Source organism: Anomalospiza imberbis, chromosome 25 (genome assembly GCF_031753505.1).
Source record: "Anomalospiza imberbis isolate Cuckoo-Finch-1a 21T00152 chromosome 25, ASM3175350v1, whole genome shotgun sequence".
Taxonomy (NCBI): Eukaryota; Metazoa; Chordata; class Aves; order Passeriformes; family Viduidae; genus Anomalospiza; species Anomalospiza imberbis.
In genome coordinates this window covers 4,332,035-4,790,094 of record NC_089705.1, presented here as the reverse complement: position 1 = coordinate 4,790,094, position 458,060 = coordinate 4,332,035, and the positions used below count along the sequence as shown (strand labels likewise).

Genomic DNA, 458,060 nt, shown 5'->3' with positions numbered 1-458,060 from the left:
ATCCTGCCGGGAATTGGTCACACCAACCATCCCAAAAAACCTCAGCTTCCTCCCCTGCCTTTATTTTGGATAAAACCAAGCCGAGGAGGGAACAAATCCAAGGATAAATCCAAGGATGAAGCGTTTGGGAGCGGGAAACGCCAAATAAAAGGACACGGAGCATCAAATCCCCTCGGAGCATCAAAGGCCCCACCAGGGCCTTCTCATCCCAAATTTCCTCGATCCGGAGTTAATTCCTGCTGATCATCGGGGGCACGGGGAGGGAGGAGGCGTTAATTAAAACCTCATTAAGGTAAACTGGGGCTCCTGGAGCAGGAATGCGGGGGTTGGGAAGCAGGAAGGGTCCCGTTCTCCCTTTCCATGGGATATCCCTGATAAAATCCCGCTGGAAAAGTCAAATCCATTCATCCAAATCCACCCAATTTGCCCGGATTTTCCCCCTTCTTGAAATTTTCACCCTTCCTCTTTTCCGGGATGCGCTGGAAAAGTTGGGAATCTCCATCCCTGCTAATTTAAAAAAAGCACCAGGGGGCTGTAAGAAAAAGCAATGCAAAAATCGAGATTTTTTATTATTCGGAAGTCCAAAATCGAAAATAGCTTTGAAATTCCGCAGGGAACGCCGGGAACACACGGAAAAGCCTCATATACAGAGACAGATAAATTAACTGGGAATTCTGCAGACAAGCCAGGGGCATGGAGAGATTCCATATGTACATTTTTATGGAAACCATTTATACACTTTATTACATTTACAAAAAAAAGCTGATTTTTTTTCCCACTACTTTTTTTTTTTTGTTTTTCCCTACGATAATGAAAAAAAAATTACGTTTTTTTATTTATTTTTTAGCTGTACAAACTTTTAATTAATAAAAATATATCTCTGTACAAAAGAGGGATTTGAGTTTTTTTGTGTTTTTTGTATTTTTTCTCATTTTTTCCCTTTTTTTCTTCATTTTTTTCCCTTTTATTTTCATTTTTTTCCCTTTTTTTTCCCTTTTTTTTTTTTTTTTACCATATGCAAGTCCTCTGGGCACAAGGATGGAGAAATGGCATGGAGCAGATCCCAGCCAGCTTGCAAAAAAATGGGATAAACCCCTTTTTCCACTTCCTTGGCTCCCTGGGCAACAGCAGGAAAAGGGAATTCATGGATCCAAAGCAGCAAATTCCGTTGAAGTCGAGCTCCCTCTTCTCCCTGCCTGGGTGGTTTGAAATATTTTGGATTTATTTTGCACTCCTGGACATGAGTTTCTCCTGGTTTTTCCATGGAGTGAGTGGGAGCCAGGTGTGGGAATCACCTGGAGCAGCCAGGGGAGGATTCCCTGGAATTTGGACGGGATCCAAGCTCTGCTTCCAAGGATTGTTGGAGTTTTGGGCCCTGGAATTGGGATATGGAAGGGCAGGGGTTTGGGTTGGGCTTCGGGGTTTTTAGGGATAATTGAGCTTGGAAAAGTTCAGGGATGGCCAGGAGAGCCCAGCTGGAGTCAGGGTGGCATCCAAGGATTCCAAGGGGTTATCCCAGCCTTGTTCCAGCAGCGGGAGGGGAATATTTCCTTGGAGTCCTGCTGGGACTGACACCATCCCAATCCATCTGCACACGGAATTTCACCCTGGGATCCTCTCCAGGTGGGAGCACACCTGATTCCAGTGTCCCCAAATCCACGTGGGGACATTTCCCTGACCCCTGCCCACGCTGGATCGGGGCTTGGGATCTGGCTCCCACTTCCCAGGGAGAAATCAGGGCACCTTGGTGGGATTTTTGGGAGCAGAAGTGGCATTTTTTGGGAGCACAGGTGGCATTTTTTGGCAGGTTGGGAATTCTGCTCCCTCTGGGAGAGCCAGGAGTAACAAAAATAAAATATTGATGTATTAACACCCAGAAAATCAAGGATAAACCTAATTCCCAAATTATCCTATGGTTTTCAGCAGGCAGAGCTTCAGGGAGGAGAAAATCCGTGCTGGAATGGGAGCATGGATGGAAACCCCCATTCCAAAGGGTTCATCTTGATTTTCCTTGGAGCCCCTTGGACTCAATCACTTGGGAATGGCACTTCGGCCTCCCCTGATCCTAAAAAAAGTGACTCCAAGCAAACTCTGCATCACAAGGATCCAGAAGAGGGAAATGCCAGGCTGCCTTCCCTACTCCCCCAGAATCCCAGGAAACCTCAATGCCCCTGGGAAAACAACAGGAGCAGCTTGGGATGGGAATTAAAACTCCTCTGGCATTGCCCTTTGGAGGATCAGTCTGGAAAGGGCAAAGGATTTGGGAAGCTTTTGGGGGAACTGGTGTTGAGTTCTTTTCAGAGAGGATTTTAGTCCCTTTGGATATTCCTGTCCTTTCAGGAATTGTCTGGCAGTGAATTCCTGATCAGGAATTTGGGCCCAGCTCGAATCAGGGGAAGCATGGGGCAGGAAAAACCCAGCCAGGAATGCCCAAAGGAAAACCAAACACAGGGAAGAGGGGAAAAGCCTTGGGAAGCTTTTCCCAAGTTTTGGGAAGGTCCCATTTGGAAAACTCTTCCTGGGGTATAAAATCCAACCAAGAAATAACCCAGAAACCCAAATGCAGAAACCCCAAATCCTCATCCTGTCCCATCCAGATGTTTTCCGTAAATCCAGTCAGGAATGCCCAAAGGAAAACCAAACACAGGGAAGAGGGGAAAACCTTCCCAAGTTTTGTTTGGAAAGGCCCCATTTGAAAACTCTTTCTCTGCTCAAGCCCTGGGGTAGAAAATCCAACCAGAAACCCAAACCCAGACACACAAATCCTCATCCTGTCCCATCCAGGTGTTTTTCCACTAATCCAGCACCTTGTGCACAACCTCTTTGTCGCCCAAGCTCCTCCCAAAGTTTGGGAAGCTCCTTCCAGGAGCACCGGGAGCAGCTCGGGAAAGCCTTCCCACCACCAGGCCTTCCCGAGGTCTGGGAGCGGGGCCGGAGCAGAACCTTTGGCTTGGAGATCCAGCAGGATGGAGGAGGTGGATCCAGCAGCCCCTGGGGAATTCCAGGGAGGTGCAGCAGCTTCTCCGCAGCCTTGGAAGGGGCGGGAGCAGGGAGGTGGGGAGGGGATGGATGGATGGTGAGGTGGGACAATCATCCACACTGGACACCGGCCACGGGAATCTGGGAGAGCAAGGAGTTGGTCATGACACGTGGGAATGCTGGGGGAGTGGCTTTGGTACCCTAAACTTGGAGTCTTCCAGATGGAATACTTCCTGCATTCCATGATCCCATGAGAACCCTTCCAACTCCCCACACTCCACCATCCCAAACCCTTCCAACTCCACACACTCCACCATCCCAAACCCTTCCAACTCCCACATTCCACGATCCCAAACCCTTCCAACTTCCCACCTTCCATGATCCCATGAGAACCCTTTCAACTCCCCTCATTCCATCATCCCAAACCCTTCCAACTCCCCACACTCCACCATCCCAAACCCTTCCAACTCCACACATTCCATGATCCCAAACCCTTCCAACTCCCACATTCCATGATCCCAAACCCTTCCAACTCCCCACACTCCACCATCCCAAACCCTTCCAACTCCCCACATTCCATGATCCCATGAGAACCCTTTCAACTCCTCTCATTCCATCATCCCAAACCCTTTCAACTCCCCTCATTCCATCATCCCAAACCCTTCCAGCTCCCCTCATTTCACCATCCCAAACCCTTCCAACTCCCCACAATCCATGATCCCATGGAAACCCTCCCAACTCCACACATTCCATGATCCCAAACCCTTCCAACTCCCCACATTCCACGATCCCAAACCCTTCCAACTTCCCACCTTCCATGATCCCATGAGAACCCTTTCAACTCCCCTCATTCCATCATCCCGAACCCTTCCAACTCCCCTCATTCCATCATCCCAAACCCTTCCAACTCCACACATTCCATGATCCCAAACCCTTCCAACTCCACACATTCCATGATCCCAAACCCTTCCAACTCCCCACACTCCACGATCCCAAACCCTTCCAGCTCCCCACACATTCCAGGACCCCGCGGCCCCGAGGGGACCCTGGGGCCAGCGGGGGTGGCCCTGTGGCACTCACCGCGCGGGGACAGCGCTATACGGCCGTGCACACCGTGCTCACTGTGAACTCGGCCTCGCCAGCCATGATGTCTGAGGGCTGCAGGTTCCGGTCGTACATGGGGTTCTCGAAGGTGCCCCTCACGTTGGTGTTCTCGTGGCCGGCGTAGCCATTGAACGGGACTTTGGGTCTCCTCCTGCGGGATTGGGGACAAAACCCACGGTGAGAGACGGTCCCAAGTTTGCTTCATCTGCCTCACGGCTGTCTCAAGGCCCTGACAGGAGTTCTGGGCTGGCCGAGGGGCACGCGGACGCTTGCCCAGTGACTGTCAGCAGCTGCGCTCGCTGTGCTCCTACAGAACGCTGCGTTCCAGCTGGCTGTGACCAGCGGTGGCTCGTCCCTGCGTGCCAGCACCTGCTCCACGGACCAAGGGGCTCTTCACAATGGCCCATCAATCTCGCCCACCTTCTGGCCAGATGCTTTGGCTGAGGACTATATAAACTCTAACTTTTTGGGAAGACTGTGGTGCACCCCCACAGACGACGGCGAATCCATGTGGCTGGACCACTGAGGATTTTGTCTCGATGGTGGTAGCTATATTCCCCTTCCCCTCTTTTCTCTCTATTCTTTATTTCCTTTTTCTGTCCCCTCTCTCTATCACATTTGCTGTTGGTACCTCAATAAAGGTGCATTTGTTGGGATTAAACTGATGGTCCCCTGCCGTTTGCCTTTTTGCACTTTTGGGATCGGTTAAGGAACCACCACGACACCCCGCACGAGCGGATCGTGACATAAATCTGGCGTCACGGACAGGACGGTGACACCCACACAGGCGACAGCCCTGAGGGAGGGCACTGACAGGGGAAACCCGTGGGGATGGGGCAGGAAGATCTGCAAAGCTGGGATTTGATCAGGAGCAAACCTGAATTTACACCACCTTCAAAGCCACGGTGGGGGAATTTGCTTTTTATCCTCCCAAATGTGGCCAAAAATCCCATTAATGGTGAGCAAAACCCTTGTTGCTCTCCTCTCCAAAATCTTCATTCCACCATGCTTTATTTTCCCGTCTCCTGAATTAAACCAGCCCCAAAAGGGGGATTTTAAGTCCAGCTCACTGATCTTTCTCTCAAATCCCTGATTTTCTTTCACCTTTTGGAATTATACCCCCAATTTCCCAAACCCTGTTTGTTGCTGTCCCACCTCCTGAATTAAACCAGGTCTAAAGGTGGGATTCTAAGCCCAGCTCACTGCTACTTCTCTCAAATCCCAGAATTTCTTTCACCTTTTGGGATTCTTGCCCCAAACCCACCTGTGTTTGTAGAGATAAAGCACAAACCCTGCAATAATCAGGGCGATGAAAGGCACAAGGATGGCGGCTGCCACGGAGCTGCTGTTGGATGCAAAGTGGTGCCCTATGGACTCGGGGTCGTTTTCCATCATACTGATGTCTGGAACACAGCAAAAAGGAACCCATTTCCCACATTTCCAAACTCCCTTCTGGGGGAAAAGGGCTTGGCAGCAAAATGAGTGAAGCGGTGCTGGAAAAGGGAATTTTAAAAATGGATGTACAAGGATGGAGATCCAGCCTAACTTAGACCTCATCATTTATTTAGAGCTGAAATTAAAGGGAGGTGTAAATTGATTTATTTTGCCAAAAAGGTCCAACTTGGATGCATGAAGTTGGGCTTTAAGGAGACTATGAAACGCTGCAATAACGAGCATCCATAAAGGTGACGAGATTGCAGCAATCCTGAGGGATTAAAGAGCTCAAACCACGCTTTAAGAGGTATTTAGGAGCTTAAAGTTTGGGTGGTTTAAGCTCCCAAGAGCCTCTGTGATTTCTGATGGAGACACTTTCTCTGGTGGGAATGGGATTTAGGCTTGGCAGGGAATTTGGAAAAAAACATGTCCAGGTGTTGGTTGTGCTTCCAAACTCTCCCTGCCTTAGGACAGCAGCCTGGTTATCCCTCATTTTGTTCCCAAATTATAAATTTTATCCTTGTGCTGTTTGTTTTGTGCTGTTTGTCTCCCACAAGCCTCACATCAAGCTCAGCAGAACTCGGAAAGCGCAGAAAATTCAAGCCAGGGATTGGAGAAACATTCCCTGGCTGGAAACCCCCACCAGGCCAAAGTGGAGCTTTTGGAATCGAGGGGAAAAGTGCAGTTCCAAGGAATTTTACCAAGTCTCTGGAGGCCAAACTGCCCGAAGCCTTTGCCACGCACAAAGCCCTGGTACACGAAGGTGCCACTCGAGGACTCCGACGAGACCTGTGGAGAGTGGAAATCAATGGATTTATCCAAAATTTCCCTGGATTTAACACCCAGCTCAGCCCAGCCCCTTCCAAGTACATTGATTTCATGCATTTCCCCAGAAAACCCTGGCATGTTTTAAGGCGTTTCACTGCCCAACAGCTGAAAATTCTCCATTCTCAAAGGAAGGGAAGCTAAAAAAATCTTGTTTGTGATAAACCGGAGAGGACATTGCTGATTTCAGAGGGAGAGGGAAAAAGTGGCCATGGGTCAGCTGGATCCACATTTTTTCTAAGCTCCACTGGATCCCTAAAGGGCTTGGGGAACTCCCAGACACAGGCAGAGGGTGAGGAGTTGGCTCCAGTAGGGAAAATCAGCTTTTCCAGCAAGGTGTTGAGCAGATACAAAACATCCACGTGCAACAAATCCCACTGGTTTCTCCTCCAGCATTATCTGGGAGATGATGGATTCCAAACCCCAGGGCAATAAAACCAACCCCCAGCTGCAGGAGGAGCTGTCACCTGCTGGGGAAGTGCCACATGTCCCCTCCCAGCTCTGGGAATTATCTCTCAGCTCCAAGGAAGGGAACTCCAGGCTGGGACGGCCACGGGAGGGTGAATTTTGTGCACTCACGTGTCCATCCAGAGCCCATTTGTCATTCCTGAACTTGTTGGCAAAGATCTCCAGTGGCCCCATGATCTGGTACACCTGGAGCAGCAGGTGCACGTCTTCCTTCTTGTAAATCCCTGGAAAAGAAGGGATTTTGTCGGCTCTGGATCACTCTGGTTTGAAAAAATTGAGTGGAGGGCAGGGAAACCAAGTCAGGATTTGAGTGGACACCAGCCCTGTCACTGGGAAACACAGCCCAGGATTCTGAAGGTATTTTCCACATGGGAAAGGAGTCAACTTAATATTTAATTAATATTCAGGTTCTTCTGTTGGATCAGGAAGAGCCTGGTGCTCCAGGAGGGCAGGGGCATGGAGCACTCACGGAATCAGGAGTTGGAAGGGACCCCCGAGGATCATCAAAATCCAGCTCACATGATTTCATGTTTTTTTTTTGCCCAAAGCACCAAGTCCTTCCTTGGACACCTCCAGGGATGGGCACTCCAAACCTCCCTGGGCAGTTCCAAGGCCTGACCACCCTTTCCATGGAGAAATGTTCCCTAATATCCAACCTGGCACAGACTGAGGCTGTTTCCTCTCATCCTTGGAGCAGAGCCTGACCCACCCTGGAAGACCCCTCCTGTCAGGGAGTTGTGGGGAGCCCCCTGAGCCCCCTTTTCTCCAGGCTCCATCAGGAGTTCTCCAGACCCTTTTCCAGCTCCATTCCCTTCTCTGGACATGCTCCAGCCCCTCAATGTCTCTCTGGCCATGAGTGACCAGAACTGGACACAGCCCTAGGGGTGTCCCAGTGTCATAGAAAGGTAGAAAAATTATAAAATAAAGGCGTCATAAAATCAGGCCTAAATTAATAGCTGCAAGTTCCCCTGAGAAAACAATCTTGGTATGAAAGATTTGTTAACACAACAATCTATTCCTAGAGTGAAAAATAAGTGCACCAGGATAAACAATAAGATCTGTCTCATGAGAATCAGCAGAAAAAAAAGTAAAGTAACTAAAAATACAGAAGTTTGACATGTATGCAAAGTACCACGTACTGCCCATAAACTAAGTGTGAATGCCTTGTCCACCAATAAACTCTGACACGGCAGCTTCTGATAATCCTATAAAATACGACCTATACAATCCAGGACTGGCTTTTATCACAACATCCCGGCCGTGCCAGCACAGGGGACAGTCCCTGCCCTGGCAGTGCTAATGCCAACCCCTCCCAAAGGCCACGCCGTGTCCCTCACCCGACACCTGGAGCTCCACCCCGCTGTGGTCGATCAAGGTGGCGTTGACCTTGCTGGTGGCAGGGTCAAAGCTGGTGACAGAGAGCATGGCTGGCTGCTTCTTCCCCATGTACTCGTAGGAGCCTTTCCACAGGGAATTCCTTGCGAACACATCCGCAGGCACTGGAATTACAGCAGTGGGAGATGCAAAAAGAAACCAAAAACACAAAACCCCAGCAGCACTTCCATTTTTTCAGGGGAAAAAAAAAAACAGAACAGGATTTCTGTCTTTCTTTGAATTCACCGACAATAATTAAATTGTTTTAAGTATTTAATATTTTTAAAAGATTTTGTATTTTAAGTATCTTAAATCCCACCCGCTCTGTGCCACCACCACAGGTGATAAAGCCAAAACCAGTGACTTTAACCTGCCTGTTGTGACCAAAAATGCAAGGAACGTTTTAAAAAAGAACCAACCCCCAAAATAATTTATTAGGAAGAGTTAACTTAAAATAAAAAAGGTCAAATGTACAAAATCCTGGAAGGGAACGCTCTGGGGAGGGCAGTGGGTGTTGATGTCCAGCTCGTGTTTGTACTCTGTGGCCAACACATTCTTCTCTCTCTCAGGATTTTTTCATAGAGGAGCACAGAGAGAAGAAAGAGAAAACAATTTCTATTTCTGCTCCTTGTTTTTCCCATGTGGAATGTGTCTGGAGAATTGTTCACCTGGGGTGATGGCTTGGTTGGGTTCTGGTGAGGATTGTTTGAGCCTGGTGGCCAATCCAACCCACCTGTGGCTGCACTCTCAGAGAGGGTCCCGAGTTGTGAGCGAGTTAGATATGGGAGTTAGAACAAGTAGGTTTGCAGTTTTAGTATCTCCTTTAAATGGTATATTAATGTGTTATAGCACAGTTATAATAAAGAAATCATTCAGCCTCCTGAGCTGGAGTCACACATCAGCATTTCTTCCCACCGGGTTCACCCGCTTTTACAACAGACCTCCAGGGAATAGGATGGGGCGTGTGGCAGCTTCCAGAGGAGGGAATTCAGGAGGGTGGATCTGAGGGGGTAGCAGGGATGTGTCCGTGGGGATGAGCCCCCCTGACCCCTCACCTGAGGCCTTGGCGAGCGGCGGCTCCCGCGCGGTGCCCACGGGCCTCCCGCTGGGACGGACGTCGGCTGGGACAGGGGGCAAAGCACAGCTGGTCAGTACTGTGGGCTCTGCCGCTGTCCACCCCAGAATTCCTGAGGCTGGAAAAGCCCTCCAAGGTCACAGAGTCCCAGCTGTGCCCGATCCCCCACCTTGTCACCCAGCCCAGAGCGCTGAGTGCCACGTTCAGGCCTTCCTTGGGAACTCCAAACCTCTCTGGGCAGCCCCTGCCAAGGCCTGACCACCCTTTCCATGGAGAAACTTTCCCTCATATCCAATTTAAACCTCTCCTGGTTCAACTGGAGGTCGTTCCCTCTCCTCCTCTCCCTGTTCCCTGCGAGCAGATCCCAACATCCCCCCCGGCTGTCCCCTCCTGTCAGGAGTCGTGCACAGCCACAGGGTCCCCCCTGAGCCTCCTTTTCTCCAGGCTCAGCCCCCTCAGCTCCAGCAGGAGTTTTCCAGCTCCTTCCCCTTCCCTGGACACGCTCCAGCCCTTCCATGTCCCAAATGGAGGAACCCAGAACTGGACAGAGCACTCGATGTGTCCCTCAGCAATGCCAGGACAGAGGACAATCCCCTCCCTGCTCCTGCTGGTCCATCCTGATCCAGCCAGGTGCTACACCACATGGGCACACCTGGCTCATGTCCAGCTGCTGTCCCTCAGCACCCCCAGGTCCCTCTCTGCCTTTCAGCCTCTGTCCCCAGCCCGTCCTGCCTTTCCCTCTGCTCCAATCCCAGGTGTCCAGAGTGACCCCGCTCCAGGAGAGTCACAGGGCTCCATTTCAATGGATCAGAACATGTTCCTCATCCAAGACTCTGTGGCAGGTAAAATGTGGGGGAGATAAACAATTTTTGTCCTATACAGGTGCTTCTAGACCCAAAACCTCCCCAGAAGATCCCCAGGTGACTCTTTAAGGAAAGACTGGGGGTGGCCCTTGACTGTTGGGTCACAGTTTGGACTTGATGACCTCAAAGGCCTTTTCCAACCTAATTCTGGGATTCTGCTGTGGAGACCAACATTGGAGACCCTCCCACCAAGTGAAAATCAGGCTGGGCCATCTCACAACTTCTACGGGAAAAAAAGTCACAGCTGAAAACACCTCCCTCCTTCCTTGGAGTTCTGACTCCAAAACTGAATCTTGGGTTTATCTGCAGCTCAAAAACCACCTTTGAAGGACCTCAAGGCCCAGGATCTCTACAGCCTGAGACCCTGGGGAGAGTCTCAGAGCCCAGCTGGTCCTGCCAGCCCCTCACCCATGCAGATGGGGGGTTTCCCTGTCCAGCTGCCGTCGGCTTTGCAGGTGCGGTGCTCGGAGCCCCCGGTGAGGTAGAAGCCGCTCTGGCAGGAGTAGATCAAGGTGTAGCCCAGGGAGGGCAGGTCCAGGGCGCCCACGTTGGCGTGGGAGGGGGTCTCGGGCTGCTTGCAGTGGTGGGCTGGAGGGGACAGGGAAAACAGGTGAGAGAAACCACCCAGGTGGGCACAGGGAGGGTGAAAAGTGACACCGTGACATCGACAGGGGAACCCTCCTGGAAGAGCTTCCACACCACAGCTCACAGGGATTTTTCCCAGTTGGAGGAATTGATGAGGAGCTTCCCATGCTGGGTTTCTGTTCCTGGCTGGAGTTGAACCAGGCTCCAGCTGGATGAGCTGAAAATCAGGATTGGCCACCCCCATTTTTAAGGGAAAAAGACAAAGGATGGTGAAGCACCTCTGAACCCAGAAGTGAGTGCCAGGTGTTGGTGCAGACTAAAATCCCCAATTCTCCCTAAATCCAACACATTTCCTCCAAGAATTCCTTTTGCAGAGCCTGTCTGAGGGCCCCAGCTCCCTGTGGCATTCCCAGGACTCACGGACGCAGTCGGGCTGGACGCCGCTCCAGGTCAGGTTGGGCAGGCAGGTCCTGGTGGTGGAGCCCTGCAGGAGATACCCCTTCTGGCACCTGAAGAACAGGATGCTTCCCACCTGATCCAAGAGGAGACAATCACTCAGCTTCCCAGGGATTCCCAGGCCTTCATTCCATGCAATTCCAAAGGGGCCATCCCCTTGTCACCACCTCATCCCTCACAGGAGCAGCTCCACTCCCAGGGAAGCTCCAGCTGAGCAAAAATCCCACTTATGGTGTCTCCAAATTAATTAAAACTAAAATTTATTAATTAAACCCCAAGATTAAGGTAACTAATTAGCAGGAAAATTGAAGGACCCACTCTGGCATCCACTATCCCAGCAGGGAATGGGTAGGAATGGAGCCCCCCAGGGAGTCACTGTGGGATTTTTGTCCCCATTCCAATGATTTCCTGCTGGATAAGAGATGGGATTAGCAAAAGCACCTGCAGGATTTGGCCTGAAAATTAACAGGAATTAATGTGAATAGCAGCAACTATTAATTATCACTGTCATTAATTTCAGATACAATGCACTCCCTAATTAATGCTGTGAAAACACACTCGGAGGGCTAATGGAGCACACTGGGGTGTCCTGCTCCCAGGAGGAGACAGGAATCCAGGGGAGGACACATGAACCCATGGGATAACACAAGAATTCATGACAGGAGACATGAACTCATGGGAGGACACAATAATCCATGGAAAGATGCAAGAATCCGTGGAAGGAGGACACATGAATCCATGGGAGGAGACATTAATGCATGAGGGGAGACTTGAATCCAAGGGAGAACATGTGAATCCATGGGATAACATGTGAATCCATGGGAGGAGACACTAATCCATGAGAAGACACAAGAATCCATGGGAGGACACATGAATCCCATGGGATAACACATGAATCCATGGGAGGACACATGAATCCATGGGAGGACACGTGAATCCATGGCAGGACACATGAATCCATGGGAAGAAACATGAATCCATGTGAGGAAACATGAATCCATGGGAGGACACGATGATTCATGGGAGGACACATGAACCCATGGGAAGACATGTGAATAATCCATGGGATAACACATGAGTCCATGGGAGAACATGTGAATCCATGGGATAACATGTGAATCCATGGGAGGAGACACTAATCCATGAGAAGACACAAGAATCCATGGGAGGACACATGAATCCCATGGGAGGACACATGAATCCATGGGAGGAAACATTAATCCATGGGAGGACACATTAATCCATGGGAGGACACGTGAATCCATGGGAGGACACATGAATCCATGGAAGGACACATGAATCCATGGGAGGACACGATGATTCATGGGAGGACACATGAACCCATGGGAAGACATGTGAATAATCCATGGGATAACACATGAGTCCATGGGAGAACATGTGAATCCAGGCCACGGACCGAGCAGGGCTGGTTTTGTGGTACACCCCTCTTCCACAGCCATACCTGGTATCCCTGGGAATTGTTCTGCATCCCAAACAGAGGCACTCCAGGATCTGCACATGTTGTGAGGCTGGGATCTGTTAAAAACAGGGACAGGGACTTACAGGAGGGCTCAGACCCCTCCAGGCACATGGATCCTGCTGCACCTCTGGAACGCAGGCGGGATTTGTCTCCAAAGAACACACAGCGACAAGGAAAACACATGGATCTTCTTGTTCTTAAATCCCTGCCTGCTGCAGCACGAAGCAACCAGAGGCACTTCATCCCTCAGGAGAAAAACTGGGAAGACACACCTTGGATCAGGACAGCTCTTCCCCACATCCATCCTCTGCTCCCAAGGACCATCCCAAGCTCCAAGCACCACGGTGATCCTGTCCTCCTCCCTGCCCTCTGCTCCCACCCTGATCTCCAAGGACCACGGGGTTGGGACTGGAAGTGAAGTGAGCCCCCAGAGCCTGCAGCTGGGCTCCCCTTACCGATGCAGCTGGGCTGGGTCCCGCTCCAGGTGCCGTCGGACTGGCAGAACCTCCGCGCTGACCCCACGAGCACCAGCGGGGCCAGGCAGGAGAAGGACACGGACGAGCGGTAGGTGAAGCCTCGGTCCTCCCTCCTGCCCTGGGCCGGGGTCCCCGGGTCCCCACAGAACACGGCTGCAACAGCAAAGGGACAAGGATGTGGCCACAGAGCCCTCAGGAATGTCACATCCCATCCAGGGCTATCACAGCCCATCCCACTCCGTGATTAACTCGGGAATCAGGGCTGGCAGAAGGCATTGCTGGCTGCATTCCTTGTAATTATCTCCTTTTGTCAATGGCTGTTAATTAACTTCCACCTTCTCCCCCGGATTTGCCTTTTTTTCCCCTCTTTTTTCTCCCCTAATTGCACAGTGTCACTTTGTTCCTTGGCTCTGTATCACACGGAAAGCCCGCTAATTATCCCAGATCCAGGGGAAGGTGCAAGGAACGGTGAGGGGTTTGTGGGATTTAATATGAAAATTGATATTGTGCATCTGGAAAAGGAACTCGGAGCTGCCTTTAGCATCAGGAGATGTTTAATTTCCTTTTTTTTTTTGGTGTTTGCTGTTGTATCAAACCCTCCCAGCCTTCACAAAACATTCCCAACTTCTGCTGCAACACGGTGCTCTTTGCCAAAGGATTTTTTGGCAGAAGATTGGGTCACTGAGGGCAAACACCCAGTTTTGAGGATGTTTTGTAGGCAGGAACATGGAAAATGCCCAGATTCCTCCCAGATGTGGCCTCACCCCTCTGTCACAGGGGTAGAGTGACCAACAGTGTCCCTGGAGTGACCACTTGTGTCCCTGCCTCCTCCTTACAGCTGCCAAACCAAGGGTCCCAAAAAACCAAGCCACTTGGGAGGTGGGAGAGCAGCCAGGCTTTGGCTCCAGATTCCTGAAGCATCACCATGGCACCAAAAATTCCCACTCCAGCTGATGGAAAACTCCTTTTAGGAACGGGGCAGGAAGCACAGCAAGATCCCTCTAAACCCTGAGCTGCCAAACCAGTGATACAGAGCTAGGATATAAAAGTTGGGGAAAGCCCTAAAAAACTGGATTTGAAGCAGAATCCTGCTGATTCCTGGTGGAAAAGAGGGAAGCTGCCTACTCACGGAAGCACTGGGGGATCTCCCCGCTCCAGGAGCCGTTGCCCTCACAGGTGAGCACCGCGGGCAGGGACAGCTGGTAGCCCTCGAGGCAGGCGTAGCTGATGCTGGAACCCCAGCTGAAATCTGATCCCACCACCTTCCCGTTGGGAATGGCCTGGGGAGCTCTGCAGGTGATGGCTGGAGGAGAAGGAAAAGGAAGGAGAAGGAGAAAGAGGAGGAGAAGGAGAAGGAGAAGGAGGAGAAGGAGGAAAAGGAAAAGAAAAAGATAAAGGAGGAGAAGGAGGAGAAAGAGGAGAGGAAGGAGAAGGAGAAGGAGAAGGAGAAGGAGAAGGAGAAGGAGAAGGAGAAGGAGAAGGAGAAGGAGAAGGAGAAGGAGAAGGAGAAGGAGAAGGAGAAGGAGGAGAAGGAAAATCAGGTCTTTCAATCTCTTAATTATTTCCATTAATAAGCGAATTCCACGTAGGAGTGAAGTCACCTCCTGCTCTCCAAAAGCATCTCCTGAGATTGGCACAAAGTGGGGTCAACCCCTTCAAAGTTTGGAGTTCAATCCCAAATCATGAAATATCCCGTGGGAAGGGATCCATGAGGATCATCCAGTCCAACCCCTGGCCCTGCACAGCCACCCCAAAATCCCACCCTGTGCATCCCTGAGAGTGTTGTCCAAGTATTCCTTGAGATCTCGGGGTTGTGCCCATTCCCTGGGGAGCCCCACCACCCTCTGGAGGAAGAACTTTCTCCTCAACATCTCTGCAAATCTGATTTTGAAGTCAATGCTCGTTCTCAGCTGAAGGTAAAAATCTGCTCTGACGTGGCGTGAAAACTCATCCCAGATTTCCCCGAAGATTCACACATTTTGGACAACCTGGCTGAGGCTCAGACGAGCAGTTGAAGCCACAACCTGTCGGGTTTTCACCCACTCTGGGGTGTTTGGAGATGACATTTTTGCAGCGCTCTGCTCTTCAGCTCAGAGGAGCTGAACCTGTGCCTCCAAATGAGACTCTTGGCCGCACTGTGGATCATTTCTGCAGCATTTGCTCAGTGCAGAGAATGAAAAAACAGAGGAAGAATTGCTCTTTACAGCCTCTGAAGGAGCTGGAGTGCATTTGAGGGTTTTTATGTGTCCTGTTTTTATATCAGCTCAGTGGCAGGTGAATTTTCCAGATTTTTAAAGGAATGCAGAGATGTTGCCACATATTTTATCTGCGCTGGGGGGGTGAGGAAAAGAGATCCAGCCTGCCCAGCCACTGCTTTCCTATTTCCCTTTTCTATCTCTGAACCACAGGAGTCGTCTCAGAATAATGAGAAGACTCGCAGGGAACATTTTTCAGATGTTTCTGGGTGATGCCAGCACAGCGTCTGCTGGAAAAACACAATATTTTATCTGAGCTTGATCTGAGCTTTTGTGCAAAATCACTTTACTCCCTGGGCTTTGAAGGAGAAGAGCAACTCCTTCCCTCCCTCCCAGGCACAGACTGATAGCCCTGAAGACAGCAAGGTGTTGCTGCTCCCTGACAAATGCCAAACTTTGGACGGAATGAGGGAGCTGAGGAACGCCCAGCCAGGCTTCCAGGGAAACTCTGGTGGCCTGCAAAACTTGTCTCCTGCAACACCTGCAGGGTTCCTACCCTTGCAGACGGGTTTGGTGCCGTTCCAGGTGCGGTCTTTGGTGCAGGTGAGGGCAGCTGCTCTGTCTGACTCCATCATGAAGCCAGGAGTGCACTGGAACACCACGGATTTGTTGTAGGTGAAGTCACTGCCCAGCCTGAGCCCGTTGGCCGGCACACCGGGGTCTCCACAGTTGATCACTGCCAAGGAAGGGGAAAAGGAGAATTTCTGGCAGCTGGAACCACAACTGAGATGGTTCTGAGTGTTTTTCCAGATGGAGTTTAACCAGTTAAATGTGGAGCAGGTTTGTAGCACAGTGGATGTGGATCGGGGCTGGAGCTTAATGGCTCATTAAGGCCTTGAAAGGAGCTGGATTAACACTCATTAAACATTAAAGCAAACCTGGGTCAAATCTGGGTGAAGGGAAAGCAGTTTGTCCACAGCACTCCCCACCTAAACTCACTGCCTCTGATGTAAATTCACCTTTGTTACCACCCTGCTCCCAGCCCTGAGGTCACACACATCCCTGCCCCAGGAATGTCACACTCAGGAGCAGCCCCAGCGAGCTCAGCCAACATCCACTCCCAAAATTATTCCAGAGCTCCCTCCATCCAGCTGGAAAAAGACAACCCCAGAGCAAGATTTTTCCATTAGGTCCCGGCAGAATTCCCAGTCTGAGCTGCTCCTGGTGCCAGGCCAGGCTTCAGCACAGTTTCTCAGGGTGCCACTCATGTGTTGGTGCCTTAGGATTTCAGCTTTTCTATTTTTCATCTGTTTGTAATCCTGCAGTTCTTTAGTGCATAACTCCAAACTCCATGTGCAGTGTGAGCTGCTGCTTCCCCATTTGGGGCAGACACAACAATTCCTCTCCAGGCCTGGCAATCAAGGACACCTCACTGCCTCAGGCCCTGAGAGATGGAAACAAAAGTGAGTTGGGGGCAGCAAACTTGGGTAAATGACTTCATTAGCTGAAGCTGTAACTGGAAGATGAACCCCCAAAATGCAAATGGCCCAAACTTATAAAAGTGTGTAAACCCATGACCCATCATCCATTTTTTGGGTGTAGCCCCTGGGGGAGCTTGATCTGCCCTAAATGCCCCTGATGGCCCTTCAATAAATAGAACTGCTTTTTATTGCCTTAATTTTGTCTGGCCTCTGTTTTTAGGTAGCCCCAAAAGGCATCATGTGGGCACAGCTGGGCCTGGCAGCTCATCCTCCCCCTCTCCCTACAGCAGGATTCCACATCAGTGAAGCCTTGCGAAGGCTGGCCTAGAACAGAGGCTGGGCAGAGTTAAAGAATAAAGCCGGGATTTATGAAAAAGCCTCAATGGATCCACCTTAGGCAGCACAAGAGCCCAGCCAGGGCCGCACCCAAGATGAACCAAAATGGTCACAAAAAATGGATGACTGGTTACGAGGTCTCACATTTTTATAAGCTCTGCTCCATTTGCATCTTGGAGTTCATTGTCCAATTCCAGCTTTAGCCCATGAAGTCCCATCCTTGCTTTTCTCTCTCCAGCCCACGTTGTTTGTGCTCGTGGGCCTGAGATTTGGATCATTTGTCCTTGGTCCCCGGCTAGAGAAGGAATTGTTTTGTCTCCTGCTCTGTGAGGAGAGCTCACCATCCCATAATATGAAGCTCAGACCCACACAGTAAAGCAGCAGAGAATCTGAAAAACATCAAAGCCAAAACCTGAGGCACCACCAGTGCTCACCAGTGCACTCGGGGCTGGTCCCAGTCCAGGTGCCATTGACGGTGCAGTGCCTGCTCAGCACCCCTGTGGAATAATAACCTTCCCTGCACTGGTAGATGATGGAGCTGGAGAACACCAGGCCGTCGTTGAAGATCACCCTGGCATTGCTGGGCGTCCCGGGATTCCCGCAGGAAATCACTGCAGAGGGAAAGGGCGAAATGGAAATTAACCAGGGAACACAAACAGAGCCCCGCAGCTCCAAGGGGCTCTTCCTGCATTGCCTGTCCTCAGTGAAGGCAAGTTCTGGGGACACGAGAACACTTCTGGGGACATCAGAACCATTCTGGGGACATGAGAACATTTCTGGGGACATAAGAACACTTCTGGGGACATAAGAACACTTCTGTGGACATGAGAACACTTCTGGGGACACCAGAGCAGTCCTGGGGACACCAGAGCAGTCCTGGGGACAGCAGAGGAATTCTGGGGAAATCAGAGCCATTCTGGGGACATGAGAACACTTCTGGGGACATTAGAACACTTCTGGGGACACCAGAACCGTTCTGGGGACACCGGGGTAGTTCTGGGGACATCAGAGGAATGCTGGGGACACCAGAGCAGTTCTGGGGAAACCGGGGCAATCCTGGGGACACTGAAGCAGTCCTGGGGACACAGAAGAAATTCTGGGGACATCAAAGGAATTCTGGGGACAGTACAGCAGTTCTGGGGACACTGGAGGCATTCTGGGGACATCGGGGCAGCTCTGGAGACACCAGGGCAGTTCTGAGAACACCGGGGCAGCTCTGGGGACATCAGAGCAATCCTGGGGACACCGGGGCAGTCCCAGGGCAGTTCTGAGGACATCGGGGCAGCTTTGGGGACATCAGAGCACTCCTGGGGACACTGGGGCATCTCTGGGGACACCGGGGCAGCTCTGGGGACACCAGGGAAGTCCCGGGGACACCAGAACAACTCTGGGGACACTGGGGCAGCTCTGGGGACACCGGGGCATCTCTGGGGACACCGGGGCAGCTCTGGGGACACCAGGGAAGTCCCGGGGACACCAGAACAACTCTGAGGACACTGGGGCAGCTCTGGGGACACCGGGGCAGTGCCGGGGCCATGGCACAGGAGTACCTTCGCATTCCGGCTGTGTGCCGCTCCAGGAGCCGTTGGGATGGCAGGTCCTCTCGGTGGAGCCTCGGAGGGTGTAGCCGGGCTCGCAGCTGAACCTCACCACGCTGCCCACGTCGAAGGCGTCCCCCAGCCCAATCCCGTGGGAAGGGATCCCGGGGTCGCCGCACACGCCCTGGCTGCCCCCTGCCCAGGGAGAGCGCAGAGTCACCAGAGCCACCAGGGCATGGTGGCTCTTGTTCCTTGTCACCCTCATCGGGAATTCCACCCCCAGCAGAGCAGTGGAATTCCAAATTAGACATTTCCTGGTTCCAGCAGCCCCTTGGTTTTGAGCTGGATGCAGACTTGGCCACAATTCCTGAATCCCAAGGTGGAGCCTCCAGCATCAGCCCCAGGGATATTTCCCCTCCACAAAGGAATTCCCACGTGCTCCAAGCCAGCCCTGAGCACTCAGGGAACAAGGAGGGGCTGGAGCATGGCAGGAAGGGAAGGGAAAAGGGAAAGGGAAAGGAGAAGGGGAAGGGTTGGGGAAGTTCAGGGAAGAGAAGGTGATGATGGGTGGAATATGATGACAATGGCTGGGTGACCATGAACAGGTGACCACGAACAGGTCACCATGAACAAGTGACCATGAATGGGTGACCATCAATGGGTGACCATGAATGGCTGACCGTGGCTGGGTGACCATGGCTGGGTGACCATAAATAGGTGACCATAAATGGGTGACCATGGCTAGATGACCATGAACGGGTGACAATGGCTGGGTGACCATGAACGGGTGACCATGAACAGGTGACCATGAACGGGTGACCATGGCTGGGAGATCATAAATGGGTGACCATGAACAGGTGACCATGAACGGGTGACCATGGCTGGGTGACCATGAACAGGTGACCATGGCTGGGAGATCATAAATGGGTGACCATGAACAGGTGACCATGGCTGGGAGATCATAAATGGGTGACCATGAACAGGTGACCATGGCTAGATGACCATGAACGGGTGACAATGGCTGGGTGACCATGAACAGGTGACCATGAATGGATGACCATGAATGGGTGACAATGGCTGGGTGACCATAAATGGGTGACTATGAACAGGTGACCATGAATGGATGACCATGGCTGGGTGACCACGAACGGGTGACCATGGCTGGGTGACCATGGCTGGGAGATCTTAAATGGGTGACCATGAATGGATGACCATGGCTGGGAGATCTTAAATGGGTGACCATGAACGGATGACCAAGAATGGATGACCATGGCTGGGTGACCTCGCAGTGCCCCTCCCGAGGCCCCTCACCGGAGCAGTGTGGCAGGGAGCCGCTCCAGCGCCCGTCCAGCTGGCACATCCGCGTGGCATTGCCGACCAGCGTGCGCCTGCCCAGGCAGCTGTACCTGACCACGGAGCCCACCGTGTGCTTGTCCCCCGAGATCTGTGCGTGGGGAGGGGACCCGGGGTGGCCACACGACACCACTGCAAGAGAGACACAGCTTCAGCACCAGGGGATTCCAGAATTCTGGCTTGGGGGGACCTTAAACATCTGTTAATTCCAGCCCTTTCCATGGGCAGGGATGCTTTTCCCTATCCCAAGTTGCTCCAAGCCCTGTCCAGCCTGGCCTTGGACACTTCCAGGGATGGGGACACTTCCAAGTGCTCTGGGCATCTGTGCCAAGTTCTCCCCACCCTCACAGGGAAGTTCAATACACGGGAAACAAAAACATGGGAAAAATCTCCTTTTTTTTTTTTTTTTTTTTAAACATTTAACCCCAGGAATCCACGGAATCAGTGGTAAAACTGACCTGGGTTTCCAAATCCTCCAAATCCCAACATTTTAAGAAAGGAGATCCCTTGTACTCAAGGGGGTTGAGGGAGCCTGGGATCAGGGTTTTAACAGGAATTCCCTCCCGGGTGTGGGAACATGGATCGTCACTCGCCAATTCCCCAGGATCCATGCAAGGGGTGAGGACAGGACAAAAGGAAAGGAAAATGTGCCCAAAACTGCTCGGTAGGATTCGGTGTGGAGGGATAAACATGGAAAAAACAAAAGGAACAATCCCAGCTTTGGAACAGCTCAAGCCAATTGGAATTTCCAGAGTTCCAAGGCCATTCCCGAGGGCAGGGAATGGGATTGCAGCTGGTTTAGTGCCCAAAGGGACAAACTGGTCATGCTGGGAGTGGGGCTGCTCCTGCCTGCACCTCCCTAAGGCAGCTAAAATCCACTCTGGATCCCAAATTCCCAGACTGGGACTCACTCACTCAGCTGAGCCCTCCCTGTGCTCCAGAGCTGCTCCTGCCCTGTCCACCTGCAATCCCAGCTGGATCCTCTCCTCAAACCCCAGATCCATTGGGATCTGCCCATCTCTACACAGAGAAACCCCTCCAGCAGGATCCTTTCCTCAAACCCCAAAATCTATTGGGATTCCACCTGGTATTCCCCAAAATCCATTGGGATCTGCCTGTCCCTACACAGAGAATGCCCCCAGCAGGATCCCTCTATTCAACCCCAAAATCCATTTGGATTCCACCCAGAACCCCCAGATCCATTGGGATCCATCTGTCCTTACACAGAGAACCTCCTCCAGCAGGATCCTTTCCTCAACCCCAAAATCCATTGGGATTCCACCTGGAACCCCCAAATCCATTGGGATCCACCTGTCCCTACACAGAGAACCTCCTCCAGCAGGATCCTTTCCTCAACCCCAAAATCCATTGGGATTCCACTTGGAACCCCCAAAATCCATCGAAATTCCACCTGGAATCCCCCAAATCCACTGGGATTCCACCTGTCCCTGCACAGAGAATGCCCTCCAGCAGGATCCCTCTCCTCAACCCCAAACCCCCTTCCCTGGGAAACTCCTGAAACCACTGGGATCATTCCCACGTGGATTTTTTTGGGGGGGGATTTTCCCTCATGAATCCTGCAAAACCCCGTGAGATGAGCGGCTGGGCTGGACAGGGAAGGTTGGGGCCACTTACAAAGGCACTGGGGGAGGGCTCTGTCCCACGTGCCATCACCCTGGCACGTCAGGACGTGCGTTCCCAACAAATAAAATCCGTGGATGCACTGATAGGACACGGTGGTGCCGAAGCTGAACCTGTGGGGGCCGCTCGGCTGCACTTGCCGGACGCTGTTTTCCAGGTGCCCGGGGTCAGAACAGTTCACAACTGCAAACAAACAACAGAACAACACCCAAAAATAATGGGAAGCAAAGGGTGGGGCAGAAAATGTGGGGTTCTCAAAAAAAAAAAAAAAAAGGCAGGAAAAAAGGTGGGAAGTTGAAGATTTTATGCTGTGATTTACGTGTTTTTTCCCCCCCTGCAAGATTTTTGAGGGTGAGAGTGGAAAAATTTCTTGTGAAAAGGGGGGGGGAAAAGGAATCCAGGCAATCCTGCAGGTTCTCACCCAGCAGCAGAGGATCTCCAGCCCCAAACTGGGATTTAGATTATCCAGCTGGGAATAACTGATCTCAAACTGGGATTTCCACCATCCATCAGGGAATACCGATAATCCAGCATGGCCAGAGATCCTGGATTAGGGGAATGCAGATGGGGGGAGTGCAAGGAGGGGAGGGGATTTGGGAGGTGAACCTGAGTGCTGATCCCATGGGAAAAAGGGAAGAGGGCTCTGCAGAAAGCTGTGGGAAGATATTTCCTGGGAAGATAAATGAGGAGGTTGGACAAGGTGATGTGGGGGGGAGCAGAGGAGAGATCTGCTTTTTCATGGATTTTCCATGGACGGCTCTCAAGGACTGTGAACAGCAGGGTGTGTTTGTAGGGCTGTGCCTGCCTTTAACACCCTCTAACCCCAAATTTGGGTCTGATCCCAAATTTCCTTTTCCAACACACCCCAACGCCTTGGAGGTGAGAAAATCCCATGGGATTTACAGCGGCCCTAGGATCTCCAACATCCCCTGGGTGGTTTCCAGGGATTTCTGGCATGGGAACATGGAGAAATCCCAAAGGAAAGCCCAGGCTGGCCCAGACTGACCTCGGCAGGAGGGCAGGGTGCTGCTCCACTGGCCGTTGGCCAGGCACTGGGATTGGGAAGCTCCCTCCAGGCGGAAGCCGGGGTTGCACTGGAATTTGGCCACGTCATTGAGGTTGAACTGGGAGCCCTGGGTGAGGCCGTTGGGGGGGTTGCCAGGGTGGCCACAGGTGATGGCTGCAAGCAGAAAATGGAAATGTCACTGGATTTATTCCTGGAGAAAAAGTGGATTATTCACTGGAAAAAGCTGTGAAGGTAGGAGAGCATAAAAACCCCGCACATCAATCCCAAAACCCAAAGATTTGGGGTCTGCTCTGTTGAGATACAGGATCACATTGAGAGAATGGGATTTTTGTAGGTTTTATTGGCACCAGGAATTCCCTGCATCCAGGAATTCCATGCATCCCTCTCCAGGCAGCTGAGTGCCAGGATCCCACTGATTTACACCACATCTCCCTCTCCAAAAATCCCAGCTCCTGCTCTTAATCCCACACCACCCCTGGCATCTCAAACTCTGTTGTTCCCTCCCTCTCTCCCCATGCCAGTCCTGGCTGCTCCCTGCAGGGAAAAGTTACACCTGGAAGCAGAGGGAAAATAGGAGGAAAACCAGAGTTCCAGCACAGGGCCTGAAGAGATGAAAATCTGCCCAAGTAGGAGAAACTTTGTAGGAAAATTTTACTTCCAAATCCCTGAAGTGAGGATTTTTCTGGAAGTTTTTTTCCCTGAGGTTGGTGTTGGCTCAGGATGAGGTGAAGGGCACAGGAGCTGGTCTGGCAGCTCCCAGGGAAGCAAAGCCAATTCCAGCATCTGAAATACTTCTGGGAAGTGGCTGGAACACTCTGCTGTCACCTCAGCAGGTGACACAGGGAGGGCACAGCCCCGCTGCTGGCAGAGCCTTTGATTCCAGCCAGCTCCCACAGCACAAAAGGAAACTCAGGATGAGCCAGCAGGAGATTCTTGGCTGCCTAAGGAATGTGACATCCTGGGACAGCTGAGGACAAAGCTTTATTGATCATTGTCACACGGAATGTCCTGGTTTGTCCATCAGGACAAATTCGGTTTTCCTGGACAGCTGCCAGCACCAGGAGAGTGAAGGGAAGATGAAGTTCCCACAAAAGATCCATAACAAATCTGACTGCCCAGGGCACGGGGACTGGGATTTATTCCTGATCCAAGCTGGTGACAGGGAGAAATGAGAAATATGGAGCACTGCAGGAAGCAGGTTTTGGGATATCATCCCACGTGTTTGGAAATGGGAGGGATTCTGTCCCTGGACAAAAAAAAGGCTTCCCACAGTTCCATGGATCAAACAGAGGAGGTGACTGCAGCAGGCTGGGAGGGGAAATACCAGGAGAACTGGGAATGCTGCTGGGGTCAATGAAGCCCTGGGATGCCTCACTGCCACCAGAGCTCAGATTGACAATCCCAAATTTCTGTTACCCCCAAGGCGTAATGTGTGTAATCACTCAGAATTCCAGACTGGTTTGGGATGGAAAGGAGTTTAAAGCCCATCCCATTCCAGCCCCTGCCATGGGCATGAGAGTAAATTCCAGCCTTTCCAACCATTCTTCTCCCAAAAATCTCCAGAAGGATCTCAGACACCCCCCAGATTTTGGAGTCACTGCTAACTTTGCCAACTTAATCCTGAATTTTTGTTTTCAGGCTGGATTCTGCCTGGTCATTCCCTCCTTCCCATCTTGTTCTTGTCGTGCCTCAGCACAGGAAGCTCCAAACCAGACAGGAGAGATGGGAACAAACTGGAGCACCACAATATGAAATTCACGGATGGTGCTGCCCGTTGATAAGAAGATGCTTCAACATATCAACACCTGAGAGCTGCAGGGAGTTGGTTAATTGGGTTATTTCCCAGGAAGATAAACTAGGAGGTTGGACAAGGTGATTTGGGGGGGAGCAGAGGAGAGATCCTGATTTCCTAGGGACACGGAGCACAGCTCTCAAGGATTGTGATCACCAGGATGTGTTTGTAGGGTTGTGGCTGACTTTAACACCCTCTGACCCCAAAAAGTCTCCTCTCCTCTGACTCCACACCTTCAGCTGGGCTTGGGAAGGAGAAATCCAGGGGAATTCTTGAACCACAAAGGATCTTTTCTTGGAGAGACCCAGGGATGATCTTGCAAAATGTTGCAGGAAGGTAGAAAAATTATAAAAGAAAAACCTCATAAAATCAGGCCTGCTCTGTTGGATCGGTGGCTGGCCTGTCAAGCTATTTCCCTGGCGTGGACAGTTCATTACCATAACAATCTTCTCCTGGGTGAAAAACAACTAGCACCTGCATGAACATTAAATCTATCCCATGAGAATCAGTGAAGAAAATATGTAAACAATTTGAGAATAGGAAGATTTGATGGACAAGTAAAATACCTTTCAGATACATTTTACTAACCAATAAAGTAATTGGCCAGAAAGCTACTAACCAATTGGAATCACACACGAGGTCTGTAAAACTGTATAAAAATGAGTTATGTGAATAAAAAATAGGTTTTTTTCCTACATGAAGAAAATGGAGTCCTGTGTGATTTAGTCTGATATAAAACCACCCTGAGCATGGGTGCATGACCACCCCACACCTCGGGGGTGTGAGCTCTGCCCAGCCCTTCCCACAACCCCTTCCACAGCCCCTTCCACGCCCTCCTGGCTGGAATGTTCCCCCCAGGGCTGAAGGAATGACAAGTACTTATGCACACAAGAAATTAAGAATAGAAAGACTTGATGGACAAGTAAAATACCTTTTACTAACCAAAAAAGTATTGGTCAGAAACTACTAACTGGAGTCACACAGGAGGTCTGTAAAACTGTATAAAAATGAGTTATGTGAATAAAAAATAGGGTTTTTTTCCTGCATGAAGAAAACGGAGTCTTGTGGGATTTATTCTGATACAAAAACACCCTGAACGTGGGCCACCCCACACCTTGGGGGTGTGAGCTCTGCCCAGCCCTTCCCAAAACCCCTTCCACAGCCCCTTCCACGCCCTCCTGGCTGGAATGTTCCCCCCAGGGCTGAAGGAATGACAAGTACTTACGCACACAGACAGGCGTCTTCCCGGACCAGCGGTGGTCCTGCTGGCAGATGCGCACGGACATGCCGATGAGGCGGAAGCCGGGCTGGCACTGGTACACCACGCTGCCCCGGTAGTTGTAGTTCTCCCCGTTGATCTGCCCGTTCACAATGGGGCTGGGCACGCCGCAGTGCCCGGCTGGAGGGGAAGAAACAGCAGGAATCACCTGGAGAGTCCCAACAAAGGTGTCTCCAAAAGGCATCGCCCGCACCCTGGGTCTCTGTGGGACTGGGGTGAAGAGAAGCCCAGACTGGTTTGGGTTGGAAGGGAACATAAGGGTTGTCCACAGGGACACCTTCCACCATCCCTGGTCACCCTGTCCACTGCCAGGAATGGGGCAGCCACAGCCTCTGGGCATGGATGGGGTTTGGAGATGCCCAGACTGGGTTGAGTTGGAAGGGAACGTAAGGGTTGTCCACAGGGACACCTTCCACCATCCCTGGTCACCCTGTCCAACCTCTCCTTGGACATTTCCAGGGATGGGGCAGCCACAGCCTCTGGGCATGGATGGGGTTTGGAGATGCCCAGACTGGTTTGAGTTGGAAGGGAACGTAAGGGTTGTCCACAGGGACACCTTCCACCATCCCTGGTCACCCTGTCCAACCTCTCCTTGGACATTTCCAGGGATGGGGCAGCCACAGCCTCTGGGCATGGATGGGGTTTGGAGATGCCCAGATTGGGTTGGGTTGGAAGGGAACGTAAGGGTTGTCCACAGGGACACCTTCCACCATCCCTGGTCACCCTGTCCAACCTCTCCTTGGACATTTCCAGGGATGGGGCAGCCACAGCCTCTCTGGGCATGGATGGGGTTTGGAGATGCCCAGACTGGTTTGGGTTGGAAGGGAATGTAAGGGTTGTCCACAGGGACAAGAGGGCACCTGGAAAATCCAACCTTTTCCCTGCTGCCTCTGCTATTCCTTTTTCCTGCATCCAGCCACGGAGAGTGGGGGGAAGCTGAGCCCTTCCCATCCCCACCAAGGCCTGCTCCTTTTTGCTTTTCATTCCCTTGATGCTTCCCAAAAGATTGTCCCTTTTATTTATCCCCAGGAAACTGAGGCACGGGGAGGGACAGGAGCTCCAGGCCAGTGGGGATGAGCTGCCTCTTGCCTTCATTCCATGGAATCACAGAGTGGTTTGGGATGGAAAAGAGTTTAAATCCCATTCCAACCCCTGCCATGGGGACACCTTCCACCATCCCTGGTCACTCCAAGCCCTGTCCAACCTCTCCTTGGACACATCTCCTTCCAGGGATGTGGCAGCCCCAGCTTCTCTGGGCAATCCACACCTGCTGTTTATAGGGAAGAATCCATCCCAACATCCAACCCTAACCTGTCCTCTTTCAGCTCCAGGCTGTTAACTCAAGACTCTGCTGTCATAAACAAACATCCCCATCCCAAAACTCTCCCTCACACCTACTGAGGATGCAGGAATCAAACTCTGCCTCCCTTTTACATCCACTTCAAACTTCATATCAGTCCCTAAAAGCCCTGTGTCCCTCCTGAGGTGCCTTTCCCACAGCCCATGGGTATTGTAAAATGCAGGTGAACCCAGTGGGAAGAAATGATGATGTTCAACATAGTTCAGAAGGCTGAATGATTTCTTTATTATAACTATGCTATAACACATTAATATACTATTTAAAGGAGATACTAAAACTGCAAACCTTCTTGTTCTAACTCCCATATCTAACTCCTCACAACTCGTGCCCCTCTCTGAGAGTGCAGCCACAGGTGGGTTGGATTGGCCACCAGGCTCAAACAATCCTCACCAGAACCCAACCAAGCCATCACCCCAGGTGAACAATTCTCCAAGCACATTCCACATGGGAAAAACAAGGAGCAGAAATAGAAATTGTTTTCTCTTTCTTCTCTCTGTGCTCCTCTATGAAAAATGCTGAGAGGGAGAGAAATGTGCTGCCACACGTGGGTGCCAGCAGGAGTTTCCCCAGGGATACCTACCCAGACACCGGACCTCAGCCCCGCTCCAGAGCCCGTTGGCCATGCACTCCCGGACCCGGGAGCCCACCAGGGTGTAGCCAGTGTTGCAGGAGAAGATGGCAGTGGCCCCATAACTGGTGAGGGTCCCGATCTTGTTCCCGTTGGGAGGGGTGGGCAGGTCCCCACAGGAGATAACTAGGACAGATCACAAAGGATAGTGCGAGAACAGGCTGGGTTTTGAAGGAATGCATCCAGGCACAGCAACCAGGATTTATTGCTGGAGTGGGAAAGTTCATTAAATAATTCCAGGAATTGTAATAATTCCAGAGCCATGTTAGACGAGGTGACAAAAATAAGAGCTGTTAATATTTATGCTTCGGGACACGAGGGAAGCACTAAAGACAGGCTGGGAAGGAACCAAAGGATTTTTTCACACCAGAACTCTCTCACACAGGAATGTTTTTCTGCCATTAGCCCATTGCTGGATGCGGCAGGAAGCCTGATTCCCAGAAAACCCACAGAATCATGGAATGGGGTGGGCTGGAAGGGATCTTAAAGGCTATGAGTGGGGACATCCACTAGGCCAGGTTGCTCCAAGCCCTGTCCAACCTGACCTTGAAATGGCACAAAGTTTCCAATTAAAAGTGACACCCAGCTTTCCCCCACAAGCCAAAATGCCAGGATCTGCAGATCCCAGCTGCGTTTGTGGGATGCAGGAGCCCCTGCAAACCCAAGTCCCCCTCACAGCTCTTGATTTTATCTTCATTTTCTCTGCCTCCAAGCTCTGCAAACCCTCTGGAGCTCCCGCTGGGTGCTCCTGACCTCGGGGCACTGCCAAGATCCTGTCACTTGGATTTAGGTGGCAATAAGGCTGAGGGAACAAAAGGAGGTCAGGCTCCTGCTCCTGGATCCAGAGGAAGAGCTGGCAGGGGGAAAAGTACATCTGTCACCCACACCAGCAGTCACAGCTCCACAAACAAAGGCAGGCAGCAGGCAAAGAGAGATTTTGCTGCCTCTGTTTGCACTTGGAGAGAAAAACCCTCCACCTCTGACAAAAGGAGAGATCCAAAGCACAGCAGTGGTGTCAGAACAACTGAGAGCTGCTGGTGTGCCCCGTGGGGTTTGATTTGCAGGTGACACTGTTACCCTTGTAAACCTGGTGTTTGTGTGAGAGCTGAGGCTTGACAGCAGAATTCTTTATTTTTCCTCCTTAATAGCCCTGACTTCAGAGCAGCTGTGACAGAGAAGCTGCTGGGACCCCACAGCAACAGCTGAGCTGAAGGGCATGAGATCCCAGAGAAGTGCTGGGATTAAACCAGGAGTCACATCCAGACTCCCTGCATCCCAACTCTCTTCTCAGCTGCTGCCAGGAGTAATTAAGTCCCACACAACTGCAGGGCCACCTTCCATTATCCCAGTTTGCTCCAACATGGCCTGGGACACTTCCAGGGATGGGGTGGGTTGGAAGGGATGGGGCAGCCACAGCTCCTCTGGGAAATCCATCCCAGCCCTTCCCTGCTCTCACAGGAAAGGATTTCTCCCCAAAATCTGAACCAAACCACCTCACAAATACCCAACAGACCAAACCACGCTGCACCTCAGCGGCTGCCATGAGTAATTAAGGCCCACCACACAGCAGGGACACCTTCCACTATCCCAGGTTGCTCCAGCATGGACTGGGACACTTCCAGGGATGCAGCAGCCACAGCTTCCCTGGGAAATCCATCCCAGCCCCTCCCTGCCCTCACGGGGAAGAATTTCCTCCCAAAATCTGCACCAAACCATCCCATCCTGTACCCAAAGGGCACCATCTCCTTGGTTATCCATGGTCACCCACCAGCACCATCCTGAAACCCCAGGGCTGGGATTTGCTGACCCCAAACATAAAACCAGCCCCCGGTGACACTGCCCTGGGAAATCCATCCCAGCCCCTCCCTGCCCTCCCAGGCATGGATTTCCTCCCAAAATCTGCACCAAACCATCCCACCCTGTACCCCAATGGTACAGATCACCCACCAGCACCACCCTGAAACCCCCGGGGCTGGCATTTGCTGACCCCCAAACACAAACCCAGCCCCCGCTGCCACCCTGGGGCGTCCCTGCTCTTACTTTTACAGGTGGGCACGGGCTCCCCGATGCTCCAGGTGCCGTTGGCCTGGCAGCGGATGACCCTCTGGCCCGTGTAGTAGTAGCCAGGGTCACAGATGAGCATCAGCTGGGCGTTGTAGTGGTACTGCACCTCGTAGGTGAGGCGCCAGCGGCCGTGCTCCACCGCGATGCTGCCCACGTCGGGGCAAGTCACGGCTTTGGGGGGGGGGAAATGGCACAGAGAAAGTGGCACAGAGAGTTGGTTAAGTGTTGCCCTGATTTTTAAAAGTTTTTAAGATTTTTAAGTTTACTTTTATAGTTCTTTTGAAAGTTTTAAAGTTCTTTTATAAGTTTTCTACGCATTCTGATGCTTACATATTTCTACTGGAGTTGTCACGCGCTGTTCATGTAAATAATGATTTGCATTCTTCTTTGTGGGGGGAGAGAATTCATGGACTGTTGGTTTGACCAGTGTGGTTGGAGAGGTGGCAATCCCATCCTCCAATCCACTGTCACTTTTGGAATTCTGTATATTGTGAGGTCAGAAATAAAATTAGCTCTTTTTCTCTTTTAAACTTACAAACTTCTGTGTACTCACTTCGTGTCCAATAGCAACAGTTAAGTGAGGTTTCAACCCCCCAAAAGAATCCAGGTGTGGTGGGTTTTTAATGAGGGGTGTATCCCCTGGTGGGGCTGTGGTTGAGAATTGAAAGGAAAACTTTGCGGATGATCTTGTAAGTGGTGATGTTGCCTGAAATCCAAATAGAAAAACCCCTTGGCAATGGTGTTGGAATCATAAAATGGGAATCAAGGACACCTCACTGCCTCAGGCTCTGAGAAATGTAAACAAAAGTGGGTTGGGGGGAGCAAACTTGGGGCAAATTTGTTACCTGAAGCTGTAATCGGAAGATGAACCCCCAATATGCAAATGCCCCAAACTTAAACACAACTGCTTTTTACTTACTAATTTTGTCTGGCCTGTGTTTTTAGGTAGCCCCAAAAGGCATCACTGCTGTCTGGGCAGCCCAAGTCCCCACTCACCCAGGCACAGAGGGGGCTGGTTCCCATTGCTCCAGACTCCCTCCTGCAGGCACTCGGTGCTGGGCTCGGCGCCCGGCTGCAGCTGGAAGCCCTGGTTGCACTGGTACACAGCCTTGGTGCCCACAGTGTACTCCTTCCCGAAGACAACCCCGTTCCTCGGGGCTCTGGGAACTCCACAGGAGAGAGCTGGGAAGAGAAAACATGTTGCCCTGATTTTAAAAAGTGTTAAGTTTTCTTTTACAGTTCTTTCGAAAGTTTTAAAGTTCTCATAAAGCTTGTTTACCCTTCTGATGTTTACATATTTCTACTGAATTTTCTCACACACTGTTCATGTAAATAATGATTGTTTTGCATTCTTCTTTGTGGGAGGAGAGAACTGATAGACTGTTAGCTTAACCAGTGTGGTTGGAGAGGTGGCAATTCCATCCTCCAATCCACGGTCACCTTTGGAATTCTATAAATACCAGATGTTCAAATAAAACTCTCTATTTTTTCCCTTTTAAACTTACCAAGCTTCTGTGTACTCATTTCATGTCCAATAGCGACATCTGGAAACTTAACACTTTTAAAAATAAGACAACAAAAACACATGCCCCCCCCCCAAAAAAAAAAAAAAAAAAAAAAAAAAAATCAGGGAGCTGCTGGTTTTTATCCCAAACCGAAATCCCAGATCCCAACCTTTCCTACAGACACTGTGGGGAGTGCCCACCCTTCATAAAGGATCAGCTTTTGCAACAGCAAAGCCAACCCTGAACCCCAGTTTCTCCGGGAAGAGGCTCTGGCTCACATTTCCCATAGTATCTGTCCCACAAGATGCATCACAGAGCGCTCTGAGCTTCCAGGCGGAGATAAAGGATCCGACAGCGGGAACGCGTCGTGTTCACACCCCACAGCAGCACCGACCCCAAACCCCTCTCCAGGAGCACTTCTGCGTTACACAAGGCAGCAAATTGTGTAATTACGTTGTGGCAGAAGGGAGGCTAAATTTAGCCTCATGGCTGAGGAGGTAGAGGGGGGGAATTCAGGGGAAAAATGGAAAAGCAGGCGCGGTGCCAGGCGGTTGCTGGAGGTGGCAGCGCTCCGGAGGGGAGGCTGTGCAGCATTCCTGCTGGAATCCTCGCCTCTGGGGGCAGGGCAGGGAGGGGACAGGCAGGTGACAGCCAAAATACACCAAGAATTATGGCTATTTATGCTGTTACCCTTTTTCCCAACCCTGCCAGCGCTGGGAAATGTCCCCAGATCTGCTTCTCCAGCAGCATGAGGAGGAGGAGGGAAAGCAAATCCAGATCTGACCCCAAACCCACCCTGAGGTCTCCATCCCTCTCCAAGCCTGGCTCTGGGAAAGAGGGAGATCCACATCCCTCCTGTCTGGACAGGGTGGGATGCCCAGGGAAGAGCAGCCTGCACCTGGGAAGCTCCTAAAGGCTCTGTGGGGCTGGGAGAGGAGCAGAACCTGCCAGGGTCTGGACCGGATGGGATGCCCAAGGGAAGAGCAGCCACTGGGAAGCTCCACTGGGAAGCTTCTGAAGGCTCTGTGGGGTTGGGAGAGGAGCAGGACCTGCCAAAAGACACAGCCCTAACCCCTGATCCCAGTATCTGCCTGTGCTTCCAGACAAACCCATTCCCTCCTGGAGCAGCACCAGCTCAGCTCCTGAGCCACTCCAACTCATTTGCCTTTCCAGTGGTCCCTGTGCACAAAAACAGGGCTGGAAAAGCAGGAAGAGTCACCTTTTGGTGACATGGAGCCCAGAGAGAGCTGGAGAGCCCAAACTTTGCATGTGCAGCAGCAGCAGCAGCAGCAGCAGAGCCCTGTGTCTTTCCCTGTGCAAGGCCCAGCTTTTATCCCACTCCTGCCACAGCATGGAGCAGGATCCCTGAGCAGCTGGCAGGTGCTGGAATTCTGAGAGGTGTCAGCAGCTCCAGAGGCAGGATCAGGCCCATCCCTGGCGGCACTGATGGTGACAGGAGTGTCACTGCAGCGAGCTCACGGCTGGCCAATCCCTCTCCAAGGCCTGGTGTCTAGACAGGCTGCCAGGCTGAATACCAATGGCTCTCCCAGGGAAAAGAGGGCACCTGGAAAATCCAACCCTTTCCCTGCTGCTCTTTTCCAGCTCCAAGTCATTCCCTTCCCTCTTTGCCATCTATTCCCAAAGCCTTGGAGATGAGGATCACCCCTCAGGGCCCCCAGCCTGTTCTCTGTTGGAGTCCAGCACATCCCTCTGGCTGCCCTGGCTGTCTCCAGACCCTGTCAGGATGCTCGGAGACCCTGGCAAGAAGTCAAAAACACCTGTGGCTTCCATTTTAGCCCGTGGAAAAAACTGCCAGTTTTGTATGAGGAATTACAAGCCACAAGGGTTTGAGTAGTGTGGTAGTTGAATTAACACAGGGTGAAAAAGTAGAATTTTGGGGTTTTTAGAATGGGGTTCGGGGGGTCAAGATGGAGGGATTTGGGTGTGTCCTGGCCTTCTTCTCCTTCTCCTTGTCCTCCATGTCTCGGTGTGATGGTGACACTTTTCTGTTGGTTTAAGGTACAGACACACTGCCCAACATAAATGACAGATATTGGCACGTTATTGTAAACATGGCACACGGAGTTTTTGGGATAAAATGTGAACACCAACCTGAGGGCAGACAGAATGCCATGGCCGACCTGCTGGACAGAGCTCAGCAGGGCAGAGAGAGAATGTTATAGATGAGGGAAAATAAACAGCCTTGAGAAGCTGATCCTATGCACTCCAACTCCTTCTTTGGCTGCATGGGCTGGGAGAACAAGGACTTTTACACTCTTGGGGTCATCCCAACACCCAGACCCTGAGAGCTCTCAAGACAGAATTACCGAATTCCAATATTATTTTCTTTTCACTGCTTTTCCAGGGACTCCCAGAACTCGATCCCAACCCGTCCCTGCTCTCACCTTGGCACAGGGGGATGGCTTCCCTCCAGTGGAAGTGGCCCTGGGGGTGCTGGCTGCAGGTGGTGGTGCTGTGTCCGACCAGGCGGTAGCCGGCGTCGCAGCCGAAGCGCACGGAGCTGCCGGGGCGCAGCCCGGAGTGGCTCAGGATCATCCCGTGTGCTGGGGGCTGTGGGAGGCTGCAGTAGGGAGCTGCCGAGGAGGGCAGGGAAAAGCAAACCAGACACAGGATGAGCAGCAGCAGGGTCATTCCCTTCCCACTCCCAGGAATTGCATCGAGCTTCCCCAAAAACCCCAAAACAAAAATCGGCGATGGATAAACACGGAGTCGAAGAGGGGAAGGAGAGAGGGGCTCTGGTCTGAGCCTCACCCAGCTCCAGGAATAAGTAATTATTAGTCATTCCTGGTAATTAAGTATTCCTTAATTCATTTGCTGAGCAAAGTTTGGACAGACTTTTCCACTGCCTTATCCAGAAACCTTTCCCAATATCCAGTCCCTGCATCAATGACTCTCCACATCAGGCTTCTGATTCTGAAGAGTGGTTGGGAAATGAGCCAAAGCTCCAAGGTTTCTCCCTGGAATTTCTCCTGATTGTGATCCCACAATGCTGGACCTGATTGTTACAGAGTGGTTGAGACACGAGCCAAAGCTCCAAGGCTTCTCCTGGACAGACCCTGCCTTTCCCAACCTCAGAACGTGCCCAGCTTTGTGCTTCCCCTGCCTTGGCAGCTCCTGCCCTGACAGCTGGATCTCTGCAGGAATTCCATGGATTCTCCTGCCTGTGGAGCTGCTCCTGCTCCTGGCAGAGGCAGCTGGGACTCACCGGAGTAGCGGATTTTGAAGCCTTTCCTGTTGTAGGTGTGGTCGGAGGACCAGCGCAGGAAGACGCTGTTCCCGCTGCTGGTGACCGTCAGAGGGGCCGAGTAATTCCCACTCAGGGACAGCAGCAGGGGGCTCTGCCCAGAGGGACCTGCCAGGAAGAGGGGACAGGGAAAAGGGAAAAGTCACAGCAGCCACGGAGCCACTGGTGGGGCTCGGTGACCCTGCAGGAGGAAGGAGCACAGGGAGATTTCCCTGAGGAAAGGCAGCTCCCAGCTCCCTGTGGAGTTCCAGGGCTCACATCCTGCTCCTGGGAATCCAGGAGCAAAGCTGATCACAGGAAAAGCAGGATTTGCTCCATGCAGGAGCTCAGCTCCCCATGGTGACCCCAGCACAGCTCCCGTGGCCTGCACTGTTTATCCTGAGAATCCATTCCCCATTCCCAAGAACTCCTGGGGCTGGAGAATCTGTGCCCTGTGGCCTTCAGGGATGAGAATTCCCACTTTCCCAACTCATCCCCGGCAGCAATCTCTGCTGTCATCCCTCTCCCAGGAGCTTCCCAGCTCCTGCCCCTTGGAAAAATCCTTCAGATCCACCCCAAAAAATCAAATTGTAGCTATTTCCTTATGCAAGGAATCAGCGAGGAGCTTTCTGGAAGGCCTGCAGGAGGCTCCAGGTGGGAATCTGGCCCTGGAATGCTCCTTTCCCCTTGACTGCCATGGGATTATGGAACCCCAGGAAGGTTTGGGATGGAAGGCAGGCCAGAGGGGTGAATCTCTTACCATCAAAGATTTCAAACTCATCAAACTGCTTCTCGCTGAGGAAGTACTCGATGGTGAGGGAGATGTTGTAGCCTGGCTCCACCTTCACCACCCAAGAGCAGGTCTGGAAGTGGGGGTAACTTCCCAGGAAGCTCTGGCTCAGGATCACCCCGGTGGAATCCGTCATCAGCTGGTTCATGGGGCAGTGCACTGGGAATGGAAATGAACATTCCTGGTTTTTCAGAGGAAGGATGGAAGCACAAGGTCTGTCCTGATGAGCCAGCTTAAGGCAGAGCACGACCCCTGCACTCGATCCCTGGGGCTCAAAGAATCCCAAAATCCAACAAATCCCAACAATTGTCACACTTAAAGAAAGGAGCAAAAAGCAGCAAAGCCAACAAACCATTCCCACTGCCTCGGCCTCAGCTCACACCTCTCCCTAAACGAGCAGCACCACAACCAGAACCCTCCTGAGGCACAAAAACCTCTCCAGGAATCCCTGGAAACCTTGTTAGAACAAAAGCTGGAAGCACAGCTCATCCCATGGAATTGTTAACGGGCACATGAGAACTCCAATTCCTGCTCAGGGTGGGTCTCACTCCCTCCTCCCACACCCCCACACTCCTGCAGATGGGAAAATTAACCCCAAGGATGAAAAATTGTGCCAAAAATCCTCCCCCAGCTCCTTCCCCGAGCTGGGAAATCTGGGATTTATGGAAGCTTTACCTTCACAGGTGGGTGGGGGTCCCTCAAACTGCAGGTGGGTGCCCAGTTTGCAGGTGAGGATTTCGTTCCCAATCAGGGTGAAGCCGGGAAGGCACCGGTACCTGATGATGTCACCTGGGAAGGGATGGAAAACAGGGATGGGAGGGGGAAATGCACCAAAAAATAGGGAAATCATGGGATAAAAGGTGGAATAGAGGGGTAAAATGGGGAATTGCAGAGGTAAGAGGGGAAATAGAGGGATAAAAGGGGAAATGGAGGGATAAAAGGGGAAATGGAGGGATAAAAGGGGGAATACAGGGATAAAAGGGAGAAATAGAGGGATAAAACAATAAATGCAGCGATAAAGGGGGAATTGCAGATGAATTAGAGGGATAAAAGGGGGAAATGGAGGGATAAAATGGGAAATAGAGGGATAAAAGGGGGAAATAGAGGGGAAAAAGGGGAAATGCAGGAATAAAAGGGGGAAAATAGAGGGATAAAGGGGGAAACAGAGGGATAAAAGGAGGAAATAAGGGGATAAAATGGGAAATGCAGGGATAAAAATGGGAATTGCAGAGATAAAGGGGGAAAATAGAGAGATAAAAGGGGGAAATAGAGGGAAAAAAGGAGAAATAGAGGGATAAAAAGGGGGAATTGCAGGAATAAAAGGGGGAAACAGAGGGATAAAAGGGGAAATGAAAGGATAAAAGGGGGAAATGCAGAGATAAAGGGGAAAATATTGGAATACAAAGGGTAAATAAAGAAATAAAACGGGTAGGTACAGAAAAGAAAGGGTAAATACAGGAGTAAAAAGGGGAAATGCAGGGATAGAAGGGGAAATGCAGGGATAACATATGTAAATCAGAAATAAAAGGCTCGGAAAGCCATGCTGCAGTTACTCTGGGATAAACTCCTGTCACCACACCAGATTTGGGAATTATTCCAGGTGCAGACTCCCCTCAAAGAGAGCAGCCAGGGTGAGAAGCTGCTCCAAGAAAAATCCTGGCTGCAGCCACTTCAAAATGTGGATGACAGAAAAAAAAAATAACAAAAAAACTGAAAGATCCCCAAAAAGCAGAATCAAGGCTCCAAATCTTCATGTGCAACACCTGAGAAATATTATTATTCCCAAAGATTCCTCAGAGATTGCAAACAGACTCAAATCTCTCCCAAAAACCCCTATTTTTCCAGGGAAAAAAAAAGGCTGGGAACAACGGGAACATCTGGATGCTGCATTTGATGTTGAGCTCCTATGGAAAACCCTCCTGGAAAGCCAGGATTGGGGAGGGAAAAAAGCATTCCCAGGAGCTGGAGAGGTGGGAATGAGGATGAGGAGGAGGAGGGAAGGTTTTACCTATGTTGAACTCCTCGTTCTCCGTGATGATCTCGGCGTTTGGAACGATGGTGGGAGGCTGGCAGCGGAAAAGCTGGAAAGCTGGGAAAGCAAGGGAAGAGCAGCACGTCCTGAGGGCAGCCACGGTGGAATCAGCAAAATTTCCTCCCTCCCCACAAGGAAAATCCTCCCTCCCCACAAGGAAAATCCTCCCTCTCCAGAACGAAACAGAATTGGCAAAATCCAACCAGGCCTTTCCCCCCACAAATCCTACAGAGATGAAGGCAGGAATTTGTATCCTGACGTTTCTTCCACCCCAACAGGAAGATTCTGGGTGCTCCTGGACAGTGTTTTTCCTTTGGGAATGTCACCAGCACTTTTTGGGATGCTGAAAAAGGATCTTGGCGGCCTCTCCCAGCAGGGAGAGTCTCAGGCTGCTCCAGCACCTCAGAAATGAAAATAATTATCCAGGGAATCCCATCCCTTGGACAACGATCTCAAAAATCACTGATTCTTTTTTTTTTTTAACTTGAAATTAGTGATTTCTTCCACAAAGAATTCCAGGAGTGAGAATGTTTCCAGCTGGAAATCCCTAGAGTTCTCAGAGTGACCTGAGCAAGGTCCAAGTCAGTGCTCAGGGAAGGTGAAAAAGGGCAAAATTTGCAAAACTTTGTGGAAAAAACTGGGCTGGAAAACTTCCTGCAAAAAACTGGAGTGAAAAACTCTATGGGGAAACAAAAAACTCTTTTGAAAAATCTTGTGGCAAAAATTGGGCTGGAAAATTTCATGGGGAAACCTGGGCTGAAAAAATTCCTGGAAGAATCTGGGCTGAAAAACTTCCTGGATGAAACTGGTTTGAAAGACTTTGTGGAAAAAAACTGGCCGGAAAAACTGGTTTGAAAAACTTCCTGGAGAAAAACTGAGCTGAAAAACTTCCTGGGAAAAAACTGGTTTGATAAACTTCATGTTAAAAAACTGGGCCGAAAAACTTCCTGGGGAAACCTGGCCTGAAAAACTTCATTTAAAAAAATCTGGGCTGAAAAACTCTGTGGAAAACTTGGGGTAAAAGGGTATTTTTTGGCATTTCCCCAGCAGCATTCCCCAATATTCCCAGCATTTCCCATGGCAGGAATGCAGCAGCACAGACCATAGAAGTAGATGGCGAAGATGCCTCCGTTGGCGGCGTCGCTGTGGAACTTCAGCAGGACCTGGTTGGAGGAGCTCTGGGCAGATTTCTTGGCTGAGTTGCCTGTGAACACCCCCAGCTGGGGGGCTGTTTGCTGGGGCCCATCCCTGATGGCAGGAACACAAGGAAAATGGATTTTCCCAAGGATTTAAGCCTAGGAACCTGACCTCCTCCTGCTCTGCATGCCCAAGGACTCCTCCCTTCCTTTATCCTCCCTTTCCCAAATCCACATTTCTGACCCCCTGCTCCAGTTTATCCCCTACAACCTCTCCTGGCTCCCAGCTGACAATCAGAAATGCAAATTTCACTTTTAACCTCAGAAATGGAGGAATTGGGACCTGTTTCCCAAAGGAATTTCACTCCCTGTTTGCCCAGCAGACACAGGAATATTCTGAAGGTCAGACTTTGAATGCTACAAGCTCAAAATTTGGTCACAAACTCATTAATCAGAGCTCCCCTGACTGCCTGAAGTTGATAAACTCCATTATTATGCGTAAATAATATTTTAATTTATTCATATTAAAAGAAAGCTCAAAAAAAAATTAAATTTTTCTTCTCCAAAACACCAGGAAGCTCCCAGCCTGCAAAGGGGATCCCACTCCCAGTTGCTGCTATTTCAAAGCCAGGAGGATTTCCCAAAATGAGTCCTTGGGGTGACTCCTGACCCTCTGCACCCACCAGACGGTGATGAAGTCGTTGTAGGGCTCTGTCTGCAGCAGGGTGAAGTTCAGGTGGATCCCATATCCCACAGGCACTGTCAGGAGCCAGGTGCAATCCTGGGAATTTGGGTATTGGTTGGGGAAGCCAGGAGAGTAAACTGTCCCGTTCTGGGCAGTGACATTGCCCCCACAAGGCACTGCAGGGGAGCAGAGAGAAACACCAACCCAGTGAGGAAATATCCCCTAAAACATCATTATATCCCATTTTTATTCCTTTTTTTTTGATACAAAGGTAACAATTCTGCCTATAGGAAGATCCAGATCTTGGCCTAATTTGCCTCAAATAATTCCTCTCTGCTACAAGCACTGAAAGAGCAGCAGAGGATTCAGCTCTTTGTGTTCTCTGGGGTTCAAGGACTTACAAGAGGGCAAACATCATCCCCTCTCCCTCCTTCCACAGCTCCTGCACAGCCAGTGCTGGGATAAAGGTCAGTGCTCCTGGGAAATGGGCTGGGAAATCTTCAATAAGCAGGTCTGAACTCTTAAAGGTTGATCTGAAACCCTTCTGGAAGTAAATCCCACAGAATTCCGGCCACCAGCCTGAGGGGTGAAAGGCTGAAACAGCCACAAGGGGGTTGGAAAAGAGAATTTGGGTGAGTTTGGATGCCTGGAATGTAAATTTTCAGCCTGCAGAGTCCTCTGAGCACAATTTTCAGAAAAAAAAAACCACCTTGGAAGTTTCCTGAGGATCTCCCAGCTGGATCATTTTGGAGATGACCATGAGGGAGACACACAGGGGCACACACAGAGTCCTCAGAGCTGCCAGGCTCTTTAACCAGCGACTATTTTTATTCATCAGAGCTAGATTAATGGAAGCTGGATGTTGTTGAGGGAATAAAGTAGCAAGGAATTATCACTCCAAGGCCCCTGGACTATGTCACACAGAAATAACAGCTCCAGCAGGGAGCTGAGAGACACAGATGCTCCTCACCCACATCCCAAGACTCAAACCCCACTCAGAAGCTGCCCTTTGGCTCCGAAACGCCCCAAAAAAATTCACCAAAATACCTCCTGGAGACCACATTTCACACCAAGAGCACATTCCCAGCCACGCCTTCGCTCCCAGAGCAAATCCAGCCCCGTGCCGAGGAGCTGAAGTGCCGTGGCCAGGTGAGGCCAGGCCATACCTTCACACCTGGGCAGGGGGTGATCCCAGTTCCTGTTGGTGCCATGCTGGCACGTGAGCACGGGGTGGCCGATCAGCTGGTAGCCAGGCAGGCACTCGAAGGAGATGGACTGGCCAACGTTGTAGCCAGCTCCTCTCACCACTCCGTTGGCAAAAGGCTCCGGGTCGGGGCATTCCTGCAGCTCGTAGGCTGGGGAAACACAAGGTGGAAACACAAATGGTGTTTCATTTCCCAGGGAAAAGGGAGAGGATAAGGAGAAATGGTCTCAGGCTGTGCCAGGGGAGGGGCAGGATGGATTTCAGGAGGAATTTCTCCATGGAAAGGGTTGGAAGGGAGTGCCCAGGGAGGAATGGAGTCCCTGTTCCTGGAGGTGTCCAAGGAAGGGCTGGAGGTCTATTGTAAATGCAGGTGATCCCGGTGGGAAGAAATGCTGATGTGTGACTCCAGTTCAGAAGGCTGAATGATTTCTTTATTATAACTGTGCTATAACACATTAATATACCATTTAAAGGAGATACTAAAACTACAAACCTAATTGTTCTAACTCCCATATCTAACTCCTCACAACTCGTGCCCCTCTCTGAGAGTGCAGCCACAGGTGGGTTGGATTGGCCACCAGCTCAAACAATCCTCACCAGAACCTAACCAAGCCATCACCCCAGGGGAACAATTCTCCTAGCACATTCCACATGGGAAAAACAAGGAGCAGAAATAGAAATTGTTTTCTCTTTCTTCTCTCTGTGCTCCTCTATGAAAAAATCCTGAGAGAAGAATGTGCCTGCCACAGGTGGCACTCAGTGACAAGGCGGGGATCGGGCACAGCTTGGACTGGATGGGCTTTTCCACCCTCAATCATCCTGGGATTCTGTGCTCTCCCATGCTCCAACTCCACTTTGGGTATAAGATCAGGCCTTGGAACTGCCCAGGGAGGTTTGGGGTCCCCATTCCTGGAAGTGTCCAAGGAAAGGCTGGATGTGGCACTCAGTGAGAAGGGGGGATTGGCCACAGGTGCTGGATTTCCCAGCTTTTACAGAGACAGGGCAGCTGAGAGGCATTTTAAAAGATTTTATTCCATTATCAGTCTCGATGAATAGTGAGACACAAGAGATGCATCTTTCACAGTTCTAATCCTCTAAAATATCTACTCTTTTTATAAGACCATATTCTAAAACTCATTAAAGCTTGTTTCTAGTTCAATCTCTCAGCAATGTCATCTCTATTCCACAGCTAAGTCAGCACACCTTATCTCAGTGTTTGCATACACATGTACAAAACTGTGTAAGCTTTCTATCAAGTCTTGAGAATTCTTTATAAATCCATTTCTCACACACAGGTCGGGCTCTGGTGCCTTGGAGGGCTTTTCCAGCCTTAGTGATCCTGGGATTCTGTTCACCCACATGTGCTTGGCTCCTTCCTCCTCATACAGCAACTTAATTGAAGGAAATAATACTTGATGGACCTGCCTGGAGGCTGAGGGGAGCCCTGAGCTCCATCCCCATCCCACTGCCTCGGAGTCCAGAGTCACCCCACACTCCACTTCCCACTGGGAAATCTTGTTTTCCAACCCAAAGTGGCCAGCCCTGATGAGGGATGGGAGTCAATCAGTGACCATGTTCCACCTGGCATCCTCAATGAGTGGCCAGCCTGGCTGGAGCTCATTTCCATGGCAATTTCCAGGAGAATTCCCAGAAAACCTTGCCCGTCCCCCGGGTGCAGCAGCCCATGAATCACCCCAGGCACGAACAAGACAGGCAGGACCAAATGAATGCTTTCAATTTATCACGAGCAGAGGCTTTTCCTGCTGGTCCCTTGGCTGGAGGGACACATTCCCTCCTTCCCACTCCTTGGATCTCCTTCCCAGACCACTCGGCTCCTGGCTGCTTCCTGACAGGGTGAAATCCATGAGCTGCCCTTGGCATCCTTTGCCCCTTTGAATTCCCACATGCCCAGGGCAGGGGGGCAGGGGTTTTCCTGAAAACCAGAAGATTTTCATGGACATTTGTGGACGTAGAGCTGGGGGTCAAGCAGAGCCAAAAATTCATGTTCAAACGAGGAGAGCTGCCCAAGGACTCCAGCTGGGGGAAAAGCAGGTCCATCCCCCATTACCCCCAAAACTGAGGGCACCTCTTTATTTTAACCACTTCTTTCTCTCCTTTCACCCTTTGAATTCCCACATGCTCAGCACAGAGGGCAGGGAAGACCAAAAGGTTTCCAAAGATGAGAAGGCAGAGCTGAGGGCTAAAAATTCATGTTCAAAACAGGGGAGATGCCTGAGGACTCCAGCTGGGGAAAACACACCTTCATCCCCCATCACCCCCAAATCTGAGGATTAAAACTTTATTTTAACAAAATTTTTCTCTCCTTTCACCCCAGCCCTCCAAGCCAGGCCTGTTCTATTATTTGGCTGCTTCATTATTTACCCAACCCTGCAGCAGGCTGAGCTCAGGACGTGCCTGGACTTCAGCTGAGAGGGAAAAGCAGCTCCAACATTCCAAATCCAACTCTGAGGGCTCTTCCCCTTGCCCACGAGCCAAGCTCGAAGTGAACCTGGCTGGAACGAATTCCTAGGCATTTCAGTGCCACAGGGCACTCTGGGAACATTTGTTCCTTGCCCTTGGCGGGGAACAGATCCCAGTTATCAGGATTAAGCACGGCCTTCCTGGAACACCTTTCCACTAATTTGGATTAAATCCTCACGGAATTAACTCAACAACTACGGAATTAACTCAAGAACCAGCACGCCCGAGGGCAGGATTGTCCTTCCTCACCCTGGTACTCCAGCTTGAAGCCGGGTTTGTTCTGGGAGTGGTCGCTGTGGAAGTAGACCGTGGTCTCGTGGGAGGTGGACAGGAGGGAGCCGGGCAGCTCGGCGCCGCTGAAGCGCCCGATGACGCTGCTGGTGTCGTAGGGCCCGTTCCGGATCTCCACAAAGTCGTGGTTGGGCTCCGTGGAGAAGTTCAGGAACTGGATGTGGGCACCTGGAGTGGGGGAAGGAGGAGTTTGGCTCTAAAATTGCAGCTGAGATTTTGCACCGGCACCAGCTTCAACACCAGCACCAACATCAGCACTAACCCTGGCTCTAATCCCAATACCAAACCCAGCTCCAACAGCAGCACCGACATCAGCACCAACCCCAAAATCAGCACTAACCCCGGCTCCAATCCCAATGCCAACCCCAGCTCCAATAGCAGCTCCAACCCCAGCTCCAACCCCAACATCAGCACCAACCCCAGCTCCAATAGCAGCTCCAACCCCAACATCAGCACCAACCATGGCCCCAACCCCAGCTTTAAACCCAGCTCCAACCCCAACATCAGCACCAACCCCAGCTCTAACCCTGGTTCCAATCCCAATCCCAATCCCAACCCCAGCTCCAACCCCAACACCAAGCCCAGCACTGCCCACCCGCAGAGCCCAGGACAGCCTGGGCACTCAGCAGGATTTTAACTGCCCTGGGGACACAGAGTGCCTTCAAATTGACACAGAGGAGATTTGGAGTGGAGGTTAGGAAGGCATTCCTCCCTGGGAGGGTGGGGAGGTCCTGGCTCAGGTTGCCCAGAGCAGCTGTGGCTGCCCCTGGATCCCTGGGAGTCTCCCAGACCAGGCTGGATGAAGCTTGGAGTAGCCTGGGATAGTTTCCCCTGGCAGGGGGTGGAATGAGATGATCTTGAGGCCTTCCCAACCCAAACCAGTCAGGGATTCTCTGATTTTTCACCCCCCCTTCTGTGACAGCACCAACCCCAACGCAGCTTTCTCACCGAACCCCACTGGCAGCAGGATCCTCCACGTGCAGTCCAGGTTGCTGGGATAATTTCCTGGGAAGCCTGGGCTCAGGAGCACTCCTTCCATCTCTTCTGCTGTTCCTCCACACTGGGCTGGAAAAAACAACAGGGTTCATGGCCAGGATCCAGTCACAGGATCCCTTCCAGGATCCCTGAGGGGTCTGTCTGGGTGAGGCCCACGGGAAATCAAGGAATTAAAGACTCAGCTGCGAAAAAGGAACCAGCACCAAGTTTCCAGGCATGGTCACATCAGGAATGGATGTGCCTTTCTCCTGCCCTTTGGAGATGAAGACCGAGCCCAGGGATCCAGTTTGGGCCACCACAGAAGGAAGGCCAGATCTGAGCAGTGAGAGAGGGGATGGACACCTGCTCTGCCCACAGACACGGCATCAAACCAGGCACCAGCACCTGCTCGAAACCTTGACCAGCTCGAAAAATGACTGTGAAGAAGCTGAGTATGTTGCCCTAATTTTTAAAAGTGGTAAGTTTTCTTTTATAGTTCTTTTGAAAGATTTAAAGTTCTCATAAAACTTCTTTAACCTTCTGATAATGTTTACATATTTGAGAGTCAGAGTTCCCACACAATTTCATGTGTAAATAAAATAGTTTACACATTTCTCTGTGGGTAGAGAGAAATAATTCATGGATCTTTAAACCAGTGCAATTGGAGAGGTGATAATTCCATCCTCCAATCCACAGCCACCTTTAGAATTCTATAAATACCAGATGTTTGAATAAAACTTAGTCTTTTTCTCTTTTAAACTTACCAAACTTCTGTGTACTCATTTTGTGTCCAATAGCAACCTGAGTGATCCTATTTTGACTCCAGCCTCCTCTTTTTTTTTCCTGCCCCAGCTGCCAATCTCTGGACAGTCTGTCACTGATAAATCCAGCACAGAGTGTTTGCTCACTGCCTGCAGCCGACTGCCAGCCACGACAGCCCAAAAATATGTTTACAAAAGGCATCACATGAAATTTAAACACTGACAGCACCTTCTCATGCTTATCTGGATGACCTCCACCTGGTCCCAGCAGCAGCACCCAGCTGAATCCAGCCAGGTGTTCTCCTCACACGTTGTGACAGCCAGGCACAGGCTCTTCGGCCAATATCTCATTATCCCAGACTTGCTCCTAACAAGGTTTCTCCCTCAAGATTTCTCTTTCTTTTTCCTCCTAATGACTCTTTAATAGAACTGCTTCTGAATTATTTAGAAGCCCAGCAGCTGGAGGAAGTAGACCAGGAGAAAATCAGCACAGTTACAAACTGTGCTTGGAGCAGGAGCTCTGGTGGACACAGGACAGAGCCCCAGGACTGTCACACCCACAAAGGTGACAGTCACTCCTGGCTCCAGATGTGTTTCTGCCTCTCTGCAGCTGCCTGACCTTTCCCAGGGAGGTGAAAAGACAGGCACAGCCCAAGCAGCCAAAATCCTGCTGGGCTGGGAGGCTGGTGCTGATTCAAAGAACCAAACTTGTTGCTTGCCAGCTTTTGGGATCCTCCTCCATGCTGGGATCTCCCAGCTGAGCCCAAGGACTTCTGCTTCCATTCAGAGCAGCTCCCAAGGGAACGGGTCCTTTAGCTCAGTCATTCTCCTGGAAATATCTCTCTATTTATTCCTGGCCTGCAGATCATCAGATAAAAGAACTGTTGGCTCTTATAATTACTTTAAAGCCAAATGATGTAAGCTGGAACAGCAGGAGCCCAAAATAACTGTTAACTAAAGCTATTAAATGCATAAATGTCTCTCTCAGAGCTGCAAAATGTGCAATATGAATATAAACATCTACATTTGCTAAAAAGCAAATGACTGAAAATAATTTTAAAAACCTCCTGCAAGTTCCCTTCACCTCCAGGCCTCTTCTACAGGGAAAGTGGAATGTCCAGTCCTTTCCAGGCCTGAACATCTGAACAGATCTGAGGGTAAACAGGCACCTGGACAAGTGACCTGTGGTCACCTGCTGGACAGCAGAGTGATCCTGGGAGAGACCAGGCCCCAGTGAAAGAAGCAGCTTTGGTGGTATCATCTGCATTCCATAAAATAAACCACGCTTCACATGGAAAAAACCCTCAAGCCATAAAACCAACCTGCTTCCAGCACGAGGAAATTTTAGGTTTTTCCTCTTGAACGGTTTTGTGTTGAGGGGGGATAATTCTGTGTTTCACATTGTGTGCTACAGCCACATCTCTAACATCCAAAACAAAGCACTCAGGCAGCCACGGGGACTTCTCAGGCACAATTTTCCTGGCAACCAATGCTTTCCCAAACGTGCAGAACCAATCTAAATCAGCTCTTTATCCTTGGGGTTTTTTTTGGGGTTTTTTTTTTGGTTTTTTTTTTTTTTTTTTTTTTAGGGAATTGTTATAAATATCAGCCAGGCAGAAAGAAGTTGATTCCTACCGATGCAGAGGGGTGGAGGGTAATTCCAGCGGCGCACCGTGCCCGGCATGCAGGAGATGTGGGAGTGGCCCTGCAGGGATGGAAAACAACACAGGGGTTTTTGGGGTGGATGGAAAAACAAGGGGGAGAGCCTTCTCCCTGTCCTGGCAGGAAAAAAAAATCCTTGCAAGATGGATCTGATCCAGAGGGAGATGCCTGTCATGTCTGGGATGCCAGAAAAAGTGATGTCTTAAAGAATCTAGGAATAAAACAACTGGCTTTGGAGATAATCTTTCACACTTGGATATTATCTTTGGAGATAATATTAGTGTAGGAGGCAATCTAAAGGCTGGTCTTTTTTGGAGGAGTCCAAGGGAAGATATGGAAAAATGTCCATTAAATGCTCACCCCTGCAAGGGAGGTGAATACAAAGTTACAGTTCTACAAATGTAGCAAATTAGCATAATTGACAAAAATCACCATTACAGACATAAATAGTGAGGTAATTCAACCATCTCTGAATCCTCCCCCTCAGACAGGGACTAAACTTTGTTGATAAAAATGTGTCTCCAAGAGCTGGTTTCAACCTTGGCTCCCAGGAAGAACCAAGACAGGACAGGAACCTCAGACCCCCAGCTTGGAGCTCTGGAATGGGTTTTGTCTTTCTGCCTTGGGAAAAGGCAGGGAAAAGTACTGGGACTGGCCACAAATACAACAACAGAAGTACAAATAGATGTGTAAAGAATGTAGAGAACACAGAAAAGCAGAAATCCTTCTGGTGATGCCTAAAGAGGCTCCCTGGAGCAGAGGCTGGACAGAGCTAAAGGAATAAAATAGGGATTTATTAAAAGGCCTTTACTTGGGCAGCGCAAGAGCGTGGCCTTGGCTACACCCAAGATGGATCCTGAGTCACGAGTTTATAAATGACTTTTATAAGTTTTGGTCCATTCCATATTGGGTTAATTGCCCAATTCCAGCTCCAGGTTGTGCAGTCCCACCCTCCCAGGTTGCTCTCCTCCATTCCCTGCTGGTTGCACTTTTTGGGCTGAAGCTGCAGCAGTGTCCTTGGTTCTGGGGCTGGAGAAGGATTGCTCTGTGTGCCTGAGCTGTGAGGAGAGCTGCTGACACTCCGTGTGGAGCTCAGAGTCACAGACCCAGGCAGTGCAGCGGCTGGAAAATATCAGAGCAAAAGCTGAAGGCATGGTTGGTACCTGCAGGGCGTAGCCGGGCTCGCACTGGAAGGACACCACGTCGTTCACCAGGTAGCGCTCGCCGATCTTCAGCCCATTCCCAGGAACCGCCGGCTCCGGGCAGCTGGAGAGGCCCACGGCTGTGGGGGAGAAGGGAGATGGGAGCTCAGGGAGTGGGGATGGGGCCGTGCTGAGGGCCGGAGGGATGGGAACACACTTCTTGTTTTACCCTGCTCCCGTTTACCAACCACCACCGCAGGCTCTGGGTGGGGAAATTCTGTTTCCTTTGGATTCTCCACGGACAGCCCATTTCCATCCCCACTTTTACAGCTGGGAATATCCTGCTGCAAACCCAATTAACAACCTGTGACATCTCGTGTGGTGTGATGGGCTCTTCCTTTCCTTCCTTTCTCCTTTCCTTCCTTCCTTTCTCCTTTTCCCTTTCCCTTCCCTTTTCCCCTTTTCCTTTCCTTTCCTCTTTCCTTTCCTCTTTCCTTTCCTTTCCTTTTTCCTTTCCTTTTTCCTTTTTCCTTTTTCCTTTCCTTTTTCCTTTTTCCTTTCCTTTCCTTTCCTTTCCTTTCCTTTCCTTTCCTTTCCTTTCCTTTCCTTTCCTTTCCTTTCCTTTCCTTTCCTTTCCTTTCCTTTCCTTTCCTTTCCTTTCCTTTCCTTTCCTTTCCTTTCCTTTCCTTTCCTTTCCTTTCCTTTCCTTTCCTTTCCTTTCCTTTCCTTTCCTTTCCCTCCCAGCCCAGGGAGATAAAAGGAATCCTGCAGGCTCCTCACACCCGCTCCCAGCACCTCCCTCCCTCCCTGTGCTGGCAGCTGCCACTCCACGATAACCTCCTGCATCCCTGCAAGGGCTCCCGCTCTGCTCCAGCCCCACTGAGCCCCAGGCAGGGGGAAAATCAAAGAGAAAAGGAGTGAGGAGGGGCTGAGTCTCCTGCTGAAGCCCAGTCACGCTTCCCTCCCCGCTCCTGGATGTGCTGCTTGACCTTCAGAGAGGCAGGAGGGAAAATGGCTTTAAATAACTTCTCCTTCACATCAGTGGCTTTCACTCAGTCCCAGATTATTCCCGGCTTTGGAGCATGCAGAGGTAAGAGCTCAGCCTGAGTAACACAGTGAGGGAGAAACCTGAGTTTTCCTCCCCTGTTTTAGCTCATCTCTCCCAACTTCCTCCCAGAAGGAACACAGAAGAAAATCCAGGGCTCAGGGCTGGGAGATTCCAATTGTACAAACAGAGCAGAAATCACATTATTTCCAGCTGCCCTGAAAATCAACACCTATTAATTTCCTCAGCCAAGTGAACAGACAGGGCTGATAATCCCCGGGCTCATGAAAAACCTGGCCATGATTTGTGCAGGAGGGTGCTCAAAGGATTTATTGATTGAAATAGAGGTGGAGAAGAAACAAAGTCACAGCAAGAGGATTCCTGCAGCTCCCAGAGCACAGGCTGGGCACATTTTTTCTCTCCCAATCCCGTGGTGCCTGTAATCCTGCTGGATTCAATAATGGACAAGATTTCAGTGAGTAAAGGCAGCAAATCCTGGAAGGTTTAGTGCTGGCTGGCTCTAAAGCACAGTCCCAGCTGTGCCAGTGCAGAGAATCTCACACTGGTTTGGGTGGGAAGGGTCCTCAATCACCCAATTCCCCCCTGCCTGGGCAGGGACACCCCCCACCATCCCAGGCTACTCCAAGCTGGCCTTGGACACTTCAGGAAAGTGGCAGCCACAGCTCCTCGGGCAGCATTCCTGTGGCCACTTTACAGAATGAACTGCACCATCCAAAAATCCATTTGCAGCTTTGGAAAGAACCCAAAGCAGCAGAAGGTGGCTTGGCTCCCGAGACCAGAGCCGTGCTCAGAACCAGCCATCAGCCCCAGTGCCCAGCAGGAAGCAGCCCTGCAGTGCCCCTAGGAGGGCAGCCTGTGAGCAGAGGCTGCCCAGGGTGTTTGTGCAGCCCCATCCCTACAGTTTTTCCAAGCTCAGGCTCCATCAAAATGTGCAAATCGAGTTTTATCTCTGTTCTGACCCTGCATTCCTCAGCAGCTCCCACGGAATGAGCTCTGAGGACCCTTCCAGCCAGGATTTTTGGTTTGAGGACGTGTCCAGGCCTGCCTGCTGTTTCCAGCAGGGAATGCCAAGAGCTGAAGTCTCAGCCAGCCCGTGGCAAGCAGCACTTCCCAAGCCCAGATCCCAGCCCTGCACCCATGGATTTTTATCCCTTTGTGCCACCACACAGACACAAAAAGGTGCCACCAAGAGCACAATAAGGGTCATCCCACCCCTCTGCTCCATCTTTTCTCCATTTATCACTCCCTCCCTGGGAGCAGGGAGCCACAGCAGCTCCTTCTCCCACTTTTTCAGCCCCGCAGGCACCTCCCCCTCTCCCAGGAGCTGCGGGATCAAGGCTGGAACTGCTCTTACTTTTGTATTCCAGGTGAAAGCCGGCAGCGGAGACGCTGATGTCGGAATAGAAATGCAGATAGAGCTGGTTTGAAGTGCTGTTGAGCAGCGCAGGCACTGTGGTTCCTGGCAAAACAAGAGGTGCACAAAGGCAGTGGAGAGGATCTCTCTCCTCCTCCGCCGCGTCCTCGGAGATTTGCGGCAGGAGAGGCTGACAACACAAAGTCCCTTCAACTTAACGAGCTCCTCTTGGTTTTGATCAGGTTCTTTCTAATGAGGCCAATTGAGAAATACCCAGGGCCTTTCCAGTGGCTGCTCCTGGATTTCAGCCTGTGGAGCTTGGCCACCGGCAAGACAAAAAGCACCAAGGGATGGGAAACGGCGTGGGTGGAGCACAGGTACGGGAAAATTCGGAATTCCTTCATTCCCTGGAAGCTGCTGCAGCAGCAGGACAAGGAATTCGGGATGCCTTCATTCCCTGGAAGCTGCTGCAGCAGCAGGACAAGGAATTCGGGATGCCTTCATTCCCTGGAAGCTGCTGCAGCAGCAGGACAAGGAATTCGGGATGCCTTCATTCCCTGGAAGCTGCTGCAGCAGCAGGACAAGGCAGTTCCATCCCAGCCCCTTCTCCTGCCAAGCTCAGGGCACTTCGGGCACATTTGAAAAATAAACGAAGTTTTTGGGTCATTGTTCTGCCAGTGGTGCTGCATTGGAAAGCCTCTCAAAGCTCCCGGACCCTGGCTCCTCCCTGCTCTGCTAAAAGCCACAATTCCTCAGGTCCAAGGAAAAATAGCCCTTTTTTTGTAGCCCTTCCCCCATTCTGGGGCACATCAGGCAGGTCAGGGCACCCTGCCAGGTGTGGTGGCCTCACATCCCAGCAGAGCTGAGAGAATTCCCATTTCCAGGAATAAACCCCCACTAGTTTTATGTTTAAGGCTCCCTCTCAACCCTTCCCACAGGCAGATGGAGTTGAAATTCTCAATCCAACAGAGCACATGATTCCCTTTAAATCTATTCCTAGCTTTTGATGCAGTTAAGTTTAATTTTGTGAGGTGAATAAAATGAGGAAGGAACTGATGGGCTCGAGTGCCACGTACCAGAGAAGCTCCCCAGCATGGTGGCTGTGTTGTCTCCTCCATCAAACACTTCCAGGGAATCCCAGTTCTGCTCCGTGACAAAACTGATCACCTGGATCTGCAGAGAGAAGCAAAACAAAGAAAAAAATTAACAGCACAGCTCCTGAAACAATGGGAATAAATAAAATAAATGGCAATTAAAGGGTCACTGACTGAGTTTACAAGCTCTGGGGGTTCAGCACGGGCAAAACTTGGAGGCTTCTGCCTTTGACCATTCCCACTGAGATTTTCCAGCTATTTTTTCCCCCAGACTTCCAAACATAAATGCTGTTTTCTGCTGCTGCTCCAGAGCTCCTGGAACTGCCCAGCTCATTTACAGCTGCTGAGAATCCCAGCCTTTCTTCCCCATTCTGGAGAAATCCCTGAAGACTCTGAGCCCTTTCAAATGAGAGCAACCAGCAGCAACCCGGAGATAAAATAAACCCAAAAACCACCTCACATTAAACAACAGGATTTTAAAAATCCAATCAAGTTCCTGCCTTGTTCCTCAGCTTTTAGTGGAATCAGTCGAGCTGCATTTTCAGATTTCACCTTTCCCTGCCATGCCCCACAAGGTTTGGAGGCCTTAGGAAGTCGCTTGACTCCATTAGTTGGAACATCAACACAAATCCTTGGATGAGAAACATCCTGAGAGCTGAGAAATCTGCATTTATACAGAAAAGCAGAGCTGAGAAATCTGCATTTATACCGAAAAGCAGCTCTGCTTGAGTGAGGATCTCCCTGGAATTGCAGAGTTTTGTTTGCCAGGAACACCATTAACAGGGATTTTGCCTAAATCCTAAATGCTGGTGGTTCAAAGCCTTCAGTGTCCCATTAAAAACCCAAGTTTGGTGAATGGGGTGAGCGTGAGGCAGAAAATCTGAGCAAAAGCCACCAGTTTTGGGGAAAATCCAGATTTAATCTGTAAAGTCTGGATTAGGTTTTCCAACATTGGGTATCTCAAATTAAATTTTAAGGCCAAAAAAAGCAAGAAAAAAAAAAACAAAAAAAACCAAAAAAACCCAAAAAAAACCCCAAAAAACAAACAAACCAACCCCCCAAAAACAAAAAACAAACCCCAAAAAAACCCCAAATCCAAAAGGAATCTTAAAGATAAATCAGGAGCATAAATGAGTTGTACAGGTTGGCTCCACACAAGGAGAGTGCTGGAAAATTAGGAAAAATGAGCAGTGAGGAGACTTCACTGCCCTCAAACTTTGACTACTCATGTCCGAACCCTCTCCCTTTCTCCCCAGATCTTATTCCCTGATTTCTTCCTCCACCCCAATTCTCCACTTACCTCTGCCTTGCCGAAGATAAATCAAAACCCTCCATTTGAAAATAAAAATAATAAGTAAATTAAAAAAATAAACAAACAAACAATCCCCCCAGTTCAGCCATTTAAACCCATTTCCTCCTTGATTTACTCCGGGTAATAAAGCCGACTGTAAAGTTCCTCCCAAGTATTTTTTTTTTTTTAGCAGAAAGTGAGTGGAGTTCACCCAGCAGGAATGGCAGTGACCCCCACGGAGCCATCACTGCTCCCACTGACCCTTTTTTCCCTTTTTTTCCTGCCTCATTACACCCCTATTGTGATTTACATTATTGGAAGTGGAGTGAGAATGAGCGTTTTGTTTGCTCTTACACCGCCTAAATTATTTATTCTCCTCTCTCCCCCCTCCTCCAGCTTAACGGAATAAACATTTTTAAGGTCCTAATTCTAGTCTGACATGTGGATTCACAAGGGATCTGCATCTATTTACTGCCACGTGTATAAATTAATTCACTCAGGAAGGTTTGCTCCGGGAATGAATAATTCATGGCAGAAGTGCCAGCTCCTACCCTGATTACATAAAAATCCTGCTCTTGAGTGCTGCTACCAAGAAAGTTTCAATTTCACCTCCTTCCCTGATTTACAGTTGTTTAACCTTTAATTGTTGTGCAAAAAGGGGGTAAAGGGATGCTGGAATTAAGATCTAATAATGGAGAACCCAAAAGAAGTGGAGCCAGGATGGATCTAGCTCCAGCTCCGGGGTCATTCCCTCCCAGGGGGCTGCCCTGAGACCCCTCCCTGCAGCTGTTTCAGCTCCTGGGGGCCAAAACCTTTCTCCAAGGGCTTTTCCCCCCACCATGGAAGTCCCAGGGAAGCTGATGGGTCATGACCAGGTGGCAGCAGATCCCGGTGCCATGTGGAAGAGGAGACCTCAGCACTGGTGGGGGCCCCAAAGACATGGGATCATAGAATTTTAAGGGCTTGGGATAGATTTTAAAGCCCATCTTGTCCCAAAATCTCTGCTGTGGGCAGGGACACCTCCCACTATCCCAGACTGCTCTTTGCTCTGCTCAGCCAGGCTTTGGAGACTTCCAGGCTTGGAGCATCCACAGCCTTGCTGGACAACCATAATAAAAAACTTCTTCCCAATATTTAATCCTCCTCTTTTGTGCCAGAGGGTCACAAAAGAGGGTGATCCTGAGGAAGGGTCCTAAGGGTCACACTGAGGAACCTGCTCTTTCCCAAATCCCACCCTGTGCCTCCCTGACAATGCTGCTGGAGCTCTGGCAGCCTCGGGGCTGTGCCCATTCCCTGGGGAGCCTGGGCAGTGCCCAGCACCCTCTGGGGGAAGAACTATACCCTAAATCCAGCCTGACCCTCCCCTGGCACGGCTCCAGCCCTTGCCTGGTCACAAACATCACCAATGAATCCCTGCCTAATCCTGGCTGTAAATGAATGCCTGATTCCAGAGATTTCCACATCAATCCATCCCTGTCCTACGAGGAGCAGCGACTTCCCAACACGAGGCCTCTCTGAGAGCAGCAGACCCTGAGTGTCCTCCTGTCTGTCCCGGCTGTACCTGAATCCCTGCTCCCTCGGGCACTGTGATCTTCCACACGCAGTTGAGGCTGTTCAGGTAGGGCTCAGGGAAGCCTGGGGACAGGATGGTTCCTTTCCTCTCTGTCAGGTTCCCCCCGCAGGGCACTGCAATGAGGAAAGCAGAAGGAATTGGCTTCGCTAAAAATGTTGTTAAAATGACAAGGAATCAAGAGCTGGTTGTGGTTTAAGGATGAGGTTTGTAGGAATAATCCTCTTTCCAGTAACTTTCTTCGTGCAACTTTTGGCATGTTCCTTGGGTGTGGGGCACACACAAGGATGATCTTCAGGAGTTGCTCTCCTTCAGAGGAAGTGAAAGCAGCTTTCACCCAGATCTGATTTATTTGAGATGCTGTCCCAGATGCCACAAGAGTATTGAATCAAAAATGCCAATTCTCTGGAATTCGGGGTTAAACTGTTCTTATTCAGAGCCAGGCTGGGCTTTGTATTTTATCAGACAATCATGGAATGATTTGGGTGGGAAGGAACCGATCACCAAACCCCTTCACCCAGACACCCTCCACTATCCCAGGTTGCTCCAATCCCTGTCCAACCTGGCCTTGGACACTTCCAGGGATGGGACAGCCACAACTTCTCTGGACAGAACCACAAGAGGTTTTAAAGAAGTTTTTTTACATTTCATTCATTTACATTTCATTCATTTACATTTACATTTATATTCATTAGTGCTTTGTTTTGCTGTTGATTTTTTCCCACAGAACACCCTGGGCTGGAAAACACCCATAAACACCACCAACATCCAACCCCTGAACCCTTTTAGGACAACCCAGAGAGCAACACTGTTGCCCTGATTTTTAAAAGTGTTTTCTTTTATAGCTCTTTTGAAAGTTTTAGAGTTTTCACAAAACTTCTTTAACCTTCTGATAATGTTTACATATTTCTACTAGAGTTCTCACACACTGTTCATGTAAATAATAATTGTTTTTCATTCTTTGTGAGAAGAGAGAATTGATGAACTGTTGGTTTGACCAGTGTAGGTGGAGAGGTGACAATTTCATCCTCCAATCCACTGTCACTTTTAGAATTCTATATATTCTATATAGAATTCACTGTTGGTTTGACCAGTGTAGGTGGAGAGGTGACAGTTTCATCCTCCAATCCACTGTCACTTTTAGATTTCTATATATTCTATATAGAACTCTATATATTCTATATAGAACTCTATATATTCTATATAGAACTCTATATTCTGTATTCCATATAGAATTCTATAATTCACATCAGAAATAAAATTAGCTCTTTTTCTCTCTTAAACTCACCAAGCTCCTGTGTACTCATTTCGCATCCAACAGCGACACAACACCGCTCCCAATGACCTTCCCAGTGCCACCCACCCCGTTCCCACCTCCCTCCCGCGGTGCCACCTACCCACGCAGGTGGGGACGGAGGAGTTCCACTGTGCCAGGGCCCCGGGCATGGCCAGGCACTGGATGGCAGGGGAGCCTCGCAGGCCGTAGCCGGGGCTGCACTCGAAGCGCACCACGGCGCCCACGGCGAAGTCGCTGCCCAGGCGCCGCCCGTGCCGCGGCTCCGGCACCGAGCTGCACTGCGTGGCGCTGGTGCGGGGCACGGCTGCCAGCAGCAGGGGAAGGCAGACACAACACAGTTAGTGCTGGGTGTGTGAGCTGTTGGAGCAAAGACTGGTCAGTTTTACACCAAAATCCCCGAGTGCCTAAACCCCAAGGAGGTGTTGGATGCAAACTTGACTGTTGTACCTGAAAATATGAAGTATTGGGGCTGAATTCAAACATGGCCATTGACTAATTGTACCTAAAACTTTGAAATATTGGGGCTGAATCCAAATACGACCATTGACTGATTGTACCTAAATCCTGAAGTGTTTAAACCCCAAAGAGGGGCTGAATTCAAACTTGGGCATTGACCATTTGTACCTAAACCCCAAAGTATCTAAACCCCAAGGAGATGATGGATGCAGACCTGACTGTTGACTGATGGTTCCTAAAAATCTGAAGTATTGGGGCTGAATCCAAACTTGGCCATTGACTGATTGTACCTAAATCCCAAAGTGCTTAAACCCCAAGGAGGGTCTGAATTCAAACTTGGCCATTGACTAATTGTACCTAAAACCCAAAGTATCTAAATCACAAAGAAAGGATGAATCCAAGCATAACCATGGCTTGATTTTATCTAAATCCCAAAGATTGGCTTAATCCAAGCATGACCATTGACTCATTGTACCTAAACCCCAAGGAGGGGCTGAATCCAAACTTGGCCATTGACTGATTGTACCTAAAACCCCAAAGTATCTAAATCACAAAGAAAGGATGAATCCAAGCATAACCATGGCCTGATTTTATCTAAAACCCAAAGACTGGCTTAATTCAAGCATTGGACTTGAACATCTTTGAGGTTTTTTCCCAACCTTAATGATTTAATGATTCTATACCTGAAATAAAAGCAGCTGGGACATCCAGAACACCCCCACTGCCTTCCTCCAGAGAACTTCCCCCACATCAAAAGGTTGTTTTTACTCAGAGGAACAAAAGGATTTGGCAGAAAGTTGTTTTGTCACCCAATGCAGGAGCCTTTGTGGGGAACCCTTTGGGTTCCTCAGCTCCCTGGGCCTCACGGCCATGAAGGAACAGCAATTGGGAAAGAATATTCTTTGGAAAAGAGAGAAAAGGGGGATTTAAGTTGTGCTGGTGCTGAAATTGTTGATATTCCTGTTGAGTACTGGGAATTGCAGTCAAAGACAGGAATGAGTCTGGCAGATAAGTGAGGAGAAAAACTCATCAAAAAACCAGGTCTATTTCCAATTATGAATTCGATTAATATTTTCCTCTGAGTTGCTTTAAATTTATGAGTGTTTAGCTAATTAGAGTCTGGCCAGGCAGATCCAAATCAGGATCACCCTTTTCCCCTTGCTTCCCATGCAGCTCTTGCAGGAGGGAGGAGGAAACCTTCCTTGGTTTCATCAAAACCTTTGATCTGCTGAGCTCTTTGAAGATTACAATCACAACCACGGCTGTTTCACACTCATTAGGCAGGAATTCAAGAGAACAGATCTCTAACTACTCCAAAATCCAAACCATGCTTTGTTTCACCCCTGGAGAAGGCTCAGGTCATGCCAGTGTCTGTCCCCTCTTTGCAGCAAGAGCCTGGATGTTCCCACAGATAACTCCAGGGAGCAGGTGGGTGAGAAATCCCTTCTGCTTTCCTACTGTTCCATGCATCATTTGCTATTTACTCCCATAAAATCCCTGAGTTGTTCTCGCCCAGTGCAGCACAAAGCTGTTACTGAAAGGATCAAGGGGCAGGAGTGTGACAGCCCCGAGCCTATGACACGCACAGAGGGAGGATTTCCGAGCTGCCAGACGGGATTTCAGCTGCTTACACCCAGCAAAGTGCTAAAAATGCCACTGGGAAGAATTGCTGTGGGATAAATCTCCAAATTCCCCGTGAGACTCTGGGCACGACGCCGGGATGGGGCTGATGGTAATCCTGGGATATGCAGGGTTCAGGCTCAGTGGGAATGAAAGGGCAGAATACAAAGTACCCACAGCAGCCAGACAGCCCTGCCAGAGCTCTGCTTCCAAAGGAATCCTAATTTCCTGTGATATTCCCTGCTCAGAACCCCCAGACACCAAAAGCAGCTTAGGACACTCAGGACACCCCTGGGAGCGACCCGAGGACACTTCCAGAACACACCTGAACTCACCTTGGTAGACAAAATGAAAGCCTTTGGCTGTGGATTGACCCTTGGAGCTGAATTTGATGAGGATCTGGTTGGTGGTGGCCAATGGCAGAGATTCCCCTGGATGGGGAGGAGGGAAAACAGGAGAGACAGAGGTGAAGGAATGAGCCACAGGGAGCAGGTGCTGGGTGTCAGCTGTGACAAAGCATGGACAGGGACAGGGACCAACTCCCTACCTGAGTGAGAGCCTGAGAGGGAGCTGAGCAGCCGTGAGTGCTGCGTGGGGCCATCGTGCACCTCCACCACGTCATTGAGCGCCGTCTGGAAAAAGGCAAACTGCCCAAAGAGCACTGTGGGGACAGGGACAGGGACAGGGCTGGCACCGGCCACTGATGTCCCCAGTGTCACCACGCTTCTGTCCACAGAGTCATCACACTGCTGTCCCCAGAGTCACCACACTGCTGTGCCACTGCTGTCCCCAGAGTCACCACACTGCTGTCCCCAGAGTCATCACACTGCTGTCCCCAGAGTCACCACACTGCTGTCCCACTGCTGTCCCCAGAGTCATCACACTGCTGTCCCCAGAGTCACCACACTGCTGTCCCACTGCTGTCCCCAGAATCACCACACTGCTGTCCCCAGAGTCACCACACTGCTGTCCCCAGAATCACCACACTGCTGTCCCACTGCTGTCCCCAGAGTCACCACACTGCTGTCCCCAGCGTCACCACACTGCTGTCCCCAGAGTCACCACACCGCTGTCCCCAGCGTCACCACACTGCTGTCCCCAGCGTCACCACACTGCTGTCCCCAGAGTCACCACACTGCTGTCCCCACATTGCTGTCCCCATTGTCACCACACTGTCCCCCCACTGCTGTCCTCATGGTCACCACTCCATCATTCCCACTGTCATCCCACTGCTGACCCCACTGCTGTCCCTACCACCGCCCTACACAGCCAGCCCACGGAGCCAAGGCATTTTCATGGAATCACAGAATCCCCTGAGCTGAAACAGACCGCAGGGACCATCAAGTCCAACCCCCGGCCCTGCCCAGGACCCTACAGGATTCCCAGCATTCCAAACTGGGATCTGTTTTCCCAGCACAACCTTTGCCCTGTGTTTCAGCTGCCTTTATTCCAGGCAGGGACAAGGCCTGAGTGACAGACTGGAAAAATGGGAGCCCTTTATTTATCCCAAATTCCAGAGGCAGCACCAGCCTCCCCCGGGTTCATTGCCACGACATTTTCCCACTGATTTCCAGCCCACTGGGAATTTTCTGTGACTCATCCCCTTTCCCTGCCTACGGAACATGAGGTGCAGAATTCCACTGAGGAACAGTAATTATTAATTAGGTGCAATTGGCTCCCATTGGGTTGAGCTTTGGACAAACCCTGGACAAATCCAGAATTTTTTCCGACTCCAGCACAAACTTGCTACTGTCCCATCTGCCCTATCTCCAGTTCTGGATGCACTTATAAAAAATCATCATTGAAAACCCAGCAAATAAGACCAGCAAGAAGAGAATCCCATAAAAATTCCAAGCATGGTACCATAGTCCTTGGGCACGACGATGGAGTACAGGCACACCTGGCCACTGGTGTAGTTTTGGGGATAATTTGGGGACAGGACCACTCCATCTGAGCCTGTGTACTGCCCTCCACAGGGAGCTGCAAGGGAAAAGATCATGGAGCATCCCTGGAGCCTGGAAATGTCCCCAGCCACCATTCCCTGCTCCAGGTGCTGCTCCCTGAAAGTTCTCACTGGAAAAATCAGGTTTATCCCACCCCCAGTCTGTGCTGGCTCCACGTGGAATTATCAAACCACTAATTAATGTGGGATTTGATAATGTTCCCCACCTCACAGCTGGGGATGAGCTCCTTTTGCCACCTTTTCTCAGTTTCCCTGCCAGAGCCTTCCCAAATTAGGGATTTCATTCCTTTCTCCCACCAGCTGCCTCTTGATTCCCTTCTCAGCTCAAGTCTGACTGCAAACCATGAAGTCAGAAAAGAAAACAAAATAACCACAGAGAAAACCTAAGGAAAAACCCCTTGTTTTGTCACTGAGCTCTGCCCCTGCTCAGGAACACCCAAGATTGAGGGTTTGGATTAGCAAGGATCAGGTTTAGCCAGGGTTTAGGTGGATTCCTGACTCCTGCCCTGTGCCAGGCACTTGGGATTTGTCTGGCACCGAATCAGCCATGTCCAGTTTCCCGTCTGTCTCCAAAAAAAGCTCAAAAAACCTCCCAGAATCCAGCTCTTCCTGTTAAAAGAAGAGCTGTTAAACCCCTGAAAAACGATCAAAACTAATTCCTGGTAAAACCCCTAAAAAATTATGGAAAAACTGAGAAAACCCCTCTAAATGAACACCCAGTTTTCCACGGGTGACGCGTTGAGGGATCCGGCTCCGGGCAGATCCTTCCCCCTGCCCCTTCCCGTGGGATTTACCTGTACATGTGGGGCGAGGCTTGTTCCAGGTGGGTTTTCCATCCCCTCCCATGACACAGGTGAGGGTGGGGCCCCCCTCGATGTCGTAGCCCCCATCACAGTAGAAGGTGATGGTGGAGCCCAGCTTCAGGTCCGTGCCCACCCTGGTGCCGTTCTTGATGGACCCCGGGTCAAAGCAGGACTCACGGGGGTTCTCTGCAGGGAAGGAATTCCCAGGATTTTTATTCCTCTGACACAGCTCCTCTGCTGTTTTGAGCAGCGAAATGGGAGTTTTTTTAGGGTGTTTTTTTTTTTTTCCCCCACCTGGGAATCTGTGGGATTTTCACAAGGACTGGCACCATTTGCAGGGTCTGGATTTGGGATTTGGTTTGGATTCTGGCTGTTCCAGACCCTCCTGTGGAGCACCGGGACAAGGAAGGCTCCAGATCCCACACAGGCACCCAGAATCCAAGCAGTAAGGCAGAACTTTGATTTCACACAATCCCAGGATTGCTGAGGCTGGAAAATCCCTTCAGGATCATCGAGTCCAAGCTGTGACCCATGCCCACCTTGTCACCAAGTGCCACAAGGACAAATCATATTTGAGATGGGGAGGCCCTGGCACAGAGAAATCGTGGATTCCCCATCCCTGGAAGTGTCCAAGGCCCGGCTGGATGGAACCGGGAGCAATCTGGGATAGTGGAAGTGTCCCTTCCTATGGAGCTGCATGGGTTTTAAGGTCCTTTCCAACCCAAACCAGTCTGGGATTCTTTCATTTATTCCCTGGACACCTCCAGGCGTGAGGATTCCACCCCTTCCAAGACCTGACACCTTTCCATGCAGAAATTCCGGCTGATGTCCAACCTGAGCCTCCCCTGGCACAACTGGAGGCTGTTCCCTCTCATCCTGTCCCTGTTCCCTGGGAGCAGAGGCCAAACCCCACCTTGCTCCACCCTCCTGGCAGGTAGAGCATGAAAAATTCTCTGCCCTGCAGAGTTTAAAATCCCATTTCCACATAAAAATTCCAAGGAACACTACAGAGCTGTCAGGACCTAGATATTTCTTTCCTTCTTCTTCTTCTTCTTCTTCTTCTTCTTCTTCTTCTTCTTCTTCTTCTAACAGCTTTTTTTTTTTGCTGTTTTTTTTTTTCTCTTTCTCTTATTTTTTTCCTGCCTGCAGTATAATTAGAGGCTTTGATTAATCCAGCTCTTTTGTCATTTCGAAATTGCTCATTAAAGACGAGGGCTTTTCTGAGAGCAGTGGCTCTGGGAATAATTCAAGTGTGCTTAAGCATTAAATCAGGGGCTCTCAGATTTTGGGGAAGGTGTGGAAGGAGAAACAGGAAACTGTAAAGCCCACAGGTCTTGCTTTTGCTTCTCTGCATGAAAAATCAGATGATCCCATGGTTTCCTGTCCACAGCAGCTGCACCAGGTGATCCAAGTGAATGGGGCACAAAAGGATTGGAATTTTTTTTTCCCCAGAGCACTAATTCTCTGGTTTGGGAGCCACAGACTGGTCAACCCCCACTGCCCATCACACATTTATATCCTCAGCCTTTAAATCCTGAAATCATGGGTTCTCCTGGGCTCTGTGGGGTCTTGATGCACAAATTTTGGACACTTTGAGCACCACTTTTCCTCTTTTCCTGTTTCACCCCACTCCTCTTCACCTCCCTCTCTCCTTCCACTGCTTTGGGCAGGAGGGACACCCTCCCTCCCTCCCTTTCTCCACCCTCTGCTTTGGGGGTGGCAAAACACCAGAATTCCCCCTGGAAGGTGTTTTCCACAGCATCTAGAGCCTCTCCCATCGAGAGATTGTTCCAATAAGGTGGAATAATGTGGGAATAAGCCCAGGGAAAGCCCCAGGTAGCTGCTGGGCCAGGTGTGCCCTCAGCCCTCACCTGTGTACTCGATGACGAAGCCAGCATTGCTGACGGAGGCGTCGCTCCGGAACGCCAGGAAAAGGCTGTTGCTGCTGCTCTCGATCCTCTCCGGAAGCTGGGAGCCATAAAAACTCCCAATCAGGGGGCTCAGGGAGTCAGGCCCATCGTAGATGTGCAGGAAATCATAGCCAGGCTCCAGGCTGAAGCTGCAAAAGCAAAGGAGGAGAGCTTGGAGTCGGGACACGTCCCTGGAGAACTCCAGATTGAGGTCCTGGGATGTGGAACCCCAGGGCAGGGATTGGCTGCTCCTGCTGCAAAGTTCTGCCAAGTAGGACGTTCCTGCCAGCTGCTCCTGCTCCAAAATCCTGCAAGGCAGAGGACACTGCTGCCTCCATCCCACGTGTGAGGAATCCAGGAGAGGGGATGGAGTCAAGAGACAGAGCCTGAGCCGGAGCTGCTGCAGGGGTTCCCGGGCTGTACCCCATCATGCTCTGTGTATCAAAGAGGAGCTGCTGCTGGAATATGAGGATCTCCCCCCCAAAAAAAGTCTGGGAACAGATTATCCAGGGGCATGGGACAGTTCCATCAGCTTTGGGTTGGCTCCTTCCCAGAGTTCAGACATCCACGCCCAGCTGATCCCTCCCGCTCTGTGTCCCCAGCGCCATGGCACCAAACCCTTGTGTACTCACATGTTGAACACCAGGGCAATGACATAGTCGGGGGACACTGTCAGCTTCCAGTCACACTCCTTCCCTGGGGGATATGGCTCCGGGTACTGCGGGGACAGGATCACCCCAGCCGGGCCCGTCAGGATCCCGCCACAGGGAGCTGCAGGAAAACCACCAAGGGTGAGGCTTCGGAGCACAGAGACTTCCAAAGCAGCAAATGGGAAGCAGGAATGGGAAAAGATGGAGATGTGATTGACAGGGGGGTGTTTAGATAGCACAGAATCCCGGGATATTTTAGTGGGAAGTGACCCTGAGGCTCACGCATGACACGAGGCCGTGGTGGCTCTGCCAGGCGAGGGCTCTGTCATTCCACAGGGGACAAACACCACAGACAGAGCTCTGGATGCCACCAGGACCTTCCTAAAACCTGTAAATGAGGAGCCAGGAGGAGAGAGAGGGAGACCTTCCACTTTTCTGCTCCCTGTCAAGGCCTGTTCGCTCGTAACGAGGTGAAAACGCGTCGTGTTTACTCCACTTCCCGGCACCTTAAATGCCAAGCTGATTGAAAAATCAATTATTACTTTTTTAAGGCTCAAAGTGCCTGCTCGTGTTTCTCACCGTGGCAAAACATGACTGATGTTTTCCCTGTCAGTTTTTTCCGCAGGCTCCTTGTGAGGGCTCCGAGAGTATTTGGGATGGGGAGAGAGGAAGGGGGTCTGACAGCAGCTACAGAGTGGGAAATGAGCTGGGATGGGACAAGATGATGGGATAAATCTTGGAAGGATTTTCCATGAAGGAGTGAGCACGTGGGATTGTCCTGTGGGCTTTGATAAAGAAAAACATCAAGAAAAGTATCAGGTAAAACCCAGTGGGGCTGGTCTAGAAATGTCATAGTAGGGATTAGAGACCTTTCTCCAAGTTCGATAGTGGAGAAATGTTTTCCTTCTGGGACACACCAGGAAACCACAGCTCAGATATGGAAAATTTAGCTGATGGGCGCCCAAAAATACCTTGGAATAACCACCAACCCTCCCACATTTGGGATGGGATGAGAGCAAGGAGAGCACGGCTTGTGGGGGGGTCTGACAGCAGCTACAGAGTGGGAAATGAGCTGGGATGGCACACAAGTGATGGGATAAATCTTGGAAAGATTTTCCATCAAGGAATGAGCCCTTGGGATTGTCCTGTGGGCTTTGGTAAAGAAAAATAGCAGGAAAAACCCAGTGGGGCTGGTCTAGAAATATCCAAATAGAGATTAGAGACTCTTCTCCAAAGCTTTAAAACAACTTGTCCATCCAAGTCTAGACTCAGGCACAGAGAACTTTTATCCCTCTGGGACACACCAGGAAATCACAGCACAGACATGGAAAATTTGCCTGAAAGTCCCCCAAAAATGCCTTGGAAGAACCCACCAGCATCTCTTCTGTGCCCATTCACCCTCATTTTAACCCCAAGGGTGCTTTCCCCTCCCAGACTGTAACGTCAGGGGAACACTCCAAAGAAACTGAAATCCATGGACTCATTTTTGAAAAGCCTGAGGGAGAGAAGTGTTCAACACCCTCGGATTCCTTTGAAAATCCCACCCAGAGTCTCCAGAGGATTTGAAGCAGGAGCTGGACCCAGCCAGTGCTGCCTGGAACTGGGAGGGATGCAGACTTCAAATGGCCCAAACCTCCTGGGGTTCTCCCAGCCCGGATTGTTTGGCAGTTGTGCCACAAAGAGGGGAAAGCACATTTGAAATGCTAAATACCCCAAATCAGCCCTAAATTTAACACTGAATTTTCCCAGTTCAGCTCCAACCAAGCTGCCTCTCCCCCAGTTACTGATATTTCACTGATTCTTCCTCCAAATCCTGTGTCAATTCATATTAAAATTGGCTGAAAAATAAACTATAAACAACTGAAGTATAATATGAATGACAATTTGAAGTATTAGAAAATCAGCATTTTTTTAATCATAGCTCTGGACACCTGAAGGGTATTTTTTTAAATATTTCTTAATTTTTTAAAGATGTGTGGGGTGAAATTTTACAGCAGGGTTCAGGACATGGATCCGTGTCCATGGATTCAGGACATGGAGCTGTGTCCATGGGTTCAGGACATGGAGCTGTGTCCATGGGTTTAGAACATGGAGCTGTGTCCATGGATTCAGATCATGGATCTGTGTCCATGGTCTCAGGACATGGATCTGTGTCCACATGCCCAGGACAGGGATCTGTGTCCATGGATTCAGGACATGGATCTGTGTCCATGGGTTTAGAACATTGATCTGTGTCCATGGATTCAAATCATGGAGCTGTGTTCATGGGTTTAGAACATGGATCTGTGTCCATGGACTCAGGACATGGATCTGTGTCCACATGCCCAGGACAGGGATCTGTGTCCATGGATTCAGGACATGGATCTGTGTCCATGCGTTTAGAACACTGATCTGTGTCCATGGATTCAAATCATGGAGCTGTGTCCATGGGTTTAGAACATGGATCTGTGTCCATGGATTCAGATGATGGAGCTTCTGTGTCCATAGATTCAAATCATGGAGCTGTGTCCATGGGTTTAGAACATGGATCTGTGTCCATGGACTCAGGACATGGATCTGTGTCCATGGATTCAGATGATGGAGCTTCTGTGTCCATGGATTCATATCATGGAGCTGTGTCCATGGGTTTAGAACATGGATCTGTGTCCCTGTGCCAGGACAGGGCCCTGTGTCCCTGTGCCCAGGTGACAGATCCGTGTCCTGTGCCCGTACCTGTGCAGGTGGGTGGGTCTGGCTGCCAGAAGAACCTGTTCTCGATCTGCACACAGGTGATCTGGGCCTCCCCTTGCAGGGCGTAGCCGGGGTTGCACTGGAAGGTGATGGAGTCCCCGGCCTCTTTGCTGTCTCCGCTCCGGCTCCCGTTCTGGGGGATTCCGGGGTCGTTGCAGGAGGTGGCTGTGGAAACTGAAGGGAATTAAAAGCACTCTTGAACATCAATGTTTATTTAACACCAGGCCTGCAGCACCGGCTGTCCTGAGGCTCTGTCCTTACCCAGACATCCAGGCCATGCCTTGTTTCCCCATCCCTCCTCCCTCAGCATCCCATGAAGTTCCCCCACACACAAAAAGTGCCTTTCCCTTTGCTCTGAGCATCTGCCACTCCAGCTGGGAAAGGCTCTGTGGACCAGTAAGTTCAAGAGCAGCACCCAGGGAGCAGCTTTGATGTAGAATTGTGCACATGGCTGTTTACTCCATCAGGCCAGACACCCACTGATCTTCCACAGTGTTTTTGGAGAGTTCTGTGCCAGGCACATGCTGCAAAATCAACTCAGCCACCAGCACTTCACACTTTCCCCTGAGTGGCAGAGAAATTTAGCCTCAAGATCTGTGAAGCATCAAGCCTGACCTTTCAGAAATGTGTTTGTTTCCCTTCCAGACTTGTTGCTGCCTCTCTTTGAGGCCTGAGATGTCCCCTGAGCTGGGGACAGGCGAAGCTTCGCTGCTGCCTGAGCTCAAGGTCTGCCAACAGCACAAGGATTTACCAGCAGGGAAAATCCCGGAGTAATAGGAGTTTTGTGAGCTTATCCACCTCATTAAAGCTCCCAAGATCCCAAAGTGGACAGGTCTGAGCTCAGGTCTGGCTGCTTAGTCACACCTGCTGAACAAAGGCTTTGAGCAGGAGCAGTCAATAAAGCCCAGCTCCAGATCAGGAGCTTATTTCCTGCTAAGTTGATGAGAGTCTGTTACACCCAGGCAGTTTAGAGAAAGCTGCTCTTGAAAGAGCCAGAGGAAATCCCTCTCTTTCTGTGCAGCTGGAGATAAGGAAGTTAACAGCCCAGGCTGGTCCTTCCTGGCAGGACGAGACACAAATCTGGCAAAAAAACCCAGGATGGCACTGCTGTGCTGGGTGACACAAAACTCTGCCTCTGTCTGAGTCATCCCAAAGGTCTGAAACCCAGTGGAAATTCTCCCCAAAATGCTGGCTTGTTCCCCCAGCCAAGCAAGGCAGCCTGGACAGAAAGTTACGGGTAAAAAAAAAACCAAATTTGGGAAGATGTTTCAATGTGTCTTAGTCCAGGGAAAGTCACATCATCACTCACCCAACCACTCCCTGTTTATTATCACTCCAAAACAACTGCACAAACCTGGAACACTCTGTAAATATTGGAATATATCACCCTAAATAATTGAAATGAATGTGTCTGCAGGGCTGAGGTTTGGTTGAGGTTTCCTTCTGGGTGTGGTTGGGTTTTTCCCGCTGGGTTTGGTTGAGGTTTCCCTCTGGGTTTGGCTGGGTTTTCCCTCTGGGTGTGGTTGGTTTTCCCTTTGGGTGTGGCTGGGTTTTCCCTCTTGGTGTGGCTGGGTTTTCCTTCTGGGTGTGGTTGGTTTTCCCTCTGGGTGTGGTTGGTTTTCCCTCTGGGTTTGGTTGGGGTTTCCCTCTGGGTGTGGTTGGGATTTCTCTCTGGGTTTGGCTGGGTTTTCCCTCTGGGTGTGGTTGGGTTTTCCCTCTGGGTGTGGTTGGGTTTTCCCTCTGGGTGTGGTTGGGTTTTCCCTCTGGGTGTGGTTGGGATTTCTCTCTGGGTTTGGTTGGGTTTTCCCTCTGGGTGTGGTTGGTTTTCCCTCTGGGTTTGGCTGGGTTTTTCCTCTGGGTTTGGCTGGGTTTTTGAGGAATCCCTGCACATCCTACCTGAGAATTGGATGGCAAAGCCCTGTTTGCTGGTGAAGAAGTCGGTGTTGAACTGCAGGATGACGGAGTTGAAGGTGCTGTGGATGTCCCCAGGCAGCCCTGAGCCGCTCATCTCTTTCAGCAGGATCCCGTTCTCCACCGGCCCGTCCCAGATCCGCAGCACATCATGGAACTCCTCGGTGTGGAAAACCATGAAGTGGAGCCTGTGGGGCAAAAAACACCTGGAATTCAGACCCGGAGTGTGGTTTGTGCCACATTCAGGCAGCCAAGCCCACATGGAATGTGTTGTCTCCTCTGGAATTCAGACCTGGAGTGTGGTTTGTGCCACATTCAGGCAGTCAATTCTGATGCTGGACTGCAGCACCTCCAGGATTTTGATGTATTTTAGGAAGGTCTGGATGTTGCAGAATGGGGTTTAGATCAGCAAACAGATGAACTTCAGCAGAGAATTGAGAGAAGATGAGGCAGCAGGAGGGAGAGCTCCAAAATCCAGGAAGGGAAGGGAGGGAAAACAGCAGTTATGAAGGTGACAGTGAGCTGACACTGAGGGTTTATTTTGATCCTCTGAAGGCAGATTTCATTCCCTTCCTCTGGATCTCAAAGTTGAGTCTGTCCTGGAGAGAGGGCTCCAGGCCTTCAGCCAAGGCACTTCCACAGGGAATTCCTGAGGGAAAGCTGCAGGAGGCCTCATGGTGAGGGAATTCCTGTTGAGTCTGGGCCAGTGATGGACCCAAGGGAGAGGCAGGAGGTTCCTCCGTGCCCAGGTGAGGGCTGGTGGCACTCCAGGACAGGACAGACATGGTCCCAAAATATCCCTGGTGGGATCTCACCCTGCTCCTCCCCAGGCCCAGCTCTGCTGTGGGAGGATGGGGAGCAGATGGATCCAGGCTTTTCCAAGAGGTTTGGGATCTTCCCAGGTCAGAAGAACCACCCAAGAACAGGATCCAGCCCTGGTTATGGTGACACCTGGGGGAGCCACCAGCAGGAGGATGCAGTTCTGATTGTCCTGAGTGGGAATGGACCCACAGGGATCATTAAATCCAATTCCACGCCCTGCAGACATCCCCAAATCCCACCCTGTCCTTGAAGGTGTTGTCCAAACCCTCCTGGAGCTCTGAGAGCCTTGGGAATGTGACCATTCCCTGGGGATGGAGCAGGAGCTGATCCCTTCCACTCCTGCACTCAAATCCCACCTGGAGAGGAGGAATCTCCCTGTCCCTGTTTGTCACTGCCCCATTTTCCCTCTGGCACAACAAAATCGGGCCAACCATGGGCAACTCAACCCCAGTGTGAAACGGGGACAGAAACCTAGAAACAGGAAAAAAATCTGTAAAAAAATAAACCCATCAGGTGCTGTGCTGAAATCCCTGCCAGCCCATGGAGGCAAACAGGGAAGTTTTCACTTGGCTGCTTTCCCATTTATCTGGGGCAAACATAAATAAATCAGGGGAGAGCCATAAAAAAAAAGAGGGAGAAAAAAAAAGCGCCCCACTGCAAAATCCTCAGCAACAAAATTATGCCCACAGAAGAAGAGAGAAACCAAAAGAGCTGAATCATAAATCTCCCAAGCAGAGACCTTGAGCAAAGAGGAAAATCAGGATGGATGGTGCAGAGCTGTTCTCCACGGCTGCCTTGGTGTGATTACGTTTGTTCCCAGCCTTAACTGGGCCCAGTGAGCCAGAAAGGCTGGAAAAAAACTCAATCCCTGGAGACCTTGGGGTGAGGCTGCCAGGGGTGGGGGGACACCCTGGAACTGCCACCAGCAGGGCTGCCTGAAGCACCCCCCTCCCCCCTTTAATTTGAGAAAAAACAACTTCAGGCTGTGCCAGGGGAGAACACCTTGATGCAGGTGATCCATGGGACAGGCTGTCCAGTGCCTGGGATCTGCTGGGATATCAGATCTGGAGTTCTCTGGAGCAAATCCATCTATTCCACAGGAACATCTCAGCTTTGCCCTCAACCTGATGTGTGAGACCAGGCACAGCCCCTGCTTCAGCAGGCAATGGAGGGGAAAGGAGTTCTATTCCTGCGGGGAAAGGAGTTCTATTCCTGCACTCTGACAATCCAAACTTCCCAATTATAGGCATGGAAATGCAGGAAAAAAATTAAAAAGGCAAATTAAAAATTGGGGAGATTATATCTTTATAAATGTAAGTGTGAGAGGGAGGAAGTTCTGCCATCTTAGCAAGAAGCAGAGAAGAGAGCCCAGCTCTGCCCTGAGAGTGTGAACAACCCTTGAGGAGCTCTTCCCAAAGCTCCCCACAACCCCAGTGACCATCCTGAGGTGTTTTTATGCTGACATTCCCATCCAAGCTCTGGCCATTCCAGCTTGGCTCTGCTGTGCAAGGCTGGGACCCCCATGGCACAGAGGTGCCACCAAAGCCACCGCTTCCCGCCCCAGCAGCAGTTTGGGGGCTGCCCACTGCCCCAGAGAGGCTTCTCCAGCTTGAAAGCTGTTCAATATCCTGTCCCTGGGAAGTGGAACATCCCAAAGTGCTGTGAGGTCACATTCCCAGGGCTGCCAGAGCTCCAGGAGCGTTTGGAATGCACAGGGTGGGGTTTTGGGGTGTCTGGGCAGGGCCAGAAGCTGCACTGGATGATCCTTTTGGGATCACTTCCAGCTCTGGGTATTTTCTCACTCCTGTTTTTAGATGAAACTCTGGAAAGTGGAACCTGTCAATACCCATGGAAGTGGGATGAATTAACGACATCAGTGGATTTTGACAACACTGGGATCAGGGATGGACCACAACCCACCCCTGCCATGTCTCTGTGTTTCCTGCTCCCAGCTGGGCAAGGAATTTCCATCCATTTTCCAGCACACTCTCCTCCTTCCTCCTCTCCCAGCCCAGCCAAGGCACCCATACCCCAAATTAATCCCCTCTGCAAGAGCAGCCCTTTCCCTTTCATGGCTCTAAAGTGCAGACTCGTTTTTCTCCCCGTCTCACCCTCCTGCCCTTCCCCTCGTGCTGTGCAGATACAGCTTCATTCCAAAAGCTCTGGTGATTAATTTTCATGTAAGTTATAAATGAGAGCTTTGTACAATTGTATCATGCGTGAAGAGGATTATTTTTCCAATGGATTACCATAAAAATGAAGTTGCTGGGAATGTGCTCTCTCCACTCCCCTGAGATCATCTGTGCTGCTGGAGCTGGGAAATGAAGGGGCAGGGAGAGGGAGCTCTGATCTCTGGGAAAGGCAGGGTCACTAGGTGTGTGTGGCTCTGATACCTCCTGGAGCCTTCTCCTTTCACTGCTGGCCTCTTCCAAGCCTTTGGTTGATCCCAAATCTCTGCTCATGTGGGTGCTTTTAGGGATTACAAGAGCAAAGTTGCTGAAGCGGCCTTTGGATGGGGGAGGGGGGGGAAGGGACCTCACTACTCTGTCCTGTAAAAACCTTTTCCAGGAGAATAAAAATAGAGAAAATTTCAAGTGGAAGTTGCTTGTGCAGGGATTCAGCTGCTTTGGCTGTGCTTTTTCTCCTCTGCTCACACCCAAACCCATCCATTATTGAGCCATTCCAAAGGGCAGTGCTAATGGAGGGGATTTCTGCATTAAATAAAAATGAAAACACCAGACCAAACCTGTCTCCAGCAGAAATCCACGGGCTAAAAGCAGCATGGAGCTCACCCTGAGGACAGGCTGTGCTGGAGAGGTGATGGGTGCTGAGGCAGCAGGGAGGAGAAGACGGGATTGAGAGGGAAGGAATTCAGGATGGAACAGCCACAGGCTTGGGATGAGGCAGGAATGGCTGACAAGCACTGGGAACTCTGATGGGAGATGCTGGGAGAGGATTGTAACTATTATTATTATTATTATTATTATTATTATTATTAAACTTTTAAGGTGCATTTCTCCCCCTCAAATCCCACCACTGAGTCAAAGCTTGGCTTGCCCAAATATTCCGGTTTTCTGTGGGCTTTGGCCAGCCTGGATTCTGTGGGAACACCCAGGGCAGCCCTGAAGGGCTTGACAAGGCTGGGCAAACATCACTGTGGGGGTGGTGGGGCAGAAGTGAAGGATCAGGGAGCAGGAACTGTGTGGATCCTGGGACACTCCCAGTGATTTCCTACAACACCTTCATTCCAGGATTGTGTCACATGGCCATTCAGCACTTTTGGGAAGTTCCTCATTAATCTGGTGGGAGAAGAGGTTTGATTCTGGATGCATCCCATTAAGGAGAGGGGTGGAAAGGTGTCCATGGACACCAAATCTCTGGGATGTTTGAGCACAGAACACCACGGGCAGCACCAGGACATGGTGTGGTGTCACCACCCAGGGCTGTGACACACAGGGCTGAAAACAGGGGACCAGTGATGCCACGGGGGGCTCTGAGCAGCCTGGGCTGGTGGGAAATGTCTGAAAGGAAAGCAGTTCAGCTGCTTAAGAGGAACCACCCCACTGACTTTATGCCCTCCCCTGAGAGCCTTAGGACAATTACAGACACTGATCAAACTGCCTCATATTGCCCAGACAAGTTGTGGCTGCCCCACCCCTGGAAGTGTTCAAGGCCAGGCTGGATGGGTCTTGGAGCAACCTGGTTTAGTGGAAGGCGTCCTTGCCTTTCAGAGAGAGGTTGAAACAAGGTGGGCTTTAATGCCCCTCTCAACACAAACCATTCTGTGATTCTGTGGTTACATACTGTGCCTCCAGAAACTTCCCTTAAAGAAGAAAAAAGGAAGAAACTCAAACAAAAACATATTCTCATCCACCAGGATCACAGAAAATCTTTTGAAGGTCTCAGCCACCTAATTTCACCCCTCCTTTTTGCTAAAGCCTTATTTTTTAAAGGTATTTTTCTGATCCATTGGTTGGAAATGAAGGGAAATTCAGGCATGCCAGGGGTAAGCAGGATGGCTGGGACCACACAGTCACCCAGCCTAAACCCCTCCCTGATTCTGCAGCCAAAGCAGTGACTTCTCCCTGCTTGACCCTGAGTGACAGGAGCTTCTCCTCCCTTGCTTTATGTAATTATTGACCTGGAAATATCAGCTCCACGTGGGAAAGCAGCCAAACCACAGGAGCCCAGCTCACCCAATGGTGCATCCAGGCTCTGCCTCGATGGTCCAGATGCAGTTGAGGTTGTGGTCGTAGGGAGTTGGGTATCCTGGAGAGAGGATCCGTCCTGAGGCCTCTCCTCTGATTGTCCCTCCACACTCAGCTGGAACAAAAATATTTATGGGGTTAGGGAGAAGATTCATGGCTTTCTGTGGCTCTTGCTTGGCAACAATCTCAGCCTGCAACAGAGGTTATTCCTGGCTTTTACCAGGGATTCTAAAAGCTTACAAAGATGAAGAGTATTGTTGAATTCAGCTGAGTTATCAGAATTATTCTGCACTTCTGTGCTCATTTTGAACACCTGGCAAAGCTTCCCTCCACCTTTCTGAATCCCCAGGGAGCAAAGGCAGAGCCTGCCAGGATCCTGCTTCCCTGCTCCACACATGGGGGGTGAAGGAGCTCTGCTCCTCTGCTTGGATTCATCAGAAAATGAAGGATAAGAAGCCAAAGAGCTTGTAAATGTCGCTGTAAATGAACTGCAGAGAACGTGAGGATTTGGAATAATTTCCATAACATATCCATTCCAAAGCTGTAATTTTCATCTCTTTCAGTTTTCTTTCATTTCTTTTTAATTTCCACGCGCTCAGACACGGCCTCATATCCAACACATGTAGAGCAAACAGGGTGAAGGTTAAGAAAACGCACAAATGACAGAGATTTATCTTTTTGCATCAATAAATGAGGCTAAAACCCCAGCCAATGAATGGTCCTGCCTCCTGGGAGAGAGAACACAGAGTGCCAGGGGCTGAGCACATCCCTGGGTGTGGAGATCTCCCAGGGGACTCAGTGTCCAACAACTTGCCCATGTCCTGGGCACAACAGGACAGGAATCAGCAATCAGCCCCATTCATTTAACACACAAAACCCCAAATCAGAATTTTCCAAGCAGGAAGAGCTGCAGGTGAAAGGGAACTCTGCAAAGGGAATTGAAATGTCTGGGGATGGGATCAGGTGTCAGGCAGCTCTCAATAAACCTGGCTCTGAGCTGTCACATGCCAGGACACACGTTGATGTCACTATCAGGAGGTGCCACTCATTTCAACACGTCCAGAGTGAAAGGACAAGGGCTGGAAAAGCACAAGGAAGCAAAAAACCCTTGTCAAATGGGTGTTCAGGGCAGAGTTATTTCATGTTAAAGCTGCTCCAAGTGCTCTCCATCTCACACAGGATCCTCACCACATTAATTAGTGCAGATGGGCAATTAACAGCAGAGTTGATGTCAATGGATCAGCAAAGCAGGGACAAGGGTGGTCAGGGTGGGGAATCCACAAGGAAATAATTTCCTGGAAGTTCTGGCAGAGCAGGAGGTGTCTCCATCCCAAGGACCTTTACCACACACAACTTAATTAGTGCAGATGCAATTAGCAGGCAGAGTTAACATCAATGGATCAGCAAAGCAGGGACCAAGGGTGTTCAGGGTGTGGGATCCAAGGAAATCTATCCCTGGAGGAGGAGGAGGAGGAGGTGTCTCACCCACACAGGTCGGCAGGGGCTGGTCCCAGGCTCTCCTCTCCCCAGTCAGGCACACCAGCACCCTGGTGCCTCTCAGGGTGTAGCCAGGGTCACAGCTGAAGGACACCGAGCTGCCAGCAAAGTGTCCCTCGTCGTGCACCTTGTACCCAAACTGGGGGACGCCGGGGTCCTCGCACTTGATGAGCTCAAAACCTGCAGCAGGGAGGAAGGGCAGCTGTTTGCACTGGGAATTTCAGAGTCAGGAGGGTTTCACACAAAGCCACGGTGGTGTTTTCTTCTTACAGTCATGTGGTGGGGACCAAAAGGGCCATATTGGAGATTGGTGGGGTTTTAATTAATGTTGGAGTTCTGATCTGAATTTCACAGCCTCGACAGGAAAGGTTTGATCATATCCCACGGAACAGGGACAGGAGGAGAGGAAATGGCCTCAAGCTGTGCCAGGGGAGGCTCAGATTGGACATCAGCAGGAATTTCTCCATGGAAAGGGTTGAAGGGGGTGCTCAGGGAGGTTTGGAGCGCCCGTCCCTGGAGGTGTCCAAGGAATGCCTGCATGTGGCACTCAGTGACAAGGTGGGGATTGGGCACAGCTTGGACTGGATGGGCTTGGAGGGCTTTTCCACCCTCAGTAATCCTGGGATTCTGTGTTCTCCCACGCTCCAACTCCACTTTGGGTACAAGATCACCACAGAAAGGACTCTCTGCTCACGTGCAACACAAAACGACAAAAATACACCTTGACCTGTGGGATTGCCAGCACACGTGGGACTGAAACTCACTGGAGAACTGCAGCTCGAAGCCTTTGCTGGTGTTGGCAGTGTCGGTGATGAACTCCAGCCACATGGAGCTGGAGGTGCTGTTGATGCTGGTGCCCAGCAGCTCCGAGCGGCTGAAGGTGCCCAGCAGCCGGGCAGAGCTGTTGGTGCCATCGTAGACCTGGGGGGAACAAGAAATCCAGCCTGGAAAAGCCATTCCTGTGCTATTCCAGGGATCAAACCATCACTGCCCAGAGAGGCTGTGGCTGCCCCTGGATCCCTGGAAGTGTCCAAGGCCAGGTTGGACAGGGCTTGGAGCAACCTGGGACAGTGGAAGGTGTCCCTGCCCATGGCAGGGGTGACACTGGATGATCCTTAAGGTCCCTTCCCACCCAAACCATTCCAGGATTTCTCTGCAGTTTCACTGAGCTCTAGAACAGAGAAATGATAAGGAATTTATCCCACCTTGTCCCTGCTCTGCTCACAGCAACACCCTGGGCTATTCTTTGGCTTTTCTTTGGTGGAGCAGCTTCCTGGGAAGAGCCAGCAGCTCCTGGGACGTGCCCTGATTTGGAGTCACCTCAAATCAAGGAATTTGCTCCTGGCACTGAGCTGATCCGGGGTATTGGAGGGAAAAGGGAAGGAAACAACAAACCCCACTCTGAATTCTAGCATCAGGCTGGAAAAAGCAACTCAGATTCTTCAGGATTTGTCCCACAAGTGATCCAGGAGTGCTCCCTGGATCCACAAGTGCAAAGAGGGACAAATCCTTTAGGCAATGTGAGCTGAGATCCAAGGATCTCCACTGACTTGATGAAACTCCACAGTGCTGCCCACCTGAGGAGCAGGATTTACACCCTGGAGGACCTGCACCCTCCTCTTCATCCCTGATTTACTCTGCACACAGGGCTGCATCTCCTCAACTCTCTTTCCCAAGGAACAGCTACTGAAAAAAACCACATTTTTCCCCCAGACTGACTCAGAGATGAGCCTTGAATTCGTTGTGATTTAAGAAAAACACAAATGGGTTTTTTTCTTCCTTCCTTTTGTGAGGACCAAGAGCAGCTCCTCACCAGTGGAGATCAATAGGAACTTTCCCCAGATGAGCAGCTGATGACAAACCTGCTGAGAGAATGTAATTCCTCTGACAAGGAGTACATTCCTTGCATTAACAAGAAATCTTCCTCCCTTTCCAGTCATTTATGAGCTGGAAATGTGGATTACATCTCTCCTGGAGTGTGACACTTCAATGAGGACAGAGGCATTCCTGGGAAGATGGCTCAGCACATCCTTGTCATATTAATGCCTCCTTCAAAACCATTCCTTTGGTTAATAAAAAACTCAGCCTGGATTTGTCTCCTCCTCCACAGAGTCCTGGAGCTTGAATAATCTGAGAAGAGTCTGGAGTTCTGCATTTCAATCAGCCCCTTTTTGGGACAAACCAGCCTTGATTCTTCAAAGCACTAAAATAATGCTCAAACCCTCACCCTTCTGATGGATGAGGAGCTTTTCCTGTGCAATTCCATAGGCGAGAGCTGAAGTTTAGATGGTCTGGGGGAAATTTGATCTTCCAAATTTGAAGATTTCTGGGGGAAAATTTGATCCTCCAGTGCCATGGCAATCACTCCATGGCACTGGAGCATTCCTGGGATGACACAGAGGTCACTCCCACCTAATCCCATTAACATTTTAGAGCATTTAGAGACGTTGCTCCCATGAGCAGCTCCAACCCCGGAGCTAGAATTACCTTGAGGACATCTCCTGCCTCCAGCTCGAAGGTCCTGGCTTTCAGCTGGATGCCTTTCCCAGGCTGGCTCTGGATGGAGTAGATGCACTCGTGGTTGTTGTTGTAGTTCAGGGGGTAGTTGGGGGACAGCAGCACACCCTGGGTTCCCGTCACGGACGAGCCACACTCAGCTGCACCGAGACACAAAAGGCATGTTTCAGTGACCCCACGCATGGTCTGGTCACACCACACATGCAGGTGACTCCTCTGAAGGCCACAGCTTCTCAGCTTTTCTTGCAACAGCAAGAAAAGGGGCTTCTCCCTGTCGGTATTCACTACAACCTGTTGTTGTTCACCACAACCTGCAGACTGTCCCCTTTTCCATCACATTTCCTAGCCAGGCTTCTCTCCTCCTTCAGAATCTGTGTAAATGTAAACATGGAGGGGGGGTGGAATCTGGGTGGAATTTGGGGGGAAACTGTGGGAATCTGTGGTGATTCCACGTGGATCTACCCAGGATCTGCTTCTTTCTCTACTCTGTGCATTTGACTTCCAGCCAAACCTGAAGTCAGAAGATTTGTGGGCCTCAAAACTTGGCAGAAGGATCCTGGGTAGAGGAGGAAGAAGGTGGCAGCTCTGGAGGCTCAGCCTGTTGTGGGTGTGAGAAGCTCCCAGCTTGGATCTGGCAAACACCAACTCTGTTCCACGCACTTCCAGTCCCTGACTCACAGGGACTGACACGGTGTGGCAGCACATTTCTCTCTCTCTCAGGATTTTTTCATAGAGGAGCACAGAGAGAAGAAAGAGAAAACAATTTCTATTTCTGCTCCTTGTTTTTCCCATGTATTTGGAGAATTGTTCACCTGGGGTGATGGCTTGGTTGGGTTCTGGTGAGGATTGTTTGAGCCTGGTGGCCAATCCAATCCACCTGTGGCTGCACTCTCAGAGAGGGTCCCGAGTTGTGAGGAGTTAGATATGGGAGTTAGAACAAGCAGGTTTGCAGTTTTAGTATCTCCTTTAAATGGTATATTAATGTGTTATAGCATAGTTATAATAAAGAAATCATTCAGCCTCCTGAGCTGGAGTCACACATCAGCATTTCTTCCCACCGGGTTCACCTGCATTTTACAATAACACGGGTGGATCGTCCTTCCAAAAGGCAGGAACAGAAGTCCCAGGGATGTCCTCCCAGAGCAAAGATCCCAGTGGTTTGTCACACACATCCACAGCCCCTTGGCACGTGGGGATCTGGGGGAGTTTGGGGGGATCTGTGGGGGATCCGTGTAAATGTAAACCTGTGTGAATCTCTGTGAAATCTGTGTGGATCTGTGGGAAATCTGTGGGAAACTGGGGGGATTTTGGGGGGATCTGTGGGAATTTGGGTGAATCTGTGAGGAATCTGTGTAAATATAAACCTGTGTGAATCTCTGTGAAATCTGTGTGGATCTGTGGGAAACTGGGGGAATTTGGGGGATCTGTGGGGAATTTGGGTGAATCTGTGAGGAATCTGTGTAAATGGAAATCTGTGTGAATCTCTGTGAAATCTGTGTGGATCTGCAGAAAATCTGTGGGAAATCGATATAAATCTGTAGGAATCTGTACAAATCTGTGTGGATCTGCCTCAGAACAACCCCACGCTGAGGATTTTCTGTTCCTCCTGCCGAGCTCCCACACGAGCGAGCCGTGAGTCACTGTTTTCCCAGCCTGTTTACCCTGGAAGATTTTCTGCTGTCAAACACTGGCTGCCTGCTCCTCTGGGGCTGTGCAGGCAGGGCTGGGGACAGGCACTCCAGAGTCCCCCCAGAGCAGTTTTTGGGATCAATCTCGTTTTCCTGAATCCCCACAGCTCCTGCAGCTGAGGGAACCATCCCAGGACCAGAATTAGTTCCAGGACAGCTCCTGCAGCTGAGGGAACCATCCCAGGGCAGCTCCTGGGCCTGAGGGAACCATCCCAGGACCAGAATTAGCTCCAGGACAGCTCCTGCAGCTGAGGGAACCATCCCAGAGCAGCTCCTGGAGGTGAGGGAACCATCCCAGGGCAGCTCCTGCAGCTGAGGGAACCATCCCAGGACCAGAATTAGCTCCAGGACAGCTCCTGCAGCTGAGGGAACCATCCCAGAGCAGCTCCTGGAGGTGAGGGAACCATCCCAGGGCAGCTCCTGCAGCTGAGGGAACCATCCCAGAGCAGCTCCTGGAGGTGAGGGAATCATCCCAGGACCAGAATTAGCTGCAAGACAGCTCCTGGGGCTGAGGGAACAATCCCAGAGCAGCTCCTGGAGGTGAAGGAACCATCCCAGGGCAGCTCCTGAGGCTGAAGGAACCATCCCAGGGCAGCTCCTGAGGCTGAAGGAACCATCCCAGGCAGTTCCTGGCTCTGCTGCTGCTCCAGGGAAGGGTTAAGGAAGGAGCAGATGCACCCAGAGGAGGCACTTTGGAGGTGACTTTGTCCTCTGCTCTTGCCATGGATGAAAAGCAGGATTTTGGCACAGATTCCCCAGGGATGATGCTGGGGACATCTCAGGGAGCTGTGCTGGCCAGAGGGTTTGGACAAAGGAACAAAAACCACTCGGAGTTCTCCCCAGACCATCTCTAGGGACAGGAGCTGAATACAGAGTGTCTGGAAAAGCAATTAAATCTCCTGAGATCTTAATGAGTCAGCCTCCTATTTCCATCCCTATCCAGGCAGATCTGAGCAGGCAGTGGGGACACTGTGACAGAACTGTCACCCTGCCACAGAGCTCTGGGCCATCAGCCGTGAGTTTGCCCTGTTATGATAAACCCAAGCTGTTAATTGTGAGCCAGGAACAGCAGCCAGGGCGTCCACTTAGTGCTGCTGTCTGAGGCTCGAGTTCAAAGCTCTGTAAATGATTTTTTTTTTGATTCTCATTCCCCTGATGAGCTTCATCTGCAGCCTTATTGTATTCCTGCCTGTCCCAGCAGGATGAGGCCTCAGAGCTCAGCAGAGCTGGGAAATTCAGCACCACAGGCTGGGAGGAGGCAGCAGCTGGCTCTGCTGGGAGCTTTGCCCTGCAGTGGTCCTCAAGGGTCACCCAGAGCTCAGGACAATCTCCTGAGCAGCCAGGTGAGATCCCTGCCCTGGCTGATCTGGAGGAATCCCTCGGGCTCTGGGTGAGCAGAGCTGGGAACGATTTCCTATTGAAATTCTACACCAAAAAGTCGTGTGACATCTTTTTCCCAAGGCCTGGAGCACCCTCCTTCTTCCCAAATTTGTCACACTCCTCATCGCTGCCACGTGAGAGTTCTGCACCCCACCTGCACCAGGAACAGCAGCAACCAACAACTGCAGACCAATCCTTCCCCTCCTCTACCCTTGGATTTACTGATTTATCAGTGCTAGTAACTGATAAGGCTGGAGGGGCTAAAAGAGGACCTGCAGTGGTCAGGAAGGGAAAGGTGTAAGGGGTAAGAAACACGTGGAGAACAGGGGAGAGGTCAAAGCCAGGGGGCTCCCAGACACATCCATAAAATCGTGGAATTTGCCTGGATATGGAGACTACAGCTCTCTGTAATTCCACGGGGAATGCCTTAAACCTGGGCTGGATGGCAGGAACTGCCCCAAAAGGGAGGAGCAGCTCTGCAATCACTCATTTGGGGTGGGGCTGGGGCACACCTGGGGATGTGTCACCTCCTGGGGAGAGCACTGAAAGGCTGGAAGGGCTGGAAGCTCCTTCCAGCTGCCTCTCCTCCATCCCTGCTCTGGATTGATCCCATCCTGGGGGATGGCACCCATCCATCCCAGAGATGCTCCCATCCATCCCAGGGATGTCACTCATCCCAGGGGTGCTCCTATCCATTCCAGGGGATGTCATCCCTCCATCCCAATGGATGTCACCCACCCCAGGGATGCTCCCATCCACCCCAGGGATATCACCCCTCCATCCCAGGGATGTCACCCATCCCAGAGCTGTCACCCATCCATCCTGGGGGATGTCACCCATCCCAGGGATGCTCCCATCCACCCCAGGGATGTCACCCCTCCATCCCTGCCCACCTCAACAGTGCAGCACAGTGGGACCAGCCAAGCAAAATGAAAGCACATGACCACCTACCAACACACCTTGGCAGAGGCGAACTCCACACACGCCGTCTCCCGCCCAGGCAGGTGATCCGGGACGCTCCCTCCAGCCGGTACCCCGGGAAGCAGGAGAAGGTCAGCACGTCCCCCACTCCGAACTGCAGCCCCTTCCTGATGCTGTAGGCTGGCACTTCTGGCTCGTCACACGGCTCCAAGTCGTATTCTGGAGGGGATAAATGGATTTTAGGGGATGGCAAATGGGTTCTGTCCTCCTCCACGGAGAGGACACGAGGATCCAGAGGAGCTCTGATCCAGCAGCAGTGAATCCATGAGGATTCCAAGCCATGAAAACTCACTTGGATTTCACCCCAACCTAAAACTCAGGGGTTCTGTCCTCCATGGAGAGGACACTCCTGAGCTTTGATCCAGCTGCAGTGAATCCATGAGATGGAATCCTGTTTGAGCCATGAAAATCCACCTGGATTTCACCCCCATCCTATAGCTCAGGGCTTCTGTCCTCCCTGGAGAGGACACGAGGATCCAGAGGAGCTCTGATCCAGCAGCAGTGAATCCATGAGGATTCCATGCCATGAAAACCCACCTGGATTTCACCCCAACCTAAAACTCAGGGGTTCTATCCTCCATGGAGAGGACACAAGGATCCAAAGGAGCTCTGAGCTTTGATCCAGCTGCAGTGAATCCATGAGATGGAATCCTGTTTGAGCCATGAAAATCCACCTGGATTTCACCCCCAACCTACAGCTCAGGGGTTCTGTCCTCCCTGTAAATGACACGAGGATCCAAAGGAGCTCTGATCCAGCAGCAGTGAATCCATGAGGATTCCAAGCCATGAAAACCCACCTGGATTTCCCCCCCAACCTAAAACTCAGGGGTTCTGTCCTCCATGGAGAGGACACAAGGATCCAAAGGAGCTCTAATCCAGCAGCAGTGAATCCATGAGGATTCCAAGCCATGAAATTTCACCCCCAACCTAAAACTCCCCCCAGCACCTGGATCCCAACCACCTCCAAAGACAACAGGTCCCAGTTTCTGTCACAGTGACACCGGTGGGGATGGGGATTTGTCACTGTCCCTCTGCTGCAGCCCAGTGAGGATGGATTGATTCTTCGGGATTTCTGCTGCCTCTCCATTTCTAATCCTGGAAATGGATGATCCCTGCTCAGGGAATGCAGGAAGACACTGAAGCTGCTGCTCCAAGGAAGGTCACGTAGGATTTTGGCCAACAGCCAAACTCACGTCTCTGACCCCAAGCCAGCTTGAAGGAAAATGCTTTTGAGGGTGTTTTTGGCAAAATCTCCGAGTCCAAAGCCTGTATGTTAACATATATATATGTAAAGGAAGCTAAAAATAGAACTGACTCCTGTTTTTGCTTTTCAGGATAGGAAAGAAACCTTGAAATACACTGAAAATGAGAGTTATAATTAGAGGCGAGCTTTTGGAAGGCAAAAAGCTGTTTTCCCCTCATCAAAATGGGAGTTAATTGGAAATTTTCTGACTGGTTTCCACATGCAAATCCCTGACTTCAGAGGCCAGGAACAAAGGCACTGGGAACCAGGTTTCAGCTGCATCTATGGCAACAGCTCTGCCCATCAGGGAGGGTGCCAGACCAAGCTCCACAGGAAAAATGGGAATTTCTCTCCTTCCCTGGGTGCTGAACTGGCAGCTCAGGACTGGGAAGGACACAGGGACAGAGGCAAGAACAGCAATAAAGCTCCTGTCCTCCACTGATTGCTGTAGGAAACAGCTCCGGGGGCACTCAGGCAGCAAAGATTGACATTCCCTGGAATGGGAGCACTTGGGAGGCATTTGGAGGACTCCAGCCCAGAGGACACAGCCAAACACCTCGTGCCCTTCAACCAGAGGCTGCCCCAGTGCCATGAGCTGCCCTGCAGTGCCACATGTCCCTTTTTTGGGTCCCTCTCCAAGTCCCCACGCTCCTTCTGACCGACAGCTGCTGAAAAAAATCAGGATTTCCTTTGAAAAATCTGCATTTTGGATCACCACACCCACTCAAAGCCACCATCACCGTGATGGTTGAGCAAGCACAGCTCAGCATGGGATTGCTGGAACTTCTCTGGGCAGGAATTGTTTCCCCTCTGCCTCCTCCTGACTCCTGGAGTCAGGAAGATCTCTGGATCCCTCAAAGCCCTGCTGGGTGCAGCAGGAGGGGGCTCCCATCTGGTACCAGAGCAACTGAGCCAGCCCAGGCAGGGAAAATGCATTTTCCAGCTCCCTGGAAGTGCCAGTGGGATCATGGAAACCCAGCCTGGGATATGCCAGGTTTGTTAAAATCATGGAATGGTTGGGGTGGGAAGGGACATTAAGGATCATCCCGTGCCACCCCTGCCATGGCAGGGACACCTTCCACTGTCCCAGGCTGCTCCAAGCCCTGTCCAACCTGACCTTGGGCACTGCCAGAGATGGGGCAGCCACAGCTGCTCTGGGAATTCCATCCCAGCCCCTCCCCACCCTCCCAGCCAGGAATTCCTCCCCAATCTCCTCTTTCCCAGTTTGAAGCCATTCCCTGTGTCTAGTCCCTCCATGCTTTGTCCCCAAGTCCCTCTCCAGCTCTCCTGGAGCCCCTTCAGGCCCTGCAAGGGCTCTGAGCTCTCCCCTGGAGCCTTCTTCTCTCCAGGGGAACATTCCCAGCTGTCCCAGGCTGGCTCCATGGCAGAGGCACATCCAGGACAGACTGCAGGCTCAGGACAGCCACTGGAGGAGCATCCAAGTGGAGCAAGGAGGCAAAAAGAGGGAGCAGACGGACAAAGGGAGGGACCAGCCCTGCCCTGCTCCTAGCAGTCCAGATTGCTCCGTGCTGCTTCCAAAGGATCCCATCTGTGCCTGTGCTGGGAATGCTGGGCCTGCTGCAGGGATTCTGCTCTAAAAACAGAGAAGGTGTTTGGGGAAAGAGGGACAGCATTCCCCAAAAATCCTGAGCTGCAACTGTCCAGAAATGGAGCAGGGAAGGTGAGGGTGTGGAGGGAGACAGCAACACTGGAGAGGGGTTTCATTCCAGTGGGTCCATTCCTGTTATCCAGCCCAGGACAGAGAGAATTGTTCCCCCTGGCTATATAAGGGCTGCAAGGCGGATATTTCTTGGGACACATTGGGAAAATTTCTTGGGACACACTGGGAAAAATTTCTTGGGACACACTGGGGTTTAATACTGGGATAATTTACTGGGTGACAAAAGGAATGACCCAAATCAATGGAAAATTATTCCCAGGAATTTACTGGGAGGGTGGGGAGGTCTTGGCACCCCAGGAGGGGTGGCCCATCCCTGGAAGTGTCCAACTGTTGAGGCAAGCTGGGATAGTGGAAGATTGGGCAGGGGTGGACCTGGATGAGCTTTAAGGTCCTTCCCAACCCAAATAATTTCCAGAAAAGGGAAGGGAAGGGAAGGGAAGGGAAGGGAAGGGAAGGGAAGGGAAGGGAAGGGAAGGGAAGGGAGAAGGAAAAGAAAGGAGGAAGGCAAAGAAAGGAGGAAGGCAAAGAAAGGAGGGAAAGAAGGAAGAAAGGGACAGAGAAAAGCCTTTGGGCAGCTGTTGTCACCTGAGAAGGTGATGTTGAAGCCCTCGTAGGACATGGAGAAGTCGGAGATGAAGCGGATCTGGGCCGAGAAGTTCCCGAAGAGCCCCGCGCTGAGTGGGGCTGGCAGCTGGGACCCCGTCAGCTGCTTCAGGGGCTGGGCAAAGCTGGAGTTCTCAGTGATCAGCAGGTAATCGTGGCCATTCTCCAGGTGGAATGTGTGGAAGGTGAAGAACACACCTGCAGAGGTGGGGGAAAGCCACGGGTGGAGTGATCCCACAGCATTCCCCGTGCCCAAGCCCTGCTTCCCACCAAGGGCAGGGGGAAAATCGCGCTGAAATGATGGAATTTGTTCTGGTGGAAATGAAATCAATAAAAACCCGAAACCCTGGCTGTGGTAGCAGGCCCAGAGCAGGGACAGGCCCTGGAAATGCTGGATTCCTGTGCCCTTGTCAGGAATGACACAAACTTGCTCCAGGGACAGAGGGAGCAGCCCAGGGGAGCCTTTTATTCTAAAAGTGACTTTTAAATGGAGAGCAAGAGCAGCAAGGCTGGAGCTGTGAGGGCTCGAAAACAAGCGTGTTCCAGAAGGGATTCCTGCCTGGAAAAACAGGATTTAAACCCAGCCTCAAGGTCAGGGAGGCTTTTCCAGAAGTGTGTCAGTGGTGCAGCTGCGAGGACCTTCCCATGATGGACTGAATCAGAGAATCATGGAATGATTTGGGTGGGAATGACCTTAAAAATAATTTTATTCCATCTCCCTACCATGGGAAGGGACACCTTTCCTTAGTCCAGCTTGATCCAAGAAAAACTCTACTTTTATTCACCTTTTCTTGCCCAAAATAAACCCCACAACAGCTCCAGCCACGGAAATCCCAGCCAAACACAGCAAAACTATTTTGCCTCTTCCTCCCAAATTCAATTTGAACGATTTGAAACATTTGGGGGGAAGGCTGTGACCTTGCTGCATTTGTAAATGAGCCAGAGAGGAGTAATGGATTACTTAAAGTCCCCTTCACACCTCCAAACACACAATGGGAAGCACTTCAGGCTCCTGCAGGAGCCTCCAGCGAGGTGATTTTTCATGCTGGAATTCAAACACCATTAGAAACACTCGTTGTCTGGAAAATAATTCCAGCTTGGAAATAAAAATAAATAAATAAATACATTTAAAAAAAAACAAACAAAAAAAAAAAACCAAAACGGCAGTGAGAGCAGAGCCAGGCAGGATCTGAGCTCAGGAACTCTGTCACAGCATTGTCACACCGACTTAACAAGGCAAGGAGATGCCAAGCAATAAAAAGCCTTTTTGCATTTAGATGGATTTTTCCATCCTGATCTCCCAGCTCTTGGAGCAGCCAGGGCAGGCTCCTGAGCCCCTGCTCGTGTGGGATTGGGATTTATCCTGCTCAGAGCCCCTCTGGAGAGACACAGACCCCTCCAGGCAAATCCAAGGATGGAATTTGGGCTTTGGGAGAGATCCCTGCTTGGCTTGACCAGGTTGTTTCATTTAGCCCAATCATTCACACCTCAAGGGCTGGCTCTGCATCCCACCATTCCTAAAGTATTTCATCCCAAAGAAACAGCAGGAAACCTGCAAAGAAAGCCCACAGGAAGGTCCTCCTCCTCGCTGCCCATTCCCTATTAATTTCTGGAGATCAGGGAAAGCTCTGGAGATCCAATATCCAACCCCACAGCATCAAATTCCAGCTGAATTTTCCATTTATTTATCCCTGGCTCTCTCCAAGTTCTTCCTGGAGGTTTGCTGCTCACATGGAGCTCTTCCCTCCAAGAAGTGAAGGTCAGAGAGGCTGGAAACCAATAAGGAGCTTTTCCCATGGGATTGGGAATGAAGGAATTGTGGGATCATCCCAACCTTTATCCCTCTGCAGCACCTCACTGCCCTGCAGTGTCTCAGAAGGACTTTTATGACCCAAAGCTTAGGACTGACCTTGGTAATTCCTTCTCTATATCCATTCTGTGAAGAACATTTTTAGTCTCAGTCTTTCCCCCCTGCAAAATTCCACAAAAGCAGGAAACTTCCAAGAGTTTCCAAATTGTTTGTTATTTCTACCAGGAGCACAAAACAGAAATAGATCTGACCTGAAAACTGGGATGTGGGGAATGCAAAATGACTTCATTCTCCCCCGACAGCAAATTTACACCCTCAGCTTTAGCAAACCCAGCCTGAGGAACAGAAATAACATCACCCCTCTGGAATCAGCACAAGAATAATTCAGTTATCCTGGAGAACATGCCCAAATTCCAAGTTTTTTAAGGTAAAAACTCCAAGCAGAGGGCACGAGGCTCCTCCAGCACTGAAGGGTTGTGGAACTGTAGCAAAAAGGGCTAATTATAAACTCATTTTAAAGGATTTGTGACCAATTAAACCTTTGCTCTGGTCTGCAATTTAGTGTGGCACAGAACATCTCTGCAAACACAAGGCTGGGCTTTTCTTCCTCCCCCCCCCCCCCCCATTCTCTGCAGAAGAAACAGCAAAACAAATGAGAGGGGAAAGAAATCACTTTGAAGCAGTGAGATTAAAAATAATGGTCTCTCTTTAGGCATTTAAATACCTTTAAAATGAAGCTGCTTTTAAACTCCACTTGCACAGCCTGGGAGTCCATAAAGTGTCACAGGAAAATAATTGTTGGAGCAGCTGGGGCAATTCCAGGACTTGTGTGCTGGCCATGTGGGAGATGTTTCCAAAAACCTTGGATGGGAGGAGCTGAACACCTCCACAAATCCCTCAGGAGGGGCAGATCCCTCTCTGTGACAGGGAATGGTTTCAGGATATCTGGATCCACATCCTGACTTTCAGGATGGGGCCAAAAAGGTCTGGAACAGGAGATAACACAAAGCACAGGCTCTGTTTGAGAAGAATTTTCCCTTCAAAAGGATGAAGAGGTGACATCAAAACCCTCTGGATCTTGTCCAGGGACAATGAGATCATCATTCCTGAGGGGAACTCTTGGATCCCACAGGGAAAAGTTTCTCTCCCACTGCTCACGAGCCTCAGTCCTCTCCTCACCTTTCCCATGGGATGTTTCTATCGTCCACGTGCAGTTCAAGTTGTTGGGATAAAAATCAGGGAAGCCTGGGGAGAGGATGGTGCCACTGGAGCCACGGATGTAGCCCCCACAGAGAGCTAAAAACACCAAAAAAAAAAAAAAAAAAGGAGAGAAAGAGTTCAATAATTCAGAATGTTTCACAATCTAGGAGGAAAAAGTCAAACCAAAACCCAACCCAGGAAAATCCAACAAAAGAGACTGATCGACCCAAACCAAATCAACCCAAATTGGGTTTTGTTGGTCAAAATCCAACAAAATACATGGATAAACCCACCAAAATCCAGCAAAAGCCATGGATTAAATACCACTGGGAGCTTTCCAGCTGCTGCTTTGGCAGTGGGTCTGCATGGGAAGGGTTTCCTGTGCAGGGCCAGCAGCTGGAACCACGATCCCTGTGGGATCCACCTCTGGATATTCCAACCCTGTGAGCTGAGCTCTGCCTCCGGACACCAGGAACGTTCTGCAGATGCTGAAACAGAGCTCTCCTCACCCTCACAGCTGGGCAGGGGCCGGCTCCACTGGAAGTTGGGCTCGCACTCCAGGGCCTCGCTGTCACTCAGGGTGTAGCCAGGGTCACAGCTGAATGTCACCAGGGCTCCCACGTAGAAATCATTGCCGTGGCGCTGCCCGTTCACCGGGATGCCCGGGTCCAGGCAGTGGTCAGACTGCAGCTTCACAGCTGGGGCACAAAGAGCAGGGGCACAGCCCTCAGCTGGGCCAAAGAGGAGCTCAGGGGCAGCTCAGCCCGCCCATGGGATCATCCTGAATCTTGCTGGTGATCCCCGGAGTCAGAGGGTGAAAGGGAGAGAGGGAATTCCCCATGGGATCATCCCAAACCTTGCTGGTGATCCCCGAAGTCAGAGGGTGAAAGGGAGAGAGGGAATTCCCCAAGTGAGGGGATGGAGAGAGGGAATTCCCTCAAGGGAGGGGAGGAAATGGAGAGAGGAAAATCTCAAAAGTGAGAGGATAAAGAGACGGAAATCCTCAAAGTGAGAGGAGGAAAGGGAGAGAGGAAAATCCCTGAAATGAGGGGCTGGAGAGAGGGAATTCCCTCTAGGGAGGGGAGGAAATGGAGAGAGGAAAACCCCAAAAGTGAGAGGAGGAAATGGAGAGAGGAAAATCCCCGAAGCAAAAGGAGGGAGAGAGGGAAATCCTCAAAGTGGGAGGAGGAAATGGAGAGAGGAACTGGTTTGGGATTCTTGGGCTTGTCCTGTGCAGGGCCAGCAGTTGGACTCCACGATCCCTGTGGGATCCAACTCTGGATATTCTGATTCTGTGAGCTCAGCTCTGCCTCCTAAAATCAAGAATATTCTGCAGATGCTAAAATAAAAATAAAAAGCTTCTATAAACCACAAGAGGGGGGGATGGCTTCAGATTGGAAAAGGGGAGATTTGGGTGGGATATTGGGAAGGAATTCTTCTCTGTGAGGGTGGGGAGGGGCTAGGATGGCATTCCCAGAGAAGCTGTGGCTGCCTCATCCCTGGAAGTGCCCAAGGTCAGCTCGGAGCAACCTGGGACAGTGGGAGCTGTCCCTGCCTTTGAGTTTTAAGTTTCCTTCCAACCCAAACCAGCCTGGGATGCCAGGAGAAGTAAAAACTGCTCCTCCACTGGCAGCAGCTTCCCATGCCCGGTCCTTGAGCAGTGTGAGCTGCCTGGCATGGGGAAAAAGAGACCCAGGGGTCCCTGAGTGAGGCCGTGGTGCTGCTGGGGATTGGGAATTCCAGGGAACTCCAGGGAACTCCAGGGAATTCCATTAACAGGGTGCCCTTACTTTCGTATCGGATCTGGAAGCCGATGTCGGAGTGGCTCTTGTCCGTGGTGAACAGGAGGTAGAGGTGGTTGCTGGTGCTGATCAGGAACTGAGGCACCTGGGTGCCATCGTAGACCCCAATCAGGGGAGAAGAGTAGGAGCGGCCGTCCCGCACCTCCAGGGTGTCATAATTCACCTCTGTCTTGAACCTGGAAGGGACACGAGGGAAATGAAACCCCAGCACTGCTCCTTTCTCCTCATTCCCTCCTGGAACCACCACAGTGCTGTAAAATGCAGATGAACCCAGTGGGAAGAAATGCTCATGTGTGACTCCAGCTCAGGAGGCTGAATGATTTCTTTATTATAACTGTGCTATAACACATTAATATACTATTTAAAGGAGATACTAAAGCTGCAAACCTCCTCTTTCTAACTCCCATATCTAACTCCTCACAACTCGGGACCCTCTCTGAGAGTGCAGCCACAGGTGGGTTGGATTGGCCATCAGGCTCAAACAATCCTCACCAGAACCCAACCAAGCCATCACCCCAGGTGAACAATTCTCCAAACACATTCCACATGGGAAAAACAAGGAGTAGAAATAGAAATTTTTTTCTCTTTCTTCTCTCTGTGCTCCTCTATGAAAAAGTCCTGAGAGAAAGAGAGAAATGTGCTTGCCACACCATGGGGGCTGTCTGAGCTGAGCTTTTCTTCTGCATGAGTGTCTCACTAAGGGCACCTCACACGTGTTTGGGGTTTTTTTTTTGTGATCCTTTACCTCTTCACCTGCTGGCCCCCACCTAAAATGTTGCCCAGGTGCTGAGCCAGCAAATGAAACAGAGCTGAAGGAGCCATAGAGCCCCAAATTTCACAGCAGTGGTGGCAGTGGCAGCTCCTCTCTGCTCTCTGGGGCATTCCTGGCACTGCCAGGAATCCAAAGAGCAGCAGATTTTCAGGATATCTGGATCTATATCCATCCACATCCCTGAACAAGCCCTCCCACACAGCCAGCCCCAGGGCCAGGAAATGCAGGGAAAGCCAAAAAACTCAGCATTCCCTGCTGCTCCCCCCACCCAAGGAATATGTGGCAGCTCAGCCCCCAAAAACATGTCTAAAACACCCCTGAAAACCAGCAGGAGTGGTTCAGACAGAACCATTCCCTCCAGGGCTGGCTGAGTTTTAATTCCCTGCCAGGAGCTCATAAATAAAAAAGGGGAGAGCGGAGAACCTCAGAGCTGGGCACGACGTGGAGCAGCTCACTCCCCTCTCTTGGCTGCACCTTGGAATCACCAAAACCACCCAAAGCCAGGGAGTCTGGGGGCTGCCCGTGGTGGTGAGCACCTGTCAAAGGTGATCTTGATGGGGTAGCCTGGCTGGGCCTCGATGACCCAGGCACAGCTCAGCGAGTCCTTGTAGAAGCCAGGCCAGCCTGGGGACAGGATGGTTCCACTGGGTGATGTCAGGTGGCCCCCACAGGGTGCTGGGGACACAAAAAGGACACAAATCACACAATTATCCAGGCTGGAAAAGACCTTCAGGCTCATCCAGCCCAATGCTGCCAATGCCACCGCTAAACCACGTCCCTGAGTGCCACATCCTTAAAACTGGGGTGAAAAATGTCACAGAGCTGCAGCACCGTGAGATGTCCCCACCCTTGAAACCCCTTCCCCCCATTTCTGTCCCCCCATGAGTTAACAATCACCAGAGCCAGATGGAAAACCAACATTAACTGCTCAGAAATTGCCTTTTCAGCTCCAAATGCAGACACTGTCCCCCTGGGAGCCAGCAGGGCTGACCTTGGGCCCTGCTCGGAGGGGACGGGGTGTAAAATAATGATTGGATATAAAAGCAGAGGCAACTGCAAGGTCACTTGGCATTTCAGGTGCCAGAAAATCTCTCCCAGCCCTGCTAATCGAGTCATGGCTTTGCTGCCACGAGGGACATCACCAGAGCAGGGCATTAATTCCACACCGTGGTCCCCAGTGCCACCAGCAGGAGCTGCAGGTACTTGATTGCATTTTCTGGGAAAAGGACACTGGCTCTGAGGGCCCAGAGGCACAAAAATCCCACAGCCCCCAAGAACTGCCAGGTTTCATCCTGCAAGGAGCGACCCATGGCCAGCCCCAATGTCACCGTGCCCCTGTGCCACCCCAAAACGTGCCAGTCCCAGCCCCAAAGCTCCCCTGCTGCTCTGAAGGGTGGCAGATGAAAGTCATTTGATCTCAGCTGGCTCCAAAGCAATTATTTCTTCCTTTCTGCCCCAAAGCTGCATCGTATCCTGTCAGGATTTCCACCCTTTTCTCTGTCTCCTTCATTCCCATTAATTTTTTTTTTCAAGTGGTGAGCAGGACTTTAGATCTCTGGGCTTTTCTCCTTGCTTAGAAAGGGTAATTAAAATGTCCAGACTGAAGGGAGAGTCAAAGAAATCACTAGAGTGATCAGGAGGAGACGGCAGAAGGTTATCAAATATAAAAGTTGATTAGAAGTGTATTATTTAATGAATGTTTCCCTTCCATACTTAAAAATATGTAAATTTCAAGGCCGATGCTTTGAAAGTCACAGGAGCCCTGAATTAAACCTACTTTTTGTCAGGAGCAAAATTATGTAAGAATACAGAAAGTCCAGCTTTTTATTCTATAAAAGCTGTTGAACACAATTGATTCCTTCCTTCAATCCCAGAGACAATGGCCAGGATTGTGCAATTCCTGCTGCTCAGGCAATGCAGGGCCAATTACTCAAATTATTTCTCAATATTCCAGGGCTGTTTCTCAAGAGCTCAGCACTTGTTATTCAAATTGCTGCAAATACCAGAGCAGAGCATCACTTCCCTGAGAACACAGGGCACAGGAAGATTTTCAGTCCTAATGAGCTCCTTCTTCACTTCTCTTTTCCAGAGGAGAGGCTTGAAAGTCCTAAAAAAAGCTTTGAAATCTGAATTAAAGCCTTTAATTCAGCCCAGCTCCCCGCATGGCAGGGCTGGCTGTTGTGGCCAGGAGATGGAAATGCAGAATTTCTGCCTCTCAGCTGCCAGAGCCCATCGACAGAACTTCTGTCATTACATAAATATCAGATATTTTACATGGATCAAAAACCAGGATGGCAAAACATCACCCTGGATCTTCCATTCCCTGTTGTTTCATTCCCTCCCTGACAGGAGCAGCAGGGAAGCTTTGAAGCATCACTAAACCAGAACCTTTTATTATTACTGTTATTAGAAAAACACCTGTTGTAACAAGAACTGATCATCAAATCATCAAACAAATGCAATAAAAATACTCCCAGCGTTCATTCCACACCCAAAAAAGTGGAAAAAAAACAGAGCTCAGGAATATTTGGACTGAAACTTCCTCCCCAGCAAACTCCTCTGTGCAGAGAGCACCTTCCAGAGATGTGGAAAACCCTGGAAAGTGTTGGCTGACACTGTGGAATGTGAGAGCGAGACCCTGACAGGCAGAACACTGATTCTGGATCCCAAAAGGCTGCAGAATTCCCAAAAAAAATCTCTGTCCCTGCAGGAATGTTCACCTGGAGAAGAGGAGGAGATGAGGAGGAGGAGACAAGGAGGAGGAGGAGGAGGAGGAGAAGAGAGGAGAAGAAGAATGAAGAAGAATGAAGAAGAAGAGGAAGGAGGAGAAGAAGGAGAAGGGAATCTCTCTCCCACTAAGCTGGGAACATTCACCAGGAGAAGAGAAGCTCCAAGAAGACCTTAGAGCTCCTTCCACTGCCGAAAGGGGCTCCAGAAGAGCTGGAGAGGGACTTTACCAAGGGATGGAGGGACAGGACACAGGGAATGGCTTTGAACTGGAAAAGAGGAGATTTGGGGATATGGTGAGTAAAAGAGCCCAAGAGCCCTCTTGGCTGTGAAGGTGGGGAGGAACTGGGATGGAATTCCCAGAGCAGCTGTAGCTGCCCCTGAATCCCTGGCAGTGCCCAAGGCCAGGCTGGAGCACTCTGGGACAGCAGAAGCATCCCTACCCATGGGAAGAGGTGAGATGGGATCTTTAATGCCCCTCCCACCCCAAACCAGGCCAGGAGTCGCTGCCCAGCAGGCAGGAGGGTCGGGCAGACCTTCGCAGCGGAGCACGGCGTTGTCCCACACCACGTTGCCCTCCTGCAGGACGCAGGTGACGGTCTCGGCGCCGTGGGTGCGGATGAAGCCCTCGTCACACAGGAAGGACACGGAGCTGCCCAGCTGCAGGCTGTCCCCAAAGCGCTTCCCGTTCACCGGCACGCCGGGGTCCGGGCACTCGTTGTGCCGGAACGCTACCAGGAGAAGGAGGAGAGGAGGAGGAGGAGAGAAAAAGAGGGAAAGAGGAGAGTCAGCATCTGTTGTATTGCACTAAAGAGTTTATTTAGTCGTTGTTTTGCACTGGGGTTTGGGGGTGGTCTCCCCCCTCCCCACCTAAGCCTCTGGTGTGGTGGTCTCTCCCTTATCTGCCCCTCCCCTCTCCCTCTCCTCACCTGTATCCCAATGGATGTGGCCCCTCGACTCTGCCCCCCCCTTTTCCAGAGCTCAAAACCCCCCTGGACAACACCTTCGGGCTCTTTTTCCTCTTTTGGACGCCACCAGATGCCTCAGCCTCTGTTACCCCCTGAGGCGTTGCCTGGATCCGAGGTAGCTCCTGAATAAACAGGAGGAGTAGGAGTAATTGCCTGGATCCGAGGAGGCTCCTGAATAATCCAAGGAGTCCCTGAATAAATTTAGTCCCGAGGAGAAGAGTGCCTTTCATCTGTTACTGTTGTCCTATGTGAGATCGTCCCCGCGTTCAGGGGTTCTGGATTTACAGCTGGCGCCTAATGTGGGGCTCGAACTCACAACCCTGAGATTAAGAGTCTCATGCATCTTTTTCCCCCCCCCCAACCTATCCCCAAAATGAGCACGTTGCAGCCTCAAATTGAGGAAAATTTGAAAATTGAAATTTTCCCCTTCCCAGTTTCTGCCTCAGGCGCAACAGGAGAGGAAGGGGGAGGTTGAAGGTGTTGGTGTCCATCAGAGGATGGGATACAGCAGGAACAGCAGCAGGAAAGGTCCTGGAAAACTGAGTCACCTTCTCAGCCACCTTCCACATAGAAAAATACTTCAAATAGGGAGAGATTTAAAAAAAAAAAAAACCTGAAAATTTCTGCCCAGAGGGGATATAAGAGAACTGCTGATGGGAAAAATGGAAATTTTTAAGGCACCAAGGTTAAAAAGTCACCTCAGCACATTCTGTGACTGCCACATCACAGAGCCCCACACTGGCCTGGGCTGGAAGGGACATTAAAGCTCATCCAGCACCACCCCTGCCATGGGCAGGAACACCTTCCACTATCCCAGCTTGATCCAAGCCCTGTCCAACGTGGCCTTGGACATTTCCGGGGATCCAGCTTCTCTGGGAATTCCATCCCAGCCCCTCACAGAGAACAATTCCTTCCCAAAATCCCACCTAAACCGACTCCCTTTCAGCTCCATTCACAGCCCTGCTGGGAGAAAACAAAGCACACACAGGAATCACCTTCCCAGGTGCCACCAAGTCCTTGTAGGATTGTAGGGACACCTGGCTCGGTTTTAAGACCTTCTCCAGCAGTTAAAGCTACACCAGCCAAACATTTGGCAATTAGGCCTTAATTCCTCATTAAGTGCATAATTATGTCCTACATGTCCTCATGCTGGGAGAGGAGTAGCCTAGCAAGGATTAAAGGCTCCAGGTTAATCCCACACCTGAGGTTTCAGTGTCTTTAATGCACCTGAGCAAAGCCAGCTGAGCTCTGGATTGCTCCCAGAGCATCTCTGCCCTCACCATCTCCTGTTCTCCACAGGGCTGGAGGGGAAAAGGGGCTGGATGTGATCCCTGTGCTCTGGTACCTGTCCCTGGCCCCCTCTCCCTTCCCCAGACTGAAGGGAAGGGCCTGGAGCTGTCTGGGAGAGGCTCAGTGCAGAACTCGAAGCAGTCAGAACAAATTAACTCATTCCTGAGTCAACCCCAGCACTGAAAAACATTAAAAATGTCCTGAAAAAATGTCCCCATGCAAGGGACAGCTCCCAACAGGGGAAAGGGAGAGGCACCAGCAGCATTCCTGAGGTGTCACCCTCACTCCTGGCACCCCCTCACCCAAACCCCCTCCTCTGAGGAGCCCTCAGTCTGCTGGAGTTTGGCAAATGCTTCCTTAAAGCCTCTGATTTAATTTATTTTTTTTTATTTCTCTTTAAATAAAAGCTCTGCAATCAGGGCTGGAAAGGCCATTAATTTATCCGTGCCACCAAAGGCCAGCCTAACAAAGCTCAGTTCTGCTGAAGAGGTTTAAAAAAGCTCTTTGGAAAATTACAGGACAATACAAAGCTAAAATTACCGTGTGGATCTGAGGAGTGGACTTAACAGGGAGACAAATCTCTCTCTGGAAATTTCAAGACTTTCTAACACAAATAAGGGCTACATTTGCCTTTTTCTCCTAAGTTTTGCATCTCTGGCTGTAAGCAAACAAGGGTGGCACTGACTGAGGGACACATGGACCGTCCCAGACCCAACAGCTCTTCCTGAGCTGCCCCCAGGGCATCACCTCAGCTCCCTGAGAAGAAAGGAGGCTCTGAGAGGGAGCTTTCAACTTCACAGCAGAAAGAATCTGCGCCACCAGCTCTAAACGTGCCACCAATCCTCCATCACCCAACTGCAAATCCGAATTAATCCCCAATTTTCAGGTTTACTTTGGAATTCCAACAGCTTTAGCAAGATCCCTCTCTGCAGTCTCCAACACGCATTTAGAGTTGAAGGAATGGTGGGGCACTGGATGCCTTAGGATTTGAGCTTTTATATTTTATATATTTGTAATCCTGCAGTTCTTTAGTGCATAACTCCAAACTCCATATGCAGTGTGAGCTGCTGCTTCCCCATTTTGGGCAGACACAACAATTCCTCTCCAGGCCTGGCAATCAAGGACCCCTCACTGCCTCAGGCCCCAGAGATGGAAACAAAAGTGAGTTGGGGGCAGCAAACTTGGGGTAAATGACTTCATTAGCTGAAGCTGTAATTGGAAGATGAACCCACAAAATGCAAATGGCCCAAAATTATAAAAGTGTGAAAACCCATGACCCATCATCCATTTTGGGTGTAGCCCCTGGGGGGGGCTTGGTCTGTCCTAAATGCCCTTGAAGTCTCTTATAACTGCTTTTTATTGCCTTAATTTTGTCCAGCCTCTATTTTTTGGTAACCCCAAAAAGGGACCACACTCACTGGTGAAGGTGATGTTGAAGCCTCTCTTCTCCATGGAGTGGTCAGTCTGGAACTCCAGCCTGGCCACATGACCACTGCTGGTCAGCGAGGAGGGGATGTGGCTCCCTGAGAAAGTGCCCAGCACGGGCGACTCGGCCGTGCCGCCGTCCTTGACGGCCAGGAAGTCGAACTGGGGCTCCACGTCGAAGTCGTTGAAGGCCAGGTGGATCCTGCTCTCGGGGTTGGCGATGATGAGCCACACGCAGTGCAGACTGCTCCCGTACTCCTCGGGGTAGTTTGGGGACAGCACGATCCCCGACGGGCTGGTGAAGTTGAAAAAGCAGGAAACTGCAAAGGGAAAGTGGCATCAGTCCCACAGCAGCGCGGCGCCACAGCCGTCCCTGCCCTGGTGCCCCTCGGCTGGGACACTCCCAATTCCTGCTCTGAGGCTGCCCCAGGAGGGCTCTGTTCAGGGATTTATCTGCAGGGGGGAAAAGTGACTTCCAGGCTGCCAGAGCCCACTGACAGAACTTCTGTCATCATATAAATATCAGCATTTCACATGCATCAAAAACCAGGAGGGGGAAACACCACCCTGGATCTTCCATTAGTTCCCTTCCATCTGGTCTTTAATTCCTTCCCTCACAGGAGCAGCAGGGAAGCCTTTGGTCATCACTGAATCCAAATGTTTTGGTCACCGCAGAATCAGAACCGTTTGGTCACCACTAAATCCCAATCTTTAGGTCATCACTGAATCCAAAATTTTGGTCAACACTAAATCCCAATCTTTTGGTCACCACTGAATCAGAATCTTTTGGTCACCACTAAATCAGAATCTTTTATCATTGGGATAAAAAACCCCCACCCATTCTTCAGGACTTTGGGTGGATTTGCCATCTTCCAGTCCCGTTCAGGTTTATTTGACAGCAGGAAGAAAATGCCTGTTAGGTGGGATCTGGCATTTTCCAGGTGAATTCTCCTGCATGTCCCTCAGCAAAGCCTCCCAAGAATCCAGTGTGTGTGACTTGAGCTGGTGCAAAATAAAGCCAGCATGGAAACAGCCAGGTTTTGCCTCAACATTTTTTGCTGTGGCCACATCCCAGGGCATCCCACCAAACCTGGAGGAAGGAACCAGCTCAGTCACTCCGGGCACAGCTCCAGCCTCTCTGCTGCTGTCCCTGGCTCAGCTCTGTCACCCACAGCTGACACATCCATCCCCAGGGTGCTGCAGACTCCTCAGGGCTTGCTTACAATAAAATCTGCATTTCTGCTGCCCCTTCCATGTGCTGAGCTCATTTCCACCCCCCCCCCCACCCCCCATCCTGTGCTCCTCTCCAGATTCACCCTCTACATTCATCAAACTCCTTCCATCCACACCACTCCCGTCCCACAGGGAATATTTGTGGGACACAGCAACAAATGGAGTGCTTGGAGAAGGATCTGGGAGTTAATTTGCTTTGTCTGTGTCCTTGGGAAGTCGTTTACACCTGGCTGAGCACTGGGAGAGGTGGAACAGCCCAAGAACATTCCCAAATGCTGGGGTTTGAGACAAACCAGAGGAATCTGCAGCCCTGGTGGAGGGGAAGCTCTTCCCAACACAAATAAATCCCTGACTTCTGCTGGTTCCCAAATAGAGGCACCCAACCAGGCTGCCATTGCCACGGAAATAATTAAAACCAGGCTTAAAATGAAGCTGAGGGGAAGAGCATGCATGAAAAACCCTCCAACTCTCCAGGGCCTCAATCTATCCCGGGCTGCTGCTGCCAAGGCCCATTAATTTGGGAAGGCAAGGCTGCCTTTGAAGTGCTACCTGCCCAAACTTTGGGATATTTTATGTATGGATGCTTTGCTCATCCTTTTTCCCCACCGCCACCCTTGGTAAAACCCATTATTGGGAACATCCATCTCCCTAACTCCTGGCACAGAGGATGAGCTTGGCTTGGGGTTGGCATTTAGGCAATTATCTGGATCACTGCTCTGCCTCCCTCTGTTATTTTCCCTCTGTCTCCCCTCACCACCTAATGGGCTGGGATCAAATAATTTGGACGTTCCCGTGACGTTATCAAGGCCACGGAGCTGCACAATCCATTCCCTGCTCTCAGCCACAAAGAGAGCAGATTAAAGAGAAAACAAACTGCAAAACATCCTCAGGATTTTTTTGGGCTCTCTCTCTCTCTCTCTAGCAGACGCTGAAAATATCAGGGGATGCTGTCAAATAATTCTGTCAGCATAAGCACGGTGTAATCTGCCTCAGGAAAATTGAAAATAAATTCATTCGCATCCAGGGAAATGTCTCAGCAGCAGGGATGAGGTGTCTCCTCTAAATTTTTAAATCCAAAGGGGTGAATTAGCATTCAGCCAGGACCTCCAGCAGCCCAGCAAGGGAGAGGTGCAGTCGCCAGTTCAGAAAATAAAACAACAAAGGACTTGCTGACAAAGGGGAGAGGAGCAGAGCGAGGGAAGAATATAAAATTAACCTTTGCCAGATAAAACAAAGTGACAGATTAAAGAGGAGCTGATAAAAAAAAAAAAAAAACCCTCCAAGAGTCTCCACTGCAGGGAAGTAAATGAGGATTTTGATTTTCCATAAGATCAGTGAGGAGAAAGGCGAGTTGGAGTTGGAGGACTAAGGCCACTGGGCCAAGCTGTGGCCAGGATAAAGCTCTCCTTGATGGAGAGGGGAGCTGGAATCACATCACAGAGGGGAACATCCAGCCCAGGAAGCCACAAGGTTCATGAACAAGACCGTGGTGTCTGTGAGATGATGATTTTCTTCATCTTTTGAAGCAGAGGAGGTTTTCCCTCACCATGAAAGGAGGTTTTTCCTCACTGTGGAAGGAGGTTTTTCTTCACTGTGGAAGGAAGTTTTTCTTCACTTGGAAGGTTTTCCCCTGCTGTGGAAGGAGGTTTTCCCTCACCGTGGAAGGATGTTTTTCCTCACTGTGGAAGGGTTTCCTTTGTTGTGGAAGGAGGTTTTTCTTCACTGTGGAAGGAAGTTTCAGCTCTGATCCACGTCAGCCTCCCTGGAGCTGGACACTCGGATAAACCAGGAGCTGTTTAACACAGCTGTGTCACAGGCTGTCAGGAGGAAGATGATGGCAGCAGGAAAGCTGGAGACAGCCCAGCTGCACCTGTCTGGTGCTGCTGGAGCTTCCCAAAGAGCCCTCAGCAGCAGGAGTCATTCCCGACATGACAGAGGCCAGCCCTGCTGCCTGCAGCTGTCCATCAGCAGCACGGGCTGGGAGCAGCCCTGGCTGCAATTAATATTTATTACCCTTGTTAAATGCCAGGAGAGGCCATTTCATTATGTGCACAGCACAGGGGTCTGTTTACAAAGCTGACTGTGTCAATAATTGCTACATTTGTCAATAATCCTTATTGCTGACCAATTACTGCAAAGGCAATGAGAAAAATCCCTTTATTAAATACAGAATAAATCACAGCAGACACAGAGACGCGAGACCACGTCAGGAATGAACCAGCACAGGGATTTGTTCAAGTTATCACAAGCACCATCAAGGTTCTGCCTTGGTTTAGAGCAGTGAAACAATGAAGGAGCAGCTCCTTGGCTCTTCCCTTAGGAGAGGGACATAGATGTGAACATGGATCAGGCAGGAGTTCTTCAGCAGGAGAAGTTCCTGCAGCTCTTCTCTTCTCTTCTCTTCTCTTCTCTTCTCTTCTCTTCTCTTCTCTTCTCTTCTCTTCTCTTCTCTTCTCTTCTCTTCTCTTCTCTTCTCTTCTCTTCTCTTCTCTTCTCTTCTCTTCTCTTCTCTTCTCTTCTCTTCTCTTCTCTTCCCCCAGATCCCATCTCCTCCCAGACCACTTCTCTTCTCCCGTTCCTGGCTCTAGACACTCCATCCCTGCTCATCCTGCAGGAGAATCCAGGGCTGATCCCAAGGAGAGGTCACACCATGGGAGCAGGAAAGACACCGGGGTCAGGAGCTGAAAACCAAGCAAGGAATGACTGGAATGATTGCAGTTTCCATGGAAACAATCCAAAATTCCCGACTTTCCTCACAGTTTTTATATCCTGCTCCCACAGACCTCTTGGGAAAGAGCTGGGAGACAGAGTGGGTTTTCTGCCTTGCATTTCCTTTTTCCCAAAAATGCCTCCTCTAGGCAGAACTTGGTGATGGACTGGAAAAGCAGGACAGTGCTGGAAGCTCAGGGCACTGCTCCAGCTGGGCAGCAAAGTGCTTTATTTTAATTTTGTGTTTTCCTCTTTCTGTATCTGTTATTCCAAGGGGAAAAAAAAATCTGCATCTCATGGTGCCTTTTCCTCCTGAAAACCCTGTGGCACCACAGAGCAAGTGGGAGGTGAGGGAAGGAATTTGGAGCAAAATTAACTGGGAGGGTTTTGGTATTTCAGAGCAACACAACTCGGTTCAGTCCGGGGGTGGGACTGCAGGTATGAGGAGAAGAATGAAAACCAGGCAGGTTTTGGGAACCAAATCTTGAGGAAAATATCACTGAATTTAAAATAGATGTGCAGGGAAGAGCAGGTTTCACTGCCACCCACTCCAGCAGGAGCAGGGATTGGTTTTGGGAACGAGTTGAAGTTTTTTAAAATTTACTGGGAGCTGCTGATCCCCACTGGGACAGGGCTGGGCTGCTCCTGCAGCCATCTGCTCCTGGGACATGCTCCAAAACTTCTGCACCTTCCTCTCCCGAGTTCCCATGATTTCCAACAGAACTCTTCCTCTCCCAACAGTCTCCCTTGGGAATTTTTGCAGTGGCTACAAGAGGGTGGAAGTTTGTGGCCATTTTTTTGGCCCAAAAAAAAGCCTTGTGGTGCTGTTGTTCACCTCTCCTGTGCTCCTCCCTCCTCTGCTGCATCCAGCTCCTGCAGGCTGGGATGGGACTGTCCCTCAGGGGCAGGGAGGACACTTTTGGGCAGCCACCACTTCCCTGTGGCAGATTGTTTTGGCAGGAATAACTGGAATGTCAATGGAGACATTTATCCCAAATCCATGAAAATACAACCAGCAATTAATATGTTTATCCCCAATCCATGAACATATTTGTTCCCAATCCATTCAAATATTCCCAGGAATGACCACGTGTTAACAAACAAACCCAGGAACGAACAGATTTATCCCAAATCCACTCACACATTCCCAGGAATGAACACATTTGTCCCCAATCCATTCAAAAACAATCAGGAATGAACATGTTTATCCCCAAACCCAAACACTCCCAGAAATGAACAGATTTATCCCCAAACGGAATCAAACACTGCCAGGAATGGATACATTTGCTTCCAATCCATTCAAACATTTCCAGAAATGAACATGTTTATCCTCAATCCATTCAAACATTCCCAGGAAGGACCACATTAACCCCAAACCCAATCAAACATTCCCAGGAAACAACCACATGAATCTCAAAGCCAAACATTTCCAGAAATGAACGTGTTTGTTCCCAATCCATTCAAACTTTCCCAGATTTACCCCAAAACCTGAACACTCCCAGGAATGACCACACGAATCCCAAGCCCAATCAAAAATTTCCAGAAATGAACATGTTCCATTCAAACATTCCCAGAAACTACCACATTAATCCCAAACCAAATCAAACATTTCCAGGGATGAACAGATTTATCCCAAATGCATTCAAACACTCCCAGGAATGACCACACTAATCCCAAACCCAATCAAACACTCCCAGGAATGAACAGATTTATCCCAAACCCATTCAAACATTCCCAGGAAACAACCACATGAATCTCAAACCCAAACATTTCCAGAAATGAACGTGTTTGTTCCCAATCCATTCAAACATTCTCAGATTTATCCCAAAACCCAAACACTCCCAGGAATGACCACATGAATTCCAAACCCAATCAAACACTCCCAGCAATGAACAGATTTATCCCAAACCCATTCAAACACTCCCAGGAATGAACAGATTTATCCCACACCAAATCAAACACTCCCAGGAATGAACAGATTTATCCAAACCCAATCAAACACTACCAGGAATGAACAGATTTATCCCAAATCCATTCAAACATTCCCAGAAGGCGACCATATTAATCTCAAACCCAAACATTTCCAGAAATGAATGTGTTTGTTCCCAGTCCATTCAAACGTTCCTAGATTTATCCCCAAACTTTCCCAGGAATGACCACATTAATCCCAAAACTCGGCTGAGCGATGCCAACCAACCCAACCCCGCTGCGGTCAGTGCAGAACCTCCCCCTCCCAAGGATTTTTTGGGCACAAATCCCCTCCTTTTACTCCCCCACCATTTAATTCCCTGCCAAACATGAGGCGGGTCCAGAAAACCTGGATTTTCCAAGTCTGATCCCAACAAACTGAACCTGCAGCAGAAATTCTGGAATGACTCTCCCAGACCTGGCAGAGGGCACCTGAACCAAGGCAGGAACTCTGCCTTTAATGCCCAAGGTGGTGACAATGGCATTTATTGTCACTCCCAGTGCCACAATCATCCCCCACGGAACAGGACGGCGCTGCCTGGCACGGGTCAAGCACCCAGAGAAAAATGCAGGATGAAAACTTGGGAAAGGCAGGAGGAGCAGGGAAGGGAAGAACAAAGATCCTTGTAAGACTCTCTCACTGCAGAACCCCCCCAGGAGCACCAGGGCCCTGCTCCTTCTGTGAAATAAACCTCGTGAAGTGAATTTTGGGGGCCTCCCACTGCAAATAAAATCAGAAAATTAGGGTTTTTTTTCTCTACTCCACATGAGGATGTTTGAACAGCAATTCCACCCTGAATCTGGAGGTTTTGGCAGCTCTGGAACGTCCCTCTGCCTCACCACACCCTCCATCCTCAGTGTCAGCAGCTCCAGAGCTGGAATTATGGAGCTGATTCTCTGTTTATAAACTGAATAATCTCCTCAGCCACAGGATATTCTACCCCCATATCAGAGCACAAACCTCAGCCGAGGGAGCACAAGGGTTTTCCTTCAGGGATATTTATCCAATGACCCCCCCCTGAGCCCATTTTGCTGAGAAAAAGGAACAAGCTCTGGCCAAAATTGAGTTCTGTGTGTGGAACTGCCCTGGCCTGTGACAGACACCACATTCCCCAAGCCTGGAAATGCCATTTTTAAACATAACAACAGAACTACAGAGCTGGTGCAGGATGGTGCAGGACAGAGAGAAGTTGTTCAGCCATCACCCACAGCCAGACATTCAAATTGTACAGAAAGACACCTGAATTGTACAGAAATAAACACCCAGACACCCAAACACCCAAACACTCAGACACCCAAACTGAACAGGAACAGGCACCCAAACACCTGAATTGTACAGAAATAAACACCCAGACACCCAAACTGAACAGGAACAGGCACCCAGACACACGTATTGTACAGAAATAAACACCCAGACACCCAAAAACTCAGACACCCAAACACTCAGACACCCAAACTGAACAGGAACAGGCACCCAGACACACGTATTGTACAGAAATAAACACTCAGATACCCAAACTGAACAGGAACAGACACCCAAACACCCGAATTGTACAGAAATAAACACCCAGACACCCAAAGTGAACAGGAACAGGCACCCAAACACCCGAATTGTACAGAAATAAACACCCAGACACCCAAACTGAACAGGAATAGGCACCCAGACACACGTATTGTACAGAAATAAATACTCAGATACCCAAACTGAACAGGAACAGGCACCCAAACACCCGAATTGTACAGAAATAAACACCCAGTCACCCAAACTGAACAGGAACAGGCACCCAGACACGCGAATTGTACAGAAATAAACACCCAGACACCCAAACTGAACAGGAACAGGCACCCAGACACACGTATTGTACAGAAATAAACACTCAGATACCCAAACTGAACAGGAACAGGCACCCAAACACCCGTATTGTACAGAAATAAACACCCAGACATCCAAACTGAACAGGAACAGGCACCCAAACACCCGAATTGTACAGAAATAAACACTCAGATACCCAAACTGAACAGGAACAGGCACCCAAACACCCGAATTGTACAGAAATAAACACCCAGACACCCAAACTGAACAGGAACAGGCACCCAGACACACGTATTGTACAGAAATAAACACCCAGACACCCAAACACTCAGACACCCAAACACTCAGACACCCAAACTGAACAGGAACAGGCACCCAGACACCCGAATTTAACAGGAAAAATAATTCAGACACTCACATTGAACAGAAACAGACACCCAGATGGAAAAGGAACAAACACCCAGATACAAACAATTGCACAAAAACAGCCATACAGACACTCAAATTGGACAGAAACAGATGCCCAGACACTCAAATTGTACAGAAATAAACACCCAGACACCCACAAAGTACAGGAACAGATACCCTGACACCCAAATTGTACAGAAACAAACATTCAGACACCTAAACTGTACAGAAACCTACACCCAGCCACTGACATTTTACAGAAGCAGACAACCGTATTTAAGAGGAACACACCCCCAGACATCCCAAAACCAACCAGGCTCCCAAATCCCACAGGAACAAACCCCCCAACACCCAAATTTCAAAGAAATAAACCCCCAGACTTTGCAGAAGCAAAGGGGGTTCCCTCATTCTCCCCCACCCCCGACATCTGATGGCCTCCCAATATTTTCCCACCTGGAATTCAGACACATTTTGTCCTGTGACCCCTCCTGCTCCCCAGTACATCAGGAGTGAAGGTCTAGAGGGGTCCGTGAGGTATTTTCCCCACTGCATGCACATTGTCTCGTTGATCCGTGAATATCCCAAGAGCCACAGAGAAGAGATCACACTGGAATTATTTTAACTGAAAGATTCCTGCCTTGCTTTGCAAGTATGGGGCTTGATTTGATCAATACTAATAATCCTCTTTTACCAGAAAGTCTCCTTTCTATTCTGCTGTGACCCAGTTCTGTTGCCCTGAGCACAAACCAGGTTTATTCTCACTCCAAACTCTCAGCACCAGCCTCAACCACACCAACTTGCCCAAAGTCACCTGAAATCCCAAGAAATTAAAAGGAAAAACCAGCACAGAACCAGTCTAACACTTCCCACCTCCCAGATCATCAGGAAAAACTCTCAGTATTTATTTCCTCAGCAGCACCTCCAGCTGATTTGCTTACAAAGAAAAAAAACAAAAAACAAACAGGAAGGGAGGAAAAGGCAGAACTCAGAGGAATTGCTTCCTTTCCCCAGGCATTTCTCTGAGCTTAAATAAGTGTTTGAAAAGAAAGGCACTGACTTCCAACTGCTTCTCCCCCTTCTCCATGACCCCAAATTCTCGCCCAGCTCCTCCAGACCCTCATCCAGCTCTGCAGGATCTGCTTTTTCCCCCCCCAGTTCCATCCTTTCCATGATCAGCTCCTGCCACACCACATTTCCACTGGAATCCCACCCAGTTTGGCAGCTGCACTTCTAAAAAACAACATTTCTGCTTTCTCTGTCTCCATTCTCCCCACCCCCTTAACTGCATTTTCCTCTCCTGTTCTTTTCAGGCTCAGCCTCGCTCCCTTGCTCCAAGGCCCAGATTTTGACAGAGACAACAAAGTAGAAAAAGAGATAAAAAGAAGAGTGAGGTTATCACCAAGTGGGGAAAACAGAGGGAAAACTCTGGGGAAAACTCCTGCAGGAAGGTCCTGTCAGGGCAATAAAGCAAATTGCCCAGCATATCTACAGAGGACACCAAGAGCATTAAAACCCCACGGGGGACTGTGCAGGACCTCCCATTTCCACCCCAAAATGTGATCCTGAGTCACCACGAAGAGCAGAACATCCCAAACCTGCTGAGAACTCGGGCAACAAATGCAAAACCGAGGCCCAGCAGGAGGGAGCCTGGAGAGGGTCGGATTGTGAGGGGAAAATGAGGGGCCAAAAACAGAATCCAGGTTTAAATCTGGAATGTGGCCATGTCCTGTCTGTGCTGGCCACCAAGGGCTGATTTTTCCCTCAGGACAAGGCAGGGAGAGCCCAGCACAGCCCAGATTTCTCTCTGCAAACAGAATCCAGGTTTAAATTGTGAATTTGGCCATGTCCTGTCTGTGCCAATGTCACCAAGGGCTGATTTTCCCTTGGGGCAGGGCAGAGAGAGCCCAGCACAGCCCAAAACTCCCTCTGCAAACAGAATCCAGGTTTAAATCTGGAATGTGGCCATGTCCTGTCTGTGCTGGCCACCAAGGGCTGATTTTCCCTCAGGACAAGGCAGGGAGAGCCCAGCACAGCCCAGATTTCCCTCTGCAAACAGAATCCAAGTTTAAATTGTAGATTTGGCCGTGTCCTGTCTGTGCTGGCCACCAAAGGATGATTTTTCCCTCAGGACAAGGCAGGAAGAGCCCAGCCCAGCCAAAATCTCCCTCTGCTCTGCCCAGGGAAGAGCCCAAACCTCTCCCCGAGCTGGGTGAAGGTGACACTGGGCAGGTGCCACCACCTGGGGGTCCCCTCAGAGAGGACACAGGGCGCTGCTCCGGAGCTCCTGAGCCACTTACAAACACACACAGGTTTCTGAGCAGACCACTGGCTGCTCTTTTGGCAGGTTATGCTTTTGTGGCCCTTCAGCTCGAAGGCAGGCTGGCACTGGAAGTGCAGAGTGTCCCCGTGGCGGAAGGTGGAGCCTTCTCTGCGGCCAAAGGCGGGCACGCCGGGATCGCCACAGCTGCCCTGGTCGATCTCTGGAAAAAAAGAACACAGGGTTTGGCTGTGGGAAGGGGCTGGAAGAGAGAAAACATGGGGTTTGGGTGTGGGGAAGGGGCTGGTGGAGAAAGAACACAGAATTTGGGTGTGGGAAGGGGCTGGAAGAGAGAAAACACAAAATTTGAGTGTGGGAAGGGGCTGGAAGAGAGAGTTTGAGTGTGGGGAAGGGGCTGGAAGAGAGAACACAGAATTTGGGAGTGAGGAAGAGGATGGAAGAGAGAAAACAGAAATTGGGTGTGGGAAGGGGCTGGAAGAAAGAATTTGGGTGTAGGGAAAGGGCTGGAAGAGAAAGAACACAATTTGGGTGTGGGAAGCGGTTGGAAGAGAGAAAATAGGGTTTGGGTGTGGGGAAGGGGCTGGAAGAGAGGAAACACAGAATTTGGGTGTGGGAAGGGGCTGGAACAGAGGATTTGGGCGTGAGGAAGAGGGTGGAAGAGAGAACACAGGATTTGGGTGTGGGGAAGGGGCTGAGGCCCAGCTGGCGCAGCCCCCACCAGGTTGTGGCATCCCAACCCCGATTTTCTCCTAAAAACTCCTCCTGAGGGCTCCCCAGCCTCAAATGCAGAGCTTCAGGATGAGGGAGGGGAGATTTGGATTAAATATCAGGGAGGAATTGTTCCCTGTGAGGGCTGGAATCGAATTCCCAGAGAAGCTGTGGCTGCCCCTGGCAGTGCCCAAGGCCAGGCTGGACAGGGCTTGGAGCAGCCTGGGACAGTGGGAGGTGTCCTTGCCCATGACCTGGATCATCTTTAATGTCCCTCCCAATCCAAACCATTCCAAGATTCTGTGACAATCCCAGCTGAAATGGAGGAAAAAAAAAAAAATACAGGGACTAAATGAAAAACACAGGGATCCGAAGCAGCTCGTGCTCTGCCTCTGCTCCAGGAACTTCTGAACCCGAGGGCTCACATCTCACCAAGCAGGACCAACCCTCAGCTCCCTGGCACAGGGACACAGAGGGAAGTTGCTGGATTGTCCCTTCTCCTTCCCTCCCTACCCCAATCCCATTCCCATTCCTGCCGTGTCCCCACACTGAGTTAATCCCTCTCTCATCTGGACTCCAAATAAACCCCAGGAACAATTTCCTGTTATCTCCTGCTCCCTCCAATCCCATTTCCAAAGGGCTCCCTGCCCTGGATCACTATGAGCTCCAAAAACTTCATTCCTCCTGAGTGTTCCCACATTATTTATCTGCTCCACACTCCTCTCTTCTCCCAATCCTCTGGTTTTTATCCCCAAAAACTTTATTCCTCTTTAGTATTCCCACATTATTTACCTGCTCCAAGCTCCTTCCCTTTCCCAGTCCTCTGGTTTTTATCCCCAAAAACTTCACTCCTTCATTCCTCCTGAGTGTTCCCACATTATTTATCTGCTCCAAGCTCCTCCCCTCTCCCAATCCTCTGGTTTTTATCCCCATCATCTCTGATCAGTCTCGCTGTCTTTTCCTCCCCGCTTCCAATTTCTTGCACCAAATTGGAAATCTCTTTTATGACACTTCCTTTACAGAGGCAAATCATGGAAGCTGAGATTTGCATGACTCCCTGTAATATCCCAATTTGGCTGGAATAACAACAAGCATCCCTCATTATTATTCTGGCTCCAGGCAACTCCACATCCAGGTGTATTTTGAGCAGAAGTCACGGAACTTCTGCTGCATCTCGAGCTGAAAACTCACTGCTAGCTAATGAAGCATCCCCAAAATAATTTAACATAAATTAATATTAAAAGTTTTCATGAAACAGGCTGCATTTTTTGCCTCTCAGTGAAAGCACTTGGCCAGGATTTACGGATCTTCCCGCACAGTTTCCAAATCCAACTGTTTGGGAGCTGCACTTGCATATTAGGGATGGAAAATGAAAATTTTGGGTGTTAAAGCTGCACTGAACTGTTCATTCCTCCCAGCAAAAACGCACAAGGCCAACAGTGCCTAGCATGAAATGAAAATTCAGCTGGAAAACTCAAGGAATAGCAACGAGCTGGGATGGGAGGAGTGGATTTGGAACATTTATCAGCGTGTCTGACAGGGACCCGGGGGGCTGGGGACGCTCCCTGCTGCCACTCAAAGCACCCATGGCTGTCATCCCTTCCCTTCCCACACCCTGGAACCTGGAAATGCAGTTAGCAAGTGCCAGTGATGGCCCTGGGAGCTGCAGGGGCCTGTCCCCAGTGTCCCCAGTGTCACTGGGGCAGCAGCTGTTGGATGTCCTGGGATCCCTGAGGTTGGTGGCATTTGGTGAGGATTCCCCATCCCTGGCAGTGTCCCAGGCCAGGCTGGAGCACCCTGGGGCAGTGGGAGGTGTCCCTGCCCAGGGATTGGGATGGGCTTTGAGGTCCTGCCTGATCCAAAGCATTCCAGGATTCTGTGACACCAACACACCTCACTCCAGCCATCCCTTAGGACATGGAGCAAGAGTGGATTCACCTCCCAGCCCATCCTGTACCAAAAAATTACCATCGTGGCAGCCCCAAAACTCCACACATGGACACAAGAAATTCCCATTCTGGCAGTCACAAAACTCCTCCACACATGGACATTAAAAAAATGCCATCATGGCAGCCCCAAAACTCCACACATGGACACAAAAAATTCGTATTCTGGCAGCCCCAAAACTCCTCCACACATGGACACAAAAAATTCCTGCCTGACTCCATCATGGCAGCCCAAATTTCCACACATGGACATGAAAATTTTCTGTTGTGGCAGCCTCAAAACTCCTCCACAAATGGACACAAACAATTCCTGTCTGACTCTATTGTGGCAACCCCAAAATTCCACACATGGACACAAGAAATTCCCGTTGTGGCAGCCCCAAAACTCCTCCACAAATGGACATAACATTTCTCATTCTGGCAAACCCAAAACTCCAAAGATGGACACAAAAAATTCCTGCCTGACTCTATTGTGGCAGCCCCAAAATTCCACACACGGACACAAGAAATTCCTATTGTGACAGCCCCAAAACTCCTCCACACATGGACACAAAAAATTCCTGCCTGACCCCATCATGGCAGCCCAAAATTCCACACATGGACATAAAAAATTTCCATTGTGGCAGCCTCAAAACTCCTCCAGAAATGGACACAAAAATTTCCTGCCTGACTCCATTGTGGCAGCCCCAAAATTCCACAAGTGGAAATAAAAATTTCCCATCATGGCAGCCCCAAAACTCCACACATAGACACAAAAAATTCCCATTGTGGCAGCCTCAAAACTCCTCCACAAATGGACACAAACAATTCCTGCCTGACTCTATTGTGGCAGCCCCAAAATTCCAGACATGGACACAAAAAAAAAATCCATTTTGGCAGCCCCAAAACTCCTCCACACCCCAACAGAAAAAATTCCTGCCTGGCCCGTGGCAGCCTCGTCCTCCTGCAGCCCATGGGAGCCTCCCCAGAAGGGTCAGCCCCAAGTGTTTCCCTCAGCTTGGGCTGGTGGCTCTGGAGGGATGGGAATCCCAGGAATTCTGCAGCAAGCAGCTCCAGCTTAGGGAAAAGCAGAAGTTCCAGAGCTGTAATTCCAAAGGGAACTGGGAATGTGCAGCGTCAGCAAAACCAGGATGTGCTGAGGGCATCAGGAGCTCGGAAAAAATGCAGCCAAGTGAGGTAAAATCAGAGCATGTTGACCCTTGGCTGAGAGAGAATAAAGACAACACTCAAGGGTCTCCTCCCTCCTCACCCTTTTCTGTCGCTCTGCACAACCCCAGCTCAAATCAGGGAGTTAAAAATGGGAGGAAAATGAGGAATTAGAGCTCCCAATTCCCACCCTCTCCTTGTTAGCAGCAGGCAAACACAGCTCGAAGGTTTCATCACCTTACAGAGGTCAGGAAATTGAATTTATTCAGAAATTCCGTTTTCTGACCTGAGAAAAATCCCCTGGTTCCTGCATTTCTTTGCGTAGGGAGTAAAATCCATGAAATATTTAGCAGGGCAGAAGTTCCATAAAAAAAAAAAAAAAAAGAGGAGTGATTCAAAAATATCAAAACATGTTACTTCAATAAGATTGAAACATTCCTCCTGATGAATGTTTAAAGTAAAATCACTTCCACATTAGAATAATAGAAGTCAAAACTAAACAAGAACATCCAAACCAAGTGTTTTGACATTATTGAAAGGAAACAAGTTGACATGAATCTTTCACAGCTTTCTCCATCAAATATTATTCATACAGGGGGAAATTTTTGATAAAACGGCGTTTTCTGAGGGAAAATGTGGCAGCAGGAATTTTGCAGAGCTCTTTGTGCTGTTTGGCTGAGGGTGGTGGGTGGGAAATCGGGTGAGGAATGAGAAAAAAGCCTCCCTCACACACCCTGCAGGCTCCCCAAATCCAGGCTGCTCCTCCCTGGGAATTCCTGCTCTTGCCTGCCTCATTTCTGGGGGAAAATGAGGATTTTTGGAGCTGCCAGCAAGTCAAACTCTGATTTCTGGAAGGGGTAGCCACAGGGTGAAGGATTTGTGAGACTGAGGAAACCCCACAAACGTCAGGAAATACTCAGGAAAATATTTTACCTCACGCACAGGATTTTGTACTTAAATGACCTTGGCTTGATTAATTAAAGCTAATGGTGTCAGGTAGGAATTTGGAGGAATCAAGACCAGGGTGTTTCTGCTGCCTTTCTGATTTTGCTTCCAAGAATGCATAAAAATGGAATTATCTCATTCCAACCCAAAGGATTCTCTGGTTCTGGCCCCATGGAGGGGGTGGAACAGGTTGGGCTTTAAGGTCCCTTCCAACCCAAACTGGTCTGGGATTCCCTGAGGGAGGAAAATAAGGATCTAAAGAGGAAACACAGCAAGGAGGGGAAGAACTAAAAGGAAAAAAAAAAAAAAAAAAAACCTTCCTGCCTCACCCTCCCACCAAAACCAGCAGAGCAGATCAAGTGCAGCACTGGGCCTGGCTCTGCTAGGATCAGCATCACATCAAACCCTGTCCTGAGCTTTGGGCCAGGCTTAAACGCCAGGACAGGAGCCTGGCAGAGCTCAACTCAGCACTCAAAGCCCTTCTGTGGCTCCTGGATTGTGACAAACTCAAGCCATTAAATTCACATTTAATTTAATGGGAAAGCAGAGCAGGAGGGATGGAAACCCCTTGGCCTCCTGAGACAGACCCCAACACCACCAAAACAGTGGGGCAGGAGGTGCAGAACCTAAAAAAAATAAATCCAGGCCTGGATTCCCGCCTGGATAATTGGCAAAAGAGCTGCAGGAAGCAGCAGCTCATCCCAGCAAAGTTTTGGGGAAAAAAAAAATCCCTTATTTCTTCTGCTGAAGAACTGGAGTTTACTCCAAGCAATAACACAGAAGTAAATCAATTGTGCCAATTCCTGTGGTAAGATGAAAAAGTTTGATTAAAAGCACAAAGGGCAGGGGAGGAAATCTCCAGCTCCAGCCCTGCAGAGCTCCTAAGCCTCTTTAGCACCGTGGGGCTGAATTCCAGCTCTCCACAGCCAAAGCCTTGCTCAGCACTCCCCCGACAATAAACAGCCTTTAATCATCCCCTGCCTGCAGCAGGGGGCTCAGACCTGAGTCAGCTCCTTCCCAATTCCAGCAGAAATCCAAATTAAATTAGTGCGGGAGCGTCCATAAATCTGGTTTTAATTTGAAATTCTCACTTTCTATTAAAACACTACAGCACTAAATTACAATTTGGCTTTGTTCTGGTTTTCAGTGGGGTTTTTTTTTCATGTTGTGATGTTTCTGTTCTTACCACAGGAATTTATAAAATTAATTTACTTTTCTGCCATTGCTTGGCATAAACTCAGGTTCATCAGTAGAAGAAATAAGGGGATTTTCATTTTTTTTGGAGACTTTAGTCCAAACAGGGGAATATCCCTCAGAAGGAGGAAATGATGGGAGTCTGGATCTTCTTTAATCAATCCTAAATTTCTCAGGAACTTCTAAAAAATGTGGCCTGAAGGAATCCTTTATCCCAGCTGTTACAATGGGCTGGGAATTCTACAGGAATATCCTGATGGATGTGGAAGGCACTAGCTCCAGGGGAAGGAGTTTTCCCAACAAATCACCCAGGATTAAAGGAGAAGAGGGAGAAGAGAAGCCCCAGGATCCCAGAAGACTTGGAGCTCTCTCCCAAAATTTTCAGCATCCCTCAGCTCTGTGCAGAGGGAAGGAAAGGACTCTCCAGGAAAGTGGAACTTAATCCAAACTCCTTCTGCTAAGCACTGGAAATCCAGAATTATTGTTCCGTATGATGAAAAAAATCTGTTCAGGAGGATAAAAGTTGGGATTGGAGATTTGGGGGTGATCTTGGGCAACATCAACGAGTCCAACCCTGCCAGAGCTGAACTGAGAATCAACGGATTTACACAGGCTGCAAACTGGGGGCAGCCAAGGAAACACCTTTAAAAGGAATAATGTGCATTTGGGGCTGGAAAATCCAGAGCTGAATGCTCCCACTGGGCACTTCCAGCACCTCTCAGGGAGATTTTCCCTCACAATTTCCCTATTTTTGCCAGCACCTGTGACAACAGCAAACACACAGTCTTAGGCCAGACTTGAGCACTCACATCTTGCTGCATTCCGGGAGTTTCTTTGAAAAAATCCCAATATTAACTTTTATTTCACTCGGAACAGCCCAGCCTAGTCCCAGTTTAAAGCAGCTGACACCAGTGATCTGCTGGAACCACGGATTCCCCATCCCATCCCCTCCCACAGGCACAGCCTGCTGCTGCCAGCTGAAATTCCCAACTTTTTTCCACTAAAACACCTGAAAAGGCAACGGGACAACCCCCAGCTTGGATGGGAAAGGAAACTCTTAAGAAAAAAAAAACAAAACTGCAGAACTTTGATTTATTTAGAGGAGCTCCCTTTTCTCCCAAAACCCTGCACTCAGCTGGTCCCTGGTCCTTGGGAAAAAAGGGGAATTGGGAAGGGAGGAGCCTGGGCTACCTTCGTAGGTGGCTTTGAAGCCCAGCAGGTTGCTGACACTGTCGGTCTGGAAGAGGAGCCACATCTGGTGCTGGGTGCTGACGATGAGGTCGGGGACCGTGGTGCCCGTCAGGCTGCAAAAATAAATAACAACAACAAATCAACAGCCTCCAAGTGGCCTCAGATTCACCACCCTCAGATAAAGGACGCTGCAGGAGAAGGAAAATGCCAAACTAATTAAGAATCGCCCCAAAAAACTGGGAGATATTCGAGCCTGATGAAAATCCTGTCGTGTTCAGCGTTCTGCCCCCACGCTGAATCTTCCCCCACCACCCTCGCTGCAATAATTACAATTCACTGCTGTTATTGTAACAGATCACCCAGCAGCAAAAGGAATCGTTTCCCTGCTCGCTGAGGCAAAACACCAGCAAACAAATAAAATTCCCAGAAGCCAAACTGTGCCCTGAGTGACTGAATCCTCTGAACTGCCCTCGCAGCAGCAGCTTCCAGTAGTACAGAAAAAAATGACTTCCCACCCATTCCCTGCTCCATTTCTGCCCTGAGAGAAGTTTCTACAAGGATCAAAAAATAAAAAAAAAAAAAAGAAAAAAAAAAAGAAAAAAAAAAAGCAGCCAGCAGACAAAGCACGAGCCCCAGATGTGCTGAACACCCCGTGAGCCCTTGAGAAGTGCCACTAATGCCAGCAGGATCAGGGCTCTGCCTTCCCCTCAGGATCCTCCCAGGAGGGCTGAGGAGATTTAGGGAAATGTCGCTGGTCTCTCCCTTATTAACGAGGCTCATTCAGCCTCTGGGATTAACCACCTCGTGGTGGTTCAACACAGCTTTAGAGCTTTATCCCCCACCCACAGGAGCATCTTTTGCACAGGCAGATGCCCACGTGGAGCTCAGCTCTCTCCCTCCCCTGTGCTCCTGGAAACAGGAGCAGCATTTGTGTGGGCAGGATGATTATTCCAGGAGCAGGGCTCTTGTGTTGCCTGTGTTTAATGTTGTGATTATCCTGTTTCTGCTGAGGTATTATCTGCGAGAAATTAAGAAATTAAGAGCAAGTGGAGAGGGGGTAAGAGGGGTTTTTTGTCTTTCCTGCAGGGTTTAAATAAACCCAAATTCATGCCCGTGCTCAGCTCTGGGTTGGGCCTGGCCCCAGGTACAACAGCAGCACTTGAAAGGCTCCTGGATAAAAGTGAACTCAGCAGAAGAGGGACATGGAATTGCTGGAGCAAGGCCAGAGCAGGGATGTGAAGCTGATAAAGGGACAGGACCCAGGCTGGGAGAGTTGGGAATGTTCAGCCTGCAGAAGGGAAGGTCAAGTGGAGCCCTCACAGCACCTGCCAGGAGCTGCAGGAGAGCTGGAGAGGGGCTCAGCAACAGGATCTGGAGTACCAGGACAAGGGGGAATGGCTTCAAACTGGAAAAGGGGTTCAGGGGTACAAGATGGAGGAATTTGGGCATGTCCTGACCTTCTTCTCCTTCTCCTTGTCCTCCATGTCTTGCTGTGATGTTGACACTTTTCTAATGGTTTAAGGTACAGACACACTGTCTAACATAAATGACAGATATTGGCACGTTGTTGTAAACATGGCACACGGAGTTTTGGGTATAAAATGTGAACACCGCCCTGAGGGCAGACAGAATGCCATGGCCGACCTGCTGGACAGAGCTCAGCAGGGCAGAGAGAGAATGTTCTAGATGAGGGAAAATAAACAACCCTGAGAAGCTGATCCTACACATTCCAACTCCTTCTTTGGCTGCACGGGCTGGGAGAACAAGGACTTTTACACTCTTGCGGTCATCCCAACACCCAGACCCCGAGAGAGAGTGCCAGCTCCTTTCCAGGGCAGGGATCTCAGGGAAATGGGACCACCCTGGACTTCCCAGGCCTCTCCTCCCCATGGCAGGGACCTCACAGGCCCCAGGGACAGGGACACCTGCAGCAGCCATGCCCAGGCTCTGGAACCTGGAGTGGTTTTTATTTTTCCTGCAATCACAATCCCAGCCAAGCTCTCCCATCTCTGTCCTGTGATTGCTCTGACCTGCAGCAGGAATTGTATTGATCTCAGGGTGCTGTTAAATGAAGAAGTGATCTTGTTTTAGTGCCTGTTTTGCATCCCAGAGATGTTCAGGAGTGTTATTGTTGATTCTCAGTTTATTTATTGAAGCAGCAGCCAGGCAGGAATGAGGAACACTCCAAGGGGAAAAACCTCCCAGGAAAAGGTGCTTCAAAGCTTTCTGCATCCTTTGCCACCCCACTTTTAACAAGCTGGGTGATTGATTTGGGTGCTTGTTACTTCAGGAAATCAAATTCCTTCTGCAAGTCAGGAAGCTCAGCCTAACAATCTGCTCTGCTCCCATTTTCCAGGGATGGGAATGAGCCTGGAAACAAATGGTCCTTCCCAGCTCTGTTTGGGATGGAATCTGCTGCTGTGCAACTCCACTCAAGTGCATTCCTTGATTGGAAAGGCAGCAGGGCTGAGCTCCTCAACAGCCAAGGAGAAGTGAAGAGCAGGAAGAAAATTGGAATTACTGCCTTTGACAGGAGTTTCTGCATTTCGATTCTTCCAAAGAAACCTCACTTTGTACCCAGATATTATTCCTCATCTGTGAATCCAGGTGAGAGTGGGCAGAAGACTCTGGAAAAAGTGATCCATAGACTTGCAAGCACATTAATTAGCACCGTGGTCCTTACATCTCTCTCCCATTTCATTACTTTTCAATTAATCCTCCCAGATTATTAATAAGAAAAAAAAAAAATCAGTGGAAGGATTAGCACCAGGAATTCACTGGAAACTTCCGGGGTAAAGTTTCCTGCACTGCACCTTGCTCAGTCACAGATATTCCAAATTTGCACCAGCAAAGTGCTGAGGAGGTAACACAGAGTGGGGAAAAAACCAAGGAATTATTAAAATCCAGTCTGAGGAAAATCTTCGTGGGTTTTAGGCAAAACAGAAGGGCTGGAATGGGAAATCATGCCAGGAGTTTCTACCAAATCCATGGCGGGGATTTTGCAGGCTGTGACCAAGCAGCTGTGAAACGTTCTGGGATGCCTGAATTACACCTGAGCAACACTCAGCCTTCACATTCCAGGCTGGGGCTCCTGACCAAGGATCACCCCTGTCCACCTTCTGGGAAGAAACAAAACCTCGGGGAAAAAGATGTTTGGGAAGGACAAAGAAATGCTGATATGTGAAAATGGAGTGGGAGGCTGCTTCACAAAAAACAAGAGGAAGAAGGAAAAAAATACAATGAATTTCTCCATCAGTTGCCAGAGCACACCAGCTTTGCTGGAGTGGTTCTGGAGAAGCCTGGAGGGAAAGCAGGACCATCTGCACATGAAGAAACCTCCACATAACATCAGATCTGCAAGAAAAGGATGCAAAAATCCCAAATCCCAGCTTGGAAGAAGCCTCGTTTCCCCAGACGCACCCTGGGTGTGAAATGTTGGGGATGTCACTCCAGGATCTTGGATTTACAGCTCAAAATGATGGCAGCAGGAGAGAGAGAGAGATCCAAACAGCTCCTGCTGCGTGCCTGGGCTGCTTTTCCTTTTGTATCCCAGCTTTTCTCAGCTCCCTGGAGAGCCTCAGCCTCTCCCTGAAGGGGAGGGAAGAACAGAGGGGACAATTTGCTGTCCCCAAAAGTGACAACCAGCCCAAAAACCACGGGATCCCTGCATCCCAAGGCCCGCAGCCCCCCGTGGCCAGGTGCATTCCCCCAGGAGGGAATTGTTACTCACACATAAAGCACAGATTTCTGGTCTCCGACCTGGCCTCCATCCCCCACTGTCAGCGTGTCGTAGCCCCTCTCCAGCTCGAATTCCTCGAAGGTGAGTTTGATCACCTGCCAAAGACACGGCACAATTAACACAGTCCATCAATTAACACCAAGCCCTGCCCTGCTCAAGGATCCCGCAGCAGCTTCCAAGAGCATCAAAATCTCCCAAACATTGTTTGTTTTGGTTTTTAACAGGATTTTTACAGGTGATTTGCCAGGTGCCTTCACTGATACCAATATTTGTGTGCTGGGGTCTCCAGGTGCCTTTTCCCACCCCAAAGCTGGAATTCTGGAGGTGGGTTTGGATGTGCATGGAGTAAATGCAGAGTATTTTACTTTGTGGCTCAGGAAATCCTCATGGATCGTGGTCAGAGCAGGAGAAAATTTTGGATTTTTGTGAATTGACAGAGAATTCTCTCCTGCTGTCTGCACACACAATCCTCAGCATCTCCACATCCATGATCCCTGTTTTTTTCTCTTGTTCCACCCAAATTTTGGATTTTTGCAGCCTCTCTGCATCATTTAGGAGCAGAACTCCCAAGGAAGTTTGTGCTCCAAGGCTCTCAGCTGCTTTGGGAATCTCTGCTTTTCAAATCCAGTTTTAGGGGCAGAGTCCTTAACCCAGCCTGGGACAGGCTGAACGAACAGAAAAAGAAAGAGATTAATTAAATTAGAGAAGAGTTTCACATCCCCCATCTGCAGAAATCAATGGAGTTTTGTTTCTTGGATTCTTTACCTGGCCAGCAAAAAGACCAAAAAAAAAAAAAAAAAAGCACAAAACCCACTCAAATGCACGAGACCTTTGCAAATTCAATAAATTTCCTGACTTTTAACAGATTAAATCCCCAAATGTGGGTTGGTGCTTCTTTCAGCTGCTTCACACAACACAAAATCACTGAAAGTCAAGAAGGAGAAGGAGCCAGGTGAGTGCCAAGGAGCTCTGGGGCCACTTCCCACCTCAGTTTGGGGCAAGGAAGCGAAGCCAAGGAAACAGAAAATCTTCTTCTTGCTCTTCCTTGCTTTTATAAGCAGCACCTCCTGCAAAACCTGAGCAGGTGTGGATTCCCAGGGGGATAAAAACCTCCAAGTTCAAACCAAAAATAATTTAAAAAAAGGTGTTTATACAGTTCAGGCTGAGCTGTCCTGTGCCCTCTGTTCTATGGGTGAACACAGTGTTTTTGCAATGCACAGAAAATGAAATTTAGAGATTTCAGCCGTTGTGAAAAGAAGGAGTTTTTCCCCAAAGCCCCAGGATGGTGAACCAGGAGCCTGGGTGATGCTTCAGACAACTTTAATTTGTGTCTAGTACCCAAATATTAACCTGTGCAGGCTACAAAAGCATGAAATGTTGGAATAATGTAATTAATCCAGAGAACACCGAGCTGCAGATCTGCACACACCATTACTTCAGCCACTCAAGGAGATGCATCCTGAGCAGTCTGACCCTAATTAAACAACTAATTACATCCCAGCACACTCAAGACTGCAACCTCGTGGCACAAGATCTGGATGCTGAATATTGTATTTATTTACTCATTTTCCTGGGTTTTTTTAGGGTTTTTTTGGTTCTGAAAGCTGGGAATGTAATTCACTAAATTTAATAATTAAATTTAATGTTATTATTTATTTTTTTAATAAATTTAATTATTTAATGACTTGTTAAAGGCACCAGCACCCCCAAACCTGAAGCTGCTGAAGTGACAAGGAACGATCAGCAAAGCCAGGAAAATGGGATGGGACTCCTGATTCCAAAGTGATTGGAAGTTCAGTCACATTCTGAGGAGAAAAATCCACAATAATTCTCTCCAGGAGAACTGCAGTTCTAACCTGAAGCTTTACAAGCACATTCCTCATTTCCCTGCTCCCCAGGCTCCAGAGTTTCCCCCTCCATTTGGGATTAATCATCCCCCGGAGGGGACCTTCTCCCTCCATCAGCTTGGACATGGCTTTTTTTTTGGCTCCAGGTGGGAATAACCCCAGGAGAAACCACAACCAGCAACATCCATCATGTCAAAAAGGGCCAGAAATAGCTTTTATGCAAATGCTCCAATTACCATATGCATTTCTCAGCTCCCCAGTGATTTATTTTCCCACTGTGGTTGGAATTAATTCCCAGGGCACCAGGGCCCAGCTAAAAAAAAACCTGAATAACCCCTAAACAGGTTTGATGTCCCCCTCTCTGCAGAGGAAACAACCCCAATTTGTCAGTGAGGAGGCCTCAACCCTATGGATGCGAAATTCCCAATTTTGAGGGGAAAATTGCAAATTCAGAGGGGATTTTGGGGCTCAGTGGATCTCAGGCTCTTTCTCTGCCAAAGACAGAGCAGAGGATTTGCAAATGAGCCCTAAATTCAGCTCCCTGCTTCTCCCAAAGCTCCACGGAACAGATCCAAAGAGCCCATAAAAAGATTGCAGCACTTCTTCAGCTGCAGCTCAGGCACATAATGCTCCTTATTCCCAAGTATTTGATGGGAATTACTGGAAGTAATTCCTCCCAAATCCTCCCCTCAGCCAGGCTGGGAATGGGAAATGCTGGGATCATCCCTGAGGGACAAGCAGGGAGAGCTGTGGCCTTCCCAAAGGGGTTGGTGCTTTTCTCCCAACCCTCCCTGCCCCAGGAGAGCTTTTCCCAACCTGCAAATTAAAACTTCCAGCATGAAACACCCAAAACCAAGAAACCCCTTTGTAAACTGGCACTATTAATTGAATTAATTAAAATTATTTATAATTTCAAAGGAAAGGGCAATGGATCTCTTCTCACAGCTCACAAATTTCCATATTTCTGTGTATGATGGAGCAGAACCTGCAGCTCCTTGTGCTGTGGAATCTCTGATGAGAGTTGAGAAATCTTAAAACTAATGGATTTGACCAATTCCAATCCAATTTATGATTTAGGAAAGGATCAGGACAAGCAGGGAGAGCTGTGGCCTTCCCACAGGGGCTGCTGCTTTTCTTCCCTGCTTCAGAAGAGGTTTTCCCTCCCTGTAAATGAACACTGAAACACCTAAACCCCCCAAAAAACCCTCAAAAATTGACATTAATTGAATTAATGAAAGCTATTTATCATTTCAAAGGAAAGGGCAATGGATCTCTTCTCACAGCTCACAAATTTCCATATTTCTGTGTATGATGGAGCAGAACCCACAGCTCCTTGTGCTGTGGAATCTCTGATGAGAGTTGAGAAATCTTAAAATTAATGGATTTGACCAATTCCAATCCAATTTATGATTTAGGAAAGGATCAGGACAAGCAGGGAGAGCTGTGGCCTTCCCACAGGGGCTGCTGCTTTTCTTCCCTGCTTCAGAAGAGGTTTTCCCTCCCTGTAAATGAACACTGAAACACCTAAACCCCCCAAAAAACCCTCAAAAATTGACATTAATTGAATTAATGAAAGCTATTTATCATTTCAAAGGCAAAGGGCAATGGGATCTCCTCTCTCAGCTCACAAATTTCCATATTTCTGTGTATGATGGAGCAGAACCTGCAGCTCCTTGTGCTGTGGAATCTGATGAGAGTTGAGAAATCTTAAAATTAACGGATTTGACCAATTCCAATCCAATTTATGATTTAGGAAAGGATCAGGACTTGCAGATTCTGTGCTTGTTATGACTCAGGTTTCAAAGCTGAGGAAGACTCCAACCAGGGGAAGAGGAGAAACGTCCTTTAAGCAGAAATTCCCACGGAAAAATGAGGCAGTTCTGGGCAGGAAGGCCAGAGGAGAAGCTTTTCCCATCACACTGCTGATGGAAAAGCAGGAAAACTTTGGGCACAGCACTGGCACTAAAGCAAAGGAGCAGAGCTGAAGATTAGAGCTGAACATTCACCCCAAAAGGGTCAGTGAAGCACTGGGCATGGCCCAGGGGCATATTTTCCTCATGATTTTCATCTTGTCCTTCATAATTCATAGCAGGAAACCCAACTGGAAGTGTGATCCTACAAAACCCCCAGGAAAAGCCAGCACCCAGCTCACCACCAGCTCTCCAAACACTGTTCCAGCCACACAAAACCTGGATGTTGGTGGTTTTTGGAGATAAAAAATGTACAAAAATCGTGGAAAAGGATGAAACACCCTCCACGGCCTGAGCTGTGCTGAATTCCAGCCCATGGACACACATTCCCCTGAGGAAGAGGGGGTGATCAACCACTAAATCCCTCCCAGTAAATCAGCACTGAGAAAAATCTCCTGGTTCCACAGTTGAGCCTCCCAAAATCCAGGTTTTGTGCAAGCACATGAGGGATAACGACAGCCCTGAGCCTGGGAATGGGAATTTAGGGATATTTCTCATTAAAATCCTGCTCCACCAGAGATCTGTGCTGGTTGAAGGCTTGGGCTGAGCTCAGCAGGGAGGGAGAACTCCACTCCAGGGGGAGGAAAAGCAGGATGCCAGAACCTCCTAACAATTCCCAGAAGGAAAAAAAAAAAAAAAAAAAAAAAAAAAAAGAGAGAGAGATCCTGTGAGATTCCCCCAATGTGCAGGAAGGTCCAGAGGCAAGGGAGGAGAAATGGAATTAATGGAATGATGTTTGCAGGAGTCCAGACACTGAAAGGAACAAGCCCTGTCACCTTCTGAGAGCAGAAATAACAGCTCAGAAAGGGTTTTTGGAGCTACACAGCAAAGTAATTCCTGTTCTTCTGCTCCAGATCTGGAGGAGAGACAAGGGCTGAGATTGGAAAAAGCTGTTAGGGCACCAAACACTGCCCTCAACTCAATTCCCATTGCCAGGGGAAAATGGACAGGGATTGATCTTTCCCGGGCCAGGGCAGTCACACCTGTACAGAAAGGGCTTGTGTTTAAATTTAAACCAGTGCAAAAATGTGAATCAATTTACAACACTGCATAAATAGCATGAGATAGACCCAAACCTCGCTCCTCTGTCCCTGGGGGCTGAAATCCTGCTGGACAAGGGCCAGCCACAGCTAAAAAAATTGGGAAAATCAGCATTCCTGGCACAGCCTCCCTGGCCTGATGAGCTGGGCTGCTCGGGCACCTCCCCGCCCTCCACATGAGATATCAAAGGGGCTTCGATTACAAATAATTACACTCACTTTTAATTACAACCCTTAACAAAACGAGTGCTCAGCAGGGAGGGAAGGTCAGGGATTTCCAGACAGCTGGGAAACACGGGGAAGAGTCTGTGTAAGGACAGAAACTGAGCCTGAGGGGCTGAATAAACGTCAAATGTGAGGGTCGGGAGGGGCTGGAGAGGGCTTCCCAGAGAAGCTGTGGCTGGCTCTGGATCCCTGGAAGTGTCCAAGGCCAAGCTGGACAGGGCTTGGAGCAACCTGGGACAGTGGAGGAGTCTGGATGTGTTTAGAAGTGTCTGGATTTGTCTAGAAATTTCTGGATGTACTTGCATGTTTCTGGATGAGTTTGGAAGTATTTGGAAGTGTCTGGATGTTTCTGGATGTGTTTGGAGGGGTCTGGATTTGTCTGGAGGTGTTTGGATGTGTCTGGATTTGTTTGGATATATCTGGATGTGCTTGGATGTTTCTGAACATGCATGGACTTGTCTGGATGTGTCTGGAAGTGTCTGGATTTGTCTGGATGTCCCAGGATGTGTTTGGATGTTTCTGGATGTGTTTGGAAGTGTTTGGATTTGTCTGAATGCTTCTGAATGTGTCTGAAAGCATTTGGAAGTGTCTGGATTTGTCTGGCTGTGTCTGGCTGTGCACACACATTCCACCACCACATCCCAACATCCAAACCTGTTCCAACTTTTGTTCCATAAAACATCAGGGCGAAGGACCCCCTTTGTTCATCTTCCCCTCTCTGGTAAATCAACAATTCTCCTCAACAACGCCTTTGAACTGAAAGGGAGCACGTCTGGATGGGATATTGGGATTGAACCCTTCTCTGTGAGGGTGAGGAGGGGCTGGCATGGAATTCCCAGAGAAGCTGTGGCCAGATCCCTGGAAATGTCCAACGTGGAGAAACCTGGGACAGCGGAAAGAGTCCCTGCCCTTCTTCCAGGTCCCTCCCAACCCAAACCTGGAATCCCACGAAATACAAGCCTGGAATTCCACAGAACACCAGAATGCTGGAGTCCAGCACATCCCTCTGGCTGCCCTGGCTGTCTCCAGACCCTGGCAGGGGGCTCAGAGACCGTGGCATGAAGTCAAAAACACCTCTGGCTTCAATTTTAGCCCATGGGAAACTGCCAGTTTTATATGAGGAATTACAAGCCACAAGGGTTTTAGTGGTGTGATATTTGAACTAACACAGGGTGGAAAAGCAGAATTTTGGGATTTTTAAGATAAGGGGTTCAGTGGACAAAATGGAGGGATTTGGGCATGTCCTGACCATCTTCTTTGTTTTCTTGTCCTCCATGTCTCGGTGTGATGGTGACACTTTTCTATTGGTTTAAGGTAGAGATTCACTGTCTGACACAGGTGATGGGAATTGGTGAAGCAATTGTAAACATCCGCACGTAGTTTTGAGTATATAATGTGGGAGCCGCCCAGGACTCGAGGCCAGACTGCCATGGCTTCTGTACTAGGCGGACCACAGCAGTTCAGACAAAGAACATAGAGATAAGAAGAAATAAACAACCTCGAAAGCACAACTGGAAGCATTCCAGGCTCCTTCCTTGGCTGTGTCGGGCTAGGGAAGCAAAGACTCTTTGCCATCTCGGGCTCACCCTGACCTATAGGAACCCCGAGAGAAACCCACACCAGAAACCCGCTCTCCCTGGAGCTGCAGAGCTGCCCAGCCCCGGGCTGGCGCCGGGGGCCGTGCTGAGGACCCACCTTGGCGGGGTTGAGGGCGGTGATGACCCACACGCAGTAGGCGTTGTTGTCGTACTGCACGGGGTAGTTGGGGGACGTGATGACCCCGCTGGGCCCGCGCAGGTACGTGTCACACATCCTGGCTGGGGACACAAACGGGGACACTCAGCACTTGCGGGGGGGACCTTTCTGGTGGGGGGAGGGAGGAGGGATGAGCTTGGGATGGAAGTGGGAGAAGGTAAAAAATGTAGAAGTTGGTGTTTTTGTGGCCTACGCCGCTTCTTTTTTACAGCCATGCGGTAAAAAATGAAGGGTTTCTCTGTGAGGAGTGGGGCCATCAGACCCTGATCCCATAAAACCCTGATCCCATCAACCCTGATCCCAACAAACCACGATCCCATCAACCCTGATCCAAACAATCCCTGATCCTACAAATCCTGATCTCACCCAAACCTGATCCCAACAATCCCTGACCCCAACAAACACCAATCCCAACAATCCCTGATCCAAACTAACTCTGATCCCAACAATCCCTGATCCCATAAAACCCTGATCCCAACCAACCCCAGTTCCCTTAAACAAACTGTGATCTCAACAATCCTGATCCCAACAAACCCTGATCCCAACAATCCCCAATCCCAACAATCCCTGATCCCAACCAACCCCAGATCCCATCAAACCCTGATCCCAACAATCCCTAATCCAAAGAAACCCTGATCCCAACAAACCCCAATCCCATCAACCCCGATCCCAACAATCCCTGATCTAAACAAACCCCAATCCCAACAAACCCCAATCCCATCAACCCCGATCCCAACAATTCCCGATCCCAACAATCCCTGATCTAAACAAACCCCGATCCCATCAACCCTGATCCCATCAACCTCGATCCCAACAATCCCTGATCCCATCTCCCCTCAGACCAACACCCAGCCCACTCTCCACTGCTCACACTGATTAATTTCCTTTTCTTCCTCCTTTTTTCCCTCACAAAAATCCTTCCCTATCCAGGCCAGGAATGACACAACTCCTCCCTGATGTCCCCAAAAAACCACATTCCCTTTCTTCCTGCAGATCAAACCCCCCAAAAACACTGCACAGCGAGCATTTATTAGGTCATTATTAAGTATTTATCAGCTGGTTTCCTTCTGTGGGCTCAGAACTAAGGTGGAAACTCAGCTCTGCATCTTCAAAACATCTCAGGTAAAGGAAAAGCTGGAAAAAGTGCTTAAGCAGGGAAAATTTTGCCCGTGGAATGCCTTTGATGTAATATTTAGCTGAAATATTCCACCAAAAAAAATGTGGGGAAAAACATCCTGGTTCTGGAAATATTCTCTGCTGCTGTGATGGAGCCTCAAAATTAATTTGAAGTTTATTTATTTATATAAATTTATTATTTAATTTAGGAGGCGCATTTGCATGTGTGGAGTCTGCAAGGTTTTTTTCTCTGTAAAACAATGGAGAAATCATCTCCTGGCCAGGATGTGGGAACATTGGGAATGGCTGGGAAGCAGCTTAGGAATGAGCTGAGGTCACTTAGCCAGGATGCTGAACCACTCCTGCCTCATCCTGGAGCTCCTACAGTGTAAAAAAAAAGGTAAATCCCATTTTTCAGGTGGGATTAAGTGACTCTCCCAGGATCCAGAGGGAAGCTGCTGAAGATGGGGAAGCTGCAGAACTTTCCCCCAAAGTTTGCTCAGTGGGGATTAAGAAATGATTGAAGCCCAAGCGGTTAAAATCTGGGACTGACTCTGGAATTTGAGAGAAACCCAATAAAAAAAAATGGCACAAACTGGGAGAAAAAAGTGGCAGAAAGCTAAAATAAAAATCAACCTTTTTGAAATGAAAAAAAAAAAAAAACCTAAAACATGAAAGTCAGCAGCTAAAAAAATTAAGTTGATTCACAGAAACAGAATAATGCTGGCAAATCCTTTCTTATCTCTTGCAGGAGGACACCATAAATTTCCTTTACAGTGTCACATATTTATGCCAAATATCCTCTTACACTGATTCAATTTATTCCAGGCTTGTTTAAAGAATTACATGGGATTCCAAAGCCCTGAAAAAAATCTGCAGATGAAATTAAAGAAAAAAAGAACTGGGGAAAAAAAAACCCACCCTATTTATGGTTTTAAGAGCTTTAAAGGGATTCAATTAAAAATATTATAAGTTGTTCTTTATTATCATTACAAATATCACAATGTGACATTTCAGAGGGGGAATGAAAACAAAATGGCCAAGGGCAAAATGGGCAAAATGGGCAAAAACTCCATTCCCTGATGGCTCATGGCAGAGGATGAGGCTCCTGGGGAAGCACAGGCCCAAAATTCCACGTTTCCAGTTAAAAATCTCCCTCCATCTCTGCTTTTCCAGGTTTTATTCTAGTCCCTCCTCTTACAGGAGAAGGAGGAGAGGGGAGAAAACACCTGGAATAGGGACGATCCTGCTCAGGTTTGACATCCCTGAACAAAAGGAATGCTCAAGAGAGAGGGAAGGAAGGGATTTAGGGGCAGTTGGGAAATTCATGGAGGAGTCTGTGGGGTGAAGAAACAGGGGCTGAACAAAGCTTTAATGTGAGGGTGGGGAGACCCTGGGGAAGATTTCCCAGAGAAATCATGGATGCCCCATCCTTGGAAGTGTCCAAGGCCAACCTGGGATGGGGGAATGTTGTCCCTGCCCATGGAACAACATTTTCCTTAAGGTTCCTCCCAACCCAAACCCCTCTGGGACTCTGACCTGGCCAAGGGATTACCTGAGGGCAGGATGGGTGAGAAATGGACAGGAAGGAGCTGGGAATTCCCACAAATCCCAAAATCCAGCCAAGCTGAACCCCCTCAGGCTGCCCCATCCCTGGGAGTGTCTAAGACCAGCATGGAGGGATAGTGGAAGGAGCAGGATTGTCCTCAAGGTCCCTCCAACCCAAACCATTCTGGGATTTGACCTGAGGGTAGGATGGGTGAGAAATGGACAGGAAGGAGCTGGAAATTCCCACAAATCCCAAAATCCAGCCAAGCTGAACCCCCTCAGGCTGCCCCTGGATCCCTGGGAGTGTCCAAGGCCAGCTTGGAGCAACCTGGGAGAGTGGAAGGAGCAGGATGGTCCAACCCAAACCATGCTGGGATTATTTGACCCAAGGGCAGGGTGGGTGATGGAAAAGGGACAGGAAGGAGCTGGGAATTCCCAAAAATCCCAAAATCCAGCCAGGCTGAGCCCCCTCAGGCTGCCCCATCTTTGGGAATGTCTAAGATCAGCATGGAGGGATAGTGGAAGGAGCAGGATGGTCCTCAAGGTCCCTCCAACCCAAACCATTCTGGTATTCTCTGACCTGGCCACAAGGACAACCTGAGGGCAGGATGGGTGATGGAAAAGGAACATGAAGGAGCTGGGAATTCCCACACATCCCAAAATCCAGGCAGGCTGAGCCGCTCACCTCTGCAGACGGGCCGGTGGTCGCTCCAGGCCACGATGATGTCGCTGACTCTCTTGCAGGTGATGCTCTTGGAGCCCTGCAGGTCGTAGCCCTCGTTGCAGGAGAACTGGATGCTGGAGCCCAGCCTGGAGAGGGGACAGAGGGGACATCAGCCTGGTCCTGCCTCGTGCATCCCAGGATTTGGGGCCAAAGCCATCCCCTGGCCCTGCAGCAGCAGGCAGGGAGGAGGGACCAGCTCTGCCTCCCCCTCTGCCCCAGGTGCTGATGTCCAAATCCCAGTCTTTAGTGACATTTCAGTGGGAATTTCATCCACAGCCCCAGAAGAAGACACGCTCAGCGTGCTCATAAAGTGAAATAAAAGTATTTATCAGCTGCTGAGAGTTCTGCTCTTTGTTCTGTGGTTTGGATTCCCAGCCTTTGCTGTTCCAGCTTTGTTCCCTGAGGTAACACAATCCAGCCTGCAGCAGCTGGGAATTCATCCCGTGGAATTTAGGGACTGTTGGGATTCCCTTTCCTCTGCCCTCCCTCCTTTGCTGGATTTGAGGAGAATTTGGCAGACTGGGATTTGATTGAGAGACACATCCCATGAGCAAAACAGCCCTGGGCAGCAAAATCAGATGAAATATTGATTCCCCATGGCCACCAGCAGCTGGGGCATCCCTGCAAAGGAAAACTGGGAACTGGAAAGGAACAACAGCACTGGTTCAAACTTTCTAAACCCCAATTAGCTGGCACCACACAGACTCAGTGACAAGGAACTTCAGTCACCTCAAATTCTCTAAGGGCAGGGCCACGCTGGGGCTTGAGCTAATTTGAAAAGTGATTTTTTTTTTGGCTGTTTCAGTTTTCCAGAGGAGGGATGACAGCACAGAGAGATTCTACAACCTGGACTGGGAAAGGATAAAAATACTCCACGAGAACTTTAGAGAGCCTCACGTGGAACAGCACACACAGGCAGGGTTTTACACACGTGTCCCCCAAAACTGGGCAGGATTTTGGGAGGGGGACAGAGCAAACAGAGCCCCCCCACACCAGGAGCACAGCCAGGGACACACAGGAGCTCATGCACAGAACACACAGAAAATGTTCTTACCTAAAATCGTTGCCTATCCTTTTGCCTCTCTCGGGAATCCCAGGGTCTGGACACAAATTATGTCCCTGGGACACACCAACCTGAGTTACTACAAAGCAAAAAACAGCACATACAGAGACAGAATAGCAAAAGGAACATTCTTTCAGCAGCTGTCTTGGTGGATGTGGCGAGAAAAATGGCAACTGGGAGCTCAGAAACCTCAACGTGTTCCGTTTCATTCCAGAAAAATCAACGGCTTTGGAAACAAATATCTTGCTCAGTTTACAGACCCGAGTGTTTTCTAGGAAATGCCAGCTAGGGACACAGTTTTCCCTCCGTTCCACTACAGAAATACCTCTGGAAAAAGTTGATTTTTGTTTTTTTTCATTCTGCTAAATGACACCAATCACAGAGCCCGTTTGCTGTGATTAAAACTCCATCTGCCACCCTCCGAGGTGACCTCAGAGCCCTCCAAGCCCAGCCCAGTGTGCCAGGGAAAGAAAACAGCTCCATGAAAAGGCAGGTGTGTGATCCCAGGGGGAAAAAACAAGCACAGAACGAGAGGGAGAAAGGAGAGGGGAATGCCAGTCAAGGGTTTTAAAGCCAAGTCATTTAGTTGGAACATGGAAAATTTTATGGAGCAACCTTGATGCCAACAAACATGAAATCCATGGAGTGGTGACCAGCACTGAAGGAAAGCTCCCAGCTCCATCCTCCCCATTTCCAGCCCTCTCCAACCTGCCCAAGGTGCAAAGGAGGGTTCAGGGTGGGGGAACCGGGGGGTTCCTCAGCCCTGGCACAATCCTGATTTCCAGTCTGAATTCCAGCACAGTAATAAGGGACAAAAGGGGGATTTTGCCACAGGAATTCGGTGGGATTTGGTTTTCGTTGAACCCAAACCAATGCCACATTTCTCAGCCATGATGCTGAATCACTGAAACAACCCCGTTTCCATTCCACCTCTGCCTAGCACTGCATTACAGGGAAGAAAATCCCAATTTTATTCCAAACACGGTGCCCCAAAGGCCACTGCCAGGAGGAGGGTGACACTGAGGTGACACCAGCCCGTTTCTCATGGCAGACAGAGGGCTCAGCAGCTGGAGCCCTGCAGGGGCAGGGGGGAAGGGGAGAATCCATGGGGAGAATCCACCCACAAAGCCAAGACCATCCAATATTTGGGAATTAACCACTGGGGAATCCCTGGTGAATCCCCAACTACAGCTGTTCCTACAAGGAGGATGCTCCCCAGCTGTTGCTGATCACGAAAATATTCCAGCTTCTCCTCAGCCCTTACACCTCCTCTGATGCCCTTCAAGTCCTTTTTAGGAATTTCCTTTTTAAGGCCCTTTTTTCCTCCCTCCCCACCATGCTGGAGCAGGGATGGGGCTGGGGTTGTCCCCACACATGGCTCTGTTTCCCCACATGATGCTTTGGTGCTCTCCTTCGTGTGTGTGAGGGCACAGAGGTGAGAGAGACATGGATTCATGGAAAACAGCCTCCTGTGGGATTGTTTTCCCACTTTTCCATGTCCGTAACCCCTCGTTAAGCTCAGTCAGCAGCACCAAAGCAGCATCCAACATCCCTCCATTTTCTGTAGCTCCAAACTTTCCTTTGCCACTTTTCACAGGCCCAGAGGATTCCAAATCCCCCCAGAGTGTGAAGGAAGGGAGCCCACGGGTTCAACTCCCATCTTCTGACAGGAAAAGTGTGGCTGAACAAAGTCCCCAGGTGCCACCATCCTCCTTGGGGTTCCTTCCCTACGCACAAAGGTGATGCCTGTGCACAGGCAGCTCCAAACAAAGGAAAATTCTCCTCAGGATGAGGGACCCGATGAGGCTTTGATGTCCCAAAGCCATGTGGGAGTGAAGTGCTCAAATCCCTGATTTTCCTCTGTAAAAACCCCCCGGACCAGACACACCTGTAACAACCACAGCTTCCAGGGCTGTATCCCAACAACTGGGGCTCTTCCTCAGAGGAAAAATCACATTCCCACAGCAAATTCCTCCTCCCATGGTCAAAACCCCACCACCCCACTCCTTCTGTGTCCCCCAGAGTGGGTCACTGCTGTCACACCCAGTGATTATTTCCCATATCAGATGAAAATGAAGCCTGGAATTCAAAACTTTGGGAAGAAACGATCCCAGATCCCCAGGAAAACAAAGTTTGTCAGCCCCATTGCTGAGGTCTAAGCCCAGTTCATCTCTCGATAGCTGGAGATTCATTAACACCTTAAAACACGTGCAGATAAAGCAGAGAACAGGGAAGATAAAGCTGAGCAAGGGGGAAAGGGAAGATATCTCCATATCCTGGGAGCTGGGGAATTTCTCTTTTAAGGAGAGTGAAAGAAAAGGAGGAGACGGATTAGATGTTCATGTACAGAAACTTTTGTTCTCTACCTTTTGTTTTGGACACACACACACACAAAAAGAACAGCCCAAAGGTTGTAAACTGGATTTGTCATGCTGAGAATCCTCTGTCAGTGCCGTGTTCACCTTCCCAAAGTTCCACCTGGGCTGTGCCATTCCCAAGTGAACCCTTCAAGGCTACTGGAGAAACAACGGATCCCAAAAATTGTGATGAACTGCTCAATGTCTGTATTAGAAGCTCAGGAATTTTCTCCCCCAACCATGGGATTGATTTTCCATCCCCTCATTCTCCTGATTTTTTTTCAATTTCTTTCTCCTCGTGAATTCAGTGACAGCCAGTTCTAATTGCTCGGTTTGCCACTGGAATTCACTGTTAAAATCCTCTTTAGTTTTATCTCTCTTAATAAGAAAACTTCACTGACAGATTCCCAAGGGACAATTTCTCACTGAATTTCAGAACTACAAAATAAAGCAGCACCTATAAAAAACCTTTGACAAAGCCCCAACATTTCTCAGCATGAGAAATCCAGTGAAAGGAGGTGATGCTTTCTCCAGGCAGGAGGGGTGGGAAGGACTGCAGCAGGAATTAGATGGTTTAAAGGGTTAATCTGTGTGGTCACACCAGGGTAATTCCATGCAAACTTCTGGGAAAGATCACAAAAATCAGGCCTGAGAGTTGGGAGCTGATTTGTGGGTGCAGGGCTCACCCCAACAAGGTCCTGCTGCATTTCCAGCCCCCAAAGGTCCTTCAGCACCCAAAAAACAAAGATTTAGTGATTCCAGAACCTCAGTGACACCGACCCAGACACTGAACACTCCCAATTTTAGCAACACCAAGAGTGAAAAGGTCACAGCGAGGTCCTGACACTGGGAAAATCCAATCCCAGCTGGGAACGTTCCACCAGGAGAACTCCAAACCCCAATTTCCCACCTGGTGCTGTCCCAGAACAGCTCAGGAGATGCAGCTTCACAAGAGTTCCAAGAACTGCAGAATTCCCAGAGCATTTCCACCCAAGCCAAGCACAGCTTGTCCCCCAAGCCCCAGGTGGCTCCTGGGTCCCACAGACACCTCCCCAAAATCCAGGAACTCCCACACACTTGGCTGAGACCTAAAAGCTGCTCAACCCCCCACCCCAAAATGACTTTTTGACCAAGCTGGACACGCACAGAACTTCCAGTCCTCCACCCAAGCCCTTCCAGCCACCCCCAGAGGGCCTCTCCAGGTGGGCCTCACCCAAACACCACAAAAACCACTTTGATGCTGGTTTTATTATTTTTTTTTTTTAGATCCAAACCACCACAATTTTCCCACTGTGGGACCTGGAATGTTCACATTTACATTCTGCATTCAGTGCCAGAAACAGCCTCCAAATATACGGCCTAAAATTGCAAACTATTTCTTCTACCTGCTTTATTTGTCTCTCAGTATTATTTTCCCTCCAAAAGTGATTAAAGAAAGAAATTATTTCCAAATAATTTGACTGGTGGTGAGCAGTACAAGGCACTTAATTAAGATTTCAAACAAACACATTCCACTACAACTGAGCACAAGCAGCACCTCCCCCCAGAATTCCATATTTTTATGGATTTTTTCCTCCTGCAATAACACAAGCAGCTGTTACACCACAACATTTTGCCTCCACTCAGCCACACAAAACACACAAGGTTTAATCTGACCAGGCAACCCCAAATTCAAAACCTCTGCAAAAACATGCCGGATTTAAGCATGGATTCTTCCAGGGAGGATTTTAGGCCAGGTTTTAGCAAAGAGCACTTGGAAAGGAAACATTGCTGGTAGGAATAATCAAAAATAAAGCAGGGAGTTGAAGGTTGGACTTGATCTTTTCCAGCCTTAACGATTTTAGGACTCTGTGGCATAGCTTTAAGTGTTGCCAAGACACATAAGAATTCCTGAATTTCTGGTATTTGAGCCGGAGCAACTGGAAATTGCTCTGGAATAGGAAATTTCTTTACCCCGTCCAACCTGTTTAATTATCTGTGATGCAGACTCAGCTCATGGAACTTTGGGAACACAGAGGGGCACAGCCAACCCTGCAAATCCAGCAGGGAACAGAGCAGATAAGGCTTTGCAAGAAAAAAAAAAAACCTAAAAAACCTGATTTTCCTGGTGCCACCTCCTTGGGAATCAGCACTTCTGCAGCTGGAAATTCCCTGTGGGAGCAGAAGGCTGCAAAACAGGGACTGAAAATCCAGACCTGATGGAGAGCAGGGCAGGGGAAGGAGCTGGAGCGTCAGGGGGGTGACAGGGACCATGGAATGGGGCCACCATCCCCGTTATTCCAGCTCAACAACTTCCAGCCTGAGCTGGACAAGATTTGAGCTCCCAAGATGCTGCACTGGCAGCTCTGAGCCCCTTGGGATGGGATAAAGCAGGCAGAGGGAATGAATTCCTGGTTTTTCTCCTCAGAAGTGCAGGATCTGCTGGAAAGGGAAGTGCAGGTGCTATGTCCTCCTCAGCCTCAGTGCCTTCAAAATGGGTGAAACTGCTCCAAAGGCCATTCCCAGGAAGGAGAAATGGGAATTCTGTGTATTTATGGAATTATGTGTATGTTTTTATACAATACTTCATGAAACCAATGATTTCATCACTCCTTTCCCCACGTTCCCCAAAATCCAGGGCAAAACACCCCCCACTCCAAACACACCCCTCTGTCTCCACACCCAGCCAGGGGGGTTTTCCAACTGGATTTCCCACTCAGTTTAAGTGCACTGGGATGTATATTCCAATAAATTCTTCCTGGCAAGGAATGTATCACCCAGACAGGAACAGCTTGGACTCCATTTTAAAGGATAATTTCCTTTACAGTGGAATTATTTTCCCCTGGACATGCCCCCAGTGTTTTCTGCTCTGGAGATTTTGGGTTGTTTTTTACCTTATTGGGCCTTGCTCCCAGAAAAAAAACAGAGCCTCTGAAAATTCTCCTGGGAGCTGGGAGGGAGACTCTCCTTCCAGACAGACTCTGAGGATGATTCAGATCCAGTCCATGCATTTTTCTGAATTTTGTATGCAAAATCCACCCGGCTGAGATGTGCAAACTGCTCCTCTCTGATGGGGGTAATGGGCTATGCAACAAAATGAGCAATTCCAGCTTCTCCCCTGAAATCCATTTGGAAAAATGGATTTCACATTTTACACCCTGCTCCCATTTGAATCCGTATAAAATATTAACTCCCAGCCTGATCCCTCCTGTTTCATTTTAGTAAGAGGCCAAGATTCAGGGACAAAACCCACAGGTTTTGCTCCTGATTTGGGAAGAACCTGATGGAAAGCTGAAGGATTTCCCACCTGCCCGAGGGAGGCACAGCAGTGACCCCAGATGTTCTGCCCCTTACACACCAAACACTAAACACAACCTGAAAAATCAGCATTACAAACCCAGAATGATGTTTTTTTTTTTTTTCCTGCAGGGAAAATGAAATAAAACTCAAATACAAAAAGGAAGACGCTGCTACTGCCTCTGTAAATTTTCTAATATATATTTTTTAATGTTGTCCCTTATCCCTGCTCCTTATTTACAGCAAGAACACCGATCCCAACCCCAACATTTTTTGTTTTCCCCACTAAAAGGAGCCCAAAGCCGCGACCCTGGAGCACAGAATCAACCAAATGCAGAGACTCCAACCCCCTGCACCCTTCCAGGAGTTAGTAAATGCTTGTGAACAGAGCACTGGGAGGAGGGAGTGATGCAGAAATGCAGAGGGAAGAGGGGGAAGCACCCAAACTTTTCAGAGTGGCGAAGTTTTAGAGATTACTGGGAAGTCCAATGAAATGTTCCAGGAGATTGTTATCAAAAAGACAGTGAGGAAGAGCCAGAAAACTTACACACAGATGTCTTCTGGTTGTTGTCCTTGCTGGGCATGAGCTTCACCCCTCTGGACTTCAGCTCCATCTGCTTCTTGACTGCAGGGGTGGGAAACAAAGGAAAGACGAGGGAAATGTTTAGCTGAGCTTCAGGGATTTTCAAGTTTTTAATTTAAAATAAAAATGTGAATCACCCACATCCTGCATCCTTCCCTTTGGGATCAGCCAGCTTATCCTGACTCCTCAAAACCAGCAGGGGTTTTTGTTTTTCCATGTTAGGGCTTTGGAGAGGGATTTATTTTCCATGTTAGGGCTTTGGAGAGCTTTAGTTTCATAATAAAAATGGGGTCCAACCCCCCCATCCCTCTGTAACCCACTGAAAATGGGAGGCAGGCAAAAGGGAAGCTCTGAGGAACTTCAGGGATGCTGAGAGGAAAATGCTGAGCTGGTTTCTTTTCCCCCAGTTTTTCTGTTGCAGGAATTTATCCCACAAACCCATTACACAGCAGAGCCATTCCAGGGGAGCACTCATAACCTAAAAAACTGCAGAGCTGGTGTGAATAAACAGCAGGAAAAGGCAGGAAAATAGCAGGGAAAAGAAAATTAAACCCCATTATTGGCCAAGGGAAGTATCAGCTTGGAGCCCCACAACTGGGGGACTCCTCCCAAAGCGTGACCATTCCCTCCCGGCTCCAAACCTCCTCCAGAAGAGGGGAAAAACCAGGAAAGGGAACAAGAATTCACCCATCTCCAAGAGCCCCATCCTTTCCCAACAGGCAGCTCCCCACGCCAGGGAGCAGCAATTTGTTCTTCTGCTCTGGACTTGGCTGCTGCTGCCTCCACCCCAAGGGTTTGACACAAACCCCACCTGGCAGAACCATCTGGGAGCAGCAGAAACACCTGGATTTGGGATCATTCCAGCCTCCAGAGGCAGGAATTGGGATAAAAGAGCCTCTGCTATGAGGATTTGGGATAAAAGAGCCTTCACTGGGAGGAATTGGGATAATTCCAAGAGGATTTGGGATAAAAGAGTCCTCATTGCAGGAATTGGGATAACCCAACAGGAATTGGGATAATTCCAACAGGAATTGGGATAACCCAGTGTCCACTGCAGGATTTGGGATAAAAGAGCCTTCACTGGGAGGAACTGGGATAACCCAACAGGAATTGGGATAATTCCAACAGGATTTGGGATAAAAGAGTCCTCATTGCAGGAATTGGGATAACCCAACAGGAATTGGGATAATTCCAACAGGAATTGGGATAACCCAGCGTCCAAATCCCTTTCTGGGAGCCTTTTCCTGATGAGCCAGCCCTTATCCATGGAGAAATCCACTTCAAACCATTCTCCTCATGTTCTTCATCTTGTCAGGCTTTCATCCCCAAATTAGCACATTCCTAAGACAAAGCTGTCAAGAAAAATTACCCATGTAACTAAAGAGGGGGTTTTTTATCGTGCTGGGTTTTTTTTGGGCTTAAAAAGAACCTGTTTGGAACAGCTGCTGCACGAGGCTCAGACAGGGAGAGGCTCCTTGAAGCTCACCTGAGGTGCTGCTTTGAGGGAGATGCTGGGTGCAGCTTTTCACTCATCATTTCCTCACAGCTTTTGGCTTTCTCTTTAAATAAAGCAGCAAGAACTTCAAAAATTTTAACTGGAAAATATTCATGAGGAAAAGCTGCTGCTGCTGCTGCTCCTGTCTTCCTCACCAGCTTCAATCTGTTCAGGGCAGCTGCCTTTTTTTATTAATTTAAGAAGGGAAAACTAATTAACAGCAGGCTGCTGTCAAAGCAAATCGACCTCTTTGTTTCTTTTTACTCCAAATCCACCTGCAAGTGCAGCAGGAGGAAAAAAAAGCAGCAGGTTTTGGGATGCCCCAAAGGTCCACGTGGATGGGAATCACGGGATATTTCCAACTTGATCTCAAGGTTTTTAATAAATGTAATATCAATGGATCAAAAAAAGGACTTGGGGCTACTGAAACTCACATTTTTGAGGTAAAAATCTATTTTCGCTTCAAATAAAATAGTGACAGACACTCCTGCAGTGATTCTGTAGCTTCTTCCAAGCAAATACAGGGATAACCCCCCAATCCCAGCCCAACATTCCCTCCCAGGCAATAAAACCCAGACAATTCCAATTTTCCAAGGCTGAATTTGGATTTTGATTTGAATTTTCCAAGGATGGTGGCTGGGACTCTGCAGTCTCTAAGTCTCTGCTCTGTAGTTGTGCTCTGGGGCACGAGCAGTGATGGAGCAGCTTTACAAAATAATCCCCATGTTTGTATTCTCCACAGCTTCCCACTGCACATCCCCTTATCCAGCCCCCAGGGAACGTTCCCACTCTCCATGCAAACAAAAGCTCAGCTGGGATGATTTGTGCACCATAAAGGGAATTTAGAGGCCAAGCAAAGCTTCCCAAGCATTGGTGAACCCCACCAGAGCTGATGGTGGCACCATGGATGGGATGAGACATCCTTGGGAACTTTTCCATCAGGACACAGCAACCTGCAGGGATTTCCCCAGTGCTGAACATCCCAAATCCAGGAGAAGGCAGTGGAAGGTGCCAGGGGGTGGAATGAGAGGAATTTTAAGGTCTCTTCCAACCCAAACCATTCTCTGGATTCTCTGGCACGGGGAATTCATAATTTGGATACACCCAGGCTTGGAAATTTTTCAGGGACACATTTTTAACCAAGGTTCTCCCAGAGCCATCCCTACCAGATCCCATCCAACAAACATCCTCCTCCAACCCCGTTCCTGATGGAAAACCTGGCTCCCAGACCCCTCAGCAATGGGAACAAACACCAGACACTCATCACCCAGCACCAATCCCGAAATTCAGAGCCCGAGCTGCATCCCCAGGAAACATCTCCTCCCCTAACTGCACCGTATCCCTTTCCAGAAGAATTGATAAAGATAAATTGGTGAAGATAAATTGATAAAGAGGGATCACTGCATCCTCTCCTCCTCATCCTTCATTCTGGAGCCCTAATGATGGAAGTCAGACTTTACAAATGACTCTATTTAGATCAGAACCAGGCACAGTGAAGCACCACTTGTTTCGTGCTTTTTAAAAATTTAAATAAATAAGAACAATTCTCCCACTCCCTGCCCTCAAAAATCCGGTACCTGAAAATCGACTTTGTTTGTAAATTGGAATGTGGAGCGGTACTACAAAGGACTGTGTCAGGATAATTGGATGAACAGAAACTCCTGTTTTCTGGAGGGTTTTGCTGCTCACACACATCCAACAGATCTAATGGAATACTCAGCATCCTGTCAGATTTGAGAGATGACATTACAAAGCTCTGCCAGCATGGCAGGCAGGCCGGGCTGTTCCTTTTAAACCACTTCGTGTTGCTCTAAATGAGGATTTAAGCAGACATTTATTTATTTTTAATTTGGAAAACAGTGTTTCAGCAGCAACAACAGAAAAAAATCTATTCCATGAAGCTCTGTTCTCCTTGTTGGGGGAATTGCTGTTAAATCCAGATCCTGCCTGGATCTCTCCCTCCTGCTGGCATGATTCAGCAGCAGGATGCTCACAGGGGTTCTTGTTCCTGGAGGTGAAGAGAAAACCCCTCAAATGCAACTCTTTGGAAAAATCCCTCTTTTGGCAGCCTGAGCAATGGATCTTTGGGAATCAGAGCTTGCACAAGCACTGGGATTACCAAGAATTGCCCAGGAGACTCCACAGGTCACATGGCAGGAGCTAAAAATCCCTTTGGAACCCAAGGGTGTGATCCAGGAAGAGGAGTGGGAGATCCAAGATGAGAAATGGAACATCCAAGACGAGGAAGGGAAGATCCAAGATGAAAAGGGGAAGACTGAAAATGAGGAGGGGAAGATCCAAGATGAGGAGTGGGAGATCCAGGATGAAAAGGGGAAGATCCTAGATGAAAAGGAGAAGATCCAAGATGAGGAATGGAAGATCAGGATGAAGAATGGAAGATCCAAGATGAAAGGGGGAGGATCCAAGATAAGCAGTGGGGTATCCAAGATGAGAAATGGAAGAGCCAACAGGAAAAGGGGAAGATTGAAAATGAGGAGAGAAAGATCCAGGATGAGAAATGGAAGATCCAAGATGAGGAGTGGGAGATCCAGGATGAAGAGGGGAAGATCTGTCCAAACTGAAGCCAAACTGATCTATCCATGGGTAGAACTACAGATCTACCCATGGACAGATCTGTAGCTCAAAGCCATGGATGGGGCTGGGAGCACCCTGGGATAGCGGGAGGTCTCTGCCCATGGAAGGGGTGGAACTGGATGGGATTTAAACCCATTCCAAACCATTCCAAGATTCCATGACACCCTCACAAAGCCATTTATGTGTCTCTCTTGACCAGGAGAGAGCTCCCGAGCCCCTCCCTGAAGGAGGCAGCTCTGTCCTGTGCCGGGGCTGGAGCTCATCCCATTTATCTTCCTCCCGGAGGGAAGGGAAGCGGCCGGGGCGGGGAGATCGATCAAAGCTGCAATTATGTGTTGGTAACAATCAGCTCCAGAGCAATTAGGGAGCCAAGTTCTACCATAAAACATGTGCAGAGAGGGGCAGCAGCAGCCAGGGCAGCATTCCCATCTCTCCCATTCCAGCCCTGCATTTCCAGCCCCTCTGGTGGGAGGCACACCTGAAGTGCTGCCACCTCACCTGATTAAAACACTTCTAGATTATTTTCTTCCACCTTTTTGAGGAGACAGGATGGGGAGGAAATTGTAAAAAAAAAAAAAATCCTATGCACAGATTTCTCCCAGTCCCTTTGATTTCCTTACATGGGGAATGGGGAAAAAGCATTTGCAAAAATCAAGATTCACCTTAATGAAAGGGAAAAAGGAAAGGGGGAAACATTTAATTCTCCCAAGAAGGGAACGAAACGAATTTGCTGTATTCAACAACAACAACAAAAAAAACCCTCTCCACAGCCTGATTGCATCTAACCTTGCTTTTACATTCCTAAAGTGATTTCCAAATGAGGGCACGGATTAGGGAGAGCGGAGAGGGAACAGACAGAGAAGGTGTTCTGCAAAACTCAGGATCAATTTAAACAAGGTGGAAGGGAAATTGTTTTCTTATAGATTATCAGCAAAGCCAGACCCCGTCCCAGAGGACACAGGGGGTTCATAAATGATGTACAGACACGTCTTTGGAAAACAGACAGCAAATTAGAGCCACTCTAAAGCCTCCCTTCCTTCTCCTGGCCGATCCTGATTCAGCTTTCCTGATGAAAAATGCATTTCAGCTGCTGTGCTTCACGTGGAATTACATGGCCTGTTTTGTAGGGATTTATCTCCAGTGAAATATTTATGTCCAGGCCAGGTTGTGGAAAGGGTTACAGGGAAGTTTTTAAAGTATCAGCATCTCCTGTCCTACTGCACTGCCTGCAGACACCTTCCCTTCATCCCTGGGAAACTTCACTGCTTGGCTGCTTGTTTTGCTGGTTTTTTAAACATTGAAAGGCAGAAAGAAGCTGCCAAACACCACAAAAAACAGCAAGAAAAACGAGGGCAGGTCCCCTCTGGCAGCTGGGCCGAGGTCCTGTCCCGATTCCAGCTCAGGAACGGGGAGTTCAGTTCATTCTCAAACACTCAGTCCCCAGCTCACTCCCTCTGCCAACGCTGTGCTGGAGACCAGAACCCCCTGATATTTATCTGATCAAGGGGAATTAGAACATTCACCCTGACTTTGCTACGGAGGGAGAAAGGCTGACTCAGACAGGTGCTTTGGAGAAAGCTGCAATGCTGACAGCCAGGGAAAAGGCATCCAAAGGGAAGCTGCTTTTTCCAGGTGTTTGTGCTGCACAGCAACAACAAAAGTTTGGGTTTTTTTTTTCCTTGCAGTTTAAAGTCATTTATAGGTTCAAGGAAAGCAGGGAAGTTAAATAATGATGTGGTTTGTGTGTTGAGGCCATGACAGCACTGCCAAGAACAACCTGGGAACATCCAAACGGGGCAGCTTTGTGGATTTTTCCAAGGAAAAATCTCCCTTTCCCTTGACTCCTCTCCAGAGGTTTTTCCCAGCAAAAGCCTCTTGAGAGCAAACCTGCAGAGCTCCCCTGAGCCCAGCCTTGGAGGGGACTCAAAGCCATTCCTGCTCCTTCCCTGCTTCACTCCCCCTCTCCTGGATCCTGCCTCCAGAGCCAGCTGCACCCACAACCTCCTTCAAAGACATCACAGGGATTGGTGGGAACACTTCTAGGGAATCCACTCAATCCATTCTGGTCCCACCAGGAGCTGCATCTTCACTGCCAAAGGTTCTCCTGTCCCTCAACATCACCTGAACATCCCCATCCTGAAATCTTTATCCTAATCCTGAATTCTCCCCTGTGAAGGTGGGGAGAGGCTGAAATGGATTTCCCAGAGAAGCCCCTGGATCCCTGGGAGTGTCCAAGGCCAGGCTGGAGGGGACTTGGAGCACCATGGGACAGTGGAGGTGTCACTGGATGGGTTCTAAGGTCCCTCCCAACCCAGACCAGTCTGGGTTTTTCTATGAAACCCACTATAGTAAAAATGCAGCAGATCCTGACTCAGGGAAGAAATGCTGATGTGTGGCTCCAGATCAGAAGGCTGAAGGATAGCTTTATTAAAACTATACTATATTACATTAATATACTATTTAAAGAGAGACTGTACTATTCTACATACTTACTTCTTACTTACCTGTCTAACTAACTCAAACTCGTGACTCTGCTGAGAGCCCAACACAGCTGGGTCCCATTGGTCACTGACCCCAAACAACCTTCACCAGGATGCAACCCAGCAGTCACCCCAGGTGAACAATCTCCACACCACATTCCACATGGGCAAAACAAAGGAGCAGAGATAAAGATTGTTTTCTCTTCTTCTCTCTGTGCTTCTCCTGAGAGACAGAATTGTGTCTCTCTGTCCAGAGAATGGGAATGTCACAACCCATGCTTTGGGGGATTCCAGCTGGAAAATGAACAGCAGCAGGACCATGCAGGGAGGCAGCTGGGGATTCCTGGCAAAGCTGGCGTGAGTGAGGCCAGGCAAGGGCATTTATTTCTCTCTCCTTACCTTGGTACTGGGCACTGAAGCCCTTCTGCCTGTGGTTGCCATCGGAGGTGAAGTGCAGCCGCAGCCAATTTTTACTGCTGATCACAGGGGCAGGCAAATTCATCCCAGTGAACCTGCAAGACAGCAAGGAGCACAGCCACGTCAGGACCTGGGAGTGGCACCCCAAACCCGGCTCTCCAGGATTACTCCTCCCCCAGGAGCTTGGGAACTCCTCCGTGGGTACCACACAGCCAAGGAGAGCACCTTCCCCACTCCAGGGCTGTTTCCAGCCCCACATTCCTGCTGGGATTCCCATCTGAGAGCTCCATGTTTGCAATGACAGAGGTTCCCATTCCTTTTTCCTAAGGCACAGAACATTCCCAAGCTTCTTCAGTTCCACTCTTCACATTTGGTTAACCTCAACACAAAAACCTGTTCATTTTAACTCAGGAAGGGAAAGGATGGCAAGAACCTCTTTATTTTTTATTTTATTTATGACCAATCCCAACCTGAGGAAGATTCCAGCCAGCAACAGAGGTGGGCAGCTCCAGAGCCCAGCAGCAGCCCTTCAAATCTGTTCAAAATTTTATTTCCTTTTAAAATATGATGTTGTTTGCTTCATTTAACTCCAGCTCACAATTCCTAGCTGAGTTTTGTCCCAAACCAAGTTTTAGACTGGACCACTTCAACTCAGACTGAGGTCCACAATGGTGACATTCACCACTGGGGACAGCAGTGCTCCCTCCCTCTGTTCCTGTTAATGAAAGTTAATTATTTTAATCCCCAATTATCACTTATTTTAAAATTACTGCAATTTCAACACCCATTATAGGCATTCCAACACCTTTCATTGGCATCCAACACCTTTTATTGCCATTCCAGCACCCATTTTTGGCATTCCGACATCCATTTTTGACATTCCAACACCCCCTGCTTTTTTTAATGAGGGCAAAAGGATCCTGGGAATCTGTTCCATCCGGAGAGTAATTCACATTTGGTTATTAAACATTTTTTAGCAGCAGATCTGACAGCCCATGGAGCATCTGAAGAGTCCTTCAGTCACCCAGCCAATCCAGAGGTGACCTCAGCTCCTCAAAGTGGGAGCCAGGCTGGAATTGGCAGTGTTAATTAATGGCAGAGGGGCTGCCCTGTGCTCCCAGCCCGTTAATGAGCTGGCAGGGTGATTAGTGCATAACTAAAGCATCTCTGCCACCTACAGTACAATCCAAACCCTGGATTATCCCGTGCCTGGATCCTGCAGCGCTCTGAGAGGATTTAAAACTGGGCTTTAGGGTTGTTCCCAATCACTCCTCCATGGATTGTCTCCATCCCTGTTCCCCAGCCCTTTCAGGAGGACGGGGTGGAGCAGAAATGGATCCTCTGTGGCTTTTTGCCATCCTTGGGGAACTCAAAGGCAGCTGAACCCATTGAATTGGAAACTTTCTCAAAGAACCAAGTTCAAACAAACAGATTTGAGGCCGAGACCTAACATGGGATTCCTCAAACCCATCCTGAGGAAGTTCCCCTGGCTGGCTGTTAAACTTAATGCTCTCACCCTCCAAGGGCCATTTCATTGTTCATTCTGCAGCAGCAAACCCCTCAGAAGCAATCTTTAGCTATGCAGAGCCAAATTTCCCTTTCACAGCTGTAATTCAATTGCCTGAGATAAAAAATAGACAACAATGAACCAAAGCTGCCTGAATGAGGCCCAACTTCTCCTGTCCCCCATCCCCATTTTTGGTTTTGATCAGCACATCCCTGAAGGGTGGATATTGTAAATGCAGGCGAACCCGGTGGGAGGAAGTGCTGATGTGTGACTCCAGCTCAGGAGGCTGAATGATTTCTTTATTATAACTATGCTATAACACATTAATATACCATTTAAAGGAGATACTAAAACTGCAAACCTACTTGTTCTAACTCCCATATCTAACTCACTCACAACTGGTGACCCTCTCTCGAGATTGGATTGGCCACCAGGCTCAAACAATCCTCACCAGAACCCAACCAAGCAATCACCCCAGGTAAACAATTCTCCAAACACATTCCACATGGGAAAAACAAGGAGCAGAAATAGAAATTGTTTTCTCTTTCTTCTCTCTGTGCTCCTCTATGAAAAATCCTGAGAGAGAGAAGAATGTGCCGCAGCCACAGGTGGATTCATCCCAAATCTGGGATGTCTTTCCCTTGTGACACTGAAGCCTCCACATTAAACACAATTCCTTTATTCAAAACAGGGAGGGGTTAATGCCATCAAAACTCCTCTTTTTGAGAAAAAGCACTGAAGTGAGCCCTTCTCAACTCTTTTACTTCTTTCCTTGCTCTCTCACTTCCCACTGAATCCAGGCATTAAATATTTATCCCATTCCCTCCCCTGGCACAATTAGTATGGCTGTACACGGCTGGCACTGATTACTCTGCATTCACGTCCCATTACCTATTTACAATCCCAATTCCTGCTTTAATTTGTTTCCACGCAGAGAGGAAGAAAAGGAAGGGGGAAAAAAAATCAATAAACTGTCACAAAGTGAGGCAGAAGCACTGGAGGAGCAGGAGGAGATGTTTGCACACGGATTTTGAGCGCCCTGAAATCTGATGATCATCAATTTGGCCATTAGTTCTTCTTAAATGGACCCAAATACAGTGAGAATTCCTGGTGTGGATGCTGCAAAGCCAGTGCAGGAGTCAAAGTCATGACTAAAGGCAGGAATCCCACCTGAAATCCTGTTATTCCAAGTGAAATACGTGGAGATGATGGATTAAACATGAATTTGAAAGCATTCTGGTTTCCTGGTGCTGCCCAGAATCAGGGTGCAGTCAAACACCAGCTCCAAATAAAAGCAAAGGACATCACTGGGGATGTTTTATCTTCTTTTTTTTTTTTTTCCTCCTTGAACTGCTTTAGTTGATTTATTTAACCTCTCTGCTCATTTAATCTCTGTTTTGACACCCCCTTGGATCTCTGCTGATAATCCCTAGCATCAGCCAGGCTGGGTCCTGGCTCCTCCTGGAGCCTCCAACACAAATTTTGGGTGAATCTCCCTGAAATTTCATCTTCCTGGAGCTCAAATCCACCTTTTCCTTCCCTGGCTGTGTTTAACCCAAAGTGAGACCCACTGGAATGGCTGGAAGGAGGAGGAGAAGGAGGAGAGATCCCAGCAGCATTTCCACGGATGGAGGAGTCAAGGAGAGGTCCCAGCAGCATCTCCATGGACGGAGGAGTCAAGGCTGGTAGTCATCACAAAATCCAAGAAGAACACACCTGGATCATCCCTGGAATGCCCCAGGACAGGTTGGAGCAGCTGGGATAATGGAAGGTGTCCCTGTCCATGGATGTGGTGGCACTGGTTGGGATTTAGGCCCTTCCCAACCCAAACCATTCTGGAATTCCACGATCCACAATTGGATTTGGCGCTGTGGACGCCCAGCATTGTTGAGGGCACAGAACTGAGCCCAGCCCAAATTTCACTCTGAGCTCCATCCCCAGCCCAGCCAGACCCTCCTTTTCCCTCCCAGCCTTTATTCCACTGAAATCCTGCCAATTCTGACTCATTTCCCTCTCACTACAACCCAGGGACACCTCTCAGCAGCTCTTCATCTCCCTGTGTATTATTATTCACTTCACCTGTATTTTTAACTTTTCATCCAAACCTCTCCTCAAATTATCAGGAGAGCTGTACCATTAATTCTGAACATCTTATTTGAGCTTGTCTGCTCTCTTAAACAAAATATACTTAAGCACCTCTAGACCTCATTTCTGGCTCACAGGAGACTTCTCCTCACTGTGGACTTCTACAAGGAAAATGAATCATGAGATCAGTTCTTGTTCCTCCTTTCATGCTGCAGGGATGGCAGGAGCACTCCTGCACCTTCCCTCTGCTCCAGAGCCTGCAAGTGCCTCAGCAAGGGCAGGGACAGATCCCACATCACCCCACACACCTCGGGAAGCAGCAGCTCAGCACATGGAAGTCCTCTGCTTATAGGGAATTCTGTCAAAAAACACCCTACAAACACGGCAAAGGAACTTCTGCCAGCAGCCAGGGATTTCCCTTGCAAGGATCTGCCCCCTCCAGGCCTCCCAGTCCCCTCCTTCTCTGGAATGTTTTAAGGCTGGAATTCCCCAGTCTTAAAAACACCCATCTGAACCCCAAGAACAGATTTCAACAAGCTTTTTCCTGCAGGAGGAGCAGTGCACTCCTCATTTCCCCAAAAAAAAAGAACGGGAATTACAAGGCCTGAGCACCCTTTCCATGAGGAAATTCCTCCTGGAAATTTCCAACCTCCTAATGTCCAACCTGAGTGCAGAAAAAAGGTGGATCCTGGCAGGAACCCCCTCTCCTCCAGGCTTGCCACTGCCTGAGTCCATTCTGAAATATTTCAGAATTTTCCAGACGTGGCTTTGAAGTCGAAACCTTCTGTGTGACCTCTGGGATGTCCTGCACTCAAAGCTCTGATGAAATTTTAGCTTCACCAGGGTGAAAACTGGAAATAATTTCTGTGCTGGTGGCCAGCTCAGTGCTTTACAATCACCTTTCTGCACCAGCTGCATTTTGCTCCGTGGGAAGTTGAGCCTTTGGGTTAAAGAGCTTTTCACTCTAAAAAATAAAAATATAAATTTTATGAATGGCTGGGAAATACTTGCCCCCAAGATGAGCTCGTTGCTCTTTTTGTATCTAACGTGGAGATCCATTGCCTGTGTGTGTAAATGTGTGGAATATCCATGAAATCCAAGAAAAACTAATCCACAGTGGGTGGGTTTGTGCATAAATCACTGCTAAATGTAATAAAAACCCCTCAGAGACACTTCCACCTGTTGGGTTGCTCAGCTGCGACAGTTCCACAAATGCCTGTGGACCATTGAATCACTTCTCATTAAAGTGAAATTAATCCAGAACAGAGATCCAGGAGAATTCAGCCTGAGATAATTTTGAAACATTTCAGAGGTGAAGGAAAATAGCAGAAAAATGAGATTATCAGGCACCCTGGACAGTGGAAATTGGTTTGGCTCTGTTTCCAGTTGAGCTCCATCGCCCCAAATCAGCCAAGGATTTGGTTTATGCTCCTGCAGAGATGAGCTGGGAAAATGCCACATAAAAAAAAAAATGAAGAATTAAGAACTCCAGTGTAAAAGTTCCTGGGGAAAAAATAAATTATTTGATCCTAGCCAGCAAATTTATCTGAGGGCAGGAGTTAAAGGTGATGGAGGTTTTGCTGCTGCTTGGAAAGACTTTTACCTTTTGAGGGAATGCAAGGAAAGAGGAAGGAAAAGGGAAGTGGAGGAAAAATTTATGGGATTTCCCTTCCAGCAGCAGGTTCTGGAAGGAGCAAAACAGGAAGGAAAAACAGGTTCTTCCTCCTCCTGTACCAGTGCTGCAGCCACAGGGAGACCTTTGTGCCCCATGCAAATGGGGGCAGAAAGGGCTCCTCGCAATTAAAATAATCAAATAATGAATCCCACCCTCGCTGCTAATTACCCCAATGAAAAGAAGCCAAGGGACAGAACCAAAGCACTTCCCACACACTCCCACCCTGAAACCAGAGCTTGGTTCCCGTCACACCACAGCGAGGTGACAAACACGATTTTATTTATTCCATTCAGAGCCAGCCACCCCTAATTCAGCACAACAGTTTTGTACATGCAGGTGAACCCGGTGGGAGGAAATGCTGATGTGTGACTCCAGCTCAGGAGGCTGAATGATTTCTTTATTATAACTGTGCTATAACACATTAATATACTATGTAAAGGAGATACTAAAACTACAAACCTGCTTGTTCTAACTCCCATATCTAACTCCTCACAACTCGTGCCCCTCTCTGAGAGTGCAGCCACAGGTGGGTTGGATTGGCCATCAGCTCAAACAATCCTCACCAGAACCCAACCAAGCCATCACCCCAGGTGAACAATTCTCCAAACACATTCCACATGGGAAAAACAAGGAGCAGAAATAGAAATTGTTTTCCCTTTCTTCTCTCTGTGCTCCTCTATGAAAAATCCTGAGAGAGAGAAGAATGTGCCTGCCACACAACAGAATGCAACTGAGGCTCTCTAACGCTGCATTGCAAATCCTCCCCCCAAAAAACCTGCTACAGCTTTATTAGAATTTCCTCTGAAGCCTGGATATCAGAGCTGCAGAGATTGTTTTCCCCGGGCAGGCAGGGGGAGATGCGCTGATAAGGAGCCGGGCTGTGTTTATCAGCAGATAAATAACAACCAGCCCTCCACGCAGGGCAGCCTCACTCCCGGCTTTGTCACCCTAACAATGCACTTAAATTCCATTAAAGCTGGAGTTTTACTGCCGAACGAGCCTGGGGAGGCAGGCAGGGGGGATGTTTCAGCCCACTAAAATCTGCAGAGGGAGCCCAAGGAGCTGCAAGGGAAATTTTGGAGCTGCATCCTGGCGCTTTTCCAGCTCGCCGGGCACAGAAGTTGCTCCCTCTGGGGAGCGGAGCACAATCAGGTCAGCTCAGCTGCGCTCCCAGACACGCAGGAGGGGCTGAGCTGATCCCGGCTGCCTCCAGGATGTCACATTAATAATGGAAGAGGCTCGCTGGAAGTGACAAACTCGCTGGAAGTGACCCTGCTTGGTGGCAGCACTGTCGGATTAAGCCCTTTTCTGACCTAGAGATGGGGCAACTGAGAGGCGTTTTAAAAACTTTTTTTCCATTTTCAGTGTCATTTAAAAAGTAAGATGGTACAAGTGTTACAATTCATATTATCACAATCAAAACCCGACTATTTCCTAATTACAATACACTGCAAGTATTTCTTAACCTATCAACTTTCACCACACCGTACTACAAATACCTTCAAACCAAAAATCTAAAATTACCCTTCATAAATCCTAATACAATACGTCTTTTATAATTCTATTTCTCCAAAATATCCAGTCTTTTTTACAAGACCATCCTTTAAAACTTGTTTCTAATTCAATTTCTCTCTCAACAACATCCATCCTGTTCTGTAATATTTTTAAACTCAACGTTTACATGTGTATACACACGATGTGAACCTTCTGTCGGGTTTTAAGTATTTTTTACAAATCCATTCCCCACCAGGGTCACACCAGGCGTGGGTTCAGCCCTGTCCTGTTCTCTCCTCCCGCCTGTCCCTCCTGCAGCTCTGATCCTGTCAGGCATTAATGTTGATAGCAAAAGGGTTTTTAAATCACAGGGATTTCGGGAGTCAGAAGGAAAGTTAGGCTTAGTAGGCCCTGGGAAAATACCCTGGGAAAGTATAGGCCTTGTGCTTGCTAGAACTGCACCTGTGTAACCAGGATATGATAAATGATAGAATTGCTGAAAGCGATGATTGTGGTCAGGGGCTTGAGAAAAGATCACGAGAAATTCATGCTTGAATAAGGTCAATGTATACAACAGAACAATATAAGTTTAATAATTAATATGTAAGTTATATAACGATAGAATATGAAACACGTTCAGCTCGAAAGCCACGTGGGAGTCAGATTTGGGTCTGTACCCCTGATTCCCAGAGCTCCTCAATAAAGCACCTGCATAGAATCATATTCCATGATTATGTGTGCTCCTGAACGCTAACAATGTGACATTAAACAAAAATTGTTTCCACCCCCTCTGCTCAGTCTCCAGCACCTGGGAGAAGGAGTTTTCCCAGGCAGCCCACATTTCCAGAGACAGGATTCAGCTTTTCCACCACAAGGCCCTCACAAAAAGGCATAATTTAAGTGGAAAATCGATGGGCAAATATTCCAGCAGCAGCAGCGAAGGTGCCACTGCCAGGGGTACGATGCCAGGTGTGGACAGAGCAGGGATGTGCCCATGGAATTGCATCCACACAATCCTGGCACACAGCACAGGAATCCCTCCCATCAAAAGTGCCAGGATAAACCAGGAATAATTAAAGCCCCCGAGGTGGCTGCAGAGCCAGTGGGAGACAAAGAAATCATTCAATTCTTCTCCAAGGTCATCCAAGCAAATGAGGCCTCCCTGAAGATTCCCCAAGCTGAAATCTCCATGTCCTGGATGTTGGAACTCCAGAAAAAGAGAGAGGGAGATCAAATATTGGGAAAGCTCTGAGAGGGAGCTACAAAAGGCAGGAAATCCAGCGTTAAGTCAAACATTGGAACAGATTCAAAAGGAGCAGAAGGGAGGAGGAAAAGCTGCAGATAAGGATTGTCTCACACGGGGACGTGTTTACCTTATTAATTCCTGATCCTGCTCTCCTCCAGCAAGGTGCTCAGCACTGGGCAGGAACGAAACAAAAGCTGGGCACGGCTCCCAGAAAAGCTGGGAATCTTCCCCAGCAGGGATCTGTGGTCACACACAGGGGCCAGCACCCAAGTCCCGGTGGCACCGAGGGGACGTGGCCAAGGTGGCACAGCTGGGATGGCCCCGAGCGCGGAGCTGGGCTCCTCTCAGCTCCAATCTGCTGCACAGTCTAGACATGCCTGGGGTCACACCTTGCTCTGCAAAAGTCATCTCCACACGCTGATTCCTCTGTGGTTTCTGCATGGAAAATATTGCTGTCCCCGTTTTTTTAGCTTTTTCTTTTTTAGTTTTTTTTTTTTGTGTTTTTTTTTTTTTTTTTTTTTTGGTTTTTAATTTGTTTTGGGTTTTTTTTTTCTTTGTTTTTTGGGTTTTTTTTTGGGTTTTTTGGGGGGGTTTAGGGTTTTTTAGGGTTTTTTTGTTTGTTTTTCTTGTTGTTTTTTCTTTTTTTTTTTTTTTTTTTCCCCAGGTCCTGCATTTACCCAGAGAGCAGAGACTGGAGGATTAAAGGTGAGCATTTCAGGAGCTCCTCACAATTTACTCATGTCACCAAGTGCAGCAGCACTGACCCCTCTCAACCCCAGGGAGCATCAGACACGAAGGCTTCTTCCATCCCAGCTCCTTCCTCCTCCTCCAACCCATGCCTCAATCCTGCCCTTACAAAAATCCAGTTTTTCCACAAAATCCCAGCATGGTTTGGTTGGGAAGAGCTCAAGAATTATCCAGTCCCACCCCAGACATGACATGGGACACCTTCCACTGGAGCAGGGTGCTCAGAACTCCTTCCTTCCCCTCACAAGGGCAGCGTTGTTGCTGATTTACACTAAAAAATAAAAGACAGCAGCAACAGAGATTATCTGGGATCACCGAGAGGAATTTTTATGAGGGAGCAAAGCCTGGGTAATGATGATGTTGAAGGAGCAGGCACTTGCTCTGAATGGTCCCCCTGGTAATTCCTGCAGTGTCTCCACAAGTTTAAAACACGGGATTATTGCAGGGAAGTCTCTCAGAAGGAAGCAGATCCTTAACTTGCTTTGACATTGTCATTTTACAGCGCATTATTCCACGGGAGACCTGCAAAGCAATAAATCCTTCCTCTGCCAGGATGTGGGAGCCCTGTGAGAGGTGCCAGCCACCAGCTAAAGCAACAAATTGTTCAGCTAAATTCTCATTTCTGCCCCGAATTCCACCTTGTCCTCAATGACTCTTCAAGAAAACAAAAAAAAAAAGGAGCCACCTGCTTAAAGCCTACAGGAAGCTCTGAGATTTCATTCCCTGATAAACTCATGCTGGAGCTTTAATTTAACAGCAGCAGGGACAAGAAAGGTGCTTTTCAGTAACTTCCACTTCATGAAACTATCAGAGAAATAAAACTTTGTTTTTCCCCTTTTTCTCCTTTCCAAACTCATCCTTTCCAACCCAGCTTTGGCTCTTCCTGCCAAGAAAAGACATTGTGAAAAGGTGTTTGCAACGTCCTGTTTATTTAGGGAACTACTGAATAACTCCAGCAGGAGAACATAAAACAGGCCTGGCCTTATTATTTTGGGTGAATTCTTCAGAAAAATCCATTTTCAATGTGTTTGCTGTTGAGAGAATTGCTGGAATTCACCACAAGTGAAGAAATTGTTCTTTCTGAGGATCAAGTGGCACCTTCTCAGCAGCAAAGTGAGTCTGTCCAAACATTCCAGCACTCACCCAACAGCAATCTCCTTTGGAGATTCCCAGGAAAGGGAAAAAAAACTCATTTTAAATTCTACCTGCCCCTGTGCTCCCACCTTCAGGCAGCCAGGAATTCCCAGGTGGGTTTATCAAGTTCCCAGGTGGGTTTATCAAGTTCCCAGTGCTGTTTGGTTCCTCCTTAGACAAAAGATGCCTGACGCACTTTGGCCATTACAAAATGCTCATTAAAATCTCCACACTGTGCACAACTCCTGTGTCACACCCCAGACAAGGCACAGCCTGCCAAATCCCAAAAAACTTCCACCTGCCACTGGTAAAACATGGCAAGGAGGCAGAGAATCAGCCAAGGTCACAAAGATGGATCGGAGAAACTGTGGAGTCCAGAAAAAACCATAAATCTGAGGGGTTTCCAGGAAACCCCATAAACCTGAGGGGTGATTTCACCTCCAGAATGCCCCACAGATCCTGGGGAAGCACCTGGAACTCTCTGCTCCACCCAAAGCGGGGAGGAGGGGGTGGGATTTGTTAATTCAGGCAGTTTCACGCTGTCTGCTTGGTATCAATGGGTTTAGCTGGTGGAGTTGGCCACAGGAGGAGCAGAGATTTCACTGGCACAAATCCCAGGGCAGCCTCTGCCAGGAACAGCTGCTCCCTGTCTGGGAGAACCAGAACCATTCTCCTTCCCAAAGTCTTAGAGAACCAGCAATACAGGACTCAGAGCTGAGTGCCAGGAGCTGGGGACAAATCCAGCACGGCCAGGAACACCAGGAGAGATCCCTGGAGGAGCATCCTGGGGCTGATGGATCCTAAGGAGAATGGGACAAATCCAGCACAGCCAGGAACATCAAGAGAAGTCCTTGGGGAGGAGCATCCTGGGGCTGATGAATCCTAGGGGGAATTGAGCAAATCCAGCATGGCCAGGAACACCAGGAGAGGTCCCTGGGAGGAGCATCCTGGGGCTGGGATGGTCACAGGGAGAATGGGACAAATCTAGCACAGCCAGGAACACCAGGAGAGGGCTTTGGAGAGAAGCATCCTGGGGTTGATGGATCCTAGAGGGAATTGAGCAAATCCAGCATGGCTAGGAACACCAGGAACACCAGAAAGGGCCTTGGGGAGGAGCATCCTGGGGTTGGGATGGTCACAGGGAGAATGGGATAAATCCAGGATGTCCAGGAAAGGACCAGGCAGGATTTGGAGCAACCTGGCATAGTAGAAGATGTCCCTGCCCATGGCAGGGGGGTGAATGAGAAGAATTTTAAGTTCTCTCCCAGCCCAAAGCATTCCAGGATTCTCTGATTCTGTGAAGGGCTGAGAGTTTTGCAGGATACGTGTCAAGGCTGCCTCAGCGCTGCCTTATGTCTGAATTAATTACATCATCCTTAATGAGAACTGAAAATTATTAACTCTGAACAGCCCTGAGTGCCCCAGGGCTCTTCAGTGGAATCCCAGTGGGAAACCAGTGTTCCCAGGGATGTGGGGGGAAGAGGGCTGGATGGAGTGCCCAGACACGGTGCTGGGATGCTGCTGTGGCTCCAGAAGAGCAGCAGGATCTCCTCCAGGGCAGGAAAATGCGGGATCAGCTGAGAATTCCAAATTCCTGCAGTGCCTGCAGCACCTTCTCCTGGCTGGGAGCTGCCTGTGGCATCTCAGGGACGAGAGCCAGCAGCAGCTGATGGCCACCAGCTCCTCTGAGCACTGACCAGCCCTCACAGCTCATGGAAATGTTCCTTTTGCTCAGCCAACAGGTCAGATTTCCCTGGATCACAGCAAAATCAGCTCCCACGGAGACCCCACAATGTCCACCCATCAGTGGGGGGAGCACAGGAAAAAAGGAGCAGGTGCCACATTCCAGCAGGGTTTAATTTATCCAGGAATCACCCCCAGACATCACCCAGGAGCTGCAGCTGAGCTGTGGGAGTTTCCCCAGCTCCCCCAGTGCCTGCATTGCCCAGAACACAGCCCAGCCTCTCCAGGCTGTGATTTTCCCACATCCCAAACCCCTCACTGTCCACTTCCAGCCCTCACAGACAGGGCCTCGTGGCACTCATTTCCCCAGGTACCAAGACAGACAAAACCAGCCAGGATTTGCAGGTTTGGTTTCGTTCCAAGGGATAATTTCTGTTCTGTTTTTAAAATCTACATCTCCAAGGATTTCATCTGTACTCCTGAAAGCAGCTGATGACCACACAAAATGTTCATTTTACAGGAGATCCTGCTCTGCCCTTGGAATTCCTTGGAACAAATCCACCCTCACCCAAACCTGGTCTTTCTCCTCCAGTCAGTTTTTCTTTAGTTCAAACAAAAATTGTTATTTTATGGAGCCCCAGACAACTGCAAGTGAAGGTACAGCAGAGAGGGCAGCTATAAAAAAATGTTGTTAATATTTGAAGGACAATCCACTCAAAAAAAAATGGGAAAAAAAACCCCAGTTGTTCCAGTCGTCCATCAAACTGTGAGCAGCATCCTGCACCTGTGGGTACAGATCACCCTTCATTATGACAACTCTATCAAAGTGCACTCGAGTCATCTCATATTTGCTGTGTCACAGTTACATTATCAACAAGTACAAGCAGAAATGGATTTTTACAGCCAGGAGATTAAATTACACACCCTCCCCTCACTGCCTCTCTTATGAAAATCCCCGTTACAAACAGCAGGTGCGTTAGAACACAAATCAAGGCGGTGTTTTGTCTGGTCTGTTGACAAATATTACCCAAATATCATCCCCAAACCTCAGCGGGCAGCAGAGGGAGGTCACCTCCCTATCAAGGAAAAGCAGGCAGTGAATTGCACTGAAGTGAATTGCCACATTCATCCCCACTGAAATCGCAAGATTTCGTTTCCTTTCCCAAAAAAGAACTTTGTTTCCTTTCGGGATAGGAAACGAAATCTTGCGAAACAGAAAAGAAAGGCTCCCAAAGACTCTGGAAAGGAGGTAGCATGGAGTGAAATGTGATTGAGGAAAAAAAAAGGGAAATTGGGAAATGCAGTGACCACAAGAAAATGGTCTGGGAGCAAATGAGGTGCAGTGGAAAGGGGCAAAAAATGCCAAAACAAAGCTCAGAGATGCTCCAAAATCAGGGGGAAAATCAAGGGGGAAGAGAGAACACTGGAAGGAAGACAGAGATGAAATGGCATGGAGAATGAAAAAAAAAATTTCAAAAACCTCCACCCAAGCCAAAGCCAGCACAAGGCATGGCATGCCAGCAAGTGCAGGGCTATGGACCACAGCTTGCCACATTCATCCCCATTGAAATATTCCTGGGATCAGCCCTCCTGACCCTTTGTTATCTCACCCTCCCACATCTCATCTGGGGACTCAGCACTCCCACATTTACATGCAGCTTTTCAAGTCACTCCTCCCAAATCAGCTCCTTATCAGCTCCAGCGTGCCCTGCCCTCACTCACAGGTGGCCTTCCTGCTCCACAGCACTCCAGGAGCTCCTGGCCCTGCTGTCCAAGGATCCCAGAGCTGGACAAGCACTCCAGCTGTCCCTCACAGGGCTGACAATTTATATTTTTAATTCTCACTGAAGACAACCACCTAGATCCCAGCTGATTCCACCCAACCCACAAGAAGCCACTCCTGCGTTCACTCCTTCCTCAGAGGACAAAAACCCCAGAAATGCTCTTGGCTCCCTTCTCCCAGAGGCCCTGGGGTGGTCAATAACAATGAAAATATGCCTGCAGAGCTTTCAGCCTCAAAGCTTGATTTTCCAGGCGCTCTCCTGCCGTTCCTCTGTAATGGCATTTTTTAATGGCCCGGCCGAAGGAACCTAATCTTGCAATTACTCCATTTAATGCCATGTAATGGCTGAGCAGCTTCCTGGGATATGGGAAAGGAGAAGTGTGCTATAATTGCATTAAAGTGGGAAACAGGAGTAACTACTCACACTAAAAAGGATGAGGAATGAAAGGCAACATGGTGTGAATTGTAGAGAAAGGAAGGGGTTTATGACATGCAGCTGAAGGTCTGTCAGCTTTTGAGAGGCACCATTCCCCTCCTGTCCCTTTCACTTCCCATCAGGAGAATAAAGGAGGAAAAGGAGGGAGCTGGGAGCATAAAATCCACAGGGCTTGCAAAGGGAATAAATTGGGTTTGAGGACGGAGTGAGCAGGGCAAGGGCAAGGCACCTCCAGGGAGATTCTCCTGGTGCACGGCAGCATTCCCAGGAGAACCTGGCAGGACAAGGCTCTAAAGATGGGGAACACCTGCTGAGCAGCCCCAGTTCCCAGGACAGAGATCTCCCTGATCCCTGACTTCACAGCATGAAAAAGGAGACTGGGGAAATATCAAAGAAATGGGAATAAAGGTTATTGCTTGAAAAACCACCAGGGTGATCCTCAGCAGTGCAGGAGGGATGGCAGCGTGGGATGAATTCCTGAGGGGAAGGGCTCCTCACTCCAGCCTGCAAAAGCCAAAAGTCATGTCTCCCAGGCTCTGGAATTCAGGCACAATGGGGATCCAAGGAATTCTCAAGGAATGGAGTGAAAGGATTTTACCTTAACAGAAAAAAAAAAAAAAAAACCAACAAAAGGGGGAAGGACGTGTCCAGTGTGCTCCACGTCTTCCAAACCACGCACAATTCCATGGTTCTACTCCCCTTTGCTTTGCAGGAGGAAAAAATCACAAAACACACCACAAAACCAGCTGAGGCAGCAAGACTGGGCTGAAGGGAGCCACCTGAGCTACACAGGGACCTGCTGGGATTCAAACAGAGCTTCTGAGCTCAGCTCTACACACCTGAGAGCACCTGGCCCCGTAATAAATGCAAAAATTCACCCAAGTATCACCAGATTATAAAACAGAGTATTTTCTATTCACCTTGGGGCTTTTAAGGCCCCATTCCCGTGCTGAGACCTTTTTCTGCTACCCCAAATCGGAGGGAAGGGTCCAAGACATGAAGCTTTTAAAAGCTGGATTCACCCTGTTTAATTATTAGAACCAACAAAGAAAATGCTGAACCTTCTCCTGCTCCTGCAGGAATGGGAATCTTCCAGACATTTAAGCTTCTCCCTCCATCAGACTCCACACAGATCCTCCACACCTTCACATGTCTGATCCTTTCAGCTCAGCTCTCAAATGTCAACATTCATTTACCTCCTAATTAACATCATTACAAGCAGTGACATTTTTCTCATCTTCCCGCTTAGGTTTGTTTTTGGTTGTTGTTTTTGGTTTTTTGTTTTTTTTTTTTTGTGTGTCCTGATGGTTTCTGTCAAGAGGCTGTTTTCACTTCCAGCTTTTTAAAAAGTAACAGTAAAAACTTGTTATTTCCAATGAGGAGCTGCTGTGTATTCCAGGGATTGCTCCTGACAAGGAGGGGCTGGGAGCGCTGCTGGAAGCACTCTGGCAACAGCTTTACCTCAACTTTAATTGCAATTCATGGAGAGTCTTCTCCTCCTGTTAATTTTCCTGGCTTGCCTTTGACATTATTCCTCCTGGCATGGAATTTTCACCCACCTCGGCAAACTGGAGCCAATTCCATCCCTTCATCAACACTCATTACCTAATAGGGCAGTGGCCAAGGTCTGTGGCATTTTCATGGCATTTTGTGGCTGAATTTTGGGGCTTTTTTTTCCATTTTGCCTCCTTGGATACAATATTATCTGCTTAATACTAACTTTGCAAATTCTGCTTTTCACTACAAATCCAAACAGGTCCACAAGCAAAGTTTAGTTTTTGCCAGGTCTGGTGGCAAAATCTCTCCTTCCTGGTCAGCTCTGGGCAGTCTCAGGACACATCTGGACCCTCTGCCCTGATGAGATCAGGGCACTGAGAAGGTCCCAGCACAGCTACAGGCCTTGATCAGGTTCAGGCAGGAAAATGGACAAAATCCCCCTGAATCACCAATTCCAGGATGTCTTTATGAGTCTTCCCATGATTAAACAAATACCTGGAGCAGCCACAGCCACAGGAAAAGCTCTGCAGTGTCTTAATGTGTCCAAAGCCTGGTTTTCCTGGGCTTTGCTCCCCACAAATGATTTGACCGTAACAATCACTGTTCCACATGAAAATCCTCCAATAAAAGGGGAAACTGGAGCAATAAAGGTGCTTTATTCTGGTCTCTCTGGTGCAGAAACCCCATAAAAGTGGTGGTGGGTTAAACCCAACCCCGTGTTGGAGAAAGGATCGACCCCAGCAGTGCCCTGTGTTTATCCCAGCACTTCTATCCCAGATTTTCCTGGACCTAAATGACCTATTTTGATGGAGTATGTAGGTAATCCAGGGACATGAGCAAACACTGTGCTGAATTCAGATAAATGGCCTCAATTCAAAGTGAATTTTATAAATGACCCAGCCCAAGTGGGACAGCGCTGCCTTTATGTGCATTTTAACACAATGCACCCCTTAAGGCAATTGGGCTGAACAGCATCAATTCCACATTTAAATATAATTCCTGGGGAGGATCTGGAAAGAACACAGGAAAAAAAAAAAAAAGAGGCTAAATAAACTAAATCAGGGAAAGAGCAAAAGAGTTTTATTTGTAGCTCCTGAACTGTGGGAATTGGGGAGGCTGGAAAGTCTCTTAGGCTGAATTATTGAGATAATAAAGCACCTGCTGAAGGGACCTGTGACTGCTGGAATGAAATTATTTCATTGCCCCAGAATAATCACCAGGGCAGGTTCTCTTTGGAGAGCAAAGGAAACAAGGGAAGGAAGAGATAAATGGAATGCAAATCACCCTCTCCACTCAAAGGGAAAGCAGGGACATGAAAGGAATGAGGCTGGTGGGACAAACGGAGTTTATTTACCAGGCTGAGGTCACTGGAAAACAACTGGAGTAAACACAGCAGGGCAAGTGGGAAGCCAGTTCTGTCCAGGCTGGATTTTGCCATGAGCCTGACAAGTCCTCAGCCCCTCTCTGCCAGGATTAACCAGCCCAGCAATTACACAAGTCCTAATTGTGCTGGAATTACACAATTCCAGAGTTATCCGTGTGTAACTCAGGGATGACTCCTGACTTCCAAGGCTTCTGCTCCCCCATCTTTACCTTTCAGAGGGACAAGATCCACAGAGCAGGGGCTGTTTCATAATTTAGAACTTATGCAATCAGCTACATATGAATATTTAACACTACTGGGAACTTCAATAAATCACCTTGTACTTGGAATGAGTGGTCAAAATTTCAATTTGTTTTATTCATAGTCCTGTCCTCAGTCACAAGAATTCTGACAGGGACAGCCAAGCTCACCTCTGCCTGGGAACAACTGATTTCACCTTCTGGAAACAACCAAACAAACCACTGGGAATTTCTTTTCTTCCCAGACAAACCTGCAGAATGTTATTGCATTCCCATCTGCTAAAGCGTAATTAATGAAGGCTTTTAAACCCGCAGAACCTTTCAAATTAATGAAAAGTCCACCCAAATAAATTAGCCACGGAGTCCAAGGGCTGTGGATTTAAATAACAGTGGTTCTCCTGACAGGAACCAAGGAACAGCTGTCACAGACAATTATTTTTAGGGCTGCTACTAAACCATTTTCCCATTATCAGCTGCCACCTCGCAGCGGCGAGCGGCGGCTCCACATTTTATCATGACAAAAAATCTGAGGGTTCCGCTTCCCTCCTTGGGTGTTACGGGTTTGTAAAACATTGGGTGAGAAATGGAGCCAAAATCCTGGCGCTGGAGCAGGGGGGCCCTGGGTGAAGGGATGTGATGTCACCACGACATCACCACCATCCCTGTGACATCATCACAGCTATGACATCGTCACATCCCTCCAGCCAGCAGGGTTACAGGAAGAGGATGTGGCTCCTTCTGGTGGGCTTGGGAGACCACGTGTCACCACAGCACAGGGATGTCACCAGGGCACATCCCAAAATTCTGTCCATGGAGCGCTCCCGACTCAAACCAAACTGCTCCATCACCACGGCCGTGACATCACCGTGGTTATGACATCAGCACATCCCGCCAGCCAAAAGGGTTACAGGGACCACGCCTGGCTCCTCCTGATTTGCTCAGGGGACCACATGTCACCATGGCATATCCCAAAATTCCATCCATGGAACTCCCTCAACTCATCCAAGGCCTACCCCACCGCCATGGTGATGACATCAGCACACCCCTCCAGCCCACACAGTTACAGGCACCAGGCCTCAGTTTTGGGACCCTCATGTCCCAAAGGCCCAGTGATGTCACCACGGCACATCCCAAAATTCCATCCATGGAACTCCCCCAAATCATCCAAGTTCTGCTCTGCCCCCACGGCGACGACACCAGCACCCACAGAGTTACAGGGAGCAGGCCTGGCCCGTCCTGCTCGGCTTTGGGACCCTCATGTCACCACTGCACAGTGATGTCACCCAAAATTCCATCCATGAACTCCCCCAACTCATCCAAGATCTGCTCTTCCCCCACGGCGATGACACCAGCACCCACAGAGTTACAGGGAGCAGGCCTGGCCTGTCCTGCTTGGCTTTGGGACCCTCATGTCACCACTGCACAGTGATGTCACCCAAAATTCCATCCATGGAACTCCCCCAACTCATCCAAGATCTGCTCTGCCCCCACGGCGACGACACCAGCACCCACAGAGTTACAGGGAGCAGGCCTGGCCCGTCCTGCTTGGCTTTGGGACCCTCATGTCACCACTGCACAGTGATGTCACCCAAAATTCCATCCATGGAACTCCCCCAACTCATCCAAGATCTGCTCTGCCCCCACGGCGACGACACCAGCACCCACAGAGTTACAGGGAGCAGGCCTGGCCCGTCCTGCTCACTTTGGGACCCTCATGTCCCCAGGGCCCAGAGCCGTCACCGCCGCCCAGCCCAACGTTCCATCCACGGGAGCTCTCCCACGTCAACCCAAACCCACTCCACCATGCCCGCTATGATGTCAGCACGCCCCTCCAGCCAATAGCGTTGCAGGGAGCCGGCCTGGCCCGTCCTGACTGGCCGCTGGAGGCTGACGTCACAGCGCCGCGGTGACGCTGGCGCGGTGGCCTGGCCCGTTGTTGCCGCGCTGTGGCTCAGTGCGCTGCGGCAGCCGGTGCTGAGGGGCAGCACAGCCTGGTGTTCCTCTGCAGAGGAACTCCAGGCAGCCGGGCAGCAGCAGCAGGAGCGGCCCAGCCCGGCCGGCCCCGCACGGCCATGGCCCGGCCAGTGCGCTCGCGCCGGGGGCCCAGCACCGCGATGCTCTTCCGCATCACCATCCAAAGGCCCCGCCGCGTGCTCCGGAGGTCCATGAAGGCACGCTCCAGGCTCCGGGCCAGGAGGGGAAGGCGAATCGGGAAGAGCGTCCGCTTCAGGTCCTCCAGGCGCGCACTGCCGCCCTTCTTCCTCTTCATGGAGAGGCACCGCCAGCGGCTCCAGAGGACCTACCCCAACCTTACCGTGGTGCAGACGGCCAAGAGGCTGGGCAAGATGTGGCAGAGGCTGCCCGAAGAAGACAAGGAGATGTACAAGGAGGCGGCTGAGCGCCTGAAGGGCAGGAGGGTCCACCGCCGCAGGCCCAGGAGCCAGAGCAGGCCGAGGATGTCCAGCCGGAGGAGGACCATGAAGAACCTCATGATCTCCTTCACCACCAAGGCGTCCAGCCTGCGGAATTTCCTCCTGTCCTACCTGTGACTGCAGTTCCTGCCTGTGACTGCAGCTCCTACCTGAGATGGCTGTTCCTACCTGAGATTGCACTTCCTTGGAAAGTCCCAATAAATTCTCAGTTGTTATTGCAGCAAACCCTGGCCCGCTGTGGTGTCTTTGGGCAGGGCAGGAATTTGGGTTTAGCAGAGCTGGCGCTGTCGTGGGTGGCAGGGAGGCTGGCGCGGGGTGGGGATGGATGTTCCTGCACATCCACAAGGAGAAGAGCGATGACTTCTCCAAACCAGGAGTTAAAATAGGCTCCTTCTGCAAAGGAGGGATTTTGGTCCTCCAACAGCAGGTCCTGGAGCTGGGGAGGAGGCACAGTGAATGCAGATGGGGAAGCAGGAGGATGCAGGGAACACAGAAACATGGTTTTTCCTGGGAAAAAGCCTTGGGAAGGTGCACAAACGCAGAGACCAAACCCGCACAGCTTCCTGACCCTGCTGGAGGAGCCTCAGAGAGGTTTCTCCTCTTGACCACAGCCTTTGTCCAGGTTCCTTTAGGGATGGTCACAGCTCGTTCCCACGCAAGGTCACATCCCAGAGTCCCAGGTCAATGCCACATTTTCCTCAAGCTCCAAAAGTCTCCAGCAAACAACTGCTGAGGTGTTCCTGTTCCTCATTCCACACAACTCCCAAGGAGTTTCTGTCCCTTATTCCACACAACTTCTGAGGTGTTCCTGTCCATTATTCCACACACAGGATTTTGTCAGGTCTTTGCACACCTGTACCAGCAGGACACAAAGGCCACGGCCAGCAGCTCTCCCTGCTGGGAAACCTAAAATCCCGGGATATGGCCCAGGTACAAAAGCTGGAGATATTAAGGGAAAACTGCAAGGCTGCCATGAGCTGGTAGCAGAGTGTTGAAGTGAGCAGGGACAAGAAATTTCACTTTAATGGTTCTCCTGCCTGCACGGCCACTGAGAGCCTGACAGGATCCATCAATTAAAATCTATTCCCAGCTGCAGGAGTCGTGGCTCCAGCAGAAGGAGCAGCTATTTTTGGCACGTTACAAATATGAAGTGGTCAGAAAGGCCCCAGATATCACCCAGCCAATTATGCTTTCCACGGAATCTTTGTGTTCCCCAATCCCTCAGCCTGCAAGCTCCATAAACAAGTGGCACTCAGGCAAAATCAGGCCCGGGGAAGTTGGAACATGGGTTCCACTCAATTGAACCCATTACACAGGACTGGTCCTGGGGAATGGCTCCAAATTCCTGCAGCTCTGCCTGCAAATATCCATTTTTTACAAGCACATCCCAATAAACTCCCAGTCTGGCCATTCCCACCAGTCTCTTCAGCTGAAACGCCACCTGAGAGGCTGAGGGACAACTCTGCCAGCTCTGAACACACAATAAAATTCCAGTTATCTGCAGCAGGAAATCTTCTAGTGACAGGAAAACAGGAAGAGATGGGAAACAGTGCACTGGAAATTGGTCGTTATCCACCTGGATGTGTTTCCCACTAATGGTGTGGAGACTAGAGATGGAAATAACTGTGAGAGCAAAGCATTAACAAGGAGAAATAACAGTTTGGGAGATGCCTTCCAGCAGCAGAGAGGAAACAATGATCCTGGAAGAGCTGCAGGCAGCTGATGGAGGAGGGGGGTAAGTGATAAACATGGATATTATGGGGGGGACGGATCTCGGGGGCCTGGGGTGGGTTCCTTCCTCTGCTTTCCACACTGTAGTTAAAACCTGCAATAAACCAACTGTAGAAAATGGTTTCTCTCAGTACTGGCACAATTTTGGCTTGTTGGGAGCCTCAGCATCTTTTTTATGTGCTCAGAATTAGCGTTAATGGCATTGTTACAGACCCAGGAATGTCATTTTCATCATAATGCTGCCTGTCTTGTCACTGCTCTGGAAAAAAGGATTTTAAAACACCTTGGAAATTGCCTGGACAACCTTCCCTTCAGGCCAGCTACATGGATTCACCTGAGAGATGTCCAGGATGGCATTTGCTGTCCCTGCCCTCTCCATGTGGGGCTTCAAAGGGGATGAGCTTCAGAGCAGAAGGGAAAAGGCAGGAGTGACAGATTTTTATCCAAAGCCCTCTGAAATCCACTTCCCTGTGCCTGACTAGCGGCACAACCACACATCTGCCATCACAGGTGTCGGATCACAGGTGCGAGACACACCTTTGGGACTTCAAAGTTTGGGTAAACAACCCAAAATTTCCTGTACTCCCCTGCACCCAAACTAAAAAAATCCAATTATTGAGCACAAAACCACTACGATGTGGCTGCTGCACTCGTGGTCCCATTGAGAACACAAGAGCTGTGCCTCTGCAGAGATCTCCTCTTGTTCTGAGGGAACAATGGCACTTCAGCCCCCCTCCCTCAGCCAGCTCCACTCTCCTCATGCCAGCAATTTTCATTTTTGTGTGCACGAGATGCTCTTGTGCGGCAGCAATAGCAGGGGAAGCACTGGAGCACTTGTGAACAGCAGATTTATTTCATGAATTTCTCTGCAGCAACGCTCCCACACGAGGCCTTGTCTGTGTTCATGGATACACCTGAGAGTATCCCACAGCTTGGCACCAAAACAAAAGCCCAAAACCAAGCCCTGCAATTCTTTCTGGAGGCTGCAGTGAGGATCTGAGCCTTTGACGGGACAGCTTTGGGGTCGAGGCTGTGTCAGTGTCCCCAGAGGGTGATAAGAGTCACCCCAGTGACTCCCAACAATGAAGGGACCTGAGAGTATCCCACCTGAGAGTATCCCACAGCTTGGCACCAAAACAAAAGCCCAAAACCAAGCCCTGCAATTCTTTCTGGAGGCTGCAGTGAGGATCTGAGCCTTTGAAGGGACAGCTTTGGGGTCGAGGCTGTGTCAATGTCCCCAGAGGGTGATAAGAGTCACCCCAGTGACTCCCAACAGCAAGAAGGGGTTAGAGGGGGAACCTCTTCTCTCTCCTCACTCGTGGCCACCCAAAAAGGTTTTTGGGACCAATCCACAGCAGCCAAACCTGGCAGAAGCCTGCCCTAAACCCCCACTTAGGAACAGATTAATTCTGGATGCCGGGGAGGCTTTGCAGGCTCCTTGTCACGCGTTAACTGAGATGTTACAACTTCAACACCCTTGGAAAAATCAGAGCCTGGAAGAGTTCTCTGCTCATTAACTGCCTGCCAAAGGATCCTCCTGCTCTCAAGAATCAATAACCTGCTTCTGTTCACAGCTTGATTTTAACGGGACCAAAAAGCCACCAGAGCTGAGAGCAACCAGGACCGCGGCGAGGGGAACAACAGCTCGGCTCTTTGAAGCCCATGTTGCAGGCAGGAAGGCACAGATTGAGCATCCCCGAGCTCATCCCCATCTGCACAGCTCGGGCTGCAGAGGCAGCACACCCTGCCCTGCTTGTTAGCTTTGATTTACATCACAGATCACCGCAGGAACGAGCTCCTGGCACAGCCCAGCCCACGCCAGGGATGCTCCCAACGCGATTTTCCAGCTCTCCCACGCCCAGGGGCAGCACAGATGATGCTCCCTGCCCTGCAGTCCTTGGGGACAGGGAGTCCCCAGTCCCGGCTGGAGATGAGACAATGGAACGGGTCTTCTAAATCGTGCCACCCCCACTGAACTCCAAACCCATCTGTTTCTTTTAGTTTCCCAAAAAAAAAAAAAAAAAAAAAAAAAAAAAAAAAAAAAAGCAGCAGCTGAATTATCAGAAGTGCAATTGGAGCAGCAGCTTGCCAGACCCAGTTTTGGCTTTCCCAGAATTTATCATTTACATTGATAAAATATGGGTTTGCTTGTGAACTTCCTCATTCCACTTAAAGCCACAACATTCCAGTTCCATCAGGCAGGGATGGGAGCTGCAGCTCTCATGGAGAGGGTGTCAAACACCCCAGACTGTGTCAAACACCCCAGATTAAGAACATCCACATTATGGCTGGAGTTGGAATTAAATTATCTTTAAGACCCCTTCCAACCCAAACCATTCTAGGGTTAAAAAAGTATTAATTTATTTTCTACGTGAAAAATAAATCTGTCAGCAGATAATCCCAAAAGAGACCCAAACCACCAGGTAAAGTGGGATTAATTATGTTTAAGAAATTGCTTGATTTGACAAAGTTCATTTTTCTATCCCTTTCCCATCAGCTGCACAGTCCCAGTGGCTGCTGAGGAAGTTGGATGTGACTGAGATTGGGATGGCAAAGCTGTCATCTTAAAACTGGTGATGAATTGATTTGGACAATCCACGTTCCTGGCTACACCACGGGGGTGAAGATGTGATTCCTCTTCTGGGCACTATGGAATCATGGAATATTCTGGAAAGGACACACAGGGATCATCAAAGTCCAACTCCTAGCCCCACATACACACCTCAATGAAATGAATGAAGGATTTGCCTTTACAAACCAACTGTGGGTCTGCTGATAAATCAAGATAGGTACAGAGAGATGAAAGAAACAGTGGGAAGAACCATTAATTCCATAGGGATTTCACTGACTGACACAAGGAAAATAAAAAAAAAAAGGGGGGAATACACATGAGAAGGGAGTCTGTGTTAGGTGATTTGGGAAGTCTGTACCCCTCAAGTGCCTCAGCCAGTGAGGAAAGAGAAGAGAGGGAAATGCAGCAGGGAAATTGGGATTAAAAGGAGGCTGCATCCTCTAAAAATCTGGAAGATCCCATGGGGAATGCCCCATGGCCTCTCCCTTTTTTCCAATAAAGTTCCAGGACTCCTCTGTCTACTTTTTAGAGACAAACCTCTGGTGTTTGTGGATGAATCTTCCTGGCACCAACAACCCCACCCTGTTCCTGGGACTGTGTGAAGAGAAGAACACACCCCCCAATCAGTCCCTGCAAGGTTTTTACGGCCAGGGGTGACCAAACCTGCCGGGCTGACCCCGATCCTGGAGGAATCGCTGCAGAGCTCCCTGCCTGCCTCAATCCCAGTGCTGGGTGAGAGGCAGCCCTGCCTCCCAGACACACCAAACTCATCACTCTGCTCTCCAGAGCAGCTTCAGCAGCTGGCCAAAGCCCTGGCAGGGCTGAGCATCACAACCTGAGCTGAGCAGGGTCTGGGGCTGCTCCATCCCTCGGTGCTCCCTGAAGAGCTCTCAACACCCCAGGGCACAGATCCCAGCTGCCAAGGCAGCAGAACAGGAACTGCACAAGGGCAAAATGTCCTTTTTAAGAAGCCTCTGTGGCTGACCTTAACACAACGTGAATTCTTTCCAACTGCAGAAACTCTTGAGTGCTGCCAGTGGGTTCTGCTTTATTATTTCCTGCCTTTAAAGGCTGCTTTCTGTCTGCCCTTTGCTGCTCTGAGCTTCTCTTGCTCTCCCAGCTCCTCAGAGATCAATCTGCACCTTCTCCACTCAGCTGAGTTGTGTCACTGCTCACTTGCCTATCATTCCCGATTTCCACGGGTCTGATCAGATAAAAAAATCCTGAAACGTTCTCCAGTCAGAAATGAAGCAGAATTCTGGGAAAGGCAGCAGACACCGAGTCCACTTTCTGCTGGGAAAAAAAAAAAATCCACCTTCACAACGTGGGGCCAGTGATGTTCTGTGCCTTCATGAACGGTGTGGGAGATGGGGCAGAGCCCAGCACAAACCTCTGGGAGCAGCTGAGGGACCCCATGGGCACATTCCCACCCTGGAAAAAGGGGGAAAAGGGACAATCCTGAGCAGTTCAGAGGAAACAACACGTCCTTCCCCGGGGGAGGGGAGATTCCATGGAGCTGGCGGAGCCCTGAGCTCCTGAACCAGGCAGGACATGCCACCAATGTCACCTCACAGCACAGCCAGCAGCATCCTGGGCTGCAGCCAGCCTGGAATTCTGTGGAATTCCCATTCTAGGAGGATCTGAGGGTTTTTTTTTTTTTTTTTTTTTTTTTTTTTTTTTTTGCATGATCTCCCTGCTCAACTCAAGCCAGGGCACCTGGCAAGAACCTGCAGGATGAGAGCAGCCCCAAGCAGTGACAACTTTATTTGTGCTGCTGCCTTTAAATCAAAGCCTAGTGCAGCCTCAGAGCAGCCAAATCCGCCAGGAAATTCCCAGAATTTCACAGTTTAGATGAACTAAACTCTCCTTTCAATCAATGAAATGCCATTGAGAGCCTGTTCTGAGCTGGATGTTGCTGATGTTTGAGGAGTGCAGCCCTGGCAGAGCTTGCTCCAGATTTTTTCCCTGGTTTGGATTAAATGTGGCTTCAATCCGGTTTTGCTGGGAAGAGTCTTCAAAACACCAACCCTGCAAACTCTGACTCCTCCTCACCTGCATTTTAAAGCTCTGCCAGGGCAGGTTCTGGTCTGGGATTCCACACTGTGAAATATTTCCCACTGCTTTTACTGCTCCCTATAAACTGTTTTGGGACCGCAGGGAAAATATTCAAGGGGAGTAAGAAACATGAAAATTCACAATTCCAAATGTTTCAGGCTGGTTTATGTTCCAGTCAAGGAAACCTCCAAGTTTCAGGATACAACCAGGAGCCCAGCCAAAGATTTTACATGCCCAGAGCAGCTTGTTCTGAGCAACGTTTTAAGAAGGAAAACCTAAAAAATCCCATTTGGAATCTCCTAAACTTCCCACAGGGAAACACCTGGGAGTCGGTGGAGCCTTGCTTGTCTTTCCCAGAGATTTGCTGCAGTCTTTCCGAGATTTAGGAAGATGGATTCTTGGCAGTTTGGCAGAAAACAAACAAAATAAGTTACTTTCCTGGCAACTTGCTAAAATCAGAACTTGCATAAAGGAAGGGGAAAAATGCCAAAAGCAAAGCAAGGCCTGGCATCCACAGCAAATGCAGAATCCGTGAGTTTGTCCCTTTGGACTCAATTAGTCCAAATTTACAAAGAATGACACCCATAAAGATGTTAAACATTAACAAAACTTCTGCTAACTCGCTTCAAAATGAATTTTAATTGCAAGCTGTTTGATACATTGCAAAATTTAATGAGGGTTTTATTCTGCCCACAAAAATCCCAATATATTAATTTCAGGCTAAAAATCTATAGTTCCTTAAAAGCCTCAGAGAAAAAATAATCAATGACAGAATGTTCTAAATGCCAATCACTGAGATTGTTCTGCTTTTGAGTTTCTGGGGGGGCAGATATTGAACACAGCCCCTCCTGCTTCAACATTTCTGCTTTTAAATGGGTTTTTGAGGGAATGTGGCAATACAGATCATGGAATTGTTAAGGCTGGAAAATACTTTTAAGATGATCAAGTGCAGCCATCAGACTCAGGAGCTTTTCCTCTCTTAACTGGAGATGAAGCTCAAATCAGAGGGTGAAAAATCAGAGTTTCAGAAGAGCAGCAGATTTTTCCTGAGCTTGTGCACATCAAACAAATGGGAGAGAGCTGCCCAGCCCAGGGGGACTCTCTGGATCAGGAGTCCCTTCCCAAGCCCAGCTCACCCCAGGGAATCAGGGAACATTCCCAGATCCCAGGGCTGGGCTGGAACGGGGATCCAGGCACTGCTGCCGAGCAGGGAAATGCAAAGCCTGGGGAGGTTTCACTGGAAACGTTCCAGTTTGCACTGGGACAGCAGAACTGGCAGCACCAACAGCAGGTGTGGGCACCCACCTGGGCATAGGATTTACCTGGGCGCAGGGCACAGCCTTCACCTGGGCACAGGACACAGAATTTACCTGGGCACAGGGCACAGCCTTCACCTGGGCACAGCATCTACCTGGGCACAGCCTTCACCTGGGCAACAGAACCCAACAGGGCACAGGACACACCTGGCAAGCACCCACCTGGGCATAGGACAGAGCTCCCACATGGGTACAAGACACAGCCTCTACCTGGGCACAGAACTCACCTTGGTACAGGATCCACCTGCCCAGGACCCACTTGGGCACAGCACACACTTGGGCACAGCCCCCACCTAGATACAGGATCCACCTGGGCACAGAAAACTCCTGGCACAGCATCCACCTGGGCACAGGACCCACCTGCCCAGGACCCACCTGGGCACAGGACATGGAATCTACCTGGGCACAGGGCACAGTTCCCACCTGGGCACAGGACCCACCTGCCCAGGACCCACCTGGGCACAGGACATGGAATCTACCTGGGCACAGGGCACAGTTCCCACCTGGGCACAGGACCCACCTGCCCAGCACCCACCCAGGCACTGGACACTGCCTCTACCAGGGCACAGCACCCACCTAGATACAGGATCCACCTGGGCACAGAAAACTCCTGGCACAGCATCCACCCGGGCACAGAACACACCTGGGTCCAGCACCCACCTGGGTACAGCTCCCACCTGGGTGCAGGACATAGAATCTACCTGGACACAGAACTCATCTGGGCACAGGACCCACTTGGGCACTGGACACTGCCTCTACCAGGGCACAGCCCCCACCTAGATACAGGATCCACCTGGGCACAGAAAACTCCTGGCACAGCACCCACCTGCCCAGCACCCACCTGGGCACAGCACCCTCTGTCCAGCACCCACCTGGACACAGCACCCTCTGTCCAGCACCCACCTGGGCACAGCACCCACCTGGGCACAGAACACACCTGGGCACAGCACCCCCTGCCCAGCACCCACCTGGGCACAGAACACACCTGGGCACAGCACCCCCTGTCCAGCACCCACCTGGGCACAGAACACACCTGGGCACAGCACCCTCTGTCCAGCACCCGCCTGGGCACAGCACCCACCTGCCCAGGACCCGCCTGGGCACAGCACCCCCTGCCCAGCACCCACCTGGGCACAGAACACACCTGGGCACAGCACCCTCTGTCCAGCACCCACCTGGGCACAGTACCACCTGCCCAGCAGCAGCAGCAGGAAACACAAAGGAGCAGCAGAGACCCTGGGCATCCCCAGTCCCCTCCGTGGGGCAGGACCCGGAGTTCCAGGGCTGGAGCAGCTCCTGGCCTGTTCCTGTTCCAGCTCCCAGTCCTGCCCAAATCAGCTTTGCCATCTCCAGCCTCCCCCTCACCCATCACAGAGCAGCTCTGAAACCTCTTTCAAGATTTGCCTTTGGTTTCCCCTTGCCTTTGATTCACTTCCAGGTTCCAGAAATTCCAGTGTGGCTTTGAACAAATATCCTTTGGATTTTAAACTCACACAAAGCTTCTGTGACTGGGCAAAAAAACCCCAAATCCTCTCGGAACGCTGCCCTTCCCACCGGGCTGTTTGGAGCACAGGGCACTGCTCCAGGATCAATGGGGGTAATTTATTCTCTGACATTACACAGGGAACAACCCGATTTCCAAATTCCTTCATGCCAACTTCCAGCTTGAAGCACTTCTGTTATTTTTTCCCCCTTTTAAGAACAGCTGACTTATCAAAACCAGATTTTTCGAAGAGAAAAGCACAAGCTAAGCCACATTACAATAATTGAAGCTATTAATTACCTTTATGCTTTTCTTCTTTAAAGGAGATCTTTAATGCAGGTAATTCTGGCTAAAAGAGCTAATTCGAGCTGCTCCATCATTTAAAGGATGATTTTAAAATTAATTTAGAAAGAGTGGGAGAAAGACAAAGGGATAAAGGAGAGCAGGAAGAGATGGGTATTCCCCCTGTGCCCCAACTGGGATTTATCAAAGGAACGGGATTGTTTTAAAAGAATAGAAAGGGCTGATGGAGCTTTTAGGTTTTAGAACAATTTCTTGGATTTTCCAGAGAAGCTGTGGATGTTCCAGCCCTGGATGTGTCCCAGGCCAGGTTGGATGGGGCTTGGAGCAGCCTGGGATAGTGGAAGGTGTCCCTGCCATGGCAGGGGTGGAATGGGATGGGATTTAAGGTCTCTCCCAACCCAAACCCCTCCAAGATTCCGCGGGAATTCCAGCCAGTAAAGCAATCCTTGGACATGAATTGCCAACAGCATTCTGTTTATTCCTAATCCTCCAATATTTACTGACACCCTGGGCATCTCCCTGATCCCCACTCTAAACCCAGCCACCAGAAAGGTCCCTGGGAGGCAAAAATCAACCCATCCCCACTGTGAAACAGCCAAAAGTGTCACAGCCAAGCCCAGCAGGAGCTGAAGAGATCCCAACCTGCCAGGACAGAACAGAACTGTGCCAAGGAGCAAAAGCCAGGCCAGGATCTGCCTCCACCTGGGCTTTGGGCAGCCTGATCTGAGCTCAGATCCTCCCTGAAGTGCCTGCTTTTAAAGCTGATGGGACCAGATTTCAGTCTGGGACACACAAATGTCCCCGTGCCAAGAGCCAGCAGTGGTGGCAGCTCCCAGGGCAGGCAGGCAAACACTGCATTTGGAAGCCTGTGAAATTCATGATTATCACAGAAATCCCTCCTGCTCCTGCTGACAGCCATTCCCAGAGCCAGGTTTGGGATTAATTCCTTAAGGAAACATCAGGCCCTGGAAAGGAAAACCTTCCCCTGTCCCGAGGATGCTCAGGTGGGGTTTCACCCCTCAGATCTGACCCTGCTCAGGTGAGGCTGCAGTGACCAATCCCAAACTGCTGTTAAGGCAATTCCCCCTCGCTTAGGAACCCAGCAGCTCCCAGGTGAACAGCTCATGGATCCAGAGTGGAAAACAGGCTCTGCACGTCCCTCCTCATCCCACTGACCCCTGCCAGGGCACCTTTAGCTTCTAAAGCAGCAGCAGCAAAGCAAACAAGAGCAACAAGGGTCAATTTTTGCCACATTAACTGCAGGGTTGGGACTCAAGGACAAAAGGCCCCCAGACCTGGACTAGAGCTGGAAAATTGAGAAGTTTGGCTAAATTCTAAATAGACAGATATGGGGTTGTACTCCAGATGTGTCAGGACACAGAGATCCCAGACATTTATGGAGACGTCAAGATGAATAAATACAACAGAGTACTGAGTACTTTTCCTCAGTGAAAACACACCAGGAGTAACAGATACAACAGCCCAGCTCTGAAAACACATCAAGATTAACAAATACCAGCTCTGGAGACACAATTCCAATTCCTAACTTTGTTTTTACCATGCTGTGGCCACGCTTTGTTTCCTCTGCCCTCTCAAGAGGAACTGCACCAACCCAATGTTGGTGTTTCCCTACTCTTTTGAAACGCTGACATTCTCCTCCCCTAAGGCCCAGCCACACCCTAAAAAAATCATTTTAAGGGCAGAGGGATGAATTCAGCACGGAATGGATCCATCAGTGGGGATTCCCAGCTCCAGGCAGTGATGGAAAGCGAGCCCAGGGAAGGGCCATGTGCTGGGATCCGGGCAGCAGCTGCAGCAAACCCAGCCAGGCAAAAGCCAGCAGGCAAAAAGAGCATTTAAACCAGATTTTGTGAGGCAGCTGACGTCTGAAAACGAAGTGATTCCATCCTTGAAACAACTTGTAAATAGCAGAAAAACATCCCTGAGTGGGGCCTGGAGAAAGCGCAGCAGGGAGAGGCCTTTGAAAGCATCCGAGGTGTCTGCGCTGCTCCCTTTGAAGCTGCAGATAAGGGAGGGTGTAGAACACGAGTGTTATCAGCTCTGGCAGACACATCCTGACACCAAAACGCAGCTCCCTGGATCCCTGTGCAAAGGGAGACCTCCCTGCACAGGCACAGCAGAGCCCAGCGGTGTGAAAATGACAGGAATTGGTGTCTGAACATGAAAAAAGGCACCGACAGCTCCTGGAACACCTCGGAGTGAAGGCACTGATCCTTCCCACCAACGTTTGTCCAAATCCTTGCTTTAGCTGGGAGAAATCAGTGTTCTGCTGTGACAGTGTTTGAAAGAGAATCCCAAATTCTCCCACTTTTTACAACCCAAAACATCGTCTGCACTTGCTTAAAGCCTCCTTCCCCTGCCAAATCTGGGTATTATTCACTGCTTTACAGTCTAAATTTTGGGTCATATCCTGAAGGAGGTTCCAATATTTTTCTCAGCTTCCAGCCAGGCGTGTCAGACTCAGTCTCAGTCTCAAAAAAACCTCTTTTTAGATTAAAGCTATTGAGGCTTCTTGCAAAAACCTCTTCTTTTTTTTTTTACTCTTCCAACGTGTGCTTGCAGGACAAACGAAGAAAGAAATTAAGAATTAATGACCTTCAGGGATTTTTTTTTCTCTCCACTATCACAGGCTTCCCTGCCCCTCATCCCTCGGGATTCAGGAGCACACAGCAGTGGCCTTTCCATGGGGATCTTTGCCCCTGAGGTGACCAAACAACAAAGAAGGGACAAATTGGGATAAAAAGGGCAATTAAACCATTATCAGGGTCGTTTTCGGCCTAAAAGCATCTCCTTCCCAATCTGAATATTCATTAAAAGCTCTCCACTATGCAGGAAATGGAATTCATCATGTTAATGCATGGAAAAGTAACTCTGGGGGGAGAGTGGGAATGGGATCTGATCCTGTTTGATTGGATTGAAGGGTCATGGGGCCGTTGTCACCAGGGTTTTTCTGTCCCTGCCATGTCCCAGGGCAGGATTTGGGAAGCGGATGCTTCCCAGGAGAAGGAATGGCAGCCAGGAGCAGGGAGAGTGGGTTCTGCTGCCCCACGTTCAGCCACGACCTGGGGAAGGAGCTGTGGAACTCCTGCAAATCCCATCTCACCCTCCCTTCCAGCATTCCCAACTATTTCTGCAGTGCCACGAGCTCTGGGACAATGTGGGAGCACAAACTTCTCTGTCCATTCCCAATCCATGAACTTCCCACCAGCACCGAGGAGGCTCAGGGATGGTTGGAATTCCCTTGGGAAGCCATCAGCTCTGCCTCCTGGAATCCAGAGCTCCAACAGGGAGAAACATCTCCCTGAGCCACAAATTCCTGCTCTTCACAGAGGAAATCCATGTTCAAGTAAGGCCTGGGGGGCAAGAATTCCAAAGGCTGGAAGTTCCCCACCACCACTCCCAGGAACTGGAAGTGCTCTGGTTCCAGCTTCTCCAGAATGTTCTCTGCAAGGAATGCACCTTCCAGGAGAAAAGGGGATTTTGCCAGAAGACCATTTCCCACTAAAGCAAAGTTTTAGGGCTTTGAAGCCTTTGTGGGATTCGTTTCCAATTAAAAGCACATAAACACTCGGGAAGAGAAACGATGGAATTAAATAGGGAAGTCAAATTTGCAGATTCCAAAGAAGATGTAACTGACATTTAAATAGGGATTTCAAAAGCCACTTCATCCACGTTTCCCATTCCTATGGAAAACACTTCCCATGGAAGAAAACCATCCGAAAATTACAGATAGAGCATCCAGGAGTTCTTGCAATAAGGCAACTCCAATCATTGGACAGGAAAAGGAAACTTTCCCCATTTTTTCTGGGTTTTAAGTGGTGATGAAAGAAGTTCTTTCAAGACACACAAAAACCTTCCCAGCTCCAGCCTCGTGCAGGCCCAGGGCAGGATAATTCTTGTCAACTCGCAAATAAAAGTAATTACAGCCTGGAAAAATTCTGCCAGAGAGTGGCAAGTGTGAGATGAGATGCAATCTGCTTTTCAGAACCCCTGCGAGGAACAGCAGCTGCTGGGGAGGCACAGGGGGCAGAGAGAGGGACCATCCTTGGCTCCCACCCACACTGGGGAAAAGCCTGCAGGATCCTGCAGGGTCATCCCAGAAAGCTGCACAGGGAGCAGCAGCAGGAACACATTCCAAACCACAAAATCCTGCCTCTGGAGCCAGAGCCCTTCCATGGACTTCACAGGCAGCTCCGAGATGAAAACCGGGAGCTGAAAGCTCCGAGGCCACCACGGCGGGATCAGAAGCTGCTTTGATATAAAGAAAATGGGTTGGTTCATTAGGAGCTCACACTGAGGAGCTTTTCACCACCCCATCAGCAGCTCCAGTGAAGCTGTGACCTCCAGGACCCGCAGCTCTGAGAGCACAAGGTGTGTGCAGAGAGAGGGGCTGGCCAGAGGGACGGGATAAGGGAATCCTGGAGCATCCCAGAGCTTTAATGACTTTTGGGAACCACTTAAGAGACAGATTCAGGTGGTGGGGAGGGAAGGGTCAGCTGCATGTAGGGATGGGAAAAGGAAGTTGAGAGGAGCTGCTGAAACACTGGTGGCTCCTGCAAAAATCTTCCCCCAAACTCTTCCCAAACAGGGAAATCAGAGAATGTGGAAACGAGGGAATTTCAGGAATGCTGCTCCAGAATGGGCTGACGGCTCCAAGGGGTCTCAGGAAAAAAGAGAGAACCTCAAAAATCCTGCTCCAGAATGGGCTGATGAGTCCAAGGGGCCTCAGGAGCATGGGAATGAGAGAGAACTTCACAAATGCTGCTCTAGAAAGGGCTGTTGGCTCCAGAGGGTCTCAGGAACAGGGAAACAAGAGACAACATCAGAAATGCTCCTCCTGAAAGGGCTGATGGATCCAAGGGGTCTCAGGAAAGAAGAGAATTTCAGAAATGCTCCTTCAGGAAGGGTTGATGGCTCCAAAGGGTCTCAGGAAAGAAGAGAATTTCAGAAATGCTCCTCCAGGAAGGGCTGATGGCCCCAAGGGGTCCCCTGAGCTCAGCTCCAGAAAGAAAAAAACCATAAAATCAACCAGAGGAACCTGGAATTCCAAGGTTCTTGGTTCTCCCAGGCTCACCTGGTGCATGAGCACTTTTGTTTTCACCCATTGCCCAACATCTGGAGAACAGGGGGGTGCCTGTGTTGCCTTCACATCTGGCACGGCTGTGCTGGAAGTGAGTGCAATAATTCACACACACGTGCTGGGGCACGTTCCTTTTCCAGGAAATCACGGGAGAAAGCCAAAAGGAATTCTACACAAATGAAGTGAAAAAAACAGAGGAGAAGAAAGGATTTTGTGCAAGGGAGGAAAATGCAGCACCAAGGTTGGAGAGGCAAAAGGAAGACGAGGCACTGAGGGGGAGGAACTGAACTCAGACAGGAATAAACTCCCTGGATTCGGCCATTCCTCACTTGCAGCCCTGCTTCTCCCACCACATTCCCTCAGCATGGGATTATCAGCAGAAAACCAAGGAGGAGAAACTGGATCCCAGGGGGAATGACAAGGGAAGGCTCAAGGAGTGGGAGGCACTGGGGCAATGTGACAGCTGATGCAACTTTCCTAAAATAAACCCAAAAAGGCTCGGAGCATTTTGTGATCTGAAGCCCACGACACCAGGAGAAAGCAGCAACAGCAGCACAATTCCCTATGAAAATCCCAATCCCTCCCTGCCATACAAAACACATCGTGGATATAAAAGATCTGGAAAGCCTCGTTATTAAAGGAAGCATCTCCACCCTAAAAGTAAATTTCCCACCTAAATTTTCCAATGAGAAACATCTCCTGAAGCTCCAGAAAACCCCAGGCAGTCTCTGTCAGAGGCCCATTTTGGGGTGTTCTGGGTGCTCACTCTGACAGGTTTTGGGGTGTGAGGCTCTGAGCAGGTGCCACACACTAGGGACAATCAGCAGCAATTCCCAACAGCCTCAGCACTGGGAATTCCCAGCTCCCAGCTCCTGACACAAAGCCCACCATCAGGCCCTGGAAGGACTTGAGCTGCTCTGGGGGATTTTCTTCTTTTCCATGGATTCAGAGGGAGGAATTGCAGTGATCCTGCCAGATCTCCCAGGGACAAAGAGAAGGGAAGAGAACCCCAAGGCTGGAAGACAAGAAGAAGTCTGGGGGTGAGGATGCCAGGGAAGCCCAGAGTGCACTGGATTGTAGGGACCTCAAAGATCCTCTTGTTCCCACTGGATATGGGGCATTCCACATGCTGGGGACAGGGCAGGATCACAGCTGGATGGCCCAAAGGAGAGCAGGGCATCTCCAGCTGTGCTTCCCATTCCACCTCCCAGCCTGGAGACCCCACACTGCCCTTCCTGATCCCACAGGCTCATCCCACCCTGCTCCTTCCCCATCCTGCTCCCTGCTCAGCAGGATTTTATTTCTCACCTCTCAAGGCAATCTGGGCCCAAGGTCCCCTGGCAGAGCCGTGGGAGCAGCTGAAAGAGTTGTAAATGTGTGATTTTATTAATCTGTCTCCAACAGCTCCCTTGGAATTCTTCCTGCAGGATTCACATCCAGCAGGTTGGGGAGCAAAGGAAACCCAGCTCAGGATTCTCCAGGCTATGGGATCAATGAGAAGGCACTTAAAGCAAGCTGGCCCATTTAAAAAAAAAAAAAAAAAAAAAAAAAATCCATTTTTAAAGCTGGGAGGGTGAATGGTAATGCAGGTTTTTCTAAGAGCAGGTCAAGTCAAGGTTACTTGAAATGCTGAGTTAATGGGCTCATAAATATCATCACTGTGTGCCATTCCATAGCTTGGAATCACACAGGAATTATCCTCCTGATGAAATTGAATTTTGTTTATTTGTGCCCAGCCCTGGCCATGACTAAAACTACTCAGAATGCTCGGAAAATGAAATATTTGAAATATTCAGCTGCGAGCGGCTTCAAGAGAATTGGCTGCAAGTCTCCCTGCCCTATTACCAATAATTAAAATCTGTTTTTTCATAGGCAGAAGGGGGGAAAAAGGGGTTTGAGCTCTCTTTTCCTGCTGAATCACATCAGCATGGGTAAAGATGAGATAGGAGCACCAGGTTTTTTTCCCCCTACAGGCAAAAAGTATTGAGAACTGACTCATCTGAATTTAATTACCGGGCCAGCTCGGAGAGATGAAATTCCAAACAAGACTTCTTTGCAATTCCACTTGTGGGACTGCAAAGTTTCCTTCAGGAATGCGAAATGAGATGGGCTGGGGCTGGGGCTGGCTCGTGTGAATGTGAAATTCGGGGATGTGAAATTCGGGGATGCGCCACACAAAGCAGGAACAGCTTCTGCCAGGGGGGAATTCCTGCAGGTGGGGCCAGGGTATCCCAAAAAGGGCTGAGCTCATGCAGGGAAAGGTGCTGGGAGGAAAGGCAGCCCCAGGGATGCAGCACATGGACACGTGGAGGGGGAGCAGGGATGCAAATCCATCATTTTTCCCTCCAATGAGCCCCAAAGTGACACCTGTAAAACTTAAACCAGGCTTTAATCTCAGTTTTAAGGACCGTGTGTGCACTACAGGCTCAGCTCAAAGCCAGGCTTACGTTCCCCACAATTGGCATTTTTAAAGTTTTTTTCCCTGCTGTATTTATGGGGAGTTTATTAATTTTATTAATTAATTTTTTTTCCCCAGCAGGTTCCCTCTGCCAGGCTTTGTTTTATTTTTGACATGACAAGACACAGCTCTGCTCTGGCAACACCTCCAGGCTGAATAATGTTTTTTAACCAGCTCCATCCATCTTCCCAGCCAGCACAGCTGAGTGCCTACAAACCAACAGTGCCCTAAAATATTAATGCATTCTAATAAAACCAGCTCGGGCTTTTTTTCATCAAACAGCAACATCTAATTTTCCAAGGGGGCCTGGGAACAGCAAACAATTGGGACGTGGTAAATGGCAACTTCCCTCCCATCAATAGACACTAAACACTCCAGTCCTGTTCCCTCAGAATTGCCAGCCAGGATAAATCACTCAAATAAATGGGATTTGCAACAGGATCCTCACAAATAATCACAATTTAACTCGCTGCTGATAATCCCAGGCAACACCTGATTGTTTCAAAAGCTTCATTCTTCCCTTCCTGAGGGATGTTGGGTTTAAATCCAACTTCCAGGACCTTCCACTTGCTGCCAGTCAGGACCTTTAACCATTTGCTGAGTGCAGTTGATCACTGTGTCCTTTGCGATAAAACCAACAGGAGGGACACGTCAAATTCCCTCTGCAGTTCCTTATTTCTCCTGCCTTCAGAGTACTGGAGGAGCTCCTGAATATTGGAAATATTGGCCTTTATCCCAAATCAAAGCAATATTCCTGAGAGCATTTTCCAGGCAACCCCTGGGATGAGAGAGGGGTTGGAATTCTGTCTCCTGTCCCAGGGACAAGCGGATCTGGTGAAACATTTCCAGAAATTCATCAACAGCAATGGGTTTAGCAATCATCAGAACATTTAGCCAAACCAAGGCTTGAGTGTGGCAGGGTTGAGGTTCTCAGAGGTTGGGTGATTTTGTTTGGGTTTTTTTTTTAAATCTTTCTTCTTCTACCCAGCCACACCACAGACTCTCATTGCAGACAGCAGGACTCGAAGCAGCCAAGCAAATCCCAAGTTTCAGAAGGAAACCACAGGGAGTAACTGGGAATTTCCCCTCCTTCAGGCCCAAAATTCTCACTCTGACCACCCTGTGAAGTTTGGCTCTGCCCACAAAGCCCACGAGCACCACCCCAAGCATCCTACAAGGAATGAACACCAGAAGCAACCTACCAGAGCGAGGATCCCTCCGTGCCAGCAACTTCCAGAACATCGTATCCATCCTCCAGCTGAAAATCCATGAAAACCAGGGCAATGGTGTCCCCAGGCTCGGCCAGGATGGTCCAGGTGCAGTCTGCATTGTTGCCATACTCCAGGGGGAAGTGAGGGCTGGAGATGATCCCGCTCTGGCCCCGCAGCGTCCCTCCGCAGGCGTCGTCGGCTGCAACAAAGGCGAGGGGTGAGCCCTGGAGTGCCAAAGGTGCAGCCCAAAGTCACGGCCAAACCCCACTGCTTTGGGCAGGGAGGGGCACTGCCCACTCTTAAGGATGGAGATGGTGCCTCAGGTTTGAGCTTTGATGTTTTTCACATTCTGTGCTGCTTTAGTGTGTGGGTCTGAGCTTCACATGAGGGGATGGTGAGCTCTTTGCACAGAGTAGGGAGACAAAACAATTCCTTCTCCAGCTGGGGACCAAGGACAAAGGATCCAAATCTCAGGCCCAAGAGCACAGACAGCGTGGGCTGATGAAGGATGGGACTTCATTACCTAAAGCTGTAACTGGACAATTAACTCCAAGATGCAAATGGAGCAGAACTTATAAAAGTGAGAGAGCCCATGACCTGGTGTCCATTTTTTATGACTATTTTGGGTGTGGCCTTGGCTGGGCTCTTGTGCTGCCCAAGGTGGATCCATTGAGGAGATCCTTTTAATAAATCCCTACTTTATTTTGTAATTCTTTCCAGCCTCTGTTCTAGGGCAGCCTTCACACGGCATCAAAGATGTGGAGGGACGCAAAATCAGCTGCAGGCACAGCTCCATCAGAGCAGCTGAAAAGCACATTTTGTGCTGCCCTTGGAGCCATTCCCTGGATCCTCCTCCTCCCTGGAGCAGCTCAGGTGCCACCAGCCCCAGTGCTGGACTCCAGACTGGAAGGGCAGCGTTGAAATCAAACACGAGTTTGGCACTTCAGGATGGAAATGCAAAGCTGGGCTTTTCCTCCAGCTGGAGAGGGGATCTCAGAAATGGAAATGATGCCAACCCTCAGCTCCAGCACCAGCTGGGGTCAGGATTAATCCCTTCCTCCCTGGGGTTTCCTCCACAAATGCTGAACGAAGCTGGGCAAGGAGAAGACTCTGGGAAATGCTGTCAGAGCAGAGGGAATGCTCCATGCAGGCAGGGAATTCCCTTTTCTCCTACCAAGGTGCTGCTTTGCCCGTTCTCAAGGTGGAATTTCAGGGAATTTCACCTTTTAGAGGGTCCAGAGGAGGGCCAGGAATGGGGAAGGGGCAGGAGGGGCAGCTGAGGGCACTTGGGGTGTTCAGCTGGAGAGGAGGAGATTGAGGGCAGAGCTCAGAGGGGCTGCAGCTCCTCCTGATGGAAGATTAGGATGGATTTAGGGCAAGGTTCTTCCCTCAGAGGGTGCTGGGCACTGCCCAGGCTCCCCAGGGAATGGGGACATTCCCAAGGCTGCCAGAGCTCCAGGGGAGTTTGGACCCCACTCTCAAGATGGGATTTTGGGGTGTCTGTGTAGGGCCAGGAGCTGGAATCAGTAATCCTTCATCCCTTGATTCTGTGAGTATTTTCACATCCAATGAAACCCAAAAATAATTTTTAAAATAAAGTATTATAAAAGTGACAAAGGCCATCCTAATTTAGAGAAAAGCATCATCACTGATCACAAAACCCACCAGGAATAAGCAGCCTTCCCTCAAGTCACTCTGAGCCCCTCCTCACACTCCCTCAACACTCCTGGCCCCAAACCAGCAGGGAAATGCCCCAGAAAAAACCCCACTGAGAGGCACAACACACCTCTGTGCCCTGCTACGCATCCAAGGGAGCATTAAAAACATCCCAAGCAACCAATATTTGCTCACTTGAAACCCCAGCTCCATGGCCCAGGGGCTGATTGATTGCACAGGCAGAGTCAATAAAGGGAATCAATAGGAGATGCTCTGCTGAAGTACACAAGGAATCGAGGGGAAGAGACTTCAAGAGCAGCAGCAAATGTTTTTGGTAGAACAACACAGATATTTGTGTATTTACAGACTCCCCAGCCCCCGTGGGAGCACAATTAGCAAGGCACTCTCTGGACTGATACAGGAATTTTGAAGTTTTTTTTTTTTTTGAAGTTGAAGGGTTGGTTTTTTAACCCTTTCAAGCCAAGCCCCCCACCCCACCCCACCCCAAACATCTCATTTCCAGGGGGATCTCATTACCTCTGCAGAATTTTGAAAGGTTTTTTTTTGGTTTTTTTTTTGAAGTTGAAGGGTTGGTTTTTTAACCCTTTCAAACCAAGCCCCCCACCCCACCCCAAACATCTCATTTCCAGGGGGGTCTCGTTACCTCTGCAGACGGGGAGAGGGAAATCCCAGGAGGCTCCGTGTCCCGAGCTGGCCTGGCAGGTGAGCAGGGCGTGGCCCTCCAGGAAGAATCCAGGGTTGCAGCTGTACCTGACTCTGTCCCCGATGCTGAAGGTGGTCCCTTGCTGGACCCCGTTCCGCAGCCGCCCTGGGTTCCCGCACGTGTGGCTGGGCAGGGCTGCAAGGGAAGCAGGATCTGGGGTAAATCTCCAGGTAAAACGGAATAATCGTCATTGAAAACAGAATAATCGACTTGAGGGAAGCAGGGCCTGGTTAGGGACAGGGAATTTTCACAGGACTGAGGTAAATCCTCAGCTAAAATGGAATAATCGACATTAAAATCAGAATAATCCACTTGAGGAAAGCAGGGTGTGGTTAGGGACAGGGAATTTTCACAGGGCTGAGGTAAATCTTCAGGGAAAACATAATAATTGTCATTAAAAACAGAATAATCGACTTGAGGAAAGCAGGGCCTGGTTAGGGACAGGGAATTGTCACAGGGCTGAGGTAAATCTTCAGGAAAAATACAATAATTGCTGTTGAAAACAGATTAGTCCACTTGAGCAAGCTCCCAACTTACCTGAGGTTGTACCAGAATGTGTCAGGCCCCTTGAAGTCAATGTTTAAATACCATTTCTAGCAAATATCCAGATAAAGAAGGAAAATCACAGAATCACCAGGTTGGAAGAGACCTTCCAGATCGAGTCCAACCCAGCCCCAACACCGGCACCCAGTGCCACATCCAGGCTTGTTTTAAACAAACCCAGGGGTGGTGACTCCACCACCTCCACAGGCAGCCCATTCCAGAACTTTCTCACTCTTTCCGTAAAAAACTTTATCCTGATATCCAACCTATAGCTTAGGACTGCTCCAAATCCCTCCCCAGGCTGCTGAGGCAACAAGATGCTCTCCCTCCTGACCCGTGTGAGCAATTTCTGAAGCACAGGGAGGAACTTAAGGTTCAGGCTGTGGTGGGTGCTTGATCTTCTGGATAACCATGGAATGGTTTGGTTTGGGAAGGAATTTAAGGATCATCTCATTTCACCCCATTCCATGGGCAGGGACACCTTGGACACTTCCAGGGATCCAGAAGAAGCCACAACTTCTCTGGGAAATCCATCCCAGCCCTCACAGGGAGGAATTTCTTCCTAATTACTAAACTCTCCCTTTCAATTTTATATAACTTGATTGCATTTGGTTATTTAGCTTGAGTTGATTAAACCCAGAGATCACATTTTTCAACAGGCTGCAGTCCCTGCAATACAAGCAGGGTTGTTTTACACTTTAAATCCACCCAAAACCCAGCAAAACTGCCTGGCAAAAAAACCCAGTTCTTCAGTTCACCAGGATTTATAATTCCCACTGTTTAATCCAGATTTCACACACTTGCATCAAACCAGACTCAAGCACAGCTGGACCCAGCTCCATTTAAAGCAAAACAGAGCCCAATAAAATCAGGGGAGATGTGGGATACTCCAGCCTAAGATGGGAAAGCTGCAGCTGAAATGCCAATAAATCCTCAGGCAGTGCCTCTGCACAGCACTTCCAGGGAATTTAAACAAACCCCCAGGTTTCCACCAGCCACTCCAAAAGAGATCAACTCCAATCACAGCTTTAGAGGCTGATAAAAACCCCAAGCAAAGACAACCAGGCCTAAAAATGACTTCATCAAACTGAAATCAGGCCCTTGTGCAGCATCTCCAGCGACGGTTCCTTTTCATTAGGGCTGGGAGAGCAGGGGAGGGCCCTGTTCACACTCAGTGCTGGAAAATGAGTTTGTCAGGGATGAATTCCCACCAGCAGAGCTTTGCTCTGCAGCCCTGCCCAGGGAAAGGGCGAGAGGAAAAGGAAAATGATGCCCTGGCACACACACAGAGGGATAAAACCCAGCCAGAGCTGGGGAAATGGGACATCAATCCCCAACGCTGAGGGAAGTCCTGCCCTGGGCAGCGCTTTGGGATGGGGAGTGCGATGTTCCTTTGGATCCCTGACAGGAGGGGAAGGAAGGGTTAATGCCAAATGGACACAGGAGCAGTTCCCTGTCCCCAGAGAGACCACCTGGGTCTGTGGTGAGCCCAGGCCTGGGAATTCTGCAATGAAACATCACCTGGAATGGGATTATGTTAATGCCATGTTCAGATCCACTCCTGAGCTGCTTCAGTCGGGTTTTGGGGTTTTCTGCTGTGCCCACGAGCTCCAGTCACACAGAGTGTCCCCAGGTCCAGTTTTGGGGTTTTCTGCTGTGCCCACGAGCTCTGCTCACACAGAGTGTCCCCAGGTCCAGTTTTGGGGTTTTCTGCTGTGCCCACGAGCTCTGCTCACACAGAGTGTCCCCAGGTCCAGTTTTGGGGTTTTCTGCTGTGCCCACGAGCTCTGCTCACACAGAGTGTCCCCAGGTCCAGTTTTGGGGTTTTCTGCTGTGCCCACGAGCTCTGCTCACACAGAGTGTCCCCAGGTCCAGTTTTGGGGTTTTCTGCTGCACCTGCAAGCTCTGGTCACACACAGTGTCCCAAAGCTCAATTTTTGGGGATTTTCAGGGGGCTTTCTGCCGTCCCTATGACCTCTGGTCACATCCAAGTGTCCCCAAGCCCAATTTTGGGGTTTCTCAGCCATCCCTCTGATCTCTGGTCACACCTGAGTGTCCCCAAGCCCAGGTTTGGGGTTTCTCAGCCATCCCTCTGATCTCTGGTCACATCTTAGTGCCCCAAGCCCAGTTTCTGGGGCTCCAGCCCCTCCCTGCACACCACCAGGGGCAGATCCCAGCTCCTGACACCATTTCTTGCCCCCAGACACATTATTTACACCCTCCCCCAAAGCCCCTGGAGCTGGGAGGTTCCACCTGGAGATTTTCCTGCCCAGGCAGGTTCTGGGAGCAGGGGCTGCTGTCAAATCCAAGCGGGTGGAAAAGCAGCCCAGAACTAACATTTCATTTTTTGTAACGATACTCAATCCCCCAATTTAATTAAATTACCAATGCCACTTTTTTTTTTTTAAATGAACCCATTCCTGCTTTTATGCTTCCATCCTTTAAAATTAATCAGTAGAACTTCGCTATAAATAAAAATCCATCATTTTTAAAAGTCAATCTCTACCATGAGCTGCTCTCTACTTAATGAACTGTGAAGAAGCAGACAACCCTGACCTGCATGGGATCTTAAAATCAGACTTGAAAAACAGATCTCAGATTAAAATTCTGCTTCACTGAGCTGCCTGCACGTTTCAGATCTTGTTCCAGGAAAGGAGGCAGAGCAGCTCTGGGGGGAGCAGCATTAACCCCCCACTGCCCTGGGTCGCTGCAGGGAGCTTGGATTGGGGTTTTTAAATCACCCAAGTGCAGGAGATCTTTAAATTCCTGCTGATGGAGAGAGAAAAATTACTCCAGAGGTTCAAAATGACATCCAGAGCTGGTACCAGGTGAGGGCTCACTCAAGGTGCCCAGGAAACTCTGATTTCCCATCCCTGAAGTGCCCAAGGCTGGGTTGGAAAGGGCTTGGAGCACCCTGGGACAGTGCAGGTGTCCCTGCCCATGGCAGGGGTGGGATGGGATCAGCTTTAGGTCCTCTCCCACCCAAACCAGGCTGGGGTCCAAAGAAGACCTGCAGAAATCCCCCTTCCCCTGAGAGGGGAGGAGCAGAGCCCAAGGACATGACGCTGGAGCATCACAGAATTCACAGAATTCCCAAAATTCCAGCCTCCTTAGGGCTGGAAAAGGTCCTCAAAGTCCCCAGTTCCAACCGTCAGCCAAGCCCACCATGGGCACCACTGAACCATGTCCTCAGCACCACAACCACACCTTGCTCAGTGCTTCCAGGGTTGCTGACTCTGCTCCCAAGCCTCGTCCAGGGCTGCCCAACCCTTCCAGTGAGGACATTTTCCCTGACATCAAACCCAAAAGTGCCCTTGGGGCCATTTCCTTTTGTCACTTGTCACCTGGAGAAGAGTCTGGCACCTCCTGGCAGGGAGTGTGGAGAGGGATAAGGTTCTCCCTGAGCTTCATTTCCTCCTTGTCGGAGTCCAGCACATCCCTCTGGCTGCCCTGGCTGTCCCCAGACCCTGGCAGGGGGCTCAGGGACCTTGGCAAGAAGTCAAGAACACCTGTGGCTTCCATTTTAGCCCGTGGAAAAAACTGCCAACTCTGTGTGAGGAATTACAAGCCACAAGGGTTTGAGCAGTGTAATGGGTGAATTGACACGGGGTGGAAAAGTAGAATTTTGGGGTTTTTAGAATGTAATTCAGGGGTTCAAGATGGAAAAATCTGGGTGTGTCCTGGCCTTCTTTCCCTTCTTCTTGTCCTCCATGTCTCGGTGTGATGGTGACACTTTTCTATTGGTTTCAGGTAGAGATTCACTGTCTAACACAGGTGATGGGCATTGGCACAAATCTGTAAACACACCACATGTAATTTTGAGTAAATAATGTGGGAGCTGCCCAGGGCTCGGGGCAGACTGCCATGGCTTCTGTACCAGCCAGACCTCGGCAGGTCAGAGAGAGAATGTTATAGATAAGGAAAAATAAACAACCTTGACAACTCGACTTCACACATTCCAGACCTCTTCTTCAGCTGCCGGGCAAGGGGAACAAGGACTTTCACACTGTTGGGGTCTCTCCAGCTGACCACGACACCTCCTCAGCTGCTTCCAGAACCTTCTGCCCTCTCTGAGAATCCCACAGCAGACTGAGAGGGGTCCAAGCCTCTGGGGATGTCCTTGGAACCCCTGACTGTCCCCAGGCCTTCGGATCCCTGCTGAGTGACTCCCTGAGCTGCTGCTCCATGGATTTGGGATTCTGCTCCAACACCTCTGAGCAGAGATTATTTTATATAATTATATTAGTATTTCTATATAACATATAACATTACACATTATATTATACCGTATAATATTGTATAGTGTATATTATATATTAATATCTATTCTATATTTATCAATATATATAATTACATATATAGTTTTATATATATAAATAAATAAGTAGATAGATAAATAAATAAATATATATATACATATAATTTATATATAATATATAATATTATATTATATCCAGCCAGAAGCCTGATTGCTGCAGGGATTAACAGAACTGGATTATTTACCTCAGATGTCACCCAGAACAATATCATTAAAGCTCTGTCTTCTCCATTTACCTATCCCACTGCAGATTATCAGCAGAGATTTTTTTCCCCCCAGCCCTCAATAAAAGCTTTGTTCCCACCAATCTAGGGAATATTTCCATGTGTTTGGATGGAAATGAAGGCAGCCACGGAGCAGATTTGTGGGGATGAAGGGAAGGTCCTGTTACTCATTTTCTGTTCCTTGCCACGATGAATTCCGAGCAGTTTATTTCATTTGTCTGCATCTGAACAGCTGCCAAGGCCTGATCTGATTTTACGACAGAGGAAAGGCAATGGGATTATCCTGGTGCAGCGGCACCTCCAATGGCACTGTCCCAGGGCTGGCTGGGCTAGGGACACCTCCCTGCCAAGGTGACCCAGCAGAGGAGCCACTCTGGGGGCGTTGAAGGCCGGCACAGACCCAGCAGAACCAGAGCAGAACCAGAGCAGAACCTCTGCAGAGCAGAACCACGGCTGTCACACGAGGTGACAATGGCCTGAAGCGCAAGTGGCACCTTCTCAGCAAGAAACTGATGCCTCAGGTTTGAGCTTTTATATTTTTCACATTCTGTGCTGCTTTAGTGTCTGGGTCTGAGCTTCATATTATGGAATGGTGAGCTCTCCTCACAGAGCAGGAGACAAAACAATTCCTTCTCCAGCTGGGGATCAAGGACAAACGATCCAAATCTCAGGCCCAAGAGCACAAACAACGTGGGCTGGAGAGAGAAAAACAAGGATGGGACTGCATGGGCCAAAGCTGGAATTGGACAATGAACTCCAATGTGCAAATGGAGCAGAACTTATAAAAATGTGAGACCTTGTAACCAGTCATCCATTTTTTGTGACCATTTTGGTTCATCTTGGGTGCGGCCCTGGCTGGGCTCTTGTGCTGCCTAAGGTGGATCCATTGAGGCCTTTTAATAAATCCCTGCTTTATTCTTCAGCTCTGTCCAGCCTCTGTTCTAGGCCAGCCTTTACAGCATCAAAATCATCCTATTTCAGGACATGGAAAACAATCAGGGACGAACCCACCAGACCTGGACCTCTCCCACCTCCTGCAGCTTTCACTCATCCCTCAAAGCTGCTCAGCCATCCGAAAGGAACCTGGTGGGCACAAAGCAACCTCAGCCCAGCTGAACATCCGACTGCTCCACATCTCTGCTTTTGTCCTTTTTCTCTTCCGGTTTGGGCCCCTTTAGTCCCATCCTCTGGAACCTCACGAATTCCTGGGATTTGTGTCTCACCCTCCACTCTAGCTGGAGGTGTCCCTGCCCACTGAGGGTGGAACATGAAGAGCTTTAAGGTCCCTTCCAACCCAAACCCCTCTGTGATCCTGAGATTTCACCCTGGGAGCACCACCCAGGATCCTCCTTCATCCACACTTTTATCCTTTTCCTCCTGGGGCCGGACCTGTGAGTACCAGAGCAGATCTGACTCCCAGATTTCACAGGCTGAACTTGAAATGGGAACTGGAGATTTGAGGCATTTCCATCACCCATTCCCTGAGCTGCTGCAGAGCTCCCAGAGCTGCTGACCTGCACCTCAGCCCTCCCACTGATTCTCATTTTTCACCTCCTTTTCTCCCTGCTCTTTTGAACTGTGAGCTGCTACAGAGCTCCCAGAATTGCTGATCGACACCACAATCTTCCTCCCATCCACCTTTAGTTCTCACATCCATTTCTTTCCACTCTTTTTAACCAGGCTGCTCCCAACTTCTCCTCATCCCAGGATGGCTCCACTGCGAGTTTTCAACATCAGGCGCTTTCACAACCTGGTGCTCGTCAAGCTGTGCCTCCTTGTTCCAGTTCATTCGAAATTAATTAGGAGTTTTTAAGTCATTAGATGTGACTCAACGCATCCTTGGCCACAGTCCCACCATCACAACGCATTCAGCCTAATTACATCAGCCTCTCCCAAGCCCCCAAAGCTCTCATTGTCAGCAGGGAAAGAAAAGGAAAAAAAAAACCCAACACATTAAAAATAAAGAGATGCTTCTCTCCTTGCTCACCATCAGCTCCTTGACCCGTTCCAGGGGCTTTCAAACCAAACCCAAATCCATCCTCACACCCCCATGAGGAGAAACCTTCCCTGCTTCCTATTCCAGTTCATCTCCAGCTCCATTTTCTCTGTTGATATTACTGGGATGTGAAAGAAGCCCGAGGTTTGGGGCATGCAGCTCTGCTCTATTACCCTATTTACATAGCTAAAAGCAGCTTTTTCATGGCTTGAATCACCCGGGCTGAGATTTCCACGCTGTCATTGTTCTAACCTTGAAATCTTATCAAGGAGCACAACTTTGATGATACGAGGCTGTACATCACATCTCTGCATTCCCCGCTAATTTCCATCCCTAATAAAAGAGGAAGGAAGGCGAGGCAGGCAGCAATAATTCATAAATCCCACAGAACGGAGCACACAAAAATAACAAAATCATTGACCTCAAGCACTTGGCTCAGGCAGCGCTGCACACACGGCTCCAAATTAATCCCAACTCTGATTTTTAATTCTTTTTTTAAGCTTTCTTTGCGTTTTCCTGCCTTTCCTGGATTTTTGGGGGGGTTGGAAGTCAAGGTATCCACAGGAATCAACAGGAGAGCCAGGGCAGGGAGATAATCTAATGAGCCAGCCTGCACTGGATCCTAGAAATTCAAGGGAAAAAACAGATTTTTTAAGGAGAATATCCCTAAGATTTCCATCACAATTCAAAAATTAAGTGGACACCCATGGAGGACATGGAGAGTGGAGGAGAGATCCACACAGAGCCATTTCCTCTCACACTGCATCCATAACTTTTGGGCCAATTACCCCAGGGATACTCCAGGACTGTCTGAGATATTTCAGCATTGTTTTAGCACAAACTGCTTTAGTTCAGAAGAGTTTTAATCTTCACAAGAACTGTCCAGAGTGTGCTAAAGCAAAGGAAATAAATGGGATAGTTTTCATTTCATTTTATCCCTTTTTTTTTTTTTTGAGCCATGATTTGTTTCCAGTACAGCCAGAGATAAAACTAAATGGAAACTACATTTCCCCCGCTTTCCAATATTTCTCTGTTCACTAAAAACCAGCCAGAAAGTTACTTGTGGATAACAGCAAGCCAAATGGTTCATCATCCATCTTGTTTGTGGGAGCAGTTCTGGGCCTTTTTGGGTGGATTTTTTTTCCCATTTTGCAAACTCAGTTTCAGTTATTTCCTTTTCTGGAATGTGCCTCAGCAACTTCTGAGCAACTTCAGGGCAACTTCCAAGGATATCCCAGAGGCTGGCAGAGGAGCAGCTTGGGTTTGAGTAAATCGTCGCCAGCTGCAGAAGCAGCAGAAGATGTGAGGCATGAGAGCAGCGGGGTCAGGGGAAATTGAGGAACAAACGACCCCACGAGTGGGGGATGTGGGGAGCAGCCTCAGCAGCTGGGGCTTTCTGCCACTCCGCACTCAGACTTTCAGATGAATCCAGCACTGGCTGAGCACAGCAGGGGAAGCTTTAGAGTAAAAATGTGGAGAACTCCAGATCCAGGGAAGAAATGCTGATGTCTGCTCCAGATCAGGAGGCTGAAGGATAGCTTTATTAAAACTATACTATATTACATGAATATACTATTTAAAGAGAGACTGTACTATTCTACATAGTTACTTCTTACTTACCTGTCTAACTAACTCAAACTCGTGACTCTGCTGAGAGCCCAACACAGCTGGGTCCCATTGGTCACTGACCCCAAACAACCTTCACCAGGATCCAACCCAGCAGTCGCCCCAGGTGAACAATCTCCACACCACATTCCACATGGGCAAAACAAAGGAGCAGAGATAAAGATTGTTTTCTCTTCTTCTCTCTGTGCTTCTCCTGAGAGACAGAATTGTGTCTCTGTGTCCAGAGAATGGGGATGTCACAAAGCCTGGCTGGAGTGAAGATCCAGATCCCAGGATCAGGGCATGGTTTGGGTTGGGAGGGGGCTTAAAGCTCACCCCACCCCACCCCTGCCATGGGGACACCTCCCAGTGTCCAGCCTGGCCTTGGACACTTCCAGGGATCCAGGGGCAGCCACAGCTGCTCTGGGAATTCTATCCCAGCCCTCAGGAGGAATTTTCCCCATTCTCTAATCCAACCCTCCTCTCTGTCAGTTTGAGTCCATTCCCTCCATGCCCTTGTAGGAAATATGGAAATGTGGCCACAGGAACCCTGTGCTGCCTCTGCAGAACAGCCTCACCCTGGCCCATCTCAGCCTCCAGAGCCTCAGCCAGCACCCCAGCCACCCTGGGATGCAGCAGGATCCTCTTCAGGGATGTGTTTATCCCCCTGAACACGCTCCAGCCTCCAGTGCCACAACACTTGAGCACGGCTTAATTGAAAGGAGGTGCTGAAGTGTTTTGCTGAGCAGGAATGGCTTTAAGTGTGGGTTTAAAGGCTCCACTAAGCTGGCATTTAACAGCTGCAGAGTGACTCTAAAACCTTTCCCCAGGGAGGAGGATGGTTCTGCATTCCCTCCCCTCCTCCCCAGCCCAGGTTTAACCATTCCATGGTGCCAGGAAAATTCATCCATAAGCACCAGAGTTTTGTGTCCAAAAGGGAGACAGAGGAGTCCTGGAAATTTCCTGGAATAAAGGGAGAGGCCATGGGGCATTTCCCACGGGGTCTCTCACATTTTTAGAGGATGCAGCCTCCATTTTATCCCAATTTCCCAGCTGCATTTCCCTTCTCTCTTTCCCCATTGGCTGAGGTACTTGAGAGGTACAGACTTCCCAAATCACCTAACACAGACTCCCTTCTAAAGTGTAGACATCTTTTTCTTTTCCATGTGTCTCTTTTTTTCCCTTCTAAATCCAGGGATTTAGCACAGTTTGAGTGAGTAGCAGTCCATGTCAACAAGTGGAATTCTTATGGAATTTATGATTATTCCCATTGCTTCTTTCACCTCTCCATATGTGAACTTTTCTACCATCAGTCTGTTTGTAAAACAAAGACACCTTCTCACTGCTCTCAGTGGGAAGCACAGAAAGTGCAGCACCCAGAGCAGCAGCAGCACCAGGAGAGCAGAGCAGGCACCAAACTGGTGCATCAAGTTCTAGCTTTCGTATTTTCCAGATTCTGAGCTCCATACGGAGTGTCAGCAGCTCTCCTCACAGCTCAGGCACACAGAGCAATCCTTCTCCAGCCCCAGAACCAAGGACACCGCTGCAGCTTCAGCCCAAAAAGTGCAAACAGCAGGGAATGGAGGAGAGCAACCTGGGAGGGTGGGACTGCACAACCTGGAGCTGGAATTGGACAATTAACCCAATATGGAAATAAAACTTATAAAAGTGTACAACTCGTGACTCGGGGTCCATCTTGGGTGTAGCCTTGGCTGGGCTCTTGGGAGAGAGGGGAAATGTCCTTGTGCTGCCCAAGGTGCATCCTGTAAAGGACCTTTTAATAAATCCCTATTTTATTCCTTTAACTCTGTCCAGCCTCTGTTCCAGGGAGCCTCTCCAGGCAGCAGAGCAGAGCAGAATGGAGCTGTGCTGCCAGGGCAGATCAGGGCTCTCCCTCCATCCTGCCCAGCAGGCCTGAAAGCTCCGAGTGGGACCAGTCTGAGATCCCCCTGCTCAGTGTGAACCGATCCCACACAGACACTGGGTGCCAGTGTTGGTCTGCTCTGCTCCTCGCTGGAGCCAGCCCTGGCCACGGAACGCTCTTTGTTCTGGGGGAAAAAAGTCACTTCCAACTTTAGAGGCCACATTGTTCAGCTGCTCATTGATCTCCTCTGGCTGTTGGCTCCTCACCCAGGAGCTGGGGGCTGCAGCCAGCTCCATCTGCTAAATAAATAAATAAAATACTGAATAAATAAATATTGCACCACAACACAGCATTCCTGGGCTTTCCAGCCCCCTCTGCAATGGGCAGGGCTGCAAGGGCAGGGCTGGGGACACAGCTGGTGTCACCCGGGTGTCCCTGGGTGTCACCTGGGTGTCCCCACAGCATCACACACAGCTCAGTTCTCCCTCACTCCCAGCTTCCACAGAATTCACAGAATTATTAGGTTGGAAGAGTCCAACCCAGCCCCAACACCTCGACTAAACCCTGGCACCCAGTGCCACATCCAGGCTTGTTTTAAACACACCCAGGGATGGTGACTGCACCACCTCTCCGGGCAGATCATTCCAGAACTTCATCACTCTTTCTGTAAAAACCTTTTTCCTGATATCCAACCTGTATTTCCCTTGGGGCAGCTGAGGCTGTGCCCTCTGGTTCTGTCAGTTCCTGAAGAAAGAGCCCAGCCCCAGCTGGCCACAGCCACCTTTCAGGAGCTGCAGAGAGTGCTGAGGTCACCCTGAGTCTCCTTTTCTCCAGGCGGAGCACCCCCAGCTCCCTCAGCCATTCCTCACAAGGTTTGTGTTCCCAGCCCCTCTCCAACCTCGTTGCCCCCTCTGGATGAGCTCAAGCATCTCAAAGTCCTTCCCAAACCGAGGGGCCAGAAGCCTTTTGGAAGGGCAGGTGAGGATTTCACAGCACATTCCTGCTCTCCCTTATTCCCAAGTGAGGAGACTGAACCAGCTCAGCTCCACCGAGGTTCAACTGTGAATAATCAGGGCTGGGGCCAGAACTCCCCAGATTTCACAGCTTCCACCTCCATCAGCTCCTCCCAGACTCCATAAGGTTTGTCTCACACCCACAAACAAACAGGGATAAACTTGTTAGTTTTCATTTCCCAACTGCCTTGGGAATTTATCCCTTCTCTTTTAGCCCCTCTCACAGTTCATCTTTCTCTGCTCCTCCATTGGGAAGCCTGGCTACCTAAAACCACCAAATGCTCAATATTTTGTAGAAAATACTTCCCAGAACATCAACCTCCCAGAGCAGGAAGTGAAGCAGTGAGTGAGAGCACAGAAATTGTGGGAAGTGCCCTTGGGAAGAGGGAAAAATGAAGTATTACACCACTGACATCAAAATATGACACCAAAAGCCAAAGGAGGCTGAGCTGGCAGTGCAGCCACCTCCCATCAACACCCAGGAACCAAAACCATCCCAAGGATGGTGCCACAAACAGCCCACAGAGCTGCCACAGCAATGCTGGTCACCAGCTGCCTCCAGCTCTACAGACTCATTACTAATTTGTGGTCATATCTGATGAAAAATAAAAAACCCAAACCTCCAGATGGTAATTTTATCCCCTTCACTGCAAACACAGCTCAAGTGATCCAATTATGTCATAAAAACACGCCCAGGGCTCAGCACAAGCAGCGTTTGGGAAGGGCTCAGCTCTTTTAGCTGCACGTGGGATCTCCCCAGTGCCTGAATCTATTCAGGGACAAGAATTTCTCCTGATTTCAGCAACCTTACTCTGATTTCTGTGGCTCAGGTGGACAGATGCCCACTGGAAGTTACACACCCCAGCCTTGGCAGACTTGCTGTTTGGGGGGAGAAACTTAAAAATGTGTATCCAACTACTCAGTTCCATGCAACACGCTTCTTGCAGGAGCTCTGCTCCAGAATTGCGAAGGCAGAGCTTCGAAATTCTTTTCGAGCATCAAAATATAACTTTGGGCCTGATCTCACTCAACCAACCCGGCTCCCTTTGGGATTCAAGTGCTCACCAGTCCTGGAAATACCAGAATATTCCATCAGTGGATGAGCTGTCACCAACCAGAATGAAGCAGGGATTTATTAAGAGGCCTCCAAGGATCCACCTTGGGCAACTGCTCAGTTCCATGCAATATGCTTCTTGCAGGAGCTCTGCTCCAGAATTGCAAAGGCAGAGCTTCAAAGTTCTTTTCAAGCATCAAAATATAACTTTGGATTTTCTCTCACTCAACCTGTTGCCCTGATTTTAAAAAGTGTTTTCTTTTATAGTTGTTTTGAAAGTTTTAAAGTTCTCATAAAACTTCTTTAGCTTTCTGATAATGTTTACATATTTGAGAGTCGGAGTTCCCACACAATTTCATGTGTAAATTGAATAGTTTACATATTTCTCTGTAGGTAGAGAGAAATAACTGATTGATCTTTGGACCAGTGTGGTTGGAGAAGTGGTAATTCCATCCTCCACTCCACGGTCACCTTTGGAATGCTATAAATACCAGATGTTTGAATAAAACCGGGTCTTTTTCTCTTTTGAACTTACCAAGCTTCTGTGTACTCATTTCGTGTCCAATAGTGACAGGAGTGCTCCCATCCCTTCCTTTTACTCAAAACTCACCTCCTTCCCTCCTCTCTCCCTGCACAAGACACTGGGAAGCTTCCCTCAAAATCTGGGTGTTTATCCCAAAGCCCTAATTTGGAATAAATGTTCCAAACAGCTCAAGGAGACCTTAAATACACCAGGAATTCATGCCAGGGAGATGGTACAAATGAGAAAAAAAAATCTATATATCCATACTGCAAGGCACCTACTGTACAAACATTGTCATGGAAACAGGACTCGGATCTGCTTTAAAGGACACGGAGCACGTGGGAAGAGAAAGGGCTGGACTGAACCCCAAAAAAGCCCAGATAAAAACCCTCACAACAGGCCTGAATCTTCTTCTGCAGAGCCCAGAATTCCATAAAAATCAGAGTTTCAGGGGCTGCACCACCCGGACAGGCTCAACACACCAACCTGATGCTTCTCCAAGCTCCCAAAACTTCCCCTTCCCATCTGATTTCTCCACAAAAAAAAAAAAAAAATCAGAATATCCCTGCTCTGAGCCCAGCCACTCGGCTTCCAAGGCTGGAGCCTGCCCCTGGAATTTCCAGGGGGAATTTCAGGGCTCCAATTGCTGCTCACACAAATTGCTCCAGGGCTTTGTTGTGCTCTGCTCCATTGCCCTTGCAGCAGAACATGGATTTTTCTGTAAAATATCCAAATTCCAGCTGCTTGGGCCTGCTGAGGATCTGCTCATGCAGAATTACAAATGTAGAATGAGGAATTTGACTCCCAGGAAGTTTTTTTTTTTTTCTGCTGAATTCCTTCCTTAGCAGTCACCAGCTCCTGAGGACACAAAATCCCATTACTGAAATGCTGGGAGATGGTTTGGGATAAAAACACCAGGACTTGGTTGGGAATTCCCATCAAAACACAATTAATGGGATTATTGTAGGGAATAAATAAATAAAATTTTTCCTCCCATTCTGTGCTCCTGGTTTAATTTTATAGGATGAGAGCTGGCGTTGAGGAGCGGGGTAAAAACAGTATTTGTTATTCTGAAGTATTTTAAGTGGGGAAAAAAGATTCCTCTGGTTTATAGAAATATTAGATTCCTCTGGATTAGAATTCCTCTGGTTATTAGAAATATTTATAAATATATAACAAAATGTCTGGAATATGAACTCCACGACAGTCTGGGACCTGGTTCTCTGTCCAGGACACTCTGAAAAACCACAAATCCAACAATTTCTGACACGGCCTGTGGAACAAACTGCTCCCATTTCTCTGGGTAATTCCGTAATCACCTCTCTGTCAGTTCCATTAAGATTCTGGAGACTCCTAGGCTTCAAATCCTGTTTGTTCCCCTCACACTGAGCAGGGTTTATGTAATTTTTGATAAGAAAGGAGAACTCCACGCCAAGCTCCAGGTCCTGGTGAATCCAGGGTGGCTCCGACGCCCATCCCTGACGTTCCTGAGCTCCAGCCAAGCCCTACACTAAAGGGATTAAATCGGCAGGAGGGAAAAATTCACAGAATTCAATGACACAGCACCGGGGAAAGAAAATAATTCCAGCAGGAAAACCAGCTCTGGAAGGGATGGAGGGGTTGGGAAGAGGTTGAAGCAGGAGATTATTCCCAAATCCAGGGGATAAATGGACATGGGTGGGAAAAACCACCAGAATGAAGTAAAAATGGGGAGGGAAATGAGAGGAAAGAAATATTCCTGCAGATTCTCTTCCTCCACAAGGCCAGGGCAAAACAATAAATTCATTTCACAACTCATCATCATCACAAATCAACATTTCACAACTCATTTTGTGAAATTCAAATTTATTCCTCCAACAAGGAGATCGAATTTCTACACTCCCAGCTCCAGCAGGGCCCAGAGAAAAAATCCAGTTAAATTTCAGATGCTCCACAGTAATAAATAAGTAATCTAAGGACAAATTCTTCCTAAAAAACATCAGGGAGAAATAAAAAAGGGAAAACTGCTCTGGAATCAGTTTTGGGCTCTGAATGGGTTATTTGGAACCCATTTTCCCAAGCTTTTTTTTTACCCAGCTTCTTTCTTTCCCCTCAGCTTTTGTGCAAAGCTGCAAATGCCCAGCCGTGCCACGCTGCCCGTTTATGGAATTCCAGGGCAGCTGCCAAATTCCCCACCCTCCATTCTCCGCTGCTCATCCCCCATGCCCAGGCACAAAAGTGCTTTTTTCTCCCCTGCTTCTGGCACCAGGATCCATCTGGATTTGAGTGAGCTCATCCTTTTCCCCCTCGGGCTGAAATGTGCTCCCAGCATTTCATGGCATTTGTTGGGACCAAACCAATGGAATGGATGGAAGTGGAATGTTGGATGTGGAAGCCGATCCAGCAGAGGAGAAACACCTGGATTTACATATATTAATGGATGTATTCAATCCGTTCATATAGGTAGCTTATATGTTTATTTTCTTGGTATATTTAATATATATATAATGTATCTTTAATATATATTTGATATATTTAATATCTATTGCATATATATTTGATATAGTTAATGTATCTTTAATATATATAGATACATTTAATATATATTGATATATTTAAAATATATTTAATATATTTATTATATGTAATATATAAAAATATATTAAATATAATATATATTTGATATATTTAATACACATTATTTAATATATTTATTATTTAATATAGATTTAATATATTAATGTATATTTCATATGTTAATATATGCAGTTTATATACTTATTTATTATATGTAAAGATGATGAATATATTAATATATTTGCTATATAATTCTACAATATATATAATTCTATAATATATAAGTCTATAATATATAAAATATATTATATATAATATTATATTATATATAATATATAATAGATAATGAAGAATAGATAATATACAGTATACAATATATAATATATAGTATATAATATATAATCTGTAACATATAACATATAATATATAATTATATATAATTATAATAGATATAATCACATATGTTATACTTTGATAATATAGGACTATATAGTATTTAACTATATTATATATTAATATTTATTATAATTATATAATTATATATAGTAGAATTATTATACTGTATATTTTTATATATTTTACATAATTTAATTTACATTATTTAATGAATTATTATAATATAATATTAACACATTTGGTAAATATATTTTTAAAAACACCTCTCAGATTTTTTCTAACTACAGGGTGGGCCTGGAGAATATTCCTGGGGTCCTGTGCAGGTGGATTCACATTTTTTTCCCCTTTATTTTTCCCCAGGAACACAAAGCCAGGTGAGTTTCTGTGTCCAGGGATGGATGGAGCTGTTGGACAAGTGAGGAAAAGCCCAAATCCTCAGGAAAAGCTTTTCCCTGGGTTTTGCTGGTTGCTTGGGGGGATATTTTGGGGTTTTGTTTTGTTTTGTTTTCTCCTTTTTTTCCACAGCAGAGGAGGACTCTTACCTCTCTGCCTGTCACACCTCAGACTGGCAGAACAGTTGGAGCTGGAAAAGCCAAAATTCACCTTCCACAGCAGCCATGCCCAAGGGGGTTTTGTTGGGAATTTTTGGGTCTGTGGAAAACCCACAGGACATCACCTTCACTTAAACCCTATTAAATGTCCCCAAAATCCTCCCCTGGGAGATGATCAGGGTGGAATTCCACTCCTCCCATCTCTTGGAAGCCCAACCTAAACCCCAACAGGAGGAATTTGATGGCAGAGGCAATAAAAATTTCGATTTAAAGGAAATTAATGCCTTAAGAAACACATTTGAGTCCCCATCTCTTGCACAAATTAAAGGTCATGCACTCAGCTCTTCCAAACTCAATTATTTCCCTCCTAATGAAGTTTATACAGGACATTAAATGGGCAAATCAAACTGAAACCATCCCTCTTGACCAGCTGGAGTTGGAATAATGATGAACAATGACGTTCACTACCCAGAAAATAAAAATATTTCCTAAAATCCTCATTTTTTCCCTGAGATCTGGTGGCCACTGATTTCCTGTTGGAAGGTTCAGGATACTCCAAATTCCCTTTCAGGAGAATTTCAATTTTATCCCTTTCAAGTGGGCATCGCTCCTATCAGCCCTCCACATCTGCTAATTAAGCACTCTTCAGTAATTAAAGTTCTTGCAGTAAAAAAAAAAAAAAAAAAAAATTAAGAATTAGGAGGGGATCATTAGGGATTAAACACTCCCAGCACAAAGGGGAATGTGGAAAAGCTGATTTGCAGGAACAAATTGGGACCTGTTGCAGTTTTCTGCACAAAATCAGGGAATTTGCATGAAATTTTCCTGATTTTGGTGAGTTTTTTCACTTTGTTGCTGACATTACTGGAAGATGAAGTAACTGGATAATTATGGCATGTTTAGTTCAGCTTTTCAATTTGTTTGGAGTTGTTGGATTTCCTGTTATTTTACACCAGTTTTTACCAGCACCTGCAGCAAAAAAAAAAAAAAAAAAAAAAAAAAAAAGCCTTTTCCAAGGTATGGATAATAAAAATAGAAATAAAAATAAAAATAATTAAAATAGTAATAATAAAATAAAAATAAAAATAAAAAATTAAAAACAATAATAGTAGAAGAAGAAGAAATAATTAATTCTCATTGCAGAGTTCATGTTCATTGTTAGAATTCCCTGATTTTTCTTCTAATCCCAGCCAGGGGTAAGGAGGGTTTGGGTCACTTCATCTTCCAAATCAACTGAAATCTTGTTGGGTCTAAAAATCTGAATTGTGGGCTTTAAAATCCTGAATTCTGGGCTTTGGAAATGTGAATTTCTGGGCTTTGAAAACCTGCATTTTTGGGCTATGAAAACATGAATTTTTGGGCTTTAAAAATCTGAATTCTGGGCTTTGTAAATCTGAACTCTGGGCTTTGGAAATCTGGATTGTGGGTCTTGGAAATCTGAATTCTGGACTTTAAAAATCTGAATCCTGAGCTTTTATTTCCCTGTTGATGTGTTGTGCTCAGTGGTCACATTTCCTTGTTTGAGTTGCTCCTAAAATCCCCACCAAAATGGGCCAGGTTAAAGCACCATAATGTGAGAAATTCAGCAGCAAAATGGGACAAATTCAAGAACCAAAATGGGAAAAATTAAGCACTAAAATGTGCCAAATTAAGCACCAAGATGGGGCAAATTCAGCATCAAAATGGGCCAAATTAAAGCAGCAAAATGGGACAAATTAGGCACCAAAAATGGGACAAATTCAAGCACCATAATGGGACAAATTAAACACAAAAAATGGGGCAAATTCAAGCACCAAAATGGGCCAAATTTAAGTACCAAAATGGGACAAATTCAAGCACCATAATGGGGAAAATTAAGCAGCAAAATGGGCCAAATTAAGCACCAAAATTGACCAAATCAATAACCAAAATGGGCCAAATTAAGCACCAAAATTGACCAAATCAATAACCAAAATGGGCCAAATTCAGCACCAAAATTGACCAAATCAATAACCAAAATGGGCCAAATTCAGCACCAAAATTGACCAAATCAATAACCAAAATGGGCCAAATTCAGCACCAAAATTGACCAAATCAATAACCAAAATGGGCCAAATTCAGCAGCAAAATGGGCCAATGTCAGCACCATAATGGGACAAATTCAAGCACCATAATGGGACAAGTTCAGCACCCTAATGGGCCAAATTAAACAGCAAAATGGGCCAAATTAAATACCAAAATGGGGCAAATTCAAGCACCAAAGTGTTCCAAATTAAAGCACCCCAAAGGGCCTAATTAGGCACCATAATGGGACAAATTCAAGCTCCAAAATGGGCCAAATTCCGCACCAAAATGGCCAAACTGGAGCTCCAGAGGCCCCTCAGTGGCTCCTGCACTGGTTTTCCCCTCTCCTCCCTCACCCAGGAGTGGCAGCTCCTCCACTCCAAGTGTCACTTGAATTTGCTTAAATGCTTTAATAGAGACTCCTATTTGCAGGGCCTCTCTCTGGCGCTGATTGGGCTCATTTGCATATGCAAATCACACGCCAATAGGAGACACTTAATATTCCCTCGACTTCATTTAGGGCTGCAGCAAACGTGGGTCAATATCTGCTGGGAGGGGAGGGGGGCTTGGGGCTGAGTCAGCAAATGCTAATTAGCTCTGCTGCTTCCAAGCCTTAAAATCAATTAGTGGGATATTAAGGCAGACTGGCTGGGAGCTCACTGAAGTAATAAAAATCTTTTTGTGTGGCTAAAAAGGGAAAAAAAAAAATAATAACAGGAAGGTTTGACTCTTTCTTCCCTGGAGAGCTGGTGAGTCGGGGATCCTGATGAGGAGAAAAATCATCCAGCCCTGGAATGTGGCTCTGCTGGGCTGGATTGGGAGGGGAAAAGCAGGAAAATCCCAAATCCACACGGATTTCAGTGGGATTTTTCCCCCCTGCCCTCGTTGGAGCAGTGGGAACACTCAGGGACAGCAGGAGGAATGGGAGCAACATATCCACAGCCACCAAACCCCGGTGTCCAGGGCAGGAATTCCCAATGATTCCTGGTCACTGCCATTCCCAGGGCAGGGATTCCAGGATTTTACAGCTCCAAAAATCCCACTGAGCACTCCAGGAGCAACACCACGAGCTCCCCCAGGAGCTGCAGCACCAGCTCAGCCCATCCTGCACCTCAGGAAATCCACTGCATCCTCCCCAAAATCCAGCTGAGCTTCCCACCCCGAGGAATGCTCTGGGATGAGGTGACCACATCAGGAAGATGCTTTGGAATCACCAGCTGAGGGTCACAGGCTCACCCCACCCCACAGGGGAGGCACAGGCTGGAAAATCCATGGAAATTGAGCTTTTAAGGTGTTTCCCCTCACTCAGCTGCAGCTCCTGCATTGATCCCAGGGATATTTGACCTTGGGAACTCATGGAAAGCTCTTGGATCCAGAGCCAAGCTCAGTGAACATCCCCATTCCTGCTTTCTGCCCCTTTTCCCCACCTAAGGAAGTGTGGGTTCATGAACAAGACCCCTAAATTCCCAGGGAAATCCAGCTAAATTGCCAGCACAGCTAAATTCCCATTTATTCCTTCACCCTCTAATTAAGATTTTTGCTTTGTGAGTGCCTGAGCACCTGCTGCAGCCCCGAGCTCATCACCCCTGCACGGGGCACGCAGCTGGCTGGATTTTACATCCCAAAATTTATTGGACACGACGGAGCAGCACTCACACAGCTCCTGCCAAGGCTGGCAAAAATAACTGCATCACCCCTGCCATGCCCATTTGCCATTCCCTCCCCTCTCAAGGCTGGAGTGGCACTGCCTGGAATGTGCTTGTGACCAGGAGAACAATTCCAGCTCTGTTCCGTCCTTTTTGGTCCGGAGGCAAAGTGGGAATAAGCAGCTCAATAGGATTTAAAAGGCAGCTTTGGATCTCTCAGGTGGCTTTCTGGGCTCTGGGAGTAGTCCAGAAAACAGCAACTGCGGTCTAAATGCTGCAGGAGGTGGTTTTGGGTCTTTCTGACCCAAACCAAGGTTTTTACTCACACCAGTTCTCCCAGTGCTGGCACAGACCCGAAGCACCAGCAGGAATTTGGGTTAATTTGGGATAAAAAGCCCAGGTGAGGGATTTTGACCAACCAGGTGCTGTTTCTCCCTCCAGATTCCCACCCACCACTCCACACACGTCACTGCCAGGGAACATTTGTGCCAAATCCCTCATTTCCAACCCATGGCCCATGGAAATGGACCAGGAGCTGCAGGTTGTGAACAGGGACACAGCAAAAATTCCCCATGAAAAACCTGTTCAAGGAAAACCTGTTGCCAGGCAAATGTTTTACATGAGGTGGAAACCACTTAATTGGGGACAGAATCAATGTAGGGCTAGGCTTGAAATCTAATTATCCATCTCCTCTTGCAGACACTGCCCTGTGTAGAACAACCCTGGCACTCAATAGTATCGACAGTCCTGCCCTGCTCTCCTGGTTTTCCATGGAATCCCGGGACTGATACCCTGCAGAAAAAAAGCAAAATTAAAGTTCCTGTGCTGGCACATCCCAAAATCCAGGATTTTATGGCCTACCGTGCTGTTTTCTCCATGGCTTCATCACCACAAGCTGTGAATGGCTACAAACTTTATTTCTTAATTGAGCACAGCACTCTGCTCAGGAGTAAAGATAGAGAAGATCCAACGTGGATATTCAGGAATCCTTTCCCCACCTTCCAAACACAACAGGATGTCAGACAGCTCCACCTGACACTGCCCCAGTCCTGAAACTCAGGAGCAATTTTAAAGCACTAAAATTGTTAAAAGCTGATAAATTTGTCAGAGCTGAAGGTTCTGGTCAGGTATTGGGATGAAATTCCTCCCTGGGAGGGTGGGGAGGGCTGGGATGGAATTCCCAGAGCAGCTGTGGCTGCCCCTGGATCCCTGGAAGTGTCCAAGGCCAGGCTGGACACTGGGAGGTGTCCCCATGGCAGGGGTGGGGTGGGATGAGCTTTAAGCCCCCTCCCAACCCAAACCATGCCCTGATCCTGGGATCTGGATCTTCACTCCAGCCAGACTTTGTGACATCCCCATTCTCTGGACAGAGAGACACAATTCTGTCTCTCAGGAGAAGCACAGAGAGAAGAAGAGAGAACAATCTTTATCTCCGCTCCTTTGTTTTGCCCATGTGGAATGTGGTGTGGAGATTGTTCACCTGGGGTGACTGCTGGGTTGGATCCTGGTGAAGGTTGTTTGGGGTCAGTGACCAATGGGACCCAGCTGTGTTGGGCTCTCAGCAGAGTCACGAGTTTGAGTTAGTTAGACAGGTAAGTAAGAAGTAAGTATGTAGAATAGTACAGTCTCTCTTTAAATAGTATATTAATGTAATATAGTATAGTTTTAATAAAGCTATCCTTCAGCCTCCTGATCTGGAGCAGACATCAGCATTTCTTCCCTGGATCTGGAGTTCTCCACATTTTTACTCTAAAGCTTCCCCTGCTGTGCTCAGCCAGTGCTGGATTCATCTGAAAGTCTGAGTGCGGAGTGGCAGAAAGCCCCAGCTGCTGAGGCTGCTCCCCACATCCCCCACTCGTGGGGTCGTTTGTTCCTCAATTTCCCCTGACCCCGCTGCTCTCATGCCTCACATCTTCTGCTGCTTCTGCAGCTGGCGACGATTTACTCAAACCCAAGCTGCTCCTCTGCCAGCCTCTGGGATATCCTTGGAAGTTGCCCTGAAGTTGCTCAGAAGTTGCTGAGGCACATTCCAGAAAAGGAAATAACTGAAACTGAGTTTGCAAAATGGGAAAAAAAATCCACCCAAAAAGGCCCAGAACTGCTCCCACAAACAAGATGGATGATGAACCATTTGGCTTGCTGTTATCCACAAGTAACTTTCTGGCTGGTTTTTAGTGAACAGAGTGAGAATTTTGAAATTCCCAGAGAAGCTGTGGCTGCCTCTGGATCCCTGGAAGTGTCCAAGGCCAGGCTGGAGCAAGCTGGGATGATGGAAGGTGCCCCTCCCCTGGCAGGGATGGAATGGGATCAGTTTTGAACCCAAAACCCAACTCAAACCACTCCAGGATTCCAAATGGGAACTTCCCACCAGCATTCCGAGCTCATTCTGCATTTAGCACCTTATTAATGTTGGGAATTTACCCTAAATATCCCCAGCAGAATGTTTGTTTGCTTTTGTGGGGTTTTTGTTTGTTCGGCTTTGTTTGTTCCTTAATTTGGGTTTTTAGTTTGTTTGGTTAGTGGTTGTTTGTGTATTGGGTTTGTGTCTTTTTTGTTTGGTTGGTTTTTGGTCTTTAGTTTGTTTGGTTTTGTGGTTTTTTGTTTGGGTTTTTTGTTTGGTCGGTGTTTATTTTATTTGGGTTTGTGGTTTTGAGTTTGGGGCTTTTGTTTGTTTGGTGTTTGTGGGTATTTGTTTAGGTTTTGTGGATTTTAATTTGGTAGGTTTTGTGTCTTTTTAGTTTGTTTATTTTGTGGGTTTTTAGTTTGTTTGGCTTTGTATGTTCTTTGGGTTTTTTATTTGTTTGGTTTGTGGTTTTTAGTTTATTTGGGTTTGTGGTTTTTAGTTTATTTGGGTTTGTGGGTTTTAGTTTGTTTTGTGTCTTTTTAGTTTATTTGAGCTTGTGCTTTTTAATTTGTTTGGTTTTTAGGTTATTAGTTTGTTTTTGTGGATTTTTTGCCTGGTTGGTTTTGTGGGTTCTTAATTTCTTTTATGAGTTTTTAATTTGTTTCGTTTTGTGGTTTTTTGTTTATTTGAATTTGTGGGACTTTGGTTCATTTGGGTTTGGGGGATTTTAGTTCATTAGGGTTTGTGGATTTTAGTTCATTTGGGTTTGGGGGATTTTAGTTCATTTGGGTTTGTGGATTTTAGTTCATTTGGGTTTGGGGGACTTTAGTTTATTTGGGTTTGTGGGATTTTAGTTTTGTTTGGCTTTGTTTGCTTTGGGTTTTCCTCCTCCAAGGGCAGTCTCAGCCTACCAAACCCAGAAGCTCATTTGGGCAGCTTTTAGAGAAAAATCTCAATTATTGAGTTTCCAAAGCCAACAGGAACTCAAACTGATCCATCCACGGGGCAACAGGGGCTGCAGAGCCAAAAAGGGAGCTGGGAAAAGGGAGAAGTGCAGCAGCAACATCCCAACAAATCCCAGAGCCAGGAATGCTCCGGGAGGGACGGAAGCAGCAATAAAAATCCAATTTAATTGTATTTTCTCCATCTGTTTGCACAACTCTGCAAAGAGCCCGTGAAGAATGAGCCCAGTATTTATCTCCAAACAGCTCCAGCTCCTCGGGGCTGTTTCCCTCGGGATTTCAACGCCTCTAATTCCTGAAAATGAGCAGTCTTCGTGCAGCCCTAATTGTTCCTTTTCAATCAGTGTTTGCAGAGAGAATTTGGTGCAGCTGCCATCGATGTCTTGGGAAGGGAAAGCTTCATCCCCTGGAATTCCTCAGGGATCCACCTGGCCCTGCTTCCCCCCAGGAATTCCCACTGAACTCTGCTTTTTGGGGGGTGGGGGGGGGGGGGGAAATTAAAAGTCTAAGTTACAAAGAGGAAGGTTCCTTAAAAAAGGCATTTTTTAATATTTTTACTTAAATATTTGTGTATTTTATGTTTACATATATATTTTAAATAGTTACTGGTTTATATCCCTTTGTATCCCTTTAAAAAAGGGCCCTGGGTCCCTCCAGGAATTCCCACTGAATTCTGCTTTTTTTGGGGGAAAAAGTCCAGACCACCAACAAAAAACCCACCCTAAAATTAAAATTCCAAGATCCACAGTTGAGTATTCCTAAAAAAATAGCATCTGACACTATTGAATCCCTCTACTTTTACAGAGCCCTCTTCGTTTATATTTTACTTAACTAGAGGTGTATTTTATATCTATTTATATTTAAAATATATTTTTTCATATTTGTATTTATTTCTATCCCTTTAAAATATATTTTTCCTTTATATATATATATATATATATATATATATATATCCATCCCTTTTTAAAAAGTATATTTATATTCCTCTTCCTCTTCTACAGATAGATTTATAAATTGTGTCCTGACAAGGATAAAAATGAAAATGCAACTCCATGCTCCGCTTGACAAGGTGGGGATTGCTCCAAAGTTGGATTTGGGAAGTCTCTCCCAACCCAAACATTTCCATTATTGTGCTTTTCCTTAAATCCCTTTTTATTTGTCACCCTCTGGTCTAACACAGCACCCAGAGGTGGTGATTTCAAATAACTGAATTTACTTTAATAATTTAATCTTCTTTTATCCCTTCATTAGTGAGCAAATAAACCACCTGCTCTGCATCCCCTGCTTTATTTATTATTTCTGTGGAATTTGTCTCACTTTTCCTCTCACTGTCCCATTCTTGCCTCATTTATTTTAAATCAGCTCTGAGTGAATTCCTCAGGTGTGAGGCAGCAAGGAGGGGAATTAATTCCCTTTGCAGTCCAGCCTCACACATCTTCCAGGACAAGCAAAAAACAGGCATTTCTATATTTTTAGGAAGATTTTTTTCACCAGATGAGGCTGTCAAGATTCACGTCCCAGTCAAATTTAACTGGGATTATTTATAACTGGCTCCAAAATTCTGCAGCTGAAAGGAAATTCAGGACTCCACAGCTGGGTTGGAGCTGGGAAAAAAATCCTTTCGTGAGAAAAGAAGGAAAAATCCCCCAGTCTGAGGGTGAACGGGGCTAATTAGGAAATCATGTTGAATTCAAGGGACAGTAAACAGGGAAAGAAAACAAATTTAGGGATGCTAAAAGCATGAAAGCACTTAATTTAAATATTTTCTAAATGAGACGTGCTGAAACGGAGCTCCCTGCACTGCTGGTGTTTCCTAGAAGCTCCTAAGTAAAAAAATTACCTTGAGATCAAAGCATTTTATTGCAATGGAAATGAAATCCTCTCTGTTCTCCCAATTCCCCAAGAAAAAGCTGACAACTTTTCCCTCCCAGTGGTTCTGCCATGGGTGCCCTCACTTCTTTTTCCACACCAGCCACTGAATCCAGAGATTTGTGCTGATCCAAGCCTCTCTCCTCTCCCCAGATGGGATTTTGGGGGCTCCATTCCCAGATTTTCAAGCCCCACAGCAGCTGCTGCACTTCTCCCTTTTCCCAGCTCCCTTTTTGGCTCTGCAGCCGCTGCTGCTCCATGGGTGGATCAGTTCAAGTTCCTGTTGGCTTTGGAAACTCAATAATTGAGATTTTTCCCTAAAACCCAAATGAGCTTCTAGGTTTGAGAGGCTGAGACTGCCCTTGGAGGAGGAAAACCCAAAGCAAACTAAAAACCAAAAACACAAATGAGCTAAAATCCCACAAATTCAAATGAACTGAAATCCCACAAATTCAAATGAACTGAAATCCCACAAACCCAAATGAACTAAAATCCCCCAAATCCAAATGAACTAAAATCCCCCAAACCCAAATGAACTAAAATCCACAAACCCAAATGAACTTAAATCCACAAACCCAAATAAACTAAAATCCCCCAAACCCAAATGAACTGAAATCCCACAAACCCAAATAACTAAAATCCCACAAACCTAAATGAACTAAAATCCACAAACCCAAATGAACTAAAATGTGCCCCCAGGAAGTGGAATTCCCACAACAAGGAATACCCTGAGCTTTTTGGGTCACTTGGGAACCTCTGCAGGGTGAGGTAGTGCAGAACCAGGTGCTGCACCCCAGGAATGCCCAGGCAGCACCTTGGGAATGCCCAGGGAACACAAATTCCCAGAATTCCCAGAATTCCCAGAATCACCAGGTTGGAAGAGACCTTCCAGATCATCAAGTCCAACCCAGTCCCAACACCTCAACTAGTCTGGGTTTTTTTGGTTTTTTTTTGTTTTTTTTTTTTTTTTTTTTTTTTTTGTTTTTTTTTTTTTTTTTTTTTTTTTTTGTTTGCTTGGTTTTTATTTTATTTGGGTTTGGGGTTTTTGTTTGGTTGGTGTTTGCGGGGATTTAGTTTGTTTGGGTTTTGTGGATTTTAATTAGGTTGGTTTTGTGTCTTTTTAGTTTGTTTGGCTCAACTCAACCCTGGCACCCAGTGCCACATCCAGGCTTGTTTTAAACACACCCAGGGATGGTGACTCTACCACCTCCCTGGGCAGACCAAACACCCCAGGAACGCCCAGGGAGCACCCCGGGAATGCCCAGGGAGTACCCCGGGAATGCCCAGGGAACATCTTGGGAATGCCCAGTGAACACCCCAAGAATGTCCAGGGAGCACAAACACCCCAGAAATGCCCAAGGAGCGCCCTGGCAATGCCCAGGGAGCACCCCAGGAATGCCCAGGGAACACAAACACTCCAGGAATGCCCAGGGAGCACAAACACCCCAGAAATGCCCAGAAACACCCCAGGAATGCCTGGGGAACACCCCGGGAATGCCCAGGGAGCACAAACACCCCAGAAATGCCCAGAAACACCCCAAGAATGCCCAGGGAACACCCTGGGAATGCCCAGGGAGCACCCCAGGAATGCCCAGGGAACACAAACTCTCCAGGAATGCCCAGAAACACCCCAGGACTGCCCAGTGAACACAAAAACTCCAGGAATGCCCAGGGAGCACAAACACCCAGAAATGCCCAGGGAACACCCCAGGAATGCCCAGGGAGCACAAACACCCAGAAATGCCCAGGGAACACCCCAGGAATGCCCAGGGAGCACAAACACCCAGAAATGCCCAGGGAACACCCCAAGAATGCCCAGGGAGCACCCCAGGAATGCCCAGGGAACACAAACACCCAGGAATGCCCAGGGAGCACCCCAGGAATGCCCAGGGAGCACAAACAGCCAGGAATGCCCAGGGAACACAAACACCCAGGAATGCCCAGGGAGCACCCCGGGAATGCCCAGGGAGCACCAACACCCAGGAATGCCCGGGGAACACTCAGGGAATGCCCAGGGAGCACCCCGGGAATGCCCAGGGAGCACCCCGGGAATGCCCAGGGAGCACCCCAGGACTGCCAGGACGTGGCTGTGTCCCCGTCCAGCCCTCTCTGCTCACCCTGCCCTCCCCAGACAAGGCAGGAGATGTTCTCTGCTCACAGCAGCCTCAGCTGATGCCTCCCCAGAGGCTGGGGCAGAGCAGACATCGCTGTAAATGTTTTTGTGCCACTTTGATGCCTCCAGCTGTACTTTCTTCCTGTCCTCCTTTAAAAAAAAAAAAAAAAATCCTGACAGCTTTTGTTCCCAGTTTTAAAATTCTGTTTCTTTTGGTGCATTTCCCAACGCTGGCTCCGAGGGAGGAGGAGAATAATGAGGAAGCTTTGATGGCAGATCATGGCAGAGCCATTTACTGCGGGCTCTGAGGCACTGCTCTGCCTTTAAACGGGAATTATCCCGCCGCTGCCTCTTCCCTGAGTCACACATTCCCGAGTATGGGGCTTTTGGAAGGAATTCTGAATGAGTTACAGACGGGACTTCTGAGTTTTTAGATGATGGGATTTATTTTTCTGATCTTCTCCCCAGGCAGACAGGGTGAGTTGGGCTCACATCTTTACTGCATGGTTCAGAAGGACACAAGACCCTTAGTTACGAAACGTTTTAAGGATTTACTGACCAATAAAGCACTGCCAATAAGGATATTTATGGTTTTGATCCAGTCTTTAAATATTTCATCTTATGGACTCATGCCACAGTGTGAGCTTTCTTAGCCAATCCTGTCATGACACACAAACCTGCAGTGCTGCATTCTAATTTTTCTGTTTACCTCTGTAATTACTTTTATTTTTTCTATATCCCAAACTCCAAAACTCTAAACCTTCTTAACGTAACGTGTCTCTGCCTTAAACTACAAATCCACATTCTGGCTTCTAGCACCTAAGTTTGGGAGCCTTTTCCAAGGTCTCAGATCAAATCCTGGGTTTAATTCTAAGCTTTGGCTTACAGGCCCAAAGTTCTGAGAGTTCCCTGCATTTAGGAATCCAGCACCCAAGGAACTGAGGCAGCACTCCAGCAGCAGCCCAAACTGCATTTATCACCTCCTTCAGCCTTAATTAACACCCAAAATGTGAATAATTTGCTTTGGGGCTGGCTCAGGGTGGTATTTCAGCAATCCAGCCCCTGTCCCACCCTCAAAATAAAACTCTTGATTTATGCCAACGCTCTCTCTGTCAGTCTGGCTCAGGTTAAGTTTTAAATACATTTATTTCCTCCCTCAGTTCGAGCCTTGAAAGCCTCCTAATCACCAGCCAAATAAACCCCAGATCGTTTCAGATGTGTGTGACTAAAGGGCAGCCCTGGCGCCAGCCTTTGTACAAGATTTCCTGCGGCATCAAGGTAATAAAAGAACATTTCAAAGTGTACAAGGAGCTGTGTGTAAATGCCAAAAAATGAACTGGAAATGTCAAGAAAGTGCAAAAGCAGCTGCGTGTCCTCTGTCCCAGGATTTGGGGGTGACGTGTCTCGCACAGAGACTGACAGATGTTCCAGCAGAGGAGTTGCAAACGGGCAAATCTGGAACAAATCGTGAAAATCTGGGGGGGAAAAAGCAGTTTTGCAAATGGAATTGCCTTTCCTTCCAACGGGTGCGGAGCTCACCTGTCCCAAAAACCTTCACTTGTCCCAACATCCTCACCTAGCTCCAAATCCTCACCTGTCCTGACATCCTCACCTGCCCTGACATCCTCACCTATCCCAAAAGCTTCACCTGCCCCGAAATCTTCACCTGCCCTAATATCCTCACCTGTCCCAACATCCTCATCTGTCCAAAAACCTTCGTCTGTCCCAAATTCCTCACCTATCCCAAAACCTTCACCTGTCCCAAATTCCTCACCTATCCCAAAACCTTCACCTGCCTTGACATCCTCCCTTGTCCCACCATCCTCTCCTGTCCCAACACCTTCACCTGCCCTGACATCCTCACCTATCCCAAAACCTTCACCTGTCCCAAAATCCACACCTGCCCCAAAAGCTTCACCTGTCCTGACATCCTCACCTATCCCAAAACCTTCACCTGTCCCAAAATCCACACCTGCCCCAAAACATTCAACTGCCCTGACACCCTTACCTGTCCCAACATCCACACCTGCCCCAAAAGCTTCACCTGTCCTGACATCCTCTCCTGTCCTGACATCCTCACCTATCCCAAAACCTTCACCTGCCCCAATATTCTCCCCTGTCCTGCCAGCCCCCACAGCCTCCCCAGTGACCCCAACCCCTGGGAATACCCAGAGCTGCTCTCTGACCTTAAGGGGACAAGTGGGACAGTCCTGGGACAAGCTCTGCCCCCGCTGCTGACCCCACAGAGCCCCTGATGGCTTCAGCACCAACAAAACCCACCCAGTGCCTCGAGGCAGAGCAGGGAATGAGAGAATTTCACCAGAAACCGGAGGGGATTTGAACAGAATTTAATTGTCAAGAGCAGGAAACGCTGCGAGGCTCCACCATCACCTCAGTGAAGGCATTTCCCTGGCTGAATGTCCAGGGTAATTGGCCAGCTGGACTCATTACCAACAAGTTCTCAGCCTTAATGATAATATTAAGGACTCCAGAAAAAAAAAAACAACTTTATGGGGAGCTGAGCAGCATTTTAGGTTCAGTAATCAACAGCCGTGTAAGCTGAATTTTAGCATGGTTCATTTGTCATTCCCCCTGCAGCACAGGGAACATCACGACCTGACTTCCACTATAAAACAGCTGTTTCCAGATGTCCAAGGGTTCCACTGGCCCAGAGTGCTGGAGGGCTTGCAGCCTTCACACACAACCTGTGCATTTCTCTCTCTCGGGGCTCCTATAGGTCAGGGTGACCCCATGGGAGATCCCAAAAGAATCTTTGCTTCCCTAGCCCGAACGTCGCCAAAGAAGAGGTCTGGAATGCTTCCAGTTGCTTTTTCAAGGTTGTTTACTTCTTCTTATCTATAATATTTTCTCTCTGACCTGCCGAGGTCCTCTCAGCAAGGCAGCCATGGCATTCTGTCTGCCCTGTCGGGTGGTGTTTACCTTTTATATCAAAAGTTACATATGCTATGATTATAATTTATTACCAATACCTAACATTTCTGTTGGACAGTGTGTCCCTATCCTAAACCAACAGAAAAGTGTCAGCATCACACCAAGACATGGAGGACAAGAAGGACAAGAAGAAGGTCAGGACATGCCCAAATCTCTCCCTCTTGTCCCCTGAACCCCTTATCTTAAAAACCCCAAAATTCTATTTTTCCACCCTGTGTTAGTTTAAATATCACACTACTCAAACCCTTGTGACTTGCAATTCCTCATCCAGACAGTTTTCCACGGGCTAAAATGGAAGCCACAGGTGTTTCTGACTTCTTGCCAAGGTCTCCGAGCCCCCTGCCAGGGTCTGGGGACAGCCAGAGGGATGTGCTGGACTCCGACAAAACCCTTCAGCCCCACAGCCCCTGGGCAGCAAGCACAGGGTGAGTTCAGGACTGGGGGAGGCAGGGGAGGGAAAAGCAAAGTAACAAATGGGTGAAGAGAATGTAGGAGAAGTGCAGCGATTCAAATCTCCTGCAGCAATTCAAATCTCCTGGTGCCTACATGGACACTGCTCCTGGAAATCCCACTGTCAGCCCCACATTACTGAGAGGAAGGAGGGATTTGTCTTTCCAAACCAGCTGTGGGTCTGCTGGTGGATAAAACCAGCACTGAGAGATAAAAGAAACAACGGGAAGGATTCCACTGATTGGTGAATGGAAAAAAGATATTTGATTTTAAAAATAAACTGTAGGCTTGCTGATAAATGAAATTGGATATTGAAAGATGGAAGAAACGATGGGGAAAAACCCTAAATTCCATAAGAATTAAAAATTAAAAGGGAGGGTTGTACATTAGAGATAAATCTTTGGTATCAGGTGTTCTGGGAAGTCTGAACCTCTCAAGTCCCTCAGACAGTGGGGAAAGAGAGAGGGAAATTGGGATAAAAAGGAGACTGCATCCTCCAAAAATTTGACAGACCCCAGGGAAATGCCCCATGGCCTCTCTCTTTATTGGAATAAAGTTCCAGGACTCAGTTTTGGACAAAACCTCTGATGTTTGTGGATTAATTTTCCTGACATTACCCACCCTTCCCAGCTATTCCAGGCAATTCAGCCTGAGTACACTTTTAATGAAAAAAAACAACAAACCACTCTGCTGGAAGGAACCAGTAATTTAAATGCTGAAAAAAATAGATTAAATTACACAACAATGAGGCAGAGATGCCCAGATCCTGGTACAGACTCTGCAGCTCAGTTTCCCACCCCCCCAAGCCCAGTTCAGGTGCAATTCCAGCCCCTCCTGAACTCACCCTCGTAGCTGGCCTGGAAGCCTTGGGCACTCACGGCGTAGTCACTGACGAGCCACAGGGACAGCACCAGGCCACTGCTGACGATGGGAGCAGGCAGCTGGAATCCTGTCAGCCTGCAAAAAACCACAGCGAGGTCAGCCTCACCAGGAAAAACACACACACAAGGTCACACTCCCCAGGAAAAACACACAGAGAGGTCACACTTGCCAGAAAAAACCCACAGAGAGGTCACACTCGCCAGGGAAAATCCACACAAGGTCACACTCACCAGGAAAAACCCACAGAGAGGTCACACTCACCACTTCTGACCTGGCAAAAAACTCACAGCAAAGTCACACTCAGCACTTCTGACCTGAAAAACCTACGCAAGGTCACACTCACCAGGAAAACCCATAGCATGGTCACACTCAGCACTTCTGACCTGAGAAACCCATACAACGTCACACTCACCAGGAAAAACCCACAGTGAGGTCACACTCAGCACTTCTGATTTGGCAAAAAAAACACTCACAGAGAGGTCACACTCAGCACTGCTCTACAAAAACCCATAGCATGGTCACACTCAGCACTTCTGACCTGAAAAATCTACACAAGGTCACACTCACCAGGAAAAACCCACAGAGAGGTCACACTCACCAGGAAAAACACACAGTGAGGTCACACTCAGCACTTCTGACCTGAAAAACCCACAGCAAGGTCACACTCAGCACTTCTGACCTGAAAAATCTACACAAGGTCACACTCACCAGGAAAAACCCACAGAGAGGTCACACTCAGCACTTCTGACCTGAAAAACCCACAGCAAGGTCACACTCGCCAAGAAAATCCACAGCAAGGTCACACTCAGCACAGTCCTACAAAAAAGCAGGTGTGGGGCAGATCCCATCACGCTCCTGGAGGAGCTCCAGAACACCTGGGACAGCCTGAGAGCAACAAATCCTGGGCTTTTCCCACCTTCTGCCCGACCACAGGAACTGCTCCTGTAACTTTTCACGGTTTTGCAGAGTTTTTCACAGGTTTTCTCTACTCCTGTGGTTCTTCACTGGTTCTGTCCCAAACCCCTCCCTGCTTCACACCCCACAAACCCAGCCTTGGGGTGCTGGAGCAGAACCCACACCATGGGACAGAGATTTTGGGGTGCTGAGTGAGGCCAGGGCTTTGTTCAATAATGCTTGAAATGTTTTGAGAACCTTGGGAGTAAAAATCTGACTGAAGCTTTCCACAAACTGCACTAAACTGAAAAACAGGCAAAAACCAGATTTTGACAACTAATTAAACCTTCAGTGTGGTGCCTCCGGAGTGTTTGACATGGATAAGGCTGGAAGGTTCTGGAATCCTCCCCAGTCCAGCACCAGGACAAGGTTGGGGGTTTTATGTAGGGGCAGATCCAAGAAGCACCAAAGGATGGTTCCCACCTCCTCCCTGAGGTAAAAACCCAAGCTCACAGCCAGGAAATTGCTGCTCCAGAGGCTCTGGGAGCTGCACTGCAGGAATTCCCAGGACATGGGCACAAATCAGAGTGAAGAGAAGAAAATAAAATGGGACAAATCCAGGAAATCCCACCTGCTTCCCGTATGGACTCACGGCTAAATGACAACTGATTTTATTAAAAAAAAATGTTTATTACTGAATTTCATTAATCCCAAACACAAACCCCTGGTGCTGAGCCATCCCCAGACCAGCCTGTTGACCAGAATTACAGTTTTACAACTTCCAGATCTCCCTACACGTGGCCAAGGGGATTCCTGGACAGATTTCCAGTTTAAAGCAATCCCACAGGGGACTCCTGCCTGCCATTCCTGGGGAATGCAGGAATCCAGGAGCAATCCCTGAGCTGCCCCAAGCCCAGACTTTTACTTTTTGCTTCAGCAGGAACTGAAGGAATTTGCTATCATTTGGGATCAAGAGTGCCCAAGGGATCACAAGGGCAGGAGCAGCACGAGATAAACAGGTAAAAAGAGAATTTAAAGCTTCTTACAACACACTCAGAGGTTTATCCCACGTGGAGCAGCCAGACTTTGTGCCACGGGGGGCAAAGGATCACCTGTGATACAAAGCTCTCTGACCCTTTAAGAAATACCTGGAAATGTCATTTCATTCAGGGCATTTCCTCTCTTCACACGGAATGAAAAGGCACCCATAGAACAAAACGAGATTTGGGGGGCACCATTTAAATTTCTCTGAGCACCCAGCCCAAGCAATTCCTCCTCAAAATCATCACCAGCCCCCAGAGACAGCGGGGGAACTTCCCTCCTCTTCTGCCTCTCACTGAGCAAACCTAAATATTATTTCACACACATTTGAGCTCTGACTGATGAGAGCTGACGGGCTCTGCCTGAGAACTTTATTGAAGCAAAATTTCCAGTTATTGGCAGAGATCACGGAGTTGCCAGCCCATGATTTAAGTTTTAATGTCAGCACAGCAGCACTGAGCAGCCCTCAGCATAAAATGCATGGTCTGGACAAGCTGGAAGGACAATTGCTCCTGTTTATTAACAAGCAGAGGTTCCAGGAGCCAGAAGGATTCAGTTTTTACTGAGCTGAGTCAAAATGCCATTGTTTTTATTAATTAATTTGGCAGTTCAATTAGAATGGCCTGCTGAAACATCCATGCACTTAAAAAAAATAATACAGGAAAATGCCTGGACCAGCTTTAATAAAAGCAGAACCTGCTTTTCCCCCCTGATTTTTTCCCCTGATCAGCCCATCCCACCACCCGGGAATCTGTTCATGCTTTTCATTACCCAGAGTGGATCTGCTCCCTCTGAGCTGAGCTTTTTGCATCGTGGATTCTGCTCACAGCCCCTGTGCTAAGAGGATCCCACTCTGCAGATGTTGCTTTTAATTCAGGGCAACACGAACATGTCCTCTACCTGTAAGGAAGGAGCTGCTGTCCCCCAGGAGCCACAGGAATTAAGTGTTACCTGAAACAACACTGCCCTGCAGCATTTATTCCAACACAACTGCTATTTTCTACTAACAGGGCTTTAAAAGAGAAGTGCCTGTGCACGAGGGCATGAAATTGTCACTGAGCTCGTTCTCAGGCTTTCCACAGAGCCCACGCTGACTGGAAAAACAATTTCCAGGGGAACCTCTAGGAATTGATAAACCCAAGCAGCTCCGATCCTCAGAGGTTCCCTCGTGTGTCCCCAGCCAGCAGAGCAGCACCAAAGCCATCAAACCCCGCTCCAAACCCTGCTCCCCACACCCCAAACATCCCCCCTGCCCACAGAACATCACGGGAAGCAAACTCAGCCAGGAGGAAGCAGGAAATGCTGCTTCAATCAGGGAAATATCCGTGTACCACCTCCCACCTCTGCTCCTGCAGGGAAATCCTGCCTTGGGAACGAGCTGCAACTGCTCCTGCTTCTCACTGAAATCACAGTAAAAGCCATTCTTCTCTTAAGCCTCCAGCCAGAGCACACAACTGATTTTTTTTTCCTTCTCTGATGTCCTTGTCTTGTCCAAGTGAGAGCCCAGGCAGCATCCCCTTGAAGGAACAATCATTTACCATGGCCACGTTCAAAACCTCAGCTCTGCTGTTCCAAAGCCCCAGGACAGCCAGCATTGGCAGGAATCCCTGCTTGCTAAATGTTCTCCTGCCTTCCTCCCTAAATCTGCACCCCAGAGAAATTTAAACAACAAGAAAAGCAGACAGAACACGGAATCATTCCCCACCAAACAGCAATTCTGACATCGCTGATCTTTAGGGCAGCAACCACAAAAAACACACACTAACAAGGCAAGAAAGCAGCAAACTCCATTCCGCGTTTTTATGGAGGTGAGGGCAGTAATAACAGCAGGAATAATCATATTCCATTCCTTCTGTACCTCTAGCCAAATGGATTATTGAGTGATTATCCCCTTAACGTGCTCGGAGCCAGCGCTGATTGTGTGCGATCTGCAATGTGTTTTTCATTGGCTTAATTTTGCTCCTGCAGCGAGGAACCAAAGGAAACCAGCGCCAGAAATGCCACTTGATAAGCTTGCCCTTGCAAAAAATCAATATATCCAAACAAATCAACACAGAAATCCTCTGCTCTGTTTGCATCTCTCGTGCTCTGCTTCAGGTGTGCCACGGACGCTGCAAATCTTCCTGGTTTGGCTCCCAACTTGCAGCAGGACAGGAAAAATCCTTTTTGGGAGAGCTGATGGCAGTGAAAAGCACCTTCCACAGGTGAGAAACCCCACCTGGCCACGAGACTCAGCTGGGATGGGACAGAATCCCAGAATCCCAGAGTCAGGGAGGCTGGAAAAGCCCTCCAGGCTCATCCAAGCTGTGCCCAATGCCCACTTTGTGCCACATCCAGCCCTTCCATGGACACCTCCAGGGATGGGCACTCCAAACCTCCCTGGGCAATGCCTGACCACCCTTTCCATGGAGAAACTTTCCCTCATATCCAATTTAAACCTCTCCTGGTTCAACTGGAGGCCGTTCCCTCTCCTCCTCTCCCTGTTCCCTGCGAGCAGATCCCAACATCCCCCCGGCTGTCCCCTCCTGTCAGGAGTCCTGCAGAGCCACAGGGTCCCCCCTGAACCTCCTTTTCTCCAGGCTGAGCCCCCTCAGCTCCAGCAGGAGCTTTCCAACCTTCCCTGGACACTCTCCAGCCCCTCTGGATCCTCCCAGTGCGACAGCACCGACGGAAAACTGCCCCGTGCCCCTCGGGAAGGAGCTGAGCCCAGCCAGAGCCCCCTCGGCTGCTCTGCTCAGCAGCTTCAAGCCACACCTGAACATTTCTTTTTCCGCCAAACCCCAACACCCAGCCAGGACCCCCAGGCCTGTTCCAAGCCCCCTCAGCTCCATCTGTTGCACATTTCCCATCCCTTGGACGCAGCACGGCCGCCCCGCTCGCGCTGACGCACTTTGGGAGTGCAGGTGCCGTAATTAAAGCCCAGCCCATTATTTTTCTGGTAGGATGCCCACCATCAGCTCAGGCTGCAATCAAAACAGTTATTGCAGCTGGCAATCCAGCAGCCTTTAAAGTGTAAATGCTGGAGAAGTGTCTCAGAACATCTAATGAAAATGCACTGGATTGTGTCATTTAACCCAGCATTAAATTACACCCCCCCGTAGCTCGGTGAGCTTTTTCTGCCTGTCATTTAAAGGCACCTGTTAGGGAAAATTTCCCATCAAATGAGGCACTCTCCTTGCTGTGTGCAGGGTAAATGACAGCAGCCTGGCACCCCTGCACCACCCTGGGACAATGATCCTTTTGAGGCAGGTGTGAGGGAGGGGATGCTGCCCCTCTGCCCAGCCCTGGGGGCACAGCTGGAGTGCTTGTCCAGCTCTGGATCCTTGGGACAGCAGGGCCAGGAGCTCCTGGAGTGCTGTGGAGCTGAGGAAGGGTCTGGAGCAGGAAGGGCTGAGGGAGCTGAGGCTGAGGAGATGCTGAGAGGAGCCCTCAGCCCAGGTGCTGCTGCCTCAGCCTCTCTCACACATCTCCTCCCTTCTCCTTCCTGCAGAACTTCCCCTGCTGCCAGTGGCTGTGGATAAATCCACCCCTGAGCAGCCAGCTCGCTCTGTCCTGGCATTTCCTCAGGCTTGGCTGGGGCAGGAATTTCCCCCCTCAGTGGCTCTGTTAGATTTTCCCTGTATTTATTAAAGAGAAACACAATTACAGCGAGATGTCAGCTTTTTTTCCAGAGCCCGTGGACACGAACGTTCTCATTAATCATCAATAAAACAAGCAGAGCATGATCTGAGAGCACTCTCAGCTCCCAAATGCTGCAGACACTTAAAAGGCAGCTCTGTCCTCCAGGCACAGCTCGCTGGTGTCACTGAGATAGTTGTCCTTTCATTTGCAGCCCTGCAAGGCTGAAATGATGCCCTGGACCAAAAAAAAAAAAAAAAATCAACTCTCAACCAACTTAAAAGGATCCTGAAGTGACATAAGAACAGTTCCCAGTTGGATTTACCCAAGCTGGTGGAGGGATTTGTGCTCAGAACCCAACTGCTTTTGTTTGGGAGTCAGGCACAGAGCAAACACCTGCACAGGAGTGCCCCAAGCACCAGCAACTCCTTGGATCTGCTCATATTTCACTCACATGGCCCGCTTTATCCCATCCCACCTGCTGGAGAATTGATTCCAAACCAGTACAACCCACTGCTTGTGACATTCACTATTTTTATTTTTTCTCTACCACGGCAGTAACAAGCAAGGGGTAAAAAAACCCCAGGTTTTTCTGTTCCTTCACCTCTCACGGTGCCATTAACACCAACGATTTTCCCAAGATTTTTATCCAGCACAGCTCTCAGTCTCAGGAAGCAGCTGCACCTCCCTTCCTTGCCCAAGCCAAGCACAATCCATCAAGGCCCAGGAGCCCTTTGCTTACCTCTGACACTGACAAAGCTTCATTAACCAACACGGGCTCGGGGGACAGTGACAGAGCTCATAAATCCCAGCCTGGATGGATTTCTCCACTTGTTTAAAGCAGGGTTTGGGTCAATTCCCACTAGAAAAGTGTTATTTATAGAGCCCAGAGCCAGCACAGCCAGCTCTCAGATATATGAGGCCTTCATGGCTCAGACTGGGGACAGGTACTGAGCATCAAATTTCAATAAATTTGATTTTCCATGCAATGCAATGGAGTGGGAAGACCATGGTGTTGGATGTGATTTATTCTTTTTCTCACATCCCTTCCATGCTTGTTTTTCCAAGACTTCCTGGGACTGCAGTGGGATTTTTGTCCCCTCTGCCCTGCTCAGGTGAAACCTCACCTGCAGAGCTGCCTCCAGCCCAGCAGCTGGGACTGGGGAAGGCGCCCCTGCCCCTGGGATGAGCTTTAATTCCCTTCCCACCCAAACCCGTCCACAATTCCATGAAATCCAACTGTGGCACCTCTATTCTCAGCCTCGCTATGACAAACCAAGAGGAAGAAAAAGACAGATTCACAGGAAAGTTCATCAAATCTCAGTCACCCCCTGGCAAATCCGAGCTGACATTCTGAGTAAACAAAGACAAGTTTGGATGCAGCCCAAGCACGGCTCAGCAGCTTCAATTCAGAACTTGGCAGATTTGGGTTATTTCTGTCTTTCTTAAAAAAAAAAAAAAAAAAAAAAAAAAAGGAAAAAAAGCAAAAAGAAAAAAATCACCAGGGGTGTGAAATTGAATTGAATAAATGGGAAAAATAAGTTCTTGGAACCCCCTGGAAATCGCAAAAGGTTTGTTTATTGCTAAACACAGGTCAAGTGGGGAACAAGGAGCAAATGTTGCCACAGTGGAGGTGTTGGGAACACCCAGGGCTCCCAGCAGCCCTGCAGAGCAGGAATCCAGTGTCCTACAGCCTGCGGAACAGGCACAAATGTCTGACACAGCTGAAAGGCAAGAAAGGCAGGATGGAGAAGCTGTCAGGCCAGCAGCTCTCTGTGGTTCTGGGATTATGTCATTTTACAGCTGGGAAAGCTGATAAGGGATTTGCCCAGGGAGCAGAGCAGCTCCTGGGCTCTGGGCAGGATTGATCCCTGCTCCTGGGAGGGATTCCAGCACATCCCAGTGCTCTGCCCTTGCCCCACTGCCCACCCCATGCTGGCACCAAACCCCACAGAGGGCAGTGCCACCACCCTGCTCACTGACTCACAGGGACACTGGTTTTGAAGGTTTGGCTCTGTATTAAGACACTTTTGGGACAGGTTCTTACAAGCAGAGCCAGACTGGAGCCACCTCCTCATCACAGAGCAAGTGGGAACAACCAAGAGCCAAGAACCAGAAAGTCCCTGTGCTCCTCATCCTCCTCACCCAGCCCTGCTCCCTCCCAGAGCAATCTAAAAACGAGAAGCACCAAGCCAGGGCCATGGGTTGGTTCAATTTTGCTCCTTCCACTGCTAAAAAAAAACAAAACAAACTGATCTCATTCCCTCTGACCCCAAAAAACTCCCCACTGGAATTGGAATTAGGAACTCCTCACTGGGGCTGTGTTGCTATTGGACACACAATGAGTACACAGGGGCTTGGTAAGTTTAAAAGAAAAAAAGAGTTAGTTTTATTTAAACATCTGGTATTTATAAAATTCTAAAAGTAACTGCAGATTAGAGAATAGAATTACTACTTCTCTAACTACAGTAGTCTAAAGATCAATCAGTTATTTCTATGCACAGAGAAATATGTAAACTATTCTATTTATACATGAAATTGTGTGAAAACTCTAACTCGTAAACATTATCAGAAAGCTAAAGAAGTTTTATGAGAACTTTAAAACTTTCAAAAAAACTATAAAAGAAAACTTAACACTTTTAAAAATCAGAGCAACAGGGCTGGAATTGGGAACTCCCCACCGGGGCTGGAATTGTCAGGAATTGCTCAGGAATGAAGGCAGCTGAGTCTGAACTGAGCGACTCGAGGTGGCTGTGACTGCGTCACTTCAAACAGAGGATAAAAAGATGATAAAAAGATGATGATAAACTTGATCTAGAGCTCCAGAGAACATTTGGAAGTTTTGTGCATTTTGCTATCAGAGGTCACAGCAGGGTCCCAGGAGCTCGCCTGCTGCCTCAGCCAGGCCAGGGCACACCCCAGCCATGGGCCCCACAGCTGCAGGCACAGGAGGCTTTAAACGATTCCATCAGCGTGCAAGTGGAGGATGAAGGACACCGTGATCCTCTCCAGAATTTCCATGCACTGCTTCTTTTAATGAACAAAGTTCCTGACACTCCCAGGCAGGGCCTTCCTAGTTCCCATGGCAGCACTGAAACAACCAACTCTTGCCGAGTACCTATATCAAAATGTTAATTAGCTAATTGGTCTGTTTGTTTACTCTAAACTACCTGGAGATAACCTGCCTCCCCCCACCACACCGACATTCTGGGACTAAAATGCAAATAAGAAAACCCCCTGGGATCATGGGAATGTTTTTAGGGGATAAAGACACCCCTAAGTAAAGAACTAAACTCAGTAGAGGGGGATAGACAAATGCCCTAGCTGAGGAAGAGGGGAAACATATCCTCTGATCGACTTTTGCCCGTCACCATCACCTAAAAAAGACTATCACCATCACCTAAAAAAGACTAGACTAGAGTAGGCTGTGGGAAGCAGAGAGGGAAAGGCAGAACTTCTGGAGGCTGCCCCAAGGGAAGGAGCGGGGACAGCTGTTGTTCTGGACTTCAACAACAGACTCTGCACTCCTCACCCTTGAGCCACCGGTTGTGCCACAGGGAAGAAGAAGGGACAGCTGCTGCTTTGGACTTCAGTAACAGACTCTGCACACCTCCTTCCTTTCGGCCACCTGGGAAAGCTACAGCAACGGGGGCGAGCTCCGTGTCGGGGCCCCTGTCCAGCTGAATAAAGAGCTGAACATCAATAAAGGCATTAGCCCTGTTCGTTTCACTTCCACTTACCCTCAGGAACCCCTGTCTCACTCACCAACAGCAGCCAGGGCTCACAGATCCATCAAAAGCTGATCCAGGGCAGAGTCTTAATTAAAATCCAGTAGATGCTGCCTAATTACAGAAAATCTTTCTACACTTAATCCACTTCACATAGCTTAATTTAAAGCAAGACTCAAAAAATCCCAGGACCTTCCATCTCATCCCATTCCACCCCTGCCATGGGCAGGGACACATTCCACTACCCCAGGTTGCTCCAAGCTGCCTTTGGACACTTCCAGGGGAGGGGCTTGTCAGGCTTTGCTGGGAGGTTGTCCCTATAAAGTGGTTAATCAGCAGTTTGAGAGAAAGCAAACACAATTTGGAGAAGAAAATATTATTTCAGTAATAATAGTATTATTATAATAATATTATACAACAATAATATTATACTAAATTAATATTATATTATAATACAATATAATAATAATAATTATTATACATTATTATTAATAATGTATTTGCAATAATATTACATTTATAATAATATTATTGTGCATTATATTTATTCTATAATATTATATTTATATTAAAATTACAATAGAAATAGATTATATTTAATATTAAATAATTATTTTTATAAATATAATTATTGTTCATAATAATGTTTTAGTAATAGTAATAATTATTATTTGAGTAACACCTTCAGAGACCCTGCCTGTGTGTCTCACCTCACACCTGGAAGAGCAGAGGTGCGAGCAGGTCCTTTAACCCCTAAACCAGGACAAACCTGCTCCATCCCCATCTCTGAAGAGGCTGCCAAAATATCCCTGCCAAGCCTCCTCCTGAGCCTACAACATTCCACACGGTGCCAGGGAAAAAGCTCCCACTCTGAGTGAATCAGCTGCTTTTATCACTCCTCCTGATGCACCCTCTGCTAATAAATATGGAAAAACGGAGTGGAAATTGCAGAGCTGCAGTTGCATTAACTCCATTACCTCTCCCAGACTTTCAGCTCCAGTTTCATCAATTATCCTGCAGAAGGAGTTTAAACACTCAGCACTTCCTCAGAACAAAACAGTGACACTGCTGAAGGGTCCTGGAGCTGCTGGAGCAGCTCAAACACGGCTCTTCCCACAGAGAAAAATACAAATAAAGTGGATTTTGTCCTACAAAGCAGAGAACATAAATTTAAGTGGGGTTTTGTCGTGTTTCTTTTCCCATGGAGTTAATGGGAAGTGACAAAAGACTCTGCTGAGCAGGAGAGGGAGGTGGAGCTCGGATGTTTACTAAAGGTGACAAAGGATTTAGCTGGCTCTCTGCTTTATTTATCCTTCAACTTAGCAAAAACAACTGTAGTCACCTTGGAGACATGAGGCAGTGACAAAGGAATATGTCACTGGACCAGAGGTGACTCAACACAAACTCCTAACACAAGCTCTGTGCATTCCCAGCTGACAAATGCTGTTTTTCCAGGAATTTCTTTACCAGGCCAGAACTCCAGGATTTTTTCTTTACCAGGACCGAACCCCAGGATGTCGTTTCACCCCAAATTTGCATCTCTGCAAGCCACAGGAACACTGAGCTCTCTCCTCCCTTCGTCCCTTCCTCTCCTCCTCCCTTTTGCTGTTTTTAAGATCAAAAAGCTTTGTGCTCTTGATTGGTAATTAAGTACAAGTCACCCAGGCTGCTTTTTCAAAGAGTAATTAAAAGGTTATCAAGAGAAACATGCAAGGTGCAGGTAATTCCTGCTGCAGCTGTAATTAGGTCAGCCCAGAGATAACTCCGCTGTTATCACAAGGATCACATCGTTTCTGAGTTCAAACCAAATGCTTCAACTTTCAGTCAATTAAATACGGCCCAAGATGCGGTTCTGAATTGCTCACACAGCAGATTGATGGCAATCCTTCTCCTCACTCTTCAGCCACTTGTCAGGGAAGAAGGATGAGGATCTGGAAGCGACTCGAGGAGACACTGTGAGATGTGGGACGTGAGCTGCAAGGGAAGCAGGGCCCCGTGCCAGCAGCAGGATTTGCGTGCTTTGCACAGAACCCCATTGCAGTAATGGCTGCAAACATTTCCCCAGACCCTGCACACTCTGCAGGCACGGGAATTCCTGCAAAACCCTCCTCAGAAGGGGCAGGTTCCTCCCAGATGTGTCAATAAATTGGAATTTGTTGTTCCTCCCAGCGATGCCCGCGGAAACGCGACGGGCACTGCTGAGGCACTGGGAGTTGTTCTCCTCTGGATGCACAGCCTCAAACAAACGTTTTCTCAAGCAAATAAACTCAGCATCACTGAAACGTTTTGTTTGAACAGGGAAGAGACCAGAGAACGACACAATTCCCTGCCCACAACAGGTGGGAAGGGAAGCCCAAGGGTTGGAAGAGCCTGAGAAACCCCAGCATTGCTCAGCACATTTACAAGTGAGGAGTCTCTGCTGGTACAAACATCCCATTTTCTGTCCCCTGGGCTTTTTTGAGTATCTCTGGAAGGGAAAAAAAAATAAAATCTGATTTTCTAAGTTGACCACTTCCATTTGGAGTGTAAATTCAGCAGGTCTCACTGGGAAAACAGGATTAGGGAGCTACAACGACCGACTCACAGGGAGACTGTAAGTGTGTTTTCCCTGGATCCAAGTACAAGCCCGAAGCTTCAAATCAAGGAATTTGCAAGTGATTTAAGATTCTCACATGAAAAGGGTCCTGCAAATTACTGGCAGATGAAAAAGCTGGGGGAAGCCACGTGGTTCTGTCGTTGCTCACTCTGGGGATGTCATCGAACAAGAATCTGACACAAAGAGGTGCAGAGTCTCTCCCAAATCCCACAGCAATCTCAGGGCCATAAATAAACCCCAAGAATTCAAATTGTAGTCAGGTCTGCGCTGAGTTCCTGAGCCCAGCACAGTGGGAAGGCAATCAGGAAGGGAACCTGATTGGAGCGACCTCGGAACAATGACACAATCACAAGGCACAATGGGAACTGGGCAAAGACTGTTCTGGAATAACTGCAGGGCTCCACATGACTCCCTGATCCCACAGCAGCGGGGAACTTGAAGGAAGAGGATTTGGGAGAGTCTGGTCTGGTGTAATGAGCTCAAGAGAAGGGGAAGTCCTGGACAAGAACCAAATCTTGATGTCCCTCACCAAGGAAGAGAAAACTCTGCAGCCACCACAGCTCTCAGGTTTCACAGAAAATTCCCCCACAGTGGTTCCTGCTGAAAGCCAGGAGCTGGGAAAATTCCAGTGCACAAGGAGGAATGGGTTCCAAATGAAAAAAGGGAAGTTTAGGTCATATACATGGAAAAAACCCTTCTCTATGAGGGTGGGGAGGCCCTGGCACAGGGTGCCCAGAGCAGCTGTGGCTGCCCCAACCCTGAAGCGTCCAAGGCCAGGTTGGAGCAGCCTGGGCTAGTGGAAGATGTCCCTGCCCATGGCAGAGGATGGAATGAGATGGAACTGAAGTTCCGTCCCAACCCAACCCCTTCCAGCATTCCAAAAACCCGATGATTTGAGAGAAGCTGAAATAGCAAAGACTTGGAAACGAGCTCTGATTTTAGCAAACAAAGCAAAGTCATGGCACTGAGAGATGACAACAGCCCTGGATGTCTAAATTAAGGCACTGAAACCCATTTAATATTCACGTCCTCATCACAAACACGCAAGGCAAATTCCCTAATATCCAGTAAAGCTGTTTATTAGCAAATGCCTCATTGGATTAGGGCTGCTCTTATTCTATTAGGGAACCTTCACACCACATTAAATTGCAAGACAAGAGGGTGTTTGCCAGGACATGATGAACACAATATTAACCCCTTCCCAGAAGTCCTGGAATGGTCTGGGTTGGGAGGCAAATGCATCGGGGATGCTCAAAAATGCAAGTTTGGGAGGGGAAGAAGCAAAGAAATCCAGTTATCCCTTCTTTTCCCCTTGCTCACAGCTCATTTTGGGTGAGCTCTGGTGAGTGACACATGGCCATCCATCTTCAGGGCTGCGCCTCGGTGATGAATGGAGAACATTTGGAGAGCAGGCAGGGAAAAAAAAAAGCAAAATTAATGGTCATGAGAAAGAGAAAAAAGGGAGAAAGAGGGAGAAAAAAATGAAACCCAGTGTTAGGCAACAGTTAAGAGTTTAATGAGGTGAGACTGATGTACCAAAAATAATATCTGGGGTCTCCTGAGGTGGAAGGGACCCACAAGGATCAGGGGACACCCCAACAATCCCACCCTGTGCATCAGAGCCTTGCCCAAACACTGAAATTGGTGAACAAGGAGTAAACAGCCCAAAGGAGCCAACTCCAGGTTTAAAGTTACTAATCCAGAAATGTCCAAGGGAAGAAAGCTAATGTCCACCATGCAGGAGTTCATCTTTCACTTTGCTAAGCCCTCCCTAGGTGCTTTCAGACCTCTAGAAATCCCCCTCTTTCTTTCCCTTTCCTGCCCTAAATACACTCCATTTCCTGAGCTCAGACATGGAACATTCCCAGGTGGATTTTGCTGCTGGTTCCATCCCCAGCTCCCATTCACCTGCCCAAGCTGCACCTGAACTTCACCAGAGAGGCAGAGGGGGAACCTTTTCTGCCTCCTCACCTTCCCCCAGGGCAGGGCCACAGACCCCCAGCTCACACTTGGGAGGTTCCTGTCTGCTGCTTTAATTTACAACCAGAATATTCTTGTGAGTATCTCAGAGCAGCATGAACTTCTCAACACACAAAGTTTCCTGAGCTGGATTTTACCCCCAATTTTCCACCTTTCCATTATCCCCAAAGCAAAGCACTGAACCTGATTAAACACCGAGGTCCCATAATTAAAAGTGATTCTCAAGCACAGTTGCCAAATGAGGAGAGATGATTTATTTGCATAACTGAAATAATCTGCATAAAGAGCTGATTTCCACCAGGGTGCAGCTCAGATGTTCCACTCGGGTCAGACAAGGCACTGGGGTCAATGGATTTGTCCTGAACTCGAGTGCTTTGAAGGAAAATCCATTTCCAGGGCTCCGGCATTCTTGACAGGGATTCAGAGCCTGGATGCTGCCACTGTTCCATGAGTTCTGGAATGCATCACTGTCAGGCTGGAGCTGCCACCAGCACCTCCAGTCGTGTCCCCAGTCCCTCAGCTGAGAGGGCTGAGATCACGACTGCTCCACAGCTGACACCTCACAGAGCATCTGCTGCCACAGCAACACATCAAAATCAGCCTCCCACAAAACTTTTTTTAACACTGAAAGCCTCACTGGAGAAGCCATGGGGAGTTTTCCTACTAAAACTGGATTACTGAACACTTCTTACCCCTGGAGATCCTACAGATGTGAGGGAATGCAGCCCTGTCCAGCTGCTGGATGGACTGGGAGTTGAGGAACAGCCCAGATTTTGGGGGAAAACCCACAGAGCCTTTGTCAGAGCTATCACTGAACCCCACAGTCCATCCTCCCACTCCGGGAGTCTCGTTTGGACTGAGGGAAGCTCTCTGCACATTAACTCTGCTTCCCTCCTGCTCCATTTCCTAATTAACTCCTCTGGATGTCTGGGATGAGTCTTGATAAATCATTACTGTCAGGCGTTCAGAGAAACATTTCAAGCCTTATCAGAGCTAAGAAATCAAAACAACTGTAAGAACTGCTCACGGAGAAACACTCCCAGTTTATTGCAGCATAAACATCCAAGGCCAGATTTAATCCCAGTGGCAGGAAGGGGAACATGTTTATAAACATCACTGTAATGAACACTGTACCTCGTTCTCAGATTCCCCTGCTGAGGCAGCCCATCGTAGATGGATAATACATCAAAATCTTCCTCTAATGCAAAGGACTGGAAAACAAGCTGTATCCTGTTCTGCTCCTCAGCAGTGATTGTCCACGTGCAGTTTGCATAATTGGGGTATCCATAGGGAAAGCCTGGGCTCTGGATTGTCCCGTTTGGGCCCTGCAACGTGTGACTGCAGTTCTGGGCTGGCAAGAGAAAAGACAAAAGCACAAAGTCAGAGGGTGTCAGGTGAACACTGAATGTCGTCACCATCCCAACAGAGCACACAGGGCTCATCCCACCAGGTTTCTGTGCCCCAGGAAACAGAGAAAAGTAAAATCTGAGGATGAAGTTTTGGCCTCCTCCCTGCAGGGATGTGGAGCTCAAAGCCCCAGACACATCCTGAGCTCTGCTCCCAGCAGCTGTGAGCACAGCTGGATTCACAGCTGCTGCCTGGCCCTGGGGACAGCTCCTTCCTCAGCCACCCTTCCCCAGCCCACCACAAAACCCAGTGTTCTCCCATCACACTCTGTGCTTTTGGGATTGCACCCGTGCCAGGTGCCAGGCCCTGCTGGGTCACAGGACGGCACAGGGACAATGCCAGAGCTGGTTGTCTCCTTCTCCCCCAATTCCAGGGACAATGCCAGAGCTGGTTGTCTCCTTCTCCCCCAATTCCAGGGAGAATGCCAGAGCTGGTTGTCTCCTTCTCCCCCAGTTCCAGGGACAATGCCAGAGCTGGTTGTCTCCTTCTCCCCCAGTTCCAGGGACAATGCCAGAGCTGGTTGTCTCCTTCTCCCCCAGTTCCAGGGACAATGCCAGAGCTGGTTGTCTCCTTCTCCCCCAGTTCCACCTGGACAGGAGGCAGCAGAAGGGTTGAGTGTGCAGGCAGTGCCACATGGGGGGAATGCTTTCTCCTCACCCTGAGAAAGCAGAAGGGACCCCACAGAGTGTGGGGCCGAGCCACCACGAGCAGCCTGGCTGGCCAAAAGTCAGCCACAAACCTGTCCTGACTCCAAAAAGAGCAGGACCCAGTGCAAGGCTTGACCAAACAAACCATCCTGAAAGGTGCCTTCCAACCCTGACTGTGACATTCCCATTCTCTGGACACAGAGACACAATTCTGTCTCTCAGGAGAAGCAAGAGAGAAGAAGAGAAAACAATCTTTATCTCTGCTCCTTTGTTTTGCCCATGTGGAATGTGGTGTGGAGATTGTTCACCTGAGGTGACTGCTGGGTTGGATTCTGGTGAAGGTTGTTTGGGGTCAGTGACCAATGGGACCCAGCTGTGTTGGGCTCTCAGCAGAGTCACGAGTTTGTTAAAGTTAGATAAGTAAGTAAAAAGTATGTATGTAAAATAAAATAATCTCTATTTATATAGTGTATTAATATACTATAGTGTAGTTTTAATAAAACTGTCCTTCAACCTTCTAATCTAAAACCAAACATCGTAATTTCTTCCCTGAGTCAGGGTCGCCTTTTTTACTATAGCTGACCATTTAATGATTCTGGGAATGGCTCACTGCAACAAAAGACAGCAGCAGCAGCAGCACTCACACCCCTGTTAGACCTGCTGGGGGGACACAGGGGAGAAATCACTGGCCAGACCTTGCCTTGGGGAGCTGCTGGCTCATCTCAGCCACTTCTGAAAGGTTTGTGCTCCTCATTCTGCCCCAACACACAGAACATCTCCAATCAGTATCTCTGAGGAGCTGCTGCAAAGCTGCAGAGAACAAAACCCCCTCCTGTAACACCAGTGAAAACACCTAAAAACCTCCCTCAAACCCACTTCCCCTGCCCAAGGCAGTACCTGGGAACACTGCATCCCAAAGATGAAGACCCACGATGTACACTTGCAGGATTTATGAGATTTTCTTCTCTCTGGGGACACGGGTACAATAATGTGTTTTGGGAACAGCCTAAATGACAAATTCCCTTCAGCCTTTTCCTCTCCCTTCACTGCTACTGTACCTGGATGTCTTTGGAGGCACAAAGAATTCACTCTAAACTGGTCCAACCCTCCCTGCTTTAGTGGAAGAATTCCTCCACACAAAGCCAAATTCCAGACAGCTGGAAGGGTCAATCTGGTGGCCCAAAAGCTGAGTTTCACCTTTATCCTCTGAGCTGCTGCTTTTCCCAACCATGCTGGATTGTTTACCCTGCTGATGGGGACAACAGAGGCTTTCAAGTCGAAGTGCATTAGAGTAGAAATTACTTCTTTGATTTCTCCTTGTTTTTTTTTTCCCTTTTTTTTCTCAAAGGCAGCAAAAGCATTTGCACTTCTGAGTGCCAAGCAGCTACAGGTACAGAACTGCAGAGTGGTGCTCATTAGAGGCAATTATAATTAGATTGACCTACTTAGGGTGCAAAAAAACGTTCCGTGGAACTTCTCCCCGCAAGACGGCTTCATGAATCTAAGACGGCCCATCCTATTTACTACCCAGGGAATCTTTTTGTAGCACGTTTATTGGATCAATGAGAGGCAAGACAGCCCCACAATCCACCAGGGATTAAAGTGAGGGAGGCACAGGATTCCTTGACTGGAGTATTTTGCATTTCTGTAGCACCTGGCTTTTTGTCACTACATAAGAGACGAATCCGCCTCCCTCCTCCACTTGGGCTCCATTTATTTTGGGGAGTTCACTGGAAAAGCCATTTGCTCAGTGCCAGAAAGCTGCACAGGAGTGGGAATATTCCTGTGATCACAGAGGAGCAACATGAAGCCCAGTTTGGTTTAACAACCAAAGACCCACGAGCTCTGTTCTCCAATTCAGTCGAATCCTTTCTCCAACCTCAGCGACGCTCAATAAGCAGCAGGGGGATATTGAACTGTCCCTCCTGCTCATTTTTATTTTAATCAGAAGTTCATCAGAACAATTTAAGGCAAATGGGAAATTAAAGAGGTTGTATCTCTCCATTTCCTCACGGTAAAAGGCTGCACAAAGCTCAGGAAATAAATTCAAGGTCACAGACACCATGTTCCAAACACTTCCAAGGTCATATGGAAGCTCCAAAATCCACAAACTCAGCCCATCCTTCCACAGCCAGTGCCTGTGCCACAAATGGACATAAATCTATCTGAAAGAACAAATAAATAATAGAAAAATAAGACAGAGTTTTATGATGTATCCAATCAATCTACTGAAATATTTGCATGTTCACGATGTTGACCCAGAGGTGCTCTGGGCACAGATAAAAGAAAATTGCTTATTGCAAACAAAGCACAGCTTTGCAAAAGCTGCCAAACTGGGCAGTAATATATTCTGTAATAGCTGTAATAGCAGAGAACTTCATTTATACTGGACATTGCTGGAAAAAGTCATCAGGCACGGAAAGAAATCCGGGAAGCTGAGGGAATTTATGTGTTCTATCATTTGCTTCCAGGTCTGAGTTAGTTCAGCTCATCCTTGACTGACAAAACCTTATCTGAAATTCAAAATTTCTGCTGTGAAGATTGCAGAAACAATTCCCTTTATCCCTTTGGCCCAGGAGCACAATAAGTAGAAAGATATGAAAGGGCAGCGCCGGTGCCTGTGCTGGGAAGTTCCAGGTGGATTTGGGGTTGACAGAGGACAATTCTCCCAAAATTTCTGGCACATTCTTCCCATCTCGAAGTCTGACACGAGGCACCTTCAATTCCTCACCCAGAGATGAGAATGCTGCATCATGCCCCCAGCTCAGGTGTGTTGCTGTGGATACTGCAGCTCCTCATCTCTCCTCCACGGGCTGACATTCCAGGGGGTGGGACCCCCCGAGCTCATCACGGGGATGGCTTTGTGGGCATTTGTCCCATTTGTGACGGAGGGAAAACAGAGCTGAGCCCAGGCTGGGCTCTGCCAGCACCTCCTCTCAATTCTGGAGAGTGGTTTGTTGGGAGTGGGTCCCTGAAGTGAATCCATCAGCGCTGCTTTACTGCAGGAACTTCAGACAAGGACAAGGGATCGTTTAGGATCATCACAGGATCATTTAGGCTGGAAGAGACCTCCAAAACCGTTGAATCCTTTAAGGAAACCCACAACACTTTGGGAAAGCATCTTTATCTGGGACACCACCAATGACAATTCACTGATGGTGACTGAGTTTTTCCATTTTTTCACACATTGGTTTAACCAAGTCTCCACTCCCAGGAGATCTTTTGTGCAACAGGCACTCTTTGAACAATCCCCAGACCAACTGGCCTCACCCTGGGCTCCTCACAAGGGAAATGATGGAATATTTACTCTGCACTACTCTCACAGAAGAAGTGCAGCCCTGAACCACGGGCTGCCCACAGCAGCTTGTAACACACAGTTTAATCCACACGGTACAAAACTTAACGTGAGCAGACACTGCAGTGAAAAATAAATATCACCTGAGCAGAGGAGAGCTCCAAACCCCCCCAGGCTTCGCTGTGGGGCTGCCATGAAGAGAAAGGAAGGGTGGCAGGAGCAGGAACCACATCCTTGTGCTCCAAACCAGAGTTCTTTTGACAGGACAAGCTCCAGGAGTGGAGGCAGAGGCCTGGGGGAGGTTTATTTCCACTGTAAATCGAAAGTCATCTCGACACACGAGCCAGGACCATTCTGGTGCCAGTCACTGCACATTTAGAGGGGCCCTAAAGCAGCAGGGCTGGCTGGGCTCTGGGGCAGCACCAGCTCACCCCAGGCACTGCAGAGGGGCAGCATCTACTGCTCCCCATGTCCTCAGTGTCCCAGAGGTGGCAGTGTGACAGTCACTGCACACTGACCAATCCCAGCAGGTTATGTGCAGGTAAAACAGGAGATTCAGCCATGGAAGAACACTCACAGCAACAGGATTTTGTTATTCCCTTCAAACAAGCAACACCTGAGGCCAGGAATGAGCTGCCCTGGCTGCTGCTCCCTCCCACCCCTGCCTGTCAGGGAATTCCAGCAGCTCCAGACTGAGATAAACCTGAACATCCAAACTGTGTCACTACAAACCTCCCCGCTCTGTCAGGAGGTAAACAACAATAACAAACAAAGGCGTTCTCTGACGTGACAAGTGCAAAGGAAACCAGTAGGAAAAAATCATCTTCCACCTACTTGCAATTCCTTAAACTTCAATCCCTGGCCAGATCCAGGGGGGTGTAAACCAAGGAAGAATTGTAGCTGTTGGTTTACACCATGTTATTATCCAAGCAATGCTTGAGAGAGAGAGAGAGAGAGACTGAATTTCTCTCTGAAGTGCTTCCTGAAATACAAGTCGCTGCACTTTGTTCCTCAGCAGAAACAAAATCTAATTTAGCAAACGCTGATGCATGGTCACTGCACAATTCAGTGGGAACAAATATCAAATCATGCACAGTGCCTTGCTCTCAGCAGCATCATTTATGGAGGATCCATGGCTGCCTCCTCCCTAATGCAGCAGTTTGGGGTTTTGCCATTTGCTGTAGTTACTGTTACTCACACAGAAATGCTGTTATTCCATGTTGTTCTACAGCCCATTCCACAAACGCAGGCACATAAAAAACCCTTCCCCGGGAAGACTGAAATGCACAGGCAAACACTGAAACACCGGGGGCAAACCCTGCCTGTCCAGCAGCACCTGCAAGGCTTGCTCACCTCACATCACTGCTCAGAGCTCTCCAAACCCACAGACACCAACTCCTTCTCACTGTTTGCACCCTTCTAAACAGAAAAAAACCCGTTCCTGTGCCCATTGTTTAGCGTGTGCATCATTTATCAGGCACTAAAGATGCCTCCTTACATGCTGGTTTAGCAAGACATTACAGCTGATCACAACCAGGGAGTAGTTTACTCCCAGCCCGGCTCTGCCTCTCTGGCTCACCCAAATTCAGTGAGCAAACAGGGGAAGCCCCTCCACCCTTGATCAGTGCGAGCCTTGCTGCCCTCAGGATTCACCTTCTCCAAGCTGCAGCTTAACCTCCAGTCTCCTATCAAAGCCTGCTGGGTAATAAATAATGCAGAGTCATTCCATTAACTATAACTTAATCAAAAGCCTCGTGGATCCAAGAGCATCATCAAGGGGATGATTTCCATCTCAGACAGCCCGAGCCTGCTTCCCTCTGAGCACAGGGTGATGAGCTGGGCAATGCAAGGGCAGAAAAAGTGCATTTGAGCTGCATTCAGCTCCTGCCAGCACTGCCAAGCCCAGAAGAATCCAAAGCCCCAGCTCAGCTCAAGTGAGGACATCCAGATTTGCACAACTGTCGCAGGGACATCCTTCGTTCTTTCAGGATTTTTCATAGAGGAGCACAGAGGAAAGAAAGAGAAAACAATTTCTGTTTCTGCTCCTTGTTTTTCCCATGTATTTGGAGAATTGTTTACCTGGGGTGATGGCTTGGTTGGATTCTGGTGAGGATTGTTTGAGCCTGGTGGCCAATCCAACCCACCTGTGTTTAAACTCTAGCAACAGGGGCACGAGTTGTGAGGAGTTAGATATGGGAGTTACACCAAGTAGGTTTGTAGTTTTAGTATCTCCTTTAAATAGTATATTAATGGATTATAGCATAGTTATAATAAAGAAATCATTCAGCCTTCTGAGCTGGAGTCACACATCAGCATTTCCTCCCACCGGGTTCGTCTGCATTTACAATACACAACTCCGCAAATCCCCAGCCACCGCGGTTCTCCGGGTACACACAGCCCTTCTCTCCAGTCCAGGAGCCCCTCACTGCCCCCTGCCACCACTTTGTCCCTTCTAGTGCTGCCCAGGCTGCTATTGCAGAGCTCCCACACCCCCTGAGCTTTCTGCAGGCACAGCAGACCAGCCAATCCCTCTGTGCTGCTCTGGCTCCTTGCTGGACCCCATGGAGCCACATGTGTGCCTGTGCTGTGACAAAAGTGACTTCATTTCGTGCCTCTGGCATGAGAGCAAGGGACATTCGTTCTGCCAGGCCCACTGATCTCCACAGGGCCCTATCGCACCTTGGCTGAAGGAGTTCAGACATTCATAGCCCAAAAACCCCAAGCAAACAAAAAACCTGAACGCCTCAGGAAGAGACCCATGCTTTAAACACTTTAAAAATCAAATTAAGCAGCGCCAGCTGGTAAGACTTTAAACACAATCCCAGGTTTCTGCCCTCTCCACTTCTCAGCAAATCCATTTCTTGGTACAGATGTTCCACATTTCAAGTGTGGCCCCTGTGGCACTGCAGCAGCTTCAGAGTCAGGTGAAATCCTGCAGCTGTGTCACGGGAGCTGCTCACATCCACAAAATTCACCCCATGCCCCAAGCACAGGCTGGGCTGGAAAACTCTGGGCAAAGCTTCCACCCCAACAGGGTTTCACTGCCAGCTTTGTGCGGGGCAGGGGCAGAAAGCTGCTGGGGGTGTTCAAGGAAGCCTGAAGGTCAGGGAATGAAGCAGCAGGCTTTGGGAGCCTTGGAAAAGCAGCAGCAGGATGGTTCATCCCAAATTACAATTCCAGAGGCAGCCGGGGCCGCGGCATCGCCGCTGGGGCTCTGACGTGCCCAGGCTCAGTTGCTAAGCACAGGCACACAGGGAGCAGCTCCAGCTCCTCCTGACAGGGCTTGGGAGAGGAAAAGGACAGGGAGAAACCCCCCAGGGTTTATAAATACACAGAAATCGCTGTGTTTGCTGAACCATCAGTGACAAGAGCTTGGCCGGGAAATCTCAAAATTGGTGAAATCTCAAACTGGCGACCCAAAACCACTCCACACACAAACCTGCCCTCATGAAGTCACGGGTTATTTCCTTCCCTTCCTTCACAGCATTCCTGCCTCTGGATTTCAGCAGCTCCAGCTGTCTGGGGCTTTCTGCTGAAGCCCTGGGAAGTGGTGTGGAAGAAGCAGCAGGAGACACAAGGAAAGAACTGCACTCTCCAGTGTCTGGATAAAGTATAAAGGATATTCCCATAAAATTTTGCTCTCCCTCTGAATTCACCTTGGATTTTCCAGATAATGTGGGAGATGATCATTCCTGAGGAAAACTCCTCAAATATCTGGATTATAAATTGCTGGAAAGCATTGGAAAAGCTGCCCAGGGCAGTGTGGAGTTCTCATCCTGGGAATATCTAAAAAACATGGATGTGGCTCTTCAGGACTGTTGGATTGATGATCTTCAAGATCTTTTCCAAGCAGAACACTTCCATCGTCCTGTGGGAATATCCTTTGTCCAGACACCCAGCCCAGAGCAATCACTCCTCTCCACCAGCCTTAAACACCCAATTTGAGCCTGAATTTGAGCCTGAATTTGAGCCTAAATTCAGCCCAGGGCAGCTCAGCAACAGAGATGAGCCTGACTGGAATGTTGTAAACCAAGCCAGAGGCTGCAGGGATGTCCAGGACACAGGAGCAGAGCAGCTCATCCATGTGCTTGGAATCAAGGATTTTATCAAGATGCCAAAATCAACCTCCCCCAGGATGTGCAGGAAGCTTCTTAAATAGCAACAGTGGAAATGCAGGATAAAGCCACAGTTTGGGGCCACTGCTTTCCAAAGGAGCATTTTTTTTGATTAAAGTTTCTCCCCCTTCTGTTTTACTTGGCCTGGATGGATTTAGAGAGGATAATTTGATATTTAGAGAGGATAATTTGATCCCCTTCCTGTTTTCCAGGCCAAGCAAAGTGCTGTGCTCTCCCTCCTCTAGGATACACCTCTGAATTCTTGGAATTCTCATCTCACCTGGAATTCTTCTGTGCCAAGGACACCAAACCACTTCAGTCATTCCTACAAAGGTTCCTCAACACCTCATGGAAACGTCTACCGCTTCTTGCTCATCTCTGCTGGAAAACCCTTTGGAGTTGTCTACACACACACACTGAAGCTTTCGTGATTCATAATCCAGAAAATCCCAGGATTTTTTCATATTTTTCATATTTTGGATTCTTTCAGATTTTGGATTCTTTCAGATCTTCAGCTCTTGGATTCCTCAAAGAGCTGTTTCAAACTCTGTGACTTTCACATTCCAAACAAACCTGAACAAATGTGTTTTCCCAATGCTTCCCACACTTCCAGCAGCCACTGATTAACCACGTAAAGCAACTTCCTGCAGAACATCCACAGCTGCCCAATCCCTGCTGGAACCAGGAATCCTGGGCACAACAACCATCCCCTGGAATCATTTGCTCAGCTCCAGGAAGTTATCCCAATATTCAGCCAGAACAGCCTCTCCTCCAGGGATGTAATTTCCTCCCTTCAAACCTTTCCCTTTCAGAACTGTCTCTTAATCAATTTTGGCTGCTCCCTCAGCGCCACCACTCCTCTCCACAGCCATTGTCAGCAGAATGATAAACCCGGGCACTTCTGGAGCTATTTCCATCTCCAGAGCACTCCACAGGCATTTAACCAATTAATGCAGATTCTGGGGTGAGGAACAGCCCCACTGGGAATTCCCAGCACTTCCCTCTGTGGCGTCTCAGCTCCTCCAGTGCCCTTAGATTCCACCACAGAATTGCTGAATGCTTTTTGGTTGGGGAGGGACCTCAAAGCTCCTCTCCTCTGCACTTCTCCTGTCAAACCAAGAGTTACCCTGGAAAAAAATATGGTTTAAGACGTGGTTAAGGCACTGAGATGGAAGCTGGGAGGCTCTGACTGACCCTGGCACAGACCAGGTGAGCCCTTTGTGACAAACACCACAAAACCAAATCCAAGTTCACAAATCCTTTTCAAAGGAACTTCAGAGCCCCAGGTTTACAGATATTTTTTTTATAACCTTCTGGAGCCTTCCTAACCCCACCTGAGCTGTGCAGCCACATCTCCATTATCGACACCCCCTGGGCAAGTCTCCACTTATTTTGGTATCTAAATATCCTTGAAAATCTTGTCCTGGGAGTCTGAGCCTCAATTAAAATGTTCAGCCTGATTCAAAACCTTCTGAAAATTTTACTATTATTTTCTCTCTAAGATGAAGAACAGTGAAGATTTCATTTTTTCTCACCTCCACTGCAGATATCTGTAAAAATGACACAGATCATCTCAACCCCCAATTGAAATTAAACTCAGAAAACAGAAGGTAATTTGATGAAAAAACTTTTTTCCCAGTGTCTGCAAATGGACTCCCACTCATGTGCAGCATTTCTACTCAGTCTCATTTACAAGGTGCTAATTATTATCGCCAAAACAAATTTTTCAATTTGTATTTCAATTATTTTGCAGTAAAATAATATTTGCATTTAAATGGTTTATCCAGGGGGCTCAAAGTCATTTTCATCTCGGGTGTTAGGATAATCTCAAAAAAAAAAAAAAAAGAAAATAAAAATTGAAGAAGGTGAAGTAAGGTTCAAGGTGAAATCCATCCCAAGTCACAGTGGAGCCAAAATTAAAGAATTCCTCATGAAAATCTTCCATTATTGGCCTCCCCTTGTCACTATTAAACACTTAAAAGCAGCTCGAATTCCCTTTGCCACTGGAGCTCTGTGTCCAGCTGTAAAATTCAATGTTCCCTCATGGCCCAAGGGAGATCTTGGCCCCCAAATCCCATCTCCCTAAGGATTTACAAGCCCTCAGCCCTTGGAATTCTCACAATATCTACAATTCCATCCTGTCCCTGCTGGAGAGCTGATGGTTTGAAGAGAGCACAGTGGGGACAGCTCCTTTAGAAGTAAATCTGTGCTGGGAAGTTTTTCACCTGAGGGAGTTCCATGGGGTCTCTTCCTCCTCCCCACCATGTTCTGGATTCTAACTTAAATTTTACACATCAATTCATTAACCAGCTTGTGTTTTCACGCATTTTTTTACTCCCTAAAAGCCCAGAAGTGACACAAGTCCCCTTTTGGTGCTTACAGAGAGGCCACAGACCCTTTTTAGCCCCCAGGGACTCAGAGAAGCTCTGCAGCAGCCAAAACAGAAGAAACCACTTCATCCACTGCCATCCCCAGCACCTTACACCTCCAGATCTGAACTAAATTAAAAATATCACTCGGAACAAGCAGAGACTCCACTTGTTAAAAGCTCTTCACTCTTGCACCGCCATTCTCATCTCCCCACGCTCTGCAAAGTGAAATGTTCTGTGTGTTTACAAGTGCTCTGAGATCTTCCAACAAACCCCTCTGCCAGGCAATTGTATTACAGCAGTTCACACTTGTGTGATTGGATTTGAATTACAAAAAGAGTCCAACAGAAAGCAATTTCTCCTGGGAATTTTTGTTAGGATATAAATCCAATTTTTACTTGATTCCGTTAACAGCACTTTCATATTCACTTCCTTTAAGTATTGCAGCACTTGATATTTATTACCTAATGCCTCCTTGTCACCTTGAGCAATCAATGAAAGTCACCTGGAGTTGACAGTACAGAGGAAAGTTAATAAATAAAAGTTAATAATTCACTTCACCCAATGAGCCAAAAAAACAAGCCCGTCACATGCCCCAAAGAATAACAGCTACAAAAGGCTCCTACCAGATTATCTGGAGGAAGAGTGAAGCATTTCAATTACACTGAATTTTTCAGTCCATTTAGACGCGAATTTCACGTTTACAATGGCAAAAGCTCGATTATGATTTCAGGGAATCGTGGAATGGTTTGGAAGGGGAAGGGATGTTAAAGACCAGCCGTGGGCACTGCAAGCTGTGAGCTCTGTTCAACAAGCAATGTCCCTCTGTCCAAACAGAATCTGGGAACTGATGGATGCTCTGATAGCCCAAATCTAGATTTTTTTTTTGTTCTGTTTTGTCCCAATTTAGAAAAACTCTTGTGCCAAGCACTGATTTTTCCATGACTTGTACAATTTCTGCATCCTGTGACCTCTCCACCTCTGTATAACCACCAGAGAAACCCAAAACTCCCTCCTATTAACATTGCATTGTATTTTATTTTTCTCTCGCCTCCTCCATCCATTTAAAACCTCATTTTCACCCACAGACATATTCCACTTCATCTTAGTTTTCAATCCCCAAAGCAGATCAATACCTTTCTTCTTCAATCTGCATAGCTCTCAATCAAGGAGCTAACAGGGGGTGAATTGAATCGACTTGTACCTTCAAATTGGGGAATTTTTGTCAAAAGTCTCATTTGTTAACTGCGTTTCATGGAAGAAAAGGCAAAAAACTCCCTGTAACTGCCCTCATTGTTGGACTCCTGGGTAAAAAAAAAGGTCATCATTTGTTCTCTAATTTAAGATTGGGAAATGCTCCCAGTAGGAACAAATGACAGAGCCTCCCCTAAGCTGGCATTTTAAATCCAGCAAAATGAACTTGCTCTTATTAAATAAAATTAGTTCGTTAAGTAGAAAGAAGTGCAGGTGTTTACCAAGAGGTGACAACAGCAGGGACTTTGCAGGGTTGGTCTTTCTACCTTAAATCTTGCCCAGGGTCAGAAAAAGCCCTGCTTGTGCCACTGGAGAAGGGCCCTAGGACAGTGAGACAGCAGGGCCAAGCTAGAAACAGGATCCTGGAGTGCTCTGGGTTGAAAAGAGACCTTAAATCTCATCTAATCTCATCCAGAAGAGATGTTAAACCTCACCCAGTCCCATCCAAAAGAGACCTTAAACCTCACCCAGTCCCATCCAAAAGGGACCTTAAATATAATCTAATCTTGTCCAAAAGAGACTTTAAACCTCACCCAGTCCCATCCAAAAGGGACCTTAAATATAATCTAATCTTGTCCAAAAGAGACTTTAAACCTCACCCAGTCCCATCCAAAAGGGACCTTAAATTTCATCTAATCCCATCCAAAAGAGACCTTCAACCTCACCCAGTCCCATCCAAAAGAGACCTTCAACCTCACCCAGTCCCATCCAAAAGGGACCTTAAATATAATCTAATCTCATCCAAAAGAGACCTTAAATCTCACCCAGTCCCGTCCAAAAGAGACCTTAAACCCCATCCAATCCCACCCCGTCCCAGGTTGCTCCAGCCTGGCCTTGGACACTCCCAGGGATCCAGGGGCAGCCCGAGCTGCTCTGGGAATTCCCTCCCAGCCCCTCCCAGGGAAGGATTTTTCCCTTTGTGATCAAGTCCAAAGAACTTCACTCAAAACCCACCCTGGGCTTTCTCTCTGGGCTCCACTGACAGCCTGGGGACAATCCCACACCTTGTTCCCCCAGCACAGGAGCTCTGAGGGGGCTTTTTAAAACAGATTTTCATTAAAGCCCCCACCAAAGCAGAGAAATTCCAATGCAGCTGGGTTAACAGTCTTTGAAGAGCTGCAGAATTTGCAGGACAGGACACCAGAGCCTGCAGAGAGGGACGTGGAGGCCTCAGAGAGGAGAGATTGTCCTTCTGGTCAGTGCAGGGCTGCTGCCCTCTGTGAAAAATGCATATTATATGGCTCTATTCAGATATTTATTATATGTATTATGTTATATTGATTATTTGTGCTGTATCAGCATTTTAATAGTATGGTAAATGTAGGTTTGTAGTTAAAATGAAACTTTAGCAGTTAAAATAGAAACTATGCATGTATTTTTTTTTTTTTTTTTAAGGAATGAGATACTCGCTTTGACATAACAGTCACAGAACACCTAAATCTTCCAGAGAAGAGGAATTTATGGTTTTCTCATCAGAAGAAGGTAATTTCTTCAGGCCATGCTCAGACTCGAAGACACCGTGGGGATTAAAGGAAGCAGTTGACATATAACAGAGCTTCTTGTTTTAAATAGAATGCATGCATAACCACAAAGTATGCATGAATATGCAGCAGTATATTGTTTTAAGGGTGATTCCTTTGTTCACAAAACATTCTTGTCATGGCTTAGTGCCCGACAGCATCCGGACGTCCGTAATTCTTTGTTTTTTATTGTCTGGTAATTGTCCTGACTCTAAATTTTTATTACTCTAATTGTATTACTATTTTTATAGCCGTTTTATTATTATCAAACTGTTAAAATTTCTAAAAACAAGTGATTGGCGTTTTTCACACCCTCAGAGCTTGTGCTAAACCCAGCCCTGGGGAGGAAGGCCCAACACTGGTGATGCCTTTTGGGGCTACCTAAAAACAGAGGCCAGACAAAATTAAGGGAATAAAAAGCAGCTAAATTTATTGAAGGGCCTTCAGGGTTATTTAGGGTAGATGAAGCCCCCCAGGGGCTACACCCAAAATGGATGATGGGTTTTTACAAAACCCTTTATAAAAGTGAAAAGTTTTCACACTTTCATAATTGTGGGCCATTTGCATATTAGGGGTTAATTAATTCCAATTACAGCTTCAGCTAATGAAGTCATTTACCCCAAGTTTGCTCCCCCCAACTCCCTTTTGTTTCCATCTCTCAGGGCCTGTGGCAGTGAGGTGTCCCTGACTGCCAGGCCTGGAGAGGAACTGTTGTGTGTAGTGGTTTTGAGGTTTTAATTTTGAGGTTTTGAGGTTTGCATCACTTCCCTAAATATCTCTCATGCCAAACCATGACATTGTGTCTGCCCAAAATGGGAAAGCAGCAGCTTATATAGAGTTCAGAGTTATACACTAAAGAACTACAGGATTACAAATAGATAAAAAATTTTAAAAACTAAAATCCTGAGGCATCTCTGGGGAAAAAAGTCCCCACACAATGAGGGACAAACTCCCCATCCTTCAAACCCTTCATTATTCCAGCAGGTGGACCTTATTTTAATATTAACAGCCCAAGTGGTGCTTAACTTTAATGAGAGCCCCTGGGGAATGCTGCTGGCAGCTGCCCAGTGTCCAGGATCCATGCCTAACCTTTCCCTAATGGAGACAAAACAACAATAGAGGGATATAAACAATATGCTGTGGGATGCAAGGAGCATCTTTAAAAATGGCATCGCCTTTGGAAAAGCACCAGCTCCATTATCCTCCTGCAGGATGGGATGTTTTCCTCTCCTTTCCAGGAGGAAATGTATTTTTCTGGGTGTTATTATTTAGTGGATAAAGGGGAAAGGAACATTGAATTTGTGCCTTTGTCAGAGAAGCAATGAGCTGCAATTTTCTGTACCCTTGAGTTTACAGCCCTTGAAAGGTGCAGAGCCTCCTTTGCCCACAGCAGGGAGAAGAGGGGAGAATCCAGCTGGGATTCATGGATTTAAACACGTGGAAAGGAAAGGACTGGGGACAGGATGTGACCCTGTGTGAGCCACTGCACCCCAACACGTCACTCCCCACCACAAAGCTCCTCAGCAAACTTCCCATGCCTAAAATCCCACTCCTCCTGTTTTCTCAGGGAATAAGCTCCACCTCAGGCCATACAACTCCAAAAGTAATGACATAAATGCCACACACACAAAAAAAAAAATCTCATTTCAAACTCTGCTTTCACTAAATTAACTAAACAAAATATTGATAAACTGCTGATAAATAACAGGAACCGTAACAAGGAAACAAGTTCTCCGTTTGATCTCTGCCATCCTGCAGGCATTCATCTTCATAATTAATTAGATAATACTATTAGTACAGCACTACTTTTCCCCCTCCACTGACAAGAAGCTGAAGCTCAGATAATTTAAGCAACTGCTTCAAAGGCAGAGTGTGTGGCAGGTTAAAATCAGAAGGTCCAGACCATCCTCTCTGCCAATATCCTGCTCTTCTAAAGCCCAGGATCCAATTCTCTGATGCATCTGGCAAATTCTCAGTGCACACCTCCCACCTTCCCGTCTCTAGTGAGCACACTTTGCTTTTAAAAGCTGCAGTCTTTGCATAAAACATGGATCTAAAGGTATAAAAAGTGTAAAGGCAATTCTGTACAAATTACAGGAGCTGTGCAAATCCTCCCTGCAACAGGAACTGCAGCTGGTTTTGTTCCTGACTTTTTTTGACAATACTACTTAAAAGTTCAGTAGCAGACAGACAACTTTCACCTCAAAATGTCATTCACAATTAATCCCAAATTGTACATGAAATGGTTGAATTCACTCCACGCAATCAAGGGAGAGAACCAAGAGCACATAAAAGTTGAGCAGTTAATCAACCTCGTGCAATTTGTACCTGCTGAAAGCTCCTCACAAACATCCCAAGATCTCTCCCTGCTGAATAAATCTGTAAATGATTTTGCAAATTCTGTTTATCCCTGCTGTAGGGATGGGGAAGGGAAGCAGAGTGAGTGAGGCTCACACCCTGATGGATCCCCCAGTGCCCCCAGCCATGGGAGGCAGCAGGAGCTGGGCTCTAACAACTCCTGCAAGTCAGGGGAGTGTGCAAATAACAGGAGAGCACTGAAGCAGCAAATCCCCAGTTGTGGTTAATGCTCTGCCTGTGATTAACTCATCTTTTCTTGGCTATTCCAGCCCTCCTTGCACCTTCTAAATGCAGCTGGGGCCAGGATTATCAGGCTGTGACCGTGCCTCGGTCTGCACTGAAGTGACAGCTGAGGGCCAGGTAAAATGCTGCACTCAAACAAATGTAGGTGGCACCAAGGCAGCTGGATGAAACCCAAATAAAGCCATTTCACCAGGACAGAAGAGACTTCCCATTCCAGAGGTCAGAGGAACAGATCTTCCCTTCCTTTTGTGTTAAAGTGTTCTGGACAAAGACACCTTTATTTGAGATTCACCGTTGTTTTATCTGTCTGGAAATGGGAATCGCAGACATTTTGATAAATGGACGCAGGAATTGTTCTGTTCCAGTGTAACCACTGTGAAATGCCTTTGCACCGACACAGCTCCAACCTTATCTGCAGCAGAAAGGCTTCTCAAAAACCACCTCAGGAGCTGCAGCATCACATTCCCGTGCTGGTGCTTGGCGTGGGATGACGCAGGAGTGACATCCAGGCTGCTCCTGCTGGGTGACCTTGGCCAGGCCTTCCTGCTCCTGCCTCCTTCCCTGACTTCCAGCACCTGCTGGGGCACCCACTGCTCTGCCCAGGAATGGAACAGGAGTGGAAATGCCTTTTTATGAGGAGGGAAGGGGAAAACATTCACCAGCAGAAAATGGGATGCTGCAGATTTCCGGCTGGTCGGATGGAAAGAGGAGGAGAGTTAATCCTGAGGATACCCAGGATTAACAAAGGAAGAAGCTGAAACACCAGCAAGGATTGAGCATTTTTTTTTTTGTGAGGACTTGGCTGCAGCTCCAGTCCTGCCCAGGTGGTGCCCACACAAACTAGGCTGGCTCTGGTGGCACTGGTGGCATTTCTTGTGTGTTCTCCTAAGGCAATCCTTGCTTGGCAAGCAGAATTCCAGCAGCACTGGAAGAAAGCCTCTCTGGGTTGAGATTTCCACCTCTTTCACAGTCCTCCAGCACCCCAGAATTACACACAATACTTGTTGATAGTTTAGAATGCTCCTAGTGCCACACAAGGGCCACCCCCAGGTATATCCAAGAGGAATTTCTGCATGGAAAGGGTTCTCAGGCATCAGAACTGCCCAGGGAGGTTTGGGGTCTCATCCCTGGAGATGTCCAAGAAGGCCTGGATGTGACACTCAGTGCTCTGGGCTGGGGACAAGGTGGGGATTGGGCACAGCTGAGACTCTGTGACCTGGGAGGGCTTTTCCAAACTCACTGATCCTGGGATTTTGGGTGTTTACCCCTCACTGGGCAGGTAATGACACTGCTGATAATTCTGCACCCTGTTCCACCTCCTGCAACCCTCTGCAAACCTTCACCCCGCAAAATGCAGGCCAGGGGGTAATTTCCCAGCAGTTTTTTGCAGTCAGCAATGGGGCAGGATTTGATTTTTTTAATTACTCCCTTATCCCACACCTCCCTCGCAGCCAGAGTTACAAGATCCTCTTCCAGTGGAAGTCACAGCATCACATCTCCTTACTCCACAATCTGTCTGCCCCCTTGGGAATCACCAGCACCAGCAGGACTCTGACACAGCCTCCAGTTCTCTTTCCATCCATCAAACCCAACTGTGCACTGAAAAGCAGGGAGTTTATTCCTACAGGTGATGCCTGTGCCTTGGAAGGACAGGAAATGATTGCAAAGAGCTCAGTCAGGAAATGCACCTGGCACTGGGAAGAAGAAACACCACACAACCACTGTGAAATCCCACTAAAAAAAGAAGGAAAAACACCCAAAAAACTCTCTTCCACCTTCATGCAAGGGAGGTGTAAAATCATTTCATCCAACTCCCTGCAGTCTCCATTCTGGCTGTGTCTGTGGAGCCAAGACACTGAAACAGAGTTAATTTGATTCCTTTAATCAATGGGATTGTCCCAATTACACATTAACCACCAGCAGCCCTGGCTGCCACTGCAGAGCACAGGGGCAGCAGAGATTCTGCAGATTCCTGCACTGCATCCTGTTTATTGCAAGCAGAGATTTTTCCTAATTGCACTGGACTCCACTCCAGGAACGCTGTGTGAGCACAGAACTGTGGCTGCTGCTACCACTGGGCTCATCTCCACACCCCAATTCCACTGGCAGTGCCTTCTCCTCAGAGCAGGAAATAACCTTGGAGTTGTGTCACACTACGACACGAAAAAACTCACCCACGGACGCCAGATGCAAAAGGGGAAAGAAAAGAACCTAAAGAGAGATTTTATTTTCTGGCTCCACTATATATAGAACAGCAAAAGTGACAGTGGATTGGAGGGTGAAATTGCCACCTCTCCAACCACACTGGTCAAACCAACAGTCCATCAATTCTCTCTGCCCACAAAGAAGAATGCAAAACAATCATTACTTACATGAACAGTGTGAGAAAATTCAGTAGAAATATGTAAATATTAGAAGGCATAGAAGACTTTTAGAAAAACTTTAAAACTCCCAAAAAACCACAGTAACAGAGTTGCACTGAAATCAGCTCACAGCAAGGAGCCTCACGTTCCTGGTGAAGAACTGAGGAACAAACCAGGAAAAGCAATGTTGTGGTTAAGGCTGAGCTGCCCCAAACTCCCCAAACAACCTTGTGCAAGTCACTCCATGAAGCAGAATTATTCCATGGAGTGGTTTGGGCTGGAAGGAGCCTCTGGAGATCAGGCTGAGTCATTTGTTAGGGATTTGTCTCTGCTCTCAGAGGTTGGGGTGGGGTCAGAGCCTCCCTTGCTGGGCTCCAGGACAAGGATGAACTGCACACGCTGGAGCTCTCACTGAAGTGACTTCAGGGAAACATTTCAAATTCAAATTCTGAGCTGGACCATAAACCTCAGTTAGCAGGCAGGATGGATGGTTCCCACCTCTTCCCAGGTGGAGCAAAAAGCCTCACCTGGTTTAAACTCCCCTTAAAGCCCGATTCCCTTTCCCTTCCCCCACTGGATATTCGAGCCAATCAATGGGGTTCCACCACCTCTGACATTTCTGGCTGCTGTGGATGTCAAAGAGACAGCTCAATGCTGCACTCAACAATTCCAGCAGTAGAGAATCTTTACTACTTAATCATTCCCCTTTTTTTGTAGCCCTTAAAGTCTTATCTCTCCCCTTCCATTTGAATTTGTTCTATTTTCTGTTGGAAAAAAAAAAAAGCCTAATTTAAATTTAGGCCTATTCATGGTGTGTCTGAACCTCCCAATGCCTAGAAACATGGAGGAGAGTAAAGAAGTATTATTTAAAATCCACTCAGCTAAACAGAGCTTTGTTATAATTTCACTAAAGCCTGTGAAAAATTACTCCAGCCCTGTGTCTCAGGATACTCCTGATAAAAATGGAGTTAGAAAGACTTTTCTTGCAACGCTATGGGCTCAAAACCAGTTAAGGCTGCCTGACCTTGCCCCCAACTAACCCTCAACATTATCATAACAATTTCCTCTGGTCAAGATCCAGGCCAAATTCTGGCAGGGGTTGGGAGGGCAGCAGCAGGAACAGAAGCACAGCTGTGAAATTTGGCATTTCCCACCCAGCTGGGCTCTCGGAAACCAGAGAAGGGCAGCGAGCAGCACGCAGTCATTCCACGGCTGGAAATCTCTGGAATGCTGGGAGGAATGCTCAACTCTGCACAGGGACACGTCCCCTAGAGCACTGCCATCCCCTGACGCGGCTCAGCCGCACCTGGGACACAAACCCACCCATGGATCCCACCCCCCACTGCCATCCTGGTGTCTGCCAGGAGCTCCTGAGGCAGCAGCAGAGGAGCAAACACCCAGCTCTGCTCCTGGCAGCAGCAGGACCCAGAATTTCCCTGGGAGGGATCCCAGGGATGGGCACAGCTCAGCAGGACCCAGAATTTCCCTGGGAGGGATCCCAGGGATGGGCACAGCTCAGCAGGACCCAGAATTTGCCTGGGAGGCACCTGAGGGATGGGCACAGCTCAGCAGGACCCAGAATTTCCCTAGGAGGGATCCCAGGGATGGGCACAGCTCAGCAGGACCCAGAATTTGCCTGGGAGGCACCTGAGGTATAGGCACAACTCAGCAGGACCCAGAATTTCCCTGGGAGGGATCCCAGGGATGGGGACAGCTCAGCAGGACCCAGAATTTGCCTGAGAGGCATCCCAGGGATGGGCACAGCTCAGCAGAACCCAGAATTTGCCTGAGAGGGATCCCAGGGATGGGCACAGCTCAGCAGGACCCAGAATTTGCCTGAGAAGCATCTCAGGGATGGGCACAGCTCAGCAGGACCCAGAATTTGCCTGAGAGGGATCCCAGGGATGGGGACAGCTCAGCAGGACCCAGAATTTCCCTGGGAGGCTCCTGGGGACAGGCACAGCTGGCTGGGGAGGAAAGCAGAGATGTTCTCCAGCTGCCACAGCAAAAAAACCAGAGTGACAGACAAGGAACAACTTCCAGCACAGAGAAGTGTCTGCCCCACACGATGGGATGGTACAAGGGATGGGATGGGCAGAACCCCTCACTGCTGGGTTGGTGATGGCTTCTGTGACCTTAAAGGTCTTTTCCAGTTGGAATGGTTCTGTGATTCCCTGAATTGTGGGCCAAACATCCCAAACAAAGCTGGCAGCAGAGTCCTGGCCACGGCTCAGCAAGGGTTCTTCTTCCCCCCTCACACTTCCATGGGGAATGGTCCTCACTGGGAACTCACAAGTGGGGACTGAAGACAGAAGAAAATAAAGGGATGATTTACAGCATCAGTGCACGGTGTGGGGTGCAGCCCCATCCCCTGAGCTGGAAAGCTCTTTAGGCCTCGGTGCTGATTAATGGGAGCTGGGCAGGCTCATCAGAGAGCCCTGTGTGCTCCCAGAACTCCTGGAATCTCACAAGCTCCTCCTTCCTCACCAACAGCCTCGAGTCTTCCTCTGTCTGAACAACAGGAGGAGTCCGATCATATTTCAGTTAGTGGAATTTTTGGGGAGAATTCCCCAAAAAAACCACCTCAGGTGCTCTCTAAGCTACATCTACCCACAGCAGGACCCAACATCACCTTCCACAGGCAAGGATGGATCCAAAACGTCCTGAACAGGAACTAAAGGGGCCAACGTTTTGCAATGAGAAGCACACCGAGGGTATGCACCTGCTTTACGGGCTGTAAAAGGTGCTGCTCAAACCAGGAATCTGCTTTGTTTTTCCTGCATCTCCTTCTGGGTTCTCGGTGTGCCTCGGGACAGAAAAGTTTCCAGCTCAAGTCTTTAATTCAAGTTTGATCCAGACCCCCCAGATTTACTGACTGCACCTCCTACTGAACCTTCTCCTCACATTTCTAGCACTGGTCCACACCTAATTAAAAACATGGGATAACTGGGAATGTTCTTTAACCCCTTGTGGTCCCTCAGGGGAGTGGAATTATCCGTGCAGGCGGAGATGTCTGCAATGAAACCTCCTCTGCCCTCTCTTCCTGCCCACATCTTAAATTCATTAAAAAAATTCATAAGCAGCTTCGTGCTCATCCACTCTTCAGAGGGGAAGACTGGCAAAAACAGTTTTCCATCGAGTAAAAAGAAAATTACAGGGGTTTAAAATTGATGAGCTGATGTTTCAAGCTGGTGCATCCTCCCTTAACCCAGGACCAAGCAAGGTGCTGACTAATAAAGCACAGTGTGTAAATAATGGTGTCAAGACCCTTTTATAATAGGCCATTAAAATGTATTTTATCGGTGTTTATCCACACACACAGGGCCTACACATGCCCCTAATGCACCCTGCAGTGCTGGAGCAGAGCTGATTCCCCAGAAAGCACCAGAAAGGGATGAGCAGCACTGCTGTGCCCACCTGACAATCAACAGCCAGAATTCCAGAATTCCAGAAAGGGGTGAGCAGCACTGCTGTGCCCACCTGACAATCAACAGCCAGAATTCCAGAATTCCAGAAAAGGGTGAGCAGCACTGCTGTGCCCACCTGACAATCAACAGCCAGAATTCCAGAATTCCAGAAAAGGGTGAGCAGCACTGCTGTGCCCACCTGACTGAAAATCAATAGCAGAATTCCAGAATCATCACACTCCAGAGGCCAGGCAGGGCTCACCAACCCACAGCCAAAGGCAAATCCAGTGCCCTCTGCCCATCTTATCCCTGTGAAAGCACCAGAAAGGGATGAGCAGCACTGCTGTGCCCACCTGACAATCAACAGCCAGAATTCCAGAATTCCAGAAAGGGGTGAGCAGCACTGCTGTGCCCACCTGACAATCAACAGCCAGAATTCCAGAAAGGGGTGAGCAGCACTGCTGTGCCCACCTGACTGACAATCAACAGCCAGAATTCCAGAATTCCATAAAGGGGTGAGCAGCACTGCTGTGCCCACCTGACAATCAACAGCCAGAATTCCAGAATTCCAGAAAGGGATGAGCAGCACTGCTGTGCCCACCTGACTGACAATCAATAGCAGAATTCCAGAATTCCAGAAAGGGGTGAGCAGCACTGCTGTGCCCACCTGACTGACAATCAATAGCAGAATTCCAGAATCATCACACTCCAGAGGCCAGGCAGGGCTCACCAACCCAAAGCCAAAGGCAAATCCAGTGCCTTCTGCCCGTCTTATCCCTGTGAAAGCACCACTGCAGCCTTTAAACGGCAAGGGAGAACCTCCCAAAGCACTTCCATAGCCACAATAAACTTCCCATCACCAGGCACCACCTTCCCTCCGTTCCAGCTCCATCCTTCCCCCAAGGGAAGCTCTGTTATCCTGCCCTGGGACGCGGCAGCACCTGAGGGCACCCCACGCCCTGTGCTGGCTTTCAGAAGGGCATTTCTGGGCAGGCAGGGCCCAGCTGATGTGATGGGAGCAGGGTTTCTCCCCCTTTTTCTGCCTGACTCCTCGCTGATGGCTCCACGCACACGGCTCTGCTGCCACACCATGGGAACTCCTGGCTACTGCTGCCGGCACAGCCCCGGAACGGGAGAGCCTGGAGCTCTCGGAACTTTGTTCCACAGGGGTTCAGCATTCAGCACAGGCTCAACTGATTGCCTGGGATCACGCCCTAAAGCCTCCGTGACCCTACAAAGGGCGGGTGCCTCCCCTCCCTCCCTGCGTAGCCAGCACCAGGCACTGACGCCCAAGCTGGCATCCTGCTCTCACAAAAACATCCTTGCTGGGGTTTCAGAATCTAAAGGGAGGACTTATTGATCAATGCCTCCGGCTCTGATGCAGATAAAAAACCATCTGAGGTCTAAAAAGCTTTCGCAGGTCTTCTGCTCACAAAGCAAAACAACCCAGAGCATCAACCTCTGGCTGAAGGATCCAGAACAGAGAGCTCAAAATGCAGACAGGAGGGACCAGGGGCCTGAGAAGAAAGGATTAAATGCTCAGCGAGGTACAGAGTGAAGCCTGGAAGATCCAGTATGAATAAGGCACAGACATCTCAGAAGAAGAGAAAAAGCTGTAAGCCCCTGGTAGAGTAAATCTGAGATTTGGGTATCTCTCCATCAGTCTGCTCGCATGAGGAAAGCTCAGCTGAAGCTGCTGGAATGGTTTTTCTCTGTGCACAGGCTGAATGTTCGTGCTGAGATGAAAAATAGCCACCAAAATAAGCATTCAGCCTTTATTAGGGACCTGTAGGTTCTTTGGGTGGGTTTACAGCCTTTCCTAACAGATCCTCCCAGTCAGCAGAACTGCTCAGCTCCACTGCAAGAGTGCTCAGGAGCAGCAGTTAATCCTCATCCCCGAGCCCCTGAAAGGAAACCTGCCTTACATAATAAAATCAGTCTTCCAGATAAAGTTTTTCCTAAAAAAAAAAAAAACCCACAAAAAAAAAAAAAACAAACCAAGGAGCTTTCATACACATCAACACCCAAACACACATTCCTCCAGCCTAGGATACAGCAGACAAGACAGCAGGACTTGGAAACTTGGAAATCGGGGCACTGCACGGTGTGGAGAGCAGGCACTGCCAAGCACTCGGCTCTCCCACTCTTCCCCCTCCTACACACACAGAAGGACGGTCCCTAAATATTTGCTGTTTACACCAGAAATAAACTTCACTCCCTGGATCTGCTTTGGCTGCAAGGGCAGCTGCGGAAATGAGGTAGGAGACACAAGCAAACTGCCCCCAAATTCAAGTCTTCTTCTGCTTTCAAGCCCAACCATGCATATTTCATAAAAACCAGGATGCTGAGGCCAACGAGCTCATATATAAGAGATATTCAACTGGGAAGGCAGGAGGGAAAGGAGGAAAGTGCTTCCATCTTCATGCAAAGCATCCAGAAATCTGTTTTATCAGCGGTGGGCAAGCAGCAGGGTAGTGAAATACTGAATAAAGATGCCAGGGAAAGACAGAGGGGAAAGCAGTGCTGGCATTTTTCACAGTCATCCTGCACATGAGCAGCGCCTGTGCCCAAACCTGACCCACCGGAGAAGGGGGATGAGATCATGGAGAGCCACCCTTTATCACACGCCAGCGCTGAAAAAATTGCTGCTCCCGAAGGATGCAGCTCCAGAGGTCTGAATCAAACCCCCTCGGTGCCATGCCCAAGATGCCAGGGCAGAGTGTGCTGGCACCCCAGTGCCACCACCCCAGTACCATCACCTCAGTGCCACCACCCCACTGCCACACAGCCTGTAACCACTACCCCAATGCCATCAGCCCAGTGCCATCACCCCAGTGCCACTACCCCAGTGGCACACAGCCCAGTGCCATCACCTCAGTGCCACCACTTCAGTGCCACACAGCCCAGTGCCATCGCCCCAGTCACACACAGCCTATTGCTACCATCCCAGTGCCATCACCCCAGTGCCATCACCCCAGTGGCACACAGCCTATTGCCATCACCCCAGTGCCATCAACCCCAGTGCCACATAGCCCAGTGCCACTACCCCAGTGCCACATAGCCCAGTGCCACCAGCCCAGTGCCACTACCCCAGTGCCATCACTCCAGTGCCATCAACCCCAGTGCCACACAGCCCAGTGCCACCAGCCCAGTGCCACACAGCCCAGTGCCACCAGCCCAGTGCCACTACCCCAGTGCCATCACTCCAGTGCCATCAACCCCAGTGCCACACAGCCCAGTGCCACACAGCCCAGTGCCACTACCCCAGTGCCATCACCCCAGTGCCACTACCCCAGTGCCATCACCCCAGTGCCATCAACCCCAGTGCCACACAGCCCAGTGCCATCACTCCAGTGCCATCACCCCAGTGCCATCAACCCCAGTGCCACACAGCCCAGTGCCATCACCCCCGTGCCATCAGCCCAGTGCCACCAGCCCAGTGCCACTACCCCAGTGCCATCACTCCAGTGCCATCAACCCCAGTGCCACACAGCCCAGTGCCACTACCCCAGTGCCATCACCCCAGTGCCACCCACCCCAGTGCCACCCACCCCGCACCCCCCTTCCCGCACGGGGCTCCAGCGCTGCTCCTTCCACCCCAGGAGCCGGTGACGGATGGAGAAGGCTGGTGCAGAAGTTGCCCCCGGCACTCACCCATGGCCGATCCAGCCAGCAGCCCCAGGGAGAGCAGCAGCGCCCGGCTCCAGGCGCTCCCCTCCGCCGTCATGAGAGCCACGATCCCCAATTTCCACCAGTGCCTTCCGAAGCCGCAGCTGCATCCCGGCTGCTCCCATCCCAGGGAAGGTTGCATGTCAAAGGGCAGCAGCAGGAATGGGGCGTGCTGGGGGTCTGCTGGTTGCCGCTGTTGGGTTTTTCCCCCTTTTTTCCTTCCCCTCGGCGATTGGGATAGTCCTCGGCTCGGCTGGATGAAGAGGAGAAAGGAAGGAGGAGGGGGGGAGGTGAGGGGGAAGCGGGTCAGGCTTGTGATTTTTATTTCTTTTTTTTTCCCCTTAATTTTTTCAGCCCAGGAGGAGGAGAGAAAAAAAAATCCCACCGCATGGAAGGCTCTGAGCTTCTGCAGCTGGAATGAACCAAGTGTGGCAGCAGCTCGGGGAGAGGAGAGGAGAGGGAAGGCGAGGAGAGGAGAAGAGAGGAGAGGAGAGCAGGGGAGGGCTGGCGCGTCCCTCCCGGTGGCTGTCTCAGAGCCAGCTCCTCGGCAGCAGCACCACCACCAGCACCACGCAGCCCTCAGGGATTTATACTTTTTTTTTTTTTTTTTTTTTTTTATTAAGCCACTTGATTAATCGTTCCCGGAGCTTTGTTCCTTCTCTGGAAGCCGGGCCAGGGGGGTGTTGTGGAGTGGAGGGGTGGGGGGATGCTGTGCTACCCACCCCAAACCCGGCACCAGCCTCCTACCAGCACCCAGCCCCACAGACAGGGCTCCAGCAGCATGTTTATTTCTGATATCCAGGTTTCTTGGTAAGGAACGAGCCCCCCCAGCCCGCATTTCTCTCTCTCACACACATCCCTGTTATTCACCCCCCGCCCCGCTTCCCCCCCATGAACAACCTGATGCTATTGACACAATTTTTGTGATGAGGCAAATTTTGTTGCAAACACAGATCACGACAGAACCCCCCCCTCCCCTCCCTTTTCCCTGTCTGTGGCTTGTCCTCGCAGCACGGCTCCCTGATACTGGTGGGACTGGTCCAGGCGCATCCTGGAGGTGGGAAAGGCTGTGCCCCCTCCCCCGAGCCAACAGGGGGGCTTGGCAGGGCTGGCAGAGCCCCGTTTCTCCCCCATCACCAGCAGCACCTCCCCTTGTTTTTGTTTTAACATCTCCCGGTACGCCGGTCCCTGGAGCTGCAGGCAAGATGGGGAAAAGGGAGGGAGGAATGGGAATGCAGCCACTTAACGCCACATTCGGGAACTTCATTATCTTGCTAATGATGCTCAGATCCAGGGACAGGGAAAACAACTCGAACATGACACCAGAGCTTAAGGAAATAAATAAATAACGAAGAAAAAGGCACTCTGGAACGCTCGAGCATCCTCCCCCTCCTCCCTCCTCGCCGAGCACCGACTTTACGTTCGCGACAGGCTCGGAGCTGCCGCTCTCCCCCAAACCCCAGTGGAACAGGGGGTGTTTGCCAGCCCCACATCCCCTCTCCAGCGCTGTTATCCGCCTTTTCCCCCCGTCCATCCCAATTTCCCCCGCTCCCCCCGGGATGCGAGGCCGGGCCGGTGGCCCCGGTTCCCAAAGCGGGGCCGGGCCGCTCCCCCCGGCCTTGCCGGGGCCACCTCGGGGGCTCCCCTGGCCACCCATCCCCCTGCTCCCCCGGCTTTGCATTTGCTGCAGTTTGTCGCTGCAAAACCCCCTTCTTCGGCCGTGTTCCGGTTGCCTTGAATGAGCTTATTGGACAGCTAAAAACCAAATTCTCTATCGAGGGCTCGCAGATCTGTCCCTCCACCCTGGGATCAATCCTCCTTGTCTCTCCCTCTCCCCTCCGTCCCCTCTGCATTTCAATCCTCGCACTGCCCACACCGGGAGCCGCTGCCAAGAGCCAAGGCAACCGCGGCTGGCACATGAAAGAGTTGCTTTATGTCTGTTTAAGCTGCAGCATCAATTCAAACAGCGCCGATTGTGCACGGGCACAGCTCCCCCAGGGAAAGCTCCGGGCACTGGGGGCCACAGCTCCATGTCCCCCAGCCCGATAGCGCACCCGGCTGAAGCTGCGCTGGGGCTGCTGCAGGGCAGGGGCTGAGCCCAAGAGCCCTGCGTGCATCCACAGGCATAAAAAAAGGCATTGAGGAGCCACAATCCCACTTTATTCCCGGGCAATCGGATGGCAGCTATTTCAAATCCAGGGGTTCCTCACGGGTAGGTTTGCATCGCCAAAAAACCCGGAGGTTTAGGGTTGAACTGTCTCCAGAATAATTAAGAAAAAAAAAAAAATACTGCGTTTATTGGCGGAACGGACAATTGCCATGAGCGCGGCACAAACCATCCCTGCCATCCCCAAATTCTCATCCCCCAGGGAGGGATGCTGGGGTTCCCAGCCCCGTCTCTCACCCCGAGTCTCACCTTGCGGGATCACCTCTCCCTACACACACAATTCCTGCGAGCGCCCACCGGGACACAAACGCTGCTCTGCACTGCCACCCGCAGCCGAGCCGGGCTGCGGTGACACATTCCCGCATTCCCCGCGGATGGTGAGCCCGTTTTTTCCATGTCCCGCTTGCCCCTCGCCAGAACTCGGCTCTGATTCCTGCCAAGGAACAAGAGCAGCGTCCCCAAGGTGCTGCTTCGTGCGCTGGGTTTGGGGAGGAGATCCTGCCCTGTGAGGGTGGGGAGCGCCTGGCACAGGGAACTTGTGGTTGTCCCATCCCTGGAAGTGTCCAAAGCCAGGCTGAACAAGGCTTGGAGCTGCCTGGGAGAGGGAAAGGTGTCCCCTGGCCATGGCAGGGTCACAGCCCAGGGTCCCTGAGGGACACCGAGGTGACCAGAGGGATGGAGCAGCTCTCCTGTGAGGAAAGGCTGGCAGAGATGGGATTGTTCCCGGAGGAAAGAAGGCTCCCAAGTCACTTCACTGTGACTTCCAGGACCTGGCAGAGTTGGGATTGTTCCCAGAGGCAAGAAGGCTCCCAAGTCACTTCACTGTGACTTCCAGGACCTGGCAGAGTTGGGACTGTTCCCGGAGGAAAGAAGGCTCCCAGGTGACTTCACTGTGACTTCCAGGACCTGGCGGAGTTGGGACTGTTCCCGGAGGAAAGAAGGCTCCCAGGACCTGAAGGAGCCAACAAGAAACATGAAGAGAGACAATTTACGAGGGCTTGGAGTGACAGGACACAGGGAATGGCTTCCCACTGCCAGAGAGTGGTTTGGGTGGGATTTTGGGAAGGAATTTTTCCCTGTGAGTGTGGGGAGGGCCTGGCACAGGCAACCTGTGGCTGTCCCATTCTTGGAAGTGTCCAAAGCCAGGCTGGACAGGGCTTGGAGCCACCTGGGATAGGGAAAGGCATCCCTGGGATAGGGGAAGGTGTGATGAGACGAGCTGATTTAAGATCCTTTCCCATCCAAACCATTCCTACACCTTTCCCAAGGAGTCACCTGTTGAAACAAAGCCTGAGGCACGGCGTACATCCTCCTCCTATTGAGGCAAATCATTCCCCCTTTTTTCCACCACAACCAATTTTCTTTGGTAAAAGTGTGTCCCACGAAACCCGACTACTTCAAATTCTGAAGCACCCTAAGCAGCTGCTGCATTCGCTTCCCCACAACATTTAAAGGAAAACAACCACAGATACATCAAAATATTTACAGGAAGAAGCGAAAGCGGCATTCAAAGGAGCAAAATTGAAAATTAAAGTGTTATAAGGAAGCTACTGTAAACAGCTGATCTTCACAAAGAAAAGCTGAATTTAGCACAGAAAAATTTATGCCAAATCATGTTTCACAGGACAAATAATGGGGAGAGAGGGAAGGATGCTCTTCACATTAATTGGATAATATTTACTGTGTGCTCCCAAAATAGAAAAAGTAAAATTGACAAATCCAGCTCACAGTCAGCAAGAATTAACACATGGCCAGTTCCAAATGTCCTAACCAAACACCCTGCAAACCTGGCCCGTCCTGTTTGGGACGTGGAAGTGTTAACTGATATTTCATCTTCCAAAAAATAACCTCACAGAGGAGGAAATAGAGAATTTTCCAGATGAAGCCATGGAGGAACAGAAGGGGAAGGCTGCAGCCTGTGAAACCACCAGACAGGAATCCCTTTGAGAAAATGGGGCAGAAAGTTGTTTCTGTACTCAAAAATAGCCTAACAATGTTCTATTTTCATACCCACGGCACAAATCTGTTGAGGTTTTTATTACAGAGACTATCTCTGTTCTTTAAAAATAGAGGGGAACCAGCATCCCACTAATTACAGTGAGCCTATGATTAGAGATAATTAGATACATTTACAATTTAGAATTTCTTGACTTTAGCTGTTTATGAACCATAGATGTGCCCATCGTGTGTGCACAGAGCATCAGTCATTCCCTCCAGCTATGAGGAGTAAATTGATAACACATTAAATTATTGAACATGGCAGGAGCAAACTGGAATTTAAATGGGTGTTTGGAGGAAGGAAGGACAAGAATTGGGATTTGGAGCAGGTGACCACTACAGGCACGTGGATGTGGCTTAAAGGAACACAAAACTCTTCAACCCCTCTGCAAGTCCCAGAGGAATCTGGGGTTTTGGAGGGGCACCACTGCAGTGTTTGCTCTGTGGTGATGCCCAGTCCAGGTCTGGAAAGTGCTGGAATGGCCTTTTCCACTCAGGAATTGTTGTGCTCCCTGCCAGGGGCTGCTGTCCCACTTTTCTCTAACACTCAGTCCAGGATCTCCCTCCTGCTGACGTGGAGCAGACACAGGAAGCTCATGGCCATGGAGAATTGGGATTGTCCAGCCTGGAGAGGAGAAGATCTGGGGAGACCTAACTGTGGCCTTCCAGGACCTGAGGGGGACAGCAAGGGTGATGGAGAGGGACCACTTACAAGGGATGGAGGGACAGGACACAGGGAATTGCTTCAAACTGGAAAAGAGGAGTTTTGGGTGGGATATTGACGGGGAATTCCACCCTGTGAGGGTGGGGAGGGGCTGGGCTGGAATTCTCAGAGCAGCTGGATCCCTGGAAGTATCCAGGCCAGGCTGGACAGGGCTTGGAGCACCCTGGGACAGTGGAAGGTGTCCCTGAGGGTCGCACTGGACGGGCTTTAAGATCCTTCCCAACCCAAACCATCCTGGGATCCTGTTGAAGCAGCTCAGGATGGACAAAAGCATCTCAGGATGGACAAAAGCATGTCAGGATGGACATTCCTTGAAGCATCTCAGCATGGACAAAACCTCTGGAGCACATCCAGACCTCCTGTCCAGGATTCTGGACTGAATTCATCATTCTGGAGGTGTAAGACACAACCAACCAATTCTCCTCTGCAGTATCCTCATCCCAGAGAGTTCTGAGCTTTGGGCAGAGTGTTTGGTTCTATTCCTACGACCTCATTTGGTCTCAAATTCTCAGCAAATTCCTCAAATTTGGTTCTATTCCTACGACCTCATTTGGTCTCAAATTCTCAGCAAATTCCTCAAAATTTCGTTCTATTCCTACGACCTCATTTGGTCTCAAATTCTCAGCAAATTCCTCAAATTTGGTTCTATTCCTACGACCTCATTTGGTCTCAAATTCTCAGCAAATTCCTCACGAAATTTCTCAAAAACTCAGGAAATTCCAGGTGAGAGTTTCACAGCCCTCCAAGGAGATTTCACTGCTAATTCCCAGCTTTTGGGGGCTGTGTTGCACAACTGCAGCCTGGCAAAGTAACTGAGCTGAAACAGACTTTGCTTACAGGCAAAGCATGTCCTCCTAACTGCAAATATCCCAGAGATTAATGAAGAAATTCCATGTTTATTAACACCTTTAACCTTGTGTTGTTTTACAGGAGCTCCTGCAACACTGCAGAAAAAAACCAAATCAAGTACTTCAGATTTTCTACTACATTTATACACAGCAGTGGCCAAGGCTGAGCTTCCCTCCCTCTTCCAGTTTTCCCAACTATTCAAATTTCCCACTCTTTCAGGGAACAAAACAGACCCAAATTTGGTGAGGAGAGAGCAGAACAACTCACAGATTTGGGGCACAACACTGAGAGCTGTGCTCTGATTTGCAAAAAAAACAAATTGAGGATCATTGTCCCACAAGTTATGGAGAAGTGGCTTATGGGATAGAGAGGAAAAGCTCATCCTTCCCTCTGGATCACCTTCCCAGAAAATAAAATGTAAAAAAGAAATGGATAAAGGCTCCTAGGACCTCCATTATGAGGAAGAGAAAGAAATCATTTGGAAGTTTGATGTAATCCCCTGAAGCCTGACTAAATTCCTGGGCTAAATTCCTGGAGAAGCTGCAGGGACAAACCTCAACTCTGCCAGTGAGAGCCATGCAAAATTTTAAGGGAATTCAGTGTTCCTGTCCTGGTACTGTGAGGAAAAGCTGCCATTTGTCAAAGTCCCAGAGTCCTATAAGGACTTCATGTTTTCCCCAAAGTGAACATTTTCCATCTCAAATAATCCCCTCTGATTTATAGGGAGGGTGAGAAACAGCTGGATGACAATTCCTCTGAAATAATTTTTTAAAGGATGACAGAATAAGAAGGGGGCTTTTTTCTTTTCTTCTTTTTTTTTTTTTTTTTTTTTTTTTTTTGTATGGGAAGATGGAGACAAATAATAAAAATGTTTTATTTATGAAAAATGCCCGAGCTGCTCAGAATTGAGTGCTGGTGCAATAAAGATGGTTGATAGAAGAGAGAGTTGGCTGTGAAATTTCAGAGATAGGGACTTTATTTGTGTGTTCAGAGGGAGATTAACACAAAACACTCAATGCCTGTTGTGCACGACTCGCTCCTGCCTTATTCCCTCAAACTCCTGTTAGTCCAGAGTTTAAAACCCGAGTTTTAACAGTAAAGACCAAGCCATAAAGCTTGGATGTGGAATCCTGCTTAATGATATCCCCTTGGGGTGTTTCACTTGGGAATTTCAAGGCTCTGAGCTTGACAAGAACCCCTGCAGAGCAGCTTTGCTTCCTCCCATTGAGGCTGGGGCTGCTCTGTTTCAGCCACTTGGCTGGGTCAGAGGTACCAGACTGATTAAATGAGATTTTACAGCCTCTGGGAGCCCCGTCACAACAAATCACCACCAAAGTGTCGCCCAGCCTCAGCACCAGTGACTCGGGGCAGTGACAAAGATCTGAGTGTGTGTTTCACCCAGCACCACTGAGTCAGCGCCCAAATTCACATTCAGGCTTGGCTTAAGAGGACGTTGCACCTGTAGAGGTCAAAATGGGAATTAACCCTACAAAGATCTGAGTGTTTCACCCAGCACCATTGAGTCAGCACCCAAATTCACATTCAGGCTAGGCTTAAGAGGACATTGCACCTGTACAGTTCAAAATGGGAATTAACTATACAAAGATCTGAGTGTGTGTTTCACCCAGCACCGCTGAGTCAGCCTGCTCCAAAATTCACATTTAGGCTTGGCTTAAGAGGACATTGCACCTGTAGAGGCCAAAATGGGAATTAACCCTACAAAGATCTGAGTGCTTCACCCAGCACCATTGAGTCAGCGCCCAAATTCACATTTAGGCTTGGTTTAAGAGGACATTGCACCTGTACAGTTCAAAATGGGAATTAACTATACGAAGATCTGAGTTTGTGTTTCACCCAGCACCGCTGAGTCAGCGCCCAAATTCACATTCAGGCTAGGCTTAAGAGGACATTGCACCTGTACAGTTCAAAATGGGAATTAACTATACAAAGATCTGAGTGTGTGTTTCACCCAGCACCGCTGAGACAGCGCCCAAATTCACATTCAGGCTAGGCTTAAGAGGACATTGCACCTGTAGAGGCCAAAATGGGAATTAACCCTACAAAGATCTGAGTGTTTCACCCAGCACCGCTGAGTCAGCCTGCTCCAAAATTCACATTTAGGCTTGGTTTAAGAGGATATTGCATCTGTAGAGGTCAAAATGGGAATTAATCCTACAAATATCAGAGTGTTTCACCCAGCACCACCAAATCAGCCTGCTCCCAAATTCACATTTAGGCTTGGTTTAAGAGGATATTGCATCTGTAGAGGTCAAAATTAGAATTAATTCTGCAGAGCTGGAAAAGCCTGGGTGTTTTGCAAGTAGTTACAGGTCCTACAAAAGGTGGAGAATCTTCACTCCTGGAGGAGCTGCAGGACCAAATGTGCCTCACCTCTTCAGGCAAAGCACTCCCTAAGGGGACAGGCTTCAATGTGGGCCATAATTCCATCAAAAGCTGGAGCATCCTGCAGGTGGGATGGAGCTTGGAGCAGCCTGGGACAGTGGGAGCTGTCCCTGGTGGAATGGGATGAGCTTTAAAGTCCCTCCCAACCCAAACCACTCTGATGCATTGAGCTTTAGATTTGTCCCTGATGCACCAACACCAGATTTGTTCTCTCCTCCTGTGTTTAAAAAATTCAGCTCTTCCTTCCCTTTTAATCCCATCTATGTGAACAGAACAACGCTGTGGTGCAGCCAGTATAAAATTCAGAGTCTTGTTTACTCTTGTGGGCTTGACAAACAATTTACAGCAATCCTCCAGGTGACGTTCTGCACATTAGAACTACTTCAGTCCTCACTCTTCCTCTGCATCAACATCTATTTTGGGTTACCCAGATGGCTGAGGTGCTCTAGGACAATTTATAAGGAGGAATTCATGCCTTGGCAAGAAGTGCCCACTGGCTTTTTTTTTTCCTCCGCACACGGCTGCAAGCCAAAATCTCAACTCAGATAAATTAGACGAGCAATTAGGAACCTCCAGTGTTTCCACAACATTCCTCACTCTCCTCACCTTGTGGGGAAGGGGACAGGGGGGGTGACATCAACCAAACTGAGAGGCTGTGGAAGGAACACCAAGGCAGCTGGGAGAAATCCCAAAGCCCATCCATCGCTCCCAAACTCCCACCAGCAGCAGCAGCAACAAACTCAGAGGCCCAGTGCACCTCAAATGTGGGAAGATGAGAGGGGAGACACCAATAAAGAGTCCACCTGTCACATCCCACCCCTGGCAGTGTCCCAGGCCAGGCTGGACAGGACTTGGAGCAACCTGGGACAGTGGAAGGTGTCCCTGCCCATGGCAGGGGTGGCACTGGATCGGCTTTAAGGTCCTTTGCAACCCAAACTATTCCATGATTTCATCAACATTCAATTTCTTAGGGACAAGCAGCCTGCACTGGATCTATCCCTGGAAATCATGGAGCTGAGGATCAGCCAAGCTCCCTCCAGGCCCCAAAGAAACGAGGCTGGAGCATCAACAAGGAATGGAAACCACAGCTCTGCTCAGTCAGGAACACTGGCACACCAAGGCACGGATATACGGATTTAATAACCACAATTCCTGCCTTAATTCAGCAGGATTACATGGCTTCTCCATGCAGAATTCCTGCCTTACTTCAGCAGGATTACACGGTTTCTCTCCCCAAAATTCCTGCCTTATTTCAGCAGAATTACATGGCTTTCCATGCAGAATTTCTGCCCTGTTGCAGCAGGATTACACGGTTTCTCTCCCCAGAATTCCTGCCCTGTTTCAGCAGGATTACACGGTTTCTCCACCCACAATTCCTCATTTCCAGCACAGGCTTACATGGCTTCTCCACTCAGAATTCCTGCTTTGTTTTGCAGGATTACCAGGCTCTCCTGCCAGAATTCCTGCCCTGTTTCCAGCATGGGATTAAAGACACCCAGTGAAGATTCTCATCAATCTTTTCCTTTTTTCCCATTATTCACCTCATGGCTGTGCTCCCACATGGACCTACATGAGCATTCTAATTCTCAGGAGATTTTTATTCATACCTGGAAATCCACAGTTCCAGCTTTTCTCAACACATTTCTCCCAAATCTCTGTAAAGGACAGGAAAGAGAAATCACTCCCATTTTAAAAATAAAAAGCTGAATTCTGGAAAGTCAGAACACAAAGGCTTCATCCATCCAGTTTAAGGGCACAAACCACAGGAAAATAAATTCTCAGGGACACAAACCAGGATCTGGAGGGCACAAAAGTCATAAAACTTTTCCTCTACCTTGACCAATTCCCAAACTCCCTTCCAGTGCATTCCATCACTATTGGATGTCACACGAAACTCCCTGGGCAAATCCTGATTTCTTTCCTAACTCATTGCTGCATTTTCCCCAAGATTCTCCTGCAGGATCCATTCCTACCACTGTGACTGCTGCAGGGTTCCTTAGAAAAACAATTTTACAGAGCAAAATAATTATTTACTTATGGTTTTCCAACCCAAAACTTGGATCAGAATTTCCTTTGGCTCAAGCCAGGTGCGTTCTGCCCCAGTAAATTCCCATTTTCTTTAAGTGGAGTAGAAGCTTGGACTTTTCTCCTGTTCAATGCACTGCCTGTTTTCCTCCAATATTCCTAACACAATTAGCATAACAAGATAAAGGAATCATCAAGTCCTTTCCCATTTTTCTTCCTTTGTAAAAGGACTGATGACAAACTGGGAATCAGGATCTGTATTGAATTACATTTGCCACAAAAGAGTTCATTAAGTAATAGTACATAATAAAAATCATCTGTCAGCTTGAGGGATTGACCAAATCCACTTAAGGGAACAGCTGGTTATTTTCTGGAGCACTCCAGAGCCAACAGTCAATATGTGCAAGGAGAAAGAGTGGGACACAAGGAAACAAGGAACAGGTCAGGTATTGGAATGCCAGGAAATTTTCTGGGATTTCCTGCACAGTTGGTGAGGACTGGAGGTGAGACTTTGCCCATGGCAGCCCAGTTTCTCCCTGATTTTCGTGCTGGCAGAAGCTCCTTTCACCAGGAAAAGGATCACGGGGCTCAGGGTGTGACAGACCTGGAGATGCTTCAACAGATCATGGAATTTCATCATCATCAAATCAGGGAGTATCATCAAATCATGGAATAGAATCCCAGGATCACTGAGGTTGGAAAAGAGCTCCAAGGCCATCAAGTCCAGCCTGTGCCTAATCCCCACCTTGTCCCCAGCCCAGAGCACTGAGTGCCACATCCAGGTGTTCCTTGGACACTTCCAGGGATGGGGACTCCAAACCTCCCTGGGCAGCCCTTCCAATGCCTGACAGCCCTTTCCATGAAGGAATTTCCCCCAAAATCCAGCCCAAACCTCTCCTAGGACACCTTGGGGCCACCTCCTTGTCAACACCAGGGCAGCTGAATCACAGAATAACAAGGTTGGAAGAGACCTTCAAGATCATCAAGTCCAAGCCACACCCATGAACTTCTCTCTCACTCCAGCACACCGAGGGGTCCGTGACAACCATGGCAGCAGGGTTCCCTTTCTTGTCCCAAATATCTGTGTCCCTAAAGCTGCATCAGCACATCCCAACAGAATCATCACTGTCCCAGCCTGGAATCCCAAGTGGAAAAGTGCTTCTGACTGCAAAGCATGTGCAGCAAACCTGGGGAGGGAATGCACAGAGCTCTCTGTCTCTGGAGACATTCCAAACCTACCTGGACACATTCATGTGTCACCTGCTCCAGGTGTCCCTGCCTTGACCTCCAGAGGTCCCTTCCAACCCCAGCTATGCTGGGATCCTGTGATCAGTGCCTCTAACGAGCCACACTGGCTCCTGACAGAAAACCCCACATGCAGCTCTCTCAGTGATTAATCCAAACCCATCTGCACTGCCGGGGCTCCAGGGATTTGTTCCAAGCTCCTGGAAGTCCTTGACAAGGCCCTGACAGCGAGGACACCGCAGGTGACACCGAGGCAGCTTGCTGGGAATAAAGGTCACCCGTGACACGGTGTCACCGTGAACCCGCCAGTCCCAGCAGGGCAGCCCTTCTCCACAAGGGTCAGCTTCATTTCCATCCTGCTGCCTCCTCCCCATCCCAGATTCCCCACCAGGCCCAGCCTTCGTGGATCTCTTCCCCCACAGAAGTTTCAGGCAGCAGCTGCACTCGGCTCTCCGAAGGGAAGGGACGTGCAAGCCCTGTGGTGGCTGCGCAGCCGCTCCTTCTCAGGCACCCAACCAACCAAAACTAAACCCCAAACCAGCTGGGAACGGTAAAAATCAGCTGTTCCACCGGCTCTGAGTCTCAGCCTGCAGCACAGGCACGACAGGAATCACAGAATCACCAGACCTTTGAGATCACCGAGTCCAACCCATGCCCTCACACCACCTCAACTAAACCATGGCACCGAGTGCCACATCCCATCTTTTTTCACAGAATCAACTCCAGGATGGAAACCACTGCAGTTTCTGCCTTTAAACATCACTTTTTCCCTTTCAAACTTCCCTTGCCCTGCCCTGCTGATACATCTGCAAAACTGTCATCAATTCTGGGGAAAGTCTCCCCTCTCCTGGGTAAAAATCCCACCCTTGGTGCTCCAGCAAAGCCAGAATAAGGCTGGAGGACGCAGCAGCCATTTGGAGGAGGTGCAGCCACACAGAGCTGTAATATTTTGGAGACAGAAACACCCTCCCCCACAAGCATTTAACAGCATTTAGCTCCCTTTTCTCTCAAAATCTCCCCCAGCTTGTGCTGCCACCAGTGCAGTTTTCCCAAAGTTGTTTAGTCCAGCTCCCCAACCCAAACTTTTCCAGCTTAGCTCCCATTGATAATGTGGGGAGGGGGATTGATTGAACAGCTATTAATCAAAGGACGGGGTTTATTCTGGTGATGTCATGAGCTGCAGAAGTAGAACTCAAACAGTTTATTAAATTACAGGAATGCCAAGAAAAACAGATAGCTTTAATAATCCATTTTTGCCTATCTGTTGTATTTTATATGTAGCTTGCAGAAGAGAATTAAAAAGTTTTCTACCACGTAAAATTGCCACTTAAAGGGGGGGGGGGGGGGGAAACTCCAAATAGATTCTGTTACTGATAGAGAATACAATTATTCCAGGCTAAAAGATTTGGTCTTTTGCTAACGTGTGAGATTACAGCAGCTCGGAGCCCACAGGAGAGGAGAGGGGTGGTTCCATTATGAAAAATGGTCCCTGAGTTTAAAAGCACAAGTGCTCCAAAGCTGAGGAAGAACAGCAAACACACAAGGTCTGGCTTTGAGGGGGAAAACTCTGAGGATGCTCCAGCACCACCCTCAGGGGCTGGACCACTGTGGTGCCCAAGACCGGAGGATGCTGCCTCAGCATCGGATTTTGGGCTGCACAGGGAGCAAGGCACAGTGTGCCTTGCAGAGGTGGCTGAAGGAAAGGGGGAAAATGGCCAAAAACCTGCTCTCCACCAAGATGCAGCTCATGTGAGAGCCAGGGGATGTGTTTGGTGCTGTGGGGGTCAGCTCTGATCAGACAGAGCGTTTGGATGAGAGAGAGGAAGGAATTCTTCCCTGGGAGGGTGGGCAGGCCCTGGCACAGGGTGCCCAGAGAAGCTGTGGCTGCCCCTGGATCCCTGGAAGGGTCCAAGGGCAGCTTGGGAAGGGCTTGGAGCAACCTGGGATACTGGAAAGTGTCCCTGCCCATGGCAGGGGTGGCACTGGATGAGCTTTATGTCCCTTCCAACTCAAACCATTCCCTGATTCTACAAATTGTCCCTCCCTACAGCCCCAGCCAAACCCAAAACTCTCTCATTTTTTATTATCCTCCCACCCTCCTCCTTCCTCTCCCGTCACAGCAGATGTCACAGTTGAGACAGCCACGACACCCAGTGTCACCATGCAATTTCAGAAAGCTTCAACCCACACAGAGTAACACCAAACCTCATCAGAAGGCTGCAAGCAGCTGCCCTTGTTCTTTACCCAACTTTTTATCCCCTCATGTTCACACACTACCCCTGTGTGCCCTCTGTTCCCTTTGGTGGTTCTCAGCACACCTGGGCACTCCATGGCTCACTGCTGGCAGTGCTGCTCACCTGCTTTGCACAGCTGTGCCCTCGGGAGCAGCCCCACTCCCAATCACCACAAACTGTCCCTACATTCCCCATCTCCAAGCCTCCTCTGTGATTCAGAAGCACACCCATCCCAGCTCCTCCTGCCTGCAGACTGAGTCACATCATCTGCACGGAAGCCTTCCAGAGAACCCACCCAAACAAGTGGACTCCTTTCCTCTGGGAAGCAGACTCCCAGGAACGCTACCAGGGGCCAATGTGCTGTGATTCAGGATGTGCTGTGTCTGGCACAGCGAGCAAACATGAAATTGTGATCCCAGACCCTTCAGGATTGACACTTCCAACTGCTCCGAGCTGCCAGGCTCACATGTTGGCTCATTTATGTTGATGAGCCAGGAGCCAGTTCCTGCATCTTAAACTCCTGCTGATGCCTTGAGAAGGCTGGCGTAGAACAGAGGCTGGACAGAGTTAAGGAATAAAGCAGGGATTTATTAAAAGGCCTCAGTGGATCCACCTTGGGCTACTGTAAAAAAGGCAAACCCGACGGGAAGAAATGCTGATGTCTGGCTCCAGATCAGGAGGCTGAAGGATAGCTTTATTAAAACTATACTATATTGCATTAATATACTATTTAAAGAGATACTGTACTATTCTACATACTTACTTCTTACTTACCTGTCTAACTAACTCAAACTCGTGACTCTGCTGAGAGCCCAACACAGCTGGGTCCCATTGGTCACTGACCCCAAACAACCTTCACCAGGATCCAACCCAGCAGTCACCCCAGGTGAACAATCTCCACACCACATTCCACATGGGCAAAACAAAGGAGCAGAGATAAAGATTGTTTTCTCTTCTTCTCTCTGTGCTTCTCCTGAGAGACAGAATTGTGTCTCTCTGTCCAGAGAATGGAAATGCTACATTGGGCAGCACAAGAGCCCAGCCAGGGCTACACCCAAGATGAACCAAAATGGTCACAAAATGGACACCTGGTCACAGGGTCTCTCACTTTTATAAGTTCTGCTCCATTTGCATCTTGGAGTTAATTGTCCAATTCCAACTTTAGGTAATGAAGTCCCATCCTTCTTGTTTTTCTCTCTCCAGCCCACGTTGTTTGTGCTCTTGGGCCTGAGATTTGGATCATTTGTCCTTGGTCCCCAGCTAGAGAAGGAATTGTTTTATCTCTCTACTCTGTGAGGAGAGCTCACCACCCCCTAATATGAAGCTCAGACCCACACACTAAAGCAGCAGAGAATCTGAAAATATCAAAGCTAAAACCTGAGGCACCACTACAGCCTCTCAGCTGTGCTTTAAACACTGCCCTCCCAACAGCAGCGTGCAGGGACACACATGGGTAAGAACCTTGTACTACCAGGATCTCGTGCAGGGAGCAGATTCCAGGCTGGATTTATCAATCCAGCTGCAGGTGCAGGGGGGTGTCAGTGCTGCTGAACAGGGAAATCCATCTGACAGGAGCAAGAGCAGCACACTCAGAATACATCCAAGGTTTGGGAATTTTATCTCCTCTTCTGAAACTTGCCCCTGCTCATCTTTCAGAGATGTTGCTGCAAAAGCAGAGCTGGGCAGAGATGTCTTATTGAACATCTCCCCCAGGGCAGGCAGCATCTCCTGGGGTGAGGGAAGCATCCAGCTGATGGATGAAGGGCAGGAAGCATCCAAATCCATCCCAGCCCTTCCCACTGTGCTCCTGGCAGGATGTGTGCAGCACTCAGGCTCACTCCGAGTAGAGGGAGGGAGGGAAGGAAGCTCCAAAGGTCACCCAATCCATTCCCTACCCCGAGGCAGATCCAGGAACATCTGTCCAGCTGGCACACAGCTGGCAGAGGTGGAGCTGAGCCTGCCCTGGGCAAAGACTCCCTGGATGCTTTAGTGCACATTCAGTGATTTCCTGAGCAAAAAGGAGATCCAGGCATCTCCTTCCAAATGTTCACTGCCAGCACATCCTGTCCCTGCACAGGGATCCTTAAACCCAACTTAAAACCAACCCCTGCCTTATTTGTGCATTTCCCCCTCAGCTCCTGCTTATGGAACAGTCCCTAAACCAGCCATTCTCCCACAAAACCATTTACAAAAAAATTCCAATTAATTGGCCAAGAGTGCCTTCGTATGTTTGGTTTGGGTGTTGTGGTTGTTTTCTTTGTTGGTTTGGTTGAGTTCTTTTTAAATTTAAACAAGATTATGTTTTCTTACAGACAAATCAGCCAGGGATTAAGAGTTCAGTGGTTTGCCCACCTACCATTGCTCCTGGAGTTCTAATTCAAACCCCATTTTCACGCAGAATTTGGTGCTATCAGAGCAAATTCTTGTTTTCTCCAGTTCATTTGCTCACGGTGAAGCAGATGAACATTAGTTAAAAGCTCACTCCCTGCTCCAATTCCAACCTCCTGGCTCATAACACAAGATTTTGAGAGCAGCATCTTGCATCCATGAGAAACTGCTCCAAGTGGCTCTGAGGGATTTGACAGGGATTCCAGAGAAGAGAGGAAGGAGTACTTTTAATCCAGGCCATTGCAGTTCTGTGCACATCTTCAGACACTGGCACAGCTCGGGGATAGGAACATTTCCTGCCGTTTTCCCATTTTTTTTCCCTGGCAGAGCATATCACATCCTGAGCAGGAGGCTGAAGGGCTCATCCCACCACCCTGCTCACTGCAGGATCCACACCTGCTAAGAACTCCCTAAAAAAGCCTGGAAACAGCTCCACCCCTCTTAGCACCTGATCCTAAACACCCTGCACAATTTGGCATCCATTCATTCTTTTCCAATGGACTCAAAATTATAGCCATGGGGTGTGGCTGTAATTATTCCCCCCCTTAATGAGTTTTCTTGCATGTTACCAGGCCCTGACAAATGCCCACGTGCTGCTGGGGCTCTCCTTCCCCATTTGTGCACTCCTGAATTAATCTTATTAGGAAGCACAATATTCTGAGCATTTATTCCTCACTTCCTTTCATTTGTATAAATATGTTGCTCTGCCACGTTCTCTAATTGCTTAACATCTGCTGGAAGGAAGAGAAAATAAACACATTATGGCAAGAACAAGCTGTGATACCCTTTACAAATCAGAGTGGACTGAGAATTCCAGGGACACCACAAAGTGGAAGTCATCCACCCATGAAGTGAGGAGAGGCATCAAGATTCCTGCACTGAAAACCAATCTATTCATTTTTGGTTCCAGTTTGGAGCTTTAGAGTAAAAATGTGGTGAACCACGGATCCAGGGAAGAAATTATGATGCCTCCTCCAGATCAGGAGGCTGAAGGATAGCTTTATTAAAACTATACTATATTACATTAATATACTATTTAAAGAGATACTGTACTATTCTACATACTTACTTCTTACTTACCTGTCTAACTAACTCAAACTCGTGACTCTGCTGAGAGCCCAACACAGCTGGGTCCCATTGGTCACTGACCCCAAACAACCTTCACCAGAATCCAACCCAGCAGTCACCCCAGGTGAACAATCTCCACACCACATTCCACATGGGCAAAACAGAGAAGCAGAGATAAAGATTGTTTTCTCTTCTTCTCTCTGTGCTTCTCCTGAGAGACAGAATTGTGTCTCTCTGTCCAGAGAATCGGAATGTCACACAGCTGGACTTTGATGATCTGTGTGGGTCCCATCCAAGCCAAGATTTTCCATGATTCCAATTTCCTGACAGTGCTGTTTGCCTAAAACCTGGGACAAGTGAGCCCAGCAAAGCCTGACAGAGCCATTTTCTCCTCAGCCACTGCTCTCAGCATCCTCAGCACTTACTCAGCTCTTTCTCCAGCAGCTCCTCAGCTGCCTGTGCCAGCACCCATTTATTAAATGAACATTTCAGGGAACAAGGGATGACGATGGATTCATGGGGAGCCGCTGGAGCCCCTTCAGTGGGTGTCATTTAAATAATCCCACAAAAACTAGGGGCAAACAGGAGCTGCAAACCCCTGAGCTTTTCCTACAGTGGGAAAACACATCTGAACCCCAGGTGTGAGGTAGTTTTGGTGGAGTTTACTGAAAAAAACGAACAGAGACATGGCTTAGACCAGTACAAACACCATAAAACTGAACTAGAAGCTTTTGCTGGAGCAACAGAATAGTTAGAGAGTCTTAATTTCATTTCTCCAGCTCAAGAAATCCTGCTCCTCTGTCTCCTCTGCTCCAGCCTGAATTTTATCTCCTGTTTAAAAGGAGAAAACAAAGCCTAATTTTAGCTAAAATATGAAGTCACGGGGTGTAACGTGAAGCTGCTGTACATTACCTGCACAGCTCAATGTCACTGTGACAGAGCTGACAGCGCACTTGGATTTTATTGTGTGATTTCATGAATGACTATTAACCACTGCACTGAGCCCTGTAAACAGCAGCTCATTTCTGAGAGCCTTTTTTTAAAAAAATGACTCCTTGCTGCTGCTGCCATTCCTTGTCTTGCCCTCTGAAGATGCCACTTATCAACTGGGGATTCAGCTGTGTGCAAATGAAGAGTTTATTGACTTTAGTATTTTCCCCTCCACATTCTGTAAGCTGAAGCCCAACCATTCACCCAGAAAGAAACATCTTGTAAGAAGGGAGGAGGAAAGATATCAATTCCAAGAGATCTTTTATCCAAAATACAGCTTGTGGAGGCTGATATTCCTGGACAAAGCCAGGAGGGACACGGCCAAAAAAGGGGGTGTTATAATGTAAATCAACTCATGTGGTGGCAATTTTGGACTCTGTACCTCCCTGTATATTAATGAAACCCTTTTTGTCCCCTTCAGAGGATTCTCCTTCTCACAGACCCCACTGGCAGGGCCAGAAAACAGCAGCAAAATTCAATAGAACCAGAATTATTCTATCCATAAATAAGGCTCCAACCACCAGGAACACGAGTAGATAACACCAAACACAGAAACATGAGGAGATAATAGTGCAGATGCCAAGATAGGAGCATCCTTAATTGTCTGGATCTGGCAGGGAGAACAAACTCCTGTGCAGTTGGGTTTTCCTCCAGTTAATGCTTTGTGTCTGTGCTGGGCAGCCCAGCTGAGGGGGGGAGGCAGCTTTGCTATCAAATCTTGGTTTTAATGAGCAAAAATTATTCTGTCTCTGCTCTGCAGGCACAGCTCCAGGGTAAAAGCCAGCCCTGCCTGGCTGGGAAATGGTTTTTTGTCAGGACAAGTTAATCCTGGCCAAGGAATCAGTGTTATCTCCACCTCCGGGGAGCTCATCCCTGGGATGCTTAAAAAGGGAACTCAGTCTCTGGAGCACAGAGGTGGGGGCAAAGCTGAGTTACCCAGAACCAGCCCAGCTCCTTCAGCTCCTCCTGCAGCATTTCCAGCCTGCAAACTGGAGTGGTTTTATTGGAAAACCCCCAGGAACTGGGATCTGTGGGACAGCACCATCCCAGCTCCCACAGCACAGGCAGCACTGCCCAGATCTGGAGCACTGCACACAGCGGGGTAAAGCTGAGTTACCCTGACCCAGCCCAGCTCCTCCTGCAGCATTTCCAGCCTGGAAATCAAATGGTTTCACTGGAAACCCCCCAGGAACTGGGATCCCAGTTCCCAGCTGTTCAGCACCTCCCAGTTCCCAAACACAGTGCACTGCTCCAGCTCCCACAGCACAGGATGGAATTTGGCAGCACTGCCAGCTCTACAGCACTGCACACAGTGGGGTAAAACTGAGTTACCCTGACACATCCCAGCTCCATCAGCTCCTCCTGCAGCATTTCCAGTCTGGAAACTGGAGTGGTTTCATTGGAAAACACCCAGGACTGGGATCTTTGGGACAGCACTGCCTGTCCCAGCTCCCACTGCCCAGGCAGGTGCTGGCAGCACTGCCCAGATCTGGAGCACTGCACACTGTGGGGTAAAGCTGAGTTACCCTGACCCAGCCCAGCTCCCCCTGCAGCATTTCCAGCCTGGAAATCAAATGGTTTCACTGGAAAACCCCCAGGAACTGGGAGCTGGGATCACTGCCTGTCCCAGCTCCCACTGCCCAGGCAGGTGCTGGCAGCACTGCCCGGCTCTGGAGCAGTGCACACAGTGGGGTAAAGCTGAGTTACCCTGACACATCCCAGCTCCATCAGCTCTTCCTGCAGCATTTCCAGCCAGGAAACTGGAGTGGTTTCACTGGAACTCCCCAGGAACTGGGATCGTTGGGACAGCACTGCACAGGATGGAATTTGGCAGCACTGCCCACGTCTGGAGCACTGCACACTGCAGGGTAAAGCTGAGTTACCCTGACCCAGCCCAGCTCCTCCTGCAGCATTTCCAGCCTGGAAATCAAATGGTTTCACTGGAAACCCCCCAGGAACTGGGATCTTTGGGACAGCACTGTCCCAGCTCCACTGCCCAGGCTGGTGCTGGCAGCACTGCCCAATCTGGGCACTGCCCTTCTCCTTGCCAAGGAAATCCAATCCCCACATGGAGTTATGGATGCAATCATCCCCCTTTTGGAGCCCTTTTCCACCCTTAACTGTGTGCTCACAAGGACCATCTATTCCCCAGAGAACACCACGGATATAACAAGGAATCCATGCACAAAGAACTCCAATAATCTTTTTTTTCCCCTCTTACCCTCCTGGCTTGGTCCAGGAGCACCAGGCTCCATGAGTTGTATTTTAGATAAAATATATTTTGGAATTTATTTTTTTTTCCCCCATTTTTATTTCTATCTCAGTGAATGGTTTTGACTTCCAAAACATGGAGGGGAAAATACTGAATTAATAAACTCCTCATCTGCACACAACTGAATCCCCTCTCTCCTCTACATTTTCCTTTCAAAAGTGGAGGCGCCACTTCAGCTTAACTTGAGGGAGTGCTTGAGATCCAGCTCACTTTGTAATAAATCTCTGAGGGAGGGGGGTGGAAAAGAGGCTGGAACACAAGTCTTTAAATCCATAATGGATGGGAAACACTCATCAGAACGTGTGAAAAGTGAAAACAGTTTACACATTAAAACCTGGCTGGTTTAAAACACTTCCCTAACATGAAAGTCCCTTTTTTATTAGTTAAATATTGATGATTATTGTAGGATCTTACTTAAGAGTCAGCTGGAAAGGTGCATGGGGCCTCAGCAGCTGCTACTGAGAGAAAAATGCAAACATTTACACAGAAAAACAGGCAGATTTTCCAACTAAGAGTGGGTTTAGATTGGATATTGGGAAGGAATTTTTCCCTGAGAAGGTGGGGAGGGGCTGGGATGGATTTCCCAGAGGAGCTGTGGCTGCCCCTGGATCCCTGGAAGTGTCCAAGGCCAGGCTGGATGGGGCTTGGAGCAGCCTGGGACAGTGGAAGTGTCCCTGCTCATGGGACTGGATGAGTTTTAAGGTCCTTCCCACCCAAACCATTCCCATAAAACACCTGCAGAGCCACACCAGGGCTGGCATTAGCCAGGATGGGCACCTCCAACTCCAGGATGGGCACGATGCTCCTTTCCCTCCCCTATCCCAGCAGCAGGGCTGGGCAGAATCCCTTCCCTGGGGGAAAATCCCTCTGCTAAAACATCCACCCAGCGATCCTGGGCCAGGGGACAGGCACACAGGGACTGCAGGGAGTGCCAGTGGTAAAAACCACACAAAAACATCACCCCAACATCCAAGAGGGGAGAGATTTCCAGATGACCCTCAGTAGTTGTGCTCTTTGCATGCCTGGCAGGAACACACCGTGCAATTCACCTTCAGTTTACAAATGGCCACACAACGGGGAGGGAAAAATAATGAAGCATGAAATGCAAACCCTGCATTGGAGGTGAAGCATGAAACAGCAACAGCAGCACAGCTGCAGCCAGGGAAGAGCTCACACCCAGAGCCACAGCCCAGCAACACAACTGGAGAAAACTGGGGCCAGGGCAGCCCCCACCCCAAAACAACCCTTCAGAAAGGGAAAAGGAGTTGGTGGGATAAATGCCACTCACTGAATGCTCTGTTTTGAGCAGCAAAAGCTGAAGGCACAAGGGTGGGGAGCACTTGAACAGTTACAAGCTGCAGCAGATCCGAAGTTACTCCTGGCAGCAGCCGAGGGCAGCTCTCGTGTGCTCCTGTGGAAACACAGAGCAGCTTCAGGGGAATTGCTGGGGGAAAACACAGCCAGGGGGACACAGAGCCTCAGCCTCCATTCCTGCTCTTTCCCAGGGATTTGCTGCCTGGCACAGGCTCCAGGAACACAAAAGATGCACCTTGGCTGTCCCTCGTGTCCCTGTGACAGCAGTGAGTGCATTTCCAGTCACAGACTGGACTGGGGAATTTAAGGCAGATCTGCTCCAACCTGGCCCTGGACACTTCCAGGGATGGGGCAGCCACAGCTTCTCAGGGAAATCCATTCCAGCCCCTCCCCACCCTCACAGGGAAGATTTTCTTCCCAAATTCCCATCTAACTCTGCCACCCTTCAGCTAAAGGCCATTCCCGTCTCCTGTCCCTCCAAGCCCTCATTCCAGCCAGGCACACAAACAGATCTCCTGCCTGCATTTGCTGTGGGAGATCTGAACCCAAAACACTCCCAGGTGCTGCACAGAAGCCAGGAAAGGATCCGAAGTCCTGGGATAACTCCGTTCCGGCCAGGGAGTGTTACCTGTGCAACCACAGCTTCAGGGAGGCTTTGCTGTATTGGCCAAAAGAGAAATCACAAACACAACCCACGGGCTGGGCACAGCAGCAGCCTGCATAGATTTGGGGATGCACTACATGGGCATCAATCTTTGGGGCTGCACTTCATGGGCAAAATCAATTCCAAAAAATCCCTCACTTGGCTTAGGAGTCCCCTCACCCTTGTGTGGAAACGCAGCAGTTTTGGGCACTAAAATCTTGTAGAATGCCACCAATTGCCACAGGAAATGCTGTAGGATCTTGCAGAAATCAAATCTTGTAGAAAGCCACCACAGAATGCCACGGGAATCCCATTCCTGTGTCCAGGAGCACATCTGGCCATGAGCCATCCCACTGGGAAAAGCAACCCCAAAACAATCCTGGAGAGCTCCTGAGCCACCTCCCAGGACTGGGGATGCTGCCAGTGGGGTGCAACCACCTCAGGAACGAGGTGCATGTTTTTCTAAGAGCACACTGCTCACCTGAACTGCATCCAGAGCCCTTCCACCAGTTTATATTTAAGAATGCAGCTCCCCAGCCCTGCAGCAAACACATCCCTGCCTCTCCGGACTGCCTGTTCTGGAAGGAGATCTGCTATCAGCTATCAATTGCAGTAGCAAGCATCTAATTTGACTTTGGCAGCAAGATGACAGTGTCTTGAATGCTAAATTACATCTGCAAAAAGGTCAAACCCCATGGATACCTGAGCATTTACATAATTCAAACAGCTCATCATCAGTTGCCTCCTTTTTTTTTTTTTTCCTTCTTTTTTTAAAGCTACTCCAAGGCAATGAATTTGCCGTGACTTTCGGGAAAGTGACTTTTAGTGGGTAATGTTCTTGGGTTTGACCTTGTTTCTACGGTGCTAATTACTGCCATTATCAACTGCTCGCATCTTCAGGAAAAAAAAGAGGCAATTAGTTGTAGGAATCAGCCCTCCTCTACACTGGTGGTAATAAACCCGAAACCCCTGCCCTGGGAGGAACAGTTTTGTGCAGCCTCCCATCACCTCCAGACCCTCCTCCTTTCATAAAACCACCCGGAGCTGCTCAGCAGACTGGAGACAGAGTCATTTCTCAGCAGTGCCACCACTCCTGGGCAACTTTTACAAATTCTGATGCAGGAAACACTCAACGTAATGAAAACTGATTTCTGTCCCCTGGTCACGGTGAGGAGCACAGTCGGGGCTTTCAGATCCCATTCCCATCTCATTTTCTGGACAACAAGCACCAGTTATTTTCCATCTCAGTGCCTCAGTTTCCTTCCTTCTTCCTGGGAAGCTCAGCACAGCCCAAATTCCATGGATGCCCACCCTGAGGTGCCCTCACCGTTGCTGAACTCCTCCAACTTCCCTCACTGGTCGTATTTGCAGATGAATTACAGCTTTGTAATTAATCTTCCTTTTTTTTTTTTTTCCCCTAACTCTGTATGTTAATCACCGTGATTATTTCTGGTAATTCCATTTTACAAATGCTCCTGGAAGCGCAGAGCAGTGGCTGCACTATCTGAAATGAAATCTCTGCTCAGGGAGCTCAGCGAGTGCAGGGCTTTGGGAACAGAGATGGAATTGCAGGGAGTGCCCAACACTTGTTTCTTCAGTGGACTCAAGAGTCACAGGATCAGCGAGGCTGGAAAAGCCCTCCAAGGTCACCAACTCCAACCTGTGACCCACCCCCACCTTGTCCCCAGCCTAGGGCACCGAGTGCCACCTCCAGCCCTTCCTTGGACACCTCCAGGGATGGGCACTCCAAACCTCCCTGGGCAATGCCTGACCACCCTTTCCATGGAGAAACTTTCCCTCATATCCAATTTAAACTTCTCCTGGTTCAACTGGAGACCGTTCCCTCTCCTCCTCTCCCTGTTCCCTGCGAGCAGATCCCAACATCCCCCCGGCTGTCCCATCCTGTCAGGAGTCGTGCACAGCCACAGGGTCCCCCCTGAGCCTCCTCTTCTCCAGGCTGAGCCCCCTCAGCTCCAGCAGGAGTTTTCCAGCTCCTTCCCCTTCCCTGGACACGCTCCAGCCCCTGCAGGGATCTCCTGCCATGAGTGACCAGAGCTGTCCCCAGCACGGGAGGTGCTCCAGCAGTGCCAGCACAGGGGACAGTCCCTGCCCTGTCCTGCTGTCACAGCACTGCTGATGCTCTTCCTGCATCAAGCAGGAGCATTTTGAGCAGGTATCTCTCCCTAAGAGACTCTATCCCTCCCACTCACACCCCTGGGGGAAAAGAAAAAAAAAAGGGAAAGAAAAAAAAGAAACAAAAAAAAAGGAAAAGAGAAAAAGGGAAAAAAAAAAGGAAAAGAAACAAAAGAAAAAAAAAAGGAAAAGAAACAAAAGGAAAAGAAAACAAAGGACAAGGTTTGCTCTGAGCTTGTCCATTCGCTGCTCAATCAGGAACCAAAGTTCAAACACCTCCCCAAATTCTGAACACCCTGAGCACCTGTGCCACCAAACCCATCAGCCAGCCCCTCCCTGCTCCAGCATTCCTGCTGTCACCTCACACAGCACCTGTCCCACTGCCACCAGCCAGGGGTCCCATTCAAGGTCCCAGCCTCTGCCTCCCTCCAAGCCCACTCCAACACTTGAATTTTGCCTCATCTCAAATTGGAAAAAAAAAAAAAATTCCTTTTTTTTTCCTTGTCCAAGACCTGAAAACACACTGGAAAGACATGGTTAGGGTTAATAAGTATCTCTATCAATAGAATATTCAATCAGTATGAATAACCATCAGATCTCTCCCCACCCTTCTGACTGATGATAGCTAAATTACTTCTAAATATAGCCCTTAAAATCTGCATTAATCCTGTCTGCTCAAACACGTTGGTTTTATTGACAGCATGAAGATATAAGCCAAGCACCTGCATGGAGCACGAGCTTATAAAACAGGAAATAAGAGCAATCCAGATGAAATGCAACTTCCATTAACCTTGGCTTTTTGTTTTCACTTCTCTGAATGCTCACAGTGCCACCAATAATCATTGCATTGCTGGCAGCTCTGGACTCCAGCCCTCCCAGAAAACTGCACAGCACAACCACTTCCATCCACACTCCAGCTTGGAGGAAGGTTACAAGAGGGAGAAGTTCCTCTCAGGACACCAAGAGGTCAAGAACATCAGTGGCTGGATGGACCTGCAGTGTCTGTTTCCCGTTAAAAGCTGTGTCAGTGCTTCCTGTGTGTCCAACACCGGAGCCATCAGGAACAATTCGCTCCCCAGCTGAAAACATCCCCACTTACAAGCTCTGAGGAGCTCCTGGAGAGCTGGCAGGCAAAAGGAATCCATTTTTAATGACCACATCTGGCTGTGTTTGTGCTGACCAAGGAAGGAGCGCCTGGATGAAGCCACGGTCTCACTGTTCCTACCACGAGTCACAAAATCATGGAATGGGCTGGGCTGGAAGTTACAGCTCATCCCATTCCACCCACCTTCTGTAGAAACCCAGGGCACTGGGAATATTTCTCTGTCTGCCCTGGGGTGTCCTGACCCCCAGGGGAGCACTGACTTTGACCCTCATTCATGGAGAAAACTTCCAAAGCCTCAAGGTAAACGAGAAACCACAAAAGTGTGAAACAGATTGTAGATATTATAGAGACTAGTGTAGTATGTCACATAGGTGAGAAATTTAGGTTTTAGGACTTTTAGGATGTTATAGATGGGTTCAAGGTGGAGGATACAGGGTGTTGTCTTGAGTTCCTTTCTTCTTCCTCTTGCTTCTTAGGTTTAGGTGGTATCTTGTAATTGGGTAGAAAAATCCGCATTGTGGGTCTTTAGGGGTCAGTTATTGGGTTAGAAAGGAAAATAATTTAGGTGTCACTTCTTAATTGGGTAGCTTAAGTTTTTGATTAGACTTAAAATGCCTTGTAACAAGAGATTGTTGGCCATTTTTGTGCTGTTTTCCTGCATGCAGGGTCTGGTGCAGACAGTGTGCTGAAGTTTTGATAAGATAACAATAAACCGCAGCTGAAGACCGAAAAAGTCCAATGTGTCTCTCGTTCCTGACACAGAACTGCTCCAGGAGGGTCTCCCCTGCCAGAGGAGCCCCCAGGGAGTTGCCCAACTTGGGGCCTACAAACTCATAACCTTCCACTATCCCAGTCTGTTCCAACCTGCCCTTGGGCACTTCCAGGGATGGGGCAGCCACAGCTTCCCTGGGAAGAGCCACAGAAACTCCTCCCTGCTTGACTTACAGGGCAGCAAATCCCAAGGAATATTCCAAGGGGAACTTTTCTGGAGCCAGACCTCTGTGGCAGGCATATTCTTCTCTCTCTCAGGATTTTTCATAGAGGAGCACAGAGGAAAGAAAGAGAAAACAATTTCTATTGCTGCTCCTTGTTTTTCCCATGTGGAATGTGTCTGGAGAATTGTTCACCTGGGGTGATGGCTTGGTTGGGTTCTGGTGAGGATTGTTTGAGCCTGGTGGCCAATCCAATCCACCTGTGGCTGGACTCTAAGAGAGGGTCACGAGTTGTGAGTGAGTTAGAACAAGTAGGTTTATAGCTTTAGTATCTCCTTTAAATAGTCTATTAATGTATGATAGCATAGTTATAATAAAGAAATCATTCAGCCTTCTGAGCTGGAGTCACACATCAGCATTTCTTCCCACCGGGTTCACCTGCATTGACAACAGCCACCTCCAGCTGGGTAACTCCAGGAGCAGGCCAGGCTGGATCCCTCAGCACCTGCAGCTGACACAAGGCCCACAAGAAGCCCATGGACACACCTGGAGTCAGTCCCTTTTTGCTCTGGTGTGATTACAAATGACTCCATGAACTCCTGGAGTCACATCAGAGCCAGAGGTGAAGCAGGCCCTGCTCGCGCTGCCTCGGAGGGCAGCCTGTCCATCACACTCTGGGTTATTGCACAGTGCTGGGAGCTCTGGGCTCCTCGCCATCAGGAGTAATTGGATTGCAAGAAAAGCACAGATCTGCCTCCAAATGACATTTTTATCAATATCTGTCTGTTTACAGGTGTCTGTCATAACCTTCAAATACACTTAAATAACTCATTCATCCAAGCATTGAGCATGTGCTAGGGAGAAGATTCATCAAGCAAATGCAAAACTACTGCTCCAGTTTGTGCCTTCTGCGAAAATGTTCATCAAAGAACCTCTCCAGGTCCTGGAGATCCTCCCCTGGAGTGGCAGCATGGCTTGAGTGGCCAAGGTTTCCCAGCAGAGGAGGTGGGGCCAATGAAACAAAGATTCAGCCCAGAAACAATTCAGTGTTTCTTTACAAAACAGTTTATTTGAGATTCACTGCTGCCCTGGAACATCTCAGCTCAGTTCCATCGTTCTCACGGCAATTTAAGGCTGAAAAATTACCCTGGTCAGTGAAAAAGCTCAAGGTTTCATCTGGATTCTGATATGCAAAGACAAACCCATGGAAATGAAGAATCAAACGTTTTAGCCCCTCCCAAACCAGACAGACTCAAACCTTCTGGTCCCAGGCTGTTTCAAGCTCCAGTGAACCCAAATCACTGCATCTGAGCTTCTACTCCAGAATTTAAGTCTGTCAAAACATCCCTCAGGCCAGCCCAACCTGCCCAGCAAGAGCTGAGCTTGTACTTGAAGCCTGAAGTGATTTGTTTGCAATTGCTCACAACTGCTCTGGCTGCAGGAATGCTGATGCTTCCTCCCAACGTGGAGCACCCTGGTTCTTTTTGGTCTATTATCCACAGCAGGTGAGATGGCAGGAATGAAACCCAGCAGAGCCAGGCTTTAGCAGCATCAGCACCTTTGAAATAGAGATTTTTGGAATTCACTTAAGTTAACAAAATCAATTAAGCATTTATATTTTAGCTTGTAGGGTTATGTGTTGAATTTTAACCTTTTACTTAAGGAACCTCTGCCATGGTTCAAAGGGTATAAGAAAATGCAAATTTCTGAAGCTTCTTGCATACAAGGACAATACCCAGGGATGCAAAGAACCCAGATAAAGAAGCCCCTCTGTCTCCAAGCCCATCAAGACTGAAAGACATTCACAGATAAGCACTGAAGGATGGAGAGGAGAGGAGAGGAGAGGAGAGGAGAGGAGAGGAGAGGAGAGGAGAGGAGAGGAGAGGAGAGGAGAGGAGAGGAGAGGAGAGGAGAGGAGAGGAGAGGAGAGGAGAGGAGAGGAGAGGAGAGGAGAGGAGAGGAGAGGAGAGGAGAGGAGAGGAGAGGAGAGGAGAGGAGAGGAGAGGAGAGGAGAGGAGAGGAGAGGAGAGGAGAGGAGAGGATCCCACCCTTGGACTGGCACCACAACCCCCTGAGCACACACAGGTCCAAGAGCCCAGCCTGGCACCACTCTGGGCAATGCTCAGTGCCAGGTTTGGACAAGCCAGAGCTGCCAAGCCCAGCCCAGCACGTGCTCACCCAAAATCCCAGTTCCCCATTCTCAAAACGCTGACTCGCCAGCCCTGGAGCCTCCCCACGCTCCCTTCGATTTATTCTGCCTTGCTAATGACCTAACAAATTAGGAAGAGGCTTATGTGTGTCAGATGAAACTCTGTGATAATGTCTTTAATGTTTTACTTTAATATTAAATTTAATTAGGACAGTGAGGATGTGGGGGGAGGAAGGGCTGAAACCTGGGAAGTGTCACCAGCAGCTCCTTTTCCACATCTGAGCTGGAATGGCTTCCAGCCAGACGAGCAATTACTCCAGGAGCAGACAGGGCCAAGCCAAGCATGCCAGGCCCATATGCTGCTGCCTGGCCCCAGCGAGGGTCTCTGAGGAGCTCTGCCACCTCCCACTGCTCTCCAAGCCACTCCAGAGACACCTCAGAGCTCTGGGATCTCAGGAAGAAAAGGCCACCCTGGAGTATTCCTGTCCCTGCGGCTCTCAGTCCCCACAGCTGCCGAGTGCCACGGGATGCTCCAGGTCCCTGGGATGCTCCAGGTCCCCGTGGTCCCTCGTGCTCTATGGGAGGATCCCAGAATGAAGCAGATGTTGCTCAGAGCCCTCAGAGCCAGGCAGGACCAGGCCACCACGCTGGGGTGCAGGGACATGGCTTAATCCCCACCCAAGGGACAGGGATGAGCCCCTGTGACAGCAGTGCTGGCTCCTGGCAGCAGCACAGATGGTCCTGTCGTGCTGTGACACAACAGCTCCTCTCCAGAGGGGTCCCAAGCCCTGTGATGGTTCCACCAGCACTGCCAGACACATCCTGTTGACCCAAGTCACCGCCATGGGGACAGAGGCAGCTCCTCAGCCAGGTGACAGCAGCCACATCCTTCACTGGAGCTCCACACGAGGTTCCAGAGCTTCCAGTGTCAGTGACATCCCTGCTGCCCTGGGCACTGCAGGGACCTGTCCTGGGGCACTTCCAGCCACACAAGGGCTCCTGTCACTGTCACTAAGGACAGCAGATTGTCGGAGTCCAGCACATCCCTCTGGCTGCCCTGGCTGTCCCCAGACCCTGGCAGGGGGCTTGGGGACCTTGGCACGAAGTCAAGAACACCTGTGGCTTTGATTTTAGCCCGTGGGAGAAGCTGCAACTCTGTGTGAGGAATTACAAGCCACAAGGGTTTGAGCAGTGTAATGGGTGAATTGACACGGGGTGGAAAAGTAGAATTTTGGGGTTTTTAGAATGTAATTCAGGGGTACAAGAGGGAGGAATCTGGGTGTGTCCTTGCCTTCTTTCCCTTCTTCTTGTCCTCCATGTCTCGGTGTGATGGTGACACTTTTCTATTGGTTTCAGGTAGAGAATCACTGTCTAACACAGGTGATGGGCATTGGCACAAATCTGTAAACACACCACATGTAATTTTGAGTAAATAATGTGGAAGCTGCCCAGGGCTCGGGGCAGACTGCCATGGCTTCTGTACCAGCCAGACCTCGGCAGGTCAGAGAGAGAATGTTATAGATAAGGAAAAATAAACAACCTTGACAACTCGACTTCACACATTCCAGACCTCTTCTTCAGCTGCCGGGCAAGGGGAACAAGGACTTTTACAATCTTGGGGTCATTCCAAAGCAAAGCAGACCCCGAGACATCGACAGCAGATGACAGTGCTCTAAGAGGACACTGCCTGATCAGCTGAGCTGAGCTGTGCAGGTGCTGCCCTGGGGCAGTAAAGCTGATGCTGGGGACAGGGGACACGGGGCTGGGGTCCCTGCAGGCACCAAAACCCATCTGGATACAGACACACCCCAACAGCTGGAGGAGCCTGATCACCCCAGAGGAGTCTCAGAAGCCAAATCCCAAACACAGCCCAGAACAGAGACCCTGGGGCCTCCTGCCTCCCACAACACCAGCCAGGCTCTCCTTGCTGAAGGACCATGGAATGATTTGGGCTGGAAGGGACCTCAAAGCTCAGCCAGTATCACCCCCTGCTACAGCAGGGACACCTCCCACTATTCCCAAACTGGCCTGGTCCCCTCAGGGATTCTCTTTTGAAGGCACCTCTTGTCCCCAGCCCATCTGAAACCACAGGAGCTTGCAGTAATAGCTGTTGCATATTACATTTACAGAGCCCTTTGTCCAAGGATTACAGACTTTCCAAAACTTAATTAATTAATCTGTAACCCCCCTGCCCTCCATAAGGTGCACTAAACTCTCTGTCAGCATTTCCAGACTAAAGCACTATTTTACAGCAGTTATTAATTGGCTGTAGGTTTCAAGTTCCTCACCCAGGGAAAGATTCAGTTCCTGCCTTCTAAGCACAAAGCCCAAGTCAGGATTCTTGGGGCTTCTGGCATTGTTTTGCTTCCCTGACATCAGACACAGCCAAGTAAACAGGTCAAAACCTCCTCATTTCACAGCTGCCATCAGCAGAGGACAGAGAAATGCAGATCATTAGAGCATTGGCCATTTCACCCCTCACAGAAAATCCCTTATATTGTGCACAGCTGTGACTGTGGCCTCACACCTCCAGCTGAACCCAAAGGGGTTTGCACGGCTGAGAGAGCTGCTACACCTCAGTACCAATCACCTACTGCTTACACCAGAAATATAAATTATAAAAATATAACAATTATAAAATTTCAAAATTATATAAAATATAAATTATTTTGAATAACCTTTCAAAATGTTCCCAGATTCAGAGGTCTGACAGGGCTGTGTCTGTGGGTCTGTGTGACAGAAGCATTTCTCCTTCTCTGGAGACAGCAGTGGGATTTTAGAGGGTATGGAAAGCAGGCACTTCTAGTTTTGTATTTATTGCAAGCAGATCACTTCATTTTCAGGCCTGGTTGGGAACTGAAGTGGAATGCACAGCTCTGTCTCTGCTCAAAGGATCACAGAAGACAGCTGAGACCACAGGGAGCAGACAAGGCTGGGCTGAGAAAGGACTGGGAAGCAGCTGGGAAGGGACTGGGTGGAGGGAAAGAAAAACACCCAAGTGAGATCCCAGAATCACAGGGCTGGAAGAGACCTTCCAGATCATCAAGTCCATGCCCCAACACCTCAACTCAACCCTGGCACCCAGTGCCACCACATCCAGGCTTTGTTAAACACACCAGGGATGGTGACTCCACCACCTCCCTGGGCAGACCAAACACCCCAGGAATGCCCAGGGAACACAAATTCACAGAATTCACAGAATGATTAGGTTGGAAGAGACCTTCAAGATCGAGTCCAACCCAGCCCCAACACCTCAACTAAACCCTGGCACCCAGTGCCACATCCAGGCTTGTTTTAAACACACCAGGGATGGTGACTCCACCACCTCTCCGGGCAGATCATTCCAGAACTTCATAATTTTTTCCATAAAAAATTTTTTCCTAACATCCAACCTGTATTTCCCTTGGTGCAGCATGAGATGAAGCTCCCTGAGCAGAACAAGCCTCCCTGACCCCTAACCTAGCTCAGGGGAGCACCAGGGAAAGGGGCTGAGGGGTCCCTGCCAAACCCCCCCCCTTCCTTCACAGCCTCAGCTCCCCTCACTCCCTGCCACCACAGACAAGAGGGTTATGGGCACAGGGTTTAAAAATAAATCAACTTCTGCGTTGTTTTGGAAGCAATCTATGAAAGAGATTTGGTCATAAAAGCTGTTTTATAAATGGAGGCACAATTATTGTTTGACAATAAAGAAGCCAAACAGTTTTCTTATATTTGCTGGGAATAAAACCATTTTGCAGATGTCTTCAGACAGGCTTTTCAACTGCTTTCCGCATCTTAATTTTCCCTTTTAGGTTTTTATTACATTTAAATTAAACTGATGCCTGTAAGCAGTCAAGGGCAACTTTTAACAAGTCTATCACTGCTGAACTTTTCACTGCTCAGATCTCTCACCTTTGCTCAGGAGACTGTAAACAAAGCTCACCCCTTCTCCAATGCCTGTCTCTTCTTCTCTGCTCAGGCAGGAATGCTTTTCCAACCCTTTGTGCTTCCAAAAAAACCTCCTGGTTTTCACTGTCAGTCACTACTCCAATTACTCATCTCAACACAGGAGCCAAAAGCCCTTCTGCATCTTTGCTTTTTAGGAAAAAAAAAAAAACAAACAAACAAACAAACAAAAAAACAACCCATAACCCATCCCATGAGCTGGAGCTTGAGGAATAACATGGAACAGAGAAATAAGGGGAATTTTTTTACTGCCCAGCTTAGACATTGACAGAAAAACCAAAGCTAAAAATGCTCCTATTCCCAGGGCAAAATTTTAGTTTGAATGGAGCTTGGAACAAGAAAAAGTTCCTTAAAATCCCTTAACAGAGAACCTTAAATAAGTGATCTGTGTTAATCAGGCTTCAGCAGGAATTTGGCCAGGAGTTTTGGCTACCACCAGAAGAAGAGACCATTCCCACTCCCTCATCTGCTCTTTCCCTTCCAGCACCACTGCTCCTGCTTCCCTCCCCAGCAGCACTTGAGGATTTCAGCATTTTCTCCACGGTTAACACCCGACCAGGCACTGCAGCTTTGGCAAACATCCTCAGGAGAGGCAATAAATGCCCCAAAAGAGAGGAGAAGGTAGGGCTGGGCTTTCCTAAGCTTGGTTTGCTCAGACCCTCCAAATTCAAACCCTCCCAGAGACTAAACACCCTGCTGTACCACACAGGACCTGAACATCCTCTCCCCACCCTCCTCCAGGACACAGAGAAGCACATTTCTACCCTGAGCACTGCTTTGAAGTATCCTGAAACTGCTTTGCAATCCTTTTTGCAATGGAAACTGCATCTAAGGAACCAAAGCCATGGAGAATTCCCATTGGGCCCGTTGGAATTGAGAATTTCCAAGCCCTTCTTGCTGCTGCCCCTCTGTGTTCCCAGGTTTGCAGCTCTGGCAGGGCAGCTGTGGTGGCTGCAGGCTGGGTTAATGTGGCGTGGCAGAGAGGAGCCCAGCACACCTGCTCTAAATAAAGATTTCACCTCTGTTGCTCTATTTATTCTTGTTTCACTCTGTCTAAAGTAAATTCTACGCAGGCTCCAAGCTGCTCTTTGCTTATGGGGAAACAATGAGAGCCCCCAGGCACAGCCAAAGCTCAGAATTAGGTAAATAATTAGGTTACCTCAGATACTCTCAGTTAATTCCCATGGATGGATTTAGTTCCTGTTTTCTGTGTGGAATGTATTGTTGCATTAGCTGGAACTATTCCATTCAAGGAATCTTCAGACTGTCTGGGGGTTCTGTGGATTAGTGAAGCTTCCTGCCATGGATTCTCCCAGGAAGAAAGGAGGCTTTTGTGTATTTAGAACTTTTGCTGGCTCCAGATGCTCTGCCAGGGCTGTGGAGCCACCAACATCTCAGTGCTGGGGACAGGCTCCACTGACCAAAAGGTTCCAACAGGTAAGGGAAGCAGATTTTGCTCAGCACCTGGAAATTCAGGAGAGGTGCTTCCCAATGTGTGTCAGACAGGCCCCAGTCTGAAGCACAAACAGCATTTTCTGCCTGCACTGGGGATATTTTCAGCCTCACCTGCACAGGGCAGCCAAAAAAATCCTTTCCCATGTGCTCTGTGCCCACCCAGGGCTGATCCCAAAGCCACAGTGGGGAGCCCCTTGCTCTGCAATATCTGCAATAATCTGCTTTCCTACCCGGACAAATCCTGACATGCATAAAGTGATAGCAGAGAGGCTCCAAGTTTATCAGCAGCACATGTAAAATTGCCTTTTCCTGGCCTGAAAACAGGCAAGGACGAGCTGCTCCTGCCAGGGACCACTCCACAACTCCTTAGAGCCACCAGAGTTCAGTCAGGACCCTTCAGGATGAGCCTTGTCCCTCATCCCTCTCCTCAAACCCCACTGGTTTTTCCTAAAGTGCCTCTGCCATGCTCAGGAATCCCTGGGCTTCCCCCACATGCAGTTTCTGTTCACAAATGAATTAAACATTGCAGCTTCCCACGAGGATTTGATGGGAACGTGTTTCTACCTTACACCTCCTCTCTGGAATTTTTTTAACGCACGTTCCTAAACCCGTACCCAGCACATCACAGGCACTGCTGGAACAAAAACAGCAGCACAACCCAGAGCAGCAGAGTTTCCAAAAGCACTGAAAACACACTGCTGGTCCCTGTGGTTTGAGCTAGCCCAGGTACCCAGCAGATGTTGAGGTGCAGCTTGAACAAAGTCAAATTCTCCACATGGCTCCTAAAACCACTTTATTTGCATGTTTCTAGGCAAGCTGAAAGGCTCATCAGGGATTTCTCCAGGTGCTCCCACCTTTCCTTCCCCCAAGTCTCTCCAGCAAACTGCACTGCTTTATTTCCTAATAAAAGTGGGGAAAACTTTGCTTCTGTTCCAGCTCTCCAGAGCTCAGACCAGCAACACCTGAGCACAGAGAATTATACAGGCAGACTCAGCACAAGGCAGGTGTTGCAAAGCCAATCCCCAGTTGAAGTTGACTCATGAAATAAAAGAATTTGATTAGATTAATGAGGAAATTGGTTAAAATAGCATTAAATGAATAAGGAGAATTAAGAAGAAGAAGACACCAACTCTCCAGGGCTGTGCACCTGGAGAACGGGTCCCATTCCAGGGATGTGCACCTGACAAACAGGTACCTGCTCAGCACACCCAGCTCCTCAGGAGCTGATTCTGCTCCAAATTCACTCCTGCACACCTGAAGCTTGAAGATCTGACTGCAAATCCTGAGGTGACCTGGACAATTTCCATGGAGAACTCGCCACACACAACCATTACTGCTAAAATATCCCCTAAGATGGAACCAGAGGGAAAGAACAAACTCTCCCCGAAGTGAAAACAGAATAAAACTTACCCTCAAGAGTCAGGGGAGGCGAATCCCAAGGCTTACGAGCTTCCAGGAGTGTGTGGAATGTTCTGGAACCCCCTGCCAGGCAAGGCATGGAAGTCCCTCCCCTTCCTTTTCCCTCCCCCTTTCTGTCCCACACCCATCTCCCTGAGGTTCAGTAAGACTGCAATATTAGAAATAGCTTCCTTTAATAATTTTTAATGATTTTTTTTTTTTTATTTAATGGTGAGCAGCGCCCACTTGCAGCCAGCACCAGTTGAGTTTCCTCACAGGCCCTTGGTGTCATCTTTGATCTTTAAATCACCTCAAACCTAAAGTTTGCTGAAACCAATATTGACCAGTTCCAACGAACTGAACCGAAGGGATTTGGAGACCTGGGAACTTAAATTTATGGCGTTTGGAGGATGTTGGAGTCACCAGGAGATGCAGAGCAGATCAAGGCCTGGAAAGCTGCAAAGTCCCTGCTGATAAAAGGACTAAAGGATCGGGACCAGGTGAGTAGGAAGAGCAAGAAATCAATAATCAATAGAGTGCTGATTGATGAAGAGAATCGTGTGGCTTAGAGCCAGTGACTGTTAATTTCTTTGTTTGCTGAAAATGTATAAATGAGTGGAAAAGTTTTGGATGGGGGTCTGTGTGGAGACTAGAGCTTTGTCAGCCGCACACCCAAACCCTGGCCAAGAATAAAAGAATGCCTGGCTCAGTGGCACCACAAAGGACTGTTAGGGAATCTGATTTATCCCGAGGATTTTGGGAACAATAGCATAGCTCAGGTCGTCTCTGGCAGGAGGGGCACCTGAGGACAAGGGACCCTGACGGGGCTTCTCCAGATTTTTGCTGGTTCTATGGCCCAATCTCACATTTATTTTTTTTTCCTTAAAAAGAAAAACTCCTGTTTACTTATTTATTTACAATAAATTATGCCATCTACATGAGACCATCAATTATTATAAACGATGAATTCCTCTGTAGCAGCCCTCCATCCATACCTCTCACTAATTACAAAAAGGGTGATGCTTGAATCCCACCCAAATTCCACAACAGCCCACACCTGTGTGGCACCATCCTTTATTTATGGCTGGGGAGGGCTGGGATTGCTCCATAATCCCATCCCCATGTGGGTTCAGGGGTCTCAGCTCTCCCCCTACAGCAAGGGGAGGAGGTGAAGGTTGGGGTGAGTCTGTGCAGCTCTTTTTTTGGGGTTTTGGTGTAAAAGCTGTCCTAGAGTAGGCCTTGCACGTTCTTCAGTTTGCAAAAATATTCATTCATAACCAGTTGGTGCTCAGCCCACGGATGGGAAGTTGTGAATCATGGATTAATTCCCAGTGCAGAGCTGAATGGAGAGCACAAGTGAGGATTGCTTCCCTGCTTTTTCCTTGGGTTGTTTTTTTTTTTTTTTTATTCCGTGCAGTGTTTCAGTCCTATTTTTATGTGTTTTTTTTTTTGTTGTTGGTTGGTTTGGGGTGTTTTGTTGTTTTTTGTTTGTTTTTGCTATTGTTTAATTCCTGGTTTTTTTCCCAGGTAGGAGCAGTTTCCTGGTGTCCCACAGCACCAGGGGTGGGGCTTTCCTTGGTGTTGATAGAGCCAAGAACATCCTGGGGAGCAGAGACAGCTTCACACCACTGATCTCTTACCAGGTAGAAATAGAATAGAAGATTTTTCTGGAAAACAAAAATGTTTGTGGCCTATTCCTGGTGGTGCTGAGGGGCTGAGCCGGGGCTTGGTGGCCGTGCTGGTGCCCTGGGGGGTCTCTGGGCTGGGCAGGGGGCTCAGCCCCAGCTGGAGCAGTTTGTGCCTTGTCCCTGCGGGTCTGGTTTAGACTGGGACCAACTGGAAGGAATTAAAGTTTAGGGAGGTTTGTGAGGGGTGTAATTCTGAATTATCACCTCCTGTATAGGAGCAGAAATAGTGACCTGGTGCAGAAATGCAGCAGGAGGGAGTCTTTACCAATTTCCAGCCACTTTTATTGCCTCTGCCATTTCTTTTTGGGTTTTCAGGCTGGTCTCACCATTCCAGGCCTCATTCCCACCTCCTCCCTTGGCCAGGCTCTAGCTTTACAAACCTCTGCCCTGACCCACGTGGCACCTGAGTTTTTCCCCCTCATCCAGAATTTCTGGGGCTTCTTCCCACGAGTTTAACATGAATGAAAGCAGGGCTGCTCTGGTGAATTGCTGTGCTGCTGCACGGTGTGATTTTAGCACTCTGCATCAGGGATTAGCTGCACAACTCCTGTTGCCATAGCTCTGCTCCCTCTGAGACTTAAATGTGTCACATAAACTGAATGAGGAACACAACCAAACCAGGATTGGTGGGGGGGGAAAGGTGGGCAACAAAGGAGGGAGCCACAAACAAAGCAGGAATCCTTCTCTCCATTCCAGCCTCGTGATCCAACATTTATGATGACAATAATTCTGAGCTGTAAACAGCCAGTGAACAAAAACCCCGTGTGGGAGGGGGGAAGGCTGAGCTCAGTGCGGCTGGCGTGCCTTGAGTTCACTCCTCAGGCCTCCTTCAAAGCCCTGTGTGTTCATCAGAGCACTGACAGCTTTCCCAAAGGAAATTCCAGCTCCAGCAGTCCCGCTGAGTGCAGTGGCCACTGCCTGAGTGTGGCTGGCTGTCTTGGTTTGAAAAGACAGGTTTCTGCTTAAGGAAGGCAAGACCCTCCCCTGAAATGGAAAATGTAAACCCCCTCCCTCCAAATTATTGTAATTTTGAAATTAAAAGGCTCTCAGGCAAAGATATGGGAACAGGAACAACAGTTCATTATTAGGAAAATTAAAACTACAAATTCAATAGTACAAATAATTAACAGAAGATAACTGCCCCACTTCTAACAGATGATAAAAAATACACAACCCCACCCACATCTTGCAACCCAGGACAGTGGCAAAAGCAGGAAATCATTCCCAATTCCTGGAGTTCCTCACCAAAGTCCCCCGTGCACACTGCTGGAGGAGATGGCAATAAATGGGAAGCTGCCTGTAGTAGTTGCTTGTTTTCTTCCTTTATGGAAAAGGAGGAAAAGCCACATTTCAGCCACAAAAGCTTCCCCAGGAGCCTTTCAGAGGAGTAATAGTTCTGTGTGCCAGGGTTTAAGAGGTGCCAGTGCCCACTTGGGCTCTTTGGTGAGCAAGCAGCTGCTCAGTGCTTCAGTCCTGGGGGCTTTGGTTTGCCTGGAACAAGGAAAGAAGGCAAAAAACAAAGTGGGGTGGGACCTGAAGGAAAAATCCTGGTGATTCTGGAATAGCTGTGACAGCAGGAAAAGGCAGAATTTATTTGTCACCTGTTGCTTGTGTCAGTTTTTACATTTTAAAATCTGAAGTCCTTCGGTTGTGTTTTGCAGATGAGTGCAAGGTGAAGTCCTGCTGCTGAAGGGTGTACCTGCCCTGCTCCAGCACTTTGTCCAGCCAGGCAGGGTTCTGGGGAGCAGGGATGACATTGGAAGATAAAATGTGGGATTTAGCAGGGGCAAAGCCCGTGTGGTGAGCAGCAAGGACAGCAGGAGCGAGGCTCTGGGTCACCTGTGTGGGTTACAAACAGGGGGAAGGCAGGGCATGGATGCAAACTGGTGGGAGCACATTCCCAGTGGGCTGGAATTCCCTCTGGAGCCGTTTATCACGGATCCTGCCTCCCCACCTGTCCCTTCTGCCCTCTGCAGTTTATGGACCTTTCCTTGAGCTCTCCTGCTGTGAGACAACCTGTCAGAAAACCTGTCTGAAAGCCCAAGGGTCTGAGGAGTTAAAAATCAGGAATGTCTTTGGGGAAAAGAGAATAATGAAAGTGATGAGGCTCAATTGCCTTCAATCCATTTGGCTTTTAATTCCATGATAATGGGCACCAATTAGCTTAAGGAAACACTCATCTTTGAAATACTCATTGGGATGCTGGAAAATTGGCTTCATCTTCCTTGGGAGGAATCTGAGGAAAGGGCTGTTTTGGGGTTTTGAATTTCAAAGAAAAGGAGAGGATTTTAGTGCCATGTTTCCACTCTTCCAAATATATTTCTCCCAAAATCAGTGTCAGTTTTGTAAATGCTGCTTCCCTTCTGGAATGGCTCCATCCCAAGGCAAAGTATCCCAGTTTGTTGGCAGTGTGGGTGTGGAGCGGGTGCTTTATTTATCTGCTTTTACTGCAGGACCCCAGAACGTGGAGCAGAGGGGGACAAAGTGTTAGGCCTGAGCTTTAAAAGCCTCATTTCCAGGTGAGCTGCCTTTGGAAAGTGATGTCCCGTGCTTGTATTGGGCAGGTAGCAGAAAGCTTCTGGTCTAGTCCATTTTTCCTTTCCAAAATTAAAGTCTGCTGGGAAAATATCCTTCCAAAGGCTTTCAGATGCTGGGATCCTGTGTGGAGTTCAGTTCTCAGCTCTGTGACAGTCTCAGACAAACTTGGGAGGGTCCATCTGGGGCGGGATTTGTTCCTCCCCTTCAGCAAAAAGCCGTGGCTGGCCAGCAGAAAACGTCACTGTGAGAAGGGTTTTCCCTGAGAGCCACCTGCCTCCATTCCTTCACAGCAGAGCTGCCCTGAGGAGCAGCCAGCCACGTTCCTGTGAACCTCACCTGAGTGAATCTGATAGATCTTATTTGTGTTTCCCATGCAATTTTCTAATTTGGCTCCCTGCAGCCTTGGGCTGCTCTCCCTATTACAGTATTTAATTGAAATAAAGGATGTGCCACACCTGTTCTGGTTGGGCTCTCACCTGGGGGGGTGGTGGTCTCTGTGCAATAGAAATAATAACAATAACTTCAGATTGTGGTTTGGAGCGAGTTGCTTTGCACCTCTGCAGGGCTGGGAGGGGTTGTTTAGCTGGGATGAGGAGAGCTGATCACACAGAGTAATTCTGGGTTTAATACAATGATGTAGCTGCATGAGGGAAATGTCAGCGCTCGCCCACAGCTCCTTCTGTGTCTTGGGAAAAGGGCTTTAATTTGCTGTCATGGCTCAGAGTCAGGTTCTGACCTGGGAGAGGTGAAGGGGGTGTGAGGGCCCTGTGCTGTGCTTGGTGTTGCCATGTCCTCAGTGGCAGGTGGGATATGCTGGGACATTCCTGGTGCTCGGAGCCCTGGGGATCAGGGAGTGCTGCTGCATCTCCAGAGAGGAGACTGTTGGAATGCCAGTACGGGTTAAAGTTGTGCCTCTGGTTTCCTGCCCCTCTTCTGCTCAGAATTTGCATTTCTGTAGTAGAGATGAGTTATTTACAGCTCTGGGCCTTCACTGTCATCTCCTGTCCTTTGTCTTATAATCTCATGTCTCTTCTACATTGCACCTTGTGTCCCCATTTTCAAGGTTTCTGCTGTAATGCCGGGCCTGTGTCCCTCAGGAGCCACCACTCCTTAGACTTTTTACAAGGCCACGATAGGATGGGGGGAAATTGCTTTAAACTGAGAGAGGGCAGGGTTAGATGGGATATTGGGAAGGAACTTCTCCCTGTGAGGGTGGGCAGGCCCTGGCACAGGGTGCCCAGAGCAGCTCTGTCTGCCTCTGGATCCCTGGGAGCGTTCAAAGCTAGGTTGGACAGGGCTTGGAGCAGCTTGAGATAGTGGAAGGTGTCCCTGCCATGGCAGGAGGTGGCACTGGATGAGCTTTAATGTCTTTTCCAACCCAAACGATTCCAGGATTCTAATCTTCCCTGCTGCTCCTGCCTTTGCAAATGAAGCTGTCACTGTCAGAAGGGGCAGCTGTGACCAGAGGAGGAGGAGCAGGGACCTCACTGCAGTTCCCCCTCAGACAACATCCCTGCCTGGGCGAGCACTGCCCCTGTCCTAATTGAATCCTTGCTTTTCCTTTCGCTGCAGCTTGGTTTTCAGCTAGCACAGCCAGCCCAGGACCTGCAACACGGGCACATTCACACCTTGTCCTCATCCCAGCTCCTTGTGCCCGAGCTAAACGTGGGAAAGGAAGGTGATAATGGAGCTCCTGATTACCCAGCCCCGGGTGAGGACTGAGGGATGAGCTGGGTGGAACAGTGATGCTGGTGAGAAACTTCCCCCACCCCCCTCTTCCAAATCATATATTTTTCAAGTTCACATCAATTACTTCTGTTTCCAACTGGATAAATTTGAATGAGACGCCTTTCTGTAATCTGCTGACAAGACAGTGAAGCATTTTTTGTTAGCACCTCCTGATGCCATCTAAATTGGGTGTTTGCAGGGAAGAAATGTAGCGTGCAGTTAGGGAAGATGAAAAAGCAGAGGAAGGAAAGGGAGATGTTATTTAGAGCCTGTGTTAAGATGAGAATGCTGGGCTTTCATGCAGGGAACAGGAGGCTACAGCTGAATGAGGTGTAGAGGTGAAACAAAAGGGTCTGAGGGTTTGTCTGGCTCCTTCTGGTGAAATTCCTCTGAGGATTGGAAGGGCCAAAGGGAATATTCTTGCTGACAGGAATGGTGGAAGTGTCTGCACCCTCTGCTCTGGGTACCACAAACTGAATAACCACCATAAATGTGGTACAGTCAAAATACACCTGGATTTAGGTAGGTGTCCATGAAGAGTTTTCTTCTTAGCCTAAATTCATAATGGATAAGGGAGGGGAAAAAAAAGCTTAATCCAAACTGTTGGAGGCTGCATCCTTAACTTTCTGCCAAGGCTGTGCCTCACTCAGCCTGGGGAGCTGCTTTGGCAGTGGGTGTGTTTGTAACATATTTTCAGTGCTTTTCTCCAAAAAAGATGCAGAACTGCCTGTGATGGATGTGAAATGCTGGGGAAGCAGGTGAGGGAGAGGGTCCAGGGAGCTGTGCAGGGCACCCCCTGCCTCTGTCACCTCACTGAGCCTCTCCGTGGTGGAGATGAGACCTCTGGGGGCAGGAGAAGAGAAGAGGTGAAGTTAAAATCGTGGCAGAGTGTTGCTACAACAACATCCCTCTGCAGCAGAGATTTGCCATAGCAATAAACTTTAACAAGAGGGATTTGGGATCGGTGTGTTCCTCGTAAATCCTCTCGGGCTGGCTGTTTGCTGCTGATGCTTTGGGGTGGGTGAGTGATAACAGATCTCCCTTGGTCTCAGGGAGCAGCTGGGGAGACTTCATTGCTGAGGAGGGAACTTAAAATCCCTAAATCAGTGCAGGTGTAGGATGAGTGCCACCACCCCAGCCCTGGAGAGCACTGGACAAAGTTAACATTTGGGAGAAAATTCAGCATAATTTCTGTCATCCAAGCTCCTTTACCTGGCTCCTCATCATGTTCCACATTGATTTTCCTTCACAATATCCCTTGTGTGCAGAGCTTTTAATATAAGGAGAGCACATTAACTCACCCCAACCCTGTTTTAGGTGCTGGGAGCTGCCAAAAATCCTTCTGTGTGCTCTTTTTGGGGGTTTAGGGGTTGCTCTTGGTGCCTGTCAAATTAGGGAAAGCCTGTTGTGTCACCCAGCTGCAAAATCTGAGTTGGGCAACAACATCTTGATGGGTGTTTAACCAAGCTCTGGTTACTGCATGGAGCTGAAAGGCTTCTCAGTGGAACTAATGATGCTTGTTAGGCCTGACACAGTCACTTTTATAATGCTGAACAAATAGCAGTGAGATTTTAATTTTCTTCCCCAATTATGATTAGGATACTGGAAAACTTAATGCAGGTTTGTTTATCCAGAAGCAGCTCAAGTATGGCGAGGACAGGAGCAGCAATCAGAGCACCAGCAGCAGGTTTAGCTGGGAAAGCTTCGCTCTGTCCCTCAGGTTTGGAGGGGTGAAATGCAAATGCTTTGGGAGCTGATTTCTTGGCAACCAGATTGGTTTTATTCCTGTTTCTTCAGGGTTTTTCCCAGTGTCTTGGTTTACTGTGAATTCCAAGTTGGAAGCTCAGGCTGATTGATGGATTGAAGCTGATGTTGATGGAACAATCACTGGAGAGTTTAGAGCAGTTTTTCTCTTTCTTTGCAGCTACCCAAGGCCTGGAAAAGAATTTATTGCCAGAAAGGAGGAAGACTTGAAGAAGGCCTCCATTTTCCTGCTGTGGGAGCTCGACCTGTCCTTCTTGGAGGTTGCCATGGCAGGCTCTGAGCATTGCTTGCTTCTGTGTCCAGGCTTCCCACGTTTGAAGCGTGTTTTGATGGCATCTGTTCGCATTGTGGCGATGGCTCATGTGAGGCGGGCTGTGGGGGAAATTAAATGCTCGGATATCCCTTGTCTTGAGAGGAGGATCAGGAGAGATCACTCCTCACAGGCAAAACAGGCTCTAATGAGACATACGATGTTAACAAAATCAGAGCAGGATAATGAGAAGTAAAATGAACCCTTAAAAACACCAGTGGATCTCCACAAGCTGCAGGTGGATCTCTGCATTCCCATGGATCTCCAGGGCCTGCAGGGGCACAGCTGCTTCACTCATGGTCTTCACCCCAGCCTGCAGAGGAATCCCAGCTCCAGTGCCCGGAGCGGCTCCTGTGTCTGCAGAATTGTTCCTCTCATATGTTCTCACCCCACTCTTCTCTGGCTGCAATTCCAACTGTGCAACAACTTTTTGTTTTGATTTCTTCTTAAATCTCTTCTATCCCAGAGGTGTTCCCACCATTTCTAACTGGCCTGGGCTTGGCCAGCAGCATGTCCACCTTTGCAGCCAGCAGGGATTGGCTCTGCTGGATGTGGAGGAAGCTTCTGGCAACCTTTCACAGAAGCCACCTCTGTAGCCCCTGGCTACCAAAACCAGGACGTGGAAACCCAATACATTTGCCCTTCAGAAGTGTTTAAATGACAGAGGTTTCAGCACTCCCTCGGTGTTGCTGGACCTGTTTGGACTCCAGCACGGACAAAGCATCACCTGCTGCAGGTGGGCAGTGTCATATGGTGTCACTTCAAGCTTAACAAGCATTTGGGGTCCTGGAGCCCTCAGTGCCATCAGCCCTGTGCTTGTCCTGCCAGCTCCAAGGCAGTGGGGTTGTTATTTGTTTGGAGTTTTGGTTTTTTGGGTTTTTTTCTGAGCCTTTGAATCCAGTTCTTATCCCTTCCCATTTTCCTTTTTTCCCTTTGTAGAAGGAATGTAAGGCTGAGGCAGAGACAAGGAAACACCTTGTTCAAAGTGTCACTGCTGCTTGTGCTGTGCTGCTGTGCTAAAGGCAAATCCAGGGTGAGGAGCTGCCTGGAATAGTTTCCTGTGTAATGGAAAGCAGAGGGATGTGTAGCCTGGGCTCCTGACGGGAAGGAGGAGATTGCAAGGTGAGCAGAGCACCGTGAAGGTGCTTCTGAGCACATCACAATATTTGGATGTTTTCTGTGCAGCTGTCCAAAACAAATGTTTGCCTCCCCCGAATGGTAGCTGCCTCATTCCTGGTGCAGAAATGTCTATGCTGAACTGTGTGGGATGTGGAAGGTCAGAGCATCCCAACACTTATCCCTGGAGTGGACAGGCGTATAGCAAAATGTGGCAAACCCTGGCTCAGGGAAGAAATGATGATGTCTGTTCCAGACCAGAAGGCTGAAGGATAGCTTTATTAAAACTATACTATATTACATTAATATACTATTTAAAGAGATACTGTACTATTCTACATAGTTACTTCTTACTTACCTGTCTAACTCAAACTCGTGACTCTGCTGAGAGCCCAACACAGCTGGGTCCCATTGGTCACTGACCCCAAACAACCTTCACCAGAATCCAACCCAGCAGTCACCCCAGGTGAACAATCTCCACACCACATTCCACATGGGCAAAACAGAGAAGCAGAGATAAAGATTGTTTTCTCTTCTTCTCTCTGTGCTTCTCCTGAGAGACAGAATTGTCTCTCTCTCTGTCCAGAGAATGGGAATGTCACACAGGTGGCTGAAGGTTACCACAAAATCCACAGGAGTTCCTTCACCTCGGTGTGGCAGTCGATGTTTTGCAAGGAGCCAGATCCCTGCTTGTAAAACCAGCTCAGCCTGTAATATCTGTCAAGTGTTTGGGGACACCTGGCTATCCATGCTGGATAAATGTCAGCTGTTATTACAGTTTCTTGCTCGGGTTATTGATTTCTCCCCTGCTGCTCTCCCTGGGATGGAGCCATTTGAGGGATTTTGATGGATCAGCTCTTCGTCCTTCAGCTCATCTCGCAAACTTTGAACCCTGAAGGGCAGGGTTGTTATCGGGTCTCATCACTCCCAGCCCTGCAAGTGTCCAAGGCCTGTTGGACCGGGCTTGGAACAACCTGGGATAGTGGCAGGGGTCCCTGCCCATGGCAGGGGGTGGAACTGGATGGGATTTAAGTCCCCTCCCAACCCTACCTAACCCAGGATGATCCTGTGTTAAACAATTTCTGCTTTCCAGAGCCCAGGAGATCAAACACTGCCCAGCCCCCGAGGGCATCCTGCCAGGGGCACCGAATCTCCCCTGTGACCCTCACAGTGATGTTCTGTGCTCTGCTTCTCCTCCAGTGCACACATCCACACCCTCTTACCCTTTATCCTGGAGATTCTGCTCCTGTTTGAATGGAAATCTGTTCAGCTCTGTTATTTCAGCCAGAAGGACGAAGTTATCATTCTGTCTCCCAGCAAATGCACTGCCCTCACCTTTCAAAGCTCGGCCATGAAATGCAAACCTTTGACAGGATCTGATCCCCAGGAGTCCCTGCAGTGTTTTAGCTTCGCTGTAAAAGCTGCCTCAGTTAAAGGGGAAAAATATATTTATTATTTTCTCCTTCCAAAACCAGAAAGTCTTCCCTGCCCCCCTTTTCCCTCCTGCCAAATATCAAGAAACTTTCCTCGCTACTGTAGAAAATGTTCAGCTTTTAAGGGCAGAAGGGCCCAGCTGTGATTATTTAATCAGGATTTATTGAAAACACCGATGTACAAGTCTTGGTTTTCCTAAATCAGCTGCACCAAAGACAGAAAGACACTGGGTGTGCTGGGTGGAGATGGATGTGCCTCATTAGCAGGGCAGCTGTTGGTGAGACCCTGGTTCTTCTGCAGCCTTTCCTGACCTTCCCACGTTACAGGAGTGCTTTCCAAGTGCCACCAGCCCACAACGTGCTCCCTCTGCTCTCCTCCAGCCCTGCTATCAAAGCACTTTTTCCCTGGTCCATGAGAAGTGTTTTTTGGGATTACCTGTGGGCAGCTCTGGCTGTGCTGGAGTGTCACTCCCCACAGTACAAACTCAGCTGCTGTAAATTGACTGTGTGCTTGTGGCAGGGGATGTTGTTGATTTATAGACAGAAGGTCTGGCATGCTCATCTTTTTAATTAGCATCAGATCCTTGCCTGGGAGCTTCCTTGCATCAACATGTTGCTGTGCCAGGTGCTTTGGAAAGGCAGCATAAGAAACTCCAGGTCCCCAAGAAGATGCAGTCTGGTGCAATTAGAAGGGAGAGCTGCCTGTGTCACATCTGCTCACAGCTGCAGTCCTGAGAACTGCCCTGAATTTCACCCAGATAAATCCTGGAACCAGCACTTCCAAACCCTGATCTGGCTGTGCTCAAGCTGCCTGATTTAAAGCCTCAAATTTAAAATTTAGCTCCAGCTGTGGTGGTCTCCTGGAGAGCCAGGTCAGGACTAGAAGCAGGAGTAGTTCTGTGGCTATCAAGGTTCTGTGCTGGGCCCAGGGATAACTTATTTATCAATGTCTTGGTGAAGGGGCAGGAGCCTCCTCAGTGAGACACAAAACTGCGAGGAGAGCCCCAGGGTGCTGGAGAGGTGGGCATAGAGGAGCTGTCTGGAATTCAGCAGGGGGAAAAACAGATCCTGCACCAGAGGAAAGACCCCAGGAACCTGAACAGGCTGGGGGTAAAACAGTACCTGCATGGTCCTGGTGTGATTTTGTCTGGTAACAAATTGGTTTTGGGCAGGACAGAGAGGGGTCAGAGACTGGAGCAGAAATAACCTCTCCCAGCTCTCAGGTAGCAGCATCCCACCTCTGCAGCTGTAGCCGAGCTGGGCTCCTGGCACAGCAGCACCAGGGCAGGAAGGGCACACGGGTCCCCTGTGCCTGGCCGGGAACTGGATCCAAACCCGGGCAGGACAGGAAAGGGGAGTCATGTTCACCTCAACGTGACTGAGACACACTTTATGGGTTTCTTTGCCTTTTCTGATTGCACTGGGAGCAGGGGGCAGTAAATCGGTGGATTTTTATATCTTGTGCAAAAGCTGACATTGCTAAAATATCCCATTATCACAAGCTGCCATAAATGAGCTCTTCCAAGAGCCACAGCTGGACTCTGAGGGTGGAAGCAAAGCGATTACCGGAAGCCATGAGCTGCTCCTGGAAGAGCAGTGGGAAAGTCAATAACTTATTAGCACCAGTTTCTGGATTATCTGGTTTCCTGAAGTGTCTCCGTCCCCCACTGCTCGGCTAAACGGGGTTTTTGTTATGCAAAGCCACGGATTGTCAGCCCCCGTTCCCCTCCCTGCAAAGAGCTGGTGTTTAACAGACTGAGAACAGGGCTGGGAAATGCCAAAGGCAGCGAAGTCGCAGCTCGGGGTTGTTTAAAATTCGCCTCCGTTCGCCCTCTCGGTGAGAAATGGTTGAAGCAAGTGAAACATCGCCAAAAAAAAAAAAAAAAAAAAAAAAAAGAAAATACCCAAGGCAGTTAGAGCTGATCCGTGTTCAGAGCATGAGGAGAAAGGTTCTAATGGGGAGGGATGAGGAATTTGTCATCCTTTTGTGGGGAGAAGTCTATGCAGTTCTTCACCATGGAGTGGGTACCAGGTGGGCAAGGAGGAATAACTGTTTGACCACTGAGGCTTGAGGGACGAGAGGTTCAGTCCCAGCCTTCCCAGAACCTTCCAAACACTTTGTGTAGATGTTTTGGCCAGTCTGGAAAACTCCTGGAAGCTGTCCAGTAGTTGTAGACAAGGAAAGAGGAGCTTGGTGCTTGGAATGAGTTCCACAAGAGGAATTCTCCGTTTGCTTCCATCCTCCTTCATACTCACTAAATTAATTTACTTATTTGATGGACCATAATGTCTGTGTCACCACTAAAGCAGGATGTACACAGCTTTATAGAGATGTATTTCCTGCACCATTAAACCACTCTCCCTGTGACAGAGCCTGTGAATAAGTTCCAAGAGGTAACCTCAAATGTTTTAGGGCACGGCTTTCTAATAAATATATATGGATATCTGCCCTTGGAAACTCTTTGGGATGCAGCAGATTAGAAAGGAGGGCAGTAGGTTGGGGGGGGAAAGCCTGTTAGCAAATTGGTTTGAACATTCAGCACCTCTGCTGCTGTTTCTCTGCTCTGAGTACACATGGCAGGGTAATTTATGTCCTGGAATTACTATCCATATGAATTAGCCTGGCACAAATAGATCATTTCGTAATAATAATGACAAGATGCTTCAAGGAGTGATGATGAGGACAGCACTTTCTTATATGTTCTGCTTTAGTGCTGAGTAATTATCTAATCATTTCCTTGTAGGGATATAAAAGGGGTTTTATTCCCCCCACTATAAAGCAACAAGTGCTTTTTGGAGGCTGTGGTGTGAAACAAAGCCCAGAAATAACAATAATAGGTCCATTTCTGTGCTGACAGCCCAGGGAGAGTGCTCTACCCAAGCCAGGCTTTAAGGGAATTTCCAAGTGAGGAAATCCATGGTGTGGTTTGGGGTAAATTCCTTCTCTTTCACTTCAGGAGTGAGAAACTTTGTGTTTATTGCAACATGTGATCACAGGATGGGTTGGGTTAGAAGGGACCTTAAGGATCATCTCCTTCCACCCCCTGCCATCCACTTGTGGGCTCCCTTCTGGAAGGCCAAAATTAGGACACCCCAAAGCTTCTGGTTCCCACTCTGAACAATCCCAATTGCCTCAGCCTTTTGATTTGCAACCAAAATTCTGTCTCTGAGCTGCCTGTGCTTTCTACAGTGCCAGGCCCAGTGGTTCAGGGAAAGATTGGGCTTCCAGGTGGCTCTGCAAGATTAATTGTTGAGTTGCTAATTAGTGGGGAAAACCAGCTTTTTCTCTCTGTTCTCCCTCCCTGCCTCACCTGTTGAGCTCCAGGTGCTCGGTGAGTGGAGCAGCCTCTCCCTCTCCCACCCCTGGGGCGGATCTTGCATAATTCCCTTTGACTGCCGGCTGTTACCATAGTAATAAGTCACGATTAAGAAACCTTCTTTGAGTCGTGTTTAATCCTGTGGAGTCCTGGCAGGGCTGATGATCACAGGGCCCTGGTGAGCACACCAGTGCTTGGATCCTTTTCTTTGCTCAGGGGGAGCCAAAATCCAGGCAGGAGCCCCGGAGGAGCCCGTGCTGCCAGCCCTGCCATTCCCGCTGTTTGCTGCCTTTTGGGGCTGTTATCAGCATTTTTAGAGTCCTTCAGGGGTGGTTGGTGGGAGGGAGCACAGACTTTCCGTCTGCAAATACCCCTTATCCCAGGGATAGGACTCACTCCAGTGCCTGTGGAAGCAGAAACTCTGTGTGGTTACACTGGTCCTTAAACACTTCCCAGTATTGGAGTTGGTGAAATTGGAATGTGATTTTCCCCAAAACCTGGGGTTTTTTTTTGCTTAGTGGCTGCTACAAAAACATTTTCAGCAGTTTTTTTTACCTCATTCCTCCCTTTTTGCAACTTTCATTTGACCACAAGCTGGATGTCTCCTGTGCTACTGCCAATTTATTGCCTCCCCAAGGTGCCATCAACCCCCTCCAAACCCTGCCCAGGGTGGAGGACACAGCCCCCACGTGCACGGGGAGGGAGAAGCAGGAGAGCAGCTCCCAGAGGTTCTCCATCACTTGTTTAACCTGGTGGCCCTTGAGCAGCAGTGGAGTGAGAAATGGCTTTGCCTGGGGCTCTGCCCTTGTGGATAATTACCTGGAGGAGTGCAGGAAGGGAGGAGGGAGAGGCTCCTGCGTTTCAGAAGCTGCTGAAGTGGCCGTTGTCACTGTGCTGGACGACAAAGCACTGAAATCACATCCCAATAACCTGTTGACACCATTACTAAAACATCCTAAATAAGCAGGAGTGGGCTCTGTCCTCAGCCAGGCTGAAGTCCTGTTTGTTTTCAGTGTTTGTGCTTTCTCTGCAGAGGTTGGTGCTGCCCTTGCCTCTGAGTCTTCTGTTTTCACAGCCCTCAGTGCACTGCCAGTCACACTGCCCATGCTGAGAAGGCCCCCCAAAAAATGGGAAAATGTTCTGATTGGAATGCAAAACCAGTGAGAGACTCCAAGTCAGAAATACAATTTATTAGGAAAAGGGAAAAGAAACAAAATACATGCAATAATACAAAAGGAAAACCACTGACAAAGTCAGAATACCCTGACACCCCTTTGGCCAGCGTGTTGGTAGCCGTCCAAATTGTAGTGGCTGCAGTCCTCCTGGAGGGGCAGATGTGGTTCTGTCGGAGCAGTGATCCCGTAGAAGGGTGCAGTCTTCCTCTGAAGGTCCAGTGGAAAACCCCAGCTGTTCCTCTTGGGAACCAGTGGAAAGGCTGAGTGTGGTGTCCCAAAACCCAGATTATATCCAGGTAGGAATGCTTGGCTCCTCCCTCTGGGCGGAGCATCCCACAATGGGATGTTATAGTTCTTATCAGTCACGCAGTGACATTCAGTAGCCCATTATCAGCTGATGTCTCCCCTGAGGATTGGCTGTGGAAGAGGTAAGGAAAACTGCCCCTTAACAGAAAGCAACTGCCATGCCGAGGGGAAATGGAATACATCTTGCCTTGCAATCTGGGACAGAAAACCAGGGAAAACTGAGTGCTGGAGGCACAACAAGATTTTTTCAAAGGCGTACAGAAGGTTTAGGGCAGAACTGGGACGTTCAGGATGAGGACTTGGGGTGTGAGGTGATGATGATGATATGGTTTTAAGGGCGGGGAGTTTATTTGGGCAGTAATTAATCCCCATTTAGCCCCCTCACCTCTTGCTCAGGACTGCCTTGGAGAATTCCATTTTCTGTAGCATTTTTGCAGGGTTTGTTCCACCCCAGGGTTTGGTGAGGCAAATCCTGATGGAGAGGTGCTGATGGACCAACACATTTCATTCTCCTTGATTCTATGAAAGAAAAAAAGCCCTGTTGAAAGGCCCTGGGCAACTTTGTGTGATTGAAACATAAAATCCATCCCAATAAAAAGCAGCCAATGTATCCAGGAACGTGCATTAACTGAAGCAAGCACTCCGAAGCCTTTCAATGACACCAAATTAATAACACTAAACCCCAGTGCTGGGTGATGAGCTGCCTTCATTGTGAGCCTGAGTACATTTCCACATTTACAACCTCGCCGTGAATTGTGCTGCTCTTGCCTGTGTGGGCTCCTAATTGAGATTTGAACTGCTAGATAACTATTAGCATGCAAATCAGAAATAGTGGGAATAATAATAATAATAATACAAATGTTCTTAACCTACTCAACTGCTGGAACAATAGTGCAGACAGAGAAGGATGATCCTGCAAGTGAGGTGGCTTCTGGATGTGAAGATTAGAGAACAAAAATACACTTGGCCCGCCTGGGTGCTTGTTATTTTATTAAATGTTATTATATATATTATATATATAAATAATGTATTTTTTAAGCTACGTGAGCTGCTCTTGTTACTGTACCCCACTGATAATCTGTGTAAATGCCACAGCACAAGTGTGGAAGAAAATGATTTTGAATTCTCAGACTGATTAACTCTTTGTGTGCCACCAGAAAGGTTTGATTTTAGTGGCGCTGCTGCTGCGTTGGGATTCTTCTGCACCATTTTTTATTTCTGTGATATTATTTAAAAATAAAAGGTCACTCCAGCTAATAATTTGTTTCCTAATGTATCAAAGCTTCTAACACAGGATGAATTATATTTGTCCTAAAGTAATGAATTATTGGTGAAACATTTCAGTCTGACTTGCTGGCCTGAGTGTCAGGGTCAGGTCTTCTGTTTCCTTTTATTTCCTTCTGTTTCCTTTTATTTTCTTCTGTTCTCCTTCTGTTTCTCTCTGTTTGCTTCTATTGCCTTCTGTTTCCTTCTGTATCCTTCTATTTTTTTCTATTTCCTTCTGTTTCCCCCTCTATTTCCCACACTGGCTGGGGCAGAACTGGGTCTTTCCAAACCTCCCTGTCAGTGACAATTCCCCCAAACCTCCCCTCTCCTCATGCCCAGGAGGGACAGAGGGAAATGGGAAGGGGCTGCCCAGGGGGGTTTGGATTCCCCATCCCTGGAGGTGTTTGAGGAAGGGCTGGACGTGGCACTCAGTGACAAGGTGGGCATTGATCACAGGTTGGATTTGATGGCCTTGCAGGGCTTTTCCAGCCTCAGAGATTCTGGGAAATGAAGGCAGAGTTGCTCCACGTTGGAAATTCCAGGGCTGGCAATTTTAGGAACTCGTGGTGTTTATCTGCTGCTGTAAATGGGGCTGCCAGACTGCCCTGGCTCCAGCCAGGATCTCCCCCTCTCCCTCACACCATTATCCTGCCTTTTAATGCCGTGTCCATTGCTGTGCTCCCCTTCAGCCAGGGAGCAGGATTATCATTCTTACTTCATTACCGATGACAGCATGAGATTTTTCAAGCCCCTGCAAACACTGTTTAGCCAATCACTTTGTAAGTGATTGGGTTATGGTGAATTATGGAGTTCTTTCTTTCTGCTCCCAGCAGATAAAAATACATTTTCTCTGAGCTAATCTCGGTGTAAAACCCAAATCCTGCCTCCATCTGTAATGTGTGATGTGATTTGAGCAGGGGCTGACAGAGAAGAGCCTTAATGAGAGGAGCCATCACCAACGCCAGATTTTGGGGCTGGTTCTTCTCCCTCTGAGGGCCTGAGAGAAAACAGTCAGAGATTTGATGGGCCCAGTTAGAGAGGCTTTGACAGAGGAGCTGAATTGCTGGAGTCACCTGTGGAATGTTGGTTTGTCAGCATCAATAGCAGCAGCTCCAGCAGAGTGACAGCCCAGCTCGGGGATTCTACTCCAGGCACGTCCTTGGCCATAATCCCTTTGCTCAGGGCTGAGGTACAATTACACATAATTATGTGCAAGGGTATCAAACCCCCCTGCAGAGCCCGTGCTGCTTAATGCCAACAAACTGTGAATTTCTCAAACACCTCTGCAATCACCTCTTGCTTTGTCTTCTTATCATCAGGATTTAATATGAGGACTGGCAAGTGAGAAACTCACCCTCTCCTCTCCCCCTTGTTTGTTGTCATGCTTGAATTAAAGTGGGGGGTTTTAAAAATAAATAAAAATTTAAATTGCATTTTATTTTCTTACCAGCTGCTACTCTCTGAGACCAATTGGGAGATCAATTATCACAGCGGTGAATAAATCTAATTTTTCAATATAATTTACGGTAATTCCATATCCTCTGCCTGAGAAGCAAATAGTGCTGGCTGGTTTCCAAAACAGGGCTTGGAAAGAACTTCAGAAGAATCCTCACAGAACCAGCAGCTCCAGCAGCCAGGACTCCTTCTCTGCCCGTGGTGCCAGGGGTGGGGCGGGCTGGATTTGTCTGCTCCAAGGAAATTCCCCTGGAAAATTATGGAATCGGCTTTGGGGAGAGAACCACGATGGAATTTTGAATATTTGTCCTGTTTTTGTGGAGGATTCTGGCTTTTGGGGTGTGAGGACTCTCCGTTGGGCTCAGCTGAGCTCTGGACCATAATCCACGTGTGGGATCCATCCCTGTGGCTCTCTTCCATGTCCAGAATGAGGAAGATGCTGGGAGCACTCCTCTGGCTCAGATGGGTTCAGGGCTTTAGCACAGCACTGACCCTCTGCCATGTGGGAACTACATGGGGAAGGTCAGCCTCCAGGTGTTAGCAGTGGTCAGGAGGCAGGAGGGCAAACCTGGCTGATAATCACACCCCAGTATGGCAAATAACTGATAATCACACCCCAGTATGGCAAATAACTGATAATCACATCCCAGGAGGGCAAACGTGGCTGATATCACATTCCAGGATGGCAAACCTGGCTGATAATCACATCCCAGGATGGCAAATCCAGCTGATAATCAAATTCCAGGATGGCAAACCTGGCTGATACCACATCCCAGGATGGCAAATCCAGCTGATATCACATCCCAGGATGGCAAATCTTCCCTTGGTCCCACCTCAGTCACTGCTCCTCGTGAATATCCCTCAGCACCTGTGTGGAGTCACCTGAACCAATGGAAATCTGCCACCCCTGTGCCTCTACAACTCATCTCCAGGTGGAAATCTGTGAAGAAACCTCAATATTCCCCGTTCCAAGTCCATTTCCCCTGAGTGGCTCCATGGCTGAGTCAGGAAGGCCAACACTGGCAGCACTGATGGCATTTCTGGAAAAGTCTGGTGTTCAGGTGACTTCAAATGGGCTCAAATAATTCAAATAAACACCCTGCACACGTTGGACAGGGTGAGGGAAACAAGAAGAGGCAGTAAAACTCATTGTCTTCATTTAAAAACTCACTTTAAATCTACCAGGAGTAGAAGGCAGTTAATTGGCAGGAATTTAGAAATCCTTTCATTTTGGAAGCCCCAGGACAAACAGATTGGGAACTGTGAATCTCTGGGTGTCACCAAGGGTGCTCCACATGGCCAGAGATGCAAACAAGCAGGGAAAGGATTTTCCATGTTATTTATGGCTCATCCTCCCCCAGTGAGAGCACATTATTGTACCTTGTTAAAGATTCATCCCCAAGCTGGTCAGATTGATTCCTCCCCTTTACATTAATGCACAAACAAAGAAATTATTGTCATTTCTCAGCGCAAAGTGGCCCTGGAATCCAGTGCTGTTGAAACGTAGCACAAACACTTGCAGCTCTCAGAGAACACAAAAGCCTGGAGAAGGTCACCTGCCAGGTCCCAGATTTTTCCTTTTACCTTGTTCACTCAATAACTGCAATTTCTGCCTTTTCCCCCCTGATGTTTGTACATTCCCCCGTGCCCTTTGTGGTGTGTGTGATTTTCCACATTAGCATCAAGCCCTCTGTTGTCCAAATGACAAGTTCCACTCGAGTAAAAGCCACACCCTGTGTTTTGGGGCAATTTGGGGGGAGGTGTGTTTCAATCCTGTGCTGGATGGATGGAACAGCACCTCTGACTCCTTCTGCAGAGGCAGAAAATGCTTTTGAACACACAGGGCTTGCACAATGAGACGCAGAGCAGCAGATACAGGACAATATCCCAGCAGCCAAAGTTCAGCAATGGATGCAGTTCCTGGGGAGTTACCAAATACTTTAAATGTGAGTTTGGATGTGAAATGCTCGGATTGAGGCAGTTTTATTGAGCAGGGCACAAGGCTCTGTAGAATTCTGGGCACTTGCCTTGTTGGCAAATTGGAGCAATGCCACCCTTTTTGTCTGTTTAGTTTGCAAACTGTTTGGACAGGGCCTGGTGTGTGTGTGCAGGACACAGTGAGGTCCTGGAATTGTGTTCTTTTGGGATTGCTCTGTCACAGATATCAGTGGCTCCTGAACTGGCCAAAAGGCCTGGGAGATATTTGATGTTCAGAGTGGAAGTTGAGCTGATGGAAGTCATCCTCATGGAATAATTATCACGGAACAGCCTGGGCTGGAAGGGGCATTAAAGCCCAGCCAGTGATGGGCAGGGATACCTTTCCCTGTCCCAGGGTGCTCCAAGCCCTGTCCAACCTGGCCTTGGGCACTTCCAGCCCCTCATGCCCCCATCCCTTCTGGGCAGGGCTGCTCTGGGAGTGCCTGGATGTGTCAGAGCAGTTCGTTTTTGTGTGTGTGAGCAAAGGCAGGAGCTGCTCACCGTGCTGAGGCACACCCAGGGGTCTGCTCACCCTAAATCACATCCAGGGATCTGCACAGTCCAAATCACACCCAGGATCTGCACAGTCCAAATCACACCCAGGGATCTGCACACTGTGTCACACCAGGGATCTGCACACTGTGTCACACCAGGGATGTGCACAGTCCAAATCACACCCAGGCATGTGCACACCCTAAATCACACCCAGGGATGTGCACAACCTAAATCACACCAGGGGTGTGCACACTGTGTCACACCAGGCATGTGCACACCCTAAATCACACCAGGGATCTGCACACTGTGTCACACCAGGCATGTGCACACCCTAAATCACACCAGGGATGTGCACACTGTGTCACACCAGGCATGTGCACACTCTGTGTCACACCAGGGATCTGCACACTGTGTCACACCAGGGATGTGCACACCCTAAATCACACACAGGGATCTGCACACCCTAAATCACACCAGGGATGTGCACACTCTGTGTCACACCAGGGATGTGCACACTCCAAATCACACCCAGGGATGTGCACACTCTGTGTCACACCCAGGGATGTGCACACTGTGTCACACCCAGGGACGTGCTCACCCTAAATCACATCCACGGATGTGCACACTCCAAATCACACCCAGGGGTCTGCTCACCCTAAATCACACCAGGGATGTGCACACTGTGTCACACCAGGCATGTGCACACCCTAAATCACACCAGGGATGTGCACACTCTGTGTCACACCAGGCATGTGCACACCCTAAATCACACCAGGGATGTGCACACTGTGTCACACCAGGGATCTGCACACCCTAAATCACACCAGGGATGTGCACACTCTGTGTCACACCAGGGATGTGCACACTGTGTCACACCAGGGATCTGCACACTGTGTCACACCAGGCATGTGCACACCCTAAATCACACCAGGGATGTGCACACTGTGTCACACCAGGCATGTGCACACCCTAAATCACACCAGGGATCTGCACACTGTGTCACACCAGGGATGTGCACACCCTAAATCACACCAGGGATGTGCACACTCTGTGTCACACCCAGGGATGTGCACACCCTAAATCACACCAGGGATGTGCACACTCTGTGTCACACCAGGGACGTGCACACTGTGTCACACCCAGGGACGTGCTCACCCTAAATCACATGCAGGGATCTGCACACTCCAAATCACACCCAGGGGTCTGCTCACCCTAAATCACACCAGGGATCTGCACACTGTGACACAGTCAGGGATGTGCACAGTCTGTGTCACACCCAGGGATGTGCACACTCCATATCACACTCCCTGACATTTGCAAAATACTTAATTGTTTGCACCCCTGTGCATTTAGCTCTGTAAATATTTATTAACCTGCTCTCAGGCAGGCATGGCAGAAATGCCCTTCACTCCAGCTGTGGCTGAGGAAGAGGGGAGCCCCTTGCACAGAACAGCTGGAAAGGCTGCAGTATTCCCAGCTCTGACACTTCATGGACACGTGGAACAGCAAAGAGCCGGAGAGGGGCAGAAATGAGGGGCTGCTGAGAGCTCAGTGCCAGCACAGCTCTGCCACCTCAGGGCTGCGTGGGCTGGGAATTGCTTTCAGTGCCTCTTCATTAAGGTGGATTGTCTTTCCAGCCTTTGGAGAGCAGGGGAAACTGTTCACCTTTGTAAGAATTGTGTTCCTTGGCTGCTGCTCCTAACGAATGGCATTGTTTCATTGGTTTCAGCTGTGTGGCTTTAACACTGAAAATCCCGATTTTAAACCTCCTGGCTGGGCACGAGGGATTAATTCCTTTTTGCCTGAAGTAAGCAGTCATTGACAGTAAACATAAATAAAATAAAAATATCTATATAAATAAAAGTTAAATTTATTTATTTATTTATATAAATAAAAGTAAAATAGTGGTGGTGGGACACAGGGACTGTCGACAGAGGGGTGGCCCAAGTGCTATGTAATTCTTTACCTTAAAAATTCCTGTGTAAATCCAGAGTGTAAAGCACTTGCATAGGAAACACAAGAAACAGTGACACAGCCACCAGGAGCACTGAGGGGCAGGAGCTGTGTTTAAACCAGACCTCAGAGGGTCCAAGTGACTCAGTGCATGGGCCAGAGTGTTATAGATACACATTAAAATATTGGCTTTTCACAAATATTAAAATGGATTTTCTATGTGTGGTGTTAAATTACTTTGTTATAAAGATACAGCTTTTATTTCTGTTGTTAATTCAGCTTAGACATTGTAGTGAAATAGCTGATATCAGTGTGCTTGTGTTAAAATGCTGCTGGGATGGGATAACACCCAATGAACACAGGATGAGGACACCTGTACAGATCTGCCAACCATCAGCACTCAATGTCTGAAGGCAGTGTGGAGCAAGGCCCAAAAACTGGAGGGGATAAAAAAGGACTAAAAGCACAACCAAGGAATCCGCATGCTCTAAAAAGGCAGACCCGAGGAGGAGCCAGGCTAAACAATTATTGGAACATGTAAACCAGTTTGGGGAAAAAGTTTACTGTGCATAAGGGTCTATGAATATGCAACAGGCTGATGTAATTAAAAGGTATTTAAGGCGTGTCCCAGAAGATAACAGGGTGCTCTTGGCTGAGTGCCACGCTAATAACCTTTGCTCCATGGTCCTTGTCTCCCATTGACCTTTATTAAACTTTGTGACTTTTCACAGCAGAGTGAACGTGTTTTTCACAAGAGGAAGTGGTGAACAGGGCAGGAGGAGTGTTCTGAACTCGTAGAGAAAAGAGAAGTGCAGCCAGGCGCCTGGAGGGAAAGGTTTAGTGACTCCTCGGCATCCTCCCATCTGCTGTGGCCCCAGTTAAGGCACCACCTGTGCCAGGTGAGACTCAAGTCTCCTCCTCTGCTTCAGGGCACAGAGATGTGCTGGATGAGATGTGTAGAGGAACAGGAAGCCTCCTCACAAGATAACTATTGATTATTTAATGAGCTGATAAATAACTGGGTAATTGCACCGTGAGCTTCTCTGGGCTGCAGGGCTGGGCTGGGTGCAGTCCCTGTCACCTGCCCTGGTCTGTCCCCAGGGAAACACCTGTGTGGGTCACAGGGAGTGAAGATCCAAACCCCCTGAGCTATTCTCTGACAGATCCCAGGAGAAGCAGCTGCTTCCAGACCTGGGGTGGTGTTCTAAGGCTCTCTAGTGACACTTTATTCACCTGTGCCTGTTGTTACCTGAACCACTCCCTGTGCCCCGGGGCTCCTGAGTGGTGACAGGAACTCCTGGATAAGCCACTGGGAGTTTGTGCTGCTTGGCACCACTCCCAGGACAGTTTTCCTGCTGTTCACAAAATCCTGGAACAGTTTGGGTTGGAAGGGACCTCCAAACCCATCTCATTCCAAGGCAGGGACATTTCCACTAGACCAGTTCCAAGCCCTGTCCTACGTGGCCCTGCTTATTTGAACTTCAGTTGAGGGGTAGGAATTGGCATAGAATTGCAAAAAAAAAAAAAAAAAAACAAAAAAAAAAAAAAAAAAAACCACCCAAAAAATCCCAAACCTGGGAATCTAAAAAGATATAGACAGCAGGGAGCTGCTGAAGGTTGCAGAACCATTTTGATGTTCATATGCTAATTGCAACCCAGTTCCTCACAAACTGCAATCACTCCATTGTTTTTGTGCCATGCGTTTTTGAAAGGATTTCATTGAAGCCTCCTTAATGAGGCAGGCACAGAGAGTGAAGGAGGTATGGCAGGGATGGAAATTTCTCCCGAATGCTCCACGTTAATTCTTCTTTCATTTCATCTTAGCAAACTCGTTCACTTTAGAGGCAGAAAGCAGAATTGCTTTGAGAGCCAGGCCAGCTCTGGCGTGCAGGGAAGGAGCTGTGATCCTCCTGGGCGCCTGGAGGAGGGCAGGGACAGGGTGGCTCTCACTCCTGGCATGCAGGGAAGGAGCTGTGATCCTCCTGGGCGCCTGGAGGAGGGCAGGGACAGGGTGGCTCTCACTCCTGGTGTGCAGGGAAGGAGCTGTGATCCTCCTGGGCGCCTGGAGGAGGGCAGGGACAGGGTGGCTCTCACTCCTGGCATGCAGGGAAGGAGCTGTGATCCTCCTGGGTGCCTGGAGGAGGGCAGGGACAGGATGGCTCTCACTCCTGGCATGCAGGGAAGGAGCTGTGATCCTCCTGGGCACCTGGAGGAGGGCAGGGACAGGGTGGCTCTCACTCCTGGCATGCAGGGAAGGAGCTGTGATCCTCCTGGGTGCCTGGAGGAGGGCAGGGACAGGATGGCTCTCACTCCTGGCATGCAGGGAAGGAGCTGTGATCCTCCTGGGCACCTGGAGGAGGGCAGGGACAGGATGGCTCTCACTCCTGGCATGCAGGGAAGGAGCTGTGATCCTCCTGGGCACCTGGAGGAGGGCAGGGACAGGGTGGCTCTCACTCCTGGCATGCAGGGAAGGAGCTGTGATCCTCCTGGGCACCTGGAGGAGGGCAGGGACAGGGTGGCTCTCACTCCTGGCATGCAGGGAAGGAGCTGTGATCCTCCTGGGCGCCTGGAGGAGGGCAGGGACAGGGTGGCTCTCACTCCTGGCATGCAGGGAAGGAGCTGTGATCCTCCTGGGCGCCTGGAGGAGGGCAGGGACAGGATGGCTCTCACTCCTGGCATGCAGGGAGGGGCTGCTGTCCCTGAGAAGAGCTCCAGGGAGATCCCTGGCAAACCCAAGGCCTCTGGGAGATGGTTCATAAATCCATAAAGCTGGAAAAGACGTTTAAGATCTCCAAGTCTGACTCTCAGCCCAGCAGCACCATGGTGTTCACCACAAAGCCGTGTCCCCAGTGCCACATCCACACATTTCAGAACCTTTCCAGGGATGGTGACTCCACCACTGCCCTGGGCAGCCCATTCTCACGCTTTACAACCCTTTTTGTGACAAATTCTGTCCCTAATATGTGATCTAAACCTCCTGTGCTACAACTTGAGGCACGTCCTGGAGCAAGGCTGATGCTGCTGGGTGATGCAGCTTTGCATCCTCTCAGCTCAGAGCTCCAGCCAGGTTGTGACATTCCCATTCTCTGGACAGAGAGACACAATTCTGTCTCTCAGGAGAAGCACAGAGAGAAGAAGAGAAAACAATCTTTATCTCTGCTCCTTTGTTTTGCCCATGTGGAATGTGGTGTGGAGATTGTTCACCTGGGGTGACTGCTGGGTTGGATCCTGGTGAAGGTTGTTTGGGGTCAGTGACCAATGGGACCCAGCTGTGTTGGGCTCTCAGCAGAGTCACGAGTTTGAGTTAGTTAGACAGGTAAGTAAGAAGTAAGTATGTAGAATAGTACAGTATCTCTTTAAATAGTATATTAATGTAATATAGTATAGTTTTAATAAAGCTATCCTTCAGCCTTCTGATCTGGAGCCAGACATCATCATCTCTTCCACATCTGGGGTTCACTGCATTTTTTTACGATACCAGGTTCGTGGTTTTTTGGTACAATCGGGATGTGCTGGAGCTCCGTGGAGCCCTGAGAGCTGCAGGACCCGCGGTGACCCCGACAGTGCTGGGAGGAGCCCTCAGAGCCGTTAATTACAATGTCCGCAGGCTCTTTCTCAGTCCTTTGCAAATGTTAACCCTGTGGGCAGCAGCAGCAGCATAAAAAGCCTTTTATTTTCCCTTCTAAATGTGCTGCTGCAATTAGATTTTTTTATTTTTTCTAGCTGAGAGAAGGCAATGAAGCTGTTGCCAGGGAAGGGTGCTCGTCATGGAGGTGACTTTTATTTTGTGTCTGGTTTGGGTTTATTTATTTCTCTTGTTCCCAGCACAGGACACAATTCCAGTGAACTGTGGGGTGTAGGAGTGAGGCTTGGTAAAGATGGTTCAGCTGAAACAGGAGCAGCCCTAAATCTTCAGCAGGGGCCTGATGAAAACCCCAACACTTCCCAAATTGCAGCAGAGCTCCAGCGGCCTCCCTGTCACAGCTCTCCCTGTTCTCCATCATTTTGAACACGAGCTGATAAAATTGAAAGGACAAGTCTGTATTTCTTGCCCATTCAGCAGTAAAAATGTATAAAACATTTGGAATCTCATAAGATTTCCAGACCAAAATGTTTTCAGATTGTGTAGCTGCAGTTTCTGAGATGAGCCTGCCTGGAGGGCGAATTTCAATCAGAGCACCTTTTCCCCCCCTAATTTTAGCACACACATCCTGGGAAATGATGCCACGGAATTTGTGGGAGCCTGAGATTTTTAGGAGCAGGATGAGCTACGGGATCATCTCACCTGGCAGGGAGTGTGACCCTGCAGCAGGGGCTGCCTGGAGCCCCATCCAGGTGGGATTCAGAGCCTCCAGGTGGGATTCAGAGCCTCCAGGTGAGGGTGAGGCAGCCTCGTCCCCTGCTGAGGTGTTTCCAGTGGTTCCCCACTCCCCACTCCATCCCATCTTCCTGGGAATGGAGTGGGGAGTGAGGAACCTTTAGGATGTCATTTTCCAGGCCTTTAGGATGCAGTTTTCTCTTGGGAATGAGTGTGGTGTTTCCTGCTGTGTAATGGACAGGTATTGAAGTGACAAGAAGTCCAGGAGAAATTCTTACATTGAGTTGATAAATTCAGTGGCAATTCCTGCCTCAGAGTGACAGCCAGTGGTGCATCTCATCTTTTGTCCTGTTAGAAATAAAAAAATAAAAAAAAAAAACCAAAACACCTCGAAATATTCTGTTTTTCCAGTACAAAGACAATGCTTTGGAGGATGACAAATCCCATCCCACTCAGCCAAGTCAGAGCCTTTACATTCATTAGCTCAGTGCTTGTTTCCCTCCTTTTGATGCACCTGGTTCCCACCTCCACTCCTGCTCACACTCTGATTTCCTCTGTGGAGCCACTTTTTGGTTTTTTTTTGGAGGCATCAAAGACAGGCATTGCTGTGTTTAAAGAACATAAACTTTTAATTTGATGGCATTATGATCAGCTGAAGACAGGTCCCTATTGTTCGTGTTGCTTTGCTTAGACACGTGCCAAGACAAATTGAAATGTAAAAATAGCTGTCCTTTAAACAATTATATTCCATAAGGCTGGGATGGAAGTAGGGGAGGGTGAGGACTGAAGGACTCTGAAGTGACTTCTGTCCTGGCTTTGTGGCTTGATTTGTCGTTTGGCTGTGACTCAACAGCAGAAGGAGGAATTTGTCACTGCTCCATGGGTGTTGGTGTTCACACTCTGTGTCTGTGCCCTCCCAGCCCAGTGCAGACCTTGGAGATCACTGATGTCACCTCAGAGCCAGCTGGGCTGGAGCTGCTCATTTACTGAGGGGCAGAGGCAGCAACTCTCCCTTCTGGGGGTTTTGGTTTTTTTTTTTTTTGTAATTCTGGCCAATTCTTACCCCTCAACTGAAGTTCAAATAAGCAGGGCCAGGCTGGCTAGGGCTGGGAGATCTGTGCTTGGTGGCCCAGGTGGCACTGGCAGGACAGAGCTGCGCCTGGGTGTTGCAATGTATTTGCAGGGGTTAGGCTGTAGCGTGCACCAGCCAGCCTGCTTCTGAGTTTGTTATCAAAGCCTCAGGAATCCGTCAAGGCTGTTGGAACATAAATTGTGCTTAATTAAGAAAGAAGAGGCTGAGAAACTGAATGCCAGGACCACAAGAACTGGATAACAAAGGGATGTGAAACACCTGGGTATAGCCAATCACAGATGCTGAGAAATGGAGGCAGCAAATGAGAGAACAAGACAGAGACACCTGTCCAGAAGTGTGTACTGAGTAGTTTGTAGAATCTATAAATGTGTGTGTAATGCAAACAATAAGCAGCTTCTACTTAATCACCTTAATTAGTTGTACAAGACTCCTAGATTTCCTGCACTTGGGTGGCACTGGTGGTACTGGCAGCACAGAGCTGTGCTTGGTGGCACTGGCAGGTCAGAGCTGTGCTTGGTGTCCCAGGTGGCACTGGCAGGACAGAGCTGTGCTTGGTGGCACTGGTGGCAGGTCAGAGCTGTGCTTGGTGGCATTGTCAGGACAGAGCTGTGCTTGGTGTCCTAGGTGGCACTGACAGCACAGAGCTGTGCTTGGTGGCACTGGTGGCAGGACAGAGCTGTGCTTGGAGGCACTGGTGGCACTGGCAGCACAGACCTGTGCTTGGTGGCACTGGTGGCGCTGGTGGCAGGACAGAGCTGTGCTTGGTGTCCCAGGTGGCACTGGCAGCACAGACCTGTGCTTGGTGGCACTGGTGTCAGGACAGAGCTGTGCTTGGTGGCACTGTCAGGACAGAGCTGTGCTTGGTGTCCCAGGTGGCACTGGCAGGTCAGAGCTGTGCTTGGTGGCACTGGCAGGTCAGAGCTGTGCTTGGTGGCACTGGTGGCACTGGCAGGTCAGGGTGCTGGGGCTCTCCAGCTGCTGGAGCTCTTCCCACCCTGTTCTCCTCCAGGACTGAGACTCTCCTGCCCCGTGGACAGGGGTTGCTGCTTGGAGCTGCAGGAAGCTCAGCAGGAGCTGATCTCAGCTGTGCCACACAGGGGAGGGGGCTGGAGCCACCTGAGAGGGAACAGACGGACACAGAGCTCAGGGGAGCCAGGTCCAGGCTGGGCTTTAGGGGTTTTTAGGATCAGTGACATCCTGTACCATAAATAAAAGCTCATTCCTTATGGTGCTGGTACTTCTCAGCAGTGCTACAGATCATGGAATCATGGAATGCTTTGGGTTAGGGGGGAAATCAAAGATCTTTTCCCACCCCTGCCATGGCAGGGACACCTTCCACTGTCCCAGGCTGCTCCAAGCCTTGTCCAACCTGGCCTTGGACGCTCCCAGGGATTCAGGGGCAGCCACAGCTGCTCTGGGCATCCTGTGCCAGGGCCTGCCTACCCTCACAGGGAACAATTCCTTCCCCATATCCCAGCCAAATCTCCCCTTTTCCCATTTGAAGCCATTCCCTGTGTCCTGTCCCTCCATCCCTTGTCCAAAGTCTCTCTCCATCTTTCCTGTAAGCTCCCTCTGGGTCCTGGAAGGTCACAGTGAGGTCACTCTGGTCTCTTCTCCAGGCTGAACTATCCCAGCTCTCCCAGCAGAGCTGCTCCATCCCTCTGCTCATCCTGGAGCCTCCTCTGGACTCTCTCCAGCAGCTCCAGGTCCTTCCCCAGTCACTTCCAAAGCACCTCTGTGCTTCCAAAACACCAAAGTGCTGCTTCCTACAAATCTTCCACCTTCCCTTGGAGGAGGTGAAGGAAGTGACTCCTGTTTGCTGCTTGTGCAACCACAAGAAAGCCGTTTCCATTCCCACAGTTTGCCCAACTAAACCAACAGCAGGGACTGTGGGAACCTTGAGAGCAGCACAGGCACTTCCAGACGGATCAATTGGAATTGATTCCTGCAGAACAGTGGCAAATAAACCCCCTCCCATTTCCTGGCCTCTCAGCACAAAGCTCCTTGTAGTGGCATGTAAAATATTTATACCTCACTACTAAGCTGTAACTTACATTACCCATAAATGAGTTCAACAAAACCTTTTCAGAAAGCATTTTATTCTTCAGCAGGAAAGTGCTTGGCGCTCTCCAGAGTTCTGGGCTTTGATTCTACACCCCCTCCCTTATTTCATCTGTTCAGGAACAACTTGCATTTCAGGGAATGGTGTTTAAATTTTTTATTTCTTGTCTGTTTGGGAAGTATGTAATTTTGTCAGGTTTTTTTGTTGTTGTTGTTTTCTATATGTTTCTTCAGTCTGTTAAATGTATCTTTTCCTGTCTTTTAAAAAAGAGGAAAGCTAATATTCCATTTGAGCTCTTGAACTAGGGAATCAGCTTTGAATTTCCAGCTCCTCTGCCCAGGACTTCTGGGTTTCCTTGGGCAGATTTAGCAGCTAATTGAAACTCAGCTGAACTTAATTATCAGCAGATGTGAACACCTTTTAGAGGTCAGTTAAATTACACTCCCTGTGCCTCCAGCAGATGGAAACTGTTGTTAACTTGGTTTTCTTGGTGGAGGAGCCACGAGGCTGAGGGGACACCTGTGTGAGGATGTGGAAGGATCCTCCTGAGGGGTTCCTTCAGCCTCGTGCTGCCTCTGCTGGGCTGTTTGGTGTGGATTAATTCGATCATGGAATGATTTGATTTATTCAGTTCAACTCATGATTCAATTTGTTGAATCATGGAATGAATTCATGATCCAGTCCTGAGCTGGGAGGGATCAAGGACAGACACACCCCCAAATCCCACCCTGTCAAACTCCCCTGGAGCTCTGGCAGCCTTGGGAATGTCCCCATTCCCTGGAAAGCCTGGGCAGTGCCCAGCACCCTCTGAGGGAAGAACCTTGCCCTAAATCCATCCTAATCTTCCATCAGGAGGAGCTGCAGCCCCTCTGAGCTCTGCCCTCAGCCTCCTCCTCTCCAGCTGAACACCCCAAGTGCCCTCAGCTGCCCCTCCTGCCCCTTCCCCATTCCTGGCCCTCCTCTGGACCCTCTAAAAGGTGAAATTCCCTGAAATTCCACCTTGAGAACGGGCAAAGCAGCACCTTGGTAGGAGAAAAGGGAATTCCCTGCCTGCATGGAGCTGAACACCCCAGGTGCCCTCACCCACTCCTCCTGTGGCCCCTCCAGACCCTTCACCATCTCTGCAGCCTCCTCTGGACACTTTTACTGATTCTTGAATTACCCTAATTTGAGATTTTTTGGTCAGTGTGAGCCAGAGGAGCTGTGGAGTGACCAGCAGTCGTGTCCAGCTCTGCTGCAGCCCCACCAGGGCCTGCCTTTGGCTTGCTCAGGAGCCTTTGGGAATAAGTTGTGATTGTTGGGAAGATCAGGGGAAATGAGACTAAAACCAGTGGTTTCTGTGGTTTTCCAAGAAATTGTGGGAACTGCTTTGCTTTGAGGGTTTCTCCTGCCAGCCTCGCTGGGTAATTCCACCAGCACTGCCTGTCCTCTGTGCTGTTTGTCCCTGCACAGGCCAAATTCAGGGATAAAAGTGACAATAATTCCCACCCCTGTCCTCTGTGCTGTTTGTCCCTGCACAGGCCATTTCGAGGGACAAAAGTGACAATAATTCCCACCCCTGTCCTCTGTGCTGTTTGTCCCTGCACAGGCCATTTTGAGGGACAAAAGTGACAATAATTCCCACCCCTGTCCTCTGTGCTGTTTGTCCCTGCACAGGCCATTTTGAGGGACAAAAGTGACAATAATTCCCACCCCTGTCCTCTGTGCTGTTTGTCCCTGCACAGGCCAAATTCAGGGACAAAAGTGACAATAATTCCCACTCCTGTTCTTTAAGGTTGCTCTTGCTTTCAGGAAAAGTCTTGTGGGTTTTGCTGTTGTTGCCTGTGTGGGTTCATTCCATGATGATTTTTTTGCCTTTTTTATCCCTTAACAGTGGCTGGCCCTTAATTTTAGCACCAAGGATAGGGCATCACCTGCCCTGAGTTGTTTTTTCTGAGTTGCTGGGTTCTGAGGAACCCCTTTCAAATGGAACAGCACAGGGAGCTCATTCACTAGTGAAATTTCTCTCCTTTCCCTGAAAGAATTCCCCTCCATCAAATTGGGTTGCACCTAAAAAGGCCCTTTCCCTCCCCAAAACATCCTTGTGGTGAGAGGCTGCTGCTGCACAGAGAAATATGCTGCTTTCATGGCTTTAATAATTAAAAATGCACTTTTAAAAAATCCTTCTGCACACTCTGTAGGAAAGGTCTGGTGCATTTATTGCAGCCTCTCATGGATCCTTATAGTTTTATGGGCACTTTAGAGCAGAAATAAAGATCTTTTTTATATTCCAAAAGCAGATGTCTTTGGAACTGCCATCCTGTTCTGCACAGCCCCAGCGTTTTCCTCTTTAAGATGTTACATCTGGACCCAGGTTTTTACCTTTCCTTTTTTCCAGAGATGAGCCAGTTTAGGCCAGGGGAAATCTCACTCAGCTGGCCTCGTGCGCTGTTGTCACTGTCACATCCTGGGGGAATCTGCCCTGCACAACCTGAGTGTGACAAGGGTGGCTCTGCCCCCCCTGCCCCAAATGCTCAGACCTTGAAATGCTCATTTCTTTATTGCCCTTCCAAACTCGAGGTACATAAAAGCATCCATGGGAATCTTTCATGTGGAGAAGGACTCAAAGACTCAGGCTGAATCCTCCAGGAATGTCCACCCTCATCTTCCTCCTCACACCCAGCATGAAATGGACCTTGCTGAGGTGTCCCAGGGAACAGGGACAGGAGGAGAGGGAACGGCCTCAGGCTGGGCATGGGGATTTGGGGTTGGATTTTAGGGAAAATTTCTCTGTGGGAAAGGTGGAAGGGGAAATTTGGAGTCCCCATGAAGGGCTGGACGTGGCACTGAGTGCTCTGGGCTGGGGACAAGGTGGGGATTGGGCACAGCTTGGGCTCGATGATCCTTTGGGGTTTTTCCAGCCTCAGTGATGCTGTGCAGTGGCAGCTCCCTGGTCAGAGAGAGAGAAACTGGATAAATGTTCCCAGAATCGGCCTGGGAAGCTTTGGGGAGCTGGAGATAAACAGTGATTACCAATCATTAAAAACAACCTGCAGGTGTTGTGTTTTTCTATCCGTTTTCTTATTATTCTCATAAGATTATTTATAAATGGGTGTTTTGTTAATTAATCAATGGTGATGGGGTTTTAATTAAAGGACCAATCCGGTCCACCTGTAGCAAATTAGAGTCTAAAAACCCCTAAGTTTCTTAATAAAGTGAATTAACCTGTGAATACCTTGAGAGTCTTATATCACTTATTACCCGGTCCTGACCTGTTACAACAATCCTGTGCCACCTCTCCATCCCTGGAGGTCCCTCTGTCCTGCACCAGCTCCTTGTTGCAGTAAGGTGGAAAAACCATAAAGAAAAGCTTCATAAAATCAGGCCTGCTCTCCTGGAATCAGTGGCTGGCCGTGTCAAAGCCAGCATTTTTCAGGTTCCCTTGTGAAAGCAATCCTGGTGTGAGCAGTTCGTTAACATAACAATCTATTCCTGGGTAAAAAACAACTTGCACCTGTATAAACTGTTTTAACACCTTTTTTAAAAAATATTTTTCTTTTTAATTTTTTATTAAAGGCAATGCCTAAACCCATAAACATTATGTCATATTTAGTTATCTGGTACATGCATATTTACAGATAACACTGCTTTTCTCATTAGCTGCTATTGCATAGTGTTCTAAGAAAGTTTTTATAGAGATTTAATTGAAAACCAGGATTAGATATCATGTGGAAATAATACATATCCATTGTTCTATTGTTTAAAACTGAAAAGAATTCTTTATTGTCTCACTTTATTTAGTTGCTAGACTTAGAAATTACAATGTTGAAAGATGTTCTCAATAAAACAGTAAGGGGGAATATGGAGTCCTAGATCAATAATAAGATTTAAAGCAAACAGAAAATGATCTGTTTTGGTACAGACGAGTTTGATAGAGAAATGAAAACTATCTCTCACCAACAATTTTCCCTGCAGGTACACATGGAGAGTTTGAGTGACCAATGAATACAGGGTAACAACTTGTTACTAGACAATAAAGTAATTGGCAAGAAAATTACTAACCCATTGGAGTCACATGTGAGGTCTGTAAAACTGTTTAAAAAGGAGTCATGTGAATAAAGAATGGGCTTTTTCCACCACGAAGAAAATGGAGTCCCGTGTGATTTAGTCCCATTGCTCCTCACAGGGGACATGGAAAATTTCCTCTCAAATCTTCAAACAGAGCAAGAGATTCTGGGAGTTCTCTCCTCAGAAGTTTTTATTTTTGCAGAAGCACAAAAGGAGACTGAATGCTTTCATTTTTTCTCTTCCAGTGCCAGGTTAAAACTAGAATTTTGTTGCTGGAGTATTTTTAGCTGTGGGTGTTGCAGGGAAGAGCTCAGGGTGTTTGGCAGGTGTTTTACTTTTGAAAAATCCGTGTGGAAAGGGGTGTTTGTTGTGCTGGAGAGTCCAGGAGGTGGGGATTGAGGTTTGTGTCTGTGCAGTGAGAGTTTCCTTGGGCAAAAAAATGCAAATGCAGCTTCCCCCCACCCTGAAACAATCATCCCAGTGGCTCTTAGAGGCTGACATACAACAAAAACCAAGAAAATAAATGAACCTGGCCACGGCATTAATACAAATCACATGAAAAATAACCTCAAGACCTCAACCCTCACAAAAAAACCCCAAAAAAACCAATCAAACTTCATCCACACCGTTTCTGCCAACAAAAAGTCACATAAGGAGGTAATTTCAGTTGGATTTAGGCTTTGATTTTTGCATCTTGGTGTGAATCTCATCAATGTTTATAAAAATGGGGGTTTTTTGTGTTCATTGTGACACAACACAAAGAACCTTCAAAGCAGATGTAGGGGAAAGGGAGTTGTTATTTTTGATAAATTATGTACGAAGGGAAGGGTAAGGAGTAGCTCAATCTGTCCTTCCTCTCCTAGGGCTTGAAGACAAAAAGAAGATAAGATTTGAAGCTTTTGGATGTTCAATCAGTGCCAGAGACAGTACAGAAGTGCCTTTTAGTGACATCGAGGTCACTGAACATCCTCAGAGAACAGGACACACCGACATGGCAGTTGTTGATTTGATTTTCTTTTTCCCCCCAACTCTCTTTTTCCACGTGTTTCTCTTTCCCTACGTTTTATCCCAGTGCTCCCTTTCCCTTGTGCTTTGACCTACAGCCATTTTTAGACAAACATTTCATTCCAGCATCCTCTTTTTTTGTATGCTCCAGCCAGCAATTTTAGGGAATTAAGTCATGTAATCACAGACTGACCAAAGCTGTGGCGAAGGTTTTAGGTGCATCCCTGCAAACATGCCACATCTGAGCTTCTTGTTGGTCTGACTTGTGCTGAAAAGGGCTCTTAAAATGTTTCAGGGAGTCAAAATTGCAATGGAGATCTCTGCAGGAAAGGGGAAGACTCCTCTGTTTTGTAAACCCAACTGGAGGTGCCAGTTCTGATGCCACAGCTGGGAGGAGGCTCCTGAAAAACCAGAACCCCATGGATTGATTTCCTCACCACCGGCAAACTGGAGAAAAGAATAATGAGGTGAAGGGAGACCAGGAAGCTGTGCCCAGCCAGCTGGAAACCCTCCAGTCCTGAAAATGAACCATAAAAAGCTGATTTGTGGGTCTGAGGTTGTGGTGTTCCATGTGTCCTTCTCAGCACCTCCCCAAGGGAAGCCCAGAATGGGCTGGAAGGGACCTTAAAGCCCATCCAGTGCCACCCCTGCCATGTCAGGGACAAATTCCATTGTCCCTGCTGCTCCAGGCTGCTCCAAGCCCTGTCCAGCCTGGCCTGGGACACTTCCAGGGATCCAGGGGCAGCCAGAGCTGCTCTGGGAATTCCCAGCCCCTCCCCACCCTGCCAGGGACCAATTCCTTCCCAATATCCCACCCAAAATCTCCTCTTTTCCACTTTGAAGCCATTCCCTGCGTCCTGCCCCTCCATCCCTTGTCCAAAGTCTCTCTCCGTCTTTTTTTGGTGGGTTCCTTTAGGCACTGGAGGGGGCAGTGAGGTTCCCCTGAGAACTTCCCTTTCTCCAGGCTGGACAATCCCAATCCTGCCAGTCTTACACAATTTCAGAGGTCCAGAGCCCCGTGTGTGCAGTGCCACATCCCAGCTCAGGGAGATTTCCTTGCTCTTGGGGCTGTGCTGGCCCTGCCTGTCACCCTCTGCTGTCCCCTCCCTGCCTGGCCTCTGCACAGCCATGGTTGTTTGCCATGTGCAGGAGTCGGGGTATTTTATTTTACATCAATTCCTTATGTAACTTTTCAGGAAATGTGATGATTTTTGACTCCTGCTGTCTGACAGGAGCAATGGATTCAGGGCAGGGAAGGTGCCTACAGAAATGAGTGGCTTTCCTTCATTCCAGGACACGGTTGACATTGCAAATAAACTCACAGGGCTGAGATCTGTGCCTTGGGTAAATAACTGTGACTCTCTGAGCTGGCTGGAACACTGTAATGTTCATTTACCGTTACGAGTTGAATTGTAACAGCAAACTGCTTAATGATTGCTCGGTGTAATGCCCTGAGCTCTGGGGTCAGGACACACAGAAGCACCAGCAGCAGTCACAAATGTCCTTTAGGAGCTGTCTGAGGAACCTGGCAGGTTCATTAGTGACAGAGAATGGTGCTGAGCAGCATTTCTGCTGTTCCTTCTTCCTGCTGTCAGGAAAATTCATCTGAGGTTTGTGTCCAAAAAGGAGACAGAGGAGTCCTGGAACTTTATTCCAATAAAGAGAGAGGCCGTGGGGCATTTCCCTGGGGTCTGTCAAATTTTTGGAGGATGCAGTCTCCTTTTTATCCCAATTTCCCTCTCTCTTTCCCCACTGGCTGAGGGACTTGAGAGGTTCAGACTTCCCAGAACACCTGATACCAAAGATTTCTCTCTAATGTACAACCCTCCCTTTTAATTTTTAATTCTTATGGAATTTAGGGTTTTTCCCCATCGTTTCTTCCATCTTTCAATATCCAATTTCATTTATCAGCAAGCCTACAGTTTATTTTTAAAATCAAATATCTTTTTTCCATTCACCAATCAGTGGAATCCTTCCCGTTGTTTCTTTTATCTCTCAGTGCTGGTTTTATCCACCAGCAGACCCACAGCTGGTTTGGAAAGACAAATCCCTCCTTCCTCTCAGTAATGTGGGGCTGACAGTGGGATTTCCAGGAGCAGTGTCCATGTAGGCACCAGGAGATTTTAATTGCTGCAGGAGATTTGAATCACTGCACTTCTCCTACATTCTCTTCACCCATTTGTTACTTTGCGCTTTTTTTCTTGTTCCCTGGGAGGTGTCTGTGCTTCACTGCCCCATTTATGCAGAAGACACCAAATAAACGAGGCCCTCTGATATTTGTGCAGCCAAAAATGGGATTTGGCCATCCAGAGCCACTTGTTACTGATTGGGAGGACAGCAAATGTGTCTGAAATTGCTCTTTAAAGGGAAATTTTTCATTTTGGAGGGTTTTTTTAAATCCTGGCCTGTATTTTCTGGCTCCCACATCTGCACTGGGCCACCATGTATTACAGATGATCCCTTTTGGGCTCTCTTGGAGAACTGAGCAACTTACGCTCTCCCTTTTAATTTATATTATTTACCAGGCAGGGTTTTCGCAGCCAAGCTGCTTGAAAATAGCAAATCTGAAAAGAAAAATCCATTTTTAAATCATTAAAAGCATTAAAAGTGACCTTTACCTGCTGCAAACATAATCCGTTAATAATGTATCTTGTACTGGACAGAAAATGGGGATCTTCCACCCGGGGATTAAAGGATTGTGCAAACTCAGCTGCTGATTTCCTGAGGAAGTGTTGCTTTTGGAAATCACGGGTGGGACCCCAGGGGTGCTGCCACCTGTATTAGGGGCTCCACCTCGTGCCTCTCCCAGATTTCAAAATATGCACAAGTTTCTGTTTGAATAGCTCTGAAAACTTGGGATCTCTGAGCAAGGGGTGATGCCACAGCAGCTTTTTGGTTGTGTTTGCTCAGAATAATCTCTGGAGCTCTGGAACAGGGATTAGGCTCTGTGTGTTCCTGGGACAGATTTAGGGTGGCCTAAATTCAGGTTGCTGGTTGAATTTACCTTGCTCTCCTCTCTTCTAAAGGAAGAAAATCCAACAAAAATGCAGTAGAATAATATTTTTAGCTGTAAATCAGCATGTAATGGTTGGACAAGCCTCATGTCTGGTGGGATCCTCTCTGGAAAATCTCAGCTGTTAAATTCACACAGGACACGAGTGAGTTCCTTATAGCTCTTGCCCAAATTAGGAACCAGGAGCTGGTCTGGAATTCTCCCTGGTACCACCCAGAGCTGTTGTCCTGCTGGGAATATCACCCAGATTCCCGGGGGACACGGGGGTGGCCGTGCCCGAGGCTTTTCATTGGGATTTCAGATGTAAAATCCACATTTTTGCCTCGGCCGTGCTGCTGGAGTGATCCAGAAGACTGTGGCAGCACAGCACGGCTTGGTGTGCCTGGGGACAGGGAGGGAGGTGCTGGCATTGTCACCCTCATCCATCTCCCCGTGCCTGAGTCACTTCGCAAAGGGAAGGGAAACGTTGGGAACGTCGGGAGTGGAGCGTTGGGAACGAAACCTCGCGCAACTCTCGCCACGGCTGAGGAGGCTCCGCGGGGCCTGGGAGGTGTCAGCTTGATTGATCACTCAGCTCCTGCTGAAAATAAACAGAACAGAGCCTTCTCCATTGGAGAGCCATCAGAATTTCCAAGGAGATGGCCCTGGGTGGGCCGGGGAGCCGGATCAGAGCTGCCAGGTGGCTCGCACTGAGAGCTTGTTCCTGCAGCACACTCGGGGGGAAAACAGCTCTGGCTGCCTTCCCTCTGCTGGGAAGGACGGGGAAATGACGTGGGAATGGAGCAAAGAGCAGCTGCTCTGAGCAGAAGCTTCATTGGCAGGGCTCACACGGCAGGTGAGGGTGTCCAAGTCCTGGGATGCCCTCAGGGGACAGTTCCCTGCTTGGACAGACCTTTGATGGGATCTGCACCATGTGGTGGAGTCCCCATTCCTGGAAGTGTCCAAGGAAGGTCTGGACGTGGCACTCAGTGCTCTGGGCTGGTGACAACGTGAGGATGGGTCACAGTTTGGACTGGATGCTCTTGGAGGGCTTTTCCAACCTAATTTCTGGGATTCTGTGACTTTGCTTGGGACAAGTGGGAGTGTGAGTCCACAGGACATCAGCCCATCGTGCTCTGCCCCGTGAGAAACACATTTTGGATCCTTTGGGAACCCTCAGCCTTCCTGGAGGCAGGAGAGACAAGGAGGAGCTTCGGGGAAGGGGGAAGATCCAGGAGCAGGAGGGGAAGATCCAGGAGCAGGAATGTGGAGCAGGCCTTCTGGAGCAGGCCTTCTGGAGCTGTGGAGAGGGGCCTGGAGGAGGACACCCAATGCTTTTGGGATGAGAGGAAGAATTGAACCCTCTGTCCCAGCAGTTCCTACACCAGACAGCTGTGTCCCATTGCAGTGCCATGTTTGGGATGCACTGCTTTTTTTGGGATCAAGGGGGTCTGGACTAACAGGAGGACACCTGGGCTGGTGTTCCTGACCCTGGTGTGACACCAGGTGAACTCTTTTGCCTTTTCTCCTTTTGCCTTTCATTTCTGCCCAGGGTGAGGTGGGAATGCTGGAGCTGATCCTGTTGGTCACCTCAGCTGTGCCCACTATGAGTGTCCTGTTCCCACCTCCCTGGTGCTCTCTGGGACCTGGAGAGGCACAATTTCACCCCAACTGTGCCAGTTTAGCTGAAGCTCAGCCCTGGCCTTCCTCCCCTTGGAAAAGAACAGTATTTAGGTACTCAGCCCCTTAGAGATGGACAGGGATGTGCAGCCACCACCAACAGCCTGTGCTGTGCTCTGGATTCCTGCTTCCAGAACCTGGGCTGTTATCCCCAAGGGAAAATTGGGATAGAGTGGGGAAAGGGGCTCAGCCACACCTCAGATGAGCTGGGAGCAGGGGAGAAGGCAAATCCAAGGGTTTGGTGGGGTCTCCTGGACTTTCTGCTGCCCTCAGCAGGACCTGATGCTGTGGTGGGACAAAGAGCATTTATTCAGCCAGAGTTGCTGCTGCTTTTCCTGCTTCCCAAACACCCAACGGGATCCATGTGAACTCCACGGTGCCGTTACTGTCAGTAGGGATTTCCCAGGCAGCCTAAGTGCTTAAATCTCATTAAAATCCAGCAGGAACTGGGCCTTGCTGGTCTCATTCGTGCCTTTGAAATAACCAAGCCTTGCATTCCTTGTCTTTAAGGGGTTTTTCCTCTGGATGGAGCAGGCTGCAGCAGGTTGGGCTCCATGTACTCCTCACCTCTGCATTTCAAAGCTGCTCACAAGGTGCTCTGGGATGCTCCAGCCCATTATTTAGGAAGTATGGAGCAAGGGATGAGTCAGTGAAGTGATTTTCCCAGCAATGGATGGGGCAATAAACATCTCCCTGCTCATAAGGCAGCAGCTCTGAAGAGCTACTGCCGGGCTGCTGTGCTGCTGCTGAGCTGCTCTGCACTCAGATTGCAATTAGGTTGTGTATTAAATTAAAAAAAAAAACCAAAACAGCAGAGCTGAGCTGTGCTGTAACTCACTGAAGGTGAAGTTCACCCCTGTTCTGCAGTGCTGGGTTCTGTAAAACTTTCCCCTGTTTATTTTCGTGGTGTTTGCAACACTGGCACGTTCCTTTTGTCCATGGAGAGTCATGGAGTCACAGCATGGCTTGGGCTGGCAGAGACCTTAAAAATCACCTCATTTCACACCCTTGCCATGTGCAGGGACACCTTCCACTGTCCCAGGTTGCCTTGGACACTTCCAGGGATGAGGCATCTGCACCCTGGGCAGAACCTGACCTCCGTGAGCACCAAGCTTTGACTCCAGAGGCTGCAGTCCAGCCAGACTCTGGTGTTGGAAGGCTGTGGGGGTTTGGGATGTTAATTTATCTCCTGGTTTTGACTTCAGAGGCTGCAGTCCAGCTCTCTGGTGGAATTCCAGCTCTCTTCCACTCCTCTGGTGTTGGAAGGCTGTGGGGGTTTGGGATGAGGTGGAGGCCTTGTGCAGCTGCTGTGAAGAGGGGAGGTTGTGCTTCATGGTTACCCTCAGTACCCAAACACCCCGAACTGCACTCCAGAGGAAGCTGAAGAATTCCTTGAACCCCACGTGCTTGAGCTGAATTGAAATTCAGCTCTTAGACAGCACGACTGGAGCAGTCCCTACATTTAAAGTTTGTCCCAGCCAGAGCACCCTTTAAAATGCAGGTCAGCCTTCCTCCAAGTGTGACCTCTCCTCTCAACTCCTGGATTTTGAACACTGACACTGGAGTTACATTTCCAAGACTTTCTTCAAAGGCCCAAAGATGGGAAGCTGCATTTTTGTTCTGCTCTTTTGAAGGCTGAGTGTCTCATGAAATAACATTACGGCAGGAACTGGGAGCAGAAAAATTAACATGATCAAAGGTGGCAGAGTCTGTTAGATTTGGCAAATGCCTTATTTGATTTGTATCTGCAGCAGTGGTCACACTGCTGTGTCCTCAGAGCCTCACACATCTGAGAGCTCTGCTTCCCCCGGCTCTGTGAGTAATGTACACTCACACTTTATTGTGAAAGGGCAAAAAGAGCCCCAACCAAATCCTCTTGCAGGCTTTAAACCTTTTTTTTTTTTTTTTTAATAAATGAGTGCTGTCCCAGGTGGGCAGAATGAGGATGAGCCACACTGAAGTCTGACTCAAACAGGTGAAGCATCCCTGGCTGCTGCCCTTTTCCACAGCCCCCAGTGGCTGCCCTTGCTTTGGCACATCAGTCCCCTCATCCATCCTCCAGGCTCCCAGACAGATTCCTGCCCTGGAATCAAAAGGGGAATTTTAATTAACATCTGACCATTTGGAATTCATGACTCTGAGATGATTACAGGGAGTCTGTGGGACCCTCGAGCCATCCTGGGGCTGCCACAGAGCCAGGCCTGGGCAGCTCTCAGGGCTCCTTTTGTAGCATCAACGAGGTCATCACCGGTGCAGCCCAGTTTGGCACAGTGCTTATAAACATAATCAGTGCAGGAAACCTTTTCCCTCTGTCCAGGAGGTGACTTTTCATTAAATGAGGGGGAGAAAAGGCTGTGAGGAAGCTTTTGTCACGTGGCAATGGCCAGTTCCACCTCCTGTTCAGGTTGCAGCCTGGTGATGGATAGGGAGCTTCATAAATCTTAAATGCTTACAGAGAATAGAAACATTTTGCTCTTTCTCCTGGAAAATGTTCCTTCCCAGTTTGGCAGCAGCTGGTTTTGTTGGGAAGTGTTTGTTGGTGTTTCTCTGTCTCCCTCCATCCCTCACCTGGGCAGGCTGGGAGGTGTTTTTGCCTGAGAGCTTCTCCCAGCTCTGGCTGACTCCCTGGGCACGCCTGGGAGAGCACCAGCAGCAGGAAAAGGTCACAGGAAAGATGTGAGAGAAAAGAGGAGTAAGTGGAGGAGACAGGAGGAGGTTTTGCTGCCTTGCACAAGGAATAACGTGAGTCAGCTGAGGCAGAGGAGGGAGCCTGAAACAGAAGGAAAATGTGGTGTGAGAGTGGAAAGGAAAGGGAGAGGAAGATGTGGAGCAAGAAAAGGTGTAAGGAGGTAAAAGGGAGTTTGGAAGAAAGATGGAGGAGAATGGAGGCTTTCCATGGTCAGCTCTGTGCTATTCTCTCAGCTGGGAATGAGGGATCCCCTCCTGGAGCTCTCATCCCACAGTAGAATGAGGGATCCCCTTCCTGGGGTTCTCCTCTCTCAGCTGGGAATGAGGGATCCCCTCATGGGGTTCTCTTCTCTCAGCTGGGAATGAGGGATCCCCTCCTGGAGCTCTCATCCCACAGTAGAATGAGGGATCCCCTTCCTGGGGTTCTCCTTTCTCAGCTGGGAATGAGGGATCCATGAGGGATCCCCTCCTGGGGCTCTCATCCCTCAGTTGGGAATGAGGGATCCCTTCTGGGGGCTCTCATCCCACAGCTGGGAATGCGAGACCCCTTCCTGGGGCTCTCATCCCACAGCTGGGAATGCAGGATCCCCTCCTGGGGCTATCATCCCACAGCTGGGAATGAGGGATCCCCTCCTGGGGCTCTCATCCCCCACTTCAACCCACCCCCAGGCTGGCACTGCCTCTCCTGCCAGGGAATGAGCTCTGCCTTTGGGTCTGGAGAACAGGGCAGGTCTGGGTGCACCAGCCAGGCTCATGTTCCAGTTGGGGTTTGCTTGGAACTTCCCTCGTTCCTTCTGTGAGGAACCTCCCTGGACATCCCATCCCTTCCCAGGGCCACCAGATCATGGATTGTTGTGTGCCTGGAGGCCCCTGTGGGTGCAGGAGATTTGTGGCCTCCTTTTCCAGAGCCTTCATGGTCCCCATCATCCCCAAAGTGGTTCTGGCAGGGCCATGGAGGGGCTTTGGCACAGCTAGTCCAGCTGAGGTCAGATTTGATCTTGGGGGTGTTTTCCAATCTTAAAGGTCGGAGAATTCTGTAATTCTTGGCCTCTGAGAAAAACTGAAGTACTGGGAGGAGCAATGAAGCAGCCAAACCAAGGGAATGTTAAACAGGAACATTAAACAAAGTGTAACAGCCCCATCCTCCTCTGGAACTGCAGCCTGGGAAGGGCTGAGGGAATGAGCTGATGGGAATTTAATAAAGATTGGCATCAGTTCTGAGCTCCAGCAACCTGCCCAGACTCTCCAGACTGTTGCACCACTGAATTTTGTGGGACTGACTCTCTTTTTCCTGCAGTGATCCCTTTTCCAACAGGCAGGGCTGGTTTTCCTCCTCCTTGGCCATGGCAATTCCTTGGTAGCACTGCCTGGGCTGAGCTGCTTCTCGCTGGGGAAGGAGTTAAGATGAACTCAAAAGCATTAAGGCCTCTTTAATTCAGAAAAGGAGGGTTTGTGTCATGGTGTCACACAGTTTAACTAATCTACTTTAAAATTAATTTGGTTTAATTTTCCTTAGGGCCCCCATGTGGATATACCCTTAAATACCTAGAATAAATAACAGGTAACTCGGTTGTAAATCACCACAAGTAATTGTGTACCTACTTCCCCGTTGTAAATCAGCAATAACTCCAGAGGGGCTGACTCTCTCTGTGTATACCTGCAATAAACGAAGAGTAACCTGCTGTAAGTCAATAAAGGTAATTTTCTTCCTACTTTCCTGGGATAAAACAGGAGTAAGGAGCTCGGCTGAGAGAAATTCAAAGCAAGAGGTGAATATTTTTATTTCTGAGGATAATTAATGACAGAACGACTGACCAGGGACTGTAATGGACTCAGTGGGACTGCAGACTTCTTTTCTCAAGCTCAGCTCACTCCCTGAGCCTGCCCTTGTTCAAGCAGGGGAGGCAGGTCCCTGGGCTGTGGCAGGCAGAGCATCATCCTAAATGAGCGTGATTTCCTCATTATTTCCTCCTTGCACACAAACCTCCCACCTTGTTAACCCTGGGGGAGCCTGGGAAGGGCAGGAGCACTCTGGAAAGTTCCAGGTGGTGAGGAGGAGGCACGGAATGGGCCAGGAAAGGGTGAGGCAGGGTTATCCCACCTCTCTTGGATCCTGGGATTGCTGCAGAGGGAGAACTGAGTGTGGCAAATGAAGGAATTCATTCCTGCCTTCTCCCCTGCATGGAAGTAAAGTCAGCAGCCATGGAATCATGGAATGGTTTGGAATCAATGAATGGTTTGGGATCATGGAATGCTTTGGGATCAATTAATGGTTTGGAATCATGGAATGGTTTGGGATCAATGAATGGTTTGGGATCAATGAATGGTTTGGGATCATGGAATGGTTTGGGATCAATGAATGGTTTGGAATCATGGATTGGTTTGGGATCATGGAATGGTTTGGAATCAGTGAATGGTTTGAGATCATGGAATGGTTTGGAATCATGGAATGCTTTGGGATCAATGAATGGTTTGGGATCATGGAATGGTTTGGGATCAATGAATGGTTTGGAATCATGGATTGGTTTGGGATCAATGAATGGTTTGGGATCATGGAATGGTTTGGAATCAATGAATGGTTTGGTATCATGAATGGTTTGGGATCATGGAATGGTTTGGGATCAATGAATGGTTTGGGATCATGGAATGGTTTGGAATCATGGAATGGTTTGGGATCAATGAATGGTTTGGGATCATGGAATGGTTTGGGATCAGTGAATGGTTTGGGATCATGGAATGGTTTGGGATCATGGAATGGTTTGGAATCATGGAATGGTTTGGGATCAATGAATGGTTTGGTATCATGAATGGTTTGGGATCAGTGAATGGTTTGGGATCATGGAATGGTTTGGAATCATGAAATGGTTTGGGATCATGGAATGGTTTGGGATCATGGAATGGTTTGTGTGGGAAGGGACATTACAGATTTGTCCCACCCCTGCCATGGGCAGAGACACCTTCCACTCTCTCAGGTTGCTCCAAGCCCCATCCAACCTGGCCTGGAATATTTCCATGGATCCAGGGAAATGGATCCAGCATCCAGCTTCTCTGGGTAATCCATTCCAGCCCCTCACCACCCTCACAGAGAGGAATTTCTTCCCAATATCCCATCTAACCCTGCCCTCCTTCAGCTTAAGGCCATTCCCCCTTGTCCTGTCACTCCAGGCCTTTGTAAAAGGGCAAAACTTTCCAAATTTCCAGGACCTGCATCAAACCAACACAGCTCAGTGAGGTTTCCAATGCTCACTCGGGGAAAATTAATGAGAATTTTGATGAGCTGGAGCTGTTGGGGCCACCAGTGCTTGGTCATCAACCTGACAGACCCTGCACTGTGCAGCGACAGAGTTTTGTCACACCCTTGCACCTGAGCCAGCTCCAAGGTGAAGCTGCAGTGGTGGCACCTAAAAAGCCAAATTTGCACAAAATATTTAGTGGGAATAGAACGAGGTTCTGTCAGGAAAATGTCACCATGAACATTAACTCAGCATGAACTCGTTCTTTGCTTCCCATGTTTGTCCATCTCTGTAAGCCCAAGCAGGATTTATGACTTAGGACTCTGAAAAAGAACTCCTTACAGTAATGCTGGTAGATCATATGTTAGATTTTTTTTTTTTTTTCCCTTCTGACAAAACAGCCTCTGGCAAATTTTCCACTCCAATCTAAAAATTGTGTGTTGCTTCCCTGAGCCGAGCCCTTCTCCTGCTGCACCACGGAAGGATGACAGACGAACATAATTAGCAAAGTGAGTAGAAACCCCATCTGATGTTGTGGTATTTCACACCCTATTTACAGAAGAATTAACACCTTCACTGTCACGCTGGGGACATCGCCTTTTGCTCTGCTCAGGAGGAGAAAAATTATTTAATCACGTGCCAGTCTGTCTCCTTGAGGGGTCCTTGGGGCTCCGTTGGACTCTCCCCTTGGGTCTCGCAGCTCCTGCACAGAAATAGTCCCAAACACGAAAATTTTCATTATTTTCTTACTAATTTGGCTCAGCCTTTGTATTCGTTGCCCGAATTCCTGGCTGTGACTGAGAAGTGAACTCCCAACTCTCCAGGGATTTTCACTGGTGTGGATAAAGCTGGTCCTGCTCTCATTAGCAAGGCTCCATCTCCAGCCTGGATCCTCCTGGAGAGGGGTTTGGATCTTTTCCCTGTTCAGCACAGCAATGGGAAGGCCCAAAGTTGAGCAGAGGAGTGAAAAAGGGCTGCTTGCTTTATTGTCAGATCCTATTGATCAGAGCTTGGCTCTGCTCTGCTTGGCCTTAAAGCTGCTAAAGTGGAACAAAAATGTGGAATGAGGGATAGCAGCTGGTTTCACAAGGCTGAGCCCAGTGGGGTTTTTGCTGGGGATCTTTCATTTCCATGGTGAGGCAGGGACGTGAATAGATCACCCACAGATTTATGTCTCATCTGTAAAGAGTATTTGGGGTGGGAAAAATCTGGAAACATCTTTGTGTGCTTGGTGTTTGCGTTGCCATAACAGATCTGCTCTCCGAAGGAATCCACTCTGGAAGAGGAGCTGAATGAATGTATGCATGAGCAGAGGCCGTGTGCCTGCATGAAAATGGGAAAACTCCATCTTTTATGCAAAGCGGGAGAAGATAGACTGTGCTTTTTGTGCCTCATGTGGAGGAGCACTAAGGAAAGCTCACCCAAGCCCAATCCTAAAGGCTGGGGAGAAAATGCAATCCCAAAGGTTTGGGAGAAAACCCAATCCCAAAGGTTGGGGAGAAAACCCAATCCCAAAGGTTTGAGGTGAAAGCCCAGTCCCGAAGGTTTTGGGTGAAAGCCCAGTTCCTGAAGGGCAGGCTCAGGAGGACTCTCTTTTGGGACATCATTACTGCCTCATAAGAGAGACTTTCAGTTCTTCAACTGGATTTTCTTGTGATTTCCCTTGCCATAAGCCCAGGCTTTCCTTCTCCCATTTATATTTGCCCAAATCTCTGGTTTTTCATGCCTTTCTCCCCGCTCTGTGCCCATCCCCTCAGTCCCCAAGGACTCCTGTTCCCAGGAGGGGTTTTGCAGCAGGTTTTGTGTGAGACACTGCAGAGGAACAAGTTAAAACCACGACTAAAACTTCAATGGAAGAGAGGATGGAGAATTAAGGAAATGGGACTCAGCAGGCTCTCCTAAAATCACCTGCCAGGCTGCTCCCTTGGCTGGGAGCCCTTTTCCAGCCCGGCTCCCTTCCTTTGCCGGGCAGCAGAGGAGATTCTGTTTGACAGGGCTGATCCTCGGAGTTAAAAGTTTATTCCTCCATCAGCACATTAATGAAAAGAGAAATGTAGCTCGGGGAGGAAGGCTTATGAAACGAAAATCAAACTAAATCTATCAATTCCCCGTCCTGAATAAATGAATCTGTTAAGGTGGGGTGAGATGCCTGGCAGATAAGGGATGTTCCGTATAAAAGCAGGAAGGAAAACCCAGGCAGCCCTGTGCAAACCCGGCGCTGAGCGCTGGGATTGTCTCCTGTGTGCTGTCGGCTTTTCCACCTGAGCCACAATTCTCGAGCTGCTGCCTGTGAGGAGAATGCTCCTTGTCTGGCTTCGGGGTAGGGAAAGTTACTGGGAAGAAATGCCAATAGATGGCGCTTGGGAATTCTTGGAGGAGGGAATGGGTGGGAGCGATGGAGACTGTCCTTGTGCGCTCCTCGATGAGCTTCTCGATTTGCTCTTCCCGGGAAGCACAGGGAGATGTGGATGCTCCTCCTGCCATCCCTGGCCATCCTTGCCTCTCCTCTTGTTCCCCAGTTGCTCTCGTTTGGATTTTAAACCAGACAAACCCTTTGGAGATGAGATAAGCGGGGCTGGCAAAGCCGGGTCGCCGAGGAGCTGGCCCGGGTACATGGTGGGTAAATCACGGCTCCACCTGCAGTGACAGCAGTGATTTATCTCGGGCTGGAAAAAGCTGCTGCTTCCCATCCTGGGCTCTGAGGGTCATTCATCACTTTTTGTTATTTTTATAACAGAAGGGAGAGTGCTGGTTCCCTCCCCCCATCGCCTCCAGCCGCTCCCTGGGGACAAATTAGCTGCTCTGAAAATGGATGAGCTCAGGGGCTCTTTTCATTTATGTTTTTAACAGTGCAGCCAGAGCCCTCGGACCTGCAGGGCTCCCCTGAGCAGGGGCAGATGGAGCAAGGCTCCAGAACTCTGCCAGGGGGAGGATGTGGCCTTTGGGTCCTGCTGCTGAGGTGGCAGGTGGTGACATCCCAAGGCCTCGTGGTGGCTCTGAATCCAGCACAGCGTCCAGAGAGCCTGCCAAGGTTTGTGATCTGGGGTGGGCAGGATTTGGGGCTTCTCTGGAGATCACACTGCTAGAAACAAGGGCTGTCTCTGCTCCTGAAGCCTCCTGATCTCTGCTCTCTGCTCTCTGATCCTGTGCCAGACTCAGCCATTCTGGGGCCGTAGGAACACTCAGCTCTGTTTCCTCGGGATGCTGAGCTCTGCACGACCACGGGGTTCTGCATCCAGCCACAAACAGGTGCAGGTTTTATCCCTGCTGGTTTGCTGGGATAGATAAACATATATTCAATAAATGATTTTTGAGAGAGATCTGCTGAACACTCATATGCCCCATCCCTGGAAGTGGCTGCCCCATCCCTGGAAGTGTCCAAGGCAAGGTTGGATGGGGCTTGGAGCAGCCTGGGATAGTGGAAGGTGTCTCTGCCCATGGCAGTGGTGGAATGATCTTAAAATTTAAGATCCTTCCCACCCAAGCCATTCCATGATGATTCTATGATCTATTTCCAGCCCATCCTGGATCTGCCATTGCCCTCCTGCTGTGTTTTTAGGGGCTTTAGGGTGTTTTTTTAGGCTTTAGGGTTTTTTTTTCCTTCATGTCTGACTCCTTTGGGCACTGAGGAGCTATAGTCAGGCAGCAAGAGAGGGAGGATTGGACACGGGGTCCTTGGGGAGGATACAGGTGCTCCACGATCCCTTTCACACTAAGGGGACATTGCTTCAATGACTCTGCCAATCACTGTCCCTCACCTGTCTGTCACTTGTTGTGCAGCTGGGGAATTCACTTCACAGAGTGGCCAAAAGTGGCAGATTTTTGTGTCTGGAAGGGGCCATTTTGCATAATTCTGGGCACCAGGGAACAGAGCCTGTGAGGAGGCATCCACAGCCACATTTCCATGGAAATTTCCCAGCAGGCAGGGGACATGGATGTATTCACTTCCCAGGGCATTGCAGATGGGCAGATTTGCCTTGTAGTGCTGGAAATTGCTTTTGTGTCTCACACGTCAGTGTGCTGAGCTGCTCAGAGGAAGGGCAACCAGGAGAAAGGGATGGGGATGTTGCCTGCTCCCTCCTCTCCTCTGCCTTCCCCCACTTCAGGGGAAGCTTTTGGAGCTGCAGATTGTGATGGAGATCACAGAATTGTGGGGTGGTTTGGGTTGGAAGGGACCTTAAAGCTCATCCAGTTCTACCCCCTGCTGATGCCTCAGGATTTCAGCTTTTTTATTTTTCATCTGTTTGCAATCCTGCAGTTCTTTAGTGCATAACTCCAAACTCCGTATGCAGTGTGAGCTGCTGCTTCCCCATTTTGGGCAGACACAACAATTCCTCTCCAGGCCTGGCAATCAAGGACCCCTCACTGCCTCAGGCCCCAGAGATGGAAACAAAAGTGAGTTGGGGGCAGCAAACTTGGGGTAAATTACTTCATTAGCTGAAGCTGTAATTGGAAGATGAACCCCCAAAATGCAAATGGCCCAAAATTATAAAAGTGTGCAAACCTGTGACCCATTGTCCATTTTGGGTGTAGCCCCTGGGGGAGCTTGGTCTGCCCTAAATGTACCTGAAGGCCCTTCAATAAATAGAACTGCTTTTTATTCCCTTAATTTTGCCTGGCCCCTGTTTTTAGGTAGCCCCCAAAGGCATCTCTGCCATGGCAGGGATACAGCTGCAGGCAGATGTTGTTGGGGTGGGAGTTGCTGCTCTCTGATGGTCCTGGCCCCTGCATGGGAGGGTCTGCTGGGGGTCATCTGTGCTGGACCTGCCTTGCAGGGTAGGCTTGGATTCTTATTTTGGGTTTTGTCAGGGTTTTTTTTTCCCTTTTCTTCCCTCCTCCTGTTGATTGCACAATGCATAACCTCGGCTGCCTCGGCTGTGACAGGCTGGTGATTATTTATTGTCATTTGCAATGACTCGGGGACAAGCACAGACCATGTACAGCCATTAAAGGCTTTTTTGGAAAACCTCAGGAGGGGCCAGGCCCTTTCAGGAAGAGAAGTGGCCTTGTTCCCTTGGCTGCAGGGAGCAGCAGGGCCTCATGTACACCATGCCATGGTTCAGGGCTCCCCCTAATTGAGTCATTTGTCTCCCCAAATACCCACCAGCTTCAATGAAGATTTGTGGGTTCTCTTCATTATTAGTATCATTAATTTTTATTTAGACACAACTGATGGCCTTGTCCACGGAAGTTGATCTGAAGTTGTGTCTGGAAAATGCACTTAGGGGCTGGTGGGGATGGAGAGCCCAGGGGTTGGGGCCCTGGGGGTGACCTGGGCCACAGCCAGAGCCACAGGGCCACATTTCTTTGAGAAAGGTGCTTGTGCAATCTGGAGGTGACAGAAGACTTTGTGGGTGGGATTTAGGCCACCTAAATATTGCTCCAAGAGATACAAGACTTCCAGACTAGCAGTTTACTGTTGTCTTCTCCTTTCTCTGAGGGTCGTGTGAGGAGAATCACCAGCCAGGCAGTGTGGACAGATCAGATTTCACAGGCAAAGAACAAAATCCAAATGTCTTGGGTGTTTTTGTCCTGTTCTCCCTGGAGAGAAGTCACGTTGCTGATGCAGGTGTTGCTGGTCCAAGAGGGGACCTCTCCCTGCTGAGCCCAGCTGGGGCAGAGGCTGTGGGCAGCAGAGCTGAGGGCAGGCACCTGCATGTGCTCATCTGCATCCTTCCCTTGCCAAAAATCAACATTTCTACTGATGCCTGAAGTTTTAGCTCTGATATTTTCCAGCCGCTGCACTGCCTGGGTCTGTGACTCTGAGCTCCATACGGAGTGTCAGCAGCTCTCCTCACAGCTCAGGCACACAGAGCAATCCTTCTCCAGCCCCAGAACCAAGGACACCGCTGCAGCTTCAGCCCAAAAAGTGCAAACAGCAGGGAATGGAGGAGAGCAGCCTGGGAGGGTGGGACTGCACAACCTGGAGCTGGAATTGGGCAATGAACCCAATATGGAATGGACCAAAACTTATAAAAGTCATTTATAAACTCGTGACTCGGGGTCCCTCTTGGGTGTAGCCAAGGCCAGGCTCTTGCGCTGCCCAAGGTGTATCCCGTAAAGGCCTTTTAATAAATCCCTGCTTTATTCCTTTAGCTCTGCCCAGCCTCTGCTCCAGGTCAGCCTCTCAAGGCATCACAAACTTCTTGTAAATCTGAGGGCTCCTGGAGGTGAGGGTGTGGCTGTGGCTCCTGTCCTCACTGGGACAGCCCTGGAGGACAAGGAGGAGGAGGAGGAGGAGGATGATTCAAAGCCTGCAGTTGAGTGGAGCCATCTCTGTGCTGGCAACCTCGGCTGCCGCTCGGTTTTGGTGTTCTGGTTTGTTTTGTTGTTTTTTTTTTAATTCACTCTTCCAGTTAAACTCTTCATTTTGCTGCCACTTGCTGGGCCTGCCAGCTGCTAACAACCACCAAGGGACTCCAGGCAGCTTTGCAGGCTGCCTCAGAGTGCCTCAGGCAAAGCCTGAAACGCATAAAACATGAAAATAACCTTTTGTGTTCGCTTGCAGCCTCACACCCTTCATCCTCCCTGGGGTGGGGAGTGATAGGTGAGGCTCACATCCAGCAGGTGGGGGTGGCTCTGCGTTGCAAGGTGCTGGGATTCAGGCTGGGGCTCTGTTTTTATTATTTTTATAATTTTTAGGGAATGTTGCAGGCTGTGATTTGGGCCGGTGACCTGCACGGAGTGATGCCTTGTGAAGGCTGGCCTAGAACAGAGGCTGGACAGAGCTGAAGAATAAAGCAGGGATTTATGAAAAGGCCTCAATGGATCCACCTTGGGCAGCACAAGAGCCCAGCCAGGGCTGCACCCAAGATGAACCAAAATGGTCACAAAATGCACAACCGCTCACAGGGGCTCTCACTTTTATAAGTTCTGCTCCATTTGCATATTGGAGTTAATTGTCCAATTCCAGCTTTAGGTAATGAAGTCCCATCCTTCTAGTTTTTCTCTCTTCAATTCACCGTTTATTTATACTATTATTTATTATATGTTTATACTTTTTGGGCCTGGAGCTTGCAATGGTTGTCCTTGGTCACGCTGGGAAAGGATTATTTTGTCTACCCACCCCGTGAAGAGAACTTGCTAACACTTAATGTGAAGCTCCGAGTTACACACTAAAGCAGCACAGAATCTGAAAAATATGAAAGCCAAAACTTAAGGCATCAGGAGCACATTCAGTCTGTGCTGCCATGGTTTTAGCTTGGCTCTAAAGCTGAGGTGAACCATCGTGTGAGATAAAGAAATCAGGAACTGCAAGACCCTCACTCTGTAGAGCAGCTCAGGGGAGGAAGGCTCTGAATGGTGACATTTTTGTGGCACAGCTTTGTGCAAGCACTGACCCCAAGTTTGGATGGGGCTGAGCAACCTGCTCTGGTGGGAGGGGTCCCTGCCCATCCCAACGAGATGATCTTTAAGGTCCCTTTGAATCCAAACCAGCCTGAGGTTCTGGGATTCCCCATTTTTCGCTGGGTTTCCCAGGAGGCAGGAGGGCAGAGCATCCTCAGCCTGTGAGCAGCATCCTCAGGCTCTGCTGGTGCAGGGTTTGCTTGGAGCTCCCTGAGATTCTTGATACTGGTCTCTGGCTCTGAGATTGTTAAATCGTGCTGGTCAGGTTTATCCTTCCTTAATCCTGCGTTATTCAAATGTTCTGCTCTGTCTTTCATGTTAAACAAACAGACAAACAAAACCCCTTAGGAAGCAAAGTCCTGATTTGCTGATTAGACCCAGCCCTGCTGGAATCTCATCCTAAAATCCATCAGAGTGCATCTGGTAGGTTCCCCTGGAGAACTGCAGCATTTCCAGCCTTGAAGGGCTGACTTGAAGTACATTTGCATTCGAGTGCAGATCACAAGGAGCCGCAGACAACAAGCCCAGGTCAGCTGTGAGAGGCCAGCTCCGCTCGGGGAGGTGTGAAGAGGTTGTAAAAGAGGCTGTCAGGAGCATTAGAGCAGGGAGGGAAAAGAGCAGCTCTGCTGGGGTGTGTTTGCTGCTGTCTGTTAGTAGCAGTTAAAACACTGCTGAGCTGGTGACACTTTGTAGTGTTTAGCCAGGAATGAAAAGAACTGATGTGACTTGCAGGGTAGAAAGAAAAAGGAAAAAAAAAAAAAAGAAGTTCAGGATAAAAAAGGATTTCTTCCTTCCACACATAATCTGGAGAATGTGAGAGAGATGTCACCAGGCAGATAAATGTTCCTTTCTCCCTGGCTTTGTGTCTGCACTGGGAGGGAGGAGGACAGCAGAAAACTTGGACACAAACTCCCGAATTCCTTTACAAACTTTGCTTTCTGCTTCTGTTAGAGCTTGCCAGAAAGTGTGTTTCACTTTCTCCTGATTTAACTCAAGAGCTCTCAGTGCCTTTTCCAAGCTCTGTGTTGCAAGACCTTCCAATATTGGGAAAAGGAGCCCTGTGACCTCACAGTGAGGTTCCTCCCTCTGGAGCAGGAGCTGGAGATCCAGAGAAGTCCTTCCATGTGCCTGCTCCTTCTCTGCCCCCAAGGGTTTTGAAGTGTGACAGGACAAAGGTTCTTTTGTGATCCCCTGCCCTTGCTCAGGGAACACAAGATTTTTTTATTGTTTTCCCTTTCCAAACTCTCCCATTCCAGGCTGTTCTTTCATGATTAATTTACCTTTTACTCCTTCCAAGTGGGTGCACATTTTTAATTGTGTGAAGCTGGTCTCCTTAATTCCCTCAGTTTTCCCTTCCTCAGTGAAAGTTGTCCCAATATTACGTGGCCAAAGAGATTAAATAGCAGCTCCTCCACCATGGGGAGATGTTCCCTTCCTGCTGGTCCTGTCCAGTATAAAATGATCCCGCTCCTGTCTCTCCTCAGGATGTGCATCCCTGCTAGGAGGTTCTGCCTGATGCTCAGCTTAATATATTCCCTGCACAGTTTTGTGCCATTATTCCTAGTTAAACTCTCCTGGATCACCCAGAACATGAGGAATGTGCAGCAGCTTCCCACAGCACAGCATAATTAGCTGCTTCAAAAACTACCTGCAAAGAGTGATGCCCTCATTATGCCGAGCAGAGGAGGCTTTGGTGGGGCGAGATGTCTCCAGGAAGGAGATGCATTTCTCTTCAGAGAAAGAAGAAGAGGCAGCCCTGGCCCTCCTGCCGTTCCCTTCATCACTGGATTCCTCAGGAGCCTGAAGGCACCTGGCAGAGCCCCATGATGGAAGCAAACACCTTGGAGCATCCGTTAGGAGCTTGTGGTGATTAAAGCAAAGCCTTGTGGTTCGTGTGCTGCAGGAAATAAGCAAGGAAATAACCACCAAAGTCGTTTAAAAATGCTTTATTTGCTATTTTGCTGCAAAACAGGTGAGTGGGCGCAGCTTTAGTCAGCCTTGGTGGTGGAGGTGACTGGGAGCCCATCACATTCCCAGCTGTCCTTGGCTGGAATCCTTCCCTGCCACCCTGGGGAGAACAAACCTGGTCCATCCGTTGTTCTTCATTCTCTGATAAAACAAAGAAGCTGGCCTTGGGTTGAGAGCCAGCCTTGATTTGTTCCCACTTTATTCCTGGAATCCAGAGCTGGCCAAGAAATCTCCAGTGTCTCCCTGTCTGAGCACAACAACCCTTGATGTTCCTGCAGTGTTTCTCATTGAGGATCTCCAAGTGCTCTGCAAACAAAACCTCCATAAGCCTCCTGTGAGCCCTCTGGGCTGGGTATTATGCTCCTGACTTAGCAAATGAGTAAACAAAGGCACAGCAGCTCGAGTTTTCCATGTTCAGAGCACTTTGTCAATATTAACCTGATTAATCCTCACACTTGGGTGGGGAGCGTTGGCTTCCTTCAGGGGCAGAGCAAAGTCACAGTGGGGATGTCCTGAGTGCCACTGTTTGGGGTCCCCACACTGAATAACGGGGTGGTGGCAGCTGAGCCATGGGGCAGGGAATCATGGGATGCCCAGAGCTGAAATGCATCATCCTTTCCAGCTCTGACATCATGGGATGGAATCATGGGATGTCCAAGGATCATCCACAACGAGGTCACCTCTGCTCTCTTCTCCACAGAACGATCCCAGCTGTCCCAGCCTTTCCTCCCAGCAGAGCTGCTCCATCCCTCTGCTCCTCCTGGAGCCTCCTCTGGACTCTCTCCAGCAGGGCAGACATGTCCAGCAGGAGTGTGTGTGACTCTGCGGGACGTGTGCTCAGGAAATGTCCCCGTGTGACCCCCGAGGTGACAGAACAGGGTCTGCCCTGCTCAGGGCAGCTCTGCAGACCCCTTGAGCAGATGGGCTGATCACAGGAGCTTCTAAAGCCCAGATCCAGAAGAGCACTGAAACATTTTATTAGCCTTTAACAAGACAGAGTTATATCAAGTTTGTTCAGCATTAATTATACTTTCTGCAGTGTTCTACCTACACCATCAATTATTAATTAATCTCCCTCTGTATTTTTAGCTGTTACCTGTCCCTAATCACCTTGCTGCTATAACTTTCTGGTCTCATGCCAATGTGTGTTGCCAGACCAGTTGAAGACATTAGTAGGAATGTAATTACCTCGTTAGTGCTCGTGGAGTTTTGCATACCCCTCCTCGATGACATTAGAGATGGAGAGGGAAAGGCATTTCCCCTGGAAGTGTTTCTGCTTGTTCCCTCACTCTGAGGATGGAGAGTGACCCCGCTGTCACAGTGCCACGGATCCCCTGCCACCGTGAGTGGGACTCTGTGAGCCAGCTCTGAGCTGTGGCACTGCCAGGTGAGGCTGGGCTCATTCAGCTCCCAGCAGGCAGGACCTCGGTGCTGGGGGTCATTGTGGGATCTCCCCAGTGCTGATGGGGTCACTGTGGGATCTCCCCAGTGCTGATGGGATCACTGTGGGATCTCCCCAGTGCTGATGGGGTCACTGTGGGATCTCCCCAGTGCTGGGGTCATTGTGGGATCTCCCCAGTGCTGGGGTCACTGTGGGATCTCCCCAGTGCTGTGGGATCTCCCCAGTGCTGATGGGGTCACCGTGGGATCTCCCCAGTGCTGATGGGGTCACTGTGGGATCTCCCCAGTGCTGATGGGATCACTGTGGGATCTCCCCAGTGCTGATGGGGTCACTGTGGGATCTCCCAGTGCTGATGGGGTCACTGTGGGATCTCCCCAGTGCTGATGGGGGTCACTGTGGGATCTCCCAGTGCTGATGGGGTCACTGTGGGATCTCCCAGTGCTGATGGGATCACTGTGGGATCTCCCCAGTGCTGATGGGGTCACTGTGGGATCTCCCCAGTGCTGATGGGGTCACTGTGGGATCTCCCCAGTGCTGATGGGGTCACTGTGGGATCTCCCCAGTGCTGGGGTCACTGTGGGATCTCCCCAGTGCTGATGGGGTCACTGTGGGATCTCCCCAGTGCTGATGGGATCACTGTGGGATCTCCCAGTGCTGATGGGGTCACTGTGGGATCTCCCCAGCACTGATGAGGTCACTCCCAGTGCTGGGGGTCACCTGGGTGGGTCACTCAGGTACCCAGGCCTGCAGCTCCCCTGAGCTCTGGGGACAATGTTTGGTCCCTTCTGGTCATTGTGCTCCTGAGCCTTGGCCCTGATCCATCAGTGCTTCAGGCTCTGTTTCCATCAGGAAGCTGCTGCAGGTGAGGGCTCTCCTGCTGCCTGCTTTTTGCAGCTGTCACTTTGTCACATCTGCGTCACACCACAATGTCAAACGGAGAGAATGGAGGGGACAGCAGCTCCCTGCTCCCTGTTTTAAGGGATTCAAGTTTATCCTGCTTCTGTGCCAAGTTCCCTTTGCCTTTTCCATCCCAATTATCACATTCTGATGTTGCCTCAAGCCTTCCCTCAAAACTGCCCAGGAAAAACAAACACCCAGCTCCTGCTTTGTGCCTGCTGAAGTCTCCCCACCCAGCCACACTGCTTTTGTGTGCTCAGGCATGGCCAGGGCTGCAGATTTCCAGCTCAGGATAAAACCCTGCCAGCCAACAAGGTTCCCAGCCAAGTTTTCCTCCTGTTTTTCCGTCAGCTCTGTGCTGTGTGCGTGGATGAACAAATGTCAGCACAGCTGGGCTGCAGTGGCCACTGGAGGAGAACTGAGCTCCTTCCCTCTGCAGCTGGGCACAGCTGGCAGTGTCAGATGGTGCCCTGTGTGCCCCTGTGCTGTGACAGAGGCAGCTGTGCCACCTCACCCGGCTTTGGGAAGGGAAGGGCTGGGCTGTGAGACCAAATCCTCCCTTTATTTCCTCCTGGAAAGCACCAAGGGCTGTGCTTGGAGCTGCCAACAGATTGTTGTGTCAGTCAGCGTGTGGGAAGGGAGTGGTTTGGGGGAATAAAGGCAAAAGGAGACTTTTTCTTGGAGAAGGGAAGTGGGAAGGGAGTGCTGAGGTAATTCAGAGCAGGATTATTAAAAAAGCCCTCATACATCCATAGCCCAGACATGAGATTTTAACAGTGGAGTATTTATGTTCCTCAGAGCTGGACAAATATTTGAGATGCTCTTCTTGGATGTTCATCCTTCATTCACCCAGGCAAGATATTTGTGTGAGGAAGTGGCAGATCAGTGAAAATGGAGTACCTGACACGAGTCCTTGACCTGCAGGTCTGGAAGCCTCCACTCCAGTGAATCACACATTGGATGGGTTTGGATGAGTGGTCAAAAAGCAGAAAGGAGGGAGAGCAAAGCCATTACCTGAATATAACCAGGAGGACTTCAGTGTCCCTGCCCTTGGAAGGGGTTGGAACTGGAGGACTTTTAAGTTTCCTCCTAAAAAAGGGAACTTAAAAGGGAATTCTCTGATTCCAAAATCCACCCAGAGCACATGTAAGGTGTCCAACTCCAGGGGGAAAGCTGGGAACATCCAGCACAACAATTAACTGCAATTAATTGGTGACCCAGCAAATCCATGCCAGGGCCATCCCAACAGGTCTGCCCCAGCCCAGGCTGGCAGTTCTGCCCCCCAGTCCTCACTGCTGCAGGCAGGTGCTGGCAGGAGAGCTGGAAGAGGAAGACAAAGTGCCTGAAAAATGCAAAATATGAGGAGTTGGCTCTCAGCTGGCACAAATCAGCCCAGGGTTTTTTGACATCAGCGGAATTATAGCTTGCACTGGATAATGCCTGGCCTACTCTTTCTGCAGGGGCTCTGATTGCTCATTTGACTTTGGGGTCTGAGTGCTGCTGGTGCATTGGGTTCATCACAGCAGCTGAGCCTGGGCTGGAAACAGAGCTTTGCTGCAAAGCCATGCTGCTCTGTTCCCCTCAGAATTTGCCACTTTGCCAAATTTGTTTGCAGAGCCAGAGCGATTGTGGAGCTGGAGGGATGCAGGCAGCCGTGGCAGGATGGTTGCTTGGCAGTTTTATCCTGCCTACCTCTGCTTTGGAGCACCTGCCCAGCAGCTCCTCTTGCTGAAAGCCTGGAAGTGCCTGGATCTGGCTCCCAGCTCTGCTGTCCCATCTGCTGCTCCCCAGGATGGCAGTGCCCGCTCCATTTCCCGCTGAAGGGAAAACATTTCCTCTGCTAAACACAGGAGTCCTTCCCCATCCAGCTCTAGCCTGGATTCCTGAGTGCTGCACAGGGTTCCTGCTGCTGGGTTTTGTACAGGTTTTGTACAGGTTTTGTACAGCTCAGTGCAGCTGGAGAATTTCCATGTAGTAGAGAGGAATTTCCAGCTCAGTGCCAGATCCAAGGAGCCTGCGAGGACACAGGGATGCCCAGTGCGGGTTTGCATTCTTCCAAATTTACATCTCCATGTGCCACCTATCAAAATATTTCCTCCAAAATCCTTTTGGTTTTTGGTTGTTTTGGGTTTGTTTGGTTTTTTTGTTTTTTTTGGTTTTTTTTTTAAGTGTGAAATGCCTGAAGCTGGGGATTTTCCAGGGAAAGGGCATTCCCACCCATCATCAAAGCTTGTCATGTTTACTGTGGAACATTGAGATCCCTAAATTCTCAGCAGCTGCTCTGCTATCTCTGTGTTTATTTTTTCTCTCCTGTCAGGAGTTAAATTTGGAGGGCACGAAGTCCTGTGAATGGAAATGGTGCAGAAGGCTGGAAGAATAAAGGAGAATAAGGACAAAGTGATGTTTATTTTCCCCTGCTCAGAGCTTTAAATTGGCAAAGCCTGACCACTCCCTGCCCAGTTCCTCATCCTGACAGGTGTTCCCTCAATTCAGAGACATTCCAAGGGAAACAAATGAAAAGCAACCAGAGAAAAATTCCTTTTCCTGAAGAGGCATCCTCACAACCTGGTGTCATTTGGGCAAGTACCTTCTGTGCTCAGCTGCTTTCACTGGGCAGAACTGCTGAGTTTGATGGTGAAACCACAAAAATGTTGGGAAAGATTCCCAAAACAAAGAAGGAAGAGTGTGGCAGTAACTCCCCTGGCCTCAGGAATGATGGTGAAATGTAGGGGTTGTTCATTCCATGGGCTGGAAATGCAGTGGCAGCTCTTGGGCTTATTCTCTGATTTGGCCAAAGTTGTTAAACATGAAGTGAGCTTGGAAGTGTGACCCTGTTGTCAGAGCCTCAAACCCTGGGGGCAGCCTGGACCAGTGGAAGGTGGCCCTGCCCAGGAGGTTGGGCCAACTTTGAGTTCCTTTCCAACCTAAACCATCCTGTGATTCCATGATAATGGGAAAATTCCACCTGAGGCTCCAGGTATTAAGAGGAAAAGAGAACCTCGAATCCCTAAGAACAGGAAGACTGGGAGGTGCAGATTTCCAAGCTCAGCGTCACCATTTTCATCTCCTTGGCTGGGTTTTGTTCTGGTCTGACCCTGCCTGTTGTGAGTCCCAGAGCTGACTCCCAAGAGATGGGAGCAATGAGGGGAACTGGGGATATCAGCACGGGGCAGTCAGGAATGATTCCCTGCATTACAGGGAGAAGCTCTACCTGGTTTTAAATCTGAGTGCCAGCCCTACTTGACCTGGCTCGTGCCTTTGCTAAAATACTTATGAACCAATACATCCTTCAACGAAAAACCAAATTCCAATAAGTAATAACAAAGTGGGAATTCAGGTGGTTCACTTTCAGCACTGGAGTCTCCCAGCTTCTGAGTGCTCACGCTTTGAACCTTTTTCTTTCTTGCAGTTTTAGGTGATTTTTTTTTTTTTTTTTTTTTTTTTTTTTTTTTTTTTTTTTTTTTTTTTTTGTCTTTTGCTAAAGCTTAATATAACCTAGCATGGATCCGTGGCTTAAAACAGTCAGCAGAACTTTTGACAGCAGTGGGGCCCATGGGATAAACCACTCCAGTGCCAGTAAACTCTTATTCTTTCCTCATTATATAACAATGCAAATGTAACAATTTCCTCTCTGCTCCAGTTGTTACCTCAATCCCCGATTAATTCAGAAATGGGCCAGTAGTGAATATACAATTGCAACTGCCAGCAGAGTTTAATATGAAGTTTGGGTTATTGTCACGTTGCTATTAATAACACTCGTGATTAGGCACTGACTTGTCCCTGAGCTGTTTAAATGTCACCGCCGGAATCAGAGGGGTGAAAGGAATTAAATCTCTTTTCCCCAACCCTCAGCCTCTGTGCCATAGGAACTTGGAAATGTGTGGTTTTTCCTATTGTTCTTCAGTCTATTGTAGAAGTGCTGCAGTGACTAATTCCTGCATAAATCATTGCCATGACAACACCTGTAATATCTCCTGTCAAACAGGGCGAGCTGCTGTGGCTCCTTCCCGGGCTAAAGAGGTGCAAATGGGAGTGAGGAGAGTGCACAGACCTGTTCTGGGAGTGGAGGAGTGCTGAGCACCTGGGTGAGCTTTGGGAACCTCTCCCAGCCTGCCTGCCTTCCTTCCCGTGCCCCTGGGAGCTGATCAAGCCACCTATCAGGGATTAATTGATCTGAAATGGGGCGAGAGGTGCTCAAAGGTCTGGCTCTGGTGTTGGTTGAGTTGGAGCAAACACAGCTCCAAGGCAGGGCTGGGTCTCACCAGGGCTCCTCAGCCCCCCTGGAACACACAGGGTGGACAATTCACAGCAGGCTCTTTCCTTCTGGCTGCATTCACGATAAAATATTGATCCCCTTCTACGGGGAAACAGGCAAAGTTGGGTGTTGTGTTTAATTAAGGGCTTTAAAAGAAGGACTTGTACGGTGATCAATATTTATTAGGACGGGGTAATCTTGTTTTGACTTCCCAGCTTGGTGAGTTTGATGTATGCCAGCAGCAGGGCTGGGGATGGGGAGAAGTGAGATGTGCTTTTCTCTGGGGAACTGCTTTGACGATAACCCCAAGCCAAGCTCGGCTTTAATGGCAAAATAGATCAGCCCATTTTTCTCCTGTTCCTGCGAGCTCTTCTTTATTCCCCTCAAAAGGAGGCCTGTGAAGGAAGAATGGAGCAGAGAGGTTACTGATTGCTATCTCCAGCCTTGTCACAAAGGAAGATTTACTAACACAGGGTAAAATAGGAACGACTGCGTTGAGCGGATTCCATCGGAAGTGCTTTACAGGCAGGACTGGATGAAAAATGAGGTTTGACTTTTAATGCCAATATAGAATCCATCTGTTTAGGTCCATCTACTTTTTTTCTTATCCTCTATTCATCCCTATTGTGTGTGAAGTCTCCTGTGATATGTGAAGATCTCAGTTTTGCCTCAGATTAAAGGCAATGCTTTTCTTTGGGCAGAGTTCCCTGCTCGGGCACAAAGGGGAGGAGGGCTGGAGACCATGTGTGGAGGGTTTGGTCCCTGCAGTGACAGCACTCTGGGGCCCCTCTTGAAGAGTCCTCCTATGGAATGACTTTATTTATCCAGAGTTCTGCCTCTTGACCTGGTTTTCTACTCCTCAGTGCCTCCCGTGCTCGCTGCCACCGGAGCATGTGAAGCGTTGCTGTTCCAGTTCCTCGGCCTGGGTTCAGGGCAGGGTGGTGGAGATGGAGGTTCAGCACTGGAATTTTGGTTAATACAACTCAGTGAAAGCATTTTGGGTCTTGTCTAAGCTGTACTTAAAGTTCTTCTGTCTGGAAAACGTGGTAAAGGTTTTATTCACCATTTCACCCAGGTAAAGGTGAAATGGTGAATAAAATATGAGAAGGGCTCAGCTACATTGCCCAAGAGAGAGGTGGGCAGAGTTTGTTACCTGCTCCTCAACCCCTGGGCTGTCCCTTGCTGATTTATTTCTGTGCTTGAGTATCCTGAGAGTTGCAATGTTTTACCTCCAGTCTAACCATAAATCTCCCGTGTGGACGGGGATGCTGGGCACAGGTTCACCTGTGGCAGCATCCAGGAAAGGCACTGAACTGCAAACTGAACTTCCTCTTCCAATTCCATGCCTGCATTCTGGATTTTTGTTCCGCTTCATCCACTGAGAAGGAGTGAGGGAAGAGGATCTGGATTTGTGTGATGCCTTGGCTGAGCCAGAGCTGTAATCCTCGGGGAAGGGCTGAAGTGCAGACAGCCCTCCTGATACCAGCACTGCCTGAAAATGCTCCCTCCCTCCCCTCTTCAGCTCCAAGAGAATTAATCCCAAATTAAAGCCTTTGTTTTGCCCAGCAGGAGCAGCAGGCTGAACTCTGCTCGGAGAGGGTGGCTCAGCATCAGTAGCAGACCTGGGTAATTTGGGTGACAAAGAGTTTTACTGACCAGAAATGCAGTTTTAGAGTGGAGGAGGCAAAGCTGTCTGTGAATTTGGGTCAGATTCAGCAAACGGTTTCTGCCAAAAAAAAAAAAAAAAGAAAGAAAAAAGAAAACACAAAATTCTTTGTTTATTGCTTTTCCAGATAATCAAAATAATTCATTTCATAATTCCCAAGAAGCGGCAAAGTAAAAATACAATGAGAATTAACATTTTCTTCTCCCGTGGGAATATCCCACACTAAAAAATACAGACAGGAAGTGACATTTGCCCAGGTAGAACATCTCATTTAACAAAACCTGTTGTTTTTCACAGGAAAACACCTGCGTGGTTCTGGTGCAGGTGGCACACGAGTTCCTCCCTCTCGGAGTGGCTGCGGTGTCACTCGCCTGTGAATAGAAATAAAACCAGTAGATGGTGCTGGAGAATGTCCACCCTGGGTCCTGCAGGGACGGCCTGAGCCTCCCCTGGAGGCTGTCCTGGGCTGGAATATCCATGGGGAGCAAAGGCTGGTGGGGAGGAGGGTGCAAAGGAGGAAAATTGAGCATCTCCAGGCCTGCTACTCCTGTTGAGCAAAGGTCAGTGCTTGCCCAGCTCTGGCTGGAGATGTGATTGATGAAGGTGAGGTTGATGAAGGTGTGAGGAAGGTCTGATGCTGCTGCTCTGCCTTTCTCTGGCGTCTCTCCCTCCCCAGCCCTACTCTGCCCTTCCCCAGGTGCAGCAGCATCCCCAACACCCCAACAGCAGAGGCCTCAGGAACACCAGCCTGGCTTTAGGGTTGCTTTTTAGATTTTCAGTGAAAACTTTAGGTTCTTTATTTATTAGTTCATTTGTTTACTTAATAATTTATTTATTCACTAATCTTCTGTCTGAGATAACAAAGCAGTGATGGACAGAGCTGTCTGAACCCTTGTGTTCACCCACTGGGGCTCATGAGGTTGGTTTGGTTTGTAGGAAAAGCAGAAAATCCCATGGACTCTCCTCACTCCTTATCTCCTCAAAGGCAAGAACTGATCTGGGAGTGTGTGCTGGAATGGTCAGAGCAGGGTGCAGCAGAACCACCCCAGTTTCACGAGAGCAGATCCTCCTGTCCCTGTGTCACAGCTTGGTGACAGCAGCCTGGCACCTGGTGGCATTTCCCATGCTGACAGCTCATCATCCCTCAGAGCTGTCTTGCCAGACAGATCTTTTCCCCTTCTCATTTCCAGCACGGGAAGAGAGTTGAGAGCTGGGTGCTGCTCCCTCCTCTCCCTCAGAGTGAGAATTGGGCCCAGAGGAAGGGGAAAGACAAAACTCAAACATCTGTCCTGGTGCTGAGCCTCACCCAGGCTGCCAGACTGCTCTGGGGCTGTCACACTCTGGGAGCTTAGGGACACTGGGGTCACTGTGGCTGCAAATGAATCCTCAGGGCACATTTAAGGATGAAACTCCTCAGGACAGGGGGACAGGAGCTCCTGGAGTGCTGTGGAACTGAGGAAGGGTCTGGAGCACCTCCCTGCCCAGGAGAGGCTGAGGGAGCTGGGGCTGAGGAGATGCTGAGAGGGGCCCTGAGCCCTGGGTGACCCTGTTGTGACCCTGGGTGTCCTTGGGTGTCCCTGTCCATCCCTGTGTGTCCGTGTGTGTCCCTGTCTGTCCCTGTCTGTCCCTGTCCATCCCTGTCTGTCCATGTCCATCCCTGTCTGTCCCTGTCTGTCCCTGTCCATCCCTGTCTGTCCATGTCCATCCCTGTCTGTCCCTGTCCGTCCCTGTCCATCCCTGCCTGTCCATGTCCATTCCTGTCTGTCCCTGTCCCTGTTGTCCCAGTCGTCCCAGTCCCTGTCCATCTCTGTGTGTCCCTGTCCATCCCTGTCCATCCCTGTCCGTCCCTGTGTGTTCCAGTCTGTCCCTGCCTGTCCCTGTCTGTCCCTGTCCGTCCCTGTGTGTCCCTGTCCATCCCTGTGTGTCCCTGCCTGTCCCTGTCTGTCCCTGTCTGTCCCTGTCCCTGTTGTCCCAGTCCCTGTCCATCTCTGTGTGTCCCTGTCCATCCCTGTCCATCCCTGTCCATCCCTGACTGTCCCAGTCTGTCCCTGTGTGTCCCAGCCTGTCCCTGTCTGTCCCTGCTTGTCCCTGTGTGTCCCTGTCCATCCCTGTGTGTCCCTGTCCGTCCCTGTCTGTCCCTGTGTGTCCCAGTCTGTCCCTGTGTGTCCCTGCCTGTCCCTGTGTGTCCCTGTCCATCCCTGTGTGTCCCTGTCCATCCCTGTGTGTCCCTGTCCGTCCCTGTCTGTCCCTGTGTGTCCCAGTCTGTCCCTGTGTGTCCCTGCCTGTCCCTGCCTGTCCCTGTCCGTCCCTGTCTGTCCCTGTCCCTGTTGTCCCAGTCCCTGTCCATCTCTGTGTGTCCCTGTCCATCCCTGTCCATCCCTGTCCATCCCTGCCTGTCCCAGTCTGTCCCTGTGTGTCCCAGTCTGTCCCTGTGTGTCCCTGTCTGTCCCTGTCCGTCCCTGTCTGTCCCTGTGTGTCCCTGTCCATCCCTGTGTGTCCCTGTCCGTCCCTGTCTGTCTGTCCCTGTCCGTCCCTGTGTGCAGAGGGCAGAGCAGGTCCGGGCTCTGCTCCAGGCCCAGCAATGGCCCCAGAGCCCCGGGCAGGGCCTGAGGCCCAGGAAGCTCCACAGAATTTAGGACAGGGCTTGAAGCCACTTGGTCTAGTGAAGGGTGTCCCCAAGATGGGTTTAAGGTCCCTTCCAATCCAAACCATTCCATGACCTGTGATTTCCCCAGAGTTTGGAGCTGCTCTCTTGTTCAGTTTTGCAGTCTCAGAGCACAGAGCTGGGCTGTCACACCTGTAACCCTCAGCTCTCTGTCTCTGCTGCTTTCTGCTGCAGCAAGGTCTCTTGTCTTTGCTTTTCTAGGAAGTTTGGAGTGGCCTCACTTGCTGTTCCCACACATCTGCTCTGCTGCAGCCTGTCGTTAATCTCCTGGTAGGCTGAGGTTTCCCCCGTCCCACTCGCTGCACGGCCAGCCAGCAAAGAGACAACGAAATGAGCCCTGATACACAGCAAATACGGGTTCCGCGGCTACCTGGTAATTGTTTTCTTGCTAAAAAATACAGGATGCATCTTTCAGTTAAAGGAAATAACAGTCTGAGAAGCAGGGAGGTCCCTCCAGCCCCATCAGAGTGGAAATGAGCACAGTTATGGTCACACAGGGTGCTTTGGGAGAGCAGCCTGGCCTGGCTTTGCCCTGGATACCCCCAAATTCTCCAGATCTTGTTCCAACCCAAAGAACTGCCTTCATTTGTTGGCAGTGCGTGATGGCCACTGGCAAAGCTGTAAATGCTCTGCTGGGACTGCAACGTGTGGGCAGAAAGGGGCATTTTTAAGGCTCTTCCTGAAGTAAGATGGAAATTAAAAAGATATTTTTGTCCCAAGGCCAGCCCCTGAGTAAGTGTAATTTGGCTCTGACAACTCTGGAGGAGCAGTGCCAGTTTCTACAGCTGAAGACCCATCTATGATATTAAGAAAAAACAAATCTCATTTATTCGGTGTCCTTGTTGGCATCACAATCCAGCTATTAAAAAAAAAGAACACATTGCAGAGCAATCCTGCCATCATGAAGTGAGTACACACCAGGGCAGTTAAAATGAACTGAAAGGATTGTTTGTTTTAATTTTAGGTGGGTTGTTTTTTGGTTTTTTTTTTGGCCTTGAGGGGTTCTGTTCCCACGTTCACTTTGTAAACACAAAGGCGAAGGAACCTTTCTGCTGCTGGAGTGCAAAAGTAGGTGGGGAAGAAATGCTTTCCAAAAAAAAAAGCATCATATTGTGAGGCTGGGAATCCTGAATTTTTGTAGCATCATGGAATGATTTGGGTTGAAAGGACCTTAAAGATTACCCAGATTATCCATGGGCAGGGACACTTCCACTGTCCCAGGCTGGTCCAAGCCCTGTCCAACCTGGTCTTGGACACTCCCAGGCATGGAGCAGCCCCAGCTTCTCAGGGAAATCCATCCCAGCCCCTCTCCACCCTCACAGGGAAGAATTTTCCAGAAGAAACCAGGCAGAAACAGAATTTCCCTGGCAGCCCCTTGTGCCCTGACCCCAAAGCTGCTCCCTGCAGCTGTGCTGCTGTAACCCACACCAGGCAGGGCTGTGCTCACATTGGAATTAATTGTTCTTTGTCAAGTGTTCTAAAACACTCCAATAAAACCTGCCAGAACCTTCTCTGTTTGGTTGGTTTTTTTGGTTTTTTTTTTTTTCCTCACCCACTTCAACACGAGGAGGGCGAGTGAGTCAAACTCTTGTCAGGCTCTGGGTGAGAACAGGGGCTCAGCTGGCCCAGCAAGGCTGACACGAGCCACAAACATACACACAGGGTTTGCTCCTGCCCCCTGTCTGTTCAGTAACAGCTGATTTACAGCCCGCTCCTAAAGAGAGGAATTTAATGGGGTTTTCTTTCCAAAGTGTTACTTAGAAATGTGCTGTAGCAGTGTAAAAGTGTCTGCAGGCACAGAAATCATCATCACCAACGACTGCTAAAGACTGATACACAGAGAGAGGAAATTTATACTCTCTCCAAAGTGGGAACCAGAGTATAAGTTGAATTTGTCAATAAATATTGAAATGGTTTCTGTTTTCCTTGTCTTCCCTGCACTGGGCAATCTGGTACCATCACTGGTGTGGCAAGAGAAATTTCCAGGTCCTACATTGCCTGGTGTCAGGAGGTTTGTTAACACTCTTCAGGTCAGGGGTAGAAATAATACAAATCCTTTAGGAACAGAGTCTGGAAGGAGATAACTGCATTTAAAGAACTCAGAAAGATATTATGGATAATTTACCTTCCTGGAAATGTGTGAATGGTGGAGGAAGCAACACAACCATCAGACTCTGGTCCATGCAAGTGCTCAGTGATCTTCAGGTGGAATTCCATGTTCTGGTGCCCGTGGAAGTTCCCATTTCAGTCCTGATGGTCCTGGAGCTCCACTCCGTGCTCTGCTCCTCAGGTACACTGGTGTAAATTGTGTCACCTGACTTTTGGGTGGCAAAGCTGCACTTTGAGGGGGATGTGATGGGGAGGTGTTGTTCTGGGTTTGGATTTTCCTGTCTGCCTGTGGACACTGCACTTGGTTTTGGCTCCAAGTGTCTCTTGGATGAAAGGATTTGCACCTCAGTGTTTGCAGCATGGTTGTTCAGCCATCACCTGCTGGTGTTGGGAGTTGGATTTAGGAGAAGGCAGCTCCTTGAAGGAAGAAGATGAACTCTGAAGACACAAAACTGAGTTATAAGGCAGCCCTTAGACCCTCAGGTCCTCCCAGAGAGGCCAAACAACTCCGTTCTATCAAAACTGAAATGAAAGCCCATCACTCTGATAAGCGGAAAAAGTCACCCCAGCATCAGAATAGAGAGATAATTTCATTTTATCACTCCAGGGTTGTTAGCCTGGGGAGCAGAGACACTCTGCTGGGAACTGTGATCCCATCAATCCTGACAGGGCTGCTCTGATATTTTGGTTTAGTGGAGTTCGGGGGATTTTTATCTCTTGGTTCATCAAAACCCCTGGCACAGCCGTCCTCCCCCTTAACACACACCTGTCTGACAGGTGAGCAGTGGCTGTTCCCCGTGTGTGATATTTGGGTGTCTGTGCCTTGGGGAGGTTCTGCTCTTCTCTCCCCTCTCCAGGTGAGCAGTGGCTGTTCCTCATGTGTGATGTTTGGGTGTCTGTGCCTTGGGGAGGTTCTGCTCTTCTCTCCCCTCTCCAGGTGAGCAGCAGCTGTTCCCCGTGTGTGATGTTTGGGTGTCTGTGCCTTGGGGAGGTTCTGCTCTTCTCTCCCCTCTCCAGGTGAGCAGCGGCTGTTCCCCGTGTGTGATGTTTGGGTGTCTGTGCCTTGGGGAGGTTCTGCTCTTCTCTCCCCTCTCCAGGTGAGCAGTGGCTGTTCCCCGTGTGTGATGTTTGGGTGTCTGTGCCTTGGGGAGGTTCTGCTCTTCTCTCCCCTCTCCAGGTGAGCAGCGGCTGTTCCCCGTGTGTGATGTTTGGGTGTCTGTGCCTTGGGGAGGTTCTGCTCTTCTCTCCCCTCTCCAGGTGAGCTCACAGCTGGGTTTGGCTTTCCTCATGGGAGAGCTGCTCCATCCCTCTGATCACCTTGGTGTCCCTCCTCAAGGATACTGGGCTGTAACCTGGCCTCTCACTACACTGAAAATTTGGGGTTTATTCCCCTCTGCCCTTTCCAACGTGCGCTGAGTTTTACAGAATCCAGGCTTTGGCTCAAACCCCATGAGTTAAGCCCAGCCCGTGGTGTTGTGGACAGCTCTGCTTTATCAGAGGAGTGTCAGGCTTCCCCTGGCTGTGACTGCTATCAGTAATTAGCACACCCCACCGAGCTGCTGCTCCACAGAAATGCTGCTTTGTCATCAAAGTACAGTAGCTTGTAACTAATTACATCCCCGCTTTATCTGGGCCCGTTCTTCCTTTTAAATACACTTAATAACTCTGCCTTTGAAGGTTCCAGGAATAAAAATAACCACTTCAAATAATCTCCTGGAGACACATGCCACATTAGGTGTAGAGCTGGAGTAGGCACCTTGGATTATCTGAGCAAAACAAGAGGCCTGGGTCCCTGCTGGGCTGGGATGGAGAGCTGGAGGTTTGGAGTGCTCTGGAGAGCCAGAGTTTGTGTTTTCCAGGAGTCCTGTGCTGCCATTGTCGTTAAAGATGTGAGGAAGGACAAGGGGACTGTGCCAAAAGAGCTGTGATTTCAGGGCAGTGACTGACCTGGGTGGAAAGACTAACAAATACAACAGCTAAAATTCAGCGTAGTCCCTCCTCTGTGACCTGAACCTGTCCACTTCTCCTCCTAAATCATGTATAGAATTCCCAGTGGCACTGGATCCACAGCTCTGTCTTCTGTCATCCTCTCCCTGACCCCTTCAAAAGAAGGACCAAAGAAAACATTTTGTTTCCCTGATCTTGGAAGTTCCTGTGGGATGGGAAACACCTTTGCAGAAGGAAGGGCTGCTGAGCACGGTGTGGGAAATGGGTTGGAAGTCAAGGGGGAACAAGGATTCATGGAGCTGGAGCCAGCAAGTCCCCACTGGTTTATTTAAAAAGCCTCTGCTGTCACTGAAGCCATTCTGTGAGGTCTGGGTGCCATAATGAGGCACTAAAATATCCCATAGGGCAGGATCAATTTTTGTTATGGTCAAGTATTTTTGGTGTGTATTTTTTATTATTACCTAATTTCTTCCTGTACAGTGAGCCCATAAACTCCAACGATGCTTGGGATAGATGGGAATGTGCCAGTCCCTGACAGCAGTTTCTGTTTCTTTGAGCTATGGAAAAAAGGCAGGAAATTCAAACGCAATCCATGCCAGGATCTTGACAGGAGGGAGAACCAGAGCAGAGAAGCAGAGACAGGGGCCCGTGGCTCCTCATCCCAAAGTGATCCAAGCAAAAGGAACAGGCAGTGCCATGAAAATGTCATGGCTGCAAAGCACTGAGGAAGAAATCACTTTAAGAGGCAGCAGAAGGCGAGTAGATTATGGCAATTCTAAATTAAAGGTGTTCAGGGGATTCCTGGATGGAAGAAGCTGGGAGTTAGGAGGAATTCATTACGGAGAGACTGGACTGGTGAATCACCTGCCCATTAAACCTGCCCTACCCTGCCCTCAGAGTGGGGGTGGCATCACTGGGGGTCAGCGAGAGCCTCTCTGTCTGCTCCCAAGTGACCTTTCCCCCTAATTACAGCTCCAGGTGTGTGTGGCCCTGCCTGCTGCTCAGGCTGAGGGATGGAGCCAGGGGCAGGTGGCTTTAAGGGCATCATTGGCTGCCAAATTGACAGCGGTGCTTTGTCTTATTTGAAATGAAAATGCAGAGGAGGGGAGAGCTGTGAGCGTGACATGGAGGGACAGAGTGCGAGGGTTTCAGAGGACTTTGTTCTCCAAGGGGCTGTTTTTATTTAGGGTGAAATTCAGGATCAGTCCCAGCCCTGGAGCACGTCTCCCTGTCTGTGGTGTGAACTGGGAGCAGATTTAATTGAGTAATTGTGGATTTATGTCCGACCCAACCCCACAGGAGTCACTCCACATTTGCATCTCAGCTCTGCCAGGCTGGACCATCTCCAAGATGCTTCCTTGGCTTTGCTGTATCGTTTTTCTTCAGCCATTTCAAGTACAATTTTTAATGGATACCTCTAGAGAAAGTAAAATGAGTAAATGCAGTGCTCATGGAGAATCAGAAAGTCAGCACAAGGATTGAGCTGGGCTGATGTTCCCTCTCCTTCCTGCAGCTCCTGCTCTGCCAACAGCTCCACAAAATCCATTCCCAAGGCTCCTTTGCAGTGCTCCTTCAAGTCTCTTCCCCTGTGGCCATGCTGCCACCTCCTCCTTGGCTCTGAGGGTGACAAAGCCATCGCTGCAGCCTCAGCGAACACAAGGGAGCTGACCACAGCTCATTGTCTTCCCCCAGCAGCGTCCTCCCAGTGTGTGAATTCTCACCTGCATCAAACCCTAAATTCTGCCTGGAGTGATTTCCAGTGCCCCCAAAGAACCCTGTCCCTCACAGGTTTGTCTGGTCTGCTCTGAGAGCAGGAGGAGTGAGGTGTGTCAGTTCTCAGCTCTAGACAGACTCGATTTGCACAATTTGCCACCAAAAAGCAGAGGTTGTTTTCTCACCACTCCCATATGGTGGCTCATTCAGCTGTGCCAGGACACAATTAATTATTGGAGGCTGCTGTTTATCTGTCAGAGGACTGTAAGGAGAAGTTTGGGCTGCATTGTTTGTTTAATCTATAGTGGCTTTTGTTTGCTTCAGAACAGCCGATATCTTTTCAATTTTTTTCCTTTTTCTTATCTTACCCCTTTCTAAAGCTTCAATTCCTATAAATCCAAATGGTCTCTTTCCTTCCATTGCTGCTGATCAGTTATCACAGAGCCAGAAAATCATGGAATGGTTTGGGTTGGGAAGGACCTTAAAGATGATCCGATCCCATCCCATCCCCTGCCATGAGCAGGGACATCTTCCACTGTCCCAGGCTGCCCCAAGCCCCAGGGATGGGACTGCCAGGGCTGGGGCAGCCACAACCTCACAGGGAAGAATTTTTTCCTAATGTCTCATCTCAACCCCCTTTCAGTGTAAAGCAATTCCCCCTTGCTCTGTCACCACATGCCCTTGTAAATATTACCCATGGGGGAGTCACTTGTCCCAGGTGGAAGATGTGACACTCAGCTGGGCTGGCAATGCTCATGAGGGCTCATCCCGGCTCCTCAGCAGCAGCAGGATCAGTGGGGAGTGAAAATCAGGGAATAAACCCTCCCTGGAGTGACTCAGCCCTGAGTCAGTGTCTGTCTGGCTCCCGGGGACACATCCTGACTAAACTCCTCAGCGAGTTGCCCGTGGGCAGGAACGTGGCAGGGGATGCCTCCTGCCAGGGCCCTGGCTCCAGGGACATGAGGAGCAGCAGAATGAAGGGCTGCAGCAGCAGGAACCCCTCTGCTGAGGTATCAGAGCTCGGGAGAGCTGCCCACCACCATCACCCACCCCTGAGGTGGCACCGAGGTGTTCCAGCAGCTCGTCTGCCCAAAAGGAGGCTGGAATGTTCTCAGGCCCTTCCCAGACCTTGCCAGGAGAAACCATCCCCACACCCAAAATCAGAAAGGGGAAAATAAATCAATTTTAAAAAATAATTAAATGAACTACCTCCAAATTAGGATTATTCTGTTGCAGCCACATAAGCTGCATTGTAAAGCCTGTGTTTTAATATTTCTCCTAGAGAATGTCCACCAGTAAAAGGAATACGCAACGAGTAAACACCCCACCAAATACTGTACATGCAAAAGATGAGGAAGGCAGCCTTCCTCCCTCCAAAAAGCACCTCCTCCCCCTCTGTGGTGTCTGCCAATCCCTTCAGGGGCTGTGCAAGTGCCAGGTGTCCTTGCGGAGGGGCTGTGTTCTCCACACGCAGGTAACGTTCTGCTCGGGAGAGCTCTGGCTCTGGCTGCGCTGGCCAGGTGGCAGCTGCTCCAGAGGAAACAGATGTTTTGTTCCAGAATCTGAGGAGCTCTCACAGTTTTGTCAGATCCTGGGGAGCAGAGAGCTGAGGTCAGCACTGAGCTGCCACAGCCTGGGCTGCGGGGCTGATTTTATCGGGAGGAAAACGAGTGTTTGTTACTGCAGGGGAGAGCTGGGGAAAATATTTCCAGGAGGAGGGGAAGCGTTTGTGAGTGTTGGCTGATTGCGAAAGCCCTGCATGGACTTGGCTGGGTCTGCAGCTCCCTGTTGTTGATTTCTCCCGAAGCCTGAGAGCCATAAACATTTGTTCCCAAAAGTTTCTTGGAAAGAGGCTCCCTGGTGGGACCACAGCTCCCTTAGGGTGGCTGGGGATGGTGTTTTGGAGTGTGCCAACAGGTGCCAAGCTCACCAAACCCTGCTGCAGGGCCTGGGTGTGCAAGTGCCAGCAGGAAAAACAGGACTGGGCGATTTCCACCTTCTCCACCAAGAGCAGGTCCCCCTCCTGTGCTTTTGGGGCAGCCTCAAGGACAGGTCACCCCTCAGTTACACCCAAGGTCCTGCAGACACTTTAAAAATCACAATAGAACAACCCCACGCAAGACCTGTCCCCCAAACCTTTGCTTGGCAGGAGAGTCAGACAATCTCTACAAATGTTCTGCTTCCAAAAGCTTCATGTCAAGACTCGGAAGTTTAACTAATTATCTGCGTGCGGATTTTGCTTAGCTCAGGTCTATTTCCTCCTTTGATTCTGACTGCAGTACAGCCTTCCATGCAGGATACTAATTCCACTTCCAACCAGCTCCTTTTATCCTGGAGACTCCAGTGCCAGGCACCTCGGGGCAAACTGGGTGGCCACAGGCTGGGAACAGGCAGCGAGTGTGTTCAAAGGCAGGGAAAACATTTCATCTGTTCAAAGCCAGCTGCAGTCCCCACTGCTGGGCTTTTGAGTGGCTCTCATAAAAACTGAGGGTATTTAATTACCAAAAGTTGAAATAATAGCTGGTATAAACAGCACTGGAAGGGTTTGGGCTCTGGTTGCTGGGGTGGGCATTGCTGTGTCCCCTCCCTGCCATGGGTGTGGTGTTTGTGCCTGACTCAGAGCAGGGGGATTTTTGTCCTTGTAGGACAATTGGCATCATTGCTTCCGAGGGAAAAAGTGGGATTTTTCCAGAAACAAAGATGCTCATCCAAGTGTTCCTCCTGATCCAAATTTCCTGTCCTTCCTGATGCTGATCCCAACCCAAGCACGGGGTAACTCACTCAAGGAGGCTTTGCTTTGTCCCTTTGGAATCAGAACACCTTTTCAACACTGAAATGTGAAGTTTTCCATCTCATCCCAAACATTTGTTGTTATAATCAGTACCTCTGCCTGTCCTTGTTCTCTGCACAAATATCCAACACCATTTAAATCTTTTTAATGCTCAGAGAAGTCACATTCTACTGGAAGGCAGGGCTCTGCATTCTGCTGGACAGGGTGGCCCATGTTTTCTGGGGTGTCACAGCACAGCTAGTGCAGAATACAAGCATTTAGTCAGGTTTCACAGCTGTTTAAAGGTGTTGTGGTTTTTATTGTCTATTCAGGTATCTGGCCTTGAATGTTGAGATGAGGATCAGCTTTGTGAGTCTGTTTCTTGGCAGGACTTGTGTTCCACAAATTTAGCAAGTTGGTTTATGAGACCATGAAAACTTTTGCATCCATGGCATCCTATAGCTTGGAGAACTTTGTTTCTACTTCTTTTTTCCTTTTTATTTTGGAAAAGGCCTCTCCTTCCCTTGGTTTTGAACCTGAGTGGGGACTGAGCAGTGGGGGAAAAGCACCATCTGCTCATTTCATATTTTCTGCACAAGCCAGCGAACAGCCCATGAGGTCTCAGTGGGGTCTTCCAGGGCACCTGGGGTGTCCAACAGCACCCAAAGCCTCCTGTCTGAGCTGCAGCCACCACCAGAGCCCTGCCCTGGGGCTCCTGGAGGGACAGGTGAGGCAGTGAGCAGGTGCTCCCAGGTGAGAGGAGCAGCAGCCCCAGCTCAGGCAGGCTGATCTTTATGATAAATGTTATTTAAATTGCTGTGTTTCAGCTGCTGTGGGAGCGGCACACCTCAGCCTGGCGTGCTAAATATACCTTATTAATTGCCTTGCTCTTTCCACACACCGGAGGCTGCTGCGCCGTTAAATACACCGGGAACATTTATTCCTTGAGGTTTTGGGGTTTATTGAAATATTCCAGTTCTTAATGACTCCTCTGCTTGGGATCAGGCTGGACCTGACTGCAATCCACGGCTTTGCCTCCCCAGTATCTCCATTTGAGCCCAACATGCCCAACAGAGCAGCATCATTGGCCTGGAGGAGTGAGCGCCTTCTGGGAGCATTTAGTGCTGGTATTTCTCTGTAGTGCTGCATTATCTGAGGGTTGCTCTGTGCAGGGGCAGGAGCAGCCCCCAGAATGCAGTTTGCAGCCTGAGTAGGCAGTCAGGTGGCAGGGCACAGCTCCAAGGCAGGGCACAAACCGAGACCATCTCCGGGTCACAGCTGGACTCGCTTCAGGAAGCACCAGGGATGGAGCCCAGGCCCATTTTCCTGCTGATCACCTCAGCTGCAAGGCTGGAGCAGCTGGGCTGGAGCTGCTGCTGCCTTCAGGCAGCACAGCACTCACCAAAAGAGAGAATTTACTCCAGAAACCTCCCCTGCCTTGGGTTCTGAATGGAGCATGCCTGGAGAACTTTCATTTTCCAGGCCTCTGTGCATCCACAGGACAGGACTCAAAGGGACTTTCAGAGAGGAGTGGGAAATTCTCCAGTGTTCTTTTAAAAATGCACCTGCAGTGCTGCAGGAAAGAAAAAGCTGGAAGAGCTTTTCTTTCTTAGGGGAGCAATGCTATGCTAGAAGAAAATCATAGAATCATGGAATATCCTGAGCTGGAATGGACCCACGAGGATCATTGAGTCCAGCCCCTGGCTGTGCACAGACATCCCAAAATCCCACCCTGTCCATCCCTGGGAGCATCGTCCAAGCTCTCCTGGAGCTCTGGCAGCCTCGGGAATGTGACATTTCAGTGCCTCAGCACCCTCTGGGGGAAGAACCTTTCCCTAAATCCAACCTAAAGCCTCTCCTGACACAACCTCACAATTCCAGCCCATAACACCAACTCGAAGCCTTCTGGGAGCTTCACTTTGAGTAGGAAAACAACCCCTCAGCTCCAAATATCCTGTTTTTTATTGAGAGCCTCTTCCTTTTTTACAGCCCTGTTTGTTTTTGCTGTAAAAGCTGGTGCAGCACCTGGCACAGCGGTGTTAGTTCCACACACTTGGGTTCGGCCAAGCCCTCTGCTCCCTTCCAGTGCTGCAGTACTTTGGGAACTGTGCCCTGGGGCTGTGAACAGACTTCTGCCATGGGATAGAGCTGGTGGGCTCCCAAAAACTCATCCCAAGGATGAGTTGTGTCTGCAGCACCTCAGCCCCTCGGAGCCGTCTTTAACTTGAAACACTCGTTTCCTCCAGGCAATTTTGGGTCTGCTCCCTTCCCTGCATGAGTTTGTAAAGGAAAACACAACAGCCATCACCAGGCAACACGTTGCTGTATTATTCATGCCCTGTAGTTGAGAGTGATTGAGGTGGGGAAAGGGAGGAGAAAAACCCTGCAAAATTCATTAAGGCTCCAACAACCTCACAGGATTTGGGGTATTGTGGCTTTAATCGGAGCAAATGAGATCCTGCTGCTTCAGGGAGGGCTTGGAGTGGATGGAAGGGCTGCAATTCCTGCTGGGCAGGGCAGGATCCAATGTCCCTGGCACAGGTGAGTCATGGGAGGAGCCCTGGAAAAAAGCAGTAGAAACGAAGTTCTCCAAGCTGTAGGATGTAGCAATGTACCTGAACAACTTAGACTACAGTGTGCATCAGGCATTGCGCTTGTAACTGTTCTTATCAGAATTTTCTCAGGGCCCTCTGGAATTCATCAAGGTTACTAAGACACAAACTGTGCTAAAATCAGAAAAAAAGAAGCTAAGAAACTGAATTCCAAGGCCACGAGAAGGAGATAACAGAGAGCTGTGAGCCACCTGGACTGTAACCAATCACATATTCTGAGAAGTGCCTGCAGAATGCATGGACAAGCAAAGGCTTTACCAATAAAAACTGCATCACTGACGTGTGCAATAGTTTTAGAATCTATAAATAAATGCATAAATTAAACAATAAACAGCTTCTGCTCAGTCATATTAGTTAGTTGTCAAGGAGTCTTGAATTTCCCACAACAGGATGCCATGGGTGCAAAAGTTTTCATGGTGTCATAAACCAAAGCACGAGCTCCAGGTGTGACACAGCACTCGTGGCCTTGCTGTCACTTCACCCTTGTGTCTTGTCTGCTGAGGACACAGAGTGTGGCACAGAGGTTTTCCTGCAGTGCCTGGCAGCACTTGCTGCAATCCTTCAGTGGAAATACACAGGAATGGTTGGAATTGTTTAGCAGGGACACAGAACAAGCACAGCTCCTTGGCTGGAGGCAGTGATTCATGGATGAGGTTTGGAGAATTTGGTTTTCAGAGCAGGCAGCTTTGGTATTTCCCTGCTCTGCAGATGGGGAAGGCAATGCCAATCTATCCCAGGAATTTAAACACTGTTATCACAAGACTGATACCTCATGTGGTTATCCTTGCACTGCCTCTTGATTATTAGGAATAGATTTTTTTATACTTTGCAGGATGTGGGAAGAGGGGAAAGTCAATGCAGGCTCTTCAGTGGCTTCTCAATGAGGAGTTTAAAGTGGAGCCCCATTCCTGCATCTTCCAGAACTCTCCAGATACTGAATCATTCTCCTGCAGGGAATCATTGTGGAATCACTCAATCTTCAGGTGCAAGTCTCATGTTCTCAAAGCACAGAATTTTTTTTGCCTGGGGCTTTTTTCCAGAAATCCTGCCCTTTAAAGGGCCACTGTATGGCTTTCCTGCTATTTTCCCATTTGCCAGCTTGGCTGACACCAATTTTGATGTGACACCCCACAAACACAGAGGTGGCTGTGGGTGGATCAGTTCTCTGAAGAGGAATCTTTGGTTTTCCACCTCTGGGCTCCTCAGGACAGGAGGACAAGGAGCTCCTGGAGTGGGTCCAGCAAAGGGTGAAAAATGAGGGGCCTGGAGCATCTCCTTGCCCAGGAAAGGCTGAGGGAGCTGGGGCTGTTCGGCCTCGAGAGGAACCCCAGCTGAAAGGGGCCTCAGCCCTGTTGTGTCCCTGGGTGTCCCTTTGTGTCCCTGTGTGTCCCTGGGTATCCCTGTTGTGACCCTGTATGTCCCTGTCTCTGGGTGTCCCTGTCTATCCCTGTCTGTCCCTGTGTGTCCCTGGGTGTCCCTGTCCATCCCTGTTATGTCCCAGTCCATCCCTGTGTGTCCCTGTCTGTCCCTGTCTGTCCCTGTGTGCCCCTGTCCATCCCTGTCCATCCCTGTGTGTCCCTGTGTGTCCCAGTCCATCCCTGTGTGTCCCAGTCCATCCCTGTGTGTCCCTGTCCATCCCTGTGTGTCCCTGGCTGTCCCTGTGTGTTCCTGTCCATCCCTGTGTGTTCCTGTCCATCCCTGTGTGTCCCTGGCTGTCCTGTCTGTCCCTGTCTGTCCATGTCTGTCCCTGTGTCTCCCTGTCCATCCCTGTGTGTCCCAGTCCATCCCTGTGTGTCCTTGTCCGTCCCTGTGTGTCCCTGCCTGTCTCTGTGTGTTCCTGTCCATCCCTGTGTGTCCCTGGCTGTCCTGTCTGTCCATGTCTGTCCCTGTGTCTCCCTGTGTGTCCCTGTCCATCCCTGTGTGTCCCTGTCCATCCCTGTGTGTCCCTGTCTGTCCCTGTGTGTCCCAGTCTGTCCCTGTGTGTCCCTGTCCATCCCTGTGTGTCCCTGTCCGTCCCTGTGTGTCCCTGTCCATCCCTGTCCATCCCTGTGTGTCCCTGTCTGTCCCTGTGTGTCCCAGCCTGTCCCTGTGTGTCCCTGTCCATCCCTGTGTGTCCCTGTGTGTCCCTGTCTGTCTGTCCCTGTCCGTCCCTGTGTGCAGGAGGGCAGAGCAGGCTCAGGCTCTGCTCCAGGCCCAGCAATGGCCCCAGAGCCCGAGGCAGTGCCTGAGCCCAGCAATTCCCCTGCCCAGGAGGCTGAACTTCACTGTGGGCACTGGAGCAGAGCCCAGAGAGGCTGTGGATCCTCCCTGGCTGGGGATATCCAGAGCCCTGTGCACACACCGCTGTGCCCTGTGCCCTGGCATGGCCCTGAGGTGGCACCAGCAGAGCCTCTGTGGTCCCTCCCAGCCTGCCCAGTCTGGGATTCTGGGATTTTGCGCAGGACGCTGCAGGAGATGGCCTTGTAGCCCCAGCAGAGCTGGCTCTGCTGTCTCCAAAGCAGGATTGGCAGTGAAGAGCTGCTGGAGCCCATAAAGCTCGACAGTAAGTAAAGGATGAGAAGGCTGAGCTGATACTGTCTAATTAACTTCCGTTCAGGCTCTTTGTTTGCTGTGCTCAAGCCTGGTTTCTTCCAGATTTAAATTGATTATGAAAATCAGCACAATGACAAAATGCTGCTTTTGAAATCAGACTTTTCACAGTAAATGGTTATTTGTTTTCCTGCTCAAAACTATTGGCTTATCCCCAGTGATAGAATTCTCTCTCTCTCCTCCTTCCACCTTCACTCCTGCCTGATTTGTGTGTGTAGTTTAATTAAAATCATACAGTCCTTCCACAGCTTGGTCCATCTCTGCTGCTAGCCTTGTATTTGATTTATATACAGCATTCCAGTGAAACTGCCTGGAGAAATTAAATAGACATGAATCAACTTGCCGCAGGCTTTTGAAACCCAGCATTTCACAGCGAACTCCCTGTGGACATCTCCTTTCAGCCCGGTGCAGGAGAAATGTTCCTGTGAGCACAGAGGGACACGGGCAAAGCACAGTCATTAGGTTTGGGGTTTATAACTGGAGCTGTTTGCCAAATGATAGCTCAGGAGCCAGGAAACCCTTGGATTCACTACTTATGATTATATGATTATTAAAAAATAAAAATAAAATTTAAAAAAGGAAGAAAAGCAAAACTCCTTGGGTTGTTGGGCTTCAGTTGTTTTTTGGCTTGGCTTCTGGAATGAGTCTAAACCCGTGGTAAATGTCTGTAACAACACTTCAGCCTAAGTGTGTTTGATGGAGCTGCTGTAAATGCTGGTTCTGTCTCTTATCTTATCTGGAGGTGTGAGCTCTTAGCTCATAGACAGAGACTTATTCTTAGCTGAGCTGCAGCTCCCTTTGGAGGCTTCGTACATCACAAACAAAGTTAACTCCTTATCAGAACTTCCCCTGCTTTTATCAACGTGACTTAAAGCAGGGCAAAACAAGGCACTGAGCAGGAGAAACCTGAAACGCTGCTGCTGCCACTCCAGCTTCACATACCTGGAGCGTGTGAGAACATGGAATAACTCCCTTGGAGCTGGAACTATGGAGTTAACTCCCTTGGAACTGAAACTATAGAAAAACCCTTTTAGGACTGAGGATGGATATCCAAAAGGGACAGACATTTCTCTGCCTTTCCGAGCCCCCCAGCCTGGCTCGGTTCCAGCAGCAGCAGCGAGGTTGGTGTTGAATTTCCAAGAGGGCGAGCAGAAAGGGAAGAAAATTCCTTTGTAGCTCCTGGGCTGTGTGCTGGGAGCCCAGATTCCCTGCACAGCCGTGCGTGGAGCCGAGCACCGCGCTCGGCACCGCGGAACGCCTGCGACGCTGCTCATCCCTCCTGCCTCGTGCTGCATGGGAGTTAATCAACAACTGCCAGCCTTGTGGAAGACAAAGAGAGCCCGCTGTGGGATTTGGGCTCAGCTGTGTCCTTTCAATAATTTATAATAAGTCTAGGGCTCTAATAACCTAATCGCAAGGATTTGGGGAAGGAGGCGATGAATTTGTTTGTTTCCTGCCAGCCACAGGTGATATTAAAGTGAAGGAAGGAAAATTAATCCCCTTTCCTGATCTGTCTTATAAAAGATATGCAAATGGTGTGAGGGGCTGCTCAAAATGCCAGTGATTTCTGGATTGCCACAGGTGAATACTAAAGCAGTGCCTTGGAAAGCGAGGCTCTGGTGGCTCAGGAGCACCAGGGCTGTCTCTGCTGCAGGTTGGAATGATCCATGAAGTCACCCATGGAAGTCTGTTGATCCCACCAGAAGAATCTGGCAGAGGGATGCAGGGGGTGGCCTTGGTCAGGCCAGCTTAGGCAGGCTGGGATGTTAAACACAATCAGAGGGGAGCTGAACTCCTGGGAGACGTGCAGAACAATGCTGGAAGCTGCAGGAGATGCAGTGCCAGACCTAAAGATGTTCACGGGCCTGGAGAGATTCCATGAGTGAGCTCAGCTGTGGGAATTCCTCCTCTGTGCTGGCTGCTGTCGGGGTGGGAGGTGGGAGAGCAGAAAGTGCCTCAGTGGGGTTTTGCAGATGGGAGGCACAGCCTGAGCTGGGTGGGAGCTCAGGGAGTCCAAACTGTGGGATTCAATGGGAGGGAGAAACTAGACTTGGAAACAGCTTTAAGGACTCCAGGACCTCCCTCATGTGCTGCAGGGCTGCTCCCAGCACAGGGACTTGTATTGCACTGTGCTTGTGCATGGAAAAACCTCAGAGAAAGGTAAAATTGTGGAGGAGTAGGAATCACACTCCCAGACAGGTTTGGGTTGGAAGGGACCTTAAAGCCCATCCTGTTCCACCCCTTCCATTATCCCAGGTGCTCCAAACCCTGTCCTACCTGGCCTTGGATATTCCCAGGGATGGGGCAGCCACAGCTGCTCTGTGCTAGCACAGGGAAAGGAGGGCCTGGAAGAGGCAAGCAGGAGCTGTGCAGGGCAGGAACACACCAGGGATGTGTTGGTGGATCTCAAACTGGAGGGCACATCAGTGAAGGCTCTGAGTTGGGTTCCTGGCTGTGTGGGGTGTGGAGCTGGCCCGTTTGGGGGGTGGGTGCCAAGCATCCCTGCCTCTCTGACCTCCGGAAATCCTGCTGCGTGGGAGACAGCCTGTCATCTCATGTTTGCAAGTGCTTTTCAATTTAATACATTTTAATCAGAAAATTAATCAGGAAACACCAGTTCAGCAAGATAATTGAACAATGAAGAGACATGATAATTACTGTTTAGTCTAATTAACTTTGTTAAGTCTTTATTGGGAACAGAGACTTCCTGAGTGAAACTTATTAAATGGTTCTCCCTGGAAAACAGAATCCCCATCAAAAAGGCTTTGTTCCTCACACTGTTGGTTATGAATTGGGTGCTGTCTTTAAATCATGATTAGGAAAGCTAGCAGGTGGGTTCTGAGAAAACTCTGAGTTACCTTTCAGCTGCTTCTCCTCCATCCTCAGTTCATTTACATCTCTTTAATCCAGGGTTCTACTCGTCGCTGCTTCCCAGGCGGGCAGGGTTTGATTGCCAACAAAACCCACAGAGCTGTGCAGCCCCACGGTGCTGCCTCCTTGTGCATCCACAGCTGGCTTTGTTCCCAGGTCAAAGCGTGTGGAGAATGGACAGGTGATGGAGATTATGAGCAAAAAAAAGCCTGAGGGGTTTGTCTGCTGTGATAAATTGATCTAAAAATATCAAATATCAAAATATCCAAACCTTTGGTAGGGCTCTGACAGGAGGGAGCTGCTGGGAAAACCCTACTTGAGGGGTATATTGAGGGCATCTGTGGGCTGGGATAACCCTGGGGAAGGCCAGGGTGGGATGGAGAGGATATTTGAGTATTTGGGCACTGCCAGCACCACGATGCTGCCAGGAATATTCACACCAGGCCAGAAAAGGGAACCTTGGTGGAAGCCCCCAGGAATGAACCCTGGCTCCAAGAATGAACCCTGGCTCCAAGAATCCACCTGCCTTCATGGCTGCTGTGCTCCTCAGCTCTGACCTCTGTCCTTGCAGGCTCTGTCAGGACTCAAATAAATAATCCATGTTGATTGAGGAATATTAATGGCATCAGGAGCTGTGTCTGCCTGGACAGGAATTAGCATGAAAGAGCCGCTCTGTCTGGGCCGGTGTCTCCTCTGCTTTTGCTTGGCTTTGCTTTCCTGTAAGGGTGTAGCATGAAATATTTATTGTTTCAGAATGAAGGATTAAACATAAATATTGAAATGAACTTGATTGGCTTTTGATCTGCTGAGAGAGCCCTTTGGCTGGCCACGCTCCAGCCAGAAGTGCCCCACCAGCAGCTCGTGCATTATTCATGGTGGGATAGGTCAGGAAGAGGAGAGAGCTCGGGATATCGACCTGACAGAGGGATGTGATTTAATAATCCCTGGCTCCTGGGGTTATCTGCTCGAGGCAGGGAGTCAGGGGAAACTCAGGGGCTCAGACTTTGCTCTCGGTTTCAGTCGTGGCAAACCTGAGGCATCCTTTTCTCACCTGGGGATGTGCATCCGTGTGGCTGGGCAGAACCCAGCTCCCCTGGGGGCACAGTGCCTGGAACACGCTTTAGCCCCTGGGCTGCTGGAGGTGAGGCTGGTTTGTTTGCTGTCAACACTTCTGTAACCGCAGAGATGCTTCTACAGCAGAGCAGGTCTCCCTTTCCCAACACACAGGTATCTGAATGAGCAGTTTTGCAGGAGGAAAAAACTCTGGGTGAACATTCTGCGGTTCTCAGTGAGTGCCTCAGAGTGTACCCAGCACACTCTGCCCCACTTCAGATCTCGTTATTTTCATTACAACTGATGCCTCAGGTTTTAGCTTTGATATTTTTCACATTCTCTGCTGCTTTAGTGTGTAGTTCTGAGCTTCACATTAGGGGTGGTGAGCTCTCCTCACAGAGCAAGGAGACAAAACAATTCCTTCTCCAGCTGGGGACCAAGGACAAATGATCCAAATCTCAGGCCCAAAAGCAGAAACAATGTGGGCTGGAGAGAGAAAAACAAGAGGGATGAGAGAGACAAGAAGAGAAAGAGAAGAAGGAAGAGAAAAATAAGGGTGGGACTTCGTGGGCTGTATTTCCTTTTTTCTCCTCTCTCCCCATTAATTACTAAGCAAACTCTGCTGGTTCCTCTGGGATCTGGCAGGATCCTTTCACCAGGGACAGGCATGGAGTAGTTTTTCTAGAGGGGCAACTCTTGAGGAACCTCCTGATTTAACTTTTCCCTCCCGTCATCTCCCGCAGCATCACACAGAAAATAAAATTGCTGGAGCCTTAAAGTACTTCCCCAGCTAAACCAGGGAGTTAATTGTTATTTAAGAGGGACAATTGGGCAAGGTTAAAAGCTGTGAAAGAAAAGAGGGGGAAAAATAAAAAATTGAAATTGCAAAAAGAGGGGGAAGGAGAAAGATGCTGTTCTATAGAGTGGTTTTATATGGAGCAATATCTGCAGTTTCAAGGTGGAAGACAAGTAGAATGATCCTTTCTCATTTCCTTTTCCTGCAGCCATTCCAGGACAATGAAATTGCTCTTTTCTCCTTCAGCAGGACAGATAGGAAGCGGTGACCCTGCTAGTTCTGTTTCACCACAATTTGGTGGCCACGTAAATGGTTTGACTCCCTGTGCCTTGAAGAAATACACCACCAACCTTTGTGGTGTTCTGCAAATCACATCCTCAAGCTCTTCTGTGCTCTGCTGCCCTGAAAGTGAAATCCCTGTGGCAGCAAACCCCATTTGTCTTGTGGCTGAACAGCAAAGGGCCCAGCCCGTGGGACTCCAGAGCCTGGTGGAAAGGGCAGGCAACTCCCCAGGCACCAGCACACAGCAGGTAATTAAGAATATCATAAAGTCTTAATGGGGGCTTCAGCCTTTTCTGCTGGGTGGTTTTGCCCCTGTCAACAGCGATCATTTGGCTGTGCTGAGAGAACTCCAAAGGCAAAGGCAGTGACAAAGTTGTGTTGGGTGTGCGGAGCCATCCCCTCCTTGTCCCCAGCCCAGAGCACAGTGCCACCTCCAGCCCTTCCTTGGACACCTCCAGGGATGGGCACTCCAAACCTCCCCGGGCATTTCCAAGGCCTGAGCACCCTTTCCATGGAGAAATTCCTGCTGCTGTCCACTCTGAGCCTGCCCTGGCCCAGCCTGAGGCCGTTCCCTCTCCTCCTGTCCCCGTTCCCTGGAGCAGAGCCCGACCCCCCCGGCTGTCCCCTCCTGTCAGGAGTTGTGCAGAGCCACAAGGTCCCCCCTGAGCTCCTTTTCTCCAGGCTGAGCCCCCTCAGCTCCAGCCGGAGTTTTCCAGCCCCTTCCCAGCTCTGTTCCCTGCCCTGACACACTCCAGCCCCTCAGGGTCTCTCTGTTCCACGCTTCCCTTCCCTCACAGATGCAGAGCTGGTGTGTGAGTTCACAGACCTTGCCTGAGCAGAGAGCATGGGAGTATTTTTACCAACAAAGGCTGCTCCTTCCTGAACTCCCAAACCTTTGTGTTTGTGCAGTGACAGAGGAGATTTGCCTCCCCTCGCTGTTCAGAGCCACAAATACCTTCCCTGCTCTGTAGGCAGCGAGTCCCAGGCTCCTGAAAGCCCTGCCCCATGCTGTTCAGCTTTTCCACAGCTCTTTGTGCAGCCTTTTTCTTTGCCATAAACCCTTAATTCTGTGCTTCCAGCACTCACCTTGTCTGTTTTCCCTCTCTGAAACAGGCAGAATGTTAAATAAATGCCTGTTGGTCGTTAAAGCTGTGTTTACAGCTCTGGAACAGGCACAGAACCTGCTCTGCAGAATTGTCACCATGTAAACAGACCACGATAAGCAGCTGGGAGTTAAAAGCTTTGGGATGTATGGAAAGCTGTAATTTGCTGATTACCAGGGCTTGATTGTGGTTGAATTGCAATATCTGTTCCCAAGCATCCCCAGAAACCCAACCCCTCTCCAAAGGAGCCAGATCAGAGGAAAATGCTGGGAATGCAGCAGAATGACCAGGAGCTGCAGGAGTTCTGACCCCTCGTGTTGGATTGGCTTGGGTGGAGATGGGACCGTGCTGGTGTGGTTGCTCTGTCTCCCATCAGCTCAAGATCTGCTGGACTCCAGTTCATGGAAAGGCATCAAAGCCATGCTGGCTTTTCTGTCCTCACTGGTTTTCCACTGCTAATTTGTTGGAGTTCTGCAGGAAGTCACTTCTTCTCCTTATGGCTCTTCCTTGGGGCTCTTGGCATTCCCCTGTGCTGATGCTCAGGACCTGGTGCACATAAAATGTGGTTTTCCTGAAGCTTCCCTGGAGCTCTGCAGAATGGATTTATGTACTAATTCCACTGAGCTCTCTCAGACAGGATTTCTGTAGGCTGTGGGTTTGGTTTTGCATGAACATCCCCTTCACCCAAAAGTGCCTTCACACGCTACCAGGCTTTATTTTAAATTATGGCCCTGTTTGGGAAAAAAAAAAAAAAAAGAAGGGGAAAAAAAAAGAAAGAGGAGTCAGGAACATAAATTAAGCCTTCAAATGCATGTGCAGTTCTCTGTGACACAAACTTTGCTCTTGGGGTTTATGATGCTAATAAAATACTATTCACTGCTAACAGCTCTTTCCTTCCTGGCCTCGGAAACAGAGACAAATAAGTGCCTGTATTGAAGGAGTTCACATTTTATGTCTCTTTGCATCAATATGGCCCTGTTTTATTGACATTTTTAGGTAGAAACTGGCTGGTCATGTCTGAACTATATTAACTATTATTTATTATTTGGGCTGAGGACCCGAACCCTCCTTGTTCTAGGTGGTTGTACATACAAATCAATACTATTTGTATCCCAAAGAGCCTCTAAATATTATGAGAGACAAGAACTAAGTGACATAAAAAGTGCAAGAAGCAGCGAGGTGGTTTGTGTAGGAGGTGCTGGAGAACAGCACGAGCAGCCACAGCGAGCACCGGCCTTGGGCTATGATGGAGAAACATTGCCAAGGGTTTGTGGCAGGCTCCTGAGCATGGAGAAGGTGACACAGAGGCTCCTGATCTAATTAACCCACAGATTAATGAGAATTAATTAGCGTGAGACCCAGGAAATGGTCCCAGTGTGTCCCAAAAGAACCACCTCACCCAAGGGCTGGGGTTTCGCGCTGTCCCTGGTGTGCTCTTAGATTTCATCCACCAGGTGCTCACAAGGGAAGTCATTTGAAGTGATCAGCAATAATCATTTTGTATCATGTGTAAGATAAATCATGTAAGGACCTGCCTGAGCAGGGCAGCATGGACTGGAGCCAGCTCCTGGCCATGTGCCCTGGCTGGCTCCAGGAAGGCCTGGGAGATCCAGGGCAGCTCTTGCTGGTGGGATGTTTGTTCTTCTCTTGGAAAATCTGGAGTGGTCTGCTTGGGAGAAGACTGATGGTCATTTAATTGTGGTGGTTTGGTACCTCTTTAAGGGCATCCAGATCCAAGTGGGTCCCAGACAATTTTCCGGGAGAGAGCAGAGTGTCAGGGGTGAAGCTCTGTGTCTGAGAAGACGTGGTTTGAAAGACACGAGTCTGGATTTTCCACCAGAATTTTTGATCACTCTAATTCAAACCAACCTCACACAACTTAGCCATAAATAGAACATTTCTTTCCTCTTGTTTCTTTGCCCAGCTCTTTGCTGGAACACTGATAACTGATAAATGTCCCATCTGACCCAGAGATTCATGTATGGAGCTGTTTGGGGAAACCACAGCGGAAACCCGGCACAGAACCAAGCCGTCAAAATCAGATTAACCTTTAGGAAGAGCTCCTAAGGAAGTGCTTTGTCCCCTTCAAGGCACTCTGAAGCCCTGACAAAGTGACTTGGCTGTTGAAGCATTTGTCACATGGACAAGGAAGAGTCAAATTCAGTTCTTGGGGTGCAGGGAGAGGAACCTCTCCCCGTGGAAGAACTTCTGGAAGATTTGCCTTCCCACCTTGTTGACTTCCCTGGATTTCACCTTGGTGCTGTTCCAGTGAGAGTCCCCAACAAGGAGGCTTGAGTTGGCCTGGAGCGTGTGATTTCCTTGTGCCATGGAAATCTCTGTGCTTAATATTCCAGCTTTTTAGGACCTGGACTAGTTTCTAAAACTAGAGCTTTATTCCTCACGTTCACTTTCTAAAGGACAATGACAGAAGAGAGTGGCAGAGCAAGAGGGAGGGAGAAAATGCCATAAGCTGGGACATTTTGTTATCACATTCCCTGCACATCTGGGAGCTCTTTTGCTGCATAATTGCTGGCTAGTGCTGCTCACGAGCTGCAGCCCCGTGCACGGCCCCTCGGAAGCTGTTGGGATGTTGTGGCCCCTGCTCTGCAAATTGAGCCTGACCTCCTGGCCAGGTGTTCAGCTCTGAGAAGGAAACTCTGCGTTCCTTCCCTTTGCTCTGTGAGATTCTGGCCAGGCCACTGGGTTTGGAGGCTCTAAAAGCCTCATTGTTCCCAGATTCCCTGCACTGGGTGGGTCCTAAAGAGAATTCCGTGGTGAGGTCTTGCTGCTCTGCAAAGCTGACATTGGGTATTGGGGGAATTCCTTTCTCTGCCTGGATTTTCTCTGTAGAAAACATCAGCTTAAAATGAAATGGAGGAATTATTCCATTTTTCTGTTACTTAAGGAAGAAAATCCAGCCACAGGAATTAATCCAGCAACCTGGATGTGACTAAAAAACAGCCTCTGTGCAACTTTTCACTTTCTCTCCTCTCACCGAAATTGAAAGAAGCTCCACAATTCAAAACATTTTGTTGAATTTCCTGACTCTTTAAAATACCATTGAAACAGAACTTTTAGGGGCAAAGTCTAGCTAGGATGCTTCCCTACCTTTCCTTGGGATTGTGTTATGTCTTAATTGCATAATCCCAAAATTTTGGGGATCCTCATCCCAAGGATGTGGCAGGCAGGCTGGTGCTGGGGATGGCTGGAGGCAGCTCCCAGGGAGCCACGGAATATTTGGGACATGTGGTGGCAGATAATGAATGAATGCAGGATTAAAGCAAAGATGATTGAGTAAACTTCTGCCATCTCCACCTGGAAGTGGTGTCCGTCCACGCCACATGGTGAAGGTGATAAATTGTAGTGAATTTGTGATCTGGAGCCATCAAATTTCCTTGCCGTCTTTCTTAACCTTGGGACAAATTAAATCAAGTTCTGCTGTGAAGCCTAAAGACATAAAATTTGTTAGCTGTAACAGCACATCCTGCCAAGCAGTCAGAACTCCCTGGTATTAATTACTTTATTCTCGAAGTTAAATAAATGATGTGATATTTGGATTCAGGGGGAAGCCACCCAGGAGTCTATAAAAGATGTGAAGATTTTCCTGTCAATGAACATCCAAACTCTTGTTGCTAATTTGCTGTGGAGGGAAATAATCTGTTCTAAAGTGCCTCAATTCCTGAGTGAGATCCTGCCAAACAGGAGCACCATTGACAGGACAACTGGAGTGGTGCATCCCAGCGATCCTGGGATTTGTGCTGAGGTGGCTCCTGGGGGTCCCTCTTCCCTTTTTTTTCCCCCTCTTCTGGAACAAGCATCATCCCAGCCTGTGGATTCCCTGGCTCTGCTCCCCAGCTGCTGTTGGTTTCCCTCAGCACTGAGAACACAAATCCATGGATGAACATCTCCTCACCTGCCCCACATGAACCCAGGTGGGTCCAAAGCCCCTCACACAGAGGGTAAAGACATCCCCACTGCTCTGGCTGTGGACTGGAAATCCTTGCTCTGATTTCTCTGAGTTTCTCCCTGCAAGAAGTGTCTTGCAAAGAGACCCAAACCCAGCTGACAGCAAGTTCACACTCCTGGGTTGTTCAGTGATTCATTACCCCAGTGAAAAAAAACCCACACATTATTTTGAATTCAAATTTGCCTGCCTTTAATTTCCACTAAGAGGTTCTGTCTCTGCTCATCTCTGCCAGGTTAAAGAGCCCTCAGTATCTGATAGTTTCTTCCTGTGAAAGTGTTTGTACACTATAATCAAATTACCTTTTGAATTTCTTCCTGAGACATTTAAAGAGATTAATCTTTTCACAGTCTCCATTCCGAAGCAGTTTATTTCCACGAGCCTGAGTCACTCACAGGCCTTCTCAGCATCCCCCCTCCAGATCTGCGACTTGCCAGAATGCACAGACACTGCAAATGGGTGCAGTGCTGTTAAACTGAGCTCTGAAATAGCCCAGGGGGTTGGGTCAGGTCCTGTCCTGGTTCTCCATCCTGGCTCAGGTGGGGCTGGAAGGAGCCCAAGACATCACACCAGTGAGGAACTGGTCAGAGAACCCAACACCTGCACCTTGTTATGGGGGGAAACTTGTCAGAAGCAGCTGTGGGACTGGAACCCAATTTCAGATGCAGCAACACCTTTCTGATGCAAAGCCAAAGATGTCACTGAGCCTGGGGAAAGCAGGCAGAGAGCTCCTCACACCTCTTGGTCTGGAGCACTTCTTCACTGCTCCTGTGGCTCAGGTCAGCTTCCATCTGTCATTCCTTCCCTCCCTGGTGGAAGATGGAGAACAGCTCCTGGGAAAAAGGTGCTAAATGGCTCCCTGATTTATTATCTTCATTATTTTACTGAAGCAGCTGTGCTTGGCATTACCCTGTGGGGAATGGTTGTATTCAGTCTCTGAGATCAGCCCTGCACCAGCAGCTCGGTGTTTCTGCTGCCATTTCCTGGGATGGCAACTTTGCCCAGCTTCTTAAATCCAAAGCTTTTAGAGAACTTTAAGAACTACATTTTATGAAGACTGTATTAAAAGGACTAAGAACTGGGGCTATTTTTAGAAAAGGCTGAGTATTAAAATGCAGAAAAGGCAGGAGGGGAGCTGGACAAGGAGGCTGCTCTTGCAGCACGAGGCTCAGCTCATTAGCACGTCCTGCCCTGAGCACCACTGCACCCTCGCTCTGCTGCTAAAATTCATTTATACTGGAAATAAAAGGAGGGGGAGAGTTTAAAAAAAAAAGCAAAATCTCATTCCTGCCAGATGCTGAGTGCTTCCTTGGGAAGCACTGAGTTGGCAGGAGCTGGAGCTGCCCAGCCCCTCTCAAACACTCCTCTTCCTCCCCCTTTATTGTCGGCTCTTCTGCAGAGCTGGCCATAAAACAGGCAGGGAATTCCAATAAAACAAAACCACTTCCAAGGGTTACAATACGGATATTTCACTGTACAGAGTCATTCCAGAGGGTGAAATCCTGTGGAGAAAGGGAGAAAGATTTTCTGGTCGAGGAACACAAAGTCCTACAGGAGGGAGAGAAGGGATGGTGGAGGGGACAATGTGAGCCCAGGGCTGCAGCTGGGCCAGGTCCCTGCTGTGCTGTCCCATGAGCTCCTGGCTGTGTCAGCGTCACTCAGGGTGAACAGGCTTTGGGAGGAGCGTTCAGACCTTAAATCATCACCCAAATTACTGCCACACGTTCTGGCTCAGCACTCGCTGCCCTTATTTATAGCCCAGGCAGCAGACGGCGTCTCCTCGGAGGTTTGGAGGCTGAGAGTAAACTGCAGGTACAAAATGCTGCGCCACATTTCAGCTGATGTAAAAGCTAGGGCTGGTCGCTGCCAGCTCCCTCTGGAGATGCCTGGGAAGAGGTGATCTCCTTCCAAAGGGCTGGTGGTGTCTCAGGTGGATTCCTCCAGGAATTAAATGCCAGGTTCTGCTTGTCCCAGGAGTTGGAATTTGAGGATCCTCGTGGGTCCCTTCCAATTCAGGATATTCTATGATTCCTGGGCATGTGGCAGATGAGTGTCCATCTCCCCAGGGAACAGGACAGGATGATAAAAACCACTCCTGGACTGAAGCTGCCTTCTACTCCATCTGTGGAACGTGGCCTTCATCCTTGCTGCAAGCTCAGATCCCAATCAATGGAATTAATTAATGGTAACAGCAGCAGCTCAGAGCTGTCCCCTGAAGTGGCTCAGGTGTGTGGGTGCTTCAGCAGCCCCAGGCCATGAGATCCCAGTGCAGGGATTTCCATGAGGGCTCCAGAACAGCCGGGACCCTCTGGGGTTCTGCTCATTCCCTGGCTGTGCAGGACTGCCGGGGGGAGGCAAGCCTGGAGCTCCGGGGAGGGACAGGCTGAATCAGGAGCATCATTTCCATATTCAACAGAGCCTTGAGCAGCAGGATGTGTTTGAGAGAGTCCCGCAGTCCTTCAGGAGGCACCTCGTGCCCATAAACAGGCTCCCCCCTCTCTCCAGAACCCATAAAACGCTGGGGTAACGACCGTCGTGACAACCATAAACCTGTTGTTTCCATTCCCCGTGATTTACGAAGCTGGTGGGAAAGGTGGGGCTGCTCTTTTATTGGGATGATCAAATGTTTGCAGAGGGAAAATACAATCTGCATTCCTCCAAGGCTGCTTTTATACAGTGAATCATGAATACATTTCCTTTCCCATTAGCAGTTTAACATCGTAGGACACAGAAACACTTCTTCAAAGTGAATTTCTTTTTTAAGTAGTGTAAAGTCCTGGCTGTGGGGGAGGGAATGCACAAGCCTTTGTAACCATGTGAAAGCTGGGCCAGAACCTCCACAAAGCAGCATTTACCTGCTCTGGGCACCTGTGAGAGAGATAAATCACCTGTCCTGCCCTTGTGAGGTGCTGCCCACGTGCCCAGGCAGTCGAGCAGCCTCAGCATGTACAGGACAGCTGAGGAAAGAGGACTTTGGTCCAGAGAGAAAAGAGGATGAAGGAAAACAAATCCTTTGAGTCTCTTATGTGCTGGATCATCCAGGCACACACCGAGAGGAGATAAATGATGCATGGGGCTGGGGTGGATTTAGCCTGCCATTACCTGGCCATTTCTGTGTTAAATACTTTTCCCTGTTTTCTGCTGGGTTAAAACTCCACACAGGTACTTGAGAGATACTGTATTTAATAGCTGCAAATGTGTAATCGAATACAATTAATAGTAGTAATTGTAGTGGCCAGCACGCTGATGTAATTGACCTAAATGTTCCTTACTAATTAGAACAGTTCCAGTTCAGAAATCGTTCACAGCTTTATGCTGGGAAAAACAAGCTGTCCTCAATCTGTGCCACACACCAGTGTTCACACAGGGCACATTGGGTGTTGCTGTTATATTTGTTTGCCTTTTCTGGGAGTATTAGAGCTGGAGGAACATAAGGAAGGTGGTCTGTCATTTGGATATTCCCCTCTCTCTTGGATCATGAGTATGGGGCTTCCTTCAACACAGGTCACACTTCCACTGGATTAAATGAGCTGGGATCTCTCCCTTAAAGCTTCCTTCATCTCACATCTTGTGTTGTTATTTATACTCCTGCAAAATGAATATGAAACCCGTCCATGAAAGTGAAATGAGAATTTCTGCTTTATTTCTGATTTATGTGCTGATGTAAATTGTCTGGGAATGTGCAAAGCAGAATCAAGCTGGGCCCAAAGTGTTTGTGGTGCCAATTCCTGTTACAGAAGCACCACCACAGCATCCCCATCCACTGATCTGGGATGTGACAGGACCTGGGATGTGACAGGATCAGGGATGTGACAGGATCAGGGATGTGACAGGACCTGGGATGTGACAGGATCAGGGATGTGACAGGATCCGGGATGTGACAGGTTCCAAGTTGTGACAGGATTTGGGATGTGACAGGATCAGGGACGTGACAGGATCCGGGATGTGACAGGATCTTGGATGTGACAGGATCAGGGATGTGACAGGATTTGGGATGTGACAGGATCTGGGAGGTGACAGGATCCGGGATGTGACAGATTCCAAATTGTGACAGGACCTGGGATGTGACAGGATCTGGGATGTGACAGGATCTTGGATGTGACAGGATCAGGGATGTGACAGGATTTGGGATGTGACAGGATCTGGGAGGTGACAGGATCCGGGATGTGACAGGATCTGGGATGTGACAGGATCCGGGAGGTAACAGGATCCAGGATGTGACAGGACCTGGGATGTGACAGGATCAGGGATGTGACAGGATCTGGGATGTGACAGGTTCCAAACTGTGACAGGACCTGGGATGTGACAGAATTTGGGATGTGACAGGATCCAAGTTGTGACAGGATCCAGGATGTGACAGGACCTGGGATGTGACAGGATCCGGGATGTGACAGGATCCAAGTTGTGACAGGACCTGGGATGTGACAGGATCCAGGATGTGACAGGACCTGGGATGTGACAGGTTCCAAATTGTGACAGGTTCCAAATTGTGACAGGATCCAAGTTGTGACAGGACCTGGGATGTGACAGGATCTGTGATGTGACCTGTGGCTGGCTCAGGCACTGTGAATTTGGTGACTGACAGCAGCTCAGACAGAGTTTGATGTTCACCACTGTCCAAGTGCAGCACCAGAGCCAGGGGATGGGGTTTGCAGCCTTGTCCCTGTGCAGAGTCCCCTCCCTGCCCAGTCAGTCCCACAGGACCAGCCAGTTCCCCACTGGGAACGTGCCACTGGGACAGCGGGAGAGTGACATTGTGCCAGAGTGGCATCACAATTACAGCTTCTGGCAGAGCTTTTCCTGACAATGTTCTCACGTGCCTTAGAAAGGGATTTTTGGGGCCCGATCCCTGCCTGGCATTAATCAGGATTGCTGGAGAAGGAGCAGCTGGGACAGATCCAGCTGAGCATGGCTGCGCTCCCCAAAAACTGAGTGTGCAGCAGGACACAGGCAGCCCTGAGCCAGCATCTCTGCACCCCCAGACAAAGCATCAACCCCTTCCCAGAGCAGAGCTTGGCTGAGGTGAGAGCAGCCCCTGCTCCTGCACAGATCCCCGGGAGGCAGCGAGGCTCCAACTGCCAGGGAAGCAGAGAGCTGGGCTGGGCAGGAAAATCAAAAAGGAGCAGTTAAAGGCCTTGGCAGCTGGTCGCCCAAAGCGACCACAAACATGTGTCTCACCCTGGTAGGTCTCATCAGCACAGCTCAAATGTCAGCTCGTGCTGACAAGCGAGAGAGAGGAAAACACGGCTGCCCTTGCTGGAAAATGATGAGAGCTGCGAGCAAAGAGGGAGCAGAGAGCAGTCCCAGGCGGGTTGTGTCCCATTTGTGATCCTCCTCTCCCCTGTTCTTCCTGCACTGCTCGTTTTGGGGGTTATTAAAGTGCTGGGTTTGAAGCAGCAGTGCTGGGCACGGTGTAAATGCCTGGGAGGGGAAAGCCCAAACCCCTCCAGCAGCTGCTGTGCAGCCAAAAAAGGTTTGACATAAACCACTGAGTACTGATCCAGAGAGGCTTTTAGGAGATAAAAGTTCCATTCCCAAATTTGACACGCACTCCTCTGTGTGATCTCTGGGCAGCTCTCTTAATCCCTTTGTGCCTGAGTTCTCCAGGCTTAAAGAATATTGGAGGAGTTTAGGAACAGCTGATCCTGCTCTGGGGCCGTGTGTGACACTGGGAAAAACCACATTGGGGGGACACAGGGATGTGGCACTTCATGTTGTGGTTTAGTGGCCATGGGGGTATTAGGTCAGAGGTTGGGCTTGATGGTCCTGGAAGTCTTTTCCAGCCTTAACAATCCATGCCGGGCAGTCTGGGTGGACTTGGACAGGTGAAAAGCCAGTGGGATGCCTGTGACACCAGCCCTGCTGCACCTCGGGATCCTCTCTCTCCATCCAGGATTTCTCCTGGATGAACCAGGAGGTGCTGGGCTCTCTGCTTCCTTCCACCACCACACACCTGCTTTATTTTTCCCCACTTGTAACACATTTCAGAGAGAGGCTGAAGTGCAGCATAAAGGAATGTGTGTCCAGGACAGCAGGCTGAGGCAAGGGACACCCTCTCTTCTCCTCTCTTCCTCTCTCTTCCAGCCCAGGGCTTCATTAATCCCCTTCCCACCCCTGCACCCAGCTGGGTAACAGCTCTCTCTCCTACAGAAATATGTGCTGTGTCCTCACTGCATTAAGCATTGGCTTCAAGTGAATTTCTCTCACAAGCAGAACTAATAAAAGGACTAAAACCTGCCAGGTTCCACTTGACAAATGGCTGGAAGGAGGATATCTCCCTGCTTTTAGTGTTTGCAGTGATTGATCAGGGCAGGCTCGGAAGCAGCTGACCTGTTGAGGGTTTCCAGAGGAGGAGATGATGGAAGGAAGATAATGCTCCTTTCTGGTTGATCACTGTAATTTTTGCTTTTCAGCAGATAACATATCCAGTGTCCAGAAATCACCACCTGTGTTTTGGAACTCGCCCAGGAGCTGCAATTTCAGTCCATGTGTGCATCTGTCTGCTCAGCTCACCATTCCCAGGAGGCTGGCACAGGCTGTGGGTGCTGCTGCAGGCACACACAGAAGGACAGGGTCGTCCCAAAGTGCTTTATGGCCTGGAATGACGGTCACACCAGAGCCTGGCATCAATCTACAGAGGGCTCCAGCAAGGCTCTGGCTGCATCCAGGCACTTCCTCCCAATGAAGCTCTGTCAGTCTCTCCTGGGGAAGCTCTGAAAGCCCATGCTCTGAGATGGATGAGTTTTTGCTCATCAGGAGGTGGGAGAAGGAGCTCTGGAACAGAGAACCCCAGCCCCATCTCTGGGCACTGCAAACTGGCCAGGCTGGATGTGCTCCCTGTCCAAGGCTGAAGGGACACAGCCCACATTTGTGCAAGGGACTTCCTTTTAAGAAAGTCCTGAGTTCTGGCTTTCAACAAAAATCTGAGGAGTTACACTCCTCCCACAGGTACTGGGGGCCCTGGAGAGTTGTAAAATGTTCAGGAGATCTGAGCTGCCTTCGCTCAGCCAGACAAGGTGGGGCAGGGCCAGAGCCTTGGGATCTGCTCTGTGAATTAACTCATCCCATAGATTTCTCTCATCAAACCCATTTGCAAGCCACAGTGACAGTTATTATTTATTTATCTAAATGAAAAGAAACAATTAGCTAAGAGGAGATGCACCGTGACCTCACTGTGAAAGCTGTTCTTTGCTTGTTGGGGGTTTCAGATGTTTCATCTCCCTGGGGATCACAGCAGCCAGGGCTGTGCTGAGTCCTGGCTCTTCCTCGAGCTGGTTTTGCAGGTGAATGCTCTCGTGGTTAATTAACATCCTATTTATTGGTGAAGTGTTGTCCTTTTTGGGTTTTTTCTTCTCTTCTCTGTCCAAGAAGGAAGATTTGATTCAGCAATCGGTCACAAGAGATTAGCAAACAAGCTGAGAACACTTGCTCTGGAGCATGTTTGAGACCAGGCAGCTCTTCCTGGCCCCTGTCTCGCCTCTCTCCTTCCCAGAAGCTTTCCCTGACTGCATTAGGAAACTTCATGGAGCCTTCCTGGAGGTGGATTTTCCCAGAGAGTCATCAGTGCTGCTGCCTGATTTGTCATTTTGTGCAGTGGATAAAAGCAATTTCATGTTCGACTCTGAAACCCCTTGCTCACTTTATGAATAACTCCTGTAAGTATCACTTCAGAAGCTGATCCAGCAAAGTGACAGGGAAGGGATACTCCTGGGATGTCCAAAAAAAAAAGGGAGACCAGATTGTGTCTGCAAGGCGGATGCCTGGGGGTGTTTTTGTGAACTCCTCATGTGGGAGGGAGAGCAGAGCAGGCACTGGAGCCCCGTGCCTGGCACAAAGCCACTTCTGCAGCTTCTCTGCTGTCCCTGTCCCCCTTTAAAACCCAGAGCTGGGCTGCCAGCCCAGGTGACCTGTGCAGGGAGGGTGTTTGCCACCACGGGTTCCACCCTGTCAGATCTGCCAGTGATGGATCATTTCTGAGCAACACATTAGCACCTTCCAGCTCAGCTGATCCACTGCTGGCCCTGACTGAGATCAACAATTAATACTGGATCCTCATTAAGGAGGAAGGAGTCTGGTTTTTCTCCCCTCTCCTGCAGCTGCTGGCAGGGCAGGGGCTCAGGATGCTCCCGGGAAGGCTGGGGCTGACCATGATTGACTCCCCACCCCTGGAATTATCCAAGGCCAGGTTGGACAGGGCCTGGAGCACCCTGGGATAGTGGAAGGTGTCCCTGCCCATGGCAGGGGGTGGAACATGATGGTCTTTGAGGTCCCTTCCAACCCAAACCTTCCTGGCATTCTCAGTGTTCTCAGTGCCTATCAGCAGTAGTTTGTGTGCTGCCCACACCTCATTTAATGCAGGATTCTGGTGAAAATACCTGTGTTTAACTCCAGGATCTGGGCCTTGCTGAAGGGAAGTGCAGCTCTGCCAGCTCTCTCCATTGCTAATTGTCACAATAACCTCCCTCATTCCTTGCTGAGACATAAAGCCTGCACGGTCTGCTGGGACCTTCCCACAAATTCCTGCAGCTGCAGGGACTTGTCCTGACTCCTGCTCTGTTCTTGAGGAGATGTTGATGCATTTACTTGCAGTTGCTGAAGCAAAGAATGTGAAGAGATCCCTTGGCCCTGCCTGCTCACAGTGGTTGGTCACTGAAGCACATGCAGATTTTCGCTTTTTGGATTTATTTTTTTGTGCACAATTAGGCTTAGACTGAGATAACTGTGTCCAGCTGGGCTTTGACATCAGCTGGAAACTCTCCAGGCTGGCACAATCCTTGGTGCCTGCTGTGCTGGAAGGGTTGGGGTGCTATGGGGGGAGCCCAGCACAGACTCTCCACTGGCTCTATTTATCCAACTTTCCTTGGGATATTATCGGAAATCATGCAGCCCCCAGCTCAGGGAAGAAATGATGATGTCTGCTCCAGATCAGAAGGCTGAAGGATAGCTTTATTAAAACTATACTATATTACATTAATACACTATTTAAAGAGATACTGTACTATTCTACATACTTACTTCTTACTTACCTGTCTAACGAACTCAAACTCGTGACTCTGCTGAGAGCCCAACACAGCTGGGTCCCATTGGTCACTGACCCCAAACAACCTTCACCAGGATCCAACCCAGCAGTCACCCCAGGTGAACAATCTCCACACCACATTCCACATGGGCAAAACAAAGGAGCAGAGATAAAGTTTGTTTTCTCTTCTTCTCTCTGTGCTTCTCCTGAGAGACAGAATTGTGTCTCTCTGTCCAGAGAATGGGAATGTCACAGGATATCTCCTTGCACCTTCCTGCCCTGAGCTGGGAGCACGTGGGTGCTTCTTCAGCTGCTGCTGGACAAGCAGGGGAGTGGGAGGAGATCTGAACAAATCCCTGCATTATCTCCTGGCTGGGTGGGAGTGGGAGGGGAGCAGTGGGGTCCTCCAAAGGGGAAAAAGGTGACTCCTCATCCTTTTCTCTTTCAGAAAGAAAAGGAAGGGAGGAAAATACACAGTATTGAAATGCCTTTAAACAAACCTGAGCCAAATAATCTGAGGGCTGCATATTTGAATCCTTTCCCTCAGGTGGCATGGGTGGACCCTGAGATACACCCTGTCACCCTGGTGACATTTCTGCAATATGTCCTAAACCCACCTTGCTTTTATTAAAAGCCCACCTCTCACAATCAGGCCCTCCTGCTCGGGGTAAGCTGTGAGGAGGAGCTGGGGAAGGACTCGCCCTTATGGAATAACTGCTCAGAGAATGCTGTCAGCATTTCTTTAAGGTGCCAGAGGCTTTAATAAGCAAGGGATTAATTACACCTCCCATGGCTGCCTGGCTAATGCCTGAGCACATTTGCATGTTGTTATCAGGGGGCAGGAAAATAATGGCATTGTCCTCCCGTTGTCCCCCAGTGAATCCAGGCTGATGGGATCCTCTGGAGGAGCTGGAGGCTGTGCTGGCAGGCAGGGGGTGAGCTGTGCTCCACAGGTCACCATTCCTCTGCTCCAGCCAGTGCAATGGAAGGGATTTACTCCATTATCCAATCTGGTTCTGGACAAGCTGCTGGGTAAACAAGGCAAAGGCAAGGCTGGGGTAAAGCCACAAAGCTCAGGTGGCTTTTTGGAGCTGATCTTCACAACCTTGTTCGTGTAGCTGTGCTTGCCAGAGCCTCTGGGCACAGCCTTTGAAGGTCCTTTCCTGCTGCAGGTGATTCATGAGCCAGCTCGAGGTGAACCTTTCTGGCAGGTTTTGTTTCCTGTTCTGGGCAGACCTTGGAGCATCAGGTTTCCACCCACCCCTTCTAGGGAGCAAAAGTCCTACGTTTATGACTTCCCCTGAGGCACTGGGGATGACTGATCAGGCAGTTCTGACCAAAAATGGCACATGAAGTGTTTGCTCCTTGAGGAGCTGAGTAACACGCTAATGAGTGCAAGACAGATCCTGCTGCTTCCCATCCGATGGGAATTAATCCTGCCTGTGCTGGAGCAGAACCAGGCTGCCTGCTCATGCATTGATTATGGCTTAACTTTCCAGAAAGTACAATTGAGCTGAACTTTTCACAGAGTTTGAGCCAGGAGTGATGCAGTCAATGAGAGCTGCACCAAGAGCTCTGCCCCAAGCCAGGGCTGAGCTGCTGCAGTGTCCCGTGGTGATCCTGGCGTTCCCATCTCCCTCCAGGCAGTGCCAAAATGTTTATCTTTGATGAACCAAATTGCTTGGCTGAGTGCTGGGCCTTGGCATGGCCTGGTGTGTGTCAGGGGAAGGACTTCCTAAGGCTGTCCTTCCTGCCTGTCCTGCTCTGGATTTGAGGTGAGGACCTCGGGAAGGGGTTCCTGGTGATGCCTCAGGTTTTAGCTTTGATATTTTTCACATTCTGTGCTGCTTTAGTGTGCACTTCTGAGCTTTCTATTATGGGATGGTGAGCTCTCTTCACAGAGCAGGGAGACAAAACAATTCCTTCTTTAGCTGGGGACAAAGGACAAATGATCCAAATCTCAGGCCCAAGAGCACAAACAACGTGGGCTGAAGAGAGAAAAACAAGGATGGGACTTCATTACCTAAAGATATAATTGGACAATTAACCCCAAGATGCAAATGGAACAGAACTTATAAAAGTGAGAGACCCTGTAACCAGTCATCCATTTTGTGACCATTTTGGTTCATCTTGGGTGCGGCCCTGGCTGGGCTCTTGTGCTGCCCAAGGTGGATCCATTGAGGCCTTTTAATAAATCCCTGCTTTATTCTTTAACTCTGCCCAGCCTCTGTTCTAGGCCAGCCTTCTCAAGGCATCACTGGACTGCTGAACATGGGACCTGTCCTGTCCTGGGCTCTGAAAGGGGAATCAGCATCAGAGCTGCCTGAAGGAGCCTTCTTTGTGCTCTTTGGTCAGTGGCAGAGGTTTAAAAATGCTTTTTTATTTAAGTAGAGAGAAGGACCCTTTAAATCCAAGAGTCAGAGTTTATTGCCCTGAGGAGCCCTGATGGCTCCAGCTGCCCAGCCAGATGTTGGGTGGGTAAAGCCCTCTGAAAAGCAAAGCTGGGCTTGGCTAAGCTGAGCCGGGCCAGCCCCTCACTTGCTCCCAGCCCATGAATCAAAGCCCAGCTCCAGCACTGCAGACCTGCCCACAGCCCCATCACTTATTGCTTAACAAGTGCATTAGTGTAAATCAAGAGGCATGTTTCAATTATCTAATAGAAGAATTATTGATCCACGCTCTCCTCCTGAATGTTCAAATGTTCCAGGAGGAGAAGCAGTATTTGTATATGCTATAAAAAAGCTGGAGTGTGGTTTTATGTTTCAATTAGGTGGTGCTTGCAGAGCTGGTGCAAGATGTTTTTGTAGGAGCAGCTGTGGCCAAACTGTGACGGGCACAGAGCCACTGGTGGTCCCCAGCCCTGGTCTTGGGGTCAGCAAAGGACAGCAATAGATGGAATTCCTCCCTTTCCCCTCAGGATGCTGTGCAGGGAAGCCCAGGGCTTCACTTTCTACTCATTGTCCATGGAAAAGTGCAGCTATTCCTTAAAATGCCAAATTCAGTTGAAGCGTATCAAATCAAACCCATTTTCTTCTCCCTTTCCCTGCCCCGTGGTTCTGATGGCTGGGGGGAGGAAGGGGATTTGTGCTTCTTGTGTAAGGAGTGTAAGGAGCCTTGGGCATGTGGCTGATAAAACAAACATCCCACAGGAGAGTTAATTCCAAGTGGAATTATGCTGAACCTTCAGCTTTCAGTCCATTGTCCTGTGGTGACTGTGTAAAATGCCATTGAGGGATGTTCCCTTTTCCCTTTGATATAAAACATGGGGCTATTTTAGAAACTTAAAACTCATTCCAGACTCTTCTCAGCACTTCTTTTCAAAGCAGCTCAGTTCAGCTGTCAGTCCTCAGCTGCAGTTTTAATTAAAAGAGGTTTCTAGCCTTCCTGACGAGCAAACACGTACAGTAAGTTGCAAACTATAGAGCAATCCTTCTCAGCTTATGGGTGCCACATCAAATGTCACTTGGCACCTCTCTAGGACAGCTCTCTATGCTTAAGAATAAATATACAAATAAAGTTGTCACCTGAAAAGTTGTTGATAACCCTTTTCTGGGACAGGGAGCTCAGATGAGACATAATAGCAGCTGCTTGTACTTCCTGCAGTCCCAAAAAATATTTCTGGAGACTCCATGGCCCTGAGTTGTGGGGTTTTTCCCCCACTGTGCACAGTGACACAACATGTGAAATGGTGTCACTGTGATTTGAGGGAGCCCTGGGACGGCTGAGGGGTCCTGGGCCAGCAGAGATTTGCAGTGGGGATTGCTCAGCCCACCCCAAAACAGAACTGGGGTGACCCCCAGGGACCCTCCCCTAGGAATGGGATGGAAGCACAGGGAAATGTGGGAACAGCCTGTGCTAGAGAATTTTGCACAGAATATTCTTTGTGGTTTGAGCACTTCACTGCCAGAGCAGGATTTCCCTGCTGGAATGAGGCATCTGCTGAACCTGTCACTGCTTTCATGTTCTGCTTATTGAAAACCTGAGAAACCCTCCAAAAGCAAATAAGATTAACTCCAAACAAACGTGTGGCACAGAGCAGCAAATCGTGCTGCAGGTTTATTGCTGTCACCATCGTGAACAAGTTTCTTCTCCTGGCCTGGCTGCTGCTTGGTGTATTTTTCAGTGTTTAAAGTTGTTTAAAGTCTCCCCAAGGTCTCAGGGTTAGGGGAGGCCACTCTCACCCTGTTTTGGGGGTCAGGCTGGGCTTCTTTAAAGAAGGCTGTCCTAAAATGGGATCACAGAACGCTGGGTATGGGGTTAGGGACTTACTGCTGCAGCTGGGTGGTTGGGATGGATGTTGTGGGAGATGCTCAGCTTCGAGGGGCTAAAATGGTCCAGCCTGGAGTGGCACAACTGTCCCCAAGTGCCACATGTTCCAGGGCAGTGTTCCTTGCAGCACTGGCAGGGAAGGGGGCTTGTCCCTGTTTCCCAGCTGGAAATCCGTGCAGTGTCAAATATTCAACCCCCCAGCCAACCCTCACCCCAACTTCCCAGACCCAGGGTGGGTTTGTGACTTAGATCCACATTTTTGCGGGCTGCCCAGCAGGAACCACCCAGCTCCTTCCTTCCTCCACCCCTGCTCCCATTCAGAGCCCTGCAGCAGAACATTCTACACCCTTCCATGGAGCAGAACATCCTCCTCCTCCTCCTCCAGGCTGAACAGTGTGGTAAATCCATCCAGGTGGGAAGCATCAGGACAGGACAGCAGTTGTATTTTCCCTCTGCTGTTTGCACGCTGCTTAAATTAGGAGGCTGCCTTTGATTAGCTGAAGAAAACCCAAGCTGTGTCAATTGAAATTCATTTCCTCCCATCAATTTATACTTTGTGGAAAGTTTGGGTGGCTTGTTCCAAACTGGAATGTGGGCAGCTCAGGGAGAGAAATCAATTTTCCTACCAGGTCTAACCATGAGAGGTGTGAAATTAAGTTGTCACCCAGGCCCCCTAATCCTCATGTCTAAGTGCATGTTGGGCTGTTTGCAGAGGCAATTACAGGAACCTGGTTCCTCTCCCTCCCTGACTTCCTTTATTAGAAAACACTTAAGGGTACAGCTCCCTGTGACATGTTGTCACCAGGGAGGGACAAAAGTTTCAGAGGAGAGAAGTAGGACATGTAAGAGCAACATGAACTGGTAGGAATCAAGAAGCTATTTATGAGCCATTTACTTACTTAGCCCTAAAAATAGCTGGGGCTTTATGTGAAAATAGGGCTGTGATTGAAATCAAGCCCTAGACATGAGGTAATGGGAAAGGGGGGGTTACAAAGAGAGATGCAATCAGGTGTTCTATAAATAGCCCTGCTGGCCTCTCCAGGGGTGGGGCAGGGGGTTGGTTTGGGGTTTTTTCTGCTGGGGGTTTGAGGGGACAGTGGGGCTGGAGGGACTGCTTTGGGGTGCAGCAGAGTCTGCTGCAAGACTGAAGGCAGGAGGAACACGGGCAGGTGCTGGGACTGAAATCCATGGGGATGATCTCCCAGCACCTCAGATCCCAGCTGCACTGTCCCGTCTGCTGGCCAGTGCTGTCCTTGGGGTGCTGGGTCCAGTCCTGGGCTCCTCTGGACAGCAGAAGCTCCTAGACAGCTGTGGAGGGTCTGGAGCAGGAGAGGCTGAGGGAGCTGGGGCTGAGGAGATGCTGAGAGGGGCCCTGAGCCCTGGGTGTCCCTGTTGTGTCCTTGGGTGTCCCTGCTGGGTCCCTGGGCCACCCTGATGTGACCCTGTGTGTCCCTGGGTGTCCCTGTTGGGTCCCTGTCCATCCCTGTCCATCTCTGTCTGTCCCTGTGTGTCCCTGGCTGCCCTGTCTGTCCATGTCTGTCCCTGTGTCTCCCTGTCCATCCCTGTGTGTCCCTGGCTGTCCTTGTCCGTCCCTGTGTGTCCCAGCCTGTCCCTGTGTGTCCCTGTCCATCCCTGTGTGTCCCTGTCCATCCCAGTCTGTCCCTGTGTGTCCCAGTCTGTCCCTGTGTGTCCCTGTCCATCCCTGTGTGTCCCTGTGTGTCCCTGTCTGTCTGTCCCTGTCCATCCCTGTCTGTCTGTCCCTGTCCGTCCCTGTGTGCAGGAGGGCAGAGCAGGCTCAGGCTCTGCTCCAGGCCCAGCAATGGCCCCAGAGCCCCGGGCAGGGTCTGAGCCCAGCAATTCCCCTGCCCAGGAGGCTGAACTTCACTGTGGGCACTGGAGCAGAGCCCAGAGAGGCTGTGGATCCTCCCTGGCTGGGGACATCCAGAGCCCTGTGCACACACCGCTGTGCCCTGTGCCCTGGCATGGCCCTGCTGGAGCAGGTGACCCTCTGTGGCCCCATAAACCTGCCCCACTCCAGGATTCCAGGATTCTCCTCCAACCCTCCTGCCACAATGAGATGCTTTGCAAGTCAAAAGGTGCTGAGTAACTTCTCCTGGAAGCAGCTCTCTGCAGCACACCCTCTTTGATCTCCTGCTTCCATCTGCTCTTTTATTGCTCCAGAGCTGCAGTGTTGAAGTTTTTAACTCAAGAGGTGACATTTGGGTCCTTTCAGGTCCCTCGGTGTTGGAGCAAGCCCAGCACCCTGGCTGGGTGCCACAACCTAGCTGTGCCTGTCACCTTAACCTGCACAGGAGCACTCCAAGGAGGGCACTGAGAGGTTCAGATGGAATTAAATCCCCATTTCTGTAGGCTTTTAATAAAACAGGGGACGTGTGTAACATCACCAGCTCTGCCCGTGCTCTGGGGAATTTGCCCTGGACACTTTTCCAGCTTTTCCTTGGCGCTGAGAAGCAGAACCGTGCTCTTGCCACGCTGCAATTAAAGAAATTCACTGCTCCCCATCAAGCCTAAACCCTATAAAATACAGATGTTCTGCTGGGTTTAAAAAGAAATGGTTTCACAAAAATGGCTCCAGGTGTGCGTTTGTGCCAGAGAGGCTCGTGAATGCCTGCTGGAAGGGCTGTGGAAATATTTTGGCAGATGTTGCTCCTGGGCCAGGGGATGCTGCTGGGTGCAATGGGCGTCTCTGAGTGGGGGATGCAGAGTGGCTGTGGGGACAGCCTGTGTCCCAATTCCTCACAGCGTGGTTAAGAGGGCACAGCTTGCTCAAAAGTTGGACTTGACGATCCTAGAGGGCATTTCCAGCCTTCACAATGTTGTGATTCTGTCTCTGGTGTAGTCCCAGCCTGAGCCATGGCTCCCCTGAGCTGTGCTGCTGTCCCTGCTGAGGGTCCCCTGCCCGAAGCTCTGGAGATGAAAGTCCTGAGCTCTCTGCTTTTCCAAGTCTCCAGCCCAGCCAAAGCAGGGTGCAGTGTGCTGACAGCAGTCTGCTCTGCTCTTCCTGAAAATATGTTTGAAATCAAGGAGCTCAACACCCCTGCAGCCAGGGAGAGTGGGAGGGAGCAGAGACCGAGCCCAGCTGTGCTGGTGCAAAATGGGATTTATGACTTGTGACCATTTTTCAAGTGAGAATCATTGATTTTTTAATTTTTTTTCTTTTCCTTCATAGAATTTCTTTTCCTTGAAATAGAACAGCTTGCCTGAAGCACCTGGTTTCCCAGGGATCCAAGGCCATTCCTCCCTGGTGCCCTGAGCACAGAGGCTGCTGTGACGTGTGGAGTTGTGCTGGGAGCTTTGCAGCCAGGAGGGGCTGGGGATGCTTCAGTGCTGGAGCTGGAGGTACCATTTTCCCCAAAAATCTTTGGATTTAGCTTTTATCCTCATGGCAGGGCTGTTTTCCTTGCAGTGCCTCACAGTCCACCAGGAAGGAAACCCATTCTTTGTTTCTGACTTACCCTAAATGCCTTTCTTTGTTAATGTCAGACCATTCTTTCTGTACTGCCTGTTCCAACACAAAAGGAAACAAATTCTTTCTATGCCAAACTGCAGGTTTTTGCCCCAAAAGTGCTGTTCTGATAATTTTTGAAAGGCTGCAGAAAGTTCTTTTGATAGGCACTAAAACCATGCAGATTTTGAAGATTTTCAAAGGTTGGACTTGATGATCTTGGAGGTTTTTTCCCAACCTTAATGATTCTCTGATTCCATCTCTGTGCATTTGGGCTGGGAAAGGATTGTTCTGAACAATTCTGCTTCCTCTTGCCTTTGCAAAGTCATTACTGCAGGCACAGCCAAGAATTTGGGGAGAGCTTCAACTCTGCCTCTCGATTCCCTTCCTGAATAATGGATGGCTGGGGGGCCTGGTGGGGTTGTTAATGCTCCTGTGAAGTCACAGCCCATCTGTGAGCCCAGGGAGAAATGGGAATAGCGACACTTTGTTTTGTCTGCTCTACAAAACAGGAGCTGGAGATTGATTAATTCTTGCGAGCTGATCAGAGAGCTGGGGGAATGTGCTCCAGACAGAGGGGATGAGGAATTGGGGGGCTGTCTGTGGGGGATGACATGTCTGTGGACCTCCCAAGCTTTGGCCTGTCCAGTGTGGCCACATCTGTCAGTGTGAGGGGACAAAGGAATGGAATAAATAAGGAGAAAATAAAAAAAGGCTAATTGAAAATCAGAATGAGATGAATTCTAACTGTCTCCACATCAGGAACTGGAGTGAGAGGGCAAGGGGCAATGGGCTCCCACTACCACAGGGCAGGGTCAAATGGGATATTGGGAAGAAACTCTTCCCTGTGAGGGTGGTGAGGGGCTGGGATGGATTTCCCAGAGAAGCTGTGGCTACTCCATCCCTGGAAGTGTCCCAGGCCAGGTTGGACAGGGCTTGGAGCACCCTAGTCTGGTGGAAGAGAACCCTGCTCATGGTAGGGGAATGAAAAAGGATTTTTCATTTTTACATTCCCTTCCAACTCAAACCATTCCATAATTTCCTGATTCTATTTTCCTTCTCATATGAAGGAACGTGGCCTATCACTACTCACTTAAAGAAATAAAAACCACACTGTACTGAAAGAGTGACTTCAGATCCCTCTGTGAACATTCCCCTGCAATTACTCAACTCTGTTAGGCTGTTTCAAACACTTTTGGATCCTGACAGAGAAATGCTGTTTATCACTTCCAATTTCTACAAATGGGTCTGAAAACTAATTAGTAAAACAGACTGTACCATCTGCTTCCTTGGGATGTGCTCCTGCTGTAACTATTTATATTTTAAGTTGGGATTTTTTTTTTCTTTGTAAATTTGTTCTCGCTCCTAAAATGGTTCAATCCAACATATTGTTGTTTTATTGTGCAGTCATATTCCACTCCTTCTGCATCTGCATCTCTTCTTGGCATCAAGAGTACCTGAGAGGAAGGAAACATAAAACAAAACTTAATCCTGTCATTCTTTCTGCACAAATGTGCCTGGTTTATATTCCTGGGGCAGCTCTTGCTGGAAAACACTGCAGAGTTTGCAGGTAGGAAAGGCAGGAGCTGTTCACCCTAATGAAAACAGTAATTCTCCATGGGGAGGGAGCAGGAGAAGGAGATCCAGACTCCCCTGGTCTCCTCAGCCCTGGGAACAGGGACGGCACAGGCTGGGAGGGTTCGTGGCTCTTGGTTTGACTAAAAAATTCTGGTTTTGAGGCAGTCTTTGGAGCAGGGCAGGGCTGATGCTTTCGCCATGCCGAGGAGTGTTTTCCACATCAGAGACTGGCAGAGCTCAGTGATTCTCCGTGGTGGATATTTCCCCTGATATTCCTCTTGAATTCTCCATCACTCATTTTAATATTATTATTCCTGTTTGCACACTAAACAACCCTTCCTCCCTGCTGGTTGATGTCCTCATTGCGTCTGCTTTCTGCTAGGGAAAGCAAGATCTTATCCCTAAAATAAACCCAGTCATGGAGACTCTGGGGCCCTTCTTTGCCTCTGCAGGGCATGGGTGATGCTTCCCTGGGCCTCCACTCCCAACTGCACCAAGCTGTGGATCCTGAGCTGTGGAGAAAGGATTTTAACCTGGTGGGTGAGGAGGAGCTGAGCTGAGTTTTTGACAGCTGAGGGGGAGCAGTGATTCCATCCTGGAATTGCAGTGCCAACTCTGCCAGAGGTGGGACAAGGAAATCGAAATAACTCACAGTAGCCAAGTCAAAAATGTCAATCCACGTTTTTCTGCTCATTTCTTCTCACCTGCACAAGAATCAGCTCTTAACCAGAGGGAAAATTGAAACAATAATTATGGTGTGGCTGAAAATCCACTCGTGTGGTGGATGCTGCTCCCCCTCCAGGTGCCAAACATCTTTAGACCTTCAGCTCATGAGATCCCCATCAAGCCAACAAAGGTCATGCTTGGCAAATAATGTGTCTCAGATGAGTTTCTTCCTCTGCATGAGCTGAGCTGCTCAGATCGTGCCCTCCTTTTATCCCTCCCTTTGAGGGCTCCCAGGCTGCTGGCAGGAAAGCCATTATCAAGGAGCTGCTCCTTTGCCTTGGCTTTGTGGATATAAATACTGACACCTTGTTCCATTTTTCATGCATTACTTCTTCCCCTGCCCTATTCAAAAGAACAAAAGGAGTTCTGAGCTCTCGGAGCTTGGAATCTGACAGGTTTTCCTTGTCGGTGGCATTGCTGGTTTTTTTAGTTCTGCTCAAAAACAGCTTTTTCCTTTTACCTGAAGGGGAAGAGGGGGAAATGAAATGATGGGGAAAGCTGGAGGAGGTTTAACCTGCATGCACGAAGCAGCAATTCCAGTGATTTTATTGTTTGGGCTTTCTGATGGTCGTCCCAAATCATCAATAAAGCTCTGGCTGTCTCTGCTTCGCCCTCCTCGTTAGCTGGAGGCACAGCCCAGTGCTGGAGCTCTGTGGCTGCCTGGGAAGTGCCTGCCTGGCTAATTCCCCTCTCCCCCTGCCTCTCCAGCTGGCCCTCACTCCCATTTGGAATATATATGGGACCAGAGGCACACCTGGCTCGGGGGAGCGGGTGGGATTTATGGCCAGCAGACAGTTTTTAGTGCAGATGTGCAGAGCAGCAACTCTCAGGTGCCAACAAAACCTCTGGAGAGATACATCATAGCAGGAAGTTGTCAGCAATTAATTTTCAGAGGGCTAAACCTCACCCGTGTTTTAATAGAAGAGGAGGCTGAAGGACCAAAGAGAGAATAAATCATTTGGACCCCTGGGAGTATTTTTTAGCTACTTTCCTAGCAAGCACTGCTGCTTTTTTCTCCCTTGCAACAGGTAAACATTGGGGGTTTAACCGCTGAGACAAATATTCTTAAATAAGCAAGACTTAAAATAGAAAAATAAAACTAAGAACAGCTTTTCTCTGCGAGATCCCTTGAATCCTTCTGCAAGGAAGATGCCGAACAGTTGGATAAATGTCTGGTTGATCTTGCAGGTGGTACTTGAGTGACAAAGTGAGGGGGGGCTGAGCTATAATTGGTGGATGTGAAAAGTTTGCTGAAAGGGTTAGTTGCTGACTATTGCAAATTTAGTTTTGGGGGGTTGATTTGGGGGGTTTGGGGTGGCTTTTTTCTGGAGGAGGGGGTAATTTTTTCGCAGCTCGGCTCCTCTACCAGCCACAGACTTCAGAGCGGAAGAAGAGATGGCCACAGCTCAATTGCAGGGCTGCCTGAATGCTGGTTCATGGTTGGAGCTGAGTCAATGATGCTTTTTTGAGGCTGTGGTGTGAAAGGAGAGTTCCTGTTCCTTCTGAAGAACCTCAGCTCATCAAAGCATTTCAACATTTTCCTTGCAGTTAAGCCAGGGTTTAAGTCCAGTTCTGCTGTGCACGGTGTAAATGGGGTGTGGGTGTCTAATGCTCGCTGCGGTGGCTTTTAATGCTCCTAAAATTTCCCACTGCCACCAAAGTTGGGGTTTTTCTTCCTCTATAGAAGCTGGCATTTGTCTTCCTCATGTCACAATGTGGTTTAGAGGGCATGGTGGGATTAGGTCAAGGGTTGGACTTGATCCTGGAGGCCTTCTCCAACCTTAATGGTTCTGGGATTCTGTATTAAAAAAAACCTGTTACAATTCAACAAAAACCCACAAACCACAGAATCACGGAGTGGTTTGGGTTAGGAAGAGACCTTAAAGATCACCCCACTCCATCCCCCACCGTGGGCAGGGACACCTTCTACTATCTCAGGTCCATCCAAGCCCCAATGTCCAACCTGGCCTTGGACACTTCCAGGGATCCAGGGGCAGCCACAGCTGCTCTGGGCAACCTCTGCCAGGGCTTCCCCACCCTCACAGGGAAGATTTTCTTCTATATATCTAACCAAAATTCCCCTCTTTCAGTCTGAACCCCGAAATCTTCTGTCCCAAATGGTAGTGGCAGCTCCGGATGCCTCCCAGGTGAGGCAGTGGTCTGGAAAGCTCAGGAGATAGAGAACTTGAGCCAAAAATTCACTGTGGAACAATTCAACTCTGTCATCTTCCTCCTTATTACCCTTCCCTCTGCAGCCATGATGGGATTAGTGATATTTCCATTTGTCTGTTTTATGTATTTTGTTTTCCCTTCCTCTGAAAAATGATTACAGGATGAAAAGTTTGTCAGGCCTTGGAGTTCAGCAAGATTCTCTCTGGAATTAATTTCCTACCGTGGAGTATGAGCAGGCATCTAGAAAAACACTATTTGATTGTACTTTTGTTTTCATATAAGAAAATTATTATTTTCAGCTGTTGGTGGGTGTAGGACACAGAATTCTGTGGGAAAGGTGGGATTTTTATTTATCAGATGCCTGAAAACTTAAAATCCTAAGAATCAGTAATGAGGAAAGCTGAGAAATGGAAGTTTTGCTGCAGCTGATTATTCCCTAAGTGTATCCAGAGCAGAGGAGAAGAGCGGGAGGAACAAGGACATTGACCTGGAATCAAACACCCCAATGGGATGAGCTGGGATCTGTCAGAGCCTGAGGCCCAGCAGAGCCAGATCCAAGCGGGTCTGGCGTGAAATGGCTTCTCTTGATTTTCTCATCCTCCCCATCCAGCCTCTCTCTCTTGATGTAATTGAAGGGGTTTGTTCTGACACCTGCTGCAGTCAGGGCTGAATGCTTCCCATGGAAATTCAGGAGCGAGGCCTGTGCTGTGCTCTTGGCTCCAGTGGCTCTCCAGCACTGGTTTCCACTCGCTCCCAGTCCCAAGAGACCCTTCTGCTCCATCATTCCTTCCACCTGCAGCATCTTCCTGTAGCCCCCCCCAAATGGTTTTTATCCCAAAAACTTGTGGATCTTTCCTGCCCCACCATTTCACCCTGCCCTTGAGCACCCTGCTCTCACAACCTTTCTAATCATATTAAATCAAATCAACCCCCACGGTGGGGGTTTGGAACAAGGCCATCTTTAAGGTCCCTGCAAAAGCCCAAGGGTTTTGGTTTATGGTTTGGGTTTAAGGGTTCCCTAAGCCCAAATTGTGAAAAATGCGTATTTTATTATTGGCTTTTTGCAAATATTAAATTGAATATTATATGTATTATGGAGGGTTATTTTGTAATACTGTATTAATCCTTTTTAAGTAGTGTGTTAAATATAGTTTTCGGTCAAAACACAATGTCAAAAGAGAAACTCTGCGATGTAAGATCTTTTTTACTAGCTCAAGAAAGGGATAAGATAATCAAGAAACTGTTTGCACAGAGATAACAGCAACAGGAAACTTGAAGAGTTACAGCCTCCTTATCAGAAAATACAAACATTGTCCACCTTCTCTCCATCTTTATGGAACCACCAGGATTAAGGGGAAGAAGTTGACAAAAACCAGAAAAATTCATAAATTGCAAGGAATTTACGCATCATGTATGAGATATATGAACATGCAACAGGCTGTTGCTTTTAAGGGTTTTTCCTTTGTTCCCAAGGCATGGTTTTTGCAGCTCAGTGCCCAAAACATCTGGATGTCCGTAATTCTTTGCTTTTTATTGTCTCGTAGTGTCCTAATCCTCATTGTCCGCATTTTTATTACCCTAATTTTATTACTATTTTTTTATAACTATTTTATTATTAATAAACTTTTCAGATTTTAAAAAACAACTGATTGGTGTTTTTCACACAAACCATTCTCTGTTTCTAAGATAGCTGTGATGTTTCCTGGCTCAGCAGCACAAGGAGGGATCCCACCAGGTCCTGCTGCTCCATCAGCTGCTTGACACCATCCCTGGGGCCTCCAGAGGGGCAGGCTGGGGAATGCTGGCTCCTCCTCAGGGTCTGTAGTGAGGAAAAATCCATCATTTCCCCTCTCCTCATCTTCCCAGTGCTGATGGAGGATTCACCCTCCCTTTAAATGAAGTAACCTCTGCAAGGATTTACGGTGCCTGAAGCCTCAGACCTTCGTGCCAGGATGGTTTCTTCTCCATCATCCAGAAAAATTCCCTTTCTCCAGCTGCTGGCCTCGGGTTCCTGTGCTGAGAGGAGCTGACTCAGAGATGACTCAAACTCTTCACACGCCTTTGTGGGTTTGCAAATGAAAGAGCAGGGTAAGGTTGGGTGGTTAAATAAGAGACCTCAGCCAGCAGCCAGCCTCTTCCCAAAATCCCAGGTGGAAGTCAGGACCTGGAAACTCACCCTGGGCACGGTGATTCAATGGAGTGAGCAAAAACCACTTGTAAATACATTTATTAGTGCTGAGGCTGTGGTTGGAGCTGAGGCAAAGGAGAGGAGCCACGCAATTACCTGCAAATTCCTCCTGGAGTCCTGGCGTTTGTAGGTCAACAGGGAAAGAGCAAGGAGCAGGGAGGTGTTTCTGTTTTGCTGAGGGTTTTATTTAATTCCACATCTTTATTTTCTGGTCTTAAAGGCAGATTATAAAAACGGTGTTTTTTAAAATTGCCAATTTGGGGGCAGCTGCAGAATGTGAAGAGTTACTGGGAAAACCTCAACACCAAAACTGGTCTCTGGATCCAGGTGTATGAGGGACTTTTCTGAAAGATTCTGGGCCCACTCAGCTTTTTTTCAGAGTCAAAGCAGAGGAACAGCAATCCTATGAGATCCCTAAATCCAGCTCCATCCCTGGTTATGTCCAGCTGCCAGAAAATACCCTGGGGATGAAGAGGCAGGGTGGGATCGTTCACCTTGGGTTGCACAACAGGAATGAAGTAACCAAAAAAAATGACTTTGAGTCTCACTTAGGAGCAAAACCAGCCCCTGATCTGAGCCCAGGCCCCATCCCAGTGATGCCTTGTGAAGTCTGGCCTAGAACAGAGGCTGGGCAGAGTTAAAGAATAAAGTAATTAATTAATAAAGAATGAAGTAGGGATTTATTAAAAGGACTCAATGGATCCACCTTGGGCAGCACAAGAGCCCAGCCAGAGCTGCACCCAAGATGAACCAAAATGGTCACAAAATGCACAACTGGTCACAGGGTCTCTCTTTTATTAAGTTCTGCTCCATTTGCATCTTGGAGTTAATTGTCCAATTCCAGCTTTAGGTAATGAAGTCCCATCCTTGTTTTTCTCTCTTCAGCCCACGCTGTTTGTGCTCTTGGGCCTGAGATTTGGATCATTTGTCCTTGGTCCCCAACTAAAGAAGGAATTGTTTTGTCTCCCTGCTCTGTGAAGAGAGCTCACCATCCCATAATATGAAGCTCAGAACTGCACACTAAAGCAGCAGAGAATGTGAAAAATATAAAAGCTCAAACCTGAGGCATCACCTGGAAATTCAGGTCTTTCCTCTCATGTTTAGTCAGGACTGTGGGTGTTGCAGGAGGGATTGTCACCCTGTGTTCTGTAAGAGCTGAAATGCGCTTTGAGCTCCTGCAGCTGGGGGTTCCCAGAGTATCCACAGGCATCTGTCACTGCTGGGCTGAAAGTGAGGGAATTGCACTTGGATTCAGAGCTTTTCCTGCTCCTCAGCTGGGGACACCCTCCAGGTGCTGGGAGGTCGGAGGGGAGGATTATGGGCTTTATAGTGTGCAGGATTTCCATAGGGCTTAATGGAGCCAATACCTGTAAATTAGGATATTTTTTAATTTATGGAGGTAAAACTCCAATGGGAAACTGCATTTGCTGTTGTGAGCCTTGGAAGTAATTATAATCTCCTTTTTTGACACTGCACTGTTGGGACTGAATGCCAGCATTTCCATTTGAGGGCTTATTTGATTATTTTTCTCATTTTGCAAAACATTATTACATTAACCCGCCACTCCTGAATCCTTGTCCTACCATGGCATTTATGCATGAGAGGGTCTGTGCTCTGAAAGGAACATCAGGCTGAAGAATGCTCCATGATGATGGAAAGGCTTCTGTTTATCCTGTGGTTTTGGAATAAGAGCTTATTTTTGGCTTTGGAAGCAAATGTGACCTAGTTTGGATCCAAAATGTAATCTGAACCTTCAGCTACACATCTCAGATATTTATTAGGGCTGAAAGTAGTCAATAAATGGATGTGAGTCTGAGTCAGACTGAGAGAGGGGAAGTTTAGGTTAGAGATTAGGGAGAAATTTCTCCCTGTGAGGGTGGAGAGGGGCTGGGATAGAATTCCCAGAGAAGTTGTGGCTGCCCCTGGAAGTGTCCCTGGAAGGCTGGACAGGGCTTGGAGCACCCTGGGGTAGTGGAAGGTGTCCCCGCCAATGGCAGGGGTGGAATGAGATGAGTTTTAAGGTCCCTTCCAACCCAAACCACCCCAGGATTCCATGGGTTTATATAAATCAAAAATCCACAGCACCATGGGACGCAACCCTTTTGTTGTGCCCCAACTCCCACCCCCTTTCCATCCCAGTCAAACCAGAGGGGTGGGAGGAGGCTCCTCCAGTCTGCAGAGATCCCTCAGGCTGCTCTGACCCAGTGAACCCATCCCTGAGAAAAATCCTTCCCCACCAGGGCTCACTGCTCTCCATTTCTCCTGCCACACTGTCCTGAATGCAGTTCTGGGTTTTTCCTCTCAGTCCATGCAATGCTTTCCTTTTTCCTTGCTTACTTTTAATTAAATCTCATCCCTTGAAAAATCCCAAGGAAGACTTTGCAAGATCCTTAATTTGATTTTTATTTTCATTAAGCTCAGACTTACATGACAAATCTCCCAGAGCTGTTGCTAAATGCACTTTGTTTTCAAGCAGTGCTCTTCTGGCTGAAAGTCCTGTTCCTGCCACGGGAATGTGGGCAGGAAGGGAATGTTCACCTGGGGTTTATGACCCTGACAACCTGTTTTTGTTATTAAAATCGTGGTGAGCAGCAGAAGTGATGAAATACTGAGTTCTGTGGAGTCTGCAGAGTGTTTTTTTAAACTCCAGTCATTATACATTGTGTTGGCATAAAAAAGCAGAGGAAGAAGATCCTTCCTAGAGAGCAAGCAATTCTTCTTGGACCTTATGAAGTTAATTATTTTATATCCCATAACTGAAACTTGTAACTCAGTGTAATTGGCAGGAGAAGTCCCACAGTAACAATCACAGGGCTGGTTATTGTTTCCTCTAGTGCTCCACTGTGGGAATGCTGGAAAAACAGCCTCCCATCCTGGTGTTTATTGGGAAATGCTCACATAAATCATGCCAGCCTGTACAACAAGCTGAACGATCAATAATCTCTCCTCTTGAAATGGGAAGTGTTGCAGGGGACAGGTTTGTGGTGCCTCTTTAGCTGGGATTGTGCTTTATGGGTTTGGGAAATCCAGAGACCAAGCCCAGGCTGCATGTCCAGTGGAAGGTGGACAGAGGGGTGGAGGGCAGAGGGGTGGGATGGGATGAGCTTTAAACCCCTTCAACCCAAACTGTTCTAGGATTTGATGTCCCTTCAACCCAAACCATTCTGGGATTTGATGTCCCTTCAACCCAAACCATTCTGGGATTTGATGATTCCATGACGATTTTATGAATTTGTCCTTTTCCCAGTCTGCCAACACCTCACTTTTGACCATAACAGGACCTGGATTAACCCTGTGGTGCTCCCCTATTCTGTTAAAAACCCCACTGATTGCCTCAGGCCCTGTTTGCAGCCTGGGTGAAGGAACCACATCCCACACTCAGCATCACGGTGCCCCGGGGTTCCTCATCCCTGTGTTCAGCCCAGCAACACCAAACCTCCTCGTGCTGCTGTCAGCATCAGTGGGAATGACCCCATCACCCCCATCCTGAGGGATTTTGTGCAGCCACATCAGCCCCAACTCCTCAGGTGCCTTTTCCAGCTGTGCTCAGCCCATGGAGGCTCTTGGCTGTGCAAGACCTGATTTTATCCAGAGGCTGCTTCTGCTGTTCTGTTGTACAGACCCTCTGGAGCTGCCTCCCTCTTGCAAGTGGATATATTAAGATTTTTTTTTCTCCTATTTGCCACTAATTTTTGCCTATTTCTGTCCCAGGTGGAGCGTGCAGTGACAAGAGTGACCCATCTGTGAACGCTGAGTCCTCACTCAGCGCTGCCTCGAGGCTCCAGCATAGCCAGGGAGAAAGTCAGGGACAACAGAGCTTTCCTTAATGCCACCTTTGGCACTTGGGATGGGACATTTGAAGTGCAGGGAAAGGGCAAAGCAGGAGATCTCTGGTGAATGTGGCACCTCCACCCCGCTGCTGCTGCTGCTGGGAGCAGCAGTGGCTCAGGGGTGGCTGAGGATACAGCTCCAATTTAATGCTTCAGTTTGAAATCTTAGGATGGATCCTCATCTGGAACGAGCTGGCCTCACTTTCAGTGGCAAGCAGGCAGTTTGTGAGGGATGGGGTGTGACCTGTTGGTCATTTGAAGTCTTCAAGCTCATCTGTTAAGCTGCACTTGAGTTTGCAGGCTGGCATGGCATTCCTGCCATGTGGAGCAGGAGCTGGGCTGAGCACAAACTCGGGATTAAGCATGTGAGTGTTTTACAGAAATACTCCTGTGTCAGTTCAGATATCCCCGTGCCCTTTTTTCTGCATGGAGAATGCTGGCTCAATTAAATTGTCATCTTCCTGGAAAAAAGATGTCCTGGTAGCAGGCCCAGGTCTCTTGGTATGAAACCACAATGCTGGAAGGAATTTAAATAAAGTCATCCATTTTAGGGGGTTGCTGAATTTCTTTTTCTATCCCTACCATCACGAAAAGGAAATATGCTTCTGAACTCTCCAGGCAGCGATTTCAAGGTAGGATGGCTCCTGTTAAATTAGACATTTATGGACTATTTAGTAAATTACCTCAGAGACAAAACCTTCCAGACTTGTTTTCTGTTTCATATGGACTACTTCAGAAAATTCATTGGCATTATCTGGGGCTGGGAGGAGCTGAGGAGCATTAGGATGTGGGAGAGGTGGGAACTCCCCAGCTGTCCTTCTGGTGGCAGTGGCTGGGGAGAGAAAAGCAGCTCTGGGAATGGCCAGGCCCAGTCCTGCCTGGACCCTTTCCCAATTTCAGCAGCTGAGGAAAGGAGCCTGAATGCTGCTGGAATGTTGGAGGGGATGTGATGTGATCCTGCTGCAGTGATGGCCCGGAGGTGGCCGGGGGTGCCTGGCCCCGGGGGAGGCTCTGATGGGGCCACCCGTGGCCAGCCGTGGCTGCAGCTGCTTCCTCACACAGACACCTGGGCTTCCCCAGGGCCAAGGCTGCAGCCCCATGGCAGGAGGTGCTGTTTAGGCTGTGGAGCCTGGAAACATCCCCAGAGAATGCTACAAAATGGGGTTTGTGGGGATGCAAGGGGGGCAGGGCGTTTGCACAGAGCACACCTGGCCAGCTGTGGGTTGGGTTTATCCTCACCAGAAGCACCAAACCTGTATCTCCTCCCAGTGATGCTTTGGGAAGGCAGACCTAGAACAGAGACCAGGCAGAGCTAAAGAATAAAGCAGGGATTTATTAAAAGGCCTCAATGGATCCACCTTGGGCAGCACAAGAGCCCAGCCAGGGCTGCACCCAAGATGAACCAAAATGGTGACAAAATGGATGACTGGTTACAGGGTCTCCCACTTTTATATGTTCTGCTCCATTTGCATCTTGGCGTTCATTGTCCAGTTACAGCTCCAGCCTACAAAGTCCCACCCTTGTTTTTCTCTTCCTTCTTCTCTTTCTCTTCTTGTCTCTCTCATCCCTCTTGTTTTTCTCTCTTCAGGCCACGTTGTTTCTGCTCTTGGGCCTGAGATTTGGATCATTTGTCCTTGGTCCCCAGCTAAAGAAGGAATTGTTTTGTCTCCTGCTCTGTGAAGAGAGCTCACCATCCCATAATGTGAAGTGCAGACCCACACACTAAAGCAGCACAGAATGTAAAAAATTAAGAAGCTCAAACCTGAGGCATCACCATCAGTGCCCTCTCAGCTGGTATTGAACAAAACCTGGTTTGAAGCAGAACCTCCTGCTCTGGGATTTGTTTGCACTTTGCACTGGGAACTCTTCCCTCGTTTGCTTTCACAGCCCCGGCCTGACCTTCCCCTGATGCCAGGATGCCAATTAAGGAGCTCAAAGCAGGGAGGGCTCTGGTTGTTATTGATTAGGGCTCTAATTGCTCATCTCCTCCCGCTGTCCAAGAGAATTGGGCTGGATGGAGATGCAGAGAGTGAAATGGAGATGTGGCTGCCACGGGACACACTCAGACATCGTTCCTCAGCACGAGGCTGCAGGATTTGGGGGCTCTTCTTGTTCAACCCAGACAGTTTTTTCACTGCTGGTCCCTTCCAACCTCTCTGCTTTCCTGAGGTCCCTCACTGTGACCAGCCACGGGTGCAAGGGCAGGGAAGGGTCACCGCAGGCACACCTCGTGTGCTTCTGGGAGCACCCCAAAACATGTCATTTATCCCATTAATTATTTCCTTCCAGTCCAGAACCAATGTTTGGACATTTCAGGGCATCACAGAACAAGCTACATCTCCAAATGTAGACCAGAGATGGTTTTTTGAAAAATCCCCCATTTAAACATCAGAGAAATTTAAATTTGGGGGATACCTTTTCAAGCTATTAGCTGATCACAGCCTTGGTAACTTGGAAAAGAGAGGAAACCTCACCAAAGACTGAAGCAACATGGCAGTAAGGAGTGGAGAGCTCTCAAGAGCCAGGACTTTCAGAAACAAGAGCCTCTGCCCATAATTTTGGGTTGTTCCTCATCCAGGGAGTCTTTAGCCACCAGAGGCATGGAAAAAGCAAAGTGAACACTTTGTTAGCTGCTGAGGAAACTTTGCTGCCCTGAGAGCATGGGATGATCCCAGAGTTGTCTAATTAGACAGGCAATTGTTTAAAAAAGGATTTCACATGCGGGCCTGAAAGAGCTGGAATTGACCCGTGAAGTGAAGAAAAGGCTGAATTTCCTTCACAGCCCCTGCACAGAACCTGGCTGAGCACGAGGAGCCTCACACTGCCTCTCTGCTTGGGCTGGATTTCATTAGAATGAGCTGATAATTGCATTGTACAGCCAGAACCAAGCAGGGGGAATTTACCTTCAAGGCCCATGAAGGTCAAGATCGGCCTCAGAACAATATCAGGCTTTTCAAGACAAAGTTTTAATGTGAACAGGGAGAGGACTTAGTGAACTCAGAGGCCTTGCAGACATTCAAAGCTAACAGCAGCCATTTTGTGCCATTTTTCAGGAGTACATCTGGGCCTGTGGTTCATCCAGGGCTTCTCTTCTTCAGGGGATCGTTGGGCGCAAGTGTGGAGTTTGTTTTCTGTGGTTTGGGATATTCTCTGGAAATGCCCCAATCCTTTGGGACACAAGGTCAGGGAGGGGGCTGGAACTTGCTGTGAAAGTACAAAATGCCTTGCTCCTAAGGAAGCTCTTCTGGGAGCCTGAGCAGCTCCCAGAGGGTGCCAGCACTCCTTTCCAGGTGTGCTGCACCTCTGGGACAGACAGAAAATGCTGGATAAGCTGGAGCTGCCCTTCCTCCTTAGTGAACCCTTCCCACGTGGAACCAGCAAGCCCCTTGGAGATAACAGCAGATGGCTGAGAAAAACACTGCAGATAAGGGAGGATTGAAGACAGTGGAACTGTTTTTAGGTAAATTTCTGCTTTTCAGATCAGATCTGCATGTTTATCCCCTATCTACATGCACACTTAATCCCCAGTTGCCATGGGACAGGAGAACTGCCTGTTATTGCAAGCTCTTTCTCTGAGCAATTTCCTGTTGTTAATGCAGCTCAGTCCCTTGATTCCATTCCAGTCAAATCATTCCTGTTGTCTTTTCCGAGGTCATTGTGCTGCCTTGCAGAGCCCAAACCTCTGTGTTGGCAAAGCTTGGGAATAAAGAGCCCTCTGTGAGGAGCTGCTGAGCCAGGCTGCCACAGCCAGGTGAGAGCAGACCTGAAAGGGCATTTCCATCCCTTGATCAGCTGCCAGCCCTGCTGCTCTGGGCACAGCCAGGCTCGGCCTCAGACATGTGGTCTGACTTGATTTATGTAATCCTTACATCTAGATAGTCCTCAGAATGCCCCCACTCAGGATTATAACAAGGTAAACACGTTTTTAGCACACAAAGAACCTGAAAATCTGATTGTTCTGGTGAAGCAGACAAAAGCTGGAAACTCTTAGCAGGGGTATTTTTGAGGTGAGGCATTGATGTTTGAGGGAGAGAGAGCAAGGCTTGGAACTGGAGAAAATGGGCTGGGTGGCAGTAATAGAAAAAAAACTTCCTGCTTTTCTTACAAGCAACCAAATCTGGAGTGGCAGAGGCGGCTCCTTTCTGCAGAGCTGCTTCTCTGACGACAAACACGCCGAGGTGTCGATGTGGGGAGCAGCAAGTTGTGTTCCAGACTCCATGGTAAGTAAGAATACACTGTGCTTCACACGTGTTCCAAAGAAACCTGTCGCTCTCCTGAAGGTCTCACCCCACTTCACAAAGTCTCTTTATTCCCCTTTCCCCGAGTCACAAAGGGAGGGGGGAGGTCAGGCTTTGTGGGCTGCAGAGAATCCCAAGAGCGTCCCTGGCCACCTCATCCCAGTGGTGGGTGTTGGGTTGGGATTTCTGCAGTAACTCTCCGGGTGAGGTGACACCAGAGAAGGGAACAGAATGGGCCCATCATTAGGTTAAAAATAGAAACTCCCAGTCACAAAGAGTGTGGGCAGCAAATTGGGTCCTGGCCCTTCCCCATGCCTGGAGCTGCTGTTGCTGCCTGCATGGATGAAGGAGTCTCCCCTTTCCCCATCCCTCTGGCACAGCAGAATGCCAGCTCTCACCTGGCAGGGTGAGAAGTGTGTCCTGAGGGCAGGAAGGCACCGATGCCCACGGCAAGGAGCAGGATCCCAGCTCCTCCTCTTGCCCGTGCCCATCCCAAGCTGTGTTTGGGGCAGCCTCAGCCTGGCTGTGTGGGTTTGTGCCTCTGCTGGATGGTTCCAAAGCACATTTTCTCCCGGGCACAGTGCTGGCATGTGCACACACATGCAGCAGGCTCACTGGAACTGGCAAGCTGGAAAAAAAACAGCATCCTCAGGGAAAAGAGAGGCTCCCGTGTTGGTACCTTCCCCCCCTCTGCTGGCAGTTGCTCTGCACATCTCCAGCTCTCAGGCTGCTGCCCCTGAGAGCCGGGGAGGGAGATAAAACAATCTCATCACAGCGATGTTATTTCCCTCTCCAAGTCCTCTCGCATTTTCATATGGATGTTGATAGCGAGGGCTGTAGATGTCACCGCTCTGGATTTATGGATAGAGATGTGCAGATGAGTGTGACAGCTGGGTGTCTGACTCCTTTCCACTGCAAAATCTGATCCCTCTTCTCTGCCATCAGCTGGGTTTCGTGCCACTCCTGACTCCTTCGTCGGCAGAGCCAGGAGCTGTGTGGAACTCGAGGCTCCATTTCCAATGAGCTCGTCGGGTCTCAGCCCTCAGCAGTGAACTCATTAACAAAACCAGCCCTGGTGGACATCCCCTGAGTGCCCAGGGGTCGTGTCTGAGCTGCCCTCCCTCTGCAAAGGCTTTTCCCCTTGGCTGTGCAGGGTCGTGTGTGGGGTTTATCTCGCTGAGAACAAACTGTGTCGTGTAGCAGAGAGACCCCGCTGGGACCTGGCTCAGGTCATGAGAATCCTCTTCTCCAGAGGCAGCTCAGCATCCGTCTCCTGTACTGCTGTAAGTCAGGAGCTGTGGGGTTTCATTTGATTGCTGAGGCTGTGTTCTTACATCAGAAATCACAGCAACAACGGGAGGGGTTCTCAGCTCAGCTCAGTGAAAGGGCCTGGGCAGGACAAGGGGGGATGGCCTTCAGTGAAGGAGGGCAGGGTTAGACAGGATGTTGGGAAGAAATATTGCTATGAGGATGGGGAGGAGCTGGGATAGAATTCCCAGAGAAGCTGTGGCTGTGCCTGGATCCCCGGAAGTGTCCAAGGCCAGGGCTTGGAACAACCTGGGACAGTGGAAAGTGTCCCTGCCCATGGCAGGGGGTGGCACTGGAAAATCTTTGAGGACCTTCTCAACCCCAGCCATCCTGGGACTGTGGGATTCTGTGACAAGAAGGCACAGCAGAGTGGTGAGGGATGGGCAGAGCTGCCTGTGAGGGTGCACGCGCAGGGGTGTCCCAGGCAGGGGTGTCCCCTCTGGGCCTCCCCGTGCTGTGGCTCTCCTGCAGCACCATCTGCAGCAGAGCATTCCCTGCTGCAAGGCTGAAGGAGCAGGACTGCTGCATGTAGAGCTGAGCTGATGAGGCTCAGCACCCCCTCTCCTTGTTTCATGTTTAATTAGCTGGTGCATGAAGGATGGATTGGATAGAACAAGGAAGCAGCAGGGAGAAGGAAGGTTAATCTATCCTCTAGCCTTGCTATTCCTTCTTCCTTGTGATCTTGTGAAGCAAGGAGATGATGTGTCTTTTGAAGTGTAAAGTACTCCCTATCCTTCTTCCCCCGAAGTTGCCTCCTCCTCCTCCTCCTCCTCCTCCTCCTCCTCCTCCTCCTCCTCCTCCTCCTCCTCATCCCAGCCTCAGTCCAGCTGCTTCCTGCCAGGTGCTGCAGATGGCCGAGGGGCTGGACCCATCCTCCCCGGGGCTGCACGAGGGGGCTTGGAAACACAAAAAGTCAGGACTGGCTCTTTCAAGCACCTCAAAGCCCTGTGCAGGAATCCTGGGGTGCTGCCTGTCCCAGGCCAGGGCTTGGACTCACCTGGGACAGTGGAAGGTGTCCCTGCCCATGGCAGGGCTGCAATGGGATGAGCTTAAAGGTCCCTTCCAACGCAAACCTGTCTGGGATTTTGGGATTATTGACTTCGTTTGGGGTTGATGCAGCAGGAGGAAGAGCGTGGGCTGGGAGGATGCCCTGGAGCCCAAAGCAGTGTTGGGAACCTCGGTGTCACCTGGGGTGTCCCCAGGACCTCAGGGCTCACAAACAGCAGTGCCACCCCCCAGCTGTGAGAGAGGAGAGGGAGCTGGGCTCTCTCCCTTCCATCTTCAGGAGCTCCATTCCGTTTTTCAGGAAACTCTTTGAGAACAAGGAGCAGGGGAATCAGGACAGAGGAGAGGGCTGGCCTGGCACGAGCAGCCCTTCCCCAGGCCCCGTGTTCTCCCCAAGTCAGAGTAATTGAATTGTTTTAATATTAATGTCTTCTCTCAAGCTCTGCTGATGGGAGGGAGGGAGAGATGTTTCTTCCAAAACAGTCTTAAGCTAATGCAGAAAGTATGAATAAATCTCTCAGAGATTATAGCCCCTGGAAAGCTCCTGTGAATATCAGAAAGACATCCTTCCTGCTATGGGAGGTTTGATTGAATTACAAATTTGAGGCAACTCCAAAGCAAAACTGATTAAGTCTTTTCTTTCTCACTCTCTTGTTGTAGCTTTTTAAGGCGCTAAAGCTTTTTAATAATTAGAAATCCCCCCGTCCTGTTTGTAAGTGGTTATAATTGGCATCGCCCTGCCTCTAAGTAGCTCTAATTGGCATAGTGTCCTCATGGATGGTGACGCACCAGAGCACAAAACGTGGTGGGAAGTGTGGTCATTCCTTATCTCTGAGGGAGACCCACAGCCTGTGCTATGAGAGGATCATCTCAGGGTGGGGAGGGAGAGGCGATGTCCCAGGGATGAGCCCCTGGGTGCTGCTGAGGTGGCAGAACAGGGATGGGGCTCCAGTTAAAATGTGTCCCAGCTGAGGTGGCAGAACAGGTATGGGGCTCCAGTTAAAATGTGTCCCAGCTGAGGTGGCAGAACAGGGATGGAGCTCCAGTTAAAATGTGTCCCAGCTGAGGTGGCAGAACAGGGATGGGGCTCCAGTTAAAATGTGTCCCAGCTGAGGTGGCAGAACAGGGATGGAGCTCCAGTTAAAATGTGTCCCAGCTGAGGTGGCAGAACAGGGATGGGGCTCCAGTTAAAATGTGTCCCAGCTGAGGTGTCAGAACAGGGATGGGGCTCCAGCTCTGTTCCCAGAAGGAATTGGAGCGTCCTGGGTATGGCCTCTTGTAGGAGACTGCTGTGAAAACAGCAAAGCCCCTGTTTTGGGAGGAAGGGGAGGGTCCTGCCCATGGGGCTGTCTTGGCTCTCCCCCTCAGGGCTGTCCCCGTGCCCACGGCCGTGTTTGATTAATGGTGTTTAATTAACGGTGTTTGATTAACGATGTTTGATTAACGTTGGCACTCCACTGCCAGGATCTAAGGCTTTGCTGGGACAAACACTGTCGGGGTAAGGGCACTATAGAAATCAGCTCATTCAGTTCTTCCCTATTAGAGCAGAGAGGAAAAAAAGGAAGAAAAGAAGCAAAAGAGAAAGCATTGTACCTCAGGAGCTTCGCACGGGGCCATCTGTAGCAAGGAGACAGCTGTGGTCTTTACCAGCCCTTGACAAGTGATTTTTCCAACAATCAGATGGGAGAACATGCTCTGTTAGGCTTATAATTGATAATATAGCACTGTTGAAAAATGCCTGTCAGTTCTGCGGGGAGATAAAATTATAGCATTGGTATTTCAGAACAGTTCCCACAGGCAGCTTCCAAATCCACATCCTGGCCCTGGCACGTGAAGGGTGGGATGGGAGGGTGTGGAGGCAGGATCCAGCCTTCAGCCTCGCCCTGAGGGTGAGGAGGGACCCCACTGCAGACCCTTAGCCCTGGGTGGGCTCTGTGGAGCCTTTCCAGGGCCCAGAAGGTGCTTGCACTGAGAGAATGCAGACACAGAGGGGTTAAAATAATGAACAGGGAAATTCAAATGATCCAAGCCAGTCACAGTGGTGACTTTTTTAACAAGGAAGGCAGTTAACTAGTGTACACTTCAAAAACTGATTCCTCCATTCTTGGGAATGTTTTGAAGAGGAACACAGGCTTTGGGAATAATCCAGCAAAACTCTTGGGATGCACAGCTGAGGTGAAGGGCTCCGGCTGCTTTTGAGATCACAGGACTCCATAAGGGCTGTGGATCCCTAGGGAGCTCAGTGTCACAGAGTCCCACAACCTCCAGTGTTGCAGTTCAGTGGGTGCCCTGCAGCTGGGCCCCACAGATAGGAATGTCCGAATGACCCTTAACCTTAGCTAGACCCCATTGGCTGAGTGCCAGATAGCTCCAGCCCCCCTAGACCCAGACCTAGATAAAAAACCTTCCCGCCATTGTTCGGTCTCTTTTCCTGCATACCACCAGAGAATAAACACCTGGAAAACGAGCCTCTCTCTCCTGGTTTCTGTGGCACTGCTCCTCTGAAGTCCCCAAGGCTGAGCTAGCAGAACAGTTTGGGGGGGGCTGAAAGAGGGCTCTGCCGCACTCCAGAAGTCCAAGAACTTTTTGGATCACCTTCTAAAAGGTGTTTGGTGAAAGGAAAACCTGAGAGAGGGAGGGAGCCCCAGGACCCACCAGCATTTGACTTTGCCTTCTCTGTCCCGCTGGCCACTGGTGTCTGCCCAGAATCAGCAGGCTCACACCAGCTGGGTTATGAGAACCACCAGTTTCTCAGCTGGGTTCTCCAGGATCCTACAGGATCAGGGGGCGTGGGAAGGTCCTCACCTTGTCCAAACCTTTGGGGCCTTTGAGATCCCACGTGGATGCTGGTACTGGAGAGCCAGAACAGGGCTTATGGACCAGGGGATGGAAACACTCTGAGCTGTGGGACAGATGGAGGAAGGGACTGCAGGAGTTGTTGGTAGGACTTGGTTGTGTCCATTTGAGCTCCAGATCTGTGGTTTGTAGACAGGGAGGGGAGGTGTTCCCAAGCCTGTGCTAATCCAGCATCCTGCACAAAACAAAAAGGCTTGAAACAGGATAAAAGCAGTCCTGGAAGCAAAAGGAATAAATGATTCTCTTTCTGCTGGTGACCAGGTGGAGAGCAGCAGGTGAGGCACAAGCTGGAGACTTGCCAGAGCTCACGGCACCTGTGTGCCAGCCTTGGCTTGGGGGAAGGATGCAGCAGCCTCTGCCCTCTCAGCCCTCCCTTCTCTGTGTTCCTCTCCCTCTCTCCTTTCTTGGCACAGAACTTGGATAGACTGAGTGCAAGAGCAGTTAAGTGAAATTTCTGACACCCCTTTGTTGTTCCCTGCTCTGGGGGGGCTCAGCCTCCAGCCCCTCTTGCACCCCAGTGAAACCAGTAGTTGGAATTGTTTGTCCATCTCTATCTCACCCACTGAAGCCCCCAGTTAGCAACTTGCCCCAGGACACCTGGGCCTGGCATTAGCAAGCCTTTGTCAGGGTTAGTGACTCAAATTTGGAGTCAAATTAAAGGCGTGTCGCTAATTATGAGCTCCGTATTCCCTTCAGGGTTGGCTGCACTGAGTGAAATTGAAGTTCCCGACATCCCCATTCCCATTCCCCCTTCCTAATTAGTCTTCCCCAACTCTTAGAGGCTGACATTTAAAATTAACTCAGCTGAAATTAGTGTTTTTGTAGTCGATTTTCAGTGCTGATAATGGGACAAACCCCTGCCTTAGTGGCAGCCCGTGGAGGAGGTGACAGGTCCCAGCTGCCACCGAGCAGGGCAGGCACTGCTGCCACCCAGCCTGGGTGCACCTGCCTGGGAAGGAGCCTTGAAGGTCCCTTGGATTAATGCATTAAGGAGTTTTTTATTGTCTGACTCCCTAACGAAGGTTCCTTTCATCAGAGATTTCTCCCCTCAAGACACAAAAGTCAGTAAATTCTGGGCTCAGTCTGCAAATCTCCAGTTGACGTTTGTGACTTAACTCACTCTGCTGAGTAAAACCCTGAGCACAAAGCTCTGGTGTGACCAGGCTGCCAGGCTCTTAAACCCCCAATTTCCTGCCTTTTGATGGCTTTGAATCACGATGGGCCTAATAATAATGATAGCTGGTACTTATATGGCACTTTATCTTAAAAGCACTGTGCAAACATTAATTAATTATAGACACAGACAGTGTCTGCAAACGTGGAGCTGCAGATGCAGCCGGGTTTGGAGCCACACACAGCTCGGAGCCAGGAGCTTCCCAGCAGGAGAGAGCTTGGATCACATCTGCTGTGGCCCCTCCGTGGGCAAAGCCCCTCATTTCTGGCAGTATCTGCCCCAAAAGGTGACCAAAAACGACCCGTGCCCCTGCAAACGCCTCCCTGCACAGGGTCTCAGGGAGGATTTTACTGCTGTTCCCGGCTGGAGAGGTGGCAAAACCTTGGGGTTGGCTCCTGGTTTGGAGCAATTTGCTCCAATGAGTCCTGCCTGGACTTTCAGCCTCCTTATGGCTGCAGGTGTTGCTCTTTTGGGGGATGCTGTGGTCCCTAAAATGTACAGGTGATGCAGAAATTAACTTTGCCCATCTCCTGCTTCTCCCAATTAAAACAAGCAACCCAACACTGCAGGGAAGCTGGGAATGCTCCGTGCCTGCCTGGAAAGGAGAGAGGGAAGGAAGGCAGCAGCAGCCATGGAGGAGGGCAAGCTCTGTCTTCACAACCTTTCTCCTTCTCTGACCACATGCTGGACATGCAAAAGATCCCTGTTTCCTTGGAAACTGGCTCTTTCTGCATGTGCTGCAGCAAGTTGGGCAAGTTTGCCTTCATCAAACCCCCACGGTGATGAGAATAAGCTCCAGAGAAGCTGTTCTGGGGCCGGCAGCCTGATTGCTGCTGCTTCCCTTATTTGCATCCCTTTAAGAAAAGGCAAAAGAACACCTAAATCTCCCTCCTGCCCCTTGCAGAGGAGATCCCTCCTGGTTCCTTGCGAGCCCTGTCACTGTCTGAAGGCAGAGGAAATTGCTGCAATTGCTGACACAGGGCTGAGCACCCCAAAACTTCCCACCTCCCCCTCAAAACTTGGGTTGCAGACACTGCTCCCACAGACAAGCTGGGGGCAGTGAAGGGACGTGTCCCCTCACTTAGTTCCTCTTTTTGCACTTTCCAGTAAACTCAGCATCAAGTCAGGCTTGAGACAAGAAGCCCAGAGGCTTCCTGGAAGATTCCCTCAATGGCAGCAGCTTTGCACTTGCCTTTGCCAGCTTTACCCCCTGCCATGGCACCGACCTGCCAAGGACACAGCCAGGGCACCCCGGGGTGGTGCTGGGGAGATGCTCCCTGTGCCAAAGCACTGCAGAGCCTGTCCCTGGGTGCTGGGCACCAGGAAGGGGCCACAGGAAGCAGAAGGGAGAAGAACAGGGACATTCCAGAGCACACAGCAAGGCTGGAGGGGCAGCAGAGCCCAAAGCCCAGCTCTGAGCGGGTGTGTGGGTGTTTAACCCAGCAGATATAAATGCTCCAGGCCTGCAGTTTAGAGAAACCTCATAAATATTTTAGCTCGGGGAGGATGAAAGGAAGACAAACAAATAGAGATTTGGGCCTTTGGGGCATTGCTGTGATCATCTCTTCAGAGAAACAGAGGTGGTGCTGGTACTTGGTGCTGCGGCGTGACGGGGAAGCTGCTGACACATTGTCTGATGAGCACTTCCACCAAAATATTGATTTTGGAGTGAGGGGAAAACAAGGAAAAAGGTCCAAACTTTTCTAATGAGGCGGTTTTGCTCCTATTATTCCAGCAGGATTTGCCAAACTAACCCAGTGATCAAAGCCTGGAGTTTTGATCTGAGATGGGTGGGCAAACGCCGTGAACATTTGTGCTGTTCTCGTACGCTTGTTTTGACTGTCTCTGCCTCTAAAGTCTTGTTTGAATTTGAGAGTGGAATTTAATTTGATTATTTTTACAGCTAGAAAGCAATGAAGGATGAATTAATACTCTTTGCTGAACATTTCATTTGAAAAATACACTAAAAACCACTGAATTAACGATTCAGTGATTGAGGCTGTGAATTCTGGTTGATCATCATATTAAAAGCAATCCTGGTAGAATTTTGCAAGCTGAGGAATAGCATAAAGTGTTCCAGTTGTTTTGCTGCTGTAATTATACAAGACAGACTGTGTGCAGATGCAGTGGTGCTGGTACAAATTGCTCTGGTGCCCTCGGTGGAGCCAGGAAATGCAGATGCGGAAGGTGCCTTAGGTGGAGGTGGTTTGCCTAGGGCGGTGGCTTAGGTGTCAGCCTGCACATTAATACCAGGCATTAATTGCCTATTAATTACCTGGGTCTGTTTGGAACCTGCTCACTGCAACTCTGTAAATATTTGTGGCAAAATTCAGCATGCAAAAGGTCTCTTTATTCTTGGGAATTCAGCACTAAGGCTTGCTGTGGGTTTGCTGGAGGCACTGGCAGCCCTTCCAATGGTCACCTCCACTCTCTGGCTGCTCCTGGGCTTATTTTGAGGAGAATCCAGTCCCTTTTTTAGCAAATGTGGATGCAGTTTATGGAACTGATGCTCAGCCGACTCTGTTGGTTTCAGTGTAAATCCCAGGAGAGATCAGCATTTTGCTTTAAAATCTCTGAGCTCAAACAGAGGATGGATAAAGGGGAATGTTTGCACAATCTCTTTGCAAATCAAATCTTTAACGTGGCGCGTCACTCTGGAGAGGTGGGGAGGAAAGATAATCCCAGATTTTGCCTTTGAGCTTGCAAGGCAAAGCTGCCCTTCATTGTAAAATCAGCGGGAGCTTGTCTTCAACTCCCACGGGAGTTTCTGGGATGGAACCAGAGGCTCCAGGGTCCTGAGGCTCCAAAACAAATTTACACCGCGATCGCTGTCTCCGGGAGGTGCTGCCCTGTGCCAGGTGCACGCGGAGCGCCGGCGTTTGAACATGTTCCGCTAATCCCGGGATTTAGAAACGCACTTGGCAGCGCACACCGAGGTGATTCATTCCTGCAGCACAGCCCTGGAGCCGGGATGCAGCACACAGAGGCTGCCAGCCAGGGCCCCTCGCCTCTCCCAGCAAAGGCTCCCCAGTCTGGGGCGTTTCTGGGATCAGAAGCATCAGGAGCATCGGCGTCTGGTCTCATCACATTCCGTGCTCGCTCTTGCAGGGTGGAAAAGGGAAGCACATGCCAAGGAATGGACCTGGGAGCAATCCTGGAGTCCCAGCCTCATCTGTGGCTCACTGATCTGAGGTGCCACAGGGCGGTATTTCATTTTCCTCTTTGCAACCTACTGATTCCCCAGCATCTTAAAATTCCCCAAATAACCATAAATTTGAAATCCAGGCCCCTTCCTGACGCTGCTGTCCCGCACCGGAGAGCGATTCCTCAGGCAGTGAATAAATTCGGGGGCTGTCTGGGTTTGGGCTGAGGTTTGGAGGTGTGGACCTGCTGCCCAGTGACTTTAGGATCTTAAATGCCTCCTTCAAGCTGGAGTTTGGTCAGCAGCCAGGAGCTGCACCTAGCAGGAGCTGGGAGACAGCCCATGGTGCCAGAGCCGGCGGAACACGCTCATTATCTCTACCTTGCTCAGAAAGGATATTGTGATTTTAATAACTTCTTGGATCCATTTTTTCCCTGGTAGCTCTCGTTGCCTTGGATACAGGCTCTGGAGAGGCTCAGCCCCGCTAAAGATGGTAGATCATTTAAATGGAATAGAAGATGAGGTGTGGATTTGCAAAGTGCTTTTGCACTCCCAGAGCTGGCTGGGAGCGCTCCGGCAAAGACGAGCTTCCACGGGGTGTGCGGGTTTGTTCAACAGGGCTTTGTTCCTGGGGATGGGACACCAAAGCTTCTCTTGCACATGGAGTTTTTGGTGTCTGATGTGTCCATGTGACAGCACCAGGCTTGGAAAAGCAGAGCCCTGAGGCTTTGGTGATGGTGTTGAATCAATTCCAAAGGCGCTGAGAGCAGGAGCAGAGCTGGATCTTGGCACCTTAGGAATGGGGTGTTCCAAAGACTTCAACTCTGCTGCCATCCTCCTCCTCCTTCACCACCACCTCCACCCTCACTCTGACTTCCCAAGGCCACACAGGACCTGCAGGGTGGTTTAAGGCCATGAGCTCTTCCAGCTGATGTGTGTTCATGGCACTCCAGCTCTCCCAGTTGTTCTCGTTCAAAGCTTGATTCCCATCCCTAGCACTCCCTTATTCCCTTTCTCCCAGCTTACACACACGGCTTACCTACAGAGAAGCCATGCAAACAGAGAAATTCTCATTTCATGAGAGGTTGCCACCCCTAAAGGTCACCAAAGCTATTAAAGAAAGCCCCTCGTGCCCAGGGCTTTGGACACCTCATTTGACTTGCTTTGGTCAAATTTCACGCTGCTGCAGTTTTTGATTCATGCCCTTTGAAAGTCTTTTGCTGTGCTGGAGGAAGCCCACTCGTGGTGCCTGTTGTAATCAAGCAGCTCTGGCTTTTTGGAGCTGACTTTTCTTCTCTTAACAACTCTGGGCCCATCCTGATAAAAACAGACTAAAAAAATTGCTTTTTCTTCCTGCACCTCATCATAAACACACTTGGATCTATGATGACTGTCTGGAAAATTGTTAAGATCATTTAATCACTGCCAGAATAAATTATCCTCACTGAAGACTGTGCCCTGAACCTAGATTTACTGCTGGGGTTACTGAGGGTGAGGTGCTTGTGACACTGGGCTCAGAAATCGGTGTTTAACTGCTTTGGAGGAGCTGCTGGAGGTCACAGCCCTGCTGTGCTGGGAGACAGGGTGTGGCAGAGCTGGTGGAGGAGCAGGAGGAACTGAGGGACAGCTTCCTTCCATCAGGGTGTCAGAGCCCTAGAAAGGCTGCCCAGGGAGGATGAGGAGTCTCCTGTCTGGAGACATTCAGTGTTTGTGTGGGCTCACCTGGGAGCTCCAGCCCTTCTGCCACCAGTGCAGAGCCAGGGAGCTGCTGCCACTGCCTCCCAGCTGATTTCCCCAGTTCCTGCCCATGGATGTCCCTGGAAGGAGTTGTTCACCTCAGTCTGTGTCAGCCCTTCCTTCAACCCACTGCCATCCACAGCCCATGGGAAGGACCCCATGATGCCTGAAACTCTCCAGAATTTCATCCTTCATGCTGCTTCAGGGGCCTGGGAGAGGAAGGAGGAATCACTGAGAAAGCAGCAGCAGAACCAAGAAGGGGGAAAAAAAAAAAAAAAACAACACTTCTTTGCTCAAAAAGAAATCACAGCCTTCTTGGAGTGAAGAAAAGAAGAGGAGGGAGGGAGATGCACCACACAAAGAGAAGAAAATGGGCTGAGAAACCACAAGACATTTTAAAGCTCACCCAGGAAACCCCACTTTGATATGCCCTCTCATTGGAAGCGTTTGAGGGCAGAATAATGCTGCCATGATTGATCACACAAAGGGATGAGGAAGGGAGTGGATCCGAGAGCTCCTTTCTGCTACTTAGGACCAAAAAAAAAAAAAAAAGCTTTGTATTCAATATCAATGTAGGAGCTAAGAACCCTTAATCAAGTGTCTGTTTGCAGGGCTGTGTTTGTCCCTTCCAGGAGCGGGAATGGGAGTGGGGCTGGACAGGAGACACTTCCCCTGCCTGTAGGGACCTCTCTGCTCTGGCTTTTCCACTGCCTTCAGCCCTTGGGAAGTGGCTCAGGTTGGTTCATGGCCAAGGAGAAACTGAGTCACGCCCAGGGAATTTCCGCACACTGGATGTGTGTGGGCACAAGGTAGCTCATCTTCCAAGAATCCCAGACTGGTTTGGGTTGGAAGGGACCTTAAAGCTCCTCCAGTCCCACCCCCTGCCATGGGCTGGGACACTTTCCACTATCCCAGGCTGCTCCAAACCCTGTCCAGCCTGGCCTTGGACACTCCAAGGGATCCAGGGGCAGCCACAGCCTCTCTGGGCAACCTGTGCCAGGGCCTGCCCACCCTGAAAGAGAAGAATTTCTTCCCAACATCCCACTCAAATCTCCACTTTTCCAGTTTGAAGCCATTTCCCTTGTCCTGTCACTCCATCCCTTGTAAATAGTCACACTCCATCTCTCTTGTAGCTCCTTTAGGAGCCACAATTTTGTCCCCCTGAGCTTTCTCTTCTCCCGGTTGAACAATCCCAATCTTCCCCCAGTGCATTGCCTGGGACTTAATTCCATCTCCTGTTTGTCCAACAGTTCAGCTCCATAGACTTCATTTTATGCTTGTTTAAGTTAATTTTATAATTAGTGCAGTTTTGGCCGGGAGGTCGTTTGTAGCTGGTGTGAGCAGGGCAGCTCTGGGTCGTGTCTGATCCTGGGGGATGAGGGGATGCAGCAATGCCCACATCCAGCTGGTTGGCTTGCTTGGAAGAGGAATGCTGACTTTCCATTAAAGCAAATTGGTGCTGCTCCTTCCCTAAATACACACTGGATATGACCCAGGAGAAGAAAAATCTCAGCAAACTATTTTTCCTTAAATTTCATCCCTAAATGTTCCTCCAAATATCCAGCAGAGCAGTTACTGCTGAACAAATGAACTATGGAGCTGCATCAAAATCAACTTTTTTAGCAGGGAAATGTTTATTATGTAGTGTGATTTTATTTCTTTTTACTGATGGGAGAAAGAAAGTGTTCAAAATGAACATTTTTTAAAGTGATGAAAAAATCGATGTTAGGAAAATAAATGCTTCATTTTTCATTGGGTATGTCTCCATTTTTTAACTTCCAGATTTCATTTTCAGCAATTTGACTTTTCTGCCTGTCATAAACCAGCTGGATCAGACTCCCTGGCTGGTGTCAGTCTCTCCCTCTGCTCGGGGGCAATGTAGCAGCTCCAGAGCAGGACTTTCCCAAGCTGCAGCAAGAACAGAATGAGAAAAACTCAGCCCACCCCTCTTGGAGCCTCAGGTCTTCTCCCCATGAGCAAAGCAGCTTTTTGTATAGCCAATCCCTGATTTTCTATCTGGGACCTGTTTTGTGTCTCTTTACCTGAAGCTTGGGAGATCCTCAAAGGCAATTTGGTTTTTAGGTATTCCAAATCTGGCTGAAAATGAGGAAAACTGAATTCAACCTGGCAAAGAAGAGGATGAGTGACTCCAGAGGCAGCGTTTGCCCCCTGTGCTGAGGTTTGTGGTGCCCCTGCTCTGCGATTTTGGGGGAGCAGTGCTGTGTCCTGGCAGGTAGTGCTGCTGGGAGGGGCATCCCCGTGGGCACAGCCTTGCAGTGACAGTCAGGAAATTGTCTCTGCCTGGAAGCAGCAGCTGACCTTGCCCATGGAAAGGGGCTGGAATGACTTTAAGATCCCTTCCAACCCAAACTAGGATTCATGAACAGCACCGGCCTCTCCCTCTCTGCTCACCCCCAGCCCCGAGCCTTGGCATCCTCTCTGCTCCCACTGGAGGGACAAAAGTCCCTTGTCACCTACACAAACCTTGCTGGGACCCAGCAGGACCACCCAGAATGTTTGGGGCTTGTCAGGTTGGCCACTGAGGTTCTTGTAGGTTTCATGAGCCTCAAGAGCAAATCTCCTTCCAGTGCCAAGCAGATCCTGCCTCTCCCCAGTCCCCTCTCCACTGGGATGATCTGGTGATGAACCTCTCTGCCCAATGGATGCATCAATCCCACTTGGCAGCTGAGGTTGTGCCCAGAGCTCCCAGCTCCTGTGACCTCCTCCTGCAGATGGGATGAAGTGCAAAGAAACTCCCCACCACCCTCAGCATCACCTGGGCTCGATTGGTCTCAGCAAGAGAATGCTATTTTTCCTTTTCTCCTAAGCAAAATGCATATTTGAATGGGATTAAATCTAACCCCCTTCAAATGGTGAATTCTGACTGGAATGCAAACAGTCCCTGTGGGCCCTGTGGTTGCAGGCAGCAGTGAGAGGATGGTGGTTGTGTTATGCCTCGAAAATATTTCCAATTGCAAAACAAAAGTGGGAAGAAAGGCCTTAAATGATGTGAAAATAAGACTGTTTGAATTAATGTGTCAGCCCTGATGGATGTTTGTGCTACTCAGGGTTTTGAAGGGGCTCTGACAGGTAAGATATTACCAGGTGAGATTTACCTACAGCCCATGACTTTTAGTCAGCAAAATCTGAGATGAAAACCCATCCTTCACTCCACACTGACTTCCCAAGAATATTGAATCAAGATAAAGACCTAAAGGGCCACATACACAAAGCTATTTTGGCATCTAGGTCTCATTCATTTTGATGCAAGTTTTGACATTTTCAGATATTATCTTTAATTTAGTCAAGTAAAGGAGGGTCAGTCCTTATTTCCAGCTCACTCAGTGCAGGAGTATAGGTCATTCCCAGTGTCTGGAACCAACGGAAGGGAGTGAAAGTGGGTTTCACTGGAGCTCCAGGGTTCAATCCCCTCTCAGCTCTAGCCATTCTCAACATAAACTTTTGCAAGTCAATAATGACTGGATTCTCCTCTTATCCAGTGTTGAAGCTGGGAAGGAAATTGGGGTTTTAACCCTGGTGGTTTTACAGCAGTGGAATTCTTTTCCTCCTCTAAAATCCTTGTGAAAACACAGCCTAAAGCTCCAAGCCTTGGCAACAGCACAGCCAGAGGAGAGAAAGAAAGAAGAAAATGTGTGTCTGCACCGAGGAAAGAAAATCCTAAAAGAATAATGATAGAGGATGTTTTTATGGCAGGGGGAGGGAAAACCCCCAAAATTAAAAACAAGACTGTGTTGTGTGCAGAGCCCTTCAGAGACTCAGACTCAGAGTGTTTGCTGTTTGAACACACAGCATTTAAGGCAGCACTTCCTCCCCAGCCAGATAAGTGAGGGTTTTTGGGGAACTTGCAGTATCTACACTCGGCCAGCTCCGGCAGCCGGAGCCCAGGGAGCTCCGCCGGCTGCAGCAGCCACATCTCCTCCTCTGCCCATCCCCAGCTCCAGCTGCAAAAAAACTTGGATTCAAAGAAACCACGGTAAGGAGCATCCTGTGTCCGGCCTTGTTTGAGACCAAAATGAATTTCAAAGAAGCTCCCACTCCGCTGGCGTTGACAGGGCATGGGTGGAACGTGGGAGGCCGCAGGGTCGCGATCCCCGCCTGGATCCTCATGTTTCATCCTGCCACCCATCCGGAGCATATCAGAGCGTTTTCCATGGAAGTCAATAGCAACAGAGGTTTCTTCGTGGACTTTAGAGCATCAAGGTTAAAAGTCAGCTGTGTACTTTTCGATTTTTTTCTTTAATTTTTCAGAATTATATTTTTTTTTTAGGAGGGTTTTTGATCGTTTATATTTAAGATCTGAGGATTTTGCTTTCTTCTTGGTTTGAGTTTGCTGCCAGGTAACTTTAAAGGCCTTCCTAAACAGGTGCTATTTTCTTGGCAGAGGAAAAGGGAGCAGCACGATGGAGCTGATGCTGGAGGTGGAGGGGCAGCCCCGTGTCTGCCCTGCTCTGGGCAGTGGAGTCTGTCTGTCCTTCTCAGCTGATCCAACCCTGGTTTTCCAGCCCCACCCAATATTTCAAGGAGCAACATCTGCACATGGGGCCCACAAGGATCATCTAAGTCCAGCTCCTGAGTTCTGGAATGGTTAAATTGTGAATTTCACCTCATAAAGCACCCAGAGCAGTGTTGGGATTGGGGTTGGGATTAGCCCAGCCTGGATTTGGGACCCTGGCAGCACGAGCAGCAGGGCTGAGGGCTGGGGTGGGCAGGGTAGTGCTGACACCCCCAATCCCATCCATCCATCCATCCATCCCCCATCCCCCATCCATCCATCCATCCATCCATCCATCCATCCATCCATCCCTCCATCCATCCCTCCTTCCCTCCCTCCCTCCCCTCCTCCCACCAGGGCAGAAGGTCATCAAATCTCTCTGCGTTGAGGTTTGATGGGAGAACTCTCTGGGACAAGATGAAAGCACTGATACTTTTGTTAGACGTGGAAGCTGGCAGGAATTTGCATTAATGTCTCCTTTCTGGACAGCAGGAGTCTGCATTTCTCCACAACATCAAATTCTTATCTCTGTGAATGCAGATATTTGCCCCTGACCACAGAGGAAATGAAAAGTTTCTCCATTATGTATTTATCTGTTTCAAGAAGCAGTTTTTTAAATAGAAGAGGGGAGCAGGAGGTTCCCTGTATTGCTGTGAGGCACGAGCTAAATCAGCATTTCAGACAGGCCACTTCCTGCACTCCAAAGTCCTTTTCCCTCACTTCTCCCTGTCTGTAACTTCCTTGGCCAGCAGCCCTTATCCATTGCAGACCCTCCCAAATAAATCAGTAATTGAGGATATCACTGACAAAGGAAATCCTGATCTTTGTGTTTGTCCTCTGCTTGTGAAATCTTCCAGACTTCCCAGCATTCATCCACACAGGGAAACATCACTGCAAAACCAAAGCTGAGATTTTTCCACCATCACTTGGTTCCAGGGGCTGGAGTATCCTCAGCTCTCACAGACTCTTTCTCCATGTGAGACTGTGGCAACTCTGCTTTTTAGAGTTAAATCCAGTGGGACTGAGCCAGTGCAGCTGATTTCTGCCTCCTTTTAGGCTGAAGACTAAACTGCACAGGGAGTTTCTTGCTGGCCTGCAGCTGGTGCAGGGAGGCTTTGGTGACCATCTCAGAGGAGCAGAGCAGCAGCTGGAGGGCAGGTGATGTCACCTAGCTGCTCTGCCATGGATCTCCAAGATTATTGAGTCCAACCTTGGCATTGTCACCCCCACCTTGTCCTCACCCAGCCCAGAGCACTGAGTGCCACATCCAGTCCTTCCTTGGACACGTCCAGGGATGGGGACTCCAAACCTCCCTGGGCAGCTCCTTCCAGTGCCTGACAGCCCATTCCATGAAGAAATCCTTCCTCATGTCCAGGATGAATGGCTCGTGCTCTTCAAAAGGTCCAGATCATCCTTAGGTAACTTCCAACTCAATCATGCCTGACTTTGCCTGCACAGAAATGTTGAGGTTCCCTGAGAGCCCAGCAGTGCCTCATTTCTTCTGTCACGCTGCCTTCCTCCTGCACAAGCCCATGGAGCTGTGCCTGCTTGGTTCTGCAGCTCTGCAGCCAAGACAGGGTAGGATTTCAGCGTGAGGAATGCGTGTGATTTGGGAGAAAGCCCAGCAGAACGTCACTTACCCTCTGCCAGGATTGATGAGGCTCTGCTCACAGAGCACAGTGCCAGGCTGCTGTGGTGGAGGGGTCCACGCGGCTTTGGTGTGGGTGCTATGCCCAGGGCACACCCAGACCCCAGGGTGAAGTGGTGGCAGCCCCCCAAGGCAGCACCCACAGCCTCTGTTTTGGGGTAACCCTCTGAAATGTGCTCTGAAAAGCCAGTTCTTCTTCCAGCACTGAAGCTGTTCCACATCCTTGTTTGGTATCCAACAAAAATGGGTCCTGTCCACAACTCCCTGACAGGAGGGGACAGCCAGGGGGGTTGGGCTCTGCTCCCAGGGAACAGGGACAGGAGGAGAGGAAACGGCTTCAGCCTGGGCCAGGGGAGGCTCAGGGAGGACAGCAGCAGGAATTTCTCCTTGGAAAGGGTGCTCAGGCCTTGGAACTGCCCAGGGAGGTTTGGAGTGCCCATCCCTGGAGGTGTCCAAGGAAGGTCTGGAGGTGGCACTCAGTGACAAGGTGGGGATCGGGCACAGCTTGCACTGGATGCTCTCAGAGGTCTTTTCCAACTTCAGTGATTTTGTGATTCTGTGATTACTGATTAGACCCATTCCTTGCCAAAATATTGAGCAAGCAGGATTAAGAGTTAAAGCAAAAAATTATTTCAGGGAAGTGGAAGCCACAAAACAAACCAGTGCTAATGTATTATTAATATATTCATGTCAGCATTAATAGAAACTCAGTTTTGTAGCTGGTTTAGTAAAAACGCTACAGCTTCATGTATTAATAAGTGTGGTAATATTAATGCCACTTGCTGTGATAAATAACACGGGTGATAGCATTGATAATAGCACTGCATCTCCAGGCTAAAAAAAATAATAATAATTAAAAAAATTAAAATGCTGCTGCCTGCACTTTTTGGCCAGCCAGATCCCCCTTCCCATCACTGCTGGGTCTCCCCTTACAGAGTTCACTCCATGCAGCCCCTCCCTGCTCACAGCACCTCTGCTGTTGTATTTCCTGGGGAATTCCCACACTTCCAGCCAGGATGGAAGCCCTCTTTGGTTTTGCAGCCTGAAGTTCTTTATTCCATGTCCCTGCAGGGGATGGCTGCCAACAGAGACTGAAGGAGAGGACAGAAAGAGGCACCTGTATCCTGTCGAGCCCATACGTGAGTTTCAGACTGGTCAGGACAGAAGGGTGTGATGGAATCAGCCCTTCCAGCTGCTTTCCAGCTGATTTCCAGCTCAGAGCTCTAACCAGGGCTGCTGCAGGGAGATTTTTCTCTGCTGTGCTCACAGATTCTTTGGGCAGGAGGGCCTAGGCTGTGGAATATCCAGGGAAGGTGTGGGGAAAGCTCTTGGGAAAAGAGGGGCAAAGAACCACACAAAATCCCACCAAAAGGGTTTGGAATGGAGCTGTCAAGGTCCCCAGGTACATTTTTGGGTGGTTCAGCCCCCTCCCAGTGCTGCCTGCTGAGCTCTTGGGGCTGTGCAGAGGAGAAGCTGAGCTACCAGGGCTGGAGGATCTGGTGTGCGTTTACTCATTCAAAATTCCTTCCAAAATCCCCAGAATTCAGAATTCTTTCTTCAGAAAGAGGCACCTGGATCCTGTTGAGCCCATCCATGAGTTTCAGGCTCAAACGAGCAGGTGAGAGGGGCTGAATCCCTGGATTTGCCACAGGGATCCCATTCTGGAAATGGTGCCAATGCCAGGCCCTGGGGGTACAGGCTGGTGACAATGGGCTGAAGTATCTTTGGGGCTGATGGCTTGAATCCTCCTCTGGCCTGTGCTGGGCTTTGCTGCTGGCACTGACCATCAGAACTGTGGGCACTGACCATCACAACTGTGGGCACTGACCATCGACCTTTGGGCACTGACCATCGACCTTTGGGCACTGACCATCAGAACTGTGGGCACTGACCATCGACCTTTGGGCACTGACCATCACAACTGAGGTCACTGACCATCGACCTTTGGGCACTGACCATCGACCTTTGGGCACTGACCATCAGAACTGTGGGGCACTGACCATCGACCTTTGGGCACTGACCATCACAACTGTGGTCACTGACCATCAGAACTGTGGGGCACTGACCATCGACCTTTGGGCACTGACCATCGACCTCTGGGCACTGACCATCGGAACTGTGGTCACTGACCATCAGAACTGTGGGCATTGACCATCAGAACTGTGGGCACTGACCATCGACCTTTGGGCAGTCACCATCAGAACTTTGGGCACTGACCATCAGAACCCTGCTACTGACCATCAGAACTGTGGGGCACTGACCATCGACCTTTGGGCACTGACCATCGACCTTTGGGCACTGACCATCGGAACTTTGGGCACTGACCATCAGAACCCTGCTACTGACCATCGGAACTTTGGGCACTGACCATCAGAACTGTGGGCATTGACCATCAGAACTGTGGGCACTGACCATCGACCTTTGGGCACTCACCATCACAACTCTGTGGCTCTGACCATCACAACTCTAGCCACTGACCATCAGAACTCTGGGGCACTGACCATCAGAACCCTCCCAGCTTGTCCGTGGTCTCTGTTTACAGCCAGACTTACAGCTTAGCCCTCTTTTTTCTTGGTTGTGAATCTCTGTGAGCCTTCAGGCTCCTTGCTGTTGTTTTTCCTCCCTAATTGGCTCCGAGTGTGTGTGTGGATGTGCATGTGCCTGCCTCCCTCATCAGCAGCACCCCTGGTATTCGCAGGAGTAATTAGAACATCTAAATCTTCCCTCTGTGCCACGCAGGCCCGCTGAAATGATCGGTGATTGCTGCGGCCGTGCAGGATCCCAGCCCAACTCCCGGGAAGCGCAGCCACCCCAGGATTTTTCTGTGGGAAGTCTCACGCCCCAGCTCCTTCCCACTCCCGCTCCAATGGGTTTTGTTGGCCCAGGGAGGATTTTGGGGATTTGCATCCCACTGGAATCCAAGTGCTGAGCAAACCTGGGTTGGGTGAATCCTTCCCTGCCTCTCCTTCCCCAGCCCCACCTGGGCTCAGGGGCAGGATGAGGTGTTGGGGTACCCTGGGCACAGCGCTGGCCTGTCCTGGGGTCCAGCAGTGACCCCTCAAAAAGCCCTGAACCCCCCAAGGGGACACATAATGGGTGTGGGTATAAATATGTGTATTGCTATATGTAAAGACTAAATACTATGAGATAAAAAATCTAAATAATATAATATCTGTGATATATAATATTATCTATAATGTATATAATATATATTATCTATAATATATATAACATATAGCAAATTCTGTATTCTGTATTCTGTATTATATGTTATGTAATATATAATATATAATATATAATATATAATATATAATATACAATATATTGTATATTATATATTATGTATTATATATTATACGTTATATATTATATATTATATATTATATATTAATTATATATTATATATTATATATTATATATTATATATTATATATTTGTGCATTATACATAATGATATCTATAATATACAAATGTAGGTATAAAATAGATAATATAAAACATGTTATATAAAAATATATTATTAAGTGAATATATTCTGCATAAGTATATTATTAAATAACTGTATTAATAAATATTTAAATTAAATATTGAATAATGGTATTAAATAACAGTAGTGTTATTAAATAACTGTATTATTGAATAACTATTTTATAAAAATATTTTAAATAAATATGTGCAATTTATAGGTACATTATATTTTATTTATATATATTTAAATATATAGATATATATTCTATATATGTTATATATTATATACATTATATATAGTTATATCTATATACTTATAGATATAAGTATATTTATATTTCTAGTTAACATGCTATTTTGTATTCTTTAGAAAGATGTAATATATAAAGAGACTATGTTTTATGTATCATTTACATATACTAACGTGTAAAAACATCTCTAAAATGCATCAAATAAATCTAAGAGGAGGCTGAGGGTTGATCCTCATTAATTTCATTTTCAAGACAGTGGCCACTCACTCATTTCCTCTCCACATGGGGTAAGTGGGACAAGAAATGCAGAATTTTTTTCTGAAGTCTTCCTTTCCCCCTCCCAGCCCAGCTGGCACATGGAGACCAACTCCGCATTTTATCTCTCCAGTGCTCCCCAGTTGCCTTTAATGTTTCTCTGCCTTTCCTTGAGCATGAGGGGCTCTCTCACCTTCCCAATTTAAAATAAAATAAAATAAAATAAAATAAAATAAAATAAAATAAAATAAAATAAAATAAAATAAATAAAATAAAAGCCAAGGAAGTAACTTTGCTAATGACTTTGACTGGAATCATTAAGGACATCTCAGCACCATGGCTGCTCTTCTCCGCTTTCAGGAGCGATATCGATTGCTGGTTTAATTTAAATCTTGGACAAAATCCCTCATTTTTCTCTGGGCTTACCACAGGAACTGATCCCTGGTCCCCAGTGGAGGAGCAGGAGAGGGGGGAAGACGGGTGGGTGATTCCCCTGGCTCTGAGCAGGGAGGGGGGAGCTCAGGGGTGTCAAGGACCTACTTGGGGAGCACTGAAAAACCAGGAATTGAGGGGAAACTGCTTGAAAATGCATCCAGGAGGAGGCCAGGGTGGCATTTTCAGAGGGGAGGTCTCGTGCTCTGGGTTCTCTCCACTCTCATTATATATTTTCCAATTGCTCTTGTAGATGCCTCAAAGGTTAATGTATGTTTGTGATGAGTGCACTTTGGATAAATGTTAATTAGCCGGGGTGCAATTCAAGGGATTCTTCCCTCAGAAATAAATGCTTTTTCTGTATTTTTAGCCACTCTTTTATCAGTACTTATGCAGGAGATGAGAGCAAAGGCTGAGGGCTGCAGCTCGCCCCTGGAGCAGCAGAGTTGGGGGGTGTTGGGGCTGCTGCACCTCCCAGAACCACCCTGGGACTGGGACCAGTGGCTGATGGTGGGGTTGGGACTGTTCAGTGTCACTGGGGGATTCAGGGACCTGGTGTTGAAAACAGGGCACAGGGGCTCTTCTCACACCCTGTAGGTGCAGGAGAGGTGGACCTGTGCCCCCAAAAACCCCACAGGGCTGGGGTACTTCCCGCCCTAAGCCATGTCCCAAAATCCCTGTGGCTCCATGTCTGTGTGACCTTCCAGTGCCTCCAAAATATTCGTGGGCGGGGAATCTCGAGCCACAAACTCTGATTTCCGTGGGTTAGCAAGTGACTGCTCTTCCATGTGCAACTTCTGGGGACAAGGTGGGATTTCCATCAGTGGGAAGGGAGAGGAGATTTCCCAGCTCCCATTAGTTGCCAATAATTGCTTTGAGAGCAGAGGTTTCAGCTCAGGATTTCACACAGAAGTGTCATCCTCCCAGTGATGTCCCCTTCCCTGTCAGAGTCCAGCACATCCCTCTGGCTGCCCTGGCTGTCTCCAGAGCCTGGCAAGGCTTTCGGAGACCCTGGCATGAAGTCAAAAACATTTGCGGCTTCGATTTTAGCCCGTGGAAAAAACTGCCAGCTTTGTATGCAGAATTACAAGCCACAAGGGTTTGAGTAGTGTGGTAGTTGAATTAACACAGGGTGAAAAAGTAGAATTTTGGGATTTTTAGAATGGGGTTCAAGGGGGTACAAGGTGGAGGAATTTGGGTGTGTCCTGACCTTCTTCTCCTTTTTCTTGTCCTCCATGTGTTGGTGTGATGGTGACACATGTGTCACCATCATGTGATTGTGTGTTGCTGTGCTGGTGATGGTTTAAGGTAGACATTCACTGCCTAACATAGGTGATGGGAATTGGTGAAGAAATTGTAAACATACACACCTAGCTTTGAGTATATAAGGTGGGAGCTGCCCAAGGCTCAAGGGAAGGTGGCCATGGCCTCCTTCCTTGCTAGCCAGAGCTCAGCAGGTCAGAGAAAGAATGTTTAGATAAGAAGAAATAAACAACCTTGAAAGCACAATCAGAAGCATTCCAGGCTCCTTCCTTGGCTGTGTCGGGCTAGGGGAAAAAAGACTCTATGATCTCTCAGGTTCACCCTGACCTTCAGAACCCCGAGAGAAATCCACACTTCCCCAAGTGCCACATCCCAAAATTCCAGAGCCCCAGAGCAGGGCTGCAGCTCCCAGGCCCCAAGGGGACTGGGCTGGCCCTGGCAGCCACACACCTGCTGGGATAAGGGGGTTGTCAGAGCCTCCCCCCTGCCTCAACTGCTGTATCTTTGCAACACGAAGGTCAACTGAATTCATTACAGAGTAAAAATGAACTTCTCTGATTGATTGAAGGCTCCTCTTTAACACTTCGAGTAAATGTGTTGGTTTCACTTGATGGAAAGCTTTAAAGGTCTATTATAAAATACCCTTTTTATATGAGAAGGGATTTTTTTACATCATTTTTCTTTCCCTTAATTTTTGTGGGACATAATTATCCTTTTTCCCCCTCACCTCCTTTTCTTTTTAATCGATTTTTTTTCTTTTCCCTCCCCAGTGCAAAGCAAGGAGCCTTATTTAAAGGGGCACAGGCACAAAATCCAGTGGTATGATGGATACCACGGGTGGAAGATGAGATAGATCCATCCATCTCAACTTTCTGTGGCTCCCATCTGTCACTTAATTAAAGTTTTCAGTGTGAAGAAAGCTGGAGGACACAACATGGGAGGTTCAATGCACCTTCTCCAATGCTCATACAGGAAGGGGGGTGATGTGGGGGTCCCTGGGGGCTGCCAGCCCCCATTTCCTGGTGCCAGCTGCCATGTGGAACCCACCCGAGCACTGGAGTCATCATTGCCACGATTAATTCCTCTGGTTTGCCTTGCAGAAAATCCCCAGTGCACTGAGAAGGCACTCGCTGCCCATTTGTGCAGCACTGCAGAGGAGGGAAAATGGGGACAAAAGGGAGAATGATCCCATTTGAGGGGTGATGACGGCTCCCTGCTCGGGGGAGGCTGCAGCAGGCATTAACTCCTGACACACTCGTGATCAGGACTGCATCCAGCTGAGGCCAGACTAAACAGGAGCTGCTGGCACTCCATGGGCTGGTGCAGACACAGGAGGAAATAGGAGCTGGAGAGGCTGCTCTCACCCTTTGGAATGAGTTTTTCTTTGTCCACATCCTGGAGAATCTTGCTGCTGATTCCTGGGACTCCCTGGGAAATGCCTGACCTCGGAGCAGCTCCTGTGGCTGGGTGGGGTTGGCAGTACCCAGCAGAGCCCTGTGCCCACGAGAAGCTCAGCACCAAATTCCTGTTCTGTGATGTTGCCCTGATTTTTAAAAGAGTTAAGTTCTCTTTTATAGTTCTTTTGACAGTTTTAAAGTTCTTTTAAAAGTTTTCTATACCTTCTGATGTTTACATATTTCTACTGGAGTTTCTCACGCACTGTTCATGTAAATAATGATTGTTTTGCATTCTTCTTTGTGGGAGGAGAGAAATGATGGACTGTTGGTTTGACCAGTGTGGTTGGAGAGGTGGCAATTCCATCCTCCAATCCACTGTCACTTTTGGAATTCTATATATTGTGAGGTCAGAAATAAAATTGGCTCTTTTTTCTCTTTTGAACTTACCAGACTTCTGTGTACTCATTTCATGTCCAATAGCGACTCTGCAGTTCACTTCTCTGCAATATTTGGGTAGCAGTGACCTTTCAAACAAAAGTTTGGCAAAGAGGGGTGATGTGCCAGGGCTCAGCACAGCCCAGGGAACTTGTCAGGACAACGTGCTTAATTCCCATATTAAGGAAAAAAAAAATCCTGCTGTCTGTTGGTGCCCCGGGGATGGTCACCACAGACCTCCCTGTCTGACGAGGTGCCAGCTCTCGTGCAGTGTGAGTAATGCTCTTTGTCAGCTCCCATAAAGCCTGAAATCTATCACCAGCCCTTTCCTCCAAAGGTTTGGTTACCGAGAAAAGTAATTACAATTTGTCCTTAATTTCAGAAGTGTGCCTGGGAAACTGGCTGGGAGGAGGCTGGGGAGGAGGGGGCTGGTCCAGGGCAGAGCCACAGCCTCCTGTCACCTCCAGGACCCTGAGCAGCCACCTCGGGGGCTGCTGCAGCAGGAAATTGAGCAGGGGAGGTGACAACGGGCAGCTGGGGACCTCGAGCAGGTCCTGTGACATCGATGCTGCAGCTCCTGGCCATGCTGAGGAGGGGACTCAACCCTGTGAGTGCCCCCACAAGTCCCTGCCCTGGCCAGCTGGGCCTCTGGGCTGATGGATGGCACAGAATTTGTTTTTCAACCCCAGTTGTTCAGTGGAAGGGGAAAAGCTCTCCTTCTGCCATTGGATCTGATGCGATGAGACATGTGATGGGGAAGATGAATTGAGGGCTGCATCTGAAGTGCCAGATACATAATCCATCCTAAATAGGCTTCATTAGTGCTAACAATTAAAGTTACCATTGTGGATTGGATACGTTTTCTATTAACTTTGCCCTTGTCTGCAGCTCGGACTCACCTCGCAATAATGAGCTGTGTCACTTCTGATCTATTTCTCATAATAGCTCCTTTCTCCTCTAAATCTGGGCAAAATATGATTTATAGGCAGGGCTGTCGCCTGGGTGTCAGGCACCCACCCTCTGCCACAGGAAAGGGGTAAATGTGGGCTGGAGCTCACAGCCCTCGCTGGTTCTGTGTGGGGAGCAAAAACCATCCTGGGGCTGGCATTTGGGGTGATGTCCGTGGCTCAGGGGTCATCAGGACACAGGGGAGCTGGGGCAGGAGCCTTCCTCATCCTGCTGGAACAAAAGGAATGGCACTAGCTGAGGATTGCGCCCCAAACCCCCTGGCAAGGACCCACCTGCCATGGATGTGGCCAGTTCCCCGTCCCCTTGGAGGAGCTCAATCCCAACAGGCAGCAGATGTTCCAGCAGCCACATTTTCCCGGGACAGATGGCTTTTTGGGATCTCTTTGCATTTCTGCATCACCTTTTTTGCTTCAGCTCTGAGGAGATGTGCCTGGCTTTGTGACTGGTACAGAGTGCCCTGCCATGGAGCATGACTCTGGTACAGCTCAAGGGGCTGAGGCTGGAGGTGTTCTCCTGGCTTAGCCAGAGCTGTGGGCAGGAGAAGGGCTGGAAACATGCCCCTGTCCCCTCCACATCCAAATCTCCTTTATCTCAGTCGAGCTCCAAACCTCTGTTAAATGGAGAGCAAGCCACAGCAGCAGCAAAAGCCCTCCTGACAAAAACGTCCCCCTCCTTCGAGGCTGACTGTCACCTCATGATATCAGCAGTGATTAAGGGAGGAAACTGGCAGGTAACCCTCTGCAAGGTGTTTTGGTGATAAATGGAGAGTGCCTGGTGTAAAGCTGGAGCATATGAAACATGATTGTGGGTGGATAAAGCAGAAGGCAGCAGTGACCTGACCCTTTTCTCCAGGGCACCACAGTTCAGAGGAACACGCTCAGCCCAGGAATCTTTGATTTTAAATAATTATTATTTTTGTTTGATGTGAACCCTGTGTTTCACACAAGCAGAGCTGAGAGAAGTTCCCACTTAATATTTTTGTCACATTTCCCACCCCAGAGCCATCCCAAGTCCTGGCTCAGCAGCACAGGTGGGATGTGCAGGATTGGCTCACCCTGCCCACTCCTCTGTCCCTGCAGGGCTTGGATCTCCAGCAGGGTTATTTGGAGAAAAAAAAAACATCCAGGACAGGAAAAAAAAAACCCAAGGAGTTCTGACAAACAAGATCCATCAACAGCCTGCAGTGCTTTGGGACCTTTCCTGGTAATTAAAATCAACATGATGGCTGTGTGCTGGTGAGAATTTATTCTGTCACTTGGCCTCAAAGAGGCCTCGGTGCCAGGAAGTGTCACTCGTGGGTGTCACGGCTGTCACGGAGCGCTCTGCTGTGGCTGCTGCTGGTCGTGGCCCTCCACATTACGGATGGAAGAGCAGGCAGGGCTGGATCTTGTCACCCTCTGGTGTGACCCTCTCTCTCCTTGTCCCTGAGCAGTGACACCTCACACTGGGGCTGTGTTGGAGGAGTTCACATCCGTCCCAAGAAAACACTTCCCATCAGCGAGGCAGCATTGCTGCCAGCAGGCAGTTGCCATGGCAATGAGGGTCTGGAGTGGCCCTGGCAGACTATTATTGTTATTATTATTTATTTACTTATTTATTTATTATTTATTATTTTGATCTGACCCTGACTTCTTCTGTGGAAGACAGAGCTCTGCAAGGCCTCTGCTCTGGAGTGCGGGGGCTTGAGCTGGGCAGTTGTCGGAGTCCAGCACATCCCTCTGGCTGCCCTGGCTGTCCCCAGACCCTGGCAGGGGGCTCGGGGACCTTGGCACGAAGTCAAAACCACCTGTGGCTTCCATTTTAGCCCGTGGAAAAAACTGCCAACTCTGTGTGAGGAATTACAAGCCACAAGGGTTTGAGCAGTGTAATGGGTGAATTGACACGGGGTGGAAAAGAAGAATTTTGGGGGTTTTAGAATGTAATTCAGGGGTACAAGATGGAAAAATCTGGGTGTGTCCTGGCCTTCTTTCCCTTCTTCTTGTCCTCCATGTCTCGGTGTGATGGTGACACTTTTCTATTGGTTTCAGGTAGAGATTCACTGTCTAACACAGGTGATGGGCATTGGCACAGATCTGTAAACACACCACATGTAATTTTGAGTAAATAATGTGGAAGCTGCCCAGGGCTCGGGGCAGACTGCCATGGCTTCTGTACCAGCCAGACCTCGGCAGGTCAGAGAGAGAATGTTATAGATAAGGAAAAATAAACAACCTTGACAACTCGACTTCACACATTTCAGACCTCTTCTTCAGCTGCCGGGCAAGGGGAACAAGGACTTTCACACTGCTGGGGTCTCTCCAGCTGACCCCGACAGGCAGCGAGGGGAGATGGGCAGCAGAGAGGGGTGGAAGGAGTGGAAGTTCCACTGGGGAGGGAAGGGAGGCGTTGATGTCCACACCAGCACCATCTTCTGGTTGGACAGGGCTGGAAGGGACAGGACCAGGTGGCACCAGCAAGTTTGGGGGTACCAAGGGCAGAGCAGTGTGGTAGATGAGTAATGCCATGGTTGAGTCTCACAACTAAAAGGAAAATATAATGTATATATAATATATATATTATATATATTATATTTTTATATATTTATATATGTTATATATGTATGTATATTGTTATTTTAATATAAATATATACTATATTTAATATCTATAAATATATGTATATTTATAAATATACAATTATATTTTAATAGTTATTATATATAATTGTATAATTTATATATTATATATAATATAATATATAATATATAAATAAATATAAATTATATATTATGCAATTATATAATTTTTATATATTATATAAATTAGATATAAGTATATATTTTTATATTTATTATATATAATTATATTTCTATATTATAAACATTATAAAAATTAAACTATTTATATTTATATTTTATCTATATTTTAGTATATTTATTGTATATATATACTGTATATATTTCTAATTTCATATATTGTATATATGTTTATAGATTAATAGTGATGTTTTACCCCGTTATGTTGTTATCAGGGGTGCCCTGGGTTTGGGACATTTGGGAGGGCGGGCTCGTTACCGTGGCAGCAGCTCCAGCCAGGATGTCAGGAAGTGATCTCCACCCCTGGACAGAGAAGGAGGAGTCGATGGACAGAACTTTGTGGGGGCCCAAAGGGTTAAAAGGTGAAACCTCCCCTGTGTGGGTGAGCACATGGTGGGAAAAATCCTCTGCTCCCAGCGCTGAGATATTTTCTCTGTTCAGTCTCCCGCTGGATTTTTGATAAGGTTTAATAAACCTCTCTAAGTGAGCAGCATCTGTCTCACAGCAGGACCGTCCCCAGGTGCTGGCACTGCTGGAGGTGACCCCAGCCCGCTGTGGGGTGCAGTGCCAGCACTGCCTGGCCTGGGGGACACCAGAGCCCTTTGCAGGAAGGTGTGGCCCCCTCCACCCGGCCTCAGGCTGGGATTCTGTGCCCTGGGAAGCTTCCACAGCTGGTGGAGCTCATTTCCCAGCCAGCTGAGCAGTTTCTCCTCCTGTTCTTGCTGTGACAGCGGAGCAGTCCCAGCGTGTCTGGGGGTGCTTCAGGGGGTGTGGGTGCTCCTTGGGCTGCAAACGAGGGGACTGAGCCCGTCAAACAGAGGGATGGTACCCCCTGATCAGCTGGCTGAGCTCAGAGAAGGGGCTGATTTCACTTGGCTGGGGCTGAGGTCACAGCAGCACCTCAGCCCTGTGCAGGCCCGCTCGGAGCTCAGCTGGGCACAGCCTCCTGTCCTCTGTCCCTTCCCCTCCAGCTGGGGTAGCTGAGCGTGTGGCACCCAGATTTGTCCCTGCTCTTCTCCTGAGAGGCCATGGATGGGGCTGTAAATCTTCCCCAGCACCAGCGTGTGGGGCCTGGGTGGGGTCTCTGTGCGACAAGGGGGGGTGAGGTTCCAGCATTGCCCAGCCCCTGCTCTCCTGCTGAAATTCAGATTTCTTATCTCATAGTATTTAGTCTTTACATAGAGCAAATACATTTATTTATACCCACACCCATTACATGTTCCCCTGGGGGGTTCAGGGCTCTTTTGAGGGGTCACTGCTGGACCCCAGGACAGGCCAGGGACGAAAGCCCAGCTCATTTTGCACTGCACAGGTACCTGGGGGGCAGCCCAAGGTCACCAGGATGTCATAGCAGCCCTTGGAATTGAGATTTTATCTTGTGGAGCTGCTCAGTGCTTTGCTCTCCAAGCCATCCCTCATCCCTCCTGAGGGAAGGGAGTGCCTGGCCCGGAGCTTTTCACACACACGGTATCAATCTCCGAGAGGAAAGCACTTTTATATTGCACATCTGATGGAGGAATAAATTCCCACAGAAGTAGAAAGCAGAAGCTAATAGGCTTTTTCACAATGAAAGAATAGATCTGCTGACAAAGGCATTTCCAGGACATCAAAATAAACTGTATTTTCTGCAAAGACCACGGATCCCCCAGAGCTCCCTCGCCTCTGCAGCTGCCCAGCTGAGAGTGGCCATTCCTGGGATGCTCAGGGCTGGCTCCTGAGCCCCATCACGGTCACCTCATGTGTCACCCACACAGAGAAGTCCTTGCATGGTGTGTCTTGTGTCAGTGATGTCCCTCCTGGGTTCTGGTCCCTCTGCTCACCCCCAGCTTGCCTGGACACTGCTCTCCACGCCCAGCCAGCACAAGGGCACTGACCCACCCTGCCAGAGCCCTGCTCCTGCTCCTCTCCACTGTGGAATTCCTTGGCAGCTGTCAGGCAGGCTCCCAGTGCCCTTTTCATTTCCCTTTTTGAAAAAATGGGTGTTAATTTGTCTTTCCTATCAATTGATTTCCCAGTTAAAAACCACTCTGTGCCTGCCCTTGCTTCCCACCCCACAGGAAAACCAACCCTCTCAAGGAAAAGGCTTAGGAGACCAAAATGTACTGAAATCTTACAGTCCCCAAAGGGGCAGGGAGGGGGGAAGAGGAAATGATTTGTTCAATTAATTATAAATGTTTTAATTTAAATGGCTAATGTAGGAGATAGTCAGATATAAACCAGCAAACCACTGAAGTGGTTTATGGGTCCTTAAAGAGCAGTAAATGCTTGTTCTGATTCTGCTAAGATCACTCAAAAGACTTTTCCTGCCGAATTCAGGGTAGGGTGCAGTGGGAGGCAGAGAGAGGGAGATTTCCTGCTGTATTTCACATCCCCCCAGGCAAGTTGTAATAAACGTTTAGCAATGCCTTTCTTTGGAGCCCGGAACTTGCCTTTGAAAAAACACAATGCTCGCCCCGATGCTGCTGAGAGGTGCAACGAAAAAAACAAAGAAGAAGAAGAAAAAATCTTCTGGGTCAAGGTCACCTCTTGCTGTAGGATCACTCCTACACCTACCAACACATCCCTGTCATCCTCCTTGATATCCCAGCCGTCCCCAGGTTCCACGCTCAGGGATATTTCAGCTACATCTGTCTTTGTTCCCTGCCTGTGTTCCCTGTCTGCTGCACAGCACCAAAGCCCTCGGTACACAGCATTAATGAGCTGATTTACACAGGGACAGCTCCAACCCGCCCTTTTTCTTGTCAAAAACACAGAAATGCAGAGTTATGAGGCTTATTGTAGAGAGAAATGTTGCCTGCAAGGGAGAGATCGTGAATGGAAGTTGCTAGAGTGACTGAGGGAGAGGGAGCCCTGGGTCTGTGTGTGGCTGGGGCAGAGCAGCCCAGAGAATCATTGTGAAAAACACCAATCAGTTGGTTTTCAAAATCTGAAAAGTTTATTAGTAATAAAATAGTTATATAAAAAATAGTAATAAAATTAGAGTAATAAAAATGTGGACAATGAGGATTAGGACACTACGAGACAATAAAAAGCAAAGAATTACGGACATCCAGATGTTTTGGGCACTGAGCTGCAAAAACCATGCCTTGGGAACAAAGGAAAAACCCTTAAAAGCAACAGCCTGTTGCATGTTCATATATCTCATACATGATGCGTAAATTCCTTGCAAATTATGAATTTTTCTGGTTTTTGTCAACTTCTTCCCCTTAATCCTGGTGTTTCCATAAAGATGGAGAGAAGGTGGACAATGTTTGTATTTTCTGATAAGGAGGCTGTAACTCTTCAAGTTTCCTGTTGCTGTTATCTCTGTGCAAACAGTTTCTTGATTATCTTATCCCTTTCTTGAGCTAGTAAAAAAAATCTTACATCGCAGAGTTTCTCTTTTGACATTGTGTTTTGACCTAAAACTATATTTAAAGGGATTGATTAATACAGTATTACAAAATAACCCTCCATAACACATGTAGTATTCAATTTAATATTTGTAAAAAGCCAATCATAAAATATGCATTTTTCACAATCATGGAATATCCCCCTGGAAGAGACCCACAGGGGTCATCCAGTGCAGCTCCTGGCCCTGCACAGACCCCCCAACAATCCCACCCTGTGCTCAAAAGCGTTGTCCAAACACCCCTGGAGCTCTGGCAGCCTCAGGGCTGTGGCCACCGTGCTGGGATAAATTTGCCAAGCCAGGGCCTTGCTGCCACCAGGATTCTCCTGCTGATTTCAGCTCTCGCCCCTTCTTCTTGCAGTTCAAACGCACTGCTGCCACCTCTTTCCCTCAGCCCTGTTTTCCCTGCTCCCTGCCTGCTCCGTGGCTCCAGCAGCACTGCCACTGCTCCTTTTTCCCCACCGTTCCTATTTGGTGGCTGAAAAGGAGCAGACAGCCTGGGAGAGGCTAAATTGGACATCAAATAAATGCATTTTCTCGGTTCTTTTTTCCTCTCCTTTCTCCAGATCATCCTGCCCTGAAAACTATTTTCCTGGAGTTCTCATTCTCGACCCCTAGAGCTCCAGAGATGTTACCTAAACTAAATAGCTTTGCTTTTCATGCTCCAACAAAATCTCTCTTGCTTCCAGCACAGCCCATCTCCTCCCAGGCCACAAAGAAACAGTTACAGCAGCAAAAGGCTTCTACACTCATAATTACAACTCCTTGCGATGCACCAGTGGGCTGAGAGAGAGTCTGTGCAAAGAAATTTGGATTTGGGGATTATGGAGGGGAGTTTTTTGTTTTTATTAATTTTTTCAGCCCTTTCCAAGTGGAAAAAAAAAAAACCCAGAGGTGGTTCTAAAGTAGATTTCTCATTGGCAGGGGGCTGTTTTTGTGGTGTCAAAGCCCAGCTGGCTCCATCAGCATTGTCAGGAGGGGTTGAGGGCTCCAGCTCCCAGGCATCAGGCAGGGGAGGTTTTCTGGGAAGCTCAAAGCTCATCCCTGGCCTGAGAGCAGGAGCTGAGTGGCTGCCAGGGGAGAGCAGAGCCTGTGCAAGTGGCAGGGACATGGGGGACAGGCATGTGGCAGCCATCTGGAGGGGTGGGCAGCAGTGTGGAGCCCAGCAGCAAGCACCAGAGCAGCAGAGAACAGGGCTGAGCTGTAACCTGCCTTGTTAGAAAGCAGAAAGTCTCCCACAAATGGATTTCCAATTTCCCATCCACCTGCTTAGCCGAGACAGATTTCTTGCTTTTATAATTACTTTTTGGGTAGTTACAGGATCTGGTATCCAGGCAACTTGATGCCTCTTAAATCCTCATGTAAATCTGTTTCTTTCTGTTGATTTCTAGGTGTTGGGGAAACATCCACCAATCCCTCAAGGCAGACACAACTTTCTCCATGGCTCTTTCCCTTCCCCAAGGTCAGCTGGGCAGGCACGACGCTGTGTCAGATTTTGGGGGGTTCAGGTCCACGATGCAGCAGCTCCCACAGGCCCTGTGTGGCAGCTTCTGCTCTCTATTCCGTTAAAATAGTGGCCAAAAAAAGGCTGCAATGCATTTTGTCTTCCCAACAGCATCCCCAGGCAGAGATGTCTTCTCATGACTCAGGCCCGTCCCTGCTCCGTGGGTCGTTCAGGGACATGCTCAAAACCTCTTCATTTTGGGGGTGTTTGTGCCCATCTGGGTCAGGGCAGGTTGGAGATGCTTTAATTAAAGCACAGCCCCAGTTAATCACCCTGGACTGTCCCGCAGGTCACCCAGGCACTTCCCCCAGCAGCGCAGGACTGCTCTGACTGTGCCCTCCTCCCACTCATCTACACTTCCATGGACAAGCAAAGGAGGGGGGCAGCAGGGATGGCACACGCTGCTGCTCCAGGCCCCAACAGGCTCTTCATTACCATGCAGGGAGCACGGGGAAGTCAAGTCACCCTGCAAAGGTCACTCCTCAACACGCGCTCCGAGGCTCTGACCTCTGGTGGGGGAATTGTAATTTAATTAACTTCTCCTCTGCTCTTCACCTGCTGGATCATCTGCATGTGGGTCAGATCCTGGGGGCTGCTGGTCCCTCTGTCCTGCCTCCAGCCCTGGCAGCACTGTCCCTCTGTCCCTCTCCCCCCCCCGGGCTGGGTGTCCTTCAGCACGGAGACAGCGCTTGGGCTCGGAGCTGTCGCTTGTGGTCGTGGTGGCAACAATTAGACCATCAGTCAATAAACTAATACTCTCATTTACAGTCATTAGGGACTGCGGATCCAAGCATCTGCTTCTGCTAATGAGTTTAAAAGTTGGCTAAATATGGCAGACCTGCTCTTGCAGAGAAGGAAGCAACAGGAGCTCGATGCGGAATTGGGCTCTGGTGAACATGACATCAATTTTAATTAGCAGCCATCTACAACTTCCCAACCAAACCAAAATAAGTGGTGAAGGGAGGGCGCTGGAGGCTGCTCAGGGCTCGTTTTGGGGTCCCAGGTGGCTCTGCAGGGGGAGTGAGCCCCAAGGGTGCCCTGCAGGCACCAGCCCAGCTTGTGCTCAGCGCTCCCTGGGCTGCGAGCACAGCACTGCTCTGCTGTCACACAGATCTTTTAATCTGGTGAAGAATCATTCATTTCCACCTCCAGGCCTAACACAGGCTGCCAGGGGGATACTGAAGTTTGAAAAGCCCTATCACAGATCTGTTGTAGCTCGGAGAGAAGGGAAAAAGCTTTTCCTCTAAATGACTGTAAATGTTTTTCGCCCGGAGATGCTGGCTCACAGGGGGTTGGCGATTTATGAGCTGGTGTTGGACCTCACTGATGGAGACCTCCATCACCTGTCACCTCCCAGGGCCACCCTGGAATGGTTTGTGGGGGGAAGCAGCAGCCTCTTCACTCAACACCTCTCAGGTTGGATGGTGGGATTGCTCCATGTTCTGCTCGCAGAGCGTTAAACCTGGGTATGTTCTCTGGGATCTCTCCAGGCAGGGGACAAAACACTCCTCAGAGCCCAACCCATCATCCTCTCCGAGCAGCAGCACTCTTTTCCCGATGGATCCATTCCTGCAGAACACCAGTCATCATGTTTTTCAGGAATCTCGTGTTCCCCAGTGCGGGTTAAAAGCAGCAGCTAAAAGGAACCATTTGAAAAGTCCTTTTCCCTTTCCTTGCACGCTGTTCAGTGAGGCAGATTGAGGCATTAGCAGCAGTCAGGGATGTTTTAAGGCATAGCCTGCTCAATATAAAAGCAAGTTCCACACACAGGACTTGGCTTTCAGTGATGATTTTCTCTCCCTGGCTGCCACTTTGTGTTCCCACCTCGCTGCCTGATGTTGCACCCACTCCCAGCCGTGGGATCAGGACCAGGTTATGGACAGCCAGCTGAGAATAATTTTATTTTAGCTCCTCAGAGGAAGTTCTGATGAGTTTAAACAGGAAAAAAATTAATCTGATTTTTCAGGGTTTTTTTTTCAATACCTACAAGAATCTACAGCTCCAGAAATGTTCTTTATGAGTGAGGGTAACTGGCACACAGTGGGTGCCAGTGCCGTGCTGGATGAGCACAGCTGGTGGGTCTGGCAGATGGAGGGATTTGTATGAATTGCTTGGAAAGGCCAGGTTTGGTGGCTTTCCAGCCAGGAACCCCCAAAGGGCATCCTTGAAAGGGTGAGTGACTGAGAACTGGCTTAGGGAGGATGGAAAAGGGGAAAAACTCTTCCTCTGGAGTAAGAGCTCGGCAGATACGGAGCGTGGCAGAGTTTGTGTGTAGGGGAGTGACCAAGAGGCTGGAAAAAGAGAAAACCTCTTCCTCTGGAATAAGAGTTCGGCAGATACAGAGCGTGGCAGAGTTTGTGTGTAGGGGAGTGACCAAGAGGCTGGAAAAAGAGAAAACCTCTTCCTCTGGAGTAAGAGCTCGGCAGATACGGAGCATGGCAGAGTTTGTGAGGAGGGGAGTGACCAAGAGGCTGGAAAAAGAGAAAACCTCTTCCTCTGGAATAAGAGTTCGGCAGATACAGAGCGTGGCAGAGTTTGTGAGGAGGGGAGTGACCAAGAGGCTGGAAAAAGAGAAAACCTCTTCCTCTGGAATAAGAGTTCGGCAGATACAGAGCGTGGCAGAGTTTGTGAGGAGGGGAGTGACCAAAAGGCTGCTCAGGCACTGCTTGGGGGGCCCCAGTGAGAAGCAGGATGTGCAGGAAAATGTGTCTGCTCCAGCTGGGGCTGCAATTTTGGGGGCTGTTGGGCAGCAGAGCCACTCCTGAGAGCTGGTGGGGAAGAGCCCCAGCCAGGGAATGCTGCAGCAGCAGTGGGAGCTGGGAAGCAGCAGCCCAGGCCCTGCAGCTTGCTGGAGGAAGATGGAGTGCTGCTTCTGCAGCCAACGCTCTTGATGCTCTTTTTAATACATATATTAAAAGGGTGCTAATAAGCAAATCCGTCAGTTATGCAAATGAGTGGCAATTGCATCTTGAAGAGCATCCCACAGTTTAATTACATCATAATTGCAATGTAACACTTTAATTACCATATGCATCATGAAATCATGAGCACTGTTTCTAATCTCTTCACCAATATTTCAAATCAAACAGATTGCACAGGGCCTGGCGTGGTGCTGCCATCCTGCACGGGGAAACTGATGCTTTGGAGTGGCTACCGAAAACAGATTAAGAGAATAAAAGCAGGAATTTATTGAAGGCCTTCAATAAATACACCGTGGGCAGTCAGAAGTCTCCGAGGGGCTACACCCAAGATGGACAACAGTCACGAGTTTTTCATACAGGTATAAGTTTGGTCCATTTATATATATAGGGGTTAATATAGTCATAATATAATATAATATAATATAATATAATTAATATAATATAATATAAAATGTATGATATTGTATATACAATATAATTTATTATATATCGTTTAATATAATATTAATAATACAATAATTTGCTATTATCATATTAATAATGAATATAATGTATTTTTATATAGGGGTTAATCCTCTAATTACAGTTGTTGGTAATGAAGCCATTTACTCCAAGTTTGCCCCCTCTAATGCACTGTTGTTTATATGTCTTGGGGCCTGAGACAGTAAGGTGTCCTTGAGTTTCAGGCCTAAATAAAAGCTAAATCCTAAGGCATCAAAACAACGGATTCATCCCGTCCCCTGCAGGATGGAGGCTGGGAAGGGCTTCTCTGTGTCCCTGCCTGGCCGTGCTGGGAGCAGATGGCTGCATGAGCATTCTTGGCCAGCGTCTCCAACCATGTCCCTGGCGAGCCGGAGCCGTGGGCTGCGCTCCCCGGAGCAGAGAGGGGCTGGGGCCACGCTGGGCTCTGCTCCAGGATTTTCCCTGGTTTAACCCTGGACCCACTGAGTCTCCACCCCTGTCCAGTTTGGGGTGATCACACCAGCCAGGTGATCACACCATCCGGCTGCTTGTATGAAGGGATGAAGATTTGCAAATGGCTGTTTTGGAAGAAGAGATTCGATGAAAAAGCTGCCTGTGAGCCTCCCTTCCCCACCCAGCACAGAAAAATGAATTTCACGTTCTCCCTCTCACCCCAGAGAGGGAAACAATAAAGCTTTCTGGGGCAGAGCTTTAGCTGGAGGCCCGGGAATTAGATTGAAACCAGTTGATTTGGTAAATCTTCCCAGTTTGCATTCTTTACTTTTCCTCCCATCCGGCTTCTTTCATTCCTCCATAAAGCCACATCTAATAAGCAACTTAAGAAAAGTAACAGATTGGCTTTAAAAGGGACTAAAATCCACATCTGGGGAGTAAGAGTTGAATGTTTTTAAGCAGATATGGGTGTGATGGAGTGGTGGATCAGGAGAGGAGCGTGCTGGGCAGGTGAATCCATCCTGCCCATGGCAGTGCCCCAGCATGGAGCCAGCTCTGCTGGGAAGGGGCTGGGGGCTCCCTGCTGGCCCCGTACCCAGCTCTCCTGGCACACAGAGCAGGGCCAGAGTCTCCTCCAGCCCTTCCCAGCACTGCTGCTCTTGCTGCAGGTTGTACATTTGCTTTGCCGTGAGCTGGCAGTGATTTAAAATCATCCTGCGGTAATCCATATAAAATCTTTTAATCGTGGATTTAATCTTCTAAGCGTGCAGTAATTAAATTACACAGCAGTCAGAGGCACATCACCAAAGGTGTGAGTTTACAGGCCCGGGGCAAAACTTCAGGACAGCCCATGGCCAGGACTGTCAGGCATTTGATTACTCCACTCTTCCCTGGTCATTGGTTTTCCCCTTTCTGTCTCTTTTTCCAGAGTCATTTCGTCTGGGAAAGCATTGTGTCCAGTCTGTGCCTGATGCTCACCTGAGTGCCACACCCAGACCTTCCTTGGGCACCTCCAGGGGTGGGCACTCCAACCCCCCCTGAGCAGTTCCAATGCCTGGCAGCCCTTTCCATGCAGAAATTCCTCCTGGTGTCCAGCCCGACCTTCCCCTGGCACAGCTCAAGGCCATTTCCTCTTGTCCTGTGCGACACGGAGGAACAGGAGAGGAGAAGATACAGCCCCAGAAGGAGCTGATGGCCAGGACAGCGCCTGGAGCAATCCAAGTGCTGGGATATTCCCGGAGAGCAGGAGGAGACCTGGAGGAAAGCACTCCCGAGCTCCCTGAGCAGAACACTTTGATGGGCTGCTGTTAATGGAGGGAAACACCGTGACACCAGAAGCACATTAACAAATTAAACTTTGGTGCTGGGAAGGGGAAAGTCTCGCTCAACTGCGAGGTAGGGAGATGACTGACTTCGGGAACGTGACAATTACTGTACTTAACATTTTTTTTTTACATTAAGAGCCAAATAGGAGCATATATTTAATTCATTAAACCAGTCTGAAGTGGTTCCCTCCATCCCAAAGCAGTTAATCGGTGTTCAGTGTCTCCTAATGAAGGGGTCCCTGTAAGGTCAGCCCGACACTCGTTAGCTAATCGGAGACTTATTTGTTTTGCAAATTGCTCTCCCATTTGGAACCACCGCGCAGCAATTTCCATGGCGGGGAAGCAGGAGAGAGTTCAGGGGCTGGGTTTTGAAGCCCTCAATCTGTCACTGGGAGGAGGAGGATAAAATTAGCCTGGGAAAGAGAAAGAGCAGGATGCTGGGTTTGTTCCAGGCAATCCAGCCCCGTCCTCCACGTCGGGACTGAGGGGTGGCTGGAGGGCTGTGTGGGCAGTGGCAGCATCCTGCACATGCCAGGGGACAGGCGACATTGTGTGACACTGCAGACTCCTCACCATGCCTGGCTGGGCAGCGCTGTGCTGCCCTTTCCATCCTCCTCTCCATGGGAGACCTTGCATGGTCCATGGGGGTCCTGCTGCCCTGCCCATGTCCTCTGCACCCTTAGATGCCCAGAAACAGGGGGGATGTGCACAGAAAGACGTTCCCAGGGATGGCAGAGTCCCTGGTGGCTCTGTGGGAGCGGGGCTGTTCTGGGCAGGGACACAGAGCACAGTGAGGGGATTTCTGGGTAGAGGGAGAGCACTGGGGACACCCACAGAGCCTGAGGGAAACACGGAGCCTGAATTCGCTGTTTAAAGCCTTTTCCCTCTCTCCCAGAGGCAGCTGGATGTCTGGGTGGCTGGCTGTCCACCTCGACTGGAGTTCATGTTTATCTCCGAAGGAGGAAGCATCTCCCACCCTTTCCGTGGATGAAGATTCTCCTCCCTCCTCCATTCAGATTTGTTTTACTGCCATGCCCGTGGGAACATGCTGGCTGACACGATGTCCCTTTGCATCCCAATCCAGCTCCGTTCCTGTGACACACAGGCCACAGCTCCTTGTCCCCTCCTCACCCTCCAGAGCTGGGAGCGACCTGGCCTTTGCTTTTGGAACACGGAGAAGAAGGCCTGCATTTTGTGTTTTAGGTCCAAAAGCAGAGTGATGTGTAAACTGGGGCTGTCAGCCTTTCCTGCCCAGCCCCTCAGCCAGGAGCTGCTGCCTCTCCCTGTCCCAGGGTGGGTGATTGAGAGCCTGGCAGCTGCCACTCCTGATTTCCTCCTGTGTGGAGAAATCAGGAGCCAGAGCAGAAAGCAGCAGCTCCGTGTGCTAGTGCTGGGGCTGCCGCCCTGGCTCTCCAGTGACTGACCTTTGGCCATGAACTTCTAGCAGGGATTTTCCCCTGGTTTCAGAGCAGGATGCTGGGAGCGCTGGGAGCAGACCCCGGCTGTCCTGGCTGCTCTGCTCGTTCCACTTGGCAGCTGCTCGAACTTAGAGCAGTGCAAGGGGAGGAAGAACCTTTATTTTCCAATATCACAGGCAAAAAAAAAAAAAAAAATACACACCACCTTTACTTTAATTTCCCCTTTAAAGTAATGACATCTATAGTGTAAAGAAAGCATTCCACTGAGGAACAAATTTTTTTTCCCAAATGTCATGGAAATGGAGGAATTTCAGCAACTGTATTTGTGTGCAAAAGAGGAGAGAAAGTAGATTAATTTTAAAAGGTTACATTGATTGCAGTCAGGCATGGACCTGCAGCAAGGAGCCCAGTGCAAGGAGGTGTGGGAAGGAGCTGCTTTCCTCTCTGTGGGGCTGTTCCACCTCAGCATCTCCCCAGGATGCTGGGGCACCCCCAGTGCCACGAGCCAAAAATCCTTAACTCCGAGAGGACCGAGCACGTGTGACCCTGGAGCTTGGGAGAGAGCAGCCCTGGCTCCTGAAACACGCGGCTTCATCCGTGAGCACGGGTCCTCATCCAAGTGTTGGTGGTGAGGAGTTCCCTGGGAACCAACTGAAGAGTGAATTTTTACTGGATTTTATTTCTCTGCGGGATCCCTGACATCTGGGAAGAGCTCCTGGTCCTTCAAGGTGATGAAGCTGATTTCCTGCAGCTCTGTCAACACAGAGAAGGTGCTCAGAAGCCTCTGCTTCCAGACAGGCTGGAGGAGAGGTGTGAGCCTGACATGGTGGTGGAGCAGGTCGTGTTCAGTGGGGTCTCTCCAGCCCACCTTGGTGTTGTTTGGGGCTGCAGTCCTGGCTTGGCTCTGCTCCTGAGGGCAGGGGGAGCTGCCTTTTGGAGTACTCCTCTTCCAGCATCTCCAGAAACCTTGGGTTTGGTTAATTCCTGGAGCAGTTTGTAAGAACCAAAGAGTGGTAAAGACAGACTGGAAGCGTCAGCAATGCCCGTCTGCTGCTCGAGGGAAGTGTTCCTGTAGAAGATATGAGCTGTGAGCATCCCCAGGGCAGTGTGGGGTCTCCTGCTCAGAGGCTCCTGGGCCCTGGGATAGCTCTGCTGATTTGGCTTCACTTATCAGAGATGGGCCCAGTTACCTCCTTCAGGCACTGGCGGCACCATCCACCATCTGGCCTGGCCATCGGCCTCTGCCGCGGGGATGGGATGGACACAGGCTCTTGGGGAGGTTTCTTCTCCCCACCAAGGCACCATGGCTGGTGCTGGTGGCAACTTCCATTTGCAGGGCAGTGGGACACAACCTCGAGGGGTCACTTGCCATCGTAACTCATGGGATCTTCTTTTCCTCACAAGGACTAGAGTTGGGGGCAAAGTCACCCAAGCAGAAAACAAGAGCCTGAGTCTCTCTCATGAAAGCACAAGGGAATTTTTAAATCCCAATGACCAAATTTCCCTCCCAGAGCTCCTCTCCTCCTCTTCCCACAGGTGCAGGAGCCATCCCTCCTCTGCCGCCTTCACCCGAGTTCCGGCATTTCCCACATCAAGCGCGAACCAAGGCTGACCTTCCTCGGCGGCCGGAGCTGTACCTGCATCTCTACATCAATACCGGTCCCCGCAAGGTGCTCTCTGAGCTCAAAAGCCATCCTGGCGGGGTCGTGGCCCGCAGCGTGGGGCCGGGGAGGCCCATCCCAGCTCGGCGGAGCCGCCAGTTCCCCACGCTGCCCGAGCCACGTCGGGGCTTCAATGGCAGGAGGAGGAAACGCTTCGCCTTGATCAGGAGGGATAAGAATAGCGAGCGGCAGGCGGCGGCCGGTGGGGTGCAGATGAAAGGCGGCTGGCTCTCATTCTTCCCCCTCCCGGGGCGATCTGCCCCTTCCTTCCCCGGCCATAATTGCGTGGCACGCCGCAGATGAGTGTCACGCTCCACCAAAGGCCGAGCGCGGCGAGGCCAGGCCTCCAGGCTCGCCGGCAATGAGCGGGGAGGCAGCCAGCATGCTTTTGATGCCGCTCTTCTTCCTCTGACGTGCTGAAGAATGATCAGGCTCTGAGGAAGGCATTTCTCTGGCTCGGAGCTCTGCCTCGCTCCGCAGAGGAGACCGACTGCTGCTCTGCCACGCCAAGAGGGCAGAGGGACAGCACCAGCCCATGCCCCAGGAGGTGCTCCATGGGCCAGACTCAAACCCAACACCCCTGAGCCCTCCACAGCTCCACATCCCTCCAGCCATCGCAGTGGTGGACACGCCTGTGACCCTTCCTGACAGTGGTCCTGGCTTTTGGTGGCTTCTGCTGTCAGAGGTCATGCTGGAGACAGCCTGGTGTGAAGAGCAGAGCCCTTGGAGGTGTTGTGACACCTCAGCACGGCGATTCCCAAGCCCAACAGCTGCGGTGGGGCATTGTGGCCTCCCACTTCCCTGTGTTTTTTCAGGTTTTTCTTCTGGCTTTGCTTTCATTAATTTATCACACGCACACAGAGGATAAGTGGGCTCAAACCTCCATCTCCAGCAGATGAAATGGAATAATTACCCAGCGTATCCCACCTGGAGAAGAGTTCCCAGCTGGTCAGCAAATTGTGAAGAAGTTCACTGTATCCTTTAGAGCAAGAAATTATCCTGGAGTGTAAGTTATGGCTCCAGCAGCCGTACAGGGACAAGAAATTAAATGGGTGGGTGAGATGGAGATTTAAATGATGCTGTAGAAAACACTGAGCAGGAGACACCTTGATCTGACTGGGGGTTCCTTTTGGAAGAAGGGGGCCTAGCAGCAGTGTCTGAAGGAGATAAAAGGGAAAAACCTGACACAAGAACCTGGGAACATCCCCTCAGCTCTCCCAGGGCAGGCATCTCACAGCTGAAGTCCTTTTCCCTGCATTGGCGTGATGCTGCACAACATCATCCCTACAGCTGGCTGGTATTTTTGGGGGGCTATTTTGTCCTATTTTTAGGAAATGCCAATACGGATTGGGGACTTTTTTTGGGTCTGGGAGGGAAAAGGTCAGCCTGAGCAAATTTCTCAACCTGAACTGAAGGCAGAGAGGGGTGACAAACCCACTCCAGCTTCAGATGGAGCTAATTAAAGTGCTGACATTTTAAGACATGATGATGTGAAATCTCTTGCTTCAAGCCAAGTCTGGGCCCTTTTTAGAGTTTATTTCTGCTGCCCAGAGTTTCCAGGAGAGGTGCAAGCCAACTGAGAGGGGTGATGGGTTCTTTTTAATGTGGTGTTGTCCTTACAGCGAGAGCAAGTTTTTAGCCTTTGGAAGAATCCTGTAACATCAAGTTGCCTGAGCAGAGATCCCCAAAATGTGGAGCTCTCCAGCTCAGGTGGCTGTGAGAGGATTTGAGTCTTGGCATGTTATGTTTTACCCTGCAGAGAGAACAGGGGAGGAGAACCCCAGCCCCACAACACCGGGGTAAACTGGGGGAGGTGAGCACCCCAAAACCTGTAGCATCACCCCAACAACTCTCCCCTGCACGAACAGTGACATAAAATCCAACTATGTGGAATTTTCTGGAGGATGGAGGCTTTTGGGGTGGCCCTGGGGGGGCAGGGGAGGGTGGGCTGTGGCAGAGCCGTGTGCCATGTGCTGCCAGCGGGGCTGACATGCGGGGCTGGGGCTGGTGGGAGGGAGGGAGCTGCAATCAGGAGCTCTATTGTGGCTCTCGGGCCGGCACAATGCAGCATTAAGAGACAAAGTCAGCTCGCCTCAGTGGGGTGCGGGAGGTGATTTGGGGGAAGGGGAGACTGGCTCTGACAGGTAGAACGAGCCTGGAGTGATGGGGAGAAAGCCAGACTGATGCTGGTGCCTGCAAACTGTTTCTGGCTCCAAGCCGAGCTGCAGGTGTGGGAGGGTGAGTGAGCTGTGCTTCTCCACTGAGAATATCCCGGGGTTGTTCCCAGGAGAGACCTGTGTGCACCAGCCCTTGGGACAGGGATGCACCCGGGCATGAGACACAGAGGGGTGGACGAACAGACAGACAGACAAACAAGCTGATCTCCAGGGAGAGATTGATCAGGGCAGGGCAGGCATGAACCCAGGTGGCAGCAGGAAAACCTTTCCATGTGAAGGGAGCTGGCAGGATGCTGGGTCAGCAGGGGATGGATGGGGCAGCGCCATCATTTGGGCTTTGGGACTCACTTTAAAGCCCCACTCCTCAAAACCATTCCTTCTGCAGGTGCCCAGGTGCACCTACCCCTGCCAGGAAAGGGCACAACAAGTCCCAAAGGGCTGTGCTGGTGCCATCAGGCTCTGGTGAGCCACAAGTGCAGCTTCTCATTGGGAAAAAAGTAATAGTTTGGGGACAACCTATTTTACTAGCTCAGAGAAGAGATGAAACACCCTGAGCTCTGCCCCACCATCATGCTCTCAATGGAGGTGAGATGCTGCAGGTGAACTGGGGAATGGGAGGATGGAGGTGAACTGGTGGGTGTGAGGATGAAGTGGTGGGTTCAGGATGGAGATGAGCTGGTGGGTTCAGGATGGAGATGAAGCGGGGGACGTGAAGATGGAGATGAGCTGGTGGGTTCAGGATGGAGATGAAGTGGTGGATGTGAGGATGCAGGTGAATTGAGGACTGTGAGGATGGAGTTGAACTCGTGGATGTGAGGATGGAGGTGAGCTGGTGGCCTCTCCCCAGCTGAGACATTTTCTGCTCTGTCATCCTGAGTTTTCTGCTCTGTTTTGCCAGACTGTTCCGGGGAAGGCGGCTGTGCCGAGCCGCGCGTTCTCCCAATGCCATCTAGTGTCAGCTCCGGCAGCCCCAGACAGTTATTTTAAGGCATCAGCGCTGATTTATTGCAGAAGGATCTTTGAGGGCCAACAGGCTGCCCAGGCTGGTTATTAACAGCAGCACGGATAACTAACGGATGGGTGCGCAGGCTGGGCTGGATTATTTTTATTGTCGCTCTTGTTTCGCACTAAAAACCCACCCTGGCAGGATGGAGTGCGAGGATGCAGTGCCGTGTCCGAGGTGATTAAAGTCTTTCAGCCTTCAGCCACTTGTCTTGTAGCCCCGCCATCACCTGAGGCTTAATCACTCAGAAAAGTGCTGTCATGTCCTATTGTCGCCGTATTGGGAGCGCGACCTCTTTCCCGTTTAGCTGCCGTCTGAAAAGAATGTAACTTGCCAGGAGACAGGCATGACTCAGAAGACTGCTGATGGGATATAAAGACTTTGACCTGCGGGCCGCCCATTTGGAGGCTGCCAAGGTCAGTGGCAAAGGCGACGATGTCCTTTGCACGGTGATTATTTGGCCAAACAACCCAAAACAGGCAGTAATGGGTCTGTCCGTGACAGACAGCGCTGGGCTGGACTCTGCTCCTCCGGTAAAGGCATCAAGCCCCCAACCCCTCCCCGCCTGGGGTTTGGGGCTGTGTGACTGCCCACGGTCCCCTCCTGCTTAGGAATTTGTCCTCCACGTCTTTCCCCTGCCGCCGTTGCAGGGGCATGGTCTGCACAGGCTGAGAACACTCATTTCTCTCTCATTTCTGCCTTTTTAGCGGCAAAGAGCCACAGCAGCATCTCCCGTGGCCCATTCATCGGCCTGCCAGTGCAGAGGAAGGTTCCACAGGACACATGTGCCCTGTCCCCTGCTCACCCTGTCCCCTGCTCTGCTCACCACCATCACCTGCCATGATTTAGGTCCCTGCTAACCTCATCCTCAGCCACTGCTGACCATGTCAGTTTATCTCCTCGGCTGCAAACCACCTCATCGAGGCACTTTGAGTCGGTGATTAATTAAGGTCTCCCTAGAAATGAGGTTACTCCCTGCAGCCTCATATAAATGTAAGATTAATGGGTGCTGGCCGTGTTAGACGGCCACGACCGGGCTGGACCAGAGAGGGTTTGCCTGCTCTCATCCGGAGAGTCCTTGAACACAAATTTTCCGTGGAAGAACTTCCAAACAATCCCTTGGGATGGGGAATGCAGCTGGCAGTGCAGTGGGGAGCCACGGGGCTGAGGAAAGGGGGTCCCAGAGCTGAGCCAGGCACGGAGCAACCGGGTTGGAAGCAGCAGCGATGCTCACACGATTCTCCCGGTGGCTGAGCCAACATCCAGCCTGCTCTGGGTGTTTAATTTTCACTAATCTGTTTGGGGTTTTTTAATTATCTGCAAACAAGGTGCCTTCTTCATGGAATAACAATGGTGCTGGGGACAGTGGGCGGCAGGGCTGTGCCCACATCCCTTCCCTGCCGCTCAGCACCGCTCTGGAACTTCGCCCAGGACTTGTTTGTCTGTCCTTATCCATCATCAGTCACGGGATTCCGCCCTGCTCACCAGCATCTCCGACAGCAGGAGCGAGTCCTGCTCAGCTGGTGTGTTAAACACAATCACCCTGTGCTACGGAGCTGGAGGAGGGTTTAAATACAAGGCTCTTTAATAAGATGAAAAGAGCCCTTTCTTTCCCCACTGGTTTTCTGCTTGCTCTTTCATGCTGCAGGAGCCCTCGGGTTGTGCCAGGGCCTGCCTCTCCGTGGGCTGACAGGTTTCCTAATTCCCCTCCCTGCACTGTCAGCACAGTATCAGGAACAGCAAATACCAGTTGCAGCAGCTGGAGGAGGAGGAAGGCCAGGTCGGAGCAGTCCCTGGCCTCGTATGTATGGGTTTTTTCCTCCAAAACATCCTCAGTGGCACCGGTGACCTCCAGAAAACCCTGTGCCTCAGAGTGTGGAGCAGGAAAATGGGTCTCATCCCGTTTACCTGTCTCCTCCAGAGCTGGCTGCGGTGTTTGATTCATGTCAGCAGCTTGGCTGGTGACTGTGGGATGAATGACACTATATAAATGCAAAGTGTTATTAATATTTCATGTTGTAGTGAAAATGTACTAATGGGGCTTGTTCCTGGAAGATAAAGTGCTGCCATTAATACACCTTTGTGTCCCCTGCGCTGGGGACTCACCTGTGGAGGGATGGAGGGGCTCTACCTGGAGCAGAAACTGCCCATCACACCTGGCAGCTCCCCAAAAGAGGGGATTTTAACCCAGAAAGACATCAAGAGCCACTTCTGACATGCACAAAATTAGGGGTACCAGGGGCAGAACGTCCCCCCCCACCCACCACTGGGTGCTGGTGGATGGGTGCTGCTCTGGGTCGTCCCTGCCTGCCCGTGGGGGACACAGCCCCTGGGAACCCCCTACCCAA

General features: G+C 49.2%; 2 protein-coding genes and 2 long non-coding RNA genes across 7 annotated transcripts; 3 read left to right on the top strand and 1 right to left on the bottom strand.

Annotated features, from left to right (window-relative positions):
• Nucleotides 1–2,519: 2,519 nt before the first annotated feature.
• On the bottom strand, nt 2,520–289,755 carry CSMD2 (CUB and Sushi multiple domains 2). 4 transcript variants are annotated; one of them, XM_068172582.1, is made up of 72 exons: nt 289,629–289,734; nt 254,165–254,432; nt 228,667–228,883; nt 213,638–213,750; nt 181,712–181,906; nt 179,383–179,590; nt 141,802–141,914; nt 134,797–134,874; nt 128,608–128,695; nt 127,515–127,639; nt 124,106–124,227; nt 117,320–117,423; nt 113,590–113,702; nt 106,479–106,661; nt 96,044–96,370; nt 92,904–93,098; nt 90,177–90,315; nt 88,857–89,044; nt 87,576–87,764; nt 87,046–87,162; nt 84,039–84,254; nt 80,500–80,688; nt 76,451–76,620; nt 74,728–74,884; nt 73,952–74,143; nt 72,455–72,581; nt 67,422–67,624; nt 65,508–65,699; nt 62,778–62,916; nt 62,107–62,294; nt 60,227–60,421; nt 59,333–59,449; nt 58,017–58,130; nt 57,805–57,900; nt 55,494–55,697; nt 54,088–54,212; nt 51,218–51,314; nt 50,142–50,246; nt 47,743–47,861; nt 46,553–46,622; nt 44,130–44,246; nt 43,140–43,349; nt 40,372–40,560; nt 39,204–39,381; nt 38,487–38,632; nt 37,361–37,441; nt 36,028–36,141; nt 35,323–35,511; nt 34,545–34,691; nt 33,724–33,912; nt 30,810–30,995; nt 29,790–29,984; nt 27,702–27,875; nt 25,708–25,881; nt 22,670–22,843; nt 21,658–21,846; nt 19,981–20,154; nt 18,682–18,864; nt 17,566–17,742; nt 15,871–16,050; nt 14,249–14,422; nt 13,099–13,272; nt 12,626–12,699; nt 11,128–11,239; nt 10,531–10,710; nt 9,240–9,305; nt 8,148–8,309; nt 6,922–7,034; nt 6,219–6,306; nt 5,348–5,486; nt 4,060–4,234; nt 2,520–3,120 (listed from the first exon to the last, which is right to left on the bottom strand). In XM_068172582.1, exons 2-71 carry the CDS (start codon nt 254,319–254,321, stop codon nt 4,075–4,077), a joined length of 10,794 nt encoding a protein of 3,597 aa, XP_068028683.1. In that variant the 5' UTR covers nt 254,322–254,432; nt 289,629–289,734; the 3' UTR covers nt 2,520–3,120; nt 4,060–4,074. The 4 variants fall into 4 exon arrangements, with proteins under 4 accessions (XP_068028683.1, XP_068028682.1, XP_068028684.1 ...); XM_068172581.1 differs by lacking the exon at nt 289,629–289,734 and adding an exon at nt 254,565–254,809; XM_068172583.1 differs by lacking the exon at nt 254,165–254,432 and having other exon boundaries at nt 289,629–289,755.
• LOC137462344 (uncharacterized) lies at nt 124,103–126,566 on the top strand. Its single transcript, XR_010993671.1, has 3 exons — nt 124,103–124,207; nt 125,159–125,287; nt 126,458–126,566. It is a non-coding gene; the product is annotated as an uncharacterized lncRNA (long non-coding RNA).
• LOC137462345 (uncharacterized) lies at nt 153,958–158,953 on the top strand. The gene is made up of 2 exons (XR_010993672.1): nt 153,958–154,361; nt 157,427–158,953. It is a non-coding gene; the product is annotated as an uncharacterized lncRNA (long non-coding RNA).
• LOC137462343 (transcription factor SOX-17-like) lies at nt 160,711–161,386 on the top strand. Its single transcript, XM_068172585.1, has one exon. The coding sequence runs from the start codon at nt 160,802–160,804 to the stop codon at nt 161,276–161,278; it is 477 nt and encodes a 158-aa protein (XP_068028686.1). The 5' UTR covers nt 160,711–160,801; the 3' UTR covers nt 161,279–161,386.
• Nucleotides 289,756–458,060: the final 168,305 nt, after the last annotated feature.

Bases quoted from the DNA above. Each gene is read 5' to 3' on its own strand.
- LOC137462343 (XM_068172585.1), top strand. From the start codon at position 160,802: ATGGCCCGGCCAGTGCGCTCGCGCCGGGGGCCCAGCACCGCGATGCTC.
- CSMD2 (XM_068172582.1), bottom strand. From the start codon at position 254,321: ATGCAACCTTCCCTGGGATGGGAGCAGCCGGGATGCAGCTGCGGCTTC. The intron at 72,582-73,951 runs GTGAGACACCTC...TTTTTGTTCCAG, and splicing joins GCCCCTGCCGACCTGTGTGG to CTGAGTGTGGAGGGACAATC. The intron at 25,882-27,701 runs GTAGGTATCCCT...CTTCCCCTCCAG, and splicing joins GGCTGAGGTCCGGTGTCTGG to CCGGGCACTGCGGCGTGCCC.